The sequence below is a fragment of the Pongo abelii genome, chromosome 22, assembly GCF_028885655.2.
Source record: "Pongo abelii isolate AG06213 chromosome 22, NHGRI_mPonAbe1-v2.0_pri, whole genome shotgun sequence".
Taxonomy (NCBI): Eukaryota; Metazoa; Chordata; class Mammalia; order Primates; family Hominidae; genus Pongo; species Pongo abelii.
The window spans coordinates 13,838,562-14,415,277 of NC_072007.2; positions in this window are offsets into that span (position 1 = coordinate 13,838,562).

Consider the following 576,716-nt stretch of genomic DNA (forward strand, 5'->3'; position numbering starts at 1 on the left):
TTCCTTTTGCAACATAGGCCTCAAAGTGCTCCAATCACCACTTGCAGATTCTACAAAAAGACTGCTTCAAAACTGCTTAATTAATAGAAAGGTTCAACTGTGTGTGATGAATGCACACATCACAAAGTAGTTTCTCTGAATGCTCCTGTCAAGTTTTTATGTGAAGATATTTCCTTTTCCAGTAAATGTTGCATATCATGCAAAATATCCACTTGCAGATTCAACAAAAACTGTGTTTTAAAACTGCTCAATCAAACTAAAGGTTCAACCTTGTGGGTTGAATGCACACATCACAAAGAACTTTCTCAGAAATCTTCAGTCTGGTTTTCATGTGAAGACATTTCCTTTTCAACCATAGACCTCAAAGCGCTGCAAATATCCAATTGCAGATTGTAGAAAAAGACTGTTTCAACACTGATCAATTAAAAAAAAGATTCAACACTGAGAGATGAATGCAAATATCACAAAGGAGTTTCTCAGAATTCTCATGTTTAGTTTTTATGGGAAGATATTACATTTTTCACCATAGGCCCTAAGGCGCTCCAAACATCCACTTGTGGATTGTACAAAAGGACTGTTTCAAAACTGCTCAATCAAAAGAATGTTTCAACTCTGTGACATGAATGCACACATCACACAAAAGTTTCTCAGAATGCTTCTGTCAAGTTTTTACGTGAAAATATTTCCTTTTCCACCATAGGCCTCAATCCACTCCAAATATCCATTTGCAGATACTACAAAAAGACTGTTTCAAAACTGCTCAATCAAAAGAAAGTTTCCACTCTGTGAGTTGAATGCAAACAGCACAAAGAAGTTTCTCAGATTACTACTGTGTAGTTTTTATTTGAAGATGTTTCCTTTTCCACCATAGGCCCCAATGAGCTCCAAACATCCACCTGCAGATTCTACAAAAAGAGTGTTTCAAAACTGCTCTATCAGAAGAAAGGTTCAACTCTGTGAGATGAACGCAAACATCACAAAGAAGTTTCTCAGAATGCTTCTGTCTAATTTTTATGTGAAGATATTTCCTTTTCCACCAAAGGGCTCAAAGTGCTCCAAATATCCACTTGCAGATTCTAAAAAAACAGTGTTTCAAAACTGCTCAATAAATAGAAATGGCCAACTCTTTGAGATGAATGCACACAAGAAAAAGAAGTTTCCCAGACTGCTTCTGTCTGTTCTTTATATGAAGATATTTCCTTTTTCAGCATTGACCTCAGAGATCTTCAAATATCCACTTGCAGATTCTTCAAATAGATTGTTTAAAAACTGCTTAATCAAAAGAAAGTTTCGACTCTGTGAGATGAAGGCAAATATCACATAGATGTTTGTCCGAATTCTTTTGTCTAATTTTTATGTGAAGATATTTCCGTTTCCAACATAGGTCTGAAAGCTCTCCAAATATCCACTTGCAGATTGTACAAAAAGAATGTTTCAAAAATGCTGAATAAAAATAAATTTTCAAGTTGGTGAGATGAATGCACACATCAAAAAGAAGTTTCTCAGAATGCTTCTGTCCAGTTTTTATGTGAAGATATTTCTTTTTCCACCTTAGGCCACAAAGTGCTCCTCATATCCACTTGCAGAGTCTACAAAAAATGTGTTTCAAAACTGCTCAAATAAAAGAAAGTTTCAACTCTGTGAGTTGAAATCAGACACCACAAAGTAGTCTCTCAGAATGCTTCTGTCTTGTTTTTATGAGAAGACATTTCCTTTTCCACAATAGTCTGTAAAGTGCTCCAAATATCCACCTGCAGATCCTACAAAAGGAGTGATTCAAAACTTCTCAATCAAAAGAAAGATTCAACTCTGAGAGATGAATGCACACATAGCAAAGAATTTTCTCAGAATGATTCTGTCTAGTTTATTGGGAAGATATTTCCTTTTCCACCATAGGCCCCAAAGGGCTCCAAATATCCACTTTCAGATTGCACAAAAAGTGTGTTTCAAAACTGCTCAATCAAAAGAAAGGTTGAACTCTGTGAGATGAACGCACACATCACAAAGAAGCTACTCAGAATGCTTCTGTCTAGCTTTTATGTGATGGTATTTCCTTTTCCACCATAGGCCTGAAATCACTCAAAATATCTGCTTGCAGGTACTACGAAAAGAGTGTTTCAAAACTGCTCAAACAAAAGAAAGGTTCAACTCTGTGAGATGAATGCACACATCACAAAAAAGTTTCTGAGAATGATTCTGTCTGGTTTTTACATGAAGGTGTTCCCTTTTCCACCATAGGCCTCAAAGGGCTCAAATATCCAATTGCAGATTCTACACAAAGATAGTTTAACAACTGTTCAATCAAAAGAAAAGTTCAACTCTCTGAGATGAATGCACACATCACAAAGAAATTTGTCAGAATTCTTCTCTCTAATTTTTATGTGAAGATATTTCCTTCTCCACCATAGGCCTCAAAGCGCTCCAAATATCCACTTGCAGATTCAACAAAAAGTGTGTTTGAAAACTTCTCAATCAAAAGAGAGGTTGAAATCTGTGAGATGAATGCATACATCACAAAGAAGTTTCACAGAGTGCTTCTGTCTACCTTTTATTTGAAGAAATTTCCTTTTCCAACATAGGCCACAAAACGCTCCAAATATACAGTTGCAGACTCTAAAGAAAGAGTGTCTCAAGCTCCTCAATCTAAAGAAAGGTTCAACTCTGTGAGTTGAATGCACTCATCAGAAAGATATTTCTTATAATGCTTCTGTGTCATTTTTAAGTGAAGATATTTCCTTTTCTACCATAGGCCTCAAAGCACTCCAAATATCCACTTGCAGATTCTGCAAAAAGAGTGTTTCAAAAATGCTCAATCAAAAGAAAGGTTCAACACTGTAAGATGAATGCACACATCACAAAGGAGTATCTCAGAATGCTTCTGTGTAGTTTTTATGTGAAGACATTTCCTTTTCCGCCATAGGATTCAAAGAACTCTGAATCTCCAATTGCAGATTCTACAAATAGAGTGTTTAAAAACTACTCAATCAAAAGAAAGTTTGAACTCTTCGAGATGAAAGTGCACATCATGGAGAAGTTTCTCAGATTCTTCTGTGAAGTTTTTATGTGAAGATATTTCTTTTCCACCATAGGCCTCAAAGCACTCCAAATATCCACTTACAGATTCCACAAAAAGAGTGTTTCAAAACTGTTCAATGTAAAGAGAGGTTCAATTCTGTGAGATGAATGCACACATCACAAAGAGATTTTTCAGAATGCTTCTGTCTAGTTTTTATGTGAAGATAGTTCCTTTTCCACAATAGTCTACAAAGTGCTCCAAATACACATTTGCAGCTTCTGCAAAAAGAGTTTTTCAAAACCACTCAATCAAAAGAAAGGTTCACCTCTGTGAGATGAATGCACAAATCACAAAGAAGTTTCTCAGAAATCTTCTGTGTAGTTTTTATGTGAAGATATTTCATTTTCCACCATTGGCCCCAAAGCACTCCAAATATCCCCAGCAGATTCTATAAAGAGTGTTTCAAAACTGCTCAGTCAAAAGAAATCTTCAACTCTGTGAGATGAACACACATATCACAAAGCAGATTCTCAGAATGTTTCTAATTTTTATGTGAAGATATTTCCTTTTCCACCATAGGTCACAATGCCCTCAAAATATCCACTTGCAAATTCTACAAAAAGAGGATTTCAAAACTGCTCAATCAAAAGAAAGGCTCAACTCCATGAGATGAATGAACACAGCACAAAGAAGTTTCTCAGAATGCTTCTGTCTAGTTTTTATGTGAAGATATTTCCTTTTCCACCATAGGCCTCAGAGCACTCCAATTATCAACTTGCAGATTCTACAAAAAGAGTGTTTCAAAACTGCTCAATCAAAAGAATGGTTTAAATCTATGAGATGAATGCACACATCACAAAGAAGTTTCTCAGAATGCTTCTGTCTAATTATCATGTGAAGATATTTCCCTTTCCACTAGAGGCCACAAAGAACTCCAAATATCCACTTGCAGGTTCTACAAAAACAGTGTTTCAAATCTGCTCAATCAAAATAAAGGTTCAGCCTGGTGAGATGAATGCACACATCTCAAAGTTGTGTCTCAGAATGTTTCTGTCTGGTGTTTATGTGAAGATATTTCCTTTGCACCTTAGGCCCCTATCTACTTGCAGATTCTACAAAAAGATTGTTTCAAAACTACTGTATCTAAAGCAGTGTTCAACGTTTTGAGATGAATGCACACATCACAAAGAAATTTCTCATAATGCCTCTGTCTTGTTTTTAAGTGAAGATGTTTCGTTTTCCATCATAGGCCTCAAATCGATAAAAATATCCACTTGCAGACTCTCCAAAAAGAGTGTTTGAAAACTGCTCTATCAAAAGAAAGTTTCAACTCTGTGAGATGAAGGCACACATCACAATGAAGTTTCTCAGAATGCTTCTGTTTAGCTTTTAAATGAAGATATTTCCTTTTCCACCATAGACCTCAAAGCACTTGAAATATCCACTTGCAGATTCTACAAAGGAGTGTTTCAAAGCTATTGAATCAAAAGAAAGTTTCAACTCTGTGAGATGAATGCACACATTACAAAGAGGTTTCTCAGAATGCTTCTGTCTACTTTTTATTTTAAAATATTTCCTTTTCCACCATAGGCTGCAAATCTCTCCAAATATCCACTTGCAGTTTCTACAAAAAGAGTATTTCTAAACTGCTCAATCAAAAGAAAGGTTCAACTCTGTGAGTTGAATGCACATGTCACTAAGAAGTTTCTCAGAACACTTTTGTCTAGTTTCTGTGTGAAGTTATTTCCTTTTCCACTATACGCCACAAATCGCTAAAAATATCAAGTTGCAGATTCTACAAAAAGAGTGTTTCAAAACTGCTCAATCAAAAGAAAGGTTCAACTCTGTGAGATGAATGCAAATATCACAAAGAGGTCTCTCAGAATGCTTCTGTCTAGTTTTTATATAAAGATATTTCCTTTTTCACCATGGGTTGCAAAGTGCCCCAAATACCCACATGCAGATTCCATAAAAAGAGGGTTTCAAAACTGCTTAATATATAGAAAGGTTCTACGCTGTGAGATGAATGCACACGTCACTAAGATGTTTCTCAGAATACTTCTATCTAGTTTTTATGTGAAGATATTACCTTTTCCACCTTAGGCCTCAAAACGCTCCAAATATCCACTTGCAGATTCTACAAAAAGAGTGTTTCAAAACTGCTCAATCAAAAGTAAGGTTCCACTCTGTGCGATGAATGCACACGTCACAAACAAGGTTCTGTGAATGCTTCTGTCTAGTTATTATGTGAAGATATTTCTTTTCCACCTTAGCACTCAAAGTCTTGCAAATATGCTCTTTCAGACACTACAAAAGGAGTGTTTCAAAACTGCTCAATCAAAAGAAAGGTTCAACTCTGTGAGAGGAATGTGCACGTCACAAAGAAGTTTCTCAGAATGCTTCTTTGTAGTATTTATGCAAAGATATTTTGTTTTCCACTAGAGGCCACAAAGTGCTCCAAATATCCACTTGCAGATTCTACAAAAAGAGTGTTTCAAAACTGCTCAACCTAAAGAAAGTTTCAACTCTTTGAATTGAATGCCCACTTCACAAAGAAGTTTCTCAGAATGCTTCTGTCTAGTTTTTATGTGAAGATATTTCCTTTTCCACCATAGGCCTCAAAGCGCTCCAAGTATCCAGTTTCAGAAACTACCAAAAGATTGTCTCCACACTGCTCAATCAAAAGAATGGCTCAACTGTGTCACTTGAATACACACATCACAAGGAAATTTCTCAGAATGCTTCTGTTTTGTTTTTATCTGAGGATATTTCCTTTTCCACCATAGACCTCAAAGCCCTCCAAGTATCCACCTGCAGATTCTATAAAAAGAGTGTTTCAATACTGGTTAAACAAAAGAAAAAGTTCAACTGTGTGAGATGAATGTATACATTAAAACCAGCTTCTCAGAAAGCCTCTGTCAAGTTTTTATATGAAGGTATTTCCCTTTCAACTGTAGGCCTCAAATCGCTCCAAATATCCACTTGCAGATTCTACAGAAAGTGTGCTTCAAAACTGCTCAATCAAAAGAAAGTTTCAACTCTGTGAGTTGAATGCACACATCAGAAAGAAGTTTCTCAGATTACTTCTGTGTAGTTTTTATGTGAAGTTGTTTCCTTTTCCACCATAGGCCCCAATGCACTCCAAACATCCACGTGCAGATTTTACAAAAAGAGTGTTTCAAAACTGCTCAGTCAAAAAAAAGTTCAATTCTGTGAGATGAACGCAAACATCACAAAGAAATTTCTCAGAATGCTTCTGTCTAATTTTTATGTGAAGATATTTCCTTTTCCAACAAAGGGCTCAAAGAGCTCCACATATCCACTTGCAGTATCTATGAAAAAGGATTTCAAGACTGCTCAATCAAAAGAAAGTTTCATCTGTGTGAATTGAATGCACACATCACAAAGAAGTTTCTCAGAATTCTTCTGTCTAGTTTTTATGTGAAGATATTTCATTTTCCTCTATAGGCCTCAAAGCACCGCAAATAACCATTTGCATATACTACAAAAATACTGTTTCCAAACTGCTAAATCAAAAGAAAGGTTCAACCCTGTGAGTGGAATGCACACATCACGAAGAAGTTTCTCAGATTTCTTCTGTCTAGTTTTTATGTGAAGATATTTCTTTTTCCACCATAGGTTTCAAACCTCTCCAAGTATCCAATTGCGGAGTCTACAAAAAGAGTGTTTCAAAAGTCCTCAGACCAAAGAAATGTTGAATTCTTTGAGAGGAATGCAGACATCACATGGTATTTTCTCAGAATGCTTCTGTCTAGTGTTTATGTGATGTTATTTCCTTTTCCACCATGGGCCTCAAAGTGCTCCAAATAACCTCTTGCGGATTTGACCAAAAGAGTGTTTCAAAACTGCTCTGTCAAAAGAAAGGTTTACCTCTGTGAGATGAATGCTCACCAGAGAAGTTTCTCAGAATGCCTCTATCTAGTTTTTATTTGAAGATATTTCCTTTCTCCCCATAGTCCTCAAAGCTCTCCAAATATCCATTTGCAGATACTACAAAAGACTGTTTCCAAATTGTGCAATCAAAGGAAACGTTCAACTCTGTGAGTTGAATGCACACATCACAACGAAGTTTCTCAGAATGCTTCTGTCTAGTTTTTATGTGAAGATATTTCCTTTTCCACTATAGGCTTCAAAGCGCTCCAAATATCCAGTTGCAGATACTACCAAAAGACTGTTTCCAAACTGCTCAATCAAAGGAAATGTTCAACTCTGTGAGATGAATGCACACATCACAAAGAAGTTTTTCAGAATGCTTGTGTCTAGTTTTTCAGTGAAAATATTTCCTTTTCCATCCTAGGTCTCAATCCGCTCTAAATATCCACTAGCAGATTCCACAAAAAGAGTGCTTCAAAACTGCTGAATCAAAAGAAAGTTTCAACTCCGTGAAATGAAGGCACATATCACAAAGAAGTTACTCTGAATGCTTATGTGTAGTTTTTATGTGAAGATATTTCCTTTTCCACTATAGGTCGCAAAGCTGTCCAAATATCCACTTGCAGATTCTACAAAAACAGTGTCTAAACTGCTCAATAAAAAGAAAGTTTCAAATCTGTGAGATGAAGGCACACATAACAAAGAAGTTTCTCTGAATCCTTCTGTCTAGTTTTTATGTGAAGATATTTCCTTTTAAACTGTAGGCCTCAAAGCGCTCCAAATATCCATTTGCAGATACTATAAAAAGACTGTTTTCAAACTGCTCAATAAAAAGAAAGGTTCAACTCTGTGAGTTGAATGCTCACATCAGAAAGAAGTTTCTCTGAATGCTTCTGTGTAGTTTTAATGTGAAGATGTTTCCTCTTCCACGATAGCTGCAAAGCACCCCAAATAGCCACTTGCAGATTCTAGAAGAGTATATCAAAACTGCTCAATCAAATGAAAGGTTCAACTCTGTGCATTGAATGCACACATCATGAAGAAGTTTCTCAGAATGCTTGTGTCTAGTTTTTATGCGAAGATATTTCCTTTTCCATCATAGGCCACATAGTGCTCCAAATATCCAATTGCAGATTCTGCAAAAGGAGTTGTTCAAAACTGCTCAATCAAAAGAAAGTTTCAACTGTGTGAGATGAATGCAAACATCACAAGGAAGTTTCTCAGAAGGCTTCTGTCTAGTTTTTATGTGAAGATATTTCCTTCTCCACCATAGGCCTCAAAGTGCTCCAAATATCAAGTTTCATATTCTACAAAAAAAGTGTTTCAAAACTGCTCAATTAAAAGAAAAGTTCAACACTGTGATTTGAATGCACACATCAAAAAGTAGTTTCTATGGTTTTTGGTCTAACGTTTAAGTCTTTAATCCATCTTGAATTAATTTTTGTATAAGGTGTAAGGAAGGGATCCATTTTCAGCTTTCCACATATGGCTAGCCAGCTTTCCCAGCATCATTTATTAAGTAGGCAATCCTTTGAGCTTTGCTTGTTTTTCTCAGGTTTGTCAATGATCAGATATTTGTAGATATGCAGTGTTATTTCTGAGGACTCTGTTCTGTTCCATTGATCTATATCTCTGTTTTAGTACCAGTACCATGCTGTTTTGGTTACTGTAGCCTTGTAGTATAGTTTGAAGTCAGGTAGCATGATGCCTCCAGCTTTGTTCTTTTGGCTTAGGATTGACTTGGCGATGCAGGATCTTTTTTGATTCCATGTGAACTTTAAAGTAGATTTTTCCAATTCTGTGGAGAAAGTCATTGGTAGATTCATGTGGATGGCATTGAATCTATAAATTTCCTTGGACAATATGGCCATTTTCACGATATTGATTCTTCCTACCCATGAGCATGGAATGATATTCCATTTGTTTGTTTCCTCTTTTATTTCATTAAGTAGTGGTTTGTAATTCTCCTTGAAGAGTTCCCTCAAGTCCCTTTTAAGTTGGATTCCTAGGCATTTTATTCTGTTCTAAGCAATTGTGAATGGGAGTTCACTCATGATTTGGCTCTCTGTTTGTCTGTTATTGGTGTATAAGAATGCTTGTGATTTTTGTACATTGATTTTGTATCCTGAGACTTTGCTGAAGTTGCTTATCTGCTTAAGGAGATTTTGGGCTGTGACAATGGGGTTTTCTAGATATACAATCATGTCCTCTGCAAACAGGGTAATTTGACTTCCTCTTTTCCTAATTGAATACCCTTTATTTCCTTCTCCTGCCTAATTGCCCTGGCCAGAACTTCCAACACTATGTTGAATAGGTGTGGTGAGAGACGGCATCTGTGTCTTGTGCCAGTATTCAAAGAGAACGTTTCCAGTTTTTGCCCATCCAGTATGATATTGGCTGTGGGCTTGTCATAGATAGCTCTTATTATTTTGAGATACGTCCCATCAATACCTAATTTATTGAAAGTTTTTAGCATGAAGGGTTGTTGAATTTTGTCAAAGGTCTTTTCGGCATTTATTGAGATAATCATGTGGTTTTTGTCTTTGGTTCTGTTTATATGCTGAATTACATTTATTGATTTGCATATATTGAACCAGCCTTGCATCCCAGGGATGAAGCCCACTTGATTATGGTGGATAAGCTTTTTGATGTGCTGCTGGATTCTGTTTGCCAGTATTTTATTGAGGATTTCTGCATCAAGGATATTGGTCTAAAATTCTCTTTGTTTGTTCTGTCTCTGCCAAGCTTTGGTATTAGGATGATGCTGGCCTCATAAAATGAGTTAGGGAGGATTTCCTCTTTTTCTATTGAATGGAATACTTCCAGAAGGAATGGTACCAGTTCCTCCTTGTACCTCTGGTAGAATTCGGCTGTGAATCCAAATCATAAAAACCCTAGATGATAACCTAGGCATTACCATTCAGGATATAGGCACGGGCAGGGACTTCATGTCTAAAACACCAAAAGCAATGGCAACAAAAGTCAAAATTGACAAATGGGATCTAACTAAACTAAATAGCTTCTACAGAGCAAAAGAAACTACCATCACAGTGAACTGGCAACCTACAAAATGGGAGATAATTTTGACAACATGCTCATCTGAGAAAGGGCTAATATCCAGAATCTACAATGAACTAAAGCAAATTTACAAGATAAAAAGAAACAACCCCATCAAAAAGTGGTCACAGGACATGAACAGACACTTCTCAAAAGAAGACATTTACGCAGCAAAAAAACGTGAAAAAATGCTCACCATCACTGGCCATCAGATAAATGCAAATCAAAACCACAATGAGATACCATCTCACACCAGTTAGAATGGCATGCGTTAAAAGGTCAGGAAACAACAGGTGCTGGAGAGGATGTGGAGAAATAGGAACACTTTGACAATCTTGGTGGGACTGTAAATGATTTCAACCATTGTGGAAGTCCGTGTGGCTATTCCTCAGGGATCTAGAACTAGAAATTCCATTTGACCCAGCCATCCCATTACTGGGTATATACGCAAACGAATATAAATCATGCTGCTATAAAGACACATGCACACATATATGTTTATTGTGGAACTATTCACAATAGTAAAGACTTGGGACCAACCGAAATGTCCAACAGAAATACACTGGATTAAGAAAATGTGGCATATATACACCATGGAATACTATGTAGCCATAAAAAATGACGAGTTCATGTCCTTTGCAGGGACATGGATGAAATTGGAAATCATAATTCTCAGTAAACTATTGAAAGGACAAAAAACCAAACACCGCATGTTCTCACTTATAGGTGGGAATTGAACCATGAGAACACAAGGACACAGGAAGGGGAACATCACACTCTGGGGACTGCTGTGCGGTGGGAGGAGGGTGGAGGGATAGCATTAGGCGATATACCTAATGCTGAATGAGGACTTAATGTGGACAGCACACCAGCATGGCACATGTATACATATGTAACTAATCTGCACATTGTGAACATCTACCACAAATCTTAAAGTACAATAAAAAAAAAAGAAGTTTCTCAGAATGCATCTGTCTACTTTTTATGTGAAGACATTTCCTATTCCACCCAAGGCCTCAAAGCACTCCAAATATCCACATGCAGATCCTAGAAATAGAGTGTTTAAAAACTGCTCAATCAAAAGAAAATTTCAAATCTGCGAGATGAATGCACACATCACAAAGAAGTTTCTCAGAATGCTTCTGTCTAATTTTTATGTGAAGATATCTCCTTTTCCACTGTAGGCCTCAAAGCGCTCCAAATATCCATTTGCAGATACTACAAAAAGATTGTTTCCAAACTGCTGAATGAAAAGAAACGCTCAACTCTGTGAGTTGAATGCACATATAACAAAGAAGTTTCTCAGAATGCTTCTGTCTAGTTTTTATGTGAAGATATTTCCTAGCCCAACAAAGATCTCAAAGCATTCAAAATATCCACTTGAAGATTCTACAAAAAGAGTGTTTCAATACTGCTCATTCAAAAGAAAGGTTCAACTCCAGAAGATGTATGCACACATCACAAAGTAGTTTCTCCAAATGGTTCTGTCTAGATTTTATATGAAGATACTTCCTTTTCCACCATAGGCCACAAAGTGCTCTGAATATTCACTTGCAGGTTCCACAAAAAAAAGGGTTTCCATACTGCTCAATGAAAAGAAAATTTAAACTCCACAAGATTAAGGCACACATCACAAAGAAGTTTTACAGAAAGCTTCTGTGTGGTTTTTATGTGAAGATATTTCCTTTTCCACAATAGGCCTCAAAGCACTTCAAATGTCCACTTGCGGATTCTACAAAAATTTTTTCAAAACTACTCAATCAAAAGAATGGTTCAACTCTGTGGGATGAATGAATACATCACAAAGAAGTTTCTCTGAATGCTTCTGTGTAATTTTTATGTGAAGATATTTCCCTTTCCACCATAGGCCTCAAAGCGCTCAAAATATCCACTTGGAAGTTCTACAAAAAGAGTGTTTCAAAACTGCTTAATCAAACGAAAGTTACAACTGTATGACATGAATGCACACAACACAAGAAGTTTCTCAGAATGATTTTGTGTAGTTTTAATTTGAAGACAAATCCTTTTCCATAGTATACCGCAAAGCACTCCAAATATCCACTTGGGGATTCTACAAAAAGAGAGTTTACAAACTGCTCCCCAAAAAGAAAGTTTCAACTCTGTGAGATGAATGCACACATCAAAAAGAAGTTTCTCAGAAAGCTTCTGTGTAGTTTGTATGTGAAGATATATCCTTTTCCACCATAGGCTGCAAATGGCTCCAAATATCCACTTGTAGATTCTGCAAAAAAAGAGTTTCAAAACTACACTATCAAAAGTTAGTTTCAATGCTGTGAGTTGAATGCTCACATTACAAAGAAGATTCTCAGAATTCTTGAGTGTAGCTTTTTGTGAAGATATTTCCTTTTCCACCATGGGCCTCAAATTGCCCCAAATATTGACTCGCAGATTCTACAAAAAGAGTGTTTCAAAGCTGCTCAATCAAAAGAAAAGTTCCACTCTGTGAGATGAATGCACACATCACAAAGGAATTTCTTATAATGCTTCTGTGTAGTTTTCATGAGAAGATATTTCCTCTTCCACAATGTGCCTCAAAGAGGTCCAAATATCCACTTCTGGATTCTCCAACATAATGTTTCAAAACTGCTCAATCAAATGAAAGGCTGAACTCCGTGAGATGAATGCCCACATCACAAAGATGTTTTTCAGAATGTTTCTGTAGAGTTTTCATTGGAAGATATTTCCTTTTCCACCATAGGCTGCAAAGCGCACCAAATATCCACTTGCAGATTCTACAGAAAGAGTGTTTCCAAACTGCTCAATCAAAAGAAAATTTCAACTCTGTGAGATGAATGCACACATCACAAAGTTGTCTCTCAGAATGCTTCTGTGTAGTTTTATGTGAATATATTTCCTTTTCCACAACAGGTATTTAAGCATTCCAAATATTCACTTGCAGATCCTACAAAAAGAGTGTTTATAAACTGCCCAATCAAAAGAAAAATTCAACTCCTGGAGATGAATGCACATACAAAAAGGAGTTTCTCAGAATGCTTCTGTGTTGCTTTTATGTAAAGAAATTTCCTTTTCCACCATAGGCCTCTAAGTGCTCCAAATATCCACTTGCAGATTCTACAAAAAGAGTGTTTCAAAACTGCTTAATCAAAAGAAAAGTTCAACTCTGTGAAATGAATGCACACATCACAAGGAAGTTACTCAGAATGCTTCTTTGTAGTTTTTATGTGAAGATATTTATTGTTCCACAATATTCCTCAAAGCGCTTCAAATATCCACTTGCAGATACTAAAAAAAGGGTGTTTCAAAACTGCTCCATCAAAAGAAAAGATCAACTCTGTGAGAAGAATACACACATCACAAAGAAGTTTCTCAGAATGCTTCTGTGTAGTTTCTATGTGAAGATATTTCCGTTTCCACCATAGGCCTCAAAGTGCTCCAAATATCTACTTGCAGATTATACAAAAACAGTGTTTCAAAACTGATCAATCAAAAGAAAACTTCAACTCTGTGAATGAATGCACACCTCACAAGGAAGTTTCTCAGAATGCTTCTGTGTAGTTTTTATGTGAAGATATTTCCTTTTCCACAGTAGGCCTCAAAGCCCTTCAAATATCCACTTGCAGATTCTATAAAAAGGATGTTTCAAAACTGCTCAATCAAAACAAAGTTTCAACTCCGTGAGATGAATGCACACATCACAAAGAATTTTCTCAGAATGGCTCTCTGTAGTTTTTATTTGAAGATATTTCCTTTTGCACAATAGAACTCAAAGAACTCCAAATATCCTATTGTGGATCCTACATAAAGAGGGTTTCCAAATTCCTCAATCAAAGGAAACGTTCAACTCTGTGAGATGAATGCTGATATCATGAAGAAGTTTCTCAGAATGCCTCTGTGTAGTTTTTATGTGAAGATATTACCTTTTCCCGTTAGGCCTCAAACTGCTCCGAATATCCTCTTACAGATTCTACAAAAAGAATGTTTCAAAACTTCTCAATCAAAAGAAATGTTCAACCCTGTTAGATGAAGGCACACATCACAAAGAAGTTTCTCAGAATGCTTCTGTGTAATTTTTATGTGAATATATTTCCTTTTCCCTATAGGCCTCAAATCGCTCCAAATATCCACTTGCACACTCTACATAAAGAGTGTTTCCAAAATGGTCAATCAAAAGGAAAGTTTAACTCTGTGAGATGAATGCATACATCACAAAGAAGTTTCTCAGAATGCTTCTGTGTTGTTTTTATGGAAGATAATTTCCTTCCAAAATAGGCCACAAGGGCTCTAGTTATCCACTTGCAGATTCTACAAAAAGAGAGATTCAAAGCTGCTCAATCAAAAGAAAGTTTCAATTCTGTATGATGAAGGCACACATCACAACAAGTTTCTCAGAATGCTTCTGTGTAGTTTTTATGAGTAGATAATTCCTTTTCTACAATAGGCTTCAAAGCACTCCAAATATCCACTTGCAAACTCTACAAAAAGATTGTTTCAAAACTGCTCAATCAAAAGAAAGCTTTAACTCTGTGAGACGAATGCACACATCACAAAGAAGTTTCTGAGAATGCTTCCATGTAGCTTTTATGGGAAGATATTTCATTTTCCACTGTAGGCCTCAAATTGCTTAAAATATCCCCTTCCAGATCCTATAAAAGGAGTGCTTCAAAACTGCTCAATCAAAAGAAAATTTCAACTCTCTGAGATGAATGTACACATCACAAAGGAGTTTCTCAGAATGCTTCTGTGTGGTTTTTATGTGAAGATATTTCAATTTCCAAAACAGTCCACATAGGGCTCCAAATATCCTCTTGCAGATTCTACAAAAAGAGAGATTCAAAACTGCTTAATCAAAAGATAGGTTCAACAATGTGAGTTGATTGCACACATCACAAAGAAGTTTCTCAGAATCATTCTGTGTAGTTACTATGTGAAGATATTTCCTTTTAGACAATAGGCATCAAAGTGCTCCAAATATCCACTTGCACATTCTACGAAAAGAGTGTTTCCAATCTGCTGAATCAAAAGAAAGGTTCAACTCTGTGAGTTGAATGCACACATCACAAAGAAGTTTCTCAGAATGCTACTGTGTAGTATTTATTGAAAGATACTTCCTTTTCCACAGTAGGCCTCAAAGAGCTCCAAATATCTACTTGCAGATTCTGTAAAATAGTGTTTCCAAACTGCTTAATCAAAAGAAAGGTTCAACTCAGTGAGATGAATGCACACATAACAAAGAAGTTTCTCAGAATGCTTCTGTGTAGTTTTTATAGGAAGATATTTCCTTTTCGGAAATAGGCCTCAAAGGGCTGCAGATATCCACTGGCAGATTCTACAAAAAGAGTGTTTGAAAACTGCTCATCAAAAGAAAATTTGAACTCTGTGAGATGAAGGCATAGATCACAAAGGTGTTTCTCAGAATGCTTCTGTGTAGTTTTTATATGAAGATATTTCCTTTTTCACCATAGGTCACAAAGGGCTCCAAATATCCTCTTGCAGATTATACAAAAAACAGAGTTTCAAAACTGTTCATTCAAAAGATAGGTTCAACCCCATCAATTGAATGCGCCCATCACAAAGAAGTTTCTCAGAATGCTTCTGTGTAGCTTTTGTGTCAAGATATTTCCTTTTCCAACATAGGCCTCAAAGCGCTCCAAATATCCACGTGCATATTCTCCAAAAAGAGTGTTTCCAAACTCCTCAATCAAAAGAAAGTTTCAATTCTGTGAGATTAGTGCACACATTGAAAAGAAGTTTCTCAGAATGCTTCTGTACAGTTTTTATGTGGAAATATTTCCTTTTCCACAACAGGCCACAAAGTGCTCCAAAAATTCACTTGCAGATTCTGCAAGAAGGGTGTTTCAAAACTGCTAAATCAAAAGAAAGATTGAACTCTGTGAGATGAATACATACATCATAAAGTAGTTTCTGAGAATGCTTCTGTGTAGTTTTTATGTGAAGATATTTCCCTTTCCAAAATAGGCTGCAAAGGACAACAAATATCTACCTGCAGATTCTACAAAAAGAGTGATTCAAAACTGCTCAATCGAAAGATAGTTTCAACTCTTTGAGTTGAATGCAAACATCACAAAGAAGTTTCTGAGAATGCTATTGTGTAGTTTTTATGTGAAGACATTTCCGTTTCTACTATAGGACTCAAAGTGCTTCAAATATCCACTTGTAGATTCTACAGAAAGAGTATTTCCAAACTGCTCAATCAAAAGAAAGGTTCAACTCCATAAGATGAATTCACACATCACAAAGAAGTTTCTCAGAATGCTTCTGTGTAGTTTTTATGTAAAGATATTTCCTTTTCCACAATAGGCCACAAAGGGCTCCAAATATCCACATGTAGATTCTACAAAAAGACGGTTGCAAAATTGTTCAATCAGAAGAAAGTTTCAAAAAGAAGTTTCTCAGAATATTTCTGTGTTGTTTTTATTTAAAGATATTTCCTTTTCCACCATAGGGTGCAAAGGGCTTCAAATATCCACATACAGATCCTGCAAAAAGAGAGATTCAAAACAGCTCTATCAAAAGATAGGTTCAACTCTATGAGTTGAATGCAAATATACCAAAGAAGTTTCTCAGAATGCTTCTGTGTAGTTTTTATATGAAGATATTTGCTTTTCCACAGTAGTCCTCAAAGGGCTCAAAATATCCACATGTAGATTCTGCAAAAAGAGAGATTCAAAACAGCTCAATCAAAAGATAGGATCAACTCTGTGAGATGAATGCACACATCACAAAGAAGTTTCTCAGAATGTTTCTGTGTAGTTCTTCTTTGAAGGTATTTCCTTTTCCACCATAGGTCAAAAGGGGCTCCAAATATCCATATGCACATCCTGCAAAAAGAGAGATTCAAAACTGCTCAATCAAAAGATAGGTTCAGCTCTGTGAGTTGAATGCACACATCACAAAGAAGTTTCTCAGAATACTTCTGTGTAGTTTTTATGTGAACGTATTTGATTTTCCACGTTAGGCATCACAGCACTCCAAATAACCACTTGCAGATTCTACAAAAAGAGAGATTCAAAACTGCTCAATGAGAAGATAAGTTCAACTCTGAGAGTTGAATGCACAATTCACAAAAAGTTTCTCAGAATGCTTCAGTGTAGTTTTTACATGAAGATATTTCCTTTTCCACAATAGGCCTCAAAGCTCTCCAAACATCCACTTGCAGATTCTGCAAAAAGAGAAATTCAAAGCTGCTCAATCAAAACGTAGTTTCAACTCTTTGAGATGAATGCACACATCACAAAGAAGTTTCTCAGAATGCTTGTGTGTAGTTTTTATGTGAGCATATTTGATTTTCCAAAGTAGACCTCACAGCACTCCAAATATCCGCTTGCAGATTCTACAAAAAGAGAGATTCAAAACTGCTCAATCAAAAGATAGGTTCAACTATGTGTGTTGAATGCACCCATCCCACAGAAGTTTCCCAGAATCCTTCTGTGTAGTTTTTTTGTGAAGATTTTTTTTCCACATTACACCTCAGAGGACTCCAATTATCCATTTGCAGATTCTACAAAAAGAGTGAATCAAAACTGCTCTAACAAAAGAAAGGTTCAACTATGTGAGATGACTGCACACATCACAAAGAAGTTTCTCAGAATGCTTCTGTGTAGTTTTTATGTGAATATATTTACTTTTCCACAATAGGCCTCAAAAGGCACAAAATATCCACTTGCAGATTCTGCAAAAAGAGAGATTCAAAACTACTATATCAAAAGATAGTTTCAACTCTGCGAGTTGAATGCACACATCCCAAAGAATTTCTCAAAATATTTCTGTGTAGTTCTTATGTGAAGGTATTTGCTTTTCCACAGTAGGCCTCAAAGGGCTCCAAATAGCCACCTGCAGATTCTGCAAAAAGAGAGATTCAAAACTGCTCAATGAAAAGATAAGTTCAACAGTGTGAGTTGAATGCACACCTCACAAAGAAGTTTCTCAGAATGCTTCTGTGTAGTTTTTATGTGAAGATATTTCCTTTTCCACAATAGTCCTCAAAGCCCTCCAAACATCCACCTGCAGGTTGTGCAAAAAAAGAGTTTCAAAACTGCTCAATCAAAAGATAGGTTCAAGTCTGTGAGTTGAATGCGTACATCACAAAGAAGTTTCTCTGCATGCTTCTGTGTAACGTTTATTTGAAGATATTTCCTTTTCCACCATAGGGTCCAAAGGGCTCCAAATATCCACGTGCAGATTCTGCAAAAAGAGAGATTCTAAAATGCTCAATGAAAAGATAGATTCAACTCTGTGAGTTAAATGCACACATCACAAAGAAGTTTCTTAGAATGCTTCTCAGTAGTTTTTATCTGAAGATATTTCCTTTTCCACAATAGGCCTCATAGGGCTCAAATTATCCACTTGCAGATTCTAGAAAAAGATTGTTTCAAAACTGCTGAATCAAAACAAAGTTTCAACTCAGTGAGTTGAATGCACACATCACAAAGAGGTTTTTCAGAATGCTTCTGTGTAGTTTTTATCTGAAGATATTTGGTTTTCCATGGTAGGCCTCAAAGGGCTCCAAATATTCACTTGAAGATTCTACAAAAGAGTGTTTCAAAACTTCTCAATGATAAGATCAGTTCAACGCTGTGAGATGAGTGCACTCCTCAAAAAGATTCTCAGAATGTTTCTGTGCAGTTTTTATTTGAAGATATATCCATTTCCACCATAGGCCACAAAGGGCTCCAAATATCCTCTTGCAGATTCTGCAAAAAAGAGATTCAAAACTGCTCAATCAAATGAAGGTTCAACTCTGTGAGTTGATTGCACACATCCCAAAGAAGTTTTTCTGAATTCTTCTGTGTAGTTTTTATGAGAAGATATTTGCTTTTCCACAATAGGCCTCAAATGTCTCCAAATATCCACCTGCAGATTCTGCAAAATGAGTGATTCAAAATGGCTAAATCAAAAGACAGGTTCAGCTCTATGAGTTCAATGCATACATCACAAGGAAGTTTCTCTGAATGATTTTCTGTACTTTTTATTTGAAGATATTTCCTTTTCCACCATACGGCACAAAGGGCTCCAAATATCCACTTGCAGATTCTCCAGAAAGAGAGATTCAAAACTGCTCAATGGGAAGATAAGATCAACTGTGTGATTTGAATGTACACCTTGCAAAGAAGTTTCTCAGAATGTTTCTGTGTAGTTTTTATGTGAATATATTTCCTTTTACACAAAGCCTCAAAGCTCTGCAAACATCCACTTGCAGATTCTCCAAAAAGAGAGATTCAATACTTCCCAATCAAAAGATTGGTTCAACTCTGTGAGTTGAATGCACACATCATAAAGAAGTTTCTCAGAATGCTTCTGTGTGGTTTTATTGGAAAGTATTTTATTTTCCACAGTAGGAGTCACAGCGTGCCAGATATCCACTTGCAGATTCTATGAACAGAGAAATCCAAACGGCTCAATAGAAAGGTAGGAACAACACATTGAGTTGAATGCACACATCACGAAATGTTTCTTAGAATGCTTCTGAGTAGTTTTCATTTGAAGATATTTCCTTTTCCACAATAGGTCGCAAAGGGCTCAAAATATCCACTTGTAGATCCTTCAAAAAGAGAGGTTCAAAACTGCTCAATGAGAAGATAAGTTCAACTATGTGAATTGAATGCACACATTTCAAAGAAGTTTCTGAGAATGCTTCTGTGTAGTTTTTATTTGAAGTTATTTCCTTTTCCATCACAGGGCACAAAGTGCTCTAAATATCCACTTGCAGATTCTACAAAAAGAGAGATTCTAAACTGCTCCATCAAAAGATAGATTCAACTCTGTGAGTTGAATGCAAACATCACAAAGAAGTTTCTCAAAATGCTTCTGAGTAGTTTTTATGTGAAGATATTTCCTATTCCACAGCAGGCCTCAAAGGGCTTCAATTATCCACTTGCAGATTCTACGAAGAGTGTGTCAAAACTGCTCAATCAAAAGAAAGTTTCAATTCTGTGAGATGAATGCACACATCACAAAGAATTTTCTCAGAATGCTTCTGTGCAGTTTTCATGTGAAGAGATTTCCTTTTCCACCATAGGCAACAAAGGACTGCAAATATTCACTTGCAGCTTCTACAAAAAGAGTGTTCCAAAACTGCTCAATCAAAAGAAAGTTTCAACTCTGTGAGATGAATGCACGCATCCCAAGAAGTTTCTCAGAATTCTTCTGTGTAGTTTTAGTCTGAAGATATTTATTTTTCCACGGTGGGCCTCACAGCGCTCTAAATATCCACTTGCAGACTGTACAAAAAGACTGTTTCAAAACTGCTGAAGCATAAGTTAACTTCAACCCTGTGAGATGAATGCACATATCACAATGAAGTTTCTCCGAAAGTTTCTGTGTAGTTTTTATTTGAAGATATTTCCTTTTCCACCATAGGCCACAAAGAGCTAAAAATATCCACTTGCAGATTCTGGAAGAGACAGATTAAAAACTGCTCAATCTAAAGATGGGTTCAACCCTGGGAGTTGAATGCACGCATCACAAAGAAGTTTCTCAGAATCATTCTGTGTAGTTTTTATGTGAAGATATTTGCTTTTCCACTATAAGCCTCAAAGGGCTCCAAATAACCACCTGCAGATTCTGCAAAAAGAGAGTTTCAAAACTACTCAATCAAAAGACAGGTTCAACACTGTGAGCTGAATGCACACATCACAAAGTAGTTTCTCTGATTGTTTCTATGTAGTTTTTATTTGAAGATATTTCCTTTTCCACCATATTATGCAAAGGGCTCCAAATATCCACTTGCAGATTCTACAAAATGAGAGATTCAAAACTTCTCAATGAGAAGATAAGTTCAACTCTATGAGTTGAACGCACAGCTCACAAAGAAGTTTACAGAATTCTTCTGTGTAGTATTTATGTGAAGATATTTCCTTTTCCACAGTAAGATTCAGAGCTCTCCAAACACCCATTTGCAGATTCTGCAAAAAGGGAGATTCAAAACTGCTCAATAAAAAGATAGGCTCAATTCTTTGAGTTGAATGCACACATCCCAAAGAAGTTTCTCAGAATACTTCTGTGTTGTTTTTATGTGAAGATATTTCCTTTTCCATCATAGAGGTCAAAGAGCACCAAATATCCACTTGCAGTTTCTACAAAAAGAGTGTTTCAAAACTACTCCATTAAAAGAAAGTTACAACACTGTGAGTTGAATGCGCACATCAAAAAGCAGTTTCTGTGAATTCTTCTGACCAGATTTTATGTGAAGATCATTCCTTTTCCACTGAAGGCTTCAAAGCGCTTCAAATGTCCACTTACATATTCTACAAAAGGAGTGTTTCAAAACTGCTCAATGAAAAGTTAAGTTCAACTCTGTGAGTTGAAAGCACACATCACAAAGAATTTTCTGAGAATGCTTCTCTCTAGTTTTTATTTGAAGTTATTTCGTTTTCCACCATAGCCCACAAAGCGCTTCAAATGTCCCTTTCAGATTCTAAAATAAGAGTGTTTTAAAACTGTTCTATCAAAAGAAGTGTTCAACGCTGTCAGTTGAATGCACACATCACAAAGTAGTTTCTGAGAATGTTTCTGTCTAGCTTTTATTTGAAGATATTCCCGTTTCCAATGAAGTCTTCAAACTGCTACAAATATCCACTTTGAGATTCTACAAAAAGAGTGTTTCAAATCTGCTCTATCAAAAGGAAGGTTTAACTCTGTCAGTTGAATGCACACATCACAAAGAAGTTTCTGAGAATGTTTCTGTCTTGTTTTAATGTGAAGATATTTCCTTTTTTGCCGAAGGCCTCAAAGCGCTCCAAATGTCCACTTGCAGATTCTACAGAAAGAGTGTTTCAATACAGCTCTACCAAAAGGAAGTTTCATCTCTGTGAGATGAATCCACTCATCACAAAGAAGTTTCTGAGAATGCTTCTGTCTAGTTTTTATGTGAATTTAATCCCGTTTCCAACCAAGGCCTCAAATCGGTTCAAATATTTACCTTTGGATTCTACAAAAAGAGTGTTTCTAAACTGCTCTATCAAAAGGAAAGTTCAATTCTGTGAGTTGAATGCACCCATCACAAGAAGTTTCTGAGAATGCTTCTGTCTAGTTTTTATTTGAAGATATTCCCGTTTCCAATGAAGGATTCAAAGTGCTCCAAATATCCACTTGCCAATTCTTCAAAAGGGCGGTTTCAAAACTGCTCTATCAAAAGGAAGCTTCAACTGTGTGAGTTGAATGTACACATCACGAAGTATTTTCTGAGAATGTTTTTGTCTAGTTTTTATGGGAATATATTCCTGTTTCCAATGAGGGCCTCAATACGGTCCAAATATCCCCTTTCAGATACTGCAAATAGAGTTTTTCAAATCTCTTCTATAAAAAGTTATGTTCAACTCTGTGAGTTGAATACACACATCACAAACTTGTTTCTGAGAATGCTTCTGTCTAGTTTTTATTTGAAGATATTCCCGTTTCCAACGAAGTCTTCAAAGCACTCCAAATATACACCTGCAGATACTACAGAAGGAAAAGAAAGTTTAAACTCTGTGAGTTGAATACACACATCACAAAGAAGTTTCAGATAATGTTTCTCTCTAGTTTTTATTTGAAGATATTTACTTTTCTACCATAGCCCTCAAAGCGTTAAAAATGTCTATATGCAGATTCTACAAAAAGAGTGTTTCAAAACTTCCCTGTCAAAAGAAATATTCAACACTGTGAATTGAATGCACACAACACAAAACAGTTTCTGAGAATGCTTCTGTCGAGTTTTTATTTGAAGAAATTCCCGTTTCCAACAAAGGCTTCAAAATGCTCAAAATATCCATTTGCAGATTGTACAAAAAGAGTATTTCAAAACTGTTCTACCAAAAGGAAGGTTCAACTCTGTGAGTTGAATGCACACATGACAAAGAAGTTTCTGAGAATGCTTCTGAGTAGTTTTTATGTGAAGAGGTTTCCCTTACCACCGAGGGCCTCAAAGCACTCCAAGTGTCCACTGGCAGATTCTAAAAAAAATGTGTTTCAAAACTGCTCTATCAAAAGGAAGGTTCAACTCTGTGAGTTGAATGTACACATAACAAAGAAGTTTCTGAGAATGCTTCTGTCTAGTTTTTATAAGAAGATGTTTCCTTTTCCAGCATGGGCCTCCAAGCACTCCCAATATTGACTTGGAGATTCTGCAAAAAGATTGTTTCAAAACTGCTCTATCAAAAGGAAGATTCAACTCTGCATGTTGAATGCACACAGAACAAAGAAGTTTGTGAGAATGCTGCTGTCTAGTTTTTATGTTAATATAATTCCTTTTCCAGCATTGGCCTCAAAACACTCCAAATATCCACTTGCAGATTCTACAAAAAGAGTGTTTGAAAACTGCTCTATCAAAAGGAAGGTTCAACTCTATGAATTGACTGCACATTTCACAAAGAAGTTTCTGAGAATGTTTCTGTCTAGTTTTTTATGTGAAGATGTTTCCTTTTACAGCATAGGCCTTAAAGGGCTTCAAATATTCATTTGCCGATTCTACAAAAAGAGGGTTTCAAAACTGCTCTATCAAAAGGAAGGTTCAACTCTGTGAGTTGAATGCACACATCAAAAACAAGTTATTGACAATGCTTCTCTCTACTTTTTATGGGAAGTTATTTCCTTTTCCAGCATAGGCCTCAAAGCATTCCACATATATACTTGCAAATTCTGCAAAAAGAGTGTTTCAAAACTGCTCTATCAAAAGGAAGGTTCAACTCTGTGAGTTGAATACACGCATCACAAAGAAGTTTCTGAGAATGCTTCTGTCTAGTTTTTATGTGAAGATATTCCCTTTTCCAGCATTGGCTTCACATCGCTCCAAATATCCACTTGCAGATTCTACAAAAAGGGTGTTTCAAAACTGCCCCATCAAAAGGAAGATTCAACACTGTGATTTGAATGCACACATCACAAACAAGTTTCTGAGAATGCTTCTGTCTTGTTTTTATGTGAAGATATTTCATTTCCCTGCATAGGCCTCAAAGCGCTCCACATATACCCTTGCAAATTCTACAAAAAGAGTGTTTCAAAACTGCTCTATCAAAAGGAAGGTTCACGTCTGTGAGTTGAATGCATACATAAGAAAGACGTTTCTGAGAATGCTTCAATGTAGTTTTTATGTGAATTTATTTCCTTTTCCAGTATGGGCCTCAAAGGGCTCCAAATATCCACTTGCAGATTCCACAAAAAGAGTGTTTCAAAACTCTTCTATCAAAAGGAAGGTTCAACTTTGTGAGGTGAATGCACTCATCAAAAAGAAGTTTCTGAGAATGCTTCTGTTTAGCTTTTATATGAAGATATTTCCTTTTCCAGCTTAGGCCTCAAAGCCTTCAATCTATCCACTTGCAGAATCTACTAAAAGTGTGTTTCAAAACTGCTGATTCAAAAGCAAGGTTCAACTCTGTGTGTTGAATGTGCACATCACAAAGAAGTTTCTGAAAATGCTTCTGTCTAGTTTTTATGTGAAGATATTTTCTTTTATAGCATAGGCCTCATAGCGCTCCAAATATCCACCTTCAGATTCTACCAAAAGAGTTTTTCAACTGCTCTATCAAAAGGAAAGTTCAACTCTGTGAGTTGAATGCACTCATCACAAAGATGTTTCTGAGAATTCTTCTGTATAACTTTTATGGGAAGACATTTCATCTTCCAGCATAGGCCCCATAGCACACCAAATATCCACTTGCAGATTCTACAAAAAGAGTGTTTCAAAACTTTTCTATCAAAAGAAAATTTCAACTGAGGGAGTTCAATGCACTCATCACAGAGAAGTTTATGAGAATGCTTCTGTCTAGTTTTTATGTGAAGATATTTCCTTTTCCGTTATAGGCCTCAAAGCACTCCAAATATCCACTTGCAGATTCTACAAAAAGAGTGGTTCAAAACCGTTCTATCAAAAGAAAGGTTCAACTCTGTGTGTTGAATGCACTCATCAAAAAGAAGTTTCTGATAGAGCTTCTGTCTTGTTTTTATGTGAAGATATTTCATATTCCAACATAGGCTTGAAAGTGCTCCAAATATCGACTTGCAGATTCTACAAAAAGAGTGTTTCAAATCTGCTCTATCAAAAGGCAGGTTCAAGCCTGTAAGTTGAATGCACACATCTCAAAGAAGTGTCTGAGAATGCTTCAATCTAGTTTTTATGTGAAGTTGTTTCCTTTTCCAGCAAAGGCCTCAAAGCGCTCCAAATAATAACTTGGAGATTCTACAGAAAGAATGTTTCAAAAGTGTTCTATCAAAAGGAAGGTTCAACTCTATGAGTTGACTGTGCACATCACAAGGAAGTTTCTCAGAAGGCTTCTGTCTAGTCTTTATTTGAAGATATTTCCTTTTGCAGCATAGGTCTCAAAAACCTGCAAATACCCACGTGCATATTCTATAAAAAGAGTGTTTCAAAATTGTTGCATGAAAAGAAAAGTACAGCTCTGTAAGTTGAATGCACTCATCATAGAGAAGATTCTGAAAATGCTTCTGTCTAGTTTTTATGTGAAGATATTTCCTTTTCAATCATAAGCCTCAAAGTGCTCCAAATATCCACTTGAAGATTCTAAGAAAAGAGTGTTTCAAATTTCCTCTATCAAAAGGATGGTTCAAGTCTGTCAGTTGAATTCAGTCATCACAAAGAAGTTTCTCAGAATGCTTCCATCGAGTTTTTATGTGAAGATATTTTATTTTCTATCTTAGGCCTCAAAGCGCTCCAAATATCCACGTGTAGATTCTACAAACAGAGTGTTTCAAAACTGCTGCATCAAAAGGAAAGTTCAAGTCTGTGAGTTGAATGCATAAAGCAGAGGGAAGTTTCTGAGAATGCTTCTCTCTAGTTTTTATGTGAAGATATTTCCTTTTCCAGCATAGGCCTCAAAGCGCTCCAAATATCCACTTGCAGATACTACAAAAAGGGTGTTTCGAAACTGCTCTATCAAAAGTAAGGTTCAACCCTGTGAGTTGAATGCACACATCACAAAGAAGTTTCTTAGAATGCTTCTGTTTAGTTTTTATGTGAAGATATTTCCTTTTCCAGCATAGGCCTCAAAACATTCCAAATATCCACTTGCAGATTCTACAAAAAGTGTGTTTCAAAACTGCTGTCTCAACACGAAGTTTCAACTCTGTGAGTTGAATGCACACATCACAAAGAAGTTTCTGAGAATGCTTCTGTCTACTTTTTATGTGAAGATATTTCCTTTTCTTGCATAGGCCTCATAGCGCTCCAAATATCCACTTTCAGATTCTGCCAAAAGAGTGTTTCAAAACTGCTCTATTAAAAGAAAGTTCAAGTCTGTGAGTTAAATGCATTCATCATAAAGATGTTTCTGTGAATTCTTCCACCTAGCTTTTTGTGAACATATTTCCTTTTCCAGCTTAGGTCTCAAAGCGCTCAAAATATCCACTTGCAGATCCTACAAAAAGAGTGTTTCAAAACTGTTGTATCAAAAGAAAGGTTCAACTAAAGGAGTTCAATGCACTCACCACAGAGAAGTTTCTGAGAATACTGCTGTCTAGTTTTTATGTGAAGATATTTCGTTTTCCAGAATAGGCCTCAAAGCGCTCCAAATATCCACTTGCAGATTCTACAAAAAGAGTGTTTCAAAACTGCTCTATCAAAAGGAACGCTCACCTCTGTGAATTGAATGTGCTCATCACAAAGAAGTTTCTGAGGATTCTTCTGTCTAGTTTTGATGTGAAGATATTTCCGTTTCCAGCATAGGCCTCAAAGTGCTCCAAATATCCACTTGCAGATTCTACAAAAACAGGGTTTCAAAACTGCTCTATCAAAAGGAAGGCTCAAATCTGTGAGTTGAATGCGCTCATCACAAAGAAGTTTCTGAGAATGCTACTGTCTAGTTTTAATGTGAAGATATTTCCTTTTCCAGCATAGGCCTCAAAGTGCTCCAAATATCCACTTGCAGATTATTGAAACAGAAGATTATTTCAACACTGTCCTATCAAAAGGAGGGTTCAACTCTGAGAGTTGAATGGACTCATCACATAGAAGTTTCCCAGAATCCTTCTGTTTAGTTTTTATGTGTAGATGTTTTCATTTCCAACATAGGCCTCAAAGAGCTCCAAATGTCCACTTGCAGATTTTACAGAAAGGGTGTTTCAAAGCTGCTCTATGAAAGGAAATTTTAAACTCTGTGAGTTGAATGCACTCATCACAAAGGAGTTACCCATAATGCTTCTGTCTGGTTTTTATTTGAAGATATTTAATTTTCCAGTATAGTCCTCCAAGCGCTCCAAATATCCACTAGCAGATACTACAAAAAGTGTGTTTCAAAACTGCTCTATCAAAAGTATGGTTCACCACTGTGAGTTGAATGCACATATAACAAAGAAGTTTCTGAAATTCTTCTGTTTTGTTTTCATGAGAAAATATTTCCTTTTCTATCATAGGCCTCAAATCGCTCCAAATATCCACCTGCAGATTCTACAAAAAGTGTGTTTGAAAACTGTTCTATCAAAAGGAAAGCTCAACACTGTGGGTTAAAAACACTCATCATAGAGAACTTTCTGAGAATGCATCTGTCTATTTTTTATGAGAAGATATTTACTTTTCGAGCATAGGCCTCAAAGCATTCCAAATATCCACTTGCAGATTCTACTAAAAGTGTGTTTGAAAACTGCTGTTTCAAAAGTAAGGTTCAACTCTGTGAGTTGAATGCACACATCCCAAAGAAGTTTCTGAGAATGCTTCTGTCTAGTTTTTATGTGAAGATATTCAATTTTCTAGCATAAGCCTCATAGCACTCCAAATATCCACTTTCAGATTCTACCAAAAGAATTTTTCAAAACTGCTCTATCAAAAGGAAAGTTCAAGTCTGTGAGTTGAATGCACTCAACACAAAGATATTTCTGAGAATTCTTCTGTCTAGTTTTTATGTGAAGATATTTCCTTTTCCAGCATACGCCTCAAGGGCTCCAAATATCCACTTGTAGATTCTACAAAAAGAGTGTTTCAAAACTGTTCTATAAAAAGAAAGTTTCATCTCAGGATGTTCAGTGCACTCATCACAGAGAAGTTTCTGAGAATACTTCTGTGTAGTTATTATGTGAAGATATTTCCTTTTCCATCATAGGCCTCAAAACGCTCCTAATATCCACTTGCAGATTCTACAAAAAGAGTGTTTCAAAACTGTACTATGAAAAGGAAGGTTCAACTCGATGACTTGAATGCACTCATGAAAAAGAAATTTTCGTGAATTCTTCTGTCTTGGTTTTATGTGAAGATATTTCCTTTTCCAGCATAGGCCTCATAGTGCCCTAAATATGCACTTGCAGATCCGACAAGAAGAGTGTTTCAAAACTTCTCTATCAAAAGGAAGGCTTAACTCTGTGAGGTGAATGCGCTCATTGCAAAGAAGTTTCTGAGAATGATTGTCTAATTTTTGTGTGAAGGTATATCCTTAACCAGCATAGGCCTCAAAGCACTCCAAATATACACTTGTAGATTCTACAAAAAGAGTGTTTCACAACTGCTCTATTTAAAGGAAGTCTCACCTCTGTGAGATGAATGTGCTCATCACAAAGAAGTTTCTGAGAATGCTACTGTCTAGTTTTTATATAAGGATATAACCCTTTCCAAGATAGGCCTCAAATTGCTCCAAATATCCAACTGCAGATTCTACAAAAAGAGTGTTTCAAAACTGTTCTTTCAAAAGGAAGGTTCAACTCTGAGATTTGAATGCACTCATCACATAGAAGTTTATCAGAATGCTTCTGTCTAATTTTTATGTGAAGATATTTCCTTTTCCATCATTGGCATCAAAGCACTCCAAATATCCACTTGCAGATTTTATAAAAGGGGTGTTTCAAAACTGCCCTTAAAAAGCAAAGTTAAACTCTGTGAGTTCAACTCACTCATCACAAAGAAGTTTCTGAGAATGCTTCCGTCTAGTTTTTATGTGAAGATATTTAATTTTCCAGTATAGGCCTCAAAGCACTGCAAATATCCACTTGCAGAGCCTACAAAAAGGTTGTTTCAAAACTGCTCTCTCAAAAGTATGGTTCAACTCTGTGAGTTGAATGCACACATCACAAAGAAGTTGGTGAGGATGCTTCTGTTTCGTTTTTATGTGAAGTTATTTCCTTTTACCGCATAAGCCTCTAAGCACTCCAAATATACACTTGCAGATTCTGTAAAAACAGTGATGCGAAACTGTTCTATCAATAGGAAGGTGCAACTCTGAGAGTTTAATGCCCACATCATAAAGAAGTTTCTGAGAATGCTTCTGTTTAGTTTTTCTGTGAAGACATTTCCTTTTCCAGCATAGGCCTCAAAGCATTCCAAATATCCACTTGCAGATTCTACTAAAAGTGTGTTTCAAAACTGCTGTTTCAAAAGAAAGTTTCAACTCTGTGAGTTGAATGCGCCCATCATAAACAAGTTTCTGAGAAAGCTTCTATCTAGTTTTTATGTGAAGATATTTCCTTTTCCAGCAAATGCCTCATAGCACTCCAAATATCTACTTTCAGATTCCACTAGAAGAGAATTTCAAACTGCTCTATCAAAAGGAAAGTTCAGTTCTGTGAATTGAATGCACTCATCGCAAAGATGTTTTTGAGAATTCTTCTGTCTAGTTTTTATGTGAAGATATTTCCTTTTCCAGGGTAGGCCTCAAAGCACTCCAAAAATCCACTTGCAGATTCTACAAAAAGAATGTTTCAAAACTGTCCTATCAAAAGAAATTTTCAACTCAGTGAGTTCAATGCAATCATCACAAAGAAGGTTCTGAGAATGCTTCTGTCTAGTTTTTAGGTGAAGATATTTCCTTTTCCAGCATAGGCCTCAAATGGCTACAAATATCCACTTGCAGTTTCTACAAAAAGGGTGTTTCAAAACTGCTCTGTCAAAAGGAAGCGTCGATTCTGTGAGTTGAATGCTCACATTACAAAGAAGTTTCTGAGAATGCTTCAATCTAGTTTTTATGTGAAGTTATTTCCTTTTCCAGGATAGACCTCAAAGCGCTCAAAATATCCAACTGTAGATTCTACAAAAAGAGTGTTTGAAACCTGCGCTATCAAAGGGAAGGTTCAACTCTTTGATTTGAATGCATAAAGCACGAGGAAGTTTCTCAGAATGCTTCTGTCAAGTTCTTATGTGAAGATATTCCTTTTTCCAGTGTAGGCCTCAAAGCACTCCAAATATCCACCTGCATATTTTACAAAAAGTGTGCTTCAAAACCGCTCTATCAAAAGGAAGGTTCAACTCTTTGACTTCAATGCACTCATCACAGAGAAGTTTCTGAGCATGGTTCTGTCTAGTTTTTATGTGAAGATATTTTCTTTTCCATCATAGGCCTCAAAGCTCTCCAAATATCCACTTGCAGATTCTAACAAAAGAGTGTTTCAAAACAGTTCTATGAAAAGGAAGGTTCAACTGCATTAGCTGAATGTACTCATCACAAAGAAGTTTCTCAGAATACTTCTCTGTAGTTTTAATGTGAAGGTATTTCCTTTTCCAGCAGAGGCCTCAAAGCGCTACAAATATCCACTTGCAGATTCTACAAAAAGGGTGTTTCAAAACTGCTCTATCAAAAGTCGTGTTCAACTCTCCGAGTTGAGTGCACACATCACAAAGATGTTCCTGATAATGCATCTGTTTAGTTTTTATGTGAAGATATTTCCTTTTCCATAAAAGGCCTCAAAGCGCTCCCAATATCCACCTGCAGATTCTACTAAAAGTGTGTTTCAAACTGCTGTTTCAAAAGGAAGGTTCAACACTGTGAGTTGAATGCACACATCACAAAGAAGTTTCTGAGAATGATTCTGTCCAGTTTTTATGTGAAGATAATTCCTTTTCCAACAAAGGCCTCATAGCGCTCCAAATATCCACTTTCAGATTCTGCCAAAAGAGTGTTTCAAAACTGCTCTATCAGATAGAAGGTTCAAGTCTGTGAGGTGAATGCACTCATCACAAAAAAGTTTCTGAGAATGCTTCTGCTCATGTTTTATGGGAAGATATTTCCTTTTCCAGCACAGGCCTCAAAGTGCTCCAAATAATCTCTTGCAGATTCTACCAATAGAGTGTTTCAAAACTGTTCTATCTAAAGGAATGTTGAACTCTGTGTGTTAAATGCAATCATCGCAGAGAAGTGTATGAGAATACTTCAGACTAGTTTTTATGTGAAGTTATTTCCTTTTCCAGCATAGGCCTCAAGGTGCTCAAATATCCACTTGCAGACTCTACAAAACGGGTGTTTCAAAACTGTTGTATCAAACGGAAAGTTCAACTCTGTGAGTTGAATGCACTCATCACAAAGAAGTTTCCGAGAATGCTTTTGTCTAGTTTTTATGTGAGGATATTTCCTTTTCCAGCATAGGTCTCAAAGCCCTCCAAATATCCTTTTGCAGTTTCTACAAAAAGAGTGTTTCAAATCTGCTCTTTCAAAAGGAAGGTTCAAGTCTGTGAGTTGAATGCATAAAGCACAGGCAAGCTTCTCAGAATGCTTCTGTCTAATTTTTATGTGAAGATATTCCTTTTTCCAGCATAGGCCTCAAATCCCTCCAAATGTTCACTTGCAGATTCTACAAAAAGAGTGTTTCAAAACTGATCTATCAGAAAGAAAGTTCAAGTCTGTGATTTGAATGCACTCCTCACAAAGTTGTTTCTGAGAATTCTTCTATCTAGTATTTATGTGAAGATATTTCCTTTTACAGCATAGACCTCAAAGAACTAAAATATCCACTAGCAGGTTCTACAAAAAGAGTGTTTCAAAACTGTTCTATCAAAAGGAAAGTTCAACTCTGTGGGTTGAATGCAGTCATCACAAGGACATTTCTGAGAATGCTTCTATCTAGTTTTTATGTGAAGATTTTCCCTTTTTGCAGCATAGGCCTCAAATCGCTCCAAATATCCACTTGCAGATTCTACAAAAAGAGTGTTTCAAAACTGTTCTATCAAAAGGAAGGTTCATCTCTTTTAGTTGAATGCACACATCACAAAGAAATTTCTGTGAATGCTTCTGTCACTTTTTTTGTGAACATATTCCCTTTTCCCGCATAGGCCTCAAAGTGCTCCAAATATCCACTTGCAGATTCTACAAAAAGAGTGTTTCAAAACTGCTCTTTCAAAAGGAAGGTTCAAGTCCGTGAGGTGAATCCACTCATCACAAAATGTTTCTGAGAATGGTTCTGCTTAGTGTTTATGGGAAGATATTTCCTTTTCCAGCACAGGCCTCAAAGCACTCCAAATAATCTCTTATAGACACTACAAGGAGAGTGCTTCAAAACTGTTCTATGAAAAGGTATGTTGAACTCTGTGAGTTGAATGCAATCATCACAGAGAAGTGTCTGAGAATGTTTCCATCTAGATTTTATGTGAAGATATTACCTTTTCCAGCATAGGCCTCAAAGCTCTCAAATATCCACTTGCAGATTCTACAAAAAGAGTGTTTCAAAACTGTTCTATCAAAAGGAAAGTTCAACTCTGTGAGTTGAATGCACTCATCACAAAGAAGTTTCTGAGAATGCTTTTGTCTAGTTTTTATGTGAGGATATTTCCTTCTCCAGCATAGGCTTCAAAGCCCTCCAAATATCTACTTGCAGATACTGCAAAAAGAGTGTTTCAAATCTGCTCTTTCAAAAGGAAGGTTCAAGCCTGTGAGTTGAATGCATAAAGTGCAGGGAAGTTTCTCAGAATGCTTCTGTCTAGTTTTTATGTGAAGACACTCCTTTTTCCAGCATAGGCCTCAAATCTCTCCAAATGTCCACTTGCGGATTCTATAAAAAGGGTGTTTCAAAACTGCTCTATCAAACGGAAGTTTCTACTCTGTTAGTTTAATGCAGTCATCACAAAGAAGTCGCTGAGGATGCTTCCATCTAGTTTTTATATGAAGATATTTCCTTTTCAAGCATAGGCCTCAAAGCCTTCCAAATATCCACTTGCAGATTCTACAAAAAGAGTGTTTCAAAACTCTTCAATCAAAAGGATGGTTCAACTCTGTGAATTGAATGCACTTATCACAAAGAAGTTTCTGAGAACACTTCCATTTAGATTTTATGTGTAGATATTTCCTTTTCCATCGTAAGCCTCAAAGAGCTCCAAATATCCACCCTCATATTCTACAAAAATAGTGTTTCACAACTGTTCTATCAAAAGGAAGGTTCAACACTGTGAGCTGAATGCATTCATCACAAAGAAGTTTCTGAGAAGGCCTCTGTCCAGTTTTTCAAAGCACTCCAAATATCCACTTGCAGTTTCTACAAAAAGAGTGCTTCAAATCCGCTCTTTCAAAATGAAGCTTCAAGTCTGTGAGTTGAATGCATAAAGCCCAGGGAAGTTTCTGAGAATGCTTCCATCTAGTTTTTATGTGAAGATATTCCCTTTTTCAGCATAGGCCTCAAATCGCTCCAAATATCTACTTGAAGATTCTACAAAAAGGGTGTTTCAAAAATGCGCTATCAAAAGAAAAGTTCTGCTCTGTTAGATGAATGCACGCATCACAAAGAAGTTTCAGAGAATGCTTCTGTCTAGTTTTTATCTGAAGATATTTCCTTTTCCAACTTAGGCCTCAAAGCACACCAAATATCCTCTTGCGGATCTATAAAAAGTGTGTTTCAAAACTTCTCTGTCAAAGGCAAGGTTCAAGTGTGTGAGTACAATGCACTCATCATAGAGATGTTTCTGAGAATGCTTCTGTATAGTTTTTAGGTGCAAATATTTCCTTTTCCAGTGTAGGCCTCATAGCGCTCCAAATATCCACTTGCAGATTCTACAAAAAGAGTGTGTCAAAACTGCTCTATCAAAAGGAAGGTTTAAGTTTGTGAGTTGAATTCACTCATCAATAAGAACTTTGTGAGAATGCTTCTGCTTAGTTTTTATGAGAACATATTTCCATTTCCAGCATTGGCCGCAAAGCGCTCCAAGTATCCACTTTCAGATTCTATAAAGAGAGTGTTTCAAAACTGTTCAATCAAAAGGAAGGTTCAACTCTGTGAATTGAATGCACTCATCACAGAGAAGTTTCTGAGAATGCTTCTGTCTAGTTTTTATGTGAAGATATTTCCTTTTCCAGCATTGGCATCAAAACACTCCAAATATCCACTTGCAGATTCTACAAAAATAGTGTCACAAAACTGTTCTATCAAAAGGAATTTTCAACTCTGTGAGTTCAATGCACTCATCACTAAGAAGTCTCTGAGAATGCTTCTGTCTAGTTTTTAGGTGAAGATATTTCCTTTTTCATCATAGGCCTCAAATCTCTTCAAATATCCACTTGCAGATACTACAAAAAGAGTGTTTCAAAACTGCTCAATCAAAAGGAATGCTCAAGTCCGTGAGTTGAATGCATAAAGCATGGGGAAGTTTCTGAGAATGCTTCTGTCTAGTTTTTATGTGAAGATATTCCTTTTTTGCAGCATAGGCCTCAAATCACTCCAAATATGCACTTGCAGATTCTACAAAAAGAGTGTTTCAAAATTCTTCTATCAAAAGGAAAGTTCAACCCTGTGAGTTGAATGCACTCATCACAAAGAAATTTCTGAGAATGCTTCTGTCTAGTTTTTATGTGAAGATATTTCCTTTTCCAGCATAGACCTCAAAATGCTCCAAATATCCACTTGCAGATTCTACAAAAAGACGTTTCAAAACTGTTCTATTAAAAGGAATGTTCAACTCGGTGAGTTAAATGCACTCATCACAAAGAAATTTCTGAGAATGCTTTTGTCTAATTTTTCTGTGAGGATATTTCCTTTTCCATCATAGGCCTCAAAGCGCTCCAAATATGCACTTGCAGTTTCTACAAAAAAGAGTGTTTCAAATCTGATCTTTGAAAAAGAAGGTTCAAGAGTGTGAGCTGAATGCACAAAGTGCAGGGACGTTTCTCAGAATGCTTCTGTCTAGTTTTTATATGAAGATATTCCTTTTTCCAGCATAGGCCTCAAATCGCTCCAAATGTCCACATGCAGATTCTATAAAAAGTGTGTTTCAAAACTGCTCTATCAAAAGGAAGGTTCTACTCTGTGAGTTGAAATCATAAAACACAGAGAAGTTTCTGAGAATTCTTCTGTCTAGTTTTTATGTGTAGACATTCCCTTTTCCAGCACTGGCCTCAAAGATTCAAAAATATCCACGTGCAGATTCTAAAAAAAGCGTGTTTTGTAACTGCTCTTTCAAAAGGAAGGTTCAACCCTGTGAGTTGAATACACACGTCACAAAGAAGTTTCTGAGAATGCTTCTGTCTTGTTTTTATATGATGGTATTTCCTTTTCCAGCATAGGCCTCAAAGCGCTACAAATATCCACTTGCAGGTACAACAAAAACAGTGTTTCAAAACTTTTCTATCAAAAGGAAGGTTCAAGTCTGTGTGTTTAATTCCTAAAGCACAGGGAAGTTTCTGAGTATGCTTCTGTCCAATTTTTATGTGAAGATATTCCCTTTTCCAGCCTAGGCCTCAAAGTGCTAAAATTATCCACCTGCAGATTCTACAAAATGGTGTTTTAAAACTGCTTTATGAAAACGAAGTTTCAAGTCTCTGAGTTGAAGACACACATCACAAAGATGTTTTTCAGAATGCTTCAATATAGTTTTTATGTGAAGTTATTTCTTAATGCAGCATAGGCCTCAAGCGCTCCAAATATCCACTTGCATATTCCACAAAAATATTGTTTCCAAACTGTTCTATCAAAAGGAAGTTTCAACCCTGTGAGTTGGATGCACTCATCACAAAGTAGTTTCTGAGAATGCTTCTGTCTAGTTTTCAGGTGAAGATATTTCCTTTTCCAGCATAGGGCTCAAAGCCCTCCAAACATCCACTTGCAGATACTACAAAAAGTGTGTTTCTAAACTAGTCTATCAAAATGAAGGATGAACTGTGTTGGTTGAATGCACTCATCCCACAGAAGTTTCTGAGAATGTTTCTGTCTAGTTTTTAGGTGAAGATATTTCCTTTTTCATCATAGGCCTCAAATCACTCCAAATATCCAATTGCAGATTCTACAAAAAGAGTGTTTCAAAACTGCTCTATCAAAAGGAAGGTTCAAGAGTGTGAGTTGAATGAATAAAGCACAGGGAAGTCTCTGAGAATGCTTCTGTCTAGTTCTTATGTTCAGATATTCCCGTTTTGCAGCATAGGCCTCAAATTGCTCCAAATACAAACTTGCAAATTCTACAAACAGAGTGTTTCAAAACTGTTCTATCAAAAGGAAGGTTCAAGTCTGTCAGTCGAATGCACTCATCACAAAAAAGTAACTCAGAATGATTCTGCTTATTTTTTTATGGGAAGATACTTCCCTTTCCAGCATAGGCCTCAATGTGCTCCAAATGATCCCTTGTAGATTCTACAAAGAGAGTGTTCCATAACTGTTCTACAAAAAAGAAGGTGGAACTCTGTGAGGTGAATGCACTCATCACAGAGAAGTATCTGACAATGCTTCCGTCTAGTTTTTATGTGAAGATATTTCCTTTTCCAGCATAGGCCTGAAAGCGCTCCTAATATCCACTTGCAGATTCTACAAAAAGAGTGTTTCAAAACTGTTCCATCAAAAGGAAAGTTCAACTCTGTGAGCTGAATGCATTCATCATAACAAGTTTCAGAGAATGCTTTTGTCTAGTTTTTGTGTGAGGATATTTCCTTTTCCAGCATAGGCCTCAAAGCGCTCCAAATATCCACTTGCAGTTTCTTCAAAAACAGTGTTTCAAATCTGCTCTTTCACAACGAAGTTTCAAGTCTGTAAGTTGAATGCATAAAGCACAGAGATGTTTCTGAGAATGCTTCTATCTAGTTTTTATGTGAAGATATCCCCTTTTTCAGCATAGGCCTCAAATCTCTCCAAATATTCACTTGCAGATTCTACAAAAAGGGTGTTTCAAAACTGCCCTATCAAAAGGAAGGTTCTACTCTGTTATTTGAATGCACACATCACAAAGAGGTTTTGGAGAATGTTTCTGTCTAGTTTTTACATGAAGATATTTCCTTTTGCTGCTTAGGCCTCAAAGCACACAAAATATCCACCTGCAGATTCTACAAAAATAGTGTTTCAAAACTGCTCTTTTGAAAGAAAAGTTAAAGTATGTGAGTTGAATGCACCCATCACAAAGAAGTTTCTGAGAATGCTTCTGTCTAGCTTTTATGGGAAGATATTTCCTTTTCCAGTGTTGGCCCCCTAACAATCCAAATATCCACTTGCACATTCTAGAAAAAGAGTGTTTCAAAACTGCTCTACCAAAAGGAAGGTTCAACTCAGTGAGTTGAATGCGCACATCAGAAAAAGTTTCTGAGAATGCTTCTGTCTGGTTTTTATGTGAAGATAATTTCTTTTCCAGCATAGGCCTCAAAGCGCTCCAAATAAACACTTGCAGAATCTCCAAAAAGAGTGTTTCAAAACTGTTCTGTCAAAAAGAAGGTTCAACTCTGTGAGTAGAATGCACTCATCACAAAGAAGTTTCTGAGAATGCTTCGGTCTAGTTTTTATGGGAAGAAATTTCCTTCTCCAACATAGGCCTCAAAGCCCACAACTATCCACTTGCAAATTCTACAAAAAGAGTGTTTCAAAACTATTCTATCAAAGGACGGTTCAACTCTGTGACTAGAATGCACTCATCACAAAGAAGTTTCTGAGAATGCTTCAGTCTAGTTTTTATGGGAAGATTTTTCCTTTTCCAACGTAGGCCTCAAAGCACTTCAAATAAACACTTGCAGATTCTTCAAAAAGAGTGTTTCAAAACTGTTCTATCAAAAGGAAGGTTCAAATCTGTGAGTAGAATGCAATGGAATGGAATGGATTGGAATCTCCAATCCACTCTACACTGTTTTCGTAGAATCTGCAAGTGTTTATTTAGAGCTCTTTGACGCCTATGTTGGAAAAGGAGTGTTTCAAAACTGCGCTTTCAAAAGGAAGCTTCCTCTCTATGACTTGAATGCATAAAGCACAGGGAAGTTTCTGAAAATGCTTCCATCTAGTTTTTATGTGAAGATATTTCCTTTTCCAGTGTTGGCCTCTTAACACTCCATATATCCACTTGCAGATCCTACTGAAAGAGTGTTTCAAAACAGCTATATCAAAAGGAAGCTTCAACTCTGTCAGTTGAATGTGCACATCACAAAGAAGTTTCTGAGAATGCTTCTCTGTAATTTTCAGGTGAAGATATTTCATTTCCCATCAAAGGTGTCAAAACGCTTAAAATATCCACTTGCAGATTCTACAAAAAGAGTGTTTTCAAAACTGCTCTTTCAAAAGGAATGTTAAAGTCTGTGAGGTGGATGCACACAGCACAAAGAAGTTTCTGAGAATGCTTCTGTCTAGTTTTTATGGGAAGATATTTCGTTTTCCAGCGTAGGCCTCAAATCGCTCCAAACATCCACTAGCAAATTCTACAAAAAGAGTGTTTCAAAACTGCGCTTTCAAAAGGAAGGTTCCTCTCTGTGACTTGAATGCATAAAGCACAGGGAAGTTTCTGAGAATGCTTCCATCTACTTTTTATGTGAAGATATTTCCTTTTCCAGCGTTGGCCTCTTAGCACTCCAAATATCCGCTTGCAGATTCTACTGAAAGAGTGTTTCAAAACTGTTCTATAAAAAGGAACGTTCAACTCTGTGAGTTGAATGCACTCTTCATGAAGAAGTTTCTGAGAATGCTTCTGCCTAGTTTTTATGTGATGATAATTCCTTTTCCAGCATTGCCATAAAAACGCTTCAAATATCCACTTACAGATGCAACTAAAAGGGTGTTTCAAAACTGCTCTATCAAAAGGAAAGTTCAAGTGTGTGAGTTGAATGCACTCATCACACAGAAGGTTCTGAGAATGCTTCTGTCTCGTTTTTATGTGAAGATATTTCGTTTTCCATCATAAGCCTCAAAACGCTCCCAATAAACACCTGCACATTCTACAAAAGAAGGGTTTCAAAACTGTTCTATCAAAAGCAAGGTTCAAGTCCGTGAGTTGAATGCACTCATCACACAGAAATTCTTGAGAATGCTGCTGTCAAGGGTTTCTGTGAAGATATTTCCTTTTGCAGCATAGGCCTCAAATCGCTCCAAATATCCACTTGCAGATTTTACAAAAAGGCTGTTTCCAAACTGCTCTATCAAAAAGCAGGTTCAACTCTGTGAGTTGAATGCACACATTGCAAAGTAGTTTCTGAGAATGCCTCTGTGTAATTTGTAGGTGAAGATATTTCATTTCCCAGCAAAGGCCTCAAAACGTTCCAAATATCCACTTGCAGATTCTACAAAAAGAGTGTTTCAAAACTGCTCTTTCAAAATGAGGTCCAAGTCTGTGAGTTGAATGCACTCATCACAAATTAGTTTCTGAGAATGCTTCTGTCTAGTTTTTATGGGAATATATTTCGTTTTCCAGCATAGACCTCAAATCGCTCCAAACATCCACTAGTAAATTCTACCAAAAGAGTGTTTCAAAAATGCGCTTTCAAAAGGAAGGTTCCTCTCTGGGACTTGAATGCATAAAGCACAGGGAAGTTTCTGAGAATGCTTCCCTGTAGTTTTTATGTGAAGATATTTTCTTTTCCAGTGTTGACCTCTTAACACTCCAAATATCCACTTGAAGATTCTACTAAAAGAGTGTTTCAAAACAGCTATATCCAAAGGAAGCTTAAACTCTATGAGTTGAATGCGCGCATCACAAGCAAGTTTCTGGGAATGCTTCTATCTAGTTTTTATGTGAAGATATTTCCTTTTCCAGCATAGGCCTCAAAGCGTTCCAAATGTCAACTTGCAGATTCTACGAAAAGAGTTTTTCAAAACTGTTCTATCAAAAGGAAGGTTCAACTATGTGAGTTGAATGCAGAAAGCACAGGGAAGTCTCTGAGAATGCTTCTGTCTAGTTTTTATGTGAAGATATTTCCTTTTCCAACATAGGCCTCAAAGCCCTCCAATTAAACAGTTGCAGATCCTACAAAAGGAGTGTTTCAAAACTGTTCTATCAAAAGGAACTTTCAACTCTGTGAGTTGAATGCACTTATCACGAAGTAGTTTCTGAGAATGCTTCTGCCTACTTTATATGTGATGATATTTCGTTTTGCAGCATTGGCATAAAGTCCCTTCAAATATGCACTTACAGATGCTACTAAAAGAGTGTTCCAAAACTGCTCTATCAAAAGGAAAGTTCAAGTGTGTGAGTTGAATGCACTCATCACACAGAAGTTTCTGAGAATGCTTCTGTCTCGTTTTTATTTGAAGATATTTCCTTTTCCATCATTGGCCTCAAAGCGCTCCAAATAAACACTTGCAGATTCTACAAAAGGAGTGTTTCAAAACTGTTCTATCAAAAGGAAGGTTCAAGTCCATGAATTGTATGCACTATTCACCCAGAAGTTTCTGAGAATGCTTCTCTCTAGGGTTTCTGTGAAGATATTTCCTTTTGCAGCATAGGCCTCAAAACCCTCAAAATATCCACTTGCAGATTTCACAAAAAGGCTGTTTCCAAACTGCTCTATCAAAAGGCAGGTTCAACTCTGTGAGTTGAATGCACACATCACAAAGAAATTTCTGAGAATGCCTCTGTGTAGTTTTCAGGTGAAGATATTTCATTTCCCAGCAAAGGCCTCAAAACGCTCAAAATATCCACTTGCAGATTCTACAAAATGAGTGTTTCAAAACTGCTCTTTCAAAATATAGGTTCAAGTGTGTGAGTTGAATGCGCTCATCACAAAGTAGTTTCTGAGAATTCTTCTGTCTAGTTTTTATGGGAAGATATTTCGTATTCCAGCATAGGCCTCAAATCGCTCCAAACATCCATTAGCAAATTCTCCAAAAAGAGGGTTTCAAAACTGCGCTTTCAAAAAGAAGGTTACTCTCTGAGACTTGAATGCATAAAGCACAGGGAAGTTTCTGAGAATGCTTCCGTCTAGTTTTTATGTGAAGGTATTTCCTTTTGCAGTGTTGGCCTCTTAGCATTCCAAATATCCACTTGCAGATCCTACTGAAACAGTGTTTCAAAACAGCTATATCAAAAGGAAGTTTCAAATCTGTGAGTTGAATGCGCACATTACAAAGTAGTTTCTGAGAATGCTTCTATCTAGTTTTTATATGAAGATGTTTCCTTTTCCACCATAGGCTTCAAAACGCTCCAAACTTCCACTTGCAGACTCCTCTAAAAGAGTGTTTCAAAACTCTTTTATCAAAAGGAAGGTTCAACTCTGTGAGTAGAATGCACACATCAGAAAGAAGTTTCTAGAGAACGGTTCTATCTAGTTTTCATCTGAATGTATTTGCTTTTCCACTAGATGCAGCAATCACACTAAATCTCCACTTGCAGTTCCCACAACAACAGTGTTGCAGAACTGCTCTATGAAAAGGAAGTTTCAACTCTCTGAGTTCAATCCCCAACTGACAAACAAGATTCTGAGACTGCTTCTGTCTAAAAATATCTTCACATAAAAACTTCTTTGGGATGAGTGCATTCCACATTCCATTCCATTCCATTCCACATTCCATTCCATTCCATTCCATTCCACATTCCATTCCATTCCATTCCACATTCCATTCCATTCAATTCCATTCCACATGACATTCCATTCCATTCCATTCTACATTCCATTCCATTTCATTCCATTCCACATTCTATTATATTCCACATTCCATTCCATTCCATTCCATATTCCATTCCATTCCATTCCACATTGCAGTCCACATTCCATTCCACATTCCCTCCACATTCCATTTCATTCCATTCAATTCCAAATTCCATTCCATTACATTCCACATTCCACTCCATTCCATGTCACATTCCATTCAATTTCATTCCATTCCACATTCAATTCCATTGCACATTCCATTCCATTCCATTACACATTCCATTCCAATCCATTCCATTCCATTCCATTCCTTTCCGCATTTCATTCCATTCCTTTCATTCCATATTCTATTCCATTCCACATTCCGTTCCATGCCATTCCACATTCCATTCCATTCCATTCCACATTCCATTCCGTTCCATTTCACATTCCGTTCAACTTCATTCCATTCCACATTCTATTCCATTCCACATTCCATTCCATTGCATTCCACATTCCATTACAAACAATTCCATTACATTGCATTTGACATTCTAATCCATTACACCTTCCATTCCATTCCATTCCACATTCCATTCCATTCCATTCCACATTCCATTCCATTCCATTCTTCATTGCATTCCATTTCATTCCATTCCATATTCTATTGCATTCCACATTACATTCCATTAGATTCCACATTCCATTCCATTCCATTTGATTCCATTCCAAATTCCATTCCATTCCATTCCATTAAATTCTATATTACATTCTATTCTATTCCACATTTAATTCCATTCCATTCCACATTCCATTCCCTTTATTCCACATTTCATAGCATTCCATCCATTCTCTTCACATTCCATAACATATTCCATTGAAATGAATTCCAGATTGCATTCCACATTCCATTCCATTCCATTCCATTCCACATTCCATTGCATTCCATTCCATTCCACTACATTCCATTCCACATTCCTTTCCGCGTTCCATTCCACATTCCATTCCATTCCATTCCACATTCCATTCCACATTCCATTCCACATTCAATTCCATTCCATTCCATTTCACATTCCATTCCGCATTCCATTCCATTCCATTCGACATTCCATTCCGCATTCCACTCCATTCAATTGCACATGCCATTCCACATACCATTCCATTCCATTCCTTTGCACATTCCATTCCACATTCCCTTCCATTCCATTTAACATTCCATTCCATTCCATTCCTTTCCACATTCCATTCCACAATCTATTTCTTTCCATTTGACATTCCTTTCCATTCCATTCAACATTCCATTCCGCATTCCATTCCCTTCCATTCCACATTCCATTCCACATTCCATTCCACATTCCATTCCATTCCATTCCACATTCCATTCCATTGCATTCCACGTTCCATTCTAATCCATTCCACGTTCTATTCCACATGCCATTCCATTCCATTCCAAGTTCCATTACACATTCCATTCCATTCCATTCCACATTCCATTCATTTCCATTCCACTCTGCAGTGCACATTCCATTCCACATTCCAGTCCACATTCCCTTCCATTCCATTCCACATTTAATTCCATTCCATTCCATTCCATTCCTCATTCCATTCCACATTACTTTCCATTCCATTCCATTCCATTCCACATTCCATTCCAATCCATTCCATTACATTCCATTCCACTTTCCATTCCATTCCATGGCATTCATCAATCTATTCCATTCCTCATTCCATTCCATTCCATTCCACATTCCATTTCATTCCATTCCATTCCACTCCACATTCCATTAAATTCTGTTCTACATTTCATTCCATTTCATTCCATTCCGCACCCTATTCCATTCCACTATCCATTCCATTCAATTCCACCTTCCATTCCATTCCATTCCATTCCATTCCACATTCCATTACATTAAATTCCATTCCACATTACATTCCAAACTATTCCACATTCCAATCCATTCCATTCCATTCACTTCCACATTTCATTGCATTCCAATCCATTCCATTCCACATTCCATTTCATATTCCATTGCTTTGCATTCCACGTTGCATTCAACATTCTAATCCATTCCATTCCATTCCACATTCCATTCCATTACACTCTATTCCATTTCATTCCATTCCATTGCACATACCATTCCACATTCCATTCCACTCCACATTCCATTCCATTCCATCCCACATTCCATTCAATTCCATTCCATTCCATTCCACATTCCATTCCATTCCATTCCAATTTCCTTTCAATTCCATTCCATTTCATTCCCCATTCCATTCCATTCCATTCCATTCCATTCCACATTCCATTCAATTCCATTCCATTCCATTCCCCATTCCATTCCATTCCTTTCAACTCCACATTCTATTCCATTTCACATTCCATTCCATTCCATTCCAAACTTCATTCCATTCCATTCCATTCCATTCCACATTCCATTCCATTCCATTCCACATTCCATTCCACTTCATTCCATTCCACATTCTATTCCATTACACATTCCAATACATTCAATTCCCCTTTCCCTTCCATTGCATTCAATTCTATTCCATTCCATATTCCATTCCTTTCCTTTCCATTCCACTTCCCTTTCCATTCCATTCCACATTCCACTCCATTTATTTCCACATTTCATTGCATTCCATTCCATTCCATTACACATAGCATTGCATTCCACATTTCATTCCACATTCCATTCCACGTTCCATTCCACATTCTATTCCATTCCATTCCACATTCCATTCCATTCCACTCCACATTCCATTCCACATTCCATTCCATTCCACTCCACATTCCATTCCACATTCCATTCCATTCCATTCCACATTCAATTCTATTCCATTCCACGTTCCATTCCATGTTCAATTCCATTACATTCCACACTCCATTCCACATTCCATTCCATTCATTTCCACATACCATACCATTCCATTCCATTCCATTCCATTCCATTCCAAAATCCATTCCATTCCTTTCCATTCCACAATCCATTCCACATTCCATTCCATTCCATTCCAGTCCAGATTGCATTCCATTCCATTCCACATTCCTTTCCATTGCATTCCACATTCCATTTCACTTTCCATTCCACGTTACTTTCCGCATTCCATTCCTCGTTCCATTCCACATTCCATTCCACATTCCATTCCACGTTCCTTTCCATGCAATTCCACGTTCCATTCCACATTCCATTCAACTCCATTCCGTTCCACTGTCTTTTCCACATCCCATTCCACTTTCCATTCCACATTACAATCTGTTCCTTTCCACATTCCATTCCAAAATCCATTCCACATTCCATTCCATTCCATTCCACATTGTATTAAACATTCCATTCCATTCCACTTTCCATTCCACATGCCACTCAACATTCCATTCCACATTCCATTCCATTCCATTCCACATTGTATTAAACATTCCATTCCATTCCACATTGCATTCCACATTTCATTCCATTCCATTTAACCTTCCGTTACACATTCGATTCCACTCCATTCCACATTCCATTCCACGTTCCACTCCAGGTTCCATTAGACGTTCTATTCCATGCTCCATTGCATGATCCATTCCGTTACATTCCACTTGCCATTTCATTCCACCTTCCATTCCATTCCATTCCACATTCCATTCCACAATCGTTTGCATTCTGTTCAGCATTCTATTCCATTCCATTACACATTTCTTACCACATTCCATTCCATTGCTTTCCACATTCCATTCCACATTCCATTCCAACTTCCATTCCATGTTCCATTCCAGGATTAATTGCACGTTCCATTACATTCGATTCCACCTTCCATTCCATTCCATTCCACGTTCCATTTCATTTCGTTCCACATTCCATTCCACATTCCATTTCACATTCCATTCCACATTCCATTTCACCTTCCATTCCATTCCATTCCATTCCATTCCACATTCCATTCCATTCCATACCACTTTCCACTGCATTCCATTACACAGTGCATTCCACATTCTATTCCTCATTCCATTCCATTCCATTCTATTCCACATTCCATTCCATTCCATTCCCTTCCATATTCCATTCCACAATCCATTTCTTTCTATTTGACATTCCTTTCCATTCTATTCTTCATTCCATACCGCATTCCATTCCATTCCATTCCACATTCCATTCAACATTCCATTCCATTTCATTCTACATTCCATTCCACATTCCCTTCCACATTCCATTACATTACATTCCTCATTCCATTACACATTCCATTCCAGTACATTCCACAATCCATACCACATTCGATTCCATTCTCTCCCACTTTCCATTCCATTACATTCCACATTCCATTCCACATGGCATTCCACATTCCATTCCATTCCATTCCAAGTTCCATTCAACCTTCCTTTAGACGTTCCTTTCCACATTCCATTCCATGTTCCATTCCATTCCATTCCACGTTCTAGTCCACATTCCATTCCATTCCATTCCATATTGCTTTCCATTCCATTCCACATTCCATTCCATTCCATTCCACATTCCATTCCATTCCATATTCCTACCATTCCACTCCTTTCAATTGCACTTTTCATTCCACATTCCATACCATTCCATTCCTTTCAAATGCACATTCCATTCCACATTCCATTGCATTCCATTCCACATTCCATTCCATTCCATTCCACATTCCATTCCATTCCATACATACAATTTCCATTCCAATCCATTCCACTCCATTCAACATTCCATTCCATTCCACATTCCATTCTATTCCATTCCTTTCCCTTTCCATTCTATTCCATTCCACATTCGTTTCCATTCCACATTCCATTACATTCCATTCCACATTCCACTCAATTCCATTCCATTCCACTTTCCATTCCATTCCATTCCACGAGCCTATCCATTCCACATTCCGTTCCATTCCTTTCCATTCCGTTCCATTACACATTGCATTCCACATTCCGCTCCACTTTCCATTACACGTTCCATTCCAAGTTCCATTCTACATTCCATTCCAAACCATTCCACATTCCTTTCCATTCCATTCCACATTCCTTTCCATTTCATTCCATTCCACTTTCCTTTACATTCCATTTCATTCCACGTTCCATTCAACGTTCCGTTCCACGTTCCAGTCAACGTTTCTTTCCAAGTTCGATTCCACATTCCATTGCACATTCTTTTCCATTCCATTCCACGTTCCATTCCAATCCTTTCCACATCCCATTCCACATTAAATTCCATTACATTCCACAATCCATTCCATTCCATTCCACTTTCCATTCCATTCCATTATATTACACATTCTGTTCGATTCCATTCCATTCCACTATCCGTTCCATTCCATTACATTACACATTCTGTTCAATTCCATTCCATTCCACATTCCATTCCACATTTGATTCCATTCCCTTCTGCATTCCATTCCACATTCCATTCCATTCCATTCCACATTGCATTCCATTCCATTCCACATTCCATTCCATATTCCATTCATCCTTCCAGTCCACATTCCATTCCGTTCCATTCCACCTTCCATTCCACATTCCGCTCCATTCCATTCGACATTCCATTCCACATTACTTTCCATTCTATTCCATTCCACATTCCATTCCACATTCCATTTCACATTCCATTCCATCAATTCCACATTCCATTCCACATTCCATTCGACATTCCATTCCATTCCATTCGACATTCCATTCCACATTCCATTCCATTCTATTCCATTCCACATTCCTTTCCATTCCATTCCATTCCACATTCCTTCCACATTCAATTCCATTGCATTCCCTATTACAATCCATTCCATTCAACATTCCATTCCATTTCATTCCACATTCCATTCCATTGCAATCCACATTCTATTCCATTGCATTTCACATTCCATTCGATTCCATTCCACATTCCATTCCACTTTCCATTCAATTACATTCTACGTTCCATTGAACGTTCCATTCCATTTTCTATTCCCTGTTCCCTTCTGCGTTCCATTCCACATTCCATTCCATTCCATATTCCATTCCACATTCCATTCCATTTCATTCTACTTTCCATTCCATTCCATTCCACACTGCATTCCGTTCAATTTCACATTCAATTCCATTCCACATTCCATTCGATTAGATTCCATTCCATTCCACATTCCATTCCATTAGATTCCATTCCATTCCACATTATATTCCATTCCATTGCACATTCCATTCCATTCCATTGCACATTCCCGTGCATTCCATTTCACCTTCAATGCCATTCCATTTCATATCCCATTCCATTTCATTCCAAATTCCATTCCTTTCCGTTCCACATTCCATTCCATTCCATTCCAAATTCCTTTCCATTCCATTCCACATTCCATTCCATTCCATATTCCATTCAATTCCATTCCAAATTCCATTCCACGTTCCATTCCACATTCCATTGCACCTACCATTCCATTCCATTCTACATTCCATTTCACTTTCCATTCCATTCCATTCCACATTCCTTTCCACATTCAATTCCATTCGATTCCAGTCCACATTACATTCGATTCCATTCCACATTCCATTCCATTCCATTCAACTTTCCGTTCCATTCCACATTCCATTCCCTTCCGCTTTCAATTCCATTCCATACCATTCCATTCCATTCCTTTCCATGTTGCATTGTATTCCATTCCATCTTCCATTTCATTCCATTCCAATTCCTATTGCATTCAATTCGACATTCCTATCCATTCCATTCCACTTAACTTTCTGCATTCAATTCCATTCCATTCCACATTCCATTCAGCTTTCCATTCCATATTCCATTCCACATTCCATTGCAATTCATTCCATCTCCCATCCCATTCCATTCCGCATTCCATTCTATCCCATTCTACGTTCCATTCCATTCCATTCCACGTTGTATTCCATTTCATTCGACATTCCATTACATTCCATTCCACGTTCTTTCCATACTATTCCAGGTTCCATTCCATTCCATTAAACGTTCCATTCCATTCCATACCACGTTCCGTTCTATACCATTCCACTTTCCATTCTGTTCCATACCATTCCATTCCACATTCCTTTCCATTAAATTCCACCTTATATTTCATTCCATTCCATGTTCCATTCCATTTCATTCCATTCCATTCCACATTCCATTCCACTCCATTCAACATTCCATTCCGTTCCTTCCACGTTCCATTCCATTCCATTCCCCATTGAATTCCATTCAATTCCACGTTCCAGTATATTCCATTCCTTTCCACGTTCCTTTCCATACCATTCCAAATTCCATTCAATTGAATTCCACATACTATTCCATTCCATTCCGCATTCCTTTCCATTCCAATCCATATTCCATCCCATTCCATTCCTCATTCCATTGCATTCCATTCCACGTTCCACATTCCATTCCACGTTCCATTCCACATTCCACTCTGCGTTCCATTCCATTCCTTTCCACGTTGCATTCCATGTTCCATTCCATTCCATTCCACATTCCATTCCACATTCCATTCCATTCCATTCCACATTCGATTCCTCATTCCATTCAACATTCCATTCTATTCCATTCCACTTTCCATTGCATTCCATTCCACATTGCTTTCTTTTCCGTTCCTTATTCCATGGCATTCCATTCCATATTCCATTCCTTTCCTGTCCCCATTCGATTCTATTCCATTCCCCAATCCATTCCTTTCCATTCCACATTCCATTCCACATTTCTTTCCCTATTCAATTCGACGTTCCATTCCACTTTCCATTCCACATTTCATTACATTCCATTACATTCTATTCCATATTCCATTCCACATTCCATTACAAATTACATTGCATTCCATTCCAGATTGCATTCAACATTCCTTTCCACATTCCATTCCACCTTCCATTTCATTCCATTCCACATTCCATCTCATTCCTTTCCACATTCCAGTCCACATTCCCTTCCAATCCAGATTCCACTCCATTGAGTTCATTTCCTCGTTCCATTCCATTCCATTCCATATTCCATTCCACCCCATTCCACATTCCATTCCATTCCACATTCCATTCCATTCCATTCCACATTCCAGTGTACATTCTATTCCATTTAATTCCTCATTGCACTCCACATTCCATTACATTCCATTAAACATTCAGTTTTACATTCCATTTAACGTTCCATTCCATGCCATTCCATGCTCCATTCCACCTTCCATTCCACGTTCCATTCCACATTCCATTCCACAATCCATTCCACGTTCCATTCCACGTTCCATTCCATGATCCATTCCATTGCATTCCACTTTCCATTCCTGTTTCCATTCCACATTCCATTCCATTTCATTGCATTCCACTCCACATTCCATTCCATTCTAGGTTCCATTCCTGTTTCCATTTCACATTCCATTCAATCTCATTCCATTCCACGTTCCATTCCTGTTTCCATTCCACATTCCATTCAATTCCATTCCATTCCACTCCACATTCCATTCCACTCCATTTCACATTCCATTCCATTCCATTCCACATCCCATTCCACATCCCATTCCACATTCCATTCCATTCCATTCCATATTCCATACCACATTCCATTCCATTCCATTAAACATTCCATTCCATATTCCATTTCATTCCATTCCACTTTCTGTTCCACGTTCCATTCCATTCCATTCCACATTGCATTCCATTCCATTGCACTTTCCTTTCCATTCCATTAAACTTTCCATTCCACATTCCATTCAATTTAATTACACATTCCATTCCACATTCCATTGAATTCCATTCGACATTCCACTGCATTCCACCTTCCATTCCACGTTCCATTACATGTTCCATTCGACGTTCCATTCCACTTTCGATTCCATTCCATTACATGTTCCATTCCATTCCATTCCACATTCCATTCCATTCCATTCCGCCCCATTCCAATCCATTCCACATTCCATTCGATTCCTTTCCACATTCCATTCCATTCCATTCCATTCCACATTCCATGCCATTCCATTCCGTTCCACATGCCATTCCTTTCCATTCCAAATTCCATACCTTTCCATTCCACATTGCATACCCTTCCATTCCATTCCACATACCATTCCTTCATTCCTTTCCATTCCACATTCCATTCCATTCTGTTCCACATTCCATTCCATTCCATTTCATTCCATTGCACATTACATAAAATTCCATTCCATTCCACATTCCATTACTTTCCATTCCACATTCCATTCCATTCCATTTCCGATTCCATTCCATTCCAGTCCACATTCCATTCCAATACTTTCCAATTTCCATTCCATATTGCATTCCATTCCAGTACAAATTCCATACCACATTACTTTCAATTCCCTTTCACATTCCATTCTATTAAATTGCATATTCCATTCCACGTTTCATTCCACATTCCATTCCACATTCCATTCCACTTTCCATTCCATTCCATTTCACTTTCCATTCCACTTTACATTCCATTCCATTCCACGTTCCATTCCACATTACATTACCCATTCTATTCCAAATTCCTTTCCACATTCAATTCCACGTTACATTCCACATTCCATTCCATGTTCCATTCCATTCCATTCCACGTTCCATTCCACATTCCTTTCCAATGACTTCCACTTTCGGTTCCACAATGCATCATTACATATTCCATTCCTTTCTGTTCCACATTCCATTTCACTTTCCATTCCACATTCAATTACACATTCCATTCCACATTCCACTCCTCATTACATTCCACATTCCATTCCGCATTCCATTCCATTCCAGATTTCATTCCACATTCCATTACTCATTCTATTCCAATCCTTTCCACATTCCATTCCACATTCCTTTCTTTTCCATCCCATTCCATATTCCAATCTACATACTATTCCACATTCCATTCCACATTCTATTCCATTCCATTCCACATTCCTTTCCCCATTCCATTCCATTCATTTCCAAATTCCATTCCATAACATTCCACATTTCCTTCCACATTCCATTGCATTCCATTCCACATTCCATTCCACATTCCATTCGATTCCATTCCATTCCACATTCCTTTCCTTATTCCATTACACATTCCATTCCATTCCATTCTACGTTGCATTCCACATTCCATTGCACATTCCATTCCATTCCATTCTACGTTGCATTCCACATTCCATTGCACATTCCATTCCATTCCACTCCACTCCACAGTCCATTCCACATTTCATTCCACATTCCATTCCTCATTCCATTCAACATTCCATTCCAGATTCCATTACATTCCACCACATTCCACATTCCATTCTTCATTTCATTCCACGTTCCATTCCTCTTTCCATTCCATTCCTTCCACATTCCATTCCGTTCCACATTCCATTCCATTCCATTCGGTTCCACTTTCCATTCAATTCCATTCCATTCAATCCTACATACCATTTGAAAGCATTGTACTTTCCATTCCATTCCGTTCCATTCCATTCCGTTCCATTCCATTCCACAATCCATTCCGTTCCATTCCATTCCAGATTCCGATCCATTCCATTCCATTCCACTTCCATTCGATTCCACATTCCATTCCATTCTATTCCACGTTCCATTCCATTCCATTTCACTGGAATGTGGAATGGATTGTGGAATGGAAGAGAATGGAATATGGAATGGAATGGAATGTAAGTTGGAGTGGAATGGAATGGAATGTGGAGTGTAATGGAATGGGAACTGGAAGGTAATTGAATGCAATGTGGAATGGAATGGAATGGAATGTGGAATGGAAAGTGGAATTTAATGTTGAATGGAACGTGGAAAGAATTGGAATGGAATGTGGTATGGAATGCGGAATTAAATGCAATTGAATGGAATGGAGTGTGGAATTGAACGTGGATTGGAACACTGAATGGAATGTGGAATGGAATGTGGAATTCAGTGGAATGCATTGTGGAGAGGAATGGAATGGAATGGAATGGAAGGGGTTGTGGAATTCAACTTAATGGAATGTGGAATGGAATGTGGAATGCAATTCATTGGAATGTGGAATCGAATGCGGAACGGAATGGAAAGTGGAATTTAATGGAATGGAACAGATTGGTATTTGGAATAGAATGGAAATTGGAATGGAATGGAATGCAATGTGGAATGGAATGGAATGAAATATAGAATGGAATGGAATGGAATGTGGAATGGAATGTGTAAAGGAATGTGGAATCAAGTGGAATGGCGTGTGGAATGGAATGTAACGGAATATGGAATGAAATGAAATGGAACGTGGAAAAGAATGTGGAATGGAATGTGGAATGGAATGTGGATTGGAATAGAATGGAGTGGAATGGAATTGGAATGGAATGGAATGGAAACTGGAATGCAATGGAATGGAAAGAAATAAGCAATTGAATGGAAACGAATGTGGAAAGGAATGGAATGGAATGTCGAATGAAATGGAATGGAAATCGGAAAAGAATGTGGAATGCAATGGGGAATGGAATGTGGAATGGAATGGAATGCAAAGTGTAATGGAATGGAATGGAATGGAATGGAACGTGGAATAGAATGGAATTGAATGTGGAAAGGAATGTGGAATGCAATGGAATGGAATGTGGAATGGAATGTGGAATGCAATGGTTGGAATGTGGAAGGGAATGTGGAATGGAATGTGGAAAGGAATGTGGAATTGAATAGATTGGCATGTGGAATGGAATGTAATGGAATGTGTAATGAAATGGAATGGAACGTGGAATAGAATATGGATTGGAATGTGGAATGGAATGTGGAATGGAATGGAATGGAATGTGGATTGGAATAGAATGGAATGGAATGGAATTGGAAAGGAATGGAATGGAAAGTGGAATGCAATGAGATGGAAAGAAATAAGCAATTGAACGGAATAGAATGTGGAAAGGAATGCAATGGAATGTGGAATCGAATGGAATAGAATGTGGAATGGAATGTGGAATGGAATTCAATGGAATGTGGAATGAAATGGAATGGAAATTGGAATAGAATTTCGAATGCAATGGGGAATGGAAAGTGGAATGGAATGGAATGAAAAGTGGAATGGAATGGAAGGGAATGTGGAATAGAAGGGAATGGAATGGATTTTAACGCGGAATGGTATGTAATTGAATGTGGAATGAAATGGAATAGAATTAAATGTAGAATTCAATGGAATGGAATGTGGATTGGAATGGAATGCAACGTGGAGTGGAATGGAGTGGAACGTGGAATGGAATGTGGAAAGGAATGTGGTATGGAATCTAGAATTGAATGAAATGGGATGGAATGGAATGTGGAATGGAATGGAATGGAATGTGGAATGGAATGTGGAATGCAATGTGGAATGGAATGGAATGGAATGTGGAATCTAATTGAATCAAATGTGGAATGGAATGGAATGGCATGTGGAATGGAATGGAATGGCATGTGGAATGGAATGGAATGGAATATGGAATAGAAGGGAATGGAATGGAACTGAAGGCGGAATGGTAAGGAATTGAATGTGGAATGCAATGGCATTTAATTAAATGTGCAATTCAATGGAATGTAATGTGGATTGGAATGGTATGCATTGTGGAGTGGAATGGAATGCAACGTGGAATGGAATGTGGAATGGAATGTGGAATGGAATCCTGAATGGAAAGGAATGGAATGGAATGGAATGGAATGTGGAATGGAATGGAATGGAATGTGGAATGGAATGTAATGGAATGTGGAATTTAATGGAGTCGAATGTGGAATGGAATGGAATGGAATGCGGAAAAGAATGGAAGCTTGGATGGAATGGAATGTGGATTGGAAAGCAGTGGAATGTGGAATGGAATGTGGAATATAATGGAAAGGAATGTTAAATGGAATGTGGAATGGAATAGAATGGAAATTGGAATGGAATGTGTAATGGAAGGGAATGGAATATGGAATGGAATGTGGAATGTAATGTAATGGAATGTGGAAAGGAATGCAATGGAATGGTATGGAATATGGAAAGGAATGTAATGTAAAAATTAATGCCATGTGGAATGGAACGTAGAATGGAACGTGGAAAGGAATGTGTAACGGAACGTGGAATGGAATGTGGAATGGAATGGAAAGGGATATGGAATGGAATGTGGAATACAATGGAACGGAATACAGAATGGAAAGTAATCGAATGTGGAAAGGAATGGAATGCTATGGAATGTGGAATGGAATGGAATGGAATGAAATGGAATGTGGAATGGAATGGAATGGAATGGAACGGAATGGAATGGAAAGAAATGCAGTGTGGAATAGAATGGAATGGAAAGGAATGTGGAATGAAATGGAATGGAATGGAAAGGAAAGTGGATTGGAATGGAATGCATTGTGGAATGCAGTGGAATGGAATGGAAAGTGGAATGGAATGGAATGGAATGGAATGTGGATTAGAATGGAATGGAATGCGGAATGCAATGGATTGGAATGTGGAATGGAATGCGGAATGCAATGGAATATAATGTGGAATGTAATGTGGAATGGAATGGAATGGAAAGGGATATGGAATGGAATGTGGAATACAATGGAACGGAATACAGAATGGAAAGTAATCGAATGTGGAAAGGAATGGAATGCTATGGAATGTGGAATGGAATGGAATGGAATGAAATGGAATGTGGAATGGAATGGAATGCAATTTGGAATGGAATGGAATGGAATGGAATGGAAAGAAATGCAGTGTGGAATAGAATGGAATGGAAAGGAATGTGGAATGAAATGGAATGGAATGGAAAGGAAAGCGGATTGGAATGGAATGCATTGTGGAATGCAGTGGAATGGAATGGAAAGTGGAATGGAATGGAATGTGGATTAGAATGGAATGGAATGCGGAATGCAATGGATTGGAATATGGAATGGAATGCGGAATGCAATGGAATATAATGTGGAATGTAATGTGAAATGGAATGGAATGCAACGCGGAATGAAATGTGGAATGCAATGTGGAATGGAACGGAATGCAATGTGGAATGGAATGTGGACTGGAAAGTGTAATGGAATGGAATGGAATGTGGAATGGAATGTTTAAAGGATTGGAATGGAAAGAGCAACAGAACGTGGAATGGAAAGTAATGGAATGGAATGGAATGTGCAATGGAAGTGAATGCAATGTGGAATGCAATTTGGAATGGAATGGAATGCAATGGAATGTGGAATGGAATGGAATGGAATGTGGAATGGAAAGAATGGAAACCAGAGTAGAATGGAACGGTATGGAATGTGGAATGGAATGGAATGGAATGTGGAATGGAATTGGGAATAGAATGTGTAATGGAATTTAATGGAATGTGGAATGGAATATGAGTGGAATGGAATGGAATGTGGAATGGAATGTGTAATGGAATGTGGAATGGAATTTGGAATGGAATCGAATGGAAAGTGCAATGAAAAGTGGAATAGAACGCGGAATGGAACGTGGAATGGAATGTGGAATGGAATGCAATGGAAAGTGGAATGGAATGGAATGGAATGGAATGGAATGGAATGTGAAATGGAATGTGAAATGCAATATGAAATGCAATGTGGAATGGAACGTGAAACGCAATGAGAAGGAAAGTGGAATGCAATGTAATGGAACATGGAATACAATGGAATGGAAATTGGAATGGAACTTGGAATGGAACGTGGAATGGAATGTGGGGGGAATGTGGAATTTAATGGAATGGATTGTGTAATGGAATGTAGATTGCAATGTAATGGATTGTGCAATGGAACGTGTAATGGATCATGGAAAGGAACGTGGAATGGAATGTGGAGGGAATGTGGAATGGAATGGAATGGGATTAGGAATGGAAGGGAATGGAATGTGGAATAGCATGTGTAATGGAATGTGGAATGGAATGTGGAATAGAATGGAATGGAATGTGGAATGGAACGTGGAGTGGAATGGAATGGAACGTGGAAAGAAATGTGGAATGGAATGGAATGTTCAATGGAATTTGGAACTTAATATGGAACGGAATGGAATGGAATGTGGAATGGTATATGAAGAGGAATTTAATGGAATGTGGAATGGAATGAAATGGAATGAGAAATGGAATATGGAAGAGAATGGAATGGAATATGGAATGGAATGTGGAATGGAATGTGGAATGGAATGTGGAATGGAAATTAACGGAATGTGGAATGGAATGTTGAATGGAATGTGAAATTGAATGGAATAGAATGTGGAATGGAATGTGGAATGGAATGGAATGGAATGGATTGGAATGTGGAAGGGAATGTGGAATTGAAAATAGAATGGAATGTGGAATGGAATGTGGACTGGAATGTGGAATGGAATAGAATGGAATGGAATGGAATGTGGTATGGAATAGAAAGGAAGGTGGAAAGGAAATGAATGGAATGTGGAGTGGAAAGTGGAATGGAAAGGAATGGAATGTGGAATGGAATGTGGAATGGAACGTGGAAGGGAACGCGGAATGGAACGAGGAATGGAATGTGTAATGGAATGCAATGGAATGGAAGTGACGGTGGAATGGAATGGCATGGACTGTGGAATGGAATGGAATGGAATAAAATGAAATGGAATGGAATGTGGAGTGGAATGTGGAATGGAATGGAATGGAACGTGTAATGGAAAGTGGAATGGAAATTGGAATGGAACGTGGAATGGAACGTGGAATGGAATGACATGGAACGTGGAACGGAATGTGGAATGGAATGTGGAATGGAACACGGAATGAAATGTGAAATGTAATGTGGATTAGAAAGGATCGGAATGTGGAATTGAATGGAATGGAATGTGGAGTGGAAGGGAATGCAATGTGGAATGCTATGGAATGGAATGTGGAAAGGAATGTGGAATGGGAATTGGAATGGAATCAAATGGAATGGAATGAAATGGAATGCGGAATGGAATGGAAAGGAATAGAATGTGGAATGGAATGGAATGGAATGGGAAACTGAATGGAATTGAAAGTGGAATTTAATGTGGAAAGGATTGAAATGAAATGGAATGGAATTGAATGGAATGGAATGTGGAAGGCAATGGAATGGCATGTGGAAAGGAATGTGGAAAGAAAACTGGAATGGAATGTTGAATGGAATGTGGAATGGAATGGAATGGAATGGAATGTGGAAAGGGATGTGGAATTGAAAATGGAATGGAATAGGGAATGGAATGTGGAATGGAATGTGGAATGGAATGGAATGGATTAGAATTTGGAATGGAACTTGGAAGGGAATGTGGAAAGGAATCAGGAATGGAATGTGTAATGGAATGCAATGGAATGCAAGTGAAAGTGGAATGGAATGGAATAGAATGGAATGGAATGGAATGTGGAATGGTAAGTAGAATGGAATGGAATGGAACATGTAATGGAATGTGGAATGAAAAGTGGAATGTAATGTGGAATGGAACGTGGAATGTAATGGCATGGATCATGGAATGGAACGCGGAATGGAATGTGGAATGGAACACGGAATGTAATGTGGAATGTAATGTGGATTGGAAAGGAACGGAATGTGGAATTGAATGGAATGGAATGTGGAATGGAATGGAATGGAATGTGGAAAGGAATGTGGAATGGAATGGAATGGTATATTGAATAGAATGTGGAATAGAATGGAAAGGAATCCGGAATGAAATGGAATGGAATAATATGGAATGTGGAATGGAATGGAATGGAACTTGGAATGGAACATGGAATGGAACGTGGAATGGAGTGTTGAATGGAATGGAATGGAATGTGTAGAGGAAGAGAATGGAAGGTGGATTGGAATGGGGAATGGAATGGAATGAATTGGATTGGAATGGAATGTGGAATGGAATGGAATAGAATGTGGAATGGAATGGAATGGTATGGAACGTGGAATGGAATGGTGGTGAGTGGAATGTATAATGGAATGGAATGTAGTGAAGAATGGAACTTAATAGAAAGTGGAATGGAATGGAATGTGGAATGGAATGGAATTCCATGTGGAATGGACGGAATTGAATGTGGAATGGAATGTGTTGGAATGGAAACGAATGTGGAATTGAATGGAATGAGAAATTGACTGGAAAGGTATGGAATGGGGAATAGAATGCGGAATGGAAAGGAATGGAAGTTGGAATGGAATGTGAAATGGAAGGTGGAATGGAACTTGGAATGGAATGGAATGGAACATGGCATGGAATCGTGGAATGGAAGGTGGAATGGAACGTTAAATAGAATGTGGAATGGAACGTGGAATGCAATGGAATGTGGAATCGAATGTGTAATGGATTGGAATGAAATGGAATGGAATGGAATCTGGATGGAATGGAATGGAATATGGAATGGAATGTGGAATGGAATGTGGAATGGAATGTGGAATGGAATGGGTTTTAATGTGGAATGGACTATTGAACGGAATGCAAGGGAATGTGTAATGCAGTGTGCAATGGAATGATATGGAATGTGGAATGGAATGGAATGGAATGTGGAATGGAATGGAATGGAATGTTGAATGCAATGGAATGGAATTTGGTTTTGAATGTGTAATAGAATGTATAATGAAAGGGAACGGAATTTTGACTGGAATGTGGAATTGAATGGAATGGAATGTAGAAGGGAATGTGGAATGGAAAGTGGAATGGAATGTGAAATGGAATGGAATGGAACGTGGAAAGGAATCCGGATTGGAATGGAATAGAATGTAGAAGGGAAAGTGGAATAGAATGTGGAATGGAATGGAATGGAATGTGGAATGGAATGTGTAATGGAATGGAATGGAATGTGGACTGCAAAGCGGAATAGAATGAGGAATAGAATGTGGAATGGAATGTGGAATGGAATGTGGAGTGGCATGTGGAATTGAACGGAATGGAATGTGGAAAGGAATATGGAATGGAATGTGGAATGGAACGTGTTATGGAACGGAATGGAATGTGGAATGTATCATGGAATGGAATGAAATGGAATGTGGAAAGGAACGTGGAATGGAATGTGGAATGGATTGTGGAATGGAATGGAATAGAATTTGGAATGCAACGTAAAATAGAATGGAATGGAATGTGGAATGGTAAGTGGAATGGAGGGAATGGAATGTGCATTGGAACCTGGTAATGGAATGTGGAATGGATGGTGGACTGGAATGGAAAGGAATGTGTAATGGAACATGGAATGGAAAGGAATGTGTAATGGTACATGGAATGGAATGGAACGGAACATGGAATGGAACATGGAATGGACCGTTGAATGGAATATGGAATGGAATGTGCAATGGAATGTGAAATGGAATGGAATGGAAAGTGGAATGGAACGTGGAATGGAACGGAAAGGATCGTGGAATGGAATGTGCAATGGAATGTGGAACGGAACGTGGAATGGAACGGAAAGGAACGTGGAATGGAATGTGGAATGGAATGTGGAATGGAACGTGGAATGTAATGGAATTGAATGTGGAAAGGAATGTTAAATGGAATGTAATGGAAAGGAATGTGGAATGGAAGGTGGAAATGAATGTGGAATGGAATGCGGAATAGAACGGAATGGAATGTGGAATGGAATGTGGAATGGAAAATAGAATGGAATGTAATGGATTGTGGAATGGAAAGTGAAAAGGAATGCGGAATGGAATGTGGAGTGGAACGTAATTCACTGTAGAATGGAATGAGGAATGGAATGTAGAATGGAAAGTTTAATGGAATGGAATGGAACGTGGAATGCAACTTTGAACGAAACGTGGATTGGAAAGTGGAATGTCACGTGGAATGGAAGGAGGAATGGAATCTAGAATGGAATGTGGAATGGAACGTGGAATTTAATGGAATGGAAAGTTTAATGGAACATGGAATTGAATCGAATGGAACGTGGAATGGAACGTGGAATGGATCACGGAATGGAAAGTGGAATGGAATGGAATGGAACGTGCATTGGATTGTGGAATGGAATCTGCAATAGAAAGTGAAATGGAATGTGGAATGGAATGTGGTATGGAAGGGAATGGAATGTGGAAAGGAATGGAATGGAATATGGAATGAAATGGAATGGAATGTGGAATGAAATGGAATGGAATGTGGAATGAAATGTGGAATGGAATGGAATGGATTATGTAATGGAATGTGGAATGGAATGCAATGGAATGAGAATGGAATGTGAAATGGAATGGAATGGAATGTGGAAAGGAATGTGGAATGGAATGTGGAATGGAACAGAATGCATTTTGGAATGGAATGTGGAATGGAACGTGCAATGTAATGTGGAATTGAATGGAATGGAATGTGGAATGGAATATACAATGCAAAGTGAAATGGAAAGGAATGTAATGGTATATGGAATGGCATGTGGAGAGGAATGGAATGGAATGTGGAATGGAATGTTGAATGCAATGGAAGGGAATGTGTAATGGAATGTGGTATTAAAAGGAATGGAATGGAATCTGGAATTGAATGTGGAATGGAATGGAATGGAATGCGGAAAGGAATGGAATAGAATGGAATGTGGATTGGAATGTTAAATGGAATGGAATGGAATGTAGAATGGAATGTGCAATGGAATGTCAAATGGAATGGAAAGGAACGTGCAACGGAATGGAAAGGAATGTGGAATGAAATTCAATGGAAAGTGGAACGTAATTGACTGGAAAGTGGAATGGAATGGAATGGAATGGAAATTGGAATAGAATGTTGAAAGGAATGCATTGGAATCTGGAATGGAATCGAATGGAATGGAATGTGGAATGGAATGGAATTGAATGGAATGTGGAATGTAATGTGGAATTCATGGAACGGAATGTTAAATGGAAAGGAATGGAATGGAGAACAGAATGTGGAATGTAATGTATAGGAATGTAATGTGGAAAGGAATGTGGAAAGGAATGGAGTGGAATGTGGAATGGGATTTGGAATGGGATGTGGAATGGAATGGAATGGAAAGTGGAATGGAAAGGAATGGAACATGGAATGGAACGTGGAATGGAATGTGGAGTGGAATGTGGAATGTAATGGTATGTGGGGTGGAATAGAATGGAATGCAATAAATGAGTGGAATGAAATGTGGAATGGGATGGAATGGAATAGAATGTGTAGTGGAATGTGGAATGGAAAGGAATGGAATGTGGAATGGAATGGAATGGAACACGGTATGGAAAGAGGAATGGAATGTGGAATGGAATGTTGAATGGAATGGTATGTGGAATGGAATGGAATGGAATGGAATGAAATTTGGAAATGAATGCAATGGAATGTGTAATGGAATGGAATTGAATGTGGAATGGAATGGGAGGGAATGTGGAATGGAATGGAATGGAATGTGGAATGTAACGCAATGTAATGTGGAATGAAAAGTGCAATGTGAAGGAATGCAATGTGGAATGGAACATGGAATGAAATCGAATGGAACGTGGAATGGAAAGTGGAATGGAAGGCAGAATGTAATGTGGTACGGAATGCAATGGAATGTGGAATGGAATGAGGAATGGCGTGTGGAAAGGAATTGAACGGACTATGGAATGGAACTCGGAATGGAAATTAATGGAATGTGGAATGGAATGTGGAATAGAATGGAAAGGAACGGGCAATGGAACATGGAATGGACAGTGGAATATAATGGAATGGAACATGGAATGGAATCTGGAATGGAACTTGGAATGGAATGGAATGTAACGGGAATGGAACGTTAAATGGAATGGAATGGAACGTGGAATGTAACGTGGAATGAAACGTGTAATATAATGTGGAATTGAAGGTGGGATGGAATGTGGAATGGAATGTGGAATGGAACGGAATGGAATGAGGAATGGAATGCGGAATTGAGTGTGGAAAGGAACGTGGAATGTAATCGAATGGAATGTGGAATGGAAAGAGGAAAGGAATGTAATGGAAATTGGAATGGAATGTGGAATGGAATAGAATGGAATGGAAAGGAAATGAATGTGGAATACATTGTGGAAAGGAATGTGGAACAGAATGTGGAATGGAATGGAAGGAAAGGTGGAATGAAATGTGGATTGGAATGGAATGGAATGTGGAATGGAATGGAATGGAATGTGGAATGGAATTCTATGGCAATTGGAATGGAAAGTGGAATGGAATGGAATGTGGAATGGAATGTAATGGAATGTGGAATGGAAAGTGGAAAGCAGTGGAATGAAATGTGGAATGGAATGTGAATTGGAATGGAATGGAACGTGGAATGGAAAGGAATGCACTGCGGATTGGAGTGTGGAATGGAATGGAATGTAATGGAAGGGAATGTGGAATGGCATGTGAACTGGAATGCAATGGAATGTGGAAAGGAATGTGGAATGAAATGCAATGGAACGAGAATGGAATGTGGAATGGAATGTGGAATGGAATGAGGAATGGAATGTGGAATGGAACGTGGAATGAAATGGAATGTAATGGAATGTGGACTGGAATGTGGAATGGAATGGAATCAAATGTGGATAGGAATGTGGAATTAAACGGAATGGAATGTGAAATGGAAGGGAATGGAACGCTAAATGGAATGGAATAGAAAGTGGAATGGAATGGAACTGAATGTGGAATGGAACGTGGAATAGAATGTGGAGTGGAATGTGGAATGGAATAGTATTTATAATGGAATGCAATGGAATGCAATGAAATGTGGAAATGAATGGAATGGAATGTGGAATGGAAAGGAATGGAATGCGGAATGGAACAGAATGGAGGGCAATGTGGATTTGAATGGAATAGAATGCAATGGAATGGAATGTGGTATGGAATGTGGAATGGAATAGAATGGAGTTTGGAATGGAATTCGGAATGAAATGTGGAATAAAATGTGGAATGGAATGTGGAATGGAATGAGAAATGGAATGGAATGGAATGTGGAATGTAATGTGGAATGGAATGTGGAATGGAATGGAATCTGTAACGGAATATGAACTGGAAGGTGAAATGGAATGTGGAAAGGAACGTGAAATGGAATGGAATGAAACGTGAAATGGAACGTGGAATGGATCGTAGAATGGAACGTGGACTGGTATGTGGAATGGAATGTGGAATGTTGTGTGGAATGGAATGTGGAATTTAGTATGGAATGGAACGTGAAATTGAATGGAATGCAATGTGGTATGGAGTGTGCAATGGAATATGGAATGGAACGTGGAAATTAACGTGGAATGGATTGGAATACAATGTGGAATGGAGGCTGAAATGCAATAGAAAGGAATGTTCAATACAATTTGGAAAGGAATGGAATAGAATGTGAAATGCAAAGCGGAATGGAATGTGGAATGGAACGTGGAAATGAATGGAATGGAATGTGGAAAGGAATGTTGAATGGAATGTGGAATGGAATGTGGAATATAATGGAATGGCTTGTGGAATGGAACGTGGAATTGAATGGAATGGAACGTGGAATGGAACGTGGAATAGAACATGGAGTGGAACGAGGAATGCTATGTGGAATGTATCATTGAAGGGCAAGTGGAATGGAATGGAATGGAATATGGAATGGAATGGAATGGAATGTGGAATGGAATGGAATGCAATGTGGAATGGAATGTGGAAAGGAATGGAATGGATTGTGGAAGGGAATAGAATGGACTGGTAAGGAATGTGGAATGGAATGGAATGGAATGTGGAATGGAATGTGGAATGGAAAGCGGAATGAAACGGAACAGAACGTGGAATGGAATGGGGAGTGGAACGGAATGGAACGTGGAATAGGAAGTGGAATGGAACGTGCAATGGAACGGGGAATGGAATGGAATGAATGGTCGAAAAGAATGTGGAATGGAACGAGGAATGGATTGTGGAATGGAACGTGGAATGGAATGGGCAATAGAATGTAGAATGGATTGTGGAATGGAAAGGAATGGAAAGTGGAATGGAACGTGGAATGGAATGTGAATTGGAATGGAATGGAATGTGGAATGGAAAGGAATGCACTGCGGATTGGAGTGTGGAATGGAATGGAATGTAATGGAAGGGAACGTGGAATGGCATGTGAACTGGAATGCAATGGAATGTGGAAAGGAATGTGGAATGAAATGCAATGGAACGAGAATGGAATGTGTAATGGAATGTGGAATGGAATGAGGAATGGAATGTGGAATGGAACGTGGAATGAAATGGAATGTAATGGAATGTGGACTGGAATGTGGAATGGAATGGAATCAAATGTGGATAGGAATGTGGAACTAAATGGAATGGAATGTGAAATGGAAGGGAATGGAACGCTAAATGGAATGGAATAGAAAGTGGCATGGAATGGAACGGAACGTGGAATGGAACATGGAATAGAATGTGGAGTGGAATGTGGAATGGAATAGTATTTATAATGGAATGCAATGGAATGCAATGAAATGTGGAAATGAATGGAATGGAATGTGGAATGGAAAGGAATGGAATGCGGAATGGAACAGAATGGAGGGCAATGTGGAATTGAATGGAACAGAATGCAATGGAATGGAATGTGGTATGGAATGTGGAATGGAATATAATGGAGTTTGGAATGGAATTCGGAATGAAATGTGGAATAAAATGTGGAATGGAATGTGGAATGGAATGAGAAATGGAATGGAATGGAATGTGGAATGTAATGTGGAATGGAATGTGGAATGGAATGGAATCTGTAACGGAATATGAACTGGAAGGTGAAATGGAATGTGGAAAGGAACGTGAAATGGAATGGAATGAAACATGAAATGGAACGTGGAATGGATCGTAGAATGGAACGTGAAATGGTATGTGGAATGGAATGTGGAATGTTGTGTGGAATGGAATGTGGAATTTAGTATGGAATGGAACGTGAAATTGAATGGAATGCAATGTGGTATGGAGTGTGCAATGGAATATGGAATGGAACGTGGAAATTAACGTGGAATGGATTGGAATAGAATGTGGAATGGAGGCCGAAATGGAATAGAAAGGAATGTTCAATACAATTTGGAAAGGAATGGAATAGAATGTGAAATGCAAAGCGGAATGGAATGTGGAATGGAATGTGGAAATGAATGGAATGGAATGTGGAAAGGAATGTTGAATGGAATGTGGAATGGAATGTGGAATGTGGAATGGAAAGGAAAATAATGTGGAATGGAAAGGAATGGAATGTGGATGGGAATGGAATTGAATGTGGTATGGAATGGAAAGTAATGTGGAATGGAATTGAATGGAATGTGGGATGGAATGTGAAATGGAAAGGAATGTGGAATGGCATGGATTGAAATGGAATGTAATGTGGAATGGAATGGATTGGAATGGAGTGTGGACTGGAATGCATTGGATTGGAGTAGAATGTGGAATGGAATGAAATGGAAAGTGGAAAGGAAAGTGGAATGGATTGGAATGGAAAGTGGAATGGAAAGGAATGGAATGTGAAATGGAATGTGCAATTGAATGTGGAATGCAATGGAATGGAATGCAATGTGGAATGGAATTGAATGGAATGTGGAATGGAATGGAATGGAATGGAATATGTAATGGAATAGAGTGGAATGTGGAATGGAATGTGGAATGGAATGGAATGGAAAGTTGAATCGAAAGTGTAATGGAAGAGAATGTAATGGAATGTTAAATGGAATTTAATGGAAAGTGGAAGAGAATGCAATAGAATGTGGAATGGAATCAAATGGAATGGAATGTGGAATGCAGTCTTAAATGGAATGTGGAATGGAATGGAATGGAACGTGGAAAGGAATGTGGAATGGAATGGAATGGAACATGGAATGGAATGTGAAATGAAATGGAAAGTGGAATGGAATGTGGAATGTTGAAAGGAATCGAATGGAATGGAATGTGCAACGGAATGTGGAATGGAATGGAATGTAACGTGGAATGGAAAGGAAAGGAATGTGGAATGGAACCAGGAATGGAATGGAATGGAACGTTGAATGGAACGTTGAATGGAATGGAATGAAATTGGAATGGAATAGAATATGTAATGAAATGGAATGAGGCATGGAATGGAATGAAATGTGTAATGAATGGAATGGAATATGGAATGGAATGGAATGGAACGTGAAATGGAATGGAATGGAAGATGCAATGGAATGGAACGGAATGTGGAATGGAATGTGGAATGCAATGGAGTGGAATGTGGAAAGGAATGGAATGGAATTTGGAATGGAATGTAGAATGGAAAGGAATGGGGAATGGAATGGATTGGAATGTGGAATGGAATGGAATGGAATGTGGAATGGAATGGAAACAAATTGAATGTGGAATGGAATGTGGATAGGAATATGGAACAGAATGGAATCGAGGGTGAATTGGAATGTGGAATGGAATGGAATGGAAACTGGAATGCAATGGAAGGTAGAGTGGAATGGATTTGAAAGGAATGGAATGTGGAATGGAATGGAATGAGAAATGGAATGGAATGCAATATTAAATGGAACGGAATGGAAGGTAGAATGGAATGGAATGGAATGTGGAATGGAATGGAATGGAATGGAATATGGAATGGAATTTAATATGGAATGGAGTGTGGAAAGGGATGGAATGGAATGTGGAATGTACTGAAATGGAATGTGGAATGGAATGGGATGGAATGGAGAGGAATGTGGACTGGAATGGAATGGAACATAGTTTGGAATGGAATGGAATTGAATGGAATGAGGACTTGAATGGAATGGAGTGCAATGAAATGGAGAATTGAATGGAATCAAACGTGGAATTAAATGGAATAGAACGTGGAATGAAAAGGAATGGAAACTGGATTAGAATACGGAATGGAATGGAACGGAATGTGGAATGGAGTGGAATGGAATGGAATGGATTGGAAGGTGTATGGAATGGAATGGAAAGTGGAATGGAATGGAAAGTGGAATGGAATGGAATGGATTGGAAGGTGTATGGAATGGAATGGAAAGTGGAATGGAATGGAAAGTGGCATTGAATGGAATGGAATGTGGAATGCAATGGAATGTGGAATGGAACAGAATGGAATGTGAAATGGAATACAATTTGGAATGCAATGGAAAGGAATGTGGAATGGAAAGAGTAATGTAATGGAATGGAATATGTAATGGAATGGAATGTTGAATGGAACGTGGAATGGAATGGAATAGAACGTGGAATGGAATGGAATGGAAAGTGGAATGGAATGGAATGGAATGTGGAATGAAATAGGGAATGGAATGTGGAATGGGGTAGAATGGAATGTGGAGTGGAAAGTGGAATGGAAGGTGGAATGGAATGGAATGGAATGTGGAATGGAATGGAATGGAATGTTGTATGGAATGGAATGGAATCTGGACAAGAATGGAATGGAATGTAATTAAATGTGAAACGGAATGGAATGGAAAGTGGTACGCAATTGAATGGAATGTGCAATGAAATGGGATGAAATGTAGAATGGAATGTGGAACTAAATGGAATGGAATGTGGAATACAATGGATTGAAATGTGGAATGGAATGGAATGGAATGGAATGGAGAATGGAATATGGAATGGAATGGAAAGTGGAAAGGAATGTGGAATGGAATGTAGAATGGAATGGAATGCATAGTGGAATGGAATTGAATGGAATGCAATGTGGAATGGAAAGTGGAATGGGAAGGAAAGGAATATGTAATGGAATGGAATGGAACATGGAATGGAATAGAATGGAATGTGGAAAGGAATGGAATGGAATGGAATGGAATGTGGAATGGAGTATGAAATGTATTGGAATGAAATGTGGAATGGAGTATGAAATGGAATGGAATGAAATATGGAATGGAACATGGAATGGAACGTTTAATAGAACGTGAAGTGGAATGAAATGAAAAGTGGAATGGAACGTAGAATGGATCGTGGGATTGAAAGTGGAATGGAATGTGGAATGGAATGTGGAATGAATGGAATAGAAAATGGACTGGAATGGATTGGAACGTGGAATGGGATGGAATGGAATGTACAATGGAATGGGGAATGGAATGTGGAATGGAGTATGGAATGGAATGGAATGGAATGTGGAATGGAATCTGAATGCAATGGAATATGGAATGGAATCTGGAAAGGGATGGAATGATATGGAATGGAATGGAATGGAATGTGGAATGGAACGTGGAATGGAATGGAATGGAACGTGAATTGGAAGGGAATAGAACGTTGAACGGAATGGAATGGAATGTGGAATGGAATGGAATTGAATAGAATGTGGAATACAATGGAATGAAAGGTGGAATGGAAGGTGGAATGGAATAGAATGGAATGTGGAATGGAATGGAATGGAATGCGGAATGGAACGTGGAATGCAATGAAATGAATCGTGGAATGGAAAGGAATGGAATCTGGAATGGAATGCATGTGGAATGTAATGCCTTGGAATGTGGAATGGAATGTGGAATGGAATGTGGAAAGGAATATGGAATGGAGCGTGGAATGGAATGCAATGGAATGTGGAATCGAATGTGAAATTGAATGGAATGGAATGTGGATTGGAATGGAGTGGATGCGAATGCAATGTGGAATGGAATGGAATGGAATGTGGAATGGAATGCGGAATGGAATGAAAAGGAATGTGGAATGGAATGGAGAGGAGCGGAATGTGGAATGGAATGCAATGTATTGGAAAGGAGTGGAATGAGGGATGGAATTGAATGGAAAGTGGAAAGAATGGATAATGGTATGGAATGGAATGTGGAATGGAATGGAATGGAATGTGGAATGGAACGGAATGGAATGTGGAATGGAATGGAATGGAAAGCGAATGGAATGGAATGTGGAATGGAAAGGAATGGAAAGTTGAATCGAATATGTAAAGGAATGGAATGGAATGGAATGTTTAATGGAATTTAATGGAATGTGGAAGAGAATGAAATGGAATGTGGAAGGAAATGGAATGGAACGGAATGTGGAATGGAATCTTAAATGGAATGTGAAATGGAATGGAATGGAACGTGGAATGGAATGTGGAATGGAACGGAATGAAACACAAAATGGAATGTGAAATGCAATGGAAAGTGGAACGGAATGTTGAAAGGAATGGAATGGAATGAAGAATGTTGAAAGGAATCAAATTGAATGGAATGTGCAATGGAATGTGGAATGGAATGGAATGGAACGTGGAATGGAAAGGAATGGAACGTGGAATGGAACCAGGAATGGAATGGAATGGAACGTTGAATGGAAAGTTGAATGGAATGGAATGGAAAGTGGAATGGAATAGAATATGTAATGAAATGGAATGAGGTATGGAATGGAATGGAATGTGTAATGAATGGAATGGAATGTGGAATGGAATGGAAAGGAATGTGGAATGGAAAGGAATGGGAGGTGCAATGGAATGGAATGGAATGTGGAATGGAATGTGGAATGCAGTGGAGTGGAAAGTGGAAAGGAATGGAATGGAATGTGGAATGGAATGTGGAAGGGAATGGAATGTGGAACGGAATGGATTGGAATGTGGAATGGAATGGAATTGAATGTGGAATGGAATGGAAACAAATTGAATGTGGAATGGAATGTGGATAGTAATGTGGAACGGAATGGAATCGAGGGTGAATTGGAATGCGGAATGGAATGGAATGGAAAGTGGAATGGAATGTAGAATGGAATGGATTTGAATGGAATGGAATGTGGAATGAAATGGAATGTGAAATGGAATGGAATGCAATGTTAAATGGAATGGAATGGAAGATAGAATGGGATGGAATGGAATGTGGAATGGAATGTGGAATGGATTGGATAGTAATGTAACGGAATGTAGAATGCAATGGAATGTGGAATGGAATTGAATGGAATGAAATGTGGAATGCAAAGTAATGGAATGGAATGTGGAAAGGAATGGAATTGAATGTGGAATTGAATGTTGAACGGAATGTGGAATGGAATGGATTGGAATGGAATGTGTTAATGAATGGAATGTTGAATGTAGTGGAATGGAATGCGGAATGTAGTGTGGAATGGAATGGGAAGGAATGTGGAATGGAATGGAATGACATTGAATGGAAAGGGATGTGGAATGGAATGGAATGGAATGAAAAGGAATGTAGAATGAAATGTTATTGAATGTGGAATGAAATATTGAATGGAATGTGGAATGGAATGGAATGTGGAATGGAATGGAATGGAATAGAGTGGGATGTGGAAAGGAATGTGCAATGGAATGGAATGGAATGGAATGTGGAATGGAATGCGGTATGGAATCTGCAATGGAATGTGGAATTTAATGAAATGGAATGTGGAATGGAATGCAATTGAAAGTGGAGTGGAAAGAATGGAATGTGGAATGGAATGGAATGGAATGGAATGGAATGAACTCTGTAATTTAATGTGTAAAGGAATGGAATGGACTGAAATGGAATGGAATGGAATCTAATGGAATGTGGCAAGGATAGTGGAATGGAATCTGAAATGGAATGAGGAAAGGAATGGAATGAAATAGAATGAAATGTGAAAAGGAATGGTATGTGGAATGGAATGGAATGGAATGTGGAGCGGAATGGAAATGAGTGGAATGTGGAATGGAATGAAATGGAATGAAATGGAATGGAATGCAACGGAATGAAATGTAATGGAATGCAATGGAATGAAATGGAATGGAATGGAATGTCTAATGGAATGTGTAATGGAATGGAACGCAGTGGAATGGAATATGGAATGGAATGGAATGGAATGTGGAATGGAATTGAATCTAATTGAATAGAATGTGAATTGGAATGTGGAATGGAATGTGGAATGGAATGTGTTATGGAATGGAAAGGAATGTGGAATGGAATGTGGAATGGACTGGAAAAGAATGTGGAATGGAATGGAATGGAATGGAACGTGGAATGGAAAGTGGAATGGAAAGTGGAATCAAACTTGGAATGGAATTGAATGTAGAATGGATTGTGGAAGGTAATGTGAAATGGAATGTGGAATCTAATGGAATGGAATGTAGAACGGAATGTGGAATGAGATGAAATGGTGTATGGAATGGAATGAGATGGGTTGTGGAATGGAACTTGGAATGGAATGGAATGGAATGTGGAATTGAACGTGTAATGGAATGTGGAACGGAACATAGAAAGGAATGGAATGTGGAATGGATCTTGGAATGGAATGGAATGTGGTATGGATTGTGGAATGGAATGTGTTATCGAATGTTTAATGGAATGGAATGGAATGTAGAAGGGAATGTGGAATGGAATATAATGGAAAGAGCAATGGAATGTGGAATGGAATGGAACAGAATGTGGAATGGAATGGAGTGGAATGTGGAATGTCATGGATTGGAATGTGGAATGGAATGTGGAATGGAATGGAATGGAATGTGCAATGGAATGTGGAGTGGAATGGAATGGAATGTGGAATGGAACGTAGAAAGGATGGTGGAATAGAATGGAATGGAACGTAGAATGGAAAGTACAATGGAACGTGGAATGTAATGGAATGTAACATGGAACAGAAAGTGGAATGTAACGTGGAATTTAATGGAATGCAACGTGAAATAGAACGTGGAATGGAACGTGGAATGGAGTGGAATGGATTGTGGAATGCAACGTGGAATGGAACATGGAATTGAAAGTGGAATGGAATGGAATGGAATGTGGAATGGAATGGAATGGAAAGTGGAATGGAATTGAATGGAATGGAACGTGGAATGGAATAGAATATGGAGTGGAATGGAATGGAATGGAATGTGCAGTGGAATGGAATGTGGAATGGAATGGATTGGAAAGTGGAATGGAATGGAATGCAGCTTGGATTTAAATGGAATGGAATGTGGAATGGAACGTGGAATGGAATTAAATGGAAAGTAGAATGGAATGGAATGGAAGGTGAAATGGAATGGAATGGAACGTGGAATGAAATGGAATGGAAGGTGGAATGGAATGGATAGTAACGTGGAATGGAATGGTATGTCATGGGGAATGGAATGGAATGGAATGTGGAATGGAACGGATTGGAATGGAATGTCGAATGGAATAAAGAGTGGAATGGAATGTCGACTGGAATGGAATGTGGAATGGATTTGAATGGAATGTGGATTGGATTGGAATGGATTGGTAAGTGAAACGGAACGTGAAATCGAATGGAATGGAATGTGGTATGGAACATGGAATGGAAAGGAATGGAACATGGAATGGAACGTGGAATGGATTGGAATGGAACGTGGAATGGAACACAAAATGGAAAGTGGGATGGAATGCGGAAATTGGATTGGAATGGAATGGAATGTGGAATGGAATGGAGTTGAATGTGGCAAAGAATGGAATGGAATGTGGACTAGAATGGAAAGGAATGTGGAATGGAATGGAATCGAATTAATTTTGAAAGGAATGGAATGTTATGTGGAATGGAATGGAATGGAATGTGGAATGGAATGGAATCGAACATGGAATGGAATGGAAAGGAATGTGGAATTGAATGGAATGGAATCTGGAATGGAACATAGAATGGAATGGAATGCAATGGAATGTGGAATGGAATGCTGAATGGAATGGAATGTGAAATGGAATGGAATGGAACGTGGAATGGAATGCAATGGAATGTGGAATTGAATGAAATGGAATGTGTAATGGAATAGAAAGTGGAGTGGAATGGAATGGAATGTTGAAGGCAACGTGGAATTGAATGGAATATAATGTGGAATGGAATGTGGAATGGAGTTGATTGGAATGTGGAATGGAATGGAATGGAATGTGGAATGGAAAGGAATGGAATGGAATGTGGAAGGGAATGTGGAGTGGAAAATAGTGGAATGTGGAATGGAATGTGGATTGGAATGGATTGTGGAATGGAGTGGAATGGAATGGAATGGAATGTATAATGGAATGGGATGTGGAATGGAATGGAATGCAAAGTGGAATGGAATGGAATGTGGTATGGAATGGAATGAAATGGAATATGGACTGGAATTGAATGGAATGGAATGTGGAATGGAATGTTTAATGGTACAGAAGAGAATGTAGAGTGGAAGCTGGAATGGAAGGCGGAATGGAATGGAATGGAATGGAATGTGGAAAGGAATGGAATGTGGAATGTAAAGGATTGGAATGTGGAATGGAATAGAATGGAATGCAGTGGAATGTAATGTGAAATAGAATGGAATGGAATGTCTTATTGAATGTGGAATGGAATGGAATGGAATGTAAAATGTAATGTGGAATGCAATGGAATGGAATGTGTAATGGAAAGTGGAATGCAATGGAATGGAATGTGGTATTCAAAGTGGAATTGAATGGAATGCAATGAGGAATGGAACCTGCAAAGGAGTGCAATGGAATTGAGTGGAATGTGGAATGGAATGAAATTGAATGTGGAATGGAAATTGGAAATGAACGTGGAATGGAATGTTGAATGGAATGTTGAATGGAATGTGGAATGGAACATGGAATGGAATGTGGAATGGAATGTGGAATGGAACGTGGAATGGAATGCAATGTGGAATGCACTGTGGAATGTAATCTGGAATGGAATGTGGAATAGAATGGAATGGAATGTGGAATGGAACGTGGAATGGAATGGAATGGAATGTGGAATGGAATGTGGAAAGGAACGGAATGGAATGTGGAATGGAATGTATAATGGAATACAAAGGAAAGTGGAATGGAATGCATTGAAATGAGGAATGGAATGGAATGGAACGTGGGATACAACGTAGAATGGAATTGAATGGAATGTGGAATGGAACGTGGAATGGAATGCAATGTGGAGTGCACTGTGGAATGTAATCTGGAATGGAATGTGGAATAGAATGGAATCTAATGTGGGATGGAACATGGAATGGAATGGAATGGAATGTGGAATGGAATGTGGAAAGGAACGGAATGGAATGTGGAATGGAATGTATAATGGAATACAAAGGAAAGTGGAATGGAATGCAATGAAATGCGGAATGGAATGTGGAATGGAATGGAATGGAACGTGGGATACAACGTAGAATGGAATTGAATGGAATGTGGAATGGAACATGGAATGGAACGTGGAATGGAATGTTTAATGTGGAATGGAAAGGAATGGAATGTGGAATGGAATGGAATGGAATTGAATGAGGAATGGAATGGAACGAAATATGGAATATATTGGAGAGGAATGTGGAATGGAATGTGGAATGACATGGAATGGAATGTGAAATGGAATGGAATGGAATCTGGAACGGAATGTGGAAGGGAATGGAATCGAATGGAATGTGGATCGGAATGGAATGGAATGGAATGTGGAATGGAATGGAATGGAGTTTGGAATGGAATGGAATGGAATGTGGAATGGAATGGGGAATGGAATGGAATGGAATGTGGAATGGAATGGCGTGGAATGTGGAATGGAACGCGGAATGGAACGTGGAATGGAACGTGGAAAGGAACTTGGAATGGAAGTGCATGCATTGATGGCCTATTCCCAGTGGACACGTCTTACTTCAATATCCTCCCTATCTTCCTGCTGCAGGAGGAGCTTCCTGAGCAGATGACCGGTTCTGAAAATCCCATGAAAGCTTCCTCTGCAAGGGACTGTCTGCGCACAGGGGCCAAGCCATCTCACTCATTTGTGAATTTTTGTTTGTTTGTTTGTTTTGTTTTGAGCTGGAGTCTCATTCTGTCAGCCAGGCTGCAGTGCAATGGTGCGATCTCAGCTCACTGCAACCTCCGCCTCTCGGGTTCATGACATTCTCCTGCCTCGGGCTTCCCAGCAGCTGGGACTACAGGTGCCCGCCACCACGTCTGGCTGATTTTTTAAATATTTTTAGTAGAGACGGGGTTTCACCGTGTTAGCCAGGATGGTCTCAATCTCCTAACCTCGTGATCTGCCCACCTCAGCCCCACAAAGTGCTGGGATTACAGGTGTGAGCCAGTGTGTCCGGACCTAACTGTCTTATATATTAAAATTAATGCATTTCAGAGAGGCATAGTTTGCAAATACGGTTCCTCTTTTTTTTTTGAAATGGAGTCTCGCTCTGTCGCCCAGGCTGGAGTGCAGTGGCCCGATCTCGGCTCACCTCAATCTCCTCCTCCCAGGTTCCAGCGATTCTCCAGCCTCAGGCTCCCAAGTAGCTGGGATTACAGGTGTGCACCACCACGCCCGGCTAGTTTTGTATTTCTACTAGAGACGGGGTTTCTCCATGTTGGTCAGGCTGGTCTCGAACTCCTGACCTCAGGTGATCCGCCCGCCTTGTCCTCCCAAAGTGCTGGGATTACAGGCGTGAGCCACTGTGTCCAGCCCACTTATTATTTTTCTTTCCTTATGTTTTGAGTCTAACAATCCTGGCAGGTGCACAAGGATGATTCTAAACCATTGTTTCCTGGGAAGAGGCGGATGTAGCTTTAGTGCTGCTGGTTCAGCTCCTGGCTGCTTCCTTGACTCACATTCTAGGCTTGAGAGAGGTGGTCTTGCTCAGGAGACAGCTGCCCCCAAAGACTGAATGAAACAACTGTGGGTCTTGCTAAGTGTGGACAGGAAGGTGACAGCCATGCAGGGATCTAGAGGGAGAGCATCCCGAGCTCACGGAGCAGCTCCTGGGCAGGAAAATGTGTACCACATGGAGGAAGAGTGAGAAGCTGTGGATGGTGGAGAGGAGCGAATGCAGACAAAGCCCCCAGGCAGCTGCAGGGATGAGCACAGAATGCTGTGGGCTCCATCCCAGTGTTACCCACCCTCTTGCCCTGACTCCATGTTCCGAAGCCCCTCTGCACATCCTTACCTGTTTTCACGTGAGCACTTTCCTCCCTTGCTGAGTGGATGAGAATGGGGTCCACCTGGCTGGATGAGGTGGTGTGGACAGGACCAGCATGCTGGAGAAACAGAGAGAGAGAGAGAGAGAGAGAGAGAGAGGGACACAGAGAGAGAGAGAGATGAGGGAGCAGAGAGCAAAGATCATTTCACATTGCACCATTCGGCCACCAGGTGGGCACACCTGGCGAAAGGTAAGACCCCAGAGGTGGTGACGCAGGAGGACCACCTTGCTCAACGCCCACAGGGTCTCCAGCAGATAAGGACGTTGGAGACAGCACAAGACACTCTGCAGAGGATGGAACTGCGTTCTCTCCAAAATTCGCATCCACTCAGAATCTCTCATCATCACCTTCTTTGGAAATACGCTCTTCACAGTTTTAGTCAAGTTATGATGAGGTCATATTGGATTATGGTGGACTCTGAATCCAATGACAGCTGTCCCCATAAGAGACAGAAGAGAAGACACAGACACAGAGGAGAAGGTCACATGGAGATGGAGGCCGAGACTGGAGTGATGGGACCACAAGGCCAGGGATGCTGGATCCCCCAGGAGCTGGGAGAGGCAGGAAGGATCCTCCCCTAGAGCCTCCAGAGGGAACTGGATACAATTGTACTGGATTGAACAGTGGCCCCCAGAAAGATCTGTCCACATCTGAAAGCCCAGAACCTGGAGTGAGAACTTATTTCGAAATAGGGTCTCTGTAGATGTGATAAAGTGAAGGGCCTTGAGATGAGATCATCCTGGAGTAGAGTAGGGTAAGCCCTAAATGCAATGACAAGTGTCTTTTCAAGAGACAGAAGAGGAGACACAGACACACAGGAGAAGGCCACCTGGAGACGGAGGCAGAGACTGGAGTGATGCAGCCACAAGCTCAGGGACTCTGGATCCTCTAGGAGCTGGGAGAGGCAGGAAGGATCCTTCCTAGAGCCTCCAGAGAGAACTTGATACATTTGAAGTGGATTGAACTGTGTATCCCAAAAAAGATATGTTTCATATTCTAACCCAAAAACCTTTGAGAGGAGGTAGAGACTGGACTGATGAGGCCACAAGGCCAAGGATGCCATTCCAGACCCCCCAGAGAGGGAGGAGTCCTGGAGCCCCCAGGAAAGAATTTATGCTAAACAAGGGGTGGATAATTCATGGCTCCCCTTTTTAGACCATATAGGGTAACTTCCTGACGTTGCCATTGCATTTGTAAACTGTCTTAGCGCTGGTGGGAGTGTAGCAGTGAGGACCACCAGAGGTCACTCTCTTTGCCATCTTGGTTTCGGTGGGTTTCATTCAGCTTCTTTACTGCAAACTGTTTCATCAGCAAGGTTTTTGTGACCTGTGTTCTTGTGCAAACCTCCTAACTCATCCTGTAGCTTAGGATGACTTATCCATCTGGGGATGAAGCCCAGTACGTCTCAGCCTCATTTTACCCAGCCCCTATTCAAGCCAAAGTTGTTCCGGTTCCAGTGCCTCTGACAATACCCAAAGGCTGGAGTTCATCTTGGGGACACATCCAGAGTACAATTGCTGGGCTGGGGAACCCGTGTTTCTCAACTTTAAGATGAGGCCAAACCCCTTTCCAAAATGGTGATCGAGACAGACATTTCGCCCTACAATGTTGAGGAAAGCCAATCTCTGGCACCTACGGCAACATCTGCAACCTTCAGAATGCTTCATTTTTAACATTTTTGCCAATCATATCGTTACGGGCAGGTCTTTGGTCTTAGAGCTCCCAAGATGGGGGCAGGCCACTCCCAAGATGGGGGTGGGCCACTCCCAAGATGGCAGCAAGTCTTTTGTTCTCTGAGCTGGGGTTCTTGGCCTCATGGATTCCAAGGAATGGAACCTTGGGCCATGCAGTGAGTGTTGTAGTTCTATTAGAAGCCATGGGTCACGGAAGAGAACCCTGGAACCCAGCGACTGGTGTTCAGCTCCATTAGGACAAACCAGGGCACTTAGCCACGCAGGAAAAATGATTGTGAGTGGCAGGGGGTGCCTTGCTGGATCAGAAGCACAGCAGATACCCTGCCCTATCCAGAGGGGTGGAAGTCAATGGTGGGTCTGCAACGGCGGCGTTCAGCAGTGGTGGACGGCGAGCGAAAGCTCAGCTCGAGCCGGAACAAACATTCACCAAAAGAGTGTGCAGTTGCAAGATTTAACATCTTGAAAACAGAGCTGTCATACAATGGGAGGGGACCCAAAGGGGGTTGCCCACTCCCAGCTCAAATACCTGGGTTTATATCCCAATAATTGTCCCTCCCCCTGTGCTCTCAGGTGATAGATGATTTGACTATTTCTTTACCTCCTGCTTTTAGCCTAATTTGTATTTTAGTGAGCTCCCTCTTTGCTACCCGATTGGTTGGGTGTGAGCTGAGTTACAAGGTGGGTGCGATCACCTTCCCCACCTAGACTTAGGAATTCCGAGTTGGCCTAGGAAATCCAGCTAGTCCTGTCTTTCAATATTGGTGTGAAAAGGGTGTCTCACGGCAGTCTTGATTTGCCCATCAGGTAACAAGTCTAAAAATGTTTACAGTAGCCCTGCCCCAAAATACCCCATAGAAATATTCCTATTTCCATTTCCTGTTTCTACGAGGAAATAACCTAATGCCCATAGGCAGAAGGACGCATCCATAAGTTGTGGAATATTCACCCACGGGGATATTATGGAGCCACCAAAATGAAGACAGAGCAGAAATCCAGTATGGATGAATCTTTGAAATGACGTTTTCAGTGGGAAATGCTGGTCTCAAAAAATTACATAGAGCATGATATACACTTTTCATAAAGTTAGAGACAATTAAAATAGAGAAATGCAATAAAGTGAAGTATCAAAGGAAATTCAGAAAATGAAGGATACCAAACTCCACACAGGGTCACCTTGGGTTGTGGGTAGCGTCGCAGAGGGCTGGATGGGGTGGGAGAAGCGATGGGTGTCCGTTATTCTTAATGTCTCTGTTTATATATTGGTGACGGTTGGACAGATTGCATTAGAGTGTTAAAGGGGACCTCTACCTAACCCCCATGAAAAAAATCAACTATAAAATTGTGTTGGGGTATTAAGAATACCTAACTAACATCTTAAATATATATGTAACTATTAAGATAAAAGTGAAGGCAAAAATTAATGGTCAAGAGCCGAGAGTCCTAACGGCAGAACCTGGGAGGACAAATTAAAATGAGAACAACGATAAAGAAAAATGCCCTGATTTGGGCGGTACCTGCTTTGTTGGGAGAAATAATAACATTCTCTTTGATTCTGTCTTCATACAACCCCCTTCTGCTATTCCCGTTAAAGGGGCCCACAACCACACCTCTAAGCATTTGCAAGTATTGATCCCTCTCCACAAACTCTCCTAAATCTCCCTGGCAAACTCCTATGCAGTCTGCAAAACCCCATTTACCTGATCCCTCGTGACTCACATTGGTCACCCTTGCAGAAATAAGGCTGAGCTCTCCCTCCTGTGTTTCTGTTTGTTTGTTTTGTTTCTGTTTTCGTTTGGGGGATGGTGTTTTGCTCTGTTGCCCAGGCTGGAGTGCAGTGGCATGATCTCAGCTCACTGCAACCTTCACCTCCTGGGTTCAAGTGATTTTCCTGCCTCAGCCTCCACAGTAGCTCGTATTACAGGCACCCGCCACCATGCCAAGCTAATTTTGCATTTTTAGTAGAGATGGGGTTTCTCAATGTTGGCCAGGCTGCTGTCGAACTCCTGACCTCATGATCCTCCTGTCTCGGCCTCCCAAAGTGCTAGGATTACAGGTGTGAGCTACCGTGCCTGGCCGTTATCTCCTTTCTGTATCTGCCCCGTGTTGGATTAGCCTAGTAGGGACATGAATTTTCAGAGGTCAAATCATTCATTCTTCCTCACAACGTGCCGCTCAGAGCTTTGCACATAGTAGGACCTCAGTAAACAGCCTCTAACACAGTGATGGGCGTCCACTCTGGGGCTTCACCTGGTCCTCCAAGGCACAAGCACAGAAATATTTATTTCCCTCCATCAGGCAGAACATGATATAAAATATATCATGCCTCTTTTGAGTCCAAAGGTGTTTTTCTTTTTTTTCCCTGCTTAGCCTTACTTTACTTAACGAGTTAACATTTATCCTGCAAAAATGGTTTTAAACAGTACCTGGAATCAATGATTTGAGGACTGAACAAAACCTTTGGTGATGCTGAAGGCGGAGACTTCACCACGCACAATATCCGTGGAGCAAAACTGGAACTGGAATCCGTAAATCAACACAAATTAAAATTAAAATGTAAAAAAATCCAAAGGAAAGTACTGATCGTCCTTGACTCCATGGACTAGTCGCCCTTGAGTCCAACCAGCGTTAAAATACTTACAAAAGAAATGCCGGGTGGGGTGGCTCACACCTATAATCCCAGCACTTTGGGAGGCTGAGGTGGGTGGATCATTTGAGGTCGGGAGTCTGAGACCAGCCCGGCCAACATGGCAAAACACCGTCTCTACTAAAAATATAAAATTAGCCGGGCGTGGTATAGGTGCCTCTAGTCCTAGCTACTTGGGAGGCTGAGGCAGGAGAATCACTTGAATTGGGGAAGCAGAGGTTGCAGTGAGCTGAGGTGCCTGTAATCCCAGCTACTTGGGAGGCTGAGGCAGACGAATCACTTGAATTGGGGAAGCAGAGGTTGCAGTGAGCTGAGATCACCCCACTGCACTCCAGCCTGGGGAAGAGAGCAAGACTCTGTCTCGAAAAAAAAAAAAATCATATGTGAGCCATAATTCCTAAGGAGTTTGTGTGTGTGTGTGTGTGTGTGTGTGTGTGTTTTGAGGAAGAAAAACAGGGTCTTGCTCTGTTGTCCAGGCTGGAGTACAGCAGCATTATCATAGCTCACTGCAGCCTCAACCTCCTGGGCTCCAGTGATTCTCCTCCCTCAGCCTCCCGAGTAGCTGGAACCACAGGCACTTACCACCATGCCCAGCTATTTTTTCATTTTTTGTAGAGACGGGACCTCACTGTGTTGCCTAGGCTGGTCTTGAACTTCAAGTCTCAAGCAATCCTCCTGCCTCAGCCTCTCAAAGTGCTTTGATCGTAGGCGTGAGCAGCCACGCCCAGCCTGCTATGAGGTTTGACAAGGGACAGGGTCTGCTTCAGGCCCAAAGAGGAGGGCAGAGTTTACAGGGAGATGGTCAGATTTGTACCAGGGCAGGAAAACACCAAGCCACATTTGCTTTGAGCTAAGGCCTACAGAAGATGTGACAACTGTCACACTGGCTTATTTGCTGGTGACCGAAGGTGACAACTGGCTCAATTTCACCCTGACAGAATTTGTCAACACTCATTGGGTGCCACCAACTCCCAGGAAAAGCGATATTTTTGTCAAAGCCTTCCCAGACTCGGCCAGGCGTGGTGGCTCACGCCTGTCATTCCAGCACTTTGGGAGGCTGAGGTGGGTGGATCACCTGAGATCGGGAGTTCGAGACCAGCCTGGCCAACATGATGAATCCCCGTTTCTACTAAAAATACAAACATTAGCCAGGCGTGGTGGCGGGTGCCTGTAATCCCAGCTACTTGGGAGGCTGAGGCAGGAGAATTGCTTGAACCCTGGAGGTGGAGGTTGTAGTGTGCCGAGATTGTGCCACTGCACTCCAGCCTGGGCGACAGAGAAAGACTCTATCTCAAAAAAAAAAAAAAAATTAGCTGGGCCAGGTGCAGGGGCTCACGCCTGTAATCACAGCACTTCAGGAGGCCGAGACGGGCAGATCACCTGAGGTCAGGAGTTCGAGATTAGCCTGGCCAACATGGAGAAACCCCATCTCTACTCAAAATATAAAAATTAGCTGGGCGCAGTAGCGCATGCCTGAAGTCCCAGCTACTCCAGAGGGTGAGGCAGGGGAATGGCTTGAACACATGAGGCGGAGGTTGTAGTGAGCCGAGATCATGCCATTGCACTCCAGCCTGGGAGACAGAGCAAGACTCCACCTCAAAAAAAAAAAAAAAAATTAGTCGGGCTTGGTGGCGTGCGCCTGTAATCCCAGCTACTAGGGAGGCTAAGGCAGGAGAATTTCTTGATCCCCAGAGGTGGAGTTTGCAGTGAGCCGAGATCACACCATTGCACTCCAGCCTGGGTGACAGGGTGAAAGTCCATCTCAAAAACAAACAAACAGCAAAAAAAACAGCAAAAGTTTCCCAAACTCCTTCTTTACCCACATGATTCTGGATCATTGTGTAATTCTCCAGGCATCCCAGCCAGAGAATATCAAAACGTTTCCGCCATTTCTCTTCTGGCCTTTGGTAAGCTGAGATTTCTCTACAAGGTCTCCAGCAGCACAGAAATGAATATCAGGGCTCCCCACCAAAACATCTTAGACTCTTGATGGGGCCAAAGTGAACACCAGCATTCCGGGCTGTGATGACGGCTCTGAACTTCATTTTGTTTTGTTATGGCTTTTTGGGCAATACCTTCACAGAAACCGTGGACTCATAATGGAATATTATGCAGCCTGGAAAAGGAACAGTTTTCCGACAAAGACAGCCACGTGAATGAAACACATTGTGTAAATAAAATATTATTTTATAAATAAATAAATAAATAAAAATTATAAATAAAATGTGTTTCAAGTTAGAGTGCCAATTACGGGTTAGAGTATCAATTACGCCAGTGGACGCCCCCAACCCTTCCGAATTACAACGGCATTCAGCACAAACCACTTTAATGCCGGCACCCTTTGGACATCTAAGTGTGAAACCACATAAATCGTTCTGGGTATGATGAAAATAAGTAAGTAAAAATGGAAGTTCAACTCTATTACACCAATCACACTTTATAAGTGGCGACTGTGGCCAGCTTCAGCTTGTATGTGTGGATTGCATTCGAGAAAAAAAAAAAAAAAGAAAAAAAAAGGATGGATTCTAGGTCAACCAGCAAAAGTGACATAGCGTGTGGAGAAGGCAAGCATTTGGAAGTTTTTTTTTTTTTTTTTTTTTTTTTTTAGACAGAGTTTTTGCTCCGTCCTCCAGGTTGGAGTGCAGTGGCGCAATCTCAGCTCACTGCAACCTCTGCCTCCCAGGTTCAAGCGATTCTGCTGCCTTAGCCTCCCAAGTAGCTGGGATTAAGCCGTGCACCACCACACCCGGCTAATTTTTTGGTATATTTACCAGAGACGCGGTTTCGCCATGTTGGCCAGGCTAGTTTCGAACTTCTGACATCAGGTGATCTGCCCACCTTGACTTCCCAAAGTACTGGGATTTCAGGGGTGAGTCACCATGTCCGTCCATTCTGGAAGATTCTTTACCCAACCTCTCACCTGTTAAAAAAGAAAATTCAGATTGTACACTCTTTTTATGATGACAAAATACAAATATATAAAATTCAGCATTATAACTGTTTTAAACTCAATGAGTCAGTGATATTTAGTGCATTCACAATGTTGTACAACCATCACCAATCTCTAGGTCCAGAAATTTCTCATCACCCCCAAAAGCGCACCCTGTACGCATTAAACAGTCACTTCCATTTCTCCTTCTCAGGCCCTGGCACCCACAAATCCACTATCTTTCTCTAGGAGTTTACCTGTTCAGCACGTTTCATTGAAAGGGAATCAAACACTACGTGTGCTTTTGTGTTTGTGCCTGGCTTTTCTCCCTGAGCATGATGTCCTCAAGGTTCATTCACGTTGCAGTCTTTGTCAGAGCCTTGTTCCTTTTCCAGGCTGTGTAATATTCCATTATAATATTCCATTGCATGGATGAACTATGCTGTGTTTCTCCATTCCTTCATGGATGGACAGTAGAGCTGTTTCCAAAATTCATCAACATTGCAGCCTTTTGTCAGAGCCTTGTTCCTTTTCAAGGCTGCATAATATTCCATTATAATATTGCATTGCACGAATGAATCACGTGATGTTTATCCATTCATTCACAAATGGGCAGTAGGGCTGTTTCCAAAATTCATTGACATTGCAGTCTTTGTCATAGTCTCATTCCTTTTCCAGGCTGCATAATATTCCATTATAGGATTGCATTGCACAGATGAAAAACACTGTGTTTATCATTCATTCATAGGTGGGCAGTAGGGCTGTTTCCAAAAATTCATTCACATTGCAGCCTTTTGTCAGAGCCTTCTTCATTTTCCAGGCTGCGTAATATTCCATTATAATATTGCATTGCATGGATGAATCACATGGTGTTTATCATTCTTTCATAGATGGGCAGTAGGGCTGTTTCCAAAATTCATTCATGTTACAGCCTTTGTCAAAATATTGTTCCTTTTCTAGACTGCATAATATTCCACTGCATGGATAAACGATGGTGTGTTTGTCATTCCTTCATAGATGGGCAGTAGGGCTATTTCCAAAAATTCATTCATGTTACCGCCTTTGTCAGAGCCTTGTTCCTTTTACAGGCTGCATAATATTCCATCATAATATTGCATTGCCTGGATGAACCATATTGTGTTTATCATTCTTTCATAGATGGGCAGTAGGGCTCTTTCCAAAAATTCATTCACATTGCAGTTTTTGTCAGAGCCTTGTTCCTTTTCCAGGCTGCATAATATTCCATTATAATATTGCATTGCATGAATGAACCATACTGTGTTTATCATTCTTTCATAGACGGAAAGTAGGGCTGTTCCAAAAATTCATTCATGTTGCAGATTTTGTCAGAGCCTTGTTCCTTTTCAAGGCTGCATAATACTCCATTGCATGGATGAACCATGCCGTATTTATCATTCCTTCATAGATGAGCAGTAGGGCTATTTCCAAAAATTCATTCATGTTGCAGCCTTTGTCAGAGCCTTGTTCCTGTTCCAGGCTGCATAATATCCCATTATAATATTGCATTGCATGGATGAACCCCATTGTGTTTATCATTCATTCATAGATGGGCAGTAGGGCTGTTTCCAAAAATTCATTCATGATACAGTCTTTTGTCATAGCCTTGTTCCTGTTCTAGGCTGCATAATATTCCATTATAATATTGCATTGCCTGGATGAACTGCATTGTGTTTATCATAATTTCATAGATGGGCAGTAAGGCTGTTTCCAAAAATTCATTCACATGGCAGTTTTTGTCAGAGCCTTGTTCCTTTTCCAGGCTGCATAATATTCCATTGCATGGAGGAATCACACTGTGTTTATCATTCCTTCATAGATGGGCAGTAGGGCTGTTTCCAAAAATTCATGCTGGTTGCAGTCTTTGTCAGAGCCTCCTTCCTTTTCAAGGCTGCATAATATTCCATTATAATATGGCATTGCATGGATGAACCACATTGTGTGTATCATTCATTCATAGATGTGCAGTAGGGCTGTTTCCAAAAATTCATTCACATTGCAACCTGTCTCTGCCTTTGTCAGAGCCTTGCTCCTTTTCAAGGCTGCATAATATTCCATTGCATGGATAAACCATACTGTGTTTATCATTCATTCAAAGATGGACAGTAGGGCTGTTTCCAAAAATTCATTCACATTGCAGCCTTTGTCAGAGCCTTGTTCTTTTTTTGGCTGCATAATATTCCACTGCATGGATGAACTATGCTTTATTTATCCATTGCTTCATAGATGGGCAGTAGGGCTGCTTCCAAAATTCATTCATGTTGTAGTCTTCTGTCAGAGCCTCATTCCTTTTCAAGGCTGCATAACATTCCATTATAATATTCCATTGCATGGATGAACCATGCTATGTCTATCCATTCATTCATAGATGGGCAGTCGGGTTGTTCGGGTTGTTCCAAAAATTCTTTCATGTTGCAGCTTTTGTCAGAGCCTTGTTCCTTTTCCAGGCTGCATAATATTCCATTGCATGGAGGAATTACACTGTGTTTATCATTCCTTCATAGATGGGCAGTAGGGCTGTTTCCAAAAATTCATTCACATTGCAGCCTTTGTCAGAGCCTTGTTCCTGTTCCAGGCTGTGTAATATTCCACTATAATATTGCATTGCATAGATGAACTATGCTGTGTTTATCCATTCCTTTATAGATGGGCAGTAGGGCTGTTTCCAAAATTCATATATATTGCAGACTTTTGTCAGAGCCTTATTCCTTTTCTAGACTGCATAATATTCCATTGCATGGATAAAGGATGCTGTGTTTATCACTCCTTCATAGATGAGCATTAGGGCTATTTCCAAAAATTCATTCACATTGCAGCCTTTGTCAGAGCCTTGTTCCTGTTCCAGCTGCGTAATATTCCATTATAATATTGCATTGCATGGATGAACCACATTGTGTTTATCATTCATTCATAGATGAGCAGTAGGACTGTTTCCAAAAATTCATTCCTGATACAGTCTTGTCAGAGCCTTGTTCCTGTTCCAGGCTGCATAATATTCCACTATAATATTGCATGGATGAACCACATCGTGTTTATCATTCTTTCATAGATGGGCAGTAGGGCTGTTTCCAAAATTCATTCATGTTACTGCTTTTGTCACAACATTGTTCCTTTTCCAGACTGCATAATATTCCATTGCATGGATAAATGACGGTGTGTTTGTCATTCCTTCATAGATGGGCAGCAGGGCTGTTTCCAAAAATTCATTCACATTGCAGCCTTTGTCAGAGCCTTGTTCCTTTTCCAGACTGCATAATATTCCATTATAATATTGCACTGCATGGATGAACCACGTGGTGTTTATCCATTCATCCACAGATGGGCATTGGGCTGTTTCCAAAATTCATTCATGTTGCAGCCTTTGTCACAGCCTCATTCCTTTTCCAGGTGGCATAATATTCCATTGCGTTGATGAACCATGTTGTGTTTATCCGTTCCTTCATAGATTAGCAGTAGGGCTGTTTCCAAAATTCATTCATGTTGCTGCTTTTGTCAGAGCCTTGTTCCTTTTCCAGCCTGCATAATATTCCACTATAAGATTGCATTGCATGGATGAACCATATTGTGTTTATCATTCCTTCATAGATGAGCAGTAGTGCTGTTTCTAAAAATGCATTTATGTTGCAGCCTTTTGTCAGAGCCTTGCTCCTTTTCCAGGCCGCATAATATCCCATTATAATATTGCATCACATGGATGAACCATGCTGTGTTTATCCATTCTTTCATAGATGGGCAGTAGGGCTGTTCCAAAGATTCATTCCTGTTGCAGCTTTTGTCAGAGCCTTGTTCCTTATCAAGGCTGCATAACATTCCATTGCATGGATGAACCACATCGTGTTTATCATTCCTTCATAGAAGGTCAGTAGGGCTGTTGCGAAAATTCATTCATGTTGCAGCCTTTTGTTAGAGCCTTCTTCGTTTTCTTGGCTGCATAATATTCCATTATCATATTGCATTGCATGGATGAGCCACATTGTGTTTACCCATTTATTCATAAATGGGCAGTAGGGCTGTTTCTACTTTTTGGCTACTGTGAATACCACTGCTATGAATATCCCTGTACAAGTTTTTATTTGATAATTGTGACTATTTTACACAAACTTGTGAGTGTGAGACATGTGACAAGCTTTTTTAAAAATAGAGGTAAGATTCACATCACATACCTCTGTTTTTTAAAAAGCTTGTTGCATACCCCGTACTCCCACGTTTGTGTGAAATACTCACAATTATCAAATAAAAACTTGCACACATCACATAGCCGGGCACAGTGGCTCACACCTGTCATCCCAGCACTTTGGGAGGCCGAGGTGGGTGGATCAATTGAGGTCAGGAGTTCGAGACCAGCCTGGCCAACATGGAGAAACCCCATCTCTGCTAAAAATACTGGTGTGGGGGCAGGTGCCTGTAATCCCAGCTACTCGGGAAGCTGAGGCAGGAGAAGCACTTGAATCCGGCAGGCGGAGCTTGTAGTGAGCCAAGATCGCCCCATTGCACTCCAGCCTGGGTGACAGAGCAAGATTCTGTCTCAAAAAAAAAAAAATTACATCAATTTAGTTATTTTATATTATACGAACGGGGCATTTAGTACTTTCACCGTGCTGTACAACCACCAGTTCTATGTAGTTTGAGAAAATCTTCATTCCCTTTAAAAGGAAAACCCCATTCCCATCAAGCAGTCACTCCACATCCCCCTCCCCAACCTCTGAGAGTCACAAATTCACTTCCTCTCTGTGGATTTGCCTGTTGAGCACGTTTCATAGAAATGGAGTCAGACATCAGTTACTTCTGTGAAGAAAAAAGCCCTGTCACCTGGCCTTTCTTCCCTTGCTGCTGGGATTTATGATGTTCCCCTCAATGTTTAGGCTGCTCTCCCATAATCACACCTTCCTTTGTTTTTCTTTTCCTTTTTTTTTTTTTTTTTTTTGAGATAGAGTCTCGCTGTGTCTCCCAGGCTGGATTGCAGTGGCATGATCTCAGCTCACTGCAGCCTCGGCCTCCCGGGTTCAAGTGATTCTCCTGCCTCAGCCTCCCAAGTAGCTGGGATTATAGGCACAAGCCACCATGCCTGGCTAATTTTTGTATTTTTAGTAGAGAAGGGGTTTCACCATGTTGACCTGGCTGGTCTCAAACTCCTGATCTCAGGTGATCCACACGCCTCAGCCTCCCAAAGTGCTGGGATTACAGCCGTGAGCCACCGCACCCAGCCAAAAAGATATCTTAAAAGATCTGAGCATCTCAGCTCAATGCAACCTCTGCGTTCTGGGTTCAAGTGATCCTCCTGCCTCAGCCTCACAAGTAGCTGAGATTACAGGCGCCCACCACCACGCCCAGCTAATTTTTGTATTATTAGTAGAGATGGGGGTTTCACCCTGTTGACCAGGCTGGTCTCGAACTCCTGACCTCAGGTGATCCGCCTGCCTCAGCCTCCCAATGTGCTGGGATTGCAGGCATGAGCCACCATGTCCGGCCAGAGAGTCATTTTTGATAAGCACCGAATGATTTTTCTCATGTAGTTAGGAAAAGAAGTGCATGTGTGTGTGTGTGTGCACGTATGTGCATTCGATTCTGTGTTCTACGCCTCGCTCTGTGTGTTTAGGGGCAATGACAGTGACCTTAAACGCTGTTGGACCATGTATTTTAGAAAAATGCAACCCACAGTCTATGTGAGAAACCCACGTGATAATCATCAATGATCCCAACCCCAGCATTGAGATTGGACATTTTGATTTGGTGCAGAAGGCACAAGGAGGAAGAGATCCCTCAGAAAACAGGGGCATCTTCACCCTTGGAGGTAAATTCATTGGGAATCATTGGGACCATGGACAGCTGATGGTGATTCATTACAAATATATTGATTACAGATTCCTAGAGGTATTCACTAAGGGTCAGACAGGAGTGAAGGCACTACCCAGAAAGACGTAGACTAGTCAAAGTCAATAGGAGAGTAGGTCATTTTATTCATTTATGTATTTATTTATTTGAGATGGAGTCTTTCTATGTTACCCAGGCGGAATGCAGTGGCATGATCTCGGCTCTTAGGAGTTGAACAGCACCTCACTGTGCCTGGCGCTGGAACAAATGAATGCAGGAGGTATGCTGGTTTTTTTTTTCTTCCTTTCTTGTTTCTTTTCTTTCTTTCTTTCTTTCTTTCTTTCTTTCTTTCTTTCTTTCTTTCTTTCTTTCTTTCTTTCTTTCTTCCTCTCTCTTTCTTTCTTCTTTCTCTCTCTCTTTCTTTCTTTCTCCTTCTTTCCTTTCTTTCTTTCTTTCTCTTTCTTTTTTTTTTTTGAGATGGAGTCTTTCTCTGTCGCCCAGGCTGGGGTGCAGTGGCATGATCTCAGCTTTTAGGATTTGAACAGCACCTCGTAGTGCCTGGTGCTGGAACAAATGAATGCATGAGAAATGCTGGGTTTTTTTCTTTATTTCTTCTTTCTTTCTTTCTCTTTCTTTCTGTCTCTTTCTTTCTTTCTCTTTCTCCTTTCTTTCTTTCTTTTCTTTTCCTTTCTTTCTTTCTTTCTTTCTTTCTTTCTTTCTTTCTTTCTTTCTTTCTTTCCTTTCTTTCTTTTGAGATGGAGTCTTTCTCTGTTGCCCAGGATGGGGTGCGGTGGCATGATCTCAGCTCTTAGGATTTGAACACCACCTCATTGTGCCTTGCACTTAAACAAATGAATGCAGGAGGTATGCTGGTTTTTTTTTCTTTCCTTTCCTTCCTTTCTTTTTCTTTCTTTCTTTCTTCTTTCTTTCTCTTTCTTTCTTTCTTTCTTTCTTTCTTTCTTTCTTTTCCTTCCTTCCTTCCTTTCTTTTCTTTCTTTCTTTTTCTTTCTTTCTTTCTCTTTCTTTTTTTTTTGAGATGAAGTCTTTCTCTGTCACCCAGGTTGGAGTGCAGTGGCAAGATGTTGGCTCACTGCAACCTCTGCCTCCCAGGCTCAAGTGATCCTCCAGCCTCAGCCTCCTGAGTAGCTGGGATTACAGGTACCCGTCACCACACCTGGCTAATTTTTGTATTTTTAGTAGAGACAGGGTTTCACCATGTTGGCTAGGATGGTCTCGAACTCATGACCTCAGGTGATCCACCCACCTCGGCCTCCCAAAGTGATGGGATGACAGACGTGAGCCACTGCACCTGGGCTAAAATGTTTAAAATATAAATCTATCAAATATTTAAACCCACTTGTAAAAATGCTAGCGTTAAAGACAAATGGAAAATGATTGCATTTAAAAAAATCAGTCATGACATGGCTAAATGTCAAAGAATTCTTTTGTAATTTTTTTTTTCCATTCTGAAAGCCAGCATCATCTTTTATGATTGCTGTCTGCATCTTGGTAAATGGAATTCTTGCAAAAAGGTCTGAGTTTCCAACATGCATAAAACAAAGGAAATCATGTACAAGGTGAAAAAAACAGAGAGAGAGAGAGAGAGAGAGAGAGAGATCCTAAAAGAGCCAAGACTGCTAGAGGAAAAATGCATTTAAAATCCAGCGTAAATGACATTGGACAGCATTCAGAAGAGCAGCTCTGGGTTGCAGAGACGATGGGCTGCTGCAACAGGCTGAGAGTGTTACATGATTACAAACATATGTTATGGGAGCAGAAGGAAGATGGTTTTGTTGGAAAGAATGATTGGAGACACAGCCTTGATTGAAGGCTGTGTTATTAGCAGACGCTTCAGAACTTGAAAGGGTTTCTGAGAAGCTGCTAAAGTGAGTAGCTGGCCGATGCACACTGGAAAAAAAAAAAGACCCCCTTAAAGAAATTGGAAGGAAAAGAGGCGCTGGTCTAGACAAGAATGCACACGAGATGTCAGCATTGTGTTCGCCTAAGAAAAGGTAATTTATGAGCTACCTAATAAAACATAAGTCGGCATCTCTTCTTTGCCAGAAGAGAAATAACTTAGGATTTTAACAGCAACTCATTGTGCCTGGCGCTGGAACAAATGAATGCAGGAGGTATTTTGTGTGTTTTTTTCCCTCTCTTTCTTTCTTTTCTTTTCTTTCTTTCCTTCTTTCTTTCTTTCTTTCTTTTTTTTCTTTCTTTCTTTCTTTCTTTCTTCTTTCTTTCTTTCTTTTGTCTTTCTTTCTTTCTTTTCTTTCATTCTTTCTTTCTTATATGTTTCTTTTTTTTTTTTTTTGAGATGGAGCCTTTCTCTGTCACCCAGGCTGGGGTGCAGAGGCAAGATGTTGGCTCACTGCAACCTCTGCCTCCCAGGTTCAAGCGATTCTCCTGCCTCAGCCTCCCAAGTAGCTGGGTCTACAGGTACGTGCCACCACACATGGCTAATTTTTCTATTTTTAGTACAGACAGGGTTTTACCATGTTGGCCAGGCTGGTCTCAATCTCCTGACCTCAGGTGATCTGCCTGCCTTGTCCTCCCAAAGTGCTGGGATTACAGGCGTGAGCTCCTGCACCTGGCCAGTATGCTGTTCTTTAGAAGAAGTTGGAGGAATGTAAATCTTAAAAGGGGCTTGATGACCCATACGCCCTCATGCATGAACTTCATTAGCTACTCTGTATGGCTCCACTTAGGCAGGCGATTTTCCCACTCCTTTTCTGGAGATGAAAAGTACCAAACAGAAGTACTACGAGGAATGCCTGTTCCAGGTACCTGCTGGAGCCTGGGGAGAAGGAATATTCGTTACCACAGACCTATCATCACAGCAGCACAAATGGCTGGGAGGCATTGAGGAGATGTGAAGTGAGAATATTTCTTGCTCTTGCCAAAGTCTCATAGAGTGTTTGCTGCAGTGATGCAGGCAGAGAAATCTAGGCCGTTTGTGCAAGTAAAGAACAGAGAGTAGTGCAAATAAAGAACAGGCAATGCAAATAAAAGAACAGTAATGCAAATAAAGAACAGGTAATGCAAATAAAAGAACAGTAATGCAAATAAAGAACAGGTAATGCAAAAAAAGAACAGTAATGCAAATAAAGAACAGGTAATGCAAATAAAAGAACAGTAATGCAAATAAAGAACAGGTAATGCAAATAAAAGAACAGTAATGCAAATAAAGAACAGGTAATGCAAACAAAAGAACAGTAATGCAAATAAAGAACGGGTAATGACATCCTCCTGCATGGTAATGCCTCACAGTCTGATAGTGTGCCTCATAGTCACAAAGCAGCTGCTGGAGCTCTGAATGTCCTGCCCTCAAAAGAGCATTCCTAGCAGTAAGCAAAGGCATGGGCACAACACGGTTTTCACATTCTTACAAAGTGACTGCTGAAGCTCTGGACATCACGCCATTAAGAGAGCATTCCTAGCAGTAAGGGAGGCCATGGGCACAAGAGACTTTTCTCACAATCACAAAGTGGCTACTGAAGCTCCGTACATCATGCCTTCAAGACAGCATTGCTAGCAGGAAGGAAGGGCATGCACACAACAGAGTTTTCTCATACTCACAAAGTGGCTGTTGAAGCTCCGGACATCACATGCTCAAGAGAGCATTCCTAGAAGGAAGGGAGGCCATGGGCACAACAGAGTTTTCTCATACTCACAAAGTGGGTGCTGAAGCTCCAGACATTACACCCTGAAGAAAGCATCCCTAGCAGGAAGTGAGGGCATGGGCATGGCAGAGTTTTCTCATAGTCACAAAGTGGCTGCTGAAGCTCTGGACATCACACTCTCAAGAGAGCATTCCTGGTAGGAAGGAAAGGCATGGGCACAGCAGAGTTTTCTCATAGTCACAAAGTGGCTGCTGAAGCTCCAGACATCACATCCTCAAGACAACATTCTTAGCAGAAAGGGAGGGCGTAGGCAAAGATAGTTTTTCCCCTCTTCCTCTTTTGCCTTGCTTGTCCCACACACTTTATCAAGTCTGAAGCTTGGCCAGCAGAAATGGGGAACAGATTGACCTGCCTGGTTCATCCCCTGGGTTGGGGCAGGATCCTGTAAAGGAAATTAGGGTCTTATTAAAGAAGCGAGGGGGCGGGGCATGGTGGCTGACGTCTGTAATCCCAGCACTTTGGGAGGCTGAGGAGGGTGGATCATGAGGTCAAGGTATCAAGACCATCCTGGCCAACATGGTGAAACCCCGTCTCTACTAAAAATACAAACATTAGCTGGGCGTTGTTGTGTGCACCTGTAGTCCCAGCTACTCAGGAGGCTGAGGCAGGAGAATTGCTTGAACCTGGGAGACAGAGGTTGCAGCGAGCTGAGATCACACCACTGTACTCCAGCCTGGGCAACAGAGCGAGACTCTTTCTCGGAAAAAAAAAAAAAGAAAGAAGAGAGGGCAAATGGCTTTTTAAAAGTTAAGGAGAATGGTCGTTGTGGAGGAAAGATACACAAAGTCACAAATTTCAAGAGACTTTTTGTGGGGAGAGGAAATGGGCATGAGTGATAATGGGTGCAGGATATCCTTGGGTTGAAGAGAGTGTTCTAGAAGGAAATAGACTGATGGTTTCACAGCATGGTGAAAGTGTTAAATACCATTGAGCTGTTCTCTGCAAGATAGTTAAGGGGAATTTCATGGTATGCGAATTTTATCCCAATAAAAAAAATGTTTAGGCCAGGTGCGGTGGCTCACACCTGTAATCTCAGCACTTAGGGGGGCTGAAGTGGGCGGATCACCTGAGGTCGGTAGTTTGAGACCAGCCTGGCCAACATGGGGAAAGCCCATCTCTACTGAAAATGCAAAAAATTAGCCAGAGGTAGTGGGTGCCTGTAATCCCAGCTACTCCGGAGGCTGAGGCAGGAGAATGGCATGAACCTGGAAGGGGGAGGTTGCAGTGAGCCAAGATCGCGCCACTGCACGCCAGCCTGGGCGACAGAGCAAGACTCCGTCTCAAAAAAAAAAAAACAAAAGTTTACCTTTTGGTGGAGGAAGGCAACTGCATATGTACACGCGTACAGACACACGTGCCCGCATACATATGTGCATATACAGACATGCAGTTTCTTTTCTTTTAACTAATAAGCTTTCTTATTGGTAAGACAGAGCATTTTCATGTAAATGATTATATTTTTATAATTAGAAAATGTGATTTGTAGGTTTTTTTCTGTTTTTTGTGCAGTTCTCCTATCTAGTAAAGTTTGATATTTTTCTTTTTTTTTTTTTTGAGATAGAGTCTCACTCTGTCGCCCAGGCTGGAGTGCAGTGTGGGGTCTCAGCTCAATGCAAGCTCCGCCTCCCGGGTTCAGGCCATTCTCCTCCCTCAGCCTCCTGAGTAGCTGAGACTACAGGTGCCTGCCACCAAGCCTGGCTAATTTTTTGTATTTTTAGTAGGGATGGGGTTTCACCATGGTCTCGATCTCCTGACCTTGTGATCTGCCCACCTCGGCCTCCCAAAGTGCTGGGATTACAGGCGTGAGCCACCGCGCCTGGCCAAGTTTGATTTTTTTTGTTGCCAACTTCATATTTATTTATTTACTTTTAATTTTTTAATTTTTTTAGGCAGAGTCTTGCTCTGTCATCCAGGCTGGAGTGCAGTGGTGTGATCTTGGCTCACTGCAACCTCTTCCTCCTGGGTTCAAGTGATTCTCCTGTCTCAGCCTCCCGAGTAGTTGGGATTACAAGCGCCCGTCACCATGCCTGACTAATTTTTGTATTTTTAGTAGAGATGGGGTTTCTCCATGTTGGCCAGGCTGGTCTCAAATTCCTGACCTGAGATAATCCACCAGCCTCAGCCTCCCAAAGTGCTGGGATGACAGGCGTGAGCCACTGTGCCTGGCCTGTTTTTTCTCAGAAAGAGTCTCTGTTGAAGGGTTCAGAACCCAAGCTGGGACTGGGCATGGTGGCTCATGCCTGTCATCCCAGCTACACGGTGGGGCCTGTCACCCAGGAGGTGGAGGTTGCAGTGAGCTGAGGTTGCACCACTGCACTCCAGCCTGGGTGACAGAGTGAGACTCCGTCTCAAAAAATAAAATAAAATAAATAAAATAAAATAAATAAAATAAATAAATAAATAAATAAATAAAATAAAATAATAAAATAAAACAAAATATAAAATAAAATAAAATAAAATAATAAAATAAAATAAAGCTCTCAAAGGTACAGATACCAGGACACCCCATCCCATGTCTTGAGGTGGTGTCCATCATGTCCTGATACTGCCCGTTAGCTGGGGTTTGACATCGGACAGTCCCAGCACACTTTGTTCCTGATCTTTTACTTTCTTTGTACCTGCTTTGGGAGATCAGTATCTCTCTGTGCTACCAAGGGGACTCTTGGGATGGTCCAAATTGACCTTCAGTGAGGAACTCGTCACCTGAGTGTTCCAGCTCTGCCTCAGATCGTGCACAGATGGTCTTCAACAACAATCACTGGGTCCTGTTCTCTTCACAGCTACAACTTCCCTCTCAATGGTGCCAGTTCTCCCCAATACAGTCACATTAACTGGAGGGGTTCATGGCTGCACCCACAGACCTCACCAGAAGCTCCCATTCCTCAGCCCTCTGTCTTCTGCATGGTCCGGCTGTTATGCGTAAGGTAGATGGATGGATGGATGGATGGATGGATTGATAGATGGATAGGTGAATGGATGAATGGGTGGATGGATGGATAGATGGATGGATGGATGGACAGATAGATGATAGATAGATAGAAGGATAGATAGACAGATTGACAGACACACGAATGGGCAGAAGAATGGATAGATAGATAGGTAGATAGATAGATAGATAGATAGATAGATAGATAGATAGATAGATAGATAGATAGAAAAATAGAGACAGATAGAGATAGATAGATTGACAGACAGATGGATGGACAGATGAATGGACAGAAGAATGGATGGATAGATACAGATAGAGAAAGAGATAGATAGATAGAGTTCGATAGAGAGCTAGATAAAGACATAGAAAGATGGATGATAGATAGAGATAGATAAAGATAATAGATGGGTAGATAGATGGACAGATAGATAGATTAGATAAAATAGATAGGCAGGTAGGTAGGTAGATAGATAGATTGATAGATAGAAGAATACATTGATAGATCAATTGGATAGATGAATGGAGATACATAGAGAGATAGATAAATAGAAGGATAGACTATTAAGTTGATAGGATAGATGCGTAGAAATGGGCAGATAGATGGAGGATAGATTGATACATCAATAGGATAGATGGATAGATAGATCAATTGATATGATAGATGTATGGAGATGGATAGATGGATGGATAGATAGAAGGATAGATTGATAGATACATAGATAGATAGACCAATAGATAGATAGATACATAGATAGATAGATAGATAGACAAATAGATACATAGATTGACAGATATATAGATAGACTAATAGGTAGATAAATAGATAGATGATAGATATATATATAGATAGATACACAGATAGATAGATAGACCAATAGATAGATAGATAGATAGACACATAGATAGACAGACAGACAGATAGGTAGATCGATACACAGATAGATAAATAGACACATAGATAGATAGATACATAGATACACACATAGATAGATACATAGATAGACAGACAGACAAACAGATAAGTACATAGATTGACATGTAGATAGAGAGATAGATAGATAGATAGATAGATAGATAGATAGATAGATGATAGCTAGACACATAGACAGACAGAGATAGATATATAAAAATAGATGAGACCTTTTACTGACATTCAATATATTTTCAGCTGCAAAAGAAGGAAGCTGATCTAAGATCCTCATGTCTTCTTCTTATAAAGGTTCTTAGGGAGGTGGTGCTGGATCACGGGAGGGCCGCAAAGTTTCGGGTTCCAGGAGAGGTGTGATATCCTCCCAAGGAGCCAAAAGGCTGTGGAATTAGCCGTGGTCCCAACAGGCTAGTGAAGCATGAGCCTATGGTGTTCCTCTCTAGACCTCCCAAGTCCAACCTCGGGTTTGGGAGCACTCCCAGAACAGCCCCCGAGATCTTGGATGGCTTGGCTGTATTGCCTAAACCCCTTGGTAAGTTGGCTTCTACAGCAGATCTCACACCTTGTTTAGAAGAAGCCCACGTCTCCCGCCTCCCTGCCCGGCCTCTGCTCTAATCCGTCTCCTTCTTCATCGTCTTGCTTTCATGAGTTGAGTCTTTGGGGCAGATGGAAAAGGCAACTGTAAGAAAAATAACACAAAGCAATCAGACAAGGAGCTAAATCCACAGGTCAGATAGGTAATGATGCAGGAGCTTGAGAGAATCAAAGAACAGTTAAGATTGGGAACAGATAATATTGTGTTCATGCAGTTTTTCCAAGGTGCAAAGAATGAAGGAATCAGAGAAACCTGGTTAATTGTACAAAAACCCCTTACTAAGCATGGAGAAGGCATGTGACATTCGGTGCCTAGGACAAAGCCCACACTTCCTAGGCTGCCAGATTTGAAGTGCAAGAAACAAAAAGACCATCAAAGGGAAAGTTCATACGACGAGGTGCCCAAGCTTTGAGGACGGAGCAAGGACCGAAACAGAAATCTCACTCCTTCCTTGTGGACAGTCAGGACACAGGTTAGTGACCGTGGAGAATGAGCTACAGATGAGGCAGTGATTTGGAAATTGTTCAGACAATAGACAAACACAGGGCAGGCTACCTTTACCCAGGCACCATGATCAGAACTGGGTGGACATGGGGAGAAATTGAGACAGTGGTTTATCTCAGAAAGAGCCTGCTATCAGCTCTTCTGTAGACTTTAGATGTGGTCTCTGGTCTGTTGAGTCAGTGTGGTTTCTAAGGAAAGGAGCCTCGGGTTGATGAATCACTGGAGCCCTGTCCATCAATCACGTCCAAGTGGCCACACAAACTTCTCCACTGGTCACACTACTTTCATATACATCCATTGATATATTCTCCAAACCATGTTCAGAGCAACTTGAAGGTGGAGGTCAACTTGGAGGTTGGAGGTCAATTTGGATGGTTGGAGGTCATCTTGGAGGTGAAGGCCAACTTGGAGGTTAGAGCCAGCTTGGAGGTAGAGGCCAGCTTGGAGGTGGAGGCCACTCAACTTGGCGGTGGAGGCCACTTAACTTGGCGGTGGAGGCCAATGTGGAAGTGAAGGTGAACTTGATGGTGGAGGCCAACTTGGAGGCATAATAAGACATAATAAGCAGATTGATATAATAAGCAGATTGATAATCCCGCAGTTGGTAAATTAGCTAACTTGCAGGTGGTGGCTAACTTGGAGGTGGAGGCCAGTTTGGAGGTTGGAGGCTAACTTGAAGGTGGAGGCCAGTTTGGAGGTTGGAGTCCAAGTTGGAAGTGGAGGCCAACATGTAGGTTGGAGGCCATCTAGGAGGTACAGTCCAGTTGGTGGGAGACTGGAGGCTAACTTGAAGGTGGAGGCTAACTTGGAGGTGGAGGGCAATTTGGAGGATGCAGTCCAAGTTGGATGTGGAGGCCAACATGTAGGTTGGAGGCCAGCTAGGAGGCTAGAGTCCAGTTAGGAGATTGGAGACTAATTTCAAGGTGGAGGCTAACTTGGAGGTGAGGTCAATTTGGAGGTGGGAGGCTAACTTGGAGGTGTAGGCCAATTTGGAGGTTGCAGTCCAAGTTGGATGTGGAGGCCAACATGTAGGTTGGAGGCCAGCTAGGAGGTAGAGTCCAGTTAGGAGATGGGAAGCTAATTTCAAGGTGGAGGCTAACATGGAGGTGAGGTCAATTTGGAGGTGGGAGGCTAACTTGGAGGTGGAGGCCAATTTGGAGGTTGGAGTCCAAGTTGGATGTGGAGGCCAACATGTAGGTTGGAGGCCAGCTAGGAGGTAGAGTCCAGTTAGGAGATTGGAGGCTAATTTCAACTTGGAGGCTAACATGGAGGTGAGGTCAATTTGGAGGTGGGAGGCTAACTTGGAGGTGGAGGCCAGTTAGGAAGTTGAGTCCAAGTTGGTTGTGGAGGCCAACTAGGAGGTAGAGTCCAACTGGGAAACTGGAGGCTAACTTGGAGGTGGAGGCCAATTTAGAAGCTGGAGACTAACTTGGAGGTGGAGGCCATTTGGTGGTGAAGGCCTACTTGAAATTGGGGGGCACTCCTGCTAACATTGCCCAGCTGCTGAAGACCATGCAACACCTTCCCTGTTGCTGTTGAAAGAAAGACAAAACTACAGCTCAGGCCCACAAGGACAGCACAGCAGCTCTCAGCTTCTTTTTCTCTTCTATACAATGCATTCCAGCTAAAGTGCTTAATGGGCCTCCTGTCTCAGTGCTGAGAATGGACCTGCAACATCTACTCACTGCTTGCCTTCTCTGGAATGCCTTCCACCATCTATCTCCTATATAAGGTCACCATCCTCTTTTTTTTTTTTTTTAGAGTTGGGGGTCTCGCTTTTTCTCCCAGGCTGGAGTGCAGTGGTGTGGTCATAGCTCACTGCTGCCTCAAACTCCTAGACTCAAACAATCCTCCTGCTTCAGCCTTCCAAGTAGCTATTTCTACAGACATATGCCAACAGACATGGCTAATTAGTTTAAAAATTTTTATTTTGTAGAGACAGAGTCTTGCTATGTTGCCCAGGCTGGCCTCAAACTTCTGGGCTCAAGCAATCCTCCTGCCTCAGCCTCCCAAAGTGCTGGGATTACAGATGTGAGCCACTGCACCCAGCCAGCATGCCTTTTACTTATTTAAATAATGGTTAGCACAAGTAGAGGAACCATAGAGCTGGCCATATAATTTCTGTCTGATATGGTTTGAACGTATTTCCTTCAAAATGCAAGTGTTGAAATTTGATGGCCAAAGTGATGGTATTAACAGGACTTAAAGAGGTGATTAGACCATGATGGCTCCTCCCTCATAGGAGGGATTAAGGCCTTATAAAGGGGCTTCATACAGCATTTAGCTTTCTCTTGCTCATCTGCCTTCTGCTATGTGAGGACATAGCATTCCTCCCCTGCAGGGGAAACAGTGACTAGTTTTCATCTTGGAAGCAGACAGGAGCCCTCACTGGACAACAGAATCAATTGATTCTTGGCTACTTGGTTTTTGGACTTCCCAGCCTCCAGAACTGTAAGAAACACATTTTTGTTCTTTTAAAATTACCCAGTCTTTGTTGTTTTGTTACAGCAGCCCAAACAGATAATGACACTGTTCTACTCATTACTGCAAGGATAGGGGCTGTTACATTGTAAGACTGAAAGATTCAAGTGCTGATGCTTTTACGTCTTAGAGCCTCAGGAGACCCCAAATCCTAACCATGAGTTTCTCTGTTCTCATAAGATATGCCCCCTAGTCAACAGAAATGGCTCCCCATGTGGCGAGTTCTCCCATCAACTAGAATAGCTAGAATAGATAAGATAGAGGGAGAGAGAGAGAGAGAGAGAGAGATGACAGGTAATTGATAGATACATGATAGATACATAGATAGATAGATGATAGATACATAGATAAATAGACAGATAATAGCTAGATAGATAACAGATAGATAGATGATAGATCACTAGATAGATGATAGATAGGTACATAGATGATAGCTAGCTAGCTAGCTAGATGATAGATAGATAGATAGATAGATAGATAGATAGATAGATGACACATAGATAGATGATACATAGGTATATAGATAGATAGATAGATGATAGATAGATGATAGACAGATTGATGATAGATGATAGATATATGTAGACAGATGATAGATTAATATATAGATGATGGATAGATAGATAGATGGATAATAGATTGATAATGGAAAGATGGATGTATAGATACATGGATAGAGGATAGATAGATAGATGATAGACAAATGAATATATAGATGATGGATAGATAGATGGATAATAGATAGATAATGGAAAGATAGATGGATAGATACATGGATATAGGATAGTTAGATAGATGATAAATAGATGATAGATGAATATATGGATAATGGATAGGTGGATAGATAGATGGATAATTGATGATGGGAAGAAAGATTGATAGATACATGGATAGAGGATAGATAGATAGAGAATAGATAGACAGACAGACAGATAGACAGATAGATAGAATAGATAAAATAGAACTCAACGGGTGGGGAGCCATTCCTGTTGAGCAGGAGGCATACCCTATGAGAACTTTTCAAACTCATGGATTTTCCCTCCCACCTAGCCCATAAAATTACTCAAACTGAATCTGTCGGGACCTCGATCTGCCACTTCTCAGCCTCCAGAACTGTAAGAAATAAATGCGTGTTCTTTCTGAATTGCCCAGTCTTGGATATTTTGTTATAGCTGCACAAACACTCTTCTACTCATAGCTGCAAGGAGCCAATCACGTCTTCTCACGGGAACCAGGGGGCACCACACCCTCTTGTGACTACAAAGTCTACTTCCTACAACTTCTGCTGGTTCACTCTGCTCTCAAATGCAACCTTCCCAGGGTCCTGCATGGCAGACGGTGTCCTCTTACTCCAGCAGTAACCATCTATGACTAGTAAACTGTGGATAGATCTCAATCTCACCTATGCAGTGTTGGGTGTGGTGCATCTGGCTATCGGATACTATTTAGGGTAGGAGATCCCTCCCTCCCTCACTCATGGGGCATCCAGGGGGTTATCAAGACAGATCTTTAATTTTTTTTTTTTTCTGAGATGGAGTCTCGCTCTGTCACCCAGGCTGGAGTGCAGTGGTGCGATCTTAGCTCACTGCAATCTCCGCTTCCCGGGTTGAAGCGATTCTCCTGCCTCAGCATCCTGAAGAGCTCGGACTACAGGTATGCGCCACCACGCCCAGCTAATTTTTGTATTTTTAGTAGAGATGGGGTTTCACTATGTTGACCAAGACGGTCTTGATCTCTTGACCTTGTGATACGATCTTTAATTTCTTTCTTTTTTTTTTTTGAGATGGAGTCTCTCTCTGTCACCCAGGCTGGGGTGCAGTGGTGTGATCTCGGCTCACTGCAAGCTCTGCCTCCCAGGTTCATGCCATTCTCCTGCCTCAGTCTCTTGAGGAGCTGGGACTACATGTATGGGCCACCATGCCCAGCTAATTTTTTTATTTTAGATAGAGATGGGGTTTCACTGTGTTGACCAGTATGGTCTCGATCTCTTGACTTTGTGATCCGATCTTTAATTTTTTTTTTTTTTTTTGAGATGGAGTCTCGCTCTGTCACCCGGGCTGGAATGCAGTGGTGTGATCTCGGCTCACTGCGAGCTCCGCCTCCCGGGTTCACACCATTCTCCTGCCTCAGCCTCCCGAGTAGCTGGGACTACAGGTGCCCGCCACCACGCCCAGCTGATTTTTTGTATTTTTAGTAGAGATGGGGTTTCATCATGGCCTCAATCTCCCGACCTCGTGATCCGCCTGCCTTAGCCTCCCAAAATGCTGGGAATACAGGCGTGAGCACCTGCGCCCAGCCCAATCTTCAGTGTTTTCATGCACAAATGCTATACTACAAGGTTAGTTAAGTAAGTTAAGGTCATGCATCATTGCTGTGGAAGGAAACTACCACATGTATTAATTTCTAGGGTCATGTGGCAAAGGATTTGTCTTGCCCAGTGAAATATATGGCACTTGATTGGCTTCTGAGAGGTAACTTTAAAACCCTTGTTGGATAAGAGTATCTTTTCTTACCTAATCCCTTAGGGCCATGCCAGAGAGTCCATGTTAACAATGAAATTGGTTGGGCGCAGTGGCTCATGCCTGTAATCCCAGCACTTTGGGAGGCTAAGGTGGGTGGATCACCTGAGGTCAGCAGTTCGAGACCAGCCTGGCCAACATGGTGAAACCCTGTCTCTACTAAAAATACAAAAATTAGCCTTGCATGGTGGTGTGTGCCTGTAATCCAAGCTACTTGGGAAGCTGAGGCAGGAGAATCACTTGAACCTGGGAGGCGGAGGTTGCAGTGAGCCGAGATTGTGCTGTTGCACTCCAGCCTGGGCAACAAGAGCAAAACTCCATCTCAAACAAAAACAAAATAAAAACAGAATGTAATTGATGGTGGGGGACCTGCACCCTCCTATATCAGGTTGACCTCTGGAGAGGCTGGAGACAAATTAGTCACACTGGTGATCAGCCATACCTGTGACTGACCTTCAATGAAAACTGGATATCAAACTCATGGGAGCCTCCCTGATTGGAAATACTCCAGGAGTGTATTAGAAGAACCTAGGAGAGTCTTAGAAGAACTAATCACCATCTGCATGCTTTCACCAAGAGGGGACACTGGGAATCTCATACCTGGAGTCTCCTGGACTCCACCTTGTAAGCCTTTAGTCTTTGCTGACTTTAGCCTGTATTCGTTTGTTGTAATAAACCACAACCATGAGTCTAACAGCTGTTCTGAGCTCTGCGAGTCTCTCTAGCACATTTTTAGGCCTGTAGGTGACCTTGAAGACCTACTGAACTGCACGGACAGAGCTAATATTACAAAAAAAAAAAAAAGGTGTGTTCGCTTTGGTGATGTGGACGTCTAAGAAATCAGCAAACATGAAAGCCATCCTCCCAGTGGCAGAAGACTCTGTGGTGCCATTTTCTGTGGCTGGAATAAATCAAATGTTCTCCAAGTTGAAGACCTCCTGATCTCACAGCCATTGGGTATAGGTAGGGGAAGGACAGGAGCAAAGAGGACGAGAGGAAGAAAGTCTGGGAAGAGATCTACTCAATGGGAAGAATGGGAAAAGATGTTTTTCAGATTATCTTGCAACCCCATGTGGGTGTGACCGTGTATTAATTCGTTTTCATGCTGTTGATAAAGACAAGCTCAACACTGGGAAATTTACAAAAGAAAGGCATGTAATGGCCGGGCATGGTGGCTCATGCTTGTAATCCCAGCACTTTGGGAGGCTGAGGCGGGCGAATCATAAGGTCAGGAGTTTGAGACCAGCCTGGCCAACACGGTGAAACCCCATCTCTACTAAAAATACAAAAAATTAGCTGGGCGTAGTGGCGGGCACCTCTAATCCCAGCTACTCGGGAGGTTGAGGCAGAAGAATCGCTTGAACCCGGGAAGTGGAGGTTGCAGTGAGCTGAGATCACGCCACTGTACTCCATCCCAGGCGACAGAGTGAGACTCTGTCTCAAAAGAAAAAAAAAAAAAAAGAAAAGCTTGTAGTGGACTCACAGTTCCAAGTGGCTGGGGAAGCCTCACCATCATGGCAGAAGGGGAAAAACATGTCTTCCATGGTTGCAAACAAGAGAAGAGAAGGAGAGCCAAGAGAAAGAGGTTCCCCTTATCAAAGCATCAAACCTTGTGAGACTTATTCACTATCACAAGAACAACACGGAGAAGACTCAAGCCCGTGATTCAATGATCTCCCACTATGTCCCTCCCACAACATGTGGGAATTATGGGAGCTACAATTCAAGGTGAGATTTGGGGGGGGGACACAGCCAAACCATATCAGATCCAAAGATGGATCTTTGTGGTGGCAACTGACATCCACCCCTGTGTCCACTTTAGCACAAGCTAGAGTCACATGCCTTTCTGTGTGGTTACCTGTGTATTGTCCAACACCCTGTAAAGACCATGGGCTCCATGAAGGCAAGGAATGTATCTCTTAGTTTTATGCAATGTGCACAGAGTTCCTAGTTATGAAACTCTTCAACACTTTCTGAATAAATTGATTTATCTGTTTCCTAATTATCAAACTTATACCCATTTTTTTTTTGAGATGGAGTCTCGCTTTGTCACCCAGGCTTGAGTGCAGTGGTGTAATCTCAGCTCACTGCAAGCTCCTCCTCCCGGGTTCACACCATTCTCCTACCTCAGCCTCCCAAGTAGCTGGGACTACAGGCGCCCGCCACTACGCCCGGCTAATTTTTTGTATTTTTAGTTGAGACGGGTTTTCACCACATTAGCCAGGATGGTCTCAATCTCCTGACCTCGTGATCCATCCGCCTCGGCCTCCTAAGGTTCTGGGATGACAGGCGTAAGCCACCGTGCCCGGCCACCCATTTTTATTTTTTGTTTTACTTGCTGTAATGCAAAGAGATGAGAAAATAACTTTAAGAACCAAAGACAAGAACAAGAGAGAATTTTAATCCCCAAAGAACTCACAGGCTAACTGCAAGTGTTAAGGTTGTGGATGACATTAACCACCACACAAGACTGTGTTCTCTGCAAGAAACGTGTGAGGGGAGAAGAAAAGACACACGCAATACCTTGAAGGGTTAAACAACATTTATCCCATGTCAATAGCAAGGCAGATATAATAAGCAAATAATAGGCCGGGCGCAGTGGCTCACACCTGTAATCCCAGCATTTTGCAGGGCCGAGGCGGGTGGATCATGAGGTCAGGAGATCGAGACAATCCTGGCTAACACGGTGAAACGCAGTCTCTGCTAAAAATACAAAAAATTATCGGGGCATGGTGGCAGGTGCCTGTAGTCCCAGCTACTCGGGAGGCTGAGGCAGGAAAATGGCGTGAATCCAGGAGATGGAGCTTGCAGTGAGCTGAGATTGCACCACTGCACTCAAGCCTGGGCAAGAGAGCAAGACTCTGTCTCAAGAAAATAATAATAATAGTAATAACAACAATAAGAAAATAATTAAGCAAATGATAGAATAATAAGCAAATGACATAATAAATAGATGGACACAATAAGCAGATTGATATAATAAGCAAATTGTAATGAGAAGGGAGAAGGGAAAAGATAGCTACACTCACCAGACTATGGAGGATTCACCACCAGACTGGGAAGCAACAGCTCCAGATTCGGCCAGTCATCCATGCACAGATGAGGAGAGGTCTCATGAAGCTTTGGCATGGTGTGGGACCCTAGCTCTTTTTGTAACTAGTTGTTTGGCATGAGGCCCAGTCATGAGGGCCCCTCTCGACTGGGCTCAAGGAACAGAAGAAGGTCAAATTGTTTTTGTGATTGTCTGTTGTTTTTCAATAACTGATGTATAGGAATAGAGTGAAATAGAGATTTCTCCCAAATAGCGCTGGATGAACGCCTCAAGGGGGCTCACACAACCTGTTCCGGGACTTGGTGACCATTGTTTGTGTCCACGTTCAACTGAGTTTGAATCTATTTATTTATTTATTTATTGAGGTGGAGTTTTGCTCTTGTCGCCCAGGCTGGAGTGCAATGGCTCAATCTCCACCTCTCGGGTTCAAGTGATTCTCCTGTCTCAGCCTCACGAGTAGGTGGGATGACAGGCACCTGCCACCACCACGCTTGGCTAATTTTGTATTTTTAGGAGAGACGGGTTTTCTTCATGTTCGTCAGGCTGGTCTCGAACTCCCGACCTCAGGTGATCCATCCGCGTCGGCCTCCCAAAGTGCTGAGATGAGAGGTGTGTGAGCCACTGTGCCCGGCCGAGTTCAAATTTAATGTTTAACTTTTCCTCCACAGACGGGCACAACCCCAAACCCCCAATTGTTCACCAAAGAAGCTGTGAGAAAGAATCGAAAGTCACCAGTAACACATGTTAGAGCAATTTGGCTGAAATGTGTACAACACCAGAAAGAGTGCTCGGCACGTAAAGCAAAATATTTTTTCAGTGCCATGCATCTAATAGAGTCTGTACAAAATGCAGTTTTAGAGCAAAAACGAAAACCTGTGGAGAAATCTGAGTCTTTCTGGGGAGATCTGTTAAGAAAGGACACCTGTTTTGGGGATGACTCTATATGTGAATGCAGGTCAGGAAAGCATTATGGCTCTATTACTCGATTTTTGTGAATGGCAAATTGGACTTGAAAAGTGCTGTTTTGTGGTAGCGAACAAAAGAAGCCTCTGATGTCAAATAAAACTAACTTTGGGTTGTAAGGAGAGATGGCTGGGTTTGCTTTGGACAGTCTAGAGAGAAATCACAGGACCGGTTTTCTTGATAGTTCTCACTGACTTGTCTCCATCACTATTTAAGGATATTCATTACTGTACTAGTCTGTTTTCATGCTGCTGATAAAGTCATGCTGCAGACTGGGTAGTTAATAAAGAGAAGAGGTTTCGTTTCTTTGTTTTGAGACGGAGTCTCACTCTGTCACCCAGGCTGGAGTGCAGTGCGTGATCTCGGCTCAATGCAACCTCCACCTCCCAGTTCAAGTGATTCTCATGCCTCAGCCTCCCGAGTAGCTGGGATTACAGGCGCCCGCCACCGTACCCAGCTAATTTTTGTGTTTTTAGTAGAGACAGGGTTTGGCCATGTTGGTCAGGCTGGTCTCGAACTCCTGACCTCAGGTGATCCACTTGCCTCGGCCTCCCAAAGTGCTGGGATTACAGGCGTGAGCCACTGCACCTGGCCAAGAGTAATTCACTATCATGGGAACAGTATGGGGGAAACTGCCCCCATTATTTGATTATCTCTCACTAGGTCCCTCCCACAACACGTGGAAATTATGGCAGCTACAATTCAAGATGAGATTTGGGTGCGGACGCAGCCAAACCATATCAATCACTCTAGGACATAATGTGTCTATATATTTTGAATTACATTTGTGACATTGTCCTTGCGGCTGGATTTTTTTTTTTTTCTGTAAAAGACTCTATTTTATTGCTACTTCTTGCAATTTCTGGATCTGTCCAATGAGATATTCAAAGGAGTGCTCTATGGAGATTGATTTCATAATTTCTTTATATTTAACATTCTGCAAAATTTTGTTTGTTTGTTTGAGACGGGGTCTCACTCTGTCACCCAGCCTGGAGTGCAGTGGCACAATCTTGGCTCACTGCAACCTCTGCCTACTGGGTTCTAGTGATTCTCCTGCCTTAGCCTCCGAAGTAGCTGGGACTACAGGTGTGTGCCACCACTCCCAGCTAATTTTTTTTTTTGTATTTTTATTAGAGACCGTGTTAGCCAGGACGGTCTCGGTCACCTGACCTTATGATCAGCTTGCCTTGGCCTCCCAAAGTGCTAGGATTACAGGTGTGAGCCACCACACCCGGCCACATTCTGCAACATTTTTTCTAGCCCAAAAGGTAGGACAGAGAGCATCCTCGTGTTTTGTAGATGTGGGAAGTTCTCGTACATCATAGGCAGGGGGAAATTCCTGTTTTGTGTTCCTTTGAGTAACTGCAGGTCATGCTTCTGTGATAACAACCCTCTCTGGCTTACAGGAAAGAAGGCTGGCTTCCCCCATCTCCTTGATGACATTTTCTTAGCGAAGATTTCAGATAGTCTCAGGGAGGTCCCAGGCAACAGTGCCCAGAACACAGGTAATGACATGTCTTTGTTCCCTTTGGGGTAACTTGAGGTGTTGTGGACACAGGCTTGCTTCCATCCACGCTTGGAATAAACACCTTGAATTCCTCTTCATGGGTGTGTCCTCCAAGCCTCCTCCTCGGCCCAGGCCCTCAATGATGGCTCTTCTTTGGTGCAGACAAACCCCTGTTTTTGTGCCTTCAAGAACTGCCTTTCCTGCCAGGGCCTGTGGCTCACCAGGGCCCACGTCTTCATGTGATCAGAGACTGGACCCAGGGGATCATTATAAATGACCAGGACTCCAACCTCTCTGCCAGCAATAATTCTGCAGTAGGAGAAAAACCACCACCCTGTAAGATTCCACACCAAAATCTGGTAGGCGACAAATGACTCACTCCCTGTTATATGTAAAATGTTTATTTATATATATATATGATATATATATAAAATATAAAATATTCCTAATGGAAATACATACATATACAATATATAATACAATATATGATATATATATATAAACTATAAAATATTCCTAATGGAAATACATATATATATAATATATAATACAATATAAGATATACATAAAATATAAAATATTCCTAATGGAAATACATATATAAACAATATATAATACAATATATGATATATATATAATATAAAATATTCCTAATGGAAATACACATATAAACAATATATGATACAATATATGATATATATATATAAAATATAAAATATTCCTAATGGAAATATATATACAATATATAATACAATATATGATATATATAAAAGATATAAAATATTCCTAATGGAAATACATATATATGCACAATATATAATACAATATGTGATATATATATATAAAATATAAAATATTCCTAATGGAAATACATATATATTCAATATATAATACAATAATATATATATAAAATATAAAACATTCTTAATGGAAATACATATATATATACAATATATAATATATATAATACAAAATATTTGTAATGGAATATTTATAGCTATTCCATATATAATATTATATAATATAGAATATAAATATTTCTAATGGAATATTTATATATAAAAGTGAATATATTTATTACATATAACACTTTTTTTTTTTTACACAGGGTGGAATGTTAGAATTCATTGATCAAAAAATGTTGGTGACCACTTTGGGCAGGTTACAGAAACAGATGAAAAACGTGCTTCAGGGTGTCAGGCACTTAGAAAGAGATGATAGATGAAAAGGTACAACTTAATCCAAGTGAAATTAGTTTTTCTGAGGAGACACCAGGGATGCTATGGGACCCACTTAGAAACTCACAAGATAGAATAGAAAGTCAAGGTTATTAGTGAAAACGAGTTAACAAATCTACGAAACACCAGGGGAGAACGGCAAAGATTCATCTGTCTAGACCTGAGATGTCAAAACATTTTTGGGTGATGGGAACAAAGATTCTCTTAAGCACATAATGTGGAACAGGCTAGCTAGCACCTCACCGTTTCTGAAACCTCCAGGAAAAGAAAAAAACAAAAACCCACAAGGTAAAGGGAGTTGAAATGAAATTATTTAAGGTGAAAACATTGTATATTTAATATGGCTTGTGGGTGCAATTCATCTGAGTCTGAATGGATGTTTTGGACTAAAAGGAACAATTAGCCAATTATTGGACAGATGAAGTCAATGAATATCCACATTGCTCTCATTCCAGTTTACAAAACCAGAAAACAAACACACAAACAAACAAACAAACAAACAAAAAACCATCCTGGCCGGGCACGGTGGCTCACGCCTGTCATCCCAACACTTTGGGAGTCTGAGGTGGGTGGACCACCTGAGGTCAGGAGTTCCAGACCAGTCTGGCCAACATGGTGAAACCCCGTCTCTACTAAAAACACAAAAATTAGCCATGCGTGGTGGCGGGCGCCTGTAGTCCCAGCTACTTGGGAGGCTGAGGCAGATAACTGCTTCAACCTGGCAGACACAGGTTGCAGTGAGCTGAGACGGCACCATTGCACTGCAGCCTGGGCGACAGAGTGAGACTCCATCTCAAAAAAAAAAAAAAAAATTACCAAATACTGTCAAAAGAATAACTGTGCCTTTTTCAGACAATTATTTGATAATGCTTCTTTTCGGAAAATTAGCAAGATTTGAATATGGGGTTTAGATTTGCTCAAGAATAATATTATGGAAGGTTCTGGACATTTCAATTGAAAGAGGTTCCCATGGACCTACCAAGAATATTGATGTGAATAGAAGGAAGAAAGGAAAATTTGTGTAAGGGAATGTGCAAACAAGAAATATAGTATTTTGGGAGGCTCAGGCAGGAAGATAACCTGAACCCAGGAATTCGAGACCTGCCTGGGCAAAACAGTGAGACCCCATCTCTAAAGAAAAATAAATAAATGAATAAAAATTAATTTAAAAAAGGAAAACCAGGGCCAGGTGCAGTGGCTCACGCCTGTCATCCCAGCAATTTGGGAGGCCAAGGTGGGTGGATCACCTGAGGTCAGGAGTTTGAAAACCAGCCTAGTCAACATGGTGCAAACCCTTCTCTACTAAAAAATATAAAAATTAGCCAGGCGTGGTGGTGGGCACCTGTAATTCCAGCTACTGAGGAGGCTGAGGCAGGAGAATCACTTGAACCTGGGAGGTGGAGGTTGCAGTGAGCTGAGTTCGTGCCACTGCATTCCAGCCTGGGCGACAGAACGAGACTCTGGAGAATGTCTCCTCAAAGTTTCACCTCCTTTTTATTTATTTATTTTTATTTTACTTTAAGTTCTGGGATACATGTGCAGAACGTGCAGGTTTGTTACACAGGTATACATGTGCCAGGGTGGTTTGCTGCACCTGTCACCCTGTCATGTAGGTTTTAAGCCCTGCATGCATTAGGTATTTGTCCTAATTCTCTTCCTCCCCTTGCCCCCCAGGCCCTGACAGGCCCCGGTGTGAAATGTTCCCCTCCCTGTGTCCATGTGTTCTCACTGTTCAACTCCCACTTACGAGTGAGAACATGCGGTGTTTGCTTTTCTGTTCCTGTGTGAGTTTACTGAGGATGATGGTTTCCAGCTTCATCCACATCCCTACAAAGGACATGAACTCATCCTTTTTCATGGCTGCATAGTATTCCATGGCGTCTATGTGCCACATTTTCTTTATCCAGTCTAGCATTGATGGGCATTTTGGTTGGTTCCAAGTCTTTGCTGTTGTAAATAGTGCTGCAATAAACAACTCCTCTTTTCATAAGAAGCTCAGAGCTATTGCATGGGGGTTCATGCTCATGAATTCGTCTTTACTTGATTATACCTCTGAAGCTCCTATTTCAAAATAAAGTTATACCCACGAGTATGGGACACGATTCAATCCAGAACAGGTTGTCATAGCTGCATGAGTCAGAGAGAATGTGACTCACTGTTTTAATGTGTTCTCCATGCAGCGTGCCTGATTATCTATTTCTTTCTCATTGGCAGGCGTCTCATGGTGCTGCATTGTTTTTAATGTATTTATTTTTTGAGACGGAGTCTCACTGCAATCTCCGCCTCCTGGGTTCAAGCAATTCTCCTGCCTCAGCCTCCCCAGTAGCTGGGTTTACAGGCACCCACCATCACACTTTGCTAATTTTTGTATTTTTAGTAGAGAAGGGGCTTCAGCATGTTGGCCAGACTGGCGTCAAACTACTGACCACAAATGATCCGCCCACCTGGGCCTCCCAAAGCACTGGGATGACAGGCGTGAGCCACCGTGCCCAGCCTATATATGGTATTCTTAATGGAATACTTACATATATACATATATAAATAAAGGGGAGTTTACTAAGTATGAACTGACATGATCTCAAGGTCCCACCATAGGCCGTCTGCTGGCTGAGAAGGAAGGACAGCCAGTCCTAGTTTCAAAACTGAAGAACTTGTAATCTGATGTTTGAAGGCAGGAAGCATCCAGCACAGGAGAAACAGGCTGTGAGAAGGATGAACAGAGTTTTGGAAGATGCACATTTTTGTAACGCTAACTCAGATAGACGTCACTCCGTCCTCACGCCCTGCCAGTATCTTTAATTTTAAAAGGGGAAGAAGGAAGCAATGTCTCTTCTCCCCAACAGATAATGCTGGGTGCTCTGTGCACACGGTGATATTTAAAAAATTAAAAAATTAAAGAGGAAGGAAGGAAACACCATCTCTTCTCCCCAACAGATAATGTCGGGTGCTCTGTGCACAGGGTGACATTATCCATTCATTCCTCTCTTGGGTGTGGGAGTGCGGGTAGGCAGATCATGGCAACGACGGCCTTTGCCAGGGACCTCTCCAAACACAACTCCCGGCCAGCCAGGGCAGACAAAGGATGCAGTTTAAGATGGGCTGGTGGGGCCGGGTGCGGCGGCTCACGTCTGTCATCGCAGCTCTTTGGGAGGTCAAGGCGGGCGGATCACGGTGTCAGGAGTTCGAGACCCTCCTGGCTAACACAGTGAAACCCCGTCTCTACTAAAAATACAAAAAAATGGGCTGGGCGTGGTGGTGGGTGCCTGTAGTCCCAGCTACTTGGGAGGCTGAGGCAGGAGAATGGCTTGAATCCGGAGGGCGGAGCCTGCAGTGAGCCCAGATTGCACCACTGCACTGCAGCCTGAGCGACAGAGCGAGACTCCTTCTCAAAAAAAAAAAAAAAAAAGGGCTGGTGTGTGTCTCCTTGTGCATCTCCTTGATTCCGTTTCTGAGAGTCGGCTGAGAAAATTCAAAAAGCAAAATGCAGGGAGATTGTTGCACTGGTTCCCCGGGGTGGCCATCACCAACTATCACACACTGGGGGGCTTTGAAAGATATAATACTTTCCTCTCACACTTTCAGAGAACAGAAGCCTCCAGCGAAGATGCTGGCAGGGCTGGATCCTGCTGAGGCCCCTCTCCTGGGCTTGGAGATGCCGTCTTCTTCCTGTGTCCTCACAGGTTCGCCCCTCTGTGTGTGTCTGTGTCCTCATCTCCTCTTCTTATGGGATATCTTAGTCCGTCTCAGGATGCTATCACAGAATACCATAGACTGGGTGGATTGTAAACAACAGACATTGATTCTCCCACAGTCCTGGAGGCTGGAGGTCCGAGATCCAGGTATGGGCAGGGCTGGTTCCTCCTGAGGCCTCTCTCCTGGGCTTGGAGACTTCATCTTCTCCCTGTGTCCTCACAGGGTCATCCCTCTGTGTGTGTCTGTGTCCTCATCTCCTCTTCTGATGAGATGTCTTACTCCGTTTGAGGCTGCTGTCACACAATACCATAGACTGGGTGGATTGTAAACAACAGACATTGATTCTTCCATAGTCCTGGAGTCTGGAAGTCTGAGATCCAGGTGTGGGCAGGGCTTGTTCCTCCTGAGGCCTCTCTCCTGGGCTTGGAGATGCCGTCTTCTCCCTGTGTCCTCACAGCGTCATCCCTCTGTGCGTGTCTGTGTCCTCCTCTCCTCTTCTTATGAGAAGTCTTAGTCCATTTCAGGCTGCTATCACAGAATATCATAGGCTGGGTGGCTTAGAAACAACAGACATTCATTCTCCCACAGTCCTGGAGGCTGGACATCTGAGATCAGGGTATGGGCACTGCTGGTTCCTCCTGAGGCCTCTCTCCTGGGCTTGGAGACACCGTCTTCTCCCTGTGTGCTCACAGGGTCGTCCCTCTGTGTGTGTGTCTGTGTCCTCACCTCCCTTCTGTTTTTTTTTTGTTTGTTTGTTTCTTTGTTTTGTTTGTTTTTGTTTTTTAAGATGGAGTTTCACTGTTGTCGCTCAGGCTGGAGCGCAATCACGTGATCTTGGCTCACCACAACCTCTGCCTTCTGGGTTCAAGCGATTCTCCTACCTCAGCCTCCTGAGTAGCTGGGATTACAGGCACGCCCCACCACGCCCGGCTAACTTTACATTTTTAGTAGAGACGAGGTTTCTGTATGTTGGTCAGGCTGGTCTTGAACTCCCTACCACAAGTGATCCCCCAGTCTCAGCATCCCAAACTGCTGGGATTACAGGCATGAGCCACCGTGCCCAGCTCATCTCCTCTTCTTAGAAAGACACCAGTCCTATTGCATCAGGGCCCACCCTGCGGATATCATGTTAACTTTCCAAATAAAAGACCATGTTGCAAATCAGGTTACGTTCACCAGAGTCTGGATTTCAACACGCTTTCCAGGGGAGACACCGTTCAGCCCACGGTTTTCAGATTGTGGAGGATTCCTTTACATTTACAGCCTATTGACTCCCTTTCAAGTGATTCTCCTGCCTCAGCCTCCCTAGTAGCTGGAATTCCAGGCACCCGCCACCACTCCTGGCTAATTTTTTTTTTTTAGTAGAGAGGGAGTTGCTAAAGCTCCAGATCCTGCCATAATACTTTTCTTGAGCAAATCCAAACCCCATCCTCAAATCTTGCTACTTTTCCAAAAAGAAGCATCAAATCGTTGTCTGAAAAACACATAGCTAATCTTTTGACACTATTTGGTAATTTTTTTTTTCTTTGAGACGGAGTCTCACTCTGAGATTATCGATTTGGCTAAAGTGGACGTAAAACACACCCACCGGGTGTCTGCTGGATAACTCAATCCTTCCTTGCTTGGAATTCCAGGGGATCCTTTTTATGGAGCGTGAAGTGCGTAACTACACGTGCAGGGTGTTCCCTGGGGGACCCCTGTCTAGAATCTTAGGGATTTTTCTCAAAATGCATTTTCCCTGGGTGTTTTTCCTCAGCTTCTCTGAGCCTGTTAGAGTCAGCCCTGTCTGAACCATTCCCAGCCAGAGGTTATTTTGCAGCTCATAAAGGGCTAATGGGGACCCCGGCCACTCCACTCAGCAGCACCCTAGATCTGGCACTTCCAACACGCAGTAGTTTCCATTACACCCGGTTTTATTTCTCATAAACTGTTTATTTTCTCGGCGAGATGGATGCTGTTAATATTAGCTTTCAAAATGACAGATTAGCATCGCCAGTTAATCAGGGCTATTAGCAGATAAATATCTGTAATTCGATCACCAGAGTAATTTCTTTTCCAATAATGCGATTTACAAATGCAAGTGATTAAGTAATTACCTTCCATCCCCACGGATTACCAGCTCCCCAACGCTTCCCCTTACGGATAATTCGGGGTGATTAGTGGCAGCTTGGCCTCCTTGGAATGCTTCGGAGCCGAAGCTTGCATTCTTCCTGGGTTCAGAACACTTCTTGGAGCATTCATTCCTTCCTACAAGAGCTTGACCCCCCTAGCTGTGCAGACCTGCCTTTCCCGGAGAGTGCAGAAGCAAGCTTGCTCTCCCTAAATTCCTTCTTGTGGACATCACACTTCTATAGAAGAGTCAGGATTGTTGCAGAACAATTTAACATGCCCATTAAGAAGGAAAAGAAACGGGTGTGAGATGGCTCACACTTGTCATCTCAGCACTGTGAGAGGCCGAGGCGGGCAGATTACCTGAGGTCAGGAGTTCAAGACCAGCCTGGCCAACATGGTGAAACCCCGTCTCTACTAAAAATACAAAAAAAAATAGAAAAAATTGAGCTGGGCATGGTGGCGGGCACCTGTCATCCCAGCTACTCGGGAGGCTGAGGCAGGAGAAACGTTTGAACCTGAGAGGCGGAGGTTGCACTGAGCCGAGATTGCACCACTGCACTCCAGCCTGGGCAACAGAGTGAGACTCCATCTGAAAAAAAAAAAAAATGTGTATATACACCATGGAATACTACTCAGTCATGAAAAAGAACAAAATAATGTCATTTGCAGCAACTTGGATGGAGCTGGAGATGACTTTCCCAACTAGAGTAGCTCAGGAACAGAAAAAAAAATACCACGTTTTCATTTATAAGATGCTACGCTCTGGGTACCCAGGGACATATAGTATAGACTAGTGGACATGGGAGACTGAGAAGATGGGAAGACAGGAGCGGACTGAGGCATGAAAAATTACCTCTGGGGTTCAATGTACACTACCCAGTGCACAGGTGCACTAAGAGCCTAGATTTACCAACCATCCATCCGACCAAAAAACATTTAGGCAGGGCGCAGTGGCTCACGCGTATAATCCCAGCACTTTGGGAGGCCGAGGCTGGCAGATCATGAGGTCAGGAGATCGAGACGAGCCTGGTCAACATAGTGAAACCCCATCTCTGTTAAAAACACAAGAAATTAGCCAGGCGTGGTGGCAGGCACCTGTCGTCCCGGCTACTCGGGAGTCTGAGGCAGGAGAATCGCTTGAAGCTGGGCGGCGGAGGGTGCAGTGAGCCAAGATGGTGCCGCTGCACTCCAGCCTGGGTGATGGAGTAAGAACTTGTCTCAAAACAAACAAACAAAAAATTTGTACTGCTGCAGTGGTCCCCACGTTGTGTTTTTGCAGTGAGCTTTTGGGAAGGAACGGTGAGTCCATTCAACCTCTTTTTCTTTCTTTTTTATAAATTACCCACTATCGGGTATGTCTCTTTTTTTTTTTTTTTAAGACGGAGTCTCACTCTGTTGCCCAGGCTGGAGGGCAGTGGTGCGATCTCAGCTCACTACAACTTCCGCCACCCAGGTTCACGCCATTCTCCTGACTCAGCCTCCCGAGTAGCTGGGACTACGGGCGCTCACCACCATGTCCAGCTAATTTTTGTATTTTTAGTAGAGACGGGTTTCCCCATGTTAGCCAGGATGGTCTCGAACTCGTGACCTCAGGTGATCCACCCGCCTCGGCCGCCCAAAGTGCTGGGATGACAGGCGTGAGCCACCATCCCAAGCCTCGGTTGTATCTTTACCAGCAGCATGAAAACAGACTAAGACAATCAATAATCATCAAGGAAAATCAAATGAAACACACATCGGTCGATTCTGTATGCTTCCCCTTGTGAATAGTGTGGGGATCTTCATCAGAGTGCAGCTGTGTTTTTGATAAACTTTTTGAAAAATATTCAAACAGATGCAATGATGCCACAGATGAAGAGTCAAAAGGCTGAAGAACAAACCAGACTTGGTCTCCAACTCTGTGTCTTTGCCTCCCCTAAATCATCATAGAACGTTTGCAGAGAGAGCTCCAGTGGCAGGTGCATGGATCAGAGTATCCCACCAAGCCCATCAAACAGACACAGATGTTGGCCTTCTCACAAACAGAGGTCCCCAGGAGTGCTTGGAAGCCGCTGGGGAAACAGAGTCACTGTGCTCTTCCTCCTAGAATACCCGCCCCGGAGAAGTCAGTCTGGACAGGGCCGGTTGGTGCTGCTACAAGGTAATACCACACGACAGCTCCCTGAGATGAAGCTTCCGACGCCCTCGCCTTTCAAAGCCTCCAGCTCAAGCCACAAACGCTGACTTTTTGGAAAGTTCAGACAGCGATGTACCTTGCACCGTGTCCAGACAGACATCCGTCCCCCCTTTCCTACAGACATGATGTCCCGGTTCAACACGACCACTGGGGCAGATATCAGCCGTGACGAGCCACTGCCGAGAGCCCCAGTTCTGCGTGTTTCCAACTGGGTAAGGGGCTGCCAGCTCCTGCCCGGCTGCTGATTAATATGAGGCTCCACGTGCCTGGGTGGAGAGGCCGTCCCCGAGCGTCTGAGCTTGTCCCCTGGTTTCCCTGGTAACCGCCTCCAAATGCACCGAGCTGGGCTCTGCTCCTCCTTCCCTGCTGCTGTTGGACCAGGCCCAGGCGGGCCGTGTGGGTAACTCGGCACCTCACCTGTCAGCACCGGCGGACACACCGTTTGCTCACGCCAGCCACCTGTCCCACCAAGACAATTCATCCGGTGATCACAAGGCCGTGCTAATGCAGTCAGCTCTGGCGACCCTGGGGGAGTCATATCCTGAGATCTGCCAGGTAGTCTCTGATTTTCTTTTTTCTTTCTTTCTTTCTTTTTTTTTTTTTTGAGACGGAGTTTTGCTTTTGCTGCCCAGGCTGGAGTGCATTGGCACGATGTTCGCTGATGGCAACCTCTTCCTCCCGGGTTCGAGCGATGCTCCTGCCTTAACCTCTGGAGTAGCTGGGATTACAAGCATGCACCACCACGCCTGACTAATTTTTGTATTTTTAGTAGAGACAGGGTTTCTCCATGTTGGTCAGGCTGGTCTTGAACCCCTGACCCTAGGTGATCCACCCACCTCGGCCTCCCAAAGTGCTGGGATGACAGGCATGAGCCATTGTGCGCAGCCAGGATTTTTTATTCCTCTCTCTGCAGCTCCAGCTCTGTAAAACTCTCCAAGTGTGGTTTCAGGAATATGTCTTTAGAAAGATGGAAACTGGTGTTTTTCCTACAGGGGAATTTACAGCTAAAATAAAGACTAGGAAATCTGGGTGAAAGAATGTTAACTTTTTTTTTTCTTTTGGAGATGGAGTCTCACTCTGTTCCCAAGCTGGAGTGCAATGGTGCGATCTCAGCTCACTGCAACCTCCGCCTCCAGGGTTCAAGCAATTCTCCTGCCTCAGCCTCATGAGAAGCTGGGATTACAGGCACCCACTACCATGCCCGATCAATTTTGTTTGCATTTTTATTAGAGACGGGGTTTCTCCATGTTGGTCAGGCTGGTCTGGATGTCCTGACTTTAGGGGATCCACCGCCTCGGCCTCCCAAAGTGCTGGGATTACAGGTGTGAGCCACCACGCCTGGCCATTTCTTTCTCTTTTTTTGAGATGAAATGTCACTCTGTTGCCCAGGCTGGAGTTCAGAGGCGTGATATTTGCTCCCTGCAACTTCTGCCTCCCAGGTTCAGGCAATCCTCCAGCCTCAGCCTCCCGAGTAGCTGGGACTACAGGTGCCCACAGCTGTGCCTGGCTAATTGTATGTTAGTAAAGACGGGGTTTCACCATGTTGGTCAGGCTGCTCTTGAACTCCTGACCTCAGGTGATCCACCCACCTCAGCCTCCCAAAGTGCTGGGATGACAGGCATGAGCCACCACACCTGGCCCCGATTTCATACTTTCTTTTGGGTCTTTCCTAGTCTGCAAAGTTTTGAGTCAGACATTGGGTTGGTGGAAGTATTCCTGGCGTGAGCTCGTCTTGCAGAATAGTGATGGAAATTCAGCGCCGAACATGAGGGCTGGTGATGTGGGCCCGTTTGAGGCAGAACCCAGGTAACCACACTCAAAATTGGTCTGATTTCAGATTTCATTTGAAAAAATTAGACTCACCGTTTAGCAACCTCTGGGTAAGAAAAATCAAGGTGATTTTTTTTTTTGACCACATTCCTTTACTTTGACTTCACCCACTGGGACTCCAAAGACCATCTAGCCCTTTCTGACTTTCAATATTAAAAATTCCGCCTCGTAAAACGTGGATCCAGCCAGCATGAAAGACTCACATTCCATCATGAAAGAAAATGCAAAAGCCACACACAGCTCCTCACCTTCTACGCCACAAGCAAGACTGTTCATCCCAAACCTTTTTATCCCACAAATGTGAGCGGCCTCCATTAGCGCCTCTAGAGAAATCCTGGGCTGGAGCCGGGGGACGATTCGTGAATACTTGTATCTCTGTGTTTATGATCGGGAGTGTGCATTGCATTTTGGAAGTTAGACTTCGACAACAGACTCATACAGTGTGCTGGTGTTTCTATCAGGTCATAGAACAAATTTGATTGAGATTCATAATTCTGCCAACCTCACTGCCTGCCTTGATCCTTGGACACACAGGAGAGAAATTCAGACCGAGTTGCACTGGCCATTTTTCCAGCCAAACGGCTGCTTAATAAATGTGCCCGGCTCATCTCGCAGGAGGTGCCGACGTCAACGTGTGGGCTGGTGTTTTTTGAGGACACCTCTTTCTTTTCTGTATTTCCAGGAAGAGCTTGGAGGATGGACTTTCTGCCATTCTTTCAGCTCATCCTTCATTTTCCCCTAAGTATAAATTGGCCGATTGTCTCTAGAAATGAAAGGCTGGAAGAGAAGTCAGAAACCGCCCCACCCATAAGGTTACGGTGCTCTTTGCAAATCCTGAGACGCATAATTAAACCATTAACTCAGAGGCCCAAACTTTCATTATTCAACAACTTTTCCCAGGATCACCAAGTCGGTCCTTAATCATTTTACTAAAAACTTCCCTGCCAAAGTATGAGACTGGGCCTGGCGGATGACTGAGAGTTTCTACGCTTCCTCCATCAGGCTCACTGTGTGACCTTTGATGACACGGGTCTCTGAGGTCCAGATGAAAACTGGCACAAACGTTTACCATCCACCTTCCTACCTACCTCACAGCCAGGCTGTGTGGGGAAGTTAATTTATGCTCGGAGAGCCCTCAGTACCATGTCAGGCCTTACATAATCGGCTCATCTTTTATTTTTTTCCAATTGGCTGAAGCTGGCACAAGATGAGGCCCTCCCAAGCCCGCTGGACAGCGTGTTCTGTTCACCCAGGGTTTCCCGGATAGGGTTCTGCCTACAGCCAGGTGCTTACAAAGCATGTGGTCTGGTGAAGACCTTTCTGCCCCAAGCAATCCTATTCCAGAGTGTTTTTGTCCTTTTCCTGCTGGAAGACATCTCAAGTTGTCTCATAATAAACCTTGTTCCCAGTGACCCCTGATCCTCTCTCTGGGACGGATAGAGAATCCAGCCACTCACACGTGTTGGAATATGACTCTACCCTTGGTTATCACAGCCTTTGGAGGATTGCAATTTTCCTTTCCTTCTTCTACTTTTACGCATACTGTCATGTGACCAGCTCATGTACAACAGCCTTAACGTAGCTTCAGGCTACCTTTGCAAAGGCATCCCCCATAAAAAGCAAATTTAGGACTGCGCAGGGTGGTTCATGTCATGCAAGCATTTTATGAGTCCGAAGCGGGTGGATCTCTTGAGGCCAGGAGTTTGAGACCACCCTGGCCAACATGGTGAAACCCCGTCTCTACTGAAAATATAAAAAATTAGTTGGGTGTGGTGTCGAGTGCCTGTAATCACAGCTACGCAAGAGGCTGAGGCAGGAGAATCACTTGAACCCAGGAGGCAGAGGTTGCAGTGAGCTGAGATTGTGCCAGTGCACTGTAGCTTGGGTGACAGTCAGACTCTGTCTTGAAAGGAAGGAAAGAAGGAAGGAAAGATGGAAGGAAGGAGAGAGGAAGAAAGAAAGAAGAAACAAAGAGAAAGAAAGGAAGGAAGGAAGGGAGAAAGAAAGAAAAGAAGAAAGGAAGAAGAAAGAGAAAGAAAGAAAAAAGAAAGAGAGAGAAAGAAAGAGGAAGAAAGAAAACAGAGAGAAAGAAAGGAGAGAGATAAAGAAAGTAAGAGAAAGAGAAAGAAAGGAGAAGGAAAGAGAGAAAGACAAAGAAAGGAGAGAGAGAAAAAACAGAAAGAAAGAAAAAAGAAAGAAGAGAGAAAGAGAAAGAAACAGAAACAGAAAGAAAGAAAAGAGAAAGAAGAAAAGAAAGAAAAGAGACAGAGAGAGAAATAGAAAAGAGAGAAAGAAAGAAAGAAAAAAGAAAGAAATGAGAGAAAGAGAGAAAGAAAAGAGAAAGAAGAAAGAAAGAAGAGAGGGAGAAAGAAAAAAGAACAAAGAAGAGAGAGAGAAAGAGAAAAGAACAAAGAAGAGAGGGAGAAAGAGGGAGAAAGAAGGAGAAAAGGAAGAAAGAAAGAGAAAGAAAGGAGAGAAAGAAAGAACAGGCAAATTTAGCAAAACAACAGTTGTATTTGCTTAAGACTAAAAGTAAGGGAGACAATAACAGCCTTCCCGTGGGGCCTATAAGCACAATGAGAGGGCTTGGAGCGTCCCGGTCGGGGTATGGGTTTGGAGGGAAAACGTTTCCTATGACACAGGCCACAAGATGTGTGACACACACAACAGAATAGTCTTCAGCCTGAAAAAACAAGATGAACCTGGAGGACGTGATGTTGAGGGAAATAAGCCAGGCTCAGACAGACAAATACCGCGTGCTCTCACCTCTACGTGGAATGTAAAAAAGTGTAACCCGAGGCAGGTGGATCACGAGGTCAGGCGTTCGAGACCAGCCTGGCCAACACAGCGAAACACTGTCTCTACTAAAAATAGAAAAATTAGCCAGGTGTGGTGGCAGGTGCCTGTCATCCCAGCTACTCTGGAGGCTGAGGCAAGAGAATTGGTTGTACCCGGGAGGTGGAGGTTGCAGTGAGCTGAGATCAGGCCACTGCACTCCAGCCTGGGTGACAGAGTAAGACTCTGTCTAAAAAGAAAGGAAAAAAGAAAAGAAAAGGAAGAGGAGCGGAGAGGAGATGGGAGGGGAGGGGAGGGGAAGTCAGAGGTGAGGGGAGGGGAGGAGAGGGGAGGGGAGGGGAGGAGAGGAGAGGGGAGGAGAGGGGAGGAGAGGAGAGGAGACGGGAGGTGAGGGGAGGGGAGGGGAGGGGAGGGGAAGGCAGAGGGGAGGGAGGAGAGGGGAGGGGAGGGGAGGAGAGGGGAAGGGAGGGGAGGAGAGGGGAGGGGAGGGGAGAGGAGGACAGGGGAGAGAGGGGAGGGGAATGGAGGGGAGTGGAGGGGAGGAGAGGGAGGGGAGGGGAATGGAGGGGAGAGGAGGAGAGTGGAGGGGAGGGGAGGGAGGAGAGGGGAGGGGAGGGAGGAGAGTGGAGGGGAGGGGAGGGAGGATAGTGGAGGGGAGGGGAGGGAGGAGAGGGTAGGGGATGGGAGGGAGCAGAGGGGAGGGGAGGGAGGAGAGCGGAGGGGAGGGAGGGGAGGGGAGGGGAGGGTGGATAGGGGAGGGGAGAGGGAGGAGAAGGGAGGAGAGGGGGCAGAAGGGAGGGGAGGGGAGGGGAGGGAGTAGAGGGGAGGGGAGGGGAGGGAGGAGAGGGGAGGGGAGGGGAGGAGAGGGGAGGGGAGGGGAGGAGAGGGGAGGGGAGGGGAGGGAGGAGAGGGCAGGGGAGGGAGGAGAGGGTAGGGGAGGGGAGGGAGGAGATCGGAGGGGAGAGGGAGGAGAAGGGAGGAGAGGGAGAAGAAGGGAGGGGAGGGGAGGGGAGGGAGGAGAAGGGAGGGGAGGGAGGAGAGGGGAGGGGAGGGGAGGAGAGGGGATGGGAGGAAAGGGGAGGGGAGGGGAGGGAGGAGGAGGAGGGGGAAGTGGAGGAGGAGGAAGAAGAAGAAAAAAAAGGGGGAAACACTGGTGAAATGATACAAAGTTTCAGTCTGACAGAAAGGTTGCATTCTAGTGACAGAAGAAAACATTCTAGCCCAGCATGGTGGCAACAGTTAATAGATGATGTATAATTCAAAACTGATAAAAGAACAGATTTTACATGTTTTTACTAAAAAAAGATTAAGCAGTTGAAGTGACAGATACGTGAATTAACCTGATGTAATTATTCCACAGTGATACATATATCAAAACGTCATCTTGTGCACCTTAAAAATATGCAATTATTAGTTGCCAATTTTATGTAAAATAAAAAGTTTTTAAAAACACACATAGAACATCTTCGTTCCCGAGCTGGAGTTGTTGCCATTTAGCATTAAGTATATCTCCTAATGGTATCCCTCCCACCTCCCCCCACCCCACAACAGTCCCCAGAGTGTGATGTTCCCCTTCCTGTGTCCATGTGTTCTCATTGTTCAATTCCCATCTATGAGTGAGAACATGCGGTGTTTGGTTTTCTGTCCTTGTGATAGTTTACTGAGACTGATGGTTTCCAATTTCATCCATGTCCCTACAAAGGACATGAACTCATCATTTTTTATGGCTGCATAGTATTCCATGGTGTATATGTGCCACATTTTCTTAATCTAGTCTATCGTTGTTGGATATTTGGGTTGGTTCCAAGTCTTTGCTATTGTGAATAGTGCCACAATAAAAGTATGTGTGCATGTGTCTTTATAGCAGCATGATTTATAGTACTTTGGGTATATACCCAGTAACAGGATGGCTGGGTCAACTGGTATTTCTAGTTCTAGATCCCTGAGGAATCGCCACACTGAATTCCACAAGGGTTGAACTAGTTTACAGTCCCATGAACAGTGTAAAAGTGTTCCTATTTCTCCACATCCTCTCCAGCACCTGTCGTTTCCTGACTTTTTAATGATTGCCATTCTAACTGGTGTGAGATGGTATCTAATTGTGGTTTTGATTTGCATTTCTCTGATGGCCAGTGATGATGGGCATTCTTTCATGTGTCTGCTGGCTGCATAAACTCTTAAATGTGTGAGTCGCTTCTCTTGGTACAGAAAACCTTCCTCTTTACCAGACTTTTCCAAACAGCTCTCTTCATTTCCTGGCAACATCCAATTCCGTATTTGTCATGCACAATCCGTGCATTTCAACGAGGACCATCTTTTTCCCCTAGAATGCCGGTTGTCTTTCTAAAACAGCCTTTCCTTCTGGAATCAGAACCGGTTTTTAAAACATTAATTTCCAATGTTTGCCTTGGGAGAATGTCTTTTGATCAGCACGGCAAATTTCTGCCTGGCAGGCTGAAGTTATCACAGGTGTGGGATATTATCGACCTAATATTGACACGGTTAATAGGCTGAGTAATACCATCGCAAAGACAGCCTCGGAAAAGACACAGATTTCTGTATTAGAACCCGGAGTCCAATTTTTCCTGTGTATAAAAGCAGGAAGTTCTTTCGCCTGAGGATTAGATGCCCGCTTCAGACTCGGTGGGAGGCGCCTCCTGAAAAAGCAGACCACAGGCTTGTGCACTAACGGGGGACCACACGTGTTGGATCAGGACAGAGCTGGCTTGATCCTCCCCACCGGTTCTGCAGACACAGGAATTACTAGACATAAATAAAACAGGGCAGATCAAAGGTTTGGAAAAGACCCTCCTCCAGAAGAGATTATCCCAGGTCTGCAGGAACCTGAATGCGAGCTGAGTAGAAAAGAGCCGGGATGAACAAGCTTTCTCTGCAGAGAGCTCACGAGCACAGCAATAGGCCAGATGGATTTGTTGTGAAAAATGAGGATGGGTGCCTTTAGCACAGATGGTTCCCTTTCCATCGTGGTGCCTCCAACAGACGGAACACAACCAGGGACTTCTTTCCAAACGTTAAAAAGAGTTCGGATGATTTTTTCTGGCCGGGTGCGGTGGCTCACGCCTGTCATCTCAGCACTTCGGGAGGACGAGACGGGTGGATCACGAGGTTAGGAGTTCGAGACCAGCCTGGCCAACGTGGTGAAACCCCCGTCTCTACTACAAAATACAAAAATTAGCCAGGTGTGGCGGTGTGGCACCTGTAATCCCAGCTACTCGGAAGGCTGAGGCAGGAGAACTGCTTGAACCCGGGAGGCAGAGGTTGCAGTGAGCCAACATCGTGACACTGAACTCCAGCCAGGGTGACAAGAGAAAGACTCTGTCTCAGAATAAATAAATAAATAAATAAATAAATAAACAAATAAATAAATAAATAAAAAGAGTTCAAGCGATTTTAAAGACGTATTTTACGGGTGCCCAAAACACAGGGCACGGTTCGTAAGGGAGAAATGTCCTACCTTGATGGAAGGACTAGCCGACAAGAAAGAAATGAAAGCGTAGGCTGCAGATTCTGATAGAAGGGAAATTACGGACTGTGTTTTTAATTGACTGTTGAATTGAGAGTCGGATATTATGTTATTTTTGAGACGGAGTCTCACTCTGTCTCCCAGCCTGGAGTGCAATGGCGCCTTCTCGGCTCACTGCAAGCTCCGCCTCCTGGGTTCACACCATTCTCCTGCGTCAGCCTCCCGAGGAGCTGGGTTTCTAGGCAGCAGCCATTGCGACTGGCTAATTTTTGTATCTTTAGTAGAGATGGGGTTTTGCAAAGTTGGTCATGCTGGTCTCGAACTCCTGACCCCACGTGATCCACCTGCCTTGGCCTCCCAAAGTGCTGAAATCGCAGACGTGGACCACCGCACTCCCAGCCCTGAAAAGGTGAAGATGCAAATTATACCAGCCCTGTTTCCACTTAGCTGTGACAATCACACAACACTTTTTTGTCTCTATTAGTCTCTGTCTTATTCTCTAGTTAATGACTATGAAAACAATTACGCTTTTTTTCTTTGTACTATATAAACTTTTTAAAAAATGTTATTTTAAGCTCTGGGGTACCAGGAACAGTAGCTCACGCCTGTTATCCCAGCACTTTGGGAGGCCGAGGCAGGCGGATCATGAGGTCAGGAGATCGAGACCATCCTGGCTGACACGGTGAAACCCTATCTCTCCTAAAAACACAAAAATTAGCCAGGTGCGGTGGCAGGCACCTGTAGTCCCAGCTACTCAGGAGGCTGAGGAAGGAAAACGGCGTGAACCTGGGAGGTGGAGCTTGCAGTGAGCTGAGATCGCGGCACTGCGCTCCAGGCTGGAAAACAGAGTGAGACTCCATCTTAAAAAAAAAGAAAAAAAATTAAGCTCTCGGGTATGGGGGAAGGGTGGGCAAGTTTGCTACATAGGTAAACACATGTCATGGTAGTCTGCTGCACCTGTCAAACTGTCGCCTATGTATTAAGCTCACGATGCATTAGTTATTTTTCCTGTTGCTCTCCCTCCCACCCCTCCACCCCTGGAAGGCCCCAGTGTGTGATGTTCCCCTATCTGTGTCCATGTGTTCTGATTGTTCAGCTCCCACTTATGCGAGAGAACATGCAGTACTTGGTTTTCTGATCCTGTGTTTGTTTGCTGAGGATAATGGCTTCCAGCTCCATCGACGTCCCTGCAAAGGACATGATCTCATGGGTGAATATATTTTTTTCATCTCCCAATTTTCCGAGAAAAACAGAGCATACTGCTATACCCAACTTCATAGCGGCATGACTCACAACAGTTCAAACGTGGAAGCAACCGAGGCGCCCATCAGTGGATGAACAGGTAAACAGAATTTGCTCTGGGAACACAATGCAATACTATACAGCCAGGAAAAGGAATGAGGGTCAGACGCAGGCTGCAGCATGGATGAACCTTGAAGACCTCAGTCCCAGTGACAGAAGAGACACACAATGGAATACTATACAACCAGGAAAAAGAATCAGGGTCACAAGCAGGCTGCAGCATGGCTGAAACTTGAAGACACCAGGCACAGTGAGAGAAGGGACACACAGTGGAATACCATATGGCCAGGAAAAGGAATGAGGGTCAGATGCAGGCTGCAGTGTGAATGAACTTCGAAGACCTCAGGCCCAGTGAGAGAAGAGACACACAATGGAATACCATACAGCCAGGAAAAGGAATGAGTGTCAGATACAGGCTGCGGCACGGGTGAACCTTGAAGACATCAGGCCCAGTGCGAGAAGAGACACACAGTGGAATACTATACGGCCAGCAAAAATGAATGAGGGTCAGATGCAGGCTGCAGGGTGAATGAACATGGAAGTTCTCAGGCCCAGTGAGAGAAGAGAGACACAATGGAATACAGCCAGGAAAAGGAAAGAGGGTCAGACGTAGGCTGCAGCATGGGTGAACCTTGAAGACATCAGGCCCAATGGGAGAAGAGACACACAATGGAATACTATACAGCCAGGAAAAGGAATGAGGGTCAGATGCAGGCTGCAGTGTGAATGAAGCTGGAAGAACTCAGGCCCAGTGAGAGAAGAGACACACAATGGAATACCATACGGCCAGGAAAAGGAATGAGGGTCAGACGCAGCCTGCGGCATGGATGAACATTGAAGACATCAGACCCAGTAAGAGAAGAGACACACAATGGAATACTATACAGCCAGGAAAAGGAATGAGGGTTAGACGCAGGCTGCGGCATGGGTGAAACTTGAAGGCATCAGGCCCAGTGGGAGAAGAGACACAAAACGGAATACCATACAGCCAGGAAAAGGAATGAGGGTCAGACGCAGGCTGCGGCATGGGTGAACCTTGAAGACATCAGGCCCAGTGGCAGAAGAGACACACAACGGAATACCATACAGCCAGGAAAAGGAATGAGGGTCAGACGCAAGCTGCGGCATGGGTGAACTGTGAAGACATCAGGCCCAGTGGCAGAAGAGACACACAACGGAATACCATACAGCCAGGAAAAGGAATGAGGGTCAGACGCAGGCTGCGGCATGGGTGAACCTTGAAGACATCAGGCTCAGTGGGAGAAGAGACACACAACGGAATACCATACAGCCAGGAAAAGGAATGAGGGTCAGATGCAGGCTGCAGTGTGAATGAACCTGGAAGATCTCAGGCCCAGTGAGAGAAGAGAAACACAGGGGAATACTATACAGCCAGGAAAAGGAATGAGGGTCAGATGCAGGCTGCAGTGTGAATGAACCTGGGAGACATCAGGCCCAGTAAGAGAAGAGACACACAATGGAATACTATATGGCCAGGAAAAGGAATGAGAGTCAGATGCAGGCTGCAGTGTGAATGAAAGTTGAAGACATCAGGCCCAGTGAGAGAAGAGACACACAATGGAATACTACACAGCCAGGAAAAGGAATGAGGGTCAGACACAGGCTGCAGTGTGAGTGAACCTGGAAGACATCAGGCCCAGTAAGAGAAGAGACACACAATGGAACACTATACAGCCAGGAAAAAGAATGAGGGTCAGACGCAAGCTGCAGTGTGAATGAACCTTGAAGACATCAGGCCCAGTGAGAGAAGAGACACAAAACGGAATACTATATAGCCAGGAAAAGAAATGAGGGTCAGATGCAGGCTGCAGCATGAATGAACCTTGAATACATCAGGCCCAGTGAGAGAAGAGACACAAAATGGAATACTACACAGCCAGGAAAAGGAATACGGGTCAGACGCAGGCTGCGGCATGGGTGAACCTTGAAGACCTCAGGCCCAGTGAGAGAAGAGACACACAATGGAATACTATACAGCCAGGAAAAGGAATGAGGGTCAGACACAGTCTGCGGCATGGGTGAAACTTGAAGGCATCACGCCCAGTGAGATAAGAGACACAAAATGGAATACTATACAGCCAGGAAAAGCAATGAGGGTCAGACACAGGTTGCAGTGTGGATGAAACTTGAAGACACCAGGCCCAGTGACAGAAGAGACACACAATGGAATACTATACAGCCAGGAAAAGGAATGACGGTCAGATGCAGGCTGTGGCATGGATGAACCTTTAAGACATCAGGCCCGGTGGGAGGAGAGACACACAATGGAATACTATATGGCCAGCAAAAACGAATGAGGGTCAGATGCAGGCTGCAGTGTGAATGAACCTGGAAGATCTCAGGCCCAGTGAAGGAAGAGACATGCAATGGAATACCACACAGTCAGGAAAAGGAATGAGGGTTAGACGCAGGCTGCGGCATGGGTGAACCGTGAAGACATCAGGCCCAGTGGGAGAAGAGACACACAATGGAATACCACATAGCTAGGAAAAGGAATGAGTGTCAGACGCAAGCTGTGGCATGGGTGAACCTTGAAGACATCAGGCCCAGTGGGAGAAGAGACACACAATGGAATACCATACAGCAAGGAAAAGGAATGAGGGTCAGATGCAGGCTGCGGCATGGGTGAAACTTGAAGACATCAGGCCCAGTGTGAGAAGAGACACACAATGGAATACCATACAGCCAGGAAAAGGAATGAGGGTCAGATGCAGGCTGCAGTGTGAATGAACCTTGAAGACATCAGGCCCAGTAAGAGAATAGACACTCAATGGAATACTACACAGCCAGGAAAAGGAATGAGGGTCAGACGCAGGCTGCAATGTGAGTGAACCTGGAAGACATCAGGCCCAGTAAGAGAATAGACACAAAATGGAATACTACACAGCCAGGAAAAGGAATGAGGGTCAGACACAGGCTGCAATGTGAGTGAACCTGGAAGACATCAGGCCCAGTAAGAGAAGAGACACACAATGGAATACTATACAGCCAGGAAAAAGAATGAGGGTCACACGCAGGCTGCAGTGTGAATGAACCTTGAAGACATCAGGCCCAGTGAGAGAAGAGACACAAAATGGAATAGTATATAGCCAGGAATAGTAATGAGGGTCAGATGCAGGCTGCAGAGTGAGTGAACCTTGAATACATCAGGCCCAGTGAGAGAAGAGACACAAATTGAATACTACACAGCCAGGAAAAGGAATGAGGGTCAGACGCAGACTGCGGCATGGGTGAATCTTGAAGACATCAGGCCCGGTGGGAGAAGAGACACACAATGGAATAGTATATGGCCAGCAAAAACGAATGAGGGTCAGATTCAGGCTGCAGTGTGAATGAACCTGGATGATCTCAGGCCCAGTGAAGGAAGAGACACACGATGGAATACCATACAGCCAGGAAAAGGAATGAGGGTCAGAAGCAGGCTGCGGCATGGGTGAACCTTGAAGACATCAGGCCCAGTGAGAGAAGAGACACACAATGGAATACTATACAGCCAGGAAAAGGAATGAGGGTCAGACGCAGGCTGCGGCATGGGTGAACCTTGAAGACCTCAGGCCCAGTGAGAGGAGAGACACACAATGGAATACTAAACAGCCAGGAAAAGGGATGAGGGTCAGACGCAGGCTGCGGCATGGGTGAAACTTGAAGAAATCAGGCCCTGTGGGAGAAGAGACACACAGTGGAATACTATACAGCCAGGAAAAGGAATGAGGGTCAGACGCAGGCTGTGGCATGGGTGAACCTTGAGGACATCAGGCCCAGTGAGAGAAGCCAGACTGGAGAGACGCCATAGTGTATGACTCCACTTATCTAAAATGTCTGGAACAGGCAAAGATTTCATAGAGACAGAAACTAGAACTATGGGTGGCAGAGGCTGGGGGGTGAAATGGGGAATTGGTGTTTCATGGGGAGAGAGTTTCTGTTTGGGATGATGAAAACATTCTGGAGGTGGTTAGTGACAATTGTTGCACAATTATTTGAATGTACTGTTTTTTTTTTTGAGGGGTATAGAGTTTTGATCTTTTTCCCCAGGCTGGAGTGCAATGGCGCGATCTCAGCTCTCTGCAACCTCCGCCTCCCGTGTTCAAGTGATTCTCCTTCCTCAGCCTCCTGAGTAGCTGGGAGTACAGGCACCTGCCACCAGGCCCAGCTAATTTTTTGTATTTTTAGTAGAGACAGGATTTCACCATGTTGGCCAGGCTGATCTCGAACTTCTGATCTCTGGTGATCCACACACCTCGGCCTCCCAAAGTGCTGGGATTACAGGCACGCAGCACAACACTCAGCTCATTTTTGTATTATTAGTAGAGACGGGGTTTTGCCATGTTGACCAGGCTGGTCTTGAATTCCCAACCTCAGGTGATCCACTTGCCTAGCCCTCCCAAAGTGCTGGGATTACAGGCGTGAGCCACCATGCCTCGCTGAATTGTACTCTTTAAAATGGCTAAAATGTTAGACATTATATTATGTGTGCTCCCCGACAATTAAAAAAATATATATTGCTATGGACAGGAAAAGAAGCTTTCTTTTGAGGAAAAGGGTACATTCAGTTGGCAACAATGAACATTGCACAATATTTAATTTTTTTTCTTTTTTTTGAGATAGAGTCTCACTCTTTTTGCCCAGGCTGGAGTGCAGTGGCGCAATCTCAGTTTACTGCAAACTCTGCCTCCCGGGTTCAAGTGATTCTCCTGCCTCAGCCTTCCGAGTACCTGGGATTACAGGCATGTGCCACTACGCCTGGCTAAATTTTGTATTATTAGTAGAGACGGGGTTTTGCCATTTTGGCCAGGCTGGTCCTGAACTCCTGACCTCATGTGATCCACCCACCTTGGCCTCCAAGAGTGCTGGGATTACAGGCACACACAACCACACCCGGCTAATTTTTGTATTATTAGTAGAGGCAGGGTTTTGCCATGCTGACCAGGCTGGTCTTGAACTCCCAACCTCAGGTGATCCACCAGCCTTGCCCTCCCAATGTGCTGAGATTACAGGCATAAGCCACCGCACCTGGGCAAATTATACTCTTTAAAATGGCAAAAATTGCAGAGATTATATTATGTGTGCTCTACCACAATTTTTAAAAAGTATATATTGCTATAGACAGGAAAAGAAGCTTTCTTTCGAGGAAAGGGATACATTCGGTTGGCAACAATGAACATTGCAGAATATTTAATTTTTTTTCTTTTTTTTTTTTTTGAGATGGAGTCTCGCTCTTGTTCCCCAGGCTGGAGTGCAGTGGCGCAATCTTGGCACACCGCAACCTCCACTTCCTGGGTTCAAGCAATGTCCCTACCTCAGCCTTCCGAGTAGCTGAGACTACAGGTGTGCACCACCGTGCCCGGCTAATTTTTTGTATTTTTGTAAAGACAGGGTTTCACAATGTGGGACAGGATGGTCTCAATCTCCTGACCTCCTGATCAGCCTGCCTCAGCCTCCCAAAGTGCTGGGATTACAGATGTGAACCACCATGCCCAGCCAAATTGTACTCTTATTTACAATGACAAAAATGGCAGAGATTATATTATGTGTGCTCTACCATGATCTTAAAACATTTTATTGCTAAACACAGGAAAAAGAATGCTTTCTTTTGTGGAAAAGGGTACATTTGGTTGGCAACAATGAACATTGCACAGATTTAAATTTTAAAAATGCAAAAAGTTGTTCTCAGCAGGGTACAGTGGCTCACACCTGGATTCACAGCTACTTGAGAGGCTGAGGTAGGGGGATCAGTTTAGCCCAGGAAGTGGAGGCTGCAGTGAGGTGTGATCACGCCACTGCACTCCAGCTTGGGCAAAAAGACAAGATCTTGTCTTGGCCAGGCGCGTTGGCTCACGCCTGTCATCCCAGGATTTTGGGAGGCAGAGGCGGGCGGATCACGAGGTCAGGAGATCGAGACCATCCTGGCTAATACGGTGAAACTCCGTCCCTACTAAAAATACAAAAAATTAGCCGGGTGCTGTGTTGGGTGCCTGTAGTCCCAGCTACTTGGGAGGCTGAGGCAGGAGAATGGCGTGAACCTGGGTGGCGGAGCTTGCAGTGAGTGCAGATTGCGCCACTGCACTCCAGCCTGGGCGACAGAGGAAGACTCCATCTCAAAAAAAAAAAAAAAAAGAGAAGACCCTGTCTCTAAAAAACACAAGAAAACAACAACCACAGCAAGACACAAAAGAGTGGTCTCAAGAAGAAGAAAAACAGTTAAAATTGTGCATATGACATTATACGTATTTTGCCATAATGAAAAAGAATGGTGTAGGGAAGAGCAGAATCTTTTAGAAAGTAATCCTGGGGTTAAGCACTTCACAAAAACAAGAGGAAAGCAAGCTCTCAAGCTATCGAGTTAGAAAAAGCTTTGCTGGGCGTGGTGGCTCACACCTGTAATTTCAGCATTTTGGGAAGCCGAGGAAGGTGGATTACATGAGATCAGGAGTTCGAGACCAGACTGGCCAACATGGTGAAACCCCGTCTCTACAAAAATACAAAAATTAGCTGGTCGTGGTGGCGCACGCCTGTAATCCCAGCTACTTGGGAGGCTGAGGCAGGAGGATTACTTGAACCCAGGAGGTGGAGGTTACAGTGAGGTGAGATGCTGAGATCTCTTAAGATATCTTTTTGGCTGGGTGCGGTGGCTTACGGCTGTAATCCCAGCACTTTGGGAGGCTGAGGTGGGCAGATCACCAGAGATCAGGAGTTCGAGGTCAGCCTGGCCAACATGGTGAAACCCCTCTCTACTAAAAAATAGAAGAATCAGCCAGGCATGCTGGCGCATGCCTGTAATCCCAGCTACTCGGCATGCCGAGGCAGAAAAATCAGTTGAACCTGGGAGATGGAAGTTGCAGTGAGCCGAGATCGCGCCACTGCACTCCAGGCTGGGCGACAGAGCGAGACTCCATCTCAAAAACAACAGCAACAAAATACCCGTAGTTTGGGAGGCCGAGGCAGGAGGATCACCTGAGGTTAGAAGTTCGAGACCATCCTGGCCAACATGGTGAGACTGCGTCTTTACTAAAACTACAAAAATTAGCCAGGCGTGGTGGCAGGCACCTGTAATTCCAGCTACTCAGGAAGCTGAGGCAGGAGAATCACTTGAACCCAGGAGGCGGAGGTTGTAGTGAGCCGAGATCACGCCACTGCACTCCAGCCTGGGTGACAGAGTGAGATGCTGTTTCAAAAGAGAAAAGAGAGAGAGAGAACTAGAGGATAGAAAAATAGAAATGAAACAAAGAATGATATAGAAAAGACAAAATAAAACACGACTAATATGGCAAAGAGCCCAAGAAGACGATAGGGGGTGTGAAAGAAGAAAAAAACCAAAAAATAAAAAACAAATTGCAGAAAATTGTGCAGAGATCAAAATTTGAAGTTGAAGAAAGAATAGACATAGAGAATTAACCCAGAATAAATTAAAAGAATGCAAGACCACCAAATCATCAAATAAAGTGAGACGCAACTTCTAGCAACTGTAAAATTATAAAACCAGTATTTCCCTGAATTTATCAATAACCAGTAACAATGGAAAATAAGGCGATGCTCATGAGTGACTATTTTTATTTTTTGAGACAGAGTCTCGCTGTTGCCCAGGCTGGAGTGCAATGGCGCGATCTCAGCTCACTGCAACCTCGGTCTCCCGGGTTCAAGCGACTCTCCTGCCTCATCTTCCCAAGTAGCAGGGATGACAGTCGCCCGCCACCACACCAGGCTAGTGTTTGTATTATTAGAAGAGACGAAGTTTCACCATGTTGGCCAGGCTGGTCTCCAACTCCTGACCTCAGGCGATCTGCCCTCCTCGGCCTCCCAAAGTGCTGGGATGACAGGCGTGAGCCATGGCGCCTGGCCTCATTTCAGAGTTTGAGCCACGGCGCCCGGCCTCATTTCAGAGTTTGCTTTCAGATGCGCCATATAAAGAATTCATCAGGCACTCCTTAGCGTGGAAAGCAGCAGTAACATGTAAATTATACTCACAGGATTTTCCCCACTTCAACACATCCAGAAGTTGAAAGGAAGAGATAAATGGACATTTCAAAGCTGAGTCTCTAACAACAACTAAAACCTGTTCGGTGGGGCTTGATTTGGCAAGAGTAAATGAACTCGAATCAAATTCAATTACCCTGTGTACATTAACCATAATGCGTGCTTAACATTTTACAAAAAGATCTGATTTTCTGGTACTTGTTTATTTTTAACCGCAATAAAATCAAAATTTGGTGGAAAACATTTAACGTGTGTTTTCTGTGGCACTCATGAGCTGTGCAATTGTGCTATTATTTAAAAAAAGGAAAAGAAAAAAAGTGGCCGGGTGCAGTGACTCACGCCTGTAATCTCAGCACGATGGGAGGCCAGGCGGGTGGATCACTTGAGGTCAGAAATTTGAGACCAGCCTGGGCAACATGGTGAAACCCTGTCTGTACCAAGAAAAAAAAAATTATCTGGATGTGGTATGTATGCCTATAGTCCCAGCTACTTGGGAGGTTGAGGAAGGAGGATGGCTTGAACCCAGAAGGTGGAGGCTGCAGTGAGCTGAGATTGCACCACTGCACTCCAGCCTGGGCAACAGAGCAAGATATTGTCTCAAAAACAAACAAAAAAAAAACACAAACACTAAAAAAACAGATTGAGAATCCTTGGCCCCCACCTCTTACCAGCTCAGTCACAATTGCAAACCAGAGGCCTGGCACAGTGGCTCACGCCTGTAATCCCAGCATTTTGGGAGGCCAAGGCGGGCGGATCACCTGAGGTCAGAAGTTCGAGACCAGCCTGACCATCATGGTGAAAGCCCGTCTCTACTAAAATACAAAAATTAGCTGGGCGTGGTGGCACGTACCTGTAATCCCAGGAATTTGGGAGGCCGAGGTGGGCGGATCACCAGAGGTCAGGAGTTCCAGACCAGCCTGACCATCATGGCGAAACCCCATGTCTACTAAAATACAAAAATTAGCCAGGCGTGGTGGCACATGCCTGTAATCCCAGCACTTTGGGAAGCCGAGGCAGGCGGATCACCAGAGGTCAGAAGTTCGAGACCAACCCGACCATCATGGTGAAAGCACGTCTCTACTAAAAATACAAAAATTAGCCCGGCATGGTTGCAGGTGCCTGTAATCCCAGCTACTTGGGAGGCTGAGGCAGGAGTATCGCTTGAACCCGGGAGGCGGAGGTTGCAGTGAGCTGAGATTGTACCACTGCACTCCAGCCTGGGCAACAGAGCAAGACTGAGTCTCAAAAAGAAACGAAACAAAACGCTAACCTAAAAAACTGGATTGAGATTCTTCAGCCGCCACCTCTTACCAAATCAGTCAAAATTGCAAACCAGAATGTATTCAACTGCTTTGAATACCGAGGATAGATGTCATTTCATCTATGACCCTGTGTGCAGCAGGAAAGCAATATTGCCCACCTGCATTATCAAATTGGGCTCATTCAGCTAATTAAACCTATCAGCAAGATATGCAAACTGGAGGCTGGGCATGGTGGCTCACACCTGTAATCCCAGCACTTTGGGAGGCCAAAGCAGGCAGATTACTTGAGGTCAGGAGTTTGAGACCAACGTGGCCAGCATGGTAAAACCTGGTCTGTACTTAAAAAAAAAAAAAAAAAAAAATAGGCGGGTGTGGTGGTGGGCACCTGTAATGCCAGCTACTCAGGAGGCTGAAGCCAGAGAACCGTATTTATGAGGTGGAGTTTGCAGCAAGCCGAGATCAAGCCACGGCACTCCAGCCTGGGTGACAGAGTGAGACACCATCTCAAAAAAACAAAAGATATGCAAACTGGAATAACCAGGCTATATTATTCAAGGGATACTTTGCTATGAGAATTTCTTAGTCAGCAGGAAAAATCATAATTTCTTGCCTTGTCTGAGGTATGAGTACTTGCATCTGGGGTACATGTGACTTAAGAATTTGGAAAAATTGCACTGGGCGCGGTGGCTCATGCCTGTAATCCCAGCACTTTGGGAGGCCAAGGCGGCTGGATCACCTGAGGTCAGGAGTTCAAGACCAGCCTGGCCAACATGGCTAAACCTGGTCTCGACCAAAAAAACAAAAATTTGCTGGGCGTGGTGTCAGGCGCCTGTAATCCCATCTACTCGGGAGGCTGAGGCAGAAGAACTGCTTGAACCCGGGAGGCAGAGGTTGCAGTGAGCTGAGATCACGCCACTGCACTCCAGCCTGGGCAACAGAGCAAGACTTTGTCTCAAAAAAAAAAAAATTGGAGCAGTTTGAAAGCTAAAGTGTGGGCTTTCCTCATCTTCTTCATCAAATGTTATTTCCATGTCTTTTTTCTTTTTTTGAGACAGGGTCTCCCTCTGTTACCCAGGCTGGAGTGCACTGGTGCAATCTCAGCTCACTGCAGCCTCAAACTCCTGGGCTCAAGCAATTCTCCCATCTCGTCCTCCCGTGTAGCTGGGATAACAGACATGCACCAAAACGCTGTTTGCATCTTCTCAGCATTTAGGAGAGCTTCGCATCACATACCCAGACCTAGAGAATGAATTCAAGAAATTCTTTTTTTTTTTTTTGAGACAGAATCTCATTCTGTTCGCCCAGGCTGGAGTGCACTGGCCCGATCTCAGCTCACTGCAAGCTCCACCTCCCGCGTTCAAGCTATCCTCATGCCTCAGTCTCCCAAGCAACTGGGATTGCAGGCACCTGCCACCACGCCTGGCTAATTTTTGTATTTTTAGTAGAGACGAGGTTTCACCATGTTGGCCAGGCTGGTCTTGAACTCCCAAACTCATGTGATCCGTCCGTCTCAGCCTCACAAAGTGCTGGGATGACAGTCCTGAGCCACCGCACACCCGGTCCAAGCAACTGATTTAGATAAAGTTTCCCCCGGCTCTCATTCTCTCTGACCCTGTTTTATTTCTTTATTTTTGTTTTCTTGCCGTCCTAGAGTGGGAAACACTGATTTAAGCACCCATCTTTTCAACTGTTACAGAGTTGTCAGGTATTTAACGAAACAATGAACGGATCCCGTATTTGCCAATGAGAACATATTGTACAAATATAGACAAAGTGTCATAATTTACATCCCTCGTTTCAAGTAGACACACGATGAATTTTTCATATCCTCTCAGCTTTGAACTCTGTTATTACGGCTGGAAACAATGATTTGTATTCTTCTCTGAAGTCTGTTTTCTGACAGCCCCAGTCAGATATTTAGAAGATGGCTGGTTTTGACAATTTCATGGGGATCGTCCTAAAACTGTTTTTTTTTTTTTAATTTTTCTCTCCCACTGTGGGTGAGGTCACGATGGACGCTGTATGACTATAAATTGTCTAATTTACATTGTGTTGATCATATATTTTATTTTATTATTATTATTTTTTGATCATATATTTTAGAGATGGAGTTTTGCTCTGGTCGCCCAGGCTGGAGGGCAGTAGCACGAGCTCAGCTCACTGCAACCTCCACCTCCCGGGTCCGAGCGATTCTCCTGCCTCAGCCTCCCGAGTAGCTGGGATTACAGGCACCAGCTACCATGCCTAGCTCACTGCAACGTCCGACTCCCGGGTTCAAGCGATTCTCCTGCTTCAGCCTCCCAAGTAGCTGGGATTACAGGCACCCTCCACCATGCCTGGCTAATTTTTGTATTTTTAGTTGAGACGGGGTTTCACCATGTTGGTCAGGCTGGTCTTGAACTCCTGACCTCAGGTAAGCCACCTGCCTCGCCTCCCAAAGTGCTGGGATTACAGGCGTGCGCCACCGTGCCAGGCTGTGGTGTCATCTTTCTTTCTTTCTTTTCTTTCTTTCCTTTCTTTTCTTTCTTTCTTTCTTTTCTTTCTTTCCTTTCTTTTCTTTCTTTCTTTTCTCCTGTGCTCCTGCTGTGTTACAGGAGACATCGTCTGTCTCCTGGCTGTCCCACCTTCCACACTCACGTCCCACTGATCACCTGAGCGTGCCCCACCAATGGTGAATGCTTCAGACTCCCTCACAATCCAGGCCTGTGAAAGCAGGGGTCCCCGGGTCACCTCGGTGTGGGCACCTGGCAATGAGAGAGAGGGATACTGGGGGGGGGTCCCCTGACATCACAACATATGGCTGGATCGGCTGTGAAAGTTGTGAGATGTGGAAAATGTTGAGCAACATTTAATATATATGCATATACCTATATTTTAATTAAATATTTAATAATTAATATTTAATTATTAATATTAAATATTTGTGATTATTATTAGATATTAATTAAATATTTAATTAAAATATAAACATGCATATATCTATATATCCATATATTTGCATATATCCATATATTTGTATATGCATATATAGCTATGCATATATATCTATGCAATAGATAAGCATCTATATGCATATTGCAATATATGCAATATAAAATAGAAATATAAATCAATAGAAATATTGATTAAATATTGATTAAATATAAATTAAATATTTAACCAATATTTAATTTATTTAACATCACTTAATAGTTATATAATATAGTATATATGATATTATATATTATATATTATATATAATATTATATATTATATATAATATATATTATATATTATATAGAATATTACATATAATATATTATATATAATATTATATAATATATTATATAGAATATTATATATTATATATTATATAATATTCTATATAATATATAATATATAATATTATATATATTATATATTTAATATTATATATAATATATAATGTATAATATTATATATAATATATTATATATAATTTATATTAAATATTTAATATTATATATAATATATAATATATAATATATATAATATTATTATATATAAATTAAATATTTAATTTATATTTAATAATTATTATTTCATATTTAATGATAACAATAATAATGTTTGATAATATTGACGAACACCAACGAGGGTTGATGGACATGGTTGCAGGTAAAAAGACACACGATTCATCCACGTGGCAGCGACTCATGCCAGTGAGTACTTTGTGAGGCTGAGACAGGAGGATGGCTTGAGGCCAGAAGTTCGAGACCAGCCTGGGCAATATGGTGAGATTCCCCCCTCCGCTAACTCTACAAAAAATAAAAAAAAAACAGAAAGAGGCAAGATTCATGAAGCAGGGAGGGAGGGCTCTGTGATGTTCCAATGGCCTCAGGGGACCATTATTCTAAGTGGAGTAACTCAGGAATGGAAAACCAACATCCTATGTTCTCACTCATAAGTGAGAGCTAAGCTAGCAGGAAGCAAAGGCATAAGAATGAAACACGGATTTTGGGGAATCTGGGGGAAAGGCCCGGGGGTGACCGGAAATAAAAGACCATGCATTGGGTATGGTGCACAAGACTCGGATGTGCGCCAACACCTCTGAAATCACCACTCAAGAAGTTATCCGGCTGAGTGTGGTGGCTCACACCTGTAATCCCAACACTTTGGGAGGCCAAGGTGGGCAGACCACGATGTCAGGAGTTTGAGACCAGCTTGGCTAACACAGTGAAACCCTGTCTCTACTAAAAATACAAAAATTAGCTGGGTGTAGTGGTGCATGCCTGTAATCCCAGCTACTCAGGAGGCTGAGGCAGGAGAATCGCTTGAACCTGGGAGGTGGAGGTTGCAGTGAGCTGAGATTGTGCCATTGCACTCCAGCCTGGGCAACAGAGCAAGACTCCATTTCAAAAAAAAAAAAAAAAGCTTCGAAAGGCAGCTCTCCTGAAATCTTCTCCAAAAAGCCAAGATGACAGATTTGGATCATTTTAAAGTTATGAAGGCAAAGAAAATGAGGAACAGAATCATCAAGAATAAAGTTAAGAAGCTTCAAAAGGCAGCTATCCTGAAAGCTTATTCCAAAAAAGCACCTGCTGCTGCTGCAGGTGCTGCTGCTAAAGTTCCAGCAAAAAAGATGACCACTGTGGGTAAGAAAGCCCAGAAGATTCAGCCCAGAAGATTCTTTCCCAGAAAACCACAGGCCAGAAGGCAGCACCTGCTCCAAAAGTTCAGAGGACTCAAAAACCCCAGCTCCTAAAATAGAAGAAACACCTGCCAATAGAGTGAGAAGATGGTTACATCCACAGAGGCACCTGCTCCGAAAGCTCAGAAGGGTCAAAAAGCTTCAGCTCCAGCCAGGCGCACTGGCTCATGCCTGTAATCCCAGCACTTTGGGAGGCTGAGGTGGGTGGATCACGAGGTCAGGAGTTCAGGACCAGCCTGGCTAACACGGTGAAATACCGTGTCTACTAAAAATACAAAAATCAGCCAGGCGTGGTGGCAGGTGCCTGTAATCCCAGCTACTCGGGAGGTTGAGGCAGGAGAATCGCTCGAACCTGGGAGGCGGAGGTTGCGGTGAGCCAAGATCGTGCCATTACACTCCAGCCTGGGGGACAGAGCAAGACTCCCTCTCAACAAAACAAAACAACAACAAAAAAGGCTCCAGTCCTAAAATAGAAGAAACACCTGCCACAGAGGCTCCTGCTCCAAAGGCATCTGGTAACAAAGCATAAGAGGCAATTATAGAAAGTAATAAAGGTTCTTTTCGACATGCTGGCATATCTAAAAAATAGTAATAATGAAAAATAAATAAAATATTAGGAAAACATATTACAGTTTTACGACCTGCTTTTTCTTCTCTTAGAACTATATTAAAAATATGTTTGTGTGTTAAAAAAGTAAAACAGAAAAGAAAACCAGAGAATGTGCTTCTAAAATAAGAAACATTTCGTTATGACTCTGACAGGTGTGAATGAAGCTACTTGGGGCTCAACCCCTACCCAAGGGCTGAGTTGTGAGGTGGGACAGGCACCTGTTTTGTCATTATAAAAAGCAGCACTGGCCAGGCGCAGTGACTCATGCCTGTAATCCTGGCACTATGGGAATCCAAGGTGGGCGGATCACTTGAGGTCAGGAGTTCGAGACCAGCCTGGCCAACATGGTGAAACCTCGCCTCTACTACAAATACAAAAATTAGCCGGGTGTGGTGGCAGGTGCCTGTAATCCCAGCTACTCAGGAGGCTGACGCAGGAGAATTGCTTGAACCTGGGAGGTTGAGGTTGCAGTGAGTCGAGATCACGCCACTGTATTCCAGCCTGGGGGACAGAGCAAGACTCCATCTCAAAAGACAAAAAAAAAGGAGGATCACGGTATTTTTCCCTCTCTCTTTCTTTCTTTTTTTCTCTTTCTTTCCTTCCTTCCTTCCTTCCTTCCTTCCTTCCTTCCTTTCTTCTTTCTTTCTTTCTTTCTTTCTTTCTTTCTTTCTTTCTTTCTTTCTTTCTTTCTTTCTTTCTTTCTCTCTTTTCTTTCTTTCTTTCTGTCTTTTTTTGGACAGAGTCTCGCTCTGTCGTCCAGGCTGGAGTGCAGTGGTGCAATCTCGGCTCACTGCAAGCTCTACCTCCCAGGTTCACGCCATTCTCCTGCCTCAGCCCCCCGAGTAGCTGGGACTACAGGCACCCGACACCACGCCCGGCTAATTTTTTTGTATTTTTAGTAGAGACGGGGTTTCACCGTGTTACCCAGGATGGTCTCGAACTCCTGACCTCCTGATCCTCCCAAAGTGCTGGGATGACAGGTGTAAGCCTCCGCACCCGGCCTATTTTTCGCTCTTTAAGCTCACGTAGGTCTCAGTAAGTTACCCTATCTTTATGTACACCCATCCATCTACTTATAAAATGTTGCCATTGTGTTCATCACACCGTTGTTGGATTTCTCTTGATTTTTGTTTTTAGACAACAGGGTCCCTGTTACCCAGGCTGGAGTGCAGAGGCTCAGTCACAGTTCACTGTGACTCAAGCCCTCCTCCCACCTCAACCTCCCAAGTAGCTCCGATTACAGGGTCATGCCTTCATGCCCACTTAATGTGTCACAGTTTTTGTAGAGATGGGGTCTTGCTATGTTGGCCAGGCTGGTCTCAAACTCCTGGGCTCAAGCGATCCTCGTGCCTTGCCTTGGCCTCCCAAAGTGCTGGGATAACAGGTGTGAGCCACTGCAGCCAGCCACTTCTACCTGTCTTTACCTGCACCTGTTTCTTTAAGATGTGGCTACTGTGTTCTTTGCAGACTCGTGGCATTCTTCTGGATTTTTCAAAATCATTGCCATAAATTATTACTTGTCTAGTGACTCAGGTTTTGAATCTGGTTCCCAGCCAGTCACGGGCTCACGCCTGTAACCTCAACACATTGGGAGGCCAAGGACGGTGGATCACCAGAGGTCAGGAGTTCGAGACCATCCTGGCCGACAAGGTGAAACCACATCTGTATTAAAAATACAAAAATTAGCTGGGGTTGGTGGCAGGTGCCTATAGTCCCAGCTACTCAGGAGGCTGAGGCAGGAAAATTTCTTGAACCAGGAGGCGAAGGTAGCAGTGAGCTGAGATCACACCACTGCACTCCAGCCTGGGGAACAAGAGCGAGACTCCGTCTCAGATAATAATAATAATAATAATAATGAAATAAATCTATTGCCCTAGATGAATGCCTCAATCTAGTCCCAGCCCTGAAAGTGACTAAGATACTTGGAAGTTTGGTATCTACCCCAAATACTACTCAGCCATAAGGAGAAATGAAATGACGGCATTTGCAGCAACCTGGATGGAGCTGGAGGCCATGATTCTAAGTGCAGTAACTCAGGAATGGAAAATCAATCATCACTATGTTCTCACTTATAAGTAGGAGCTACGCTATGAGGACGCAAAGGCATGAGAATGATATAATGGACTCTGATAAGTCAGTAGGAGAGTTAAGCAAGGAAAGGAATGAAATAATGGGATTTGCTGCACCTGTAAGTCCACCAGCCAGAAGGGTCAACCTGGAAAGTCCACCTGTATTTAAGAGTTGACGTCCGGCCAGGCAAGGTGGCTCACGCCTGTCATCCCAGCACTTTGGGAGGCTGAGGCAGGCAGATCGCCTGAGGTCAGGACTTCGAGACCAGCCTGATCAACATGGTGAAACCGTGTGTCTACTAAAAATGCAAAAATTAGCTGGGCGTGGTGGCGGGCACCTGTGGTCTCAGCTTCTCCGGAGGCTGAGGCAGGAGAATGGCATCAACCCGGGAGGAAGAGCTTGCAGTGAGCCAAGATCGCGCCACTGCACTCCAGCCTGGTTGACAGAGCGAGACTCCTTCTCAAAATAAATAAATAAGGAGAACTTTTCCTTCTGAGGTATGAAGACCTGCATGACTACAACGTACAAAGAATCACCAGTTCTACCTGCTTCTGTTGCATTGCAAACGTCACACCCAGTGTCTTGAACCACAAAAGGAAGGGACAGTAGATTCTTTTTATTTTATTTTATTTTATTTTATTTTACTTTATTTTATTTTATTTTACTTTATTTCATTTTTTGAGACAGAGTCTCGCCCTGTCTCCCAGGCTGGAGTGCAGTGGCATGATCTCATCTCACTGCAACCTCCTCCTCTCGGGTTCCAGTGATTTTCCTGCCTCAGCCTCCCGAGTAGCTGTGATTACAGGCACCTGCCACCACGCCCGACTAATTTTTTCTATTTTTAACAAATTGGGGTTTCACCCAACATGGGGTTTCACCATGTTGGCCAGGCTGCTCTCGAACTCCTGACCTCGGGTGATCCGCCCACCTCACCCTCCCAAAGTGCTGGGATGACAGGTGTGAGCCCCCGCACCCAGCCAAGATGAAGGATTCTGCAGAGCCAGCCCTTCTCTCTCCTCCTGCCACACTGCCTGGAGAGTAGTGGGTAGCTGTTCTCCAGCACATGAGGAGAAAAGAAATATTCCATGAGGAAAATTAATTCCACACAAACATCTTGGGATGGGATTAAAATACCAAATATGCTTGTCTGTCCTGTGTATGAAACGTGAGAATCAATTCTCTGTCCCAGGAATGTATAGAGATGGAGAGGTGGGGGTGAGATTCCGCTTTGAGACCATTTGATGCTTCATAAAGAATTTCATTGAAACCCTGAAACTTTTGATAGGTAATTACAGTCAGGAAGCCCAGCACATATGAATTCTATATTTACAATCCACACTGAGGTCACCCTGCAAAATGCCTTCAGAAATAGTTTGGGGGGACCGTCTTATTAAAACTGCATTTCCGCTCTCGCTGGTATGGCCTGGATGAGGAGAAAACGGGAACAGATGTGGCCGGCGACGCCTTGAGAATCTGGCTGTTCCCCATCTGCCATCACCATAGACACAACGGGATTTCAGCATCGTCTTCTGAGGGACGCGGGGAGGCTGGACAGCCAGCGTGGACGAAGAATTGGAATGAAATCTCCTTCACCTCCTCTTGGTCTCTCGGTCCTCTTCTAACTCATTGCTGAAGTCATCCACTGCTGCACACTTAATTGTTTATCTAAATGGGATAACTGGCCGGGTGTGGTGGCTCACACCTGTCATCCCAGCACTTTGGGAGGCCGAGGCGGGCGGATCCCCTGAGGTCAGGAGTTTGAGACCAGCCTGGCCAACATATTGAAACCTACCTCTACTAAAAATATAAAAATTAGCCGGACGCAGTAGCACGCACCTGTAGTCCCAGCTGCTCCGGAGGCTGAGGCAGGAGAATCGCTTAAACCTGGGAGGCGGAGGTTGCAGTGAGCAGAGATGGCACCACTGCACTCGAGCCTGGGTGATAGGGTAAGACACTGTCTCAAAATAATAATGATAATAATTAATAAATAAATAGGATAACTATGCATTGCCATGTTCACTGAGGTAAGGAGATCAAGACATTCCTATTCGTATCTTGTAACTACAGCATTCTCTGCACTGTGGATACGGTACCGGGTGGCCAAGCCTGCTCCTCTCCTTCTCCAGGGTGTGAGCTTGAGCCTCTTTCTTCCATTCTCTATTCCTCATGTGTTCTCCTGGCTCCTCTGTCTCTCCCTTCTCTCTCGCTGCAACTTTTTTTGAGAGGGAGTCTCGCTCTGGAGACCAGGCAGGAGTGCAGTGGCATGATCTTGCCTCACTGCAACCTCCGCCTCCCAGGTTCAACCAATTCTCCTGCCTCAGCCTCCTGAGTAGCTGGGATTACAGGTGTGTGACACCACGCATGGCTAATTTTGTATTTTTAGTAGAGATGGGGTTTCGCCATGTTGGCCAGGCTGGTCTCGAACTCCTGACCTCGAATGATCCACCTGCCTTGGCCTCCCAAATTGCTGGGATTACAGGCATGAGCCACCGCGCCTGGCCTGCTGTTTTATTTTAAAGACAGAGTCTCGCTCTGTCACCCAGGCTGGAGTGCAGTGACATGACCACAGCTCACTGCAGCCTCCACCTCCTGGGCTCAAACAATCCTCCTGCCTCAGCCTCCCAATTAGCCGGGACCATTGGTGTGGGCCACCACACCCAAGTAGCTGGGACTCCACACTCCTGTAGTCCCAGCTACTTTGGAGGCTGAGGCAGGAGGATGGATTTTTTTGTATTTTGGTAGATATTATTATTTTGTATTATTTGTTGCCCAGGCTGGCCTCAAACTCCTAGGCTCAAGCTATCTCCCCGCCTCAGTCTCCCAAAGTGCTGGGATTACCAGCGCGAACCACCACACTCAGCCCGTCATTTTTAATTCTATTTTTCATATATGTGATTTTATTCCATTTTTCACATATTCTATTTTTACATATATCTATTTTTCACCCATACATGTAGAAAATCTCTAAAGTACACAATAAAAAAGACAAAATTCTTCCCCACAAATCTTTTCTTCTCTCCTTCCACACAGACAAGCTTCTCATTTTCGGCATGTTTGCACTGTGTAATTTTCTTTTTGCTGTGATTTCTCCTTGCTCGTTTTGACTTTGTAACAGTAAAAAAATGCAATGCCTGGATCCAATGGGATGGGCATTTTCTTTTCTTTTCTTTTCTTTCTGTTTTTTCACTCTTGTCGCCCAGGCTGGAGTGCAGTGGTGCAATGTCGGCCCGCTGCAACCCCCGCTTTCCGGCTTCAAGCTATTCTTCTGCTTCAGCCTCCCCAGTAGTTGAGATTACAGTGTGCACCACCACGCCCAGCTAATTTTTGTATTTTTAGTAGAGACAAGGTTTCACTGTTTTGGCCAGGCTGCTCTCAAACTCCTGACCTCAGGTGATCTGCCCACCTCGGCCTCCCAAAGTGCTGGGATTACAGGTGTGAGCTACTGCGCCTGGCCTATTTTATTCTTTATTTGTTTATTTTATTATATTATTTTTTCTTGAGACAGTCTCCTTCTTCACACCCAGGCTGGAGTGCAGTGGCTTGATCTCTGCTCACCGCAACCTCCACCTCCCGGTTGGAGAATCAAATAGATTCTCCTGCCTCAGCCGTCTGAGTAGCTGGGATTACAAGCGTCTGACACCACACCCAGCTAATTTTTGTATTGTTAGTAGAGACGAGGTTTCACCATGTTGGCCAGGCTTGTCTCAAACTTCTGACCTCAGGTGATGCACCTGCCTCGGCCTCCCAAAGTGCTGGGATTACAGGCGTGAGCTACTGCACCCAGCCTATTTTATTTTTATTATTTATTTATTTTTATTATATATATATTTTTGAGACAGTCTCCCTCTTCTCACCCAGGCTGGAGTGCAATGGCCCGATCTTGGCTCAGTGCAACCTCCACCTCCCGGGTTCTAAAAGATTCTCCTGCCTCAGCCTCTTGAGTAGCTGGGACTACAGGCGCCTGACACCACACCCAGCTAATTTTTGTATTGTTAGTAGAGACGGGGTTTCACCATGTTGGCCAGGCTGGTCTCGAACTCCTGACCTCAGGAGATCCGCCCACCTCGGCCTCCCAAAGTGCTGGGATGACAGGTGTGAGCCACCACGCCCAGGCAAGAGAATGGGCATTTTCAAAGCTTCTGAGTTTTCAACAAAATCCTCTGCCAGCAAAAAATGTTCTTGTTGTGTGCGGCCTCTGGAGGACCTTCAGGGCACAAAAGCATTATGCAATGTAGAAAATTCAAGTGAGGTCTCCTTGTTTTAAAGGAAGTATTTCTGTAATCTTTATTGAAATCGAACGTGTTCTTTTGATTCCGGCCATTTGTCTTGTACTGTTTGACTTTTTCACTGGGGGAAACTTCATGTTTGATTTGAAACAGCCCCATGTGTACTAATGATGCTTTGGTTTAGAATGTAATTTCCATGTGGTCTCTGAACTTCCCTTTAATTTTGTATATATTTTGTGACACACAGAAATCTTGTTTTTTTTAATGGAATAAATTTGAAAAACCACCTCTGTCACGTCATAAACTCTCAGTGTGTTACTTATTATTATTATTTTATTTTTTTTCTGAGACGGAGTCTCGCTCTGTGGCCCAGGCTGGAGTGCAGTGGTGCAATCTCAGTTCACTGCAACCTCCACCTCCCGGGTACAAGGAAATCTCTTGCCTCAGCCTCCTGAGTAGCTGGGATGACAGGTGCACGCCAGCACGCCCAGCTAATTTTTTGTATTTTTAGTAGACACGGGGTTTCACCACATTAGCCAGGATGGTCTCGATCTCTTGACCTCGTGATCCTCCCGCCTCAGCCTCCCAAAGTGCTGGGATTACAGGCGGGAGCTACCATGCCCGGCCCTTTGTGTTACTTCTCGTTACTGATCTGTCTGTCTGTTTACGGGATGCTGCCTTACAGTTTTCATTGATTATTATCTTTATAAAGGAGTTTCTTGTCTGTTCTTGCTGAGACCTGATTTTCGCTGGTTTTTAGCAAATAAAGAAATAAATCAAGAGAACTTTGGAAATTAAATAAATAAATAAAGAGAACTTTAGGAAATAAATAAATAAAGATAACTTTTCCTTCTGAGGTATGAAGACCTCCATGACCAGGATGTGGAAAGAATCACCGGTTATACCTTGTTCTGTTGCATTGCAAACGTCACACACGGTGTCTTGAACCACAAAAGGAAGGGACAGGGGATTCTTATTTTATTTTATTTATTTATTTATTTATTTATTTATTTGTTTATTTTTTTGAGACAGAGTCTAGGTCTGTCGCCCAGGCTGGAGTGCAGTGGCGTGATCTCAGCTCACTGCAACCTCCGCCTCCCGGGTTCCAGTGATTCCCCTGCCTCAGCCTCCCGAGTAGCTGTGATTACAAGCACCTGCCACCACGCCCAACCAATATTTTGTATTGTTGGTAGAGATGGGGTTTCACCATGTTAGCCAGGCTAATGTTTCTACAGAAACATTTGGAAATCAGTGTACTGATTTGCAGACCTGAAAAAGAAACTTTCTGCAGGGATTAAGGCTGTATTTTAATTTGGGAAATACTGATATATTTACAAAATGAAATCTATACATCCCAAGGGACCACAGGCTTCTCTACTATTTTTTCTTTTTTTTTTTTTTTTGAGATGGGGTCTCGCTGTGTTGCGCAGGCTGGACTGCAGTGGCATGATCTCAGCTCACTGCCCACCTCCTGGGTTCACACCATTCTCCTGCCTCAGCCTCCCAAGTAGCTGGGACTACAGGTTCCTGCCATCACACCCGGCTAATTTTTTGTATTTTTAGTAGAGATGGAGTTTCACTGTGTTAGCCAGGATGGTCTCAGTCTCTGGACCTTGTGATCCACACACTTCTTAAAGCATTCTTTTTGTTCCATTTTGTTTTGACAGAGTCTCGCTCTGTGGCCCAGACTGGAGTGCAATGAATGGCGTCATCTCAGCTCACTGCAACCTCTGCCTCCAGGATTCAAGCGATTCTCCTCTCTCAGTCTCCCGAGTAGCTGTGACTACATATGTCCACCACTGCTCTCAGCTAATATTTGTATTTTTAGTAGAGATGGGGTTTCACCACGTTGGCCAGGCTGGTCTCAAACTCTTGACTTCAGGTGATCTGCCCTCCTCAGCCTCCCAAAGTGCTGGGATTACAGGTGTGAGCCACCATGCCTGGCTAATTTTTGTATTCTTATTAGAGATGGGATTTTGCCATGTTGGCCAGGCTGGTCTCGAACTCCTGACCTCAGGTGATCCGTCTGCCTTGGCCTCCCAAAGTGCTGGGATTATAGGCGCCCGCCACCATGCCTGGCTAATTTTTGTATTTTTAGTAGAGACAGGGTTTCGCCAAGTTGGCCAGGCTGGTCTCGAACTCCTGACCTCTGGTGATCCGCCTGCTTCAGCCTCCCAAAGTGATGGGATTACAGGCATGAGCCACCGCACCTGGCCAAAGCCTTCTTTCATTTGCTTCCTGAGTACCCTTCCTGAGCTTCCTGAGCAGGCAGAGAGAACCACTTGTACAGTTACACCACAGGTGACAGCTCTGTCACCGAGACTGGAGTATAATGACAAGGTCTCGGCTTACTGCAACCTCCGCCTATCTGATCCAGGCGATTCTGCTGCCTCAGCCTCCCGAGTAGCTGGGATGACAGGCACCCACCACAACAAGCTAATTTTTGAATTTTTAGTACAGACGGGGTTTCACCACATCCGAGACAGGTCTCAGCTCATTTAGAAAGTTTATTTTGCCAAAGTTGAGGACGTGCACCCATAACACAGACTCAGGAGGTCCTAGTGACATGGGGCCAAAGTGGACGGGGCACAGCTTGGCTTCATAAACTTTAGGGAGACATAAGGTCTCCATCAATATATATAGAAGAGGTATATTAGTTCTGTCAAGAGAGGTAGAGACAACTGAAAGCAGGGAGGGGGCCTCCAGGTCAGAGGTGACTTTGAATAGAACGGGAGGCAGCTTTACCCTCCTCGGTTTCCAGCTTCCATTTTCCCTTTAGTTTTGTGATTTTGGGGACCTCAAGATGTTTCTCTTCTGCATTTCCCGCCTTCTCTACTCAAAGGATTCTTTCACGTGCCTGCAAGATCGGCAGTTGCCTCTCTAGTCACTCAGGGTGTTTATTATTGACTTTACTCCTGGGCATTTGATATTTCCTTGTGATGATCACAGCCATTTTTATACTGATATGTACTTATATTTATATGCATATGTATTATATTTTATAAAATAATTGAAATACAAAGTAAAATATAAATAACATTAAAATTAAATTGTATTTATTATGTATTTACATTATATTATATGTATATATGTATTTATATATATGTATTTATATTACATGTATTTATTTTTTATAAGATAATTAAAACATAACTAAAATAAAATACAAATAAAATTAAAAGTAAATTATATGCTTATATGTATTTACATTATTATATATGTATATATATTTATGTCTATATTTATTTATTATATATTATAAGATAATTAAAATATAATTAAAATAAAATATAAATAAAATTAAAATTATATGTATTCACATTATATTTTGTGTATACATGTATTTATATTTCTGTATTTATATTATATGTGTTTATTGTTTTATAAGATAATTAAAATATAATTAAAATAAAATATAAATAAAATTAAAATTACATTCATTATATGTATTTACATTATACTATATGTATATATGTATTTATACTTCTATGTACATATTATAGGTATTTATTATATTATATTTGATGAGATAATTAAAATATAATTAAAATAAAAAATAAATAAAATTAAAATTATATTTATTACATGTATTTACATTATATGATATGTATATATGTATTCATATTTATATGTATATATTATAGGTATTTATGATATTATATTTGATGAGATAATTAAAATATAATTAAAATAAAATATAAATGAAATTAAAATTATATTTGTTATATGTATTTACATTATATTATATGTATACATGTATTTGTATTTCTATGTATTTATATGTATTTACTATATTTTATAATTAAAATATAAACTTAAAATTGTATTTATTATATGTACATTATATGTATATACGTATCTATATTTCTATGTATTTATTACATTATGTTTTATAAGTTTAACACACAGTTAAAATAAAATATAAATAAAATTAAAGTATAATTAAATTATATTTATATTATATGTATTGTTATATGTATTTGTGTTATATTATTTGTATTTATATGTATTCATATTTATATGTTTTAAATTTCACATTTCCATTTTTGGCTATTTTTAAAAATTTTCATTATTTCTCTTCCTTTTTTCTTTTTTTTGGGGCACAGTGTTGCTCTGTCACCCGGGCTGGAGTACAGTGACAATGTCTCCGCTCACTGCAACCTCCACCTTTCTGATCCAAGCGATTCTCCTGCCTCAGCCTCCCAAGTAGCTGGGATGACAGGCGCCCACCACGACCAGCTAATTTTTGTATTTTTAGTAGAGACAGGGTTTCACCATGTTGGCCAGGCTGGTCTCGAACTCCTGACCTAAGGTGATCCACCTGCCTCAGCCTGCCAAAGTGCTGGGATTACAGGCTCAAACCACCGCTCCTGGCCCCTCTACTTTCTTCATAAACTTGCTCTCACTTTACTCTATGACCTCACCCTGAATGTTTCTTGTGCAAGAACCAGGAACCTCTCTTGAGGTCTGGATCAAGACCCCTTTCTGGTAACAACACTGCGTTTGAAAAACCCCTATCTCTGAGCTTTGAGTAGGTACTCCACCTCCTGCATGGCATGGCCAGCCTTGTGTCTCTTAAATTCCTTGTCTACAGCATTGCTGTGAGTCTTTATTCAGCAGGCAGGAAGAACCACTTGGACAGTTACGGCACAGCTTAGAAGACATTCTTAGAGTCTCTGCTTGGAAAGTAGACTGGCCTCGTGAAAACTCGGTGGCACATACACACCATAGAATACTATGCAGCCATATAAAATGATGAGTTCATGTCCTTTGTAGGGACATGGATGAAATTGGAAATCATCATTCTCAGTAAACTATCGCAAGAACAAAAAACCAAACACCGCATGTTCTCACTCATAGGTGGGAATTGAACAATGAGAACACATGGACACAGGAAGGGGAATATCACACCAGGGACGGTTGAGGGGTGGGAGGAGGGGGGAAAGATAGCTTTAGGAGATATACCTAATGCTAAATGATGAGTTAATGGGTGCAGCACACCAGCATGGCACATGTATACATATGTAACTAACCTGCACATTGTGCACATGTACCCTAGAATTTAAAGCGTAATAATAATAAAATAAAATAATACAATAAAATAAAATAAAAAAGAAAACTCGCTCTGAAAAGGTAAGCCTGGCTCTAAGTCCTGAGCTCAGCAGGCTGGTGGTAAACATTGCAGCTGTAAATCCAGGGAGAGCTGTGTTACTGGCAGGAGGAGGGATTTTACAGCCCAGGGGATGGAGGGAGATTTGAATTTAAAAGACTTTTGCACAAAGGCAGGACCCCATGCCCAGCTGCCATCCGCGGGTTCTCCAGCTTCTCTGAGCTCCTCACAATGACTCTGGGCCCCTGGGGACAGCCACAGTGACTTCTGAATGTCCTAGCAAAACCTGTAAGGGTCAGCTAGATGCCAGGAATTGTTTCTTGGGTCCTGTTTTTCCTCCAATAGGGGCCAAGTGGCTTTAGCTCTGAGTGTATTTGTGATTGTGGTTAGTTACAGCATTCTATTTGGGGGAACTGTAATAGTGAAAAATCAGAGAAGGTGTCAGGAAACAGACATTTTGTAGAGTTATCAAATCTAGAGCTGAGAGAAGTTAATGCTTGTCTATTTCAGGGTCTCTCAGCCCAGGCTCTGCTGACATTTGGGGATGGAGGATTCTCTGTGGTGGGGCTGTCCTGGGCACTGTATGGTTTTGAGCAGAGACCCTGGGCTTCACCCACCAGGTGCCAGGACCACCCCCTCCCCAGTTGTGACAACCAAAATTGTCACCAGATATTTGCAATATATCTCCTGGTGGTAAAATATCTCTGGTTGCCGTAGATAGGTAAGTACGCAAGTACATACACAGGGGAAGGGGCAAGAGATGGGTGGATAGATGATTGATAGATACACAATAAATAGAAAGATAGATGAGACAGATAAATAGATGGTAGATGATGGATAGATAAATATATACATACATACATAGATGGATGGAAGTATAGACACATAAATACTTGGATAGATGGATGGATGGATGGATGGATAGACAGACACATACATACATAAATAGATGGATAGATACATACATACATAGATGGATGGAAGGATAGATACATGAATACATGGATAGATGGATGGATGGATGGATGGATGGATAGACTGACACATACATACATACATAGATGGATAGATACATACATACATACGCTTATACATACATGGATAGATGGATGGACGGATGGATGGATAAAGAGACACATACATACATACATAGATGGATAGATACATACATACATACGCATATACATACATGGATAGACGGATGGATGGATGGATGGATACATACATACATACATACGCATATACATACATGGATAGATGGATGGGTGGATGGATGGATACATACATACATACACAGATGGATAGATGGATGGATACATATACACATACATGGATAGATGGATGGCTGGATGGATACATACATACATACATAGATGAATAAATGGATGGATGGATAGATACATACAAACATGAATAGATGGATGGATGGATGGACAGACACATACATACATACATACATACATAGATGGATAGATGGATGGATAGATAGATAGATAGATGCACACATACATACATAGATGGATGGATGGATGGATGGATGGATGGATGGATAGATATATACATACAAGAATAGATGGATGGATGGATGGATGGACTGACACATACATAGATACATAGATGGATAGCTGGATGGATAGATAGATACATACATACATACATACATGGATGGATGGATGGATGGATGGATAGATACATACATACATACATACATAGATGAATAGATGGATGGATGGATACATGCACACATACATGAATAGAAGGATGGATGGATAGAGAGACAGACAGACAGACAGACAGACAGATAGATAGATAGATTGATGATAGATAGATACATACATACATACATCCATGAATAGATGGATGGATGGACAGACAGATACATAGATAGATACATACATATATACATACATACATACATACATAATCGGATAGATGGAAGGATGAATAGATGGATGGATGGATAGATAGATTGATTGATAGGAAGAAAAATAAATCTTACGACCCCGAAATCACTAAGCCAAAGGAAAAAGTCAATATGGAAACTGCATCAGGCAAACCTGCCTCCTATTTTATTCATAAATAAGATCGCTACAGAGATACAAAGATCACATATGTCCCTCACAATCTGTCCACAAGGGAATTCCTACCTATCACCTATAAGCCCCCTCCTCACTTTGAGCTGTCTCACCTTTCCGGACCAAACCAATGCACAGCTTACAATATCACATATTGGTTGATGTCTCATGTCTCTCTAAAATGTATAAAACCAAGCCGTGCCCCAACCACCTTGAACAACTCTGGTCAGGACCTCCTGAGGCCGTCTCATGGGTGTGTCTTTAACCTTGGCAAAATAAACTTGCTAAATTCATTGACACCTGCCTCAGATATTTTGGGTTCATGATAGATAGATACATGATAGATAGATAGATAGATAGATAGATAGATAGACACATACATACATAGATACATAGATAGATGGATGATAGATGACATGACTGGAGAGATGATAGATGATATAGGTGGATATATAGATGATAGATTAGTGATAATGGATAGATAGATAATAGATACATAGATAGACACATAGTTGGATAGATAGATAGATATACATAGATGAATGGATAGATAGATGATAGGTTGGTAGATAGATAGATAGATAGATAGATAGATAGATAGATAGATGAAATGGATAGACTGATTATAGATAAATAGACAAATAGATAAGATGAATGGGTAGAAAAAGAGATGTGATGGACAGATAGATGATAGATAGACAGATAGATAGATAGGGCCGGGCGCGGTGGCTCACGCCTGTAATCCTAGCACTTTGGGAGGCCAAGGCGGGCGGATCACGATGTCAGGAGATTGAGACCACAGTGAAACCCCGTCTCTACTAAAAATACAAAAAATTAGCTGGGCACGGTGGTGGGCGCCTGTAGTCCCAGCTACTCGGGAGGCTGAGGCTGGAGAATGGCGTGAACCCGGGAGGTGGAGCTTGTAGTGAGCCAAGATTGTGCCATTGCACTCCAGCCTGGGCGACAGAGCGAGACTCTGTCTAAAAAAAAAAAAAACAAAAAATGATAGATAGATAGATAGATAGATAGATAGATAGATAGATAGATCAAGATGGATGGGTAGTTGATAGACAGATGATGAGATGGGTAGATAAAGAGATGGTAGATGACAGATTGATAGGTGATAGTAGATAGATGGACACACGATAGATAGATAACAGATAAGGTAGATAGATGCTGGATCTATAGATAGATTGATTGACAGATGATAGAAAATAGGTAAGTAGATAGATGATACATAGATAGATAGGAAGATAGATGAGACGAATGACTAGATAGATAGATACATAGATAGGTAGATAGATAGATAGATATAGATGATAGATAGATACATAGATAGATAGATATATAGATAGATACACAGATAGATACATAGATGGATACATGGAAGGATGAATGGATGGATGGATGGATAGATAGATGAGATGGATGAATAGATAGATAGGTAGGTAGATAGATGAGAGGAATGGATAGATGATTGAAAGACAGATAGATGTTAGATAGATAGATAGATGATAGGCAGGCATTTAAAGTTAAATTGCATTCCAGAACCTCTCTCAGTAGACCTAGAGAATGCCAAAACCCAATCCCATGTTGTCAGATAGTTTAAAGTATGAATTTTGAAAGAGTTTGACACCCAGGATGCCGTGAAGCTCTCAGAGAATCTCCAAATTCGCAGATGATAACCCTGTTGAAATACAGAAGAGAAGCCGTCCATGTCGAATGTAGTAAACTCCACTCTCCCTTTAGAAGAATCCTTGAGTTCTTTGCGTTTCAACGTTTTTTTAAACGTTATCTCATCACACAGAATGCAGAAACCATCAAAAGTGCATGTAAACAATCAATTAGACTTGATGTGTTTCTGTTGAAATCCATCAGATAAGCTTAAACCATGATTAAGATCCTTTTTTTTTCTTTTTTTTTTTGGACATATGTTTCCTTCTAAACAGTCTTTCTGCACTTATCAGCGTTTTATCGATGGCGTGTCCCATGCACGGTTAATTTCATTTGCCTCCATGCCGTTTCAATCTTCCCTTGATAACGAAGATAGATTTATAAACCCCACTTACCAGTGTGTTTTCCTTTTGCCGAAATCGAAGTAAACAAATCAGAAACACAACGGAGTTTTGGGAAATAGGAGAAAGAGACAGAAAAGAAGGAAAGGAACAGAAATACAGCCAATGTCCCACGTACGACAAGTTGACTAGAGTTCTCTTGGAGAGCTGTGCTTAGGTTCACACGGCGTGTCTGTTTGCTGCGCACATGTGTGATGAGATGTGTGGACAAGGACTGAGAAATACAAAAGAGATGGGTTAAAATCAGACTCATGGAGGCTGGGCGTAGTGGTTCACGCCTGTAATCCCACCACTTTCAGAGGTTGAGGTGATAGCATCACTTAGCCCAGAAGTTCGAGACCAGCCCGGACAACATAGCAAGACTCTGTATATATAACTCTGTTCTCAGGCTGCTAACAAAGACATACCTGAAACTAGGTTATTGATTGATTGATTGATTGAGACGGAGTTTTGCTCTTGTCACCCAAGCTGGAGTGCAATGCTGCCATCGCTGCTCACTGCAACCTCCGCCTCCCGGGTTCAAGTGATTCTCCTGCCTCAGCCTCCTGAGCAGCTGGGATTACAGGCACGTGCCCCCACGCCCAGCTAATTTTGTATTTTTATTACAGACAGGGTTTCTCCATGTTGGGCAGGGTGGTCTTGAGCTACCGACCTCAGGTGATCCTCCTGCCTCGGCCTCTCAATGTGCTGGGATGAGAGGCATGAGTCACCGCACCCGGCCTGATACTGGGTAAAAGATAAAGGAAAGAGGTTTAATGGACTCACAGTTCCATATGACTGAGGACGGCTTCACAATCATGGCAGTGCATGCAGGGGAACTGCCCTCTATAAAACCATCCGATTTCGTGAGACATCTTCACTATCATGTGAACAGCAAGGGAAAGACCTGCCCCTGTGATTCAGTTACCGCCCACTGGGTAAGTGCGATGACACGTGGGAAATTTGGGAGCTGCAATTTGAGATTTAGGTGGGGATACAGCCAAACCATATCGTGGCATCTACAAAATATTTCCTTCTTTCCTTCCTTTTCCTTCCTCTTTCCTTCCTTCCTTCTCTCTCTCTTTCTTTCCTTCCCTCTTTCTCTTTCCTTCATTCCTTTCTTTCCCCTCTCCCTTCTCTTCCTTACCCTTCCCTTCCTTCCCTCTCTTTCTTTCCTTTCTCTTTATTTTTCCTTCCTCTCCTTTCTTTCTTTCTTTTTCTTTCTTTTTTTGTCTTTCTCTCTTTCTTTTCTTTCTTCCTTTCTTTCCCTTCTCCCTTCTCTTCCCTACCCTTCCTTTCCTTCCCTCTTTGTTTTTTCTTTCTTTCCTTTGTTTCTCTTTCTTTCTCTCTTTTTCCTTCCTCTCCTTCCCTCCTTTTCTTTTTCTTTCTTTCTTTCATTCTTTCTTTCTTTCCTTTTTGTCTTTTTTTCTTCCTTCCTTCCTTTCTTTCTTTTCTTTCCTCACTCTTTCACCCAGGCTGGAGTGCAGTGGCACAATCTCAGCTCACTGCAACCTCCGGCTCCTGGATTCAAGTAATTCTCCTGCCCCAGCTTCCCAAGTAGCTGAGATTACAGGCCCAGCTAATTTCTGTATTTTTAGTAGAGACGGGGTTTTACCATATTGGCCAGGCTGGTTTCAAACCCTTGACCTCAGATAATGCACCCGCCTCACCCTCCCAAAGTGCTGGGATTACAGGCTTGAGCCACCATGCCCAGCCTTACATTTTTATGTCTTATACATAAAACATAATTGCCAACTAAAGAATCCCTAAAGCCCACCTATGACTCATAGGAACCCGCTTTGAGATGTTTCATTTTTAGGGCCAAAACAAGGTATACCTTCTATGTATTGATTTATGATTTTACCTACAATTCCTGTCTCCCTGAAATATATACAATAGAACTGTAGGTCGGGTGCAGTGGCTCACACCTGTAATCCCAGCACTTTGGGAGGCCGAGGCTGGCAAATCAACTGAGTTCAGTTCAAGACCAGCCTGACCGTTTCTAGTAAATATAAAAATGCCCAGATGTGGTGGCGGGGGCCTGTAATCCCATCTACTCAGTAGGCTGTGGCAGGGGAATCGCTTGAACCCTGGAGGCAGACGTTGCAGTGAGCCGAGATCATGCCATTGCACTCCAGCCTGGATGACAGAGTGAGACTCCATCTCAATTAAAAAATAAGTAAATAAATAAATAAAAATGGAACTGTAACAAGACCTCCTCAACATACCTTCTCAGGATCTCTTGAGACCATGTAACCCTGGAGAACAGGTGCTCATATAGGTTCAGAATAAGCCTCTTTAAATATCTTGGCATAATTTGTTTTATCCTGTCATCAGTAGCAAATGCTGACGATTACATACACTCACTTTTTCTAGCTAAGACTCCTGGTGTTGGAAACAGCTACGTTGTCTGTGGTATAAAACCTGGAGTTCATTGTCTTATACTGAGAAAGAATTGAGGACAGGGACAGATGACAGATGTGGATGGGTTAAAGAGTGAAAAGTTTAATGGACAGAAGAAAGGAGAGAGGAGAGCAGCTCCTTGTGAGAGAGACAGAGACAGACAGATAGAGAGAGACAGAGACAGAGAGAGACCGTCAGACAGACAGAGATAGAGAGACAGACAACACACACACAGAAGTCCGAACAGGAGAAAAGAGAGGACAGCAGCTCCTTGTGAGGGAAAGAGAGAGAGAGGGAGACAGAGACAGACAGAGACAGAGAGACAGACACACACACACACACAGAAATACAGAGAGAGACACAGAGAGAGAAACAGAGAGACAGACACACACAGGGACAGAGAGAGAGACACACACACACACACAGACACACACACAGAGGTCCGAACAGATGAAAGGAGAGAGAACAGCAGCTCCTTGAGAGAGAGAGAGAGAGGAAGACACACATACACATAGACACACACAAGCAGAGAGGTCCAAAGAAAAGAAGAGAGGAGAGAAGCTCCTTGTGATAGAAAAAGAGAGAGACAGAGAGAGAGACAGATGGACAGAGAGAGACAGAGAGACAGACAGAAACACACACACAGGTCTGAACAGAAAAAAGGAGAGAGGAGAGCAGCTCCTTGCGAGAGAGAGAGAGACAGAGACAGAGAGAGAGAGAGAGAGAGACAGAAAGGGAGACAGACCGAGAGATATACAGAGAGACAGAGGGACAGAGAGACACAGAGAGACAGACAGACAGACAGACACACACACACACGTCCAAACAGAAGAAAGGAGAGAGGAGACCAGCTCTTTGTGACAGAGAGAGACAGAGAGAGAGAAACAGACAGAGAGAGAGACAGACAGAGAGGGAGAGAGAGACAGACCGAGAGACACAGAGAGACACAGAGAGAGAGACAGAGAGACAGAGAGAGAGACAGAGGGACAGAGAGAGACAGAAAGACAGTCAGACACACAAGTCCCAACAGAAGAAAGGAGGAGAGCAGCTCCTTGCAAGAGAGAGAGACAGAGAGACAGACAGAGAGAGACAGAGACAGAGAGAGAAAGGGGGAGGGGGAGAGGAAGGGAGGGAGAGGAAGGGAGGGAGAGGAAGGGAGGGAAGGAGGAAGGGAGGGAGAGGAAGGGAGGGAGAGGAAGGGAGGGAAGGAGGAAGGGAGGGAGAGGGAGGGAAGGAAGGAGGGAAGGGGAGGGAAAGAGAGAGAGAGACAGAGAGAGAAAGAGAGCCAAAAAGGGGGGAGGCACCTGACCTTTGCAGACTTTATAGGCAGGCTGGTGAAGGCCGTGTTTAATTTACGTAGAGCTCAAAGATTGGTTCCATCAAGTATGACATCCACAGAGTGCGTGGGGAAAGCCGGTCGCCCCACCCTCATCTTAATCAAATGGCATTTCCAGTTGATCAGTGCCATCTTGTCGGCTTTTCTTACTGTACATGTGGTTGACAAAGAGGAGGGAAGATGGAGCCGCCATCTTGAACGTGTCTAGACACTAGTTCCTGCTGGGAAGATGAAGCCACCATCTTGAAGGTGTCTAGCCCCTTGTTCCTGCTGGGAAGATGGAGCCGCCATCTTGAAGGTGTGTAGTCCCTAGTTCCTGCCGGGAAGATGGAGCCGCCGTCTTGAAGGTGTCTAGTCCGTAGTTCCTGCCGGGAAGATGGGGCCGCCATCTTGAACGTGTCTAGTCCCTAGGTTTTGCCGGCATTCACCCGTACAAGCTCCCAGCTGGCTTGTCTATGTCAGCAGCTCGAATGCAGCTCAATTTTACAGACTGCTCTTTGTTAGAAAATGATTTGGGGCTGCTTTTCATTAAAGAGAAAAGCCTTACTAAGGACTTCCATATCCTTACCATCTGCCTAAGTGATTTCTTCTTAACTCCTATATAAATGTCTTTATTTCAATTCTCATAATGCCAAAAAAAAAAGATGAGGCTGTGTTCTTGCTGTAAAATGCATGCAAAATAATTTGCACTCTGTCAACTTCAAGTTCAATAAAATTTATACATCCTCGGAAATGGTTATACAAGCTGAGTCCTACTTAGTGGATTTAGCCACAGTGAATTAATTAATTTACTCACTATCTTTGCCTACATTTTCAATAAACCTGTTTTCTGAGTGATATCTCCTACATATTATATTATAATATACTATATTATATTATTTATATTATTTTAACAAAATATGTATACTAGCCTGGTATGGTGGCACATGCCTATAATCCCAGCATTTTGGGAGGCCAAGGCAGGAGGACCACTTGAGACTAGGAATTTGAGACCAGCCTGGGAAACATAAAGAGACTTCATCTCTACAAAAGAAAAAGACATATATGTATACTATTTTTAAACGTAGCTTAAATCTGCTAATATGCAAATATAGAAATATGCAACTAAGGAAGATAAACAAGATCTGAATCCAAATATAAACTGGTTTTTTTTAAAACTCTATAGTTGATTAAAGAATATAATTACTGCAATTTTATAAATCCCACCCAATGAGTTATAAATTAATAATTTGATATATTTATTTGCGTGCTGTCTGTGGAATGGAATGGAATGGAACGTGGAATGGAACGTGGAATGGAAGGTGGAATGGAAAGTGGAATGCAATGGAATAGAACATGGAATGTAATGTGGAAGGAATGTAGAATGGAATGAAATGGAATGTTGGAAGGAGTGTAATCGGATGTGGAATGGAATGTGGAATGGAATGGACTGGAATGTGGAATGGAATGTGGAATGGAATGTAGAATGGAATGAAAATGAATCAGGAAATCAGTGGAATGGAATGTGCAATGAAATCTAAAAGAATTGAATATGCAATGCAATGTAGAAAGGAATGGAATGGAACGGAATGGAATGGAATGGAATGGAATTGAATGTGGAATGGAATGTGGAATGGAATGTGGAATGGAATGGAATGTGGAATGGAACGGAATGGAATGTGGAAAGGAATAGAGTGGAATTTGGAAAGGAATGGAAAAGAATGTGGAATGGAATGTGGAATTGAATGGACTGGAATGTGGAATGGAATGCAAAGGAATGTTATGGAATGTGGAAAGGAATGGAATGGAATCTGTAATGGAATATGGAATGGAAAGTAGAATGGAACGTGGAAAGGAACATGGAATGGAACGTGGAGGGGAAAGTGGAATGGAATGGAAAGCGATGAGGAATGGAATGTGGAATGCAGTGGAATGGAATGTGGAAAGGAAAGTAATGGAATGTGGAAAGGAATGGAATGCTATGAAATGCTGAATTTAATGGAATGGAATGAAATGGAATGTGGAATGGAATGGAATGGAATTTGGAATGGAACGGAATGAAATGTGGAATGGAATGAAATTCAATATGGACTAGAATGGAATGGAATGGAATGTGGAATGAAATGGAATGGAATGGAATGGAAAGCGGAATTGAATGGAATGAAATGTGGAATGCACTGGAATGGAATGGAACGTGGAATGGAATGGAATGGAATGTGGAATAGAATGGAATGGAATGTGGATTGGAATGGGTAATGCAAAGGAATGGAATATGGAATGGAAAGTGGAATGCAATGGAATGGAGCGGAATGGAATGTGTAATGGAATGTGGAATGGAATGAAATGTGGATTTGAATGTGGAATGCAAAGGAATGGAATGTGAAATGTAATGTGGAATGCAATGGAATGGAATGTGGAAAGGAATGTGTAATAGAATGTGGAATGGAATGGAATGGAATGTGGAGTGGAATGTGGAATACAATCTGGAATGGACCGGAATGTAAAGTGGAATGGAATGCGGAATGGAAAGTGTAATGGAATGGAATAGAATGTGGAATGGAATGTGTAATGGAATGGAAAGGAACGTGGAATGGAACCTGGAGTGGAAATTGGAACGGAAAGTGGAATGGAAAGGAACGGAATGGAATGGAATGTACAAAGGAAGGGAAAGGAATGTGGAATGGAATGTGGAATGGAATGCAATGGAATGTGAAATGGAATGGAGTGGAAAGTGGAATGGAAAGAATGGAATGCAGAATGGAATGGATTGGTGTGGAATGGGGAATGGAATGGAATGGAATGGAATGGAATGTGGAATGGAATGGAATGGAATGGAATGGAAAGGAACGGAAAGTGAAATGGAATGTGGAATGAAAGGTGAAATGGAATGTGGAAAGGAATGTGAAACAGAATGAAAAGGAACGTGGAAAGGAATGGAATAGAATGAAATGTGGAATGGAATGGAATGGAATGTGGAATGGAATGTGGAATGTAATGTAATAGAATAGGGACCGGAATGAGGAATGGAATGTGGAATGGAATGTGGAATGGAAAGTGGAATGGAATGTGGAATGGAATGGAATGGATTGCGGAATGCAAGGGAATACAATGTGGAATGGAATGTGGAATGGAATGGAATGGAATGTGGAATGGAATGGAATGGAATGTGGAATGGAAGGGAATAGAATGTGGAATTGAATGTGGAATGGAATGGAATACGCAATGGAATGGAATGGAACGTGAAATGGAAGTGAATGCAATGTTGAATGAAATGCAATTGAATGTTTCATGGAACGGTATGCAATATGGAATGGAATGGAATGTTATGGAATATGGAATGAAAAGGAATGGAATGCAAGGCAATGTGGAATGGAATAGAATGGAATCTGGAATGGAATGGAATGGAAAGTGGAATGGAATTGAATAGAATGAAATGCGGAATGGTATGGAATGGAATTTGGAATGGAATGTAATTGAATGGAATGGAATGTGGAATTTAATGGAACAGGATGTGTAATGGAAGAGAATGGAAAGTGAAATGGAATGGAATGGAATGTGGAATGGAATGTGGAATGTAATGAAAGGAATGGGGACGGGAATGTGGAATGGAATATGGAATGGAATGTGGAATGTAACGGAATGGAATGTGGAGTGGAATGTGGAATGGAATGTGGAATGGAATGGAAAATGGAATGGAATGTGGATTGGAATGGAATAGAACGTGGAAGCAATGGAATGGAATGTGAAATGGAATGCGGAATGGAATATGAAATGGAATGAAATTGAACGTGGGATGGAATGAAATGGAACGTGGAATAGAATAGAATGGAACATTGATAGGAATGTACTGTGAAGTGGAAAGGTGCGTGGAAAGTAACGTGGAATGGAATAGAATGGAATGTGGAATGGCATGGAATGCAATGTGGACCGGAATGGAATCGAATGGAATGCAATGCAATTTTTAATGGAAGGTGGAATGGAACGTGGAATGGAATGGAATAGAACGTGGAATGGAATGTGGAATGGAAGGTGGAATGGAACGTGGAATGGAAGGTGGAATGGAACGTGGAATGGAATGGAATGGAATGTGAAATGGAACGTGGAATGGAACGTGGAATGGAACATTGAATGCAACGTGGAATGGAATGGAACAGAACGTGGAATGCAATGTGGAAGGAATGTGGAATGGAACGCAATGGAATTTGGAAAGGAGTGTAATCGAATGTGGAATGGAAAGTGGAATGGAAAGGAATGGAATGTGGAATGGAACGTGGAATGGAATGGAATGGAATGTGGAATCAATGTGGAAAGGAATGGAATGGAATGTGGAATGGAATGTGGAATGCAATGGATTGGAATGTGGAAAGGAATCCGGAATGGAATGGAATGGAATGTGGAAGGGAATGTGGAATATAATGTGGAATGGAATGGGATGCAATGTGGAATGGAATCTAGAATGGATTGGAAAGGAAAGTGTACTGGAATGTGGAATGGAATGTGCAATGGAATGTGGAGTGGCATGAGGAATTGAACAGAATGCAATGTGGAATGCAATGTGGAATGGAATGTGGAATGGAACTTGCTATGGAACGGAATGGAAGGTGTAATGGAACATGGAATGGAATGTGGAATGGATCATGGGATGCAGTGGAATGGAATGTGGAATGCAACGTGGAATGGAATGTGGAATGGATCGTGAAATGGAGTGGAATGGAATGTGGAAAGGAACGTAGAATGGAATGGAATGGATTGTGGAATGGAAAGTGGAATGGAATGTGGAATGGCTCATGGAATGGAACGGAATATAATGTGTAATGGAAAGTGGAATGGAATGGAAGGGAACGTAGAATGGAACGTGGAATGGAACCTGGAATGGAATGTGGAATGGAATGTGCAATGGAATATGAAATGGAACGTGGAATGGATTGGAATGGAAAGCAGGGTGGATCATGGAATGGAACGGAAAGCAACGTGGAATGGAATCTGGAAAGAAATGTGGAATGAAACTTGGAATGGAATGGAAAGGAACGTGGCTGGAACGTGGAATGGAACGTGGAATGGACTGGAATGGAATGTGGAATGGAATATGGAATGGAATAAGGAATGGAATGTGGAAAGGAAAGGAATGGAATGGAATCTGTAATGGAATGTGGAAAGGAATGTGGAATGGAATGTGCAATACAACGGAATGGAAAGTGGAATGGAATGTGGAATGGAAAATAGAATGGAATGTCATGGAATGTGGAATGAAATGTGACATGGAATATGGAAAGGAATGTGGAATGGAACGTAATTGAATGTGGAATGGAATGTGGAAAGGACTGTGGAATTGAATGGAATTGAATGTCTAATGGAATGTGAAATGGAATGAAATGGATTGTGAAATGCAATGTGGAATAGAATGTGGAATTGAATGGAATGGAATTTTGAATGGAATGTGGAATGGAATGGAATGGAATGTGAAATGGAAAGTGGAATTCAAGGTGGAATGGAATGGAATGGAAAGTGGAATGGAATGTTGAATGTAATGGAATGTAAAGCGGACTGGAATGTGGAACAGACTGTGTAATGGAATGTGGAGTGCCATGTGGAATAGAACGGAATGAAACGTTGAATGGAATGGGGAATGGTTCATGGAATGGGATGGAATGGAATGTGGAATGGAAAGTGGAATGGAAAGGAATGGAAACTGGAAAGGAACATACAATGGAACGTGGAATGAAATGTGGAATGCAACGTGGAATGGAATGTGCAATGGGATGTGGAATGGATCGTTGAATGGAACGGAACGGAAAGTGGAATGGAACATGGAATGGGATGTAAAGGAACGTGGAATAGAATGTGGAATGGAATGTGGAAAGGAACGTGGAATGGAATGGAAAGGAACTTGGAATGGAATGTGGAATGAAACGAAGAATGGAATGGAATGGATTATGGAATGGAATGTGGAATGGAATTTGGAATGGAATGTGGAATGGAATGTGGAACTGAATGGAGTGGAAAGGAATGTGTAATAAAATGTTTAAAGGAATGTGGAATGGAATGGAAGGGAAAGTGGAATGGAAAGTGGAATTGAAATGAATGGAATGTGCAATGGAATGAAATGGAATGTGAAACGGAATGGAATGGAATGTGGAATGGAATGTGGAACTGAATGGAGTGGAAAGGAATGTGTAATAAAATGTGGAAAGGAATGTGGAATGGAATGGAAGGGAAAGTGGAATGGAAAGTGGAATTGAAATGAATGGAATCTGCAATGGAATGAAATGGAATGTGAAACGGAATGGAATGGAATGTGGAATTGAAAGTGGAATGGAATGGAATGGAATCTGGAATAGAATACGGAATGGAATGGAATGGAATGCAGAATGTAATGGAATGGAATGGTATGGAATGTGGAATGGAATGGAATTCAATGTGGAATGGAATGGAATGGAATGTGGAATGTAATGCAATGGAAAGTGGAATGGAACATGGAATGGAATGTGTAAAGGAAAGGAATGGCATGTGAAATGGAATGCGGAATGGACAGGAATGGAATGGAAAGGAATGTAATGGAATGTGTGATGGAATGGAATGGAAAGCAGAATGGAATGCAAAATGGAATGTGGAATGAAATGCGGAATGGTATGCAATGCAATGTGAAATGGAATGTGGAATGGAATGGATTGGAATGTGGAAAGCAGTGTGGATTGGAATGTGGAAAGCAGTGTTGAATGGAATATGGAATGCCTTGGAATGGAATGCGGAATGGAATGTGGAATGAAATGGAATGGAATGTGGAAAGGAACGTGGAATGTAATGGATTGGAAAGTGGAATGGAATGTGAAATGGAAAGTGGAAAGGAACGCGATGAAATGTGGAATGGAATGCGGAATGGAATGTGGAATGAAACGTGGAATGCATCGTGGAATTGAATTGAATAGAAATTTTAATAGAATGTGGAATGTAATGGAAGGGAATGGGGAATAGAATGTTGAGTGGAATGGAATGGAATGTGGAACGGAATAGAATGTAATGAGGAATGGGAAGTGGAATGGAACAGAATGAAATGCATAATGGAATGTGGAATGGAATGTGGTATGGACAGTTGAATGGAATGGAATGGAAAGTGGAATGGAAAGGAAAGGAATGTGGAATGAAATGTGGAATGGAATGTTTAACGGAACATGGAATGGAAAGGAAAGGAACATGGAATTAAATGTGGAATGGAATGTGGAATGGAACGTGGAATGGAATGGAATGGTATGTGGAATGGAATGTGGAATGGAAGATGGAATAGAAAGGAATGGAATGTGGAATGGAATGTGGAATGGAAAATAGAATAGAATGGAATGGAATGTAGAATGGAATGTGAAATGGAATGTGGAATAGAATGTGTAATGGAACGTAATGCACTGTAGAAGGGAATGTGAAGTGGAATGTGGAATGGAAAGTGCAATGGAATGGAATGGAATGTGTAATGGAACGTGGAAAGGAATGGAAAGGAACGAGGAATAGAACATGGAATGGAATGGAATGGAACGTGGAATGGATTGCCTAACGGATGGTGGAATGCAAAGTGGAATGGAATGGAATGGTACATGGGTTTGAATGTGGAATGGAATGTGGAATAGAAAGTGGAATGGAAAGTGGAAAGGAATGTTGAATGGAAAGGAGTGGAATGTGGAATGGAATGGAATGGAATGTGGACTGGAATGGTATTGAATGCAATGGAATGTGGAATGGAAGTTGGAATGGTATGGAAAGGAAAGTCGAATGGAAAGTGGAATGGAACCTGGAATGGAAGGTGGAATGAAACGTGGAATGGAATGGAACAGAAGGTGAAATGGAATGTGGAAAGGAAAGTCTAATGGAATGGAATGGAATCTGGAAAGGAATGTAATCAAATGTGCAATGGAAAGTGGAATGGAATGGATTGGGATGTGGAATGGAATGTGGAAAGGAATGGAATGGAAAGGAATGTGGGAGGGAATGTGGAATGGAATGTGGAAGGCAAAGTGGAATGGATTGGAATGGAACGTGGAATGGAATTTGGAATGGAAAGGAATGCAATGTCTAACGGAATGTGGAATGGAATGGAATGCATTGTAGAATGCAAAGTGGAATAGAATGGGGAATTCAAAGGAATGGAATTTTGAATGGAATGTGGAATGGAATGGAATGGAATGTGGAAGAGAATGTGGAATAGAATGTGGAATGGAATGTGGAAAGGAATGAGGAATTCAATGTGGAATGGAATAGAATGGAATGTGGAATGGAATGTGGAATTGAATAGAATGGAATGTAGACTGGAATGTGGAATAGAATGTGGAATTGAATGTGCAATGGAAAGTAGAGTGGCATGTGGAATAAAACGGAATGGAATGGGGAATGGAATGTGGAATGGAATGTGGAATGGAACGTGTTATGGAACAGAATGGAATGTGGAATGGAATGTGGAATGGAAATGAATGGAATGTGCACTGGAATGGCATGGAATGTGGAATGGAATGGAATGAAATGTGGAATGGAATGGAATAGAATGCGGAATGGAATGGAATGCAGTGGTACGGAATATGGAATGGAATGGAATGGAACACGGAATGAAACGTGGAATGGAATGCGGAATGCAATGTGGAATGGAAGGTGGAATGGAATGGAATGGAAAGTGGAGTTGAACGTGGAATGGAATATGGAATGGAACGTGGAATCGAATATGGAATGGACTGTGGAATGGAAATGAATGGAATATGCAACGGAATGGAATGGAATGTGGAAGGAATGGAATGGAATGTGGAATGGAATGGAATGCAATGTGGAATAGAATGTGAAATGGAATGGAATGGAATGAGGAATAGAATGTGGAATGCAATGGAATGGAAGGCAGAATGGAATGGAATGGAAAGGAATGTGGAATGGAATGGAAAGGAATGTGGAATGGAATGGAATGGAATGTGGATTTGAAAGTGCAATGGAATGGAATTGAATCTGGAATGGAATATGTAATGGAATGGAATGGAATGCGGAATGGAATGGACTGGAATGTGGAATGGAATGGAATGCAATGTGGAGTGGAATGGAATGGAACGTGGAATGGAACGTGGAATGGTATGTGGAATGGAAAGGAAACGAAGGTGGAATGGAATGTGGAATGGAATGTGGAATGGACAGGAATGGAATGGAATGGAATGGAATGTGGAATGAAATGTGGAATGGAATGGAATGGAATGTGTATTGGAATGAGGAATGGAATGGATTGGAATGTGGAATGCAGTGTGGAATGGAATGTGGAATGGAATGCAATGGTATGGAATGCAGAATGGAATGTGGAATGAAATGGAATGGCATGTGGAATGAAATGTGGAATGGAATGTGGAATGAAATGTGGAATGGAATGAAATGGAATTTGGAAAGGAATGTGGAGTGTAATGGATTGGGATGTAGAATAGAATATGGAATGGAGTGTGGAATGGAAAGCAATGGAATGTGGAATGCAGTGTATAATGGAATGTGGAATTGAGCGTGGAATGGAATGGAATTGAATGTGGAATGGAACGTGGAATGGAATGTGGAGTAGAATGTGGAATGTAATGGAATGTAATGCGTAAAGAAATCGAATGCAATGGTTAGGAATATAGAATGGAATGGAATGGAATGTGAAATAGAACGTGGAATGGAACGTGGAAAGGAAGCTGGAATGGAAAGTGGAATGGAAAGGAATGGAACGTGGAATGGAATGTGGAATGGAATGTGGAATGGAATGGAATAGAATGTGGAATGGAATGGAATGGAATGAGGAAAGGAATGTAATCGAATATGGAATGGAAAGTGGAATGCAATGGACGGAAATTTGGAATGGAATGTGGAATGGAATGGAATGGAATGTGGAATGGCATGGATGGAATGTGGAAAGGAATCTGGAATGGAATGGAATGGAATGTTTAAAGGAATGTGGAATAGAATGCGGAATGGAATGGGATGGAATGTGGAATGCAATGTGATGGAATATGGAATGGAATGTGGAATGGAACTTGAACTGCAATGTGGAACGGAATGTTGAATGGAATGGAGAGTGGCATGTGGAATTGAACGGAATGGATCGTGGAATACAATGTGGAAAGGAATGTGGAATTGAACGTGAAGTGGAGTGGAATGGAATGTGGAATGGAACGTGGAATTGTATGGCATGGAAAGTGGAATGGATCTTGGAAAGAATGGAATGGAACTTGGATTGGAATGTGGAATGGAATGTGGAATGGAACGTGGAATTTTATGGAATGGAAAGTGGAATGGATCTTGGAAAGGATGGAATGGAACTTGGATTTTAATGTGGAATGGAATGTGGAAAGGAACGTGGAATGGAACGTCGAATGGAGTGGAATGGAATGTGGAAGGGAATGGAATGGAACTTGGAATGCAATGTGGAATGGAATGTGGAATGGAAGGTGGAATTGAAAGTGGAATGAAAGGGAATGGATTGTGCAATGGAACATGGAATGGAACGAAATGGAAATTGGAATGGAATGGAATGGAATGTGGAATGGAAAGGAATGGAACATGGAAAGGGACGTGAAATGGAACATGGTATGCAACGTGTAGTGGAATGTGGAATGGAATGAGGAATGCAAATGTATGGAATGTGGAACGGAATGGAATGGAATGTTGAAGGAAAAGGAATACAACGTGGAATGGGACGTGGAATGGTACATGGAACGGCATGGATTGGAACGTGGATGGGAATGTGGAATGGAATGGAACGTGGATTGGAATTTGGAATGGAATGGAATGGAACTCGGAATGCAATGTGGAATGGAATGTGGAAAGGAACTTGGAATGGAATGTTGAATGGAATGTTGAATGTAATGGAATGCAACGTTGAATGGAAAGGAATGGAGTGTGGAATGGAATGTGGAATGGAATGAAATGGATTGTGGAATGAACTGGAATAGAATGTGGAATGGAAAGGAGTGGAACGTGGAATGGGAGGTGGAATGAAACATGGAATGTGATGTGGAATGGAAAGTGGAATGGAATGTGGAATGGAATGGAATGGAATGTGGAATGGAATGGAAAGGGATGTGGATTGGAATGGAATGGAATGTGGAATGCAATGGAATGGAGTGGAATGTGGAATGGAATGGAATGGAATGGAATGGAATGCGGAATGGAATGTGACAGGGAAGGTGAAATGGAATGTGGAATGGAATGCAAAGGAAAGTTGAATGGAATGAGAAATTGAATGTGGAAGGGAACATGGAATAGAACGGAATGGAATGAAATAGAATGTGGAATGGAAGGGAATGGAAGGCGAAATGGAATGGAATGCAAAGGTATGGAGTGTGGAATGGAATTGAATGCAATGTGGAATGTAATGGAATGGAACGTGGAATGGAACGTGGAATGGAATGGGGAATGTGGAATTTAATGTGGAATGGAGAGGAATGAAATGGAATGGAAAGTGGAAAGGAATGTGGAATGGAATTTGGAATGGAATGGAATGGAATGTGGAATGGAATGGAAAGGAATGCAATGAGGAATGGAATGGAATGGAATGGAATATGGAATGGAATGTGGAATGGACTGTGGAATGGACTGTGGAATGGAATGTGGAATGAAATGTGGAAAGCAATTGAATGGAATGCGGAATGGACTGCGGAATGGAATGTGGAATGGAAAGTGAAATGAAATGTGGAATGGAATGGAATGGAATGTGGAATGGAATGTGGAATGGAATTGATAGGAATGTTGAATGGAATGTTTAATGGAATGTTTAATGGAACAGAATGGAAGGTGGAATGGTATGTTGAGTGGAATATGGAATAGAAAGTGGAATGGAATGGAATGGAATGTGAAATGCAACACGGAATGAAATAGAATGGAACGCGGAATGGAAAGTGGAATGGAATATGGAATGGAATGTGGAATGGAATGTGGAATGGAATGCAATGGAATGTGGAATTGAATGTGGAATGGAGTGTGGAATGGAATGGAATGGAATGTGCAATGGAATGTGGAATGGACTTTAATGGAATGTGGAAGTGAAAGTGGAATGGAATATGGAATGGATTGTGGAGTGCAATGTGGAATGGAATGAAATGGAATGTGGAATGTAATGTGGAATGGAGTGTGGAATAGCATTTGGAAAGGAATGCAGTGGAATGTCGAATGGAACGTGGAATGGAAAGGAATGGAAGGTGGAATGGAATGTTGAATGGAATGGAATGGAAGGTGTAAAGGAATGTGCAACGGATTGTGGAATGAAAAGTAGAATGGAACGTGGAATGGAAAGTGGAATGGAAAGTGGAATGGAGTGTGGAATAGAATGTGGAATTGAATGTGGAATTGAACGTGGAATGGAATGGAATGGAAGGTGGAATGGAACGTGGAATGGAATGGAATGGAAGGTAGAAAGGAATGTGCAACGGATTGTTTAAAGAAAAGTAGAATGGAACGTGGAATGGAAAGTGGAATGGAATGTGGAATGGAAAGTGGAATGTAATGTGGAAAGTAAAGTGGAATGGAAAGGAATGGAACGTGGAATAGAATGTGAAATGGAATGGAATGGAATCCGGAATGGATTGGAATGTGGAATGGAAACAAATGGAATGCGGAATGGAATGGAATTTTATGAAATATGCAATGGAATGGAATGGAATGGAACGTGGAATGGAAAGGAAAGGAAAGTGGAATGGAATGGAATGGAATGGATTGGAACGTGGAATGGTATGGAGCGGAAAGTGGAATGGAAGGTAATGGAATGGAACGGAATGTGGAATGGAAGGAGAAATCGAATGGAATGGAATGTGGAATGGAATGTGGAATGGAACGTGGAATGGTATGGAGCGGAAAGTGGAATGGAAGGTAATGGAATGGAACGGAATGTGGAATGGAAGGAGAAATCGAATGGAATGGAATGTGGAATGGAATGTGGAATGGAATGTGGAATGGAATGGAATGGAATGTGGAAAGGAATGTAATCGAATGTGGAATGGAATGTGGAATGGATTGGATTGGAATGTGTAATGGAATGGAATAGAATGTGGAAGGGAATGAGGAATGGAATGTGGAATGTAAGGTGGAATGGAATGGAATGGAATGTGTAATGGAATATGTAATGGAATGGAATGGAAAGTAGAAGGGAATATGGAAGGGAATGTGGAAGGGTATTTGGAATGGAAAGGGGAATGGAATGTGGAATGGAATGTGGATTGGAATACAATGGAATGTGGAAAGGGATGTGGAATGGAACGGAATGGAATGTGGAAAGGAATGTGGAATGGAATCTGGAATGGAATGCAATGGAATGTGCAATGAAATGTGGAAAGGAATGGAAAGGAATGTGGAAAGGAATCTGGAAATGAATAGAATGGAATATGGAAAGGAATGTGGAATTGAATGTGGAATGGAATGGAATGGAATGTGGAATGGAATGTGGAATGGAATGGAATGGAATGTTGACTGGAATGTGGAATGGAATGTGGAGTGGCATGTGGAATTGAACATAATGGAAGGTGGAATTGAATGTGGAATGGAATGTGCAATGGAACGTACTATGGAACGGAATGAAATGTGGAATGGAATGTGAAATTGAATGTGGAATTGATGTTGGAATGGAGTGGAATGGAATGTGGAATGGAACGTGGTATGGAATGTGGAATGGATCGCGGAATCGAATGAAATGGAATGTGGAACGGAATGTAGAATGCAATGGAATAGAATGTGGAAGGGAACGTGGAATGGAATGTGGAATGGATCGTGGAATGGAATGGAATCTGTAAGAGACCATGGAATTGAATAGAATGGAACGTGTAATGGAACGTGGAATGGAATGTGAAATGGAAAGTGGAATGGAATGTGCAATAGAATGTGCAATGGAATGTGGAATGGAAAGTGGAATGGAATGGAATGGAAAGTGCGGTGGAACGTGGAATGCAACGAAAGGAATGTGGAATGGAATGTGGAATGGAATGTGTAATGGAACGTGGAATGGAAAGGAAAGGAACGTGGAATGGAACGTGGAATGGAATGTGGAATGGAACGTGGAATGGAATGGAATGGAATATGGAATGGAACGTGGAATGGAATGGAATGGAATGTCGAATGGAATGTGGAATTTAATGGAATGGAATGTGGAAGGGAATGAGGAATGGAATGTGGGATTGAATGTGGAGTGGAATGAAATGGAATTTGGAATGGAAAGTGGAATGGAATGGAAGGGAATGTCGAAAGGATTCTGGAACAGAATGGAATGGAAAGTGGAACGGAATGTGGAAGAGAATGTCGAATGGAATATAATAGAATGTGGAATGGAATGTGGAATGGAAAGGAATGGAATGTGGACTGGAATGTGGAATGGAATGTGGAGTGGCATGTGGAAGTGAACGGAATGGAAGGTGGAATGGAATGTGGAGAGGAACGTACTATGGAACAGAATGGAAGGTGGAATTAACGTGGAATGGAATGTGGAATGGAATGTTGATTACAACGGAATGGAAGGTGGAATGGAATGTGGAATGGATCATGGAATGGTTAGTGGAATGGAATGGAATGGAACATGGATTTGAATGTGGAACGGAATGTAGAATAGGAAATGGAATGGAATGTGGGATGGAAGGTTCAATGGAAAGGAATGGAATGTGGAAAGGAATGGAATGGAATGTGGAATGGAATGGAATGGAATGTGGACTGGAATTGTATGGAAAGTTATGGAATGTGGAAGGGATTGGAATGGAACATGGAATAGAATAGGGAATGGAATGGAATGGAATGCAAAATTTAATGCAAAGGAATGGTATGGAATTTGGCATGGAATGGTATGAAATGTGGCATGGAATGGAATGGAACGTGGAATGAGACGTGGAAAGGAATGTGGAATGGAATGCGGACTGTAGAGGAATGGAATGGAATGGAATGTGGAATGGAACGTGGAATGGAATGGAATGGAAAGTGAAATGGTATGCGCAATGGAATGTGGAATGAAATGTGGAATAAAATTGAATGGAATGTGGAATGGAATGTTGAATGGAATGTGGAATGGAAAGTGGGATGGAATGGCACAGAATGTGGAATGGAATGAAATGGAATGTGGAATGGAATGTGGATTGGAATGGCACGGAATTTGGAAAGGAATGGAATGGAATGTGGAATGGAATGCGGATTGGAATTGAATGGAATGTGGTGTGGAATACGGAATGGAATGGGATGGAATGGAATGTGGAATGGAATGAAATGGAACGTGGAATGGAATGGAATCTAATAGAATGTGGAATGGAATGGAATGGAATTTGGAATTCAATGAACGGAGTGGAATGTGGAATGCAATGGAATGGAATTTGGAATGGAATGCAATGGAATAGAATGTGGAATGGTATGGAATGGAATGTGGAATGGAATGGAATGGAATGTGGAATTCAATGTGTAATTGAATGTGGAATGAAATGGAATGCAATGTAGAATGGAATGTGGTATGGAAAGGAAAGAAGTGTGGAATGGAATGTGGAATGGAATGGGCTGGAATATGGAATGGAATGTGGAATGGAAAGGAACGGAAAGTAGAATGGAATGGAACGGAATGTGGAATGCAAAGGAATAAAATGCGGAATGGAATGGAATGTAACTTGGAATGGAAAGGAAAGGAAAGTGGAATGAAATTGAATGGAATGAAATGGAACATAGAATGAAATGTGGAACGGAAAGTGGATTGGAAAGAGGAATGGAAAGTGGAATGGAATGTAACGGAATCTGGAATGGAATGGGGAATGAAATTGAATGGATCATGGCATAGAAAGTGGCATGGAGTTAAATTGAATGGCTTATGGAATGGAAAGTGGAATGGAATGGAATGGAATGTGCAATGGAATGTGGAAGAGAATGTGGAATAGATTGTAGAATGGAATGGAATGGAATGTGGCATGGAATATGGAATTGAATGTGGAAAAGGATGTGGAATGGAATGGAATGGAATGTGGCATGGAAAGTGGATTGAAATGTGGAATAGAATCTGGAAAGGAATGGAATGGAAGGTGGAATGGAATGGAATGGAATGTGGAATGGAATGGAATGGAATGGAATGTGCAATGGAATGTGGAATGGAAAGGAATGGAATGTGGCATGGACTTTGGAATCGAATGAGGAATGGGATGGATGGTGAAATGGAATGGAATTGAATGTGGAATGGAATGGAATGGAATGGAATGTGGAAAGGAATGGAATGGAAAGTGGAATGGAATGTGGAATGCAAAGTTGAGTGGAATGGAATGGAATGTGGAATGCAGTGTAATGGAATGGAAAGTGGAATGGAATGGAATGGAATGTGGAATGGAATTGGATGGAATAGGAATTCAACGAGGAATGGAATGGAATGGAATGGAATAGAATGTGGAATAGAATTGAATGGAATGTGGAATGAAATGGAATGGAATGCAATGTGGAACAGAATATAGTGGAATGCAAAGGAATGTGAAATGGAATGGAATGGAACATGGAATGGAATGGAATGGAATATGGAATGGAATGGAAAGGGATGTTGGGTGGAATTGAATGTAATGGAATGGAATGTGGAATGGAATGGAAAGGAATTGAATGTGAAATTGAATGGAAAGAGGAATGGAATGTATAACGGAATGGAATGGAATGGAATGTGGAATGGAATGGAATGGAATGTGGAATGGAATGGAATGGAATGTGGAATGGAATGGAATGGAATGTGGAATGGAATGGAATGGAATATGAAGCGGAATGGAATGCCCAATGGAATGGAATGGAATGGAATGTGGAATGGAATGGAATGGAATGTGGAATGGAATGGAATGTGGAATGGAATGGAATGTGGAATGGAATGTGGAATGGATGCAATGTAACGGTATGTGGAATGGAATGGACTGTGGAATAGAATGGAATGGAATGTGGAACGGAATGGATGGAAATGTGGAATGGAATGTAATGGAAAGTGGAATGGAATGGAATGTGGAATGGAATGGAATGGAATGTGGAAAGCAAAGGAATGGAAAGTGGCCTGGAATGCAATTGTATTTGGATTTTAATAGAGTGGAACGAGGCTTGGAATGGAATGGAGTGTGGAATTGAATGCAATGGAATGTGGAATGGAAGGGAATGGAATGAGGAATGGAATGTGGAATGCAACGAAATGGAATGGAATTTGGTGTGGAATGTCACAGAATGTGGAATGGAATGGAATGGAATGTGGCATGGAATGGAACGGAATGTGGAATGGAATGGAAAGGAACGTGGAGTGGAATAGTATGGAAAGTGAAATGGAGTGGGATGGAACCTGGAATGCAATGTGGAAAGGAAAGGAAGGAATTGAATGTAAAGTGGAATGTAATGTAATTTTGGAGTGGAATGGAAATGAATGGGGAATGGAATGTGGAATATAATGGAATGGAAACAGGAAAGGAATGTGGAATGGAATGGAATTTGAAATGGAAATAGTATCGATTGTGAAATGGAAATGGAATGGAATGTGGAATGGAATGGTATTTAATGTGGAATGGAATGGAATGGAATGTGGAATGGAATGGTATGGAATGTGGAATGGAACGTGGAATGGAATGGAATGGAATGTGGAATGGAATGTGGAATGGAATATGGAATGGAATGGAATGGAATGCGGAGTGGAATGGAAAGTTGAATGGAATGGACTGGAATGGAATGTGGAATGCAATGGAATGGAATGTGGAATCGAGTGTAATGGAACGCAACAGAATATGCAATGGAATGTGGAAAGGAATGGAATGCAATGTGAAATGGAACGTGGAATGGAATGGAATGGAACGTGGAATGGAATGTGATGTAATGTGTTATGGAATGAGGAATGGAATGGAATAGAACGGAAAGGAATTTGGAATGTAATGGAGTGGAATGTGGAACGGGAAGTGAAATGGAAAGGAATGGAATGTGGAATGGAATGTGCAATGGAATGGAATAGAACATTGAACGGAATGTGGAATGAAATGTGGAATGGAATGAAATGGAATGTGTAATGGAATAAGGATTGGAACGTGGAATGGAGTGGAATGGAAGGTGTAATGAAATGTGGAATGGAATGGAATGGAATACGGAATGGAAAGTGGAATAGAATGGAAAGGAATGGGAATGGTATGGAATGGAATGTGGAATGGAATGTGGAATGGAAACTCAAATGGAACGGAATGGAACGTAGAATGGATTGAGGAATGGAACGTGGAATGGAATGCAATGGAACGTGGAAAGAAACATTGCATGGAATGTGGAATGGAACATGGAATGGAATGTGGAGTGGAATGAGTTATGGAATCTGGAATGGCATGGAGTGGAACGTGGAATGGAATGAGGAAAGGAACGTGGAATGGAATGGAATGGAACATGGAATGGAACGTGGAATGCAATGTGGAATGGAACGTGGAATGGAACGTGGAATGGAATGGAATGGAAAGTGGAATGAAATGAGGAATGGAATGTGGAATGCAATGGAGTGGAAGGTGGAATGGAATGAGGAAAGAAACATGGAATGTAATGGAAAGGAAAGTGTAATGGAATGTCTAATGGAATGGAATGGAACAGAATGGAAAGTGGAATGGAATCTGGAATATAATGTTGAATGGAATGAAATGGAATTAAATGTGGAATGGAAAGTGGAATGGAAAGGAATGGAATGTGTTATGGAATGGGAAGGAATGTGGAATGGAGAGGAATGGAATGGAATGTGGAATGGAAGGGAATGGAATGTGGAATGGAATGGAATGGAATGTGAAATGGAATGGAATGGAATGCGGAATGGAATGGAACAGAATGGAATGTGAAATGGAATGGAATGGAAGGTGGAATGGAATATGGAATGGATTGGAATGGAATGGATGGTGGAATGGAATGGAAAGAAAGTGGAACCGCATGGAATGGAACGAAATGTGCAATACAATGGAATGGATTGTGGAATGGAAGGGAATGGAATGGAGTGAAATGTGGAATGGAATGGAATGGAATGTGGAATGGAAGGGAATGGAATGGGGAATGGAATGTGGAATGGAATGGAACGGAATGGAATGGAATGTGGAGTGGAATGGAATGGAATGGAATATGGCATGGAATGGAATGGAATGTGGCATGGAATGGAATGGAATATGGAACGGAATGGAATGAAATGTGGAACGGAATGGAATTTAACATGGAATGGAATGGAATGGAAATTGGAATGCAATGGAATGGAATGTGGAATGGAATATTGAATGGATTGGAATGCCATTGAAAGTGGAATGGAATGGAAAGGAATGTGGAATGGAATGCAACCGAATGAAATTTGGAATAGAATGGAAAGGAATGTGGAATGGAAGGGAATGGAATGGAATGCAATGTGGAATGGAATGGAATGGAAACTGGAATGGAATGTGGATTGGAACTTGGATTGGAAAGGAATAGAACGGAATGCAATGTGTAATGGTAAGTGGAATGGAATGGGTAGGAACGGAATGGAATGTGGAATGGAAAGTGGAATGGAATGGAATGGAATGGAATGTAGAATGCAATGTGGAATTGAACGTGGAATGGAATGGAATTGAACGTGGAATGGAAAGTTTAATGTGTTGGAATGGAATTAGTTGGAATGGAATAGAATGGAAAGTGAAACGGAATGTGGAATGCAACGGAATGGAATGAGGAATGGAATGTGGAATGGAATGGAATGTGACATGAAATCGAATGGAATGTGGAATGGAATGGAATGGAATGGAATGGAATGTGGAATTCAATGGAACGGAATGGAATGGAATGTGGAATGGAACTTTGAATGGAATGGAATGTGGAATGGAATGCGGAATGGAATGGAATGGAAAGTGAAATGGAATGAAACGGAATGTGGAATGGAATGTAATGGAATGGAATGTGAAATGCAATGGAATGGAATGGAATGGAATGGAAAGTAGAATGTAATGGAATGGAATGGGGAATGGAATGGGGAATGCAAAGTTGAATGCAACGGAAAGTGCCATGGAATGTGGAATGGAAAGTGGAATTGAATGGAATCGAATGTGGAATGCAATGTGGAATGGATGGGAATGGCATGTGGAATCAAATGGAATGGAATATTGAATCCAATGCAATGGAATGGAATAGAATGTGGAATGGAATGCAATGGAATGTGGAATAGAATTCAACGGAAAGTGAAATGGAAATAGAATTTAATGTGGAATGTGTGGAATTTAATGTGGAATGGAATGGAATTGAATGTGGAATGGAAAGTGGAATGAAATGTATTGGAATGAGAAATAGAATGTGGAATAGAATGGAATGTGGAATGGAATGGAATGGAATGGAATGTAGAATGGAATGGAATGGAATGGAATGGAATGTAGAATGGAATGGAATGGAATGGGGAATGGAATGGGGAATGCAAAGTGGAATGCATCGGAACGTGCCATGAAATGTGGAATGGAAAGTGGAAATGAATGGAATCGAATGTGGAATACAATGTGGAATGGATGGGAACAGCATGTGGAATGAGATGGAATGGAATATTAAATTCAATGCAATGGAATGGAATGGAATGTGGAAAGGAATGAAATGGAATGTGGAATGGAATTCAACGGAAAGTGAAATGGAAATAGAATTTAATGTGGAATGTATGGAATTTAATGTGGAATGGAATGGAATTCAATGTGGAATGGAAAGTGGAATGAAATGTATTGGAATGTGAAAGAGAATGTGGAATAGAATGGAATGTGGAATCTAATGGAATGGAATGTGGAATGGAATGGAATGGAACGCAATGTGGAATACAATGTAATGCAGTGGAACGGAATGTGGAAAGGAATGGAATGTGGAATGGAATGTGGAATGGAACATGGAATGGAATGTGGAATGAAATGGGATGGAATGTGGAATGGAATGTGGAATGGAAAGTGGAATGGAATGGAAAGGAATGGATTGGAATGGAATGTGGAATGCAATTGAATGGAATGCAATGTGGAGTGGAATTTGGAATGGAACGTGGAATGGAATGGATTGGAATGTGGAATGTAATGGAATGGAATGTGGAAAGGATTGGTATGGAATGGAATGTGGGATGGAAATGAATGGAATGGAAAGGAACGTAGAAGGGAATGGAAAGTGGAATGGAATGGAATGGAATGTGGATTGCAATGGAAAGAAAGGAATGTGAAATGGAATGGAACGGAAAGTGGAAGGGAATGGAAACTGGAATGGAATGGAATGGAAAGTGGAATGCAATGGATAGGAATGGAATGTGAAATGGAATGGAATGGACTAAGGAATGGAATGGAAAGGAATGGAATATGAAATGGAATGGAAAGGAATATGGAAAGGCATTTTATGGAATGGAATGTGGAATGGAAACAAATGGAATGGAATTTGAAAGTGGAATGGAATTGAATGCAGAATGGAATGGAATGGAATGTGGAATAGAATGGAATAAAATGTGGAATTGAATGGAATGGAATGCGGAATGGAATGGAATGGAAAGCACATGGAATGTAATGTGGAATGAAATGGAGTGGAATGTGGAATGAAATGGATTGGAATGTGGAATGCAATGGAATGGAATGTGGAATGCAATGGAACGGAATGGAATGGAATGTGGAATGGAATATGGAATGGAATGGAATGTGGAATGGAATGGAATGGAATGTGGAAAGGAAAGGAATGGAAGGTGGAATGGAATGGAATGTAGCAGAGTGGAATGTGGAATGCGATGGAATGGAATGGAATCGAATGGAATATAGAATGGAATTGAATGTGGAGTGGAAGGGAATGGAAAGTGGAATGTAATGGAACCTGGAATGGAGTGGAATTAAACGTGGAATGGAATATGGAATGGAATGGAATGGAATGCAGAATGGAATGATTAATGGAACATTTAATGGAATGGAAAGGAAGATGGAATAGAATGTGGAATGGAACGTGGAATGTATAGTGGAATGGAATGGAATGCAACGTGGAATGGAATGGAGCATGGAATATAATGGAATGTAATATGGAGTGGAATGGAATGGAACATGAAGTGGAATAGTATGGAAACTGGAATGGAGGTGGATGGAAGATGGAATGGAATGTGGAATGGAATGGAAGGAATGGAACGTAAAGTGGAAGGGAATGGAAAGTGGAAAGGAAAGAAATTGAATGTGGAATGGAATGTGGAATGGAATGTGGAATGGAATGGAATAGAATGTGGAAGAGAATGTGGAATGGAATGGAATTTAAAATGGAAATAGAACAGAATGTGTAATGGAAATAGAATGGAATGTGGAATGGAATGGAATGGAACGTGGAATGGAATGCTATGGATTGTGAAATGGTATGTGGAATGGAATGGAATGTCATGTGGAATGGAATGTGGAATGGAATTTGGAATGCAATGGAATGGAATGGAATCTGGAATGGAATGGAAAGCAATTTGGAATGGAATGGAATGGAATGTGGAATGGAATATTGAACGGATTTTAATGGCTTGGAAGGTGGAGTGGAATGGAAAGGAATGTGGAATGGAATGCAATGGAATGAAATGTGGAATAGAATGGATTGGAATGTGGAATGAAATGGATTGGAATGTGGAATGTAATGGAATGGAATGTGGAATGCAATGGAACGGAATGAAATGGAATGTGGATTGGAATATGGAATGGAATGGAATGTGGAATGGAATGTAATGGAATGTGGAAAGGAATGGAATGGAAGGTGGAATGGAATGGAATGTAGTAGAGTGGAATGTCGAATGCAATGGAATGGAATGGAATGGAATGGAATATAGAATGGAATGGAAAGTGGAGTGGAAGGGAATGGAAAGTGGAATGTAATGGAACGTGGAATGAAGTGGAATTGAACGTGGAATGGAATATGGAATGGAATGGAATTGGATGCAGAATGGAATTATTAATGGAACATTTAATGGAATGGAAAGGAAGATGAAATAGAACGTGGAATGGAACGTGGAATGTATAGTGGAATGAAATGGAATGGAACGTGGAATGGAATGGAGCATGGAATATAATGGAATGCAATATGGAGTGGAATGGAATGGAACATGGAGTGGAAAAGTATGGAAAGTGGAATGGAGGTGGATGGAACATGGAATGGAAAGTGGAATGGAATGGAAGGAATGGAACGTAAAGTGGAAGGGAATGGAAAGTGGAAAGGAAAGAAATTGAATGTGGAATGGAAGGCGGAATGTAATGGAATGGAATGTGGAAGGGAATGTGGAATGGAATGGAATTTAAAATGGAAGTACAACAGAATGTGAAATGGAAATAGAATGGAATGTGGAATGGAATGGAATGGAATGTGGAATGGAATGCTATGGAATGTGGAATGGTACGTGGAATGGAATGGAATGTCATGTGTAATGGAATGTGGAATGGAATTTGGAATGCAATGGAATGGAATGGAATCTGGAATGGAATGGAATGCAATTTGGAATGGAATGGAATGGAATGTGGAATGGAATATTGAATGGATTTTAATGGAATGGAAGATGGAGTGGAATGGAAAGGAATGTGGAATGGAATGCAATGGAATGAAATGTGGAAAAGAATGGATTGGAATGTGGAATGGAAGGGAACGGAAAGGAATGCAATGTGGAATGGAATGGAATGGAAAGTGAAACGGAATGTGGAATAGAACTTGTAATGGAATGGAATGCAACGGAATGGAATGTGGAATGGAATGTGCAATGGTACATGGAATGGAATAGGTTGGAACGGAATGGAATGTTGAACGAAATGTGGAATGGAATGGAATGGAAAGTAGAATGGAACGGAATGGAATTGAATATGGAATGGAATGGTATGGAATGTGGAATGGAATGCAATAGAATGGTATTTGGAACGGAATTGAAAGGAATGTGGAATCAAATGGAATGGAATATGGAATGGAAAGGAATGGAATGTTGAATGGAATTGAATGGAATGGAATGTGGACTGTAAGGGAATGAAATGTAACAGAATGTGGATTGGAAAGGAATGGAATGCGGAATGGAAACTGGAATGGCATGGAATGGAATGTGGAATGGATGGTATGAAATGTGGAATGGAAAGTAATGCAATCTGGAATGGAACATGGAATGGAAAGTGGAATGGAATGGAATAGAACGTGGAAAGGAACGTGGAATGGAATCGAATGGAACGTGGAATGGAATGTAGAATGGAATGTGGAAACGATTGAAATGTGGACCGGAATGTAACAGAATGTGGAATGGAATGAAATCAAATGTGTAATGGAATGGAATTGAACGTGGAATGGAATGGAAAGCAATGTGTAGTGGAATGTAGACTGAAATGCGAAATGGAAGGTGGAATGAAATGTGGAATGGAACAGAATGAATGGAACATGGAAAGGAATGGAATGGAACGTGGAATAGAACGTGGAGTGGAACATGGAATGGAATGTCGTATGGAATGGAATGGAATCTGGAATGGAATGGAATGGAATGTGGAATGAAACGTGGAATAGAAGGTGGAATGGAATGTGAAATGGATTGTACAATGGAGTGGAATGGAATGTGGAATGGAAAGTGGAATGGAATGCAGTGGAATGGGGAATGGAATGTGGAATGGAATGTGGCGTCGAAAGTGGAATGCAATGGATTAGAATGAGGAATGGAATGTGAATGGAATGGAATTTGATGTGGAATGGAAAGTTTAATGGAACATGGAATAGAACGTGGAATGGAATGTAAAGGAATTGATTGTGGAATGGAAAGGAATGGAATGTGTAATGGAATGTGAAATGGAATGTGGAATATAATGTTGAATGGAATGGAAAGGAATGGGCAATGGATTGTGGAATAGAATGTGGAAGGGAACATGGAATGGAATGGAATGGAATGTGGAATAGAATGTGGAATAGAATGTAGAATGTAATGTGGAATGGAATGAAACGGAATGTGGAATGGAATGTTGAAAGAAAGTGGAATGGAATGGAATGTAATGAGAAATGGAACGTGGAATTTAATTGAATGGACCATGGAATGGAAGGTAGATTGCAACGTTGAATGGAATGTGGAATGAAATGGAATTGAATGTGGAATGGCATGGAATGGAATGTTGAATGGAATGGAATGGAATGTGTAATATAATGTGGAAGAGAATGTGGAATGGAATGAGGTATGGATGTAATTGACTGTGGAATGGAATGGATTTGAATGTGGAAGGGAATACAATCTGATGTGGAATGGAACGGAATGAAATGTGGAATAAACTGTGGAATGGAATGTGAAAAGGAATGGAACAGAACGTGGAATGGAATGTGGAAAGCAGTGTGGAATTGAATGTGGAATGGAACGGAATGGAATGTGGAATGGAACGTGGAATGGAATGTGGAGTGCAATGTGGAATGGAAAATGGAATGGATTGGAATGGAAAGTTAAATGGAAAAGAAAGGAATGTCGGATGGAATGTGGAATGGAATGGAATGGAACATGGAATGGAACGTGGAATGGAACGTGGAATGGAATGGAATGGAACGTAGAATGGAATGTGGAATGGAATGTCGAAAGGATTGGAAAGTGGAAAGGAATGGAATGGAATGTGGAATGGAAGGGAATGGAAGGTGAAATGGAATTTGGATTGGAATGTCAAACGGAATGGAATGGAACGTGGAATGGAATGGAATGGAAAGTGGAATGAAATGTAGAATGGAACGTGGAATGGAATGTCGGATGGAAAGGAATGCAATGTTGAATGCAATGGAATGGAATGTCTAACGGAATTTGGAATGGAATGGAATGGAATGGAAAGGAATGTGGAATGGAATGTAAAATGGAATGCGGAAAGTAATGTGGAATGGAATGGAATGCAATGTGGAATGGAATGTGGAATGGAATGGAAAGGAATGTGGAATGGAATGCGAAACGGATTGTGGAATGGAATGCAGAAGGGGATATGGAATGGTGTGGAATGGATTATGGAACTGATTGGAATGCAAGGTGGAATGGAATGTGGAATGGAATGGAATGGAATGTCGAATGGAATGGAATGGATTGTGGAATTGAATGGTAAGAAATGTGGAATCAATTGGGGAATGAAATGTGGAATGGAAAGTGGAACACAATGGAATGGAAGGTGGAATGGAACGTGGAATGCTATGGAATGGAACACAGAAAGGAACGTTGCAAGGAACGTGGAAAGGAAAGTGGAATGTAATGTGGAATGGAAGATACAGTGGAAGGTGCAATGGAATGTGGAATAGAACGTGGAAAGGAAAGCGGAATTGAATGGATGGAACTTGGAGTGGAACGTGGAATGGAATGTGGAAAGAAATGTGGAAAGGAACGTGGAATGGAAAGGAATGGAAAGTGGAATGGAATGGAATGGAATGTGGAATGGAATGGAATGGAATGTGGAATGGAATCTGGAAGGGAAAGTGGAATTGAATGGAATGTAATGTGGAATTCAACGTGGAATGGAATTGATTGGACCTTCAAATGGAAAGTAGAATGGAACGTGGAATTGAATGGAATTTAATGGGGAATGGAATGGAATGGAATGGAATGTGGAAAGGAACGTGGAATAGAATGTGGAATGGAATGGAATGGAATGGGGAATGGAATGGAGTGGAATGTGAAATGGAATGCGGAACGGAAGGTGAAATGGAATGTGGAACGGAAGGTGAAATGGAATGTGGAAAGGAAGGTGAAATGGAATGTGGTATGGAATGTTGAACGGAATGTGGAATGGAATGTGGAATGGAATGTGGAAAGGAATGTGGAATGGAACGGAATGGAATGTCTAATGGAATGTGGAATGGAATGGAATGGAATGTGGAACGGAAAGTTGAACGGAAATTTTAATTGAATGTGAAATGGAATGTGGAAAGGAATCTGGAATTTAACGGAATGGAATGTGAAATGGAATGGAATGGAATATTTAACGGTATGCGGAATGAAATGGAAAGGAATGCGGAATGGAATGTGGAAAGGAATGTGGAATGGATCGGAATGAAATGTGAAATGGGATGTGGAATGGACTGTGGAATGTAATATGGAATGGAATGCGGAATGGAACGTGGAAAGGAATGCGGAATGGAAGGGAATGGAATGTGGAATAGAATGGAAAGGAGTTTGCAATGGACTCTGGAATGGAGCATGGAATGGAATGTGGAATGGAACGGAACGGAATGTCAAATGGATTGTGGAATAGAGTGTGGAATGGAACGGAAAGGAATGTGGAATGGAATGTGGAATGGAATGTGTAATGGAGTGTGGAATGTATTGTGGAATGCAACGGAAAGCAACGTGGAATGGATTGTAGAAAGGAATGTGGAATGGAATGTGGAATGGAATGTGTAAAGGAACGGAATAGAATGTGAAATGGAATTTGGAATGGAATGTGGAATGAAATGTCAAATGTAATGCAATGGAAAGTTGAATTGAAAGTGGTATAGAATGGAATGGATTGTGAAATGGAATGTTGCATGAAATGGAACAGAATGTGGAAAGGATTGTGGAATGGAATTTGGAATGGAATATGGAATGGAAGGTGAAATGGAATGTGGAATGAAACGTGGAATGGAATGGAATGGACCGTGGAATGGAATGGAATGGAATGTGGAATAGAATGTGGAATGAAATATGGAATGTAATGTGGAATAGAATGTGGAGTGGAATGCAATGTAATGTGGAATGGATTGGAATGGAATGTGGAATGGAATGTGGAGTGGAATGTGGAATGAAACGGAACGTAATGTGCAATGGAATGGGGAATGGAATATTGAAAGGAAATGGAATGGAATGGAATGGAATGCAGAATGGAAAGTGAAATGATATTGAATGGAACACGGAATAGAACATTAAATGGAACGTGGAATGTAATGTGGAATGGAAAGGAATGGAATGTGGAATGGAATTTAATGGAATGTGGAATGGAATGTGGAATCGAATGTGGTATGGAATGAGGAATGGAATGAGGAATGGAATATGGAATGGAACAGAATGGAATGTGGAAAGGAATGTGGAATTTAGTGTGGAATGGAATGTGTAATGGAACGCAATGGAAGGTGAATGGGAATGTGGAATGGATTGTGGAATACAATGTCAAAAGTAATAGAATAGAATTTGGAATTGAAAGTGGAATGGAATGGAATGCAACGTGGAATGGAATGTGAGATGAAATGTAATGGAATGTGGAATGGATTGTGGAATGGAACGTGGAATGTAAAGTGGAATGGAATGTAGTGGAATGTGGAAAGGAATGTGAAATAGAATTTGGATTGGAATGTGGAATGGAACGTGGAATTGAATGGAATTGAACGTCTTATGAAATGTGGAGTGGACTAGAATGGAATGTGGAATGGAATGAAATGGAGTGTGGAATAGAATATGGAAAGGAAAGTGGAAAGGAATGGAATGTAAAGAGGAATGGAACGTGGAATTTAATTGAATGGACCTTCAAACGGATGGTAGTTTGGAACGTTGAATGGAATGTGGAATGAAATGGAATTGAATATGGAATGGAATGGAATGGAATGTGGAATGGAATGGAATGGAATGGAATGGAATGTGGAATGGAATGGAATGGAATGGAATGTGGAATGGAATGGAATGGAATGTGGAATGGTATGGAATTGAAAGTGGAATGGAAATTGGAATGGAATGGAATGGAATGGGAAAATGAATGGAATGGAATATGAAATGGAAGGTGGAATGGAATGCGAAAAGGAATGTGGAGTGGAATGGGAAGCATTGTGGAATGGAATGGAATGGAATGTGCAATGCAACGCGGAACGAAATGTGGAATTGAATGTGGAATAGAACGAAGAATAGAATGGATTGGAAACTGGAATGGAAAGTGGATTGGAATGGAAAAGAATGTAGAATGGAATGGGATGGAATGTGGAATGGAATGTGGAGTGGAATGTGGAATGGCATGGAATATAATGTGGAATGCTATATGGAATGGAATGGACAGGAATGTGGAATGCAATGTGGAATGGAAAGTGGAATGGAATGGAATGGAACGTGGAATGGAACGTGGAATGAAACGTTGAATGGAATTGAATGGAATGTGGAATGGAATGTGAAATGTAGGGTGGAATGGAATGTTTAATGGAATGGAAAGGAATGTGGAATGGAATGTGGAATGCAATGTGGAATGGAATGTGGAGGGGAATATGGAATAGAATGGAATGGAATGTGGAATGGGATGTGGAATAGAATGTGGAATGGAATGTGGAATGGAATGGAATGGAATGTGGAATGGAATGGGGAATGGAAAGGCATGGAATGTGGAACGGAATGGATTGGAATGTTTAAAGGAATGTGGCATGGAATGCAATGGAATGTTCAATGGAACAGAATGGAATGTGGAATGAAATTTGGAATGGAATGTGGAATGGAAAGGAATGGAATTTGGAATGGAATGTGGAGTGGAGAGAGGAATCGAATGTGGAATGGAATGTGGAGTGGAGAGTGGAATCGAATGTGGAATGGGACAGAAAGGAAAGTGGCACGGAATTTGTAATGGAATTGTTGAATGGAACGTGAAATGGAATGGAATGGAATTTGGAGAAGAACGTGGAATGGAATGGAAAGGAACATGAAATGGAAAGTGGAATGTAACGTGGAATGGAAAGGAATGGAACGTGGAATGGAATGTGGAATGGAATGTAGAAAGGATTGTAACGTGGAGTGGAAAGGAATGGAAAGTGGAATGGAATGCAATGGAATGTGGAATGGAATGGAATTGTACGTGGAATGGAAAGGAAAGGAATGTGTAATGCAATGTCGAATTGAGTGTGAAATGAAAGGTGGAATGAAATGTGGAATGGTACAGAATCAATGGAACATGGAATGGAATGGAATGGAACGTTGAATAGATCGTGGAATTGAAAGTGGAATGGAATGTCGAATGGAACGCAATGGAATGTGGAATGGAATGTGGAATGGAAGGTCGAATGGAATGAGAAATGGATTGTGAAATGGAGTGGAATGGAAAGTGGAATGGAAAGAGGAATGTAATGCAGTGGAATGGGGAATGGAATGTGGAAAGGAATGTGGCATGGGTAGTGGAATGCAATGGATTGGAATGTGGAACGGAATCTGGAATGGATTGGAATGGAAAGTGGAATGGCAAGTTCAATGTAAAGTGGAATGGAAATTGGAATGCAACGTAGAATGGAACATGGAATGGAATATGCAATGGAATAAGGAATGGAACTTGGAATGGAATGGAATGTAACGTGGAATAGAACGTGGAATTGAATGTGGAAAGGAATCTCGAATGGGAAGCGGAATGAAATGTGCAATGGAATGTGGAGTGGAACATAGAATGGAATGTAATAGAACGTGGAATGGAAAGTGGTATTGAATGGAATGAAACGTGGAATGGAACATGGAATGGAATTTAGAAGGAAACGTGGAATGGAATGTGGAATGCAATGGAAAAGAAATTTGAATGAAACATGGAATCGAATGGAATGGGACGTGGAATGGAATGTGGAAGGGAATGTGGAATGGAAAGAGGAATGCAACGTGGAATGGAACATAATGGAACGAGGAATGGAATGGAATGGAACTTCAAGTGGAATCTGGAATGGAATGTGGTATGGAATGTGGAATGGAACATTTAATGGAATGTGGAATCAAATGTGGAATGCAAAGTAATGGAATGTGGAATAGAATGGAATGGAATGTGGAATGGAATGGAATGTACTGTAGTATAGAACGGAATGGAATTTGGAATAGAACGTAGAATAGAATGTAATGGAATGGTATGGAACGTGGAAAGGAAAGGAATGGAATGTGCAAAACAATGTGGAATGGAATGTAGAATGGAAAATGGAATGGAATGGAATGCAATGTGGAATGGAAAGTCGAATGGAATGGAATGAAACGTGCAATGGAAGGTCGAATGGAACGCGGAATGGAAAGTGGAATGGAATGTGGTAGGGAATGGAATGGAATGTGGAATGGAATGGAATGGGAAGAGGAATTGAATGTGGAATTGAATGGAATGGAATATGGAGTGGAATGGAATGTGGAATGGAAAGGAAAGGAATGGGTAATGGAATGTGGAATGGATTGTGGAAAGGGATGTGGAATAGAATGGAATGGAATGTGGAAGGCAATGTAGAATGGAACGTGGAATGGAATGGAATGGATTGTGGAATGGATTGTGGAATGGAATGTGGAATGGAATGGAATGGAATGGAATGTGGAATGGAATGTGGAAAGGAATAGGGAGTGGAATGTGAAATAGAATGGAATGGAATGTGGAATGGATTGGGGAATGGAATGTTGAATGTAATGGAATGGAATGTGGAAAGGAATGTGGAAAGGAATGGGCAATGGAATGTAGAATTAAATGGAAAGGAATGGGTAATGGAATGTGGAATTGAATAGAATGCAATGTTTAAAGGAATTTTGAATGCAACGTGAAATGGAATGGAATGGAATGTACAATGGAATGTGAAATGGAATGGAATGTGGATAGGAATGGAATGGAATGAGGAAGGAAATGTGGAATGGAATGGAATGTGGAATGGATCGGAATGGAATGTGGAATGGAATGCAATGCAATGAGGAAAGGAATGTGGAATGGAAGGGAATGTGGAATGAAATTTAATGGAATGGAAATTTGGAATGGAATGCGGAATGGAATTGAATGGAATGTGGAATTTAGTGTGGAATAGATAGGAATGGAATGTGAATGGAAAGTGGAATGGAATGGAGTGGAATGTGTAATGGAATGTGAAATGGAATGGAATGGATTATGTAATGGAAAGTGGAATGGAATGTGGACTAGAAAGTGGAATGGAATATGGAAAGGAATGTGGAATGGAACTTGGAATGTAATGGAATGGAAAGTGTAATGGAATGGAATGGAATGTGGTAAGGAATGGACTGGAAAGAGGAAGGGAATGTGGAATGGAATGGAATTTAATGGAATGTGGAATGGAACGGAATGTGGATTGGAATGGAATGTAGAATGGAAGGTGGAATTGAATGGAATGGAACGTGTAATGGAATGGAACGTGGAATGGAATGGAAAGTGGTATGGAATGGAATATGGAACGGAAAGGAATCTGGAATGGAATGGAATGTAAAGGAACGTTGAATGAAATGGAATGGAATGGAATGTGGAATGGATTGGAATGGAATGGAATTGAACGTGGAACGGAATGGAAAGGAACGTGGAATGGAATGGAATGGAACGTGGAATAGAATGGAATGTATCATGGAATGCAATGGGTTAGAATGGAATGTCGAATGGAATGGAACGTGGAATAGAATGGAATGGAACGTGCAATGGAATGGAATGGAAATTGGAATGGAATGGAATTGAACATGGAATGGAATGGAATGGAATGGAATGGAATGGAATGTGGAATGGAACGTGGAATGCAACGTGGAAAGGAATGGAATGGAAAGGAATGGAATGTGGAAAGGAATGTGGAATGGAATAGAATGGAATGGAATGGAATGGAATGTTGAATGGAACAGAATGTAATATGGAATGTAACGAAATGCAATGGAATGGAATGTGGAATGGAATGCAATTGAATGTGGAATGCAATGGGATTGAAAGTGTAATGGAATTGAATTGAATGTGGAACAGAATGGAAAGGAATGCATTGTGGAATGGAATGGAATGGAATGTGGAATAAACTAAATGGAATGAGGAATGTAATGGAATGGAAGGGAATGTGGAATGGAATAGAATTGAATGTGGAATCAAAAGGAATGGAATGTGAAATGGAAAGTAATGGAATGTGGACTGGAATGGAATGGAATGTGGAATGGATCTGAATGGAATTTTGAATGGAATTAGGATTTGAATGTAAAGGAATGGAAGAGAATGTGGAATAGAATGTAATGTGGAATGGAATTGAATGTGGAATGAAATGCAATGGAATGTGGAATGGAATAGAAGGGAATGTTGAATTGAATGGAATGGAATGTAGAATGGAATGGAATGGAATGTGTAAAAGAATGGAATGGAATGTGGAATGGAATGTGGATTGGAATGGAATGGAAAGTGGAATAGAATGGAATGGAATTGTATGTAATGTGGAAAGGAATGGAATGGAATATGTAATGGAATGTGGAATGGAACATAGCAAGGAACGTGGAATGGATCGTGGAATGCAATGCGGAATGGAATGTGGAATGGAATGGAAAGTGATGTGGAAAGGAATGTGGAATGCAATGGAATGGAATGCAGAATGGAATGGCATGGAATGCAGAAAGGAAATTAATGGAATGTGGAATGGAATGCAATGCTATGGAATGTGTAAAGGAATGGAATGGAATGGAATGTGGAATGGAATGGAATGGAATGTGGAATGGAATGGAATGGAATGGAATGGAATGCGGAATGGAATGGAATGAAATGTGGAATGCGATAGAATAGAATGGAACGTGGAATGGAATGGAATGCAATGTTGAATGGAATGGAATGGAATTTGGAATGGAATGAGAAATGCAATAGAATGGAATGTGGAAATGAATGTGGAATGCAATCGAATGGAATGTGGAATGGAATATGGAATGGAATGTGGAATGGAATGGTATGGAATGTGGAATGGAATGTGAAATGCAATGTGGAATGGAATGTGGAACGGAATGGAATGGAACGTGGAAAGGAAGATTGAATGGAAAGTGGAATGGAATGGAATGAAATGTGGAATGAAAAGTGAAATGGAATGGAGGGAAGTATGCAATGGAAAGTCGAATGGAACGCAGAATGGAAGGTGGAATGAAATGTGGATTGGAATGTAAAGCTATGTGGAATGGAATGTGGAATGGAATGGATCGTGGAATGGAATTTGGAATGGAAAGGGATGGAATTTGGAATGGAATCTGGCATGGAATGGATTGGAATGTGCAATGGAATGTGGAATGGAATGGAATGGAATGTGGAATGGAATGTGGAATGGAATGGGAAGGAATGATGAATGGAATGTTGAATAGAATGGAAATGAAGGTGGAAAGGAATGAGGAATGGAATGGAATGGAAAGCAATGTGCAATGGAATGGAATGAAATATGAAATGGAATGGAATGGAATGGCATGGGGAATTGAGTGGAATGAGATGCAATGTGGAATGGAATGGAATGGAATGCAAACTGGAATGGAATAGAATGGAATATGTAATGTAATCCAATGGATTGTGTAATGGAATGGAATGGAATGGAATGGAATGGAAAGGAATGGTATGGAATGGCATGTGGAAATAAATGCAATGGAATATGTAATGGAATGGAATGCAATGGAATGGAATGTGAAACGGAATGGAATTGAATGTGGAATGGAATGGAATTGAATGTGGAATGGAATGGAATTGAAAGTGAAATGGAATTGAATTCAATGGGGAGTACAATGGAATGGAATGCAATGTGGAATATAATATAATGGAATGTGGAATAAATGAAATAGAATGTGGAATGTAATGGAATGGAATGGAATGTGGAATGGAACAGAATTGACTGTGGAATCGAAACGAATGGAATGTGGAATGGAAAGGAATGGAATGTGGAATGGAATGGAATGTGGAAGGAAATTCAATGGAATTTTGAATGGAATTGGGATTTGAATGTAAACGAATGGAAGGGCATGTGGAATAGAATGGATTGTGGAATCGAATGGAAAGTGGAATTGAATGGAAAGGAATATGGAATGGAATGGAATGAAATGTGAAATAGAATTGAATGGAATGTGGAATTGAATGTGAATTGGAATGGAATGGAAATTGGAATAGAAGGCAATGGAATTGTATGCAATGAGGAAAGGAATGGAATGGAATATGTAATGGAATGTGGAATGGAACGTAGAATGGAACGTGGAATGTAACGTGGAATGGAATGCGGAATGGAATGTGGAATGGAATGGAAAGTTATGTGAACTGGAATGTGGAATTCAATAGAATGGAATGTGGAATGGAATGGAAAGTTATCTGAACTGGAATGTGGAATTCAATAGAATGGAATGTGGAATGGAATGGAATGGAATGCAGAAAGGAAATTAATGGAATCTGGAATGGAATGCAATGCTATGGAATGTGGAAAGGAATGGAATGGAATGGAATGTGGAATGGAATGAAATGGAATGTATATTGGATTGGAATGGAATGTGGAATGCAATGCAATGGAATGGAATGGAATGCGGAATGGAATGGAATGAAATTTGGAATGCAACAGAATGGAATAGAACGTGGAATGGAATGGAATGGAATGGAATGGAATGGAATGGAATGTGGAATGGAATGAGGAATGCAATGGAATGGAAAGTGGAATTGAATGTGGAATGCAATCGAATGGAATTTGAAATGGAATATGGACTGGAATGTTGAATGGAATGTGGAATGGAATGGAATGGAATGGAATGGAATGGAATGGTATGGAATGTGGAATGGAATTGAAAGGAATGTGGAATGCAACGTGAAATGGAATGCAATTGAACGTGGAATTAAATGAGGAAGGAAATGGAATGGGATGTGGAATGCAACGTGGAATGTAACGTGGAATGGAATGGAATGTGGAATGGAAAGTGGAATGCAATGTGGAAAGAAATGGAATGCAATGTGGAATGAAATGTGGAATTGAAAGGAATGGAATGGGAAATGGAATGGAATGGGATATGGAATGGAACGTGCAATGAAACGTTGAATGGAATGGAATGGAACGTATAACGGAAAGTGGAATGGAAAGGAATGGAATGTAATGTGTAAAGGAAGGCAATGAAATGTGAATGGAATGGAATGGAATTTGGAATGAAATGGAATGGAATGCAATGTGGAGTAGAATGGAATGGAATGTGGAATAGAATATAATAGAATGTGGAAAGGAATGGAATGGAATGTGGAATGGAATGGAATGAAATGGAATTGAATATGGAATGGAATGAAATGGAATATGGAATGGAATCGAATGGAATGGAATGTGGAATGGAAAGGAATGTGGAATGGAATGGAATTTAATTGTATGGAATATAGAATGGAATGGAATGGAAAGTGGAATGGAATGGAAAGGACTATGGAATGGAATGTTGAGTGCAATGGAATGGAATCTCGAATGGAAAGCAATGGAACGTGGAAAGGAAAGGAAGAGGATTCAATGTGGAATGGAATGGAATGGAATGTGGAATGGAATGGAATGGAATGTGGAATGGAATGGAATGGAATGTGGAATGGAATGTGGAATGCAATGTGGAATGGAATGGAATGGAATTTGGAATGGAATGGAATGCAATGTGGAATAGAATGGAATGGAATTTGGAATGGAATGGAATTCAATGTGGAATGGAATGGAATTCAAGGTGGAATGGAATGTGGAATGGAATGGAATGCAATGTGGAATGGAAAGGAGTGGAATGTGGAATGGAATGCAATGGAATGTGGAATGCATTGGAATGCAATGTGGAATGGAAAGGAAAGAAATGTTGAATGCAATGTGGAATGGAATGGAATGGAATGGAATGGAATGGAATGGAATGGAATGTGGAATGGAAAGGAATGGAAGAGTATGGAATGTTGAACCCAATGTGGAATGGAATAGAATGGGATGTTGAATGTAATGTGGAATGGAATGGAATAGAATGTGGAATGGAATGTGGAATGGAATGGAGTAGAATGTGGAATGGAATTGAATGGAATGTGAAATGAAATGCGGAATAGAAGGTGGAATGGAATGTGGAATGGAATGGAATGGAACGAGAATGGAATATGGAATGCAATGGAATAAGAATTTTGGAATGGAGTGTACAATGGAAAAGAATGGAATGTGCTATGGAATGGAATTGAATCTGGAAAGGAATGCGGAATGCAATGGAATAGAATGGAAAGTGAAATGTAATGTAATGGAAAGGAATAGTGTTTGGAAGGGAATGGAATGGAATGTAGAATGTAATGGAATGGAATGTGGAATGGAAATGAATGGAATGTGGAAGGGAATGTGGAATAGAATTGAATGGAAAGTGGAATGGAATAGAATGGAATAAAATGGCATGTGAAATGTAATGTGGAATGGAATGTGAATTGGAATGTGTAGTGGAATGTGAAATGGAATGAAGTGGAAAGTGGAATGGTATGGAATGGAACGTGGAAGTGAATGGAAAGGAATGTGGAATAGAAAGTAGAATGGAATGTGGAAACGAAGGGAATAAAATGTGGAATGGAATGGAATGTAATCTGGAATGGAAAGTGGAATGGAATGCAAAGGAATGTGGAATGGAAAGTTGAATATAATGGAAAGGAATGTGGAAAGGAATGGAATGGAATGTGGAATGCAACGTGTGATGGAATGGAAAGGAACGTGGAATGGAAAGTGGAATGCAATGGAATGTGGAATGGAAAGTGGAATGCAATGTGGCATGGAATGGCTTGGAATGTGGAATGGAATGTGGAATGGAGTGTAGATTGGAATGTGGAGTGGAGTGTGGAATGCAATGTGGAATGGAATGGATTGGAATGTGGAATTGAATTTGGAATGGAATGTAATGGAATGTGGAAGGCAATGGAATTGATTTGTATGGAATGTGGAATGGAATGGAATTTAATGTGGAATGGAATGGAATGGAACGTGAAATGGAACGTGGAATGGAAAGTGGAATGTAATGGAAGGGAATGTGGTTTGGAAAGGAATGGAACGCGGAATGGAATGTGTAATGGAATGGAATGGATATGGAATGGAATGGAATGGAATCTGGAATGGAATTGAATGGAATGTAGTATGGAATGGAGTGGAATGTGGAATGGAATTGAATGTAGTGGAATGTGGAATGGAATGGGAAGGAAGGGAATGGAATGTGGAATGGAATGTGGAATGGAACGTGGAATGAAAAGTGGAATGGTATGGAATGGAAAGTCGAATGGACTGTGGAATGGAACGTTGAATGGAAAGCCGAATGGAATGGAATGGAACGTCAAATGGAATGTGGAATGGAATGGAAAGGAATGTGGAACGGAATGTAGAATTGAGTGTGCAATGGAATGTGAAATGGAACGTGGAATGGAATGTGGAATGGAATGAGATGGAATGTGGAATGGAATGAGATGGAATGTGGAATGGAAAGTTTAATGGACTGCGGAATCAAAAGGATTGGAATGTGGAATGGAATGTGGAATGGAATGGAATGGAATGTGGAATGGAATGTTGAATGGAATGTGGAATGCAATGGAATGGAATGGAATGTGGAATGGAACGTGGAATGATATGTGGAATGGAACGTGGTATGGAATGAGGAGTATAATCGAAAGGAATGTGGAATGGAATATGAAATGCAATGTGGAGTGGAATGGAATGGAATGAGGAACGGAACGTCAATTGAATGGAACGGAACTTGGAATTGGACGTGGAATGGAATGGAATGAAACGTGGAATGGATTGTGGAATGGAACGTGGAATGGAAAGTGGAATGGAATGGAATGGAATGTGGAATGGATGTGGAAAGGAATGTGAAATGTAATGGAAAGGAATGTGGAAGAGAATGTGGAAAGCAATGTGGAATGGAACGGAATAGAATATGGAATGGAATGTAGTGAGTAGTGGAATGCAATGTGGAATGGAATGGAATGGAAAGTAGATTGGAATGTGGAATGGAATGTGGAAAGGAATGTGGAATGGAACAGAATTGAATATGCAATGGAAGGTGGAATGGAAGGAGGAATGCACCGGGGAATTTAATGTGGAATGGAATGTGGAATGGACAGTTATGGAAAGTGGAATGGAATGGAATGGAATGTGGAATGGAATTTTATGGAATGCTGAACGAATTGTGGAATGGAATGGAATGGAATGTGGAATGGAATGGGGAATGGAACGGAATGTGGAATGGAATGGAATTTAATAGTATGGAATATGGAATGGAAGGGAATGAAATGTGCAGTGGAATCTGAAATGGAATGGAAGGGAACGCGGAATGGAAAGTGGAATTGAAAGTGGAAGGGAACGCGGAACAGAACAGGGAATGGAACGTCAAACGAAATGTGGAATGGAATGTAATGGAATGTGGAATGGAGGGAAGGTAATGTGTAATGGAATGTGGAATGGAATGGGATGAAATAGAATGGAATGTGGAATGGAATGGAATGGAATGTGTAATGGAAAGGAATGGAATGTGGAAAGGAATGGAATGATAAGGAATGTGAAATGGAATTGAATGGAATGGAATGGAATGTGGAACGGAATGGAATGGATTGTGGAAGAGAATGGAATGAAACGTGGAATGCAATGTGAAAGGAACGTGGAATGGAATGTGGAATGGAAAGGAATGGAATGTGGAATGGAATATGCAAGGGAATGGAAAAGAATGTGCAAAGGAATATGGAATGGAATGGGAAAGCGAATGCCATGGTATGTCAAATGGAATGTGGAATGGAATGTGAAATGAAATATGGAAAGGAATGCTGAAAGGAATGGAATGGAACGTGGAAAGTAATTGAAAGTAACGAGGAATGGAACGTGGAATGGAACATGGAAAGGAGTGTGGAATGGAATGGAATGGAATGTGGAATGGAATGTTGAATAGAATTTGGAATGGAATGAAATGGAATGAAATGTGGAATGGATTGTGATATGGAACCCGGAATGGAACGTGCAATAGAATGGAATGAACTGTGGAATGGAACGTGGAATGGAACGTGGAATGGAATGAGGAATGGAATCGAAAGGAATGTGGAATGGAATGTGGAGTGGAACGTGAAATGCAATGTGGAATGGAATGGAATGTAAGTGGAACGGAACGTGGAATGGAACATGGAATGGAATGGAATGAAACGTGGAATCGAACGTGGAATGGAAAGCGGAAAGGAATGGAATGGAATGTTGAATGGAATGTGGAATGGAATGAGGACAGGAATGTGAAATGGAATGGAAAGGTAAGTGGAATGGAATGTGGAAAGGAATGGGGAAAGCAATGGAATGGAATGTGGAATGGAATTTAGTGGGTTGTGGAATGCAATGTGGAATGGAATGGAATGGCTAGTGGAATTTATTGTGGAATGGAATGTGGAAAGGAATATGGAATGGAACGGAATGGAATGTGCAACGGAATGTGGAATATAGTGCGGAAAGGAATGTGGCATTGAACGGAGTGCAATGTGGAATGGAATGTGGAATGGAGTGTGGAATGGAATGTGGAATGGACGGAATGGAAGGTGAAATGGAACATGGAATGGAATGTAGCAAGGAAAGTGAAATGGAGTGGAATTGACTGTGGAATTGAACGTGGAATGAAAAGGACTGGGACGTGGAATGGAACGTGGAATGGAAAGGAATGGAACGTTAAATGGAAGGCAGAATGGAATGTGGAAAGGAATGGAATGGAATGTGGAATGCAACGTGGAATGACACGGAATGGAATGCAATGTGCAGTGTAATGGAATGGAATATGGAATGGAATGGAATGAAATCTGGAATGGAATGTGGAATGGAATGAGGAATTGAACGTGGAATGAATGTGGAATGGAACGGAATGGAATGTGAAATGGAATGTGGAATGGAATGGAAAGGATTGTGAAATGGAATGGAATGGAATGGGGAATTGAAGGGAATGGAATGTGAATGGAATGTGAATGGAATGGTATGGAATGGAATGTGAAATCGAAAGTGGAAAGGAATGCAATGGAATGGGGAATTGAAGGGAATGGAATGTGAAATGGAATGTGGAATGGAATACGAAATGGAATGTGGAGTGGAATGGAATGCAGTGTGGAATGGAATGGAATGGAATGTGGAATGCAATGCGGAACGGAATGTGGAATGGAATGTCGAATGTAATGTGGAATGGAACAGAATGGAATGTGAAACGGAATGTGAAATGGAATGGAATGGAATGTGGAATGGAAGGTGGAACGCAATGTGGAATGGAATGTGGAAAGGAATGTGGAAATGAATCTGGAATGAAATGGAATGGAATGTGAAATTGAATGGAATGGAATGTGGAATGGAATGTGGAATGGAATGCAATGGAATGGGGAATGGAATGTGCAAAGGAACAGAATGGAATGTGGAATGGAATGTATAATGGAATACAATGGAATGTGGAATGGAATGGTAAGGAATCTGGATTGGAATGGAATGGAAAGTGGAATGGAATGGAATGTGGAATAGAATGTGGAATGGAATGCAATGGAATGAGGAATGGAATGGAAAGGAATGGTATGGAATGTGGAATGGAATGGAATGGGATGTGGAATGGGATGTGGAATGGAATGGAATGGAACGTGGAATGGAACCTAAAATGGAATGTGCAATGGAAAGCGGATTGGAACGTGGAATGGAATGACTAGTAGAATGGATTGGAATTTGGAATGGAATGGAATTAAATGGAATGTGTAATGGAATGTGTAATCGAATGGAAGTAATGTGGAAAGGTATGTGTAATGGAATGTGGAAACGAATGTGCAACGGAATTTAATGCAACATGGAATGGAACGTGGAATGGAATGGAATGGAACATGGAATGGAAAGTGGAATGCAACGTGGAATAGAATGTATAATGCAATAGAATGGAATGAGGAATGGAATGGAATGGAAAGGAATGTGGAATGGAAAAGCATGGAATGAACTGTGGAATGGAATGGATTGGAATGTGGAATGGAATGGAATGTAGAATGGAATGTGGAATGCAATGTGGAATTGGAAGTGGAATGTAACGTAGAATGTTTCGTGGAATGGAATGTGGAAAGGAACAGAATGGAATGTGGAAAGGAATGGAAAGGAATGGCGAATGGAATAGAATGGAAAGTAGAATGGAATGGAATGGAAAGGAATGTGGAATGCAAAGTAAAGGAATGGAAAGTGGAATGGAACGTCATGGAATGTAATGTGGAAATGAAGTTGGAATGGAATGGAATGGAATGTGGAGAGAAATGAAGAATGGAATGTAGAATGGATTGTGGCATGGAATGGAAAGGAAAGTCAAAGGGAAGGAGGAATTGAATGGAATGGAAAGTGCAATGGAATGTGGAGTGGAAAGGAATGGAATGTGGAATTGAATGGAATGGTATGTGGAATGGAATAGAATGGAATGTGGAATGGAACTTGAAATGGAATGGAATGGAATGGAATGTGGAATTGAATTTGGAATGGAATGGAATTTGGAATGGAATGGATAGGAATGTGGAAAGGATTGTGGATTGGAATGGAACGGAATGTGGAATGGAATGGAATGAAACGTGGAATGGAACGTGGAATGGAACGAGGAATGGAAGTTGAAATGAAAAGTGGAATGGAAGGTGGAATGGAATGGAATGGAACGTGGAAAGGAAAGGAATGGAATGTGTATTGGAAAGGTATGGCATGTGGAATGCAATGGAATGATATGGAATGTGGAATGGAATGGAATAGAATGGAAAGGAATGTGGAATGGAATGCAAAGGAATAGAATGGAATGGAATGGAATGTGAAATGGAAGGTGCAATGAAATGTGGAATGGAACAGAATGAATGGATCATGGAATGGAAAGGAATGGAACGTGGAATGGAACGTGGAATGGAAAGTGGAATGTAATGTCAAATGGAATGGAATGGAATGTGGAATTGAATGTGGAATGGAAAGTAGAATGGAATGTGAAATGGATTCTGAAATGGAGTGGAATGGAACGTGAAATGGAAAGAGGAATGGAAAGCAGTGGAATGGGGAATGGAATGTGGAATGGAATGTGGAAAGGAATGGAATGGAATGTGTAATGTAATGTGGCATGGAAAGTGGAATGCAATGGATTGGAATGTGGAACGGTATGTGGAATGGAATTGAATGGAACGTGGAATGGAAAGTTTAATGGAAAGTGGAATGGAATGTGGAATGGAATGCAATGTAATTGAATGTGGAATGGAATGAAATGTAATGTGTAATGGAATGTGAAATGGAATGTAGAATCGAATGTTGAATGGAATGGAATGGAATGTGGAATGGAATGGGGAATGGAATGTGCAAGAGAACATGGATTGGAATGGAATGGAATGTGGAATACAATGTGGAACAGAATGTAGAATGGAATGTGGAATTTAATGGAATGTGGAACGGAATGTGGAATGGAAAGTGGAATGGATTGGAATGCAACGTTAAATGGAACGGAATGGAATGTGGAATGGATCGTGGAACGAAATGGAATGGAACATGGAATGGAAATTGGAATGGAACGTGGAACGGAATTGAATGGAACGTGGAATGGAATGTGGAATGGAATGCCGAAAAGATTGGAATGTGGAAAGTTATGGAATGGAATGTGCAATGTAAGGGAATGGAAGGTGAAATGGAATGTTGATTGGAATGTGGAACGGAATGGAATGGAAAGTGTAATGGAGTGGAATGGAACGTGGAATGAAATGTGGAATGGAACGTGGAATGGAATGTCGGATGGAATGGAATGCAATGTTGAATGCAATGAAATGGAATGTGGAATGGAAAGTGGAATGGAATGCGGAATGGAATGTGGAATGGAATGGAATTGAATGTGGAATGGAATGTGGAATGGAATATAAAGGAATGTGGAATGCAATGTGAAATAAGTTGTGGAATGGAATGTGGAATGGAACCTGGAATGGCGTGGAATGCAATATGGAATTGGATGGAATTGAAGGTGGAATGGAATGTGGAATTGAATGGAATTGAAAGTCGAATGGAATGGAATGGATTGTGGAATGGAATGGAAAGGAATGTGGAATCGAATGGGGAATGGAATGTGGAATGGAACATGGAACGGAATGGAATGTAAGGTGGAATGGAACGTGGAACGGAATGGAATGTGAGGTGGAATGGAACGTGGAATGGAACATGGAATGGTACGTGGAATGGAATGCGGAATGGAATGGAATGCAACGTGGAATGGAAAGTGGAATGGAATATGCAAAGGATTGTAATGTAGAATGGAATGGAATGGAATGTGGAATGGAATGGAATGAAATGGAATGTGGAATGGAATGGAATTGAAAGTAGAATGGAATGGAAAGGAGTGTGTAATGGAATGTCGAATGGAATGTGAAATGGAAGGTGCAATGAAATGTGGAGTGGAACAGAATGAATGGATCATGGAATGGAAAGGAATGGAACGTGCAATGGAACGTGGAATGGAAAGTGGAATGTAATGTCGAATGGAATGGAATGGAATGTGGAATGGAAAGTAGAATGGAATGTGAAATGGATTCTGAAATGGAGTGGAATGGAACGTGGAATGGAAAGAGGAATGGAAAGCAGTGGAATGGGGAATGGAATGTGGAATGGAATGTGGAAAGGAATGGAATGCAATGTGTAATGTAATGTGGCATGGAAAGTGGGATGCAATGGATTGGAATGTGGAACGGTATGTGGAATGGAATGGAATGGAATGTGGAATGGAAAGTTTAATGGAACGTGGAATGGAATGTGGAATGGAATGCAATGTAATTGAATGTGGAATGGAATGAAATGTAATGTGTAATGGAATGTGAAATGGAATGTAGAATCGACTGTTGAATGGAATGGAATGGAATGTGGAATGGAATGTGGAATGGAATGTGCAAGGGAACATGGATTGGAATGGAATGGAATGTGGAATAGAATGTGGAATAGAATGTAGAATGGAATGTGGAATTTAATGGAATGTGGAACGGAATGTGGAATGGAAAGTGGAATCGATTGGAATGCAACGTTAAATGTAACGGAAAGGAATGTGGAATGGATCGTGGAACGGAATGGAATGGAACATGGAATGGAAATTGGAATGGAACGTGGAATGGAATTGAATGGAACGTGGAATGGAATGTGGAATGGAATGTCGAACAGATTGGAATGTGGAAAGTTATGGAATGGAAGGTGGAATGGAAGGGAATGGAACGTGAAATGGAATGTTGATTGGAATGTGGAACGGAATGGAATGGAAAGTGTAATGGAATGGAATGGAACGTGGAATGAAATGTGGAATGGCACGTGGAATGGAATGTCGGATGGAATGGAATGCAATGTTGAATGCAATGGAATAGAATGTGGAGTGGAAAGTGGAATGGAATGGATTGGAATGTGGAATGGAATGTGAAATGGAATGCGGAAAGGAATGTGGAATGGAATGGAATGGGATGTGGAATGGAATGTGGAATGGAATATGACGGAATGTGGAATGCAATGTGAAATAAATTGTGCAATGGAATGTGGAATGGAACATGGAATGGTGTGGAATGCAATATGGAAATGCATGGAATTGAAGGTGGAATGGAATGTGGAATTGAATGGAATTGAATGTCGAATGGAATGGAATGGATTGTGGAATGGAATGGAAAGGAATGTGGAATCGAATGGGGAATGGAATGTGGAATGGAACATGGAATGGAATGGAATATATGGTGGAATGGAACGTGGAACGGAATGGAATGTGAGGTGGAATTGAACGTTGAATGGTATGGAATGGAACGTGGAATGGAACGTTGAATGGAAGGTGGAAAGGCACGTGGAATTTAATGTGGAATGGAAGATAAAATGGAATGTGCAATGGAATATGGATTGGGACGTGGAACGAAAAGAAATGGAATCTGGAATGCAACATGGAGCGGAACGGAATGCAACATGGAATGGAATGTGGAATGCAATGTGGAATAGAACCTGGAATGGAATTTGGAATGGAATGTAATGGAATGTGTAATGGAATGTTGAATGAAATTGAATGGAATGTGGAATGGAATTGAATGGAATATGGAATGGAATGTGGAATGGAATGGAATGAAATGTGGAATGGAATGTTGACTGTTATTGAATGGAATGTGGAATGGAATGGAATGGAATGGAATGGAATGTGGACTGGAATGCATTGGAATGTGCAATGGATTGTCCAATGGAATGGAATGTGGAATGGAATATGGAATGGTATGTGGACAGGAATGCAATGGAATGTGGAATAAGATGCCGAATGGAGTAGAATGGAATGTGGAACGGAAAGTGGAATGGAATGGAATGGAATGTGGAATCGAAAGTGGAATGGAATGGAATGGAAAGTGGAATGGAATTTGAATGCCGTGGAATGGATTGTGTAATGGAGTGGAATGGAATGTGGAATGGAAAGTGGAATGGAATGTGCAATGGAATGTGGAATGGAACCTGGAATGTAACAGAATACAACATGGAATGGAACATGGAATTGAATGGATGGAACGTGGTTTGGAACGTGGAATCGAATGTGGAATGGAATGAGGAAAGGAACCAGCAATGGAATGGAATGGAATGTGGACAGGTACGTGGAATGGAATTGAATGGAGTGTGGAATAGAAACTGGAATGCAGTGGAATAGAAACTGGAATGCAATGGAATGGAACATGGAATGGATCGTTTAATGGAAAGTTGAATGGAATGTGGAATAGAATGGAATGGAATGTGGAATGAAAGGGAATGGAATGTGGAATGGAAAGTGGAATGTAATGGAATGGAATGTGGAAAGGAATGGAATGGAATGTGGAATGGAAAGAATGGAATGTGGAATGGAATGGAATGGTATGGAATACAGAATGGAATGGAATGAAATGGAATGGAATATGGAATGGAATGGAATGGAATGTGTAATGGAAAGGAATGCAATGTGGAATGGAATGGAATGATATGTAACGTGGAATGGAATTGCACGGAATGGAAAGGTAGTTGGAATGGAATGCAATATAATTTGGAATAGAATGGAATGAAACTTGGAATGGAATATGAAACGGAATGTGGAATGGAACGTGGAATGGAAAGTGGAATGGAATGTGGAATTTAATGGAATGGAAAGGGTAATGGAATGTCGAATGGATTGGGGAATGCAATGTGAAATGTAATGGAATGGAATGTGGAATGGAATGTGGAAAGGAATGTGAAATGGAATAAAACGGAATTTGGAATGTAATGTAGTGGGTTGCGGAATGGAATGTGGAATGGAATGGAATGGAATGTGGAATGGAATGTGGAATGCAATGTGGAAAGGAATATGGAATGGAACGGAATGGAATGCACAATGGAATGTGGAATGGAGTGTGGAATGGAATGTGGAATGGAATGGAACGGAATGTGGAATGGATTGTGGAGTAGAATTTGGAATGGAATGTGGAATGGAATGGAATAGACTGTGTTATTGAACGTGGAATGAAACAGAATGGGATTTGGAATGGATTGTGGAACTCAACGTGGAATGGAAAGGAATGGAACGTTAAATGGAATGCGGAATGGAATGTGGAAAGGAATGGAACGTTAAATGGAATGTGGAATGGAATGTGGAAAGGAATGGAATGGAATGTGCAATGGAATTGAAAGGAATGGAATGGTTTGTGGAATAGAATGGAATGGAATGTGGAATGGAATACGGAATTGAATGTGGAATTGTATGTGGAATGGAATGGAATGGAATGGAATGTGGAATGGATTGGAACGGAATGTGGAATGGAATAGAATGGAATAGAATGTGAACTAGAATTGAATGGAATAGAAGAGAATGTGGATTGGAATGTAATTGAATGTGGAATGGAATGTGTGATGAAATGGAAAGGAATGTGGAATGGAATTGAATGGAATGTGCAAAGCAACGTGAAATGGAAAGGAATTGAACGTGGAATTCAACGTGGAATGGAACGGAATGGGAAGTGGAATGGAACTTGGAAAGGAATGGAATGGAATGTGGAATGGAATGTGAAATGCAATGTGGAAAGGAATGGAATGCAATGAGGAATGGAATGTGGAATGGAATGGAATGGAATATGGAATGGAACGGAATGGAATGTGGAATGGGGTGTGGAATGGAGTGTGGAACGGAATGTGGAATGGAATGTGGAATGGGATACGGAATGGAATGTGTAAAGTAATGTGGAATGGAACGGCAAGGAATGTGGAATATACTGTGGAATGTAGTCTGGCATGGAATGTGGAATGAAAGGTAATGGAATGTGGAATGGAATGTGGAATGGATTGTGGAATGTATTGTGGAATGGAACGGAATGGAACATGGAATGGAATATGGAATGGAATATAGAATGGAGTGTTGAATGGAATGTGTAATGCAATGGAACGGAAAGTGAAATGGAATTTGGAATGGAATGTGGAATGGAATGACTAGTGCAATGGAATGTAATGTGTAATTGAATGTGTTATGGAAAGGAATGGAAAGTGGAATAGATACTGGAATGGAGTGTGAAATGGAATGTGTAATGGAATGGAATGAAATGTGAATTGGAAGGTCAAATGTAATGGAATGGAATGCGGAATTGAACGTGTTATGGAATGGAATGGAAAGTGGAATGGAATGTGGCATGGAATGGAACGGAATGTGGAATGGATTGTGGAGTAGAATTTGGAATGGAATGTGGAATGGAATGAGGATTGGAATGTGGAATGCAACGCGGAATGGAACGTGGAATGAAATGTGGAATGGAAGGTGGAATGAAATGTGGAATGGAATGGAATGGAATTTGGAAAGGAATGTGGAATGGAATGAAACGGGATGTGGAATGGAACAAAACGGAATGTGGAATGGAATGGAAAGAAATGTCGAACGGAATGCAGAATGGAATGTGGAATGGAACGGAAAGAAATGTGGAATGGAATGGATAATGGAATGTTGAAAGGAAGTGGAATGGAATGGATAATGGAATGTTGAAAGGAGTGGAATGTTGAAAGGAAGTTGAACGGAATGGATAGTCGAATGTTGAAAGGAAGTGGAATGGAATGAAATGGAATGCATAATGAAACGTGGCATGATATTGAATGGAACTTGGAATAGAACGTTGAATGGAACGTGGAATGGAATGTGGAACGGAATGTGGAATGGAATTTAATGGAATGTGGAAGAGAATATGGAATTGAGCGGAATGGATTATGGAATGGAATGCAATTGAATGTGGAATGGAAAGGAATGGAATATGGAATGAAACGTGCAATGCAATGTAACAGAATGTTGAATGGAATGTGTAAAGGAATGTGGAATGGAACGTAATGGAATGTGAAATGGAATGGAATGGAATGTGGAACGGAATGTGGAATGCAATGGAATGGAATGAGGAATGGAATGTGGAATGCAATGGAATGGAATGAGGAATGGAATGTGAAAAAGAATGTGGAATGGAGTGTTGATTGGAATCTGGAAAGGAATGCAATGGAAAGTGGAAAGGAATGTGCAATGGAATCTGGAATATAAAGGAATGGAATATGGAATGGAATGGAATGGAAAGTGGAGTAGAATGGATTGGAATGGATTGTGGAATGGAATGTGGAATGGAATGGAATGGATTGTGTAATGGAATGGAATGGAGTGTGGAATGGAAAGGAATGCTAAATGGAATGTGGAATGGAACATGCAATGTCATGATATGGAACGTGGAATGGAGTGGAATGAAACATGGAATGGAATGGAATGGAATGTGGTATGGAACATGGAATGGAACGGAATGGAATGTGGAATGGAATATGGAATGGAATGGAAAGGAATGTGCAAAGGAATATGGAATGGAATGTGGAACGGAATGTGGAATGGAACGAAATGGAATGTGGAATGGAATGCGGAATAGAACGTGGAATGGAAAGTGGAATGCAATGGAATGGAAATTGGAAGGGAATGTGGAATGGTTGTAGAATGGAAAGTGGAATGGAATGGAATGTAACGTGGAATGGAATGCGGAATTGAATGGAAAGGAATGTGGAAGGGAATGTAGAATGGAATGCGGAATATAATGGAATGGAATGGAATGTGAAATGGAATGTGGAGTGGAATGTGAAATGGAATGCGGAATGGAAAAAAATGGATCGTGGAATGGAAAGTTGAGTGGATTGTGGAATGGAACGGAATGGAATGTGGGATGGAATGTGCAATGGAATGGAGTGGAATGTGCAAAGGAATGTGGAATGGAATGTGGAAGCGAATGCAATGGTATGTGAAATGGAATGTGGAATGCAATGTGAAATGGAATGTCAAAAGGAATGAGGAATGGAATGGAATGGAACGTTGAATGGAATGGAATGGATAGTGGAATGGAACGTGGAATGTAACATGGAAAGGAACATGGAATTGAAAGTTATGGAATGTGGAATGGAAGGTGGAATGGAATGTGGAATGGAATGGAATGGAATGTGGAATGTAATGTGGAAAGGATCGTGGAATGCAATGTGTAATGGAATGAATTGGAACATGGAATGGAATATGGAATGTTAGGTGGGATGGAACGTGGAATGGAACGTGGAATGGAATGGAAAAGAATGTGGAATGGAATGTGGAAAGGAAAGTGAAATGCAATGTGGAATGGAATTTGAATTGCAAAGTGGAATATAATGTAATGTATCGTGGAAGGGAACGTGGAATTGATTGGATAGGATCATTGAATGGAAAGTGGAATGGAAAGGAAAGAAACGTTGAATGCAACATGGAATGGAATGTGGAATGGAATGTGGAATGGAATGAGGAATGTAATGGAAAGGCATGGAATGTGGAATAGAATGGAATGGGATGTGAAATTCAATGGAATGGAATGGAATGTGGAATGGAATGGAATGGAATGGAATGTGGAATGGAATGGAAAGATTGTGGAATGGAATCTGTAATGGAATGGGATGCATTGTGGAATGGAATGTGGAATGGAATGAGAAATTGAATGGAATGGAATGTGTAATAGAATGTGGAATGGAAAGTGGAATGGAATGTGGAAAGGAATGTGGAATGGAACGGAATGGAATGTGCAGTGAAATGTGGATTGGAGTGTGGATTGGAATGTGGAATGGAATTTAAGGGAATATGGAATGGAATGGAAACATATGTGGAATGGAACGTGGAAAGAAATGGGGAATGGAATGTTGAATGAAGGTGGAATGGAAAGGAATGGAATGTGAAAAGTAATGTGGAATGGAATGGGGAATTGAATGTTGAAAGCAAAGTGGAATGGAATGGAATGTGGAATGCAACGTAGAATGATATTGAATGGAATTTGGAATAGAACGTTGAATGGAACGTGGAATGGAATGTTGAATGGAATGGAATGGAATGTGCAATGGAATTTAATGCAAAGTGGAATGGAATGTGGAATGTAATAGGGAATGTATCGTGGAAGGGAATATGGAATGGAACGGAATGGAAAGTGGAATAGAATGTGGAATGGAGTGTGGAATTGAATGTGTGTTGGAACGGAATGGAATGTGAAATGGAATGTGCAATGGAAGGTGGAATAATATGTCAAATAAAATGGAACGGAATGTGGAATTGAACGTGGAATGTAATGGAATGGAGCATAGAATGGAATGTGGGATGGAATGGAATGGAATGTGGAATGGATTGTGGAATGTAATGCGGAATGGAAAGTGAAATGGAATGGTGTGGAATGTGGAATGCAATGTGAAATGGAATGTAATGGAATGTGAAATGGAATTTGGATTGTAAAGTGGAATGGAACGTGGAATTGAACGTAGTATGGAACGTGGAAAGGAATGGAAAGGAACGTGTAATGGGATGTGGAATGGAATGGAATGCAATGTGGAATGGAATGGAATGGAATGTGGAAAGGAATGTGGAAAGGAAAGTGGAATGGAATGCAATGTAATGGGGAATGGAACGTGGAAATTAGTTGAAAGGAACTTGGAATAGAACGTAGAAAGCAAGGTGGAATGGAATGTGAAATGGAATGAGGAATGGAATGGAATGCAATGTGGAATGGCATGTGGAATGCAATGTGGAAAGGAATGTGTAATGGAATGTGGAAAGGAATCTGGAATGGAAAGGAATGGAATGTGAAATTGAATTGAATGGAATGTGGATGGAATGTGGAATGGAAAGGAATGGAAAGTGGAATGGAATGTGGAAAGGAATGTGGAATGGAACGGAATGGAATGTGGAATGGTATCTTTAATGGAGTGTGGAATGGAATGTGGAATAGAATGCTGAATGGAATGTGGAAAGGAATGTGGAATGGAAAGGAATGGAATATTGAATGGAATGTGGAATAGAGTGTCGAAGGGAAAGGAGTGCAATGTGGAATGGAATGCGAAATGGAATGGAATGAAATATGAAATGGAATGTGCAATTGAATGTGGAAAGGAATGTGAAATGTAATGGAATTGAAAGTGGAATGGAACATGGAATGGAATGGAATGGAACGTGGAATGGAATGTGGCATGGAATAGAATGCAATGTGGAATGGAATGGAATGGAATGTGGAAAGGAATGTGGAAAGGAAAGTGGAATGGAATGCAATGTAATGGGGAATGGAACGTGGAAATTAGTTGAAAGGAACTTGGAATGGAACGTAGAAAGCAAGGTGGAATGGAATGTGAAATGGAATGTGGATTGGAATGTGGAATGCAACGTGGAATGGGAAGTGGAATGGAATGTGTAATGGAATGGAAAGGAACGTGTAATTGAATGTGGCATGGAATGGAATGGAATGGAATGTGGAATAAAATGTGGAATGCAATGGACTGGAATGTGGAATTTAATGTGGAATGGAATGGAAAGGAATGAGAAATGGAATGTGGAGTGGAATGGAAAGGAATGTGGAAAGGAAGGTGGAATGGAATGGAAAGGAATATGGAATGAAACGTGGAATGGAATTTAATGGAACGTAAAATGGAACTGAATAGAAGGTGGAAGGGAAGGGAATGGAGTGTGGAATGCAAGGGACTGGAATGCAGAATGGAATGTGCAATGGAATACGGAATGGAATGTGGAATGGAATGTAAAGGAACATGGAATGCTATTGAATGGAATGTGGAATGGAATGGAATGTAAAGTGGAATGGAATGGAGTGTCATGGAATTTGGAATGGTATAGAATGCATCATGGAATAGAATGTGGAATGGAATGTGGGATGTAATATGAAATGGAATGTGGAATGGATTGTGGAATGGAATGAAATGGAAAGTGGAATGGAATGTAATAGGACATGGAATGGAATGGAACGGAACGTGGAATGGAAATTGGAATGAAATGGAATGGATTGTGGAATGGAATGGAATGGAATGTGGAATGGAAAGGAATGGAACGTGGAATGGAATGGAAAGGAATGTGGAATGGAATGGAATAGAATATGGAATGGAAAGTAGAATGGAAATTAAAGGAAAGTGGAATGGAATTGAACAGAACGTGGAAGGTAATGGAAAGGACTGTGGAATGCAAGGGAGGGGAATACGTAAAGGAATGTGGAATGGAATACGGAATGGATTGTGGAATGGAATGGAAATGAAGGTGGAATGCAATGGAATGGAAGGTTGAATATAATGGAATGGAATGTGGAATGGAATGGAATGGAAAGGAATGTGGAAAGGAATGGAATGGACCGCAGAAGAGAATGTGGAATGGAAGGTGGAATGGAATGTATAATGGAATGAGGAATGGAAAGTTAAATGGAATGTGGAATGGATTGTGGAATGGAATGAAATGGAACGTGGATTGGAATGGAATGGAACTTGGAATGGAATGGAACGTGGAATGGAATATGGATTGCAATGGAATGGAATGTGGAATGCAATGGAATGGAATGTGGAATAGAATGGAATGGATCGTGGAATGGAATGGAATGGAATGTGGAATGGAAGGGAAAGGAATGCGGAAAGGAAAGTGGAATGGAATGTGGAATGGAAAGAGGAATGGAATGGAACGGAATGTGCAATTGAATAGAATGGAAAGTGGAATGCAATGGAATGGAAAGAGGAATGGAATGGAAGGGAATGGAATGAGAAATGGAATGTGGAATGGAATATGGAATGGAATGTTGAACAGAATGCAGTGGAACGTGGAATTGAATGGAAAGGAAAGTGGAATGGAATGGAATGGAATGTGGAATGGCATGGAATTGAATGTGGAATGGATTGGAATGGATTGAGGAAAGAAATGTGGAACGGAATGTGCAATGGAATGTGAAATCGAATGTGGAATGCAATGGAATGGAATGTGCAGAGGAATGGAATGTAATGGAAAGTGGAATAGAATGTGGAATGTAATGGAATGTGGTATGCAATGGAATGGAATGTGAATGGAATGGAATGGAATGTTAAATGGAAATTTATGTGAAATGGAAGGTGGAATGGAATGTTGAATGGAGTGAAATGGAACGTGTAATGGAAAGGAAAGGATTGTGGAATGGAATGGAAAGTTAAGTGGAAGGGAATGCGAAATGGAATGTGGAATGGAATGGAATGGAATGTGGAATTGAATGTAATGCAATGTGGAATTGAAAAGAACGGAAAGTGGAATGGAAAGTGGAATGGAATGTGGAATGGAATGTTGAATGGAATGCAATGGAATGTAGAATGGAATATGCAATTGAATGGAATGGAATGTGCAAATGAATGTGGAATGCAATGTGGAAAGCAAAGTGGAATGGAATGGAATGGAAAGTGGAATGGAATGTGGATTGGAATGGAACGAAATGTGGAATGGAAAGGAATGGAATTTGGTATTGAAAGTGGGATTGAACCTGGAATGCAAAGGATAGAAATGTAGAATGGAACGTGGAATGGAATAGAATGCAATGGGGAATGGAACGTGGAAGGTAATGGAATTTAAAGTTGAATGGAATGTGGAATGGAATGCGGAATGGAACTGTGAATGGAAAATGGAATTGTTTGGAATGAAAAGAGGAACAGAATGTGGAATGGAATGTGGAATGGAATGTGGAATGGAATGGAATGCAATGTGGAATGGAACGGAATGGATCGTGTAATTGAATCTGTAATGGAACGTGGAATGCAAAGGAAGGGAATGTAGTATGGAATGTGGAATGGAAGGTGGATTGGAATGGAAAGGAATGTGGAATGGAATGCAATGGAATGAAATGTCAAATAGAATGGAAAGGAATGTGGAATGGAAGGGAATGGAATGGAATGGAAAGTGGAATGGAATGTGGATTGGAATGGAATGTGGATTGGAATGGAATGTGGAATGGAATGTGCAATGGGATGTGGAATGGTAAGTGGAATGGAATTGGTATGAACGGAGTGGAGTGTGGAATGGAATGTGGAATGCAAAGTGGAATGGAATGGAATGGAATGTGGAATGGAATGGTACAAAATGGGAATGGAATTTGGAAAGGAAAGGGATGGAATGTGGAATGGAATCTGGAATGCAATGAAATGGAACGGAATGTTGAATGGAATGGAATGGAGTGGAATGGAATGTTGAAAGGAATGGAATGGAATGTGGAACGTAATGCAATAGAATGTGGAATGGAATGGAATGTGGAATGGAATGGAATGTGGAAAATAGTGTTTAATGGAATGGGATGGAATGTGGAATGGAATGTGGAATGGAATAGAATGGAATGGAATGTGGAATGGAATGGAAAGTAATGGAATATGGAACGGAATGGAATAGAATGTGGAACACAATGGAATGGAATGTGGAATGGAATGTAGAAGGTATAGGAATGGAATGTGAAATGGAATGGAATGTGAAATGGAATGGAATGGAATGTGGAATGTGAAATGTAATGTGGAATGGAATATGAAATGGAATGTGGGATGGAATGCGGAATGGAATGTGAAATGGAATGTGGAATGGAATGTGAAATGGAATGTGGAATGGAATGTGGAATGGAATGAAATGGAAAGTGGTTTGGAAAGGAACGTGTAATTTAATGGAATGAAATGTGGAATGGAACGTGGAATGCAATAGAATGGAATGTGGAATGGAATGGAATGGAATGGTATGGAATATGGAATGGAATGGAATGGAATATGAAATGGAATGTCTAATGGAATGGAATGGAAAATGGAATGGAACATGGAATGAAAAGAGTAATTGAACGTGCAATTGAACGTGGAATGGAAAGTGGAATGGAATAAGTAATGGAATCGAATGGTATGTGTAACGGAAGGGAAAGGAATGCGGAATGCAATGTGGAATAGAAAGTGTAAAGGAATGTTGAATGGAATGTGGAATGGAATGGATTGGAATGTGGAATGGAATCGAATGGAACATAGAATGGAATGGAATGGAATTGAAAGTGTAATGGAATAGGAAGGAATGTGGAACTGAATGGAATGGAATTTTTAATGGAAGGGAATGGAATTTGGAATTGAATGGATTTGAATGTGGAATGGAATGGAAAGTGAAATGGAATGGAATGGAATAGAATGTGGACAGGAATGGAATGGAATGGAATGGAAAGGGGAATGGAATGGAATGGAATAGAATGTGGACAGGAATGGAATGGAATGGAATGGAATGTGGAATGGAATGGAATGGAATTGAATGTGGATTGGAATGAAATGGAATGTAACAGAATGTGGATTGGAAAGTAATGAAAAGTGGAATGGAATCTGGAATGGAATGGAATGGAATGGAATGTGGAATGGAATGGAATGGAAAGTAGAATGCAATGCAATGGAAAGGATTGGAATGTGGAATGGACTGTGGAATGGAATGTGGAATGGAATGGCACGGAATGTGGAATGAAATAGAATGGAATGTGGAATGGGAAGTTGAATGCAATGGAATGGAAAGTGGAATGGATTGTGGAATGGAATGTGGAGAGGAATGTGGAATGGAATGGAATGGAATGTGAAATGGGATGTGAAATGGAATGGAATGGAATGTGGTGTAGAATTTGGAATGAAATGGGATACAATGGAATGTGGAATGGAATGTGGAATGGAATGTTGAATGGAATGTGGAATGGAAAGTGGAATTGATCTTAATGCAATGTGGAATAGAAAGTGGAATGGAATGGCACGAAATGTGGAATGGAATGAAATGGAATGTGGAATGGAATGTGGAATGGAATGGCAAGGAATGTGGAAAGGAATGGAATGGAATGTGGAATGGAATGTGGAATGGTATGGAATGGAATGGAATGTGGAATAGAATGAAATGGAATGTGGAATGGAATGGAATCCAATGGAATGTGGAATGGAATGGCATTGAATTTGGAATTCAAAGAACGGAGTGGAATGTGGAATGCAATGGAATGGAATGTGGAATGGAAAGTAATGGAATGTAATGTGGAATGGAATGGAATGGAATGGAATTTGGAATGGAATTGAATGTAATGTGGTATTCTATAGAATGGAATGCAAAAAGAAATGCAATGCAATGGAATGTGGAATAGAATATTGAATGGAATGGGATGCAGTGTGGAATGGATTGTCGAATAGAATGGAATGGAATGTGGAATGGAATGTTAAATGGAATGGAACATGGAATGGAATGGATTGGAATCTGGAATGGAATGGAATACAAGCGAATCTGGAATCGAATAGAATGGTATGGAATGGAATGGGGAATGGAATGGAATGGAATGGAATGGAATGTGGAATGGAATAGAATGTAATGTGGAATGTAATGTGGAATGGAATGGGAAGGAATGTGGAACGGAATGGAATGGAATAGAATGTGCAATGGAATGGAATGATATGGAATGGAGAATGCAATGAATGGAATGTGGAATGAAATTTTGAATGCAATGAAATGGAATGTGGAATGAAATGTGCACTGGAATAGAATGGAATGTGGAATGGACTGTGGAATGGATTTTATTGGAATGTGGAGTGGAATGTTTAATGGAATGGAATGTGGAATGGAGTGGAATGGAATGTGTAATGGAATGTGGAATGAAATGGGATGGAATGTGGAATGGAATGTGGCATGGAATGGAAAGAAGTGTGGAATGGAATGTGGAATGGAATGGGCTGGAATGTGGAATGGATTGTGGAATGGAAAGGAATGGAATGTAGATTGGAATGGAATGGAATATGGAATGCAAAGGAATGGAATGTGCAATGGAATGGAATGTAACATAGAATGGAAAGGAAAGAAATGTGGAATGAAATTGAATGGAATGGAATGCAACATGGAATGAAATGTGGAAAGGAAAGTGGATTGGAAAGCGGAATGGAAAGTGGAATGGAATGTAACGGAATGTGGAATGGAAAGGGGAATGAAATTGAATGGATTATGGAATGGAAAGAGGAATGGAATGGACCGGAATGGCTTATGGAATGGAAAGTGTAATGGAATGTAATGGAATGTGGAATGGAATGTGGAATAGAATGTGGAATAGATTGTGGAATGGAATGCAATGGATTGTGGCATGGAATGTGGAATTGAATGTGGAATATAATGTGGAATGGAATGGAATGGAATGTGGCATGGAATGTGGATTGATATGTGGAATAGAATGTGGAATGGAATGGAATGGAAAGTGGAATGGAATGGAACGGAATGTGGAATGGAATGGAATGGAATGGAATGTGCAATGGAATGTGGAATGGAAAGGAATGAAATGTGGCAAGGAATTTGGAATCGAATGTGGAATGGAATGGAATTGATGGTGAAATGGAATGGAATGGAATGTGGAATGGAATGGAATGGAATGGAATGTGGAAAGGAATGGAATGGAAAGTGGAATGGAATGTGGAAAGGAAAGTTGAGTGGTATGAAATGGAATGTGGAATGCAATGTAATGGAATGGAAAGTGGAATGCAATGTAATGGAATGGAAAGTGGAATGGAATGGAATGGAATTGAATGGAATATGGAATTAAATGTGGAATGGAATGGAATGGAATGTGGAATAGGATTGAATGGAATGTGGAAAGAAATGGAATGGAATGCAATGTGAAATGGAATGGAATGGAATGTGGTATGGAATGGAATGGAATGTGAAACGGAATGGAATGCCCAATGGAATGGAGTGAAATGGAAAGTGGAAAGAAATGGAATGTGGAATGGAATGGAATGTGGAATGGAATGTGGAATGGAATGGATGGAAATGTGGAATGGAATGTAATGGAAAGTGGAACGCAATGGAATGTGCAAGGAATAGAATGGAATGTGGAAAGGAAAGGAATGGAAAGTGGCCTGGAATGCAATGGATTGTGGATTTGAATAGAGTGGAACGAGGTTTGGAATGGAATGGGTTGTGGAATTTAATGCAATGGAATGTTTAATGGAAGGGAATGGAATGGGGATTGCAATGTGGAATGGAATGGAATGGAGTGGAATGTGGAGTGCAATGGAATTGAATGTGGAATGGAATGGAATGAAATGAGGCATGGAATGGAATGGAATGTGGCATGGAATGGAATGGAATGTGGAGTGGAATGGAATGGAATGTAACGTGGAGTGGAATGGTATGGATAGTGAAATGGAGTGGGAAGGAACCTGCAATGGAATGTGGAATGGAATGGAAAGAATGGAATGTAAAATGGAATGGAATGGAATGTGGATGGGAATGGAATTGAATGTGCAATGGAATGTGGAATATAATGGAATGGAAAGTGGAATGGAAAGTGGAATGGAATGGAATTTGAAATGGAAATAGAATGGATTGTGAAATGCAAATAGAATGGAAAGTGGAATGGAATGGAATGAGGTATAGAATGGAATGGAATGTGGAATGGAATGTTATGGAATGTGGAATCGACCGTGGAATGGAATGGAAGGCAATGTGGTATGGATTGTGGAATGCAATGTGGAATGGAATGTGAAATGGAATGGAATGGAAAGTGGAATGGAATGGAATGGAATGGAATGTGGAATCGAGTGGAATGGAATGGAACAGAATATGCAATGGAATGTGGAAAGGAATGGAATGCTATGTCAAATGGAACGTGGAATGGAGTGGAACGGAACGTGGAATGGAATGGAATGGAATGTGTTGTGGAATAAGGAAATGAATGGAATAGAATGCAAAGGAATTTGGAATGTTATGGAGTGGAATGCGGAACGGGAAGTGAAATGGAATGGAATGGAATGTGGAAAGAGATGTGGAGCAGAATGTAATGGAATGTGGAATGGAATGGAATGGAACATGGAACGGAATGTGGAATGGAACATGGAACGGAATGTGGAATGGAATGTGAAATGGAATGGAATGGAATGTGTAATGGAATAAGGATTGGAACGTGGAATGGAGTGGAATGGAACGTGTAATTAAATGTGGAATGGAATATGGGAAAGAAAGTGGAATAGAATGAAATGAAATGTGGAATGGAATGGAATGGAAGGTGGAATGGAATGTGGAATGGAATGTGGAATGGAATGGAATGGAACGTAGAATGGATGGAGGAATGGAACGTGGAATGGAATGAAACGGAACGTGGAAGGAAACATTGAATGGAATGTGGAATGGAAAAAGGAATGGAACGTGGAGTGAAATGAGTTATGGAATGTGGAATGGAATGGAGTGGAACATGGAATGGAATGAGGAAAGCAACGTGGAATGGAATGCAAAGGAACATGGAATGGAACGTGGAATGGAACGTGGAATGGAATGCGGAATGGAACATGGAATGGCATGGAATGGAACGTGGAATTGAATGAGGAATGGAATGTGGAATGCAATGGAGTGGAAGATGGAATGGAATGAAGAAAGAAACGTGGAATGTAATGGAAAGGAATGTGGAATGGAATGTGGAATGGAATGGAATGGAACAGAATGGAAAGTGGAATGGAATCTGGAATGTAACGTTGAATGGAATGGAACGGAATGGAATGTGGAATGGAAAGTGGAATGGAAAGGAATGGAACGTGGAATGGAATGGAAAGGAATGTGGAATGGAAAGGAATGGAATGGAATGTGGAATGGAAGGGAATGGATTCAGGAATGGAATGGAATGGAATGTGAAATTAAACGGAATGGAATGTGGAATGGAATGGAATGTGGAATGGAATATGTAATGGATTGGAAAGGAATGGAAGGTGGAATGGAATGGAAAGGAATTGGAATGGCATGGAATGGAATGAAATGTGCAATAGAATGGAATGGATTGTGGAATGGAAGGGAATGGAGTGTAATGGAACGTGGAATGGAATGGAATGGAATGTGGAATGGAAGGGAATGGAATGGGGAATGGAATGGGGAACGGAATGGGGAATGGAATTTGGAATGGAATGGAATGGAATGGAATGTAGAGTGGAATGCAATGGAATGTGGAATTGAATGGAATGGAATTTGGCGTGGAATGGAATGGAAAGTTGAATGGAATGGAATGAAATGTGGAATGGAATGGAATTTAACGTGGAATGAATGGAATGGAAATTGGAATGCAATTGAATGGAATGTGGAATGGAATATTGAATGGATTGGAATGGAATGGAAGGTAGATTGGAATGGAAAGGAATGTGGAATGTAATGCAATGCAATGAAATGTGGAATAGAATGCAATGTAATGTGGAATGGAAGGGAATGGAATGGAATGGAAAGTGGACTGGAATGTGGATTGGAACTTGGAATGGAATGGAATGGAATGGAATGGAATGGAATGTGGAATGGGATTTGGAATGGTAAGTGGAATGGAATTGGTAGGAACGGAATGGAATGTGAAATGGAATGTGGAATGCAAAGTGGAATGGAATGGAATGTTGAACGCAATGTTGAATTGAACGTGGAATGGAAAGGAATTGAACGTGGAATGGAAAGTTTAATGGATTGGAATGGAATTTGGAATGGAATAGAATGGAAAGTGAAATTGAATGTGGAATGCAATGGAATGGAAGGAGGAATGGAATGTGGAATGGAATGGAATGGAATGTGGCATGAAATGGAATGGAATGTGGAATCGAATGGAGTGGAATGGAATGGAATGTGGAATGCAATGGAATGGAATCGAAAGGCATGTGGAAAGGAACTTTGAATGGAATGGAATGTGGAATGGAATGTGGAATGGAATGGAATGGAAAGTGGAATGGAATGAAACGGAAGGTGGAATGGAATGCAATGGAATGGAATGTGAAATGCAATGGAATGGAATGGAATGGAATGGAATGTAGAATGCAATGGAATGGAATGGGGAATGGAATGTGGAATGCAAAGAGGAATGCAACAGAACAGGCCATGGAATGTGTAATGGAAAGTGCAATTGAATGGAATCGAATATGGAATGCAATGTGGAATTGATGGGAATGGAATGTGGAATCAAAAGGAATGGAATATTGAATGCAATGCAATGGAGTGGAATGGAAGGCAATGGAATGTGGAATGGAATTCAACGGAAAGTGAAATGGAAATAGATTTTAATGTGGAATGGAATGGAATTGAATGTGGAATGGAACGTGGAATGGAATGTATTGGAATGTGAAATTGAATGTGGAATGGAATGGAATGTGGAATGGAATGGAATGCAATGCAATGTGGAATACAATGGAAAGGAGTGGAATAGAATGTGGAATGGAATGGTATGTGGAATGGAATGTGGAATGGAACGTGGAATGGAATGTGGAATGGAATGGAATGGAATGTAGAATGGAATGTGGAATGGAACGTGGAATGGAATGGAAAGGAATGGAATGGAATGGAATGGAATGCGGAATGCAATGGAATGTGGAATGGAATGGAATGGAATGCAATGTGGAGTGGAATTTGGAATGGAACGTGGAATGGAATGGAATGGATTGGAATGTGAAATCGAATGGAATGTAATGTGGAAAGGAATGGTATGGAATGGAATGTGGGATGAAAATGAATGGAATGGAATGGAAAGTGGAAGGGAATGGAAAGTGGAATGGAGTGGAATGGACAGTGGAACGCAATGGAAAGGAATGGAATGTGAAATGGAATGGAATGGACTAAGGAATGGATTGGAAAGGAATGGAATATGAAATGGAATGGAAAGGATTGTGGAAAGGAATTGTATGGAAAGGAATGTGGAATGGAAACGAATGGAATGGAATTTGAAAGTGGAATGGTATTGAATGCGGAATGGAATTGAATGGAATGTGGAGTGCAATGGAATGGAATGTGGAATGGAATGGAATGGAAAGCGAATGGAACGGAATGTGGAATGGAATGGAGTGGAATGTGGAATGTAATGGAATGGAAGGTGGAATGCAATGGAATGGATTGGAATGGAATGTTGAACGGAATATGGAATGGAATGGAATGGAATATGGAATGGAATGGATTGGAATGTGGAATGGAATGGAATGGAATGTGGAATGGAATGGAATGTAGTAGAATGGAATGTGGAAAGGAATGGAATGGAATGGAATATAAAATCGAATGGAAATTGGAATGGAAGGGAATGGAAAGTGGAATGTAATGGAACGTGGAATGGAGTGGATTTGAACGTGGAATGGAATATGGAATGGAATGGGATGGAATGAAGAATGGAATGAGGAATGGAACATTTAATGGAATGGAAAGGAAGATGGAATAGATCGTGGAATGGAATGTGGAAAGTTTCATGGAATGGAATGCAATGGAATGTGGAATGGAATGGAACGTGGAAAATAATGGAATGTAATGTGGAATGGAATGGAATGGAACATGCAGTGGAATAGTATGGAAAGTGGAATGGAGTGGGATGGAACGTGGAATGGAATGTGGAATGGAATGTAAGGAGTGGAACGTAAAGTGGAATGGAATGGAATGTGGAATGGAATGCAATGGAATGTGCAATTGAATGGAATTTAATGTGGAATGGAATGGAATGGAATGTGGAATGGAATGGAATGGAATGGAATGGAATGTGGAATGGAATATGGAATGAATTAGAAGCGAATGGAAGTTGAATTGTAATGGAAAGGAATGTGGGATGGAATGGAATGTAATGAAATGTGGAAGAGAATGGAAAGGAATGTAGAATGGGAGGGAATGGAATGGAATGGAATGTGGAATGGAATGGAAAGGAATATGGAATCTAACGTGGAAAGCAATGGAGTGGTATGTGGAATGGAACGTGGAGTGGAATGGAATGGAAAGTGGAATAGAATGCAATGCAACATGTAATTGAATGAGGAATGGAACGGTATAGAATGGAATGGAATGTGGAATGGAACGTGTAATGGAATGGATAGGAATGGAATGGAATGTGGAGTGGATTGTGGAATGGAACGTGGAATGCAATGGAATGGAATGTGGAATAGAATGTGGAATAGAATGGAATGGAATCGAGTGGAATGGAATGTGGAATTCAATGGAATGCAATGTGGAATAGAATGGAATGTGGAACGGAATGTAATGGAGTGCGGAAGGGAATGTGGAATGGAATGTGGAATGGAATGTGGAATGGAATGGAATGGAATCTGGAATGGAATAAGAAATGGAAAGTGGAATGGTATGGAATGGAACGGAACGTGGAATGGAATGAAACGAAAAGTGCAATGTAATGGAATGTGGAATGGTGATCAATGGAAATTGGAATTGAATGTGGAATGGAATGGAATGTATTGTGGAATGGAATGAGTAATGGAACGTTTAATGGAATGGAATGCAACATGGAATAGAACGTGGAATGGAACGTGGAATGGAACGTGGAATGGATCGTGGAATTGAATGGAATGGAACGTGCAATGGAATGGAATGTGGAATGGAATGGAACGTGGAATGGAATGGACTAGAAAGTGGATTGGAAGAGTATAGAAAGTGGAATGGAGTACGATGGAACGTGGAATGGAATGTGGATTGGAATGGAACGGATTGGAATGCAAAGTGGAATGGAATGGTACCTGGAAAGGAATGGAATGGAATGTGGAATGGAATGTGGAATGTAATGGAATGGAATGTGGAAAGGAATGTGGAATGGAATGGAATGTGAAATGGAAATAGAATGGAACGTGGAATTGAATGAAATGGAATGTGGAATGGAATGGAATGGAATGTGAAATAGAATGTGGAATGGAATGGAATGGATTGTGGAAAGGAATGTGGAATGCAATGGAATGTAATATGGAATGGAATTCCGTGGAATGTCAAGTGGAATGGACTGGAATGAAATGTGGAATGCAATGGAATGGAATGGAATGGAAAGTGGAATGGAATGGAAAGGAATATGGAATTGAATGTGGAAAGGAATGGCATGGTATGTGGAATGGAATGGAAAGGAATGTGGAAAGGAAAGCGGAACAGAATGGAATGGAATGTGGAATGGAATGGAATGGAATGAGGAACGGAATGTGGAATGGAATGTGGAATGGAATGGAATGGAATGTGTAATGGAATAAGGAATGGAACGTGGAATGGAGTGGAATGGAATGTGTAATGGAATGTGGAATGGAAAGGATTGGAATGTGGAATGGAAAGGAATGGAATGTGGAATGTAAAGTGGAATGGAATGGAGTGGAATGTGGAATGTAATGGAATGGAATGTGGAATGGAATTTGGAATGGAATGGAATGGAACGTGGAATGGAATGAGCAATGGAACGTGGAATGGAATGGAATGCAATGAGGAATGGAATGAAATGGATTGGAATATGGAATGGAATGGAAGGGAATTTACAGTGTTTTGGATTGGAAGTGAAAGGAAAGTAGAATGGAATGGAAGGTAATGTGGAATGGAACAGAATGGAATGGAATGGAAAGTGTAATGGAATGGAATGGAATGGAATGGAATTGAATGCGGAATGGAATGTGGAATGGAATGAGGAATGGAATGGAACGTGTAATGGAATTGATTGGAATGTGGAATGGAATATGGAATGCAATTGAATGGAATGTGGAATGGAAAGTGGAACATAATGTAATGTAGAATGGAAGGGAATGGAATGTGGAATGTGGAATTGAATGGAATGGAATGTGGAATGGAATCTGGAATGGAATATGGAATGGAATGGAATGGAATGAGGAATGGAATCTTTAATGGAATGTGGAATGGAACGTGGAAAGGAATGGAACGTGTAAAGGAATGGAATGTGGAATGCAATGGAATGGAATGTAAAGGAATATGGAATTGAATGTGGAATGGAATGTGGTATGGAATGAAATGGAGTGTGGAATCGAATGTGGAATGGAAGGGAATGGAATGTGGAATGGAATGGAATGGAACGTGGAATGCAACCTGGAATGGAAGGTGGAATGGAATGGAATGTGGAATGGAATGGAATGGAATGGAATGTGGAATGGAATGTGGAGTGGAATGTAATGGAAAGTGGAATTGAATGATGAATGGGATGGACTGGATGTGTAATAGAATGTGGAATGCAACGGAATGGAGTGCGGAATGGAATGTGGAATGAAATGGAATGGAACGTGAAATTGAATGTGGATTGGAATATAATGGAATGTGGACAGGTATATTGAATGGAACGAAGAATGGAATGGAATGGAAAGTGGAATGGAAAGGAATGGAATTTGGAATCGAATGTGGAACGAAATGGAATGAAATATGGAATGGAATGGAATGTGGGATGGAGTGGAATGGAATGTGGAAAGGAACATGGAATGGAATGTGGAGTGAAAAGTGGAATTGAAAGCGGAATGGAACGGAATGGAAAGAAGAATTGAATGTGGAATGGAATGTGGAATGTAACGTAGAATGGAACGTGGAATTGAATGGAATATAATGGGGAATGGAATGGAACGGAATGTGGAAAGGAATGCAGTGGAATATGAAATGGAATGTGGAACAGAAGGTGAAATGGAATGTGGAATGGAATGTTGAACGGAATGTGAAAAGGAACGTGGAATGGAATATGGAATGGATTGGAATACAATGTGGAATGCAATGTGGAATGGAATTTAAAGGAATGTGGAATGAAACGTGGAATGGAATGTGGAATGTTATGTGGAATGGAATGGAATGTGGAATGTAATGTGGATTGGTAAGTGGAATGGAATGGAATGTGGAATGGAATGTGGAATGGAATGTGGAACTGAATATAAAGTAACGTGGAATGGAAGATGTAACGGAATGTGGAATGGAAAGTGGAAAGGAATGGAAAGGAAAGTGGAATGGAACGTGTAATGAAACATGGAATGGAATGGAATGTGGAATGTAATGTGAAATGTAGGGTGGAATGGAATGTTGAATGGAATGGAAAGGAATGTGGAATGGAATGTGGAATGCAATGTGGAATGGAATGTGGAAGGGAACAAGGAATAGAATGCAGTGGAATGTGGAATGGGATGTAGAATAGAATGTGGAATGTAATGTGGAATGGAATGGAATGGAATGTGGAATGGAATGTGGAAAGGAAAGGAATGGAATGTGGAATGGAATGGATTGGTATGTTTAAAGGAATGTGTCATGGAATGCAATGGAATGTTGAATGCAAAGGAATGGAATGTGGAATAAAATGTGGAATGAAATGTGGAATGGAAATGAATGGAATTTGGAAAGGAATGTGGAGTAGAGAGTGGAATCGAGTGTGGAATGGAACGGAATGGATAGTGGAATGGAATCTGGAATGGAATTGTGGAATGGAACTTGAAATGGAATGGAATGGAATTTGGAGTGGAACGTGGAATGCAATGGAATGGAACATGAAATGGAAAGTGGAAAGTAACGTGGAATGGAAAGGAATGGAACGTGGAATGGAATGTGGAAACAATTGTAATGTGGAACGGAATGGAAGGGAATATGGAATGGAATGCAATGGAATGTGGAATGGAATGGAATTGAAAATGGAATGGAATGGAAATTAATGTGGAATGCAATGTCGAATGGAATGCGAAATAAAAGGTGGAATGAAATGTGGAATGGAACAGAATGAATGGAAAATGGAATGGAATGGAATGGAACGTGGAATACATCATGGAATGGAAAGTGGAATGGAATGTTGAATGGAATGGAATGGAATGTGGAATCGAATGTGGAATGGAAGGAGGAAAAGAATGAGAAATGGATTGTGAAATGGATTGGAATAGAAAGTGGAATGGAAAGAGGAATGGAATGCAGTGGAATGGGGAATGGAATGTGGAAAGGAATGGAATGGAATGTGGAATGGAATGTGGCATGGAAAGTGGAATGCAAGGGACTGGAATGTAGAACAGAATGTGGAATGGAATGGAATGGAACTTGGAATGGAAAATTTAATGGAAACTGGAAAGGAACGTGAAATGCAATATGGAATGGAATGGAATGGGATTGAATGTGGAATGGAATGGAATGGAATGTGTAATGGAATGTGAAATGGAATGTGGAATGCAATGTTGAATGGAATGGAATGGAATGTGGGATGGAATGTGGAATGGAATGTGGAAGGGAACGTGGGATGGAATGGAATGTAAAGTGGAATAGAATGTGGAATAGAATGTAGAAAAGAATGTGGAATGGAATGGAATATGGAATGGAATGTGGAATAGAATGTGGAATGGAATGTGGAATGGAATGAAATGTGGAATTGAAGGGAAGGGAATGTGGAATGGAATGGGTTTGAATGTGGAAAGGGATGTGGAAGGGATTACAATGCAATGTGCAATAGAACGGAATGGAATGTGGAATAGAATGTCGAATGGAATGTGGAAAGGAATGGAACGGATTGTGGAATGCAATGTGGAATGTAGTGTGAAATGGAATGTGGAATGCAACGGAATGGAAAGTGGAATGGAATGTGGAATGGAATGTGGAATGGAATGTGGAATGGAAAGTGGAATGGATTTGAATGGAACGTTAAATGGAATGGAATGGAATATGGAATGGAACGTGGAATGGAATGGAATGGAACATGGAATGGAACGTGAAATGGAACGTGGAATGGAATGGAATTGAACGTGGAATGGAATGTGGAATGGAATTTCAAAAGGACTGGAACGTGGAAACAACGGAGTGGAAAGTGGAAGGGAAGGGAATGGAAGGTGAAATGGAATGTGGATTGGAATGTATAACGGAACGGAATGGAAAGTGGAATGGAATGGAAGGGAACGTGGAATGAAATGTGGAATGGAACTTGGAAATGAATGTCGGATGGAATGTTATTCAATGTTGAATGCAATGGAATGGAATGTGGAATGGAATGTGGAATGGAATGGAACAGAATGTGGAATGGAATGTGAAATGGAATGCAGAAAGGAATGTGGAATGGAATGGAATGGATGTGACATGGAATGTGGAATGGAATGGAATGTGTAATGGAATGTGAAATGGATTGTGGAATGGAATGTGGAATGGAATGTGGAATAGAATGGAATTGAATGTCAAATGTAATGGAATGGATTGTGTAATGGAATGCAAAGGAATGTGGAATCGAATGGGGAAAGGAATGTGGAATGGAACATGGAAAGGAATGGAATGGAAGGTGGAATGGAACGAGGAATGGTATGGAATGGAACGTGGAATGAAACATTGAATGAAACGCGTAATGGAACGTGGAATATAATGTTGAATGAAAGACAAAATGGAATGTGCAATGGAACGTGGAATGCAACATATAGCGGAATGGAATACAACGTGGAATGGAAAGTGGAATCGAATGTGGAATAGAACGTGGAATGGAATGTGGAATGGAACATAATGGATTGTGGAATGGAATGTGGAATGGAATTGAATGGAATATGTAATGGAATGTGGAATGCAATGGAATGAAATGTGGAATGGAATGTGGACTGGAATTGAATGGAATGTGGAATGGAATGGAATGTGGAATGGAATGTGGACTGGAATGCATTGTAATGTGGAATGTATTGTGGAATTGAATGGAATGGAATGAAATGTGGAATGGAATGTGGAATGTAAAGTGGACAGGAATACAATGGAAAGTGGAATGGAATGTGGAATGGGGTAGAATGGAATGTGGAATGGAATGTGGACAGGAATGCATTGGAATGTGGAACGGAATGTGAAATGGAATGGAATGGAATGGAATGTGGAAAGTAATGCGGAATGGAATGGGATGGAATGTGGAATGTAATGTGGAAAGGAAAGTGGAATGGAATGGAATGGAATTTGGAATGTAATGTTGTGGGTTGCGGAATGGAATGTGGAATGGAATGGAATGGAATGGAATGTGGAATGGAATGTGGAATGGAATGTGGAAAGGAATGTGGAATGGAACGGAATGGAATATGGAATGCAATGTGGAATGGAGTGTGGAATGGAATGTGGAATGGACGGAATGGAACGTGGAATGTAATGTGGAATGGAATGAAACATGGAACGTGAAATGCAATGGAATTGACTGTGTTATTGAACGTGGAATGAAATGGAATGGGATTTGGATTGGAAAGTGGAATGGAACGTGGAATGGAACGTGGAATGGAAAAGAATGGAACGTTAAATGGAATGTGGAATGGAATTTGGAAAGGAATGGAATGGAATGTGGAATGGAATGGAATGGAATGGAATGTGGAACGGAATGGAATGGTTTGTGGAATAGAATGGAATGGAATGTGGAATGGAATATGGAATTGATTGTGCAATTGTATATGGAATGGAATGGAATGGAATGTGTTATGGATTGGAATGGAAAGTGGAATGGAACAGAATGGAATAGGATGTGGACTGGAATGGAAAGGAATGGAAGTGAATGTGGATTGGAATGGAATTGAATGGAATGTGGAGTGGCATGTGCGATGAAACGGAAAGGAATGTGGAATGGAATTGAATGGAATGTGCAATGCAACGTGAAAAGGGAAGGAATTGAAAGGGGAATTCAACGTAGAATGGAATGGAATGGGAAGTGGAATGGAACGTGGAATGGAGAATGGAACGGAATGGAATGGAATGTGGAATGGAATGTGGAATGCAATGTGAAAAGGAATGGAATGCAATGTGGAATGGAATGTGGAATGGAATGGAATGGAATGTGGTGTGGAATGTACAATGTAATGGAATGGAATGTGGAATGGAATGGAATGGAATTTTGAATGGAAGGTGGAATGGAATTGAATGCAATCTGGGAAGGAATTTTGAATGGAAGATGGAATGGAATATGGAAGGGAATGTGGAATGGTATGGAAGTAATGTGGAAATGTATGTATAATGGAAAGTGGAAAGGAATGTGGAACGGAATTCAATGGTACGTGGAATGGTATGTGGAATGCAACGTGAAATGGAATGTTTAATCGAATTGAATGGAATGTGTAATGGAATGGAATGTGTAATGGAATGGAATGGAATGTGGATTGGAATGGAATGTAGAATGGAATGTGGAATGCAATGTGGAATGTAATGTGGAAAGGAATGAGGAATGGAAAGAGGAAAGTAACGTAGAATGGAACGTGGAAAGGAATGTGCAATGGAATAGAAAGGAATGTGGAATAGACAGGCATGGAATATGGAATGGAATGGAATGGAATGTGGAATGGAATGTGGATTGGAATGGAATGGAAAGAAAAGTGGAATGGAAAGTAATGTAATGTAAATTGGAATGGAAAGTCATCGAATGTAATGTGGAATTGAAGTTGGAGTGGAATGGAATGGAATGTGGAGAGGACTGTGGAAAGGAATGTGGAATGGATTGGGTAATGGAGTAGAATGGAATGTGGAATGGAATGGAATGGAATGCAATGGAATGGAATATCGAATGGAAGGTGGAATTGAATGGAATGGAATGTGGAATGGAGTGTTTAGTGGAATGGAATGGAATGTGGAATTGAAAGGAATGATATGTGGAATGGAATAGAATGGAATGTGGAATGGAATATTGAATGGAATGGAATGGAACGTGAAATGGAAGGTGGAATGGAATGGAAAGGAATGTGGAATGGAATGTAGAATGGAATGTGGAATGGAATGGAACGGAAAGGAATGCGAAATGGAAAGTGGAATGGATTGTGAAATGGAAAATGGAATGGAATGTGGAATGGAATAAAATGGAACGTGGAATGGAAAGTGGAATGGAATGTGGAATGGAAAGGAATGGAATGTGGAATGGAATGTGGAATGGAATGGAATGCTGAATGGAATGGAATGGAACGTGAAATGGAATGTGGAATGGAATGGAAAGGAATGTGGAATGGAATGTAGAATGGAATGTAGAATGGAATGGAATGTAAAGGAATGCGAAATGGAATGTGGAAAGGAAAGTGAAATGGAACATGGAATGGAATGTGGAATGGATTAAAATGGAACGTGAAATGGAACGTGGAATGGAACGTGGATTGGAATGGAATGGAATGTGGAATGGAATGTGGAATGGAATGGAATGGAATGTGGAATGGAAAGTGGAAAGGAACGTGGAATGGAATGGAATGGAATGTGGAATAGAATGGAATGGAATGTGGAATGGAATGTGCAAAGGATTGTGGAATGGAATGTCGAAGGGAATGCAATGGTATGTCAAATTGAATGTGGAATGGAATGTGAAATGGAAAGTGGAAACAAATATCGAATGGAATGGAATGGAACATGGAAAAGAATGGAAAAGAACGTGGAATGGAATGTTGAATGGAAAGTGGAAAGGAACGTGGAATGGAATGGGATGGAATGTGGAATGGAATGTGGAATGGAATGTGGAATGGAATGGAATGGAATGGAATGTAGAATGGAATGGAATGTGGAATGGAATATGGAATGCAACGTGGAATGGAACGTGGAATGTAATGGAATGGAACGAGGAATGGAACTTGGAATTGTAGGTGGAATGGAACGTGGAATGGAATGAGGAATGGAATGGAAAGGAATGTGGAATGGAATGTGGAAACGAATGTGAAACACAATGTGGAAGGGAATGGAATGGAATGTGGAACGGAACTTGGAATTCAATGTAGCGGAACGAGGAATGCAATGAACAGTGGAATGCAACATGGAATAGAACGTGGAATGGAATGTGGAATGGAATGTGGAATGAAATCTGAAATGTAACAGAATGGAATGTGGAGGGGAATGTGGAAAGGAATGTGTAATGGAATGGAATGTAATGTGGAATGCAATGTAGTGGTTTGTGGAACAGAATGTGGAATGGAATGGAGTGGAATGTTGAATGGAATGTGGAAAGGAGTGTGGAATGGAAGGGAATGGAACGTGCAATGGAATGTGGAATAGAATGTGGAATGGAACGAAATGGATTCTGGAAAGGAAAGTAGAATGGAGTTTGTAATTGAATGTGGAATGGACGGAATGGAGCAATGAATGGAATGTGGAATGGAATGTAGCATGGAACGTGAAATGGAATGCAATTGACTGTAGAATTGAACGTGGAAACAAATGGAATGGGAAGTGGAAGGGTACGTGGGATGTAACGTGGAATGGAAAGGAATCTAACGCTAAATGTAATGTGGAATGGAATGCGGAAATAAATGGAATGGAAAGTGGAATGTAACGTGAAATGGAATGAGGAATGGAATGGCATGAAAGGTGGAAAGGAATGTGGAATTGAATCTGGAATGAACGTAGAATCGAACGGAATGGAATGTGAAATGGAATGTGGACTGGAATGGAATGGAATGTGGAATGGAGTGGAAAGGGATGTGGAAAGGAATATGGAACGGAACGTGGAAAACAATGTGGAATGGAATTTGGAAAGGAATGTGGAATGGAACGGAATGGAATGTGAAATGGAATGGAATGGAATTTGGAATGAAATGTAGAATGGAAAGGAATGGAATCTGGAATGGAATGTGGAAACGAACGTGGAATGTTACGGAATGGAATGTGGAATGGAATGTGGATTGGAGTGTTGAATGGAATGTGGAATGGAATGTGGAATGGAATGCGGAAAGTAATGTGGAAAGGAATGTGGAATGTAATGGAATAGAATGTGGAATGGAATGTGGAATGGAAAGTGGAATGGATTGTGGGATGGAATGTGGAATGGAATTGAATGGAATGCGGAATGGAATGGAATGGTATGTGGAAACGAATGTGGAATGGAATGTGGAATGGAGTGTGGAATGAATGTGGAATGGAACGGAATGGAATGTGAAATGTAATGTGGAAAGGAATGTGGAATGGAATGTTGAAAGGAAACTGGACTGGAATGGAATGGAATGTGGAATGGAAAGTGGAATGATATTGAATGGAATTTGGAATAGAAAGTTGAATGGAACGTGGAATGGAATGTGGAATGGAATGAAATGGAATGTGGAATGGAGTGAGGAATGTCATGTAATGTGGAATGGAAATGAATGGAAAGTGGAACGGAATGTAGAATGGAATGTGGAAAGGAATGGAATGGAATGTGGAAGGGAATCCCGAATGGAATGTGGAATGGAATGGAATGTGGAATGCAAAGGAATTGAATGTGGAATGGAATGGAATGGAACGTGGAATGGAATGGGATAGAACGTGAAATGGAATGGAATGGAACTTGGAATCTAGTGGAACGGAACGTGGAATGAAATGGGATGGAATGTGGAATGGGATGGAATTGAAACTGGAATGCAATGGAATGAAATGTGTAATGGAATGGAATGGCATGGAATGTTGAATGGAATGGCATTGAATGTGGAATGGAATGGAATGAAATGTGGAGTGGAGTGGAATGGAGTGTGGAATGGAATGTGGAATGGAATGGTATGGAATGTGGAATGGAATGGAATTTGGAATGGAATGGAATGGAATACGGAATGGAATTTGGAATGGAATGCAATGGAATGTGGAATGGAATAGAATGGAAATTTGAGTGGAATTTGGAATGGAATGGAATGGAATGGAATGGGGAATGGAAAGGAAAGGAATGAGAAATGGAATGGAATGGAATGTGGATTCGAAAGTGGAATGGAACGGAATGGAACGTAGACTGGAACGTGGAATGGAACGTGGAATTGAACGTGAAATGGAACGTGAAATGGAATGTGGAATGTAATGGAATGGAATGGAATGTGGAATGTAATGTGGAACGGATTGGAATTGAATGGAATTGAATGAGGAATGGAATGTATAATGGAATGGAATGGAATGTGGAATGGATTGTGGAATGGAATGCAATGGAATGTCGAATGGAATATGAAATGGAATGGAGTGGAATGTGGAATGGAACGTGGAATGGATCATGGAATGGAACATGGAATGTAACGTGGAACGGAAAGTGGAAATGAAAGCAATGCAAAGTGGAATGAAATGGAATTTAAAGTGGAAAGGATTGGAATGGAATGTACAATGGAATTGAATGGAATGTGGAATGGAATGTGGAATGGAATGGAATGGAATTTGTAATGTGGAATGGAATGGAATGTGGAATGGATTGGAATGAAAAGTAGAATGGAATGAAATATAAATTGGAATGGAATTTGGAATGGAATGGAATGGAATGTGCAAAGCAATGTGGAAAAGAATGGAATGGAATGAGGAATGCAGTGGAATGGAATGGAATGAAATGTGGAATGGAATGGAATGGAATGGAACGGAATGTGGAATGGAATGGAATGGAATGGAACGTGGAATAGAATAGAAAGGAATGTGGAATGGAATGGAATGGAATGTGGATTGAAATGTGGAATGCAATGTAATGCAATGTGGAATGGAAAGAGGAATGCAGTGGAATGCAATGTCGAATGAAATGCAATGCACCATGGAATGTAATGGAATGTGAAATGCAATGGAATGGAATGGAATGGATGTTGGAATACAATGGAATAGTATGTGGAATGGAATGTGGAATGCAATGGAATGGAATGTGGAATGGAATGGAATGGAATGTGAAATGCAATGGAATGGAATGGAATGGAAGGTGGAATACAATGGAATAGTATGTGGAATGGAATGTGGAATGCAATGGAATGGAATGTGGAGTGGAATAGAATGGAATGTGAAATGCAATGGAATGGAATGGAATGGAAGGTGGAATACAATAGAATAGTATGTGGAATGGAATGTGGAATGCAATGGAATGGAAGGTGGGGTGGAATGGAATGGAATGTAGAATGGAATGTGGAATGGAAAGTGGAATGGAATGCAAAGGAATTGAATGGAATGTGGAATGGAATGGAATGGAATGTGGAAGGAAATGGAATTCAATGAAGTTTGAAATTGATTGGAAAGCAATTTGGAATGGAATGGAATAGAAAGTAGAATGGAGTGCAATGGAATATGGAATGGAATGGAATGGAATACGAAATTCAAAGTGGAATGTTATAGAAAGGAATGTGGAAAGCAATGGATTCTGCAGTGCAATACGGAAAGGAATGGAATGGAATGTGGAACGGAATGGGGAAGGGAATGGAATGGAATGTGCAATGTAATGGAATGGAATGGAATGTGGAATGTAATGGCGTGGAAAGAACGGAATGTGTAATGGAATGGAATGGAAGGGAATTTGGAATGGAATTTGGAATTGAATGGAATGGAATGTGGAATGGAATCAAATGGAATGTGGAAATCAATGGAACGGAATTTGGAAGGCAATGAATTGGAATGTGGGAAGCAATGTGGAATGGAATGGAATGGGATGTGGAATGGATAGTGGAATGGAATGGAATTTTGAACGGAATGGATTGGAATGGAACACAATGGGGAATGGAATGAAATGGAATGCAATGTGGAATGGAATGGAACGGAATGTGGAATGGAAAGGAATGGAATGTGGAATGAAAAGTGGATTGCATTGGAATGGAATGTGAAATGGAATAGAAAGGAAAGTGGCATGGAATGTGGAATGGAATGGAAATCACTGTAGTGGAATGCGGAATGTAATGGAATATAATGGAATGTGAAATGGAAAGAGAATGGAATGTTTAATAAAACGGAATGGAATGTGGAATGGAATGGAATCAAATGAGGAATGCAATGGAACTGAACGTGGAAAGGAAACTGGAATGGAATGGAATGTGGAATGGAATGGAATGGAAAGAGGAATGGAATGGTACAGATTGTGGAAAGGAATAGAATGGAATGGAATGTGGAATTCAATGGAATGGAATTGAATGTGGTATGGAATAGAATGGAATGTGGAATGGAATGGAAAGGAATGTGGAATGGAATGGAATGGACTATGGAATGGAACGTGGAATGGAAAGGAATTGAATGGAATGTGGAATGGAATGCAATGGAATGGAATGTGGAATAGAATGGAAGGTAATAGAATATGGAATGGACTGGAATAGAAGGGAATGTGGAATGGCATGGAATGGAATGTGGAATGGGACGTGGAATGGAATGGAAAGTAACGTGGAATGGAAAGGAGTGGAATGTGAAATGCAATGTGGAATGGAATTGAATGGAACGTGGAATGGAATGGAATGGAATGTGAGATGGAATGAAATGGAACGTGAAATATAATTTAATGGAACTTGGAATGATATGGAATGGAATGTGGAATGGAATGGAATACGCAATGGAAGGGAATGGAATGTGGAATGGAATGGAATGCAATGTGCAATGGAATGAAATGGACTGTTGAAAGGAATGGAATGGAACGTGGAAAGGAACGTGGAATTTAACGTGGAATGGAACGTGAAATGGAACGTGCAATGGAACACGGAATGGAATGGAATGGAATGTGGAATGTAATGTGGAATGGAACGGAATGGAATGGAATGGTAGGGAATGGAGTTGGAAATTGAGTGGAATGGAAATTGGAATGGAATGGAAACGAATGTGGAATGGAATGGAATGGAATGTGGAATGTATTGTGGACTGGAATGCAGTGGTATGTAGAAAGGAATATGAAATTGAATGGAATGGAACGTGGAATGGAACGTGTAATGGATCGTGGAATGGAATGTGGAAAGGAATGCAATGCAACCTGAATGAAATGGAATTCAAACTGGAATGGAATATAATGGAATCTGCAATGGAATGGAATAGAATGTGGAAAGGAATGTGGAATGGAATGGAATAGAATTTGGAATGGAATGCGGAATGGAATGGAATGGAATTTGGAATGGAAAGTGGAATGGAAAGGAATGGAATGTGCAAGGAAAAGTGGAAAGGAATGGCTTGGAATGCGGAATGGAATGTGTAAGGGAATGGAATGGAATGTGTAAGGGAATGGAATGGAATGTGGAATGCAGTGGAATGGAATGGAATGTGGAATGGAATGGAATGGAATGTGGAAACCAATAGATTGTAATGTGGGACGCAATGTAGAATTGAATAGAACTTAATGTGGAATGGAATGTCGAATGTAAAGGAAAGGATCGGAATGTGGAAAGTAATGGAATGGAATGGAACCTGAAATGGAAATAGAATGGAATGTTTAATGGAACAGAATGGAATTTGGAATGGAGTGGAATGGAATGGAATGAAATGTGGAAGGGAATGTCGAATGGAATGGAATGTGAAATGGAATGGCAAGGAATGTGGATTATAATCGAATGGAATGAGGAATGGAATTGAATGGAATGTGGAATGGAATGTGGAAATGAATGTGGAATGAAATGGAATGGAATGTGGAATGGAATGGAATCTAAAGGAAAGTGGAATGGAGTGGAATAGTATTTGGAATGGATTGGAATGGAAAGTGGAATGGAATGCAATCTAATGGAATGTGTAATGGAAATGAATGCAATGGGGAATGGAGTGGAATGTGGAATGGAAGGGAATAGAATATGGAATGCAATGGAATGGACTGTGGAATGGAATTTGGAAAGGAGGGGAATGGAATATGGAATGAAATGGAATGAAATGTGGAATGGAATGTGGAATGAAGGGAGTGGAATGTGAAATGGAAGCGAATGCAATGTGAAATGGAATGGAATCGAACGCGGAATGGAATGTCGAATGGAATTAGGAATGGAAAGTGGAAAGGAAAGTGGAAAGGAACGTCGAATGGAACGTGGAATGGAAAGTGGAATGGAATGTGGAATGGAATGAAATGAAATGTGGAATGGAAGGGAATGCAATGGAATAGAATGGTATGAGAAATGGAAAGGAATGGAATGTGGATTAGAAAGGAATGGAATGTGGAAAGGAATGCAATGAAATGTGAAATGGAATGTGGAACAGAATGAGGAATGGAATGGAATGGAATGTGGCATGGAATGGAATGGAAAGTGGAATTGTATGGAATCGAATGGAATGTGGAATGCAATGAAATGGAATGGGGAATGGAATCGAATGTGGAAGGGAATGTAATGTGGAATGGAATGGAATGTATTCTGCAAAGGAATGTAATGGAATGTGGAATTTTACGGATTGGAATGTAATGTGTAATGGAATGGAATGAATTGCGGAATTGAACGGAATGGAAAGGAATGTGGAAAGGAAGGGAAAGGAAACGAATGGAATGGAATGCGGAATGGAATGCAATGGAATGTGGAAAGGAACAGAATGGAATGTGGAATGGAATGGAACGGAAATAAATGTGGAATGGAATGGAATGGAAAGAATGGAATATGGAATGGAATGGAAGGGAATGTGGAATGGAATGCAATGGAGTTTGGAATGGAATGGAATGGAAAGTGGAATGGAATGGAATGGAATGGAATGTGGAATGGAAGGGAATGGAATGGAATGGAATGGAATGTGGAATGGAATTTAATGAAATATGAAAAGGAATGGAATGGAATGTGGAAAGGAATGGAATGGAATCGATGTGGAAAGGAATGGAATGAAATGTGTAATGGAATGTGTAATGGAAAAGAATGGAATGTGGAATGGAAGGTGGAATTATATAGAATGCATTGTGGAAGAGAATGTGGAATGGAATGGAATGGAAGGTGGAATGGAACGTGGAATGGAACTTGGAATGGAATATGGAATGGAATGAGGAATAGAATGGAATGGAATATGGAATGGAATGGAATGTATGCGGCATTGAACGTGGAATGGAATGGAATTGAAAGCAATGGAATGTCGAATGGAATGTGGAGTGGAATGGAATGGAATGTGGAATGGAATTGAATGGAGTGGAATGTGCAATGGATTGGAATGGAATGAGGGATGGAATGTGGAATGGAATTTGGAATGGAATGGGGTGGAATGTGGAATGGAATGTGGAATGTAATGGACTGTAGAGTGTAATGGAACGGAATGGAATTTGGAATGGAATGAAATGGAATGGAATGGCATGTGGAACGGAATGTGGAAAGGAATGGAATGGAATGTGGAATGGAATGGAATACGTAATGGAATAGAATGGAATGTGGAATGGAATGGAATGGAGTGGAATTTTGAATGGAATGTGGAATGGAACGTGGTATGGAATGGAGTGGAATGTGGAATGGAATGTGGAATGGAAAGGAATAGAACGGAGAATGGAATGGAATGTGGAATGCCACTGAATGGAATACAATGTGGAAAGGAATGGATTGGAATATGGAATGGAATGTGGAATAGAATGTGGAATCGAATGTGGAATTTAACGTGGAATGTGATGTGTAAAACATCGCGGAATGTAACGTGGAATGTAACGTGGAATGGAATGTGGAATGGAAAGTGCAATGGAATGGAATGGATTGTGGAAAGAAATGGAATAGAATGTGGACTGGAATTCAGTGTAATGGAGTGGAACATGCAATGGAATGGAATGGAATGGAATGTGGAATGGAATTCAATAGAACTTGGAATGGAATGGAATGGAATGTGGAATGGAATGGAAAGGAATGTAGAATGGAAATTGGAATGGAAAGGACTGGAATGGAATGGATTGTGGAGTGAAATTAACTGGAATGGAATGTGGAATGGAATCGAATGGAAACGAATGCAATGGAAAGTGGATTGGAATGCAAAGGAATGTGGAATGGAATGGAAAGGAATGTGCAATGGAATGTGGAATGGAAAGGAATGAAAAGTGTAATGGAATGTGGAATGGAAGTTGGAATTGAATGTGGAACGGAATGGAATGGAATGTCGTATGGAATGGAATTGAATGTGGACTGGAAAGGAATGGAATGGAATGGAACTTGAAATTGAATGGAATGGAATGTGGAATGTAATTGAAAGGAATTTGGAATGGAATGGAATGGAAGGTGGAATGGAATTGAATGGAATGAAATGAGGAATGGAATGGAATGGAAAAGAATGCAATGGAATGTGGAGTGGAATTCAATATAATGCGGACTAGAAAGGAATGGAATGTGCAATGGAATGGAATGGAATGGAATGTCGATTGGAGTGGAATGGAAAGGAATGGAATATGGAATGGAATGGAAGGGAATGTGGAATGGAATGTGGAATGGAATGGAATGGAATGTTTAATGGAAAGGAATGGAATGTGGAATGTAATGGAAAGAAAAATGAAATGGAATGGAATGGTGTGGAATGTGGAATGGAATGCAATGGAACGGAATGTGGAAAGGAATTTAATGGAATAGAATGGAATTTAATGGAATGTGGAATGGAATGCAACGCAATGTGCAATCGGATGTGGAATGGTATGGAAGGGAAAGCGGAATAATATGGAATGGAATGGGCAACAGAATGTGGAATGGAATGGAATGCAAAGTGGAAGGCAATGTGAATTAGAGTTGAATGTAGAGGAATGGAATGTGGAATGCAATGGAATGGAATGTGGAATGAAATGTGGAATGTAGTGGAATGGAATGCAATGGAATGTTGAATGGAATATAATGGAATGTGGAATGGAAAGAAATGGAAGGTGTAATTGAAAGGAATGTAATGTAAGTTGAAATAGAATGAATGGAAAGTGGAATGGAATGGAATGGAAAGTGGAATGTGGAATGGAATGGAATGAAATGTAGAATTAAATGAGGAATGGAATGTTCAACGGAATGTGGAATGGAATATAGTTGAATGTGGAATGGAAAGGAATGAAAATGAAAGTGGAATGTAATGGAAAGGAATGGAATGTGGAATGGAATGGAATGGAATGGAATGGAATGCAAAGGAATGGAATGCAGAATGGAATGGAATGGAATGGAATGGAAGAGAATGGAATGGAATGCAGAACGGAATGGAATGGAATGCGGAATGGAATGGAATGGAATGTGGAATGGAATGGAATGGAATGTGGAATGGAATGCAATTGAATACGGAATGGAATGGAAGGGAATGTGGAAGTGAACGTGAATTGCAATTCAATGAAATGCGGAATGGAAATTGAAATGTAATGGAATGGAATTTGGAAAGGAATGTGGAATCGAAAGTTGAATGGAAAGGCATGCAATGTAGAATAGAATGTAGAAAGTAATGTGCAATGGAAAGGAATGCAATGTGGAATGCAATGGAAGGGAGTGTGCAATGGAATTGAATGGAATGTTGAATGGAATGTGGAATGGAAAGGAATGGAATGTTTAATTGAATGGAATGGAATGTGGACTGGAATGGAATGGAATGGAAAGTGGAATGGAATGTGGAATGGAAAGGAATGGAAGGTGGAATGGATTGTGGAATGGAATTTGGAATGGAATGTGGAATGGAATGGAAAGGAAAGTATAATGGAATTGAATTCAATGTGAAATGGAATGGAAAGGAGTGGAATGTGGAATAGAATGCAACGGATTGTGGTATGGAATGCAAAGGAATATGGAATGGAATGGAATGTGCAATGGAATGGAATGGAGTCTAATATGAAATGGAATGGAATGGAATATGGAATGGAATGTGGAATGGAAAGGAATGGAATGTGGAATTGAATGGAATGCAATGTGGACTGCAATGGAATGGAATGGAATGTGGAATGGAATGTGGAATGGAAAGGAATGGAAGGTGGAATGGATTGTGGAATGGAATTTGGAATGGAATGTGGAATGGAATGGAAAGGAAAGTATAATGGAATTGAATTCAATGTGAAATGGAATGGAAAGGAGTGGAATGTGGAATAGAACGCAACGGATTGTGGTATGGAATGCAAAGGAATATGGAATGGAATGGAATGGAATGTGCAATGGAATGGAATGGAGTCTAATATGGAATGGAATGGAATGGAATATGGAATGGAATGTGGAATGGAATGTGGAAAGGAAAGAATTGGAATATGAATGGAATGTGGAATGGAATGGAGTGGAATGTGGAATGATATGGAATGGAGTAGAAGGTGGAATGGAAATTGGAAAGGAAAGAAGGGGAATGTGAATGGAATGTGGAATGGAATGGAGTGGAATGTGGAATGGTATGGGATGGAGTAGAAGGTGGAATGGAACGGAATGGAAAGGAATGGAATGTCGAATGGAATGGAATTGAATGGAATGTGGAAACGAGTGGAATGGAATGTGGAATGGAATGGAATGGAATGTGGAATGGAATGGAATGTGGAATGGAATGGAATGGAAAGTAAGGTGGAATGGATTGTGCAATGGATTGGAATGGAATGGGAAATGGAGTGTGAAATGGATTGGAAATGAATGGAATGGAATGTGGAATGGAATGGAATGGAATGCAATGCGGAATGGATTGGAAAGAAATGGAATGGAATGGAATGCGGAATGGAATGGAACGGAATGCCATGTGTAATGGATTGGAGTAGAATGGAATGGAATGGAATGCGGAATGGAAAGGAATAGAATGTGTAATGGAATGGAATGGAATGGAATGGATTGGAATGGAATGTGGTATGGAATGGTATGCGGAATGAAATGTGGAATGGAATGGAATGGAAAGTGGAATAATGTGGAACGGAATGCAATGGAATGGAATTTGGAATGGAATGGAATGGAAGGGAATATTAAACGAAATGCAATGTGGAATGGAATGGAATGCAGCATGGAACAGAATGGAAGGGAATGTGGAATTGAATGGAATGGAATGAAGTGTGGAATGGAATGGAATGGAATGCAATGTGGAATGGAGTGTGCTGGAATGTGAAATTGAAAGCAATGGAATGCACAAAGGAATGGTATGGAATGTGCAATGGAAGGTGGAATGGAATAGAATGCAATGGATTGAATGTGGAATAGAATGGATTGGAATATGGAATGAATTGCAAAGTGGACTGGAATGGAACTGAATGTTAACAGACTGGAATGGAATGGAATATGGAATGGAATGTAATTGAAAGTGGAATGGAATTTAGAATTGAATGAAAAGGAATGGAATGGAATGTGGAATGGAATGGAATCGAATGTGGAATGGAATGTAATGTTTAGTGGAATTCAATGGAATGTGGAATGGAATATGGAATGGAATGGAATGGAATGGAATGTGCAATTCAATGGAAAGGATCGTGGAATGGAACGTCAAATGGAACATGGAAAGGAAGGTGGAATGGAATGGAATGGAGCATTGAATGGAACGTGGAATCGAACGTAGAATGGAATGGAGTGGAATGGAATGGAATGTGGAATGGAATGGAATGGAATGTTGACTGGAAAGGAATGTAATGTGGAATGGAATTTGGAATTTAATGAAATGGAATGGAATGGAATGTGGAATGGAATGGAAAGTTGAATGGAATGGAACAGAATGTGGAACGCAAGGGAATTGAATGTGGAATTCAATGGAAAGGATAGTGGAATGGAACGTGAAATGGAACATGGAAAAGAAAGTGGAATGCAATGGAAAGGATCGTGGAACGGAACGTGAAATGGAACATGGAATGGAACGTGGAATGCAATGGAAGGGAACATGGATTGGAAAGTGGAATGGAACTTACAATGGATTGGGATGGAAGGGAATGGAATGGAATGGAATGTGGAACCGAGTGGAATGGAATGTTGAGTGGAATGGAATGTTGAGTGGAATGGAATTTGGAATTTAATGGAATGGAATGAAATGGAATGTGGAATGGAATGGAAGGTGGAATGGAATGGAATGCATCGTGGAATGGAATGAAATGGAATATGGAATGGAATGGAATGGAATGTGGAATGGAGAGGAATGGAAATTTTAATGGAATGAGGAATTGAGTGGAATGTGAATTGGAATGGAATGGAATGTGGAATGGAATGGAATAGAATGTGGAATGGAATGGAATGGAATGTGGAATGGAATGGAATGGAATGCGGAATGGAATGCAATGGAAAGTGGAATGGAATGTGGAATGGATTGGAATGGAATGTGGAATGGAACGTGGAATGGAATGGAATGGAATGTGGAATGCAGTTGGAATGCATTGGAATGGACTGGAAATTAATGTGGAATGCATTGTGAAAAGGATTGGAATGGAATGAGGAATGGAGGGTGAAACGGAATGAAATTCAATGGAAAGGAATGTGGAATGGAATGGAATTGAAAGCAGAATGGAATGGAATGGAATGCAATGTGTAATGGATTGGAACGGAAAGGAATGCAATGGAATGCGGAATGGAAAGGAATGGAATGCAATGTGGAATGGATTGGAAAAGAATGAAATGGAATGGAATGCGGAATGTAATGGAATAGAATGTTGAATGGAATGGAATGGAATGTGAAATGGACTGGAATGGAATGGAATGGAATAGAACGTGGAATGGAATGGAATGTGGTATGAAATATGGAATTGAGTGGAATGGAAAGTGGAATGGAATGTGGAACGTAATAGATTGGAATGGAATTTCGAATGGAATGGAATGGAATGGAAGGCAATAGGGAATGGAATGGAATGTGGAATGGAATGGAATGCAATGTGGAATGGAATGGAATGGAATGTGGAATGGAACAGAATGGAATGTGGAGTGGAATGGAATGGAATATGGAATGGAATGGAATGGAATGTGTAATGGATTTGATGGGAATGTGAAATGGAATGGAATGGAATGTGGAATGCAATGTGGGATGAACTGGAAATGAATGTGGAATTCAATGTGGAATGGAATGTAATGGAGTGGAATGTAATATGGAATGGAATGGAATGGAAATGGGAATGAAATGTGGGATGGAATGGAAGGCAATGCAATGGGGAATGGCATGCAAAGGAATGCAGAATGAAAGGGAATGCAATACGGATTGGAATGGAATTGAATGTTTAACAGAATAGAATGGAAAGTGCAATGGAATGGAATGGAACATGGAATGGAATGTGGAACATAATGGAATGTAAAGTGGAATGGAATGTGGAATGGAATGGAATGGAATGTGGAATTTAAAGTGCAACAGGATGAAATGTAATGTGGGATGGAATGGAATGGAATATGGAATGGAATGCAATGGAATGTAGAACGAAATATAATTGAATGTGGAATGGAATGGAATGGAATGTGGAATTCAGTGGAAAGGATCGTGGAATGGAAAGTGCAATGGAACGTGGAATGGAATAGAAAGGAACATGGAATGGAACATGGAATGGAATGCAGAATGGAAAGGAATGGAATGGAATGGAATGGCAGGTGGAACGGAACGGAATGCAATATTTAATTGAATAGAATGGAATGTGGAATGGCAGGGAAAGGAATGTGGAATGGAATGGAATGGAAAGTGGAATGGAATTCGTAATGGAAAGTGGAAAGGGATGTGGAAGGTAATGGAATGGAATGTGGAATGGAAAGGAATGGGATGTAGAATGGAAAGTAACGGGAAATGGAAAGGAATGGAATGTGCATTGGAATGTAATGAAATGTGGATTGTAATGGAATGTAATTGAATGGAATATGAAATGGAATGTAATGGAAAGGAAAGTGGAAAGGTATGTTGAATGGAATGGAATGGAATGTGGAATGGAGTGTGGAATGGAATCGAATGGAATGTGGAAAGGAATGTGGAGTGGAATGAAATGGAAAGTGGAATGGAATGTAATGGAATGTGGAATGAAATGTGGGATAGAATAGAATGGAAAGCGGAATGGAATGTGGAATGGAAAGGAATGGAATGGAATAGAAGTGGGAATGGAATGGAATGCAACGTGAAATGTAATGGAATAGAATGTGGAACGGAATGGAATGGAATGTGGAATTCAATGGAAAGGATCGTGGAATGGAACGCGGAATGGAACATAGAACAGAACGTGGAATGGAATGGAATGGAACATGGAATGGAAAGTGGAATGGAACGTAGAATGGAATGGAATGGAATGGAATGGAATGTGGAACGGAATGTAATGGAATGCTGAGTGGAATGGAATGGAATGGGAATGGAATGGAATGCCATTTGGAATGTATTGGAACAGAATGGAATGGAATGGAATGCAGAATGGAATGGAATAAAATGTGGAATGGAATGGAATGTAATGGAATGGAACGTGGAATGGAATGGATTGTGGTATGAAATGTGGAAGGGAATGGAATGGAAAGTGGAATGGAATGTGGAATGGAATGGAATGGAATGGAATTTGGAATGGAATGCAATGGAAAGGAAGGGAATATGAAATGGAATTTGGAACGGAATTGAATGAAATGGAATTTGGAATGGAAAGGAATGTAATGGAAGGGAATACGGAATGGATTGCAATGTGGAATGAAAAGGAATTCGATGTGGAATGGAATGGATTGGAACGAAGTGTTAAATGGAATGGAACGGAATGCAATGTGGAATAGAGTGGAATGGAATGTAGAATTGAATGCAATGGAATGTGCAAAGAAATGGAAGGGAATGTGGAATGGAACGTGCAATGGAATGGAATGGAATGGAATTGAATGGAATGTGGAATAGAATGGAATGGAATATGGAATGGAATGGAATATGGAATGGAATGGAATATGGAATGGAATGGAATGTGGACTGGAATGGAATTGAATGTTTAACAGAATGGAATGGAATGTGGAATGGAATGTAACTGAATGTAGAATGGAATTTAGAATTGAAAAGAAAGGAATGGAATGGAATGTGGAATGGAATGGAATGGAATGTCGAATGGAATGGAATGGAATGTGAAATGGAATTTGGATTTGAAAGGAAAGGAATGGAACCCAAAGTGGAATGGAATGGAATCTGTAATGGAAAGCAATGGAAAGTGGAATGGAATGGAATGGAATGTGAAATGGAATGGAAAGGAATGTGGAATTGAATGTAATGGAAAGTGCAATGGAATGGAATAGAATGGAATGGAAATTGTAATGAAATGGAATGGAATGCAATGTGGAATGGAATTCACTGGAATATGTAAAGGAAAAGAATGCAGTGGAATGTGTAATGGTAATGAATGAAATGCAATGTGGAATGGAATGCAATGCAATATGCAAAGGAATGGAATGTGGAATGCAATGGAATTGAATGCAATTTGGTATGAAATGAAATGGAAAGTGGAATGGAATGGGGAATGGAATGGAATGGAATGTTGAATGGAATGGAAAGGAATGTGGAATGGAATTGGGATTTGAATGGAAAGGAAAGGAATGCAATATGGAACGAAATGCAATGTGCAATGGAATGGAATGTGGAATGGAAAGGAATGCAATGTGGAATAGAATGTAATGGAATGTGGAATGGAATGTGCAGTGGAATGGAATGGAATGCAATGGAATATTGAAGGAATGTAATGGAATGCAATGTGGAATGGAATGGAATGGAACAAGGAAAGGAATGGAATGGAATGGAATTTGGAGTGGAATGGAATGGAATGCAATGTGGAATGGAATGCAATGGAATGTGGAATGGAATGGAATGCAATGTGGAATGGAACGCAATGGAATGCAATGTGGAATGGAATGGAATGGAATTTAAAGGAATGGAATGGGAAGTGGAATGTAATGGAATGTTTAATGAAATGGAATATGGAATGGAATGGAAAGGAATGAGGAATGGAATGTAATGGAGTGTGTAATGGAATGTGGAATGGAATGGAATGGCATGGTATGGAATGGGATGTGGAATGGAATGGAATGTAATACAATGTGGAATGGAAAGGATTGGATTTTGGAATAGAATGGAATGGTATGGGGAATGGAATGGAATGGAGTGCAATGTGGAATGGAATGGATTGGAATCTTATGTGGAAAGAAACGGAATGGAATGTGGAATGGAATGCAATGTGGAATGGAATAGAATGGAAATCAATGTGGAATGGAATGGAATGGAATATGGAATGGAATGAAATGCAATGTGGAATGGAATGGAATGCAATGGAATGGAATATGGAATTGAATGGAATGGAATATGTAATGGAATGTGGAATGGAATGGAATGCAGTATGGAATTGAATGGAATTGAATGTGGAAAGGAATGGAATGGAATATGGATAGGAATGGAATGGAATGGAATGTGCAATGGAATAGAATGTAAAGTGGAATGGAATGGAATGGAATATTGAATGCAATGGAACAGAATGGAATTTGGAATGGAATGGAATTCAATGTGGAATGGAATCTAATGGAATTTGGAATTCAATGGAAAGGATTCTGGAATGCAACGTGGAATGCAACGTGGAATGAAACGTGGAATGGAATTGAATGGAACGTGGAAATAACGCGGAATGGAATGTGGAAAGGAATTGAAAGGAATGGATTGGAACGGAATATGGAATGGAATGGAATGGAATGTGGAGTGAAATGGAATGGAATGAGGATTGGAATTAAATGGAATGGAATGGAATGGAATGTGAAATGGAATGGAATGTGTAATGGAATAGAATGGAATGTGAAATGGAATGGAATGCAATATGGAATGCAATGGGATGGAATGTGGAATGGAAGGGAATGGAATGTGGAATGGAATGGAATGTGGAATGGAATGGAATGGAATGTGGAATGGAATGGAGTGGAATTGAATGGAATGGAATGGAATGTTTAATGGTATGGAATGTGGAATGGAATTGAATGGAATGTGGAATGGATTGTGGAATGGTTCGGAATGGAATATGGAATGGAATTTGAAATGGAAAAGAATGGAATGGAACGGAATTGATTGTGGAATGGAAAGGAATGGAATGTGGAATGGAAGGGAAATGAATGCAATCTGCAATGGAATGGAACGGGAAATGGAATGTAATGGAATGTGGAATGGAATGGAATGGAATGTGGAATGTAATGGAATGGAAACTGGAGTGAAATGTGGAATAGATTGGTACGGAAAGTGGAATGGAATATGGAATGGAAAGGAATGGAATGTGTAATTGAATTTAATGGAAAAGAATGGAATGGCATCTGGAATGGAATGGAATGCAATGCAATGTGGAATGGAATGGAATGGAAAGTGGATTGGAATGGAATGGAATGTGGAATGGAATTGAATGGAATGTTGAATGGAATGTGGAATGGAATGGAATGTGTGTGGAATTCAATGGAATGTGGAATGGAATATGCAATGGAATCGAATGGAATGGAATAGAAGGTGGAATGGAATGCAATCGAAAGTGGAATGGAAAGGAATGGAATGTGGGACGGAATGAAAGGGAATCTGGAATTCAATGGAACGGACCGTGGAATGCAACATGGAATGGAACATGGAACGGAACTTAGAATGTTATGTAATGGAACATGGAATGGAACATAGAATGGAAAGTAGAATGGAATGGAATGGAATGGAAAGTAATGGAATGGAATTGAATGGAATGTGGAGCGGAATGGAATGGAATGCTGAGTGGAATGGAATGGAATGTGGAATGGAATTTGGAATTGAATGGAAAGGAATGGAATGGAAAGGAATGTGGACTGGAATTGAATGGAGAATGGAATGGAATGCAATGTGGAATGGAATGGAAAGGAATTTGTAATGGATTGGAATGGAATGCGGAATGGAAAGAATGGAAAGTGAATGGAATGTGGAATGGAATGGAATGTGGATTGGAATGGAATGGAATGTACAATGGAATGGAATAGAATGCGGAATGGAATGGAAAGGAAAGTGGAAAGGAATGCAATGGAAGGTTGAATCGAATGTGGAATGGATTGGAATTGAATGTGGAAGGCAATGTGGAATGGAATTAAATGGAATGTGGAATGGAGTTGGAATGGATTGAAATGGAATGGAAAGTAATGTGGAATGGACTGTGCAATGGTTTGGAATGGAAAGGTGAATGGAGTGAGAAATGGAATGGAATGTGGAATGGAATGGAATTGAAAGTGGAATGGAATGGAATAGAATGCAATGTGGAATAGACTGGAACGGAATGGAATGGAATGGAATGGATTGCGGAATGGAATGGAATGGAATGCTAGTTTGAATGGATTGGAAGACAATGGAATGGAATGGAATGCGGAATGCAATGGAATAGAATGTGGAATTGAATGGAATGGAATGTGAAATGAAATGGAATGGAATGAAATGGAAAGTGGAATTGAATGGAATGTGGAATGAAATGTGGAATGCAATGTGGAATGAAAAGGAATGCAAAGTGGAATGGAACGGAATGGAATTTGGAATGGAATGGAATGGAATGGAACTGATTATGGAATCGAATGTAATGTCGAATGGGATGGAATGCAATTTGAAATGGAATGGAATGGAATGGAATGTGGAATGGAGCGGAATGGAATGTGGATGGAATGGAATTCAATGTGGAATGGAATGGATTGCAATGTGGAATGGAATGTAATGCAAAGTTGAATTCAATGGATTGGAATGTGGAATGGAATGGAATTTAATGTGGAGTGCAATGGACTGGAATGTGGAAAAGAATGTGGAATTGAATTGAATGGAATGGAATGGAATGTGAAACGGAATGGAAGGGAATTTGGAATGGAATGGAATTGAATGTGGAATGGAATCGAATTGAATGGAATGAAATGTGTAATAGAAGACAATGGAATGTGCAATGGAATGTGAAATGGAATGTAAGGGAATGTGGATTGGAATGTGGAATGGAATGGAATGAAATGTGGAATGGAATGTAGAATGGAATGGAAATGAATGTGGAACGGAATGTGGAATGGAGTGGAATGGAATGTGTAATGGAATGGAATGGAATGTAATATGGAACGGAATGTAATGGAATGTGGAATGGAATCGAATGGGATGTGGAATGAAGTGGAATGGAATGCAATGTGGAATGTAATGGAATGCTATGCCATGTGGAAAGGAATGGAATGCAATGTGGAATGGAAAGCAATGGAATGTGGAATGGAATGGAAAGATATGTGGAATGGAATGTGGTATGCAATGGAATACAATGGAATAGAATGTGGAATGGAATGGAATGGAGTGGAATTTAAATGGAATGTGGAATGGCATGGTTTTCAGTCTGGAATTGATTGGAATGGAATGTGGAATGGAATGGAATCGAATGGAATTTAATCTGCAATGGAATAGAATACAAAGTTGCATGGAATGGAATGGAATGTGGAATGGAATGGAATAGAATGAAATGTGGAATGGAATGGAATGGAATGGAATGGAATGCAATGTGGAATGGAATAGAATGGAATGTGGAATGCAATGCATTGGAACGTGGAATGGAACGGAATGGAAAGTGGAATCGAATGGAATGGAAAATGGAATGGAATTTGGAATGGAATGCAATGGAATGGAAAAGAATGTGGAATAGAATGGAATATAATGTGGAATGGAGAGAAATGGAATGAGGAGTGGAATGGAATGGAATATGGTAAGTAACGGAATGGAGCGGAATGTGGAATTGAATGGAATTGAAAGTGGAATGGAATTTAATGGAATGTGGTGTGGAATATATTGGAATGTGGAATGGAATTTGATATGAATATAAAGGAATGGAATGGAATGTGGAACGTAATGTAAAGTGGAATGGAATGGAATACAAAATGGAATGGAATGGAACGTGGAACAGAATGGAAAGTGGAACGGAAAGGATTGGAATGTGGACTGGAATGGAATGCAATTTGGAATCGAATGGAATGGAATGTGAAATGGAATGTTTAATAGAATGCGAAATGAATCTAGAATGGAATGTGGAATTGAATGAAATGGAACGTGGAATGTAATGGAATGAAACGTGGAATGGAATGAAATGGGATGTGTAATGGATGGTGGGATGGTATGTGGAATGGAATGTGCAATGGAAAGTGAAATGGAACGTGGAATGGAATGGAATTGAAAGTGCAATGGAATTTGGAATAGGTCGTGGAATGGAAAGTGGAACGGAATGGATTGTGGAATTGAATGTGCCATGGAACTGAATGGAATGTGTAATGGAATGGAATGGAATATGGAATGGAAAGGAATGGAAGGTGGAAAGGAATGGAATGGTAACGAATATAGAATAGAATGAAATGGAATGGAATGGAATGTGGAATGACATGGAATGGATTGTGAAATGCAACGGAATAGAATGTGGAATGGAATGGTATGGAATGGAATTTGGAAAGGATGGGAATGGAATGCAATGGAATGCGGAATGGAATGGAATGGAAGGGAATGGAATGGGTAATCCAATGGAATGGAATGTGGCATGGAAAGCAATGGAATGTGGAATGGAATGGAATGGAATGTGGAATGGAATGGAATTGAATGGAATAGAATAGAATTTTGAAAGGAATGGAATGGAATGGAATGGAATGCAAAGGAATGGAATGGAATGCAATGAGTAATGGAATGAAATTTGGAATGGAATGGAATTGAATGGAATAGAATGGAATTTGGAATGGAATGGAATGGAATTCGGAATTAATGGAATGGAATGCAATGAGGAATGGAATGGAATGGAATGTGGAATGGAATGCAATGGAATGGAATGGAATGTGGAATTGAATGGAATGGAAAGTGGAATGGATTGGAAAGGAATGTGGAGTGAAATGGAATGGAACGTGGAATGGAATGGAACATAGAACGGAAAGGAATAGAATGTGGAATTGAATGGAATGGAATGTGGAACGGAATGGAAAGTGGAATGGAAAGGAATGGAATGTGGATTGGAATGCGATGGAATGTGAAATGGAATGGAATGGAATGGAATGTGTAATGGAAGGTGGACTGGAATGTGAAATGGAATGTAAAATGGAATGTGGAATTGAATGAAATGGACCCTGGAATGGATTGGAATGGAACGGGGAATGGAATGAAATGGGACGTGGAATGGAAGGTGGAAGGGAATGTACAAAGTAATGCGGAATGGAACGTGGTATGGAATGGAATTGAACGTGTAATGGATCGTGGAAAGAAATGGAATGGAACGTTTAAAGGAATGTGGAATTAGTCATGGAATGCAACGTGGAATGGATCGTGGAATGGAATGGAATGGAACGTGTAATGGAATGTGGAATTAATCGTGGAATGCAACGTGGAATGGAATGGAATGGAATGCGGAATTGAATGTGGAAAGGAATGGAATGGAATGTGGAATGGTAAGTGAAATGGGATAGAATGGAATCTGGAATGGAATGTGGATTGGAATGCAGTGGAATGTGGGATGGAATGGAATGGAAAGTGGAATGGAATGTGGATAGGAATGCAGTGGAATTTGGAATGGAATGTGGAATGGAATGAAATGTGGAATGATATGTGGAATCAAAAGTGTAATGGAATGGAATGGAACGTGGAATGTAATGTGGAATGGAATAGAACGGTATGTGGAATGGATTGTGGAACGGAAAGTGGAATGGAATTTGTAAGGGAATGGAATGGAATGGAATGTGGAGTGTAACGTGGAATGGAATTTGGAATGCAATGCAATGGAATGTGGAATGGAATGTGGAATGGAATTGAATGCGGAATGGAATGTGGAATGAAATGGAACGGAATGGAATGGAATGTGGAATTGAATGGAATGGAATGTGGAATGGAATGAAATGGAATGTGGAATGAAATGGAATGGAACGTGACATGGAATGAGGAATGGAATTCGGAAAGGAATGGAATGGAAGGGAAAGTGAAATTGACTGGAATGGAGTGTGGAATGGAATGGAGTGGAATGTGGAATGGAATAGAATGGAACATGAAATGGAAAGTGGAAAGGAATGTGGAAGGTAGTGGAATAGAAACTGGAATGGAATGGAACACAGAACGGAAAGGAATAGAATGTGGAATGGAATGGAAAGGAATGTGGAACGCAATGGAATTTGGGATGGAAAGGAACGGAGTGTGGATTGGTAGGCGATGGAATGTGAAATGGAATGGAATGGAATGGAATGTGTAATGGAATGTGGAATGGAATGTAGAATGGAATGCGGAATTAAATGAAGTGGAACGTGGAATGGAAAGGAATGGAACGTGGAATGGAATGAAATGGAACGTGGAATAGAAGGTGAAATTGGACGTGGAATGGAACCTGGAATGGAACGTGGAATGGAATGTGCAAAGGAAAGCAGAATGGAATGCGGAATGGAATGGAATAGAACATGTAATGGAATGTGGAATTAGTTGTGGAATGGAATGTGGAATGGAATGGAATGGAATGCGGAATTTAATGTGGAATGGAATGCAATGGAATGTGCAATGGATAGTGAAATGGGATAGAATGGAATGTGGAATGGATTGTGGATTGGAATAGAGTGGAATGTGGAATGGAATGGAATGGAAAGTGGAATGGAATGTGGACAGGAATGCAAGGGAACTTGGAAAGGAATGTGGAATGGAATGTAATGTGGAATGGAATGTGAAATCAAAGGTGGAATGGAATGGAGTGGAACGTGGAATGTAATGTGGAATGGAATGGAACGGTATGTGGAATGGATTGTGGAATGGAAAGTGGAATGGAAATTGCAAGAGAATGGAATGGTATGGAATGTGGAGTGCAACGTGGAATGGAAAATGGAATGCAATGTAATGGAATGTGGAGTGGAATGTGGAATGGAATGGAATGTGGAATGGAATGTGGAATGGAATGTGGAATGAAATGGAATGGAATGTGGAATGGAATGCGGAATGGAATGTGGAATGGAATGCGGAATGGAATGGAATGCGGAATGGAATGTGGAATGGAATGTGGAATGAAATGGAATGGAATGTGGAATGGAATGTAGAATGAAATGGAATGGAATGTGGAATAGAATGTGGAATGAAATACGGAATGGAATGGAATGGAATTTGGAATGGAACGTAGAATGGAACTTGGAATGGAACGTGGAAAGGAACGTGGAATGGAATGTGGAATGGGACATGGAATGGAATGTGGAATGGAATATGGAATGGAATGGAAGATGGAAAGGAACGTGGAATGGAATGGAATGCAACGTGGAATGGAAACGGGAATACAATGCGGAATGGAATTTGGAATGGAACGTGGAAATAAATGGAATGGAGCGTGGAATGGAATGGAATGGAACGTGGAATGGAATGCGGTATGGAATTTGGAACAGAACGTTAAATGAAATGTGGAATGGAAAGTGGAATGGAAAGGAAAGGAATGTGTAATGTAATTGAATGGAATTTGGAATGGAATGGAAAGGAATGGAAAGTGGAATGGAACGGATTGGGATGGTACGGGATGTGGAATGGAATGGAATGGAACGTGAAATGGAACGTGGAATGGAAAGTGCAATGGAATGTTTAAAGGAATGTGGAATGCAATGTGGAATGGATTGGAATGGAATGAGGAATGGAATGGAAAGGAATGGAATGTGGAATGGAAAGGAATGGAATGTGGAATGGAATGGAATGGGATGGAATGTAGAATAGAATTAAATGGAACGGAATGGAATGTGGAATGAAATGGAATGGATTTTAGAATGGAATGGAATGGAATGTGGAATGGAATGGAATTGAATGTGGAATGGAATGGAACGTGGAATGGAATGGAATGTAAAGTGGAATGAAACGTAATGTGGAATGGAACTTTGAATGACACGTGAAATGGAACGTGAAATGGAACGTGGAATGGAATAAAATGGAATGTACAATGGAATGGAATGCAATGGAATGGAATGCAGAATGGAATTGAAAGAATGTGGAATGGAAAGGAATGGAATGTGGAATGGAAAGTTGAATGGAATGGAATGGAATTTCACGTGGAATTGAAGATGCAATGGAATGGAATGGAATGTGGGATGGAATGAGGAATGGAATGTGGAATGGATTGTGGAATGGAATGGAATAGAATGTGGAATGGAATGGAATGGAATTGAACGTGGAATGGAAGGTGAAATTGAATGGAATGGAATGTGGAATAGAATGTGAAATGGAATGGAATGGAATGTGGAATTGAATGGAATGGAACGTGGAATGGAATGGAATGAAATTTGGAATTGAATGGAATGGAATATGGAATGTAATTGATTGGAATATGGAATGGACTGGAATGGAATTGAATGGAATGTGGAATGGAATGGAATGGAATGGAATGGAATGGAATGGAATGGAATGTGGAAAGGAATGATGGAATGGAATGGAATGCTATGGAATGTCGAATGGAATGGAATGTAATATAATGTGGAATTGAAGCTGAAGTGGAAGGGAAAGGAATGTGGAAAGGAGTGGAGTGGAATGTGGAATTGAAGGTGGAATGGAATGGAATGAAACGTGGAATGGAATGGAATGGAACGTGGAATGCAATGGAATGGAACGTGGAATGGAATGTGGAATGGAACATTGGAATGGAATGGAACGGAATGTGGAATGGAATGTGGAATAGAGCGAGGAAGGGAATGGAATGTGGAATGGAGCGAGGAAGGAAATGGAATGGATTGTGGAATGGAATGTGCAATGGAAAGGAATGGTATGTGGAATTTAATGGAGAATAGGATGTGGAATAGAATGGAATGGAATGTGGAATGGAAAGTGGATTCGAATGGAATGGAATGTGGAAAGGAATGGAGTGGAATGTGGAATCGAATGTGGACTGGAATAGCAATGGGATGTGGCAAGGAATATGGACTGAAATGGAATGTAATGTGGAAGAGAATGTGGAATGGAAAGTGGAATGGAATATGGAATGGAATGGAATATAATGTGGAGTGGAATGTGGAAAGGAATGCAATGTGGAATGGAACGTGGAGAGAAAAGTGGAATGGAAAGTGGAATGGAAAGTGCAATACAATGTGGAATGGAATAGAATGGAATGTGGGATTGAATGGAATGGAATGGAATGGAATGGAATGGAATGTGGAATGGAAAGTGGAATGAAATGTGAAATGGAATGTGTAATGGATTGTTGAAAAGGAATGTAATTGAATGTGGAATGGAATGTGTAATGGAATGGAATAAGACGTGGAATGGAATGTGAAGTGGAATGTGGAATGGAACGTGGAATGTAATGTGGAATGCAATGTGGAATGGAACGTGGAATGGAACGTGAAACGGAAAGGAATGGAACATGGAATGGAACGTGGAATGGAATGTGGAATGCAACGTGGAATTGAACGTGGAATGGAATGTGGAACAGAAAGTTATGGAATTTGGAATGTAATGGAATGGAATGTGGAATGGAATTTAATGGAATGCAGAATAGAATGTGGAATGGAACGGAATGGAATGTGGAATGGAATGGAAAGGAATGTGGAATGGAATGGGAAGGAATGTGGAATGGAATATGGAAAGGAATGCGGAATGGTACGGAATGGAATGTGGAATGAAATCTGGAATGGAGTGTGGAATGGATTGTGGAAAGGAACGGAATGGAATGTGGAACGGAATGTGGAATGTAATGTGGAATGGAATTGAATGGAATTGAATGGAATTGTAAATGGAATGGAATGGAATGGAATGGAATGTGGAATGGAATGGAATGGAAGAGTGTGGAATGGAATGTAATGGAACAGAATGGAATGGAATGGAACGGAATGGAATGTGAAATGGAACGTGGAATGGAACGTGGAATGGCATGAAGCGGAATGTGGAACGGAATGGAGTGCAACGTGGAACGGAATTGAATGGAACATGGAATCAAACGTGGAAAGGCAAGTGGTATAGAATGTGAAATGGAATGTGGAATGGAATGTGGAATGAAATGTGGAAAGAATGGAAAGGAATGTGCAAAGGAATATGGAATGAAATGTGGAATGGAATGCAATGGAATGTGGAATGGAATGTGGAATGGAATTTGGAATGGAAAGTGGAATCTAATGGAATTGATAGTGGAATGGAAGGTGGAATGGAAAGTGGAATGGAAAGTGGAATGGAATGGAATGGAACGTGGAATAGAATGTGTAATGGAATTTAAAAGAATGTGGAATGGTATGTAGAATGAAATGTGGAATGGAATGGAAAGGAATATGAAATGGAATGTGGAATGGAATGTGAAATGGAACGTGGAATGGAATGTGGACTGGAATGAAATGGAACGTGAAACGGAACCTGGACTGGAATGTGGAATGTAGTGGAATGGAATGTGGAATGGAATGTTGAATGGAAGGGAATGGAATGTGGAATGGAATGTGGAATAGAATGGAATGGAATGTGCAAAGGAATGTGGAATGGATTGTGGAAGGGAATGCAATGGTATGTCAAAAGGAATGTGGATTGTATTGCGAAATGGAAGGTGGAAAGAAATGTCGAATGGAATGGAATGGAACGTGGAATGGATCGTGGAGTGGAACGTGGAATGGAACGTGTAATGGAATGGAATGGAATATGGCATGGAATGTGGAAGGAATGTGCAATGGAATGGAACGGAATGGAATTGAATCTGGAATGGAATGTGGAGTGGAACGTGGAATGGATCGTGGAATGGAATGGAATAGAACGTGGAATGAAACATGGAATGGTACGTGGAATGGAACGTGGAATGGAATGAGGAATGGAATGGATAGGGATGTGGAATGGAATGTGGAATTGAATGTGAAATGCAACGTGGAATGCAAAGGAATGGAATGCGAAGCGGAACGTGGAATTTTGTGGAATGGAAAGTGGAATGGAAGGTGGAATGGAATGGAAAGGAACGTAGAATGGAATGTGGAATGGAATGGAATGGAATGTGCAACGGAATGTGGAATGGAATGAGGAATGGAATGTGAAATGTCATTGAACAGAATGTGGAAAGGAATGTGGAAAGGAATGTGGAATGGAATGGAATGGAATGTGGAATGGAACTTGGAAAGGAATGAGGAATGGAAAGTGGAATGGAACGGAATGGAATTTGGAATGGAATGAGGAATGGAGTGTAGAATGGAATGTGGAATGGACGGAATGGAACGTGGAATTGAATGTGGAATGGAATGTAGCACAGAAAGCGAAATGGAATGGAATTGACTGTGGAATTGAACGTGGAATTAAATGGAATGGGACGTGGAATGGAACGTGGATTGGAAAGTGGAATGGAAAGGAATGGAACGTTAAATGGAATGTCTAATGGAATGTGGAAAGGAATGGAATGGAATGTGGATTAGAATGTGGAATGGAATGTGGAATGGAAAGGAATGGAATGTGAAATGGAATGTGGAATGGAATGGAACGGAATGTTGAAAGGAATGGAATGGAATGTGGAATGGAATGTGGACCAGAGTGTGGAATGGAATGTGGAATGGAATGTGGACCAGAGTGTGGAATGGAATGTGGAATGGAATGTGGAACGGAATGTGAAAAGGAATGTAGAATGGAATGTGGAAAGGAATGTGCAATGGAACGGAATGGAATGTGAAATTCAATGGAATGGAATGTGTTTTGGAATGTGAAATGAAATGGAATGGAATGTGAAATGGAAAGTGGAAAGGAATGTGGAAATGTAAGGAATGGAATGTGGAATGGAAGGTGTAATGGAGTGTGGATTAGAATGTGGAATGGAATGTGGAATGCAGTGCAGTAAGGAAGGTGGAAAGGAATGTGGAATGGGGTGTGGAATGGAATGTGGAATGGAACGGAATGGAATGTGGAATGGAGTGTGAAATGGAATGTGGAATGGAACTGAATGGAATGTGGAATGGAATGTGGAATGGAGTGTGGAATGGAATGTGTAATGGAACGGAATGAAATGTGAAATGGAGTGTGGAACGGAATGTGTAATGGAATGTCAAATGAAATGCAACGGAATGTGGAATTGAACGTGGAATGGAATGGAATGGAAAGTGGAATGATATGTGGGATGCAATGTGGAATGGATTGTGGAATGGAATGTGGAATGGAATATGTAATGGAACGCAATGGAATGTGGAAAGGAATGTGGAATGGAACGAGGAACGGCATGAAATTGAACGTGGAATGGAATGGAATGGAACGTGGAATGGAATGGAATGGAACGTGGAATGGAACGTGGAATGTAATGTGGAATGGAATGTGGAATGGAATGGAATGGAATGTGGAATGGAATGTGCAAAGGAATGGAAAGAAATGTGCAAAGGAATATGGAATGGAAAGTGTAATACAATGTGGAATGGAACGCAATGGAATGTGGAATGCAATGTGGAATGGAACGTGGAATTAAAAGTTGAATGGTATGGAATGGAAACTGGAATGGAATGTGGAATGGAAACTGGAATGGAATGTGGAATGGAACGTTGAATGGAACGTGGAATGGAATGGAATGGAATGTGGAATGGAATGTGGAATGGAATGGAAAGGAATGTGGAGTGGAAGGTAGAATGGAGTGTGAAATGGGATGGAATGGAATAGAATGTGAAATGGAATGTGAAATGGAATGTGTGACGGAACGTGGAATGGAATGTGGAATGGAATGAGATGGAACGTGGAATGGAACATGGAATGGAATGTGGAATCGAATGGAATGGAATATGGAATGGAATGTGGAATGGAATGGAATGGAATGTGAAATCCATTCCATTCCACATTTCATTCCATTCCATTCCAAGCTCCATTCCACATACCAGTCCACTTTCTATTCCACATTCCATTCCATTCTATTCTTTCCACATTCCATTTCACATTCCTTTCCATTCCATTCCACATTCCATTCTACGTTCCATTCCACTTTCCTTTCCATTCCATTCCATGTTCCATTCCACATTCCATTCCATTCCATTCCACTTTACTTTCCTCATTCCATTCCACATTCCATTTCACATTCCATTCCATTCCATTCTACAATCCATTCCATTCCATTCCACATTCCATTCCACATTCCATTTCTGGTTGCATTCCAGTCCAGTCCACATTCCATTCCACAACCCGTAGCATTCCATTCAGGATTCCATTCCATTCCAATCCACTTTCCATTCCACATTCCATACCATTCTATTCCACATTCCATTCCTCATTCCATTCCACAATCCATTCCTTACCATTGCACATTCCTTTGCACATTACATTACATTCCACTACAGGTTCCATTCCGCTTTCCATTCCACATTCCATTCCACATTCCATTCCATTCCATTCTGGGTTCCATTCCACGTTCCATTCCACATTCAATTCCACATTCCATTCCATTCCATTCCACGTTCCACTCCACATTCCATTTCACATTCCATTCCGCATTACATTCCACAATCCGTATCATGTTCCATTCCATTCAAATCCACTTTCCATTCCACGTTCCATTCCTTTTAATTTCATGTTCCATTCCACTTTCCATTCCATTCCATTCAATTCCACTTTCCATTCCATTCCATTCTGCATTCCATTCTATTACATTCCACTTTCCATTCCATTCCATTGCACATTCCATTCCATTCCATTGCACATTCCATTCCATTCCATTCCATTCCTGTCCACTCCACATTCCATTCAATTCCACTGCATTGAACATTGCATTCTTTCCATTCCACATTCCAGTTCTTTCCATTCCACATTCCATTCCATTCCATTCCACATTCCATTCCATTCCATTCCACATTCCATTCCACATCCTAGGCCACGTTCCATTCCACGATCCATTCCACGATTCAGTCCACGTTCCATTTGATGTTTCATTCCATTTCATTCCACATTCCATTCCATTCCATTCCATCTTACATTCCAAATTCCAGTCCCTTCCATTCCACATTCCTTTCCACATTCCATTCCATTCCATTCCCCTTCCATTCCACATTCCATTCCATTCCATTCCACATTCCATTCAATTCCATTCCACAATCCATTCCACATTCCATTCCGTTCTATTCCACATTCCATTCCAGTCAATTCTAACTTCAATTCCTCATTCCATTCCATTCCATTCCATTCCATATTCCGTTCCATTCCACATTCCATTCAACATTTCATTCCGCATTCCATTCCCCATTCCAGTCCCTTAAATTCCACATTCCATTCCACATTCCACGTCTCAATCCATTCCACATTTCTTTACATTGAATTCCACATACCATTCCACATTCCATTCAACATTCCATTGCACATTACATTTCATTCCACATTCCATTCCGTTCTATTCCATTGTATTCGAAATTCCATTCCATTCCATTCCACATTCCATTCCATTCCTTTCCACATTCCATTCCATTCCACATTTCATTCCATTCAATTTCACGTTCCATTCCATTCCATTCCATTCCCCATTCAATTCCACATTCCATTCAATTCCATTCCATTCCAAATTCTTTTCTATTCCATTCCACATTCCTTTTTACATTCCATTCCATTGCATTCCACATTAGATTCCACATTCCATTCCATTCCATTCGACTTTCCATTCCACTTTCCATTCCATTCCACTTCACATTCCATTCTATTCCATTCTACATTCCATTCCACATCCCATTCCAAGTTTAATTCCACGTTCTATTCCACTTTCCATTCCATTTTCTATTCCTCGTTCCACTCCCTTTCATTCCACATTCCATTCCACATTCCATTCCATTCCATTCTACATTGCATTCCACTTTTCATTCCATTCCATTCCACTTTCATTCCACTTTCCATTCCACATTCCATGCCACTTTCCATTGCACATTCCATTCCGTTCTATTCCACATTCCATTCCGTATTCCATTCCACTTTCCATTCCACATTCCCTTCCGTTCCATTCGACATTCCATTCCACATTCCATTTCACTTTCCATTACATTCCATTACTCATACCATTACACATTAATTTCCATTCCTTTCCACATTCCATTACATTCCATTCTGTTAAAACCCACTCCACCTTGCATTCCATTCCACTCGATTCCGCATTCCATTCAATGCCATTCCATTCCAGTCCATTCCACATTGCATTCCATTCCATTCCATTCCACATTCAATTCCATTCCATTACACATTCCATTCCATTCCATTTCACATTCCATTCCAAGTTTCATTCCAATCCATTCCACAATCCATTCAACATTCCATTCCATTCTATTCCAATTCGTTCCAAAATCCATTCCACATTCCATTCCATTCCATTCCACATTCCATTCCATTCAATTCCACATTCCATTTCATTCCATTCCATTCCACATTCCATTCCATTCAATTCCACATTCCATTCCATTCCATTACATATTGCATTCCATTCCTTTCCACATTCCATTCTACATTCTATTCCGTTCCATTCCGCATTCCATTCCATTCCAATCTACATTCCATTCATTCCCTTCCATCCCACCTTCCATTCCATTTCATTCAGCATTCCATTCCATTCCAGCATTCCATTTCGCATTCCATTCCATTCCATTCCACATTCCATTCCATTCCATTCCATTCCACATTCCATTCTATTCCATTCCATTCCATTCCATCCCATTCCATTGCATTCGGCATTTGATCCCATTCCATTCCAAATTTCATTCCATTCCACTGAACATTCCATTCCATTCCATTCCACTTTCGATTCCACATTCCATTCCACAATCCATTCAATTCCACATTCCATTCGATTCCACATTCAATTCCAGATTTCATTCCATTCCATTCCACATTCCATTCTACATTCCATTCCATTCCATTCCACATTCCATTCCATTCATTTCACATTCCATTCCATTCCACATTCCATTCCACTTTGCATTCAATTCCACTCCAAATTCCATTCTACATTCCCTTCCATTCCATTCCGCATTCCATTCCTTTCCATTACACCTTCCATTCCATTTCACTCGGCATTCCATTCCATTCTAGCATTCTATTCAAAGTTCCATTTCACATTCCTTTCCAGGTTCCATTCCACATTCCATTCGATTCCATTCCACGTTCCATTCCAAATTCCATTCCGTTCCATTCCACATTCCATTCCATTCCATTCCACGTTCCATTCCATATTCCATTCCATTCTATCCCACATTCCATTCCCGATTACATTCCACATTTCATTCCATTCAATTCCAGTCCATATTCCATTTCATTCCATTCCATTCCACATTCCATTCCATTCCACTCTGCATTCCATTCCTTTCCACATTCCAATCCATTATACATTCCATTCCATTCCATTCCACTCCATTCCACAATCCATTCCAATCCACATTCCATTCCCCATTCCACTACTTTCCAATCCGCATTCCATTCCACATTCCATTCCATTCGTTTCCATTCCACATTCCATTCCATTCCATTCCACATTCCATTCAACTCCATTCCACATTCCATTCCGCCTTCCATTCCATTCAATTCCACGTTGCCTTCAACATTCCATTGCATTCCACTCCACGTTCTATTCCATTACACATTACATTCCATTCAATTCAACATTCCATTGCCTTCCATTCCACGTTCCATTCCATTTCCATTCCATTCCATTTCACATTCCATTCCATTCCACATTCCATTCCACATTCCATCCATTCCGTTCCACATACCATTCTATTCCATTCCATTTTCCATACCACAGTCCATTCCATTTGATTTCACGTTCCGTTTCACTTACCATTCCATTCCGATGGAAACCACATTCCATTCAAATCCATTTCACATTCCATTCCAGTCGACATTCCATTCCATTCCACATTTTATTCCATTCCACATTCCATTCCAATCCGTTCCATTCCACATTCCATTCCATTCCATTCCCCATGACATACCATTCCATTCCAAGTTCCTATCCATTCCATTCTACCTTCCATTCCACTGCACATTCCATTCCATTCCATTCCACTCCATATTCTATTCCTTTCCACGCTCCATTCCATTCAATTCCAATCCACATTCCATTCCATTCCATTCCACATTCCTTTCCATTCCATTCCACTTTCCATTCCACGTTCATTTCCACGTTCCATTCCACGATCCATTACGTTCCATTCCACGTTCCATTTCACGTTCCATTCCATTAAATTCCACGTTACATCCCACTTTCTGTTCCATGTTACATTCCATTACATTCCGCATTCCATTGTACTTTCCATTCTACGTTCCATTCCATTCAACTGCACCTTCCTTTCTACGTTCCATTCTACATTCCATTCCATTCCACCCCACATTCCGTTGCACATTCCAATCCATTCCATTCCACATTCCATTGCACATTCCAATCCATTACATTCCACATTCCACTCCATTCCATTCCACATTCCACTGCATTCCATTCCCCCTTCTCTTCCATTGCATTCCACATTCAATTGCTCGTTCCATTACATTCCATTCCACATTCCCTTCTACATTCTATTCCATTCTATTCCACTTTTCATTCCACATTCCATTCCATTCCACATTCCATTCCCTTCCATTCCACATTACATTCCACGTTCCGTTGCAATCTCTTACATAATCCATTTCACATTCCATTCCATTCCGTTCAACATTGTATTCCACATTCCTTTCCTTCCATTCCACATTCCATTCTGTTCCACATTCCATTGCATTCCTTTCCACATTCCATTCCATTCCACTCCACATTCCATTCCATTCCATTCCACTCCACATACCGTTGCATTTCATTCTGCATTGAATTCCCCTCCTTTCCACATTCCGTTCCACATTCCATTCCGTTCCATACCATTCCACATTCCATTCCATTCCATTCCATTCCATTTCCATTCGATTCCACTTTCCATTCCACATTGCATTCCAATCCATTAAACATTCCATTCTACATGCCATTCCATTCCATTCCACATTCCATTCTACGTTCCATTCCATTTTATTACACATTCCATTCCATTCCATTACACATTGCATTCCATTCCTTTCCACATTCCATTCTACATTCCATTTCATTCCATTCCGCATTCCATTCCATTCCATTCTACATTCCATTCCATTCCTTTCCGTTCCACCTTTCATTCCATTTCATTCGGCATTCCATTCCATTCCAGCATTCCATTTCGCGTTCCATTCCATTCCATTCAACATTCCATTCCATTCCATTCCAAATTCCATTCCATTCCATTCCACATTCCATTCCATTCCATTCCATTCCATTCCATTCGTCATTTCATCCCATTCCATTCCAAATTCCTTTCCATTCCACTGCACATTCCATTCCATTCCATTCTATTTCACAATCCATTCCACATTCCGTTGCATTACACTTTCGATTCCACATTCCATTACACAATCCATTCGATTCCACATTCCATTCGATTCCACATTCCATTCCACATTGCATTCCATTCCATTCCAGATTCCATTCTACTTTCCATTCCATTCCATTCCACATTCCATTTCATTCATTCCACATACCATTCCAGATTAAATTACACAGTCCATTCCACATTGCATTAAATTCCACGTTCCATTCCTCATTCCATTCCACATTCCATTCCATTCCACGTTCCATTCCACATTCCATTCAACATTCCATTCAACATTCCATTCCACGTTGCATTCCAATTTCCACTCCACATTCAATTTCATTCCATTCCATATTGGAATCCATTCCTTTCCAATCCTTTGCAGGTTCCATTCCTCATTGCATTCCATTCAATTCCACTTTGAATTCCACATTCCATTCCATTGCATTCCACTTTCCATTCCACATTCCATTGAACATTCCATTCCATTCCATTCCACATTCGATACGACATTCCATTCCATTCTATTTCACATTCCATTCCACTGCATTCTTTTGCATTCCATTCCACATTCCAATCACTTCCATTCCACATTCCATTCCATTCAACATTCCATTCCATTCCATTCCACCTTCCATTCCACATTCCTCTCTACATTCCTTTCCGTTCCATTCCACATTCCATTCCACATTCCATTCCATTCAATTCCAGTCCGTATTCCATTGCATTCCATTCCATTCCACATTCCATTCCATTCCACTATGCATTCCATTCCATTCCACATTCCATTCCATTATACATTCCATTCCATTCCGTTCCACTCCATTCCATTCCATTCCAATTTTCACATTCCTTCCCGCTTTCCATTTCACGTTCCTTTCCACGTTCCATTCCAAGTTCCATTCCATTCCATTCCATGTTCCATGCCACATTCCATTACATTTGATTTCACGTTCCGTTTCACTTACCATTCCATTCCGATCCCATCCACATTTCATTCAAATCCATCCCACATTCCATTCCAGTCCACATTCCATTTCATTCCACATTTTATTCCATTCCACATTCCATTCCGATCCGTTCCATTCCACATTCCATTCCATTCCATTCCCCATGACATACCATTCCATTCCATGTTCCTATCCATTCCATTCCACCTTCCATTCCATTCCATTCCACGTTCCATTCCATTCCATTTCTCCTTCCATTCCATTCCACTCTACTTTCATTCAATTCCATTCCACGCTTCATTCCACATTCCATTCCATTTAATTCCAAGTTGCATTCCATTCCATTCCACATTCCAATCCATTCCATTCCACATTCCATTCCACTGCACATTCCATTCCATTCCATTACACTCCATATTCTATTCTATTCCACGTTCCATTCCATTCAATTCCATTCCACGTTGCATTCCATTCCATTCCACATTCCATTCCATTCCATTCCACTTTCCGTTCCATGTTCAATTCCACGTTCCATTCCACAATCCATTCCATTCCATTCCACGTTCCATTCCACGTTCCATTCCACGTTCCATTTCACTTTCCATTCCATTAAATTCCACGTTACATTCCACTTTCTGTTCCATGTTACATTCCATTGCATTCCACGTTCCATTGTACTTTCCATTCTACGTTCCATTCCATTCTATTCCACCTTCCTTTCCACGTTACATTCCACATTCCATTCCATTCCACTCCACATTCCATTGCACATTCCATTCCATTCTATTCCACATTCCATTGTACATTCCAATCCATTACACTCCACATTCCACTCCATTCCATTCCACATTATGTTCCATTCCATTGCTCGTTCCATTACATTCCATTCCAGATTCCCTTCTACATTGCGTTTCATTCCATTCCACCTTCGATTCCACATTCCAAGCATTCCATTCCACATTCCATTCCCTTCCATTCCACATTACATTCCACATTCCATTGCATTCCATTACATAATCCATTTCACATTCCATTACATTCCATTCCACATTGTATTCCACATTCCTTTCCTTTCCATTCCACATTCCATCCCATTCCACATTCCATTCCACATTCCATTGCATTCCTTTCCACATTCCATTCCACATTCCGTTCCATTCCAATCCACATTCCATTCCATTCCATTCCACTCCACATTCCATTCCATTTCATTCTGCATTCAATTCCACTCCTTTCCAAATTAAGTTCCACATTCCATTCCATTCCATTCCACTCCACATTCCATTGCACATTCCATTCCATTCTATTCCACATTCCATTGCACATTCCAATCCATTACATTCCACATTCCACTCCATTCCATTCCACATTATGTTCCATTCCATTCCACATTCCATTGCTCGTTCCATTACATTCAATTCCACAGTCCCTTCTACATTGTGTTTCATTCCATTCCACCTTCGATTCCACATTCCATTGCATTCCATTCCACATTCCATTCCCTTCCATTCCACATTACATTCCACATTCCATTGCATTCCATTACATAATCCATTTCACATTCCATTCCATTCCAATCCACATTGTATTCCACATTCCTTTCCTTTCCATTCCACATTCCATCCCATTCCACATTCCATTCCACAATCCATTGCATTCCTTTCCACATTCCATTCCACATTCCATTCCATTCCAATCCACATTCCATTCCATTCCATTCCACTCCACATTCCATTCCATTTCATTCTGCATTCAATTCCACTCCTTTCCAAATTAAATTCCACATTCCATTCCATTCCATTCCATTCCACGTTCCATTCCATTCAATTCCATTTCCATTCAATTCCACATTCCATTCCACATTGCATTACAATCCATTCCTCATTCCATTCTACATTCCATTCCATTCCATTTCACATTCCATTCCATTCCGTTACACATTGCATTCCATTCCTTTCCAAATTCCATTCTACATTCCATTCCATTCCATTAGGCATTCCATTCCTTTGCATTCTACATTCCATTCCATTCCATTCTGTTCCACATTCCATTCCATTTCATTCAGCATTCCGTTCCATTCCAGCCTTCCTTTTCGCATTCTATTCCATTCCATTGAACATTCCATTCCATTCCATTCTACATTCCATTCCATTCCATTCCACATTCCATTCCATTCCATTCCACAATCCATTCCATTCCATTCCATTCTATTCCATTCCGCATTTCCTCCCATTCCATTCCAAATTCCATTCCGTTCCACTGCACGTTCCATTCCATTCCATTCCACAATCAATTCCACATTCAATTCCATTCCACATTCCATTCTACATTCCATTCCATTCCATTCCACATTCCATTCCACTCATTCCACATTCCATTCCATTCCACATTCCATTCCACGTTACATTCAATTCCACTCCAAATTCCATTCTACATTCCATTCCATTCTAGCATTCCATTCAAATTTAGATTTCACATTCCGTTGCAGGTTCCTTTCCACATTCCATTCCATTCCATTCCACATTCCATTCTATTCCATTCCACTCCATTTCAGGTCCCATTCCTCATTGCATTCCATTCAATTCCACTTTGAATTCCACATTCCATTCCATTTCATTCCACTTTCCATTCCACATTCCATTCCATTCCATTCCACATTCGATACGACATTCCATTCCATTCTATTTCACATTCCATTCCACTGCATTCCATTGCATTCCATTCCACATTCCAACCCATTCCATTCCACATTCCATTCCATTCCATTCCATTCCACCTTCCATTCCACATTCCTCTCTACATTCTCTTCCGTTCCATTCCACATTGCATTCCACATTCCATTCCATTCAATTCCAGTCCATATTCCATTTCATTCCATTCCTTTCCACATTCCATTCCATTCCACTTTGCATTCCATTCCATTCCACATTCCATTCCATTATACATTCCATTCCATTCCATTCCACTCCATTCCACAATCCATTCCAATCCACATTCCATTCCATATTCCACTACTTTCAACTCCACATTCCATTCTACATTGCATTCCTTTCCTTTCCATTCCAGATTCCATTCCATTCCATTCCACATTCCATTCAACTCCAGTCCACATTCCATTCCACATTCCATTCCATTCCATTCCACATTCCATTCAACTCCAGTCCACATTCCATTCCACATTCCATTCCATTCAATTCCACGTTGCCTTCAACATTCCATTCCATTCCCCTCCATTTTTTACGCCATTACACATTCCATTCCATTCAACTCAACATTCCATTCCATTCCCCTCCATTTTTTACGCCATTACACATTCCATTCCATTCAACTCAACATTCCATTGCATTCCATTCCACGTTCCATTCCACGTTCCATTCCATTCCATTTCATATTCCTTTCCATGCCACATTCCATTCTACATTCCATTCCATTCCATTCCACATTCCATTCCATTCATTCCACATTCCATTCCATTCCACATTCCATTCCACGTTGCATTCAGTTCCTCTCCAAATTCCATTCTACATTCCATTCCATTCCATTCCGCATTCCATTCCTTTCCATTGCAACTTCCATTCCATTTCGCTTGGCATTCCATTCCATTCTAGCATTCCATTCAAAGTCCCATTTCACATTCCGTTCCAGGTTCCATTCCACATTCCATTCCATTGCATTCCACTTTCCATTCCACATTCCATTCCATTCCATTCCACATTCCATTCCATTCCATTGCACATTCCATTCCAGATTACATTCCACTGTCCATTCCACATTGCAATCCTTTCCACATTCCATTCCATTCAATTCCACGTTGCCTTCAACATTCCATTCCATTCCACTCCATTTTCTATTTCATTACACATTCCATTCAATTCAATTCCACATTCCATTGCATTCCATTCCACGTTCCATTCCACGTTCCATTCCATTCCATTTCATATTCCATTCCATTCCACATTCCATTCTACATTCCATTCCATTCTATTCCTTTCCATTCCATTCATTCCACATTCCATTCCATTCCACATTCCATTCCACGTTGCATTCAATTCCTCTCCAAATTCCATCCTACATTCCATTCCTTTCCATTCGGCATTCCATTCCTTTCCATTGCAACTTCCATTCCATTTTGCTTGGCATTCCATTCCATTCTAGCATTCCATTCAAAGTTCCATTTCACATTCCGTTGCAGGTTCCTTTCCACATTCCATTCCATTCCATTCCACTTTCCATTCCACATTCCATTCCATTCCATTCCACATTCCATTCCATTACATTCCGTATTCCATTCCATTCCATTCCTCGTTCCATTCCATTCCATTCCAGATTACATTCTACTGTCCATTCCACATTGCAATCCATTCTACCTTCCATTCCACAATCCATTCCATTCCACGTTCAATTCCACATTCCATTCAACATTCCATTCCACGTTCCATTGCAATTTCCATTCCACATTCAATTTCATTTCATTCTACATTCCATTCTTTTCCATTCCACTCCTTTTCAGTTTCCATTCCTCATTGCATTCCATTCAATTCCACTTTGAATTCCACATTGCATTCCACTGCATTCCACTTTCCATTCCACATTCCATTCCATTCCATTCCACATTCGATACAACATTCCATTCCATTCTATTTCACATTCCATTCCACTGCATTCCAATCCATTCCATTCCACATTCCAATCCATTCCATTCCACATTCAATTCCATTCCACATTCCCTTCCATTCCATTCCATTCCACCTTCCATTCCACATTCCTCTCTACATTCTCTTCCGTTCCATTCCACATTGCATTCCACATTCCATTCCATTCAATTCCAGTCTATATTCCATTTCATTCCATTCCTTTCCACGTTCCATTCCATTCCACTTTGCATTCCATTCCATTCCACATTCCATTCCATTATACATTCCATTCCATTGCATTCCACTCCATTCCACAATCCATTCCAATCCACATTCCATTCCACATTCCACTATTTTCAACTCCACATTCCATTCCACATTGCATTCCATTCCTTTCCATTCCACATTCCATTCCATTCCATTCCACAATCCATTCAATTCCAGTCCACATTCCATTCCACATTCCATTCAATTCAATTCCACGTTGCCTTCAACATTCCATTCTATTCCACTCCATTTTCTACTCCATTACACATTCCAATCCATTTAAATCCACACTCCATTGCATTCCATTCCACGTTCCCTTCCACGTTCCATTCCATTTCACATTCCATTCCATTCCGCATTCCATTCCACATTCCTTTCCATTCCATTCCATTCCATTCCATTCCACGTTCCATTCCAGATTCCATTCCGTTCAATTCCACATTCCTTTCCATTCCATTCGATGTTCGATTCCATTCCATTCCACATTCCATTACATTCCGTTTCATATTACATTCCATTCCATTCAAAATTAATTCGATTCCATTCCATTCCACATTCCAGTCCATTCCAGTCCACACTGCATTCCATTCCTAGCCACATTCAACTCCATTCCATTCCAAATTCCGTTCCATTCCATTCCAATTTCCACATTCCATCCCACTTTCCATTTCGCGTTCCATTCCACGTTCCATTCCAAATTCCATTCCATTCCATTCAATGTTCCATACCACATTCCATTGCATTCGATTTCACTTTCCGTTTCACTTACCATTCCATTCCGATCCAATCCACATTCCACTCAAATCCATTCCACATTCCATTCCAGTCGAGATTCCATTCCATTCCACATTTTATTCCATTGCACATTCCATTCCAATTCGTTCCATTCCACATTCAATTCCATTCCATTCCTCATGACAAACCATTCCATTCCACGTTCCTATCCATTCCATTCCGCTTCCATTCCATTCCATTCTACTTTCGATTCAATTCCATTCCATGTTCCTTTCCACATTCCATCCCATTTAATTCCAATCTGCATTCCATTCCATTCCATATTCCAATCCAGTCCATTCCACATTCCATTCCACTGCACATTTCATTCCATTCCATTCCACTCCAAATTCTATTCCATTGCACGTTCCATTCCATTCAATTCCATTCCACACTCCATTCCATTCCATTCCACATTCCATTCCATTCCATTCTGCATTCCATTCCTTTCCATTGCAACTTCCATTCCATTTCGCTTGGCATTCCATTCCATTCTAGCATTCCATTCAAAGTCCCATTTCACATTCCGTTGCAGGTTCCATTCCACATTCCATTCCATTCCATTCCACTTTCCATTCCACATTCCATTCCATGTTCCATTCTACGTTCCATTCCATTCCATCCCGCGTTCCATTCCACGTTCCATTCCTTTAAATTCCACGTTACATTACACCTTCTGTTCCCTGTTACATTCCATTACATTCCACGTTCCACTGTAGTTTCCATTCTACGTGCCATTCCATTCTATTCCACCTTCCTTTCTACGTTCCTTTCCACATTCCATTCCATTCCACTCCACATTGCATTGCACATTCCATTCCACATTCCATTCCACATTCCACTCCATTCCATTCCGCATTCCGTTGCATTCCATTCCACATGCCATTGCTTGTTCCATTACATTCCTTTCCACGTTCAATTTCACATTCCATTACACATTCCATTCCATTCCATTCGACATTCAATCCCATTCCATTCCATTCCACGTTAGATTCCACTTTTCATTCCAGATTCCATTAAACTTTCCATTCCACGTTACGTTCCAGTCCATTCCACATTCCGTTCCACATTCCAATCCAATGCATTGCACTTTCCATGCCACATTCCATTCCACGTTCCATTCCTTTCCTTTCCACATTCCATTCCGCTTTCCACTGCATTCCATACCTCTTTCCATTCCCCTTTCCATTCCACTCCATTTCACAATCCTTTTCTCATTCCATTGCACCTTCCATTCCACATTCCATTCCACATTCCATTCCATTCCATTCGACCTTCTATTCCACTTTCCATTCCACGGTCTATTCCACGTTCCATTCCATTCCATTCCATATTCCATTCATTCTGTTCCATTCCACATTTCTTTTCACCTTTCATATCACATTCCTTTCGTCATTGCATTACACATTCATTTCCATTCTATTCCACGTTCAATTCCATTCCATTCCACATTCCATTGCATTCCATTCCACATTCCATTCCATTCCATTCCACATTTCTTTCCACCTTTCATTTCGTATTCCTTTCGACATTGCATTACACATTCATTTCAATTCTATTCCACGTTCAATTCCATTCAATTCCTCATTCCATTGCACTCCATTCCACATTCCATTCCATTCCATTCCACATTACAATCCTTTCCAAATTCCATTCCACATTCCATTCCACGTTCCATTCCTTTCCATTCCACCTTCCATTCCACTTTCCATTTCATTTTCCATTCCATTCCATTCCACGTTCCGCTCCAAATTCCACTCCGTTCCATTTCACGTTCCATTCCACAATTCCATTACAAATTCCATTCCACTTTGCATTCCGTTCCATTACACATTCGATTCCGCTCTCCACTCCACATTCCATTCCAAATTCCATTCCTTTCCATTCCACATTCCATTCCACAATTCATTCCACATTCCATTCCGTTCCATTCAACATTCCATTTCATTCCATGCCACATTCCTTTAAAAATTCAAATCCATTCCGTTCCACATTCCATTCCTTTCCATTCCACATTCCATTCCACATTCCATTCCATTCAACTCCACATTACGTTACACATTCTATTCCACAATCCATTCCATTATATTCCATGTTCCCTTCGACATTCCATTCCACATTGCATTACACATTCCATTCCACATTCCTTTCCATTCCATTCAACATTCCATTCCACCCTACATTTCACATAACATTCCACATTCCATTCCATTCCTTTCCACGTTTCATTCCATGTTCCATTCCAGTTTCCATTCCATTCCATTCCACTGTCCATTCCACATTCCATTCCATCTTCCATTCCACATTACTTTATATTCCATTCCAAATTCCATTCCACATTCCATTCCATATTCCATTCGATTCCACACACCATTCCACATTCCATTGCTCATTGCATTCCACATTCTTTCCATTCCACTCCACATTGCATTCCACATAATATTCCATTCCATTCCACATTCCATTCCACATTCCATTCCACATTCCATTTCATCTTCCGTTCCACATTCCATTTCACCTTCCGTTCCACATTCCATTTCACATTCCACTCCAATCCATTCCCCGTTCCATTCCATTCCATTCCACATTCCATTCCACATTCCATTCCCTTCCATTCCACATTCCATTCTATTCCTTTCCACTTTCCAATCCTTTCGACTTTCCATTCCACATTCCATTCCACGTACCATTCCACGTTCCATTCCATGTTCCATTCCGCATTCCAATCCATGTTCCATTCCATTCCATTCCACATTCCATCTGACATTCCATTCCTTTCCATTTAACATTCCATTCCAATCCATTCCACTTTCCATTCCACATTCCTCTCCACATTCCATTCCACATTCCATTCCACATTCCATTCCATTCTATTCCACATTCAATTCCACATTGCTTTCCACATTCCATTCCGTTCAATTCCAGATTCAATTCCACACTGCTTTCCACATTCCATTCCACTTTCTGCTCCATTCCTTTCCACATTACATTCCACAGTCTATTCCACATTTCATTCCGTTTCATTCCACATTGCATTGTATTCCCTTCCACATTCCTTTCCACATTCAAATCCATTCCATTCAACAATCAATTACATTCCATTCCACATTCCATTCCACATTCTCTTCCACATTCCATTACACATAGCTTTCCCTTCCACATTCCATTGTACATTCTATTCCACACTCTATTCCACATTCCATTCCATTCCATTCCATGTTCCCTTCCACATTCAATTCCACATTCCATTGCACATTCCATTCCATTCCATTCAACATTACATTCCACATTCCATTTCGCAGTCCATTACGCATTCCATTCCATTTCATTCCACAATCAGTTCCATTACATTCCATTCCACGTTCCATTGCACGTTGCCTTAAGTTTTCCATTCCACATCCCATTCCATTCCATTCACATTCCGTTCCACATTCTAATCCATTGCATTCCACTTTCCATGCCACATTCCATTCCACATTCCATTCCATTCCATTCCACATTCCATTCCACATTCCATTCCCCATTTCACTGAATTCCATTCCACTTTCCATTCCACATTCCATTCCACTCCATTGTGCAATCCATTTCAAATTCCATTCCACTTTCTATTCCACGTTCCATTCCATTCCATTCCATGTTCCATTCATTCTGTTCCATTCCACATTTCATTCCACCTTCCATTTCACATTTCATTAGACATTCCATTAGACATTCCTTTCCATCCCATTCCACGTTCAATTCCATTCCATTACACATTTCATTCCTTTCCATTCCACATTCTGTTCCATTCCATTCCACATTTCAATCGTTTCCACATTCCATTCTACATTCCATTCCACATTCCTTTCCATTCAAATCCACCTTCCATTCCACATTCGATTCAATTCCATTCCACATTCCATTGTATTCCATTAAACATTCCATTAAATTCCATTCCACTTTCCATTCCACATCACATTCCCTTCTATCCCGCGTTCCATTCCATTCCATTCCACGTTCTATAACACGTTCCATTCAACGTTCAATTGCATGTTCCGTTGCACATTCCATTCCGTTCCATTCCTTGTTTCATTGCAGTCTATTCCTTCTTCCATGCCATTCCATTCGTTGTTCCATTCTATTCCATTCCACATTAAATTCCACATTCCATTCTACATTCCATTCCATTGCATTCCACATTCCTTTCCACGATCCATTCCATTCCACATTCCACTCCACATTCCATTCCACTCCACGTTCCATTCCATAATCCACTCCATATTCCACTCCATTCTATTTCACATTCCATTCCTTTCCATTCCATTCCACATTCCATTCCACATTGCAATCTGTGATCCATTCCATTAAACATTCCATTCCACATTCCATTCCATTCCATTTCACTTTCCATTCCACATTCCATTCCAAACCGTTCTACATTCCATTCCATTCCACTCCATTCCATATTCCATTCCACATTCCATTCCAAACCGTTCTACATTCCATTCCATTCCACTCCATTCCATATTCCTTTCCACATTCCATTCCATTCCTTTACACATAGCATTCTTTCCATTCCACATTCCATTCCATTCCATTTCACATTCCATTCCACGTTGCATTCCATTCCTTTCCATTGCATTGCACATTCCATTGCACATTACATTACATTCAATTCCACTTTCCATTCCAATCCATTCCACATTGAATTCCATTCCATTCCACATTCCATACCTTTACGTTATGCATTCCATTCCATTCCACATTCCATACCTTTCTGTTATGAATTCTATTCCATTCCACATTCCATTCCATTCCTTTCCATTCAACTCTAAATTCCATTCTATATTCAATTCCATTCCATTCCATATTCCATTCCATTCCATTAAACATTCAATTCCATTCCAGTCCACATTCCATTTCATTTCATGTTCCATTCAATTCTATTCCACATTCCATTCCTTTACATTCCATTGCATTCCACATTCCATTCCACATTCCATTCCATTCCATTCCACATTCCATTCCATTCCATTCCACATTCCATTCCACATTCCATTCCACATTCCATTTAACATTCCATTTCATTCCATTCCACATTTCATTCCATTCCATATTCCATTCCTTTCCATTCCATTCTACTCCACATTCCATTCCATTCCATTCCACTTTCCATTGTGCGACCTAGTCCACGTTCCATTCCATTCCATTGCATGTTCCATTCATTCTGTTCCATTCCACATTTCATTCCACCTTTCATTTCGCATTCCATTCGACATTGCATTACACATTACTTTCCATTCCATTCCACGTTCAATTCCATTCCATTCCACATTCCATTGCATTCCATTCCACATTCCATTCCATTCCATTCCACATTACAATCCTTTCCACATTCCATTCCGCATTCCATTCCACGTTCCATTCCTTTCCATTTCACGTTACATTCCAGTTTCCATTTCCAGTCCATTCCATTCCATTCTGCGTTCCGCTGCAAATTCCATTCCATTCCATTTCACGTTCCATTCCACAATTCCATTACAAATTCCATTCCACTTTCCATTCTGTTCCATTCCACATTCGATTCCACTCTCCACTCCACATTGCATTACAAATTCCATTCCTTTCCATTCCACATTCCATTCAACATTTCATTCCACATTCCATTCCGTTCCACTCAACATTCCATTGCATTCCATGCCACATTCCTTTAAACATTCCAAGCCATTCCGTTCCACATTCCATTCCTTTCCATACAACATTCCATTCCACATTCCATTCCATTCCATTCCACATTACATTCCACATTATATTCCACATCCCATTCCACATTCCATTCCATTCTATTCCATGTTCCTTTCCACATTCCATGCCACATTGCATTCCACATTCCCTTCCACATTCCTTTCCTTTCCATTCAACATACCATTCCACCCTACATTTCACATTACATTCCACATTCCATTCCATTCCATTCCATGTTTCATTCCACGTTCCGTTCCACGTTCCATTGCATTCCATTCTACTTTCCATTCCACATTCCATTGCATCTTCCATTCCTCATAACTTTATTGTCCATTCAACATTCAATTCCACATTCCGTTATTTTCCACATACCATTCCACATTCCAACCCACATTACATTCCACATTCCTTTCCATTCCATTCCACCTTCCATTCCACATTCCATTCCACCTTCCTTTCCATTCCATTCCACATTCCATTCCACATTATATTACATTCCATTCCACATTCCATTCCACATTCCATCCCATTCCATTCCACATTCTTTTCCTTTCCAATCCACTTTCCATTCCAGTTTACAATCCATTTTATTCTTCGTTCTATTCCACATTGCATTCCACATTCAATTCCACATTCCTTTCCGCATTGCATTCCACATTCCATTTCATTCCATTCCACAATGCAGTCCATTCCACTCCACATTCCATTTAGCATTCCATTCCAAATTCCATTTCACATTCCCTTCCATTCAATTCCCCATTCCATTCCATTCCATTCCAATTTCCATTCCACTTTCCATTCCATACCATTCCATATTCCATTCCATTCCATTCCACATTCCATTCCGTTCCATTCCACATTCCATTCCATTCCATTCCACATTCAATTCCATTTCATTCCACAATCCATTCAACGTTCCAATCTACCTTCCATTCCAAGGTCCATTCAATTAAATTCCACGTTCGATTTCTCATTACATTCCATTCCTTTCCTCTTTCTTTCCACATTCCATTCCACATTCCATTTCATTCCATTCCACATTCCATTCTACTCCACTCCACATTCCATAAGACATTCAATTCCATTACACTCCACTTTCCATTCCACGTTCCATTCCACGTTACATTCCACATTCCAATCCAAATTCCATTTCACATTCCTTTCCACATTCCACTACATTCCATTCCACGTTCCATTCCACATTCCAATCCAAATTCCATTTCACATTCCTTTCCACATTCCACTACATTCCATTCCACTTTACATTCCACGTTCCATTCCACAATCCATTCCACATTCCATTTCATTTCATCCCACATTCCATTCCACGTTGCATTCCATTCCATTCCGCTTTCAATTTCCCATTCTATTCTATTACTTTTGACAATGTATTCCACAATCCATTCCACATTCCATTTCACATTCCATTCCGTTCCATTACACATTCCATTCCACATTCTATTCCACATTCCTTTCCACATTTCATTCCGTTCCATTCCATATTCCGTTCCACATTACATTCTGCATTCCATTCCACATTCGATTCCACATTCCTTTCCACATTCCCAAAATTCCATTCCACATTCCATACCATTCATTTCCACATTACATTCCACTTTCAATGCAATGTTCTATTGCATGTTCCATTCAATATCATTTCACTTTCCATTCCGCAATCCATTCCATTCTATTTCCTTTCAACATTCCATTCCCCATTCCATTCCACATTGCATTCCGTTTCATTCCACATTCCATTCCACATTCAGTTCCACATTCCATTCCAATCAATTCCACATTACATTGCCTTCCATTCCACATTCCATTCCACATTCCTTTCCATTACATTCCATATTTCATTCCACATTCCATTCCACATTCCATTCCATTCCATTCCACATTCCATTCCATTCCATTCCACGTTTCCTTCGACGTTCCACTCCACGTTCCATTCCACATTCCATTCCAAATTCCATTCCATAATCCTTTCCACATTCTGTTCCATTCCCTGCAACATTCAATTCCACATTCCATTCCATTCCATAACACGTTCCATTCCACATTCCGTTCCAAATTCCATTTCAAACTCCATTTCACATTCTATTCCATTCCTTTACACATTCCATTCCACACTCCATTCCAAATTCCTTTCCAGAATCCATTCCACGTTGCTTTCCGTTGAATTCCACTTTCCATTCCGCACTCCATTCCAAATTCCATTCCATATTGCATTCCACGTTCCATTCCGTTCCATTCCACATTCCATTCCACACTCCATTCCACATTCCATTCCACATTCCATTCCATTCCATTCTACATTCCAATCCACGATCCATTCCACAGTCCATTCCACATTCCTTTCCACCTTCCATTCCACATTCCTTTCCATTTCATTCCACATACCGTTAAACATTACATTGCATTCCATTTCACATTCCATTCCGTTAAATTCCAGATTCCTTTCCACATTCCAGTCCGCATTCCATTCCACATTCCGTTCAACATTCCATTCCACATTCCATTGCATTGCGTTCCATTCCACATTCCATTCCACATTCCATTCAACATTCCATTCCACATTCCATTTCACCTTCCGTTCCACATTCCAATTCACCTTCCGTTCCACATTCCATTTCACCTTCCGTTCCACATTCCATTTCACATTCCACTCCATTCCATTCCCCATTCCATTCCATTCCACCTTCCATTACCTTCTGTTCTACATTCCATTCCACATTTCATTCCCTAATCGATTCCACATTAATTTCCATTCCATTCCACAATCAATTCCATTCCATTCGACATTCAATTCCATTCCATTCTACATGCCATTCCACCTTCCATTCCAATCAGTTCCATAATCCATTCCTCACCATTCCATATCCCATTCCGCATTCCATACCACAATCCATTTCGCATTCCATTCCACATTCCATTCCATTCCATTCCACATTCCATTCCGCATGCCATTCCATTCCATTCCACATTCCTTTCCGCATTCCATTTCACATTCCATTCCGTTCCATTCCAAATTCCATTAGACACTCCATTCCATTGCATTCAACATTGCATTCCATTCCATCCGAAATTCCATTCCACGTTCCATTCCACATTTCATTCCACGTTCCATTCCATTCCATTCCACCTTCCATTACATTCCGTTCCACATTCCAATCCACATTCCATTTCACATTCCATTCCCTTCCATTCCACATTCCATTCCATATTCCATTTCAAATTATTTTACTTTCCATTCCACATTTCATTCAATTCCATTCCATTCCAAATTCAATTCCATTCCATAGCACATTCCATTCCATTCCATACCACATTTCATTCCATTCCATAGCACATTCTGTTCCACATTCCATTCCATTCCATTCCACATTCCATTCTGCATTCCATTCCATTTGTTTTCACTTTCCATTTCATTACACTGCACATTCCTTCCACATTCTATTTAATTCCATTTCACATTCCATTCCATTCCATTCCATTCCACATTCCCTTCCCTTCCATTCCATTCCTTTCTCTTCCGTTTGATTCCATTGAATTCCACATTCCATTCCATTGCATTCCATTCTACCTTCCATTCATTCCATTCCATTCCACAATCCATTCCACTCCACCTTCCATTGCATTCCATTCCACATTGCATTCCATTCCATTCCACGTTCCATTTCACGTTACTTTCCGCCTTCCATTCCACGTTCCATTCCGCTTTCCTTTCCACTTTCCATTCCACTTTGCATTCCAATTTCCATTCTACTTTCCATTCCACATTGCATTACTTTCCACATTCCATTCCACATTCCATTCCATGTTCCATTCCACGTTCCGTTCCACTTTCCTTACCACGTTGCATTCCACTTTCCATTCCATTCCATTCCACAATACATTCCACATTCCATTCCATATTGCATTCCAATGAATTCCGTCATGCATTTGATTCCATTTCACATTCCATTCCAAATTAAATTCCATTGAATTCCCTTCATTGGCACTTTACATTCCATTCCATTCCACATTCCCTTCCATTCCATTCCAGTCCATTCTACATTCCATTCCATTCCATTCCACATTCCATTCCATTCTATTCCATATTACATTCCATGGTCGAGTGCACGTTCCATTCCACGTTCCTTTGCGTTGTCCATTCCACATTCCATTCCGCGATCCATTCCACGTTCCATTCCATTCCATTTCACTTTCAATTCCAAATTCCATTGCATTCCATTCCACATTCCATTTCATTCCACTTCATTCCATTGGATTCCATTCTATTCCACTTTTCATTCCATTCCACATTCCATTCCAAATTCCATTCAAATCCTTTCTACATTCCATTCCACATTCCATTCCACGTGCCATTCCACGATCCATTCCACATTCCTTTCCACGTTGCATTGCATGTTCTATTCCATGTTTCATTCCATGGCATTCCACATTCCATTCCACATTCCATTCCACTCCATTCCACATTCCATTCCAAGTTCCATTCCATTTTGCATTCCAGGTTCCATTCCATTCCTTTAAAATCAATTCCACATTCCATTACACGTTCCATTCCAGGATCCATTACACGTTCCTTTCTACTTTCCATTACACGTTTCATTCCATGTTCCATTCCATTCCATTCCGCATTCAATTCCACATTCCATTCCACTTTGCATTCGACGTTCCATTCCATTCCATTCCACATTGCATTCCACACTGCATTCCATTGCATTCCACATTCCTTTCCACGTTCCATTCCACTCCTTTCCAATCCATTCCACATTCCAATCCATTCCTTTCCACTTTCCATTCCACATTTCCCTCCGTTCCATTCCACATTCCATTCCATTTCTTTCCACATTCCACTGCCTTCCATTCCACATTCCATTCCACATTGCATTCCATATTCCATTACAAATTCCATTCCAAATCCATTCCATTCCATTTCACCTTCTATCTCATTGCTTTCTATTCCACATTCCATTCCACTCCATTCCAGAGTTCATTCTGTCCCATTCCATTCAACATTTCAATCCATTCCATTCCATTCCACTTTCCATTCCATCTTCCATTCTCCGTTCCACTCCAAGTTCCATTCCATTACATTCCACATTCCATTCCATTCCATTCCAAATGGCATTCCACTCCTTTCCACATTCCATTCCATTTCATTCCACATTCCATTAAACATTCCATACCATTCCATTCCACGTTCCATTCCACATCCCTTCCACATCCCATTCCACATCCCTTCCACATCCCATTCCACATCCCACATCCATTCCACGTTCTATTCCACCTTCCATTCCACTTTCCATCCCATTCCATTCCACATTCCATTACCCATTCCATTCCATATCACTCCAAATTCCATTCCACGTTGCATTCTCTTCCATTCGACATTCCATTCCATTCTATTGAGCACGCCAATCCATTCCATTGCACATTCCATTCCACATTCCACTCCATTCCATTCCACATTCCATTCCGCATTCCATTCCACATTCCATTCAATTCCAATCAAAATTCCATTCCATTCCTTTACACATTCCATTCCACATTCCATTACATTCCTTTCAACATCCTTTCCATTCCATTCCATTCCATTCCACATTCCATTGCATTCAATTCCTCATTCCTTTCCATTCCATTTCACTTTCTATTCCATTCCATTTCAAAATTCCATTCCATATTCCAATCCACGGTCCATTCCACGTTCCATTCCACGTTCCTTCCCACTTTCCATTCCTCGTTCCATTCCAGGATCCATTCCATTCCATTCCACATTCCATTCCAAATTCCATTCCATTCCACCTTACATTCCACATTCCATTCCACATTGCATTCCATTCCATTCCACATTCCTTTCCACTTTCCCTTCCATTCCATCGCACATTACATTGCATTCCATTCCACATTCCATTCCATTCCATTCCACATTCCATTCCACATTCGGTTCCATTCCATTCCACATTACATTGCATTCCATTCTATTCCACATTCCTTTCGATTCCATTCCATTCCATTCCACATTCCATTCCATATTCCATTCAAATTACGTTACATTCCATTCCACTTTTCATTCAATTCCATTCCATTCCACATTCAATTCCATTCCTTTCCACTTTCCATTCCATTCCATTCAATTCCTTGCCATTCCACATTGCATTCCTCATTCCATTCCATATTCCACTCCACATTCCTTTGCATTCCATTTCACATTCCATTCCGTACATTTTCACCTTCCATTCCATTCCATACCACATTCCATTCCATTCCTTTTCACATTCCCTTCCATTCCATTCCACATTCCATTCCACATTCCATTCCATTCCATTTCACAATACATTGAATTCCATTCCATTCAACATTCCTTTCCATTCCATTCCTCATTCCATTCCGCATTCTCTTCATTCCCTTCCGTTCCATTCCATTACATTCCTCATTCGATTCCAGATTACATTCCACATTCCATTCCATTCCATTTCACATTCCTTTCCATTCCATTTCACATTCCATTGCATTCCAATCCTCTTTCCATTCCACAATCTATTCCACTCCATTACTCATTCCATTCAATTCCATTGCATTCCATTCCATTCCACATTCCATTCCATTCCACGCCACATTCCATTCCACATTCCAATCCACTTTCCATGATATTCCATTCCAATCCACATTCCATTCCAATACATTCTTCTTTGCATTCCATTCCATACCAGATTCCATTCCACATTCCACTCCATATTGCATTCCACTCCGTTCAAATTTGCATTCGATTCCATTCCAAATTGCATGTCAAATTCCACTCCATTCCATTCCCTTCCAGGCCACATTCCTTTCCATTCCATTCCACATTCCCTTCCATTCCACATTCCATTCCACACTACATTCCACTTCACTCCACATTCCATTCCATTCCATTCCACATTCAATGCCATTGCATTTCACATTCAATTCACATTCCATGCCATTCCATTCCATTCCACGTTTCGTTCCATTGCATTCTAGTTTTAAATCCATTCCATTCCACATTCCATTCCATTTCATTCCATGTTCCTTTCCACTCCTTTCCACGTTCCATTCCATTCCATTCCACATTCCATTCCTTTGTATTCCACATTCCATTCCATTCCACATTCCATTCCATTCCACATTCCATTCGAGACTCCATTCCACATTCCATTCCATTCCATTCTACATTCCATTCTACATTCCATTCCACTTTCCATTTCTTTCCATTCCACATTACATGACATTCCACACTCCATTCCACATTGCATTCCACATTCCTTTCCATTCCATTCCACATTCCATTCCACTTTCCATTCAACGTTCTATTCTAAATTCCATTCAATATCATTCCACTTTCCATTCCGCATTCCATTCCATTCCAGTACAGTTTCCTTTCAACATTCCATTCCACATTCCATTCCACATTTCATTTCACTTTCCTTTCTGTTCCATTCCACATTCATTCCACATTCCATTACACATTCCATTCCACATTCCATTCAACATACCATTCCATTCCGCATTCCTTTGAATTCCATTCCACATTCCATTCCACAATCCATTCCACATTCCATTCCACACTCCATTCCACATTCCATTCCACATTCTATTCCATTACATGCCACATTGCTTTCCACATTTCTTTCCACATTCCATTCCACATTCTATTCCATTACATGCCACATTGCTTTCCACATTTCTTTCCACATTCCATTCCACATTTCATTCGACACCCCAATCCACATTCCATTCCACATTCCATTCCTTTCCATTCCACATTTCATTCCAAATTCCATTCAATTCCATTTCACATTCCATTCCATTCTATTCCACATTCCTTTCCAAATTCCATTCCACATTCTGTTCCACGTTCCGTTCCATATTCCTTTCCGCATCCCTTTCCATTCCATTTCACATTCCATTCCATTCCATTCCACATTCCATTCCTCATTCCTTTCCACATTCCATGCCATTCCATTCCACATTCCGTTTCACATTCCATTCCACATTCCATTCAACGTTCCATTCCTTTCCATTCCACGTTCCATTCCACGTTCCCTTCCACTTCCAATTCCATTTAATTCCACTTACAATTCCACTGTCAATTGCATTCCATTTCACTTTCCCTGCTACATTGCATTTCACATTCCATTCCATGTTCCTTTCCGTCCATTCCACATTCCATTACAAACTCCATTCTACTTTCCATTCCAGATTCCATTTCTTTCCATTCCACATTCCATTCCACATTCCATTGCACAATCCATTCCGTTCCATTCCACATTCCTTTCTACACTCCATTCAACATTCCATTCCATTCCATTCCACAAACCACTACAGTCCATTCCACATTCCATTCCATTCCATTACACATTCCTTTCCACATTCCACTCCACATTCCATTCCATTCCATTACACATTCCTTTCCACATTCCATTCCACATTCCATTCCATTCCATTACACATTCCATTCCATTCCATTCCATATTCCATCCCACGTTCTATTCCATGTTCCATACCACGTTTCATTCGGTTCCACTTTCCAGTACATTCAATTCCAACTTCCGTTCCACATTCCATTCCATTCCCTTCCACATTGCGTTTTACATTCCTTTCCACATTCCATTCCACATTCCTTTCCATTCCATTCCTCATTCCATTCCTCGTTCCATTCCACCTACAATTCCACGTTCCATTCCACGTTCCATTCCGTTACATTCCACGTTCCATTCCACTTTCCAGTCCACATTCAATTCCACAATCCATTCCATTCCATTCCATTCCATTCCACATTCCATTCTGCATTCCTTTCCATTCCATTCCACGTTCCTTTCCACTTTCCATTCCACGTTCCATTCCACGTTCCATTCCATTCTATTCCACGTTCCATTCCATTCCATTCGACATTTGTTTCCACTTTCCATTTCACATTCCATTCCACATTCAATTTAACACACCATTGCATTCCCTTCAACATTCCTTTCCACTTCCCTTTGCACATCCCTTTCCACATTCCATTCCATTCCAATCCACCTTCCTTTGCACATTCCATTCCACATTCCATTCCATTCCATTCCATTCCCCATTCCATTCCACATTCCATTACATTCCATTCCACAATCCATTCCACGTTCCATTCCATATTCCATTTTATTCCATTCCACATTCCATTCTATGTTCCGTTTCACATTCCATTCCACAATCTATTGCACATTACATTCCACATTCCATTCCATTCCACATTCCATTCTACATTCTATTCCACATTCTATTCCACATTCATTACATTGCATCCCATGTTCCCTTCCACATTCCATTCCACGTTCCATTCCACATTCCTTTCCATTCAACATTCCATTCCACATTCCATTTCACATTCCATTACACATTCCATTCCATTCCATTCCACATTCAATCGCATTCCATTCCATTCCACATTACATTCCACGTTCCATTCCAGATTCCATTAAACTTTCCATTCCACATTACATTCCATTCCATTCCACATTCCGTTCCACATTCCAATCAATTGCATTCCACTTTCCATGCCACATTCCATTCCACAATCCATTCCATTCCTTTCCTTTCCACATTCCATTCCCCATTCCGCTGCATTCCATACCTCTTTCAATTCCACTTTAAATTCCACTCCATTTCACGTTAATTTTCTCATTCCATTCCACCTTCCATTCCACATTCCATTCCACAATCCATTCCATTCCATTCGACATTCCATTCCCCTTTCCATTCCACGATGTATTCCACGTTCCATTCCATTCCATTCCACATTCCATTCATTCTGTTCCATTCCACATTTCATTCCACCTTTCATTTCGCATTCCTTTCGACATTGCATTACACTTTCATTTCCATTCTATTCCACGTTCAATTCCATTCCATTCCACATTCCATTGCTTTCCATTCCACATTCCATTCCATTCCATTCCACATCACAATCCTTTCCAAATTCCATTCCAGATTCCTTTCCAGGTTCCATTCCTTTCCATTCCACCTTCCATTCCACTTTCCGTTTCATGTTCAATTCCATTCCATTCCACGTTCTGCTCCAAATTCCATTCCATTCCATTTCAGTTTCCATTCCACAATTCCATTTCAAATTCCAATCCACTTTGTATTCTGTTCCATTCCACATTCGATTCCACTCTCCACTCCACATTCCAATCCAATTTCCATTCCTTTCCATTCCATATTCCATTCCACATTTCATTCCACATTCCATTCCGTTCCATTCAACATTCCATTGCATTCCATGCCACATTCCTTTAAAAATTCCAATCCATTCCGATCCACATTCCATTCCTTTCCATTCCACATTCCATTCCACATTCCATTCCATTCCATTCCACATTACATTACACATTCTATTCCACATCCCATTCCACATTCCATTCCACATTCCATTCCCTTCCATTCCACATTATATTCCACATTCTATTCCACATCCCATTCCACATTCCATTCCATTCTATTCCATGTTCCCTTTGACATTCCATTCCACATTGCATTCCACATTCAATTCCACATTCCTTTCCATTCCATTCAACATTCCATTCCACCCTACATTTCACATAACATTCCACATTCCATTCCATCCCATTCCACGTTTCATTCCATGTTTCATTCCATGTTCCATTCCACTTTCCATTCCCTTCCATTCCACTATCCATTCCACATTCCATTCCATCTTCCATTCCACATTACTTTATATTCCATTCCACATTCCATTCCACATTCCACTCCACATTCCATTCCATTCCACATACCATTCCACATTCCATTCCACATTGCATTCCACATTATATTCCATTCCATTCCACATTCCATTCCACATTCCATTACATCTTCAGTTCCACATTCTATTTCACCTTCCGTTCCACATTCCATTTCACTTTCCACTCCATTCCATTTCCCATTCCATTCCAATGCATTCCACATTCCATTCCACATTCCATTCCCTTCCATTCCACATTCCATTCTCTTCCATTCCACTTTCCAATCCTTTCGCCATTCCATTCCACATTCCATTCTACGTTCCATTCCATTCCATTCCACGTTCCATTCCACGTTCCATTCCATGTTCCATTCCATTCCATTCCACATTCAATCCGTCATTCCATTCCTTTCCATTTAACATTCGATTCCAATCCATTCCAGTTTCCATTCCACTTTCCTCTCCACATTCCATTCCACGTTCCATTCCACATTCCATTCCGTTCTATTCCACATTCAATTCCACATTGCTTTCCACATTGCATTCCGTTTTATTCCACATTCAATTCCACACCGCTTTCCACATTCCATTCCACATTCTGTTCCTTTCCTTTCCACATTCCATTCCACAGTCCATTCCCCATTTCATTCCGTTTCATTCCACATTGCATTGTTTTCCCTTCCACATTCCTTTCCACATTCAAATCCATTCCATTCCACAATCAATTACATTCCATTCCACATTCCATTAGACATTCCCTTCCACATTCCATTACATATTCCTTTCCATTCCACATTCCGTTCTACATTGTATTCCACATTCTATTCCACATTTAATTCCATTCCATTCCATGTTCCCTTCCACATTCCATTGCACCTCCCTTTCCATTCCTTTCAACATTACATTCCACATTCCATTTCACAGTCCATTACACATTCCGTTCCATTCCATTCCACAATCAATTCCATTCCACTCCATTCCATGTTGCCTTAAGGTTTCCATTCCACATCCCATTCCATTCCATTCACATTCCGTTCCACAATCTAATCCATTGCATTCCACTTTCCATGCCACATTCCGTTCCACATTCCATTCCATTCCATTCCACATTCCATTCCCCATTTCAGTGCATTCCATTCCACTTTCCATTCCACATTCCATTCCACTCCATTGTGCAATTCATTTCAAATTCCATTCCACCTTCTATTCCACGTTTCATTCCAGATTCCATTCCATTCCATTCCAGATTCCATTCCATTCCATACGACATTCCATTCCGCGTTCAATTCTATGTTGTATTCCACGTTCCATTCCATTCCAGATTCCATTCCATTCCATACGACATTCCATTCCGCGTTCAATTCCATGTTGTATTCCACGTTCCATTCCATTCCATTCCATGTTCCATTCATTCTGTTCCATTCCACTTTTCATTCCACCTTCCATTTCACATTTCATTAGACTTTCCATTACACATTCCTTTCCATTCCATTCCAAGTTCAATTCCATGCCACATTCAATTCCATTCCATTACACATTTAATTCCATTCCATTCCACATTCTGTTCCATTCCATTCCACATTTCAATCGTTTCCACATTCCATTCTACATTCCATTACACGTTCCATTCGATTCCATTCCACGTTCCTTTCCACTTAACATTCCATGTTCCATTCCATTCCATTCCACGTTCTGCTCCAAATTACATTCCATTCCATTTCACCTTCCATTCCACAATTCCATTACAAATTACATTCCGCTTTCCATTCCGTTCCATTCCACATTCAATTCCACTCTCCACTTCACATTCCATTCCAAATTGAATTCCATTCCATTCCATATTCCATTACACATTCCATTCTGTTCCATTCCACTTTTCTTTGCATTCCCTTCCACATTCCTTTCCACATTCCGATCCATTCCGTTCCACATTCCATTCCACATTCCATTCCACATTCCAATCCATTCCGTTCAACATTCCATTCCCTTCCATTCCACATTCCATTCCACATTCCATTTCATTCCATTCCACATTCCATTCCACATTCTATTTCACATCCCATTCCACATTCCATTCCTTTCTATTCCGTGTTCCCTTCCACAATTCATTCCACATTCCATTCCACTTTCCTTTCCATTCCATTCGTCATTTCATTCCACGTTACATTTCACTTTCCCTTCCACATTCCATTCCATTCCATTCCATGTTCCACTCCATGTTCAATTCCACGTTCCATTTCATTCCAATACACTTTGCATTCCAAATTCCATTCCATCTTCCATTTCACATTTCTTTATATTCCATTCCACATTCCATTCCACATTCCATTCTGCATTCCATTCCGTTCCACGTACCATTCCACTTTTCATTTCACATTCCATTCCACATTCCTTTCTGTTCCTTTCCACATTCCATTCCACATTATATTCCATTCCATTCCACATTCCATTCCACATTCCATCCCATTTCATTCCACACTCTTTTCCATTCCAATCCACTTTCCATTCCACATTCCTATACATTGTATTCTTCATTCTATTCCACATTCCATTCCACAATCCGTTCCATTCCATTGCACCTTCCATTCCATATTCCATTCCATTCCATTCCACGTTCCATTCCATGTTCCATTCCACATTCCATTCCACAATCCATTCCATTCCATTCAAGGATCCATTCCACGTTCCATTCCACATTCCATTCCAGATTCCATTCTACGTTCCATTGCACGATCCATTCCAACCATTCCACGTTCCATTCCACTTTCCATTCCATTCCAATCCACGTCCCATTCCACAATCCATTGCGCTTTCCCTTCCACGTTCCATTCCACATACCATTCCACGTTCCATTCCACTTTCCATTGCATAACAGTCTATATTCCGTTCCACATTCCACTCCATTCCTTTCCATGTTCCCTTCCATATTCCATTCCACATTCCATTCCACATTCCATTCCATTCCATTGCACATTCTTTTCCACGTTCCATTCCATTCCATTCCACATTCAATTCCACATTCCATTCCATTGTATTCCACGTTCCATTCCACTATCCATTCCACATTCCATTACACGTTCCATTCCATTCCATTCCACGTTACATTATGCATTCCATTGCACATTCCATTCCAAGTTCCATTCCTCCTTCCATTCCACGTCCCACTGCATTCCATTCCATGTTCAATTCCGTTCCATCACACGTCCCATTTCATTCAATTCCAGATTCCATTCTACATTCCATTTCACTTTCCATTCCGCTTTCCATTTCACATTCCATTCGATTCCATTCCACATTCCATTCCATTCCAATCCACTATCAATTGCTTTCCATTCCCCGTTCCATTCCTATCCACCTTCCATTACATTCCAATACACATTCCATTCCATTCCACATTCCATTCCACATTCCATTCCAAGTTCCATTCCATTCCATTCCACATTCCTTTCTATTGCATTCCATTCTTCATTCCATTCCATTCCATCCCATTCCATTCCATATTCCACTCCTTTCAATTCCATTCTGCATTCCATTAATTTCCATTCCACATGCCACTCCATTCCATTCAACATTCCCTTCATTTCCATTCCATTCCACATTCCATAGCATTCCATTCCACATTCCATAGCATTCCATTCCACATTCCATTCCATTCCATTCCACATTCCATTCAATTCCATTCCATTCCATTACAAATTCCATTACGAGCTTCATTCCTTTCCAATCCACATTCCCTTCCGTTCCATTCCGCGTTCCATTCCACGTTCCATTCCACGTTCCATTTCACGTTCCATTCCATTCCATTCAACATTCCATTCCTCTTTCAATTCCATTCCATTCCACATTTCACACAGTTAAATTCCTTTGCATTCCTCATTTCATTACATTCCATTCCACGTTCCATTCCACATTCCAATCCATTCTATTTCACATTGCATTCCACATTCCAATCCACATTCCAAAGCATTCCACTTGTCATTACACATTCCATTCCATTCCATCACGCATTGCATTCCACATTCCATTCCTGTACTTTCCACATTCCATTCCATTACATTCCGCTTTCCATTCCACATTCCATTGCATTCCATTCCACTTTCCATTCCACATTCCACTGCATTCAATTACACATTCCATTCCACATTCCACTGAATTCCATTCCACATTGCATTCCACATTCCATTCCATTTCTTTCCTTTCCACATTTCATTCCATTCAGTTCCAATCCACATTCCATTCCATTCCATTCCACATTCCATTGAATTCCATTCCACATTGCTTTCCATTCCATTCCATTCCACTGTCCATTCCATTCCATTCCTTTCCATATTCCATTGCTTTCCATTCCACATTGCATTGCATTCCATTACATTCCACCTTCCATTCCACATTCCATTCCTTTCAACATTCCATTCTACATTCCATTCCACATTCCATTCCATTCCATTCCACATTCCATTCCACTTTCCATTCCATTTCTTTCCATTCCACTTTGCATTCAATTCCATTCAATTCCACATTCCATTCCATTCCATTCCATATTCCATTCCACTTTCCATTCCATATTCTATTCCATTCTGTTCTACGTTCCATTCAATTTAATTCCATTTCATATTACATTCCATTCCATTCCACATTCCATTCCATTCCATTCCATTCCACATTCCATTCCACATTCCAATCCGCGTTCCATTCCTTCCCACATACCTTTCCTTTCCATTCCATATTCATTTCCACATTCCATTCCAATTCATTTCTCATTCCATTGCATTTCACTCCATTCCACATTCAAATCCACAGTCAATTCCGTTCCATTCCACATTCCATTCCATTCCCTTCCACATTGCATTCCAATCCATTCCACATTCCAGTGCATTCCATTCCTCATTCCACTCAATTCCATTCAACATTCCATTCCCTTCCATTCCATTCCATTCCACATTCCTTTCCATTCAATTCCGTTAAACATTCAATTCCACATTCCATTCCATTCCACATTAATTTCCATTCAAATCCACCTTCCATTCCACATTCGATTCCATTCCATTCCATATTCCATTGCATTCCATTAAACAATCCATTAAATTCCATTCCACTTTCCATTCCACATCACATTCTCTTCTATCCCGCATTCCATTCCATTCCATTCCAATTCTACTCCACGTTTTGTTCAACGTTCAATTGCATGTTCCGTTGCACGTTCCATTCCATTCCATTCCTTGTTTCATTGCAGTCTATTCCATCTTCCATGCCATTCCATTCGTTGTTCCATTGCATTCCATTCCACATTAAATTCCACATTCCATTCTAGAATCCATTCCATTGTATTCCACATTCCATTCCACGATCCATTCCATTCCACATTCCACTCCACATTCCATTCTATTCCATGTTCCATTCCATATTCCACTCCATTCTATTTCACATTCCATTCCATTCCATTCCATTCCATATTCCATTCCATTCCATTCCATTCTTTTCCATTCCACATTCCATTCCACATTCCAATCTGCTATCCATTCCATTCCACATTCCATTCCATTCCATTCCGCATTCCAATCCACATTCCATTCCAAACCTTTCCACATTCCATTCCTTTCCACTCCATTCCATAATCCATTCCACATTCCATTCAATTCCTTTACACATAGCATTCTTTCAATTCCACATTCCATTCCATTCCATTCCACATTCCATTCCCCGTTGCATTCCATTCCTTTCCATTCCATTGCACATTCCATTGCACATTTCATTACGTGCAATTCCGCTTTCCATTCCATTCCATTCCGCATTCCATTCCATTCCATTCCACATTCCTTACCTTTCCGTTATGCATTCTATTCCAATCCACATTCCATTCCATTCCTCTCCATTCAACTCTAAATTCCATTCCACATTCAATTCCATTCCATTCCACATTCCATTCCATTCCATTAAACATTCAATTCCATTCAACTCCACATTCCATTTCATTTCATATTCCATTCAATTCCATTCCACATTCCATTCCTTTCCATTCCATTGCATTCCACATTCCAATCCACATTCCATTACATTCCATTCCACATTAGATTCCATTCCATTCCACATTCCATTCCACCTTCCATTCCACATTCCATTTAACATTCCATTCCATTCCATTCCACATTTCATTCCATTCCATATTCCATTTCATTCCATTCCATTCTTTTCCACATTCCATTCCATTCCATTCCACTTTCCATTCCACGACCTATTCCACGTTCCATTCCATTGCATTCCATGTTCCATTCATTCTGTTCCATTCCACATTTCATTCCGTCTTTCATTTCGCATTCCATTCGACATTGCATTACACATTACTTTCCATTCCATTCCACGTTCAATTCCATTGAATTCCACATTCCATTGCATTCCATTCCACTTTCCATTCCATTCCATTCCACATTACAATCCTTTCCACATTCCATTCCGCATTCCTTTCCACTTTCCGTTCCTTTCCTTTCCAAGTTACATTCCACTTTCCATTTCATGTTCCATTCCATTCCATTCCGCGTTCTGCTGCAAATTCCATTCCATTCCATTGCACGTTCTATTCCACAATTCAATTACAAATTCCATTCCACTTTCCATTCCATTCCATTCCAGATTGGATTCCACTCTCCACTCCACATTCCATTCCAAATTCCATTCCTTTCCATTCCACATTCCATTCCACATTTCTTTCCACATTCCATTCCGTTCCACTCAACATTCCATTGCATTCCATGAAACTTTCCTTTAAACATCCATGCCATTCTATTCCACATTCCGTTCCTTTCCATACCACATTCCTTTCCACATTCCATTCCATTACATTTCACAATACATTCCACATTCTATTCCACAACCCATTCCACATTCCATTCCATTCTATTCCATGTTCCCTTCCACATTCCATTCAACATTGCATTCCACATTCCATACCACATTCCTTTCCATTCCATTCAACATATCATTCCACCCTACATATCACATTACATTCCACATTCCATTCCATTCCATTCCATTCCACATTTCATTCCACGTTCCGTTCACTGTTCCATTCCATTCCATTCCACTTTCAATTCCACATTCCATTCCATCTTCCATTCCGCATTACATTATATTCCGTTCCACATTCCATTCCACATTCCATTACATTCCACATACCATTCCACATTCCAATCCACATTGCATTCCACATTCCTTTCCATTCCATTCCACATTGCATTCCACTTTATATTCTATTCCATTCCACATTCCATTCCACATTCCATCCCATTGCATTCCACATTCTTTTCCATTCCAATCCACTTTCCATTCCAGTTTCCAATTCGTTCTATTCTTCGTTCTATTCCACATTCCATTCCACATTGAATTCCACATTCTGTTCCGCATTGCATTCCACATTCCATTCCATTCCATTCCGCAATGCATTCCATTCCACTCCACATTCCATTTAGCATTCCATTCCACATTCCACTTCACATTCGATTCCATTCAATTCCCCATTCGATTCCATTCCATTCAAATTTCTTTTCCACTTTTCATTCCATAACATTCCATATTCCATTCCATTCCATTCCACATTCCATTCCGTTCCATTCCACCTTCCATTCCATTCCATTCCACATTCAATTCCATTTCATTCCACATTCCATTCAACGTTCCAATCTACCTTCCATTCCAAGGTCTATTCATTTAAATTCCACGTTCCATTCCTCATTCCATTCCATTCCATTCCACTTTTCTTTCCACATTCCGTTCCACATTCCATTCCATTCCATTCCACATTCTATTCCACTCCACTCCACATTACATAAGACGTTCAATTCCATTCAATTCCACGTTCCATTCCACGTTCCATTCCACGTTCTATTCCACATTCCAATCCAAATTATATTTCACATTCCTTTCCACTTTCCTCTACATTCCATTTCACTTTACATTCCACGTTCCATTCCACAATCCATTCCACATTCCATTTCATTTCATCCCACATTCCATTCCACGTTGCATTCCTTTCCATTCCGCTTTCAATTCCACATTCTATTCTATTACTTTTGAGAAAGTATTCCACAGTCCATTCCACATTCCATTTCACATTCCATTCCGTTCCATTACACATTCCATTCCACACTCTATTCCACATTCCTTTCCACATTCCATTGCGTTCCATTCCATATTCCGTTCCACATTACATTCCGCATTCCATTCCACATTCGATTCCACATTCCTTTCCACATTCCCAAAATTCCATTCCACATTCCATACCATTCCTTTCCACATTACATTCCACTTTCAATGCAATGTTCTTTTGCATGTTCCATTCAATATCATTTCACTTTCCATTCCGCATTGCATTCCATTCCATTCTATTTCCCTTCAACATTCCATTCCCCATTCCATTCCACATTGCATTCCGTTTCATTCCACATTCCATTCCACATTCCATTCCACATTCCATTCCAATCAATTCCACATTACATTGCATTCCATTCCACATTCCATTCCACATTCCTTCCATTACATTCTATATTTCATTCCACATTCTATTCCACATTCCATTCCACATTCCATTCCATTCCATTCCACGTTCCATTCCATTCCATTCCACGTTCCATTCCATTCCATTCCACGTTTCCTTCGACGTTCCACTCCACGTTCCATTCCACATTCCATTCCAATTTCCATTCCACAATCCTTTCCACATTCTGTTCCATTCCCTGCAACATTCAATTCCATATTCCATTCCATTCCATACCACGTTCCATTCCACATTCCGTTCCAAATTCCATTCCAAACTCCATTTCACATTCTATTCCATTCCTTTACACATTCCATTCCACACTCCATTCCACATTCCTTTCCAGAATCCATTCCACGTTGCTTTCCGTTGCATTCCACTTTCCATTACGCACTCCATTCCACATTCCATTCCACATTGCATTCCACGTTCCATTCCGTTCCATTCCACATTCCATTCCACACTCCATTCCACATTCCATTCCACATTCCATTCCGTTCCATTCCACATTCCAATCCACGATCCATTCCACAGTCCATTCCAAATCCCTTTCCGTTCTATTCCACAGTCCATTCCATTCCATTCTGCATTTCTTTCCACATTCCATTCCGCATTCCATTCCGCATTCCTTTCTACATTCCATTCCACATTACATTCCACAATCCATTCCACATCCCATTTCACATTTCATTCCGTTCCATTCCACATTCCTTTCCACATTCCATTCCGCATTCCTTTCCATTTCATACCACATACCATTAAACATTGCATTGCATTCCATTTCATATTCCATTCCGTTAAATTCCAGATTCCTTTCTACATTCCAGTCCACATTCCATTCCACATTCCGTTCAACATTCAGTTCCACATTCCATTGCATTCCATTCCATTCCACATTCCATTCCGTTCCATTCCACATTCCATTCCACATTCCATTCCACATTCCATTTCACCTTCCGTTCCACATTCCATTTCACCTTCCGTTCCACATTTCATTTCACCTTCCGTTCCACATTCCATTTCACATTCCACTCCATTCCATTCCACATTCCATTCCATTCCACCTTCCATTACCTTCTGTTCTACGTTCCATTCCACATTTCATTCCCTAATCGATTCCACATTAGTTTCCATTCCATTCCACAATCAATTCCATTCCATTCGACATTCAATTCCTTTCCATTCTACATGCCATTCCACCTTCCATTCCAATCAATTCCATAATCCATTCCTCACCATTCCGTATCCCATTCCGCATTCCATACCACAATCCATTTCACATTCCATTCCACATTCCATTCCATTCCATTCCACATTCCATTCCGCATGCCATTCCATTCCATTCCACATTCCTTTCCGCATTCCATTTCACATTCCATTCCACATTCCATTCCTTTCCATTCCAAATTCCATTAGACACTCCATTCCATTGCATTCAACATTGCATTCCATTCCGTGCAAAATTCCATTCCACGTTCCATTCCACATTTCATTCCATGTTCCATTCCATTCCTTTCAACGTTCCATTACATTCCGTTCCACATTCCAATCCACATTCCATTTCACATTCCATTCCCTTCCATTTCACATTCCATTCCATTCTTTTCCTCTTTCCAATCCTTTAGACATTCCATTGCACATTTCATTCCACGTTCCATTCTATTCCATTCCACATTCCATTCCATGTTCCATTCCATTCCATTCCACATTCCATCCGACATTCCATTCCTTTCCATTTAACGTTCCATTCCTATCCATTCCACTTTCCAGTCCTCATGCCACTCCACATTCCATTCCACGTTCCATTCCACATTCCATTCTGTTCTTTGCCACATTCAATTCCACAGTGCTTTCCACATTCCATTCCACATTCAGTTCCATTCCGCTCCACATTCCATTCCACAGTCTATTCCACACTTCATTCCGTTCCATTCCACATTGCATTGTCTTCCCTTCCACTTTCCTTTCCACATTCATATCCATTCCATTCCACAGTCAATTACATTCCATTCCACATTTCATTCCACATTCTCTTCCACATTCCATTACACATTCCTTTCCATTCCACATTCCATTCTACATTCTCTTCCACATTGTATTCCCCATTCCATTCCATTCCATTTCATGTTCCCTTCCACATTCCATTACACATTCCTTTGCACATTCCATTCCATTCCATTCAACATTGTGTTCCGCATTCCACTACACATTCCATTACACATTCCATTCCATTCCACAATCAATTCCATTACATTCCATTCCACTTTCTATTCCACATTCCATTACCCATTCCACTGCATTCCATTCCACTTTCCATTCCACAATCCATTCCGCTCCATTGTACAATCCATTTCACATTCCATTCCACCTTCTATTCCTCGTTTCATTCCACATTCCATTCCATTCCATTCCAGATTCCATTCCATTCCATACGACATTCCATTCCACGTTCCATTCCACGTTCTATTCCACGTTCCATTCCATTCCATTCCATGTTCCATTCATTCTGTTCCATTCCACTTTTCATTCCACCTTCCATTTCGCATTTCATTCGACATTCCATTACACATTCCTTTCCATTCCATTCCACGTTCAATTCCATACCATTACACATTTCATTCCATTCCACTCCACGTTCTGTTCCATTCCATTCCACATTTCAATCGTTTCCACATTCCATTCTACTCTCCATTCCACGTTCCATTCGTTTTCATTCCATGTTTCATTCCACTTTCCATTCCATGTTCCATTCCATTCCATTGCACGTTCTGCTGCAAATTACATTCCATTCCATTTCACCTTCCATTCCACAATTCCATTACAAAGTACATTCCACTTTCCATTCCATTCCATTCCACACTCGATTCCACTCTCCACTTCACATTCCAATCCAAATTGCATACTGTTCCTTTCCATTTTCCATTACACATTCCATTCTGTTCCATTCCACTTTCCATTGCATTCCATTCCACATTCCTTTCCACATTCCAATCAATTCCGTTCCACATTCCATTCCACATTCCATTTCATTCCATTCCAGATTACATTCCACATTCTATTCCACATCCCCTTCCACATTCCTTTCCGTTCTATTCCCTGTTCCCTTCCACATTCCATTCCACATTCCATTCCACATTCCAATCCACATTGCTTTCCATTCCATTCATCATTCCATTCCACATTACATTTTACTTTCCCTTCCACATTCCATTAAATTCAATTTAACGTTCCATTCCACGTTCAATTCCACGTTCCATTTCATTCCATTCCACTTTCCATTCCACATTCCATTCCATCTTCCATTCCACATTTCTTTATATTCCATTCCACATTCCATTCCACATTCCATTCAACATTCCATTCCATTCCACATACCATTCCTCCTTCCATTCCACATTCCATTCCACATTCCTTTCCATTCCATTCCATATTCCATTCCACATTATATTCCATTCCATTCCACATTCCATTCCACATTACATCCCATTCCATTCCACATTCTTTTCCATTCCAATCAACTTTCCATTACACATTCCTATCCATTGTGTTCCTCATTCTATTCCACATTCCATTCCACAATACATTCCATTCCATTGCACATTCCATTCCACATTCCATTCCATTCCTTTCCCCGTTCCATTCTATGTTCCATTCCACATTCCATTCCACTTTCCATTCCATTCCATTCAAGGATCCTTTCCACGTTCCATTACCTATTCCATTCCAGATTCCATTCCACGTTCCATTGCACGTTCCATTCCTAACATTCCACTTTACATTCCACCTTCCATTCCATTCCAATCCACGTCCCATTCCACAATCCATTGCACTTTCTCTTCCACGTTCCATTCCACATTCCATTGCACGTTCCATTCCACTTTCCATTCCATACCAATCCATACTCCATTCCAAATTCCACTCCATTCCAGTCCACGTTGCCTTCCAAATTCCATTCCCAATTCCATTTCATTCCATTGCACATTCCTTTCCACATTCTTTTCCATTCCTTTCCACATTCAATTCCACATTCCATTCCATTCTATTCCACTTTCCATTCCACGACCCATTCCACATTCCATTACACGTTCCATTCCATTCCATTCCACGTTCCATTCCGCATTCCATTGCACATTCCATTCCACATTCCATTCCACTTTCCATTCCATTCCATTCAAGGATACATTCCACGTTCCATTCCACATTCCATTCCAGATTCCATTCCACGTTCCATTGCACGTTCCATTCCTACCATTCCACTTTCTATTCCACCTTCCGTTCCATTCCAATCCACGTCCCATTCCACAATCCATTGCACTTTCCCTTCCACGTTCCATTCCACATTCCATTGCACGTTCCATTCCACTTTCCATTCCATACCAATCCATATTCCATTCCAAATTCCACTCCATTCCAGTCCACGTTGCATTTCAAATTCCATTCCACATTCCATTCCATTCCTTTGCACATTCCTTTCCACATTCCATTCCATTCCATACAACATTCAGTTCCACATTCCATTCCATTCTATTCCACTTTCAATTCCACGATCCATTCCACATTCCATTACACGTTCCATTCCATTCCATTCCACTTTCCATTCCTCCTTCCATTCCACGTCCCATTGCATTCCTTTCCATGTTCCATTCCATTCCATCCCACGATACATTTCATTCAATTCCACATTCCAATCTACATTCCATTTCACATTCCATTCCGCTTTCCATTTCACATTTAATTCCATTCCATTCCATTCCAAATTCCATTCCATTCCATTCCACATTCGATTCCACTTTCCATTCCATTTCATTCCACATTTCATTGATCATTGCATTCCGTTCCATTCCACATTCCATTTATTTCCATTCCATTCCATTCCATTCCATAATCCATTCCATTCCATTCCACATTCCATTCCAATCCATCCAACATTGCATTCCATTCCATTCCGCATTCCTTTCCATTCCATTCCGTTCGAATCCCTTCCACATTGCACGCCATTCCATTCCATTCCACTCCACATTCCATTCCATTCAATTCCGTTCCAATCCATTCCGCAATACATTCCATTTCCTTCCATTCCACTTTCATTTCCATTAAATTCCACATTCCATTCAATTCCATTACTTTCCATTCCATATTCCATTCAATTCCATTAAACATTCCATTCTGCATTCCCTTCCATTCCATTCCGCATTCCATTACATTCTATTCCGCATTCCATTCAATTTCATTCCATTCCTTTCCATTCCATTCCACATTGCACTCCATTCCATTCCATTCCACATTCCATTCCATTCCATTCCATACCATTCCATTCCATTCCATGTTCCATTCCACATTCCATTCCACGTTCCCTTCCACGTTTCATTTGACGTTCCATTCCACTCCTTTCCACTCTGTTCCATTCCGCGTTCCATTACATTCCATTCTGCATTGCATTCCACATTCCGTTTCACGTTACATTCCACATTCCATTTCGCATTCCATTCGATTCCATTCCTTTCCATTCCACATTATATTCCATTCCAAACCACATTCCATTCCATTCCATTCCATATTCCGTTCCATTCCACTTCCCATTCCATTCCACTTCCCATTCCATTCCATTCCACTTTCCATTACATTCGATTCCACATTCCATTCCACTTTCCATTCCTTACCATCCCACATTCCATTCCACATTGCATTCCACAATTCATTCCATTCCAATCCACATTCCATTCCATTCCATTCCACACTCCGTTACAAATTCCATTCCATTCCATTCCACATTCCATTCCACGATCCACTCCATTCCACATTTCATTCCACATTCCATTCCATTCCATTCCACATTCCTTTGCACATTCTTTTGTATTCCAGTCCACATTCAATTCCATTCCGTTCCATTCCACATTCAATTCCAGATTCCATTACATTCAATACTATTGCATTCCACATTCCATTCCATTCCACATTGCATTCCATTCCATTCCTTTCCACATTGCATTCCATTTCATTCCATTCCATTCCATACCATTCCACATTCCGTTCCATTCCATTCCACTTTCCATTCCATTCCATTTTACGTTCCATTCCACGATCCATTCAATGTTCCTTTCCACATTCCATTCCATTCCAATATATTCCATTCCACACTCCATTGCACATTACATTCCATTGCATTCCACATTATTTTCCAGGTTCCATTCTACATTCCATTCCACGTTCCATTCCATGTTCCGTTCCATTCCATTCCACATTCCATTGCACAGTCCATACCATTCCATTCCACTTTGTATTCCACATTCCGTTCCACGTTCTATTCCATTCCACGTTCCATTCCTCTTTCCATTCCACATTGCATTCCAGATTCCTTTCCATTCAATTCCATTCCACATTCCATTCCACATTCCTTTCCCTTCCATTCCACAGTCCATTCCATTCCATTCCACATTCCATTCCACATTCTATTCGACTTTCCATTCCAAACCATTCCACATTCCATTCAAAGATGCATTCCACATTCCATTCCACATTCCATTCAACGTTAAATTCCATTACATTCCACGTTCCATTCCCTGTTCCATTCTATTCCATTCCACGTTCCATTCTACATTTCTATCCTTTGCATTCCACGTTCAATACCACTTTGAATTCCACATTCCATTCCTTTCCATTCCAAATTCCATTCCATTCCAATCCACATTCCATTCCACTTTCCATTCCATTCCATTCCACACTGCATTCCACATTCCTTTGCACATTCCATTCCATTCAAATGCATATTCCATTCTACATTCCATTGTATTCCATTCGACATTCCATTCCACATTCCATTCCACTTTCCATTCCACATTCCATTCCTTTCCATTCCACTTTCCATTCCATTCAATTTCACATTCCATTCCTTTCCATTCCACATTCCATTCAATTCTGTTGCACGTTACATTCCATGTTCCATTCCACGTACCTTTGCATTCCATTCAAATTTCCATTCCATTCCATTCCACATTCCATTACACAGTCCATTCCACATTCCTGTTCACATTCCTTTCCACTTACCTTTCCGTTCCATTCCACGATCCATTCCATTCCTTTACACGTTCCATTTCTTTCCATTCAACATTCCATTCCAAATTCCATTTCAGAATAAATTCCATTTCACATTCCGTTCCACATTCCATTCCATTCCATTCACATTCCATTCCATTCCATTCCACATTCCATTCCACATTCCATTACTTTCCAATCCACATTCTGTTACATTCCATTTCATTCCAATCCACATTCTATTCCATTCCATTCCATTCCACATTCCATTCCATTCCATTCCACAATCCATTCCATTGCATTCCCCATTCCATTCCACACTCATTCCATTCCACATTCCATTCCATTGCATTCCATTCCTATCCACATTCTATTCCATTCCATTCCATTCAACTTTCCATTCCATTCCATTCCGCATTCAAATCCATTCAATTGCAAATTCCATTCCATTCCATTGAACATTCTATTCCATTCAATTGCACATTCCTTCCCATTCCATTCCACATTCAATTCCATTCCATTCAATTCCATGTTCCGTTCGATTCCATACCACTTTCCAGTCCATTCCATTCCACATTCCTTTCCACATTCCTTTACACTTTCTATTCCACATTGCATTCTGCATTCCATTCCCTTCCTTTGCACACTCCATTCCATTCCATTATTCAATCCATTCCACGTTCAATTGCACGTTCAATTACTCGTTTCATTCCACGTTCCAGTCCATTTTCCATTCCATTCCATTCCACATTCCATCCCATATTCCATTCCATTCCATTCCATATTCCATACCATTCCATTCCTTTCCATTCCACACTCCGTTCCATTGCATTCCACGTTCCATTACACGTTGCATTCCATTAAATTCCACGTTCCATTCCATTCCATTCCACTTTCCTTTTCATTCCATTCCACATTCCATTCCACATTCCATTTCACATTCAATTCCACATTCCATTTCACAATCCATTCCACATTCCATTCCACATTCCATTCCACATTACATTTCACATTCCACATTCCATTCCATTTCACATTCCATTTCATTTCACATTCTATTCCATTAACTTTTACATTCCGTTCCACATTCCATTCCATACTGTTCCACATTCTATTCTGCTGCGTTCCACATTCCATTACTTTCCATTCCATTCCACATTCCGTTCCATTCTATTCCATTCCACATTCCATTCCACATTCCATCAAATTCTATTAAACATTATATTCTACATTCCATTCCATTCCACATTCCATTCCATTCCACATTCTATTGCATTACATTCCACATTCCATTCCATTTCTTTCAAAATTCCATTCCACTCCATTCCATTCCATTCCACATTCCATTCCATTTCATTCCCTTCCAGATTCCATTCCACATTCCTTCCCTTTCCATTCCACATTCTATTCCACATTGTGTTCCATTCCATTCCACATTCCATTCCATTCTATTCTGTTCCATACTATTCCATTCCCCTTTCCATTCCATTCCACATTCCATTCCAGATTCCTTTCCACATCCCATTCAACGTTCCATTGCATTACATTCCACGTTCCATTCCCCTTTGCATTCCACATTCCATTCCACTTTCCATTCCAAACCATTCCAAGTTCCATTCAAAGTTCCATTCCACATTCCATTCTAAGTTAAATTCCATTACATCCCACGTTACATTCCCCATTCCATTCTATTCCGTTCCACGTTCCATTCTACATTTCTATCCTTTGCATTAGACGTTCAATACCACTTTCAATTCCACATTCCATTCCTTTCCATTCCACATTCCGTTCCATTCCAATCCACATTCCATTCCACTTTCCATTCCATTCCATTCCACGTTGCATTCCACATTGCATTCCACATTCCTTTGCACATTCCATTCCATTCAATTGCATATTCCATTCTATATTCCATTGCATTCCATTCAATATTCAATTCCACATTCCATTCTACTTTCCATTCCACATTCTGTTCCATTCCATTCCACATTCCATTCCATTCAATTCCACATTCCATTCCATTCCATTCCATTCCATTTTCCACTCAATTCCATTGCACGTTACATTCCATGTTCCATTCCACGTACCTTTGCATCCTATTCCACGTTCCATTCCATTCCATTCCACATTCCATTTCACATTCCATTCCACATTCCTTTTCACATTCCATTCCACTTACCTTTCCGTTCCATTCCACGATCCAATCCGTTCCATTACACGTTCCATTTCATTCCATCAACTTTCCATTCCACATTCTATTTCACATCAAATTCCATTTCGCATTCCATTCCACATTCCATTCCATTCCATTCACATTCCATTCCATTGAATACCACATTCCATTACATTCCACATTCTATTTCACTTTCCATTACATTCCATTCCTCTCCACGTTCCATTCCATTAAATTCCACATTCCATTCCACATTCGATTTCACATTCCATTGCACATTCCATTCCACATTTCTTTCCACAATCCATTCCATTCCATTCCACATGCAATTCCATGCCATTCCACATTCCATTCCATTGCATTCCATGTACCATTCCATTCAATTCCACGTTCCATTGCATTGTATTCCACATTCCATTCCATATTCCATTCCACATTCCATTCCTCATTCCATTCCCTTCCATTCCACTTTCCATTCCATTCCTTTCCACGTTCCATTTCATTCAATTGCACATTCTATTCCATTCCTCTTTCCTTTCCACATTTCATTAAACATTACTTTCCGCATTCCATTCCCTTCCATTCCACATTTCATTCCATTCCTTTCCACGTTCCATTCCATTCTATTCCACATTCCATTCCATTCTATTGCACTTTCCATTCCACGATCCATTCCACATTCCATTACACGTTCCATTCCATTCCATTCCACGTTCCATTTCGCATTCCATTGCACATTCCATTCCACGTTCCATTCCCATTCCATTCCACGTCCCATTGCATTCCTTTCCATGTCCCATTCCGTTCCATCCCACGTTCTATTTCATTCAATTCCACATTCCAATCTACATTCCATTTCACATTCCATTCCGCTTTCAATTTCACGTTTCATTCCATTCCATTCCATTCCAAATTCCATTCCATTCCATTCCACATTCGATTCCACTTTCCATTCCATTTCATTCCACATTTCATTTATCATTCCATTCCATTCCATTCCACATTCCATTTATTTCCATTCCATTCCATTCAATTCCACAATCCATTCCATTCCATTCCATTCCACATTCCATTCCAATCCATCCAACATTGCATTCCATTCCATTCCGCATTCCTTTCCATTCCATTCCGCATTCCATTCCATTCCATTCCGCATTCGATACCATTCCATTCCGTTCGAATCCCTTCCACATTGCACGCCATTCCATTCCATTCCACATTCCATTCCATTCAATTCCGTTCCAATCCATTCCGCAATACATTCCATTCCCTTCCATTCCTCTTTCATTTCCATTAAATTCCACATTCCATTCCATTCCATTCCTTTCCAGTCCAGATTCCATTCTATTCCATTAAACATTCCATTCTGCATTCCCTTCCATTCCATTCCGCATTTCATTACATTCTATTCCGCATTCCATTCAATTTCATTCCATTCCTTTCCATTCCATTCCACATTGCACTCCATTCCATTCCATTCCACATTCCATTCCATTCCATTCCATACCATTCCATTCCATTCCATTTCATTTTCCTTTCCATGTTCCATTCCACATTCCATTCCACGTTCCCTTCCACGTTCCATTTGACGTTCCATTCCACTCCTTTCCACTCTGTTCCATTCCGCGTTCCATTACATTCCATTCTGCATTGCATTCCACATTCCGTTTCACGTTACATTCCACATTCCATTTCGCATTCCATTCGATTCCATTCCTTTCCATTCCACATTATATTCCATTCCAAACCACATTCCATTCCATTCCATTCCATATTCCGTTCCATTCCACTTCCCATTCCGTTCCACTTCCCATTCCATTCCATTCCACATTCCATTCCATTCCATTCTTTTCCATTCAATATTCCATTCCATTCCATTCAACATTCCATTCCATTCCATTCTGCATTCCATTCCATTCCGTTCCGCATTCCATTACATTCTATTCTGCCTTCCATTCCATTTCATTCCATTCCTTTCCATTCCATTCCACATTGCACTCCATTCCATTCCATTCCACATTCCATTCCATTTCATTTCATTTTCCATTCCATGTTCCATTCCACATTCCATTCCACATTCCCTTCCACGTTCCATTTGACTTTCCATTCCACTCCTTTGCACTCCATTCCATTCCACGTTCCATTACATTCAATTCCACATTGCATTCCACATTCCATTTCTCGTTACATTCCACATTCCGTTTCGCATTCCATTCCATTCCATTCCTTTCCATTCCACATTATTTTCCATTCAAAACCAAATTCCATTCCAATCCATTCCACGTTAAATTCCATTCCATATTCCATTCCATTCCACTTTCCTTTACATTCCATTCTATATTCCATACAATTAAATTCCATTCCATTCCACATTCCTTTCCATTCCACATTCCATTACATTCGATTCCACATTCCATTCCACTTTCCATTCCATACAATCCCACATTCCATTCCACATTCCATTCCACATTTCATCAAATTCCAATCCACATTCCATTCCATTCCATTCCACACTCCATTCCAAATTCCATTCCATTCCATTCCACTTTCCATTCCACGCTACACTCTATTCCACATTTCATTCCACATTCCATTCCATTCCATTCCATTCCTCATTCCTTTGCACTTTCAATTCTGTTCCATTCCACCTTCAATTCCATTCCGTCCCATTCCACATTCCATTCCACATTCAATTCCAGATTCCATTCCATTGCATTCCATTGCATTCCACATTCCATTCCATTCCACATTGCATTCCATTCCATTCCTTTCCACATTGCATTCCATTTCATTCCATTCCATTTCATTCCATTCGACATTCCATTCCATTCCACGTTGTAATCCACGTTCCGTTCCATTCCATTCCACATTCCATTGCACATTCCATTCCATTCCATTCCACATTGTATTCCACATTCCTTTCCTTGTTCTATTCCATTCAACCTTCCATTCCACATTCCATTCCACATTGCATTCCACATTCCATTCCATTCAATTTCATTCCACATTCCATTCCACATTCCATTCCACATTCCATTCCATTCCGTTCCAACTTCCATTCCATTCCATTCCACATTCCATTCCCCGTTCCATTCCATTGCATTCCACTTTCCATTTCACATTCCATTCCATTTCATTCCACCTTCCATTCCATTCCATTCCATGTTCCTTTGCATGTTCCATTCTACGTTCCTTTCCATTCCATTCCAATTTCCCTTCCACATTCTATTACTTTCCATATTGCTTTCCACATTCTATTCCACATTCCATTACACATTCCATTGCATTCCATTCCACATTCCATTACATTCCACTTTCCATTCCATTTCTTTCCACATTCCATTCCATTCCACTTTCCATTCCACATTCCATTCCATTCCATTCCACCTCCCATTCCACGTTCCATTGCATTCCATTCCACATTCCGTTCCACGTACAATTCCGTTCCATTCCACCTTCCATTCAACATTGCATTCTATTCCATTCCACGTTCCATGCCACATTTCATTCCACATTCCATTCCATTCCATTCCATATTGCCTAAAACATTCCATTCCATTCCACATTCCATTCCACGTTCCATTTCATGCCATTCCACTTTCTATTTCACGTTCCATTGCATTCCATTCCATCTTCCATTCCACGTTCCATTCCACGTTCAAATCCATTCCTTTCTACGTTCCATTGCACGTTCCCCTACAGATTTCATTCCACATTCCATTAACTTTCCATTCCACTTTCCATTATTTTCCATTCCACATTGCTTTCCACATTGCATTCTATGCAGTCAACATTCTGTTACAGATTCTATTGCATTCCCTTTAAAAATTCCATTCCATTATATTCCACATTCCATTCTACATTCCATTCCATTCCATTCCATTTTACATTCCATTCCACATTCCATTCCATCCACGTTCCATTCCGCGTTCCATACCAAATTCAATTATACATTCCATTACACTTTCCATTCCATTCCATTCCGTTCCATTCCACATTCCATTCCAGATTCTTTTCCATTGCTTTCCACATTCCATTCCACTTTCTATTCCACATTCCATTCCACATTCCTTACCATTCCATTCCATTCCATTCCTTTCCATTCCACATTCTATTCGAAACTCCACTCCATTCCATTACACATTCCATTCCACATTCCATTGCATTCCATTCCTCATTTTATTCCTTTCCGTTACATATTCCTTTCCTTTCCAGTCCACTTTAGATTCCACATTCCATTACACGTCCCATTCCTCATTCCATTCAATGTTCCAATCCACTTTCCATTGCATTCCATTCCACGTTCCATTCTACGTTCCATTCCACATACCATTCCACATTCCATTCTACTTTCCATTACATACCATACCGCGTTCAATTCCACTTTTCATTCTACATTCCATTCCATGTTCCTTTCCACACTCCATTCCACTCCATTCCACACTCCATTCCATTCCATATTCCACTCCATTCCGTTCCGCATTCCATTCCAAATTCCATTCCATTCCATTCCACTTTCCATTCCATTCCATTCCTCGTTCCATTCCACATACTGTTCCACATTCCATTATATTCCAATCCACATTCAGTTTCATATTCCATTCCATTTCATTCCACATTCCATTCCGCATTCCATTCCATTCCATTCCACATTCTATTACACATTCCATTCCATCCCATTCCACATTCCATTCCACATTCCGTTACATTCCACTCCACATTCCATTCCATTCCACTCCACATTCCATTCCATTCCATTCCACATTCCATTCCATTCCACATTCCATTCCAGGTTCCATTCCAGGTTCCATTCCATTCCATTCCACATTCGATTCCACACTCCATTTCATTCCATACCGCATTCCATTCCACATTCAATTCCATATTCCATTCCATTCCATTCCATTGCATTCCACATTATATTCCATTGCACATTACATTCCACATTACATTACAGATTCCATTCCACATTCCATTCCATTCCATTCCACATTCCATTCCATATTCCATTCCACGTTCCATTCCATTCCATTCCACATTCAACATTCCATTACCTTCCATTCCACATTACATTACATTCCACTTTCCATTCCACATTCCATTACACATTCCATTCCATTCCATTCCATATTCCATTCCACATTCCATTCCACATTCCAATCAATTCCATTCCACTTTCCATTCCATTCCACATTCCTTTACGCATTCCATTCCATTCCATTCCATTCCATTCCATTCCACATTCCATTACATTCCACTCCATTCCATACCATTCCACATTACCTTCCATTCCATTCCACTTTCCATTCACTTCTATTCCAAAACACTGGAAATTCCATTCCATTCCATTCCACATTCCAATCCTTTCCATTCCATTCCACATTGCAATCCATTCCATTCCACGTTCCATTTAACACTCCATTGCATTCCATTCCACATTACATTTCAGTCCACATTCCATATTCCACTCCACATTCCATTCCCCTATCCAATCCACTTTGCATTCCACGTTCCATTCCATTACATTCTCCGTTACATTCCAAGTTCCATTCCACATTCCATACCACGTTCCATTGCACTTTCCATTGCACGTTCCATTCCACGTTCCATTGCATTCCATTCCACGTTGCATTCCACTTTCCATTCCATTGTATTCCACGTTCCTATCCATTCAATTCCATTCCATTCCATTCCTCATTTAATTCCATTCCATTCCACGTTCAATTCCACATTCCATTCCATTCCATTCCACATTCCATTCCACTCCATTCCACATTCCATTGCCCATTCCATTCCATTTAATTCCATACCATATTCCATTCCATTCCATTCCAAATAACATTCCATTCCACATTCCATTCCACATTGCATTCCATTCCTTTCCACAATCCATTCCACTTTCCATTCCACATTCCATTCCATTCCAGAAGGCATTCCATTGCATTCCATTCCACATTCCATTCCATTCCATTCCATATTCCACATTCTATTCCACTTTCCTTTCCACTTTCGATTTCACATTTCTTTCCACGTTCCATTCCACGTTCCGTTCCATTCCATTCCACGTTCCATTCCACGTTCCTTTCCATTCCATTACACGTTCCTTTCCATGTTCCATTCCATTGCGTTCCACATTCCATTCCGTTCCATTCCACATTCCATTCCATTCTACTTTCCATTCCACATTCCTTTCAATTCTATTCCACTTTCCGTTCCATTCCATTCCACATTCCATCCCATTCCAATCCACGTTCCATTTCATTCCATTCCAGACTCCATTCCATTCCATTCCACATTCCTCATACCATTCCACGTATAATTCCACTTTCCATTCCACGTTCTTTTCCATTCCATTCAATGTTCCATTCCATGTTCCATTCCACATTGCATTACTTTCTATTCCACATTCCCTACCATTAAATTCCACATACCATTCCATGCCTTTCCAGTTTCTATTCCAAATTCCATTCCATTCCAATCCACATTCCGTTCCATTTCATTCGCTTCCAGTCCACATTCCATTCCATTTAATTCCATTCCACATTCCATTCCTTTCCATTCCATATTCAATTCCATTCTATTCCACTTTCCGTTCAATTCCATTCCAAATACGATTCCATTCCATTCCTTTCCACATTCCATACCATTCCATTCCACATTCCATTCCATGCCATTCCACTTTCCATTCCATTGCATCCCACGTTCCATTCAACGTTCCATTCCACTTTCCATTCCACCTTTTTTTCATTACATTACACTTTCCACTGCACGTTCCATTCCATTTTCCATTCCATGATACACTCCATTCCATTCCGTGTTCCTTTCCACCTTCCATTGCACTTTCCATTCCGTTTCATTTCACCTTCCTTTCCACTTTCCATTCCACATTCCATTCCATTCCACTCCACATTTTATTCCTTTCCATTCCACATTCCATTACTCATTCCATTCCACTCCCTTCCACTTTGCATTCCACATAGCATTCCATTCCATTGCAGATTCAATTCCATTACATTCCACATTCCATTCCGTTCCATTCCATTAAATAACAATCTAAATTCCATTCCTTTCCATTCCAATTTCCAATCCATTCCATTCTATTCCACATTGCATTCCATTCCATTCAAACTTCCATTTCACATTCCATTGCATTCCATTCCACATTCCATTCCATTCCACATTCCACATTCCTTTCCACATTCCATTACACTGTCCAATCCTCTTTCCATTCCACTTTCCATTTAATTCCATTCCACGTTACATTCAACGTTGCATTCTAGATTCCATTCCAAATTCCATTCTATTTCATTCTACATTCCATTCCAATCCATTCAACTTTCCATTGCACATTCCCTTCCATTCCACATTCCATTCCAGTTTCCATTCCATTTCACATTCCATTCCACGTTCCATTACATTCCACATTGCATTCCACATTCATTCCATTCTATTCCACATTCCGTTCCACATTCCATTACACATTCCATTCCATTACACTCCATTCCATTCCACTTTCCATTCTATTCCTTTGCATTCCATTCCACATTCCATTCCAATTCTTTCCACATTACTTTCCATTCTACTCCACATTGCATTCCCTTCCACATTCCATTCCACATTCCATTCCACATTGCATTCCCTTCCATTCCATTACACATTGCATTCCAGATTCCATTCCTCTTTCCATTCCACATTCCATTCCATTCCATTCCATTCCTCATTGCATTCCGTATTCCATTCCATTCCTATCCATTCAATTACATTCCAGTCCACATTCCATTGCATTCCACATTCCATTTCATTCCATTCTACATTCGATTCCACTCCATCCCATTCCATTTTTTTCCACATTACATTCCACAATCCACCCCACATTCCATTCCATTCCATTCCACGTTCCATTCCACATTCCATTCCACATTCCATTCCGTTCCATTCCATTCCATTCCACTTTACACTCCACATTCCATTCCACATTCCATTGAATTCCATTCCAAATTACATTCCACTCCATTCCACTCCATTGCATTCCATATTCCTGTCCATTAGATTGCATTCCACATTCCATTCCCTTCCATTCCACATTCCATTCCCTTCCATTCCACATTCCGTTGTATTTCCATTTCACATTCCATTCTATTTCCGTTTCACATTCCATTCCATTCCACATTCCATTCCATTCCATTTCACATTCCACTCCACATTCAATTTGATTCCATTCCACTTTGCACTTCTTTCCGTTCCATTCCATTTCACATTCCATTCCACGTTCCATTCCTCTCCATTCCACTTTCCATACTATTACATTCCACATTCCATTCCACTTTCCATTCCATTCTATTAAACTTTCTTTTCCACATTCTATTCCATTCCATTCCATTCCACATTCCATTCCACTTTCCATTCCATTCTTTTAAACTTTCCTTTCCACATTCTATTCCATTCCATTCCATTCCATTCCACATTCTATTCCATTCCACATTCCATTCCATTCAATTCCACATACCATTCCATTCCATTCAATTCCACATTCCATTCCACATTCCGTTCCACATTCCATTCCATTGCATTCCACATTCATTCCATTCTTTTCCACGTTCCATTCCATTCCATTCCACTTTCCATTCCATTGCATTCCACGTTCCATTCCACATTCCATTCCACGTTGCATTCCACATTCCATTCCACGTTCCTTTCCTCAGTCTATTCCAAGTTCAATTACATTCCACGTTCCATTCCACATTCCATTCCACGTTCCATTCCACATTCCATTCCTCGTTCCTTTCCTAATTCTATTCCACGTTCCATTCCATTCCATTCCACATGCCATAACTCATTCCATTCCACGTTCCATTCCTTTGCCTTCCAGGTTCGATTCCACTTTCCATTCCACGTTCTATTGCATGTTCCATTCAACGTTCCATTGCATTCCATTCCACGTTCCATTGCTCATCCATTCCACGTTCCATTCCTTTCCATTCCACTTTCTATTCCACATTCCATTCCATTGCATTCCACATTCCACTCCATTCCATTAAACTTTCCATTTCGCGTTCCAATCCTTTCCATTCCACATTCCAATCCTTTCTATTCCACATTCCATTACACGTTCCATTCCTCTCCATTCCTCTTTCCGTTCCTTATTCCATTACACATTCCATTATATTCCATTCAACATTCCATTAAACATTCCGTTCCTCGTTCCATTCCATTCCATTCCACATTGCATTCCAATCTTTTCCACATTCCTTTCCAAATTCCTTTCCATTCCATTCCACATACCATGCCATTCCTTTCCACATTGAATTCCATATTCCATTCCATTCCATTCCACTATCCATTCCATTCCATTCCATTGCATTCCGCATTCCATTCCAGTCCATTCCATTGCATTCCACATTCCATTCCATTCCATTCCACATTCTATTCAACATTTCATTCCATTCCATTCCACATTCCATTTCATTAAATTCCACATTCCTTTCTATTTCCATTTCACATTCCATTCTATTTCCATTTCACATTCCATTCCATTCCACATTCCTTTCCACATTCCATTCCATTACATTCCGCATTCCATTGCACATTAAATTCCATTCCTTTCCAGGTTCCATTCCATTCCACTTTGCATTCCGTTCCGTGTCGTTCCATTCCACATTCCATGCCACGTTCCATCCTTCTCCATTCCACATTCTATACTATTCCATTCCACTTTCCAGTCCATTCCTTTCCACGATCCTTTCCATTCCACCTTCCATTCCATTGCACGTTCCATTCCATTCAATTCCACGATCCATTCCACGTTCCATTCCACGTTCCATTACACCTTCTGTTCCATGTTGCATTCCATTCCATTAAACGTTCCATTACTCATTCCTTTCCGCATTCCATTCCATTCCACATTCCATTCCAAGTTCCATTCCACGCCATTCCAAGTTCCATTACATTCCTATTTCCATTGCATTCCATTCCACGTTCCATTCCTTTCCTTTCCACTTTCCATTTCTTATTCCATCCCAGATTAAATTCCATTCCATTCCACATTCCATTCTACATTCCATTCCACATTCCATTACATTCCGTTCCACATTCCATTCCATTCCACATTTCATTCCATTCCGTTCCACATTCCATTACATTCGATTCCATTCCATTCTATTCCACATTCTATTCCACATTCCATTCCATTACATTCCACGTTCCATTCCACAATCCACTCCGCATTCCATTACATTCGTATCCATTCGATTAAACGTTCCATTCCACTTTCCTTTCCATTCTATACCATTCCATTCCTCTTTTAATTACACATTACGTTGCATTCCATTCCATTCCACATTCCATTTCATTCCATTCCACATTAAATTCCATTCAATTCCATATTCCATTCTATTCCATTCCACATTCCACTCCATTGCATTCCACATTCCATTCCATTCCATTCCATTCCACATTCCATTCCCTTCCATGCCACATTCCATTCTATTCCATTGCATTCCACATTCGATTCCGTTCCATTCCAGATTCCATTCCGTTCCATTCCATATTCCATTCCACATTCCATTCCATTCTATTCCACATTCCATTCCACATTCCATTCCTCATTCCATTCTCTTCCATTCTATTCCATCCCACGTTCCATTCCACATTCCATTCCACATTAAATTCCATTCCATTCCATTCCACATTCCATTCAACATTCCATTCCATTCCATTCCACCTTCCATTCCATTGCATTCCACATTCCGTTCCACTTCATACCGTTCGACATTCCATTCCCTTCCATTCCACATTTCATTCCATTCCATTTCACATTCCTTTCCACATTCCACTCCATTTAATTACACGTTCCATTCAACATTCCATTCCATTCCATTCCACATTCCATTCCATTGCATTCCACATTCCGTTCCACTTCATACCATTCGACATTCCATTCCCTTCCATTCCACATTTCATTCCTTTCTATTTCACTTTCCTTTCCACATTCCACTCCATTTAATTACACGTTCCATTCAACATTCCATTCCATTCCATTCCACATTCCATTCCATTCCATATCCCAATCTATTTGAATTTCACTTTCCATTCTGTTTCCATTTCACATGCCATTTAATTCCATTCCACATTCAATTCCATTCCATTCCACATTCCATTCCATTCCATTCCATTCCTCATTCAATTCCGTTCCATTCCACATTCCATTCGACATTCCATTCTATTCCATTCCCATTGCATTCCATTCCACATTTCTTTCCATTCCACCTTCCATTCCACATTGACTTCCACTGCATTCCGCATTCCATTCCATTCTGTATTCCATTCCATTCCATTCCACATTCCATTCCATTCTATATTCCATTCCATTCCATTCCACCTTCCATTCCACATTTCATTCCACATTCCATTCCGTTCTAACCTATTCCATTCCACGTACCATTCCACATTCCATTCCACATTCCATTCCGTTCGATTCCATTCTATTACAAGATCTATTCCACATTCCATTTCACTTTCCATTCCATTCCATTCCATATTGCATTCCTTTCCGTTCCCTTGCATTCCGAATTCGTTTCCATTCTCTTCCACATTTCATTCCATTGCATTCCATTCCACATTCCTTTGCATTCCATTCCACCTTCCATTCCATGCCAATTCATTCAATATTCCATTCCACATTCCATTCCATTCCATTCCAAATTGCATTCCATTCTATTCCACATTCCATTCCATTCCATTGCATTCCAAATTCCATTCCACATTCCATTCCACATTGCATTCCATTCCATTGCACGTACCATTCCACATTCCATAGCATTCCATTCCACATTCCATTCCATTCCATTCCACATTCCATTCTATTTCCATTTCACATTCCATTCTACTTCCATTTTAAATTCCATTCCATTCCACATTCCATTCCACATTCCATTCCATTACATTCCACATTCCATTCCACATTCAATTCCATTCCTTTCCACATTCCATTCCATTCCACTTTACGTTCCATTCCTTCCATTCCATTCCACATTACATTCCATGTTCCATGCCACTCCATTCCACTTTCCATAGTATTTCACTCCATGTTCCATTCCTTTCCATTCCACATTACATTCCATTATATTCCATGATCCATTCCATTCCACGTTCCAATCCATTCCATTCCACGATACATTCCACGTTCCATTCCACGTTCTATTACATCTTCCTTTCGATTCCTTTAAATGTTCCATTCCTCATTCCATTGTTCATTCCATTCCATTCCATTCCATATTCCATTCCACGTTCAAATCCACTCCATTCCACGTTCCATTTCATTCCAGTTTCCATTCCCTTCCATTCCACTTTCCATTCCATTATATATTCCATTCCATTCCATTCCATTGCATTCCATTCCATTCCATTCCACATAGCATTTTACTACATTCCATTCCACTCCACATTCCATTCGATTCCATTCCACGTTCCATTCCATTCCATTCCACATTCCATTCCATTCCATTCCATATTCCATTCCACATTCCATTCCAATCCATTCCATGCTGCATTCAGTTCCATTCCACTTTCAAATTCCATTCCATTCTTTTCCATTCCACATTCCATTCCGTACAATTCCTTTCCACATTCCTTTCCATTCCATTTCATATTATGTAATTTTCCATTCCATTCCTTAGTCCATTCCATTCCATTTCACATTCCATTCCTTTCGATTGGATTCCGCAGTCCATTGCATTCCATTCCAGATTCCATTCCATTCCACTTTCCATTCCATTCCATTCATTTCCATCGCACATTCCATTCCATACCTTTCCTTTCCATATTCCATTCCATTCCATTCCATTCCACGTTCCATTCTTAATTACACTCCACATCGCATTCCATTGAATTCCATTCCAAATTCCATTCCATTCCATTCCTTTCCATTCCCTTCCACGTTCCATTCCACATTCCATTCCATTCCATTCCAAATTCCATTTCACGTTCCATTCGACGTTCCATTACATTCCACATTCCATTCCAGTCCATTCCATTGTATTACACATTGCTTTCCATTCCATTCCATTCCATATTCCATTCCACATTCCATTCCACATTCCATTCTATTCCATTCCACATTCCATTCCATTCCACATTCTATTTCACATTCCAATACATTCCATTCCACGTTCCATTCCACATTGAATTCCATTCCATTCCACATTAAATTCTATAACTTTCCACATTAAATTCTATTTCCATTTCACTTTCCGTTGAATTCCATTCCACATTCCAGTGCATTCCATTCCACATTCCATTCCATTCCATTGCATTGCATTCAATATTCCATTCCATTTGATTCCACGTGGCATTCCCATCCATTGCATTGCATTCAATATTCCATTCCATTTTATTCCACATGCCATTCCCATCCATTCCACAGTGCATTCCAGATTCGATTCCATTCAATTCCACTTTCCATTCCACATTCCATGGCATGTTCCGTTGCATTCTACTTTGCATTCCAAATTCCATTCCCCATTCCATTCCATTCCATTCTCCATTCCATTCCATTCCATTGCATTTCACATTCAATTCCATTCAATTCCATTCCACATTCCGTTTCATTCCATTCCACTTTCCGTTCCATTCCATTCCACATTCCATTCCATATTCCATTCCATTCCATTCAAAGTTTCATTCCACACTCCATTCCATTCCATTCCATTCCATTGCATTCTGAATTCCATTCCATTCCATTCCATTCCACATTCCATTCCATTTCATGCCACATTCCATTCCATTCCATTCCACTTTCCATTCCTCATTCCATTCCATTGCATTCCACATTCCATTTCACTTTCCATTCTATTCCATTCCAAATTCCATTCCAATCTATTAAACTTTCCATTCCACGTTCAATTCCTTTCCATTCCACGTTCAATTCCACATTGCTTTCAACATTCCATGCCATTCCTCTTTCCATTCCACATTCCATTCCATATTCCACTCTGTTCCTACCTATTCCATTCCACTTACCATTACACATTCCATTCCACGTTCCATTCTGTTCCATTCCATTCCATTCAAAGTTCCAATCCATATTCCATTCGACTTTCCATTCCATTCCATTCCCTTCCATTCCAAATTCCATTCTATTCTCTTCCACATTTCATTCCATTGCATTCCATTCCACATTCCTTTCCATTCTATTCCACCTTCCATTCCATTCCACTCCGCATCCCATTCCATTCCATTACATTCCAAATTCCATTCCCCATTCCATTCCCTTCCATTCCACATTCCATTCCATTCCATTCCACATTCCATTACAATCCATTCCCTTCCATTCCACTTTCAATTCCATTCTATTGCACATTTCATTCCATTCCATGCCATTCCACTTCCTTTCCATTCCATTCCACCTTCCATTCAATTCCACATTCCATTCCATTCCATTCCCTTCCATTCCACATTCCCTTCCATTCTATTGCCCTTTTCATTCCATTCCATGTCTTTCCACTTCCTTTCCATTTCATTCCACCTTCCATTCCATTCCAATCCATTCTATATTCCATTCCACATTCCATTCCATGCCATTCCACATTCCATTCCATTCCTTTCCACATTCCACTCCATTCCATTTCACATTCCATTCCATTCCATTCCACATTCCATTCCAGTCCTTTCCATTCCACATTCATTTCCATTCCATTCCACATTCCATTCATTTCCATTCCACTTTCCATTCCACATTCCATTCCATTCTATTCCATTCAACGTTACTTTCCAGATTCCATTCCACTTTCAATTCTGTTCCATTGCATTCCATTCCACATTCCATTACACATTCCTTTCAATTACATTCCCCGTTTCTTCCCTCATTCCATGCCACGTTACACTCCATTGCATTCCACATTCCATTCCTCATTCCATTCCACGTTCCATTCCTTTCCATTCCACGTTCCATTCCACTTTCCATTCCACATTCGATTCCACGTTCCATTACATGTTCCACTCCATTCTGTTCCACGTTCCTTTCCTCATTCCATTCCACGTTCCTCTCCATTCCATTCCATATTCCATAACTCATTCCACTCCACGTTCCATTCCATGTTCCATTCCACATTCGATTCAGTGTTTCATTCCATTTTCCGTTGCATTCGATTCCATGTTCCATTCCTCAATCCATTCTACCTTCCATTCCATTCCATTCCACTTTCCATTCCACATTCCATTCCACATTCCATTCCATTCCATTCCACATTCCATTCCATTCCATTCCACTTTACATTCCATTCTATTCCACTTTCCATTCCATATTCCATTAAATTCAATTCCACATTTCATTACACGTTCCATTCCACTCCATTCCACGTTCCAATCCTTATTCCATTGCACTTTCCATTCCATTGCATTCCACATTCCATTCCACATTCCGTTACACGTTCCATTCCTTTCCATTCCACATTCCATTCCGTTCTGCTCCACGTTTCTTTCCACAATCCATTCCATTCCATTTCACTTCTCTTTCCACTTTCCACTCCATTACATTCCAAATTCCTTTCCATTCTATTGCATTCCTTTCCTCATTCCATAACACATTACATTCCATTCCATTCCACGTTCCGTCCATTCCATTCCACGTTCCATTTCGCATAGCATTCCATTCCTTTCCACATTCCATTGCATATTCTGTTCCATTCCATTCCACTCAATTCCACATTCCCTTCCATTCCATTCCATTCCACTTTCCGTTCCAGTCCATTCCACATTCCATTCCACATTGCATTCCACATTCCAATCCTCATTCCATTCCATTCCATTCCAACTTCCATTCCACGTTCCATACCATTCAATTCCACATTCCATTCCATTCCATTCCACATTCCATTCCATTCCATTCCACATTCCATTCCATTCCATTTCACAATCCATTCTATTTCCATTCCACATTCCATTCCATTCGACATTCCATTCCACATTCCATTCCATTATATGCCACATTCGATTCCACTTTCAATTCCATTCCATTCCACTTTACATTCCATTCCTTCCATTCCATTCCACATTCCATTCCAGGTTCCATCCCCCTCCATTCCACTTTCCATACTATTCCACTCCACGTTCCATTCCATTCCTTTCCACATTCCATTCCATTCCATGCTACCTTCCATTCCATTCCATGCCACATTCCATTCCATTCCATTCCACTCCACATTCCATTCCATTCCATTCCATTCCAGATTCCATTCCCTATTCCATTCCCTTCCATTCCATATTCCATTGCATTAAATTCCACACTACATTCCATTCCAAGCCTCGTTCCACTCTATTCAAATCCACATTCCATTGCAGTCCAGGCCACTTTCCATTCCTTTCCTTTCCACATTCCATTCTATTCTTCCACATTCCATTCCTTTCCACTTTGCATTCCATTCCATTCCACATTTACATCTATTCCATTCCACATTCCATTCCATTCCATTCCAGTCCATTCCATTCTACATTCCATTATATTCCATCCATTACACATTCCAATCCACATTTCATTCCATTCCACATTCCATTCCATTCCACATTCCATTGCATTCCATTCCATTTGACTTTCCATTCCGTTTCACATTCCTTTGAATTCCATACCGCATTTCATTCCATTCCATTCCACATTCCATTCCGTTCCATTCCGTTATACATTCCATTCCTCTTTCCATTGAATTTCACATTCCATTCCTTTCCATTCTATTCCACTTTCCATTCCTTTCCATTCCATTCCACCCCACATTCCTTTCCATTCCATTGCACATTGCATTCCATTCCATTTCTTTCCACATTCCATTCAATTCTATTCCACATTACATTCCATTCCATTTCTTTCCACATTCCATTCCACATTGTGTTCCATTCCATTCCACATTCCATTCCATTCCATTCCGTTCCATACCATTCCATTCCACTTTCCACTCCATTCCATTCCATTCCAGATTCCATTCCAGATTCCTTTCCACATCCCATTCAACGTTCCATTGCATTACATTCCACGTTCCATTCCCCGTTCCATTCCATTCCATTACACGTTCCATTCTACATTCCTTTCCTTTGCATTCCACATTCCATTCCACATTCAATTCCACATTCCATTCCGTTCCATTCCACATTCCTTTCGATTCCATTCCACATTCCATTCCAGGTTAAATAGTACATTCCCTTCCTTTGCATTCCACGTTCCATTACACATTCTATTACACATTCTCTTCCGTTCCATTCCACATTCCATTCCATTCCATTCCACATTCCATTCCACATTCCATTCCACATTCTATTCCACTTTCCATTCCAAACCATTCCACATTCCATTCAAAGATGCATTCCACATTCCATTCCACATTCCATTCAACGTTAAATTCCCTTACATTCCACGTTCCATTCCCTGTTCCATTCTATTCCATTCCACGTTCCATTCTACATTTCTATCCTTTGCCTTCCACGTTCAATACCACTTTGAATTCCACATTCCATTCCATTCAATGTCACATCCCATTCCTTTCCATTCCACATTCCGTTCCATTCCAATCCACATTCCATTCCACTTTCCATTCCATTCCATTCCACATTGCATTCCACATTCCTTTGCACATTCCATTCCATTCAAATGCATATTCCATTCTACATTCCATTGCATTCCATTCGACGTTCCATTCCACATTCCATTCCACTTTCCATTCCACATTCCGTTCCTTTCCATTCCACTTTCCATTCCATTCAATTTCACATTCCATTCCTTTCCATTCCACATTCCATTCAATTCTGTTGCACGTTACATTCCATGTTCCATTCCACGTACCTTTGCATTCCATTCAAATTTCCATTCCATTCCATTCCACTTTCCATTTCACAGTCCATTCCACATTCCTGTTCACATTCCTTTCCACTTACCTTTCCGTTCCATTCCACGATCCATTCCATTCCATTTCACGTTCCATTTCTTTCCATTCAACATTCCATTCCAAATTCCATTTCAGAATAAATTCCATTTCACATTCCGTTCCACATTCCATTCCATTCCATTCACATTCCATTCCATTCCATTCCACATTCCATTCCACATTCCATTACTTTCCAATCCACGTTCTGTTACATTCCATTTCATTCCAATCCACATTCTATTCCATTCCATTCCATTCCACATTCCATTCCATTCCATTCCACAATCCATTCCATTGCATTCCCCATTCCATTCCACACTCCATGCCATTCCACATTCCATTCCATTGCATTCCATTCCTGTCCACATTCTATTCCATTCCATTCCATTCAACTTTCCATTCCATTCCATTCCGCATTCAAATCCATTCAATTGCAAATTCCATTCCATTCCATTGAACATTCTATTCCATTCAACTGCACATTCCTTCCCATTCCATTCCACATTCAATTCCATTCCATTCAATTCCATGTTCCATTCGATTCCATACCACTTTCCAGTCCATTCCATTCCACATTCCTTTCCACATTCCTTTACACTTTCTATTCCACATTGCATTCCACATTCCATTCCCTTCCTTTGCACACTCCATTCCATTCCATTATTCAATCCATTCCACGTTCAATTGCACGTTCAATTACTCGTTTCATTCCACGTTCCAGTCCATTTTCCATTCCATTCCATTCCACATTCCATCCCATATTCCATTCCATTCCATTCCATATTCCATATCATTCCATTCCTTTCCATTCCACACTCCGTTCCATTGCATTCCACGTTCCATTACACGTTGCATTCCATTAAATTCCCCGTTCCATTCCATTCCATTCCACTTTCCTTTTCATTCCATTCCACATTCCATTCCACATTCCATTTCACATTCAATTCCACATTCCATTTCACAATCCATTCCACATTCCATTCCACATTACATTTCACATTCCACATTCCATTCCATATCACATTCCATTTCATTTCACATTCCATTCCATTACCTTCTACATTCCGTTCCACATTCCATTCCAGACTGTACCACATTCTATTCCGCTCCGTTCCACATTCCATTACTTTCCATTCCATTCCACATTCCGTTCCATTCTATTCCATTCCACATTCCATCCAATTCTATTAAACATTATATTCTACATTCCATTCCATTCCACTTTCCATTCCATTCCACATTCTATTGCATTACATTCCACATTACTTTCCATTTCTTTCAAAATTCCATTCCACTCCATTCCATTCCATTCCACATTCCATTCCATTTCCATTCCATTCCAGATTCCATTCCACATTCCATCCCTTTCCATTCCACATTCTATTCCACATTGTGTTCCATTCCATTCCACATTCCATTCCATTCTATTCTGTTCCATTCCATTCCATTCCCCTTTCCTTTCCATTCCACATTCCATTCCAGATTCCTTTCCACAACCCATTCAACGTTCCATTGAGTTACATTCCACGTTCCATTCCCCTTTGCATTCCACATTCCATTCCACTTTCCATTCCAAACCATTCCACGTTCCATTCAAAGTTCCATTCCACATTCCATTCAAAGTTAAATTCCGTTACATCACACGTTACATTCCCCATTCCATTCTATTCCGTTCCACGTTCCATTCGACATTTCTATCCTTTGCATTAGACGTTCAATACCACTTTCAATTCCACATTTCATTCCTTTCCATTCCACATTCCGTTCCATTCCAGTCCACATTCCATTCCACTTTCCATTCCATTCCATTCCACGTTGCATTCCACATTGCATTCCACATTCCTTTGCACATTCCATTCCATTCAATTGCATATTCCATTCTATATTCCATTGCATTCCATTCAACATTCAATTCCACATTCCATTCTACTTTCGATTCCACATTCTGTTCCATTCCATTCCACATTCCATTCCATTCAATTCCACATTCCATTCCATTCCATTCCACTTTCCATTCAATTCCATTGCACGTTACATTCCATGTTCCATTCCACGTACCTTTGCATTCCATTCCACGTTCCATTCCATTCCATTCCACATTCCATTTCACATTCCATTCCACATTCCTTTTCACATTCCATTCCACTTACCTTTCCGTTCCATTCCACGATCCATTCCGTTCCATTACACGTTCCATTTCATTCCATTCAACTTTCCATTCCACATTCTATTTCACATTAAATTCCATTTCACATTCCATTCAACATTCCATTCCATTCCATTCACATTCCATTCCATTGAATATCACATTCCATTACATTCCACGTTCTATTTCACTTTCCATTACATTCCATTCCTCTCCACATTCCATTCCATTAAATTCCACATTCCATTCCACATTCGATTTCACATTCCATTGCACATTCCATACCACATTTCTTTCCACAATCCATTCCATTCCATTCCACATGCAATTCCATGCCATTCCACATTCCATTCCATTGCATTCCACGTACCATTCCATTCAATTCCACGTTCCATTGCATTGTATTCCACATTACATTCCATATTCCATTCCACATTCCATTCCTCATTCCATTCCCTTCCATTCCACTTTCCATTCCATTCCTTTCCACGTTCCATTTCATTCAATTGCACGTTCCATTTCATTCAATTACACATTCCATTCCATTCCTCTTTCCTTTCCACATTCCATTCCACATTACTTTTCACATTCCATTCCCTTCCATTCCACATTTCATTCCATTCCTTTCCACGTTCCATTCCATTCTATTCCACATTCCATTCCATCCCATTCCGCATTCCATTCCATTCCATTCCATATTCCATTCCACGTTCCATTCCCTTCAATTCCAATTTCCATTCCATTCCATTCCACTTTCAATTTCATTCCATTCCACAATCCATTCCACATTCCATTTAACATTACATTCCACATTCCGTTATACATACCATTCCACCTTCCATTCCACGTTCTTTTCCACGATCCATTCCATTCCTTTCCACATTCCATTCCATTCAATTCCATTCCACATTCCATTCCATTCTATTCAACATTCCATTCCATTCCATTCCACCTTCATTTCCATTCCATTCCAGAATCCATTCCACATTCCATTCCACATTCCTTTCCGCATTCCAGTCCGTTGCATTCCACAATCCCTTCCATTACCTTCCATGTTCTATTCAATTCCATTCCATGTTCCATTAAATTCTATTCTACTTTCCATTCCACATTACATTCCCTTCCATTCCACATTCATTTCCATTCCATTCCATGTTCCATTCCATTCCATTCCACATTCCATTCCATTCCCTTCCAATCCACAATCCATTCCATTTCATTCCACTTTCCATTCCACATTCCATTCCATTTCATTCCATGTCCTATTCCATTCCATTCCACGTTCCATTTCTTTCCATTCCACAATCCATTCCACATTCCATTTCACATTGCATCCCACATTCCTTTCCACATTCCATTCCACATTCCATTCCACATTCTATTCCATGATCCATTCCATACCATTCCACATTCCATTACACTCCATTCCATTCCACTTTACATTCCATTCCATTCCACATTCCACTCCATAGCATTCCACGTTGCTTTACATTCCATTCCACATTTCATTCCATATTCCATTACACATTCCATTCTGCATTCCAGTCCCTTGCATTCCACACTCCATTCCGTTCCATTCCACTTTCTATTCAGTTATATTCCACGTTCCATTCAGTTCCATTCCACGTTCCATTAAATTCCATTCCACGTTCCATTCCATATTCTGTTCCATTCCATTGCACCTTCCATTCCACATTCCTTTCCATTCCACTCCACATTCAATTTCACATTCCATTCCATTCCATTCCACATTACATTCCACCTTCCAGACCATTGCATTCCACATTTCATTCCACATTCCTTTCCATTCCATTCCACATTCCATTACACGTTCCTTTCCATTCCATTACACGTTCCATTCCATTTTCCATTCCACGTTCCATTCCACATTCCAATCCACATTCCATTTCACATTCCATTCCATTCCATTTCACGTTCCATTCCACATTCAACCCCATTCCATTCCTCATTCCACTCCACATTCCATTCCACAATCCATTCCACATTGCATTCCATTGCATGCCACATTCCATTCCACGTTCCATTCCATTCCATTCCATGTTTGATTCCACATTCAATTCCATTATATTTGACATTCCTTTCCACATTCCATTGCACATTCCATTTCATATTTCAATCCATTCCATTTCACGTTCCTTTCCACGTTGCACTCCTTTCCATTCGACAGTCTATTCCACATTCCATTCAACATTCCATTCCTTTCCATTCCACATTCCTTTCCACATTCCATTCAGCATTCCATTCCACATTCCATTCCACCCTCCATTAAAGATACCATTCCACATTCCATTCCGTTCCATTCCACATTCCTTTCCACATTCCATTCCACATTCCATTCCATTCCATTCCACCTTCCATCCACATTCCATTGAATTCATTTTCACATTCCATTCCTTTCCATTCCAGATTCCTTTCCACATTCCATTCCACATTGCGTTCCACATTCCATTCCACATTGCATTCCAATCCATTCCACATTCCATTTCACATTCCATTCCACTTTCCTTTCTACGTTCCTTTCCAAGTTCCATTCAACAATATTCCACGTTCCATTCCCCATTACATTGCATACCATTCCACTTTCCTTTGCACATTCCATTCCACATTCCATTCCATTCCATTCCACATTCCGTTTCACGTTCCTTTCCATTCCACTCCACGTTCCATACCACATTCCATTCCACGTTCTATTCCACTTCCCAATCCAAATTCCATTTCGCATTCCATTACATTCCATTTCACATTGCATTCCACATTCCACTCCATTCCATTTCACTTTCCATTCCACATTGTATTCCACTATCCATTCCACATTCCATTCTATTCCATCCCATATTCCCTTCTACACTCCATTCCATTACATTCCAAGTTCGATTTCACATTCCGTTCCATTTTATTTGACATACTATTCCACCTTCCATTGCACATTCCATTTCACATTCCATTCCGTTCCAGTACACATTCAATTCCACACTCCATTCCACATTCCATTCCACTTTCCATTCTGTACCATTCCATATTCCATTCCACGTTCCATTCCCCGTTACATTCCCCATTCCATTCCACATTCCATTAAATTCCATTCCACCTTCCACTCCATTCCATTCGACATTCCATTCCACGTTCCATTCAACGTTCTATTCCAAATTCCATGCAATATCATTCCACGTTGCATTCCTCTTTCCATTCCATTCCATTCTAGTTTCCTTTCAACATTCCATTCCCCATTCCATTCCACATTACTTTTCACATTCCATTCCTTTCCATTCCACTTTCATTCAACATTCCATTTCCCATTCCTTTCCACATTCCATTCCACATACCATTCCATTCCACTCCATATTCCATTAAATTCCTTTCCACATTCCAATCCACACTCCAATCCACATTTCATTGCACATTTCATTCCATTCCATTCCACATTCCTTTCCACATTCCATTCCACTTTCCATTCCACATTCCATTCCATTCCATTCCACATTCCTTTACACATTCTATTCCATTCAATTTCTCATTACATTCCAAATTCCATTCCACATTGCATCCCATTCCATTACATATTCCATTACACAATCTTTCCATTCCATTCCACATTCCATTCCATTCCATTGTATTCCACATTCCATTCCATTCCATTGAATTTCACATCCCATCCCATTCCATTCAACATTCCATTGCATTCCATTCCATTCCACATTCCATTCCTCTTTACATTCCACATTCCATTCCACATTACATTCCACGTTCCATTCCACGTTCCATTCCATGTTTCTTTCCATTCCATTCAACCTTCCATTCCACGTTCCTATCCATTCAATTCCACGTTCTGTTCCACCTTTCATTCCATTATATTCCACTTTGCAATTCACTTTCCATTCCACATTGCATTTCACTTTCCATTCCACATTCCATTCCACATTCCTTTCCATTCCATTCCACGTTCCATTCCACTTTCCATCCCACGTAACATTCCATATTCCATTCCATGTTCCATTCCATTGCATTCCATGTTGCATTCCACGTTGCTTCCCACATTCCATTCCACATTCCATTTCATTCCATTCCACATTCCATTCCACATCCCATTCCACATTCCATACCATTCCATTCCTCGTTCCTTTCCGCGTTACATTCCACGTTCCATTCCACAATCCATTCCATTCCACATTTCTTTCCACATTCCATTTCACATTCTATTCCACATTCCATTTCACATACCATTGCATTCCCTTCCACATTCCATTCCACGTTCCTTTGCACATTCCCCTCCATTCCATTGCACATTCCATTCCACATTCCATTCCGTTCCATTCCACAATCCATTCAATTCTCCATTCCACTTTCCATTTTTTTCCATTCCACGTTCCTTTTCACATTCCACTCCACATTCCATTTCATATTTCTTTCCATTCCATTACATTCCGCATTCCATTCTACATTCCCTTCCACATTGCTTCCTATTCCATTCCACATTCCATTCCATTCCATTCTACTTTCCATTCTACAACATTCCACATTCCATTCCACTTTCCATTCCATTGCATTCCACATTCCATTCCATATTCCATTCCATTCCATTCCACATACAATTCCAATCCATTCCACAAACCATTCCGTAGAATTCCATATTCCGTTCCACATTACATTAAATTCCTTTCACATTCCATTCCATTCCACCTTTCATTCCACGTTCCATTCAACGTTCTATTCCAAGTTCCATTCAATATCGTGCCATGTTTCATTCTGCATTCCATTCCATTCCATTCCACTTCCTTTCAACATTCCATTCTCCATTCCATTCCACTTTACATACCGTTCCATTCCACATTCCGTTCCACATTCCATTCGACATTCCATTCCGTTCCTTTCCACATTCCTTTCCATATTCCATTCCATTCCATTCCACTTTCAATTACACATTCCATTGCATTTCACTTGACATTCCATTACACATTCCATTACACACTCCATTTCACATTGCATTCCGTTCCATTACACATTCCATTCCACATTCCATTCCACATTCCATTCCACATTCTATTCCACATTACATTCCGTTCCATTCCACATTCCATTCCACACTCCATTCCACATTGCATTACGTTCAATTCCACATTCCTTTCCACACTCCAATCCACATTCCATTCCATATTCCATTCCGTTCCATTACACATTCCTTTCCACCTTCCTAACCGCATTGCATTCCACATTCCATTCTACATTCCAATGCACACTCCATTCCACCTTCCATTCCACATTCCATTCCTTACCATTCCACATTCCTTTCCACTTTGAATTTCACATTCCATTCCGTTCCATTCCACATTCCAATACATATTCCTTTTCATTGCATTTCACATTCCATTCTGTTCCATTGCACATTCCTTTCCACATTCCATTCCACATTCCGTTCCACATTCCAGTGCACATTCCATTCCATTCTATTCCACACTCCATTCCATTCCATTCCACGTTCCATTCCCTTCTATTGCATTCCACATTTCATTCCATTCCATTCTGCATTCCATTCCATTCCATTCCATTGCATTTAACATTCCATTCCAATCCAATTCAGATTACATTTCATTCCATTCCACCTTCCGTTCCATTCCATTTCTTTCCACATTCCATAGCATTGCATTCCATTCCACATTCCATTAATTTCCCTCCTCCATTCCATTCCATTCCATTCCGCATTCCTTTCCATTGCATTCCACACTCAATTCCATATCACTTTCCATTCCATTGCACATTGTATTCCGCATTCCATTCCACGTTCCATTCCATGTTCCATTCTTCGTTCCATTCCACATTCCATTACATATTCCATTCCATTCCTTTCCACATTACATACAATTCCATTGCATTGTGTTCCACTTTCCATTCCATTCCAATCCACATTCAGTTCCACATTCCTTTCCATTCTATTTCACATTCCATTCCACATTCCATTCCATTCCATTCCACATTCCATTCGATTCCACTATCCATTATATTCCACATTCCCTTCCATTCCTTTACATTCAAATCCTAATTCCATTCAAAATTCCATTCAATTCCATTCCACATTCCATTCCATTCCATTCCACTTTCCTTTCCTTTCCATTCCACATTCTATTCCGTTCCATTTCACATTCCATTCCATATTCCATTCCACATTCCACTCGATTGCACTCCACATTCTATTCCACATTCCATTCCATTGCCTTCCTCATTCAATTCCACATTTCATTCCATTCTATTCAACATTCCATTCTATTCCATTCCACATTCCATTCCATTGTATTGCATTCCGCATTTCATTCCATTCCATTTGGCATTCCATTCCATTCCATTCCATTCCATTCCACATTCCATTCCAATCCAATCCACTTTCCATTTCATTCCATCCCACATTCCATTCCATTGCATTCCTTTCCACATTCCATAGCATTGCATTCCATTCCACATTCCATTAATTTCCTTTCTGCATTCCATTCCTTTCCATTCAGCATTCCATTCCATTGAATTCCACATTCCATTCCACATCACTTTCCTTTCCATTCCACATTCCATTCCGCATTACTTTCCACGTTCCATTCCACATTCCCTTCTCCGTTCCATTCCACATTCCATTACATATTCCATTCCATTCCTTTCCACATTACATACAATTCCATTGCATTCTATTCCACTTTCCATTCCATTCCAATCCACATTCCATTCCATAATCTATTCCATTCTATTTCACATTCCATTCCATTGCATTCGACATTCCATTCCATTCAATTCCACATTCCATTCCATTCCAATCCACATACCATTCCATTTCAATTATTCCACATTCCATTCGATTATATTCCACATTGCATTCCATTCCATTCTGTTCTACTTTCAGTTCAATTCCATTCCACTTTCAATTCCATTCCATTTCACATTCAATTCCATTCCATTCCATGTTCCATTCCATTCCATTCCACGTTCCATTCCATTGCATTCCACGTTCCATTCCATTCGACATTCCATTCTAACCCATTCCATTCCATGATACATTGCATTCCATTCCACATTCCATTCCATTCCATTCCACGTTCCTTTCCATTCCATTCCACGTTCCATTCCAATCCATTCCAATCCATTCCACATTCCCTTCCATTCCACAGTGCATTCCATTCCATTTCATTCGACACTCCATTACATTGCATTCCACTCCAGATTCCATTCCGTTCCATGTTCCTTTCCATTCCATTACACGTTCCATTCCATTACACATTCCATTCCATTACACATTCCATTCCATTCAGTTCCACATTCCATTCCAATCCACATTCCATTGCATTCCACAATCCATTAAATTCCTTTCCATTCCACATTCCCTTCCTCTTTCCACTGCATTCCTTACCTCATTCCATTCCATTCCATTCCACGTGCCATTCCTTTCCATTCCATGTTCCATTCCGCATTCCATTCCATATTCCATTCCACGTTCTAGTCCATGTACCATTCCACTTTCCATTACGTATTCCATTCCATTTCATTTCACATTCCATTACACATTCCACTCCATTCCATTCCACTTTCTATTCCACATTCCATTCCAATCTACTCCACACTAAATTCCACATTCCATTCAATTCCATTCTGCATTCCATTCCACATTCCATTCCATTAATTTCCATTCCATTCCATTAAATTCCATTCCACATTCCATTCCATTCCACATTCCATTCCTCATTCCATTCCATTCCATTCCACATTCAATTCCATTCCATTCCACTTTCCATTCCATTCCACTTTTCCTTCCTCATTCCATTCCATTCCTATCCACATTCCATTCCATTTCACATTCCATTCCACATTCCATTCCATTCCATTTCACATTGCATTCAACATTCCTTTCCACATTGCATTCCATTCAATTCCAGATTACATTCCCCATTCCTTTCAATTCAATTCTACATTCCATTGCCCATTCAATTTCACATTCCATTCCACATTCCATTCCATTCCATTCCACTTTCCATTCCACAATCCATTCCACATTCCATTCCATTCTATTCCACATTCCATTCCCCATTCCATTACACATTCCATTCCACATTCCATTCCATTCCACATTACATTCCACATTCCATTCCATTCTATTCCACATTCCATTCCCCTTTCCATTAAACATTGCATTCCACATTCCATTACATTCCACATTCCATTCCACAATCCATTCCACAATCCATTCCATTCCATTCCACGTTCCATTCCACATTGCATTCCACATTCCATTCCATTCTATTCCACATCCCACTCCACATTAAATTCCACATTCCATTACACATTCCCTTCCTTTCCATTCCACATTCCATTCCACTCCATATTCTATTCCATTCCATTCTGCATTCGATTCCAGTTCCCATTCCATTCCATTCCACATTCCATTCCATTCCCTACCACATTTCATTTAACTTTCCATTCTGCGTTCCATTCGACTTTCCATTGCAGGTTTCATTCCATTCCTTTCCACTTTCCATTCCACATTGCATTCCATTCCATTCCACTTTCCATTCAACATTCCATTCCACATTCTTTTGCACATTCCCTTCCATTCCTTTCCGTGTTCCATACCATTCCACTACATTCTATTCCACATTCTATTTCCAAATTCCATTCCTTTCTATACCACAATACATTCCATTCCATTCCACATTCCATTCCATTCTATTCCACATTCCATTACTTTCCATTCCACATTTGATTCAAAATTCCATTAAATGTTACATTCCACATTCCATACCACATTCCATTCCACATTCCACTTGAAGTTCCATTCCATTCCATTCCTCGTTCCATTATGTTCCATTCCTCATTGCATTCTACTTTCCATTCCACATTCCATTCCACATTCCATTCCACGTCCCATTCCATTCCATTCCATGTTTCATTCCAAGTTGCATGCCATTGCATTCCACATTCCATTCCACATTTCCTGCTAAATTCCATTCCATGGTCCGTTCCACGTTTCATTCCATTCAATTCCACGTTCCGTTCCACATTCTATTACATTCCATTCTCCGTTCCACTCCACAATCCATTGCACATTCCATTCCGCTTTCCATTCCACATTTCATTCCACATTCAATTCCACGTTCCATTCCACGTTCCATTCCGTTCCATTTCAAGTTGCATTCCACATTCCATTGCATATTACATTCCACGTCGCATTCCACATTGCCTTCCAATTTCCATTCCACTTTACATTGAAATTTCCATTCCATGTTCCATTCCATTCTATTCCACTTTCAATTCCACATTAGACTGCATTCCACTCTACATTCCATTCAACATTCCATTTCACATTCCATTCCACAATCCATATCATTCCATTCCACATTCCATTCAACATTCCATTCCATTCCATTATACATACAATTCTATATTCAATTCCATTCCATTCCATACCATATTCCATTCCACATTCCATTCAATTCCTTGCCACATTCCATTTCATTCAATTCCACATTCAATTCCACATTCCATTCAACATTCCATTCCACATTCCATTCCATTCCACTTTCCATTTCACATTCCATTCCAGTTCCCATACCGTTCCATTCCATTCCACATTCCATCCCATAAACCATTCGATTCCATTTCGCATTCGTTTCCACGTTCCATTCGACGTTCCATTCCACGTTCCATTAAATTCCTTTGCATTACATTCCACATTCCATTTTTTTCCATTCCACATTCCTTTCCACGTTCCATTTCACATTCCTTTGCACATCCCATTTCACGTTTCATTCTATTCCATTCCACATTCCATTTGTCATTCCATTCCACATTCCATTCCGTTCCATTCCTCATTCCACTCCACATTCCGTTCCATTCCATTCCACGTTCCATTCCGCGTTCCATTCCACATTCCATTCCACATTCCCTTCCGTTCCATTCCACATTCTATTCCACATTCCATTAAACATTCAATACCCTTCAATCCCACATTCCATTCAACATTGCATTCCATTCAATTCCATATTCCAGTCCACATTCCATTGCATTCCATTCCACATTCAATTCCACGTTCCATTCCACATTCCATTCCTTAATATTCCACGTTCCATTCCACATTCCATTTCACATTCCACTACGCATTCCATTTCTCATTCCATTGCATTCCCTTCCTCATTCCGTTCCCCTCCAATCCACGCTCCATTCCACTCCATTCCACTTTCCTTTCCATATCACAATCCATTCCATTCCATTCCACATTCCATTCCACATTCCCTTCCCTTCCATTCCACATTCCATTCCATTCAATTCCATACCATTCCAGATTCCATTCCATGTTCCTTTCCATTCCATTCCACATTCCATTCCTCGTTCCATTCCGCATTCCATTCCACATTCCATTCCACTTTCCAGTTGAAGTTCCATTCCATTCCATGTTCCTCTCCTTTGCTTTCCACGTTCTATTTCATTCCATTCCACATTCCATTCCACATTCCATTTCACATTGCTTTCGACATTCCAATTCGCATTCCATTCCACTCCATTCCATTCCACATTCGGTTCCATTCCATTCCACGTTCAATTAGACATTCTATTCCACATTCCATTCCAATCCATTCCATATTTCATTCCACGTTCCATTCCACATTCCATTCCACATTCCAACACATTGCACATTCCATTCCATTCCATTCCACATTCCATTCCATTCAATTCCACATTGCATTCAATTCCACTCCACATTCCATTCCATTCCGTGGCATTGCAGTCCACATTCCATTACACTCGATTCCACATGACATTCCCATCAATTCCACATTGCATTCCACATTCGATTGCATTCCATTCCACTTTCCATTCCACATTCCATTGCACATTCCATTTCATTCCACGTTCCATTCCACATTCCATTCCCCGTTACATTCCATTCCATTCCACATTCCATGCCATTCCGTTCCATTCAATTGCATTTCACAATCTATTCCATTCCATTCCATTCCACATTCCATTCCATTAAATGCTACATTCCCTTCCATTCCCTTCCTCATTCCATTCCTGATTGCATTCCATTCCATTCAACGTTCCATTCCACATTCCATTCCATTCCATTCCATTGCATTCCACATTCCATTCCGTTCCATTCCCTTCCACATTCCATTCCATTTCATGCCACATTCCATTCCCTTTCATGCCACATTCCATTCCATTCCATTCCACGTTTCATTCCACTTTCCATTCTGTTCCATTCCACATTCCATTCTATTATATTCCACATTCCATTCCCATCCATTCCACATTCCATTCCACATTCAATTACGTTCCATTCCACGTTCCATTCCTCATTGAATTCCACATTCCACTCCATTCCATTCCATTCCATTCCATTCCATTCCATTCCATTCCACCTTCCATTACAAATTCCATTCCACAAAGCATTCCTTTTGAAACAAGCCATTCCACGTTCCATTACACATTCCATTCCACATTCCATTCCGTTCAATTCCACTCCATTCCACGTTCTATTCCACATTCTTTTCCGCATTCCATTCCATTCTATTCCACATTCCATTCCATTAGATTCTATTCCATTGCATTCCACATTCCATTCCTTTGCATTGCATTCCACATTCCATTCCATTCCATTCCATTCCACATTCCTTTCCATTCCATTCCTCATTCCCTTCCAGTCCATTCCACATTCCATTCCACATTCTAATCCATTCCTTTCCACGTCCCTCTCTAGATTCCATTCCACATCCCATTCCATTCCATGGCATTGCATTCCACATTCCATTCCACATTCCTTTCCACATTCCGTTGAATTCCATTCCACATTCCATTCCACATTCCATTCCAATCCATTCCACTTTGCATTCCACATTCCATTCCATTCCTCATTCTATTCCATCTCATTCCCTTCCAAGTTCCATTACATATTCCATTCCACATTCCCTTCCATTCCATTCCACTTTGAATTCTCTTCCATTGCACATTTCATTCCATTCTAAAATCCATTCCATTCTAATCCATTCCATTGCATTCCGCATACCATTCTATTCCATTCCATTCCATTCCACATTCCATTCCCTTGCATTAAATTGCATTCCACATTCCATTCCATTCCACATTGCATTCCACATTCCATTCCATTCCATTGCATTTTGTTCAATTACACATTACATTGCATTCCATTCCATTCCACATTCCATTCCATTCCTTTCCACATTCCATTGCAGTCTATTCCCTATTCCATTCCACATTCCATTCCATTCCATTCCACGTTCCATTCTACTTTCCATTCCACATTCCATTCCATTCCCTGCCATTCCATTCCACGTTTCATTCCACATTCCATTCCACCTTCCATTTTATTCCATTTCTCATTCCATTCCACATTCTATTCCATTCCATTCCATTCCACGTTCCATTCCACATTCCGTTCCACTGCATTCCACGTTGCATTCGGTTCCATTACACATTTCATTCCATTCAAAATTCCATTCCATTCCATTCTATTCCATTCCACATTCCATTCCTTTCCATTCAATTCCCCATTTCATTCCATTGCATTCCATTCCATTCCACATTCCATTCTATTCCACTCCATTCTGCATTCCATTCCATTGCATTCCATTTCTTTCCAAATTTCATTCCATTCCATTGCACATTCCATTCCATTCCACATTCCTTGCCATTCCATGCGACTTTCCTTCCACGCGACTTTCCTTCCACATTCCCTTCCACATTCCATTCCATTTTCCATTTAATTTCTTTCCACGTTCCATTCCCCTTTCCATTCCACGTTCCATTCCACATTCCATTGTACGTTCCTTTCCACATTGCATTCCACATTCCATTCCACGTTGCATTCCACGGTCCATTCCATATTCTTATCCATGTTCCATTACACGTTCCATTCAACGTTCCTTTCCATGCCAATGCACTTTCCTTTCAACATTCAATTCCATTCCATTCCACATTCTATTCCACATTCTATTCCACTTTCCATTCGATTTTCCATTCTATTACTTTCCACATTTCATTTCACGTCCCATTCCGTTGCATTACGCATTCCATTCCACGTTCCATTCCAGTCCATTCCACCTCCATACCACATTTCATTTCTCTCCATTCCACATTCCGTTCCACATTCCATTCTATTCCATTCCATTCCACATTACATTCCAATCCATTCCACAGTCAATTCCATTCCATTGCACTTTCCATTTCACTTTCCATTCCATGTCATTCCACATTCCATTCCATATTACATTCCATTGCATTCGAAATACCATTCCATTCCATTCCACACTCCATTACTTTCCATTCCACATTCCATTCCACATTCCACTCCATTAAATTCCACATTGCATTCCACATTCCATTCCATTCCATGCCACATTCCTCTCCACATTCCACCCATTCCATTCCATTCCACGTTTCTTTCCATTCCATTCCACATTCCATTCCATTCCCTTCCACATTCCATTCAATTCCATTCCACATTCCATTCCATTCCATTCCATTCCTTTCCACATTCCATTCTATTCCATTCCACGTTCCATTCCATTCCATTCCACATTCCATTCTATTCCATTCCACGTTCCATTCCATTCCATTCCACATTCCATTCCACGTTCCATTCCACGTTCCATTCCATTTCATTCCACATTCCATTCCACTCTTCACTCCATTCCATTCCACATTCCATTCCACATTCCATTCCATTCCATTCCACCTTCTACTCCATCCCATACCATTCCACATTCCATTCCATTCCATTGCACATTCCATTGCATTCTATTCCACATTGCATTCTATTCGTTTCCATTCCCTTCCATTCCACATTCCATTCCATTCCATTCCATTCTGCAATGCATTCCATTCCATTCCACATTCCATTCCTTTCAATTCCATTCCATTGTACGTTACATTTCATTCCATTCCATTCAATTCCATTCCATTCCACATTGCATTCCACATTCCATTCAGTTCCATTTCACATTCCATTAAATTCCGTTGCATTACATTCCACTTTCCATTCCGTTCCATACCACATTCTAGTCCATTGCATTCCACTTTCCATTCCTCATTCCACTCCATTCCATACCAAATTCCATTCCACGTTCCATTCCTCTTTCCATTCCAATCCATTGCACATTCCACTCCATTCCATTTCATTCCACATTCCATTCCATTCCACTCCACATTCCATTCGTCATTCCATTCCATTCCATTCCATTCCATTCGTCTTTCCATTCCGCATTCCACTCCATTCCATTCCACATTCCTTTCCAATACATTGCAGATTCCACTCCATTCCATTCTGTTCCACATTCCATTCCATTCCACTCCACATTCCATTCCACATTCCATTCCATTCCATTCCATTCCACGTTCCATTCCGCATTCCATTCCATTCCAAATTCCATTTCATTCCATTCCTCATTCCATTCCACATTCCATTCCAAGGTACACTCCACGTTCCATTCCACTTACCATTCCACGATCCATTCCACATTCCATTCCACATTGCATTCCATATCATTCCGCATTCCATTCCCCATTCCATTCCCCATTCCATTCATTTCCATTCCACACTCCTCTGCATTCCATTCAATATTCCATTCCACATTTCACTCTATTCCATTACACATTTCACTCTATTCCATTCCACATTCCATTCCACATTCTATTCCGTATTCCTTTCCATTCCAATCAAAAATCCATTTCATTCCATTCCATATTCGATACCATTCTATTCCCCATTCCATTGCATTACATTGCACGTTCCATTCCACATTCCATTCCTTTCCTATCCACATGCCATTACTCATTCCACTCCATTCCTATCCACTTCAATTCCATTCCATTCCATTCTACATTCCATTCCATTCAATTTCACATGTCATTCCCTTTCATTCCACATTCCATTCCACATTCCATTCCATTCCATTCCACATTCCATTCCATTATATTCCACATTCCATTCCATTCCATTCCAAAATCCATTCCGTTCCATTCCACATTGCCTTCCATTCCGATCCACATTCCATTCCAAATTCCCTTCCATTCCATTTCACATTCCATTCCTTTCCATTCCATTCCATTCCATATTCCTTTCGATTCCATTCTACTTTCCATTCCATTCCATTCCACATTCCACTCCATTTCATTCCACATTCCATTCCATTGCATTCCAATAGATTCCTTTCCACATTCTGTTCCATTCCATGTTTCTTTCCATTCCAATTCATATTCTATTCCGTTCCCTTCAACTTTCCATTCCATTCCATTCCACATTCCATTCCACATTCCCATCCATTTCATTCCACTTTCCATTCCTTTCCATTGCATTCCATTCCACTTTCGATTCCATTCCATTCCATTCCGCATTCCATTGCATTATATTCCACATTTCATTCCATTCGTTTCCATTCCCCTCCATTCCACATTGCATTCCATTCCGTTCCGTTCCACAATCCTTTTCATTGGATTTCACATTCCATTCCATTCAACTCCATTCCATTGCTCTTTCCATTCCGTTCCATTCCATTCCACATTCCATTCCACATTCCATTCCTTTCCATTTCACATTCCTTTCCATTCCATTCCACATTCCTTTCCATTCCATTCCACATTCCATCTCACTCCATTCCCAATTCCATTGAATTCCATTCCCCATTCCATTCCATTCGAGTCCACATTCCATTCCATTCCACTTTCTATTCCATTTCATTCCACAATCCATTCCACTTTCCATTCCATTGCATTCCACATTCCATTCCATTCCATTCCACATTGCTTTCCACATTCCATTCCATTCCATTCCACATTCCATTCCACATTCCATTCCACTGCATTCCACATTCCATTCCACTTCCCATTCCATTCCATTCCACATTCCGTTCCATTCTATTCCACGTTCCATTCCTTTCCATTTGACGTTCCATTCCACATTTCATTCCATTCCATTCCACATTCCATATCATTGCATTCCACTTTCCATTCCATCCCATTTCACATTCCGTTTCATTCCACATTCCATTCCACATTGCATTCCATTCCATTCCATATTCCATTTCATTCCATTCCACACTCCACTCCATTCCATTCCACATTTCATTCCACATTACACTCCATTCCGTTCTGCATTCCATTTCACCTTCCATTCTTCATTGCATTGCATTACATTCCATATTCCACTCCATTCCCTTCAATACCACATTCTATTATATTCGATTCCACCTTCCATTCCATTCCATTCCACATTCCAGTCCATTCCATCCCTTTCCACATTCCATTCAATGCCATTCCACTTTTCATTCGATGTTCCATTCCACGTTCCATTGCATTCCATTCTACATTCCAATCCACATTCCATTCCATTCCTTTCCACATTCCTTTCCACATTGCATTCCATTCATTTTACCTTTCCTCTTTTTTCCATACCATTCCATTTTCCACCCCATTCCATTTCACTTTCCAAAGCACATTCCACTTCATTCCTTTTCACATTCCATTCCACATTCGTTACCACATTGCATTCCACATTGCATTCCGTTCCATTCCACATTCCACTACATTCCATTTCATTCCACTTTCCTTTTCAATCCATTCAACATTTCATTTCATTCCATTTCAATTTCCATTTCATTCCATTCCATTCAACATTCCTTTGCACTGAATTCCACAATCCAGTCCATTCCATTCCACGTTCCATTCCATTCCATTAAACGTAGCATTCTACATTCCATTAATCACTCCATTCAACTTTGCATTCCATTGCCTTCTACATTCCACTGCATTCCATTCCACATTTCCTTCCACATTCCATTCCATGCCATTCCACATTCCACTGCATTCCATTCCATTCCATTCAATATTCCATTGCATGCCATTCCACATTCCATTCCATTCCATTCCACATTCCATTCCACTTTCCATTCCACATTCCATTCCACGTTCCATTCCACGTTGCGTTGCACATTCCATTCCACAGACCATTCCACGCTCCATTCCACATTCCATTCCACATTCCATTCCACGTTCCATTCCATGTTCCATTCCACTTTCCTTTCCACGTTCCATTCCACGTTCCATTCCAGGTTTCATTGAATTGCCTTTCACATTCCATTACAAATCCCATTCCATTCCATTCCACATTCCATTCCAAGTTCCATTCCACGATACATTCCATTCCATTCCACGTTAAATTCCATTCTTCATTCCCCTACATTCCATTGCATTCCATTCCATTGTATTCCACATTCCATTCCATTCCATTCCATTCCACATTGCATTGCGTTGCATTCCACATTCCAATGAATTCCTTTCCACTCCATGAAATTCCAACTTCCATTCCATTGCATTCTATTCCGCAATCCATTCCATTCCATTCAAAATTCCATTCTTTTCCATTCCCCTTTCCTTTCCACATGCCTTTCCATTCCATTCCTCATGCCATCCCATTGAATTCCAAATTAAATTGGATTTCTTTCCACGTTCCATACCATTCCATGTCACATTCCATTCCATTCCATTCCTTTCCAGTCCACGTTCCAATCCATTACATTCCAAATTCCATTCCATTCCATACCACATTCCACTACATTTTCCGTTCCACATTCCATTCTATATTTGATTCCACATTCCATTCCTTTCTATTTCACATTCCACTGCATTCCATTTCATTCCACATTCAATTCCTTTCTATTTCACTTTCCATTCCATTACATTCCACATTCCTTTCCACATTCCATTCCATTCAATTCCACATTCCGTTCCATTCCATTCCACATTCCATTCCACGTTCCATTCTATTGCATTCCACATTGCATTCCATTCTATTCCACACTGCATTTAATTCCATTCCAAATTCCATTCCATTCTATTCCACATTCCATTCCACATTCCATTCCATTCCATTCCACATTCCATTCCATATTCCATTCCACATTCCATTCCACATTCCATTCCGCGTTCTATTTGACGTTCCCTTCCACGTACCATTCCAAGTTCCGTTCCTTGTTCCATTCCACGTTCCATTGCACATTCCATTCCACCTTGCATTGTATTTCATTACACATTCCATTCCACATTCCATTACATTCCATTCCACATTCCATTCGACATTCCATTTCATTCCATTCCACATTCCGTTCAATTCCATTCCATTACACATTCCATTCCATTCCACATTCCATTCCATTGCATTCCACTTTCCTTTCCATTCCTTTTCACATTGCATTCCATTCCATTGCACAATGCATTAAATTCCATTCCACTTTCCATTTCAAATTCCATACCATTTCATTCGACATTCCATTCCACATTCCATTCCATTCCATTCCCCATTCCATTCCACATTCCATTCCACAATCCATTTCACGTTCATTTCCATTCCTCTCCACCTGCCATTCAGTTCCATTCCACATTGCATTCCATTCAATGGCACTTTCCCTTACATATTCCATTCGGCATTCCATTCCACGTTCCATTCTGCATTCTACTCGACGTTCCTTTCCACGTACCATTCCAAGCTCCATTCCTTGTTCCATTCGATTCCACTCCACATTCCATTCCATTCCACATTCCATTCCATTCTATTAAATTCCAAAACCAATTCCATTCCATCCCACATATCATTCCATTCCATTCCACATTCCATTACAAATTCCCTTCCATTCCATTCCATAGTCCATTCCTTTCCATTCCATTCCATTCCACATTACATTCCACATTCCCTTCCATTCCATTCCACATTCCATTCCTTTCCATTCCATTCCATTCCATATTCCATTCCATTCTATTCCATATTCCATTCCATTACAATCCACCTTCCATTCCATTCCATTCCACATTCCATTCCATTACATTCCATTGCATCACATTCCTTTCACATTTCATTCCATTCCATTCCATTCCACTTTCCAGTCCATTCCCTTCAATTCCATATTTCATTCCATTCCATTCCTTTCCATTCCACATTCCATTGCACTCCATTCCACATTCCATTGCATTATATTCCACATTCCATTCCATTCGTTTCCATTCCATTCCATTCCACATTAAATTCAATTCCATTGCATTCCACAATCAATTTCATTCCATTCCATATTCCATTCCATTCCATTCCTTATTCCATTCCATTCCATTCCACGTGCCATTCGATTCCGTTCCACACTCCACTATATTCCATTCCGTTCCATTACACATTACGTTGCACATTCCATTCCATTCCATTCCATATTGCATTCAATGTTCCATTCCACTTTCAAACCCACGTTCCATTCCATGTTCCATTCCTCATTCCATTCCACATTCCATTCCACATTCCATTACTCATTCCATTCCACTTTCCATTCCATTCCATTCCACGTTCCATTCCATCCCATTCCACATTCCATTCCATACCATTCCAAATTCCATTCCGTTCCATTCCACGTTCCTCTCCATTCCATTCCACATTCCGTTCCATTCCATTGCAAATTCCATTCCAGATTCCATTCCATTCCATTCCACATTGCAGTCCATTCCATTCCACGTTCCATTCCATTCCATTCCACATTCCATTCCATATTCTATTACATTGCATTCCACATTCAATTCCATTCCATTTCACATTCCTTTCTATTCCATTCTATTCCACCTTCCATTCTACAATACATTCCATTCCATTTCACATTGCATTAGATTCCACATTGTATTTCATTCCATTCCATTCCAAATCCCATTGGTTTCAGTTCCATTCCAAGTTCCATTCCACATTCCATTCCGTGCCATTCCACATTCCATTCCATTTCCTTCCACATTCCGTTCCATTCCATTCCACATTCCATTGCATTTCACTCCACATTCAATTACGTTCCATTCCATTCGACATTCCATTCCATTTCCTTCTTCTTTGCATTTCATTCCATTCCTCATTCCATTCCATTCCTTTCCACATTGCAGTCCACATTGCATTCCATTCCACTTTCCATTCCACGTTGCATTCCATTCCAGTCCACGTTCCATTCTATTCAATTCCACATTGCATTCCACTCCATTCCATTCAATTCCACGTTCCTTTCCATTCCATTCCACAGTCCATTCCATTCCATTCAAGTCCACATTCCGTTCCGTTCCATTCCATCCCAGATTCCATTCCATTCCATTCCACATTCCATTCCATGTTCAATTCCACTTTCCGTTCCATTCCATTCCACTTTCCATTCCACTATCGGTTCCATGTTGCATTCCACGTTCCATTGCACATTTCATTCCATTACTTTCCACGTTCCATTCCATGTTCCATTATACATTCCATTCCACATTCCATTCCATTCCATTCCACATTCCATTCCACTGTCCATTACACATTCCATTCCACACTCCATTCCATTGAGTTCCTCATTACACTCGACAATTCATTCCATTCTTTTCCGCATTCCATTCCATTCCCTTCCACATTCCATTCCGTTTCGCATTCCACTCCATTCAATTTCTCATTCCATTCAACATTCCATTGCATTCTAATTCAAATTCCAATCCACATTCCATTCCACAATCCATTCCATTCCTTTTCGCATTCCATTCAATTCCACTCCACATTCCATTCCATTCCAGTTGAAATTCCATTCGACATTCCATTCCATTGCATTCTACGTTCCATTCCATTCCATTAAACATTCCATTTCCTTCCATTCCACGTTCCATTCCACATTCCATTCCGTTCCATTGCAAATTCCATTGAATTCCATTCCACACTCCTTTCCATTACATTTCATTTTCCAGTCCATTCCATTCCATTCCAGTCCACAATCCATTACATTGCATTCCACATTCCATTCCATTCCATTCCATATTCCATTCCACATTCCATTCCAAATTCCATTCTTCATTCTATTCCACATTCCTTTCTATTCCATTCCACATTCCACTCCACTCCATTCCATTCCGCATTCCATTCCATTCTATTCCACATTCCATTCCATTCCCTTTCACATTCCATTCCACTCCATTCCACATTCCATTCCACATTCCATTGCATTCAATTCCACATCCATTCCATTCTATTCCACATTCCATTCCACCTTCCATTCCATTCCACTCCGCATTCCATTCCACATTCGATTCCTTTACACATCCCATTCCACGTTGCATTCCACTCCAGATTCCATTCCATGTTCCATTCCAATCCATTCCACATTCCATTCCACATAACATTCCCTTCCATTTCGTTCCATTCCTCATTCCATTCCATTCCATTCCAGATTCCATTCCTCATTCCATTCCATTCCATGCCATTCTTGAATCCATTCCATTCCACATTCCATTCCACATTCCTTTCAATTCCATTCCAATTTCGAATCCATTCAATTCCACATTCCATTCCACTCCATTCCACATTTCACTTTCCATTCCACGTTGCATTCCAAGTTCCATTCCATGTTCCGTTCCTTTCCATTCCAGGTTGCATTCCACATTCCATTCCATTCCATTCTACATTCCATTCCATCCCACTCCACATTCCATTCCATTCCAGTCCACTTTCAATTCACATTCTATTACTTTCCATTCCACATTCCATTCCATGCCTTTTAACATTCCATTCCATTCCATGCCACTTTCCATTTCACATTCCACACCTATCCATTCCACATTCAATTACATGCCATTCCACATTGCATTCCACATTCCATTCCATTCCAATCCACATTCCATAGCATTGCATTCCATTCCTGTCCACATTCCATTCCATTCCACATTCCATTCCACTCCATTCCACGTTGCATTCCATTCCATTCCACGTTCCATTCCGCTTTCCATTCTATGTTCCATTGCACGTTCTATTCCACGTTCCATTCCACTACATTCCATGTTGCATTCCATGTTCCATTCCACGTTTCCATTCCATTACATTCCACGTTGCATTCCACGTTCCATTCCACGTTCCATTCCACGTTTCATTCCATTCCATTCCACGTTCCATTGCACGTTCCATTCCACATTGCATTCCATTCCATTCCGCATTCTTTTCCACATTCATTTCCATTCCATTCCATATTCCATTCCATTACATTCCACATTCCATTTCATTCCATTCCACATTGCATTCCATTCCATTGTATTCCACATTCTATTCCACATTCCATTCCACATTCCATGTCTTTCCAATCCACATTGCATTTACTTCCATTCCACATTCCATTCCATTCCATTTCCCATTCTTCTTCATTCAATTCCTTTTCAGTCCAATTTCCATTCCATTCCATTCTTAATTCCATTACATTCCATTCAACATTCCATTCCATTCCATCTTCCATTCCATTCCATTCCATTCCATTCCACATTCCATTCCATTCCACATTCCATTCCATTCCATTCCATTCCACATTCCATTACATTCCATTCCACATTCCATTACATTCCATTCCACTTTCCATTCCATTCCATTTCACATTGTATTCCATTCCAAATCAATTTCCATTCCATTCCGCCTTCCATTCCATTCCATTCCAAATTCCATTACATTCCATTCCACTTTCCTTTCCATTCAATTGTACGTTCCATTCCATTCCATTTCACATTCTATTCCATTTCATTTCAAATCCCATTGCATTCCGTTCCATTCCTCATTCCATTCCACATTCCATTCCACATTCCATTCCATTCCATTCCACATTCCATTCAATTCCATTCCCTTCCATTCCGCATTCCTTTCAATTCCTTTCCAAATTCCATTCCACATTCCATTCCATTGCATTCCAGATTCCATTCCACATTGCATTCCATTCCATTCCACATTCCATTCCATTCCATTCCACATTCCATTCAACATTCCTTTACATTTCATTACATTTCACATTCCATTACATTCCACATTCCATTCCAAATTCCATTCCGTTCCATTCCACATTCCATTCCACAGTCCATTCCACTACATTCCACATTCCAATCCCTTCCATTCCACATACCATTTAATTCCATTCCACATTGCACCCCTTTCCTTTCCACGTTCCATTCCACGTTCCATTCCACATTCAATTCCACTTTCCATTCCATGTTCCATTCCATTCCATTCCAGGTTCCATTCCACTTTCCATAGACGTTCCATTCCGTGATCCATTCCACATTTCATTCCATTCCTTTTCATATTCCATTCAATGTTTCATTCCATTCCTTTCCATATTCCATTCCACATTCTATTCCATTCCATTCCACTTTTCTTTCCATTCCATTCCGCATTGGATTCCACGTTCCATTTCTTTCCATTCCACATTCCATTTCACATTCCATTCCAAAATCCATTCCATTGCATTGCACATTCCATTGCACGTTCCATTCCAGATTCCATTCCATTCCATTCCAGATTCCATTCCATTCCATTCCATTCCAGATTCCATTCCACATTCCATTTCATGTTGCATTCCACGTTCCCTTCCACATTCCTTTCCATTCCATTCCACATTCCATTACACATTCCATTCCACCATCCATTCCATTCAATTCCTCATTCCATTCCTCATTCCATTCCATTCCACCATCCATTCCATTCAATTCCTCATTCCCTTCCTCTTTCCATTCCATTCCACTGCACATTCCATTCCAATCCATTCCACATTCCACTCCATTGCATTCTACTTTCCATTCCACATTCTACTCCGTTCCATTCCACATTGCATTCCATAAACAATTCCATTCCATTCTACATTCCTCTGCATTCTGTTCCATTCTACATTCCATTCCATTCCATTCTATATTCCATTCAAATCCATTCCACATTTCATTCCATTCCAATCCACATATCATTCCGTTCAACATTTCATTCCATTCCATTGCACATTCCATTCCACATTCCATTCCATTTAATATTCCATTCCATTCCTTTCCACATTCCATTGCACATTCTATCCCATTTCATTCCACATTCCTTTCCATTCCATTCCACATTGCATTCCATTCCATTCCACATTCCATTCCACTCCATTGCACCTTCCATTGTATTCCATTCAATGTTCCATTCCATTCCACTCCACGTTCCTTTATACTTTGGATTTCATTCCATTTCAGGCTGCATTCGATTCCATTCCGCTTTCCATTCCACTTTCCATTCCATTCCATATTCCATTCCATTCCATTCCCTTCCATTCATCTTTCCATTCCATTCCATTCCACATTCCATTCCTCATCCATTCCTTTCCATTCCACATTTGATTCCACATTCAATTCCATTCTATTGCACATTTCATTCCACATTCCATTCCATTCCATTCCACATTCCATTCCGCGTTTCATATCATATCTATTCCATTGCACATTCCATTCCATTGCATTGCACATTCTGTTCCACATTTCAATCCATTCCATTCCACATTCCATGCCACATTCCACTCAACATTCCATTGCAAATTGCATTCTAGAATACATTAGACATTACATTCCATTTCTCTTTCCTTTCCACGTTCCTTTCCACATTCCATTCTTTTCCACGTCCCATTCCACATTCCATTCCAACTTCCATTCCACATTGCATTCCATTCCATACCATGTTCCAGTTTAGATTCCATTCCATTGCTTCGCACATTGCATTCCACATTCCGTTTCATTTCACGTTCTATTCTATATTCCATTCCATTGCGTTCCACAATCCATTCCAGTTCATTCAACATTTCCTTCGACTTTTCATTCCATTCCATTCCACATTCCATTCCACATTCCATTCCGTTCCATTCCTCATTCCATTCCACGTTGCATTCCACATTCCATTCCATTCCACATTCTATTCCATTCCAGTCCACATTCCATTCCATTCCATTCCACATTCCATTCCACATTCCATTCCACGTTGCATTCCACATTCCATTCCATTCCATTCCACATTCCATTCCATTCCATTCCACATTCCATTCCATTCCATTCCACGTACCATTCCATTCCACATTCCATTCCACATTCCCTTCCATTGCAGGTGGCATTCCACATTCCATTCCACATTCCAGTCCATTACTTTCCACGTTCCATTAAATTCCATTCCACTTTCCCTTCCACATTCCATTCTATTCCATTACACGTTCCATTCCATTCCATTCCACATTGCTTTCCACATTTCATTCCATTCCATTCCACATTCCTTTCCATTCCATTCCACTTTCCATTCAAATACATTCCACGTTCAATTCCACATTCCATTCCATTACATTTCACATTCCATTCCATTCCATCCCACGTTCCATTCCACATTCCTTTCCACATCCCTTTCCATTCTATTCCACATTCCATTCCATTCCATTCCACATTCCATTCCATTGTATTCCATTCCACATTCCATTCCAATCCATTCCAATTTCCAATCCACATTCCACTCCACATTGCATTCCATTCCACTCCACGTTTCATTCCATTCCATTCCATGTTCCATACCATTCCATTCCACTGTCCATTCCACATTCCAATCCATTCTACTGCACGTTCCATTCCATTCCTTTCCACGTTCCATTCCACATTCCATTCCATTCCATTCCACATTCCATTCCATTCTACGTTCCATTCCACATTCCATTCCATTCCATTCCACATTCCATTCCGTATTGCATTCCATTCCATTCCACATTCTTTTCCATTACATTAGCTTCCATTCCAAGTTCCATTCCATTCCTTTCCTTTCCATTGCAGAATTCATTCCTTTTCATTCCACATTCCATTCCATTCCATTCCTTTCCATTCCACATTCCATTCCATTGTATTCCATTCCACATTCCATTCCAATCCATTTTAAGTTCCAATCCACATTCCACTCCACATTGCATTCCGTTCCACTCCACGTTTCATTCCATTCCATTCCACGTTCCATACCATTCCATTCCACTTTCCATTCCACATTCCAATCCTTTCTACTGCACGTTCCATTCCATTCCTTTCCACGTTCCATTCCACATTCCTCTCCATTCCATTCCACATTCCATTCCATTCCACGTTCCATTCCACATTCCATTCAATTCCATTCCACATTCCTTTCCTTCTTGCATTCCATTCCATTCCACATTCCTTTCCACTACATTACCTTCCATACCACATTCCATTCCATTCCTATCCTTTCCATTGCAGAATTCATTCCTTTTCATTCAACATTCTATTCCATTCCATTCCCTTCCATTCCACATTCCATTGAATTCCATTCCACTTTCAATTCCATTCTATTCCAATCCACATTCCATTCCATTCCATTCCACATTCCATTCCATTTCATTCCACATTCCATTCCATTTCAATCCACATTCCATTCCATTCCACATTCCTTTCCATTCAACTCTACATTCAAATCCACGTTCCATTCCGTTACATACCACATTGCAGTCCATTCCATTCCACATTCCATTCTATTCCATTTCATTTCCCAATCCATACAATTCCATTTCTCTTTCCATTCGACATTGCGTTGCATTCCATTTAAAATTCCAATCCACATTCCATTCCACATTCCATTCCTTTCCATTTCGCTTTCCACTCCATTCCATTCCAAATTCCATTCCATTTCAATTCAAATTCTTTTCCACATTTCATTTCATTCCTTTGCACATTCTGTTCCATTCCATTCCATGTTCCATTCCACATTCTATTTCACATTCCAGTCCATTCCATTCCACTCCATTCCATGTTCCATTCCATTACATGCAACATTCCATTCCATTCCATTCCACGTTTCATTCCACATTCCATTCCGTTACCTTTCAGGTTCCATTCCATTCTATTCCCCTTTCAATTCCACATTCAATTTCATTCCATTCCACATTCAATTCCATATTCCAATCCATTCCATCCATATTCCATTCCATTCCATTCCCTTCCATTCCTCATTCCATTCCCTTCCATTCCACATTGCATTCCACATTCCATTCCATTCCCTTCCACATTCCATTTAACATCCCATTCCATTCCATTATACATTCCATTCCTCATTCCATTCCATTCCATTCCTCATTCCATTCCCTTCCATTCCACATTGCATTCCACATTCAATTCCATTCCCTTCCACATTCCATTTAACATTCCATTCCATTCCATTATACATTCCATTCCTCATTCCATTCCATTCCATTCCACATTTCATTCAATTCCATATTCCATTCCACACTCCATTCCACATTCCATTCCGCATTCCATTACATTCAATTCCACATTACATTCGACATTTCATTCCATTCCATTCCACATTGCACACCATTCCTTTCCACATTCCATTCCATTCCATTTTGCAATCCTTTCCATTCCATTTCACATTCCATTACACATTCCATTGCATTCCATTTCAAATTCCAATCCACATTCCATTCCACTATCCATTCCATTCTATTTCGAATTCCATTGCATTCCATTCCACATTCCATTCCATTCCATTTCAAATTCCATTCCACATTCCATTCCATTCCATTCCACGTTACATTCCATTCCATTCGACGTTCACTTCCACGTTGCATTTCACTTTTTATTCCACGTTCCTTTCCATATCGCATTCCATTCCATTACACATTCCATTCCACATTCCATTGCACATCCGTTTCCATTCCATTCCTCATTACATTCCATTCTGTTCCACATTCCATTCCATTCCATTCCACCTTCCATTCCAATCCATTCCAAATTCCATTCCATTCCATTCCTTTCCATTCCATTCCGCATTCCATTCCACATTCCATTCCATTCCATTCCACATTCCATTCCGTATTCCGTTACATTGCATTCCACATTCCATTCCATTCCATTTCACATTCCATTCCATTCCATTCCTTTCCATTTCAAATTCCATTCCACATTCCTTTCCATTCCATTCCATATTCCATTCCATTCCACATTCCATTCCATTCCATTCCATTCCAGTTTCCATTGGTTTCAATTCCATGGCAAGTTCCGTTCCACATTCCATTCAGTGACATTCCACATTCCATTCCATTTCCTTCCACATTAGATTCAATTCTGTTCCAGCCCACATTCCATTCCATTCCATTCGACATTCCATTCTATTCCACATTCCATTCCATTCCATTCCAATACACATTCCATTAGTTTCAATTCCATTGTAAGTTCCATTCCATATTCCATTTAGTACAATTCCACATTCCATTCCAATTCCTTCCACATTACATTCAAATCCATTCCAGTCCACATTATATTTCAATTCATTCAACATTCCATTGCATTTCATTTCACATTAAATTCCATTCCATTCCATTCCACCTTCCAATCCATTCCCTTCTTCATTGCATACCGTTCGATTCCTCATTCCATTCCATTCCTTTCCACATTGCATTCCATTCCATTCCACATTCCATTCCATTTCATTCCACATTCCATTCCACGTTCCATTAAACATTCCATTCCATTCCATTCCACATTCTAGTCCATAATAATTTACATTCTATCACACATTCCATTACACAATCAATTCCATTCCATTCCACATTCCGCTCTATTCCATTCAATTCAACATTGCATTCTATTCTACATTCCATTCAATTCCATTCCACATTCCATTCCATTCCAATCCACATTCCAGTCCATTCTACATTCCGTTCCTTTGAATTCTACATTCCATTCCACATTCCATTCCATTATATTCCACATTGCATTCCATTCCATTCCACATTCCATTCCATTCCATTCCACATTCCATTCCATTCCATTTCTCATTCCATACCATTCCATTTCACTTTCCATTCGACATTGCATTGCATTCCCTTTAAAATTCCAATCCACATTCCATTCCACATTCCATTCCATTCCATTAGGCTTTCACTCCATTCCATTCCACATTCCATTCCATTCCTATTCAAATTCCTTTCCATATTTCATTCTATTCCATTGCACATTCCATTCCATTCCATTCCATGTTCCATTCCACATTCCATTCCATTCCATTCCACGTTCCATTCCATTCCAATCCACGTTCCATTCCATTACATGCAGCGTTCCATTCCATTCCAATCCACGTTCCATTCCATTACATGCAGCGTTCCATTCCATTCCATTCCACATTCCATTCGACATTCCATTCCATTCCTTTTCAGGTTCCATTCCATTCCATTCCTCTTTCCATTCCACATTGCATTCCATTCCATTCCACATTCCATTCCATTTTCTAATCCATTCCATTCCATATTCCATTCCATTCATTTCCCTTCCATTGCACATTCCATTCCCTTCCATTCCACATTGCATTACACATTCCATTCCATTCCATTCTTCATTCCATTCCACATTCCCTTCCTTTCCATTCCACATTCTATTCCATTCCATTCAACATTCCATTCCACAATGCACTCCATTCCATTCCACATTCCATTCCACATTCCAATCCATTCCATTCCACATTGCATTCCACTTTCCTTTCCATTCCATTCCACTTTCCATTGCGCATTTCATTCCACTAAATTCCACATTCCATTCCACATTGCATTCCTTTACCTTCCTCATTGCATTCCATTCCATTCCATTCCACATTCTATTCCATTACTTTCCACGTTCCATCCAGTTTCCATTCCACATTCGATTCCTTTCCATTCCACCTTTCATTCCATTCCATTCCACGTTCCTTTCTATTCATTTCCATTCCACTTTCCATTCCACATTCCATTCCATTGCGCTCCACGTTCCATTCCATTCCATTCCACGTTCCATTCCATATTCCGTTCCATTGCATTCCACTTTCCATTCCATTCCACTCCACGTTCCATTCCATTCCATGCCACGTTCCATTCCATATTCCATTGCATTCCATTCCACTTTCCCTTTCCTTCCATTCCACGTTCCTCTCCAAATTCCTTTCCATTCCTTTCTAACATTACATTCTTCCATTACATTACACATTGAATTCCACATTCCGTTAAATTCCATTCCACGTTTCATTCCGTATTCCCTTCCATAACATTCCACATTCAATTCCTTTCTATTCTCTTATATTACACATTCCATTCCATTCCGTTCCACCTTCCATTCCATTCTATTCCCTTCCATTTCTCATTATTTCCGTTCCATTCCACATTCCATTCCATTCCATTACACATTCCATTCCATTCCATTACACAGTTTGTTCCATACAACATTCTATTCCCTTCCATTCCACTTCACTATCCATTCCATTCCACATTGCATTCCATTCCATTCCAGGTTCCATTCTATTCCATTCTACGTTCCATTCCATTCCATTCCATTCCATTCCATTCCACTTTCCATTCCATTCCGTTCCAAATTCCATTCCATTGCATTCCACATTCCATTCCTTTCAATTCCTTTCCAAATTCCATTTCATTCCATACCACATTCCATTCCACATTCAATTCCATTCCATTCCACATTCCATTCCTCATTCCATTCCAATCCATTCCACATTCCATGTCATTCCACATTCCATTCCACATTCCATTCCACATTCTATTCCACTTTCCATTCCATTCAATTCCATATTACATTCGACATTTAATTCCATTCCATTCGACATTCCATTCCATTCCATTTCGCAGTCCATTTCATTCCATTTAACATTTTATTACACATTCCATTGCATTCCATTTCAAATTCCAATCCACATTCCATTCCACGATCCATTCCATTCCATTTCAAATTCCATTGAATTCCATTCCACATTCCATTCCATTCCATTTCCAATTCCATTCCGTATTCCATTCCATTCCATTCCACGTTACATTCCATTTCGTTCCACGTTCCTTTCCGCATTCCATTCCACGTTTAATTCCATGTTCCTTTCCACATCCCATTCCATTCCACGTTCCTTTCCACGTTCCATTCCACGTTTTATTCCATGTTCCTTTCCACATCCCATTCCATTCCATTCCACAATCCAGTCCACATTCCATTCCAGATCCCATTCCATTCCATTCATCATTCCATTCCATTCCATTCCATGTTCCATTCCATTCCTTTGCACATTCCATTCCTATCCATTCCACATTCCATTCCATTCCATTCCGTATTCCATTCCACATTCCATTCCATTCCATTCCACATTCCTTTCCATTCCATTCCACATTCCATTCCATATGCCATTACCTTGCATTCCACATTCCATTCCATTGAATTTCACATTCCATTCCATTCCATTCCATTCCATTTCACATTCCATTCCATATTCCATTCCATTCCATTCCACATTCCATTCCATTACATTCCATTCCACCTTCCATTCCCTTCCATTCCATATTCAACTCCATTCCAATCCATTACTTTCCACGTTACAATCCACATTCCATTCCATTCCATTAGACATTGTATTCCACATTCCATTCCCCTTTCCATTCCACGATCCATTCCACGATCCATTCAACCATCCATTCCACTTTCCATTCCGTGTTCCATTCCACGTTCAATTCCTCAATCAATAACTCATTCCTTTCCAAATTCCATAACTCATTCCATTGCATATTCTGTTCCATTCCTTTCCACATTCTATTCGATTCCATTACGCATTCCATTCCATTCCATTCCATTCCATTGCATATTCCATTCCACACCCCATTCCATTCCATTCCACTTTCTATTCCGTTCCATTCCATTTTCCTTTCATTATTCCATTCCATTGCATTCCATAATCCATTCAATTCCATTTCACATTCCATTCCATTCCATTCCATTGCACATTCTTTTCCTCATTCCATTCCTTTCCATTCCACATTCCATTGCATTCCACATTCCATTCCTTGCCATTCCATTCCACATTCCATTCCTTTCAATTGCATTCCACGTTCCATTCCACTTTCCGTTCCATTCAATTCCACAATCTATTCCATTCCACATTCTATTCCATTCTAATCCACGTTATTATCCATTCCATTCCAGGGTGCATTCCATTCCATTGCACGTTCCATTCTTTTCCTTTCCACGTTCCATTCAATTCCATTCAATTCCATTCCATATTCCATTCCATTCCATTCCACATTCCATTGGTTTCCGTTCCAACCACATTCCGTTCCATTCCATTCCACATAAAATTCCATTCCATTCCTTCTTAATTCATTTCCATTACTCGTTCCATTGAATTCCTTTCCACGTTCCATTCCTTTGAATTCCATTCCAGATTCCATTCCTCTCCATTCCACATTCCATTCCATTCCACGTTCCATTCCATTCCATTCCACATTCCATTCCACTCCATTCCATTCCACCTTCCGTTCCATTCCATGCCACATTCCGTTCCATTCCTTTCCATTCCACCTTCCTTTCCATTCCACTCCACATTCCATTCCACATTTCATTCCAGATTCCGTTCCACATTCCTTCCCACATTCCAATCCATTCCATTCCACTTTCCATTCCACGTTTCATTCCATTCCACTATGCATTCCATTCCACATTCCATTCCATTGCACATTGCTTTCCATTCCTTTCCACTTTCCATTCCACATTGTATTCCATTCTATTCCACATTCCTTTCCATTGCATTCAAAATTCCATTCCATTCCGTTCCACATTCCATTCAACATTCCATTCCACATTCCATTTTAAATACCATTCCACATTCCATTCCATTCCTTTGCATTCCGCATTCCATTCCGCATTCCATTCCATTCTACATTCCATTCCATTTCATTCCACATTCCATTCCACATTCCATTCCATTCCATTCCACATTCCATTCCACAATCTATTCCACCATCCATTCCATTCCACATTCCATTCTTCATTCCATTCTACATTCTATTCCATTACATGTTCCTTTCCACGTTCCATTCTACGTTCCATTCCAAATTCCATTCCATTCCACTTTCCATTCTACATTCCATTCTACGTTCTATTCCATTCCACGTTCCATTCTACATTCCATTCCACATTCCATTCCATTGCACGTTCCATTCCACATTACATTCCGCATTCCATCCGACATTCCATTCCATTCCATCGCACATTCCATTCGACATTATATTCGATTACATTCCTCACTGCATTCCACATTCCATTCCATTTCATTCCCCTTTCCTTTCCACATTATATTCCACTCCATTCCACTATCCATTCCATTAGATTCCACATTCCATTCCTTTCCACTTTCCATTCCACCTTCCTTTCCATTGCATTCCACATTCCTTTCCATAACATTCCACATTCCATTCCACATTCCTTTCCTTTCCATTCCACATTCCATTACATATCCAAGTTCCATTTCACATTCCATTCCATTCAATTCCACGTTGCATTCCACATTCCATTCCACATTTAATTCCATTCCATTCCACATCCCAATCCATTCCATTCCACTTTCCATTCCATTCCATTCCACGTTCCTTTCATTTCCATGCCACATTCCACTCAATTCTATTCCATTCCATTCCACATTATATAGCACATTTCATGTCCATTCCATTCCATATTGCATTCCAAATTCCATTCCACGTTCTATTCCACGTTCCATTCCACGATACATTTCACTTTGCATACAACGTTAAATTCCACGTTCCATTCCTCATTCCATTCCATATTCCATTCCATATTGAATTTCATTCCTTTCCATTCCACATTGCATTCCATTCCATTCTTTCCATTCCATCCGTTTCCCCCTTCAATTCCATTCAATTCCTCATTCCTTTCCACATTCCATTCCATTCCATTCCACATTCCATTACTCATTCCTTTCCATTCCATTCCACATTTCATTCCACATTCCATTCCACATTGCATTCCACAATCCATTCCACATTCCATTACACATTCCATTCCATTCAATTCAACATTACATTCGACATGTCATTCCATTCCATTCGACATTCCATTCCATTAAATTCCACATTTCATTCGACATTTCATTCCATTCCATTCGACATTCCATTCCATTTCATTCCACTTTCCTTTCCTTTCTATTTCGCATTCCATTCCTTTCCATTTCACATTCCAAATACATTCCATTGCATTCCATTTCAAATTGCAATCCACATTCCATTCCACTATCCATTCCGTTCCATTTCGAATACCATTCCATTACATTCCACTTTCCATTCCGTTCATTTTCAAATTCCATTCCACATTCCATTCCATTCCATTCCACGATGCATTCCATTCCATTCCACGTTACATTCCCTTCTATTCCACGTTCCATTCCACGTTCTATTCCACGTTACTTTCTAAATCCCATTCCATTCCATTCCACATTCCATTCCACATTCCATTAAATTCCATTCCACATTCCATTCCACATTCCACTCCATTCCATTCTATTCCATTCCATTCCACATTGCATTCCACATTCCATTCCTTTCCTTTCTCCATTCCATTCCATTCCATTCCACATTTCACTCCATTCAATTCCAATCCACATTCCATTGGTTTCAATTCCATTGCAAGTTCCATTCCACATTCCATTCCGTGCCGTTCCACATTCCATTCCATTTCCTTCCACATTCCATTCCATTCCGTTCCAGCCCATATTCCATTCCTTTCCATTCGACATTCCATTCCATTCCCTTCCAATCCACATTACATTGGTTTCAATTCCAATGCAAGTTCCTTTCCACATTCCATTCTTTGCCATTCCCCATTCACTTCTGTTTCATCCCGCTATACATTCCAATCCATTCCAGTCCACATTCCATTCCATTCCATTCCACATTCCGTTGCATTTCATTCCACATTCAATTCCATTCCATTCCATTCCACATTCCATTCCATTCCCTTCTTCATTGCTTTTCATTCCATTCCTCATTCCATTCCATACCTTTCCAAATTGCATTCCGTTCCATTACACATTCCATTCTATTCCATTGCACATTCCATTGCATTCCATTCCACATTCCATTCCACTTTGCATTCCATTCCACATTCCATTCAACGATCCATTCCATTCCATTCCACATTCCATTCTATTCAATTCCACATTTCATTCCTCTCCTCTCCATTCATGTCAACATTCCCTTCCTTTACATTCCATTCCACAGTGAGTCCATTTCATTCTATTCCACATTCCATTCCATTCCATTCCACATTTCTCTCCATACCATTCCACTTTCCATTCCACATTCAATTCCACTTTCCTTTCTATTCCATTCCACTATAATTTCCACGTTCCATTCCGTGTTCCATTCCACGTTTTATTCCATTCCATCCCACGTTCCATTAGACGTTCCAGTCCACATTCCATTCCACATTCCATTCCATTGCATTCCACTTTTCATTCCACATTCCATTCCACATTTCATTCGACATTCCATATCATTCAATTCCACATTACAGTCGACATTTCATTCCGTTCCATTCCATTCCACATTCCACTCCGTTCAATTTCGCATTCCATTCTATTCCATTCCACGTTCCATTCCCTTCCATTCCATGTTCCATTCCACGTTCCATTCCATGTTCTATTCCACGTTCCTTTCCACATCCCATTCCATTCCATTCCACATTCCATTCCATTCCATTCCACTTTCCATTCCATTCCACTCCTCACTCCATTCCATTCCATTCCACATTCCTTTCCATTCCATTCCACGTTCCATTTCACATTCAATTCCATTACATTCCACATTCCATTCCATTCCATTCCATTCCCCGTTCCATTCAATTCCGTTCCATGTATCATTCCGTACCATTCCAAGTTGCATTCCACGTTCCATTCCAAGTTCCATTCCACTTTCCATTACATTGCATTCCACATTCCAATCCATTTAATTCCACATTGCATTCATTTCCATTTCTCATTACGTACCATTACATTCCAATCCACTTTCCTTTCCATTCCATTCCACATTCCATTCCATTCCATTCCCTTACATTCCACATTCCATTCAATTGCTTTCCACATTCCATTCCCATTCCATTCCATTGCATTCCAGATTTAATTCCACATTCCTTTCCATTCCATTCAACATTCCATTGCATTCCATTCCACATTCCATTCCATTCCTTTCCACAGTATATTCCACATACTTTTCTATTCCATTCCATTTCATATTCCATTCCATTCCACTTTCCATTCCAAATTCCTTTCCATTCCTTTCCACTTTCCATTCCGCTTTCCAATCCATTACGTTCCACATACTATTCCACATTGCATTCCATTGCTTACCACATACCATACCATTCCGTTCCATTCCATTCCACTTTCCATTCCATACCACGTTCCATTCTACATTCCTTTCCACATTCCATTACTTTCCATTCCACGTTTCATTCCATTCCATTGCGCGTTCCATTCCATTCCATTCCACGTTCCATTCCACATATCATTCCTTTCCATTCCACGATCCATTCCATTCCACGTTTCATCCCATATTCCATTCCATTCCATTCCACATTCCATTCCATTCCATCCACCTTCCATTCCACGTTACATTCCATTCGATTCCACGTTACATTCCGTATCCCATTCCATTCCATTCCACATTCCATTCCATTCCTTTCCCTTCCATTCCACATTCCATTCCATTCCACATTCCATTCCATTCCATTCCACATTGCATTCCACATTGCATTCCATATTCCATTCCACATTCCATTTCTCATTCCATTCCATTCCATTCCACATTCCATTCCACATTTCATTCCATTCCATTCCATATTCCATTCCCCATTCCATTCTACATTCCATTCCTTTCCATTACGCATTCCATTCCATTCCTTTCCACAATCCATTCTATTCCCTTTCAAATTCCTTTCCACATTCCATTCCATTCCATTGCACATTTCTTTCCATTGCATTCCACTTTCCATTCCATTCCATTCCATGTTCCATTCCACATTCTATTCCATTCAATTTCAGTTTCCATTAAATTCCATTCCCCCATCCATTCCAAATTCCATTCCATTCCATTCCTCATTACATACCATATTGCAATGCTTTCTTTCCATATTCTGTTACATTCCATTCACTTCCATTCCACAAACCATTCGTTTCTATTCCTCATTCCATTCCACATTCCATTCCACATTCCAATCCATTCCGTTAAACTTTCCATTCCACATTCCATTCCATTATATTCCACATTCCATTCCACATTACATTCGATTACATTCCACATTCCATTCAATTCCATGCCACTTTCCATTGCACGTTGCATTTCATTCCATTTCACATACCATTCCACATTCCTTTCCATTCCATTCCACCTTCCATTCCGCATTCCATTCCATTACATTCCACATTATATTCCACATTGCATTCCATTGCTTACGACATACCATTCCATTCCATTCCACATTCCATTTCATACCACTTTCCATTCCACATTCCATTTCACATTCCATTACTTTCCATTTCACGTTTCATTTCATTCCATTCCGCGTTCCATCCCATTTGATTCCACGTTCCATCCCATATTCCATTCCATTCCATTCCACATTCCATTCCATTCCATCTACCTTCCATTCCACATTCCATTCCATTCGATTCCACTTTACATTCCATTCCATTCCACCTTGCATTCCACATTGCATTAAATATTCCATTCCATATTCCATTACACATTTCATTCCATTCCATTCCATATTCCATTCCTCATTCCAGTGAACATTTCATTCCATTGCATTCGACATTCTGTTCCACATTCCATTCTATTGCACTTTGCATTCCATTCATTTCAACATTCCTTTCCACATTCTATTCCATTCCATTCTGCATTCCAGTCCATATTCCAATCCATTACGTTCCATACTCCGTTACACCCCATTCCCTTCCGTTCCACATTCCATTGCATTCCACATCCACATTCCATTCTACGTTCCAGTCAATTCCATTCCACGTTCAATTCCATTCCATTCCACCTTCCATTCCATTCCTTTCCACCTTACATTCCCTTCCATTCCACATTCCACTCAATTCCAATCCATTTCTTTCCACATTACAATCCACATTCCATTCCATTCCATTCCACGTTGCATTCCACGTTCCATTCCACGTTCCATTCCATGATCCATTCCACGATCCATTCAATGATCCATTCCACTTTCCATTCCAAGTTCCATGCCACATTCCATTCCTCAATCAATAACTCATTCCTTTCCACATTTCATAACTCATTCCATTCCATATTCCATTCCATTCCACCTTCTATTCGATTCCATTACACATTCCATTCCATTCCATTCCTCATTCCTTCCTTTCCATTCCTTTCCATTGCACATTCCATTCGACATTCCATTCCATTGCACTCCACTTTCCATTCCGTTCCATTCCACATTCCATTGCATATTGCATTCCATTGCATTCCACATTCCATTCCATTCCATTTCACATTCCATTACATTCGATTCAATTCATCATTCTTTTCCACGTTCCATTCCATTCCATTCCAAATTCTATTCCATTACACATTCTGCTCCATTCTATTCCATGTTCCATTCCGTATTCCATTCCATTCCTTTGCACATTCCATTCCACGTTCCATTCCACATTCCTAAGCATTCCATCCCACATTTTATTCCATTCCATTCCATTCCATTCCATTCCACATTCGATTTCACATTCCATTCCCTTCCATTCCACATTCCATTCCATTCCATTCCACCTTCCTTTCCATATTCCATTCCATTTCATTCCACATTCCATTCCATTCCATTTCACATTCCATTCCATTCCATTCCATTCCATTCCACTTTCCTTTCCACATTCCATTCCACATTCCATTCCATTTAATTCCAGATTCCATTCCACATTCCATTTCACATTCGTATTCACAATCCATTCCACATTCCATTCCATTCCGTGTTCCATTCCATTCCATTCCACGTTCCTTTCCATTCCAATCCATGTTCCATTCCACATTCCATTCCATTCCATTACGCGTTCCATTCCATTCCATTCCCTTCCATTCCACATTCCATTCCATTCCATAACTTATTCCTTTCCACATTCCATTGCATTGCAATCCACTTTCCATTCCACATTCCATTCAGTTCCATTCTGCATTCCACTCCATTCCATTCCACATTCCATCCCATTTCATGCCACATTCCATTTCACATTCCATTGCATTCCATTGCACATTGCATTAAACATACCATTCCGTTCCATTCCACTTTCCATTCCATTCCATTCCGTTCCACATTCCATTGCATTCCTTTCAATTCTACATTCCACTATATTACCATCAATATTCCATTTCCACATTCCATTCCATTCCATTCCACATTCCGTTCCACATACCATTGCATTCCATTCCATTCTACGTTCCATTCTATTAGAATCAATATTCCATTTCCCCATTCCATTCCATTCCATTCCACATTCCGTTACATTCCATTCCAGTCCACATAACATTCCATTCCAGATTCCATTCCACATTGCATTCCATTGCATTCCACTTTCCATTCCAAGTTCCATTCCATTGCATTCCATTCCTTCCCTTTCCATTGCATTCCATTCCAAATTCCTTCCCTTGTTCCATTCCATTTGATTCCACATTCCATTCCATTCCATTCCATTACCCATTCCATTCCAGTCCATTCCACTGCATTCCACATTCTATTCCAATCCATTCCATTCCACTTTCCATTCCATTCCATTCTTTTCCACATTCCATTCCATTCCATTCCACATTCCATTCCACATTGCATCCCGTTGCATTCCACATTCTCTTCCACATTCCATTCCATTTCACGTTTCATTTCATTCCATTCCACATTCCATTCTACTTTGCATTCCACGTTCCATTCTGCGTTCCATTCCAGTCCATTCCACTTTCCATTCCTCGTTGCATTCCATTCCATTCCACTTTTCATTACACGTTCCATTCCATTCCATTCCGCATTCCATTCCACATTCCATTGCATTCATTTCTACGTTCCATTCCATTCCTTTCCACATTCCATTCCAAATTCCATTTCATTCTATTCCATGCCATTCCAGAGTCCATACCATTCACATTGCATTCAACATTTGATTCCATTCCATTCCACATTGCATTCCACATTACATTCCACATTCCATTCCATTCCTATACACATTCCATTCCATTCCATTCCATTCCTGTCCACATTCCATTGAATTCCATACAATTCCACATTTCATTCCCTTCTGTTCCACATTCCATTCCATATTCCATTCCATTCAATCCACATTCGTTTACATTCCATTAAATTCCTATCAACATTCCATTCAATTCTATACCATTCCACAAAGCATTCCATTTCATTCAACATTACATTCTATTCAATTCCACATTCCTTTCCATGCCATTCCAAGTTCCATTCATTTGCATTCCACTTTCCGTTCCATTCCATTCCACTTTCCATTCGATGTTGTATGCCAAGTTCCATTCCACTTTCCCTTCCACGTTCCATGCCATTCCATTCCATGTTCCATTCCATGATCCATTCCACATTCAATTCGAAATCTAATCCACATTCCATTACACATTCCATTCCCTTAAATTACACATTCCAGTCCATTACATTCCACATTCCAATGCACGTTCCATTCCAAATTCCATTTTACATTCCATTCCATTTAATTCCACATTGCATGCCACATTCCATTCCATTCATTTCACATTCCATTCCATATTCCATTCCATTCCATTCCACTTTCCATTCCACATTCCATTCCACAATTATTCCACATTCCATTCCAAATTCTATTCCACAATCCATTGCACATTCCATTCCATTCCACGTTCCCTTCCACATTCCATTCCACATTCCATTCCTTTCCATGTTCCAGTGCATATTCCTTTCCAAGTACCATTCAACATTGCATTCCAATGCATTCCACATTCCATTCCACATTCCATTCCGTTCCATTCCACGTTGATTTCCACATTCCAATCCATTCCACGTTCAATTCCAGATTCCATTCCATTCCATTTCATATTCCATTACACATTCCATTCCATTACATTCCACATTCCATTGCACATTACATTCCATTCAATTCCACATTCCATTTCACCTTCCATTCCATTCCATTACCCATTCCATTCCATCCCACATTCCAGTCCATTCCTCTCCACATTCCATTCTTTTCCACCCCACATTCCATTCCGTTCCATTTCACATTCCATTCCATTCCATTCCATTCCACTGCATTCCACATTCTATTCCTATCCATTCCATTCCACTTTCCATTCCATTCCATTCTTTTCCTCATTCCATTCCATTCCATTCCACATTCCATTCCACATTGCATTCCATTGCATTCCACATTCTCCTCTACATTCCATTGCATTTCACGTTTCATTCCATTCCTTTCCATATTCCATTCCATTCCATTCCATTCCGCATTCCATTCCAATCCAGTCCACATTCCACATTCCATTCCACATTCCATTCCACTTTGCATTCCACGTTCCATTCTGCGTTCCATTCCAGTCCATTCCACTTTCCATTCCTCAATGCATTCCATTCCATTCCACTTTCCATTACACGTTCCATTCCATTCTATTCCGCATTCCATTCCACATTCCATTGCATTCGTTTCTATGTTCCATTCCATTCCATTCCACATTCCATTCCAAATTCCATTTCATTCCATTCCATGCCATTCCACAGTTCATACCATTCACATTGCATTCAACATTTGATTCCATTCCATTCCACATTGCATTCCACATTCCATTCCACATTCCATTCCATTCCTATACACATTCCATTCCATTCCATTCCATTGCTGTCCACATTCCATTCAATTCCATAGAATTCCACATTTCATTCCCTTCCATTCCACATTCCATTCCATATTCCATTCCATTCAATCCACATTCCTTTACATTCCATTAAATTCCTATCTACATTCCATTAAATTCTATACCATTCCACAAAGCATTCCATTTCATTCAACATTACATTCCATTCAATTCCACATTCCTTTCCATGCCATTCCAAGTTCCATTCATTTCCATTCCACGTTGCATTCCATTCCATTCCACTTTCCATTCGATGTTCTATGCCATGTTCCATTCCACTTTCCTTTCCACGTTCCATGCCACTGCATTCCATGTTCCATTCCATGATCCATTCCACATTCAATTTCAAATTCTATTCCACATTCCATTACACATTCCATTCCGTTAAATTACACATTCCAGTCCATTACATTCAACATTCCATTGCACATTCCATTCCAAATTCCATTTTACATTCCATTCCATTTAATTCCACATTGCATGCCACATTACATTCCATTCATTTCACATTGCATTCCATATTCCATTCCATTCCATTCCACTTTCCATTCCACATTCCATTCCACAATCCATTCCACATTCCATTCCAAATTCTATTCCACAATCCATTGCACATTCCATTCCATTCCACGTTCCCTTCCACATTCCATTGCACATTCCATTCCTTTCCATGTTCCAGTGCATATTTCTTTCCAAGTTCCAGTCCACTTTGCATTCCAATGCATTCCACATTCCATTCCATATTCCATTCCATTCCATTCCACATTGATTTCCACATTCCAATCCATTCCACATTCCATTCCAGATTCCGTTCCATTCCATTCCATTCCATATTCCATTACACATTCCATTCTATTACATTCCACATTCCATTGCACATTACATTCCATTCAATTCCACATTCCATTTCACCTTCCATTCCATTCCATTTCACATTCCTTTCCATATTACCTTCCATTCCATTCCACTTTCCATTCCACATTCCATTCCACAATCCATTCCACATTCCATTCCAAATTCCATTCCACAATCCATTGCACATTCCATTCCATTCCACGTTCCCTTCCACATTCCATTGCACATTCCATTCTGTTCCACGTTCCAATGCACATTCCATTCCAAGTTCCATTCCACAATGCATTCCATTCCATTCCACATTCCATTCCACATTCCATTCCATTCCATTCCACATTCAAATACGTTCCTTTCCACATTCATTTCCATTCCGTTCCACATTCTATCGCACATTCCGTTCCATTCCATTCAACATTCTTTTCCATTCAATTCCACATTCCGTTCCATTCCATTCCACACCATTCCAGTCCACATTCGATTCCATTCCATTCCTTTCCACATTCCATTCCATACCATTATAGTACACATTCCATTCCATTCCACATTCCATTTCATACGGTTCCACATTTCTTTCCATTCCATTCCACATTCCATTTCAAGTTCAATTCCACGTTTCTTTCCGTTCCAATCCAATTTCCATTTCTCGTTCCATTCCACATTGAATTCCACGTTCCATTCCAGATTCCATTCCACTTTCCATTCCATTCCATTCCTCATTCTATTCCATGTTCTATTCCACGTTCCATTCCACATTCCATTACACATTCCATTCCATTCCATTTCACATTCCATTGCACATTCCATTACACATTCCATTTAAAATTCCATTCCATTCAATTCCAAATTTCATTCCACATTCCATTGCATTCCATTCCACATTCCATTCCACATTACGTTCCACATTCCCTTCAACAATCCATTCCAATTTCCATTCCAGATTCCATTCCACAATCCAGTCCACATTCAATTCCTTTCCACTTTCCATTCCACATTCTATTTCACATTCCATTCCATTCCACGTTCCATTCCACATTCCATTCCCCATTCCAATCCACATTGCATTCCAGGCCATTCCACATTCCATTCCATTCCATTCCATATTGCATTCCTTTCCATTCCACATTCCATTCTACATTCCAAATAAAAATTCATTTCACATTCCATTCCATTCCGCGTTCCATTCCATTCCATTCCACGTTCCTTTCCCTTCAATTCCATGTTCCATTCCACATTCCTTTCCTTTCCATTACTCGTTCCATTCCATTCCATTCCCTTCCATTCCACATTCCATTACATTCCATTCGACATTCCATTCCATTCCATTCCCTTCCATTCCACATTCCATTCCATTCCATTCCACATTCCATTCAATTCCATGCCCCATTCCATTTCACATTCCATTGAATTCCATTCCAAATTCCAATCCACATTTCATTCCCTTCCATTCCACATTCTATTCCATTCCATTCCACATTCCATTGCATTCCATGCCACATTCCATTCCACATTCCATTAAATTCCATTCGATGTTCCATTCCACATTCCATTCCATTCCTTTCCACATTCTGTTCCACATTCCATTCCATTCCATTGCACTTTCCATTCCATTTAATTCCACATTTCATTACACATTCTATTCCATTCCATTCCACATTCTATTCTATTCCATTCCACTTTCCATTCCATTCCATTCCGTGGTAAATTCCATTGCGTTTCACGTTCCTTTCTGCATTCCATTCCTTTCCGCATTCCATTCAACATTACATTACATAACATTTCACATTCCATTCCATTCCATTCCATTCCATTCCACTTTCCTTTCCATTGAATTCCATATTCCATTCCACATTCCATTCTAGGTTACATTACACGTTACATTCCAACTTCCAAACCACGTTCCATTCCATTGCATTCCACGTTCCATTCCATGTACCATTCCATTACTTTCCTTGTTGCATTCCGAATTCTATTCCATTCGATTTCATGTTCCATTCCATATTCCATTCCATTTCATTCCACATTCCAATCAAAATTCCATTTCATTCCATTCCATGCCATCCCTCACTCCATTCCATTCCACTTTCCATTGCACAATCGATTCCATTCCATTCCACATTGCATTCCACATTCCATTCCACATTCCATTCCACATTCCATTCCATTCCAATCCACATTCCATTCCATTCCATTACATTCCTATCCACATTCCATTCAATTCAATTGAATTCCACATTCTATTCCCTTCCATTCCACATTCCATTCCACTTTCTATTCCATTCCAATCCACATTGCATTCCATTCCATTCCATTCCTGTCCACATTCCTTTCAATTCCATTCCATTCCACATTCCATTCCATTCCTTTACACACTCCATTCCGTTCCATTCCACATTCCATTCCACATTCCATTACATTCCTTTCCACATTCCATTTCGCATTACATTCCACATTCCATTCCACATTCCTTTCCTTTCCATTCCATTCCACTTTTGATTCCATTCCATTTGACATTCCATTCTGCATTCAACTCTATTCCATTCCACATTTTACCTGCACATTGTTCACGTGTACCATAAACCTATAGTGTAATAATGATAATAATAAAAGAAAATCTTCTCATAAAAACTAGACAGAAGCATTCTGATAAGCTTCTTTCTGATATGTGCTCTTATCTCACGGAGTTGAACATTTGTTTTGTATGAGCAGGTTGAAAAAAGTCTTTTTTTAGAATACGCAAACGGATTTTTGTGAGCTCTTACAGCCTATGAAGAAATAGGAAATACCTTCACATCAAACCTTATCAGCATCTTTCTGAGAAAATGCTTTGTGATGTATGCTTTCATCTCAAAGAGTCGAACTTTTCTTTCGATTGAACAGTTTGGAAACAGTATTTTTGTAGAATCCACTAATGAATATTTTCAGTGCTTTTAGGCCTATGGTAAAAAAGCAATTATCTTCACAAAAACACTAAAAAGGAGCTTTCTGAGAACTTTCTTTGTGATGCGTGGATTCAAATCACAGAGCTGAAGCTTTCTTTAGATTCAACAGATTGGAAACTGTCTTTTTGTGCAATCTGCAAATGGATATTTCAGAGCCATTTTATTCCTACGTTGAAAATGAATTTTCTTCACATAAAAACTAGACAGAATCATTCTAAGAAACTTCTTTGTGATGGGTTCATTCATCTCTCAGAGTTGAACGTTTGTTTTCATGGAGCAGTTTGGAAACAGTCTTTTTGTAGTAACTGCAGGGAGAGAATTGTGAGCGGTTTAAGTACTATAGTGAAAAAGGGAATATCTTCACATAAAAATGAGACAGAAGCATTCTGAGAAACTCCTTTTTTATGTGTGCATTCATCTCACAGAGATAAATCTTTCTTTTCATTGAACAGTTTTGAAACAGTCTTTCTGTACAATCTGCAAAGAGATATTTCTGAGCGGTTTGAGGCCTACAGTGAAAAAGTAATATCTTCACAAAAAAATCAGACAGAAGTATTATGAGAAACTTCTTTTTTATTTCTGCATTCATCTCACAGAGTTGAAACTTTCTTTTCATTGAGCAGTTCGGAAACACGGTTTTTGTAGAATCTGAAAGGGATATTTGTGAGTCTATTGAGGCCTGTGGCAAAAAAGGAAATATCCTCACATAAAAACTAGACAGAATCTTTCTGAGAAACTTCTTTGTGATGTGTGCTTTCATCTCACAGAGTTGAACCTTTCTTTTGAAAGAGCAGTTTGGAAGGAGTCTTTTTGTGGAATCTGCAAATGGATGTTTGGAATGCTTTGAGACCTATGGTGAAAAGTAAACATCTTCACATTAAAACTAGACAGAAACATTCTGAAAATCTTCTTTGTGACGTGTGCATTCATTTCATGTTGCTGAGCCTATCTTTTGATTTAGCAGATTGGAAACAGTCCTTTTGTTGTATCTGCAGAGGGATATTTGTGAGCAGTTTTAGGCCTATGGTGAAAAAGGAAATACCTTCACATAAAACTAGACAAAAGCATTCTGGGAAGCTTCTCTGTGATGTGTACATTCAACTTACAGAGGTGAAACTTTCATTAGATTGAGCAGTTTGGAAACAGTCCTTTTTTAGAATCTGCAAAGGGATATTTCTGAGCCTACTGAGGCGTAGGGTGAAAAAGAAATAACTTCACATAAAAACTGCACAGATGCTTTCTGAGAAACTTCTTTGTGACGTGTCCATTCATCTCGCAGAGTTGAAACTTTCTTTGGATTGATCAGTTTGAAAACAATCTTTTTGAACAATCTGCAAAAAATATTTGTGAGCCTTTTATGGCCTACAGTGAAATAGGAAATATCTTCACATAAAAACTAGACAGACGCTTTCTGAGAAACTACTTTGTGATGCGTGCTTTCATCTCACCGAGTTGAACCTTTCTTTTGAATGACCAGTTTAGAAACACTCTTTCTGTAGAGTCTGTAAATGGATATTTGGAGCACTCTGAGGCCTATGGTGAAAACGGAAATACCTTCACATAAAAACCAGATAGGAGCATTCTGCGAAACTTCTTTGTGATGGGTGTATTCATCTCACAGAGTTGAACATTTCTTTGGATGCAGCAGTTTGGAAACAGTCTTTTTATAGTATCTGCAGAGGGATATTCATGAGCAGTTTACAGCCTATGGTTAAAAAGGATATATTTTCTCAAAAAAACTCGACAGATCCATTGTGAGAAACTTCTTTGAGACGTATGTGTTCATCTCACAGAGTTGAGCCTTTCTTTGGATTGAGCAGTTTTCTAAAAAGTCCTTTTGTAGAATTTCCAAAGGGACATTTCTGAGCCCATTGAGGTCTATGGTGAAAAAGGAAAAATCTTCACATGAAAGCTAAACAGAAGCTTTCTGAGAAACTTCTTTGTGATGTGTGCATTCATCTCACAGTGCTGAAACTTTCTTTTTGTTGAGCAGTTTGGAAACATTCTTTTTGTACAATCTGCAAAGGGATATTTCTGAGCCATTTGAGGCCTATGGTGAAAGAGAAATATCTTCACATAAAAACTAGACAAAAGAATTCTGAGAAACTTCTTTGTGTTGTGTGCATTCATCACACATATTTGAATCTCTCTTTTGATTGAGCAGTTTGGAGATAGTCTTTTTGCAGAATATGTGAAAGGATATTTGTGAGCCCTTTCAGGCCTATGGTGAAATAGGGAATATCTTCACATAAAAACCAGACAGAAGCTTTCGGAAAAACTTCTTTGTGATATGTGCTTTCATCTCAAGTGTTGAGCTTTTCTTTTGATTGAGCAGGTTGGAAACAGTCTTTTTGTACAATCTGCAAATAGATATTTGCAGCAATTTAGGCCTATGGTGAACAGGAAATTTCTTCACATAAAAAAAAGACAGAAGCATTCTGAGAAACCCCTTTGTGATGTGTGCATTCATGTCACAGGATTGAAACTTTCCTTGGATTGAGCAGTTCGGAAAGAGCCCTTTTGTAGAATCTGCAAAGGGATATTTGTGAGCCCATTGAGGTCTATGGTGAAATAGGAAATATCTTCACATAAAAACTAGACAGAAGCTTTCTGAAAATCTTCTTTGTGCTGTGTGCTTTCATCTCACAGAGATGAACCTCTCTTTTGATTGAGCAGTTTGGAAACACTCCTTTTGTGGAACCTGCAAACGGATCTGCAGATAAAAACTAGACAGAAACTTCCTGAGAAACTTCTTTTTGATGCTTGCTTTCTTCTCAAATTTGGACCTTCCTTTTCATTGAGCAGTTTGGCAACAAGTCATTTTGTAGAATCTGCAAAGGGAGATATGTGAGCGGTTTGAGCCCTATGGTGAGAAAGTAAATATCTTCACATAAAACCTAGACAGAAGCATTTTGAGAAAACTGTGATGTTTGCATTCCTCTCACTGAGTTGAACCTTTCTGTTCATTGAGCAGTGTGGAAACATACTTTTTGTGCAATGAGCAAAGGAATATTTGTTCGCGGTTTCAGACCTATGTTGAAAAAGTAATATCTTCACATAAAAACAGCACAGAAGCATTCTGAGAAATTAATTTTTTATGTGTGCATTCATCTCACAGAGTTGAACCTTTCTTTTGATGAAGCAGTTCGGAAACTTTTTTTGTAGAATCTGAAAAGGGATATATTTGATCCCTTTGAGGCGTAAGGTGAAATAGGAAATATCTTCACATAAAAACTAGACAGAAACTTTCTGAGAAACTTCTTTGTGACCTGGGCTTTCATCTCCCAGATTTGAACCTTTATTTTGATTGAATAGTTTGGAAAGAGTCTTTTTATAGTATCTACAGAGGGCTATTAGTGAGCAGACTGAGGCCTACAGTGAAAAGGAAATGGCTTCTCAGAAAAACTAGACAGCAGCATTCTGAGAAACTTGTTTGTAATGTGTGCATTCATCTCAGATAGTTAAACCTTTCTTTTGATTGAGCTGTTTGGAAACACTCTTTTTTGTAGCACCTGCAAGGGTATACTTCTGAGCACTTTGAGGCCTATTTTGAAATACGAAATATCTACACAAAAAACTAGGTAGAAGGTTTCTAAGAAACTTCTTTGGGATGTGTGCTTTCATCTCACAGGGTTGAACATTTGTTTTGATTGAGCAGATTGGAAACACTCTTTTTGTAGAATCTGCAAGTGGATATTTGGAGTGCTTTGAGACCCATGGTGAAAAAGGAAATATGTTCACATAAAAACTAAACAGAAGTTTTCTGAGAATTTTCTTTGGGGTGTGTACATTCATTTCACAGAGCTGAACCGCTGTTTTGATTGGGCAATTTGGAAACAGTCTTTTCATAGGATGTGCAAATGGATATTTGGAGTGCTTTGAGGCCTATGGTAAAAAAGGAAAATTCTTCACATAAAACTAGACAAAATCATTCTGAGAAACCTCTTTGTGATGTGTGCTTACATCTCACAGAGTTTAACCTTTCTTTTCATTGAGCAGTTTGCAAACTGTCTTTTTGTAGTATCTGCAAATGTATACTTGTGAGCGGTTTGAGACCTTTGGTGAAAAAGGAAATACCTTCACATAAAAACCAGACAGAAGTTGTTGAGAAACCTCTTTGTGATGTTTGCATTCATCTCCCAGAGGTGAATCTTCCTTTTCATTGAGCTGTTTAGAAACAGTCTTTTTGCACAATCTGTAAAGGGATATTTCTGAGTGATTTGAGGCCTGTGGTGAAAAAGAAATATCTTCACATAAAAATCAGACAGAAGCATTCCGGGAAACTTATTTGTTTTGTGTGCATTCATCCCACAGTGTTGAAACTTTCATTTCATTCAGCAGTTCAGAAACAGTCTTTTCATAGAACCTGCAAAGGGATATTTCTGAGCCCTTTTGAGGTGTATGGTGAAATAGGAGATATCTTCACATGAAAACTAGACAGTAGCTTTTTGAGAAACTTCTTTATGATGTGTGCTTTCATCTCACAGAGTTGAAACTTTTTATTTGATTGAGCAGTTTGGATTCACAGAGTTGAAACTTTCTTTTGATTGAGCAGTTTGGAAACACTCTTTTTGTAGAATCTGTAAACGGATATTTGGAGCGCTTTGAGGCATAAGGTGAAAAAGGAAGTATCTGCACTTAAAAACTAGACAAACTTTCTGAGAAACTTCTGTGTGATGCATGCTTTCATCCCACATATTTGGACGTTTCTTTTCATTGAGCAGTTTGAGATCAAGTCATTGTGTATAATCTGCAAAGGTATATTTGTGAGCAGTTTGAGGCCTATGGTGAAAAACTAAATATCTTCAAATAAAAACCAGACAGAAGCTTTTTCAGATAAGTCTTTGTGATGTTTACATTCATCTCAAGGAGTGGAACCATTCTGTTCATTGAGGAGCCATGAAATATTCTTTTTATGCAATCTGCAAAGGAATATTTCTGAGTGTTTTCAGTCCTGTGGTGAAAAAGAAATATCTTCACATAAAAACTAGACAGAAGCATTCTGAAAAACCTCTTTTTTATCTGTGCATTCACCTCACAGAGTTGAAGCTTTATTTTGTTGAGTAGTTTGGAAACAGTCTTTTTGTAGAACCTACAAAGGGATATTTTTGATCCCTTTGAGGCTTATGTAGAAATAGGAAATATCTTCACATAAATACCAGACAGAAGCTTTCTGGGAAACTTCTTTATGATGTGTGCTTTCATCCTACAGAGTTGAACCTTTCTTTTGATTGATCACTTTGGAAACAGTCTTTGTGAAGAATCTACAAATGGATATTTGGAGAGCTTTGAGGCCTACGGTGAAAAAGGAAATATATTCACATAAAAACTAGACAGAAGCATTTTGACAAACTTCTGTGTGATGTGCACTGTCATTTCACAGAGTTGAATCTTTCTTTTGATTGTGCAGTTTGGAAACAGTCTTTTTGTGCAATCTGCAAAGGGATATTTCTGAGCCATTTGAGGCCTATGGTGGAAACGAAATATCTGCACATAGAAACTAGACAGAAGCATTCTGAGAGACTTCTTTGTGATTTGTCCATTCATGTCACAGAGTTGAACCTTTCTTTTGATTGAGCAGTTTGGAAACAGTCTTTTTGTAGAATCTGCAAATGGATATTTGGAGCATTTTAAGGCCTATAGTGAAAAAGTACATATCTTCACATAAAAACTAGACAGTAGCTTTCTGAGAAAACTCTTTGTGACACTTCCATGCACCTTTACGGGTTTACCATTTCTTTTCATTGAGCAGTTTGGAAACAGTCTTTTTGTTCAAACTGCAAAGGGATATTTCTGAGCGGTTTGAGGCCAATGGAGAAAAATAAATGTCTTCACATGAAAACTAGACAGAAGCATTTTGAGAAACTTCTTTGTGATGTGTGCATTTATCTCACAGAGTTGAACCTTTCTTTTGATTTAGCAATTTGGAGAAAGTCTCTTGGTAGTGTAAGCAGATTTATATTTGTGTGCAGTTAAATGCCTAAGGTCAAAAAGGAATGACCTTCATATAAAAAGTAGACGGAAGCTTTCTGAGAAACTTCTTTGTGATGTGTGCTTTCATCTCACGAGTTGAGCCTTTGTTTTGATTGAGCAGTTTGGAAACATTCTTTTTGTATAATCTGCAAATGGATATTTGAAGCAATTTGTGTTTTATGGTGAAAAAGGAAATATGTTCACATAAAAACTAGACAGAAGAATTCTGAGAAACTTCTTTGTGATGAGTCCATTCATCTCACAGAGCTGAAACTTTCTTTGATGGACCAGTTTGGAAACAGTCTTTTTGTAGTATCTGCAGAGGGATATATTTGAGTGGTGTAAAGACTATGGTGAAAAAGGAAATATTTTCACATAATAACTAGACAGAAGCATTCTGAGAGACTTCTTTGTGATGTGTGAATTCATCTCACAATGTTGAAAGTTTCTTTTGATTGAGCAGTTTGGAAACAAAACTTTTGTAAAATCTGCAAAGGGATATTTGTGAGCCCATTGAGGCCTGTGACAAAATAAGAATAATTTTGAGATAAAAATTAGACAGAAGATTTCTGAGAAACTTCTTTGTGATGTGTGCTTCCATTTCAAAAAGTTGAAAATTTCTTTTGATTGAGCAGTTTGGAAACAGTCCTTTTGTAGAACCTGCAAAAGGGTATTTCTGAGCCTATCGATGCCTGTGTTGAAATAGGAAATATCCTCACCTAAAAACCAGACAGAAACCTAATGAGAAACTTCTTTGTGATGAGTGCATTCATCTCACAGAGTTGAACCTTTATTTTGATTGAGCAGTTTGGAAACAGTCTGTTTTTGGTAACTGCAGAGGGATATTTGTAAGTGATTTAAGGCTTATGTTGAAAAAGGAGATGTCTTCACATAAAAACTAGACAGAAGCATTCTGAGAAACTTCTTTGTGATGTGTGCATTCGTCTCACAGAGCTGAACCTTTCTTTTGATTGAACACTTTGGAAACCATCTTTTTGTAGAACCTGCAAATAGATATTTGGAGCGATTTGATCCTAGGGTGAAATAGGAATTGTCTTCAAATAAAAACTAGACAGAAGCTTTCTGACAAACTTCTTTGTGATGTGTGCATTCATCTCACAGAGTTGAACCTTTCTTTAGATTGAGCAGTTTGGAAACACTCTTTTTGTAGGATCTAAAGAGGGATATTTTTTAGCAGTTTGAGTCCTATGGTGAAAAAGAAACTATCTTCATGTAAAGACTAGACAGAAGCATTCTGAGAAACTTCTTTGTGATGTGTGCATTCATCTCACAGAGATTAACCTTTCTTTTCATTAAGCAGTTTGCAAACAGTATTTTAGAAGAATCTGAAATGGGATATTTGTGAGCCCTTTGAGGCCTATGGTGAAATAGGAAATATCTTCACATAAAACTTGTCAGAAACTTTCTGAGTAACTTCCTTTTATATGTGTGTTTATCTCACAGAGTTGAAATTTTCTTTTGATTGAGCAGTTCGGAAACATCTTTTTGTAGAATCTGCAGATGGATATTGGGTGGGCTTTGAGGCCTATGGTGAAAAAGGAAATATCTTCACATAAAAACTAGGCAGAAGCTTTCTGAGAAACTTCTTTGTGATTTGTGCATTCATCTCACAGAATTGAAACTGTCTTTTGATTGAGCAGTTTGGAAACAGTCTTTTTGTAGAATATGCAGAGGGATATTTGTGAGCAGTTTGAGGACTAAAGTCAAAAAGGAAATATCTTCACATTAAAACTAGACAGCAACATTTTGAGAAACTTTTTTCTGATATGTGCATTCATTTAATAGAAGTCAATCTTTCTTTTGATTGAGCACTTTGGAAAAAATCTTTTTGTAAATCTGCAGAGGGATATTTGGGAGAGGTTTGAGAACTATGGTGAAAAAGGGGATATCTTCACATAAAAACTAGACAGAAGAATTCTAAGTAACATCTTTGTGATGTGTTCATTAAATGCACAAAGTTGAACCTTTCTTTTGATTGAGCAGTTTGGAAGCAGTCTTTTTGTGAAATGTGCAAAGGGATATTTTTGAGCCCTTTGAGGCCTATGGTGAAATAGGAAATATCGTCATATGGAAACTAGACAGAAACGTTTTGAGAAACTTCTTTGTGATTTTTTCATTCATCTGATAGAGTTGAACCTTACTATTCATAGAGCAGTTTGGAAACGGTCTTTTTGTGGAATCTGCAAAGGGATAGTTTTGAGCCCTTTGAGAACTTTGGTGAAATAGGAAATATCTTCACATAAAAACTAGACAGAAGCATTTTGAGAAACTTCTTTTCGATGTGTGCATTCATCTCATAGATTTGAATCTTTCTTTTGATTGGGCAGCTTGGAAACAATCTTTTTGTAGAATCTGCAAAAGGATAGTTTTGAGCCCTTTGAGGACTTTGGTGAAATAGGAAATATCTTCACATAAAAACTAGACAGAAGCATCTTGAGAAACTTATTTGTGATGTGTGCATTCAACCCATAGAGTTGAACCTTTCTTTTGGTTTAGCAGTTTGGAAACAATCTTTTTGTAGAATCTGCAAAGGGATAGTTTTTTGTCCTTTGAGGACTATGGTGAAATAGGAAATATCTTCAAATAGAAATTGTATAGAAGCTTTCTGAGAAACTTTTTTGTGATGTGTGCATGTATCTCAAAGAGTTGAAGCTTTCTTTTGATTGAGCATTTGGAAACAGTATTTTTGTAGAATATACAAAGGTATATTTGTGAAACCTTTGAGGCCTATGGTGGAATAGGAAACGTCTTCACATAAAAGCTAGACAGAAGTTTTATGCAAAACAGCTTTGTTATGTGTGCTTTGTTGTGTGTGCTTTCATCTCACAGAGTTGAACCTTTCTTTTGATTGAGCAGTTGGGAAACAGTCTGTTCGTGGAATCTGCAAAGGGATTTTTTTATTTTTTTGTTTTTATTTTTATTTTCATTTCATTATTATTATATTTTAAATTTTAGTGTACATGTGCACAATGGGCAGGTTAGTTACATATGTATACATGTGCCATGCTGGTGTGTTGCACCCATTAACTTGTCATTTAGCATTAGGTATATCTCCTAATGCTATCCCTCCCCACTCCCCACACCCCACAACAGTCCCCAGAGTGTGATGTTCCCCTTCCTGTGTCCATGTGTTCTCATTGTTCAATTGCCACCTATGAGTGAGAATATGTGGTGTCTGGTTTTTTGCTCTTGCGATAGTTTACTGAGAAAAATGATTTAGAATTTCATCCACGTCCCTACAAAGACATGAACTCATCATTTTTTATGGCTGCATAGCTTCAGAGAGAATAAAATACCTTGGAATCCAACTTACAAGGGACATGAAGGACCTCTTCAAGGAGAACTACAAGCCACTGCTCAATGAAATAAAAGAGGATATAAAGAAATGTAAGAACATTCCTTGCTCATGGGTAGGAAGAATCAATATTGTGAAAATGGCCATAGTGCACAAGGTAATTTATAGATTCAATGCCATCCCCATCAAGCTACCAGTGACTTCTTTCACAGAATTGCAAAGGGATATTTGAGAGTCGTTTGAGGCCTATGGTGAAACAGGAAATATCTTCATATAAAAAATAGACAGAGGCTTTCAGAGAAACTTCTTTGTGGTGTGTTCTTTCATTTCAGAGGGTTGAACCATTCTTTTGATTGAGCAGTTTAGAAACAGTCTTTTCATATAATCTGCAAATGGATATTTGGTGGGCTTTGAGGCCTACGGTGAAAAAGGAAATATCTTCACAAGAAAACCAGACAGACGCTTTCTGAGAAATTTTTTTGTGATGTTTGCATTCATCTCCCATAGTTGAACCTTTCTTTTCATTGAGAAGTTAGGAAACAGAGTTTTTGTTCAATAGGCAAAGGGATATTTGTGAGCGGTTTGAGCCCTGTGGTGAAAAAGAAATATCATCACATAAAAACTAGATAGAAGCATTCTGAGAAACTTATTTGTGACGTGTTGATTCGTCTCAAAGAGTTGAAAATTTCTTGAGATAGAGGAGCTTGGAAAAAGTCTTTTTATAAAATCTGCAAAGGGATATTTGCGAGCACTTTGAGGCATACCGTGAATTGAAAATATGTTCACATAGAAACTAGACAGAAGCATTCTCATAAACCACTTTGAGATGTGTACACTCATCTCACAGAGTTAAAACCTTCTTTTGAATGAGCAGTTTGGAAACAGTCTTTTTGTAGAATATGCAAAGGGATATTTGTGAACCCATTGAGGCCTATAGTGAAATAGAAAATATCTTTGCATAAAAACTAGACAGAAGCTTTCTGAGAAACTTCTTGGGGATGTGTGCTTTCATCTCACACAGTTGAACCTTTCTTTTGATTGAGCAGTTGGGAAACTGTTTTTTGTAGAATCTGGAAAGGGATATTTGTGAGCCCTTTGAGGTCTCTGGTGAAACAGGAAATATCTTCATATAAAAACTAGATAGAAGCTTTCTGAGAAACTACTTTGTGATGTGTTCTTTCATCTCACAGAGTTGAACTTTTCTTTTGATTGAGCATTTTAGAAACAGTCTTTTTGTAGAGTCTGCAAATGGATATTTGGAGGGTGTTGAGCGAAGGGTGAAATAGCAACTGGCTTCACATAAAAACTAGACAGAAGCTTTCTGAGAACCTTCTTTGTGATGTGTGCATTCATCTCACACAGTTGAACTTTCCTTTGATTTAGCAGTTTGGAAACAGTATTTTTGTAGAATCTGCAAGTGGATATTTGCAGCGCTTTGAGGCCTGTGTTGAAAAAGAAATATCTTCCATAAAAATTAGACAGAAAATTTTTAAGGAAATACTTTGTGATGTGTTCATTCATCTCACAGAGTTGAACCTTTCTTCTGATTGAGCAGTTTTGAAAAACTCTTTTTGTAGAATCTGCAAGTGGATATTTATGTCACTTTTAGCCCTATGTTGGAAAAGAAAATATCTCCCCATAAAAACTGGACAGAAGAATTCTGAGAAACTTCTTTGTGGTGTGTGCATTCAACTCACAGAGTTGATCCTTTCTTTTGATTCAGCGGTTTTGAAACACTCTTTTTGTAGAATCTGCAAGTGGATATATGGAGCGCTTTGTGGCCTAGAGTGGAAAAGGAAATATCTTCACGTAAAAACTAGACAGAAGCATTCTGAGAAACTTCTTTGTGATGTGTGCATTCATCTCACCGATTTCAAACTTTCTTTTGATTGACCAGTTTTGAAATACTCTATTTTTAGAATTTGTAAGCGGATATTTGTGGTGATTTGAGGCCTATGTTGCAAAAGGAAATATCTTCATATAAAAACTAGATAGAAGCATTCTGAGAAACTTCTTAGTGATGTGTGTTTTCATCCCAGAGAGTTTAACTACACTTTTGATTGAGCAGTTTTGAAACAGTCTTTATGTAGTATCTGCATGTGGATATTTGAAGCGCTTTGATGCCTATGGTGGAAAAGGAAATACCTTAACATAAAAATTAGACAGAAGCATTCTGAGAAAATTTTTTGTGATATTTGCATTCAGCTCACAGAGTTGAACCTTTCCTTTGATTGCACAGTTTTGAAACACTCTTTTTGTAGAATCTGCAAGTGGATATTTGAATTGCTGTGAGGCGTATGGTGGAAAAGGACATATCTTCACATAAGAACTGTAAAGCAGGTTTCCTAAAAACAGCCTTGTGATGTGTGCATTCATCTCACAGAGGTAAGCAGTTTCTTTTCTCTGAGCAGTCTAGAAACTCCGTTCTTGTAAAATCTGAAAAAGGGTATTTTTGGGCACTTTGAGGCCCATGTTGACAAAGGAAATATCTTCACATACAAAGTATACAGAAAGATTCTGAGATACTTCTTTGTGATATATGCATTCATCTCACAGAGTTGAACCTCTCTTTTGATTCATCATTTGGAAGCGGTATTTTTGTAGAATGTGGAAAGTGATATTTGTAAGCATTTTGAGGCCTATGCAGAAAAAGAAGTATCTTCACACAAAAGTATAAAGAAGTTTTCTGAGAAACTGTTTTGTGATGTCTGCATTAATCTCACAGAGGTAAATGATTTTTTTCTTTGATCATTGGGAAACTCTCTTATTTTAGAATCTGCTAAGGGATATTTGTGAGTGTGTAGAACCTCTATGGTGAAAAAGCAATTGTCTTCACATAAAAACTAGACAGAAACATACTGAGAAACTTCTTGGTGATGTGTGCATTCATCTCACAGAATTGAAACTTTCTTTTGATTGAGCAGTTTGGAAACGTCTTTTTGTGGAATCTGTAAAGGGATATTTCTGAGCACTTTGAGGCCTATGGTGAAAGAGAAAATATCTTTACATAAACACTAGACTAAAGAATTTGAGAAACTTCTTTGTGATGCATCCATTCATCTCACAGAGTTCAACAATTCTTTTGATTGAGCAGTTGAGAAACCGTCATTTTGTAGAATATGCAAAGTATATTTCCGAGCCCCTTGAGATCTATGGTTAAAGGGAAATATCTTCACATAAAAACTATAAAGAAGGTTTGTGAGAAACTTCTTTGTGATGTGTGCATTCATCTCACAGATTTGAACCATTCCTTTGGCTCAGCAGTTTGGAAACAGTCTTTTTTTAGGATCTGCAAAGGGATATTTTTAAGCACTTTGAGGCCCATGGTGAAAAAGGAAACACATTCACATAAAAAAAGATAGAAGCTTTCTGAGAATCATCTTTTTGATATACGCATTCATTCCACAGAGGTGAACCTTTCTTTTGATGAGCAGTTTGGGAGCAGTATTTAGTAGAATTTCCAAAGTATTTTGTAGAATTTAGTTAGTGTTTTTTCGTCCTATGTTGAAAAATGAATTAACTTTATATAAATACTAGACACAATATTTCTGATAAACTGCATTGTGATATGTGCTTTCATCTCACAGAGGTTACCATTTCTCTTCCTTGAGGTGAATATCTTCTTGTAAAATCTGCAAAGGGATATTTGTCAGCATTTAGAGGCCTATGGTGAAAAAGTAATTATCTTCACGTAAAAAGTAGACAGAAGCTTTCTGTGAAACATCTTGGAGATGCGAGAATTCATCTCACAGAGTTGAAATATTCTTCTGATTGAGCAGTTTGTAAATAGTATTTTGGTATAATCTGCAAAGGGATATTTTTTATGCTTTGAAGCCTATGGTGAAAAAGGAAATATTTTCACATGAAAACTAGAGAGAAGCTTTCTGAGAAACCTCTTTGTGATGTGTGCATTCATCTCACAGATTTGAAACTTTCTTTGGATTGAGCAATTTGGAAACAATATTTTTGTAGAATCTGTAAAGGCATATTTTTGAGAGCTTTGAGGCCTATGATGAAACAGGAAATATCTTCACATAAAAACTAGACAGAAGCTTTCCAAGAAACTTCTTTGTGATGTGTGCATTCATCTCATAGAGTTCAACCATTCTTTTGATTGAACAGTTTGGAAACAGTCTTTTTGTAGAATCTGCAAAGGGATATTTATGAGTGCTTTGAGGACTATGGTGAAAAAGGAAATATATTCACATAAAAAGTATAAACAAGGTTTCTCAGAAACAGCTTTGTGATGTATGCATTCATCTCACAGAGGTAAACGTTTCTTTTCTCTAGTCAGTCTGGAAACTGTTCTTGTAGAGTCTCTAAAGGGATATTTGTGAGTGCTTTGAGGCCTATGGTGAAAAAGGAAATATCTTCACATAAAAACTAGAGAGAGGCTTTCTGTGAAACCTCTTTGTGATGTGGGCATTCATCTCAAAAAGATTAAACTTACTTTTGATTGAGCAGTATGGAAACGGTCTGTTTGTCGAATCTGCAAAGGGATATTTATGAGCGCTTTGAGGCCAATGGTGAAAAACGAAATATATTCATATAAAAGGTATAAAGAAGGTTTCTTAGAAACAGCTTTGTGACGTGTGCATTGCTCTCACAGAGGTAAACGTTTATTTTCTCTGATCAGTCTGGAAACTCTGTTCTTGTAGAATCTGCAACAGGATATTTGTGAGTGCTTTGAGGCCTATCATGAAAAAGGAAATATCTTCACATAAAAACTAGACAGAAGCTTTCTTAGTGGCATCTCTGTGATGTGTGCAATCATCTCACAAATTTGAACCATCCTTTTGATTGACCAATCTGGAAGCAGTCTATTTGTGGAATCTGCAAGGGATATTTATCAGGGCTTTGAGTGCTATGGTGAAAAAGGAAATATCTTCACATAAAAAATGGACAGAAGATCCCTGAGAAACCTCTTTGTGATGTGTGCATCCATCTCACAGAGTTCAAGCATTTATTTGGTTGATCAGTTGGGAAGCAGTCTTTTTGCAGAATCTGCAAAGGGATATTGCTGAGCACTTTGAGGCCTATGGTGAGAAAGGAAATATCTTCACATAAAAACTATAAAGAAGGTTTCTGAGAAACTTCTTTGTGATGTATGCATTCATCTCACGGAGTTGAACTATTTTTTTGATGGAGCAGATTGGGAACAATCTTTTCATAGAATCTGCAAAGTGATATTTTTGAGCGCTTTGTGTCCTAGGCGGAAAAAAGAAATATCATCCCATAAAAAGTATACAGACGGTTTCTGAGAAACAGTTTCCTGATGTGTGCATTCATCTCACTGAGAAAAACCTTTGTTTTCCTTGATCAGTCTGGATTTCTGTTCTTGTAGAATCTGCTAAGGGATATTTGTGAGCAGATGGAGGCCTATGGTGAAAAAGGAAATGTCTTCATATAAAAATTAGACAGAAGCCTCCTGTGAAACTTCTTAGTGATGTGTGCATTCATCTCACAGAGGTGAAACTTTCTTTTCATTGAGCCGTTTGGAAACAGACTTTTTGTAGAACCTGCAAATGGCTATTTAGAGCACTTTGAAGCCTATGGTGAAAAAGGAAATATATTCACATAAAAACTAGACTAAGCGTTTCTGAGAAACTTCTTTGAGATGTGTGCATTCATCTCACAAAGTTCAATAATTCTTTTTATTGAGCAGTTTGGAAACAGTCTTTTTGTAGAATCTGCAAAGAGATATTTGTGAGGGCTTTGAGGCCTATGGTGAAAAAGGAAATATCTTCCCAGAAAAACTATAAAGAAGCTTTCTGAGAAACTTCTTTGTGATGTGTGCATTAATCTCACACAGTTCAAACTTTCTTTTGATAGAGGAGTTTGGAAAAAGTCTTTTTAAATATTCTTCAGGTGGATATTTGTGAGCACTTTGAGGCTCGTGGTGACAAAGGAAACATTCATATAAAAACTTAATAGAAGCTTTCTGATAAACTTTTTTTTGACGTGTGCATTCATCTCACAGAGTTGAACCTTTCTTTTGATGAGCAGTGTGGAAACAGACTTTTTGTAGAATCTGCAAACGGACAATTTTGAGTGCTTTGTGTCCAGTGGTGAAAAACGAAATACCTTCACATGAAAACTAGACAGAATGTTTCTGAGAAACTGCTTTGTGATATGTGCATTCATCTCCCAGATGTGTCTGTTTCTTTTCAATGAGAAGACTGGAAACTCTTTTCTTGTAAAATCTGTAAAGGGATATTTTTGAGCCCTTTGAAGCATATGGTGAAAAAGGAAATATCTTCACATAAAAACTACACAGAAGCTTTCTGAGAAACTTCCTGGCAATGTGAGCATTTATCTCACAAAGTTGAAACATTATTTTCATTGAGCAGTGTGTAAAGAGTCTTTTTGTAGAATCTGTGAAGGGATATTTGTGAACGTTTTGAGGTCTATGGTGAAAAAGGAAATATCTTCACATAAAAAGTAGAGAGAAGCTTTGTGAGAAAACTCTTTGTAATGTGCATACATGTCACAGATTTGAACCTTTCTTTTGATTGAGCAATTTGGAAAAAGTATTTTTATAGAGTCTGTAAACGTATATTTGTGAGCACTTTGAGGCCTATGGTGAAAAAGCAAGTATTTTTACATAATATCTACACAGAAGCATTCTGAGAAACTTCTTTGTGATGTGTGCATTCATTAAACAGAGTTTAACCTTTGTTTTGATTGAGCAGTTTGGAAACAGTCTTTTTGTAGAATCTGCAAATGGATATTTGGAACACTTTGAGGCCTATGGTGAAAAAGGAAATCTATTCACATAAAAACTAGACTTAAGGTTTCAGAGAAACTTCTTTGAGATGTGTGCATTCATCTCACAGTGTTCAATAATTCTTTTTATTGAGCAGTTTGGAAGCAGAGTTTTTGTAGAATCTGTAAAGGGATATTTGTGAGGGCTTTGAGGCCTATGGTGGAAAAGGAAATACCTTCACAGAAAAACTATAAAGAAAGATTCTGAGAAACTTCTTTGTGATGTGTGCATTCATCTCACAGAGTTGAAACTTTCTTCGGATTGAGCAGTTTGGAAACAGTCTTTTTTTACAATCTGCAAAGGGATATTTAGGAGCACGTTGAGGCCTATGGTGAAAAAGGAAATATCTTCACATAAAAACTAGAAAGAAGCATTCTGAGAAGCTGCTTTAAAATATGTGTATTCATCTCACAGAGGTAAACGTTTCTTTTCATTGAGCAGTTTGTAAACTCTGTTATTCTAGGATGTACAAAGGGATATTTTTGAGTGCTTTGAGACCCAAGTTGAAAAAGGAACTATCTTCACATAAAAACTAGTGAGAATCTTGCTGAGAAACTTTCTGATGTGTGCATTCATCACACAGAGTTGAAACTTTCTTTTGATTGAGCAGTTTGGAAACAGTTTTTTTTGTAGATTCTGCAAAGGTATATTTGGGAGGGTGTTGAGGCCTATGTTCAAAAAGGAAATATCTTCACATAAAAACGAAAAGGGAGTTTTCTGAGAAACTTCTTTGTGATGTGCACATTCTTCTCACAGGGTTGAACCATTCTGTTTATTGAGCAGTTTGGAAACAGTCTTTTTATAGAAAATGCAAAGGGATATCTGGGAAGACGTTGAGGCAGATGGTGAAAAAGGAAATATCTTCACATAAAAAGTAGAAAGAAATTTTCTGAGTAACTCCTTTGTGACATGTGCATTCATCACACAGAAGTAAAATTTCTTCCCATTGAGCAGTTAGTTTTTAAGTGAAGATATTTCCGTTTTCACAATAGACCTCAAACCGCCTACATATATCCCTTTGAAGATTCTATAAAAAGACTGTTTCCAAACGGCTTAAAGAAAGCCTCCACTCTGCAAGAGGAAAACACACATCACAGAGAAGATTCTCAGAAAGTTTCTGTCTAGTTTTATTTGTTGATACTCAATTTCTCACCATAGGCCTCAAACCGCTCATAAATAACCCTTTGCAGATTCTACAAAAAGACTGTTTCCAAACTACTCAATCAAAAGAAAGGTTCAACTCTTTGAGGTGAATGATCACATCACAAAGAAGTTTCTCAGAAAGCTTCTGTCTAGTTTTTATTTGAAGATGTTTCCTTTTTCAATATAGGTCTCAAAGCCCTCACAAATATCCCTTTACAGATTTTACAAAAAGACTGTTCCAAAACTGCTCAACCAAATAAAGCTTCAACTCTTTGAGATAAATGCACACATCACAAAGAAGTTTCTCAGAAAGCTTCCATCCAGTTTTTATGTGAAGATACTCCCTTTTTCACCATGTCTCAAAGCATTCAAATTATCACATTGCAGATTCTACAAAAAGACATTTTCCAACATGCTCTATCTAAAGAAAGGTTCAACGCTGTGAGAAGAATGCATACATCAAAAAGAAGTTTCTCAGAATGCTTCTGTCTAGTTTTTATGTGAAGATATTTCCTTTTTCACCATAGGCCAAAAAGGGATCCCAAATATCCCTTTGTACATTCTAAACTGCTCAATCCAAAGGTAGGTTCAGCTCTTTTGAATGAATGCACACATCACAACGAAGTTTCTCAGAATGCTTCTGTCTAGTTTTTGTGTGAAGATATTTCTTTTTTCACCATAGGCTTCAAAGGGCTCACAAATATCGCAAAGCAGATTCTACAAAAAGACTCTATCCAAACAGACCAATGAAAAGAAGACTTCAAATCTGTGAGATGAATGAGCACATCACAAAGAATTTTCTCAGAAAGCTTCTGTCTAGTTTTTATGTGAAGATATTTCCATTTTCACCATAGACCTGAAACTGTCTACATATATCCCTTTGCAGATTCTACAAAAAGGTTGTTTCCAAACTGCTCAATCAAAGAAAGCTTTCTACTCTGTGAGATGAATGAACACATCACAGAGAAGTTTCTCAGAAAGTTTCTGTCTAGTTCTTATTTGTCGATACTCCCTTTTTCACCATAGGCCTTTAACCGCTCATAAATAACCCTTTGCAGACTCTACAAAAGGACTGTTTCCAAACTGCTCAACCAAATGAAAGTTCAGCTGTGTGAGATGAATGCACACATTACAAAGAAGTTTCTCAGAACGTTTCTGTCTAGTTTTTATGTGAAGATACGTCTTTTTCACCATAAGCTTCAAAGAGTTCACAAATTTTCCTTTGCAGATTCTACAAAAAGACTTTTTCCAAACAGCTGAATCAAAAGAAAGGTTCAACTCTGTGTGGTGAATGCACACATCACAGAGAAGTTTCTCATAAGGCTTCTGTCTAGACGTTATTTGTGGATATTTCCTTTTTCACAATAGGCCTCAAAAAGCTCACAAATATCCCTTTGCATATTCTACAAAAAGACTGTTTCCAAACTACTCAATGAAAGAAAATTCAACTCTGTGAGATGAATGCACACATCACAAAGTGGTTTCTGAGAATGCTTCTGTCTAGTTTTTATATGAAGATATTTCGTTTTTTACCACATTCCTCAAACCACTCAAAAACATCCCTTTGCAGATTCTCCAAAAACACTCTTTCTAAACTGCTCAATCAAAAGAAAGATTGAACTCTTTGAGATGCATACACCCCTCACAAAGAAGCTTCCCAGAAAACATGAGCCTAGTTTTTATGTGAAGTTATTTCCTTTTTCACCATAAACCTCAAAGCATTCACAAATATCACTTTGCAGGTTCTACAAAAAGACTGTTTCCAAACTGCTCAATCAAAAGAAAGTTTCAACCCTGTGAGATGACTGCACACATCACAAAGAAGTTTTTCGGAAAGCTGCTGTCTACATTTTATTTTTTCATATTTCCTTTTTCACCATAAGGCTCAAACTGCTGAAACATATCACTTTGCAGATTCTACAAAAAGACGGTTTCAAACCTGCCCAATGAAAAGAAAAGTTCAACTCTCTGAGATGAATGCACACATCACAGACAAGTCTCTCAGAATGCTTCTGTCTAGGTTTTATGTTAAGATATTTCCTTTTTCACTGCAGACCTCAAACCGCTCATAAATATCCCCTTGCATATTCTAAAAAAAGACTGTTTCCAACCCAATAAGTTGAAAGAAAGTTTCAACTCTTTGAGAAGAATGCACACATCACAAGGAAGTTTCTCAGAAATGTTCTGTCTTGTTTTCATGTGAAGATATTTCCTTTTTCACCATAGGACTCAAAACGCCTTCAAATATCCCTTTACAGATTCTACAAAAAGACTTTTTCCAAACTGCTCAATCAAAACAAAGGTTCAACTCTGTGAGATGAAAGCACACATCTCAGAGAACTTCCTCAGAAAGCTTCTGTAAAGTTTTTTTGTAAAGATATTTCATTTTTCACCACAGGCTTCAAAGAGCTCAAAAATGTCTCCTTACAGATTCTTCAAAAAGACTGTTTTTTTATTGACGAATCAAAAAAAATGTTCAACTCTGTGAGATGAATGCACACATCCTAAAGAAGTTTCTCAGAAAGCTTCTTTATAGGTTTTGGTGAAGATATTTCCTTTTTCATCATAAGCCTGAAAGCATTCACAGATATCACTTTGCAGATTGTACAAAAAGACTGTTTAAAAACTGCTCAATCAAAACAAAATTCAACTATGTGAGACGAATGCACACATCACAAAGAAGTTTCTCAGAAAGCTTCTGTTTAGATTTTATTTGCGGATAATTCCTTTTTCACTGTAGGTTTCAAACTGCTCACAAATATTCCTTGCAGTTTCTAAAAATGACTGTTTCCAAACGACTCAATCAAAAATGAAGTTCAACACTGTAAGCTGAAGGCACACATCACAAAGAAGTTTCTCAGAATGCTTCTTTCTAGTTTTATTTGTATATATTTCTTTTTCACCATAAGCCACAAAGCGTTCAAAATATCCACTTTCAGATTCTACAAAAAGCATGTTTCAAAACTGGTCAATCAAAAGATAGGTTCAATTCTGTGAGATGAATGGACACATCACAGAGAAGTTTCTCAGGATGCTTCTGTCTCTTTTTTATGTGAAGATACTCCCTTTTCCAACATAGGCCTCAAAGCGCTCCAAATATCCAATTGCAGTTTCTACAAAAACGTGTTTCACTACTGAAGAATCAAAAGAAAGTTTCATCTCTGTGAGATGAATGCACACATCACAAAGAAGTTTCTCAGAGTGCTTTTGTGTACTTTTTAAGTGAAGATATTTCCTTTTTCACCATAGGCCTCAAAGTGCTGAAAATATTCACTCACAGATTGTACAAAAAGAGTGTTTCAACACTGCTCAATAAAGAGAAATATTCATCTCTGTGAGATGAATGCACACATCACAAAGAAGTTTCTCAGAATGCTCCTGTTTAGTTTTTATGTGAAGATATTTATTTTCCACTGTAGACACCAAGGCACTCCAAACATCCACTTGCAGATTCTACAAAAGGACTGTTTCAAAACTGCCCAATCAAAAGAAGGATTCAACTCTCAGGGATGAATGCACACATCACAAAGAAGTTTCTCAGAATGCTTCTGTCTAGTTTTTGTGTGAAGATATTTGCTTTTCCACTCTAGGACACAAAGCATTCCAAATATCCACTTAAAGATTCTACAGTAAGAGTTTTTCAAAACTGCTCAATCAAAAGAAGGTTTCATCTCTGTGAGTTGAATGCACACATCACAAATAAGTTTCTCAGAATGCTACTGTCTGGTATTTATGTGAAGATATGTCCTTTTCCTCCATAGGCCTCAATCTGCTCCAAATATCCATTTGCAGATACCACATAAAGAGTATTCCAAAAATGCTCAATCAAAAGAAAGGGTCAACTCTGTGAGTTCAATGCACTCATCAAAAGGGAGTTTCTCAGAATGCTTCTGTTTAGTTTTTGTGTGCAGATATTTCCTTTTCCACCATAGTCCCCAAAGTGCTCCAAACATCCACATGCAGATTCTACAAAAAGAGTGTTTCAAAACTGCTAAATCAGAATAAACTTTCAACTCTGTGAGATGAACACTGTCATCACAAAGAAGTTTCTCAGAAAGCTTCCATCTAATTTTTATATGAAGATATTTCCTTTCCCACCATAGGTCTCAAAGTGCTCCAAATATCCACTTGCAGATTCTACCAAAAGAGAGTTTGAAAACTGCTCAATAAATAGAAAGTTTAAACTCTGTGAGACGAATGCAAAGATCATAAAGAAGTTTCTCAGAATGCTTCTGCCTAATTTTCATGTGAAGATATTTCCTTTTCCACCATATGCTTCAAAGCGCCCCAAATAGCCACCTGTCGATTCTACAAAAGTGTGTTTCAAAACTGCTCAATCAAAAGAAAGTTTCAACTCTCTGAGTTGAATGCACTCATCACAAATAAGTTTCTCAGGATGTTCCTGTCTAGTATTAATGTGAAGATATGTCCTTTTCCACCATATGCCTCAATCCGCTCCAAATATCAACATGAAGATATTACAAAAAGAGTGTTTCCAAACTGATCCTTCAAAAGAAAGGTTCAACTCTGAGAGCTGAATGCACACATCACAATTTTCTCAGATTGCTTCTCTGTAGTTTTTATGTGAAGGTATTTTCTTTTTCACCATAGGCCCCAATGTGCTCTGAACATTCACATGGAGATTCTACAAAAAGAGTGTTTCAAAATTGCTCAATCAAAAGTAAGGTTCAACTCTGTGAGATGAATGCAGACATCACAAAGAAGTTTCTCAGAATGCTTCGGTCTAATTTTTATTTGAAGATATTTCCTTTTCCACCATAGGCTTCAAAGCGCTCCAAATATCCACCTGCAGATTCTACAGAAGAGTGTTTCAAAACTGCTGAATCAAAAGAAATGTTCAGCTCTCTGAGATGAACGCACACATCACTAGGATGTTTGTCAGAATGCTTCTGTCTAATCTTTATATGAAGATATTTCCTTTTCAAACATTGACCACAAAGCTCTCCTAATATCCACTTGCAGATTCTACAAATAGAGTGTTTATAAACTGCTCAGTCAAAAGAAAGGTTCAACTCTGTGAGATGAAAGCACACATCACAAAAAAGGTTCTCAGAATGCTTCTGTTCAGTTTTTATGTGAAGATATTTCCTTTTCCTCCACGGGCCTCAAACTCTCCAAATATCCAATTGCAGGTTCTACAAAAAGAGTGTTTTAAAACTGCCCTATCAAAATAAAGGCTCAAGTCTGTGAGATGAATGCACACATCACAAAGAAGTTTCTCAGAATGGCTGGGTCTAATTTTTATCTGAAGATATTTCCTTTTCCACCATAGGCCTCAAAGCCCTCCAAATATCCACCTGCTGATTCTACAGAAGAGTGTTTCAAAACAGCTCAACATAAACAAATGTTCAACCCGGTGAGATGAATGCACACATCACTAGGATGTTTCTCAGAATGCTTCTGTCTAATATTTATATGAAGATATTTCCTTTTCAAACATTAACCTCAAAGGTCTATAAATATCCTCTTGCAGATTCAACAAATAGAGTGTTTAAAAACTGCTCAGTCAAAAGAAAGGCTCAACTCTGTGAGATGAATGCACTCATCACAAAAAAGTTTCTCAGAATGCTTCTGTGTAGTTTTTATGTGAAGATATTTTCTTTTCCTCCAAGGGCCTTAAACTCTTCAAATATCCAATTGCATGTTCTACAAAAAGAGTGTTTTAAAACTGCTCAATCAAAATAAAGGTTCAACTCTGTGAGATGAATGCACACATCACAAAGAAGTTTCTCAGAATGCATCTGTCTAGTTTTTACATGAAGATATTTCCTTTTCCACCATAGCCCTCAAAGCGATCCAAATATCCACTTGCAGATTCTACAAAAAGAGTGTTTCAACACTGCTTAATTAAAAGAAAGGTTCAACTCCGTGGGATGAATCCACATGTCACAAAGAAGTTTCTCAGAATCCATCTGTCTTGTTTTTATGTGAAGATATTTCCTTTTCCAATAAAGGTCACAAATCACACAAAATATCCAATTGCAGATTCTACTAAAACTGTGTTTAAAAACTGCTCAATCAAAAGAACAATTCAAAGTTGTGAGTTGAATGCACGCATAACAAAGAAGTTTCTCAGAATGCTTCTGTGTAGTTTTTATGTGAGGATATTTCCTTTTCCCCAATAGGCCTCAAAAGGCTCCAAGTATCCCCTTCAGATTCTACAAAAAGAGTGTTTCCAAACTGTTCAATCAAAAGAAATGTTCAACTCTGTGACATGAATGCACACATCACAAAGAAGTTTCTGAGAAGGCTTCAGTGTAGTTTTTCTCTGAAGATATTTCCTTATCCAAAATCGGCCAGCGACGGCTCTAAATATCCACTTGGAGATACTACAAAAAGAGAGTTTCATAACAGTTCAATCAAAAGATAGTTTCAAATCTGTGAGTTGAAAGCACACATCAGAAAGAAATTTCTCAGAATGCTTCTTTGTAGTTTCTTTGTGAAGATATTTCCTTTCCACCACAGGCCATAAGTGCTCCAAATATCCACTTGCAGATTCTACAAAAAGAGTGTTTCCAAACTGTTCAATCTAAAGAAATATTCCACTATGTGAGATGAATGCACACATCACAAAGTGGTTTCTCAGAATGCTTCTGTGTAGTTTGAAGGTGAAGATATTTCCTTTTCCACAATAGGCATAAAAGTGCTTCACATATCCACTTGCATATTCTACAAAAAGTGTTTCCAGACTGCTCAATCAAAAGAAACGTTTAACACTGTGAGATGAATGCACACATCACACGAAGTTTCTCGGAATGCTTCTTTGTAGTTTTTCTGTGAAGATGTTTCCTTTTCCACCATAGGCCTAAAAGCACTCCAAATTTCCACCTGCATATCCTACAAAAAGACTGTTTAGAAACTGCTCAATCAAAAGAAAGTGTCAACTCTGTGAGATGAATGCACACTTCACAAGAAATGTCTCAGAATGCTTCTGTGTAGTTTTTATGTGAATATATTACCTTTTCCGCAAAAGGCCTCAAAGGCTTCAAATATCCACTTGCAGATACCATCAAAAGAGTGTTTCAAAACTGCTCCATCAAAAGAAAGGTTCAAATCTGGGAAATGAATGCACACATCACAAAGAAGTTTCTCCGCATGCTTCTGTGTAATTTTTATGTGAAGATATTTCCTTTTCCAAAATAGGTCACAAAAGTCTCCAAATATCCATTGCAGATTCTACAAAAGGAGAGATTTAAAACTGCCGAATCAAAAGATAATTTCAACTCTGTGAGTTGAATGCACACATCAAAAACAAGTTTCTCAGAATGTTTTGCCTGTTTTTTATGTGAAGATATATCCTTTTCCACCATAGACCACAAAGCTCTCCTAACAACCACTTGCAGATTCTCCAAAAAGAGTGTTTCCAAATGGCTCAATCAAAATAAAGGTTCAACTGTGTGAGATGAAAGCACAAATCACAAAGAATTTTCTCATAATGCCTCTATGTAGTTTTTCTGTGAAGATATTTCTTTTTCCACAATAGGCCTTAAAGTTCTCCAGATATCCACTTGCAGATTTTAAAAAAGACTGTTTCAAAACTGCTCAATTAAATGAAATTTTCAACTCTGTCCAATGAATGAACACATCACAAAAAGGTTTCTCAGAATACTTCTGTGTAGTTTTCATATGAAGATATTTCCTTTTCCACCATATGCCACAAAGGGCTCCAAATATCCACTTGCAGATTCTACAAAAAGAGAGTTTCAAAACTGCTTTATCAAAAATAGGTTCAACTCTGTGAGTTGAATGCACACATCACAAAAATTTTATCAGAATGATCCTGTGTATTTTTTCTGTTATTTCCTTTTTCAAAATAGGCCAGAAAGGTCTCTAGATATCCACTTGCAGATTCTGCAAATAGAGATATTCAAAACTGCTCAATGAAAAATAGTTTCAACGCTGTGAGTTGAATGCACACATCAGAAAGAAGTTTCTTATAATGCTTCTGTGTACTTTTAAGGTGAAGATATTACGTTTTCCACCATAGGCCTCAAAGTGCTCCAAATATCCACTTTCAGATTCTACAAAATCAGTGTTTACAAACTGCCAAATCAAAAGAAAGGTTCAACTCTGTGAGATGAGTGCACACATCACAAAGAAGTTTCTCAGAATGCTTCTGTGTAGTTTCTATGTGAAGATGTTTCCTTTAACACCACAGATGGCAAAGGGCTCTAAATATCTGCTTGCAGATTCTACAAAAAGAGATTTTCAATACTGCTCTATTAAAAGATAGGTTCAACTCTGTGAGATGAATGCACACGTCACAAAGAAGTTTCTCAGAATATTTCCGTGTAGTTTTTTTGTGAAGATATTTCCTTTTCCACCATAGGCTTCAAAGTGCTCCAAATATCCAATTGTAGATTCTACAAAAAGAATGTTTCCAAACTGCTCAATCAACAGAAAAGTTCAACTCTGTGAGATGAATGCACACATTGAAAAGAAGTTTCTCAGAATGCTTCTGTGCAGTTTTTATATGAAGATATTTTCTTTTCCACCATGGGCCGCAAAAGTCTCCAAATATGCATTTGCAGATTCTACAAAAAGAGTTTCAGAACTGCTCCTTTAAAAGATAGGTTGTACTCTGTGAGTTGAATGCACACATCACTAGGAGTTTCTCAGAATGCTTCTGTGTAGTTTTTATGTGAGGATATTTCCTTTTCCACAATAGGCCTCAAAGGGCTCCAAATATCGACTTGCAGATTCTACAAAAAGAGTGTTTCCTAACTGTTCAATCAAAAGAAAAGTTCACATCTGTGAGATTGATGCACACATCACAAAGTAGTTTCTCAGAAGGCTTCTGTGTAGGTTTTCTGTGAACTTATTTCCTTTTCCAAAATAGGCCAGAAAGGGCTCCAAATATGCATATGCAGATTCTACAAACAGAGTGTTTCAAAACTGCACATTCAAAAGAGATGTTCAACCTTGTGAAATGAATGCACACATTACAAAGAAGTTTCTCAGAAGGCTTTTGTATAGTTTTTAAGTGAAGATATTTCCTTTTCCAAAATAGACCACAAAGGGCTCCAAATATCCACTTGCAGATTCTTCAAAAAGAGAGATTCAAAACTACTTAATCAAAAGAAAGGTTCAATTCTGTGAGATGAATGCACACATTGCAAAGAATTTTCTGAAAATGTTTCTGTGTAGTTTTTTTGTGAAAATATTTCCTTTTCCACCATAGGCTGTAAAGGGCTCCAAGTATCAACTTGCAGATTCTACAAAAGTGACTTTCCAACTGCTCTATCAAAAGTGAGTTTCAACACTGTGCGTTGAATGCACACTTCACAAAGAAGTTTCTCAGAATGCTTCTTTGTAGTTTTTATGTGAAAGTATTTCCTTTTCCACTATAGGCCTCAAAGCATTCCAGATACCCACTTGCAGATACTACAAAAATTGTGTTTCATAAATGATGAATCAAAGAAAGTTTCAACTCTGTGAGTTGAATGCACACATCACAAAGAAGTTTCTCACAATGCTTCTGTGTAACTTTTAGTGAAGATATTTCCTTTTCCACAATAGTCCGCAAAGGCTCCAAATACACACTTGCAGATTTTACAAAAAGAGAGTTTCCAAACTACTTTATCAAATGATAGGTTCAACTCTGTGAGTTTAACCACGCCTCACAATGAAGTTTGTCAGAAAGCTTCTGGGTAGTTTTCATGTGAAGATATTTCCTTTTCCACTACAGTCCTCAAAGCACTACAAATATCTCCTTGCAGATTCTAAAAAAATGTGTTTCAAAATTGCTCACTAAAAAGAAATCCTCAACTCTGAGATGAATGCACACATCACAAAGAAATTTCTCACAATGCTTCTGTGTAGTATTTATGTGAAGATATTTCCTTTTCCTCAATAGGCTTCAAAGCACTCAAAATATCCCTTGCAGATTTTACAAAAAGAGTGTTTCAAACCTGCTCAACCAAAAGAAATGTTGAACTCTGTGAGATGAATGCACACATCATAAAGTAATTTCTCAGAATGTTTCTGTGTGTTTTTATGTGAAGATACTTCCTTTTCCACAACAGGCCTCAAAGCACTCCAAATATCCACATGCAGATCCTACAAAATGAATGTTTCAAGACTGCTCAATCAAAAGAAAGTTTCAACTCTGTGAGATGAATGCACACATAACCATGATGTTTCTCAGAATGCTTCTGTGTAGTTTTTATGTGAACATATTTCCTTTCCCACGGTAGGCTGCAAAGGGCTCCAAATAACAACTTGCAGATTCTACAAAAAGAGAGTTTTGAAATTGCTCATTCAAAAGATATTTTCAAATTTGTGAGTTGTATGCACACATCATAAATAAGTTTCTCAGAATGCTACTGTGTAGTTTTTATAAGAAGAAATTTCCCTTCCAACAGTAGGCCTCAACCTGCTACAAATATCCTCTTGGAAATTCTACAAAAAGAGTGTTTCAAAACTGCTCAATCAACTGGAAAGTTCAACTATATGAGGTGAATGCACACTTCACAGAGAAGTTTCAAAGAATGCTGCTGTGTAGTATTTATGTGAAGATATTTCCTGTTCCACCATAAACCTCAAAGCTCTCCACGTATCCTCTTGCAGAATCTGCAAAAAGAGTGTTTAAAAAATGCTCAATCAAATGAAAGGCTGAACTATGTGAGATGAATGCACACATCACAAAAATATTTCTCAGAATGTTACTGTGTAGGTTTTATGTGAACTTATTTCCTTTTCCGAAATGTGGTGGAAAGGGCTCCAAATATCCACTTGCAGATTCTACGAAAAGAGATTCAAAACTGCTCAACCAAAGCATAGGTTCAACAATGTGAGTTGAATGCACACATCACAAAGAAGTTTCTCAGAATGCCTCTGTGTAGTTTTTATGTGAAGATAATTCCTTTTCCACCATAGGCCTCACAGTGCTCCAAATATCCAATTGCAGATTCTGCAAAAAGAGATTTTTGAAACTGCTCAATCAAAAGAAATTTTCACCTCTGTGAGATGAATGCACACATCATTAAGAAGTTTCTCAGAATTCTTCTGTGTAGTTTTTATGTGAAGATATTTCCTTTTCCACAATAGGCCTGAAAGCACTCCAAACATCCCCTTGCAGATTCTACGAAAAGACTGTTTCAAAACTGTTCAATCAAATGAAAAGCTCAAATCTGTGAGATGAATGCACACATCACAAAGAAGTTTCACATAATGCTTCTGTGTAGCTTTTATGTGAAGATATTTCCTTTCTGACCATAGGCCGCAAGGGGTCCAAATATCCACTTGTGGATTCAACAAAAAGAGAGTTTCAAAACTGCTCTATCATACGATATTTTCAACTCTGTTGGTTGAATGCACACATCACAAAGTAGTTTCTCCTAAAGCTTATGTGTATTTTTTATGTCAAGATATTTTCTTTTCCACCATAGGCCTCAAAATGCTGTAAATATCCTCAAGTTTCTATTCCATTCCATTCCAGTCCACTCCATTCCATTCCAGTCCACTCCATTCCATTCCATTCCACTGCACTACACTCCACTCCATTCCACTCAATTCCATTGCACTTCACTCCACTCCATTCCATTCCACTCCTTTCCACTCCATTCCTATCCAACCATTCCACTCCACTCCATTCTATTCAATTTCACTCCTCTCCACTCCGTTCCAATCCACTCCATTCCACTCCACTCCACTCAATTCGATTCCATTCCACTCCTCTACACTCCACTCTTGTCAATTCCACTCCATTCCATTCCACTGAATTCCACTCCATTCCACTCCAATCCAAGGCATAACATTCCACTCCATTCCATTCCACTCCATTCCACTCCACTCCACTCCATTCCAGTGCACTCTATTGCATTTCATTCCACTCCACTCCACTCCAGTCCATTACACTACAATCCATTCTTTTCAATTCCACTCCATTTCACATCACTCCACTCCATTCCACTCCACTCCACTGCATTCCTCTTCACTGCTCTCCATTCCTTTCCGTTCCATTCCAATCCACTGAATTCCAATGCATTCCACTCCATTCCACCACACTCCACTAAATTCCATGCCATTCCACTCCATTCCATTCCATTCCATTCCAGTCCAATCCATTCAAGTTCAATCCACTCCATTCCACTCCACTTCACTCCACTTCACTCCACTCAACTCAACTCCATTCCATTCCATTCCAATGCATTCCATTCCATTCCATTCCACTCCACTCCTCTCCAAACCATTCCATTGAACTCGATTCCACTGCAGTCCATTCCATAACTCTCCATTCCATTCCATTCCACTCCATTCCACTCCACTTTACTCCAATCCACTCCATTCCATTCCATTCCATTCCATTCCGCTTCATTCTAATCCATACAATTCAATTCCACTCCAATCCATTCCATTCCACTCTACTCCACTCCACTCCATTCCACTCCACTCCATTCCGCCCCACTCCATTCCACTCCACTCCATTCCATTCCATTCAATTCCATTCCATTCCACTACACTCCATTCCACTGCACTCCATTCCATTCAAATCCATACCATTCCACTTCACTCCATTCCATTCTACTCCACTCCACTCCATTCCTCTCCATTCCAGTACATTCCACTGAATTAGGCTCCAATCCATTCCATTCCATTCCACTACACTCCATTCCACTCATCTCCACTCCACTCCACTACAATATACTCCATTCCATGCCATTCCATTCCACTGCACTCCATTTCACCGCATTCCACTCCATTCCATTCCACTCAATTCCTCTGCACTCAAATCGACATCAAACCATCCCATTCCATTCCACTCTTCTCCATTCCATTCAGTTGCAGTCCACTCCACTCCACTTCATTCCACTCCACTCCATCCCACTCCACTCCACTCCATTCCATTCTATTCCATTCCACTCCTTTCCATTTCACTCTACTACATTGTATTCCACTCCAATCAATTCTATTCCATTCCATTGCATTCCATATATCTCCATTCCTCTTCACTGCACTCCATTCAACTCCTCCCCACTTCATTCCTTTCCATTCCATTCCACTCCAGTTCATTGCAATCCACTCCATTCCACTCCACTTCACTCCATTCCATTACATTCTACTCCAGTCCATTGCATTCCACTCCATTCCACTCCACTCCACTGCACTCCGTTCCATTATATTTCATTCCATTCCACTACAATCCATTGCACTCTACTCCATTCAAGTCCACTGCACTCCATTCCACTCCACTCCACTCAACTGCATTCCATTCCATTCCTCTCCACTGCATTCCGTTCCACTCCACTCCATTCCGTTCCATTTCCTTCCACTGAACTCCACTCCCCTCCAGTCCACTCCATTCCACAACATTCCGCTCCATTGCTCTCCACTCCATTCCACTCCACTGCATATCACTCCATTCCATTCCACTCCATTCCATTACATTCCACGCCATTCCACTCCCCTCCACTCGACTCCACTGCATTCCATTCCACTCCACTCTACTCTACTCCACTCCATTCCGTTCCACTCTACTCCATTATATTACATTCCATTCCACTGAATTCCACTCCACTCCATTGCACTCCATTCCTCTCCATTCCAGGCCACTAAGCTACACTCCATTACATTCGATTCCACTGCACTCCACTTCACTCTATTCCATTAAAAACTATTCCCTTCCACTCCATTCCATTCATGTCCACTCCAATGCACTCCATGCCATTCACATCCACTCCATTCCATTCCACTCCATTCCATTCCTTTCCACTCACTTCCACTCCACTCCATTCCATTCAATTTCACTCCACTCCACTCCATTCAACTCCACTTCATTCCATTCCACTCCATTACAATCCTTTCCATTCCATTCCAGTCCATTCCAATCCATTCCACCCCATTCCATTCCATTCCACTCCATTCCCGTCCATTCCACTCCATTCTACTCCACTGCACTCCATTACACTCCATTCCCCACCATTCCACTGCATTTGATTCCACTACGTTCAAGTCCACTCCATTTCAGTCCATTACACTCCACTCCACTCTACTCACTTCCCTTACACTCCATTCACCCTACTCCTTTAAACTCCACTCCACTCCATTCCATTCCACTACATTCCATTCTTCTCTATTCCACTCCACTCTACTCTTTCCATTCTGTTGCATTCCATTCCATTCCATTTCATTCCAATACACACCATTCCACTCTAATCCACTCCATTCCATTTATCTCCATGGCACTCCACTCCACTCCATTCCACTCCCCTAAATTGCAATCCACTCCATTCCATTCCCTCCATTCCATTCCACTCCACCCCACTTCATTCCACTCCACTGCACTCCTTTCCACTCCACTCCACACCATTCCATTCCATTCCATTCAATTCCACTCTACTCCACTCAACTCCACTCCACCCATTCCATTCCATTGCATTCCATTCCATTCCATTGAATTCCATTCCACTCCACCCCACTTCATTCCACTCCACTGCACTCCTTTCCACTCCACTCCACACCATTCCATTCCATTCCATTCAATTCCACTCTACTCCACTCAAATCCACTCCACCCATTCCATTCCATTGCATTCCATTCCATTCCATTGAATTCCATTCCACTCCACCCCACTTCATTCCACTCCACTGCACTCCTTTCCACTCCACTCCACACCATTCCATTCCATTCCATTCCATTCCATTCAATTCCACTCTACTCCACTCAACTCCACTCCACCCATTCCATTCCATTGCATTCCATTCCATTCCATTGCATTCCATTCCATTCCATTGCATTCCATTCCACTCAACGCTATTTCACTCCACTCCACTCCAGTCAATTCCATTACATTCCATTCCAATCCATTCCATTCCACTCCACTCCGTTCCAGTACACCCCACTTAATACCACTCCACTACACCCCACTCCACTCGTGTCCACTCCACTCCAATAAATTCAATTCCATTCCACTTGAATACACTCCACTCCTCTCCATTCCATTCCACTCCAATCCACTCTACTAAATTCCATTCCACTTGAACCCATTCCTTTCCACTCCAACCCATTCCTTTCCACTCCATTCCATTCCTCTCCATTCCAGTGCAATCCACTGCGTTCCTGTCCACTCCATTCCTTTCAACTCCACACCACTCCACTAAAACCCATTCCACTACATTCCAATAGATTCCACTGTATTCTGCTCCACTCCACTCCATTCTAATCCACTCCATTCCATTCCATTCCACTCCATTCCATTCCATTGCATTCCCCTCTATTCCATTCTACTCCAGTCCATTGCACTCCACTCCATTCTATTTCATTCCATTCAACTCCATTCCACTACACTCCACTCCATTCCACTATAATCCACTCCATAGGTTTTCATTCCATTCCACTCCAATCCGTTCCACATCACTCCACCCCATTCCACTCCATTCCAATCCACTCCATTCCATTCTGCTCCTCTCCATTCCAGTCCACTCCAATCCATTCCACTCCATTCCACTCCATTCCACTCAAATCCCTTCCATTTCATCCCATTCCACTACACTCCAGTCCATAACAATCCACTCCATTCAATTCAATTCCATTCAATTCCACTGCACTCTGGTGAACTGCACTCCATTCCACTCCATTCCAATGCATTCCATTCCACTCCATTCCACTCGACTCAATTCCATTCCATTCCACTTCAATCGACTCCACTCCATTCCACTCCACTCCAGTCCATTCCACTCTGATCCACTCCACTCCAATCCACTCCACTCCACACCTCTGCATTCCACTGCATTCCACGCCATTCCATTGCTCACCATTCTACTCCACTCCATTCCATTAAATTCCACTTCTCTCCACAGTACTCCACTCCATTCTATTCCTATTCATTCCATTCCATTCGACTCCGTTCCATTCCATTCCACTCCAATACACTCCAGTGCATTCCACTCCTTTCCACTCCATTCCTCTCCACTCCACTCCATTCCACTCCACTCCACTCTATCCCATTCAATTCCAGTCCATTCCATTCCACTCCACTACACTCCATTCCATCCCATTCCACTCTATTACAGTCAATTCCTCTCAATTCCTCTCTATTCCTCTCGTCTCCATTCAACTCCATTCCATTCCATTCCATTCCACTACTTTCCATTCACAGCATTCGTCCCCAATCCCCTCCATTCCACCACACTCCAATCCATTCCATTCCATTCCACTCCTTTCCCCTCCACTCCTTTCCACTCTACTCCAATGCACTGCACTCCATTCCACTTCATTACACTCCGTTTCATTCCATTCCGTTCCATTCCATTCCATTCCATTCCACTGCATTAGATTCCATCCCACTCCATTCCAGTCCACTACACTCCATTCCACTCAACTCCACTACACTCCACTCCATTCCATGGCATTCCATTCCACTCCACTCCGTTCCATTCCTTTCCACTGCATTCCATTCCATTCCATTCCACCCGACTACACTCAAACCCACTCCATTCCATTCTATTCCATTACATTCCACTCTATTCCATTACATTGCATTCCATTCCACTCCAGTCCAGTCCCTTCCACTCCAGTCCACTCCATGACACTCCGCTCCACTCCATTCAATTTCATTCCATTCCACTCCATTCCATTCCATTCCACCTTAATCCATTCCACTCCACTCCACTTCCATCCACTCCATTCCATTCCATTCCATCCAACTCCATTCCTCTCCACTCCACTCCATTCAACTCCACTCCCATCCATTCCATTCCATTCCATTCCACTTCACTCCATTCCTCTATACTCCAATCCACTCCACTCCATTCCTCTATACTCCAATCCACTCCACTCCACTCCATTCCATTCCATTCCATTCCATTCCACTCCACTTCAATCCATTCCACTCCACTCCATTTCATTCCATTCCAATCCACACCACTGAATTCCAATCCATTCTATTCCACCACTCCCCATTCCATTCCAGTCCATTCCCTCCCACTACACTCCATTCTACTCCACTCCACTTCACTCTACTCTACTCCATTCCATGACATTGCATTCCATTCCACTACATTCCTTTCTACTCTACGCATTCAATTCCATTCCGCTCCACTCCACTACACTCCACTCCAGTAAATTCCACTCCACTCCACTCCTCTCCACTACTGTCAATTGCACTCCATTCCATTCCATTCTATTACACTCCACTCCATTCCATTCCATTCCACTCCACTCGACTCCACTCAATTCCGTTCCACTCCATTGCACTCCACTCCACTGAATTCCATTCCACTCCACTCGACTCCACTCCATTCCATTCCACTCCATTGCACTCCATTCCACTGAATTCCATTCCATTCCATTCCACCGATTTCCATTGATTCCAATCCATTCCATTCCACTACACTTCGTTCTACTCCACTCCACTCCACTCTATTCCATTCCACGTCATTGAATTCCATTTCACATCTTTCCATTCTATTCCACGGCATTCCATTCCATTCCATTCCACTCCCCTCCACCCCAGTCCAATCCACTCTACTCCCGTCAATTACACTCCATTCCATTCAATTCCATTCCACTCCACTCCATTCCATACCATTCCACTCCAGTCGACTCCACTCAATTCCATTCCACTCCACTCCACTTGAATCAACTCCATTCCATTCCGCTCCATTGCTGTCCACTCCACTCCATTCTACTTCATTCCATTCTATTCCACTCCATTCCATTCCATTTCATTAAATTACTTTCCCTTCCACTCCATTCCACTCCTTTTCCTTCAATTCCATTCGTTTCCTCTCCGTTCCACTCAACTCCACTCCACTCCCCTCCTCTACACTCCATTCCATCCCACTCCATTACATTCCACTCCATTCCACTCCAATCCTCTCCATTCCACTTCAGTCCATTCCATTCAATTTCACTCCACTCCAGTCTATTCCACTACACCCCACTCCAGTCCATTCCACTCCACTCCTTTCCACTCCATTCCTCTCCACTGCATTCCATTCCATTCCATTGCACTCCATTTCTTTCCATTCTACTGTCCTACATTCCACTTCGCTGCATTCCACTCCACTCCATTCCATTCCTTTCCATTCAACTCCATTCCACTCTATTTCACTCCATTCCATTCCACTCGAATCCACTCCATTGCATTGCATTCCACTCCACTCCATTCCTCTCCACTCCACTCCATCCCACTCCACTCTACTCCATTACATTACATTACATTCAGTTAAACTCCATTCCATTCCACTTCACTCCATTCTAATCAACTGCACTCCCATCCATTCCATTGCATACCATTCCATTCCTTTCCATTTCGTGCCACTAAACTCCACTTCATCCCGCTCCACTCCGTTCTATTCCATTCCATTCCATTCCATTCCACTCCATTCCATTCCATTCCAGTCGACTCCACTCCATTCCAATCCATTCTACTCCACCCCATTCCATTCCATTCCAATCCAATCCACTCCATGCCATTCCACTTCATTCCACTCCCCTCCATTCCATTCTATTCCTTTTCATTCCACTCCACTTCACTCCACTCCTTTCCATGCCATTGCATTCCACTCCAGTCCATTCCGTTCCATTCTTCTGCATTCAATTCCATTCCACTCCACGCTACTCTACTCCTCTCGAATCCATTCCTCTCCTCTCCACTGCACTCCATTCCATTCCATACCTGTCCATTCCATTCCATTCCTCTCCATTCCATTCCATTCCACTCTACTCCATTCCACTCCACTCCATTCCTCTCCACTCCTTTCCATTCTATTCCTTTGCATTCCACTCCACTCCACTCCAACACGTTCCATTGCTCTCCACTGAACTCCAATCCACTCCATTCCACTCCACTCCAGTCCATTCCATTCCTTTCTCCTCCTCTATACTCCATTCCACTCCACTCCACTCCATTCCATTTCACTCCATTCCATTCCCTTCCACTCCATTCCATTCCATTCCACTCTACACCATTCCACTCTTCTCCATTCCACTCCACTCCTTTCCATTTCTTTACATTCAACTCCATTCGACTCCACTCCATTCCACTCCAATCTACTACATTGTTTCCTTTCCAATCCACAACACTGCATTCCACTCCACTACACTCCGCTCCATTCCATACCATTCCACTCAATTCCATTTCACTCCAATCCATTCTAGTCCACACCACTCCATTCCACTCCACTCAATTCCATTCTATTCCACTCCACTCCACTCAACAACTTTCCATTTCATTCCATACCATTGCATTCCAATTCTTACCTCTCTATTCCACTCCATTCCACTCCACTGCACTCCATTCCATTCAGTTACATTCCTATCCACTCCACTTCACTCCACTCCTCTTGACTCCATTCCAATCCGCTCCACTCCATTCCATGCCTTTCCACTCCATTTCACTTCACTCCTCTCCATTCCGTTCAATTCCATTCCTATCCTTTCCAGTCCATTCCACTGCATTCCACTCCACTCAACTCCATACCACTCCATTCGCCTCCATTCCACTCCATTAAATGCAAGTCCATTCCATTCCGTTCCATTTCACTCCACCCCACTCCACGCCTTTCCACTCGACTCCTTTCCACTCCATTCCACTCTTCTCCTCTCCATTCCACTACACTATATTCCACTCCACTCCACTCCACTCCAATCCATTGCAGTCCACTCCACTCCACAGCATTCAAGTTCATTCCATTCCGTTTCATTCCATTCTTCTCCACTGCATTACATTCCATTCCATTGCATTCCACTCCACTCCACTGCACTCCACTCCATTCCACTCCTTACCATTCCACTCCATTCCACTCCAATCCATTCAATTCCACTCCACTACACTCCACTACATTGCACTCCTCACCATTCCACTCCATTCCACTCCAATCCATTCAATTCCACTCCACACCACTCCATACCGCCCATTCCATTGCACTCCATTCCACTCCACTCCATTCCATTCCAGTCAATTCCATAGCATTCCATTCCACTCCATTCCACTCCACTCAACTCCACTGCATTCCACTGGACTCCATTCCAGTACAGTTCATTGCATTCCACTCCATTTCATACCATTCTATTTGACTCCATTCCACCTCACTCCACTACATTCCTTTCCTCTCCACTCCATTACATTCCACTCCACTCCACTCCACTCCGTTCCATTCCACTCTACTCCATTTCTTTCCATTCAGTTCCACTCCATTCCACTCCATTCCACTCCATTCCCTTCTATTCCACTCCATTCCATTCCATTCTACTCCACTCCATTCCATTCTACTCCACTCCATTCCATTCCACATAATTCTGTTCCAATCCACTGTACTCCACTAAACCCCTCTCCATTCCATTGCACTCCATTCCATTCCACTCTAAACCACTCCACTCCAATCCATTCCGCTGCTCTACATTCCATTCCACTTTGCTCCATTCCATTCCACTCCACTGCATTCGTATTCATTCCGTTCATTCCACTCCACTCCACTCCATTCCATTCCATGGCTTCCGCTTCACTGCACTCCTTTCCATTCCATTCCACTGCATTTTATTCCATTCCCCTCCATTCCAGTCCATTCCACTCCACTCCACTCATTTCCAGTCTACTCAACTCCATTGCACTCTATTCCATTTCCCTCCACTTCACGCACCTCCACTTCACTCAACTCCATTTGATTCCATTCTAACCCACTCCACTCCATTACATTTCAGTCCACTCCATTCCATTCCATTCCATTGCACTCCATTCCACTCCACTCCATTAAACTCCATTCCATTCCATTCCACTGCACTCCACTCCACTCCATTAAACTGCATTCCATTGCAGTCCACTGCACTCCATTATTTTCGATGCCATTCCACTCCACTCCATTCCATTCCATTCAACTCCACTCCACTCCAGTCAAGACCATTCCACTCTTTTCCACTCCGCTCCACTCCATTCCATTCCATTCCATTCCTCTCCAGTCCACTCCATTCTATTCCACACCATTCCTCTCCACTCCACTCATCTCTAATCCACTGCATTGCATTCCACTCCATTCCACTATATTCCACTCCACTGAATTCCACTCCACTCGACTCCATTCCAGGCCACTAAATTCCATTCCATTCCACTCCACTTTACTTCATTCCACTCCACTCCATTGCACTCCATTTCACTCCATTCCAGTCCAATCCACTCCACTCCACTCCATTCCATTCCATTCCACTGCAGTCCCCTCCATTCCACTCCATTCCATTGCACTGCATTCCGCTCCAATCTATTCCATTCCACGCAATTCCCTTCCATTCATTCCATTCCATTCCATTCCATTCCACTCCACTCCACTGCATTCCATTCCACTCCATTCCATTCCACTCCACTCTATGCCACGCCAACACTCTCCGTTCCATTCCACTCCATTATATTCCACTCCAAACGACTCCACCCACTCCATTCCACTCCAGTCCATTCCACTCCTCTCTGATCCATTCCGTTCCACTCAATTCCACTCCACTCCACTGCATTCCAATCCATTCCACTCCATTCCACTCCAGTCAACTCCCTTCCATTCCATTCCATTCCACTCTTTTCCACTCCACTCCACTCCATTCCACTCCACTCTACTCCATTCCTTGTCATTCCAATCCATTCCACTTCATTTAATTCCATTCCACTCCCTTCCATTCCATTCCACCCAATTCCAATCCATTCCACTCCACTACATTCCATTCCAGTCCATTTGACACCATTCCACTCCACTCCTCTCCACTCTACTTCACTCAACTCCATTCCATTCTATTCCATTTGACTACACTCCATTCCATTCCAGTCCACTCCATTCCATTCCATTCCACTATACTACACTACAGTCCTCTCCATTCCTCTTCATTCCATTGCAATCCACTGAATTCCACTCCATTACACTCCGTGCAACTGCATTCCTATCCCCTCAATTCCTCTCCAATCCATTCTATTCCATTCCACTCTACTGCACTCCACTCCAGGCCATTCCGTTCCATTTCACTCCACTCCCTTCCATTGCATTACATTCTGCTCCTCTACACTCCACTCCAGTCCTTTCCAGGCCATTCCACTCCACTCCACTCCACTCCACTTCACTCCACTCCAATACACTGCATTCCATTCCACTCCACTCCATTTCATTCCATTCCACTCCATTCCATTCCATTCCAGTCCTTTCCATTCCATTCCATTACCTTCCACTCCGCACCACTCCGTTCCATTCTACTCCATTGTATTCCACTCCACTCCATTCCATTCCTCTCCATTGGAAACCTCTCCAATACATTCCATTTCATTCCAATCCATTCCACTCCGTTCCAACCCATTTCTTACAATTCCATTCCATTACACTCCGTTCCACTCCACTTCTCTCCACTCATTTCCACTAGATTACATTCTTCTCCATTCCACTTCACTCCACTCCATTCCACTCCATAACATTTCATTGCATTCCATTCCAGTCCAATGCACTCCATTCCACTCCATTCCACTGCATACCAATCCACACCATTCCATTCCATTCCATTCCACTCTACTCCACTCCACTCTACTCCATTCCACTGCACTCCATTCCACTCCAATCCCTTCCATTCCTTTCCATTTCATTCCACTCCACTGCATTCCACTCAACTCCACTCCATTCCATTCCACGCCATTCCACTCAAGTCCATTCCATTCCTCTCCACTCCACTCAACTCCATTCCATTCGACTCCATTCCACTCCACTCTACTCCATTCTATTCCACTCCATTTAATTCCATTCCACTCCATTCCACCCCATGCCTCTGCATTCCATTCCACTCCATTCCATTCCTCTCCATTCAACTCCACTCCATTCCTTTCCACTCCAATCCATTCCATTCCATTCCATTCCATATCCTTGCACTCCACTCCACTCCACTACATTCCATTCCATTCCACTCCAATGCACTCCACTCTTGTCCATTCCACTCCACTCCATTCCACTCCACTATATTACATTTCAATCCCTTCCACTCTACTCCATCCAGTCCAATCCACTCGATTCCACTCCACTCCTCTGCATTCCATTGCATTCCATTGTTCTCCATTGCAATCCGTTCCACCCTACTCCATTGCACTCCACTCCAATCCATTCCCCTACACTCCATTCCATTCCATTCAGCTCCATTCCACTACACTGCAGTACATTCCACTCCAATCTACTCCATTTCATTCCATTGCATTCCACTCCACTCCATTCCATTCCAATCCACACAACTCCTCTCCAATCCACTCTACTCCTCTCCAATCCACTCTATGCCATTCCACTCCACTCCACTCAATTCCATTCAAATCCATTCCACTCCATTTCACTCCAATCAATTACATTCCATTGCACTCCACTTCACTCCAATCCATTCATTTGCACTGCATTCCACTTAACTCCATTTCATTCCACTCCATTTCATTTCTTTCCATTCCACTCCATTCGATTTCATTCCACTCCACTCCACTCCGTAACATTTCACTCTGCTCAATTCCACTCCTCTACAATCCTCTCCACTCCATTCCATTCCATTCCACTCAACTCCATTCCATTCCATTCCGTTTCATTCCTCTCCACAACCCTCCACTATACTCCACCACATACCATTGCTCTCCACTGCACTCCACTCCACTCCATTCCACTCCACTGCATTCCAACCCACTCCATTCCACTACACTCCACTCCATTCCACTCCACTCCACTCCACTCCATTTCATTCCATTCCATTCCATTTCACTCCATTCCATTCCATTCCACCATACTCCATGCCACTCACCTCCATTCCACTCCACTCCATTCCATTTCATTCCATTACACTGCATTCCACTCCACTTCACTCTATTTTACTCAACTCCGCTGTATTCCATTCTATTCCATTCTATTCCATTCCACTCCATTCCACTTCTTTCCACTCCATTGCACTCCAATCCACTCCATTAGATACCACTCCACTCCACTACATTCCATTCCATTCCACTCCATTCCATTCCGTTACACTCCGTTCCATTCCACACCACTGCATTCCAGTCCATTCAACTCCACTCCATTCCATTCCGTTCCACTCCACCAAATTCCATTGCACTACATTCCAGTCCATTCCACTCCATTCTTGTGTACTCCACTGCATTCTACTCCATTCCACTCCACTTCACTCCATTCCGTTACACTCCATTCCACTCCATTCCATTCCATTCCATTAAGCTCCACAGCACTCCACTCCATTCCATTCCACTCCATTCCAATCTACTCCATTCCATTCCACTCCACTCCAGTCCACTCGACTCCTATCCATTTCATTCCACTCCTTTCCGTTCCTCTCCATTCAACCCCGTTATACTCCGTTTAACTCCACTCCATTCTATTCCATTCCATTTCATTCCAGTCTACTCCACTCCACTCAACTCCACTCCATTCTTTTCCAACTCACTCCACTCCACGCCACTCTATTCCTCGCCACGCCATTCCATTACATTCCATTTCATTGCACTCCACTCCACTCCACCACATTCTGTTGTCCTCCAGTGCACTCCACTGCACTGAATTCCACTCCACTGCATTGCAACCTACTCCATTCCATTCCATTCCACTCCACTCCACTCCATTCCATTCCACTCCAATTCATTCCATTCCATTCCACTCCACTCCATTCCATTTCTTTTCATTCCATTCTGATCCACTCCATTCCATTCCATTCCACTATACTCCATTGCTCTAATCTCCGTTACATTCCACTCCTTTCCATTTCATTCCATTACACTCCATTCCACTTCACTCCACTCCATTCCACTCCACTACATTCAATTCCATTTCATACCACTCCACTCCACTTTATTCCTCTCCATTCCACTCCACTCCACTCCTTTGCACTCCACTCCTCTCCACTACATTCAATTCCATTCCCATCCATTCCATTCTATTCCACTCCATTCCAGTCCATTCCACTACATACAAGTCCATTCCTCTCCACTCCATCAAATTCCATTAAATTCGATTAAATTCTATTCCACAACATTCCCGTCCATTTCACTCCATTCTACTATACTCCATTCCATTCCACTCCATTCCAATCCATTTCACCACATTCCGTTCCACTCTATTCCACTCCATTCCATTCCATTCCATTCCATTCCATTCCATTCCATTAAGCTCCACAACACTCCACTCCATTTCATTCCACTCCATTCCACTCCACTCCATTCCATTCCACTCCACTCCATTCCATTCCACTCCACTCCATTCCATTCCATTCCATTCCTCTCCACACCACTCCACTACACTCCACCACATTCCATTGCTCTCCACTGCACTCCACTCCACTCCATTCCACTCCACTGAATTCCAACCCACTCCTTTCCACTCCTTTCCACTCCACTCCACTCCATTCGACTCCACTCCACTCCCTTTCATTTCATTCCATTCCATTCCATTTCACTCCATTCCATTCCATTCCACTATACTCCAATCCACTCCTCTCCATTTCACTCCACTCCATTCCATTTCATTCCATTTCACTGCATTCCACTCCACTTCACTGTATTTTACTCAACTCCTCTCTATTCCATTCTATTCCATTCCACTCCATTCCACTTCTTTCCACTCCATTCCACTCCAATCCACCCCATCAGACACCACTCCGCTCCACTGCATTCCATTCCATTCCACTCCATTCCATTCCATTACGCTCCGTTCCATTCCATACCACTCCATTCCAGTCGATTCAACTCCACTCCATTCCATTCCTTTCCATTCCATCAAATTCCATTGCACTACATTCTAGTCCATTCCACTCCATTCTTCTGTACTGCACTCCATTCTACTCCATTCCACTCCATTCCACTCCATTCCACTCCATTCCATTAAGCACCACAGCACTCCACTCCATTCCATTCTACTCCATTCCAATCCACTCCATTCCATTCCACTCCACTCCAGTCCACTCGACTCCCCTCCATTTCATTCCACTCCTTTCCATTCCTCTCCATTCCACCCCACTATACTCCGTTTCACTCCACTCCATTCCATTTCATTCCAGTCTACTCCACGCCAATCAACTCCACTCCATTCCTTTCCAACCCATTCCACTCCACTCCATTCTTCAGCACGCCATTCCATTACATTCCATTTCATTGCACTCCACTCCACTCCACCACATTCCATTGTTCTCCACTGCAATCTACTGCAATAAATTCCACTCCACTGCATTCCAACCCACACCAATCCATTCCATTCCATTGCACTCCACTTCATTCCCTTCCACTCCTCTTCATTCCATTCCATTCCACTCCATTCCATTCCATTTCATTTCTTTCCATTCCAATCCACTCCATTCCATTCCATTTCATTTCTTTCCATTCCAATCCACTCCATTCAATTCCATTCCACTATACTCCATTGCTCTAATCTCCATTACACTCCACTCCTTTCCATTTCATTCCATTACATTCCATTCCCCTTCACTCCACTCCATTCCACTCCACTCCGCTACATTCAATTCCATTTCATACCACTACACTGCACTTTTTTCCACTTCATTCCACTCCACTCCACTCCTTTCCACTCCACCCCACTCCACTACATTCAATTCCATTCCACTCCATTCCATTCCATTCCACTCCATTCTTTTCCATTCCACTACATACCAGTCCATTCCGCTCCACTCCATTAAATTCCATTCCATTCGATTAAATTCCATTCCACAACATTCCCGTCCATTTCACTCCATTCTACTATACTCCACTCCATTCTACTCCATTCCAATCCATTTCACCACATTTCGTTCCACTCTATTCCACTCCACTCCATTCCATTCCATTAAGCTCCACAACACTCCACTCCATTTCACTGCACTCCATTACACTCTACTGCATTCCATTCCACTCCACTCCAGTCCAATCCACTCGGCTCCATTTCATTCCACTCCATTCCATTCCTCTCCATTCCACACCACAACACTCCGTTTCACACCACTCCATTAGATTCCATTCCATTTCATTCCAGTCTGCTCCACTCCACTCAACTCCACTAAATTCCATTCCAACCCACTCCACTCAACTCTATTTCACTCCACTACATTCCACTCCACTCCATTTCATCCCATTCCTTTAGACTCCAATCCATTCCATTCCACTCTACTCCAATTGTCACCACTCCATTCCACTCCATTAAATTCCGTTACATTCCACTCCTTTCCACTCCGCTCCACTCCATTCAACTCCACTCCACTAGATTTCAAGCCATTCCGTTTCATTTTACTACATTCTATTCCATTAGACTGCATTACAGTGCATTCCACTCCACTCCTCTCCATTGCATTCCACTCCATTCCACTGCACTCCACTCCACTCCAGTCAACTCCATTTCATTCCACTCCATTTCATTCCTCTCCATTCCAATCCACTCCACTCCGTGCCACTCCACTCCATTCTATTCCATTCAATTTCATTCCTTTAAACTCTACTCAACCCCACTCCACCTCATTCCATTGCTCTCCAATGCACTCCACTCCACTCCATTCCACTTCACTGCATTCCAACCCACTACATTCCATTCCATTCCATTCCACTCCACTCCACTCCACTCCACTCCATTCCACTCCACTCCAATCCATTTCAATCCAATCCACTCCATTCCATTTCATTCCATTCCTTTCCATTCCACTCCATTCCATTCCATTCAACTCCATTCTATTCCATTCCTCTCTACTACAAACCTCTACTCTCTAATCCACTCCATTCCATGCTATTTCATTGCACTCAACTCCTTTCCACTATACTCCATTCCATTCCACTCCATTCCATTCCATTCAACTCCATTCTATTCCATTCCACTCTACTTCAAACCTCTACTCCCTAATCCACTCCATTCCATCCCATTTCATTGCACTCAACTCCTTTCCACTATACTCCATTCCATTCCATTCCACTCCAATCCCGTTAACTCCACTCCATTCCATTCATTTCTTTTTCACCCCACCAAACTCAGTTTCACTCAACTTCATTCCATTCCACTCCGTTTCATTTCAGTCTACTGCACTCCAACCCAATCAACTCCACTCCATTCCATTCCAGGCCACTCTCCTCCACTCCATTCCACTCCACTTCATTCCACTCCACTCCATTCCATTCCATTCCATTCCATTCCACTCCACTCCACTCCATTCCATTCCATTCCAATCTACTCCTTTCATCTGCACTCCATTCCTCTCTACTCCATTAAATTACATTCCACTCCTTTCCACTCCACTCCACTCCATTCAACTCCACTCCACGCCATTTCATGCCATTCCGTTCCATTCCACTTCATTCCAGTCGATTACACTCCACTCCATTCTGTTCCATTCTATTCTACTCCATTCCTCTCCACTCCACTCTACTCCATTTCATTACACTCCATTCCATTCCTTTCCATTCCACTCCACTCCACACCACTCCATTCCACTCCACTCCATTTCTTACCACTGCAATTCATTCCTCTCCAATCCACTCCACTCCACTCCATTCCACTCCTCTCCATTTCATTCCATTCCATTTCATTCCACTCCACTCCACTCCACTCCACCACATTCCATTGCTATCCACTGCACTCCCCTCAATTCCACTCCACTGCATTCCAATCCACTCCATGCCATTCCTTGCCATTCCACTCCCCTCCACTCCATTCCACTCCACTCCACTCCACTGCATTCCACTCCACTCCACTCCATTCCATTTCATCCCATTCCATTTCCATTCCATTCCACTCCATTCCATTCCATTTCCTTCCATTCCACACCATTCCATTCCACTCAATTCCATTACATTCCACTATACTCCATTCCACTTCTCTCCATTCCACTCCACTCCATTCCTTTTCATTCCATTACACTCCATTCCACTCTCCTCAACTCCATTCCACTCCACTCCATTCCATTCCATTCCATTCCACTCCACTCCACTTTTTTCCACTCCATTCCACTCCACTCCACTCCATTCCACTCCACTCCACTCCAGTTCATTCCATTCAATTCCTCTCCATTACATTCCATTCCTCTCTGTTCCCTTCCATTCCAATCCATTCCAGTCCATTCCACTCCACTCCATTCCATTCCATTCCATCAAATTCTATTCCACTACATTCCAGTCCATTCCACTTCATTCTTCTGTACTCCACTCCGTTCTACTCCATTCCACTCCATTTCACTCCATTCTGTTCCACTCCATTCCACTCCATTCCACTCCATTCCATTCCATTCCATTAAGCTCCACAACATTCCACTGAATTCCATTCCAATTCCTTCCACTCTACTCCATTCCATTCCACTCCACTCCAGTCCACTCCACTCCACTCCACTCCATTTCATTCCACTCCATTCCATTCCTCTCCATTCCATCTCACTACACTCAGTTTCACTCCACTACATTCCATTCCATTCCATTATATTCCAGTCTACTTCATTCCACTCAACTCCACTCCATTCCATTCCAACCCACGATACTACACTCCATTCCACTCCACTCCATTCCATTACTTTCCACTTCATTCCACTCCACTCCACTCCAACACATTCCATTGCTCTCTACTGCCCTCCAATGCACTGCTTTGCAATCCACTGCATTCCAGCACCCTCCATTCCGTTCCATTCCATTCCACTACACTCCACTTCATTCCACTCCGCTCCACTGCATGCCTCTCCACTCCAATCTACTCCTTTCCACTTCATTTCGTTCCATTCTGTTCCACTTCATTCCATTCCATTCCACTATAATCCATTGTACTCCATTCCGTTGCACTCCTCTCTATACCATTTCATTACATTACACTCCATTACACTCCACTCCACTCCATTCCACTCCACTCCACTCCATTCCATTTCATTCCATTCCATTCCACTCCACTCCACTTCTTTCCACTCCATTTCACTCCAATCCACTCTGTTCCACTCCACTCCACTTCACTCCATTCCATTCCATTCCACTCCATTCCATTCCATACCACTCCGTTCCATTCCTTTCCACACCATTCCACTCAATTCCACTCTACTCCATTTCAGTCCATTACATTTCATTCCACTCCACTCCACTCCACTACACTCCACCACAATCCATTTCTCTCCACTGCACTCCACTCCACTCAATTCCACTCCACTGCATTCCAACTCTCTCCATTCCATTCCATTCCATTCCACTCCACTCCACTCCATTCCACTCCACTGCACTCCATTTCACTCCACTCCACTCCTTTCCATTTCATTCCATTCCATTCCGTTCCGTTCCATTCCATTGCACTCCATTCCATTCCTTTCCATTCCACTCCATTGCATTCCATCATACAATACTACATTCCACTCCTCTCCATTCCTCTCCACTCCTTTCCATTTCATTCCCTTACACTCCATTCCTTTCCACTCCACTCCATTCCACTCCACTCCACTCCGTTCCATTCCATTACATTCCACTCCACTCCACTTCTTTCCACTCCATGCCACTCCACTCCACTACATTCCACTCCACTCCACTGAATTCCATTCCATTCCACTCCATTCCATTCCATTCCACTCTGTTCCATTCCGTTACTCTCCATTCCAGTCCATTCCACTCCACTCCATTCCATTCCATTCCATCAAATTCCATTCCCCTACATTCCACTCCATTCCACTCCATTCTTCTTTACTCCACTCCGTTTTACTCCATTCCACTCCATTTCACTCCATTCCGTTCCACTCCATTCCACTCCTTTCCATTCCTTTAAGCTCCAGAACACTTCACTCCAATCAATTCCAATCCATTACACTCTACTTCATGCCATTCCACTCCACTCCAGTCCATTCCACGCCTCTCCATTTCATTCCACTCCATGACATTCCTCTCCATTCCACCTCAATACTCTCCGTTTCACTCCACTCCAGTCCATTCCGTTCCATTTCTTTCCAGTCTTCTTCACTCCACTCAACTTCACTCCATTCCATTCCAACCCTCTCTACACCACTCCATTCCACTCCACTCCATTCCATTACATTACATTTCATTGCACTCCACTCCAATCCGCCACATTCCATTGCTCTCCACTGCACTCCACTGCACTTCGTTGTACTCCACTGCATTCCAACCCACTCCATTCCAATCCATTCCTTTGCACTCCACTCCACTCCATTCCACTCCACTCCACTCCTTTCCTCTCCACTCCACTCCACTCCATTCCATTTCATTTTATTCCTTTCAATTCCAATCCATTCCATTCTATTCAACTATACTCCATTCCACTCCTCTCCGTTCCATACACTCCATTCCATTTCATTCCATTCCACTCCAGTCCATTCCACTCCACTCCACTCCATTCCATTCCATTCCAGTCAACTCCACTCCACTTCTTTCCACTCCGTTCACCTCCACTCCACTCCATTCCACTCAATTCCACTCTACTACATTCCATTCAATTCCACTCTGTTCCATTCCATTCCACTGCTTTCCGTTCCATTCCTATCCAAGCCACTCCATTCCACTCCACTCCATTTCATTCAATTCGATTTCATTCCACTCCACTCCACTACACTACACTCAACCACATTCAATTGCTCTCCACTGGACTGAATTCCACTACATTCCACTCCACTGCATTCCAAACCACTCCATTCCATTCAATTATATTCCACTCCGCTCCACTCCACTCAAATCCACTCCACCCCATACCACTCCGCTCTTCTCCATTCCATTTCATTCCATTATATTCCATTCCATTCCACTCCATTCCACTCCATTCCATTCCACTCCATTCCACTCTACTCCATTCCATTCCACTCCACTCCAGTCCACTCCACTCTGCTTCATTTCATTCCACTCCATTCCATTCCTCTCCATTCCACCCCTCTGCACACCATTTCACACCACTCCATTTCACACCACTCCATTCCATTACATTCCATTTCATTCCAGTCTACTTCACTGCACTCAAAACCACTCCATTCCATTCCAACCCACTCTACTCCACTCCAGTCAATGGTACTCCATTTCATTACATTGCATTTCATTACACTCCACTCCACTCCACTCCACCATATTCCGTTGCTCTCCACTGCACTCCACTGCACTAAATTGCACTCCGCTGCATTCCAACCCACTCCATTCCATTCCATTCCATTCCCTTCCACTTCACTCCAATCCATTCCACTCCACTCCACTCCATTCCACTTCACTCCATTCCCTTCCTCTCCACTCCACTCCACTCCTTTCCATTTTATTTCATTCCATTCCTTTCCACTCCATTCCATTGCATTCCACTATACTCCATTCCACTCCTCTCCGTTCCACTCCACTCCATTCCTTTTCATTGCAATAAACTCCATTCCATTCCACTCCACTGCATTCCACCCCACTCCACTCCATTCCATTCTATTCCATTCCACTCCACTCCACTTCTTTCCACCCCATTCCACTCCACTCCACTCCATTCCACTCCACTCTGTTCCATTCCGTTCCACTCCGTTCCATTCCATTCCAATCCATGCCACTCCAATTCACTGCACTCCATTTCATTCCATTCCACTTCATTCCACTCCACTACTCTCCACTACACTCCACCACATTCCATTGCTCTCCACTGCACTCCATTCCACTCCATTCCACTCCACTGCATTCCAAGCCACTCCATTTCATTCCATTCCACTTCACTCCACTCCACTGAAATCCACTCCACTCCATTCCACTCCACTCCTCTCCATTCCATTCCATTCCATTCCATTCCATTCCATTCCACTCCATTGCATTCCATCCCATTCCACTCCATTCCATTCCATTCCACTATACTCCATTCCACTCCTCTCCATTCCTCTCCACTCCATTCCATTTCATTTCATTACACTCCATTCCATTCCTCTCCACTCCATTCCATTTCATTTCATTACACTCCATTCCATTCCACTCCACTCCATTCCACTCCACTCCTTTCCATTCCATTCCATTCCACTCAACTCCACTCCATTCCACTCCACTCCTCTCCAATACAGTGTACTCCATTCCACTACATTCCATTCCATTCCTCTCCGTTCCGTTCCATTCCAATCCATTCCATTCCAGTAAAACTCACTCAATTTCATTCCATTCAATTCCACCAAATTCCATTCCACTACATTCCCATACATTCCACTCCATTCTTCTGTACTCCACTCCATTCTACTCTATTCCAATCCGTTTGACCACATTCCATTCCCCTCTGTTCCACTTCTTTCCATTCCTTTCCATTCCATTAAGCTCCACAACACTCCACTCCATATCATTCCACTCCATTCCACTCCACTCCATTCCATTCCACTCCATTCCAGTCCACTCCACTCTGCTCCATTTCATTACCCTCCATTCAATTCCTCTCCATTCCACCCCACTACTCTCCGTTTAACACCACTCCATTAATTTCCATTCCATTTCATTCCAGTTTACTCCACTTCACTCAACTGCACTCCATTCCATTCCAACCAACTTCACTCCACTCGATTTCACTCCACTACATTCCATTCCACTCCAGTCCATTCCATTCCATTAGATTCCAATCCATTCCATTCCACTCTACTCCATTTGTCACCACTCCATTCCACTCCACTAAATTCCGTTACATTCCACTCCTTTCCACTCCACTTCACCCCATTCAGCTCCACTCCGCTAGATTTCATGGCATTCCATTCCATTCTACTCCATTCCAATCCATTGCTCTGCATTGTAGTGCATTCCTCTCCACTCCACTCCATTCCATTTCATTCCATTCCACTGCACTCCACTTCACTCCAGTCAACTCCATTTCATTCCACTCCTTTCCATTCCAGTCCATTAGACTCCAATCCATTCCTTTCCACTCTACTCCATTTGTCAGCACTCCATTCCACTCCACTAATTTCAGTTACATTCCACTCCTTTCCACCTCACTCCACTCCATTCAAATCCACTCCGCTAGATTTCATGCTGTTTCATTCCATTCTACTCCATTCCATTCCACTCCATTCCATTCCATTGCACTGCATTGCAGTGCATTCCACTCCACTCCACTCCACTCCATTCCATTCCATTCCCTTCCACTGCACTCCACTCCACTCCACTCCAGTCAACTCCATTTCATTCCACTCCGTTCCATTCCTTTCCATTCCAATACACTTCACTCCACTATATTCTATTCCATTCAATATCATTCCATTCCAGTCTACTCAACTTCACTGCACCACATTCCATTGCTCTCCACTGCACTCCACTCCACTCCATTCCACTCCACTGCATTCCAACCCACAGCGTTCCATTCCATTCCTTTCCATTCCATAACTTTCCATTCCACTCCACTCCTTTCCACTCCACTCCAATCCATTCGAATCCAATCCACTCCATTCCATTCCATTCCATTCCATTCCATTCCACTCCATTCCATTCCATTCCACTCCATTCCATTCCATTCCACTCTACTCCATTCCACTCCTCTCCAATCCACTCAATTACATTCCATTTCATTCCATTCAACTCCATTCCACTATATTCCACTCCATTCCACTACACTCCAGTCCATTCCACTCCACTCCTTTCCATTCCACTCCATTCCATTCATCTCCATTCCACCAAAATACACTCCGTTTCACTCCACTCCTTTCCATTCCATGCCATTTCATTGCAGTGTACTGCACTCCACTCCAATCCACTCCAATCCATTACATTCCAGCCCACTCCCTTTCCCTCCAGTCCACTCCATTCCATTCCTTTCCATTCCATTCCACTTCATTCCAGTGGATTCCACTCCACTCTGTTCCATTCCATTCCATTCCACTCCATTCCATTCCATTCCATTCCACTCCACACCACTCCACTCCACTCCACTCCACTCCATTTCATTACATTCCATTCCACTCCACTCCACTCCATTTCATTACACTCCATTCCATTCCTCTCCTTTCCACTCCACTCCACTCAATTCAATTCCAATCCATTTCCTTCCACTCCATTCCACTCCACTCCAATCCATTCCAATCCAAGTCACTGCATTCCATTCCATTCCATTCCATTCCATTCCTTTCCACTCTACTCCATTCCACTCCTCTCCAATCCAATCCATTCCATTCCATTTCATCCCATTCAACGCCATTCCACTATACACAATTACATTCCACTACACTCCAGTCCACTCCACTCTACTCCATTCCATTCATCTCCATTCCACCCCACTAAACTCCACTCCATTACATTCCACTCCATTTCTTTCCCGTCAACTGCACTCCACTCCAATCCACTCCACTCCGTTCCATTCCAGCCCACTTCCATCCACTCCATTCCACTCCATTCCTTTCCCTTCCATTCCATTGCACTCCATTCCACTCTAGTCCTTTCTTTTTTTATTTATTTTATTTTATTATTATTATTATTATTATTAAACTTTAGGTTTTATGGTACATGTGCGCAATATGCAGGGAAGTTACGTATGTATACATGTGCCATGCTGGTGCGCTGCACCCACTAACTCGTCATCTAGCATTAGGTATATCTCCCAATGCTATCCCTCCCCCCTCTCCCCACCCCACAACAGTCCCCGAAGTGTGATGTTCCCCTTCCTGTGTCCATGTGTTCTTATTGTTCAATTCCCACCTATGAGTGAGAATATGCGGTGTTTGGTTTTCTGTTCTTGCAATAGTTTACTGAGAATGATGATTTCCAATTTCATCTATGTCCCTACAAAGGACATGAACTCATCATTTTTTATGGCTGCATAGTGTTCCATGGTGTATATGTGCCACATTTTCTTATTCCAGTCTATCGTTGTTGGACATTTGGGTTGGTTCCAAGTCTTTGCTATTGTGAATAATGCCGCAATAAACATACGTGTGCATGTGTCTTTATAGCAGCATGATTTATAGTCCTTTGGGTATATACCCAGTAATGGGATGGCTGGGTCGAATGGAATTTCTAGTTCTAGATCCCTGAGGAATCGCCACACTGACTTCCACAAGGGTTGAACTAGTTTACAGTCCCACCAACAGTGTAAAAGTGTTCCTATTTCTCCACATCCTCTCCAGCACCTGTTGTTTCCTGACTTTTTAATGATTGCCATTCTAACTGGTGTGAGATGGTATCTCATTGTGGTTCTGATTTGCATTTCTCTGATGGCCAGGGATGGTGAGCATTTTTTCATGTGTTTTTTGGCTGCATAAAAGTCTTCTTTTGATAAGTGTCTGTTCATGTCCTTCGCCCACTTTTTGATGGGGTTGTTTGTTTTTTTCTTGTAAATTTGTTGGAGTTCATTGTAGATTCTGGATATTCGCCCTTTGTCAGATGAGTAGGTTGTGAAAATTTTCTCCCATTTTGTAGGTTGCTTGTTCACTCTCATGGTAGTTTCTTTTGCTGTGCAGAAGCTCTTGAGTATAACTGGATCCCATTTGTCAATTTTGGCTTTTATTGCCATTGCTTTTGGTGTTTTAGACATGAATTCCTTGCCCATGCCTATGTCCTGAATGGTAATGCCTAGGTTTTCTTCTAGGGTGTTTATGGTTTTAGGTCTAACATTTAAGTCTTTAATCCACCTTGAATTGACTTTTGTATAAGGTGTAAAGAAGGGATCCAGTTTCAGCTTTCTACATATGGCTGGCCAGTTTTCCCAGCACCATTTATTAAATAGGGAATCCTTTCCCCATTGGTTGTTTTTCTCAGGTTTTTCAAAGATCAGATAGTTGTAGATATGTGGCATTATTTCTGATGGCTCTGTTCTGTTCCGTTGATCTATATCTCTGTTTTGGTACCAGTACCATGCTGTTTTGGTTACTGTAGCCTTGTAGTATAGTTTGAAGTCAGATAGTGTGATGCTTCCAGCTTTGTTCTTTTGGCTTAGGATTGACTTGGTGATGCGGGCTATTTTTTGATTCCATATGAACTTTAAAGTAGTTTTTTTCCAATTCTGCAAAGAAAGTCATTGGTAGCTTGAAGGTGATGGCATTGAAACTGTAAATTACCTTGGGAATGATGGCCATTTTCATGATATTGAGTCTTCCTACCCATGAGCATGGAATGTTTTTCCATTTCTTTGTATCCTCTTATATTTCCTTGAGCAGTGGTTTGTAGTTCTCCTTGAAGAGGTCCTTCACATCCCTTGTAAGTTGGATTCCTAGGTATTTTATTCTCTTTGAAACATTTGTGAATGGGAGTTCACTCATGATTTGGCTCTCTGTTTGTCTGTTATTGATGTATAAGAATGCTTGTGATTTTTGTACATTGATTTTGTATCCTGAGACTTTGCTGAAGTTGCTTATCAGCTTAAGGAGACTTTAGGCTGAGACAATGGGGTTTTCTAGATATACAATCATGTCGTCTGCAAACAGGGACAATTTGACTTCCTCTTTTCCTAATTGAATACAATTGATTTCATTCCCCTTCCTAATTGCCCTGGCCACAACTTCCAACACTATGTTGAATAGAAGTGGTGAGAGAGGGCATCCCTGTCTTGTGCCAGTTTTCAAAGGGAATGCTTCCACTTTTTGCCCATTCAGTATGATATTGGCTGTGGGTTTTTCATAGATAGCTCTTATTATTTTGAGATACTTTCCATCAATACCTAATTTATTGAGAGTTTTTAGCATGAAGAGATGTTGAATTTTGTCAAAGGCCTTTTCTGCATCTATTGAGACAATCATGTGGTTTTTGTCTTTGGTTCTGTTTATATGCTGGATTACATTTATTGATTTGCGTATATTGAACCATCCTTGCATCCCAGGTATGAAGCCCACTTGATCATGGTGGATAAGCTTTTTGATGTGCTGCTGGATTCTGTTTGCCAGTATTTTATTGAGGATTTTTGCATCAATGTTCATCAAGGATATTGGTCTAAAATTCTCTTTTTTTGTTGTGTCTGTGCCAGGCTTTGGTGTCAGGATGATGCTGGCCTCGTAAAATGAGTTAGGGAGGATTCCCTCTTTTTCTATTGATTGGAATAGTTTCAGAAGGAATGGTACCAGTTCCTCCTTGTACCTCTGGTAGAATTCGGCTGTGAACCCGTCTGTTTCTGGACTTTTTTTGGTTGGTAAGCTATTGATTATTGCCACAATTTCAGTTCCTGTTATTGGTCTATTCAGAGATTCAACCTCTTCCTGGTTTAGTCTTGGGAGGGTGTATGTTTTGAGGAATTTATCCATTTCTTCTAGATTTTCTAGTTTATTTGTGTAGAGGTGTTTGCAGTATTCTCTGATGGTAGTTTGTATTTCTGTGGGATTGGTGGTGATATCCCCTTTATCATTTTTTATTGCATCTATTTGATTCTTCTCTCTTTTTTTCTTTATTAATCTTGCTAGTGGTCTATCAATTTTGTTGATCCTTTCAAAAAACCAGCTCCTGGATTCATTAATTTTTTGAAGAGTTTTTTGTGTCTCCATTTCCTTCAGTTCTGCTCTGATTTTAGCTATTTCTTGCCTTTTGCTAGCTTTTGAATGTGTTTGCTCTTGCTTTTCTAGTTCTTTTAATTGTGATGTTAGGGTGTCAATTTTGGATCTTTTCTGCTTTCTCTTGTGGGCATTTAGTGGTATAAATTTCCCTCTACACACTGCTTTGAATGCATCCCAGAGATTCTGGTATGTTTTGTCTTGGTTTTCGTTGGTTTCAAATAACATCTTTATTTCTGCCTTCATTTCGTTATGTACCCAGTAGTCATTCAGGAGCAGGTTGTTCAGTTTCCATGTAGTTGAGCGGTTTTGAATGAGATTCTTAATCCTGAGTTCTAGCTTGATTGCACTGTGATCTGAGTGATAGTTGGTTATCATTTCTATTCTTTTACATTTATTGAGGAGGGCTTTACTTCCAAGTATGTGGTCAATTTTGTAATAGGTGTGGTGTGGTGCTGAAAAAAATGTATATTCTGTTGATTTGGGGTGGAGAGTTCTGTAGATGTCTATTAGGTCCAGTTGGTGCAGAGCTGAGTTCAATTCCTGGGTATCCTTGTTGACTTTCTGTCTCATTGATCTGTCTAATGTTGACAGTGGGGTGTTAAAGTCTCCCATTATTAATGTGTGGGAGTCTAAGTCTCTTTGTAGGTCACTCAGGACTTGCTTTATGAATCTGGGTGCTCCTGTTTTGGATGCATATATATTTAGGATAGTTAGCTCTTCTTGTTGAATTAATCCCTTTACCATTATGTAATGGCCTTCTTTGTCTCTTTTGATCTTTGTTGGTTTAAAGTCTGTTTTATCAGAGACTAGGATTGCAACCCCTGTCTTTTTTGTTTTCCATTTGCTTGGTAGATCTTCCTCCATCCTTTTATTTTGAGCCTATATGTGTCTCTGCACGTGAGATGGGTTTCCTGAATACTGCATATTGATGGGTCTTGAGTCTTTATCCAGTTTTCCAGTCTGTGTCTTTTAATTTTAGCGTTTAGTCCATTTACATTTAAAGTTAATATTGTTATGTGTGAATTTGATCCTGTGATTATGATGTTAGCTGGTTATTTTGCTCGTTACTTGATGCAGTGTCTTCCTAGTCTCGATGGTCTTTACATTTTGGCATGATTTTGCAGTGGCTGGTACCGGTTGTGCCTTTCCATGTTTAGCGCTTCCGTCAGGAGCTCTTTTATGGCAGGCCTGGTGGTGTCATAATCTCTCAGCATTTGCTTGTCTGTAAAGTATTTTATTTCTCCTTCACTTATGAAGCTTAGTTTGGCTGGATATGAAATTCTGGGTTGAAAATTCTTTTCTTTAAGAATGTTGAATATTGGCCCCCACTCTCTTCTGGCTTGTAGGGTTTCTGCCGAGAAATCCGCTGTTAGTCTGATGGGCTTCCCTTTGATGGTAACCCGACCTTTCTCTCTGGCTGCCCTTAACATTTTTTCCTTCATTTCAACTTTGGTGAATCTGACAATTATGTGTCTTGGAGTTGCTCTTCTTGAGGAATATCTTTGTGGCCTTCTCTGTATTTCCTGAATCTGAATGTTGGCCTGCCTCGCTAGATTGGGGAAGTTCTCCTGGATAATATCCTGCAGAGTGTTTTCCAACTTGGTTCCATTCTCCCCGTCACTTTCAGGTACACCAATCAGACGTAGATTTGGTCTTTTCACATAGTCCCACATTTCTTGGAGGCTTTGCTCGTTTCTTTTTATTCTTTTTTCTCTAAACTTCCCTTCTCACTTCATTTCATTCATTTCATCTTCCAGGGCTGATACCCTTTCTTCCATTTGATCACATCGGCTCCTGAGGCTTCTGTATTCTTCACGTAGTTCTCGAGCCTTGGTTTTCAGCTCCATCAGCTCCTTTAAGCACTTCTCTGTATTGGTTATTCTAGTTATACATTCTTCTAAGTTTTTTTCAAAGTTTTCATCTTCTTTGCCTTTGTTTTGAATATCCTCCCGTAGCTCTGAATAATTTGATCGTCTGAAGCCTTCTTCTCTCAACTCGTCAAAGTCATTCTCCATCCAGCTTTGTTCCATTGCTGGTGAGGAACTGCGTTCCTTTGGAGGAGGAGAGGTACTCTGCTTTTTAGAGTTTCCAGTTTTTCTGCTCTGTTTTTTCCCCATCTTTGTGGTTTTATCCACTTTCGGTCTTTGATGATGGTGATGTACAGATGGGTTTTTGGTGTGGATGTCCTTTCTATTAGTTTTCCTTCTAACAGACAGGACCCTCAGCTGCAGGTCTGTTAGATTACCTGGCCAGCCGTGTGAGGTGTCAGTCTGCCCCTGCTGGGGGGTGCCTCCCAGTTAGGCTGCTCGGGGTTCAGGGGTCAGGGACCCACTTGAGGAGGTAGTCTGCCCATTCTCAGATCTCCAGCTGCATGCTGGGAGAACCACTGCTCTCCTCAAAGCTGTCAGACAGGGACATTTAACTCTGCAGAGGTTACTGCTGTCTTTTTTTTGTCTATGCCCTGCCCCCAGAGGTGGAGCCTACAGAGGCAGGCAGGCCTCCGTGAGCTGTGGTGGGCTCCACCCAGTTCAAGTTTCCCAGCTGCTTTGTTTACATAGGTGAACCTGGGCAATGGCGGGCAACCCTCCCCCAGCCTCGCTGCCGACTTGCTGTTTGATCTTAGACTGTGTGCTAGCAATCAGCGAGACTCCGTGGGTGTAGGACCCTATGAGCCAGGTGTGGGCTGTAATCTCCTGGGGCACCGTTTCCTAATCCTGTCGGAAAAGCACAGTATTTGGGTGGGAGTGGCCCTATTTTCCAGGTACCGTCTGTCACCCCTGGAAAGGGAATTCCCTGACCCCTTGCGCTTCCCGAGTGAGGCAATGCCTCGCCCCTGCTTCGGCTGACCCACGGTGCACTCACCCACTGACCTGCGCCCACTGTCTGGCACTCCCTAGTGAGATGAACACGGTACCTCAGATGGAAATGCAGAAATCACCTGTCTTCTGCGTTGCTCACGCTGGGAGCTGTAGACCGGAGCTGTTCCTATTCGGCCATCTTGGCTCCTCCTCCACTCTACTCCTTTCATCTCCACTCCATTCCACTCAACTCTATTCCGTTACATTCCACTACTCTCCTCTCTATTTCACTCCATTCAACTCCACTCCACTCCATTTCATGACTTTCCATTCCATTCCACTTCATTCCAGTGAATTTCACTCCACTCGTATCCATTCCATTCAACTCCAATCTACTCCTCTCCACTCCACTCCATTTCATTACACTCCATTCTATTCCTCTCCATTCCACTATACTCCACTCCACTCAACTCCACTCCATTCCACTCCATTCCATTCCTCTCCATTCCACTCCACTCCACTCCATTCCACTCCTTTCCATTTCATTCCATTCCATTTCATTTCACTACGATCCCCTCCACTACACTCCACCGCATTCCATTGCTCTCCACTGCACTCCACTCGATTCCAATCCACTGCATTCCAACCCACTCCATTCCAATCCTGTCCATTCCACTCCCCTCCACTACATTCCACTCCACTCCACTGCATTCCATTCCACTACACTCCATTCCATTTCATCCCATTCCTTTCCATTCCTTTCCACTCCATTCCATTCCCTTCCATTCCACTCCATTCCATTCCATTCCCTTCTATTCCATTGCATTCCACTATACTCCATTCCACTGCTCACCATTTCACTCCACTCCATTCCATTTCATTCCATTACACTTCATTCCACTCCTATCCACTCCATTCCACTCCACTCCACTCCATTCCATTCCATTCCATTCCACTCCACTTTTTCCCACTCCTTTCCACTCCACTTCACTCCACTCCATTCCACTCCACTTCATACCAGTACATTCCATTCCATTCCTCTCCATTACCTTCCGTTCCTCTTCGTTGCCTTCCATTCCACTCCACTCCACTCCATTACACTCCACTCCAATTCACTACATTCCATTCCATTCCACTCCATTCCACTCCGTTCCATTCCATTCCACTCCATTCCACTCCATTCCACTACACTCCATTTCATTCCATTCCATTTCATTCCACTTCACTCCACTGCACTCCACTACACTCCACCACATTCCATTGCTCTTCACTGCACTCCACTCCACTCCATTCCACTCCACTGCATTCCTACCCACTCCATTCCATTCCAGTCCACTGCACTCCTTTCCAATCCACTGCCCTCTCTTCCACTCCACTTACTCCAATCCATTTGATTTCATTCCATTCCATTGCATTCCTTTCCATTGCATTCCGTTCCATTCCACTCCATTCCATTCCATTCCAGTCCAATCCATTCCATTTCATTCCACTATATACCATTCCAGTACTCTCCATTCCTCTCCACTCCATTCCATTTCTTTACACTCCATTCCTTTCCACTCCTCTCCATTCCACTCCCCTCCTCCCCATTCCATTCCATTCTACTCCACTTCTTTCCACTCCATTCCACGCCACTCTACTATATTCCACTCAACTCCTTTCCACAACATTCCCTTCGATTCCACTCCGTTCCATTCCATTCCACTGCATTCAATTTCATACCACTCTGTTCCATTCCATTGCACTCCATTCCAGTACATTCCACTCCACTCCATTCTATTCCATTCCATTCCATCAAATTCCATTCCACTACATTCCACTCCATTCTTCTGTACTCCACTCCATTCTACTCCATTCCACTCCATTTCACTCCATTCCATTCCACTCCATTCCACTCCATCCTACTCCATTAAGCTCCACATCACTCGACTCCATTCAATTCCACTCCATTCCACTCTACTCCATTCCATTTCACTCTGCTCCAATCCACTCCACTCCGCTCTGTTTCATTCCACTCCATTCCATTCCTCTCCATTCCACCCCACTACACTTAGTTTCACTCCAATCCATTCCATTCCATTCAATTTCATTCCAGTCTACTTCACTCCACTGAACTCCACTCCATTCCATTCCAACCCAATCTACTCCACTCCATGACATTACATTCTATTTCATTATTCTCCACTCCACTCGACTCCACTCCACCACATTCCATTGCTCTCCACTGCACTCCATGGCACTACATTGCACTCCACTGCATTCCAACCCACTCCATTCCAATCCATTCCATTCTACTCCACTCCACTCCACTCCATTCCACTCTACTCCACACCCTTCCTCTCCACTCCACACCCTTCCTCTCCACTCCATTCCATTCCATTCCATTCCATTCCAGTCCATTTTATTCCATTCCATTCTACTCCATTCCATTCCATTCCCCTCCTCTCTGTTCCACTCCACTCAATTCCATTACTTTCCATTACACTACCTTCCACTCCACTCCACTCCATTCCACTCGATTCCTTTCCATTCCACTCCACTTCACTTTATTCCACTCCATTCCTTTCCATTCCATTCCACTCCACTTCACTTTTCTCCACTCCACTCCATTCCACTCCACTCCACTACATTCCATTCCATTCCATACTGTTCCATTCCATTCCACTCAGTTCAATTCGATTCCAATCCATGCCACTCCATTCCACTCCATTCTTTTTCATTCCATTCCATTTAATTCGACTCCACTCTACTCCACTACACCACGTTCCATTGCTCTCCACTGCACTCCATTCCACTCCATTCCACTCCACTGCTTTCCAACCTACTCCATTCCATTCCATTCCATTCCAATCCACTCCACTCCTTTCAAATCCACTCCACTCCATTACACTCCACTCCACTCCATTCCATTTCATCCCATTCCATTCCACTCCATTCCACTCCATTCCATTCCATTTCATTCCATTTCACTACATTCCACTCTACTCCATACCATTTCACTCCACTCCAGTCCACTCCACACCGCTCCATTTCATTCCTCTCCATTCCATTCCTCTCCATTCCCCCCAACTACACTCCATTTTTCTCTAATCCATTCCATTCCATTAAATTTCTTTCCAGTCTATTTCACTCCACTCAACTCCACTCCATTCCATTCCCACCCACTCTACTCCACTCCATTTCACTCCACTCCGTTCCATTGCATTTCATGTCAATACACTCCACTCCACTCCACCACATTCCATGGCTCTCCACTGCACTCCACTGCACTACATTGCCCTATAATCCATTCCAATCCACTCCATTCCATTCCATTCCATTCCACTCCACTCCACTCCATTCCACTCCACTCCACTCCCTTCCTCTCCACTCCCCTCCACTGCATTCCATTTCGTTTCATTCCATTCCATTCCACTCCATTCCTTTCCATTCCACTGTACTCCATTCCACTCCTCTTCATTACACTCCATTGCATTCCATTTCATTCCATTACTCTCCATGCCAATCCACTCCACTACATTGCGCTCCATGCCACTTCATTCCATTCCATTCAATTCCACTCCATTCCACTTCTTTCCACTCCCTTCCACTCCACTCCACTCCATTCCAATCCATTCCACTCCACTCCACTACATTCCATTCCATTCCACTCCGTTCCATTCCATTCCACTCCGTTCCACTCCATTCCAATCCATGCCATTCCATTCCACTCCGCTCCATTTCATTTCATTCCATTTCTTTCCACTCCACTCCTCTCCACTAAACTCCACCACATTCCATTGCTCTCTCCTGCACTCCATTCCACTCCATTCCATTCTACTGCATTCCAACCAACTACATTCCATTCCACTTCACTCCACTCCATTCAAATCCAATCCACTCCATTCCACTCCACTCCTCTCCATTCCGTTTCATTCCATTCCATTCCATTCCATTCCACTGCATTCCATTGCATTCCATTACACTTCATTCCATTGCATTCCACTATACTCCATTCCACTCCTCTCCATTCCTCTCCACTCCATTCCATTTCATTGCATTTCACTCCATTCCATTCCACTCCTTTCCACTCCATTCCACTTCACTCCACTCCATTCCATTCCATCCTATGCCACTACTGTCCACTTTTTTCCACTCCATTCCACTGCACTCCACTACATTCCACTGCACTTCACACCACTACATTCCATACCATTCCATTCCATTCCATTTATCTCCATTCCTTTCCATTCCAATCCATTCCATTCCATTCCACTCGACTCCATTCCATTCCATTCCACTCCACTCCATTCCATTCCATCAAATTCCATTCCACTACATTCCAGTCCATTCCACTGCATTCCATTCCACTACATTCCTCTCTATTCCCTTCCATTCCTCTCCACTCCATTCCATTCCACTCCGTTCCGTTTAATTCCAATCATTTGCTACATTACACTCCACTACATACCACTCCACTCCTTTCCATTCCATTCCACTCCATTCCACTCCATTACACTCTACTCCATTCGCCAACACTCCATTCCACTCCATTTCATTACATTCCACTCCTTCACAAACCACTGCACTCCATTCAACTCCACTCCACTAGATTTCATGTCATTCCTTTCCTTTCCACTCCATTGCATTCCTTTCCACTCCATTCCAGTGCATTCCACTCCACTCGACTCCATTCCATTTCATTCAATTCCTCTGTACTCCACTCTACTCCACTCAGATCCATTTCATTCCACTCCATTCTTTTCCTCTCCATTCCATTCCAATCCACTCCGATCCACTGCACTCCACTCTATTCCATTCAATTTCATTTCATTCCATTCCACTCTACTCCTTTCATATCCAATGCATTCCAATCCACTCCATTCCACTCCATTCCACTCCTTTCCACTGCACTCCACACTATTCAACTCCACTCCACTCCATTTCATGCCATTCCATTCCATTCCACTTCATTCCAGTGCATTCCACTCCACTCCACAACATTCAATTCGATTCCATTCCAATCCACTCCAATCCACTGCACTCCACTCCAATTCATTCCACTCCATTCCATTCCTCTCCTTTCCACTCCACTCCACTCATATCCACTCCACTCCATTTCATTCCATTCCATTTCATTCCACTCCACTCCACCACCCCTACACTCCACCACATTCCATTGCTGTCCACTGCACTCCATTCAACTCATTCCACTCCACTGCAATCCAACCCACTCCGTACCATTCCATTCCATTCCACTCCACTCCATTCCATTTCACTCCACTCCACTGCATTCTACTCCACTCCATTGCATTCCGTTTCACTCCACTCAATTCCATTTCATTCCACTCAATTCCATTCCATTCCACTCTACTCCATTCCATTTCATTCCATTCCACTCCATTCCACTCCATTCCACTGTACTCCATTCCACTCCTCTGAATTCCACTCCACTCCATTCAATTTCATTCCATTACACTCCATTCCACTCCACTACACTCCATTCCACTCTAATCCACTCCATTCCTTTCCATTCCATTCCACTCCACTCCTCTTCTTTCCACTCCATTCCACTCCACTGTCCTCCATTTTACTGCACTCAACTCCACTGCATTCCTTTCCATTCCACTCCATTCCATTCCACTCCATTCCAGTCCTTTCCACTCCACTCCATTCTATTCCATTACATCAAATTCCATTCCACTACATTCCAGTCCATTCTACTCCATTCTTCTGTACTCCACTCCATTCTTCTGTACTCCTCTCAATTCTACTCAATTCCACTCCATTTCACTCCATTCTGTTCCCCTCCATTCCTCTCCATTCCATTCCATTCAGCTAGAGAACACTCCACTCCATTACATACCACTCTATTCCACTCTACTGCATTCCATTCCACTTCAATCCAGTCCACTCCACTTCACTCCATTTCATTCGACTTCATTACATTCTTCTCCATTTCACCCAAATGCACTCCATTTCACTCCTCTCCATTCCATTCCATTCCATTTCATTACAGTCTACTCCACTCCACTCAACTCCCTCTGTTTCATTCCAACGCATTCCACTCCTCTCCATTCCACTCCAATCCATTCCATTACATTCCATTTCATTCCACTCCACTCCCCGGCACTCCACTCCATCACATTCCATTGCTGTCCACTGCACTGCACTGGACTCAGTTACACTCCACTGCATTCCAACACAATCCATTCCATTCCTTCCATTCCACTTCACTCCACTCCATTCCACTCCACTCCTCTCCATTCCACTCCACTCCACTCTATTCCATTTCATTTCATTCCATTCCATTTCACTGCATACCATGCCATTCCAGTATACTGCATTCCACTCCTCTCCATTCCAATCCTCTCCATTCCATTTCACTCCATTTCACTCCATTCCACTCCACTCCACTCCATTCCATTCCACTCCAGTGCATTCCATTCCACTCCTTTCCACTCTACTCGGCTGCTTTCCACTCAATTCCACTCCACTCCACTCCATCCCTCTCCACTCCATTCCATTCTATTCCATTCCATTCCATTCCATTCCATTCCATTCCATTGTATGACACTCCATTCCATTCCATTCCACTCCATTCTATTCCATTCCACTCCACTCCATTCCATTCCATTCCATTCTGTTAAATTCCATTCCACTACAATCCAGTCCATTCCACTCCATTCTACTGTACTCCAATGCATTCTTCTACATTCCACTCCATTCCACGTCATTCCATTCCATTCCACTCCATTCCATTCCATTCCATTAAACTCCACAACACTCTACTCCTTTCCATTCCACTCGATTCCACTCCACTCCATTCCATTCCACTCTACTCCAGTCCAATCCACTCCACTCCAGTTCACTCCACTCCATTCTATTCCTCTCCATTCGAACCCTATGCACTCCATTTCACTCCACTCCATTCCATTCCATTCCATTTCATTCCAGTCTACTCCACTTCACTAAACTCCACTACATTCCATTCCAACCCACTCCACTCCACTCCATTCCACTCCACTACATTCCACTCCGCTCCATTCCAATCCATTAAATTCCATTCCACTGCATTCCATTCCATTGCACTCTACACCACTCGTCACCCCTTCATTCCACTCTACTCCATTCCATTACATTCCAATCATTTATACTGCATTCCCCTCCATTCAACTCTACTCCCCTTGATTTCATGCCATTCCATTCCATTCCACTCCATTCCATTCTATTCCACTCAATTCCACTGCATTCCACTCCACTCCACTACTTTCCATTCCATTATATTCCACTGCATTCCACTCCAATCCACTCAGCTCCACTTTATTCCACTTCAATCCATTCCTCTCCATTCCACTCCACTCCACTCATTTCAGCTCCAGTCCATTCTATTCCATTCAATTTCATTCCATTCCACTCCACTCCACTCCACCACATTCCATTGCTCTCCACTACAATCTAATCCACTGCATTCCACTCCACTGCATTACAACCCACTTCATTCCATTCCATTCCAATACACTCCACTCCACTCCAATCCATTCCACTCCACTCCAGTCCATTCCAATCCACTCCTCCGCATTCAATTTCATTCCATTCCATTCCATTGCAATCCATTCCATTCCGTTCAATTCTACTCCATTCCACTCCTCTCCATTCCACTCCATTCCATTCCGTTTCATTCCATTCAACTCCATTCCACGCTACTCAATTCCATTCCACTCCACTCCAGTCCACTCAATTCTAGTCCAATCCATTCCACTCCATTCCCTTCATTTCCATTCCACCCCACTACACTCCTCTTCATTCCACTCCATTCCATTCCTCTCCTTTCCACTCCACTACACTGCATTCCACTCCACTCCATTCCATTTCATTTCACTCCACTCAAATCCACTACACTCGACCACAATCCATTGCTCTCCACTGCACTCCACTCCACTCCATTCCACTCCACTCTACTCCGTTCCACTCCACTCTACTCCATTCCATTCCACTCCATTCCATTTCATTCCATACCATTTCATTCCACTCCATTCCTCTACATTCCATTCCATTCCATTCCATTCCATTCCATTCCACTCTATTCCATTCCATTCCACTCTATTCCATTCCACTCCTCTCCTTTCCACACCACGGCATTACATTTCATTCCATTACACTACGTTCCACTCCACTCAACTCGATTCCACTCCTCTCCACTCCATTCCATTCCATTCCATTCCATTCCATTCCACTCAACTCCACTCTATTCCACTCTATTCCAGTACACTGCTTTCCATTTGACCCCATTGCATTCCTTTGCAATGCACTCCACTCCACTCCATTCAATTTGAATCTATTCCAATCCACTCTATTCCATTCCACTCCACTTCACTACATTCCACTCCTTTCCACACCACTCCAGTCCACTCTCTTCCACTCCAATCCATTCCTCTCCATTCAACTCCACTCCACTCCACTCCACTCGATTCCATTCCATTCCATTGCATTCCATTCCATTCCATTCTATTGCATTCCATTAAATCCCATTCCATTCTATTCCATTCCACTCCTTTCCACTCCACTCTACTGCACTCCACTCCACTCCAGTTAATTCCACTCCACTTCACTCCTTTCCATTCGATCCTATTCCTTTATATTCCACTCCATTCTAGTCCATTCCACTCTATTCCACTCCACTCCACTCCATTCCACTGCATTCCCCTCGATTCGACTCCATTCAACTAAACGCCATTAAATTCCTTTCCACTGCACTCCATTACACTCCACTCCATTCCACTCCTCTCCATTCCATTTTATTCCATTCAACTCCATTGCATTCCTTTCCAGTCTACTCCATTCCACTCAACTCCACTCCGCTCCATTCCATTCATCTCTCCTCCACTCCGCTGCAATCCATTCCACGGCATTCCTCTTCACTCCACTCCATTCCACTCCACTTCACTGCATTCCATTACATTCCATTACATTCCACTCCATTCCATTCCGTTCCACTATACACCATTCCACTCCAATACATTCGCTTCCATTCCATTCAAATCCATTTGACTCCACTCCACTCCACTCTACTCCACTGCACTCCATTCTATTCCATTCCACTCCACTCCATTCCATTACACGCCACTCCATTCCAGTCCACTCCAGTTCACTCCACTTCACTCCATTCCACTCCCCTCCGTTCCACTCCACTCAACTCCATTCCATTCCATTCCATTCTACTCCTCTCCACTCGATTCCAATCCATTCCAATCCATTCTACTCCACTCCACTACATTCCTTTCCAATCCATTCCACTCCAATCCTGTCCACTCCTCTCTATTCCACTCCACTCCACTCCATTCCTTACCATTACATTCCAATCCAATCCATACCATTCCGTTCCACTCTAATCCATTCCATTCCACGTCATTCCAGTTCATTCCACTTACTTCACTTCATTCCATTCCTTTCCATTCCATTCTGTTACAATCCATTGCACTCCATTCCACTCCATTCCGCTCCACTCAACTCCATTCCTTGCCACTCCACTCCTTTCCATTCCACTCTACTCCACTCTATTCCACCCTATTCCTACATTTCTTTCCACCGTTCCATTGCATTGCATTCCATCGCATTCCATTCCATACCATTTCACTCCACTCCACTGCACTCTACTCCATTCCATTCCACTCCATCCAATTCCATTCGACTCCGTTCCAAACCACTCCACTGCCCTCCACTCCACTCCATTTCATTCCGTTTCACTCCATTGCTTTCCACTCTTTTCCTTCGACAGTATATCACTGTGTCACACAGGCTGGTGTGCAGTGGCAGAATCTCAACTCACACTACATGTCACATTCCATTGCATTGCATTCAATTCCTTTGCATTATATTGTATTCCACTGCACTCTCTTTCACTCCACTCCACTCCACTACATTCCATTACATCCCATTCCATTCCTCTCCATTCCTCTCCAATCCACTTCACTCCAACCAACTCCAATCCACTCCAATCCAATCCATTCCATTACATTCCACTGCATTCCATTCCATTCCTTTCTTTCGAGAATTTCTTAGTCTGTCAACCAGCCTGAAGAGTAGTGGGACAATCTCAGCCTCCATTACAATACATTCCATCCCACTCCACTGCACTCCACTCCCCTTCATTCCACTCCACCCCTCTCCCATCCATTCCAGTACGAACGACTCCTTTCCACTCCATTCCATTCCACTCCTTTCCACTCCACCCAATTCCATTCCATTCCACTCCACTCCACTTACTCCACTCCATTCCATTCCATTTCATTCCACTCCACTACACTCTATTCCATTCCACTCCATTCCACTCCATTCCTCTTAACTCCACTAAATTACACTCCACTCCACTCAATTCCATTGCATTCCATTACATTACTTTCCATTCCCCACGATTCAATTCCATTCCACTCCATTGTAGTCCATTCCACTCCATTCCACTCTACTCCACTCCACTCCATTCCATTCCACTCCACTCCTTTCCATTCCACGCCATTCCACCCCACCCAATTCCATTCCACTCCACACTTTTCTATTCCATTCCACTCCATTCCATTCCATTCCACTCCACTCCACTCCATTCCACTCCACTCCTCTCCACTTCATTCCATTCCATTCCTTTCCACTCCACACCATTCCATTCCACTGCAGTTCTCTCTACTCCATTCCATTCCAATATATACCACTCCACTCCATTCCATTCCACTCCACTTCACTCCACTCCACTCCATTTCATTCCACTCCATTCCATTTATATCCGTTCAACACCATTCCACTCCATTCCATTCCATTCCACTATGATCCATTGCATTCCACTCCATTCCAGTTCATTCCATCCAGTCCAATGCATTCCATTCCATTCCATTCCATTCCATTCCATTACATTACATTACATTACATTTCATTCCATTCCATTCCATTTCTTTCCACTCCATTACAGTCCGTTCCACTCCATTTCACTCCATTCTACTCCATTCCACTCTAATCCCCTCCATTCCACTCCATTCCATTCCACTACATAATATTCCATTCCACTCCATTCCATTCCACTCCATTCCATTCCATTCCCCTCCAATCCATTCCATTCCACTCCATTCCTCTCCACTCCACTACGTTACACTCCACTCCACTCCCCTCCAATCCATTCCATGCCAATCCCTTCCTTTCAACTCCAATCCATTCCATTCCACACCACTACATTCCACAACACTCTACTCCACTCCATTCCATTCTATTCCACTCCTTTCAATTCCATTCCTTTCTTTCCACAGGACCTCACTATGGATCAAAAGGTGTAGTGCAGTGGCATAATCTCAGCTCACTTTTCTTTTCACCATCCCATTGCATTCCACTCCATTCCATTCCATTAAATACTATTTCACTCCACTCTTCTGCACTCCACTCCATTCCTTTCCGCTCCATCCCTTTCCTTTCCACTCCATTCCAAACCACTCTACTGAACTCCACTCGACTCCATTCCATTCCATTCCATTCTATTCCATTCCATTTCACTCCGTTGCATTCCATTCCTTTCCTTCGACAAGATATCACTGTGTAACCCAGGCTGGAGTGTAATGGCACAATGTCAGCTCACATTACATGTCACTTTCCATTGCATTGAATTCTATTCAATTCCATTCCTTTGCATTCCATTCCAATGCATTCCATTTTATTAAATTCCATTCATTTCCAATCCACTCTTTTCCACTCCAATCCACTCCACTCCATTCCATTATATCCGATTCCATTCCACTCCATTCCACTCCTTTCCTCTGCACTGCACTCCACTCTATTCCACTCCATCCCATTCCATTCTGCTCCATTCCACTACACTAAACTCCACCCCACTTCCCTCCACTTCATTCTGTTCCATTAAATCCCATTCCATTCCTCTCCATACCACTCCTCTCCACTTCACTCCACTGCACTGTAGTCCACTCCAATCTATTCCATTCTGTTACATTGCATTACAATCCTTTCTTTCTAGAGTATCTCACTCTGTCACTCAACCTGGAATTCAGAGGCACAATCTTAACTTGAACTACATTCCATTCCATCCCACTGCACTCCAATCCACTCCACTCCACTCCATTCCACTCCACTCCACTCCACTCCATTCCATTCCTTTCCATTCCACTTCACTCCACTCCATTCCACTCCACTCCACTCCATTCCATTCCTTTCCATTCCACTTCACTCCACTCTACTCCATTCCATTCCTTTCCATTCCACTTCACTCCACTCCACTCCATTCCATTCCTTTCCATTCCACTTCACTCCACTCCATTCCATTCCTTTCCATTCCACTTCACTCCACTCCATTCCATTCCTCCAGACTGCACTACATTCCAATCCATTCCATTCCATTACAATCCATTCCATTACATTCCTGTCCATTTCTTTCCATTCCACTCCACTCCACTCCTTTCCATTCCACTTCATTCCAATCCATTCCACTCCAGTCCACTCCAATCCTCTCCACTCCACATGACTCTATTCCATTCCATTCCAGTACACTCCATTCCACTCCACTCCATTCAATTCCATTCCATTCCACTCCTTTCCTTGCCACTCCATTCTACTCCATTCCACTACATTTCAGTCCACTCCATATAACTCCACTCCATTCCAAAATATTCCACTCCACTCCATTATACTACATTCCATTCCATTCCACTCCACTCCATTCCAATCAACCCCACCGCATTCCATTCCATTCCATTCCATTCCACTCCATTCCTCTCCACCCCACTCCATTCCACTCCACTCCACTCCATTCCATTCCCTTCCACTCCACTCCAATCCACTCCATTCCACTACACTATACTGCATTCCATTACAATTCATTCCATTAAACTCAATTCCATTTCACTCCAGTCATTTCCAGTCCACTCCACTAAATTCCACTCCACTCTACTGCATTCCATTCCATTCCATTCCATTCCATTAAACTCCCTTCCATTCCACTCCACTCCATTCCAGTCCACTCCACTGCATTCCACTCCACTCCAATCAACTTCATTCCATACCATTCCATTCCATTCTACTCCATTCCATTCCACTCCTTTCCTTTCCTTTCCATTCCAGACCACTAATTTCCAATCCACTCCACTCCATTCCACTCCACTCCATTCCACTCCATTCCATTGCACTCCATTCCACTCCACTCCATTCCATTCTATTCGACTCCACTCCACTCCATTCCATGCCACTCCATTCCACTCCACTGCACTCCCTTCCAATGAGTTCTTTTCCATTCCATTCCACTCCTTTCCTTGCCACTCCATTCCACTCCATTTCAGTCCACTCCATTCAACACCACTCCATTCCATTCTACTCCACTCTACTTCATTCCACTCCATTCCATTCCATTCCACTCCACCCCATTCTATTCCAATCCACTGCATTCCATTCCACCCCATTGCATTCCACTCCATTACTCTCCACTCCACTCCATTCCATTACACTCCACTCCATTCCATTCCATTTCATTCCATTCTACTGCACTCCTTTCCACTCCAATCTACTGCATTGCACTAGATTCCATTCCATTAATCTCCATTCCATTTCACTCCAGTCCTGTCCAGTCCACTCCACAAAATTCCACTCCACTGTACTGCATTCCATTCCATTCCATTCCATTAAACTCCATTCCACTCCACTCCACTCCGTTCCAGTCCACTTCACAACATTCCACTCCATTCCCCTCCATTCCACCCCTTTTTATTCCACTCCATTCCACTGCACTCCATTCCATTCCATTACACTACATTCCACTCCACCCGATTCCATTCCACTCCATTCCACTCTACTCCATTTCATTCCACTGCACTACACTCCACTCCCCTCCACTCCATTCCATTTCACTCTCTTCCATTCTTCTCTGTTCTCTCCACTCCACTCCTTTCCTCTCTCCTCCATTCCATTCCATTCAGTTCCATTCCATTCCTTTCCATTCCATTCCATTCCACTCTACTCCATTGCACTCCACTCGATACCACTCCACTCCCTTTCACTCCACTCCTTTCCTTTCCACTCCATTCAATTACATTCCACTCCTTTCCACTCCTCTCCACTTGATTCCATTCCATTTCATTCCATTCCATTCCATTCTCTTCCAATCCACTTCATTCCATTCCATTCCATTCCATTGAACTCCGTTCCATTCCATTTCATTCCATTCCATTCCATTCCATTCCATTCCCTTCCCTTCCAATCCACTCCATTCCATTCCATTCCATTAATTTTCATTCCATTCCATTCCATTCAATTGAACTCCATTCCATTCCATACCATTCCATTCTACTCTACTCCATTCCAGTCCATTGCATTTCACTCCATTCCATTCCTCTCCATTCCACTCCACTCCAATCCATTCAACTGCACTCCATCCATTCCACTCCATTCCCCTCCATTCCACTCCATTCTGTTCCACTCCATTCCACTCCATTCCATTCCATTGAATTGTGTCCATACCACTCCACTCCATTCCATTTCAGTAAATTCTACCCTACTCCATTCCATTTCACTCCACTCCAGTCCACTCCACTCTATTCCATTACATTACACTCCATTCCATTACATTACACTCCATTCCATTCTTCTACATTCCACTTCACACTACTGCATTCCACTCCTCTCCACTCCATACCACTGCACTCCACTCCATTCCATTTCATTCCATTCCATTCCCTTCCATTCCACTCCTTTCCATTCCACTCAACTCTACTCTGTTCCACTCCTCTCCATTAGAATCCACTCCATTGTTTTCATTCCATTCAACTCCATTCCACTCCATTCAACTCCATTCCACTCCATTTCACTTCATTAAATTCCACCCACTCCATTTCACTCCACTCCATTCCACTCCACTCCACTCCCCTCAACTCCATTCCATTGCACTTCACTCCATTCCATTCCACTCAACTCCATTCCATCCCACTCCATTTCACTGCACTCCACTCCACTTCACTCCATTCCACTACATTCCTTTCCAATCCAATTGACTCATCTCCATTCCATTCCACTCCAGTCCATTCTATTCAACTCCACTCCATTTTATTGCATTGCACTCCACTCCACACCATTCCAATCCATTCCATTGCACTCCAATCCTATCCAATACATTCCATTCCTTTCCACTCCACTCTGTTACTTTACACTCTACACCATTCCATGCCATTCCATTGCACTTCACTCCATTCCACTCCACTCCATTCTACTCCACTCCATTCTACTCCTGTCCATGCTTTAAAAATCCATTCCATGACACACCACTAAATTCCATTCCACTCCACTCCATTTCATTACACTTCACTTCAATCCACTTTACTACAATCTCTTCCACTCCACTCCATTCCATTCTACTCCATTCCATTCCACTCCAATCCACTCCATTCCAATCCATTCCATGACACTCCAATAAATTAACTCCACTCCTCTCCACTCCATTTCACTCCAATTCCCTCCAATCCACTCCACTCGACAACATTCCATTCCACTCCATTCCATTCCACTCCACTCCAATTCATTCTGTTCCCTTCCACTCCATTCCATTCCATTCCACTAAATTCCATTCAACTCCACTCCATTCCAGTGCATTCGACCCCATTCCACTCCCCTCCAGTCTGCTCCATTCGACTCCATTCCATTACACTCCTTTCCACTCGTCTCCATTCATTCCTTTCCTTTCCACTGCACTCCGTTCCACTCCACTCCATTCCATTCCACTCTACTCCAATCCATTCCACTCCATTGCACTGCGCTGCACTCCACTCCATTCCATTCCACTCCTTTCAATTCAACTCCATTCTATCCTACTCCAGTCCGTTCTACTCCACCCCATTCCATTCCATTCCATTCAGTTCCATTCCATTCCAGTCCAGTACACTCCACTCCATTCCATTCCATTGCACTCCACTCCATTCCACTCCATTCTACTCCACTCCATTCCATTGCATTCCATTCCACTCCACTCCATTCCATTCCACTCCACACCATTCTACTCCACTTCATTCCACTACATTCTACTCCACTACACTCCATTCCATCTCGTTAGATTCCATTATTCTCCATTGCTTTCCACTCCACTACACTCCCCTCCACTCCACTCCCTTCCAAGCCATTGCATTCCACTCAACTCCATTCCATTCCATTCCACTGAATTCCATTCCATTCCAATCCACTACTCTCCACTCCACTCTATTCCACTAAATTCCACTCCATTACATTACAATCCACTCCATTTCATTCCATACCACTGCATTCCACTCCTTTTCACTCCACTCCACTCCATTCCTTTCCATTCCACTCCAGTCCTTTCCACTCCAATATACTCCATTCTACTCCAAACCTCTCCATTCCGTGCCATACCATTCCATTCCATTCCACTACATTCCATTCCATTCCATTCCACTCCATTCCATTCCATTCTACTCCATTCCATTCCACTCCATTCCAGTCTATTCCACTCCATTCCCCTGTTCTCTACGCCATTCCACTCCATTCCCCTTCATTCCACTCCATTCCGTTCCACTCCATTTCACTCCATTCCATTCCATGTCATTACACAGCAAACCACTCGACTCCATTGCATTCCACTCCATTACACTCTTCTCCATTTCATGCCTCTCCACTCCACTCCACTCCATTCCACTCCTCTCTATTCCACTCGTCTGCACTGCATTCCACTCCACTCCACTCCTTTCCATTCCGTCTCACACTAATCAAATCCCCTCCCCTCCACTCCACTCCACTCCATTTCATTCAACCCCCTCCACTGCACTCCATTCCACTCCACCACATTCCACTCCATTCCATTCCCTTCCACTGCACACCACTGCATTCCAGTCCATTCCACTCCATTCCATTCCACTCCACTCCACTCCATTCCATTCCATTTCTCTCCACTCAACTCCTCTCCATTCCATTCGATTCCATTCCACTCTACTCCATTCCACTCCACTCCACTCGACGCCACTCCACACCACTCCTTTCTATTCCACTCCACTCGACTCCACTCCACACCACTCCTTTCCATTCCACTCTATTCCATTCCTCTCTTTTCCCTTCCACTCCATTCCACTCCCCTTCATTCCATTTCATTCCACTCCACACCACTCCAATCCACTCCATTCCATTTATCTTCTTTCAAACCCACTGTACTCCGTTTCACTCCTCTCCACTCCATTCCATTCCATTTCATTACAGTCTATGCCATTCCACTCAACTCCACTCCATTCCATTCCAACCCATTCCACTCTACTCCATTCCACTCGAATCCATTCTATTACATTCCATTTCATTCCACTCTACTCCGCTGCACTGCACTGCATCACATTCCATTGCTCTCCACTGCACTGAACTGGACTCCATTGTAAACCACTGCATTTCAACCCACTCCATTCCATCCATTCCTTCCCACTTCACTGCACTCCATTCCACTCCACACCTCTTCATTCCACTCCACTCCGCTCTATTCCATTTTATTTCATTCCATTCCATTCCACTCCATACCATGCCATTACAGTATACTCCATTCCGCTCCTCTCCATTCCAATCCCCTCCATTCCATTTAACTCCTTTACACTCCATTCCACTCCACTCCACTCCATTACATTCCACTCCACTCCATTCCATTCCATTCCTTTCCACTCCACTCCACTGTTTTCCAATCCATTCCACTCCACTCCACTCCATTCCACTGCACTCCACTCCACTACTTTCCATTCCATTCCATTCCATTCTATACCACTCCATACCATTCCATTCCACTTCACCCCATTCCATTCCATTCCATTAAATTCCATTCCACTACATTCCAGTCCATTCCACTCCATTCTACTGTACTCCAACCCACTCTACTCCATTCCACTCCATTTCACTCCATTCCGTTCCACTCCATTCCACTCCATTCCATTCCATTTCATTCCATTAAACCCTGCAACACTCTACTCCTTTCTATTCTACTTGTTTCCACTCTCCTTCATTTCATTCCACTCGATTCCACTCTACTTCATTCCATTCCACTCCACTCCAGTCCACTCCACTCCACTCCAGTTCATTCCACTCCATTCTATTCCTCTCCATTCCACTCCATTTCACTCCACTCCATTCCATTCCATTCCATTTCATTCCAGTCTACTCCAATCCACTCAACTCCACCTCGTTTCATTCCAACCCACTACACCCCACTCCATTCCACTCCAGTACGTTCCACTCCACTCCATTCCATTCCATTATATTCCTTTCCACTCCATTCCATTCCATTCCATTCTACTCTATTTGTCACCACTCCATTCCACTCCACTCCATTCCATTACATTCCAGTCCTTTCCAATCCATTCCACTCCATTCAACTCCACCACACTTGATTTCATTCCATTCCATTCCCTTCCACTCCATTGCATTCTATTCCACTCAATTCCACTGCATTCCACTCCACTACACTATATTCCTTTCCATTATAGTCCACTGCACTTCCCTCCACTCCACTCAACTCCATTTTATTCCACTTCATTCCATTCCTCTCCATTCCACTCCACTCCACTCCTTTTCACTCCACTCCATTCTTTTCCATTAAATTTCATTCCATTCCACTGCACTCCGCTCCACTCCACCATATTCGATTGCTCTCCACTGAAATCCAATCCACTCCATTACACTCCACTGCATTCCAACCCACTTCATTCCATTCCATTCCATTCCAATCCACTCCACTCCACTCCAATCCATTCCACTCCTCTCCAATCCATTCCAATCTACTCCTACCCATTCAATTTCATTCCATTCCATTCAATTGCACTCCATTCTATTCCATTCCATTCTATTCCATTCCACTCCATTACATTCCATTTCATTACAATCAATTCCATTCCACTCTACACCATTCCATTCCAATCCACTGCAGTCCACTCAACTCCACTCCCATCCATTCCACTCCATTCCCATCATTTCCATTCCACCCCACTATACTCTGTTTCACTCCAATCCATTGCATTCCATTCCATTTCATTCCAGTCTATTGCACTCTACTCCAAACCACTCCACTCCATTCCATTCCACCCTACTCCACTCCAATCTATTCCACTCCACTACATTCCACTCCACTCCATTCAATTCCATTCCATTCCATTCCATTCTATTCCTTTCATCTCCACTCCATTCCACTCCATTCCATTCCATTCCACACTATTCCTTTCATCTCCATTCCATTCCACTCCACTCCATTCAATTCCATTCCATTCCATTCCATTCCATTCTATTCCTTTCATCTCCACTCCATTCCACTCCATTCCATTCCATTCCACACTATTCCTTTCATCTCCACTCCATTCCACTCCATTCCATGCCATTACATTCCACTCCTCTCCATTCCACTCCACTACATTCCACTCCACTCCATTCCATTCCTTTCCATTCCATTCCACTCTATTCCTTTCATCTCCACTCCATTCCACTCCATTCCATTCCATTCCACACTATTCCTTTCATCTCCACTCCATTCCACTCCATTCTATGCCATTACATTCCACTCCTCTCCATTCCATTACTCTACATTCAACTCCACTCCACTCCGTTCCAGTGCATTCCACTCCACTCCACTCCATTCCATTTCATTCTATTCTACTCCACTCCACTCGACTCCATTCCCGTCCATTTCATTCCACTTCATTCCATTCCTCTCCATTCCACTCCACTCCACTCCCTTCCACTCCATTCCTTTCCATTTCATTTCACTCCTCTCAAATCCACTGCACTCCACCACAATCCATTGCTCTCCACTGCACTCCACTCCACTCCATTCCACTCCACTCCACTCTATTCCACTCCACTCCATTCCATTCCATTTCATTTCATTCCATTCCTTTCCACTCCTTTGCTTTCCATTCCATTCCATTCCATTCCACTCTATTCCATTCCATTCCACTATACTCCATTCCACTCCTCTCCATTTCACTCCGTGACATTCCATTTCATTCCATTACACGACATTTCACTCTACTCCACTAGATTCCATTCCACTCCACTTCATTCCATTCCACACCACTGCACTCCATTCTATTCCACTCCACTCGACTCCATGCCACTCCACTCCACTATATTTCACTCTATTCCAGTACGCTGCTTTCCATTTCACACCATTGCATTCCATTGCACTGCACTCCACTTCACTCCATTCCATTCGAATACATTCCTTTCCACTCTATTCCATTCCACTCCACTTCACTCCATTCCCCTCCATTCCACACCACTCCAGTCCACTCCCTTCCACTCCAATCCATTCCTCTCCATCCAACTCCACTCCACTCCATTTGATTCCATTCCATTCCATTCCATATTTTTCCACTCCACTCTATTCCACTCCACTCCACTCCATTCCTTGCAATTCCATTCCATTCCACTCTGTTCCATTCCATTCCACTCCATTTAATTCAATTCCACTCAATTCCAGTTCATTGCACTCCACTTCACTCCATTCCATTCTATCCCATTCCTTTCCATTCCCCTCCATTCTAGTCCATTCTACTCTATTCCTCTCCACTCCACTCCATTCCACTGCATTACCCTCCATTCCACTCCATTCAAGTGAACTCCATTAAATTCCATTCCACTGTAAGCCATTCCACTCCACTCCATTCCACTCCTCTCCTTTCCATCCTATTCCCTTCATCTCCATTGCATTCCTTTCCACTCTACTCTATTCCACTCAACTCCACTCTGCTCCATTCCATTCATCTCTCCTCCACTCCGCTGCAATCCATTACACTTCATTCCTCTCCACTCCAATCCATTCCACTCCACTTCACTCCATTCCATTACATTCCACTCCATTCCATTCCGTTCCACTATACACCATTCCACTCCACTCCACTCAATTCCACTCTATTCCAGTCCACTCCATTACGCTACACACCATTTCATTCCATCCCACTGCACTCCACTCCTCTCCATTCCATTCCAATCTATTCCACTCCACTCCATTCCATTCGACTCCACATCACTCCACTCCACTCCGTTCCATTCCACTCAACTCCATTCCATACCATTCCATTCTTCTCCTCTCCACTCAATTCCAATCCATTCCAATCCATTCTACTCCACTCCACTACATTCCATTCCAATCCATTCCACTCCAATCCAGTCCACTCCTCTCTGTTCCACTCCACTCCACTCCATTTCTTGCCATTACATTCCAATCCACTGCATTGAATTCCATTTCACTCTATTCCATTGCATTCCACGTCATTCCACTCCACTTCACTCCATTCCATTCCTTTCCACTCCATTCTATTCCACACAATTCCGCTCCATTCCACTCCATTCCACACCATTCCACTCCACCCCTCTCCATTCCATGCCACTCCACTCCACTCCATTCCACTCCACTCTACTCTATTCCACTCTATTCCAGTCCACTGCATTCCACTCCACACCATTGTATTCCATTGCACTGCACTCCACTCCACTCCATTCCGTTCGAATCCACTCCAATCCACTCTATTCAATTCCACTCCCCTTCACTCCATTCCACTCCATTCCACACCTCTCCAATCCACTCCCTTCCACTCCTTTCCATTCCTCTACATTCCACTCCACTCCGATCCCTTCCATTCTATTCCATTCTATTGCATTCCATTCCACTCCTTCTCCTCCACTCTATTAAACTCCATCCCACTCCATTCCTTGCAATTCCATTTCACTCCATTCCATTTCTTTCCACTACACACCACTAATTTCTATTCAACTCCACTCCACTCCATTCCACTGCACTCCACTCCAATCCACTCCAATCCACTCCACTCCATTCCACTCCTTTCCACTCCATTCTACTCCACTCCAGTCTAATCCACTCCACTCCTCTCCATTCCGTTGCAGTCCACTGCACGCAATTCCACTGCTATCCCCTGCACGCAATTACACTGCACTCTACTCCTTTTCATTAATTTAGATTTCATTATAATCCATTCCATTCCACTCCACTCCGTTCCAGTCCACTCCACTCGTTTCCATTCCGTTTGATTACATTCCACTCCACTCCATTCCATTCCACTCCTCTCCACGCCATTCCACTCCACTCCATTTCAAGCCATTATATTCCACTCCACTCCATTCAATTCCACTCCACTGCATTCCATTCAATAACATTCCATCAACTCCTCTCCACTCAACTCCACTCAATTCCACTCCATTCCATTCCAATACATTCCACTGCAATCCATTACATTCCACTCAATTCCACTCCATTCCATTCCAATACATTCCACTGCAATCCATTCCATTCCACTCAACTCCACTCCACTCCGTTTCATTCCACTCTACTCCATTCCAGTCTATTCCACTCAATTCCACTCCAATCCATTCCTCTACATTCCACTCCATTGCACTCCACTCCATTCCATTCCACTCCACTCCTCTCCACTCCATCCCTTTCCTTTCCATTCCATTCCATTCCACTCCTTTCCACTTCAGTCCACTCCATTCCACTCCAGTACACTCCGTTCCATGCCATTCCTTTCCATTCCATTCCACTACATTCCATTCCATTCCACTCCGTTCCAGTCCATTCCATTCCAATCCATTCCATTCTATTCCATCCCATTAAATTCCATTTCATTACATTCCAGTCCCTTTCACTTCATTCCACTGTACTCCACTCCATTCTACTCCATTCCACTCCATTTCATTATATTCCGTTCCATTACATTCCACTCCGTTAAATTCCATTCCATTTCGCTCCACAACAATCCACTCCATTCCATTCCACTCCATTCCACCCTACTCCATTCCATTCCACTCCACTCCAGTTGACTCCACTAGACAAATTCCGTTCTACTCCATTCCTTTACTATGCATTCTACCCCACTACACTCCGTTTGGCTCCAATCCATTCCATTCCTTTCCATTTCATTCCAGTCTACTCCAATCCACTCCACCACATTCCATTCTACCGTACTCCACTAAACTCCATTCCACTCCACTACATTCCACACCACTCCATTCCATTCCATTCCATTCCATTAGACTCCATTCCTTTTCATTCCACTCTACTCCATTCTTCTCCCCTCAATTCCATTCCACTCCATTCTATTACGTTCCAATCTTTTCCACCCCACCCACTACATACAACTCCAATCCCCTCCATTTCATGCCATTCCATTCCATTTCACTCAATTCCATTTCATTCCACTCCGTTCCAGTACATTCCACTCCACTCCATTCCACTGCACTCCACTCCACTCCACTCTACTCTTTTCAACTGCATTCCATTCCACTGCATTCCACTCCACTGCATTCCACTCCACTCTTTTCCTTTCCACTCGAATCCATTCCATTCCACTCTACACCATTCCATGCCATTCCATTCCGCTCTACTCCATTCCACTCCACTCCAATCCAATACACTCCATTCTATTCCAATCCATTCCATGTCACTCCATTAAATTTCCCTCCACTCCACTCCACTCGATATAATTGCACTTCACTCCCATCCACTCCACTCCAATCCATTGCACTCTACTCCATTCCATTCCCCTCCACTACATTCCATTCCATTCCACTCAATTCCATGCCATTCCATTCCACTACATTCCATTCCATTCCATTCCACTCCATTCCATTCTATTCCACTCCATTTAGCTCCACTCAGCTCCATTCCACTCCACAACACTCCATTCCATTCCACTCCATTCCACTCCAATCCATTCCTCTCCATTCCACTACATTACACTGCACTTCACTCCAGTCCACTCCATTCCATTCCATTCTTCTCCTTTCCACTGCAATCCACTCCATTCCGCTCCACTCCGTTCCATGTCATTCCATTCTATTCCATTCCACTCCATTGCATTCCATGCCACTCCAATCCAGTCCATTCCACTCCACTCTATACCATTCCATTCCATTCCATTAAATTCAATTCCAGCACATTCCAGACCCTTCCACTGCATTCCACTGTACTCCAAGCCATTCTATTCCATTCCACTCCATTTCACTCTATTCCGTTCCACTACATTCCATGCCATTCCATTCCATTCCATTACGCTTCCCAACACTCCACTCCATTCCTTTCAACTCCATTCCTCTCTACTCCATTCCATTCCATACTATTCCATTCCAATACAATCCACTCCACTCCACTCCATTCCACTCCAGTCCACTCCTCTCCTTTCCACTAAATTCCACTCCACTCCATTCCACTCCATTTTGCTCAACTCCATTCCATTACAATCCACTCACCTAATTCCAATCCACTCCACTCCATTCCATTTCATTCCATTCCATTCCATTCCATTATTCTCCATTCCATTCCCTTCAAATCCCTTCCAGTCCACTACACTCCATTCCAATCCTCTCCTCTCCATACAGCTCCACTCCACTCCATTCCAATTCAATCCACTCCATTCCACTGCACTCCAATCCATTCCACTACATTCCGCTCCATTCCACTCAATTCCATTCTTCTACATTCCAGTCCATTCCATGCCATTGCATTACACTCCACACCATTCCACTCCATTCTATACCACTCCATTATACTCTACTCCATTGCATTCTACTCCACTGCAATCCACTCCACTCCACTCCATTTCCATTCCTCTCCATTCCACTCCATTCTACTCCATTCCACTTATCTCCACTCCATACAACTCCATTCCACTCCATTCCATTTCAATGCATTCCATTAGATTCCACTCCATTCCATTCGATTCCACTCTACCCCATTCCACTCCTGTCCATTAGACTCCAGTCCTTTGCATTTCATTCCATTCAACTCCATTCTACTCCACTCCATTCCGTTCCACTCCACTCCACTCCATTCCATTCCATTGCACTACCTCCATATCATTTCACTCCACTCCAATCCACTCCTCTTCTCTCCATTCCATTCCATTTCATTCCTTTCCGTTCCATTATATTCCACTCCATTCCAGTCCACTCCATTCCATTCCACCCCACTTCATTCCACTCCACTCCTCTCAACTCCATTCCATTCCACTCCACTTCATTCCATTCCAATCTACTGCACTCCATTCCATTCCATTCCATTCCATTCCACTGCACTTCACTATACTCCACTCAATTCCACTCCATTCCATTCCACTCCATTCCTCTCCACTACATTCCATTTCAATCTACTCCACTGCATTCCTTTCCACTCTACGTGATTCCATGCCATTCCAATCCCCTCCACTCTTTCTACTCCACTCTATTCCCCTCTTCTTCATTCTATTCCAATCCATTCCATGACATTCCACTAAAGTCCATTCTACTCCACTCCATTTCATCCACTTCACTTCAATCCACTCCACTCCACTCCACTCCACTCCACTCCACTCCACTCCATTACACTTCATTCCATTCCATTACACTGCATTCCATTCGACTCCAATCCACTCCATTAGAATCCATTCCATTCTATTCCACTACACTCCACTCAATTCCATTCCACTCCATTCCATTCCACTCCATTCCGTTGCATTCTACACCACTCCACTCAACTCAATTCTATTCCATTCCGCTTCAATGCATTCCACTCCATTCTACTCCACTCCCTCCATTGTACTCCAGTCCATTCCTTTCCATTCTGTTCACTTCCATTCCATTCCAGTCCACTCCACTCCACTCCATTCCACTGCACTCCACTCCTCTCCACTCCACGCCATTCCACTCCTCTTCATTCCATTACATTCCATTCCACTCCAATGCATTCCACTCCATTCTGCTCCACTCCTGTCCATTGTATTCCACTCCATTCCTTTCCATTCTGTTCACTTCCGTTCCATTCCAGTCCACTCCACTCCACTCCATTCCACTGCACTCCACTCCTCTCCTCTCCACTCCACACCATTCCACTCCTCTTCATTCCATTTCAATCCATTCCACTCCACTCCACTCCATTGCACTACACCCCACTCCATCCTACTCCAGTCTACTCCATTCCATTCCAGTCAGCTACGCTACATTCCACTGCTCTCCACTCCACTCCACTCCACTCCACTCCATTCCATGCCATTGCAATCCACTCCACTCCATTCCATTCCATTCTCCTGCATACCATTCCATTCCATTCCACTTCGGTCCACTACACTCAGCTACACTCCACTCCATTCCACTCCATTCCACTCCATTCCATTCGACTCCACTCCACTCAACTCCACTCAATTCTAGTTCATGCAATTCCATTCCATTCCACTCCACGCCTTTCTATTCCATTTTAATCTACTCCTTTCCACTCCAATCCACTCCATTCCACTCCAATACACTCCATTCCATGCCATTACATTCCATTCTAATTCATCCCATTCCATTCCACTCAATTCCACTCCATTCCGTTTCACTCCATTCCACTAAATTCCAATCCATTCCATTGCACTCCACACCACTCCACTGCAATCCATTCCTCTCCATTCGCCTCTACTCCATTCCATTCCACTCCACTCCATTTCATTCCACTCCATTTCACTCCACTCCTTTCCACTCCATTCCACTGCATTCCAGTATACTCAACTCCACTGAACTCCATTCCTCTCTATTTCACTGCACTCCAATACACTCCATTCCATTCCACTCCACTTCATTCCATTCCACTCCACTTCATTCCATTCCACTCTACTCCATTCCAGTCCATTGCGTTCCATTCCACTCTACTCCATTCCACTCCATTCCAGTCGTTTCCATTCCACTCCATTCCAGCTGTTTCCATTCCACTCCATTCCATTCGATTCCATTCCATTCCATTCCATTCCACTCCATTCCATTCCACTCCATTCCATTCCACTCCACTCCACTCCATTCCACTCCATTACACTCCATTCCACTCCATTCCATTCCACTCCATTCCACTCCTCTGCGTTCCATTCCATTACACTACATTCCACTACACCCTATTGCATTCTACTACATTCAATTCTACTCGATTACATTCCACTGCACTCCACTCCACTCCGAACCACTACATTCCAATTCACTCCATTAAATTCCTCTCCATTAAAACGCACTCCTCTCCATTCCACTCCACTCCATTCCATTCCATTCCATTCCATTCCTTTCCATTCCATTCCATTCCATTCCATTCCATTCCATTCCATTCCATTCCATTCCATTCCCCTCCACTCCATTCTCTTCCATTCCACTCCAGTCCATTCCACTCCATTCGTCTCCATTCAACTCAATTCCATTCCATTCCATTCCACTCCACTCCATTCCATTCCACTCCACTCCACTCCACCAGTAAATTCCATTCCGTTCCATTGCGTACCACTCAATTCGACTCCACTTTGCTCAATTCTACTCCACTCCATTCCATTCCATTCCTCTTCACTCCACTGAACTCCATTCCATCATATTCCATTCCACTCCCCTCCATTCCATTACACTCCTTTCTTGTCCATTCCATTCCAGTCCATTCCATTCTATTCCACTCCACATCATTCCATGCCACTCCACTCCACTGCACTCCATTCCAATGCTCTCGACCTCAATTCACTCCACTCCACTCCACTGCATTCCATTCCACTCTACTCCATTTCATTCCAATACATTCCTCTCCACTCCATTCCACTCCGTTCAACTACATTCCTGTCTAATCGACTCCACTCAACTCCATTCCTTTCTATTTCACTGCCCTCCACTACACCCCATTCCATTCCACCCTACTCCATTCCATTCCACTCCACTCCATTCCATTTCACTCCACTCCATTAGATTCCATTCCACTCCATTCCTCTCAATTCCGCTCCATTCCACTCCATTCAACTCCACTACACTCTACTCCATTCCATTCCATTCCATTCCACTCCTTTCCACTCCAATCAACCCAATTCCACCACACTCCACTCTATTCCATTCCGTTCCACACCAATCCACCCCATTCCAGTCCATTCCAGAACATTCCACTCCACTACACTCCATTCCATTGCATTCCATTACATTACATTCCACTCAATTCCAGTACATTCCACTCTGTTCCACTGCACTCCAATTCTTTCCACTCGATTCCCCTTCATTCCACTCCATGCCATTCCACTGCGTTCCATTCCACTCCATTCCATTGCATAACACTCCACACCACTCCACACCATTCCATTCCGTTCCGTTCCACTCTAGCACATTCCACTCCACTCCCCTACTGTCCACTCCACTCCCCTACTGTCCACTCCACTCCACTCCATACCATTCCACTCCATTCCATTCCACTCCATTACAATCCACTCCAGTCCATTCCACTCCACTCCATTCCATTCCATTCCATTCCACTCTATTCCATTTCATTCGATTCCACTCCATTCCACTCCACTCCATTCCACTCCAATCACCTCCACTCCACTCCACTCCATTCCACCCCAATCACCTCGACTCCATTCCACTCCACTGCATTCCATTCCACTCTACTCCATTTCATTCCACTCCACTCCACTGCATTCCATTCCACTCTACTCCATTTCATTCCACTCCACTCCACACCACTCCATTCCATTCCACCCGTATCACTTCCACTCCATTCCACTCCACTGTATTCCACTCCAATCCATTCCATTGCATTACTTTCAACTCCACTCCACTCCATTCCACTCTTCCCCACTTCATTCTATTCCATTACATTCTACTCCATTCCATACCATTCCTCTCAACTCCATTCCAATCCACTCCCTTCCACTCCACTCCTTTCCATTCCATGCCATTCCATTCCATTCCATTCCACTCCTTTCCAATCCCCTCTAGTCCATTCCATGACCTTACATTCCATTCCACTCCATTCCATTCCATTCCACCGCATTCCACTAGAATCCACTTCATTCCAGTGCATTCCATTCCACTCCATTCCCTTCCGTTGCGTTCCATTCCAATCCATTCCTGTCCATTCCATTCCACTCCATTCAATTCCTCTCCACTACATTCCCCTCCATTCCACTCAATTTCATTCCACTCCATTCCACTCCACTCCAATCCATTGCGTTACACTACATTCCACTCCATCCCATTTCATTCCACTCCATTCCATTTCATTCCACTCCATTCCACTCCATTCCACTCTACTTCATTTCATTCCACTGCACTACACTCCACTACCCTCCACCCCATTCCATTTCAGTCTATTCCATTCCTCTTCATTCTCCCCACTCCACTCCTTTCCACTCCCCTCCATTCCATTGCATTCCATTCAATTCCATTCAATTCCATTCCATTGCATTCCATTCCATTCCACTCTATTCCATTCCACTCCACTCCATTCCACTCCACTCCCTTTCACTCCACTCCTTTCCATTCCACTCCATTCCATTATATTCCACTCCTTTCCACTCCACTACTCTCCAATCCACTCCATTCCATTCCCTTCCACTGCATTCCAATCCACTCTATTCCATTCCATTCCATTCCATTCCACTCAACTCTATTCCATTCCATTTCATTTCACTGCACTCCACTCCACTTCACTCCATTCCACTACATTCCATTCCAATCCAATTGACTCACCTCCATTCCATTCCACTCCACTCCATTCCATTCAACTCAACTCCTTTTTATTGCACTGCACTCCACTCCACACCATTCCAATCCATTCCAGTCGACTCCAATCCTATCCAATACATTCCATTCCATTCCACTTCATTCCATTACTTTACCCTCTACACCATTCCATGTCATTCCATTGCACTCCACTGCATTCCACTCCAGTCCATGCCACTCCTGTCCATTCTATACCAATGCATTCCATAAAAAGCCACTAAATTCCACTCCATTCCACTCCATTTCATTACACTTCACTTCAATCCACTTTACTCCAAACTCTTCCACTCCACTCCATTCCATTCTACTCCTTTCCATTCGACTCCAATCCACTCCATTCCAGTCCATTCCACTGCATTCCACTCCACTCAACTCAATTCCATTCCACTCCATTCCATTCCACTCCATTCCATTCCTTTCTACTCCGCTCCACTCCACTCCATTCCACGCCATTCCTTTCCACTCCATTCTAACCCACTCCATTCCTTTCCTTTCAATTCAATTCCACTGAATTCCAATCCACTCCACTCCACTCCACTCCATTCCACTGCACTCCACAAAATCCACTCCACAGCATTCCACTCCACGCCATTCCTTTCCAATCCATTGAATTTCATTCCATTCTATTCCACTACAATGAATTCCATTGCATTCCAGTCCACTCCATTCTACTCCACTCCACTCCAATGTATTGCAGTCAACTATGCTCAATTCCATTGCACTCCACTCCACTCCACTTCACTCCAATCCATGCCATTGCATTTCACTCCACTCCGTTCCATTCCATTGTACTGCATACCATTCCATTCCAATCCACACCACTCCACTCCACTCCACTCCACTCCACTTAATTACACTCCATTCCTTTCCACTCCACTCCATTCTATTCCATTCCACACCATTCCAATCCATTCCACTCCATTGCACTCCATTCCACTGCACTCTACTCAATTCCAGTCCATTTCACTCCATTCCATTCCACTCCACTCCATCCCATGTAATTTCATTCCATTTCTTTCCATTCCATTCCACTCATTTCCTACCCAGTCTAATCTATTCCATTCCAATCCACTCCATTCCATGCCATTCCATTCCATTTTACTCCATTCCATTCCATTCAACTGCCTTCCATTCCATTCCATTCCATTCCACGCCACTCTACTCCACTGCACTACACTACACTCAATTCCACTCCATTCCATTACGTTCCATTCCACTGTGCTCCATTCCTTTCCTTTCCACTCTGTTCTGCTCCATTCCACTCCATTCCACGCCACCCCAATCCACTCAATTCCAGTCTATTGCATTCCATTCCATTCCACTCCACTCAATTCCATTCCATTCCATTACATTTCACTCCACTCCATTCCAATCCAATTGACTCCACTTCAACCCCTTCAACTCCATTCCATTCCTCTCCACTCCATTCCATTCCAATCAACTCCATTCCATTCCATTCCACAGCACTCCACTCCACTCCATTCCACTCCACTCATTTCCACTCCCCTTCATTCTATTCCAATCCATTCCATGACACTCCACTAAACTAAACTCCACTCCACTCCACTCCATTTCACTCCAATTCCCTCCAACCCAATCCACTCTGCTACATTCCACTCCACTACATTCCATTCCACTCCATTCCATTCCACTCCTCCCCTCTTCATTCTATTCCCTTCCACTCCATTCCACTAAAGTCAATTCCATTCCACTGCATTCCAGTCCTTTCCACTCCGTTCCACTCCCCTCCAGTCCACTCCATTCCACTCCATTCCATTCCACTGCATTCCTTTCCACTCCATTCCATTCCATTCCATCAAACTGCACTCCGCTCCACTCCACTCCATTCCATTCCACTCTACTCCAATCCTTTCCACTCCATGGCACTGCATTGCACGCCACTCCATTCCATTCTCCTCCTTTGCATTCCACTCCATTCTATCCCACTCCAGTCCATTCTAATCCTCTCCATTCCATTCCATTCCATTCCCTTCCATTCCACTCCATTCCATTCCATTCCATTTCAGTTCAGTCCACTCGACTCCTCTCCATTCCATTTCACTCCACTCAACACCACTCCACTTCATTCCATTCCTATCCACACCATTCCACTCCACTTCATTCCACTCCATTCTACTCCTCTACACTCCATTCCATCTCATTACATTCCATTGTTGTCCATTCCATTCAACTCCACTACACCCCCCTTCCACTCCACTCCCTTCCAAGTCATTGCATTCCACTCAACTCCATTCCATTCCATTCCACTGAATTCCATTCCATTCCAATCCACTCCTCTCCACTCCACTCTATTCCACTCAATTCCACTCAATTCCACTCCATTACATTCCACCCACTCCATTTCATTCCATATCACTGCATTCCACTCCTTTCAACTCCACTCCACTCAATTATGTTCCATTCCATTCCAATCCTTTCCACTCCAATAAACTCCATTCTACTCTAAACCTCTCCATTCTGTGCCATTCCATTCCATTCCACCTCATTCCATTCCATTCCACTCCATTCCATTCCACTCCATTCCATTCCATTCAATTCCACTCCATTCCATTCCATTCAATTCCACTCCATTCCAGTCTATTCCACTCCATTCCACTGTACTCTACTCCATTCCATTCCATTCCGTTACACTGCACACCGCTCCACTCCACTCCATTTCAGTCCATTCCATTCCATTCAATTACACTGCACACCTCTCCACTCCATTCCATTACTCTCCATTCCACTCTTCTCCATTTCATACCTCTCCACTCTACTCCACTCCATTCCATTCAATTCCACTCCATTCCATTCCTCTCTATTCTACTCCACTCCACTGCATTCCACTCCACTCCATTCCATTCCTTTTCAAACTAATCAACTACCCTCCACTCCACTCCACTCCACTCCATTTCAATCCTCCCCTTCCACTGCACTCCATTCCACTACACCACATTCCACTCCATTCCATTCTATTTCATTCCATTCCACTCCACACCACTCCATTCCTGTCCATTCCACTCCATTCCATTCCACTCCACTCCACTCCATTCCGTTCTATTTCTCTAAACTCAAATCCTCTCCATTCCATTCCAATCCATTCCACTCTACTCCATTCCATTCCAGTCCACTCGACTCCAATCCACACCACTCCATTCCATTCCACTCTATTCCATTCCTCTCCTTTCCACTTCACTCCATTCCACTCCAATTCATTCCATTTCATTCCATTCCACTCCACTCCACTCCTCTCCAATCCACTCCATTCCAATCCATTCGACTCTACTCCATTCCTCTCCACTCCATTCCAGTCCATTCAATTCAATTCCATTCCTTTCAACTGCATTCCACTCCACTCCCCTCCATTAAATTCCACTCCACTCCATTCCATTCCATAGCATTCCACTCCACTCCATTCCACTCCATTCCACTACACTCCACTCCATTAAAAAACATTCCATTCCATTATGCTGATTTTTCTTCCATTCCACTAAATTCCATTACAATACATTCCATTCCTCTCTACTACACTCCATCCATTCTACACTACTCCATTTCATTCCACTCCACTCCTTTCCACTCCATTGCATCCCAGTGCTCTTCACTCTTCTCCACTCCACTTCACACCGTTCCACTCCGTTCTGTTGCACTCCATTCAACTGCACTCCATTCCATTCCATTCCAATACACTCCATTCCACTCCATTCCATTGCACTCCATTCCAGTCCACTCCATTCCATTCCACACCATGCCTTTCCATTCCATTCCACTCCATTCCAATCTATTCTACTCAACTCCACTATATTCCTTTCCACTCCACTCCACTTTATCCCACTCATCTGCACTCCACTCCACTGCAATCCACTACATTCCATTCCACTCTACTCCATTCCATTCCATTCCAATCAATTCCACTCCATTCCAATCCATTACACTATACTCCATTCCATTCCGTTTCATTCCACTCCATTCCACTTCACTCCACTCCACTCTATTACACTCCATTCCAGTCCATTCCAGTCCATTGCAATAAATCCCACTCAAATTCCTTCTAATCTATTGCAATCCACTCCTTTTCATTCTAATCCATTCCAATCCATTCCATTCCATTCCACTCCACTCCACTCCACTCCGCTCCATTTAATACCACTTCATTCCATTCCACTCCATTCCACTCCATTAAACTCCATTCCAGTACACTCCATTTCATTCCATTCCCCTCCACTCCTCTCCATTTCACTTCACTCCATTCCACTCCTCTCCATTCCATTCAAATCTTTTCCACTGCACTCCACTCCATTCCATTCCATTCCATTCCACTCCATTCCATTCCACTCCCTTCCACTCCATTCCGCTCCATTACATTACATTAAAATACACTCAATTCCGTTACACTCCACTCCACTCCATTTCAATAAACTCCACTCTTCTACACTACACTCTATTCCATTCCACTCCACTCCATTCCATTCGACTCCTCTCCTTTCCACTCCATTCCATGCCACTGCACTCCACTTCACTACACTCCACAGCATTACACTCCATTCCATTCTACTCCATTCCACTCCACTCCATTCCATACCATTCCACTCCACGTCACTCCAGTCCATTCCATTGCATTCCATTCCAATACACTCCATTGCATTCCACTCCAATTCTTTCCATTCCATTCCATTCTTTTCCATTCCATTCCACTCCATTCCATTCCATCCCACTCCACTCCACTCCACTCCATTCCACTCCACTCCAATACATTCCACTCCCCTCCAATCCACTCCATTTCACTCCATTCCATTCCACTCCTTTCCATTTATCTCCATCCCACTCCTTTACATTCCATTCCAATTCAATCCATTCCACGACACTTCACCCCATTCCAATCCAGTCCATTCCACTGCACTCTACTGCATTCCATTCCAGTCCATTTCACTTCACTCCATTCCCTTCCACTACACTCCACACCACTCCAGTCCATTCGATTTCATTCCACTCAATTCCATTCCACTCCATTCAACTCCACTAAACTCCATTCCACTCCACTCCATTCCATTCCGTTCCACTCCACTTCCCTCCACTCCATTCCGTTCCTTGCCATTCCACTCCACTCTTCTCCACTGCAGTCCACTCCATTCCATTCCTCTCCATTAAATTCCTCCAGATTCCACTCCACTGCAATCCATTCCATTCCACTGCATTCCGTGCCATTGAACTCTACTGAATTCCAATCCACTCCATTACACTATACTCCATTCCATTCCATTCCATTCAATTCTATTCCACGCAATTCCACTCCACTCCACTCCACTCCGTTTCTTTCCATTCCATTTCACTCTACTCCATTCCACTTCACTCCACTCCATAAAATTCCACTCCACTCTATTCCACTCCAATCTATTCAATTCCACTCCATTCCACTCCTTTCTTTCAACTCCACTACATTTAATACCAGTCCAACTGACTGCACTGCGCTCCACTCCATTCCACTCCATTCCATTGCACTACTACCCACTACTCTCCATTCCATTTGATTCGACTCCACTCCACTCCATTCCAGTCCACTAAACTCAATTCCTTTCCATTACACTCCAGTTGACTCCATTCCACTCCATCCTATTCCATTCCATTCCATTTCATTCCATTTCACTCTACTGCACTGCATTTCATTACTTTTAACTCGCCTGCACTCCAGTCCACTCCATCCCACTCCACTCCGTTCCACTTCGTTCCATTAATTTCCATTCCACTTTCCATTCCATTCCATTCCACATTCCATTCCAATCAATTCCAATCAATCAATTCCACATTTCATTCCACATTCCATTCCACATTCCATTCCATATTCTATTCCATTCCATTCCACATTCCATTCCACAATCCATTCCATTCCATTCCATTCCATTCCAATCCACATTGCATTACACATTTCATTCCATTCCATTCCACATTCCATTCCACTTTCCTTTCCATTCTATTCCATTCAATTCCACATTCCATTCCACATTCCATTCGACATTCCATTCCACATTCCATTCCACATTCCATACGTTTCAATTCCATTAAATTCCACATTCCACTTCATTGATTTCCATTCCACATTCCATTCCACGTTCCATTACACTCCATTCACAATTCCATTCCATTCCACTTCACATTCCATTCCATTCCACTGCATTCCATTCCACATTCCATTCCGTTCCATTTCACATTCCATTCCATTCCATTCCACATTCCATTCCATTCCACATTCCATTCCACATTCCATTCCATTTCTTTTCACATTCCATTCAATTCCATTCCACATTGCATTCCACATTACATTACATTCCATTCCACATTCCATTCCATTCCATTCCACATTTCATTCCATTCCTTTCCACATTAAATTCCATTCCACATTCCATTCCACATTCCATTCCATTCCATTGCACATTCCATTCCACTCCAATGCATTCCAAATTGCATTCCAATCCATTCCAAATTCCATTCCATTCCATTGCACATTCCATTCCACTCCAATGCATTCCAAATTGCATTCCAATCCATTCCACTCCACCTTCCTTTCGATTCCATTCCACATTCTATTCCACTTTCCATTCCACATTCCATTCCATTCCACATTCCATTTCATTCCATTCCACATTCCATTCCATTCCATTCGGCATTCCATTACATTTCATTCCACATTCCATTACATTCCATTCCATTCCATTTCAAATTCCATTCCATTCCATTTCACATTCCATTCCATTCCACATTCCATTCCATTCCATTCCATATTTCATTCCACTCCACATTTCTTTACACTCCATTCTACTCCATTCCACATTCCATTGCACTTTCAATTCCATTCAATTCCATATTGCAGTATATTTCATTCCAATCCATTCCACATACCATTCAACATTCCATTCAATTCCATTCCACATTCCATTCCATTCCATTCCACATTAAATTCCATTCCATTCCACATTCCTTTCCATTCCATTCCATATTCCATTCCATTCCATTCCACATTAAATTCCATTCCATTCCACATTCCATTGCATTCCTTTCCACATTCCCTTCCATTCCATTCCATATTCCCTTCTATTCCCTTCCATTCCACATTGCCTTCCATTCCATTCCATATTCCATTCCATTCCACATTCCATTCCAGTTTCCATTGCATTCCATTCCACGTTCCGTTGCAATCCATTGAACTTTCCATTCCACGTTCCGTTCCACATTCCATTCCATTCCACATTCCATTCTATTCCATTCCACATTGCATTCCATTCCATTCAACATTCCACTCCATTCCATTCCATTCCACATTCCATTCCATTCCATTGCACATTCCATTCCATTCCACTGCATTCCAAATTGCATTCCATTCCATTCCAAATTCCATTCTTTCCATTGCCCTCGAAATTCCTTTCCATTCTACTCCACCTTCCTTTCGATTCCATTCCACATTCTATTCCACTTTCCATTCAACATTGCATTGCATTCCATTACACATTCCATTCCATTACATTCCACATTCCATTTCATTCCATTCGACATTCCATTCCATTCCATTCGGCATTCCATTCAATTTCATTCCACATTCCATTCCATTCCATTCCATTCCATTTAAAATTCCATTCCATTCCATTCATTTCCACATTCCATTCCATTCCACATTCCATTCCACTCCATTCCATTCCACATTCCATTCCATTCCACATTCCATTCCATTCCACTCCATATTTCATTCCACTCCACATTTCATTACACTCCATTCTACTCCATTCCACATTCCATTCCACTTTCCATTCCATTCAATTCCACATTCCATTCCATTCAATTACATATTGCAGTCAATTTCGTTTCAATGCATTCCACATACCATTCCACATTCCATTCAATTCCATTCCACATTCCATTCCATTCCATTCCACATTAAATTCCATTCCATTCCACATTCCATTCCATTCTTTTCCACATTCCATTCCATTCCATATTCCCTTCTATTCCGTTCCATTTCACATTGCCTTCCATTCCATTCCATATTCCATTCCATTCCACATTCCATTCCATTCCATGCCACTTTCCATTGCATTCAATTCCACGTTCCATTGCAATCCATTCAACGTTCCACTCCAAGTTCTGTTCCAGATTCCATTCCATTCCACTTTCCATTCCATTCTATTCCATTCCACATTCCATTCCATTCCATTGCACGTTCCATTCCATTCCACTGCATTCCAAATTGCATTCCATTCCATTCCAAATTCCATTCCTTTCCATTGCACTCGAAATTCCATTCCATTCTACTCCACCTTCCTTTCGATTCCATTCCACATTCTATTCCACTTTCCATTCAACATTCCATTGCATTCCATTACACATTCCATTCCATTCCATTCCACATTCCATTTCATTCCATTCCACATTCCATTCCATTCCATTCGGCATTCCATTCAATTTCATTCCACGTTCCATTCCACTCCATTCCATTCCATTTCTAATTCTATTCCATTCCATTCATTTCCACATTCCAATCCATTCCACATTCCATTCCACTCCATTCCGTTCCACATTCCATTCCATTCCAAATTCCATTCCATTCCATTCCATATTCCATTCCATTCCATTCCATATTTCATTCAACTCCACATTTCATTACACTCCATTCTACTCCATTCCACATTCCATTCCACTTTCCATTCCATTCCATTCCACATTCCATTCCATTCAATCCCATATTGCAGTCAATTTCGTTTCAATGCATTCCACATACCATTACACATTCCATTCAATTCCATTCCACATTCCATTCCATTCTTTTCCACATTCCATTCCATTCCATTCCATTCCATATTCCCTTCTATTCCGTTCCATTCCACATTCCCTTCCATTCCATTCCATATTCCATTCCATTACACATTGCATCCCATTCCATTCCACTTTCCATTGCAATCCATTAAACGTTCCATTCCACGTTCTTTTCCACATTCCATTCCATTCCACATTCCATTCTATTACATTCCACATTCCATTCTATTCAATTCCACATTGCATTCCATTGCATTCCACATTCCATTCCTCATTCCATTCCATTCCAAATAACTTTCCATTCCGCATTCCATTTCTTTCCATTCCACATTCCATTCTACATTCTATTCCATTAAACTCCACATTCCATTGCATTCCATTCCACATTCCATTCCATTCCATTACACATTCCATTCCATTCCTTTCCACATTCCATTCCATTAAAACCCGCACTCCATACCATTCCACACTCCATTCCATTCCATTCCATTGCACATTCCATTCCAATCCTTTCCATTCCACATTCCATTCCACTCCATTCCACATACCACTTCACTTTCCATTCAATTCAAATCCATTCAACATTCCATTCCACTCCATTCCGCATTCCTTTCCACATTCCGTTCCCTTCCATTCCATTCCATATTCCATTCCACATTCCATTCCATTTCTTTTCACATTCCATTCCATTCCATTCCGCATTGCATTCCATTCCATTCCACATTCCATTCCGTTCCATTCCACATTTCATTCCGTTCCATTCAACATTCAATTCCATTCCATTCCATTGCACATTCCATTCCATTCCATTGCACTCCAAATTGCATTCCATTCCATTCCAAATTCCATTCCATTCCGTTGCACTCGAAATTCCATTCCATTCCACTCCACATTCCTTTCCATTCCATTCCCTATTCTATTCCACTTTTCATTCCACATTCCATTCCATTCCATTTGATATTCCATTCCATTCCATTCGGCATTCCACTCCATTTCATCCCACATTCCTTTCCATTCCATTCCATTCCATTTCAAATTCCATTCCATTCCATTCCTTTCCAGATTCCATTCCATTCCATTCCTTTCCACATTCCATTCCATTCCACATTCCATTCCACTCCTTTCCATTCCACTTTCAATTCCATTCCACATTCCAATCCAATCCACATTCCATTCCATTCCATTGCATATTTCATTCCACTCCACATTTCATTACACTCCATTCTACTCCATTCCATATTCCTTTCCACTTTCCATTCCTTTCCGTTCCACATTCCATTCAATTCAATTCCGTATTGCAGTCAATTTCATTCCTATCCATTCCACATACCATTCCACATTCCATTCCATTCCATTCCATATTCCATTCCATTCCATTCCATTCCACATTAAATTCCATTCCATTCCAAATTCCATTCCATTCCTTTCCACATTCCATTCCATTCCATTCCATATTCCCTTCTATTCCCTTCCATTCCACATTGCCTACCATTCCATTCCATATTCCATTCCATTCCACATTCCATTCCAGTTTCCACTGCATTCCATTCCACGCTTCATTGCAATCCATTGAACTTTCCATTCCACGTTCCGTTCCACATTCCATTCCATTCCACATTCCATTCTATTCCATTCCACATTCCATTCCATTCCATTCCACATCCATTCCATTGCGTTCCACATTCCATTCCTCATTCCATTCCATTCCAATTAACTTTCCATTCCGCATTCCATTTCATTCCATTCCACATTCCATTCCACATTCTATTCCATTCCATTCCACATTCCATTGCATTACATTCCACATTCCATTCCATTCTATTACACATTCCATTCCATTCCTTTCCACATTCCATTCAATTAAAACCCATCTTCCATTCCATTCCACACTCCATTCCATTCCATTCCATTGCACATTCCGTTCCATTCTTTTCCATTCCACATTCCATTCCACTCCATTCCACATACCACTGCTTTTTCCATTCCATTCAAATCCGTTCTACATTCCATTCCACTCGATTCCACATTCCTTTGCACATTCCATTCCCTTCCATTCCATTCCACATTCCATTCGATATCATTCCACATTCGACTCCATTCCATTACACGTTCCATTCCATTGCATTCCACGTTGAATTCCACTTTCCTTTCCACATTCCATTCCATTCTATCCATTCCACATATCATTCCTTTGCATTCCACCTTCCATTCCATTCCACTTTCGATTCCATAACAATCCTCATTCCATTCCATTCCTCACTCCATTCCATTCCATTCCATTTCACATTCCATTAAATATTCATTCCATTCCATTCCACGTTCTAATCTGTTCCATTCTATTCCAATTTCCTTTCGATTCCTTTACACATTACCCTCCACATTCCATACCATTCCATTCGACATTCCAATCCACAATTGAATCCATTCCATTTCACGTTCCATTTCACATTCCATTCTATTCCATTCCACATTCCATTCCACTCCATTCCATACTGCATCCCATTCCACATTCCATTCCATTCCATTCCATATTGCATTCCATTCCTTTCCTCATTCCATTCCACTTTCCATTCCATTCCATTCCACATTATTTCCATTCCATTCAACATTCCATTCCATTGCATTCCACGTTCCATTCCGTTCCATTCCCTTCCATTCCACTTTCCTTATCATTCGATTACACGTTCCATTCCATTCCAGTCCATTCCATTACTGTCCACTTTCCAATCCACATTCCATTTGAATACATTCCACATTACATTCCGCATTCCATTCCACATTCTATTCCATTCCATATTCCATTCCATATTCCAATCCACATTCCAGTCCATTCCATTCCAATCTACATTCCATTATATTCCATTCCACATTCCATTACGTTCCTTTCCATTCCACATTTTCTTCACTTCCATTCCTCTTTCCCTTCCTTTCCATTCAACAGTCCATTCCATTCCATGCCAAGTTCCATTCCACATTCCATTCAAAGTTCCATTCCACATTCCATTCCCCATTCCATTCCATTCCGTTCCACATTCCATTCTACATTCCATTCCACATTCAATTCCACATTTCATTCCAGATTCCATTCCAATTCCCATTCTATTCCATTCTATATTCCATTTCATTCCATTCCACGTTGCATTCCATTCCATTCCACGTTGCATTCCATTCCATTCCAACTTCCATTCCATTCCACATTCCAATCTATTCCATTCCATTGAATTCCACGTCCCATTTGATTCCACATTCCATTCCACATTCCATAGCATTACATTCCACACTCCATTCCACATTCCATTCCATTCCATTCCGTTGCATTTCACATTCCCTTCCTTTCCATTCCACGCAATTCCACTCCACAATACATTCCATTGAATTCCACATTCCATTCAAAGTTCCATTCAATGTTCCATTCCACGTTCCATTCCAGATTCCATTCCTTTCCATTCCAATGCATTCCAGATTCCATTGCACACTCCATTCCATACTTTTCCAATTTCCATTCAAAGTTCCATGCCATGTTCCATTCCACAGTACATTCCATGGAACATTACATTCCATTATATTCCAGTTTCCATTCCATTCCAATTAACATTCCATTCCATTCCACTCCACTTTCCATTCATTTCCATTCCATTCCACATTCCATTCTAATCTATTACACCATCCGTTCCACATTCAAATAAAATGGTATTGAATGGAATGTGGAATGGAATGGAATGGAATGATATGTTGAATGGAACGGAATGGAATGTGCAATGGAATGGAATGGAAAGTGGAATGGAATTGGAAATGGAATGGAGTGGAATGGGAAATTGAATTGAATGGTATGTGGAATGGAATGGAATGGAATGTGGAATAGAATGGAATGGAGTGGAATTTAATATGGAATGCAATGTGGAGTGGAATAGAATGTGGAATGGATTGTTTAATGCAATGGAATGTGGAATGGAATGGAATGGAATGTGGAATGGAATTGAACGGAATGTTGCATGGAATGAAATGTGGATTGCAATGGAATATGGAATGGAATGGAACGGAACAGAATGTGGAATGGAATTGAATGGAATGGAATGGAATGCAATGGAATGGAATGGAATGGAAAGGAATGGAATGGAATATGGAATGCTTTGGAATATTATGCAGAATGGAATGGAATGGAATGGAAAGCGGAAGGGAATGGAATGGAAAGTGGAAGGGAATGGAATGGAATGGAATGTGGAATGGAAAGTGGAATGGAATGGAATGTGGAATAGAATGAGAAATGGAATGGAAAGTGGAGTGGAATGGAAATGAATGGAGTGTGGAAAGGAATGGAAAGTGGAATGCAATTTGGAATGTAATGTGCAATACAAAGTGGAATGTAATGGAAAGGAATGTGGAAAGAAACATGGAATGTAAAGTTTAGTGGAACGTGGAACGTAATGGGCAATGTAATGGAATTGAATGTGGAATGGAATGGAATGGAATGTGGAATGGAAGGGAATGGAATGTGGAATGGAACGTGGAATGGAAAGTGGAGTGGAATGTGGAATGGAATGGAATGTGGAATGGAAAGGAATGGAATGTCAAATGGAATGCAATTGTACGGAAGGTGGAATGGAATGGAAAGTAATGCACTGTGGAGTGGAATGTGGAATGGAATGTGGAATGGAACGTGGAATGAAATGGAATGGAATGTGGCATGGAATGTGGAATAGAATGTGAATTGGAATGTGGAATGGAATGGAATGGAATGGAATGTGAAATGGAATGAGGAATGGAACCGCATGGAAAGAGGAATGGAATGTGGAATGAAATGTGGAATGGAATTTGGAATTCACTGGTATGGAATGGGATGTGCAATGGAATGTGGAATGGAATCTGGAAAGGAATGTGGAATGAAATGTGGAGTGGAAAGTTGAATGGAGTGGAATGGAATGGAATGTGCAATGGAATGGGGAATGCAACGTGGAATTTAAGGGAATGGAAGGTGGAATGCAATGTGGAATGGAATGTGGAATGCAATGAAATGGAATGGAATGTGGAATGGAATGGAATGTTATGTGGAGTGGAAAGGAATGGAATAGGGAAAGGAATGTGAAATAGAAAGGAATGGAATGTGGAATGGAATGTGGAATAGAATGTGGATTGAAATGTGGAATGGAATGGAATGGAAAGCGGAATGGAATGTAAAATGGAATAGACTGGAATGCGGAATGGAATGTGGAATGGAATGTGGAATTGAATGTGAAATGGAAAGAAAAATGGAATGTGGAAAGGAAAGGAATGGAATGTGGAATGCATTGTGGAATGGAAAGTGGAAAGGAATGGAATGGAATGTGGAATGGAACGTGGAATGGAATGGAATTAAAAGTGGAATGGAACGTGGAATGGAACTCAGAATGGATTTTGGAATGAAACGTGAAATATAATGGGCAATGGAATGTGGAATGGAACAAGAAACGGAATGGAATGGGAAGTTAAAAGGAATGTAGAGTGTAATGTAGAATGGAAGGTGGAAAGGAACATGGAATTTAATGGAATGGAATGTGGAAGGGAATTGAATGGAATGTGGAAAGGAATTTGTAATGGAATGGAATGCAATGTGGAATGGAAAGTGGAATGGAGTGGAATGGAATCTGGAATCGAATCTGAAATGTAATGTGGAATGAAACATGGAATGCAATGGAATGGAACGTGGAATGGAATGTGGAATGCAACGGAATGTATTGCGGAATGGAAAGTGTAATGGAATACAATGGAAAGTGGAATGGAGTGGAATGCAATGTGGAATGGAATGTGGACTGGAATGGAATGCAATGTGGAATGGAATGTTAAATGGAATGTTATGGAATGTAGAATGAAATGTGGAATGGAATGTATTGGAAGGCGGAATGGACTGTGGAATGGAATGTGGCACGGAATGTGGAATGGAACGTAATGGAATGTGGAATGGAATGTGGAATGCAACTTGGAATGGAATGGAATGCAATGTGGAATGGAATGGAATGGAATGTGGAATGGAATGGAATGGAATGTGGAATCGAATGTAGAATGGAATGGAATGGAAAGTGGATTGGAATGGAATGGAAAGTGGAATGGAATGTGGAATAGAATGTGGATTGGAATGTGGAATGGAAAGGAATGCAATGGATTATGTAATGGAATATGGAATGGAATGGAACGGAATGAGGAATGCAATGTGGAATGAAGTATGGAATGGAATGTGGAATGGAGTGGAATGGAATGGAATATGGAATGGAATGCGGAATCGAATGAGGATTGGAATGTGGACTGGAATACGGAATGAAATTTGGAATGGAATGCGGAAAGCAATGTGTTATGGAACGTGGAATGGAATTTAATGGAATGTGCAATGGAACGTGTAATGGAAAGGAATGGAAAGTGGAATGGAACGTGGAATGGAATGGGGAATGCAATGTGGAATGCAACGGGCAATGGAACGTGGAATGGAACGTGGAATGAAATCGAATGGAAAGTGGAATGGAACGAGGAATGGAAGGTGGAATTGAACGTGGAATGCAATGGAATTGAACATGGAGTGGAAGGTGGAATGGAGTGTGGAATGGAACGTGGAATGGAAAGAGTAAAGCAATGGAATGGAACTTAGAAAGGAACATGAAATGGAATGTGGAACGAAATGTGTAATGGAAAGGAATGGAATGTGGAATGGAATGGAATGGAATGTTGAGTGAAATTGAACTTGGAATGGAATGGAATGGAATGTGGAATGGAATGGAATGGAATGGAATATGGAATGGAATGGAATGTAATGGAATGTGGAATGGAAGGGGAATGCATGTGGAATTTATTGTGGAATGGAAAGGATTGGAATGCGGTGTGGAACGGAATGAAATATAGAATGGAATATGCAATGGAATGAGGAATGGAATGTGGAATGGAATGTGGAATGGAATGGAATTGAATGTGGAATGGAATGGAATGGAATGGAACGTGAAATGGAAAGTGGAATGGAAAGTGGAAGGGAAAGTAGAATGGAACGTAGAATATAATGTGGAATGGAAAGGAATGGAATGTGGAATGGAATGGAATGGCATATGGAATGGAATAGAATGGAATGGAATGTGGAATGGAATGTGGAATGGAATGGAATGGAACGTGATATGGAAAGTTGAATGGAATGGAATGAAATGTGGAATGGAAGGTGTAATGGAATGGAGTGGAAAGTGGAATGCAACGTGAAATGGAAAGGAATGTGGAATGAAATGTGGAACGCAAAGGAATGGAATGCAATGCAATGTGGAATGGAATGGAATGGAATGTGGAATGGAATGGAATGGAACGTGGAATGGAATGGAATGGAATGTATGGAATGTGGAATGGAAGGGGTAATAGAATGGAATGAATTGTGGAATGGAATGTAATGGAATGTAGAATGGAAAGGAATGGAATATGGAATGTGTAATGGAATGGAAAGAATGTGGAATGGAATGGAATGTGGAATGGGATGGAATGGAAAGTGGTATGGAATGTGGAATAGAACGGAATGGAATGTGGAATGGAATTGAATGGAATGTTGAATGAAATGTGGAATGGAATGGAATGGAATGTGGATTGGAATGGAATGGGTTGTGGATTGGAATGGATTGGTATGTGGAATGGAACGTGGAATGAAATGCGGAATGGAATTGAATGGAATGTGGAATGGTGTGTGGAATGGAATGGAATGGAATGTAGAATGGAACATGGAATGAAATGTGGACTGGAATGTGGAATGGAATGGTATGCAATGAAATGGAATGTGGAATTGAATGGAATGGAATGTGGACTGGAATGCAATGGAAAGTGGAATGGAATGGAATGCAATGTGGAATGGAATGTGGAATGGACTGGAATGGAATGTGGAAAGGAATGTGGAATGCAATGGAATGGAATGCGGAATTGAATGGCATGGAAAAGAATAGAACGTGGAATAAAATGTAATGTGGAATGGAATAAGGAATGGAATGGAAGGGATTGCGGAATGGAAAGTGAAATTGAATGGAATGGAAGGTGGAATGGAGGAATGGAATGGAAGGTGGAATGGAGGAATGGAATTGAATGTGGAATGGAATGGAATGGAATGTGGAATGGTATGTGGAATGGTATGTGAAATTGAATGGAATGGAATGTGGAACTGAATCGAATGGAATGTGGAATGCAAAGTGGAATAGAATGGAATGGAATTTGTAATGGAATGGACTGGAATGTGGAATGGAATGGAATGGAATGCGGAATGAAATGGAATGGAATGTGGAGTTGAATCTAATGGAATGTGTAATGAAATGTGGAATGGAACGGAATGGAATGTGGAATTGAGTCGAACGGAATGTGGAATGGAAGGGAATGGAATGGAAGGTGTAATGGAATGGACTGGAATGTGGAATGGAATGGATTGGAATGGATTGTGGAATGGAATGGAATGGAATTTGGAGTGGAGTGGAATTCAGTGGAGTGGAATGTGGAATGGTATGTTTAATGGAATGGAATGGAATATGGAATGGAACGTGGAATGGAAAGTGGAATGTAATGTGGAATGGTACGTGCAATGGAATGGAATGTGCAATGATATATGGAATGGAACGGAACGCAATGTGGAATGGAATGGAATGTGGAATGAAATGGATTGGAATGTGGAATGGAATGGAACGGAATGCGGAATGGAATGCTATGGAACGAGGAATGGAAAGTGTAATGTAACGTTTAATGGAATGAAATGGAATGTGGAATGGAATGGAATGTGGAATGGAATGCAATTTAATATGGAAGAGAATGGAATGCTGTCCGGAATGGAATGTAAGGGATTGTGGAATGGAATGGAATTGAATGTGGAATGGAATGGAATGGAATGGAATATGGAATGGAATGGAATGTGGAATGGAATGTGGAATGAAATGGAATGGAATGTAAAATGGAATGTGGAATGGAATGTGGAAAGGAATGTGGAATGGAATGGAATGGGATGTGGAATGGAATGGAATGGAATGGAATGGAATGTGGAATGGAATTTCGAATGGATTTGGAACTTAATGTGGAATGGAATGGATTGGTATGTGGTATGGAACGGAATGAAAAATGAAATGCAATATGGAATGGAATGTGGAATGGAATGTGGAATAGTATGAGGAATGGAATGGAATGCAATGGAATGTGGAACGGAACCTGGAATGGAAAGTGGAATGTAACGCGGAATTGTACGTGCAATGGAATGGAAGGTGGAACGGCATGTGGAATGGAATGGAACGCAAAGTGGAATGGAATGGAATGGAATGTGGAATGGAATGGAATGTGGAATGAAATGGACTGGAATGTGGGATGGAATGGAATGGAATGCAGAATGGAATGCTACGGAACGAGGAACGGAAAGTGGAATGTAACGTTTAATGGAATGGAATGGAATGTGGAATGGAATGGAATGTGGAATGGATGCAATAGATTATGGAAAAGAATGGAATGCTGTCTGGAATGGAATGTAAGGGAATGTGGAATGGAATGGAATTGAACGTGGAATGGAATGGAATGGAATGTGGAATGGAATGGAATGTGGAATGGAATGTGGAATTAAATGGAATGGAATGTGGAACGGAATGTGGAATGGAATGGAATGGAATGTGGAATGAAATGGAATGAAATGGAATTTGGAATGGAATGTGGAATGCAATGGAAACAATGTGGAATGGAATGGATTGTGGAATGGAATGTGTAATGGAATGGAATTTAAAGTGGTATGGAATGTGGAATAGAATTGAATGGAATGTGGAATGGAATGGAATGTTGAATGGAATTGAATGGAATGTGGAATGAAATGTGGAATGGAAGGGAGTGGAATGTGGATTGGAATGGAATGGGATGTGGAATGGAATGGATTGATAGGTGGAATGGAACGTGGAATGGAATGTGGAATGGAATAGAGTGGAATGTGGAATGGTATGTTGAATGGAATGGAACGGAATGTAGAATGGAACGTGGAAACGAATGTGGAATTGAATGTGGAATGGAAAGGTATGCAATGAAATGGAATGTAAAATTGAAAGGAATGGAATGTGGACTGCAATGGAATGGAAAGTGGAATGGAATGGAATGGCATGTGGAATGCAATGTGGAATGGAACGTCGAATGGAATGGAATGGAAAATGGAATTGAATGGAATGGAACGTGGAAAGGAATGGAATGGAATGTGGAATGGAATGAAATAGAATTTGGAATGGAATGGAATTCATTGTGGAATGGAATGGAATGGAATGTGGAAAGGAATGCAATGGAAAGTGGAATGGATTGGAATGGAATGGAATGGAATGTGTAATGGAATGTGTAATAGAATGTAACGGAATGTGGAATGGAATGGAATGGAATGTTTAATGGAATGTGGAATGGATTGGAATGGAATTTAATGGAATGTGGAATGGAATGGAATCGAATGGAATGTGGAATGGAACGTGGAATCGAATGTGGAGTGGAATTGAATGGAATGTGGAATGGTATCTGGAATGGAATGGAATGGAAGGTGGAACGGAGCGTGGAATGGAATGTGGAATTGAATATGGAATGGAACGTGGTATGGAATGGAATGCGGAATGCAACGGAATGCAATGTGGAATGGAATGCAAGGTGGAATGGAATGGCATGCAATCTGGAATAGAATGTGGAATGGAGTGGAATAGAATGTGGAATGGAATTGAAAGGAATGTGGAATGGAATGGAATGGAATGAGTAAAGGAAAATGTAATGGAATGATAATCCATTCCACATGCCATTTCATTCCATTCCACATTCCAAAACATTCCATTCCACATTCCAACCACATCGCATTCCTTTCCACAACACATTCCATTCCATTCCATTCCACATTCCTTTGCATGTCACATTCCATTCAATTCCATTCCACATTCCATTCCATTCCATTCCACATTCATATTCCATTCCATTCCAATCCACATTCCATTCCATTCCATTCCACAATTCCACAATCCAATCCATTCCATTCCACATTCCATTCTATTACATTCCACATACCATTCCATTCCATTCCAGTCCATTCCACATTCCATACCATTCCATTCTATTCCACATTCCATTCCATTCCATTCCAAATTCCATTCCACTCCATTAAATTCCACATTCCTTTGCATTCCATTCCTCCTTCCATTCCATTCCCTTCCACATTCCATTCCATTATATTCCATTCCACATTCCATTCCATTCCATTCCATTCCACATTCCATACCATTCCATTCTATTCCACATTCCATTCCTTTCCATTCCACATTCCAATCCGTTCCATTCCATCCCACCTTCCATTCCTTTCCATTCCACATTCAATAACATTCCATTCCATTCCACATTCCATTCCTTTCCATTCTCCATTCCATTCCGTTCCATTCCACATTCAAATCCGTTCCATTCCATTCCATTCCACATTCCATTCCCTTCCTTTCCACATTCCTTTCCATTCCATTCCACAATCCATTTCACATTACATTCCATTCCACATTCCATTCCACATTCCATTCCATTGCATTCCACTTACCATAACATTCAATTCCACATTCGATTCCATTCCATTCTCTACCATTCCACAATCCATTCCATTCCATTCCATTCCACATTCCATTGCATTCCATTGAATTCCACATACAATACCATTCCATTCGTCATTGCATGCCAATGCATTCCACATTCCATTCCATTCTATTCCATTCTACATTACATAACATTCCATTCGATTCCACATTCCATTCCTTTCATTCCACATTCCATAAAACTCCGTTCCATTCCACATTCCAATCCTTTACATTCTACATTCCATTCCATTCCATTCCACATTCCAATCTTATCCATTCTATTCCATTCCAGTTTCCATTCCCTTCCATTCCAGTTTCCTTTCCATTCCATTCCACATTCCATTCCACGTTCCATTCCACGTTCCATTCCATATTCCATTCCATTACATTCCACTTTCAATTCCATTCCATTCCATTCTATTCCATTCTGAATTCTTTTCCATTCCATTCCATTCCAAATTATATTCGACATTCCATTCCATTCCATGCCACATTCGAATCCATTTCATTCCACATTCCATTCCATTCTATTCCACATTCCATTCCTTTCCATTCCACATTACATTCCACTTTCCATTCCACGTTCCATTCCAAGTTCCATTCCACGTTCCATTCAATTCCATTCCACGTTCCATTGCAAAATCCATTCCATTCCATTCCACATTCTATTCCACAAATGAATGCACATTCTATTCCACATTCAATTCCGTTCCATTGCACATTCCATTACATTCCATTCCACATTACATTCCACATTCCATTCCATTCAATTCCATATTACATTCCATTCCATTCCACATTCCATTCCAATTTGCCTTGCGTTACATTCCACATTCCATTCCATTCCATTCCACATTTCAATCCATTCCATTCCGCATTGGATTCCATTCCTTTCCACGTTCCATTCCACTCCATCCCACATTGCATGCCATTCCTCTCCGCATTCCATTCCATTCCATTTAAACTTTCCATTACATTCCATTCCACATTCCATTCCATTCCACATTCTATTCCACATTGAATTATACATTCCATTCTATTCCATTCCACATTCCATTGCACATTCCATTCCACATTCCTTTCCATTCCAATCCACATTCCATTCCACATTTCATTACTCATTGCATTTCTTTCCATTCTATTCCACATTTCATTCCATTCCGACCCACATTCCATTCCATTCCATTCCATTCCATTCCAAATTCCATTCCGTTCCATTCCATTCCTCATTCCATTCCGTTCCATTACAACCAGATTCCATTCCACATTCCATCCCATTCCACTCCACATTCCATCCTACATTCCATTCCACATTCCATTCTACATTCCATTCCATTCCATTCCACGTTCCATTCCATTCCATTCCATTCCATTCCACATTGCATTTGATTCAATTCCATTCCATTCCACATTCCATTCCATTTCATTCCACGATCCATTCCATTCCATTTCACATTCCATTCCACATTCCATTCCATTCCTTTTCACATTCCATTTCACATTGCAACCCATTCCATTCCGCATTCCATTCCACGTTACTTTGCACGTTCCATTCCACGTTCTTTTCCACAACATTCCTTTCCATTCCATTCTGAATTCCTTTCCATTCCATTCCAAATTATATTCGACTTTCCCTTCCATTCCATTCCACATTCCGTTCCATTCCATTCCGTATTCCATTACATTCCATTCCATTGCATTCCGCATTCCATTCCATTTCACACTGAATTCCATTCAACCCCACATTTCATTCCATTGAATTCCACATTCCATTCAACTCAGTTCCGCCTTCCATTCCATTGCATTCCTCATTCCATTCCATTCCACACTCCATTCCATTCCATTCAATTACACATTCCATTCCACATTCCAATCCACATTGCATTCCATTCCACATTCCATTCCATTCCATTCCAAATTCTATTCCTTTCCATTCCATATTCCGTTCCATTCCATTTAACTTTCCATTCCATTCCATTCCACTTTTCATTCCATTCCACTCCACTTTCCATTCAATTCCATTCCACATTCCATTTCATTCCACTTTCAATTCCATTCTATTCCATTATACATTCCAATCCACATTCCATTCCATTTCACCATTCATTCAATTCCATTCCATTCCAATTTCCATTCAATTCCATTCCATTCCAAATTCCATTCCATTCCATTCCTCATTCCATTCCATTCCATTCCATTCCCCATTCCATTCCATTCCATTCCACCTTCAATTCCATTCCATTACACATTCCACTCTTTTCCATTGCATTCCATTCCACATTCCATTCCATTCCATACCATTCCATATTCCATTGCTTTCCATTCCACGCTCCATTTAATTCAATTCCATTCCAGATTACATTCCGCGATGCATTCCATTCCATTCCACATCGCATTCCATTCCATTCCGCTTTCCATTCCATTCCATTCCATTACATTCCACATTGCATTTCATACCATTCCGCATTCCATTCCCTTCCTTTCCATTCCACATTCAATTCCATTAAAATCCACATTCCGTTCCATTCCGTTCCACATTTCATTCCATTCAATTACACATTTCATTCCATTCCATTCCATTCCTTTCCACATTCCATTCCATTCCATTCCATTCTATTCCTTTCCACATCACATTCCATTCCATTCCACATTCCATTCCATTACATTCCACATTTCATTCCATTCCATTGCATTCCCCATTCCATTCCAATCCATTGCATTCCATTTCACATTCCATTCTGCATGCCATTCCATTCCTCATTCCATTCCATTCCTTTGCATTCCACATTCCATTCCATTCCATTCCATTCCTCTCCACATTCTATTCCACATTCCATTTCATTCCATTCTACTCCTAATTCAATTCCATTCCATTCCACATTCCATTCCTTTCCATTCCACATTCCATTCCATTCCATTCCACGGTCCATTGCTTTAAATTCAACACTCCATTCCATTCGATGCCACTTTCCACTCCATTCCATTCCACATTCCATTTCATTCCAGGTCACATAGCATTCGTTTCCATTCCACATTCCATTCCATTCCATTCCACATTCAATTCCATTCCACATTCCAATACATTCCATTCCACATTTCATTCTATTCCATTCCTTATTCCATTCCATTCCATCCATTACACATTCCATTCCACATTGCATTCCATTCCACTTTGCATTCCATTCCACATTCCATTCCATTCCTTTCCATTCCACATTACATTAAATTTCACACTCCTTTCCATTCCATTCCACATTCCGTTCCATTCCATTCCATTCCCTTACACATTCTATTCCTCATTCCATTCCATTCCATTCCATTCCATTCCATTCCTAATTTCATTCCATATTCCATTCCATACCATTCCACATTCCATTCCCTTCCATTCCATTCCACATTCCGTTCCATTCCATTGCATTCCATGTTCCATTCCATTCAATTCAACATTCCATTCCACATTCCATTACATTCCATCCATTACGCATTCCATTCCACATTCGATTCCATTCCACTTTCCATTCCATTCCATGTCCCATTCCATTCCGTTCCATTCCACATTGCATTCCATTTCACATTGCTTTCCGTTCCATTCCACATACCATTCCATTCCATTCCATTCCGTTACACGTTCTATTCCACATTCCATTAAATTCCATTCCACGTTTCATTCCATATTCCATTCCCTTCCATTCCACATTCCATTCCATATTCCAATCCCTTCCATTCCACATTCTATTCCATTCCATTCCATTCCACATTCCATTCCATTCCATTTCTTTCCACATTCCATTCCCTTCATCTCCCCATTCTATTCCACATTCCATTCCACTTTCCATTCCATTCCATTCCACATTCTTTTCCATTCCTTTCCATTCCACATTCCATTCCATTCCATTGCAGTCCACATTCCATTCCCTTCATCTCACCATTGTATTCCACATTCCATTCCACTTTCCATTCCATTCCATTCCACATTCCATTCCATTCCATTCCATTCCAAATTCCATTCCATTCCATTCCATTCCTCATTCCATTCCATTCCATTCCATTGCACTCCACATTCCATTCCCTTCATCTCACCATTCCATTCCACATTCCATTCCACGTTCCATTCCATTCCTTTCCACATTCCATTCCATTCCATTGCAGTATCCATTCAATTCCATTCCAAATTCCATTCCAATTTCCATGCCACAATCAATTCTATTCCATTCCACATTCCATTCCTTTCCATTCCTCTTTCCAATGCATTCCATTCCACATTCCATTCCATGTTCCTTTCCAACCCATTCCACGTTCCTTTAAAACCCATTGCACCTTCCGTTACAGGTTCCAATCCACATTCCATTCCACATTCCGTAAATCGTTCCATTCCATTCCATTCCACGTTCCATTCTCACCCATTCAACTTTCCATTTCACATTCCATTCCTTTGTATTCCACTTTCCATTCCTCATTGAGTTTTACATTCCATTCCACAATCCATTCCGTTCCATTACACATTCCATTCCACATTCGATTCCACATTCCATTCCATCCCATTCTACATTCCATTCCACTCCATTCCACATTGCATTCCACATTCCATTCCAAATTCCATTCCACATTCCATTCCATTCCATTCCATTTTCCATTTTACATTCCATTCCATTCCATTCCGCATTCCATTCCATTCCATTCCACATTCTATTGCACATTCCATTCCACATTCCACGACACATTCCATTCCCTTCCATTTCACATTCTATTCCACATTCCATTCCAGATTCCTTTCCATTCCATTCCACATTCCATTCCATATTCCATTCAGTTCTATTCCCCATTCCATTAAACGTTCCATTCCACATTCCATTCCATGTTCCATTCCAATCCATTGCACGATACATTCCATGTTCCATTCCACATTACATTCCACATTGCGCTCAAAGTTCCATTCCATTGAATTCCACATTCCATTCCACGTTCCATTCCATTCCATTTGACTTTCCATTCCACAATCCATTCCACAATCCATTCCATTCCATTCCATATTATGTTCCACATTGCATTCCAAATCCCATGCCACGTTCCATTCTATTCCATTCCACATTCCATTCCACATTCCATTGCACATTCCATTCAGATTTCCATTCTACATTCCATTCCATATTCCATTTCACGTTCCATTCATCGTTCTGTTCCATTCCATTCCATTGCACGTTCCATTCCATATTCCGTTCATTTGCATTCCACGTTACATTCCACATTGAATTCCACATTCCATTCCACATTCCATTCCGTTCCATACCACATTCCATTCCACACTCCATTCCACATTGCATTCCACATTCCATTCTGTTCCACTGCACATTCCTTTCCACATTCCATTCTGCATTCCATTCCACATTCCATTCCACATTAAACTCCTCACTCCATTCCACATCCCATTCCACATTCTATTCGGTTACGTTCCACATTCCTTTCCACATTCCATTCCACATTCCATTCCATTTCATTCCACATTCCATTAAACATTCCATTCCATTCCATTTCACATTCCATTCCGTTAAATTCCAGATTCCTTTCCATATTCCATTCCACATTCCATTTCACATTCAGTTCTACCTTACGTTCCACATTCCTTTGCATTCCATTTCACATTTCATTCCATTGCATTCCACATTCAATTTCACATTCCATTACTTTCCATTCCACATTTCTTTCCACATTCCATTCCATATTCCATTCCTCATTCCGTTCAATATTCCATTCCACATTGCATTCCACTCTGTTTCACATTTCGTTCCACATTGCATTTCATATTCCATTCCATTCCATTCCTCATACCATTCCATTCCACATTCCATTCCTTTCCATTCCACATTTCATTCAATTCCATTCCCCATTCCATTCCATTCCATTCTACATTCCATTCTACGATCCATTCCAATGTCCATTCAATTACATTCCACGTTCTGTTCCATATTCCATTCCATTTCATTCCAGTTTCCTTTCCACGTTCCATCCCACATTCCATTCCATTCCATTCTGCATTCCATTTGATTCCATTCCACATTCCATTCCATTCCATTCCATTCCACATTCCATTACACGTTCCATTGCATTCTATTGCACTTTCCATTCCACATTGCATTCAACTTTCCCTTCCAAATTCCAATCCACATTTCATTTCACTTTCTATTCCACTCCATTTCACAATCCTATCCACATTCCACTCCATTCCGTTCTATTCCACATTCTATTCCATTCCATTCCACATCCCATTCTACATTCCATTCAAATTAATTCCATTCCACATTCCATTAAATTCCATTCCAAATTCCATGCAATTCCAATCCACATCCCATTCCACATTCCATTCCACCTTCCATTCCACATTCCATTCCATTCCATTCCACATTCCATTCCATTCAATTCCACATTTCATTCCACATTCCTTTCCTGATTCCATTCCACTCCATTCGATTCCACATTCCATTACATTCCATTCCGCATTCCATTCCATTCCACATTCCATTCCAAATTCCATTCCACATTCCATTCCACGTTGCATTACATGCCATTAAACATTCCATTCCACTCCATTCCATTCCACATTCCATTCAATTCAATTCCACTTTCCATTCCTTTCCATTGCACATTCCATTCCATTCCATTCCATTCCAGGTTCCATTCCATACTGTTCCACTTTCTGTTCATTCCATTCCACATTCCATTCCACATTCCAGAAAATTGCATTTCATTCCACATTCCATTCCATTCCATTAGTCATTCCTTTCCTCGTTCCATTCCACTTTCCTTTGCGCGTTCCATTACATGTTCCATTCCACGTTCCATTCCATTCCATTCCACATCCCATTCCACATTATGTTCCATCCTATTCCACATTCCATTCCATTTCATTCCACATTCCATTCCACATTACGTTCCATCCGATTCCACATTCCATTCCATTCCATTCCACATTCCATTCCATTCCACGATCAATTCCATCTTCCGTTCCAATCGATTCTATCCCAGATTCCATTCCGCATTCTATTCCATATTCCATTCCATTCCATTCCATTCCACTTTCCATTCCACATTCCTTTTCTTTCCATTCCACATTCCATTCCATTCCACATTCCTTTCAACATTACATTCCAAGTTCCATTCCACGTTCCATTCCATTACATTCGACGTTTCATTCCTCATTCCAGTACACATTCCATTCCATTCCGTTACACAGTGCTTTCCACATCCCAATCCACATTCATTTCCATTCCATTCCACGTTCCATCCCATTCCATTCCACATTCCATTCCATTCCAGTCCACATTCCATTCCATTCCATTAAACATTCCATTCTATTTGCACTTCACATTCTATTCCGTTCCATACCATTCCACATTCCGTTCCATGCCATTCCATTCCTTTCCGCATTCCATTCCATTGCATTCCACATTGCTTCCCACATTCCAATCCATTACTTTCCACATCCCATTCTATTCCATTCCACATTCCATTCCATTCCATTCCACATTCCAGAAAATTGCATTTCATTCCACATTACATTCCATTCCATTAGTCATTCCTTTCCTCGTTCCATTCCACTTTCCTTTGCGCGTTCCATTACATGTTCCATTCCACGTTCCATTCCATTCCATTCCACATCCCATTCCACATTATGTTCCATCCCATTCCACATTCCATTCCAATTCATTCCACATTCCATTCCACATTACCTTCCATCCGATTCCACATTCCATTCCATTCCATTCCACATTCCATTCCATTCCACGATCAATTCCATCTTCCGTTCCAATCGATTCTATCCCAGATTCCATTCCGCATTCTATTCCATATTCCATTCCATTCCATTCCATTCCACTTTCCATTCCACATTCCTTTTCTTTCCATTCCACATTCCATTCCATTCCACATTCCTTTCAACATTACATTCCAAGTTCCATTCCACGTTCCATTCCATTACATTCGACGTTTCATTCCTCATTCCAGTACACATTCCATTCCATTCCGTTACACAGTGCTTTCCACATCCCAATCCACATTCATTTCCATTCCATTCCACGTTCCATCCCATTCCATTCCACATTCCATTCCATTCCAGTCCACATTCCATTCCATTCCATTAAACATTCCATTCTATTTGCACTTCACATTCTATTCCGTTCCATACCATTCCACATTCCGTTCCATGCCATTCCATTCCTTTCCGCATTCCATTCCATTGCATTCCACATTGCTTCCCACATTCCAATCCATTGCTTTCCACATCCCATTCTATTCCATTCCACATTCCATTCCATTCCATTCCATTACACATTCTGTTCCTTTCCATTCCATTCCATTGCACATTCCATTCCTTTCCATTGCATTCCAGATTCCATTCCATTCCCTTCCACATTCCAGTCCACATTCCATTCCATTCCTTTCCACATTGCATTGCACATTCCATTCCATTCTATTCCACATTCTATTACAAATTCCATTTCATTAAATTCCACATTCCATTCCATTCCAATCCACATTCCATTCCAAATTCTATTCCATTCCATTCCACATTCCATTCCACATTCCGTTCAATTCCATTGCACATTCCATTCGATTCCATTCCACCTTCAATTCCATTTCATTCCACGTTGCATTGCGTTCCTTTCCAAATACCATTCCACCTTCCAATCCACATTCCATTTCACGTTGCATTCCACGATCCATTACATTCCATTTCATATTCCATTCAACATTCCATTCGTTTCCATTCCACATTCCATTCCATTCCATTCCAATGCATTCCACATTCAATTCCATTCCGTTTATAATTCCGTTCCATTCCCTTCCATTCCGGTTTCCATTCTGCATTCCATTCCATTCAATTCCTTTCCATTCCACATTATATTCCACATTCCATTCCATTCCATTACGCATTTCATTGCAGGTTCCATTTCACGTTCCATTCCACGTTCCATTACACTTTCCAATCTACGTTCTATTCCATTCCATTCCACATTCCATACCATTCCATTCAACATTCTATTCCAGATACCATTCTATTCCATTCCACATTCCTTTCCATAACATTACACATTCCCTTCCATATTTCATTCCCTTCCATTCCACATTCCATTCCATTCTACGTTCTACTCCATTCCATTCATCTTTCCATTCGGCATTCCATTCCATTCCACATTCCATGCCATTACATTCCACATTCCATTCCACATTCCATGCCATTCCATTCCATTCCACATTCCATTACATTCTATTCCACGTTCCGTTCCATTCCATTCCACGTTCCATTCCATTCCATTTCACATTCCATTGCATTCCATTCCACGTTAGATTTCACCTTCCATTCCTTTCCATTGCACGTTCCATTACATTCAATTCCACGTTCCTTTCCACATTCCATTGTATTGCATTTCACATTCTATTCCACATTCCAATCCATCCCATTCCATTCCATTTGCCGTTACATTCCATTTTATTCCACATTCCATTTCTTTTCATTCCATTCCACATTCCATTCCATTCCACGTTGCATTCCATTCCATTCCACATACCATTCCGCATTCCTTTCCTTTACATTCCACCTTCATTACAATGTTACATTCTATTTCATTCCACATTCCATTCCATTCGATTCCACATTCCATTCCATTCCATTCCACATTCCATTCCATTGCATTCCACATTCCATTCCATTCCATTCCACCTTCCATTCCACATTGCATTCCATTCCATTCCACATTCCATTCCATTCCATTCCACATTCCATTCCATTCCATTCCACATTCCATTCCATTCCAGTCCACGTTGCATTCCATTCCATTAAACATTCCATTCTATTTCCGTTTGAAATTCCATTTCATTCTATTCTGTTCCACATTCCATTCAAATCCGATCCAATCCATTGCACATTCCATCCCACTTTCCATTTCATCCCATTCCACATTGCATTCCATTCCATTCCACATTCCTTTCCATTCCATTCCATTGCATATATCTTTCAATTTCATTCCATGTTCCCTAACACATTCCATTCCACATACCATTCCATTCCATTCCACATTCCATTCCATTCCATTCAATATTCCATTCCACATTCATTCCATTCCATTCCAGATTGCATTTCACATTCCATTCCACATTACTTTCCATTCCATTCCACATTGCATTCCATTCCATTCCAGACTCCATTTCATTCCATAAATTCCATTCCATTCCACATTCCATTCTATTTCTTTCCATTCCACATTCCTTTCCATTCCATTCCACATTCCATTCCACATTTCATTCCATTCCATTGCAGATTGCTTTTCACATTCCATTCCTTTCCATTCCAAATTCCTTTCAATTCCATTCCACCTTGAATTCCCCATTCCATTCCATTCCACATTCCATTCAATTCCATCCCGCATTCCTTTCCATTCCGTTTCACAATCCATTCCTTTCCATTTCATTCCACATTGCATTCCATTCCATTCTACATTCCATTCTATTACATTTCATTGCATTCCACAGTCCATTCCATTCCATTCCACATTCCATTCCATTCCTTTTCACATTCCATTGCATTCCATTCCATACCACAGTACATTCCATTTCATTCCACATTCCATTCCATATTCCATTACAAGTTCCATTCCACATTCCATTCCTTTACATTCCACATTTCATTGCATTCGACTCCATTGCATTCCACATTCCATTCCATTCCATTCCTTTGCATTCCACATTCCATTCCATTCCATTCCGTTTCATTACACATTCCATTGCATTCCATTCCACATTCCATTACAATCCTTTCTACATTCCATTCCATTCCATTCCACATTCCACTCCACATTTCATTCCACATTCCTTTCAATTCCATTCCATTCCACATGTCATTCCACATTCCATTCCATTCCATTCAACATTCCATTCCGTTCCATACCAGTCCACATTTCATTCCATTCCGCGTTCAATTACATTCCAATACACATTCCATTCCATTCCGTTCTACATTCCATTCCATTCCATTCCACGTTCCATCCATTCCATTCCACGTTCCATACCGACTTCCTTTCCACGTTCCATTCCAACTTCCATTCGACGTTCCATTCCATGTTCCATTCCGCTTTCAATTCTTCATTCCATTCCATTTCGTTCCACATTCCTTTCTACATTCCATTCCATTCCATTCCATATTCCATTCCAGATTCCATTCCATTTAAATACATTCCAGATTCCATTCCACATTCCTTTCCCTACAATTCTACATTCCATTCCATTACATTCCACAATTCATTCCATTCCATTACGTATCATTCCATTTCACATTCCATTCCATTACATTCCACATTCCATTTCATTCCATCCCATTCCCTTCCACATTCCATTACACATCCCATTCTAATCCATTCCACATTCCGTTCCATTCCATTCCAAATTCCATTCCACATTCCATTCCATTCCATTCCACGTTGCAGTCCATTACACTCCACGTTCCATTCCACATTCCATTCGAACTTCCTTTCCACTTTCAATTCCATTCCTTTGCACATTCCATTCCATTCCATTCCACATTCCATTCCACATTCCATTCCTTTCCATTCCACTTTCCAATACACATTCCTCTCCTTTCCATTCCACATTCCATTCCATTCCATTTAACATTCCATTCCACATTCCATTCCATTCTCTTCCACATTCCATTGCATTCCATGTTCCATTCCATTCCATTCCACATTCCATTCCAAGCTCCATTCAATTCCATTCCACGTTCCATTCCATTCCATTCCATATCCCATTCCATTCCGTTCTATTTCATTCCAAATTCCATTCCATTCCATTCCATTCCCATCCACTTTCTATTTAACTTTCCATTCCATTCCATTCCACATTCCATTCCATTCCATTCGACTTTCCATTCTATTCCATTCCATTCCATTCCATTCCCTCCCACATTCCATTGGATAATGCATTCCATTGCATTCCACATTCCTTTCCTTTCCATTCCAATTACCATTCCATTACATGGCGCGTTCGATTTCATTCCATTCCACATTCCATTGCATTCCATTTCACATTACATTCCACATTCCGTTCCATTTCACTCCACTTTCCATTCCACATTCCATTCCATTCCTTTCCACATTCCATTCCATTATACATTCCTTTTCACTCAACACACCATTCCATTCCATTCCACTTTCCATTCCATTAAATTCCATTGCATTCCACTTTCCATTCTATTCCATTCCATTCCACTTTGCGTTCCAATCCATTCCACATTACATTCCATTCCCTTCCACATTCCATTCATTTCCATTCCATTCCACATTCATTTCCATTCCACATTCAATTCCATCCCATTCCACACTCCATTCCACTCTCCATTCCTTTCCTTTCCACATTCTGTTCCATTCCATTGCATTCCGGTCCACACTCAATTCAATTACATTCCATTCCACATTACATTCCTTTCCATTCCATTCCATATTGCATTCCAATCCATTCCATATTCCCTTCCATTTCATTCTCCATTCCATTCCATTGCATTCCACATTCCATTACATTCCATTCCATTCCACATTCCATTCCATGCCATTCGATATTCCATTCCACTTTCCGTTCCATTCCATTCCAATTTCCATTCCATTCACTTAGTTTGCAGTCCACATTCCATTCCATTCCACATTCCATTCCACTGCATTGCACTTTCCATTCCATTTCATTCAATATTCCATTCCATTCCATTCCAAGTTGCATTCCATTCCTCTACATTTTCCATTCAATTCCATTCCACGTTTTATTCGAGTTTGCATTCCATTCCATTCCACATTCCATGCTACATTCCATTCCACTGCATTACGTGCCACATTCCATTCCACATTCAATTAAATTCCATTCCAGTCCATATTCCATCCCATTCCATTCCATTCTCTATTCCATTCCATTCTATTCTACATCCCACTACATTGCATTCCAAATTCCATTCCATTCTATTCCACATTCCATTCCATTCCACATTCCATTCAATTCCATTCCATTCCATTCCATTCCATTCCATTCCACATTCCATTCCATTCCATTCAATTCCATTCTATAATCCATTCCATTCCATTCAACATTCCATTTCCCATTCCATTCCAAGTTCCATTCCACGTTCCATTACATTCCATTCCCCGTTCCTTTCCACATTCCATTCCAGTTTCCATTCCATTCACTTAGCTTGTAGTCCACATTCCATTCCATTCCATTCCATTCCACATTCCATTCCACAGCTTTGCACTTTCATTCCATTTCATTCTATATTCCATTCCATTCCATTCCACGTTGCATTCCATTCTACTCCATGTTCCATTCAATTCCATTCCTCGTTTTATTCTAGTTTGCATTCCATTCCATTCCACATTCCATGCCACATTCCATTCCACTGCATTACGTGCCACATTCCATTCCACATTCAATTAAATTCCATTCCATTCCATATTCCATCCCATTCCATTCCATTTCCGATTCCATTCCATTCGATTCTACGTCCCATTCCATTCCATTCCAAATTCAACTGTCTTCTATTCCACATTCCATTCCATTCCACATTCCATTCCATTCCATTCCACATTCCATTCCATTCCACATTCCATTTCATTCTATTCAATTCCATTCTATAATTCATTCCATTCCATTCAACATTCCATTCCACATTCCATTCCAAGTTCCATTCCACTTTCCATTACATTCCATTCCCCATTCCTTTCAACATTCCATTCCATTCAATTCCACATTCCATTCCATTATGTTCCACATTCCATTCCATTCCATTCCACATTGCCTTCCTCATTCCATTCCATTCCATTCCATTGCACATTGCATAGCACATAGCACTCCATTCCATTCCACATCCCATTCCATTCCATTCCATTCCACATTGCATTCCTCATTCCATTCCATTCCATTCCATTGCACATTGCATAGCACATAGCACTCCATTCCCTTCCACATTCCATTCCATTCCATTCCACATTCCATTCCATTCCGTTCCACTGCACGTTCCATTCCATTCCATTCCACAATCAATTCCACATTCAATTCCATTCCATTCCACTCCACATTCCATTCCATTCCATTCCTTTGAATTCCCCATTACATTCCACATTCCATTCCTTTCCATTCCACTTCCCTTTCCATTCCATTCCGCATTCCATTCCACATTGCATTCCATTCCTTTCCACGTTCAATTCTCCATTCCATTCCATTCCATTCCACATTCCATTCCACATTCCATTACTTTCCACATTCCATTCCACATTCCATTCCCTTGCATTCCTCATTCCATTCCTTTCCATTTCACATTCCTTTTCATTCTATTCCACTCCACATTCCATTCCATTCCAAACTCCATTCCACTTTCAATTCCAATCCATTCCACATTCCATTCCACTCCATTCAAATTTGCTTTCCAAATTACATTCCATTCTGTTCCACATTCCATTCTATTCCATTCCGTTCCACATTCAATTCCATTACACATTCCTTTCCACATTCCATTCCATTCCATTCAACTTTCCATTCCATTCCATTCCAGATTCCTTTCAATTCCATTTCACATTCCATTCAATTCCATTCCACATTCCATTCCACATTCCATTCCATTCCATTCCACAATCCTTTGCATTCCATTCCACATTCGATTCCACATTGCATTCGATTCCTTTCGACATTCCATTCCATTGCAGTTCACATTCCATTCTATTCTATTCCCTCCTCCATTCCACATTCCATTCCCTTCCATTCCACTTTCAATTCCATTCCGTATTCCATTCCATTAAATTCCATTCCACATTCCATTACATTACACGTTCCATCCAACATTCCATTCTATTCCATTCCATATTCCATTTCATTCCATTCCACATTCCATTCCGTTGCATTTATCATTCCATTCGATTCCATTTCAAATTCATTTCCAATCGATTCCATTCCATTGCACATTCCAATCCACAATCCATTCCATTCCATTCCACATTCCATTCCACATTCCATTCCATGTCATTCCACATTCCATTTCATTGTATTGCACATTCCATTCCTTTCCATTCCACATTCAATTCCACATTCCATTCCTTTCCATTTCAAATTCCATTCCACATTCCATTCGATTTCATTGCACGTTCCATTCTACATTCCCTTCCATTCCATTCCACGTTCCATTCCATTCCATTCCACATTACATTCCACATTCCAATACATTCTATTCCACATTTCATTCCACATTCCATTCCATTCCATTCCGCTTTCCATTGCACGTTCCATTTCACTTTCCATTCCACGTTATATTCCACATTCCATTTGACGTTCCGTTCCATTATATTCAACATTCCATTCCATTCCATTCCACATTCCATTCCATTCCAATCCACTTTCCATTCCAAATTCCAATCTATTCCATTCTACATGCCATTGCATTCCATTCCAATTTCATTCTATGTTCCATTCCATTCCATTACACATTAGATTCCACAATCCTTTCCATTCTATTCCACATTCCATTCCATTCCATTCCGCATTGCATGCCAATCCATTGCACATTCCATATCAGCTTCCATGCCACTCCATTCCATTACACATTCCATTCCCTTGCCTTCCTCTTTCAATTCCATCACATTCCACATTCCATTCCTTTCCATTCCATTCCACGTTCCAGTTTATTCCATTCCAATTTCCATTCCATTCACTTTCACGTTCCATTCCGTTCCATTCCAATTTCCATTCTATTCCATTCCACGTTGCATTTCACGTTCCATTTCATTTCATTCCACGTTCCATTCCATTCAATTCTACGTTAAATTCCACATTCCATTCCATTCCATTCCACATTCCATTCCATACCATTCCATTCCATTCCATATTCCATTAGATTGCATTTTATTCCACATTCCTTTCCTTTGCCTTCCAATCCACATTCCATTCCTTTCCTTTCCATTCCACGTTTCATTCCACATTCCATTCCATTCCATTCCACGTTCCATTCCATTCCATTCCATTGCATTCCACATTCATTTCCATTCCATTCCATTCCTTTCCACATTCCCCTCCATTCTGTTCCACATTCCATTCCATTCCGTTCCATATTCCATTCCACATTCCATTCCATTCCATTCCAATCCACATTCCTTTCCATTCCATTAAACGTTCCATTCTATTTCCATTCAACATTCCATTACATTCCATTCCATTCCACTTTCCACTCCATTCCTTTCCATTCAATTCCACATTTCACCCCCCTTTCCATTCCATTCCACAACACATTCTATTCCATTCCATTCCACTTTCCATTCCACATTCCATTAAATTCCATTCCACATTCCATTCCATTCCATCCAACATTCCATTCCATTACCGATTCCATTCCATTCCATTCCACGTTCCATTCCATTCAAATCTACATTCCATTCCATTCCATTCCAATTTCCATTCCATTCCATTCTACATTCCATTCGAATCCATTAAACATTACATTTCCACTAAACATTCCATTGCATTCCATACCATTCCACATTCCGTTACATTCCATTCTATTGCTTTCCACATTCCATTCTATTCCATTCCATATTGCTTCCAACATTCCAATCCATTGCTTTCCACATTCCATTCCATTCCATTCCACATTCTATTCCATTCCATTCCATATTCCATTCCATACCATTCCGCATTCCATTCTTTTCCATTCCGTTATACATTCCGTTCCGTTCCATTCCATTCCATTCCACATTCCGTTCCATTCCATTGCATTCCACATTCTATTCCATTCCCTTCCGCATTCCAGTACTCATTCCATTCCATTCCTTTCCACATTGCATTGCACATTCCATTCCATTCCATTCCATTCTACATCCCATTTCAAATTCCATTCCATTCCATTCCACATTCCATTCAATTCCATTCCACAGTCCATTTCAAATTCCATTCCATTCCATTCCACATTCCATTCTACATTCCATTCAATTCCATTGCACATTCCGTTGCACCCCATTCCACGTTGAATTGCATTCCTTTCCAAGTTCCATTCCACCTTCCATTCGACGTTCCATTCCATGTTTCAATCCACGATCCACTACATTCCATTTCATATTCCATTCCACATTCCATTCCTTTCCATTGCACATTCAATTCCATATTCAATTCCATTCCATTCCACATTCCATTCCATTCCATTCCACATTCCATTCCATTCCATTTCAAATTCCATTCCATTCCATTAGATTCCACATTCCATTCCATTCCATTCCATTCCATTCCACATTGCATTCCAGATTCCATTCCATTCCTTTCCGCATTCCATTTCACGTTCCATTTCACCTTCCATTCCACGTTCCTTTCCACGTTCCAATCCACGTTCTATTCGATTCCATTACACATTCCACTCCATTCCATTCCACATTCCATTCCAAATTCCATTCTATTCCATTCCAAATTACATTCCATTCTATTCCACTTTACATCACGGATTCCATTACCTTCCATTCCACATTCCATTCCGTTGCACTTTCCATTCTATTCCATTAAACATTCCATTCCGCATTCCATTCCATTCCATTCCATATTCTATTCCATTCCATTCCAACTTCCATGTCATAGCATTCCACATTCCATTCCACATTACATGCCATTCCATTCCTTTCCACATTCCATTCCATTGCATTCCAGTTTCAATTCCCGTACATTCCACATTCCATTACATTCCATCCCACTTTGCATTACTTTGCATTCCTTGTTCCATTCCACATTCCATTCTATTGCATTCCACTTTCCATTCCACCTTCAATTCCATTCCATTCCATTCCATTCCATTTGTCATTACATTCCATTCTTTTCCACGTTCCATTCCATTCCATTTGTCATTACATTCCATTCTATTCCACATTCCATTACTTTTCATTCCATTCCACATTCCATTCCATTCCATTCCATTAAACATTGCATTCCATTCCATTCCGCATTCCATTCCATTCACTTCCACATTCCATTCCATTCCATTCCTTTCCATTCCACATTCCATTCCTTTCCATTCCGCATTCCATTCCATTCCATTCCATTCCATTCTAATCCACATTCTATTCCATTCCATTCCAATAAATATTCCATTCCATTCTAATAAACATTCCATTCTATTTCAATTTCACATTCCATTCCATTCCATTCCATTCCCAATTCCACTCCATTCCCTTCCATTCCATTCCACATTCCATCCCACCTTCCAGTACATTCCATTTCAAATTCCATTCCATTCCATTCCACATTCCATCCCACCTTCCAGTACATTCCATTTCACATTCCATTCCATTCCATTCCACATTCTATCCACATTCCATTCCAATCCATTCCTCATTCCATTCCTTTTCATTCCATTTAACATTCCGTTCCATTCCATTCGCATCCATTCAACACTCCATTCCATTCCGTTTCATTCCGCATTCCATTCCGTTCCCTTGCACATTCTATTCCACATTTCGTTCCATTAATTTCCACATTGCATTTTACATTCCATGCAATTCCATTCCACATTTCATTCCACATTCCTTGCCATTACTTTCCATTCCACATTCTATTCCATTGCAGTCCAGTTTTAATGTCATTCCCTTGAACATTCAATTAAATTCCTTTCCACCTTCCGTTCCAATCCATTCCAAGTTCCATTCCATTACATTTTGTGTTTCATAGCATTCTATTCCACTTTCCATTTCACATTCCATTCCATTCCATTCCACGGTCCTTTCCACTCCATTTCACATTCCATTCCACATTCCGTTCCATTACATTCCACATTCCGTTCCATTACATTCCACATTCCATTCCACTCCACATTCCATTCCACATTCCATTCCTTTCCATTCCATTACATATTCCATTACATTCCATTCTATTCCACATTACATTCCACTGCATTCCCTTCCACATTCCATTCCACGTTCCATTCCACATTCCATTCAACTTTCCATTCCATTCCATGTTCCATTCGACATTTCATTCCATTCAATTTCATGTTCCATTCCATTACATTCCACATTCCATTACACTCCACATTACATTCGGTTCCATTGCATTGCATTCCGCTTTCCATTCCATTCCATTCCACATTCCATTCCATTCCATTCCACATTCCATTCCATTTCCTTAAACTTTCCATTCAGTTTCCATTGCACATTCTATTACATTCCATTGCATTCCGCATTCCACTCCATTCCGTTCCATTCCATTTCGCATTCAATCCCACTTTCCATTCCATTCCATTTCACATTCCATTCTATTCCATTACAGATTCCATTCCACATTCCATTACAATCCATTCCAAATTCCTTTCCATTCCATTCAACATACCATTCCACATTCCATTCCGTTTCACATCCCATTCCATTTCATTCCACATTCCATTTCATTCCATGAAGCATTCCATACTATTTCTATTTCATATTCCACTCCATTCCACTCCATTCCACATTCGGGTCTATTCCATTTAATTCCATTCCACATTCCATTCCATTTCAAATTCCCTTCTACATTCCATTCCATTCCATTCCACATTGCGTTCCACATTCCAATCCATTGCTTTCCATATTCCATTCCATTCCATTAAACATTCCATTTCATTTCATTACACATTCAATTCCATTCCATTCTATTACACATTCTGTTCCATTCCATTCCATTCCCATCCACATTCCATTCCATTTCATTGCATTCCACTTTCCATTCCATTCCCTTCCACATTCCTTTCCACCTTCCATTGCATTCCTTTCCACATTGAACTACACATTCCATTCCATTCCATTCCACATTGCATTCTATATAGTTCCGCATTGCTTTCCACATTCCATTCAATATTCCATTCCATTCCCTTCCACATTCCATTCCATTCCATTTCACATTCCATTCCACATTCCATTCCATTCCATTCCATTCCATTCCATTGCACATCCCACTCTGTTCCTTTTCACATTCCATTCCAATCCATTCCACATTGCATTCCATTGCACAATCCGTTCCATTCCATTCTATTCCAGATTCCATTCCATTCCATTCCAGATTCCATTCCATTCCATTCCTTTCCACATTCCGTACTATTCCAATCCATTCCACTCCACGTTCCATTCCACAATCCATTCAACTTTCCATTCCATTCCACATTCAGTTCTATTCCATTCCATTCCATTACCCTTTCCATTTCATATTCCATTTCACATTCCATTCAATCCCATTTCACTTTCCATTAAATTCCATTAAGCATTCCTTTCCATTCCATTCCATTGCATTCCACATTCCATTCCATTTCATTCCGTTCCACATTCCATTCCATTCCATTTCACATTTCATTCCATTCCATTCCAACTTCCGTTCCACATTGCATTCCATTCCATTCCACATTGGATTCCATTCCATTCCATATCCCATTCCATACCAGTCCGAGTTGCACTCCATTGCATTAAACATTCCATTCTATTTCCGTTTAAAATTCCATTCCATTCCATCCCATTCCACATTCCATTCAAATCCAATCCAATCAATTCCACATTCCTTCCCACTTTCTGTTTCATTCCATTCCACATCGCACTCCATTCCATTCCACATTCCTTTCCATTCCATTCCATTCCATTCCTCATTCCATTTCACTCCACTTTCCCTTCCACTTTGCATTCCATTCCATTACACATTGCATTCCACATTCCATTCCATTCCTCATTCCATTCCATTGCATTCCACTTTCCATTCCATTCCATTCCATTCCAAATTCAATTCCATTCCGTTCCCTTCCACACTGCATTCCCTCCCATTCCACATTCCATTCCATTCCTTTCCTCATTCCATTCCACATTCCATTACATTCCATTCCACATTCGATTCCATCCCATTCAACATTCCATTCCACATTCCATTCCATTCCATTCCAGATTGCACTCCACATTCTATTCCACATTCCTTTCCATTCCATTCCACATTGCATTCCATTTCGTTCCACACTCCATTCCATTCCACACTCCATTCCATTCCATTAAATTCCATTGCACATTCCATTCCATTCCATTCCATTACGTTCCTCATTCCATTCTATTCCTTTCCATTCCACATTCCATTCCATTCCATTCCACATTCCATTCCCCATTTCATTCCATTCCATTGCATATTGCATTTCACATTCCATTGCATTCCATTCCATTTTCTATTCAATTCCATTCCACTTTGCATTCCACACTCCATTCCATTCCATTCCATTCCACATTCCATTCAATTCCATTCTACATTCCTATCCATTCCGTTTCATATTCCATTCCTTTGCATTGCATTCCACATTCCATTCCATTCCTTTCCACATTCCATTCAATTACATTTCATTCCCGTCCACAGTCCATTCCATTCCATTCCACATTCCATTCCATTCCTTTTCAAATTCCATTCCGTTCCATTCCATCCCATTGTACATTCCGTTTCATTCCATATTGCATTCCACATTCCATTACAAATTCCATTCCACATTCCATTCCATTCCATTACACTTTACATTCCATTTCACTCCATTGCATTCCACATTCCATTCCATTCCATTCCTTTGCATTCCACTTTCCAATCCATTCCGTTCCATTGCATTACACATTCCATTTCATTCCATTCCACTTTCCATTCCAATCTTTTTACATTCCATTCCATTCCATTGCACATACCATTCCACATTCCATACCATTCCATTCCACATTGCATCCCATTTCATTACACATTTCATAACACTCCATTCCATTCCATTCCACTTTGCATTCCTTTCCATTCCATTTCACATTCCATTCCATTCGATTCCATTCCACTTTCCATTCCATTCCAGATTGCATTCCACTCCATTCCACATTCCATTCCCTTCCATTCCACATTCCATTCCCTTCCATTATTTCAATCCACATTCCATTCGTTTACATTACGAATTCCATTTCATTCTGTTCCACGTTCCATTCCTCATTCCATTAAAAATTCCTTTCCATTTTATTACACGCTCCATTTCATTCTATTCCACGTTCCATTAGACGTAGCATACCATTCCTATCCACATTCCAAAACATGTTGCATTCCATTCCATTCCACTTCTCATTCCATTCCATTCTCTTCCATTCCACATTCCATTGCTTTCCATTACATATTCCATTCCATTCATTTGCCTTCCATTGCATATTCCATTCCATTCAATTCCACGTTGCCTTCCGTTACATTCCATTCCCAATACCATTGCATTCCGTTCCACATTCCATTAAATTCCATTCCACATTCCTTTCCATTCCATTCCACATCCCATTCCATTCCATTCCACATCCCATTCCATTCCATTCCATTCCATTCCACAATGCATTCCATTCTATTCCATTCCATTTCACATTGCCTTCCGCATCCCTTTCCATTCCATTCCATTACACATTCCATTCCATTTCATTCCATTCCATTCCATATTCCATTCCATTCCATTCCATTCCACATTCCATTCCATTCCATTCCATTACATTCCACATTTCATTCCATTCCTTTCCACATTGCCTTCCTCATCCCATTCCATTCCATTAAACATTCCATTGCATATTCCATTCCATACAATTCCATATTGGATTCCATATTCCATTCCATTCCATTCCATTCCACATTCCATTCCATTACATTTCACACTCCATTCAATTCCATTGCATTCTACATTCCATTGCTTTCCATTCCACATTCCATTCCACATTCCATTCCATTCTATTCCACCTTCCATTCCATTCCATTTAATTGCATTCAACTTTCCATTCCATTCCATTCCATTCCATTCCATTCCTAATTCCATTCCATTCCTTTCCACATTCCATTCCATTCCACATTCCATTCCACATTCAATTCCCTTCCACATTCCATTCCACATTCCTTTGCATTCCATTCCAAATTCCTTTCAATTTCCATTTCATATTCCATTGCATTCCATTTCTTTCCACATTGCATTACATTGCATTCCACATTCCATTCCATAACGTTCCATTCCGTTCCACGTTTCTTTCCCTATTCCATTTCATTCCATTCCACATTCCTTTCCATTCCATTCCACATACCACTCCATTATATTCCATTTTCTATTCCAACCCATTCCACATTCCAATCCATTCCACATTCAATTCCATTCCACATTGCTTTCCGTTCCATTCCATTCCATTCAACATCCCATTCCATTCCATTCCACATTCCATTGCAATCCATTCTACATTCAATTGCATTTCACAGTCCGTTCCATTCCATTCCATTCCATTTCACATTCAATTCCATTCCATTAAACATTCCTTTCCATTCCATTCCACTTTCAATTGCACATTCCATTCCATTCCATTGCAGTTTCCATTACACATTACATTCCACATTCCATTCAATTGCATTCCATTCCATTCCACTTTCCATTCCACATTCCACTCCCCATTCCTTTCGATTACATTCAACATTCCATTCCATTTCCTTAAATATTGCATTCCACGTTCCATTCCACTCCATTTCACGTTCCATTCCATTCAATGTTCCATTCCACGTTCCATTCACGTTCCATTCCATGTTCCATTCCACGTTCCATTCCATTTCATTCCACGTTCTGTTCCTCATTCGAATCCATACCGTTCCATATTCAATTCCATTCCTTTCCACATTCCATTCCGCGTTCCATTCCACTGCATTCCACGTACAATTTCATTCCACTTTCCATTCCATTCTATTCCACCTTCCATTCCATTCCATTCCATGTTCCATTCCATTGAATTTCAGTTTCCACTATATTCCACATTTCATTCCATCCCACGTTCCATTCCATTCAATTCCACATTCTATTCCACGTTCCACTCCATGTTCCATTCTATGTTCCATTCTACGTTCTATTCCATTCCATTCCAAATGCTATTCCTCATTCCATTCCACATTCCATTCCCTTCCATTCCACATTTCATTCTCCCTTCCATTCCACGATCCATTCCACTCCATGACACATTCCATTTCATTCCATTCCACATTCTATTCCTCATTTCATTCTATTTCATTCCAAATTCCATCCGAGATTTCATTCCATTCCATTGCACATTCCAATCCATTCCATTCCTTTCCATTCCACGTAACTTTCCATACTCCATTCGACATACAATTCCATTCCATTCCACGTTCCACTGCACGTTACATTTCACATTCCATTCATTTCCATTGCACATTCCATTCCATTTCACTAAACACTCCATTCCTTTCGATTGAATTCCACATTCCATTCCCTTCCATTCCAAGTTCCATTCCATTCCATTCCACTCCACATTCCATTCCATTCCACTCCACATTCCATTCCATTCCACTCCACATTCCAATCCATTCCATTCCACTCCACATTCCATTCCATTCCACTCCACATTCCATTCCATTCCATTCCATTCCATTTCATTCCATTCCATTCCACGTTGCATTGCAGATTCCATTCCAATCCATTCCGCATTCCGTTACATTCCATTCCACATTCCGTTAAATTCCTTTCCGCATTCCATTCCATTGCATTCCATTCCACATTCAATTTCGTTCCCTTGCACATTTTGTTACACATTTCATTCCATTCCATTCCGATTTCATTGAACATTCAATTCCATTCCAATCTACATTCCATTCCATTCCACTCCACATTGCATTCCACTTTCTTTTCCATTCCATTCCACATTCCATTCCATTCCACATTCCATTCCACATTCCGTTATTCATTCCATTTCATTCCATTCCACATTCCATTCCATTCCACATTCCATTCCACATTCCATTCCATTCCACTCCAATCCATTCCACATTCCATTCCATACCATTCCACGTTCCATTCCATTCCATTCCACTTTCCATTCCACATTACATTACACATTCCATTCCATTCCATTGCGTTCGATTTCATTAAAATCCAGTATCTTTTCCTTTCTATTCTGTTCCATTGCACATTAGCTTCCTTTCCGTTCCTCTTTCCATTCCCTTCCCTTCCGCAATGCGTTCCGCATTCCTTTCCATGGTCCATTCCTCTTTCCATTCCTCGTTCCATTCCATTCCATTCCATTCCACATTTCATTAGATTCTGTTCCAAATTAAATTTGATTCCATTTCACATTCCATTCTGTTCCATTGCATTCCGCATTCCATTCCAATCCATTCCACATTCCATTTATTCCGATTTCATTCCATTCCACATTCCATATCACATTCAATTCCGAATTCCATTCCATTCCTTTTCAAATTCCATTCCATTCCATTCGATTCCACAGTAAATTCCATTCCATTCCACATTCCATTCCATTCCTTTTCACATTCCTTTCCATTCCATACCTTTCCACATTCCATTCCATTTGATTCCACTTTCCAATCCAAATTCCACTCGATTTCATTCCACATTCCATTCCACATTCCATTCCTTTCCATTTAATATTCCATTCCATTCAATTCCATTCCACATTTCATTCCATTCCACATTGCATTCCATTCCATTCCAGATTCCATTCCCTTCCATTCCCCATTCCATTCCATTCCATTACAAGCCACATTCCATTCCATTCCATTCCACATTCCATTAAAATTTCCATTCCATTCCTTTCCATATTCAATTCCAGTCCATTCCTCATTCCATTCGATTCCATTCCACATTGCATCTCATTCCATTCCACATTACATTATATTCCATTCCATTCTGTTCCGCTTTACATTCCAATCCAATCCGTTTCTCATTCCATTCCATTCGATTCCATTCCACATTAAATTCCATTCCACATTCCACTCCACATTCTTTCCATTGCATTCCACATTCCATTCCATTCCATTCCATATTGCATTACATTCCATTCCATATTACATTCCACATTCCATTGCATTCCAATTTCCATTCCATTCCATGCCACATTCCATTCCATTCTGTTCCACATTCCATTCCATTCCTTTACATATTCCATTCCACATTCCATTCCAGCCCATTGCTTACTGCATTTGATTCCATTCCACGTTCTATTTCACATTCCATTCCACATTCCAAGCTGTTCCATTACACATTCATTTCCATAACATTCCACAGTCCATTCCACCTTCCATTCCATTCTATTCCACATTCCGTTCCATTCCTTTCCACCCTCCATTCCATTCCATTCTCATTCCATTCCAGTTTCCACTCCATTGAATTCCACAATTCACTCTACATTCCATTCAACATTGCATTCCATTCCATTCAAATTTCCATTCCATTCTTTTCCACATTCCACTCCTTTCCATTCCACATACCATTTCACGTCGCATTCCTTTCCATTCCACATTCCTTTCCATTCCATTCCACATTCATTGTATGTCTCATTGCTTTCCATTCCACATTCCATTCCACTTTCCATTACAGTTTCCTTTCCTCTTTCCATTCCATTCCATTCCACATTCCATTCCATTCCATTCCACATTCCATTCCATTTCATTTCACATTCCATTTCATTTTCAAAGTGAAAATGAATGTGGAATGGAATGGATTGCAATGTAGAATGGAATGTGGTATTGAATGGATTGGAATAAGGAAGAGAATGTGGAATGGAATGTGGATTGCAACATGGAATGAAATGGAATGGAATGTAGAATGGAATACGGAATGGAATGGAATGGATTGTCTAATGAAATGTACAATGGAATGGAATGTGGAATGCAAAGTGGAATAGCATGTGGAATTGAGTGGAATGGAATTTTGAATGGAATGTGGAATGGAATGGAATGGAATGTGGAAGGGAATGTGGAATGGAATGTGAAATGGAATGGAAAGGAATGTGAAATGGAATGGAATGGAATGTGGAATGGAGTGGGATTGGATGGAATGGAATGTGGAATGAAATGGAATGGAATTTGAAATTGAATGGAAAGAGTAATGGAATGTTTAACAGAATGGAATGAAATGGAAGGGAATGTGGAATGGAATGTAATGTGGAAAGGAGTGGAATGGAATGTGGAAAGGAATGGAATGGAATGTGGAATGGAATGGAAAGTGGAATGGAATGTGTAATGGATGGAATGGAACGGAATTTGGAACGCAAAGAAATATGGAATTTAATTGAATGGAATGTGGAATGGAAAGGAAAGAAATATTCATTGGAAAGTAAAGGAATGTGGAATGGAATGGAATGTGGAACAGAATGGAATGGAATGTCTAATGGATGGAATGCAATACTGCATGTAATGGAATGGAATGTCTAATGGAATGGAGTGGAATGTGGCATGGGGTGTAATGGAGTGTGGAATTTAATGCAATGGAATATGGAATGGAATGGAATGGAATGTGGAATGGAATGGATTAGAATGTGGAATACAAAAGGATTGGAATGCGGAATGGAATTTGGAGTTTAACGGATTGGAATGGAATGGAATGTGGAAAACAATGGAATGAATGGAATGTGGAATGGAACGGAATGTGGGATGGAAGGAAATTTGGAATGGAATGTGAAATGTAAAGGAATGGAATGGAATTGAATGCGGAATGCAATGGAATGGAATGGAAAGCTGAATGTAATGGAATGTGGAATGGAATGGAATGGAATGTGGAATGGAATGGAATGGAATGTGGAATGAAATGGAATGGAATATGGAATGGAATGGAATAGAATTTGGAATGGAATGGAATGGAATGGAATGCGGAATTTAATGGAATGTGGATAGCAGTTTGTAATGGAATGGAAAGGAATGGAATGTGGAATGGAAAGGAATGTGGAAAGCAATGGAACGGAATGAGGAATGCAATTGAATGGAATGTGGAATGGAATGGAATGAAATGTGGAGTGGAATGGAATGCAAAGTGAAGTGGAATGGAATTCAAAGGGAAATGGAACGGAATGTGGAATGGAATAGAATGGAATGGAATGGAATGAAAGTGGAATGCAATGGAAAGGAATGCAATGTGGAATTGAAAGGAATGCAACGGAACGTTGAATTCAATGGAATGGAATGGAATGTGGAATTGAATGGAATTGAACGTGGAAAGTAATGTGGAATGGAAAGTGGAATGGAATGTGGAATGGAATGGTAAGGAATGTGGAATGGAATGGAATTAAATGTGGATTAGAATGGAATGGAATGGAATGTGCAAAGGAATGTGGAATTGAATGTGGAATGGAATGGAATGGAAGGGAATGTGGAATGGAAATGAACTTGCAATGGAATGGAATGGAATGTGGATTGGAATGGAATAGAACGGAATGTGGAAAGGAATGGAATGTAAAGGAAATTGAAATGGAATTTGGAATGGAATGTGGAATGGAATGAAATGGAATGTGGAATGCAAAGTGGAATGGAATGGAACATGGAATGGAATGTGGAATGGAATGTGTAACGGAATGTGGAATGGAATGTGGAATGGAATATGGAATAAAATGTAGCTTGGAATGTGGAATGGAACAGAATTGAATCTTGAATGGAAAGGACTGGAATGTGGAATGTAATGTGGAATGGAATGTGCAATGAAATGTGGAATGGAACCGAATAGAATGTGGAATTGAATGTGCAATGGAATGTGGAATGGAATGGAAAAGAATGTGGAATGGAATGTAATGGAATGTGCATGGTATTTGGAATGGAATGGAATGGAATGTTAAATGGAATGGAATGCAATGGAATGGAATGTGGAATGGAAAGAACTGTAATGTGAAACGGAATGTGGAATGGAATGTGGAAGGAATGGAATGGAATGTGGAATGAAACGGAATCGAATGGAATGTGGAATGGAATGGAATGGAATGTGGAATGAAACGGAATCGAATGGAATGTGGAATGGAATGGAATGGAATGTGGAATGCAATGGAATGGAATGGAAGGTGAAATTGAATGGAATGGAATGGAACGTTTAATGCAATTGAATGGAGTGGAATGTGCAAATGAATGGAATTGAATGGGGAAAGGAAAGTGGAATGGAAAGTGGAATGGAATGTGGAATGGAATGGAATGGAATGTGGAATTGAATGGAATGGAATGTGGAATAGAATCGAATGGAATGGAATGTGCATTGGAATGTGGAATGGAATGTTGAATGGAATTGAACATGGAACGGAATGGAACGGAATGTGGATTGGAAAGGAATGGAATGGAATCTGGAATGGATTCGAATGTAATGGAAAGTGAAATGAAATTTGGAATGTAATGTGGAATGGAATGAAATGGAATGTGGAAAAATATGTGGAAGAGAATGTGGAATGGAAAGGAATGTGGAATGGAATGGAATGGAATGTGGAATGGAGCGTGGAATGGAACGTAGAATGGAACGAGGAATGCAACGCAGAATGGAATGGAATGGAATGTGGAATGCAATGTGTGGAATGGAATGTGGAATGGAATGGAAAGGAATATGACATGAAATGTGTAATGGAATGTGGATCGGAATGGAATGGAATGTGGAATGGAACGTGAAACGGAATGGAGTGGAATGTGAAATGTAATGTGGAGTGGAATGTGAAAGCGAATGTGGAATGGAATGTGAAAGGGAATGTGGAATGGAATGTGGAACGGAATGTGGAATGGAATGGAATGGAACGTGGAATGGAATGTGGAAAGGAAAGGAATGGAATTGAATGTGGAATGGAATGGAATGGTATTGAATGTGGAATGGAATTGAAAGGTAATTGTAATGGAATGTGAAATTGAAGGTGGAATGCAATGTTGAGTGGAATAGAATGGAATGTGGAATGCAATGTGGAATGGAATGTGGAATTGAATGTGGAAGGGAACATGGAATGGAATGGAAAGGAATGTGGAATAGAATGTGGAATAAAATGTAGAATGGAATGTGGAATGCAATAGAATAGAATGGAATGTGGAATGGAATGTGAAAAAGAATGTGGAATGGAATGTGGAAAGGAATGTAATTGAATGTGGAATGGAATGGATTTTAATGTGGAAAGGAATGCGGAAGGGAGTGCAATGCAATGTGGAAAGGAATGGAATGGAATGTAGAATGGAATGTGGAATGGAAAGGAAAAAAATGTGTAATGGAAAGGAATTTAAGGTGGAATGCATTGGAACGGTATGGAATGTGGAATGGAATGGAATGGAATCTGCAATGGAATGGATTGGAATGTGGAATGGAATAGAGCACAATGTGGAATTGAATGGAATGTAATGTGGGGAGGATTGGAATGGAATGGAATTTCGAATGGAATACAATGGAATAGACTGAAATGGAATGCAATGTGGAATGGAAAGTGGAATGGAATGGAATGCAATGGAATGTGGAATGGAATGCAATGGAATTTGGAAGGGAATGGAAGGTGGAATGGAACGTGGAATGCAATGTGGAATGGAAAGTGGAATGAAATGTGAAATGGAATTTGGAATGGAACGTGGAATGGAAGGGAATGGAATGTGGAATGGAACGTGGAATGGAATGTGGAATGGAACGTGGAATGGAACGGAATGGAATGTGGAATGGAATGTGGAATGGAATGTGGAATGTAACGTGGAATGGAAACTGGAATGGAATGGAAAGGAATGTGGAATGGAATGTGGAATGGAACGTGGAAAACAAAGAATGGAATGGAACGACTGTGGAATGTAATGTGCAATAGAATGGAATGGAATGTGGAAGAGAATGTGGAATAGAATGTGGAATAGAATGGAAAGGATTGTGGAATGGGAAGTGGATTGGAATGCAATGGAATGTGGAATCGAATTGAGTGGAATGTGGAATCAAATGTGGACCGGAATGCCAAGGGATTTGGAATGGAATGTGGACAGAAATGAAATGGAATGTAGAATAGAAAGTTGAATGGAATGTGGATTGGAATGGAATATAATGTGAAATGCAATGTGGAATGAAATGGAATGGAATGTGGAATGGATTGTGGAATGTTATGTGGAATAGAATGTGAAATGGAACATAATGTAATGTGGAATGGAATGTAGAATAGAATGTGGAATGGAAAGTGGAATGGAATGCAACGGAATGTGAAATGGAACATGGAATGCAACGTGGAATGGAACGTGGAATGGAAAGTGGAAAAGAAAGTGAAATGGAATGCGCAATGAAATGTGGAATGGATCGTGGAATGGAATGTGCAATGCAATGTGAAGTGTAACGTGGAATAGAATGGAATGGAACATGGAAGGTAAAGTGGAATGGAGTGGAATGGAATGGAATTGAATGTGGAATGGAATGGAATGGAATGGAATGTGGAATGGAATATTGAATGTAGTGGAATGGAATGGAATGTGGAACTGAAGATGGAATGGAATGGAATGGAATGTGGAATGGAATGTAAAATGGAATGTGGAATGGAATTTGGAATGGATTGTGGAATGGAATAGAATGGAATGGAATGTGGATTCGAATGGAATGGAATGGAACGTGGAATGGGAAGTGAAATTGAATAGAATGGAATGAGGAATGGAATGTGGAATGGAATGGAACGGAATGTGGAACGGAATGGAATTGTATGTGGAATGAAATGGAATGGATTATGGAATGGAATGGAATGCAATGGAATGGAATGTGAAATTGAATTTGGAATGGAATGGAATGGAATGTGGAGTGGAGTTGAATGGAATGAAATATGTAATTGAATGCAATGAAATAGAATGAAATGTAATGGAATGTGGAATGAACCGTGGAATGGGCGGTGGAATGGAATGGAATGGATTGTGAAATGGAACATATTGGAACGTGCAATGGAAAGGAATTGAATGTGTAATGCAATGGAACGGTATGTAATGTGCAATGGAATGGAATGCAATGGAAAGGAAGGTGTAATGGAATGGATTGTAAGGTGGAATAGAATAGAATAGAATGAGGAAAGGAACGTAATGGAATGTGGAGAAGATTGGAATGGAATGGAATGTTATGTGAAAAGGAATACAATGGAATAGAATGAAATGGAATGGAATGTGGAATGGAATGCGCAATGGAAAGGAATGCAACGTAATGTGGAATGGAATGGAACGTAGAATGGAACGTGGAATGGAACGTGGAATGGAAGGTGGAATGGATCGTGGATTCGAATGTGAAATGGAATTTGGAATGGAAGGTGGAATGGAACCTGGAATGGAATGCGGAATGGAATGTGGAATGGAACGCGGAATCGAAAGAGGAATGGAAAGGAATGGATTGTGGAATGGAATGTGCAATGGAATAGAATGGTATGGAAGGGATTGTGGAATGGAATGTGCAATGGAATAGAATGGAAAGTGGAATGGAATGTGGAATAGAAGGTGGAATAGAATGGAATGGAATGTGGAATGGAAAGTGGATTGGAATGGAATGGAAAGTGGAATCGAATGTGGAATGGAATGCAATGAGATGTGGAATGGAATGCAATGAGATGTGGAATGGAATATGAAGTGAAATGGAATTTAATGTGGAATGGAATGTGGAATGGAATGTGGAATGGAATGGAATATAATGAGGAAAGTAATGTGGAAAGGAATGTTCTATGGAATGCAGAATGGTATGTGGAATGGAATATGGAATTCAACATAATGTAATGTGGAATGGAATGTGGAATGGAATGTTGAATGGAAAGGAATGGAGCGTGTAATGGAACATGGAATGCAACGTGCCATGGAACGTGGAATGGAAAGTGGAATGGAACGTGGAATGGAACGTGGAATGGAACGTTTAATGGAAAGTGAAATGGAATGAGGAATGGATCGTCAAATGGAATGTGCAATTCAATGTGAAATGGAATGTGGAATAGAATGGAATGGAACATGGAATGGAACGAGGAATGGAATGGAATGGAATGCGGAACTGAATGTGGAATGGAACGTGGAATGGAAAGGAATGGATCATGGAATGGAACGTGGAATGCATTGGAAAGGAACGTGGAATGGAATGTGGAATGGAATGTGGAATGGAACATGGAATGGAAAGTGGAATGTAATGGAATAGAACATGGAATGGAATGTGTAATGGAATGTGGAATACAAAGTTATGGAATGTGGAATGGAATGGAATGGAACATGGAAAGGAATTTAATGGAATGCACAATGGAATGTGGAATGGAATGGAATGGAATGTGGAATGGAAGGTGGAATGGAATGAAATTTGGAATGGAATAGAATTTAATGGTATGGAATGTGGAATGGAATGGAATGTAATGTGCAGTGGAATCTGGAAAAGAATGGAATGGAACGTGGATTGGAACACGGAATGGAGCGTGGAATGGAACTTGGAATGGAATGTGCAAAGGTATGCGGAATGGAATGCAGAATGGACCGTGGAAATGAATGGAATGGAATGGCTAATGAAATGTGGATTGGAATGTGGAATGGAACGTGGAATGGAACGTGGAATGGAACGGAATGGAACGTGCAATGGAACGCGGAATGGAACATGGAACGGAACTCGGAAAGGAATGTGCAATGGTATGTGGAATGGAAAGTGGAATGCAATGGAATGCAACGTGGATTCGACCGTGGAATGGAATGCAATGGAAAGTGTAATGGAATGTGGATTGGAATGTGGAATAGAACGTGGAATGGAATGGAATGGAACGTGGAATGGAACGTGGAACAGAATGTGGACAGGAACGTTGAATTGGCCTTGGAATGGAATGTGGAAAGGAATATGGAATGTAACGTGGAATGGAATGTGGAAGAGAATATGAAATGCAATCTGGAATGGAATGTGTAAAAGAATGTGTAATTAAACGGAATGGAATGTGAAATGGAATGGAATGGAATGTGGAAAGGAATGGAATGGAATGTGGAATGGAATGTGGAATGAAATGCAATGGAATGTGGAATGGAATGTTGAATTTAATGTGGAATGCAATGTGGAATGGGACGTGGAATGGAAAGTGAAATGGAAAGTGGAATGGAAAGTGGAATGGAATGAGGAATGGAATGTGGAATAGAATGTGGAATGGAATGGAATGGAATCTGTAATGGAATGGAATGGAACGTGGAATGGATAGGAATGGAATGTGGAATGGAACGTGGAATGGAATGGAACGGAATGTGGAATGGAATGCAATGGAATGTGGAGGGGCATGTGGAATGGAATGTGGAATGTAACGAGGAATTGAACGGAATAGAATGTGGAATAGAATGTGGAATGGAATGTGGAATGGAACGTGGAAAGGAACGTGGATTGGAATATAATGGAATGTGGAATGGAATGTGGAATGGAGTGGAATGGAATGTGGAATGGAACGTGAAGTGGAATGGAATGGAATGTGGAATGGAATGAAATGGAATGTGGAATGGAATCAGGAAAGGAATGGAAAGGAATTTGGAATGGAATGTTGAATTTAATGTGGAATGGTATGTGGAAAGGAACGTGGAATGGAAAGTGGAATGGAACACGCAACGGAGCGTGGAATAGAATGTGGAATGGAACAGAATGGAATGTGGAATGGAATGGAATTCAATGGAATGGAATGGAATGGAATGTGGAAGGGAAAGGAATGGATTATCGAATGGAATCTTTAATGGAATGTTGAATGGAATGGAATGGAATGTGGAATTGAAGATGGAATGGAATGGAATGGAACGTGGAATAGAATGTGGAAAGGAATGTGGAATGGAAATTTGAATGAATTTTGAAATGGAATTTAATAGAATGTGGAAAGGAATGGAATGGAATGGAATGTGGAATGGATGGTGGAATTCAATGGAATGGAATGTGGGATGCAATGTGGAATGGAATGGAATGAAATGTGGAATGGAATGGAATGGTATGTGGAATGGAATGGAATGGAAGGTGGAAAGGAATGTGGAAAGGAGTGGAGTAGAATGTGGAATGGAATGTGGAATGGAAAGGAATGGAATGTGGAACGGAATGTGGAATGGAATGGAATGGAATGAGGAACGGAATGTGGAATGAAACATGGAATGGAATGGAATGAATTGTGGAATGGAATGGAATGGAAAGGTACGGAATATGGAATGGAATGGAATGGAATGTGGAATTGAACGTGGAAAGGATTGTGGAATGGAACGTGGAATGGAAGGTGGAATGCAACGGAATAGAAAGTGGAATGGAATGTGGAATTTAATGGAAAGAACGTGGAATTTAATGTTGAATGGCACGGAATGGAACTTGCAATGGAATGTGGGATGGAATGGAATGGAAAGTGGAAAGAATGTGGAATGGAACGTGGAATAGCATGGGGAATGTAGTGTGGAATGGAACATGGAACATAATTGAATGGAGTGCGGAATGGTATGCAACGGATTGTGGAATAGAGTGGAATGGAATGGAATGGGGGATAAAATGGAATGCAATGGAATTTAATGCAGAATGGATTGGAAAGGAATGTGAAATGCAATGTAATGTAATGGAATGTGAAATTGAATGGAATGGAATTGAATGTGAAATGGAATGGAATGGAATGTGGAATGGAATGGAATGGAGAGTGGAATGCAATGTGGAATGCAATGTTGAAAGGAAAGGGGAATGGATTGGATTGGAATGTGAAATGGAAACTGGAAAGTAATGTGGCATGAAATGGAATGTAATGTGGAATGGAATGGAATGGAATGGAATGTGGAAAACGAAGGAATGGAATGATATGTGGAATGGAATGTGGAATGTAATGGATTGGAATGTGGAATGGAATGGAATGGAAACTGGAACGGAATGGAATGGAATTTGGAACGGAATGGAATGTGGAGTGGAATGGAATGGAATGTGTATTAGAATGGAATGGAATTTGTAGTGTAATGGAGTGGAATGGAATGGAAAGTGAAATGGAATGTGGAATGCAATGTGAAAAGGAATGTGGAATGGAATGTGAAATGGAAAGTGGAATGGAATGAAATGTATCGTGGAATGGAGTGCAATGGAACGTGGAATGGAACATGGAATGGAAATTGGAATGGAATGTGGAATGGAATGGACTGGAATGTGGAATGGAATGTGAAATGAAATGTGGAATGGAATGTGGAATAGAATGGATTAGAATGTGCAGTGGAATGTGGAATGGAATGCAATGGAACGTGGATTGGAATGCAATTGAACGTTGAATGGAATGTCGAACGGAATGTGGAATGGATTGTGCAATGAAAAATGGAATGGAACGTGGAGTGAAATGTGGAATGGAATGGAATGGAATGTGGAATGGAAAGTTGAAAGGAAAGGAATAGAATGAGGAATGGAATGTGGAATGGAATGGAATGGAATGCTGAATGGAATGGAATGGAAAGTGGAAAAGAACATGGAATGGAATGTGCAAGGGAATGTGGAATTGAAGGGAATGGAATATGGAGTGGAATGGAAAGGGATGTGTAATATAATGGAATGGAATATTTTGGAATGCGGAATTGAATGGAATGGAATGTGGAATGAAATGGAATGGAATTTGGAATGCAATGGAATGGAATGGAATGGATAATTGAATGGAATAGAAAGTGGAATGTAATGGAATAGTATATGTAATAGAATGGAATGAAACATGGAATAGAATGTGGAATGGAATATGGAATGGAATGTGGAAAGTAATTGAATGAAATGTGGAAAGAAATAGAATGGAATGTGGAATAAAATGGAATTCAATGGTATGCGGAATGGAATGGAATGGAATGTGGAATGCAACGGAATGGAATGAAATGTGGAATTAATTGGAATGGAATGTGGAATGGAATGGAATAGAATGTGCAATGGAATGGAAGGCAATGTGGCATATAATGTGGAATGGCATGTGGAATGGAATGTGGAATGTAATGGAATGGAATGTGGAATGTAATGGAATGGAATACGGAATGGAATGTCATGCAATGGAAGGTGGAATAGAATGGAATTCAATGGAATGGAATGCGGAATGGAATGGAATAGAATGTAGAATGGAATCTTGAGTGGAATATGGAATGGAGTGTGGAATGGAAAGTGCAATGTAAAGTGGAATGGAACGGAATGGAATATGGAATGGAAGGTGGAACGGAATGAAATGGAACGTGGAGTGGAACGTGGAATGGAACGTGGAAGGGAAAGTGGAATGGAATGAAATGTGGAATGGAATGGAATGGAATGTGGAATGGATTGTGAAATAGAATGTGTAAAGAATTGTTGAATGGAATGTTGAATGGAATGAAAAGGAGTGTGGAATGGAAAGTGGAATAGAATCTGGAATGGAATGTGGAATGGAATTTCGAAGAGAACTTGAAATGGAATGGAATTAAATGAGGAACTTAATGTGGAATAGAATGTGGAATGGAATGTGGAATGGAATGGAATGGAATGTGGAATGGAATGTGGAATTGAATTTGGAAAGTAACGTGGAATGGAATGGAATGTGGAATGGAATGGATTGGAATGTGAAAAAGAATATGGAATGGAATGCAAAGGTATGCGGAATGGAAAAGAAAGGAATTTGGAATAGAATGTGGAATGAAATGTGGAATGGAATGAAATGGAATGTGGAACGGCATGTGGAATGGAATGTGGAATGGAACGTGGAATGCAACGTGGAATGGAACCTGGAATTTAAAGTGCAATGAAAGGCGGAATGGAATGGAATGTATTGTGGAAGGGAATGGAATGGAACGTGGAATGGAATGGAATTGAAAGTGTAATGGTAAGGAATGGAATGTGGAATGCCATGGAATTCTATGGAATGTTGAATGGAATGAAATGTGCAATGGAATGGAATGGTAAATGGAATGTAATAGAATGGAATGTGGAATGGAATGGAATGGAATGTGGAATGGAATGGAATGGAAAGGAATGTAAAATGGAATGCAATGGAATAGAATGAAATTTAATGGAATGTGGAATGAACCGTGGAATGGAAGGTGAAATGGAATGAAATGAAATGTGGAATGGAATGGAACGGATCCTGCAATTTAAAGGAATTGAATATGTAATGCAATGGAATGGTGTGAAATGTGGAATGAAATGGAATGGAATAGAATGGAATGTGCAATGGAATGTATTGGAACGTTTAAAGGAATAGATTAGAATGTGGAATGGAATAAAATGGAATGTGGAGAGGATTTTAATGGAATGGAATGTGGAATGGAATGCAATGGAATAGAATGAAATGGAAGGGAATGTGGAATGGAATGTGGAATGGAATGGAATGGAATGTGGAATGGAACGGAATGGAATGTGGAACGGAATGTGGAATGAAATATGGAATGGAATGGAATGGATTGTGGAATGGAATGGAAAGGAATGGTATGGAATATGGAATGGAATGGAATGGAATGTGGAATTGAACGTGGAAAGGATCGTGGAATGGAACGTGGAATGGAAGGTGGAATGCAACGGAATAGAAAGTGGAATGGAATGTGGAATTTAATGGCAAGGAACGTGGAATGGAATGTTGAATGGCACGGAATGGAACTTGTAATGGAATGTGGGATGGAATGGAAAGGAAAGTGGAAAGAATGTGAAAAGGAACGTGGAATAGAATGGGGAATGTAATGTGGAATGGAAGATGGAATGTAATTGAATGGAGTGAGGAATAGAATGGAACGGTTTGTGGAATAGAGTGGAATGGAATGGAATGGGGAATAAAATGGAATGCAATGGAATTTAATGCGGAATAGAATGGAATGGAAAGTGAAATTGAATGGAATGGAATTGATTGTGGAATGGAATGGAATGGAATGTGGAATGGAATGTAATGGAGAATGGAATGCAATGTGGAACGCAATGTGGAAAGGAATGTGGAATGGATGGGATTGGAATGTGAAATGGAAAGAGGAAAGGAATGTGGCATGAAACGGAATGTAATGTGGAATGCAATGGAATGGAATGGAATGTGGAATAGGATGGAATGGAATGATATGTTGAATGGAATGTGGAATGTAATGGAATGGAATGTGGAATGGAATGGAATGGAAACTGGAACGGAATGGAATGGAATGTGGAAAGGAATGGAACGTGGAGTGGAATGGAATGGAATGTGTATTAGAATGGAATTGAGTTTGTAGTGTAATGGAGTGGAATGGAATGGAAAGTGAAATGGAATGTGGAATGCAACGTGAAAAGGAATGTGGAATGGAATGTGAAATGGAAAGTGGAATGGAATGAAGTGGATCATGGAATGGAGTGGAATGGAACGTGGAATGGAACATGGAATGGAAATTGGAATGGAATGTGGAATGGAATGGACTGGAATGTGGAATGGAATGTGAAATGAAATGTGGAATGCAATGTGGAATGGAATGGATTAGAATGTGCAGTGGAATGTGGAATGGAATGCAATGGAACGTGGATTGGAATGCAATTCAACGTTGAATGGAATGTCGAACGGAATGTGGAATGGATCGTGCAATGGAAAATGGAATGGAACGTGGAATGAAATGTGGAATGGAATGGAATGGAATGCGGAATGGAAAGTTGAAAGGAATGGAATAGAATGAGGAATGGAATGTGAAATGGAATGGAATGGAATGCTGAATGGAATGGAATGGAATGTGGAAAAGAATATGGAATGGAATGTGGAAGGGAATGTGGAACTGAAGGGAATGGAATGTGGAGTGGAATGGAAAGGAATGTGTAATATAATGGAATGGAATGTTTTGGAATGCGGAATTGAATGCAATGGAATGTGGAATGCAACGGAATGGAATGGAACGTAGAATTGAATGGAATGGAAAGTGGAATGTAACGGAATAGAATATGGAATAGAATGGAATGCAACATGGAATAGAATGTGGAATGGAATTTGGAATGGAATGTGGAAAGTAATTGAATGAAATGTGGAATGTAATAGAATGGAACGTGGAATAGAATGGAATGGAATTGTATGCGGAATGGAATGTAATGGAATGTGGAATGCAACGGAATGGAATGAAATGTGGAATTAATTGGAATGGGATTTGGACAGTAATGGAATAGAATGTGCAATGGAATGGAAGGCAACGTGCAACGAAATGGAATGTGGAACGGCATGTGGAATGGAATGTGGAATGGAATGTGGAATGGAAAGGAAAAAAATGTGGAATGGAATGTGGAACGGCATGTGGAATGGAATGTGGAATGGAATGTGGAATGGAAAGGAAAAAAATGTGGAATGGAATGTGGAACGGCATGTGGAATGAAATGTGGAATGGAATGTGGAATGGAAAGGAAAAAAATGTGGAATGGAATGTGGAATGGAGTGTGGAAATGAATGGGGAAAGGAATGGAAAGGAATGTGGAATGGAATGTGGAATGGAATGTGCAATAGAATGGAGTGGATTGTGGAATGGAATTGAATGGAATGGTATGGAATATGGAATTGAATGCAATGGAATGTGGAATGGAACGTGGAATAGAATTTGGAATGGAATGTGGAATATAATGACGAACGCAGTTGAGTGGAATTTGGTATGGAATGGAAAGGAATGTGGAATTGAATGGAAAAGAATGGAACGCGGAATAGAAATAAATGGAATGGAATCGAATGCAGAATGGATTGAAATGGAATGTGGAAAGCCATGTAAGGGAATGGAATGTGAAACAGAATGAAATGGAATGCGGAATGTACTGGAGAGGATTGTGGAATTGAATAGAATGGAAAGTGGAATGGAATGTGTAATGGAATGTGGAATGGAATGTGGAATGGAATGGAATGGAATGTGGAATGGAATTGAATGGAATCTGGAATAGAATGGAATGGAATGGAATGTGGAATGGAATTGAATGGAATCTGGAATAGAATGGAATGGAATGGAATGTGGAATGGAATTGAATGGAATGCGGAATCGAATAGAATGGAATGTGGAATGCAATGTAATGGAATGGAATGTGAAATTAGATGGAATGGAATGTGGAATGGAATGGAATGGAATGTGGAATGGAATGGAATGGAATGTTGATTAGAATGGAAGGGAAAGGAATTTGGAATGGAAAGCGGAATTGAATGTGGAATTGAAAGGAAAGGAATGTGGATTAGAATGAAATGGAAAGGAATGTGGAATGGAAAGTGGAATTGAATGTGGAATGAAATGGAATGGAATGTGGATTGGAATGGAATCGCATGTGGAGTGGAATGGAATGGAATGTGAAACGCATTCGAACGTGGAATGGAATGGAGTGGAATGTGTAATGGAATGGAATGGAACGGAATGGAAAGTGAAATGGAATGTCGAATGGACTGTGAAATGGAATGTGGAATGGTATGTGGAATGGAGTGTTCAACGGAAAGTGGAATGGCATGAAATGGAACGTGGAATGGAATAGAATGGATCACGGAATGGAATGGAATGGAAAGTGGAATGGATCATGGAATGGAAAGTGGAATGGAATGGAATGGAAAATGGAATGGAATGTGTAATGGAATGTGGAAAGTGGAATGGAATGTTGAGTGGAATGTGGAAGGGAATGTGGAATGAAACGAAATGGAATCTGGAATGGAATGAGGAATGTAATGTGGAAAGGAAAGGAATGTAATATGGAATGGTATGTGGAATGAAATGTGGAATGGAAAATGGAAAGGAATAGAATGCAATGTGGAATGGAACGTGGTATGGCATGAAGTGGAAAGTGGAATTTAAAGCGGAATGCATCAGGTAAGGGAAAGGGGAATGGAATGGAATGTGGAAGGGCACATTTAATGGAATGCAATGGAATGTGGAATGGAACGGAATGGAATGTGGAATGGAATGTGGAAAGGAATGTGGAATGGAATGTGGAATGTAATGGAATGGAAAGTGGAATGGAATGAGAATGGAATGTGGAATGGAATGTAATGGAATGTGGAATGGAATGTGGAATGGAATGGAATGGAATGTGGAATAGAATGTGGAATGGAATGTGGAATGGAATGTGGAATGGAATGGAATTGGATGTGGAATGAAATGTGGAACGGAATGAGTAATGAAATGTAATGGAATGTGGAAAGGAATTGGATGGAATGTGGAATGGGATGCGGACGGGAATGGAATGAAAAGTGGAATGAAATGTGTAATGGAATGGAATGTGGAATGAGATGCAGACGGGAATGGAATGAAAAGTGGAATGAAATGTGTAATGGAATGGAATGGAATGTCGAATCAAATGAGGAATGCAATGGAATGGAATGTGGAATGGAATGTTCATTGGAATGTGGAATGGAATGTGAAATGGAATGTGGAATGGAACGCAATGGAATGTGGTATGGAATGTGGAATTAAATATGGAATGGAACGGAATGGAATGTGGAATAGAAAGTGAAATGGAATGTGAAATGGAACCTGGAATTTAATGGAATGGAACGTGTAATGGAAAGTGGAATGGAATATAAATGAAAGTGGAATGGAAAGGAATGGAAAGTAGAATGGAATGGAAAGGAATGTGGAAAGGAATGTGGAATAGAATGTGTAATGGAATGTGGAATTGAATGGAATGGAATGTGGAATGCAATGTGGAATTGCATATGCAATGGAACGGAATGGTATGTGGAATGGAAGCTGGAATGTGGCACAGAACAGAATGGAATGTGCAATGGAATGTGAAATCAAAAGTGAAATGGAATGGAATGGATTGTGAAATGCAATGGTATGGAATGGTAGGGAATGTGGAATGGAACGTGGATTGGAATGGAATGGAAAGTGGAATTGAACGTGGATTGTAAACTGGAAAGGAATGTAATGGAATGTGGAATGGAATAGAATGGAATGTTGAATGAAATGTAATGGAATATGGAATAGAATGAAATGGAATGGAATGTAGAATGGAATGTGGAACAGAATGTGGAACGGAATGGAATGGAAATGTGGAATTGAATGGAATGGAAGTTGGAATGGAATGTAATGGAATGTTGAATGGAATGTGGAATGGAATGTAATTGTATGTAGAATGTAATGGAATGGAATGTGGAATGGAATGTGGAATGGAATGTGGAATGGAATGGAAGGTGGGATGGAATGGAAGGTGGTATGGAATGGAACAGAATGTGGAACTGAATGTTGAATAGAATGTGGAATGGAATGGAATGGAATGTGAAATGGAATGCAGGATGGAATCCAATGGAATGTGGAATGGAAAGTGGTATGGAACGTTTAATGGAAGGTAGAATGGAATGTGTAATGGAACGTGGAATGAAATGTTCCAAGGAATGTGGAATGGAACGTGGAATGGAATGGAAAGGAACGTGGAAATTAACCTCCAATTGAATGGAATGCAAAGTGAAATGGAACATGGAATAGAACGTGGAAAGGAATGTGGAATGCAACGTACAATGGAATGGAATGGAACGTGGAATGGTAGGTGGAATGGAATGGAATGGAACGTGGAATGGAATATGAAGTGGAATGGAATGGAACGTGGAATGGAATCTGGAGTGGAATGGAATGGAATGTGGAATGGAAAGGAATGGAATGTGTAATGGAAAGGAATGGAAAAAGGAATGGAACGTGGAAAGCAACGTGGAAAGCAACGTGGGCTGGAACCGGGAATGTAATGAGAAATGGAATGGAATGGAATGGAATGTGGAATACAATGGAACCGAATGTGGAATGGAATGGAATGGAGTGGAATGTGGAATGGAATAGAATGGAATGGAATGGAATGCGGAATGCAATGGAATGAAATGTGGAATGGAATGGAATGGAATGGAAAGTGGAACGGAATGGAATGGAATCTAATGGAATTTGGAATAGAATGGAATGGAATGTGGAAGGGAAAGTGCAAAGGAAAGTGGAATGGAATGAAATGGCATGTGGAATGGAAAGTGGATTGGAATCGAATGGAACGTGGAATGGAAAGTAGAATGGAATGGAATGGAACGTGTAATGGAACGTGGAATGGAACTTGGAATGGAATGGTCAATGGGGTGTGGAATTGAACGTGGAATGTAATGGAATGGAAAGTGGAATGGGACGTGGAATGTAACGGAAAGGAACAGAATGGAATATGGGATGGAATGTGGAATGGACTATGAAATGCAATGTGGAATTTAACAGAATGGAATGTGGAATGGAATTTGCAAACGAAAGTGGAATGGAACGGAATGGATTGTGGAATGTAACGTGAAATTTCATGGAATGGAACGTGGAATGGAACTTGTAATGGAACGTGGAATGGACCGAGCAAGGTAATGAAGAATGGAATGTGGAATGGAATGTGGAATGGAACGGAAAGTTATGGGGAATGGAATGTGCAATGGAATGTGGAATGGAACGTGGAATGTAATGGAATGGAACGTGGAATGGAAACTGGAATGAAACGGAATGGAACGTGGAATGGAAGATTGAATGAAAGGGGGAATGGAAAGGGCAATGGAATGTGGAATGTAAAGTGGAATGTAATGCAATGGAAAGTGGAATGGAACTTGGAATGTAATGGAGTAGAACGTGGAATGGAATCTGGAATGGAATGTGGAATGGAAACTGGAATGGAATGTGGAATGGAATGGAATGGAAGGTGGAATGGAATGGAATGGAATGTTTAATGGAATGTGGTATGGAATGGAAAGGGATGTAGAATGAAATGTGGAATGGAATGTGTAATGGAATGGAATGGAATGTGGAAAGAATGGAAGGGAATGTGGAAAGAATGGAACGGAATGTAGAATGGGATGTGGACTGGAATGGAAAGCAATGTAGAATGGAATGTGGAATGGAATGGAATGCAATGTGGAATGGAATGGAATGGAATGTAGATTGGAATGTGGAATGGAATGTGGAATGAAATGTGGAATGGAATGGAATGGAATGTGGCATGGTATGTGGAATGGAACGTGGAATGGAAATTGGATTGGAATGGAATGGAATGTCGAATGGAATGTGGAATGGAAAAGAATGGAATGTGGAAGGTAATTTGGAAATGAAAGTGGAATGGAACGTAGTGGAATTTCGAATGGATCGTCGAATGAAATGGATTGGAACATGGGATGGAACTTGCAGTGGAAGGTGGAATGGAACGTGGAATGGAATTAGGAATGGAGCGTTTAATGGAACGTGGAATGGAATGGAATGGAACGAGGAATGTAACGTGGAATGGAATCTAAAGGAATGTGGAGCGGAAAGTGGAATGGAATACAATGGAATGTGGAATGGAATGTGGAAAGGAATGTAATGGAATGTGGAATGGAATGTGGAATAGAATGGAATGGAATGTGGAATGAAATGTGGAATAGAATGAGAATGTGAAATGGAATGAGAATGTGGAATGGAACGTGGAATGGAAAGGAATGGAACGTGGAATGGGATATGGAATGGAACATGGAATGCGACCTGGAATGGAAAGTGGAATGGAATGTGGAATGGAATGGAATGGAATGTGGAATGGAATGGAACGGAATGTGGAAAGCAATGGAATGGAGTCGAATGTGGAATGAAATGGAATAGAGTGGAATGGAATGCGGAATTCAATAGAATGGAATTTGGAATGGAATGGAATGGAATGGAATGGAATGGAATGTGTAATGGAATGGAATGCAATGGAATGGAGTGTGGAATTTAATGGAATGGAATATGGAATGGAAAGAATTGGAATGTGGAATGCAATGGAATGGAAAGTGGAATGGAATGTGCAATGGAATGTGGAAAGAATGTGGAATGGAATGGAATGGAAGGCGGAATGGAATGGAATGCAATGTGGAATGGAATGGAAAGTGAAATAGAATGTGGATTGGAATGTGAAATGGAATGTGGAATGGAATGAGGAACGAAATGAAATGGAACGTGGAATGTAATGGAATGGAAGGTGGAATGGAATGGAATGTAACGTGGAATGAAATGTGAAATGGAATGGAATGGAATGTGGAAAGCAATAGAATGGAGTCGAATGTGGAATGAAATAGAATGGAGTGGAATGGAATGCGGAATTCAATAGAATGGAATTTGGAATGGAATGGAAAGGAATGGAATGTGGAATGGAATGGAATGGAGTGTGGAATGGAATGGAATGCAATGGAATGGAGTGTGGAATTTAATGGAATGGAATATGGAATGGAAAGAATTGGAATGTGGAATGCAATGGAATGGAACGTGGAATGGAAAGTGGAATGGAGGGTGCAATGGAATGTGGAAAGAATGTGGAATGGAATGGAATGGAATGCGGAATGGAATGGAATGGAATGTGGAATGGAATGGAAAGTGAAATAGAATGTGGACTGGAATGTGAAATGGAATGTGGAATGGAATGAGGAACGAAAAGAAATGGAACGTGGAATGTAATGGAATGGAAGGTGGAATGGAATGGAATGTAACGTGGAATGAAATGTGAAATGGAATGGAATGGAATGTGGAAAGCAATAGAATGGAGTCGAATGTGGAATGAAATAGAATGGAGTGGAATGGAATGCGGAATTCAATAGAATGGAATTTGGAATGGAATGGAATGGAATGGAATGTGGAATGGAATGGAATGCAATGGAATGGAGTGTGGAATTTAATGGAATGGAATATGGAATGGAAAGGATTGGAATGTGGAATGCAATGGAACGGAACGTGGAATGGAAAGTGGAATGGAATGTGTAATGGAAAGTGGAAAGGAATGTGGAATGGAATGGAATGGAATGCGGAATGGAATGGAATGGATTTTGGAATGGAATGGAAAGTGAAATAGAATGTGGATTGGAATCTGAAATGGAATGTGGAATGGAATGAGGAACGAAATGAAATGGAACGTGGAATGTAATCAAATGGAAGGTGGAATGGAATGGAATGTAACTTGGAATGAAATGTGGAATGGAACATGGAATGGTAAGTGGAATGGAATCTGGAATGGAATGTGGAATGCAATGGAATGGAAAGTGGTATGAAATGTGAAATGAAACTGAATTTAAAGTGGAATGGAATCTTTAATGTAATGCAGTGGAATGAGAATGGAATGTGGAATGGAATTAAATGGAATATATAATGGAATGTGGAATGGAATGGATTGGTACGTAGAGTGGAATGGAATGAGGAATGGAATGCAGAATGGAAAAGAATGAAATCTGGAATGGAATGTGTAATGGAATGGAGAACAAAAGGTGGAATGGAAAGTGTAATTGAATGGAATGGAACTTGGAATAGAATGTGGCATGGAATAGAAGGGAAACTGGAATGAAATGAGGAGTGTAATGGAATGGAATGTCGAACGCAATGGAATGGAATGTGGAATGCAATTTAGAAAGGAACAGAATGTAATATTGAATGGACTTTAATGGAACGTGGTATGGAAAGTGGAATGGAATGTGGAATGCATTGTGCAATGGAATGTGGAATGAAATGTGGATTGGAATGGAATGGAATGTGCAATGGAATGGACTGGAATGAGAAATGGAATGTGGAACAGAGTTTAATTCAAAGTGGAATGGAACGTGCAATGGAATGGAAAGGAAGGGAATGGAATCTCGAATGGAATGGAATGGAATGTGGAATGGAATGTGGAATGGAATGGAATGGAATGTAGATTGGAATGTGGAATGGAATGTGGAATGAAATGTGGAATGGAATCGAATGGAATGTGGCATGGTATGTGGAATGGAATGTGGAATGGTAATTTGATTGGAATGGAATGGAATGTCGAATGGAATGTGGAATGGAAAAGAATGGAATGTGGAAGGCAATTTGGAAATGAAAGTGGAATGGAACGTAGTGGAATTTCGAATGGATCGTCGAATGAAATGGATTGGAACATGGGATGGAACTTGCAGTGGAAGGTGGAATGGAACGTGGAATGGAATTAGGAATGGAGCGTGGAATGGAACGTGGAATGGAATGGAATGGAACGAGGAATGTAACGTGGAATGGAATGGATGGAATGTGCAGCGGAAAGTGGAATGGAATACAATGGAATGTGGAATGGAATGTGGAAAGGAATGTAATGGAATGTGGAATGGAATGTGGAATAGAATGGAATGGAATGTGGAATGAAATGTGGAATAGAATGAGAATGTGAAATGGAATGAGAATGTGGAATGGAATGTGGAATGGAAAGCAATGGAACGTGGAATGGGATATGGAATGGAACATGGAATGCGACCTGGAATGGAAAGTGGAATGGAATGTGGAATGGAATGGAATGCAATGTGGAATGGAATGGAACGTAATGTGGAAAGCAATGGAATGGAGTCGAATGTGGAATGAAATGGAATGGAGTGGAATGGAATGCGGAATTCAATAGAATGGAATTTGGAATGGAATGGAATGGAATGGAATGGAATGGAATGTGTAATGGAATGGAATGCAATGGAATGGAGTGTGGAATTTAATGGAATGGAATATGGAATGGAAAGAATTGGAATGTGGAATGCAATGGAATGGAAAGTGGAATGGAATGTGCAATGGAATGTGGAAAGAACGTGGAATGGAATGGAATGGAATGCAGAATGGAATGGAATGGAAAGTGGAATGGAATGTGCAATGGAATGTGGAAAGAATGTGGAATAGAATGGAATGGAATGCGGAATGGAATGGAATGCAATGTGGAATGGAATGGAAAGTGAAATAGAATGTGGATTGGAATGTGAAATGGAATGTGGAATGGAATGAGGAACGAAATGAAATGGAACGTGGAATGTAATGGAATGGAAGGTGGAATGGAATGGAATGTAACGTGGAATGAAATGTGAAATGGAATGGAATGGAATGTGGAAAGCAATAGAATGGAGTCGAATGTGGAATGAAATAGAATGGAGTGGAATGGAATGCGGAATTCAATAGAATGGAATTTAGAATGGAATGGAATGGAATGGAATGTGGAATGGAATGGAATGGAATGGAATGGAGTGTGGAATGGAATGGAATGCAATGGAATGGAGTGTGGAATTTAATGGAATGGAATATGGAATGGAAAGAATTGGAATGTGGAATGCAATGGAATGGAACATGGAATGGAAAGTGGAATGGAATGTGCAATGGAATGTGGAAAGAATGTGGAATGGAATGGAATGGAATGCGGAATGGAATGGAATGGAATGTGGAATGGAATGGAAAGTGAAATAGAATGTGGACTGGAATGTGAAATGGAATGTGGAATGGAATGAGGAACGAAAAGAAATGGAACGTGGAATGTAATGGAATGGAAGGTGGAATGGAATGGAATGTAACGTGGAATGAAATGTGAAATGGAATGGAATGGAATGTGGAAAGCAATAGAATGGAGTCGAATGTGGAATGAAATAGAATGGAGTGGAATGGAATGTGGAATTCCATAGAATGGAATTTGGAATGGAATGGAATGGAATGGAATGTGGAATGGAATGGAATGCAATGGAATGGAGTGTGGAATTTAATGGAATGGAATATGGAATGGAAAGGATTGGAATGTGGAAAGCAATGGAACGGAATGTGGAATGGAAAGTGGAATGGAATGTGTAATGGAAAGTGGAAAGGAATGTGGAATGGAATGGAATGGAATGCGGAATGGAATGGAATGGATTTTGGAATGGAATGGAAAGTGAAATAGAATGTGGATTGGAATCTGAAATGGAATGTGGAATGGAATGAGGAACGAAATGAAATGGAACGTGGAATGTAATCAAATGGAAGGTGGAATGGAATGGAATGTAACTTGGAATGAAATGTGGAATGGAACATGGAATGGTAAGTGGAATGGAATCTGGAATGGAATGTGGAATGCAATGGAATGGAAAGTGGTATGAAATGTGAAATGAAACTGAATTTAAAGTGGAATGGAATCTTTAATGTAATGCAGTGGAATGAGAATGGAATGTGGAATGGAATTAAATGGAATATGGAATGGAATGTGGAATGGAATGGATTGGTACGTAGAGTGGAATGGAATGAGGAATGGAATGCAGAATGGAAAAGAATGAAATCTGGAATGGAATGTGTAATGGAATGGAGAACAAAAGGTGGAATGGAAAGTGTAATTGAATGGAATGGAACTTGGAATAGAATGTGGCATGGAATAGAAGGGAAACTGGAATGAAATGAGGAGTGTAATGGAATGGAATGTCGAACGCAATGGAATGGAATGTGGAATGGAATTTAGAAAGGAACAGAATGTAATATTGAATGGACTTTAATGGAATGTGGTATGGAAAGTGGAATGGAATGTGGAATGCATTGTGCAATGGAATGTGGAATGAAATGTGGATTGGAATGGAATGGAATGTGCAATGGAATGGACTGGAATGAGAAATGGAATGTGGAACAGAGTTTAATTCAAAGTGGAATGGAACGTGCAATGGAATGGAATGGAAGGGAATGGAATCTCGAATGGAATGGAATGGAATGTGGAATGGAATGTGGAATGGAATATGGGGTTGAATTCGGAATGGAATGGAATGGAATGTGGAATGCAATGGAATGCAATGTTGAAGGGAATGGAATGAAATATGGAATGGAATGGAATGAAAAGTGGATTGGAATGAAGTGGAATGGAATTTGAAATGGAATGGAAGAGATTGTGGAACAGAATGGAATGGAATGTGGAATGGAATATGAAGTGGAATGGAATGAAATGTGGAATGGAACGTGGAATGGAAAGTGGAATGGAACGTGGAATGGAATGGAATGAAATGTGACATGGAATGTTGATTCGAATGGAATGGAACGTGGAATGGAATGGAATGGTCAGCGGAAAGGAATGTGGAATGGAATGTGGAATAGAATGTGGAATGGAATGGAATCGAATTTATTGGTATGTCGAATGGAACGTGAATTGGAATGCAATGGAATGTGGAATGGAAAATGGAAAGAAATTCAATGGAATGAGAATGGAATGTGGACTGGAATGTGGAATGGAATTTGGAATGGACAGCGTATTGGAATATGGAATGGAATGTGGAATGGATTGTGGACTGGAATGTGGAATGGAATTTGGAATGGACAGCGTAATGGAATATGGAATGGAAAGTGGAATGGAATGTGGAATGGAATGGAATGGAATGGAATTTGGAATGGATTGTGAAATGGTATGCAATGGAATGTGGAATGGAATGTGGAATGAAATGCAATGCAAGGAAAATGGAATGTGGAATGGAATGTGGAATGGACTGTGGAATGAAATGGAATCGAATGTGCAACGGAACATGGAATGAATTCGAATGGAAAGTGGCATGGAATGTGAAATGGAATGTGGAATGGAACAGAATGGAATGTGGAATGTAATGTGGAATGGAGTGTGGAATGGAATTGAATGGATTGTGGAATGGAATGTGACAGGGAATTTAATGGAACGTTTAAAGCAAAGTGGATTGGAATATGGAATGGATTGTGGAATGGAATGTGGAATGGAACGCAATAGAATGTTGAATGTAATGTGGAATGGAGTGTGGAATGGATATTAGGATGAAATGAAGTGGAATGTGGAGAGGAACGTTGAATGGAATGGAATGGAAAGTGGAATTGAATGTGGAATGGAACTTGGAAAGGAATGGAATGGAATGTGTAATGGAACGTGAAATGCAATAGAATTGAACGTGGAATGGAACGTGGAATGGAACATGGAATGGAATATGGTATTGAACGTGGTATAGAATGTGGAATGAAATGTGGAATGGAACGGAATGGAATGTGGAATGGAATCTGGAATTGAGTGTGGAATGGAACATGGAATTGAATGGAATGGAATGGAATGTGGAATGGAATAGAACGGAATGTGGAATGGAATGTTGAATGGACTGTGTAATGGACAGGAATGGATTGAAATATGGAATGAAATGAGGATTGGAAAGGAATAGAATGTGGAATGGAATGGAATGGAATGTGGAGTGGAATTTAATGAAAATTGGAATGGAACATAGAATGGAATGCAATAGAATGTGGAATGGAATGCAAGGGAATCTGGAATGGAATGTGGAATGGAATGTGGAATGGAATGGAATGAAATGTGCAATGGAAAGAGGATTGGAATGAAATGGAAACAGGAATGGAATGGAATGGACTGCATAATGGAATGTGGAATGGAATGTGTAATGGAATGTGGAATGGAATGGAATGTGGAATGGCATGTGAATTGGAATGCAACAGATTGTGTAACGTAATGTGGAACGAAATGCAATGGAACTTGAATGGAACGTGGAATGGAATGTGCAATGGAATGTGGAATGGTCTTCAGAATGGAATGTGGAATGGAATGTGGAATTGAAAGAAATGGAATGTGGAATGGAATGTAAATTGGAGTGCAATGGAATGTGGAATGGAATGTGGAAAGAAATACTATGGAATGAGCCTGGAATGTGGAATAGAAGGTGGAATGGAATGTGGAATGGAATGGAATGGAAAGTGGATTGGAATATGGAATGGAATATGGAATGGAATGTGGAATGGAATGAAATGGAATGTGGAATGGAATGTGGAGTGGAAGGTGGAATGGAATGTGGAATGGAAAGTAAAGGGATGTGGAATGAAATGTGGAATGGAATGAGTAATGGAATTGAAAGGAATTTGGAAAGGAATGGAATGGAATGTGGAATGGAATGTGTAATGGAATGGAATGGAATGTGAAATGAAATGTGGAATGGAATGTAATGAAATGTAAAATGGAATATGGAATGGAAAGGAATGTGGAATTGAATGTGGAATGGAATGTGGAATAGAACGTGAAATGGAAAGGAATCTGGAATGCCATGTGAAATGGAATCGAATGGAACGTGGAATGCTATGTGGAATGAATTAGAATGGAATGTGGAATGGAACGTGGAATGGAATGAGCAATGGAATGTGGAATGGAATGGAATAGAATGTGGAATATAATGTGGAATGGAATGGAATGGAATGGAATATTGAATGGAACTTGGAACGGAATGTGCAATGTAATGTGGAATGCAGTGGAATACAACAAGGAATGAAATATGGAATGGAAAAGAATGGAATGGATTGGAAAACGGAATGAAGTGGGGTGGAATATGGAATGGAATGGAATATGGAAGGGAATGGAATGGAAAGGAATGCGGAATGGATTGTGGAATGGAATGGAATGAAGAGTGGAATGGAAAGTGGAATTGATTGGAATGTGGAATGGAATTTTGAATGGAATGGAATGGAATGCTATGTGGACGGGAATGGAAGGGAATATGGAATGGAATGGAATGTGTAATGGAATGGAATGCAATGTGCAATGGAATGTGGAATGGAATGTAGAATGAAATGGAATTTAATGCAATGTGGAATCGATTGGAATGGAATGTGGAATGGAATGGAATGGAATGAAATGAAATGGAATGTGGAATGGAACTTTTAATGGAATGGAATGGAATGTAGAATGGAGTGGAATGGGATGTGGAAGGGAATGGAATGGAATGTGGAATGGAATGTGGAATGGAATGAAATGTAATGTGGAATGGAATGGAATGCAATGTGGAATGGAACTTTTAAAGGAATGGAATGGAATGTAGAATGGAGTGGAATGGGATGTGAAATGGAATGGAATGGAATGTGGAATGGAATGAAATTTAATGTGGAATGGAATAGAATGCAATGTGGAACGGAACATGTAATGGAAAGGAAAGCAGTGTGGAATGGAATGTGGAATGGAATTGAATAGAACGGAAAGGAATGTGGAATGGAATGGAAAGGAATGTGGAATGGAATAGAAAGGAATGTGCAATGGAATGGAATTGAAAGGAATATAATAGAATGGAATGGAATCGAATGGAATGTGGAATGGAATGGAATGGAATGTGGAATGGAATGTGGAATGGAATGGAATTGAATGGAATGTAATGTAATCGAATGGAATCAAATGGAATGTGGAATGGAATGTCGAATGGAATCAAATGGAATGTGGAATGGAATTTGGAATGGAAAGTGTAATGCAGAGGAACGGAATGCAATGTGGAATGGAATGGAGAGGAAAGTGGAATGGAATGGAATGCAATCTGGAAAAGAATGGAATGGAAAGGAATGCGGAATGGATTGTGGAATGGAATGGAATGGAGCGTGGAATAGAAAGTGGAATTGATTGGAATGTGGAATGGAATTTGGAATGGAATGGAATGGAATGCTATGTGGACGGGAATGGAAGGCAATATGGAATGGAATGGAATGTGGAATGGAATGGAATGCAATGTGCAGTGGAATGTGGAATGGAATGGAAAAAGGAATGGAATATAGAAAGGAATGGAAAGGAAAGTGGTATGGAATGTTGAATTGAATGGAATGGAATGTGGAATGAAATTGATTGGAATGTGGAATGGAAAGTGTAATGGTATGGAATGGAATGTGGAATGTAATGTGGAATGGAACGTGGTATGGAATGTAATGTGGAATGGAATGTCGAAAGGAATGTAGAATGAAATGGAAATTAATGCAACGTGGAATGGATTTGAATGGAATGTGGAATGGAATGGAATGGAATGAAATGAAATGGAATGTGGAATGGAACTTTTAATGGAATGGAATGGAATGTAGAATGGAGTGGAATGGGATGTGGAATGGAATGGAATGGAATGTGGAATGGAATGTGGAATGGAATGAAATGTAATGTGGAATGGAATGGAATGCAATGTGGAATGGAACATGTAATGGAATGGAAAGCAATGTGGAATGGAATGTGGAATGGAATGGAATAGAACGGAAAGGAATGTGGAATGGAATGGAAAGGAATATGGAACGGAATGGAAAGGAATGCGGAATGTAATGGAATGGAATGGAATGGAATGGAATGGAATGGAATCGAATGCAATGTGAAATGGAATGGAATGGAATGTGGAATGGAATGGAATCGAATGCAATGTGAAATGGAATGGAATGGAATGTGGAATGGAATGTGTAATGGAATGGAATAGAATGAAAGGAATGTGGAATGGAATAGAAAGGAATGTGGAATGGAATGGAATTGAATGGAATGAAATGGAATGGAATGGAATCCACTGGAATGTGGAATGGAATGGAATGGAATGTGGAATGGAATCAAATGGAATGTGGAATGGTATTTGGAATGGAAAGTGTAATGCAGAGGAACGGAATGCAATGTGGAATGGAATGGAAAGGAATGTGGAATGGAAAGGAATGCAATCTGGAATAGAATGGAATGGAATGTGGAAAGGAATGGAATGCTATCTGGAATGCAATGTGGTAGGGAGTGGAATGGAATTTGTAATGGAATGTAGAATGGAATGGAATGGAATGGAATGTGAAATGGAATGTGGTATGAGATGGAATGAAATGTGGAATGGCATGGAATGGAACATGGAATGGAACGTGAAATGGAAGTTGGAATGGAATGGAATGGAACGTGGAATAGAACGTGGAATGGAAAGTGGAATGGAATGAAAGGTATCCTGTAATGGAACGTGGAATGGAACATAGAATTGAAAGTGGAATGTAACGGAATGGAAAGTGGAATGGAAACTGGAATGGAACGTGGAATGGAACGTGGAATGTAATGGAATATAACGTTGAATGGAATGGAATGGAATGTGGAGTGGAATGGGATGGAATTAGTAATGGAATGGAATGGAATGTTATTTGGAGTGTTATGGAATGGAATGTGGAATGGAATGGAATGGAATGTGGAATGGAATGGAATGGAATGTAGAATGGAATGGAGTGGAATGTGTAATGGAATTGAATGGAATGGAATGTGTAGTGGAATGGAATTGAAGGGAATGGAATGCGGATTTGAATGAAATGGAAAGTGTAATGGAAACTGGAATGGCAAAGAATGGAATGTGGAATGGAATGTTGAATGGAATGGAATGGAAAGTGGAATGGAATTGAATGTAATGTGGAATGCAATGCAGAATGGAATGGAAAGCAACGTGGAATGGAATGTGGAATTGAAAGGAATGCCGAATGTAACCGAATGGAATGTGGAATGGAAAGAAACAGATTGTGGAATGGAACGTGGAATGAAATGCAATGGAACGTGGATTGGAATGGAATGGAACGTGTAATGGAAGGTAGAATGGAATGCAATGGAACGTGGAACGGAATGTGGAATGTAACGTTGAATGGAAAGTGGAATTCAATGTGGAATGTGGAATGGAATGGAATGGAATGTGGAATGGAATGGAATGGAATGTGGAATGGAATGGATTGTTATATGGACTGTAATGTGCAATGGAATGGAATGGAATGGAACGAGGAATGAAATGTGTAATGAAATGGAATGGAATGAGGGATGGAATGTGGAATGGAATGGAAAGTGGAATGGAATGGAATGGAATGGGAGGTGGAATGGAATGGAATGTGGAAACGAATGGAATGCAATTTGTAATGCATTGGAATAGGATGTTCAATCAAATGCAATGGATACTGAATGGAATGGAATGGAATGCATATGGACTAGAATGGAATTTATATGAATGTGGAATGGAATGTGGAGTGCAATGCAATGGAATGGAATGTGGAATGCAATGGAGTGGAATGTGGAATGCAATGTGGAATGGAATGGAATTTAAAGGAATGTAATGTGGAATGGAATGGAACGGAAAGTGAAATGGAATGGGATGTGGAATGGAATTGAATGGAATGTGGAATGGAATGTCGAATGGAATATAATGGAATGTGGTATTGAGTGGAATGGAATGTGAAATACATTGTGGAATGGTATGTGGAAAGGAAGGTTATGAAATTTGGAATGCAACGTGGAATATAATGGAATGGAATTTGGAATGGAATGTGAAATGGAATGGAATGGAATGTGGAATGGGAAGTGGAATGGAATGCAATGGAATGCGGAATGCAATGCAATGCAATGCAATGTGGAATGGAATGGAATGGAATATGGAATGGAATGGAATGGAATGTGGAATGGACTAGAATTGAACAGGGAATGGAACGTGGGATGGAACGTGGAATGGAAAGTGGAATGGAACGTGGAATGGAACGTGGGTTGGAACGTGGAATGAAACGTGGAATGGAATGTGGAAGGGAATGGAATGAAAGGTGGAATGGAATGGATTGGAATGTGGAATGCAACGGAAGGGAATCGAGTGGAAAGAGGAATGAAAAGGATTGGAATGTGGAATGCAATGGAAGGGAATTGAATGGAGTATGGAATGGAATGGATTGGAATGTAGAGTGGAAATTGGAATGGAATGGAATGTGGAATGGAATGGAATAGAGTGGAATTGAAAGTGAAATGGAATAGAATTGAATGTGGAATGGAATGCGGAAAGAAAGAAAGGTAGAATGAAAAAACGAATGGAATGTGGAATGGAATTAGAAATTGGAATGCAATGTGGAATGGAATGGAATGGAATGTGGAATGAACTGGAATTGAACATGGAATGGAACATGGGATGGAACATGGAATGGAACGTGGAATGGAAAGTGGAAAGGCATGGAATCTGGAATGGAATTCAATGGAATTTGGAATGGAATGGAATGGAATGAGGAACGCAATGGAAAGGAATTTGGAAAGGAAAGTGGAACGGAATGGAATGGAATGTGGAAGGGAATGGAATGTATTGCAGAATGGAATTGAATGGAGTGGAAGGTGGAATGGAATGGAATTCAAATGAATGCAATGGAATGTGGAGTGGAATGCAACGGAATGTGCAAGGGAATGGATTGTAATGTGGAATGGAATGGAATGGAATTGAATGCGGAAAGGAATGCAATGGAAAGGAATGGAACGTGGAGTGGAATGGATTGGAATGTGTAATGGAATGTGGAGTGGAATGTGGAGTGGAATGGAATGGAATGTGGAATGGAAAGGATTGGAATGTGGAATGGAATTGAATGGAATATGTGATGCAATGGAATGGTATGGAATGTGGAATGGAATGGAATGTTGAATGGAATGGAAAGCAATGTGGAATGGAATGGATTGGAAAAGAATGGAATGGAATTTGAAATGGAATGAGTGGAATGTTTAATGGAACGTGGAAGAGTATGAGGAATGGAACGGAATGAAACGTGGAACGGAATGTGGAATGGAATGAAATGGAACGTGGAATGGAATGTGGAATGGAACGTGGATTGGAACATCGAATAGAACGTGGAAAGAAATGAGAAATGCAAAATGGTATGGAAAGTGGAATGGAACGTGGAATGGAATGTGAAATGGAACGTGGAATGGAATGTCGAATGGAACGTGGAATGGAACGTGGAATGGAAAGTGGAATGGAACGTGGAATGGAATGGGATGCAAAGTGGAATGGAATGGAAAGTGGAATGGAATGGAATGGAATGGAAAGTGGAATGGAATGGAATTTAACGGAAAGTGGAACGGAATGCATTTTTACGTAGAATGGAATATGGAATGTAATGGAAGGGAATTTGGAATGGAATGAGAATGGAATGGAATAGAATGTGGAATGGAATACGGTATGGAAAGGAATGGAATTTGGAATGCAATGTGGAATGGAATAGAATGGAATGTGCTATACAATGGAATGCAATGTGGAATGGAATGGAATAGAATGATGAATGGAGTGGAATGGAATGTGGAATGGAATGGATTGGAATTGAATGGAATGAGAAATGGAATGAAATGGATTGTAGAATGGAATTTGGAAGGGAATGCAAATCTATGTGAAATTTAATGTTTAATTCAATGGAATGAAAGGAAAGGATTGTGGAATGGAATGGAATGTGGAATGGAATATGGGGTTGAATGCGGAATGGAATGGAATGGAATGTGGAATGCATTGGAATGCAATGTCGAAGGGAATGGAATGAAATATGGAAAGGAATGGAATGAAATGTGGATTGGAATGAAATGGAATGGAATTTGAAATGGAATGGAAGAGAATGTGGAAAAAATTGGAATGGAATGTGGAATGGAATACGAAGTGGAGTGGAATGAAATGTGGAATGGAACGTGGAATGGAAGGTGGAATGGAACGTGGAATGGAATGGAATAGAACGAAGAATGGAAAGTGCAATGGAACTTGTAATGGAACTTGGAATCGAATGAAAGGGAAATTGGAATTTAATGGAATTGAATGGAATGTCGAATGGAATGGAATGGAATGGAATGTGGAATGGAATGGAAGCGAATGTGGAATGGAATGGAAGAGAATGTGGAATGGAATGGAAAGGAATGTGAAATGGAATGTGGAATGGAATGTGGAATGGAAAGAATGGAATTTGGAATGAAATGTGGAATGTGAAATGGAATATGGAATGGAATGTGGAATGGAATGTAATGGAATTTGGAATGCAATGTGGAATGTAATGGAATGGAATTTGGAATGGAATGTGAAAAGGAATGTAATGGAATGAGGAATGGAAAGTGAAATGAAATGCAATGGAATGTGGAATGCAATGCAATGGAATGCGGAATGGACTGGAATTGAACGTGTAATGGAACATGGGATGGAACGTGGAATGGAGAATTGAATGGAATGTGGAAGGTAATGTAATGGAAGGTGGAATGGAATTCATTGTAATGTGGAATGCAATGGAAAGGTATTGAATGGAATATGGAATGGAATGGATCGGAATATAGAGTGGAAATTGGAATGGAATGGAATGTGAAATGGAATGGAATGCAGTGGAATTGAATGTGAAATGGAATGGAATGCAATGTGGAATGGAATATGGAATGGAATGAAATGTGGAATGGAATATGGAATGGAATGTAGAATGGAATGTGGAATGGAATATCGAATGGATTTGAATGCAATGTTGAATGGAATGGAAAGGAATGTGCAATGGCATGTGGAATGGAATGGAATGGAATGTGAAATGGAATGGAACGGAATGTGGAATGGAATGTGGATTGGAATGTGCAATGCAATGGAATGCAACGTGGAATGAAACTTGGAATAGAACGTGGAATGGAAAGTCGAATGGATAGTGGAATGGAACGTGGAATGGAAAGTGGAATGTAACGTAGAATGGAACGTGGAATGGAACACGGAATGGAAAGTGGAGTGGAACGTGGAATGAAACGAAATGGAACGTGGAATAGAATGAAATGGAAGTTGGATTGCAATGGAATGGACTGTGGAATGGAATGGAGTGGAATGTACAACTGAATGGAATGGAATGTGGAATGGAATGTGGAATGAAAAAGAATGGATCATAGAATAGAATGGAATGGTACCTAGAATGGAAGGGAATGGAATGTGGAATGGAAGGGAATGTGGAATATAATATGGAATGGAATGGAATGGAATGTGGAATGGAAAGTGGAATGGAGTGGAATTGAATGTGCATTGGAATGGAATGGAAAGGAATGTGGATTGGAATGTGAAATTTAATGTGGAAAGAATGAAATTGAATGTGGAATGGAACGTGGAATGAAATGGAATGAAATGGGGAATGGAATGTAAAACGGAAAGTGAAATGGAATGTGGAATGAAATGTGCAATGGAATAAGTAATGGTATGTAATGGAATAGAACGGAATTTGGAACGGAATTGGAATGGAAAGTGGAATGGAGGCGAATGAAATGCAATGGAAAGTGGAATGGAATGGAAGGGAATACGGAATGGAATGGAATGGAATGTGGAATAGAACGTAGAATGGAATGGAATGGAAAGTGGAGTGGATTGGAACGGAATGTGGAATGGAAGGCGGAATGGAATGGAAAGGAACGTGGAATGGAATGGAATGAAACGAGGAAAGGAATGGAATGGAATGTGGAATGCAATGTGCAATGGAACATGGAATGGAATGGACTCAAATGTGGAATAGAATGTGGAATGGATTGGAATGGAATGTGGAATGGATTGTGGAATGGAATGGAATAGAAAATGGAATGGAAAGTGGAATGCAATGGAATGAAATGTGGAAAGAAATGTGGAATTTAAGGTGGAATGGAATAGAACGGAATGTGGTATGGATTGCGGAATGGAAAGTGGCATGGAATGGAATGGAATGTGGAATGGAATGGAGTGGAATGTGAAATTGTACGTGGAACGTATTGGAATGGAATGGAGTGGAATATGAAATTGTACGTGGAATATATTGGAATGGAATGTGGAGTGGAATGGAATGGAACGTGGAATGGAATGGAATGAAACGAGGAATGGAATGAAACGTAATGTGCAATGGAATGTGGAATGGAAAGTTGAATGGAATGCAATGGAATGTGTAATGGAAGGTAAGGTGGAATGGAATGGACTCGAATGTGGAATGGAATGTGGAATGGAATGGAATGGAATGTGGAATGGAATGTGGAATGGAATGGAATGGAATGTGGAAAGTAATGTGCAATGGAATGCAAAGGAATGTGTAATGGAATGCAATGGAATGTGGAATGGATGCTGGAATGCAATGTCTAATCGAATGAAATGGAATGTGGAATGGAAAGGAATGGAATGTGGAATTGAACGTGGAATGTATTGGAATGGAATGTGGAGTGGAATGAAATAGAACGTGGAATGGAATGTTGAATGGAATGTTCAATGGAATGTGGACTCTAATGGAAAGGAATGTTTAATGGAATGTGGAATGAAATGTGGAATGTAATGTGGAATGTAATGTAGAATGGAACATGGAATGGAAAGTGGAATGCAAAGGAATGGAACCTGGAATAGAACGTGGAATGTAACGTGGAATGGAAAGTAGAATGGAACGTGGAATTCAAAGTGGAATGGAAAGGAAAGGAAAGTGGAATTGAACGTGGAATGGAATGTGAAGGGGAATGGACTGTGGAATGGCATGAAGAGAATGTGGAATGGAACGTGGAATGGAATTGAATGGCATGGAAATTTTAATTGGATGGAATTGAACGGAAAGTGGAGAAGAATGGAATGTGGAATGGAATGGAATTGAACGTGGAATGGAAAGTAAAATTGAATGGAATGGAACGCAAAATGAAATGGAATATGGAATGCAATGGAATGGTATATGAAATGGAATGTGGAACGGAATAGAATGGAAAGTGGAATGAAATGGAATGGAATGTGGAATGGAATGTGGCATAGAATGAATGGAATGTGGAATGGAATGTAGAATGGAATGGAATGAAATGTGGAATGGAACGTGGAATGGAATGTGGAATGGAATGTGGCATAGAATGAATGGAATGTGTAATGGAATGTAGAATGGAATGGAATGAAATGTGGAATGGAACGTGGAATGGAATGTGGAATGGAATGGAATGGAATGTGGAAAGGAATGGAATTGAAGGTCGAATGGAATGTGTAATGAAATAGAATGGAAACTGCAATGGAATGGAATGGAATGTGGAATGCAATGTGGAATGTAATGGAATGCGGAATGCAATGTGGAATGGATTGGAATGAAACGTGGAAAGGAATGTGCAATGGAATGCGGAATGGAATTTAATGGAATCTGGAATGGAATGTGGAATGGAGTGCAACGGAAGGTCGAATGGAATGTGAAATGAAATGGAATGGAATGTGGAATGAATTGGAATGTATTGTGGAATGGAATGGAACGTGGAATGCAATGTGGAATGGAACGGACTGTAATGTGGAATGCAACTTGGAATGGAATGTGCAATGGAACGTGGAACGGACTAGAATGTGGAATGCAATGTGGAAGGGAACGTGGAATGGAATGGAATGTGGAATGCATTGTTTAATGGAATGTGGAATGGAATGGATTGTGGAATGGATTGTGTAATGGAATGTGGAATGGAAAGTGGAATGGAATAGAGTGGAATAGGGAATGGAATGTGGAATGGAATGGAATGGAATGTGGAATTCAATGGAATGGAATGTGCAATGGAATGTGCAATGGAATGCGGAATGGAATGGAATGGAATGTGTAATGGAATGTGGAATGGAATGTGGAATGGAACGTGGAATGGAATGTGGAATGGAACATGGAATGAAATGTGGAATGGAAATGATAGAAACCTGGAATAGACCGTGGAATGCTACTTGGAATGGAACGTGGAATGGAAGTGGAATGCAAAGTGGAATTGCAAGCAGAGGAACGTGGAATTGAACGGGGAATTAAAAGTGAAAGGGAATGGAATGTGGAATGTCATGGAACAGAATATGGAATGGAAAGTGCAATGGAATTGAAAGGAATGGAATGTAGCATAGAATGGAATTGTTGGAATGTGGAATAGAATGGAATGTGGAATTGAATGGAATGGAATGTGGAATGGAATGGAATACAATGTGGAATGGAATGTGGAATGTAGAGGAATGGAATGTGGAATGGAATTTGGAATGAAATGGAATGCAAAGAGGAATGAAATGGAATAGAATATGGAATGAAACTGAATGAAATCCGGAATGGAATGGAATGGAATCTGGAATAGAATAAATGGAATGTGGAATGGAATGTGGAATGGAATGCATAATGGAATGCAATGGAATATTGAATGGAATGTGGAATGGAATGTGTAATGGAAAGTGGAATGAAATGTGGAATTGAATCGAATTGAAGGTCGAATGGAATGTGGAATGAAATGGAATGGAAAGTTGAATGGAATGGAATGGTATGTGGAATGCAAAGTGGAATGGAATGGAATGGAATGTGGAATGGTATGTGGAAAGGAATGGAATGTTGAAAGGAATGTGGAAAGGAACGTGGAATGGAATGGAATGTGGAATGGAATCTGGAATGAAATCCGGAATGGAATGTGAAATGGAATGGATTGAAATGTGGAATGGAATGTGGAATGGAAAGGAATGGACCGTGTAATGGAAAGGGGAATTGAATGGAATGGAACGTGGAATGGAATGTGGAATGGAATGTGCAATGGAATGTTGAATGGCATGTGTAATGGAACATGGAATGGAACATGGAATGGAAACTGGAATGGAAAGGAATGGAACCTGGAATTGAAAGTGTAATGGAACGTGGAATGGAACGTTAAAAGCAAAGTGGAATGGAATGGAAAGGATCGTGAAATTGAAAGTGGAATGGAATGGGGAATGGAATGGAATGGAAGGTGAAAGGGAATTGAATGTGGAATGGAATGGAATGGAATGGAATATGGAAGGGAATGGAATGGAATGTGGATTGGAATGGTATGGAATGTGGAATGGAATGGAATGGAATGTGGAATGGAATGGTATGGAATGTGGAATGGAATGGAATGGAATGTGGAATGGAATGGAATGGAATGTGGAATGGAATGTAATGCAATGTGGAATGGAATCGAATGGAATGTGGAATGGAATGTGGAATGGAATGGAACGGAATGTGGCATGGAATGTGGAATGGAATGGAATGAGGAATGGAAATGAAAGGAATGTGCAATGCAGTGTCAAATGGAGTGGAATGGAATGTGGAACGCAATGATGGAATGGAATGAAATGCAGTATGAAATGGAATGGAAGGTGGAAAGGAAAGTAATGGAATGGAATGGATTGTTGAATGGAATGGAATGGAATGCTGAAGGGAATGGAATGGAATGTAGAAGGAAATGTGGAATGGAACGGAATGCAATGTGGAATGGAATGTGGAATGGAATGAAATGTGGAATGGAATGGATTGTGGAATGGAATGGAATGGAATGTGGAATGGACTGGAATGCAGTGTTGAATGGCACGGAATGGAATATAGAATGCAATGTGGAATGGAATGTGGAATCGAATAAAATGTGGAATGGAATGGAATGGAATGTGGTATGGAATGGAAAGAAATGGAATGTGGAATGGAATGTGGAATGGATTGGAGTGGAATGTGGAATGGAAGGTGTAGTGGAATAGAATGCAATGTAGAATGGATGGGAATGTAACGGAAAGGAACGTGGAATGGAATGCAATGGAGTGTGAAATGGAATGGAATGATACGTGGAATGCAAAGTGGAAAATAATGGAATGAAATATGGAAGGGAATGTGGAATGGAAAGGAAAGGAATGTGTAATGGAATGTGGAATGGAATGGAAAAGAATGCGGAATGGAACATTGAATGGACGGTGGAATGGAATGGAATGGAACATGGAATTGAACATGAAATGCAAAGTGTAATGGAACGTGGAACGTCGAATGGAAAGTGGAATAGAACATAGAATGTAAGAGATTGGAACCTGGAACTGAACGCGGAACGGAATGTAGAATGGAACGCGGAATTGAACGTGGAATGGAACATGAAAGGAATGTGGAATGGAATGGAATGGAATGTGGAATGACATGGAATGGAATGGAACAAGGACTGGTACGGAATGGAATGGATCTGAAGGTGGAATGGAATGGAATGGAATGTGGAATAGAATGGAATGTGGAATGGAACACAATGGAAGGCAATGTTTAATGGAATGGAATGGAATGTGGAATGGAATAGAATAGAATGTGGGATGGAACGGAATGTAGTGGAATGATTAATGGAATTCAATATCATGTGGAAAGTAACGTGGAATGGAATGGAATGGAAAGTTGAATGGAACGAGAATGGAATGTGGAACGGAAAGTGGAATGGAATGGAATGTGGAATGGAACGTGGAATGGAAGGGAAATTGGAATGGATTGTGGAATGGAATGGAATGGAATGTGGAATGGAATGGAATGGATAGTGGAATGGAATGGAATGGAATGTGGAATGGATTGCAATGGAATGGAAGATGAAATGGAATGTGGAATGAAATGGAATGGAAAGTGGAATGGAAAGTGGAACGGAATGGAATGGAATGTGGAATGGAATGGAATGCCATGTGGAAAGGAATGGAATGGAATGTGCAATTCAATGGAATGGAATGTGGAATGAAACGTGGAATGGAAAGGAATGCAAAGTTGAATGGAATGTGGATTGGAATGGAATGGAAGGGAACGTGGAATGGAATGAAATGTAATGTGGAATGGAATTGAATATAATGGAATGTGGAATGGAATGAAATGTAATGGATCGTGTAAAGGAACGTGGAATGGATTACGGAATGGAATGGCGTGTGGAACGCATTGTTTAATGGAATGTGGAATGGAATTGGGAATGGAAAGGAATTGAATGTGGAATGGAATGTTGAATGATATGGAATGGAATGTGGAATGGAATAGAATGGAATGTGGAATGGAACGTGGAATGGAATGGAATGGAATGTGGAATGGAATGGAATGGAACATGGAATGAAACGTGGAATGGAATGGAATACGGAATAGAATGGTATGAAATGTGGAATGGAATGGAATGGAATGGAATGTGGAATGCAATGGGCTGGAATGTGGAATACAACGTGGAATAGAATGGAATTGAATGCGGAAAGGAATGGAATCGAATGTGGAATGGAATATGAAATGGATTGGAATGAAATGTGGCATGGAATGTGGAATGTAACATGGAATGGAACGTGGAATGGAAACTGCAATTGAACGTGAAATGGAATGGGAATCAAATGTAGAATGGAATGGAAGGGAATATAATGTAATGTGAAATGGAGTGGAATAGAATGTGGAATGGAATATGTAATGGAATGGAATGGAACGTGGAATGGAATGGAATGAGGAATGGAATGGAATGGAATGAATGTGAAATGAAATGAAGTAGAATGTGGAATGGAAAGTGGAGTGGAATGGAATGTAAAGTGGAATGCGATGGAATCGAATGTGGAATAGAAAGGAATGGAATGTGGAATGGAATGACATGGAATGTGGAATGCAACGTGAAATGGAATGGAAGGTTCAATGGAATGTGGAATGGATTCCGGAATGGAAAGTAATGTGGAATGGATTGTGGAATGGAATTTGGTATGGATTATGGAACGGAATGAAATGGAATGAGGAATGGAAAGTGGAATGGAAATTCATTTGGAATGGAATGTGGAATGGAATGGAATGGAAAGGATTGTGGAATGGAATGGAATGTGGAACGGAATTGAATGCAATGTGGAATGCAATCAAATGGAATGTGGAATGGAATTTTGAATGGAATGTGGAATGCAAAGGAATGGAATGCAATGTGGAGTGGCATGGAAAAGAATGTGGAATTGAATGAAATTAAATGTGGAGTAGAAAGGAATGGAATAGAATATGGAATGGAATGGACAGGAATGTTGAAAGGAATATAATGCTATGTGGAATGCAATGTGGAAGGGAGGGGAATGGAATCTGTAATGGAATGTGGAATGGAATAGAATTTAATGCGAAATGCAATGTGGAATGGGATGGAATAAAATGTGGAATGGAAAGGAATGGAATGTGGAATGGAACGTTGAATGGAAACTGGAATGGAACGTGGAATGGAACATGGAATGAAATGGAATGGAACGTGGAATTGAATGGAATGCAACGTGGAATGAAATTTAATGGAATGTGGAATGGAATAGAACACAACGTGGAATGGAATGGAATGGAATGGAATGTGGAATGGAATTGAATGGAAATTTGAATTGAATGGAATGGAATGTGGAATGGAATGGAATGGAATGTGGAATGCAATGGAATGGAATGTGGAATGGAATTGAATGGAATGGAAGGAGGACTGCAATGGAATGTAATGGATTGGAACGGAATGTGGATTGGAATTGAATGGAATGTGGAATGGAAACTGGAATGTCATGGAAAGGAATGTGGAATGGATTGTGGAATGGAATGGAATGTGGAATGGAACTGAACGGAATGTGGAATGGAATGTAGAATGGAATGGAATGGAATGTGGAATGGAATGGAATGGAATATGGAATGGAATGGAATAGAATGTGAATTGGAACATGGAATAAAATGGAATGGAAAGTGGAATGCAAAGTGGAATGGAATGGAATGGAAAGTTAAATGGAACACAGAATGGAATGGAATGAATGTGGAAAGGAATGTGGAATCTAACGTGGAATGGAAAGTGGAATGGAATGTGGAATATGGAATGGAATGGAATGGACTGTGGAATGTGGAATGGAAAGGAATTGAATGTGGAATGGAATGGAATGGAATGTGTTATGGAATGGAATGAAATGTGGAAAGGAATTTCGAATGGAATGTGGAATTGAAGATAAGACGGAATGGAATGCAAAGTGGAATGGAATTTGGAATGGAATGGAAAGTGGAATCAAACGTGGAATGGAAAGTGGAATGGAATGTGGAATGAGGATTGGAATGCAAAGGAAAGTGTAATTGAATGGAATGGAATGTGTCACGGAATGGAATGGAATGTGGAATGGAATTTGGAATGAAATGGAATGCAATGTGAAATGGAACGTGGAATGGAATGGACTGTGGAATAGAATGGAATGGAACATAGAATGGAATGGACTGTGGAATAGAATGGAATGGAACATCGAATGGAATGAAATTGAAAGTGGAATGGAAGGTGGAATGTAATGGAATGGAATGGGGAATGGAGTGGAATGGAATGTGAAATTCAATGTGGAATGGAATGGAATGCAATGCGGAATGGAATGTGAAATGCAATGGAAAGGAATGTGGAATGGAATGGAATTGAATGTGGAGTGGAATGGAATGGAATGTCGAGTGGAATGAAATGTGAAATGGAATGGAATGGAATGTGGAATGGAATCGAATGGAATGTAGAATGGAATTTGCAATGAAATGTGGAAAGTAATGGAATGGAATGCAATGTGGAATGGAATGGAAAGGAATGGGGAATGGAATGGAATGGAACTTGGAATGGAATGGAATGGAATGTGGAATGCAATGGAGTGCTAAGTGGAATGCAATGTGCAATGGAATGGAATGAGGAATGGAATGTGGAATGGAATGGAATGGAATATGGAATGGAATGGAGTGGAATGTGCACGGAATATGCAATGGATTGGAAAGGAAATTGGAATGGAACGTGGAATGGAAAGTACAATGGAATGTTTAATGGAATGGAATGGAAAGTAGATTGGAATTGAATGGAATGGAATGGAAAGTGTAACGGCATGGAATGGAAAGAAATGTGGAATGGAATGGAATGGAATGTGGAATGGAATGTGGAATGGAATGGAACGTGGAATGGAATGAAATGGAATGGAAGGTGGAATGGAATGGAATGTGGAATCGTACAGAATGCAATTTGGATTGGAATGGAACGGGATGTAGAATCGAATGGAACGGAAAGGGAATGGAATGGAACGGAATGCTATATGGATTCGAATGGAATTTAATTCAATGTGGAATGGAATGTGGAATGGAATGCAATGGAATGGAATGTGGCATGGAAAGTGGAATGGAATTCAATGGAATGTAGAATGTAATGTGGAATAGAACTGAACGGAACATGGGATGGAACGTAGAATAGAACATGGAATGGAATGAAGATTGCATTGGAATGCCACGCTGAATGGAATGGAATGTAATATTGAATGGAATGGAATGGAATGTGCCATACAGTAGAATGGAATGTGGAATGGAATGGAATGGAATGGAATGGAGGTGGACTGGAATGAAAAGGAATGGAAAGGAAAGTGGAAAGGAATGGAATGGAATGTGGAATGGAATGTGGAATAGCATGGAATGGATTGTGGAATGGAATGGAATGGAATGTGGAATGAAATGGAAGGAAATGTGGAATAGAATGGAATGGAATGTGGAATGGGATGGGATAGCATGGAATGTGGAATGGAATGGAATGGAATGAAGTGTGGACTTGAATGCAAAGCAATGGAATAGAATGTGGCATTGAATGGAATTGAAACAGGAATGGAAAGTGGAATGCCATGGAATGGAATGTGGAATGGAATGTGGAATGGAATGCAATGGAACGTGGATTGGAACGTGCAATTGAACGTGGAATGGAACATGGAATGGAACGAAGAATGGAACATGGAAAGATATGTGGAATGGAATGGAATGGAATGTGGAATGGAAGGGAATGGAATGGAATGGAATGTGTAATGGAATGAATGGAATATGGAATGGAATGGAAAGGTATCGAAACTGTAATGGAATGGATTGGAATGGAATGTGAAACGGAATGCACTGGAATGTGGAACAGAATGGAAAGGAATGTGAAATGGAATTGAATGGTATGTGGAAAGGAATGGAACGCAATGTGGATTGGAATTGAACAGAATGTCGAATGGAATGGAATGGAATGGAATGGAATGTGGAATTGAATGGAATGGAATGTTGAATGGAAAGCAACAGAGGGTGGAATGGAATGGAATGGAGCGTGGAATGGAATGTGGAATGCAACGGAATAGAAGATGGAATGGAATGTGGAATCAAATGTGGAATGGAATGGAATGAAATGTGGAATGGAATGTGGAATGAAATGGAATGGAAAATGGATTGAAAAGTGGAACGGAATGGAATGGAATGCAATGTGGAATGGAATGGAGTGAAATGTGGAATGGAATGTGGAATGGAAAGCAATGGAATGGAATGTGGAATGGAATGTGGAATGGAATGGAATGCAATCTGAAATGGGATGGAATCGAAAGTGGAATGAAATGTGGAATGGTATGGATCGGAATGTGGAATGGAATGTTGACTGGAATGGAATGGAAGACGGAATGGAATGGAATGCGGAATGCAAAGTGGAATGGAATGGAAAGGAAAGTGTAATGGAATGGAAAGCATTCTGGAAAGGAATGTGGAATGGAATGTGCAACGGAATCTGGAATGGAACGGAATGCAATGTGGAATGGAATGTGGAATGGAATGGAATGGTATTCAATATGGAATGGAATGGAAGGTGGAATGGAATGGAATGGAATGGAATTGAATGTGGAATTGAATGGAATGTAAAGTGGAATGGATTGAAATGGAATGTGGAATGGAATGGAATAGAATGGAAGGTGGAATGGAATGTGAAATTGAATCTGGAATGGAACATGAAATGGAATAAAATGGAACATGAAAAGGAATGGAATGGAACGTGCAATGGAATGGAATGGAATGTGGAATGGGACGTCGAATGGAACGAGGAATGGAATGGAATGGAATGTTGAATGGAAAGGAATGGAATGTGGAATGGAAAGGAATATGGAATGTAACGTGGAATGGAATGGAATGGGACGTGGAATGGAAAGCCGAATGGAACTTCTAATGGAATGCAGAAGAGAAAGTGAAATGGAAAGGAATGGAACATCTAATGGAAAGTAGAATGGAACGTGGAATGGAATGGAATGGAACGTGGAATGCAATGTGGAATGGAATGTGGAGTGTAATGGAATGTACCGTGGAATGGAATGGAATGGAATGTGTTATGGAATGTGGAATAGAATGGAATGGAATGTGGAATGGAATGTGGTATGGGATGCCAAATGGAATGTGAAAGGGAACGTGGAATGCAATGTGGAATGGAATGCGGATTGGAATGTGGAATCAAATGGAATGGAATGTGGAATGGAAGGTGGAATGGATTGGAAAGGAATGTGGAAAGGAATGCGGAATGGAATGAAATGGAATGTGGAATGATATCTGGAATGGAATGGAATGGAATGGATTGTGGACTGCTACGTGGAATAAAAAGGAATGGAATGTGGAGTGGAATGTGGAATGAAATGGAATGGAATGTGGAAAGAAATGTGGAATGGAATGGAATGGAAAGGAATGTGGAATGGAATGGAATGTGGAATGAAAGGTGTAATGGGATGTGGAATGGAACGTGGAATGGAGTGGAATGGAATGTGGAATGGAACGTGGAATTGAATGGAATGGAACATGGAATGGATTGTGGAATGGAACGTGGAATGGAATGTGGAATGTCACGTGGCATGCAATGTGCAATGGAAAGTGGAAAGGATTGTGGAATGGAATGTGGAATGCAATGTTGAATGCAACGTGGAATGGAATGGAACAGAATGTGGAATGGAACTTGCATGGAATGGAACGTGGAATGTAACGTGGAATGGAACGTGGAATGGAATTTGAAATGGAAGTTGGAATGTAATGTACAACGGAATGTGGAATGGAAAGTGGAATGGAATGGAACGGAAAGTGGAATGGATCGTGGAATCGACTGGAATGTAACGTGGAATGGAACGTGGAATCAATGTGGAATGGAATGTGGAATGGAACTTGGAGCGGAATGGAATGAAATGTGGAGTGGAATGTGGAATGGAATATGGAATGGAATGGAATGGAATGGAATGTGGAATGGCATGTAGAATTGAATGTTGAATGTTATGGAATAGAGTGTGGAATGGATTGTGGAATGCATGGAATGGAGTGTGGAATGGAATGTGGAATGGAAAGTTGAATGGAATGTTGAATGGAATGGAAGGTGGAATGGAATGTGGAATGGAATGGAATGGAATGTGGAATGGAATGTGGGCTGCAGTGGAATGCAATGTGGAATGGAATCCAGTGGAATGTGGAATGGAATGTAATGGAATGTGGAATGGAATGTTTAATGGAATGTGGAATGAAATGTAGACTGGAACGTGGAATGGATCGGGGAATGGAATGGAATGGACCATGGAATGGAACGTGGAATGGAACGAGGAATGGGAGTTGGAATGGATTGTGGAATGGAATGGAACGGAAAGCGGAATGGAATTTGGAATGGAATGTGGAATGGAAAGGAACGGAATGTGTAATGGCATGTGGAATGGAATGGAATGGAATGTGGAATGATATGTGGAATGGAATGCAATGGAATGTGGAATGGAATGGAATGGAATGTGGAATGGAATGGAATGGAATTTGGAATGGAATGAGGAATGGTATACGCAGTGGAATGTGGAATGTAACGTGGAATATAATGGAATGGAAAGTGGAATTGAAAGTGCAATGGAATGGAAAGGAACGTGGAATAGAATGTGGAATGGAATGTGGAATGGAACGTGGAATGGAATGGAATGGAATGTGGTAAGGAATGCGGAATGGAATTTTGAATGGAATGGAATGGACTGGAATGAGAAGTGGAATGTGGAATGAAATGGAATGGAATATGTAATGGAATGTGGAATGGAATGGAATGGAAAGAGGAATCGAATGTGGAATGGAATGCGGTGGAATGGAATGGAAAGAGGAATCGAATGTGGAATGGAATGCGGTGGAATGTAGAATGGACTGGAATGGAATGTGGAATGGAATGTGGAATAGAATGTGGACTGGCACGTGGAATGGAGCGGAGTGCAATGTGGAATGGAATGTGGAATGGAATGTGAAATGGAACGTGGAATAAACTGCAATGTGGAATGGAACGTGGATTGCAATGGAATGGAATGCGGAATGGGACACGGAATGGAATGTGGAATGGGAAGCGGAATGCAATCGAGAGGAATGTGTAATGCATCATGGAAAGGAATGGAATGGAACGTGGAATGGAATGTGGAATGGAACGTGGAATGGAATGTGGAATGGAACGTGGAATGGAATATGGAATGGAACGTGGAATGGAATGTGCAATGGAATGCAGAATAGAATGGGTAATGGAATGGAATGGAATGTGGAATGGAATGTGAAAAGGAATGTGGAATGGAATGTGTAATGTAATGGAATGGAATGGAATGGAATGTGGAATGGATTGTGGAAACGAATGTGGAATGGAATGTGAAAAGGATCGGAATGAAATGTGGAAAGGTGTGTGGAATGCAACAAGGAATGTAATGGAGTGGAACGGAACGGAATGTGGAATGAAACGTACAATGGAAAGTAGAATGGAACGGAATGGAAAGTGTAATGGAATGGAATGGAAAGTGGAATGAAACGCGAACTTGAACGTGGATTGGAACGTTGAATGGACAGTGGAATGGAATGGAAAAAATGCGGACTGGAAGGCAAAGGAATGTGGAATGGAATGGAACGGAATTGAATTGACTGGAATGTGGAAAGTTATGGAATGGAACGTGCAATGCATAGTTGAACGGAATGGAACGGAACGGAATGGAACGTGGAATGGAACGAGGAATGGAACGCGGAATGGAACGTGGAATGGAATGGAGTGGAACGTAGTATGGAACGTAGATTATAATGTGGTATGGAATGTGTAATGGATAGTGGAATGCTATGTGGAATGGAATGGAATGGAATGTGGAACGGAATTGAATGGAACGTGGAATGGAATGGAATGGAATGTGGAATGGAATGGAATGGAATGCTAATATAATGTGGAATGGAATGGAAAGGAATCTAGAATGGAATGGAATGGAATGGAACGTGGAATGTGGAAAGGAATGTAGAATGGAACCGAATGTAATATGGAATGGACTTTAATGGAATGTGGAATGGAAAGTTGAATGGAAAGTGCAATTGATTATGGAATGGAATGTGGAATGGAAAGGAATGGAAGGTGGAATGGAATGTGGAATGGAGTGCAGAATGGAACTTGGAATGGAATGCAATGGAATGTCGAAAGGAACATGGAATGGAACGTGGAATGGAACGTGGAATGGAATGGAATGTTATGTGGAATGGAAATAAAATGGAATGTGGAATGAAACTTGAAATGGAATGGAATGGAAAGTGAAATGGAATGGAAAGGAACGAGGAATGGAACCTGAAAAGGAATGAGCAATGGAACATGGCATGGAATGTGGAATGGAATGTGCAATGCAACGCAATGGAATGTGGAATGGAATGTGGAATTGAGTGTGGAGTGGAACGTGGAAAGTAATGGAATGGATTGTGGAATGTAACGTGCAATGGAACGTGGCATGGAATGGAATGGAATGTGGAATGGAATGTGGAATGGAATGGAATGCAATGTGGAATGGAAAGGAAGGGAATATGGAACAGAATGCAGAATGGAATAGAATGGAACATGAAATGGAAAGGAAAGGAATGTGGAATGTAATGTGGAATGGAAAGGAATGGATTGTGGTATGGAAAGGAAGGTGGAATGGAATGTAATGGATTTTGGTATGGAAAGTAAAGTGGAATGGAATGCAATGGAATGTTGGTTGGAAAGGAATGGAATGTGGAATGGAATGGAAAGGAATGCAATGCAATCCGAAATAGAATGCAAAGTGGAATGAGGAAAGGAATGTGGAATGGAATTTGGAATGGAATGGAATGGAATGCAATGGAATGCGAAATGGAATGAGTATTGGAATGTGGAATGCAATGTGGAATAGAATGAAAAGAAAAGTGGAAGTGAATGGAATAGAACGTGAAATGTTATGGAATGGATCGTGGAATGGAAAGTGGAATGGAATGTGGAAGGTAAAGTAGAATGGAAGGCAATGCAATGTGGAATGGAGTGGTATGAGGAATGGAACGTTTAATTGAATGTGGAATCAAATGTGGAAAGGAAAGGAATGAAATCTGGAACAGAATGGAATGAACGTGGAATGGAATGAATGGAATGTGGAATAGAATGCAATGGAATTTGGAATGGAGTGGAATGGAATGTGGAAAGGAATGTTGAATGGAATGTAGAATGGAATGCAGTGGAATGTGGAATGGAATGCGGAATAGAATGGAATGGAATGTGGAATGGAACGTGTAATGGTAAGTGGAATGAAACGTGGAATGGAATGTGCAATGGAATGTGGAATGGAACGTGGAATGGAACGTGAATGGAAAGTGGAATGGTACATGGAATGGAACGTGGAATAGAATGTGGAATGGAAGGTGGAATGGAACGTGGAATGGATCCTGCAATGCAATGTGAAGTGGAATGTAGAATGGAATGTAATGGAATGTTGTATGTAACATGGAATTGAATGGAATGGACCTTGGAATGGAACGTGAAATGGAATGTAGAATGGAATGTGGAATGGAATGTGGAATACAATGGAACGGAACATGGAATGAAACGTGGAATGGAATGGAATGGAACGTGGAATGGAATGTGGAATGGAATGTGGAATGGAAAGTGGAATGGAACGTGGAATGGAATAGAATGGAACGAGGAATGGAATGGAATGGAACTTGAAATGGAATAGAATGGAACGAGGAATGGAATGGAATGGAACTTGTAATGGAATGGAGAATGGAATGTGGAATGGAACGTTTAATGGAATGTGGAATCAAATGTAAAATGGAAAGGAATGGAATGTGAAATAGAATGCAATCAATGTGGAATGGAATGGAAAGGAATGTGGAATAGAATGGAATGGAATTTGAAATGGAACGTGGAATGGAATTTAATGGAATGTGGAATAGAATGTAATGGAATGGTAAGGAATGTGGAAAGGAATGGAATGGAATATGAAATGAAATGTTGAATGGAACGTAGAACGGAACGTGTAAAGGAATGTGGAATGGAATGGAAAGGGATGTGGAATGGAATGTGGAATGCAATGGCATGGAATGTTGAATGGAAGGAATGGAATGCAGAAAGGAAACTAATAAAATGTGGAATGTAATGGAATGTTATGGAATGTTGAAAGGAATGGAATGGAATGGAATGGAATGGAATGTGGAATGGAATGGAATGGAACGTGGAATGGAATGGAATGGAATGTGGAATGGAATGAAATGAAATGAAATGTGGAATGGAATGGAAGAGAATGGAATGTGGAACGGAATGGAATGGAATGGAGTGGAATTGAATGTGGAATGGAAAGGAATGAAACGTGGAATTCAATTTAATGGAATGGAACGTGGAATGGAATGGAATGCAATGTGGAATATAATGGAATGGAACGTGGAATGGAATGTGGAATGCAATGTGGAAAGCAATGGAATGGAATTCGGAATGGAATGTCGCATGCAATAGAATGGAATGTGGAATGGAATATGAAATGGAATGTGGAATGGAACGGAATGGAATGTGGAATGAATTATAGAATGCAAAGTGGAAAGCAAGGGAGTGTAATGTTTAATGGAATGTGAAAAGAAGGTGTAATGGATTGGAAAGGAACTTGGAATACAATGTGGAATGCAACGTGGAATGGAAGGTAGAATGGAACATGGAATGGAAAGCAGAATGGAATCTAATGGAATGGAATGGAATCTGGAATGGAAGGAAAAGGGACGTGGAATGGAATGTGGAATGGAATTGAATGCAAAGGAATGTGGAATGCAGTGGAATGGAAAGTGGAATGGAAAGATTGCCATGTGGAATGTAATGGAACAGTATGGAATGGTATGGAAAGTGGAATGTAAAGGATTGGAATGGAATGCAAAGTGGAATGGAATGGAATGTGGAATGGAATGGAATGGAATGGAGTGTGGAATAGAATGGAATGGAATGGAATGGAATGGAATGTGGAATGGAATGTGAAATGCAATGTGGAATTGAATGTAAATTGCAATGAAAAGGAACGTGGAATGGACTGGAATGGAACTTGCAATGCAATGGAATGGAACACTGAATGCAAGGGAATAGAACATATAAAGGAACGTGGAATGGAACTTGGAATGTAACGTGGAATGTAATGTGGGAGGAATGTGGAATGGAATGGAAAGTAATGTGGAATGGAATGTGGAAAGGAATGGAATGGACTGTAGAATGGAATGAGGAATGGAATGGAAGGGAATCTGGAATAGAACGTGGAATGGAATGTGGAATAGAATGGAATGGAATGTGGAATGGAATGTGGAAGGGAACGTGAAATGGAACGTGGAAAGAAAAGGAATGGAATGTTTAATGCAATGTGGAATGGAATGGAATGGAATTTGGAATGAATTTTGGAATGGAATGTGGAATGGAATGGAATGGAATGTGGAATGGAATGTGGAGTGAAATGGAACGGAATGTGGAATGGAATGAGAGAGAATGATGAATACAATGTGGAACGGAATGGAATGGAGTGTGGAATGGTATGTTGAATGGAATGTTAAATGGAATGTGGAATAGAATGGAATGGAATGTTAAATGGAAAGTGGAGTGGAATGGAATGGAATGTGGAATGGAAAGTGAAATGGAATGGAATGAAACGTGCAGTGGAAAGTCAAATAGAAGGCAGATTGCAAAGAGGAATGGAATAAGGAATGGAATGGAATGTGGAATGGAAAGGAATGGAAAGTGGAATCGAATGTGGAATGAAGTTTAATGGAATGTGGAATGGAAAGAAAAGCAATGTGGAATGGAATGTGGAATGGAACGTGGAATGGAATCCGGAACAGAATGGAAGGGAAAGTGGAATGCAATGTGGAATGGAACGTAGAGTGGAATGGAATGGATTGTGGAATAGAATGTGGGATGCAATGTGGAATGTAATGGAATCGGATGGGGAATGGAATTTGTAATGGAATGGAATGTAATGAGGAATGGTATAGAATGGAGTGTGGAATGGAATTTGGAATGGAATGGAAAGGAATGTGGAAAGGAATGGAACGGAATGTGGAATGGAATGGAATAGAATGTGGAAGGGAATTGAATGGAGTGTGGAATGAAATAGAAAGGAATGTGGAATGATATTGAATGGAATGGTATGGAAAGTGGAATGGAATGTGGAATGGAAAGGAAAGGAATCTGGAATGGAATGTGGAGTGAAATGGAACGGAATGTGGAATGGAATGAAGTAGAATGAGGAATAGAATGTGGAACGGAATGGAATGGGATGTGGAATGGAATGGAATGGAATGTGGAAGGGAATTGAATGGAGTGTAGAATGAAATAGAAAGGAATGTGTAATGATATTGAATGGAATGGTATGGAAAGTGGAATAGAATGTGGAATGGAATGGAAAGGAATGTGGAATGGAAAGTGGAGTGAAAAGGAACGGAATGTGGAATGGAATAAAAAAAATGAGGAATAGAATGTGGAACAGAATGGAATGGAATGTGGAATGGATTGCGGAATGCAACGTGGAATTGAATGGAATGGAATGGGGAATGGACTGCGGAATTGAATGGAATGGAATGTGGAAAGCAATGTAGAATGCAATGTGGAATGGAATGGAATGGAAAGTGGAATGGAATGTGGAATGGAATGGAATGTTTAATGGAATGGAATGGAATTCGGAAGGGAATGTGGAATGGAATGGAATCTGGAATGGAATAGAATGTGGAATGAAATGAAATGGAATGTAGAACAGAATGGAATGAAGAATGGAATGTGGATTAGAATGGAATATGGAATGAAATATAATGGAATGGAATGGAATGGAACTTAGAATGGAATGGGTTGGAAAGTAATGTGGAATAGAATGGAATGGAACGTGGACTGGAATGGAATGTGGAATGGTACGTGGAATGGAACGCAGAAAGTAATGGAATGGAAAGGAATGGAATGTGGAATGGAATGTGGAATAGAATGGAATGGAATCGAAAGGAAAGAAGAATGGAATAGAATGTAATATGGAATGGAATGGAATGCAATGGAATTGAATGTGGAATAGAATGGACTGAAATGCAATGTACAAGGTAATGGAATGCAATGTGGAATAAATGAAATGGAATGTGGAAAGTAATGGAATGGAATGGAATGGGCAATGGAACAGAATTGAATGTCGAATGGAATGGAACAGAATGCGGAATGGAACAGAATTGAATGTGGAATGGAATGGAATTGAACGTGTAATGGAATTTGGATTTGAATGGAAAGAAATGGAAGGGAATGTGGAATAGAATCGAATGTGGAATGGAATAGAATGGAATGTGGAATGGAATGGAATGGAATGTGGAATTGAATGGAATGGAATGTGGAATGGAATTGAATGGAATGTGGAATAGAATGGAATGGAATTTCGAATGGAATGTGGATTGGAATGGAATGGAAAGTGGAATAGAACACAATGGAAAGGTATGTAGTGTGGAAAGGAATGGAATGGAATAAGTAATGGAATGTGGAATGCAACGTACAATGTAACGTGTAATGGAACGTAGAGTGGAACGCGGAATGGAATGTGGAAAGGAATGGAAAGGGATGTGGAACGGAGTGTGGAATGCAATGGAATGGAGTGTGGAATGTAATGTAATGGAAAGTGGATTGGAAATGAATGGAATGAGGATTGGAAATGAATGGAATGTGGAATGGAATGGAATGTGCAATGGAATGTGGAATAGAATGTGAAATGGAATGTGGAATGGAATGTGAAACAGAATGGAAGGGAATATGGAATTGACTGGAATGGAACATGGAATGTAATGGAATGGAAAATGGAATGGAACGTGGATTGGAACTTGGAAAGGAACGTGGAATGGAATGTGGAATTACATGTGGAAGGAATGGGGAATGGAATGAAATGGAATGTGGAATGGAATGGAATGGACTGTGAAATGGAACGAAGAATGGAATGGAATGGAATGTGAAATGGAATGGAATGGAACTTGGAATGGAATGTAGAATGGAATGAAATTAAATGAAATGTGGAAAGGAATGGAATAGAATGGAACGTGGAATGGAATGGATGGGAATGGAATGGTGTGCGGAATGGAATGGAATGAAATGTGGAATGCAATGGAATGGAATAGAACGTGGAATGGAAGGGAATATAATGTGGAATAGAATGGATTTGAATGTGGAATGGAATGTGGAATGCAATGGAACGGAATTTGGAATGGAATGTGGAATTCAATGCAATGGAATGTGGAATGGAATATGGAATGGAATGTGCAACGGAATTGAATGGAATGTGGAATGGAATATATAAAGCAAAGTGGATATCAACGGAATGTAATGTGGAATGGAATGTGGAAAGGAAAGTGTAATGGAATGGAATGGAACTCGGAATAAAATGTGGAATGCAACATGGAATGGAAGGTGAAATGGAAATTGGAATGGAAAGCGGAATGGAAGCTAATGGGATGGGATGGAATGGAATCTGGAATGGAAGGGAAAGGAATGTGGAATGGAATGTGGAATAGAATGGAATGCAATGGAATGTGGAATGCAATGGAATGGAAAGTGGAATGGAAAGATAGGAATGTGGAATGTAATGGTACAGTATGGAATATGGAATGGAATGGAATGGTATGGAATATGGAATGTAATGGATTGGAATGGAATGAAATGTGCAAAGGAATGGAATGGAATGTGGAAAGGAATGGAATGGAATGTGGATTGGAATGCAATGGAATGTGGAATGGAATGGAAAGGAATGGAATGGAATGTGAAATGGAATGTGGAATGGAATGTGAAATGCAAAGTCGAATGAAATGTGAATCGGAATGAAAAGGAACGTGGAACGGACTGGAATGCAACGTGCAATGGAATGGAATGGAACATGGAATGCAAGGGAATAGAACATATAATGAAACGTGGAATGGAACTTGGAAAGGAACGTGAAATGTAATGTGTGAGGAATGTGGAATGGAATGGAATGGAATGTGGAATGGGATGAGGAATGGAATGGAAGGGAATGTGCAATGGAATGTGGAATATGACGTAATGGAATGTGGAATGGAATGTGCAATGGAACGTGAAATGGAACGTGGAAAGAAATGGGGTGAATGTGTAATGGAATGGAATGGAATTTAGAATAGATTTTGGAATGGAATGTGGAATGGAATGGAATGGAATGTGGAATGGAATGGGGAGTTAAATGGAACGGAATGTGGAATGGAATGAAATGGAATGAGGAATGGAATGTGGATCAGAATGGAATGGAATGTGGAATGGAATGTTAAATGGAATGTGGAATGGAATCTGGAATGGAATGGAATGGAAGGTGGAATGGAATGTTAAATGGAAAGTGGAGTGGAATAGAATGGAATGTGCAATGGAAAGTGGAATGGAATGCAATGAAACGTGCAATGGAATGTCGAATGGAAGGTGGAATGGAACGTGCAATGCAATCTGGAATGGAATTGAATGGAATGGAATGTGGAATGAAAGGAATGAAAAGTGGAATCTAATGTGGAATGGAATGGAATGGAATGTGGAATGGAAAGGAATGGAATGTGAAATGGAATGTGGAATGGAATGTGGAATAGAACGGAATGGAATGTGGAATGCAATGTGGAATGGAACATGTAGTAGAATGGAATGGATTGTGGAATGGATTGTAGAATGGAATGTGGAATGCAATGGAATGGGATGGGGAATGGAATGTACAATGAAATTAGGAAAGGAATGTGGAATTGACTGGAATGGATTGTGGAATGGATTGTGAAATGGAATGGAATGGAATGGGGAATGGAATGTGGAATGGAATTTGGAATGGAACGTTGAATTGAATGGAAAGGTATGGGTAATGGAATGCGGAATTGAATTGAATGGAATATGGAAAGCAATGTTGAATGCAATGTGGAATGGAATGGATTGGAAAGTGGAATGGAATGTGGAGTGGAATGGAATGTTAAATGGAATGGAATGTGGAATGGAATGGAGTGTTTAATGCAATGGAATGGAATGAGGAAGGGAATGTGGAATGGAATGGAATGGAATGGAATGTAGAATTGAATGGAATGGAATGAGGAATGGAACGTGGAATGGAGTGGGTTAGAATGTTATGTGGAATGGAATGGAACGTGGAATGGAATGGAATGGAACGTGGAATGCAATAGAATAGAACATGGAATTGAATGGAAAGGAACGTGGAATGGAATGGAATTGAATGGAATGGAACGTGGAATGCAATAGAATGGAACATGGAATGCAATGGAATGTAACGTGGAATGGAATGGAATGGAATGGAATGTGGAATGGTACGTGGAATGGAAGGTGGAAAGCAATGGAATGGAAAAGAATGTAATGTGGAATGGAATGCGGAATGGAATAGAATGTAATATGAAATGGAATGGAATGCAATGGACTGGAATGTGGAATGGAATGGATTTGAATGTGGAATAGAATGGAATGAAATGCAATGTGCAACGTAATGGAATGCAATGTGGATTAAATGAAATGGAATGTGGAATGTAATGGAATGAAATAGAATGGACAATGGAAAAGTATTGAATGTGGAATGGAGTGCAATGGAATGTGAAATGGAATGGAATGGAATATGTAATGGAATTTGCATTTGAATGTAAAGGAATGGAAGGGAATGTGGAATAGAATGGAATGTGGAATGGAATGGAATGGAATGGAATGTGGAATGGAATGGAATGGAATGTGGAATGGAATGGAATGGAATGTGGAATGGAACGGAATGGAAAGTGGAATTCAATGGAAAGGAATGTGGAATGGAAACGAATGGAATGAGGAATTGAATGGTATTGAATGTGGAATGGAATGTGGATTGGAATGGAATGGAAAGTGGAATAGAAGGCAATGGAATGGTATGTAGTGTGGAAAGGTACGGAATGCAATAAGTAATGGAAAGTGGAATGGAATGTAGAATGGAACACGGAATGGAATGTGGAACGGAATGGAAAGGGATGTGGAATGGAAATTGGAATGTAATGGAATGGATTGCGGAATGGAAAGGAATGGAATGCAGAACGGAAAGTAATGGAATGTGGAAAGGAATGCAATGCTATGGAATGTGGAAAGGAATATAATGGAATGGAAAGCAATGTGCAATGGAAGGGGAAGGGATGTGGAATGGAATGTGTAATGAAATGGAATGCAATGGAATGTGGAATGGAATGGAATGTGGAATTATTAAAATGGATTATGGAATGCAATGGAATGGTATGGAATGTGGAATGGAGTGGAAAGTTATGGAATGTGGAATGGAATGTAATGGAATGGAATGGAATGGAGTGGAATGTAGAAGGGAATGGAATGGAATGTGGAATTGAATGGAATAAAATGTGGAATGGAATGGAATGGAATGTGGATTGGAATGGAATGGAATGTGGAATGGAAACCAATGGAATGAAACGAAATGGAATGTGCAAATGAATGTGGAATGGAATGTGCAATCGAATGTAGAATGGAATGTGAAATGGAATGGAATGGAATATGGAATTGAATGGAATAGAACATGGAATGCAATGGAACGGAAAATGGAATGGAATGTGGAATGGAAGTTGGAATGGAACGTGGAACATAATGTGGAAGGAAAGGGGAATGGAATGGAATGTGGAATGGAATTTGGAATGGAATGTGTAATGCAATGGAAGGGAATGTGGAATCGAATGTGGAGAGGAATGGAATGGAATGTGGAATGAAATAAAATGCAATGAGGAATGGAATGTGGACGGGAATGGAATAGAATGGAATGTGGAAAGGAATGTTGAATGGAATGTGGAATGGGATGTGGAATGGGAAGTGGAATGGAATATAATGAAATGTGGAATGGAGCGTGGAATGGAATGGAATGCAATGTGCAATGGAAAGTAGAAAGGAACGCGGAATGGTATGTGGAATGGAATGTGAAATGGAATGGAATGGAATGTGGAATTGAATGGAATGGGAAGTGGAATAGAATGTTGAATGAAATGGACTGTAATGTGGAACGGAATGGTATGGAATGTTTAATGGATTGTTGAGTGGAATGTGCAATGCAATGGAATGGAATGTGGACTGGAAAGTGGAATGCAATGGGGAGTGGAAAGTGGAATTCAATGGAATGGAATGTGGATTGGATTGTGGAGCGGAATGTGGAATGCAATGGAATGGAATGGGGAATGGAACGTGGAATGTAATGAGGAATAGAATTTGGGATTGAATGGAATGGAATGTGGAATGGAATGGAATGGAATGTAGAATGGAATGTGGAATGGAATTTTAATTCAATGGAAAGTAATGAAGTGGAATGTGGAATGGAATGGAATGTGGAATTGAATGGAATGTGGAATGGAATGGAACAGAATGTAGAATGGATTGTAATGGAATGTGGAATGGAATGAAATGAAATGTGGAATGGATTGGAATGGAATGTGGAATGGAATGAAATCGAATGTGGATGAAAGGGAATGCAATGTGGAATGGAATGGAATGGAATGGAATGTGGAAAGGAATGGAATGGAATGTGGATGGAATAGAAGGCAATATGGAATGGAAAGGAATGGAATTGAATGTGGAATGGAATGTAATGGAGTGTGCAATGGAATGGAATGCAATGGAATGTTTAATGGAATGGAGTTGAATGTGGAATCGGATGGAATGAAATGTGGAGTGGAATGTGGAATGAAATGGAAGGCAACGGAACATGGAATGGAATGGAATGGAATGTGGAATGGATTTTGGAATAGAATGGAATGGTATGTGGAATGGAAGGTGGAATGGAATGGATCATGGAATGGAATGTGGAATGGAATGTGGAATGGAATGGGATGGAATTGAATGGAATGTGGAATGCAATGGAATGGACTATGTAATGGAATGGAATGGAATGGAATGTGGAATGGAATGGAATTGAATGTAGAATGGAGTGGAATGGAATATGGCCTGGAATGGAATTGAATGTTTAATGGAATGGAATGGAATATATAATGGAATGGAATGGAAAGTGGAATGGAAAGAATGGAAAGTGGAATCGAATGTGGAATGGAACGGCATGAAAAGTGGAATGGAAACAAATGGAAAGTGGAATGGAATGTGGAATGGAATGTGGAATAGAACAGAATGGAATGTGGAATGCAATGTGGAATGGAACGTGGAGTGGAATGCAATGGATTGTGGAATGGATTGTGGAATGTAATGTGGAATGTAATAGAATGGAATGTGGAATTGAATGTAATGGAATGTGGAATGGAATGTTCATTGGAATAGAATGGAATGGAATGGAATGGAATGGAACATGAAATGCAATGTGGAATGGAATGGAATGCAACGTGGATTGTAATGGATTGGAATGTAGAATGGAATGGAATGGAATGTGTAGTGGAATGGAATGGAATGCGGAATGGAATGGAATGGAATGCGGAATAGAAAGGAATGGAATGGAATGGAAAGCGGAAGGGAATGTAAAGAAATGTGGAATGCAATGGAATGGAATGGAATGTGGAATTGAAGGCAATGCAATGTGGAATGGAATGGAATTGAATGTAGAATGGAAAGGAATGGAATGTGGATTGGAATGGAATGGTATGCAATGGAAGATGGAATGGAAGCTCAAATTGAATGGAATGGAAAGTGGAGTAGAACGTGGAGTGGAATGTGGAATGGAAGGTGGAATGGAATGGAACGGAACGGGGAATGGAACGTGGAATGGAACGTTGATTCGAAAGGAATGGAACGTGGAATGTAATGGAATGGAATGTGGAATAGAATGTGCAATGGAATGTGGAATGGAATGGATTGGAATGTGGAAAGGAATGTAATGAAAAGTGGAAAAGAATGGAATGGAATGGCATGGAATGTGGAATGGAATGGTGGGGAATGTGGAATGGAATGCAATGGAATGAAATGTTTAATTGAGTGGAATGGAATGTGGAATGGAATGGAATGGAATGTGGAATGGAATGGAATGGAATGTGGAATGGAATGGAATGGAATGGCACGTGAAATGGAAAGTGGAATGGAATGGAATGCAACCTGGAGTGAAATGTGAAATGGAATGTGGAATGGAAAGTGGAATGGAATATAGAATGGAATGGAAAGCAAAGTGGAATAGAATGGAATCGAAAGTGGAATGCAATGAGGAATGGAATGTGGAATGGGACGTGGAATGTAATGGATGGCAACTTGAAATGGAATGTGGAATGCAAGTTGGAATGTAATGGAAAGGAATGAGGAATGGAATGTGGAATGGAACGTGTAATGGAATGTCGAATGGAATATGGTTTAGAACGTAATGGAAAGTGGAATGGAATGGAATGGAATTTGGAATGGAATGTGGACTGGAATGCAAAGGAATGTGGAATGGAATGTGGAATGGAATGGAATCGAATGTGGAATAGAATGTGAAATGGAATGTTCAATGGATTGCTGACAGGAATGCAATGGAATGCGGAATGGAATGTGGAATGGAATGGAATGTGGAATGGAAAGGAATGCTATGAGGAATGGAACGCAGAATGGAATGTGGAAAGGAATGTGGAATGAAATGGAATGGAATGTGGAAGGCAAAGTTTAAAGGAAAGGAATGGAATGTGGAATGGAATGGAATGGAATGTGGAATGGAATGTGGAATGCATTGGAATGCAATGTGGAATGGAATGAAATGGAGTGAGTAATGGAAAGTGGAATGTAATGCAATGACGTGGAAAGGAATGGAATGAATTCTGGGGTGAAATGGACTGGAACATAGAAAAGAATATGGAATGGAATGTGGAATGGATAGTGTAATGGAATGGAATGGAAAGTGGAATGGAACGGAATGGGATATGGAAAAGAATGCAATGGAATTGAATGGAATGTGGAAAGGAACGCAATGGTATGTGGAACGGAATGGAATGGAATGTGGAATGGAATGGAATGTGGAATTAAATGGAATGAAAAGTGGAATGGAATGTAATGTGGTATGGAATGTGGGATGGAATTAAATGGAATGGATTGTGGAATGGAATGGAATATAATCTGCAATAGAATGTGGAATGGAACGGAATGGAATGTGGAATGGAATGTGGAAAGGAAAGTAATTGAATGCAATGTAGAATTGAATTGAATGCAATGTGGAATGGAATGGAATGGAATGTGGAAAGGAATGGAAAGGAAAGTGGAATGGAATGGAATGGAATGTGTAATGGAATGTGGAATGGAAAGTGCAATGGAACGTGAAATGGGAAGTGGAATGGAATGTGGAATGGAATGTGCAATGGAACGTGGAATGGAATGTGGAATGGAATCTGGAATGGAAGGTGGAATGTTTAATGGAATGTGAAATTCAATGGAATGCAATGTGGAATGGAATGCGGAATGGAATGCAATGTGGAAAAGTAAGTGGAATGGAATGGAATGGAACGTGGACTGGACCGTGGAACAGAATGTGTAATGGAACGTGGAATGGAATGTGGAACGGAAATTGAAATGGAAAGGAATGTAATGTGGAATGGATCGTGGAATGGAATGGAATGGAACATGGAATGGTTCATAAAACGGAACGTGGAATGGAATGTTTAAAGGAACGTGGAATGGAGTCCGCAATGTAGTGTTGAATGGAACGTGGAATGGAGTCTGCAATGTAATGTTGAATGGAATGTGGAATGGAATGGAACAGAACGTGGAATGGAATGTGGAATGGAAAGTGAAATGGAATGGAATGGAACATGGAATGCAATGGAATGGAATGTATTATGGAATGTGGAATGGAATGGAATGGAATGTGGAATGGAATGTGGAATGTAACGAGAAATGGAAGGGAATGAAAAGTGGAATCGGACGTGGAATGTAATGTAATGCAAAGTGTAATGGAGTCTGGAATGGAATGTGGAATTCAACGTGGAATAGAATGTAAAATGGAACGGAATGGAATGTGGTATTCAACGTGGAATGGAATGTAAAATGGAACGGAATGGAATGCGGAATGGAATGTGGAATGGAATGGAATGGAATGGAAAGTGGAATGGAATGTGGAATGGAATGTGGAAAGCAAACTTGAATGGAATGGAATGGAATGTGGAATGGAATGAAATGGAATGTAGAATGGGACGTGGAATGGAATGTAAAATGGACAGAATGCAATGTGAAATGTAATATGGAATGGAATGTGCAAAGGAAAGTGGTATGGAATTGAATGGATTGTGGAATGGAAGGTGGAATTGAGTGGAATGGATAATGGAATGGAAAGTGGAAAGGAATCAGAAATGGAATGTGGAATGGAATGTGGAATGGAATGTGGGAAGGAACTGAATGGAACGTGGAATGGAATGTGTAATGGTACATTTAATGTAATGGAATGGAACGTGTAATGGAACGTGGAAAGGAATGCAATGGAATGTCAAAGGAAGGTGGAACGGAACGTGGAATGGAATGTAGAATGAAATGGGCAATGGAATGTGGAATGTAACGTGCAATGTAATGGAATGGAAAGTGGAAAGCAACCTGGAATGGAATGGAATGGATAGCGGAATGGAATCTGGAATGGGAGGTGGAATGAAACGTTGAATAGAATGTGTAATGGAATGGAATGGAATGTGGAAAGGAATGGAATGGAATGAGGAATGGGATGTGGACAGCAATGGAATGCAATGTGGAAAGGACTGTGGAATGGAATGGAAGGTGGAATGGAATATTGAATGGAATGTGCAATGGTATGTGGAATGGAATAGAATGGAATGGAATGCAGTGTGGAATGGAATCTGGAATTGAATGAGTAACGAAAAGTGAAATGGAATGTGGAACGTAATGGAATTGAATGTGAAATGGAATGGAATGGAATATGGAATACGATGGAATGCAATGGAAGGTGGATTGGAAAGTTGAAGGGAATGTGGAATGGAATGGAATGTGCAATGGAATGCATCGTGAAATGAAATGGAATGGAATGTGGATTGGAATGGAATGGAATGTGGAATGGAACCTGGAATGGAACGTGGAATAGAATGTCGAATGGAACATGGAATGGAACGGATTGGAATGTGGAAGAGAAAGTGGAATGGAATGTGGAATGTGACATGAAATGTAATGGAATGGAAAGTTGAATGGAAGGTGAAATGGAATGGAATGGAACGTGGAAAGTATCTGTAATGGAATGTTGAATGGAAACTGGAATGGAACGTGGAATGGAACGGAATGGAATGTGGAAAGGAATGTGGAAAGGAATTGAATGGAATGTTTGTGGAATGGAATGTCGAATGGAACATGGGAAGGAACGGAATGGAATGTTGAATGGAATATGGAATGGAATGTGGAATGTAAAGTGGAATGGATTGGAAAGGAATGTCGAATGGAACGTTGAATGCAATGGAATGCAATGTGGAATGGAACTTGTTATGGAACGTGGAATGGAACATGGAATGGAAAGTGGATTGGAGCGTGGAATGGAAAGTGGAATGGAATGTGGAATGGAACATGGAACGGAATGGAATGGAAGGTGGAATGAAACGTGGAATGGAATGGAATGGAATGTGGAATGGAATGTGGAATGGAATGCGGAATGGAACGTGGAATGGAACAGAATGGAACTTGGAATGGAAAGTGGAATGGAATGTGGAATGTAATGTGGGATGGAAAGTAATGGAATGTGGAATAGAATGAGGATTGGAATGGAATGGAATCCAGAATGGATTGGAATGGAACTGTAAGCAATGTGGAATGCAATGGAATGGAACGTGCAATGGTACGCGGAATGGAACGTGGAATGGAATGTGGAATGGGATGGTGTGGAATGTACAATGAAAGGGAATGGAATGTAGAATGGAAGGGAATGGAATTGGGAATGGAATGTGGAATGGTATGGAATGGACTGGAATGGAATGTGGAATGGAATGGAATGGGAAGAGGAGTGGAATGGAATGGAATTGAAAGGAAGGTGGTGTGGAACGTGGAATGGAATGTGGAATGGAAAGTGGAATGGAATGAAATGGATCATGGAATTTAGTGGAATGGAACGTGGAATGGAATGGAATGGAACTTTGAATTGAACTTGGAATGGAACATGGAATGGCACTTATAATGGAAAGGAATGGAGGGTGGAATGGAATGGAATAGAATGTGGAAAGGAATGGAATGTAATAAGGAATGGAACTTGGAATGGAATGGAATGGAAAGTGGAACGGTAAGCCTAATGGAACGTGGAATGCAATGTGGAATGGAATGCAATAGGACATGGGATGGAATGTGGAATGAAATGTGGAATGCAATGGAATGGAATGTGAAGGGTAATGGAATGGAATATGGAATAGAATGGAATGGAATGGAAGGTGGAATGGAATGTGGAATGGAATGGAATGGAATGTGCAATGGAATGGATCGTGGAATGGAAAGGAATGGAATGTGGATTGGAATGGATTGGAATGTGGAATGCAATGGAATGTAATGGAATGGTATGTGAAATGGAATGTGGAATGGAATGTGAAATGGCATAAAATGGAACGTGCAATGCAATGGAATGGAAAGTGGATTGGAAAGGAACGTGGATTGGAATGGAATGGAACGCGGAATGGAACGTGAAATGTAACATGGAATGGAATTGATTGGAATGTGGAATGGAATGAAATGGAATGTGGAATGGAACGTGGAATGGAATGGATTGGAATGTGGAATGGAATGTAGAATGGAATGGAATGCAATGTGGAAGGGAAGGTTTAAGGGAAATTGGAATGGAATGTAACGGAATTTGAAATGGAATGTAACGGAATTTGCAATGGAAAGTGGAATGGAAAGTCCAATGGAATGGTATGGAATGTAACGTGGAATGGATTGGAATGGAATGCAGAATAGTATGTAGAGTGGAACGGAATAGAACGTGGAAAGGATCGTGGAATGAATCGTGGAATGGAACGTGGAATGTTATGTGGAATACAATGTGGAATGGAATATGGAATGGAAAGTGAATTGCAAATGAATGGAACCCTGAATGGAAATAGGAATGTAATGGAATGGAACGTAGAATGGAAAGTGGAATGGAAAGTGGAATGGAACGTGGAAAGGAACGTAGAAATGAAAGGAATGGAATGTGGAATGGATTGTGCAATGGAAAGGAATGGTATATGGAATGGAATGTTGAATGCGATGTGGAAAGGAGTGAAATGGTATGTGGAATGGAAAGTGGAATGGAATAGAATAGAATGTGTTATGGATTGTTGAATGGAAAGTGGAATGGAAAGTGGAATGGAAATTGGAATGGAATGTGGAATGCAATGGAATGGAATGTGGAATGGAATGGAATGGAAAATGAAATGCAACGTGGAATGGAATGGAATGCAATGTGGATTGGAATGGATTGGAATGTGGAATGGAAAGGAATGGAATGTGGATTGGAATGGAATGATATGGAACGTGGAAGGGAATGGAATGGAATCGAATGGAATGTGGAATTGAATGGAATGGAATGTGGAATGGAATGGAATGCAATGTGGAATAGAATGGAATGGAACGTGGAATAGAATGTGGAATGGAAAGTGAAATGGAAAGAGGAATGGAATGGAATGGAATGTGGAATGGATTGGAATGTAATGGAATGCGGAATGGAATGCATTGGAATGGAACATGGAATTGAAGGGAATGGATTGGAGAATGGAATATGGAATGGAAAGTGGAAAGGAAAGTGGAATGTAATGGAATGGAATGTGGAATGGAATGAAATGGAATGTGGAATGGAACGTGGAATGGAATGGATTGGAATGTGGAATGGAATGTAGAATGGAATGGAATGCAATGTGGAAGGGAAGGTTTAAGGGAAATTGGAATGGAATGTAACGGAATTTGAAATGGAATGTAACGGAATTTGCAATGGAAAGTGGAATGGAAAGTCCAATGGAATGGTATGGAATGTAACGTGGAATGGATTGGAATGGAATGCAGAATAGTATGTAGAGTGGAACGGAATAGAACGTGGAAAGGATCGTGGAATGAATCGTGGAATGGAACGTGGAATGTTATGTGGAATACAATGTGGAATGGAATATGGAATGGAAAGTGAATTGCAAATGAATGGAACCCTGAATGGAAATAGGAATGTAATGGAATGGAACGTAGAATGGAAAGTGGAATGGAAAGTGGAATGGAACGTGGAAAGGAACGTAGAAATGAAAGGAATGGAACGTGGAATGGATTGTGCAATGGAAAGGAATGGTATATGGAATGGAATGTTGAATGCGATGTGGAAAGGAGTGAAATGGTATGTGGAATGGAGAGTGGAATGGAATAGAATAGAATGTGTTATGGATTGTTGAATGGAAAGTGGAATGGAAAGTGGAATGGAAATTGGAATGGAATGTGGAATGCAATGGAATGGAATGTGGAATGGAATGGAATGGAAAATGAAATGCAACGTGGAATGGAATGGAATGCAATGTGGATTGGAATGGATTGGAATGTGGAATGGAAAGGAATGGAATGTGGATTGGAATGGAATGATATGGAACGTGGAATGGAATGGAATGGAATCGAATGGAATGTGGAATTGAATGGAATGGAATGTGGAATGGAATGGAATGCAATGTGGAATAGAATGGAATGGAACGTGGAATAGAATGTGGAATGGAAAGTGAAATGGAAAGAGGAATGGAATGGAATGGAATGTGGAATGGATTGGAATGTAATGGAATGCGGAATGGAATGCATTGGAATGGAACATGGAATTGAAGGGAATGGATTGGAGAATGGAATATGGAATGGAAAGTGGAATGGAAAGTGGAATGTAATGGAATGGAATGTGGAATGGAATGGAATGGAACGTGTAATAAAATGGAATAGAATGGAATGTACAATGGAATGTGGAACGGAATGTGTAATGGAATGGAATGGAATTTAACTTGGAATGGAATGGATTGGAATGTGGATTGGAATGGAATGGAATGTGGAATGCAATGGAATTGAATGGAAATTAAAATGGAATTTGGAATGGAGTGTGGAATGGAATGAAATGGAATGCAGAATGGAATGCAATGGAACGTGGAAGACAATGTGGAATGGAATGGAATGGAATTCAATGTGGAATGGAATGGATTGGAATGTGGAATGGAATGGATTAGAATGTGGAATGGAATGGAATGCAAAGTGTAATGGAATGGAATGGAATGTTGAATGGAATGGAAGGTGGAATGGAATAGAATGGAACATGGAATAGAATGTGGAATGTAATGTGGAGTGGAATGTGGAATGGAATGGAATGGAATGCAGAATAGAATGGAATGGAATGGAATGGAATGGAATGGAATGCGGAATGGAGTTGAATGAAATGTGGAATGAAATGGAATGGACTGGAATGTGGAATTGAGTGGAATTGAATGTGGAATAGAATGGAATGGAATGTAGAATAGAAGGGAATGAAATGTGGATTGGAATGTGGATTGGAATGGAAGGGTATCGAATGTGGAATGGAATGGAATCGAATCGAATGGAATGTGGAACTGAATGGAATGGAATGTATAATTGAATATAATGGAATGGAATGGAATGCGGAAGGGAATGTGAAATGGAATGTGGAATGTAATGGATCGTAATGTGGAATGGAATGGAATGGAATGTGTAACAAAATGGATTGGAATGTAATGTACAATGGAATGTGGAAAGGAATGTGTAATGTAATGGAATGGAATGTACAATAGAAGAGAAGGGAATGGAAAGGAATGTAGAATAGAACAGAATGGATTGCAATGGAATCGGAATGGAATGTGGAATTCAATGGAATGGAATGATATGACGAATTGAATAGTATGGAATATGGAACGCAATACCATGGAATGAAACGAGGAATTGAAATGAATGAAATGTGGAATGGAGTGGAATGGAATGTGGGATTTAATGGAATAGAACATGGAATGGAATGTCGAATGGAATGCAATGGAATGCGGAAAGAAATTGAACGGAAAGTGGATTAGAATGTGGATCGGAATGTGGAATGGAAAGTGGAATGGAATGTAATGGAATGAGGAATGGAATGGAATGCAATATGGAAGGGAATGGAATGGAAAGGAATGGAATACGGAATGGAATGGAATAGAATGTGGAATGCAATGGAATGGAATGAAATATGGAATCGAATGGAATGGAATGTGGAACGGAATGGAATAGAATGTGGAAAGGAATGGAATGCAACATGGAATGGAATGTGGAATGGTATGTGGAATGGAATGTGGAATGCAATGGAATGGAATTTTGAATGTAGTGGAATGGAATATGGAATAGAATGGAATGGAATGAAATGTGGAATGGAATGTGCAAAGAAATGGAATGGATTGGAACGGAATGTGGAATGCAATGTGGAATGGAAAGGAATTCAATGAAGAGTGGAACAGAATGTGGAATGGAATGTGGAATGGAATGTTGAATGGAATGGAATGAAGGAAGGAAAGGAATGGAATGTGGAATGGCATGTTGAATAGAAAGTGGAATGGAACGTGGAATGGAATGGAATGGAATGGAACTTGGAATGGAACGTGTGATGCAATGTGGAATGGAACTTGCAATGGAAAGTGCAATGGAATGTGGAATGCAATGTGGAATTTAATGTAATGGAATGTGGAATGGAATGTGGAATGGACTGTAATGCAATGTAATGGAATGTGGAGTGCAATGGAATGGCATGTGGACTGGAATGTGGAATGGAATGTTGAATTCTATGTGCAATGGAATGGAATTTAACGTGAAATGGAATGTGGAATGGAATGTAATGGAAAGTGGAATGGAACATGGAATGGAACGTGGAATGGAATGTGGAATGGAACGTGGAATGAAATGTGCAATGGTATGTGGAATGGAACGTGGAATTGAATGGAATGGAAGATGGAATGGAACGTCAAATTGAATGGAATGGAAAGTGGAATAGAACGTGGAGTGGAATGTGCAACGGAAGGTGGAATGGAATGGAATGGAACGGGGAATGGAACGTGGAATGGAATGTCGATTGGAAAGGAATACAACGTGGAATGAAATGGAATGGAATGTGGAATAGAATGTGGAATGGAATGTGGAATGGAATGTGGAATGGAACGGATTGGAATGTGGAATGGAATCTAATGAAAAGTGGAATAGAATGGAATGGAATGGCATGGAATGTGGAATGGAATGGTGGGGAATGCGGAATGCAATGCAATGGAATGAAATGTGGAATTGAGTGGAATGGAATGTGGAATGGAATGGAATGGAATGTGGAATGGAATGGAATGGAATGGCACGTGAAATGGAAAGTGGAATGGAATCGAATGCAACGTGGAGTGAAACGTGGAATGGATTGTGGAATGTAAAGTGGAATGGAATGTAGAATGGAATGGAAAGCAACGTGGAATACAATGGAATCGAAAGTGGAATGCAATGAGGAATAGAATGTGGAATGGGACGTGGAATGCAATGGATTGCAACTTGAAATGGAATGTGGAATGGAATTTGGAATTTAATGTAATGGAACGAGGAATGCAATGTGGAATAGAACGTCTAATGGAATGTGGAATGGAATATGGTTTAGAATGTAATGGAATGTGGAATGTAATGGAATGGAACTTGGAAAGGAATGTGGACTGGAATGCAAAGGAATGTGGAATGGAATGTGGAAGGGAATGGAATCGAATGTGGAATGGAATGTGCAATCGATTGTGGACAGGAATGCAAAGGAATGTGTAAAGGAATGTGGAATGGAATGGAATGTGGAATGGAATGGAATGATATGTGGAATGGAATGCAGAATGGAATGTGGAAAGGAATGTGGAATGGAATGGAATGGAATGTGGAAGGCAAATTTTAAAGGAAAAGAATGGAATGTGGAATGGAATGGAATGGAATGTGGAATGGAATGTGGAATGGAATGTGGAATGGAATGGAATGGAATGGAATGGAATGGAATGGAATGGAATGGAATGTGGAATGGAATGAAATGGAGTGTGAAATGGAATGTGGAATGGAATGGAATGACATGTGGAAAGGAATGGGATGAAATTTCGAGTGAAATGGAATGGAACATAGAAAAGAATATGGAATGGAATGTGGAAAGGATAGTGCAATGGATTGGA